The following is a 576,716-nucleotide window of genomic DNA, read 5'->3' as shown; positions in this document are numbered from 1 at the left end:
CTATGCTAGGCCATTAAACAAATCATCCATAGGACTTTCTAAGTCAATGTGTTGGATTACTGCCAATTCAGAAAGTCCTGCTAAAACTAGCTGTTAAAAGTAATTCAGTGGAGGTCCTGAATTTTCTAAAATTATCAGGACCAGAATTTTAAGGTTCCACTCCATTTACTTTGGTACCCTTTTGGACAACAAAGAACACCCCCCACCCCAGCCCACCCCCACACTTTAAATAACTGATTGCAAAAAAACTCAAAGGAAATGTTTCCTACACATAAGGCACCTTCCTTCTCATGACAGAAGTTATCATTTTTACTTGCAAACAAAACTGTCTGCAACTCCAGACATTAAGACCAGCCAATAAATCACAGTCTAGCTCTTTGGAGAAGTGATATTATCTTATCAAAGTTTCTTAACTTCTATTTATTTTTAGTGAGCTTAACTTTCTGTATATATTCAAATTAAGAATCTGGTTTCTTAAAGTACAGAATACCTTGTTGCTCACACAGGAGTTAGAAGAGCCAGTTGGTTCTGCCTGTACTTATACCGATAGAGATCCCTCCCTCTGTGTCAGCCAGCCAATTAAAAAAAAACATTATCATCATGAAATAGCAAAATACACTGAACTGTAGAAATTTGTGTTTTAGATAGCACCATGACACTTTCAGATGAGCGTCATGAGGTATGAGGGGTTTCAGTATCATGCACTGTAATATGACTTTTCTAGGCTGTGTCAGCCTCGAGTACAGTGAGTACATGTAGTAGTTCCATTCAGGACAGAAACTGGCAAGTTTTACAGCTCCTTAAACCAGTAGCTTTGATCAATAGAGATTTCTCCACTGCTCAAAATACAATCAAAGATGATACATGTTGTAGAAGAGACCATTACAGAGATTATTCTGTTCCTCAGAAAAAATAGTGCTCTCACAGCTCCTAAGAAAAAAAAGTATCGAGGTCAGACTCTTTTGAGAAGAGAACTTCAAAAAGGAAGACTTCTTTTTCTCTGAACAAGTACACATTTCACACTGAACAGTAATTTAGCATAAAATCCAAGCCAGGCAGCTGAGCACCAAATCAGAATTTACAAGTATCTTGTGGCCGGGATCGGAACAGTTGAAAAATATGCAACTGTCTTCCTAAATACATAGCTAATTGAATAAACAATTCTCCTACCACTATTACTTCAATTTCAATTATTGGTGGCCTCACATTTCTAATTTTATTTCTCAATTAGGACTTTACAGAAGGATTATGGAAATTTAAAGACTGAGCCATAATCTCAAACATCCTGCTGACTGACTCAATAGCCACAGATTCTCCAAGCCAGACATTACAGGAAAGTCAAAGTTCTTTTATATGGGTGGTTTACTCAGATGCAGTGAAGTAATGCCAGTCACTTCAAAGAGACAATATTGTGTTCCGATTCATGAACTTTCAAGAAGAAATTCTAAGGGAGAAAGCAGCCAAGGAATTTCTAGAATTTAATTAGAAAACATAACAAACAGTTCTTCCTGGTTAACATTAATCTCTTTGAACTGTTTGACTGGTACTGGAGCAGGCAAGGAGACAGCTAATTTAGATGTGCCTACACAAACCACCGAGACTAAAAAAAGGAAGTCTTGGATTATGTGATGTGGCTTGATCATTGCAAGTGCTTAAAGAGTCTTTTGAGAAGAAAAATGCTTAATATATTGTGTATGTATCACTCAATTCAATAAAATAAATAAATAAATAAATAAAAACCCAAAAAACAAACCAAAACCAGAACTTTTAGATTCTCAAGTGGTATTCAGTGAAAAGAAGGATTAGTGTCTCAGAGCATCAATACTCTTCCTAACATTCCAAAGTTCTGGTGCAATAATGGAGATATGAAGTATGGCTGAAGGCACAAAGAGCCAAACCTGTGATAGAAAAACAAAGCCAAGTTTATTATTTTTTTTATGTATGAGTGGTAGTTCAGACTGAAATCATATTCTCAACAGAAGAGACAGCACTGAAGAGAATTATTCAAATTGGCATTCAGGTAGAGTTCTTCAGCATGAGAATAGTCCTCTCACATATGGCTTATAAGGGGCTGTTACAAATAGATTTTTGCAAAGTCCCACATTTTGTATCACTTCTGCTGAATACTTTAGAAACCCAACTGTATCATTAAAACCTTAATCTAAAGCCTATGATAAGCTATAACAATAAAGGATGTGAACAAGGTAGGAAAAACACATTTAAACAACAAGAGTATCATTTACTTAATAGTGAGCAAATGTAAGTGGGCTTCAACTTAATTCCTACTTGAAAATAATAAAAGTACCTGCACTGTGGGAGTGAGCAATATAGGAGCAGAAACCATTTGTCTGTACGACAGGAATTGTGAGAGATGTAGATCATGATTGAATTCCATTATTGCTGACATTTCACAAAGCCATTAAAAGAGAGAGCTCTCATTCCTAGCACTTACAGTCAACTATCAAGCAAATCTAGTTACAGGTGAAGAGTACAAATTTAGAATGAGATGAGGACCAGAAGGCTGCATGTAAGTGTTTATAACAGCCGACATATACAGGAGTACATATATGTGTGTGTACATATAAGCATATATACAGATATACAAGCAGAAAGACACTTGTCACGAACACCAGACAGTTAGCCATTGTTTCCTCAGTTATTTCATCAAGATCACTAAGGAAGGATTAACATTGAACATGAAGACATTAGCACCCAAGGAGGCCATTTATCTCAAGTAGAGGATAAAACATGAGACGGACCAGATGATGGATCAAGCCCAAAGTGAGAACTGACAGAGAATGTGAGCAGACAAAAGAAAGGAGTTTAACAGCCTTACTACTTAAGCAGAAAAGGGTGGGACACATGAAAATAATAATAATTTTCTGTGAAATGGGTTTGTGGATTATAACAATCGTGAACTGATTTTCACAGAATGACTGAGGTAGAAAGGGACCTCTGGAGGTCACCCGGTCTAACCCCCTCCTCAAACGGGGACACCCAGAGCCATTTGCCCAGGATTATGCCCAGATGGCTTTTGAATATCTCCAAGGAGGGAGGCTCCAGAACTTCCCTGAGCAAACTGTGTCATTGCTCGGTCACCCTCACAGTGAAACAGTGTTTCCTGATGTTCAGAGGGAACCTCCTGTATTTCAATTTGTGACCCTTGCCTCTGGTTCTGTCACTGGGCACCACCAAAAAGAGCCTGGCTCTGTCCTCTATACACCCTCCCTTCAGGTATTTATATACATTGACGAAATCCCACTGAGCCTTCTGCCCCAGGGTGAACAGTGCCAGGTCTCTCAGCCCTCTTCATATGAGAAGTGCTCCAGTCCCTTCATCACCTTCATGGCCCTTCAGCCACGTGGCCACTGCAATCATTAGTGGTTCATTGGGTATTTTATTTTTCCCAGGCCTCTTTTTCAAATACTGGGATTTTTCTTTCGCTTTTGAAGACTGAAACCTTTTGGCCAGTGAGATTGCTATGCTGTTTTGCCGTTATATGATCAAGGAAAACTATCTTAAATTACAGATGTTTCAATGATTTGTTGTCTTGTGATATACAACATCCCTTCCCAAACTGATTTGAAATAGACTATGAAATACAATTATTCCATGGTCTTCTTACTTTAAAGCCTTGTCCAAAAAACAGTGTACATATATGAGCTCAAGTACATTTATTTCCAGTTTCTATGAGGAAGAGCTAGGGGTTACTTTCATATCTAGAAATAAAGCAGAAACAGCTGATAGGACTTGTGTTTCATTTGTAGCATAATCCCACACAACCTCTGTGTAGAATAATGCTGCATGACATCCTAAGATCACTGTGAATGTTTGAATCTGACCAGAACCTTCAGGAAAAGAACTGAGGCTCAGGACACAAAAGCCAGGCTTATTTTCTTCTTCCCACAGTGATAATTTTGTATTGTCATTACCACTTCAAGAGAAATGAAGCTGGCTTGTTGTCCTGAACCTTCAATCAATATTTTCTGGAATCAAAACATTATCTTATTACCCATTTCAATAAAATGGGATTCCGAGAAGAAATGAAAATCTGTTAAAATTATAATATAGTCTTCTGTAGCTCATGAATTCCTATGGTAACGCGGATTGAGCATGTTTGACAGTTTTTCAGTATAATGTATTTCACTTACAACTGCAAAAATTTTAGCTGTAACACCCATTCAAACAAAGCAAATATAATATTAGCCTGCAAAGTGAATCTTCACAGAGTGAGAAAGATTTAAGGAGAATATTAGCCATCCTACACAGATACTTCAAAAGGCTCAAGGAACAGAAGTTACAAAGAAAGCGTATCTATAAGCCATGGCTTTGAAATGAAGAGCTGGATCTAAATTTGCAGTAATGAAATTCAATACAAATAGGAGAAAGCATTGACAACTACCGATTCTCCTCCCTCACAGCAACTCAGAATTAAGAGTGAAGTTATTCTACAGCATCTAGCAACACTTAAGACACAGGGACGGTCAGGCTGCCATAGCTGAACAGGCTGTATTTTTTTCTGGTATTTAATTCCTGCCTTGTTGATTCTGATCCTCCAGTAAATGATGCTCTGAAATCAGGGTTCTAGGAGCTGCAACAAAAGGATGTGGCCACTCATCTGTTCCTCCACAAACTAGTAAAATCCTTAATGGTGCAATCCATAGATTTAAGACACAACATTCAAACATTCCAGCACCAAGTATAGGCTCTGATTTAGATGGGGTTGAATTACGTACTTCAGCTCCTTGCAAAGCTAATAGGGATAATAACTTCAAGACGGGACACACAGCTGCCTGCTTTCTGACTAGTGTCAAGGCAGGCATCCATAAGAATTCCCAAAGTCAGTCATACGCAACATGTTTCTTCTTGAAAACTTAGGGTGCCCATGGGAAACAGTTTCAGAACCTGGCACACATTTAATTAAGATATGTAAAAAGATTTTAGCTACATACAACCTAGGACAAAAGAGAAAGTATATGCTTCACCATCATTACGTAATGAACTCAGGCAGGATACAGATGACCAGGGGTCAGTTTTTTCCTCAGCTCAAGGGCTCTCCCCAACATACCAATTCCTGAGCAGTCTCTGAACTCATCACTACAGCATAACTAATCAGTGCTTAAGGAAGAAGCACTTTTTTTGTCCTTCCTGTTTGGCACCATGCAGTAAAACGTTAACATATAGAAAACAAAAAAACCCCAAACCAAAACCAGCTAAAGGGTGTCACAGCACTATCAAAACTAGGCAGCTATAACAAGGCTTTTACCATCCCATACCAGGTTAACTTCAGTAAGTAGTACCTGCGCCTTTTGCCCCAGCACAGTCACCAATCCTCCCACAAGGTTTCAAAAGTTCCTCTACTGTCTGTGCCCTTTCTTCAACCTCTTCAGGCCAGTCTCGCCTCTACCATGTCCGGAGTCCCTTCATCAGGCTCCTCTTCCAGCCAGCCCCTCCTCACCTGGGCCCCCTCCATGTCTCTCCTACATCCAGGGCACTCGCTCTCCTTCCTCTGCTTCTTCCAAGTCACTCTTCATCTGATGCTCCCCTTCCACACCCCTTAGAGCTATTTAACCACTTAGCAGGAACCAGCCACAGCTGCACGTTATCCACGTCAGCCAACCCCCTGCCCCTGAAGCCAGCCCACAGCTGTATGTTATCAGTGTTAATTAACCTGCCTTCATTCCTCTATAATTCCTCTACAAAAGGGCACTTTTAAGCCCTATAGATTCTTGGCGTTTGATCCCAGAGAAGTTAAGAACAGGTAAAACTGTTTCACCCCACAGGTGAAGTGGCCAAGGGATATTTTATTGCCAGCGTTAAGTTTTACCACACTGTCCCTGCACTGTATATCCTATTGCCAGCCGGGCCAACGTGTTTGCATGAACATCGGGCTCTCTAGGTCCTTCACAGGCATCGGACCTCTCAGAAATGAAAAACTCATTTTTACCATCAATTCCAAAGACAAAGGATACAAATGGATTACTTCATGTTTGAGATGGAGTTCACTTTCTTCATAGTAGACAGCATGATGCTGTGTTTTGGATTTGTGACTAGAACAGTATTCACACTCGTGTTTCAGCTAGTGCTGTACAGTGCTTGCACAGCATCAAGGTCATCTCCGTTTCTCATGCAGCTCCCCAGTGAATAGGCTAGGGGTGGGCAAGAATTGCAGAGGACAGCTGACCCCAAGTGACCAAAGAGATATCCCACACATATGACATGGTAGTCACCAATAAAAACATGGGGAGAGGAGGAGGCAGAGAGGATGTTCATGGTTAAGGCATTTGTCTTCCCAAGTAACCATTACACATGATGAAGTTCTGCTGTCCAGGAAGCAGCTGAACATCTGCCTGCTGATAGGAAGCAATGAATAAATTCCTTATTTCACTTTGCTTGGGTGCACATATCTGTTTCACCTATTAAACTGTCTTTATCTCAAGCCATAGGTTTTTCCAGTCTTGGTCTTCTGATTCTCTCCCCTATCCTGGCACGGCGTGTGTGCGGGGGGGCGGGGAGTAAGTGAGCAACTAGGTTGGTGCTTAGTTGCTGGCCATCATCCAAGCCACTACAGCTAGGCTACAAAGAACGATATTCACTGTAAGTTAAGTGACCAAGGGCACTGGTAAGAGAGACAAGCGTAAACCCCTCCTTTAGTAGCTATCTTAGAGAAGAACGAGTTCAGGCAGCAGAGGCTGAAACTCTGGCTAAGACTGCCACCAGCCTGAAAAATAGAACACACAGCTGAGAGATCTGAGGACAAGGCTATGGTTTAAATACGACTAAAAGGAAGACCAAAACTGTATCTTCCAGGTGAGGACTTCAGTTACACCTATACCTAATCCACAGCCCCATGCACCTCTTTTTTCCAATTACTGTTACTTATGTCTAAACAGTAGATGAGGTTGTAACAACACTCCTTTGTTTAGGCGGTAAACCAACTGAATACAAATACATTGGACTGGCACTGTGCCCAAACCAATAAAACCAAGGGACATGAAGGGAAGAAAAAAGGAAAACCCAAGCCCTCCATGATGGTGTCAGGTCTACTTCAGAGTACCACACCAGGCAGATGAGAGAAGTAACATGTTGGGGTTTTTTTAGACCTTTTAGAAGTGTCTGAAGTGCCCAACATAGTGATGATTTAGTTCCTAGATCTCTGTTGTAGAAACAAGTACAATAAAATGAAGATTCTTCATCAATGTCTTAAACATAGCAGACCACCTCTTCCAAGTAGGAGAAAACAAGAAGAGGAAGATTTTCCTACAGCTGATTCACATAAACTGGAAAAAAAGTCAAAAAAGGTGACCGTAAGAGGCAAATTTGTGTGCAAGTAATTATGGAATGATACTTGTAATGCATCTTTAGTTAGGCAATGAAGTCAGAACACAGATTTTAAGAATGTAGTTGTCAAAACAAAATTTGCTAGCTAGGATAACTAGGAAACAAGAATAAAATGATGATGGGGATGGGAGAGATTTTTGCAGTTCTTAATGACGGTAAAAGCACAGAGGAAAAGAATTCTTGAGCAGATACAGGAAAAGAACTCACAAACTGTTCAGCAGCTTAAAATTTGAAAAAAGCAGCACGTGAAAACGGATTCAAATTACTAAGTGTAGGAGAGCCATATAAGAAAGTCCAGGGCAAAATGAGATAGATGCTGTTCCTTGCTAATGATAACAATCTCCCATACATACAACAGTCAGAAGAGAAAGACCAACCCAAATGAAAAGACAGAAGAGGCAAGAATTATGGCTGGACATGAAAGAAAAGGCAAGATCCAAATGAACCACTGGATACTGTGAAGATGTTTTAGAAAGCATCACTACACACTCACCATATTTTTATCTCCTTCCTCGAGCTTTCAGGATCCCGCACTATACAGATATTTGGTCTGACCCACACTTCAGCTATCCTTGTGTTCTTTATCTGTTCTTACATATTAGAACTAATGCAGTCAGGGTTGTAAATAGGAGAAATTCCAGAAAAGATGGAAAAGGTTGTTATCTGCCTTTCATAGGGGTACAACAAGGAGTCAAAAAATCATAAAATATCTTAAATTTATTTCCCAAGACTGGAACATAAGCAAGCTTATTTGTAAGCAATGCACAAACAGCCAAGATGAATGTTTAACCTATCAAGACTAAGTCATCAAAACAGTTGCATTTCTGCCCCCCCCCCGCCCCCCCCCAACATTTTTCTACACTTTCTTCTATGGATAACATTTTCTTGCTGTCCGTAAATGAATAGCTCTTGTTATCAGCATCCCAGTGTGAAAACAGGAATACAAATACTCTTTAAAAGGGGGGTGAGGAGGGAGCGGGGAGGTGCATCACTTAACTACAGCATATTGTCACAATTTGATTTTCTTTAAACTATTTGCTTAACTTTCAGAAATTCTGTCCCAAATCAACCTGTTTCCATTAGTGTTTTTAAGTCACTAAAATTGATTCACAGCTTTTCAGAGATCTATTTTCTGTCCCAATTTATCTCCATTGCTTGGCAGTTACTAGCTGTGGATATTCAGCCTTGGTCTTCCCTCTTAAAGAGATATCACCTGAAGTCAGAGTAGCAATTTTTTTATCTACTCCTTGACAATATTTGAAAATAAGTGAATTACTTGTTGTACAAACACCTGTAATGGGGAAATAACTTCAGAAGGGCCACTTCTTTCTACAGTAGGAGTTCAGCATCTAGAACACCCATAACCTGGAACACCAACAACTACTTCAAATCAATGTGGAAATACCACCGTGCTATAAAAAGTATGCTCCAGTCTCCTTCTCACTGACTCTTACCTGAGGGAGGTAAGATAGACTACTAGAAAATACTGAACTGCAGGTTAGAAGCATTGTCCACAAACAAGAGACTTTCACAAGACAGATATTAGACATACGTGCTCCAATATGTGCTGGTTAGCATGACTGCAAGACTTTATTTAAGAGCTTAAGCATTTGGAAGCATAATGCAGGATCTTGCAGATCCTTGACCCAGTAAAGACAGATACTTTCCTTCAACAGATGTCTAAAGAACAGGCTAGACAATCTTCCATGAAGGACTTCATAACTTCCCTAAACTACAGGTTCCAGTACTTCACTGTTCTTGTATCGGAACAGTTTTCCCAGAAGTTCATCCATCCTGTCCCAGTAAGTCATTGTGACACCTAGTAATTCCTATTACCCTTCCAAGAATTTACTCCCATTTGCTTACGTGCTTCTGAAATGCAGTACCCAGAGCAGCAAGAAATACTTCAAGCCTTAAGATTGTCAAGCAAAACAATGATTTCTCAGTTCTTGCAATTCAGCTACTTGTTTATGTGTTCCCATCAATGTGTTAGGCAATGACAAAGATAGTAGCCACAAGCTCTACTTGTTTCACTTGTAATGCACAGTCTAAACTAGAAACTGGTAGCCACTTGTTCATTTTGGCTTTCTGCCTGAAAACATCACTCGTTCCTGTTATTTGTCAGAACATTTTAAATCTTTTCTTTAATTCTACAGTGCTTGCACGCCTGCCCACACTTAAATTATCTGCAAGTTTTGTAAATTTACCTTCTGTTCCATCACCAGGTCTATCCATAGTGTTACTTTTGTGTAACAGTGGATCCAGGACAAACAACAATACTCAACTTGGCATATTTTTTTCTTAGTTTATTGATGATCAGTTAACATCTGAGCACAATTCTCCAACCACTTTTGCATTTACCCACAAGTAGGTTTCCTGAGATCACTTATCAGAAAGCCATCAAGACTGACAAAATGCTTTACTAAAGCCAGAACTTTTGCTTTGTCTCCAATGCCCATACCTTTCTCAGGGTAGAAAATTGATTTAAGTAATAATCGATGGAGATTTATCTGCTGGCAAACTTCCAGGTACTTAGCAATTACACAATTTTCTTGGAAACTGACTGGGCTAGAGTTTTCTGACAACTACCTTCAACTCTCCAAGTGAAAGAAACACTAGACTTTCTCTTTTTTTCATTGTTTTGACACATCGTCACTGAATTCCCCAAAATAACTGAAAGGGACTGACATCAGTTCAGCCTCGTTGGGGTGGTGGTGTGGCAGGGACAGGACAGAAGTAGGGGGAGAGTTTGCTCTGAAGATAAAGTTCAACAGGCTTAACCCATCTTAAAGCACCCTCTTAAATCTGTTCCATCTTTATTCAAATCTGCATTTTACCATTTCATCACTGAATTAAATCTTTCAGCCATCAGCCCACAGAAGTCAGCCATGGGACCCTTTCAGTGAAGGCTAGCAAAATAAGAGCATAGTAGATCCTCTGATGGTCTTGTCAATGCATGTTGAGACCCATTCTGAGTCACAGAGGAGTCTTTCCCTGTTTACTTACTGATATTTACAGGATTATATTCTATTGCAATTAACACCCACCCCCCCCACCCCCCTTTCACCTTTGCCTCAAAGATGATCCTGGGCTCCTCCGTGGGGCATGAAACGCAGCCTGGCTTACTCCACAGCTAGCTGTAAGCCCACCTGCTCAAGCCGTGCAAGTGCGCTCACTTGCTAAGGAACTGGCAGGTGACACCAAGCTGGTTCATCTGTCTGATCAGTTCCTTGTGGACCCTCAAGGAGCAACTGTGCACTGCAATGCCTCAGCACCGTCCAAGAACTCTTTTAATGGTGACCTGTCAAAAAAGTTTTGCTTCCCTCCCTGTGGGTAACAGTTGTTCCCTAGTCCATGCAAGTCTGTTGCTCTTTGGATACCTGAACCATACGTAAGGGAGCTGGGCATTGCTAAAGCAGAGATGTACTGAACCTTTGCATGCAAAACAGCACATAATCAACTTGCCGCTTAGATCACATTTAATTCAAGTCATGGTATGGCAAAACACTCCCGGAAGATCTAATAATTATTTAAAAACAACACTACATACTACCAGTTCAGAAGTAAAGATTAAGTAAGATTAGGGTGTGATAAGAGCCAGAGGCAGAAGAAGAGAAGGGACAAGAAAAGCAGCCTTTGGCAACTCAACTTTCCTAGGACATTGGTCTCCCTTAACTAGATAACTCACCACCAGATTGGTTAAGAGAGCATCATACCCACCTTCATATCTGAGTCTGCAGCCCTGACATGGACCTTCCTCGTTTTTGGTAGAGCACATTAGTTTGCACAGCTGTCTTTCTGGAGTCTTCCAAGGATGGACAATCTTTCTTCCAGAGACCTCCAATGTGATCCGATGAGCAACTTGCTGGCTGTCCTGAGAAGGGCTGTTGCTATCCTTCCCTGCCTCATTCCCCCACTCCAGTTACGCAGCCCTCCTCCCTCCTTTTCATCTCCTAGTGTCTGTTTATTTTTGCTATTTCAGTAGCAAACTGCATCAGCTCACAAACAGATTAGGCAAGCGCTAGATGCAGTAGGAATATCCAGAGTGTGCCCCTTTTGGCAGCAAGCTATTAAAGCAGTTCAGCATGACTCACTTTCATCCTTATCCTGTTCCTTCCTTACCCAAGGGACAAGGTGTGATGGTTCTAAATTCAAACGGGCACTGTTTCACTTATGTAGACATATACTCTTTTATTTCACCGGTTAAAAAAAATTAAATAATTTTATATATATATATATATGATTCAAGAGTGAGAGATCCCTCACTGTTTTGGTAATTTTGACTTCTGATAATTCAAGGTATGTTTAAATGCAAGATAGTTTACACTACACTTTACATGCTACACCAAAAATGGTAGAGAGGTGTACACACACTTACAACAATTACATTTAACATTCCTTTCTCTGGGGCAAGACAAGCCATAATAAAAATAATCTTAATAGTCTGAGGCAACAGTTTATACCATAGGAAATTTAAAAAAAAAAATAAATAAAAATCAAGCTTCATTGTCACTGTAGAAAAGCATTTCTCGTAACTAAGAACTAATCATATGAACATAAGATGCAAGCAATATGACTCATTACTAGCTCTTGAGAAAGACGAACAGCAGCCAACAAACAACTAGAAGTGCTTTAAAGACAGTTAAAAAGTGGATATGGCTTGCTGGGGCTGGGCAACTTCGGAGATACTCTACCACACTCCCCACCGGAGTGCATCAGATGCTCGCTTTTCTTCATATTGACGACAGCCACCACAGCCGACTACAGGGCAGGATCCTCTTCAGGACAGCAGAAAAAAAGAACAGCTAGCTGAATCCATTGTAGTATGGAGAATACTATCAAATTACATGCCGGATGAGAGCTAAAGTCCAATATGTAAAGTTTTATAACTGCAAATGCTCACACAGGAGTGTTACAGATTTGGGAGTACTGGCATATTTCAAAAGATGCTGCTGCTGTATGAGCTGTGATAAAAATGCAAGAGAAATAAAGTACATCTGCCAACTAGCAGCATAATCTTTGCTGTTTGAAGAGCTAAGGATTTGCAAGAGAGTCACTGAGAACAGTTTTGGAAAGAGTCCAGACAATACACCCGTGTCAGAGAACAACAATGGGGCACTCGGTACAGCAAGAGCACGTAGTTTCTTTTAGGATCGAGACCTAATTCAACTGAACAAACAGATCACTTAAATGCAACTCCAACACTACTTGAGGTTTTGCGACATTATTTTACAAAAAGAGTGAATTCCTCAAAGCACTTAGAGACCATTTGCCCACAGGACTGGGTGATAAACCTGAAAAAGCATATCAAAAAATAAGTTGAAAAACAAAGGAAAAAAATTCACTGTTCTCCAATGACAATAAGTCCTATGTTCAATTTAAAAATAACAGGTGAAACTACACAAGGCCCTTCAGAAACAGATGGAGTAAGATTAAAAGTAACACTATCAGGAGTTATATGCTAGGGAGTTTAGTTGGTTGGTTGGTTTTTTGGTTCCTTTTTTGGCCTTTTTTTTTTTATTATTTTGAGATGAGCTCTTCAGTTCAAGACATCCTCATCGCATCAAACAAGTCAGAGTTGCTGCTACAAAGATCTGTTCAGGCACTAGCCTAGGAACAGGACACTAACATGGAAACATTTCTATTTAGAGCACATTCCTTAAGACAGAAATCCACATACATGAACAGCAGCCCTTCTCCACATCACTCGCTCAGCCCAACCGTAGATTTGCCAAGTCTGAATGACGTAGTTATCACTGTGTCTTTGGCAGGAGACCTGGGAGCCTTACTGGGAACTGTGAAGACACCTCCAGTAAGCCTGTCAAAATAGGGACTGTTCACACATAGCTAAGAGGACGAGACAGAACTATCCTCACATGATTTCTGTAGTTGCACCGGAAATCTGTGGAAACAGTTGAAAGGCTTTAAAACAGCTCCTTGCTCCACTGTAGGAGGATGCCAGATTGTCAGGATACTGATCTTAAGCTTTTTCTAAAGAGAAAAAGTAGACATGCTTCCGCTCTGAAAGGCGGCAGCATTCCTGTTGGCGGGATGCTGATTTCTACTGTTAACGCTCAGAGCTGGCACCATTTGTCTGCTCAGCAAGTCTTGCACATCAGTTGCTGGTTCCACACGTATCACATGGGTCACGCTGGTTCCACAGCACGACAAATCCTTTGTTCAGCAGCAGGGCATTGTGGCAAGAAGGGATGAATGAGTGCTCTTTTGCTTTATGTTACAGTGCAGCTTTTTTCAAGCCTGCAGGACCAGTCTAGCTCCTCTTGGAATACCTCCAAGAACACAGAAATTCTAATTTGCTGCAACCAGGCACATCCCCCTCTGGTCAGACTACCACAACCATTCTTGGCTTGTGGACACTCTGCCAAGCAACTAGCCATAAAAAGAAAACCAGAAGAAGCAGCTTCTTTGATGTCAACAGATATTTAGAAGTCTGCAATACATCAAGTTTAACAGCAGGGATATAGAGTTCTCCCTCAGAGCATGGTGATGAGGATTCTTTTCCAGGTGTGAAAAAAGTTTACTCCATTCAAATTGAGGATAGTACTATGATCTAGCAGTAGTAGGCAGGTATCACAGCCAGCTGCTTGTCTGCACAGAGTGGGTAGTCCCAGCTGTATTTCAAATAATTCAAGTCAGATGTTAGGCACATCTGCAGAAAAGGACATGTCTGAACATAAAAGTGACCTTACAGATGTCTAGGAAGTCTGGTAGCCCAAATCATGTATTAGTAGTTTTTAAAAATACCTAGGATTATTCTGTTAGATAGAGCTTGCTAAGACTAAGTTCTGCCCACATCTTTTAATCAACCTCTGCTACAAATGCAAAAGAATTCAGGTGCCACGTCTGAAAATTGGGGTTTAGCTCTTGAGATCTAACCCATCAAGAAAATAAGCCTATGATTCTATGAAGAAAATCATAGGATGGTTTGGGTTGGAAGGGACCTTTAAAGGTCATCTAGTCCAGTCTTCCCTGCAGTGAGCAGGGACATCTTTAACTGCATCAGCTGTCCACCGATATAACAGAGAAATCCAACTCCCATCAGCAATGAAAGCCTCTTTATAGATCAAAACTTAGGAACCTACACACCATGTTTAGCTCCTGTGCACATGTAACCACAAGCTCCTTCAATGACAGTTTTGCATGCACCATCCTGCAGCATTAATTCTCCCCGCAGTGAGATTTAGCCTAGAGCAAAGCAGGATCTAACTTCCAGATACCAGCTTATCCAAAATTTATGTAGTGTTGAGATCTACAGTGAAAGCTGTACATTCTGTAGATGTAGCACATGGAAGAGCTTTTTTTTTCTCTCAGTCGTTGTCTTGCCCATGACAAAATGCTTCTTCAAACACACCCTTTCCCTACAGATGTCAGCATCTGCCAGCATATTGTCAAATAGTGTTCGGACAGGCTTTAAATAGCACAGGGCTAAGAATCACATATTAAAAATAGTATCTACCAAAAAAGATGTTCTATCATTAAGCCTCCTAACACAATGCTCAAAGCCAGTTCAGGAAAGATGCCATCCAGCTTCTGACAGCACCCCTCTGCTCCCTGTCAGCACTGAGGACACGACTACTTAAGCCTGAAAACTGTTCTACAACTGCACTAGTCAAGTATTAATTTTTCAGGAATGTATTTTTAAATACGTAACAACTGCTAGCATGTACAGCATTCATTCATTAAAAGGATACTTATATATATATTTCTTAATTCTTTCATGAAATGGAAAACTGGTTTATATTTTTCTTATGTAAAGGAGCACGTTTCAAAAGACCTAGAACTGGAACTCCCAGAAGTCTTCAGGAGCTGTGCACTTCATTTCGAGAAATCCTACCCTAAAAGAACCCTGGTATCAGTGTCTGCATAACTTAAAAGGTACATGTTTCTAGTCAAGGATACAAATAAAAGTATCATTATTTCTTTGAGATCAGTTTCTGGGAAAAACAAATAAAATAGAAGTACCTGCTTCATACTTGGGAAAACGAGGAAGCTGCTAGAGTTCATGTTTTATAATTGTGATTCCCCGCCCCCCCCCCCCCCCCCGACACTCTACAAAATTATGCCAAGAACAACTTCCAGGTTCAAATAAGTTGTTTTACATTCAGGACTATGCACCTCAAAACATCAGAAAACACTTTTCTTTACAATAAATTGAAGTTTTCTTCACTGGCTCATTCCAAAGGAATATTCTGCGCAAGTACAAGTACAACTCGGAGAAGTTAGAGACATGTAAATGTTCTGCTTATGGACACGGCTTAGCAGTAAACTTGGCAGTGTTAGGTTTATGGTTGGACTCAATCTTAAAGGTCTTTTCTAACCTAAAAGATTCTATGATTCCAAGTTTAGGATGTAAGAGTCACCTTGAAATTACACATAGTCAGAATCAAACATTCCAGTCTCAGGACATTACTGTATTAAGAACTTGAGGGAATAAGTCCATAGGCTGCAAGTTTTGTTGTTTTGTTGGTTTCGTTTTGTTTTGTTTTGGTTGGTTGGTTTTGTTTGTTGTTTTTGTGTGTTTTCTTCTGGGGTTTTTTTTGGTTTTCAGGTTGTTTGCCTTTTTTTTGGGGGGGGGGGGGGGGGGGGGGCAGGGAGGGTCAGGGCAGCAGGGCAGGATGCAGAGAAAAGTGTCACAAGCATCTCCATTACTACAATTCCTTCTTGCTGTCCTAGCTCTGAAGTACTCACGGTTGAAGAGAAACACTTCCTACATGCCGGAGAATTTTCAAACTGTATATAGGTCACAGTAACATCATGATTTATGTTTAAGCAGCTTAGCAGAAGCAGAGGTGCTATCAATTCATATTTTACTTCCTCACAGGAAGTTCAATACATTCTGGTGAAAAGCCCCATATACAGACTTGAATTTCAGTAGTAACTACACACATGTTCAGCATCATATTTGCTTTGAATGTTCTTATGGTCTCTAGCTTTATGCAAGATACCTGGATTCTCACGAAAAGGATTTTGACATCATTCTTCAAAATTGCTTAAAAAGTTTAAGTTGTATGTTTTACAAGAAACCTGCATATCTTCTTAGGGCTGGTGGTGTGTGGGGGGAAAGACATGTTTGTAACAAGCAAAACTAAGACTCATCATTAATCAGCTGTTGCAAGGGAGCATCCCACACATCCTTCTGGGTATTGAACACAGGAGGATCAGGAAACTTACCAGATCTGTGTGGCTTAACTCTAAGACCAGACTTCCAGAAACCAAAGTTCTTCTGTCTTTCTCCTAAATATATCACTCTTCCTAGAGGTGAATCTGGAAGAAAGCTATAAATATGGTTGGTAAATGTGCTCAAATTGTTTATTTCAAAGAAATAGTCCTCTTTATAACTATAAGTTTGATTGAAGTGTTATCACTCATGCAATCTCTCTGAATAGGAGGATATTAAAATTAGTCCAACTTCAGATGATTTCTGTAACAACCACATCTCACTAAAGTTGGTCAAGAACACTAGACTTTCTGATTCATTTAATTATCCAGAATTGGCAAGTGTCTTAAATTAGAAGCAGGATTTGTTTTAAAATTTAGAATATTAAGAGAAAATGATATCTTACCACAATCAAAACAAGTCTATTTCTTTTGAGAAGTGTAGTCAAAATACACATTTATAGAAAAAAAAAAAATAGTGCTTCTCAGTTTCAGTTCTTTGCTTTATCTGCAAGAAGCTAACTTTGCAGAAGGCTGCAAGAGAACACACCTACACTGGTGTAAGATGTATTGTCAATATGAACTATAATCTTCAACCTAAGAGTCTGAAAAATATTAGTGTATTTAAAATTATTTTAGATAGACAGGAAATGTCTTCTTTTGCTTAATCTGCAAAGTAGTGCTTTATTTCCTATCCACACCTAGAAGTGTTTCAGTGCTATCATAATGGGTTGACCACCTACTTACGTGGAGGCAAGTAACCTTCCAACACTTAATCATCAAACACTTAAATTGTGACTCTGCTATGCATACCAGTAGCTATCAGTATTTTAGGATAAACCACAGAATAAGTTTCTACAAGGGGGCAATGTTTTCAAAATGCCGTTGTAGGCCGCTGTCCAACTCAGGAACTTGTGTTGAGAAAGTCACATAAAACAGCTGTAAACCCCAGAAATACGATTTCTAAGCAGTAGAAGACAACTCAAAACCTGAAGAGCTATGTCTACACTGATTATTCAGAATCAAAACATAAGCATTGAAAGGGTTCATTAGTTTTTAGCTTAAATTGTCACATTATCTGAGCATGATACAATTCTGTGTGGCATGATTCCAAAATAGGTACATGCTGTTTACAGTGCAAAATCTCAAAATCACTATGAAATCTTTTTCTGAAGTCAAAGCAGAAAATACAAAAAGGTAGCGGATGCTTCTTTGCACTCTACAAGAAAAGGCTTTTCATTTGTTTCTGACAATCAGCAGGAAATCTGCAGCATACCATCAAGCTTTCAGCTAAGAAACAAAACAAGACTATTACAGGCTTTATTATATTTATAATTTGTAACTCCAAATAAACTACCTATTACTATAGAACAAGCAGCAAGATGAAGACCTGTTTGGCACATGTTGCTGCTGAATTCTATTAAACATATTCCTGGTGACCACAGTTTATGCTTGTTGTGTCAGAAAGATTTAAGGCTCACTAGTTTCTAAATGTTCATGAGTCTCCAATGATAATGACTAAAAAAGTACAACAAAAAAATATACAACTTCAGCCAGGTCTGCCAATAGCACTACACCTATTCAGAAGTTTTGAAAGCTCACACTACAGAAACATATTTGGAATATCAGTCATATAATCAAAGCAGTGAAACAAATTCTGATGCCTTTTCAAGTGACTTCAGAAAATCGAGATCTCTGAAAACTCAGTTCAAGATGTCAGATGTTTGCTTACAAGGTAGAATACTGTATTACAACATGACTGGAAAGTTCAATTTTGCTCAAAAACCTGCAGAAAACTCTGGGCTATCATTTCATAGCTAACAGCTAAGTGACTGAACTATTTCAATCATACGACAAGTGCTGCCACAGCAGGGATAACTGTGGAGGAAAAGCAATTCATTGTTTTACTTGCAAGTAAGTATTGTATTGAAGATGGCACAAGAGGCAACTAGGAAATAACGTACTGAAGTTCTGTTTCTTAAAGTTCCTGCAAGTACTGATCAAAGCCAAGTATTTTAAGTCAGGGCTATCTTAAATTTCACTGCTGGTTTTCTTTGCTGGGTGATACTGGATGCACAAATTAGTTGGAGAGTTCACACAGTAAGCTTCAGAAAACATCTCTAGTTCATTTCTAAAGGCACAGTACAGTTACCATCACATGAAGTCGATTAGAGATTAATTCCTGGGTCTATACTCATTCACTAATTCTACATTAGTGCATAGAAAAAAAAAAAACCTTTTAAAACCTTGCCAGTCAAATGGTTCATTGAACTTCTGAGAAACTTTAGTGAGGATGTGGTAGGTAAAGAAAATTTTTGATTATAAGTGTTGACAGTTATTTACTGCTTGTATGACAGAAGGGACAGCAAATGTCTGAAACAACTTTTGAACTCTCATGCAGAAGCCTGCTTCTTTCTAGCTACAGCTAGCAACAGGCTGATTGTAAATCTGGTTAACCCCTGGATTAATTTTTAAAAAAGTGGTACTCACTGAATCCTCCAAAGAGACAAAGCCATAAGTTAAAAGGCAGATTGTTGTATTTCTGCATATGGACTATTAAGACAGGAAACAGGACTGGACTGGGAAGAACTTGGAAATGAAGAAAAGCCTGGAAACAGGAGACCTATAGCAACATATACCTAGGGACTGGCCAGGCATCTTGGCTAGTGACTCCTAAGCCTGTATGCAACATACAAGCATGAAACCAACACCTTCCTGCGAATCTTCCCCAGACAAGCAGCAATCTCTCCAGGGAAAAGTTGATAGAATGGATACATCTCTGCAGAATAGGGCCTCTCAGCTCAATCTTATACCCAAAAAGATTAATCAATAAATCTGTACATGAAAGCTGAAGAAGGAAGTGATAATTATCAGTGGTTAAAACTGAATATGAAATATGAACAAAACCCACAAAGGAGACCCTCGGAGCAATTAACTTCATTTAAATTAACTCATGTAAGTTTTCCACCAGGGCATCCACAAGCAAGTATACCTAAACTTCTTGATATCCTCTGGATGCAGCTTCCAGACAGTCAACATGAGGTTCCACCTTCCATTTTTATTACTTGAACTTTTTATAAGTAGTTCCTTTCCCGCAATGGTCAAGCTTAGCGTTCAGCTAATTCCAGTCAAAGGGAGCTCAGGCTGCCCAGTCAAGCTTCAGCACCTACTACCAGTGTTTGAATACATTTCTGTCCTTTTAAATGTCTTCATAGCAAACAGACTGGTTGCTATTAGTTGAGTAGACTTGACTGCATATTTGCAGCTTATGATTAAGCTACATCAGACATTCTTCCAGGTTGCCACATAAACGTGTATATTATTGGAGCAGTCAGTACAGAAGGCTTGTTAGAAGACTTCAAGGGGTTCTTTTGTTCCTGTAAGAGTCCACGCATCTGTTCCCTGTGTTCATACATTAACTAAGCAACTCACCCAAGACTTCTTGAAAGATTGAGACTAAATTAAAGTTCAGAGGTTCTTGAGAACCTGCTGTTCTGAAATACTGGAGGAAGAGGCAGACTGTTTTTGAAATAACTGAACAGAAGCTTGTCAGTTTTAAGGTTTGAAAACACATAAGCAGGACATTAATAATTCCCCTACATTTCTATAACTATTTAACAGCTTGTCTTAAAAAGATTATCTAAGTTATGTTTTCATGTGCTTACATGAACTATAGTTTCCCTCAGGTAGCATTATAAGTTTAAAAATCTGTACCTGTAAACATTTTCCTCTTTCAGAGTCTGTCAAAGGATATCTGAAGATATTTTTCAGCCTTAGAAACACAGTTCTAACTATATAGCTAAAACATTACAAAGACAACATGAATGACAAAAGCATTTATGAACTGTGTTTATATAAACATTGGCTTATAAACAAGTTGACAACATTGACATTAAATATTGAAAAGTTAAGACAATTTCATTAATGAGAAAAAGTTAGAAATTAATCATATCCTAGTAATAACCAATGGCACCTGACAGTTTCAGAACTGAGCTGTACTAAAACACTGAAACAATCCTGCATGTTGTCACATACACTAATGATTTCCTTTGATAGGGCAAAGGCCACCTCATACTTGAAGATTCCCACGGTAACTCAGTGGAGATAACAGTATGAAAATGACTTATTCTTCACAGACTGGGAAACACACCACATCAGTGGATGTTTTTGGCATACTTTAAATACAGTCTCCTGTTAGCTATAGTTTTATACGGGAATCCCAGAAATGCCAGCAAGACTAATGCAAAAGTTAAGTCACATCCTTCTGAAAGTGTGAACCTCATCTAATTCTTTCTAGCAATGTTTGCACCAGCTGTTTTGCAAGACTTTAGCTGGTTTTGTTTATGAGCTTGAATAGAAGAGTCCTACAAGTTAGGCATGGAAGCATAAGAAAAATGAAGTTCACAGAAAACCATCATGAATGATGAAACAGTTCACAGTATATATCAGAAAGTTACATATACGTTTAATCATAAACAATATTTTCTCTCTATATATATTATTCAAACCCAGTTTCGGTATTTGTTCTGATATAACAGTGATACTCAGTTTACTCCTTTAAGTGAGCACACTTATTTCCTCTATTTTTACAGGTGCAAGGATGCTTATTTGGATACCAACTCCACATAAGTATGACTTTCAACATAACTTTAAATAACATTTTTCCATCTTGAAGGCAACATTTCATTAATGGTAATAAGCAGACAGTTCATCATCACTCGTGTCTGAATCATCTTCATCCACTTCACCTTCAATGACTGATTTCTTGCCTTTGCAGCATGAAACAATCAATCCAATTAAAAAGACCTGCAAATTTAAAATAGTAAAAGTTACTATTGTTCAATTCAGGGCCATACAAGAACAACAAATGTAAATCAAAATGACAGTGTGGTGATGCAAATGACTCAATGACAACTGTAAATTATCCAACTTAATTCAGCAATGTCTATAACCCAAGTACTTACTGCAATGAATGCCCAGTTCCCAAAGTAATAGGCAGCGCTGAAGAACCAAAATTTATGAAGAAAGAGGTATGTCCGAGTAACAATACACTGATCTAAAAGAAAAGCCAACAGTACAAATTAATATGATAATTCCAATTTATAAGATAATTCAACAGATTTGGAGAGTATTCAGCTCTCAAGAACAGTTATACTTCATTAAGTCAAATTAACTCTCCTCTACCAAGAAGCTGTACATTGTTATGGGTGAGTGAAAGTGAAAACAGGTAACACGAAGAGTTACACAGGTAACCTTGTTACTATTGGGTACAAATTCTCCTGCAGAAGTGTCAATTATTGCCTATTCTGACAGAGCCTAGTTATTCATTTCCTGTGTTAGATAAACTGCAGCCACACGAAGGAAATACAAAGCTGATTCTGTATTAAAAAACAGATTGTACTTTGAAAAAAATTTCTCTCTACCAGGATTGCATAAGTTTTGCAAACGTCGAAGTCAGGTACACTGCTCAGTTGTGTAGGTAAAAAAAATCCCACCACATACTGGGCCTTTTGTGACCCAGATAGATTTTATCAGTACTGTCAGCTCTTAGATACAAATTAGCCCTCTGCTTTCTCCCTCTCCAATACTATAAATACAGGCACACCTAAAAAATACTACATATGTATTCCTCTCATTAACAAAGTGGCATATTTGAACTGAATTAAGAATCAAATTGTCAAGGCATTTTTAAGACTGCAGACAGCATCAGAGCTTGTATGGCACACTGAGCCTGTATCATTCAACAGATCATGTCAGAGGGTGGCTAGCAGGACACGCAACCCAGCTGACAAATATCTCCAGTACCAGGAGGGGTGCACTGAGTCCATGCTAAGGTATAACACAATCCCTTGTTTTCCTCATTTATTTCAAACCCCATCTAAATCCTATTTCAGAGCAAAAATTGGTATCTAAACAACGTGAACACCAGAGAAAGTGAGCAACCCAGAATCTGTCTGTTCTTCCCTCAGTTCTGATGCTGCTGGAAATACCCACTAGGTGCAGTTAAAGCACAGACTTCCCACCTCCTAAAGTGGTGAGTGATATGCTGCTGCTCAGATGGCTGCTAAAAGTTAAACTATACAACATAACCTAGCAAGCTGTCAATCTTCAGTTTCTGAAGATAAATATTTTATTTAAACATTCAACTTGCACATTAGATAACAAGCTGCTATAACAATACCACCACATACTATAGCTTACTAGGTCCTGGGGAGAGAAAAGGTGGGAGTTAAGGACAGGTCTTTTCCAGGACAGTGTGCCTCTTGACCTTGCCAACATGATCCCCCAAAAATCAAATCCCTACTGTGTCGAGAATGACTATATCTGAACAGAGAAACAGCTCCATTCCTTCAGCAGTTGTCCAATGACTTATACTTTATAAAACTAACAGAATAATTTAAATCACTAAGTTAAATACTAATCTATGAAGCAGACATTTCTGGAATCCATTACATGGTATCAGCAGACAAAAAGGTTGAATTGGGATTTCAGAACTACTAGACAAAGGATATACACACAAATAGGCACATTCTGCAGATAATTACAATGCAAGACAGCTAAATTATTCTTTGTTTACTCTGAGGGTGGCAGAGCACTGGAACAGGCTGCCCAAAGAGCTTGTGGAGTCTCCTTCACTGGAGACATTCAAAACCTGGATGTGATTCTGTGCAGCCTGTTCCAGGTGAACCTGCTTTAACAAGGGTTCGGACTAGATCTCCAGAGGTCCCTTCCAACCCCAGCCATTCTGTGATTAGAGAAATCATACCTCCACTAGCAGAGAACAAAAGCACAAGGAAAGAATCTGGCTTCCTGGTTTTACACACCAAATCTCAGTTATGGAGAGGAAAATGATTTTTTTTTTCCTACCCCCTGTTAAACACCAGACAATAGTACCTGCCCTACAAAAGAGGTAAAACACTGTAAAGTAGCACACCACTCACAACATCTCATTATTTGCTAGCATGACGTGTCCATAGAAAAGGCGATGTTTCCGACAAAGTACGAAATGCCAGTAAAGTGAAGATGCTTCGTAAGTGCAGATAGTATTGCCAACACAATCTGCAGCTCTCCAGCTAGTTACTTGAATTAAAAAACAGCTATGAGACTTTCAGATGGCTCTCTACAATAATTGGGTTAAGCAGATGATGGTAAATATTTTAGAACAGTTTGACCTTCAAAAAACATTTCTGTGGAATGTGTCACAATTTCAGCTCACTAAATTTTAGTTATTTCTTTTGAACTAAGATAATACTCAATGGGCTGGCATGATATTTTTAATTAACTTATTGCTCTATATGCCATAATTTCGAATAAGTTACAATGAATAACCAAAATTAAGATAACTACTTGTTATCCAGAACGATCACTGTGACTGTTACTAACATATCTTGATCATTTGGAACAAAAGAATACATGGAAAGCTACCAAGCCTCCGATAGATAACTGCCACCACTTTCCGAATACAGCATATTATGTAGTGCTGACCCAGCAAAGCCAAACAGCCAACATTCAAGACAAAGTTTTTTTAAACAAACAATGACAAATGCCAATAACCATGACCACCAGAAGAGTCCACTATATTTCAAGTCCACTGATTAAGTTTTCCATTCTGGTGAATTAGAGAATCCTTAGGCTCAGTGTACTAATATTTTAAGACAAAGGCTTCTTCCAAGAATTGAATTAGCTAGTTTAAGATGAACTAAAGGGACAAACAAATCTTTCTGTTTATCTGTTGATAAACAAATCTTAAAGCCTAAGAAATGTCACACACTGAAACCTCAAATAGTGAGAACTTACAGATAACGAAATCTGTCATTTCTACGTCTCAAAATATAGCATGCTTTCACAAAAGCCTATAGGAGGAAATAGTTTCTTAGGGAAGAGTTACAAATTGTTGTGAATAATGTAATCTGAAAACACTGGCCATTCTTTGGGAGTCAATACTGAGGTGCACACTTGTTCTATCTCTTCATTAATCAACTGGACAAATAAACAATTGCATCCTCGGTAAATCTGTACATCAAACTAGGGAGAAGCAAGGAGCAGAGGCCCAACACACTAAACAGTAAGATTCAGAAGCAGCCTCTTTTACCAGCCCCTTGAAATAGTTTAACAGAGACAAAAGTCCTGCACCTGCAACAAAGTGACACCAAGCAATAGTGCAGGCTGAGGGCGGACCAGATACAATGCAGCTTTGCAGAAAGTGACCTCCTATCCCAGCAGGCAAACAGAACATGTAGTTACCGGTGTTCATCTGCAACTCAAAAATGTAACTGAACACCAGGCTTCCCTAATGGGGGTAGAGGCAACTGGTCCAGGGAAGCGATTGCTTTCTTCTATTCAGACTGGAACTGCATCTGCCACTGCCATTTTGGGCTCCCCAGTAAGAAAGCAGCATTTAACATACTGGAGCAAGTCCAGCAAGGGATCACTGCAACAGCTACGATGCACAACATACAATGACTATGTGTTTGTTTAGCTTGAAGTGTTTGTAGGTATGTCTTACTCCTACCTCTGCTATCTATGGGGGTCTAGAAAACATAGGGCAAGATTCTCCCTAGACCTGCACAAGAAAAGAACAGATGACAGATCTGCAGAAAGAAAAGTTTCACCATTAGCATAGGTAAACATGGAAGCAGGCTACCCAAAGAATTTTCAGAATCTAGATCTGTGGAGACATTCACATCTGGATGGACCTGAGCAACACTGCTGCTCTTGACCCTGCTGGGGGGTTGGACCTGACTACTTCTTGAGGTCCCGTGTGCGCTCAAAATCATCACAGTTCACATTACATGAAGGTAGATAGAGACAACAGACAGATCTATCATTGAACACTATTTTGGATGGAAAACCCAAAACAACAATGAGAACGTGATCCACAAACAGATGAGGTTTACATACCCTACTTCAAGCAGAACCCAGGTTTTGGTTAAAATACACTCAAAACTACGTCCAAAAGGAAAACCTGCAGCTTTACTGTGCTAGAACGTACCGGCATTGCATACTCCAAATCCTTAAAGCACTGACAGTATGGCTTCAGGTGTCCAAGAAAACTTAGTGTGTCACAATGCCCTGCTGTCAATCATTCAAAAGTTGTGTTGCAAAAAGCAGCTGCTGCTTGCAGTCCAACTTGCAAACTGAACTTCAAGAAAGGGTTTAATGTGTTTCTGAACTTGAATTATACATCAAGTTCCAAAAGGTTTGACATTTCACCTGGAAAAGTGTAATTAATGGGAAACCTGCATTTCTTCTTACAGGCATTACCTTCTGGGCCTGCATCTGGCTTCACAGTTTAATCATCTAACTTGGATAGGAACATTTATATGGGATGATGGTTAATGCACAGCTCTGGTACCTCAGATACAGCAGCACTTCAACAGCTGTGACATCTTAAACATTCTTTCTAGGGTTTTGTTGATTTCCAGATACTTCTCATCATGTTACTGAGATATGAGACCCATTTTACTCTATGCTTTATTTGGGTTATGTGACTTAAGACAAGCAGCATCTTATATCACAGAATGAACAAAATTCCTAGTCAGTTATACATTACAATAAAACAAGTCAACTGCCTCCAAATTGTTTTCAAAGATGCTTATATTTTTTTACTACGGCTTTCCTGCAACAAAGCTAAAATGCACTTTTACAAATAGAACAAACATCTAGAGCAAGCGCAGTTGGCTTTGGATGCTGTAACTCATGAACACAGCTGGATACACAACTCCTAAACACTTTCCTAGATGTTATCTGGCACCTACAAGTAGTATTAATATTAATGTTTCTCTCTGCCATGCTGTATCCATATTTCAAAGAATGTGAGAAAAACATACGGTTCCTATGGACTAAGCCGGCATAGGGCAAAGACTTCAGGCTTAAGAACAGCCTTAGAAACATGCCTTTACTTACCAGAAACTAAGCAACATCAGAAGATGGAGCAGCCTTTAGATTATCTTACATGAAAGATCCACGATAGCGAGTGTTTTGCTGGATGGTAGAATGATTCCCAGATAGGTATGCCCCTTTAAGCAAGCCACTAAGATAAACTAAGGGCTCTGACAGAGCCTTATTATTTTTATAATTGGCAAAATTTTCTTTGCAGCATTATATGTAATGCTTTCTCAAAAACCAAAAAAAAGGAATTTTCTTGATTGGACAGCTCATCTTGGACAAGAATAGTGTGTTGTAACTCAGATCACTTATGAAAGACTACAGAAATGCATAATACCCATGGACTGGCTATCGAATACACAGAGTAGGAGTTCTATTATTTGATCGTCTTGCAAGTCAACATTTCACTAGAGAAATCATGCAAAGTGCTATAGTCAATTTATAGTAATCAAACTGACAAAAAAGTTAAACTTCGCCTGTACAAAGAAACTGCACAAGGAAGTTAATGGCCCATAAAAAACACATGATACTTAAACTAGGTAAGAAACTAAGTGACATCTAATGGTGTAAGACCCATACAGCCATATTCCATATTCATCACTACTGTCCAATTAATTTTTCTTTTGAGAAGCAATGACACTTGCATTTCCAGCCTAAATACCCAATGAGTGACCAGAATTCCTTTTGACCAGAAGGGACTGCTACAGTCCTGTAAGCAATCCTGAGACGCATGTACTTTATATAGTGAGGATATATCAAGCTGTAGCCCTATATATAGTACAATTTTTCACATTTAATTTCAAATTTAATAAAAAAAAATCAAACAAAATAGTCAAAATCAGCAGCAAGTAATAAAATTTAGAAAGAAATACTTGGGTAAAGATTGTAACCTCAAGAGAGAACATGGACTTGTTTCTAGGTCTGCCTTTGGTCACAGACCAAACTGTTCAGATGGACAAGACTAAATAAGCTTCATGAGTCTTCAGATATTAGCAGATATATCAGAAGTTTTGAAACTACAAGTTTCCCTCTTACTCTTGTTCCTATCATCTCACAGCTCAACATCTTCATCCACATTGCTCTAAGTGTTAATGTTAAGGTCACTCCAGGACTTCCAATGACTTTGTGTTTAAGACTGTATTTCATGTATCGCTTCCACAGGTTTCTCTGGAAACAGATTCGTGGAGTGCCAGTAACAACTGCCCCCAGCCACAAATGCAAAGTTGTTGGCTAAAGAGGGGAAAAAAGACTATGTTCTTAGCTGCCTGTTACTCAGCAGTTTGTACAAAAGTGATTTCTCACATTCTGTTTGAGCACATCCACATTTTTTCCATATTCTTCTCTGCTGTAATATATACACACACACAAATTAATACTTGCCTCATTCAGCTCTTGAGCCTGTATCATCACTTCATAATCCAGCCCCTCTGCTACTGCTTCTCTAGTTTCATTAGCTAAAAATCAATCTGCTTTACACGTGTTTCCCTTGGCTAACTTTTCCCAGAAGTTGCTTAAACAGTCAAGTTATTGCTCTTTCAGCTTTCATGATCATGAAAGTATTACAGAGCTTCAAGCACTGCTTGTCCCAAGGTTAACTCTGCAACAAATTTACGCCTTTGATCCCATATCAGATCGAAAAGTATGTTGAAAAACATACAACTGGAATTGGTTCACTCACTTGTAGTGAGGATCTGAAAACATTTCCCAGCTGGTTGTATGTAGCTACAATAGCTCCCCATTTAAGAGATGTGAATCACTAAGCTTCCAACATTTCAGGCTGACAGCACTTTAAATTACTACAGTGCACTACAGAAGCATGAGTATCAAATCACTCTGATGTTAAACAATAGTTTGCAGCTCTCTGTAGACTTTTTAAATATAATTTTAACATACAAGCACAAAAAGCTGCCTGTCATTTCATCCCAGTTGTTTGGTTTTGGTTGGTTTGTTTGTGGGGGTTTGGGTTTTTTTCCCCCTCAGCTGGAAGTGGTAGTGAGATAGCACCTAAGAGACCTGTACAGACCAAAAGTCTAGCTGGACAAAGTCTAGTACAAAACCCTACCTTATTCAACAGGAACTTCTCACTAGGTTTGGAATCAAATCCTGCTAAAAAAAAGATTTGGCAGGCTAAGGAGAAGCCAGGAACTAATGAGGAACCTGGAAAAACTATTTAGGACAAGTCATCATCTAGGAGGCAAACTCTTCAGTGACTCAAGTTACAGATAAGTTGCATCTGATAACTCATATTGCATATCTGCAAATCAAACCCAATCTAATATAAACCTAGACAGCCAGAAAAATTATGTAAACAATGTGAATCAGGCTGTTTTGTAACCAATAAGTCTGATTTTGTAGCAAGATACAAGTCTGAATAACCAATAGCTATTTGCAGTTACTTTGCAGTACATTAACTACTGCAGCAGTCATACAACTTCTTGATGATAATCACACACTGTAAGCGTTTACATTCAATGGCTCAAGAATCTGCAACTCCCATCAGGGCTAGCAGGACTTCATAGCATACGGAGGCTTCCAGTAAGATCCTCCAAGATTTTTTGCTGAAAGAAAAGAGTCACTAGTCAGTTTCAGAATGCTAAATAATGAGAACAAAGTCCTACTGAGCTATCTGGGCCACACAACCATCTTTGGGTTTTTTTTTTTTTTTCCCCTCCCAATAGTCAAATTTAAATGAAGTGGCATGTATGAACAGGAAATACCGAACTTAGTTGCAGAAAAACTGTACTAGATCTTACAAACAATGAAGCACAAACAAACTTCAGCCAAACAGTCAGGAGTTCTCACCAATTCCCTCTATAAATGCAAAGAGTCTATCAGTCTCATTTCGCCATTTTAGATTTTGAGTTCATCCTAGCACAGCTATGGCATTACAATGGAAAATTGCACCCAGCTATAAGGTTTCTATTTCAGTCTGGTTTCAAAGAATCTGTGAGGGTGCCAAGATTTGCATGTATTAAAAGACTGGAGGAAAACCATTTAATGAGATTCAAAGAGCTAAACCTGTTAATCTCATTTTTCATACGTTTAAAGGATGATTGATTTTAATGTTTATTAAATACCTTCAAGTGAATAAAATACTACTACTACAAGGCTAAGTGCATAGTGAAAAGCTACAGAATTAACCAATGACTGAAGTCTGAAACCACGTTAATTGCAAACAGAGATAATGTCCTTTTTTTGCTGGGAAGCAATAAGCCATTGGATCAATCTGCAGAGGAGAAAAAAAAAAAAAAGTGTTCTCTGTTCCTGTTGAAACTAGATACCTTTTGAAACATTACGTACAATTTAGGTTAATTACAAACACTGGCCAGATTCATTAGGACACAGGCCATATAATTGATACTTCTTGCCTTGAAATCACTGACTTGAAATTTGAAGTTCTGCAAGAGGTGTTTTCTGAGTCTCCCTTGAGCATCTTACTTTTAAGTAACTCGAGGCACACAATTCTTATTTTGAAGACAGAGGTACTGATAAACTTCAAAGGCAATACCCTAGCCTTCAACATGGATGCAAGATTCCAGAAAGCAAGCAGCCAATGGACAGCATAACCTATCATTTTCATTCTAATCAGAACACTTTGTTAGCAATCTACCGCATTTTCCAGTATCAGCTTAGTACAAGCATAAAGCTTACACCAGTTCAGACTTCTTTAAACTATATTATACTACATGATGTTCAATGTTAACCTCATTTTTGTCACATCCTTTCTACATGCCTCATACTGTCTTTAGCTGACCGCTAAGAAGGATGTCCATCATTTGTGAGAAGGATTCGCTGTTTTCCCCATCCTGAGATCATACTACATGGAAAAGAATTTGGAGAATGGGGAGAAAGAGGATATTTTCAACACAGTAATCTTGACTTCTATATCTTTACATGGATTACCTCATATTCTGTCCATAGACAGAAGCAGTTATAGCCAGCTAACACTTAAAGAAGCATTACAAAGTAGGGCAACTTTCAGTGCTAGAAATCTTTGCTTATTCTCTGGAGAACAACAACAAAAAAAAATAATAAAAAATTATGACTATCATTAAAAAGTCGAACTTAAAAGACACCAATGCCGAATTCTTTTAAATGAGTTGGATATGAATTAGTGATTTTCTCATTAATGATGGTCTGAAAACAATGGCTTCCTTCCCATCCTTTCCCGTCTTCTGCCTCCTTCAGACACGAGTTACAATGCATCTGACTAATCCACAGTCAGTTTTGTCTCTCACAGTTCAGCTGGATGAATGACATTGGATTGAGTAAATCTTATCTAGCTGCAGGACATGTATTAGGCAGTGAAAAAGACCACCTTCATGAATTGATCCTTTCTAAATCCATTGGGCAAGCCATATCTGAAGATGGATGGGAAACATCTGTACGTAGCTTCAACAGCTGTAGTTACAGGTTGCTATCTAAGTTTTCTGCATGGCTGTTCTTGAGCATGTTATTAGTGAATTCATCAGCTGTCACCAAGTAAAGATTATTTGATTACACCAACAGAAGCAGCTCCCAACAAACCACTGAAAATATTTCCAATACACGTATCTAATGTTTCTCAGCAATTAAAAGATTTGGTAGCATTGCTACTTAGAGAGGCCAAATATGATGTCTTCTTTTGGTAAGAAAACTACCTTTAATAAAAGGATCATTTTGTAGATAAAGTATTAGAAAGTTTCTTACGCTCAGTTCATTACTTCTTTTAAGAATGGGTGCATACCCCTCAATCCTTTGTAAGGAGCTTCCACTCTTATTCCAAAATGCTAATATCAGAGCATCTCACTTTACTGTTAGGCTTAAATCCAAACAAACAAACTATGATGTTGATCCAAGAAGAAAATACGCAATTGTTTACTGCTAAACTCCATTTAGCCATTCAGCATTTCATAAACACAGCCTCTCTTCTCTCTGCAGTTACAATCTCTTGGCAGGAGAAGTAGTTCAGAGCTGCTCATATCTGTCTGCAGTGGTGGGGTACAGAAAAAAGAGTAGGAATTTAAGTTTCTGCAACTGCACATCCACAAACAATGTACTGCAGAAAGAGATTTAGAGCACCCTTAGCTACTCACACTCTTGACAGTTGATGAACAGGGCTTTCTGCAGTCAAACATGCACAGTTGTGCTTATTTACATTGACTTTTCATGATTATAGAGGATTTCAAAAGTATTAGGCATAAGTAAAGCTTCAGGGTAAAGTATTACTAAGGTCATTCAGTAAGCTAACAAGAAAATAAAGTCCTCACTAAAATCCTCATTTAGACTTTTTGTGAAGCATTTTATAACTTGGCAAATTCATTTAAAACAACCATTTGGAAAAGGTAATCTATGGTCATAAAATATTTCATACAAGATTACGAATACTGAAGCTTCTGAGCAACTGGCTTGTGCTTTCACTTTGCACACCTCCTGGATTTCTCTGAAGGAAAAACAAAGAATATGCTCTTATTTTTGGCATTCGTATTTGGGGTTCCTTTCCAGCTTGAGTAATGTCTACATCTAATCTTTTTACATGCTAAAATAAAGCCTGAGATCTTGCACTAGTTGACTGCCAGCTGACAAGAGAGTCCTATAAAATGACAAAGATAATTAGCACCATAAGTCCTGCTCAGTTCAAAGCCTTAGAAATGGAAATAACTTTTTTTCTTTCCCACTTTACATGGAGTTGGAGTAACTGCAGGTCTACACGAAAGACCCAGTAGATACTGTCGTGAGCATTTAGTAGGCCTTGGGTAAAGCTCATTTCCCCAACTAAGGAAATGAGACAATCCAAGGGGGATTCATAGCATGTTACGCATTTAAAGCAAATGATAGTTTTAAAACAGCTTTCATGGTTTTATGGTCTAGAAAGAGGCAGAAGATAGTGTTCATCAAATCTCAAAATAAAGGCTGGGAAAACTCTTGTATACAGGCTTGCAGCTGAGTCATTGCTCACTTGCATTAAGTCTCACTAAGCTGTTTATCTAAACCTATAGCAAAGTTTTCAATGCATTAGTGCAGCTACAAAAGTCTTAATCACGTAATTTAACTCCTTTGCTTGCCCTTATGGTCAATTGAACCATGGACCCAGCAGTGCAGCTGACATTAGTCCTTGAAAACAAGGATAAAATGAGGTCTTTGCCCAACTATATCAAATACTGAAAACTGATGCTTGTTTTGCCTATAACAAACATATTTAAGTTTGCTACTCCAAAAAGTTATTTTAAAAGCTTTTAAAAAGTCTATGTTAACAAGAAAAAAAGCCTTTTCTGCAGGATGTTAAAGTGTAACTAAGAAAAGGCACTTTGAGTTATAAGATGCAGCCTGTTCTACTTTTTGGCTTCTGTTCTGTTTCATGTAGTTATGCTATTACAGCTTCTGGCATTCAGTATGAAGCAGATTGACTTGCATAACAGGAGTAGAGACAAGCTTTGCTGCATGAAAGCAGAGAATATAATGCTAAAATCCCACAAATAATATACTTAAGCGTAAATACTTATGACTGTGGTTTTTATAAAATTGTATTTTAACTGTCCTATGTTTTTCCAGGAAGTGTAATTGCCCTTTTCATCAAGCCATACGCTGGTTTGAAACATGTATGGAAAACACTACTCATTAAAGTCTGAACTTTTAACAATATTTAAGTTTTGGAAGGTATTAGTTGCTACAAGATCAGATCAGGTCTCTTCTTACCATCTCAGAAAGAAAAAAAAAAAAAGTATTTAGTTACAGTAGAAATGATATCTACAACATCTGAGTATTCAATAAGACAGAGCAGATTGCTATAAGCTTATCTATTAGCACAGCCACCAAAAGGTCATAACTTTTCTTATGTTTAAGGAAAAACACCTGTTAGAATTAATTCAGTTTAAATAAAACAAAGTGCTGAGGAGACAAATCAATATTTGCATTTAGTTCCAGTCCAGTGGTTTATGGAAGATAAAATCCTAGGACCAGAAGTCAATAAAAGCTACAAGTGCTTGGGCAACCCTTATCTTAACTTTAAATTAGTTGCATCTATTTTTGCTCTGTGTCTATCCTTAAACACAAGAGAAATTATATTTTATATAAAAAAAATCTGGTTCCTACCTTTGAAACAAGTTTATTGTCAACTTTTTCTATCTGATCACAGAGCATAAGAGTAGCATCTACAACAGTTATTTCCATTAGTTTTCATTATTGTTATTAAAAATGTCAGGTATTCCAAGGCAAGCATTACATTTCCACTTTCTAAAACTGACTTGATAAAATAGTGAAGAAAGTGTTTTCCTTAATACAACTTCAAAAGGTAAGCATTACAAAAGAAAGTTTGCCTTCATTCATAAAAAAACCACTTTGATGACCTGACCATATTTGTAGCTAGCGGAACTCCACCTTAGCATTTTGATCACATTAACGTTCACATTTAAGAAACAGCCATCCATCTTTTACGTACACTAGGCTAGCATAGGACAGCATATCAATACCTTCTCCACCTCTTTCCTATCAAGAAAAAGGACATGACTCAAAGATACCCAGTGCAATAACATATTAATAACGGCAAACCAAAGCCATCATTTTCACAAGCCAATTCTTGTGTTCAGCACATCAGAATGTTAGTTTTAAGCATCGGCTAATATTGTTTCCATTGATCAAAACAAATCAGGAAAAAAAAAATCATGCAAAGTATTCAAAGTACTCAAAAAAAATATCATCAAGCATAAAAGTAGTTTCAGAAGTTTATTTCAATCCAACCCCAGTTCCTATGACTAAGCAACAAAGTCTGAAGAAATCAGACTATTTTAGTTTCTCCCAGAAGAGTCAGGACTAATGAGCTTGTCAATGCCAGTGAGTATATTCTTCTCCCAGCAAATACTAGCCAAGCCGAGAAGCTGTTTACAAGCAACAAAGATCTATACAACCTGCTCAAAGTGATCTCATTTTGAGAGATGACAGATTTTGCTTTTTAAATCTGCTGCAGAACAGTAACTATTTTTAATCACAAAAACATGGGAGCTGAAATTCAAAGCATCAACACTTAAAATTGTATTAAGTCTAAAATTATCATCAAAAGTAAAGGTGGATTAATGATTTTTGAACTATGGAGGAGACAGGAGAAAAAAAAACAAACAAAACAATCCCCCTTGGGAAACAAGATGAACCACCACAAATACTACTAGCATCTACTTACTAGATGTTTAAACACCTGGTTTGTGTTTATGAGTTTAAACACGAGGGAACCACCTTGCAAAAGAGACCATAGCTTGATAAGACTGGGAACAATGACCTAATGATCCAGTTAACTCCACTAGCACAGAAATTGTTTAAAAATTAAGTATTAACTTTCCCAATAACAGAAGTAGGAAGAAAACCCAAGGAGCTGCTAAGATCTTCTAGAAGCACAGTCAGAATTTAGCAGTTACAGAACACTGATAATAAAGATAATACAGGACAACTATTTATCTTTTCTATCAACAAACACCGTCAAGCCTGCTTTATAGGTCTATAAATGCATACATAACTCAATTCCTTTATACGGAGAAGCAGAAAGTTTGCCAGTGAGAACAGTTGAGCGCTTTAGCCTGAAAAAAATCTGGACCATTCTGAAGGCCATAAATCTTTTGCCAAGATCAATTTTTTTAAAACAACAGACCAAAGCAATCAATAAAATTGATGGTGACCTTAAACAGCAGTATCAGTAATGCAATGGGTAGTGCAAATCAAACTGCAAAAATTGTCTACATGCAGACAGAAAGGAAAAGGTAACATTATAAAAAACAAATCCAGCATGATTTCAAGTAGCTTTAATGTTTAGTTTTTTGGTGGTTTGTTTTTGTTTTTGTTTTTTTTTTAATGAAACCAGGGTAAAACTCATTTCCAGCTTTAGCCAAGTTTCATAGAAGAATAAAAACTAAACAAAACACTACCATTGTCTCAAAAAAAACCCCCATCAACATTAATGTCTGCATAGATGGAAAGTCAAGGAAAGATCCACAATTATCCATCTGCTTGCTAGTCACTACTCACAGCTGCAAAAAATCCACAGTACATCTTCTGCCCAAATGAATAGTTAAAAAGATATGGTTAATAACACAGATGAGCAAGATTTATACTGGATGTTATAGAGAATGATAAGTTAAGAATAACAGGATTACAGGAGAATAGCCTAAGATGTCTAGTTCCACTGGTACTGTTGCTTATGGAACAGCTCATTTACATCTTGAAAAATTGCAGAATTTTATCTGTCAAGTTGCACTGAGAATTTCAGATCCTAGTTTTCTTGAGTATGTTTGAAATTTAATAGAATACTTCTCTGCATGTATGTATGATAAACCTACATACTGAAGTGTCCCTTCAGCTACTAAACTATTCACTGGCTAGGGTTTACTTTTAAGGTCTTCTGCATAAATGTTAAAGCAAATGGGAGATTTTAAAGTTAACTGGCATGCATTATTACACATTATTTCTACCAAAACCCGTTGTTTCTTCAAATCAATTAAGCTGTAAACAAGCTGTTTTCTGGACATAGTTATACATAAAAGCTTTATATTAAAGCAAATCAAAGCCTTAAAGAGCTTAAGCAAGAACATATCACAAAAAAATATAAGAAATTAATTTATCTTACCTTCAGGTGCATCTGCATCACAGTCTTTAGATACAAATGTCAAATCCCTTGGCTGGCCATTTATTGTCTTATTAATCTGTGTTATAAATATGGAATATTAGTACACTAGTCTACCAGCAATGTTTTTCCATACACAATGATAATCCCTGAAACAAATATCTCCCAATATATAAAAAAAGGCTTTAACAGACATCTTACAATATTCAAAAGGCTTAAGATTGCATATACTGTTCAAAACCAGAGTAAGCTCTAAGTGGTACAACATTACTATTTCTAAATACGCTTTTATTTAGAAAAAAATTAATAGCTTGTGCTCTTTTTGAAGACCTGTAAAAATAAAAACGTCTCTGAAATTAAGCCTTCTAACTGTGCATAAAATGAATTTGGAATTCAACTTTGGTGATAACACCATGGAAGCGTCAGGTTTGCATAATGATAGCTAATACAGATTACTTCTATCCTAAAAGCCAGGTGATAGTAAACAATATACTCAAGATCGCCAGAGTGGAAGAAAAAAAATGATGCTGAACTACTGGAAACCCAGTATATACCTGTTTATGTGTCTCAAATCTTTAAAAATTGACTCTTTCAGAGACTACATGAACTCTTTACATATGACACTTTTGAGTAATCAGCGAATAATTTTATCAGAGTCCAATGCAAATCCTCTGTACTACACTGATTTCTTCATACAGTAATTCACTTCAAAGGCTCTCATACTTGCTACTGTAGCCCTCATGATTTCCTAAACAGGAGACCCTCTAAAGAAATCTGTAAGGGTCAACATCTTTTCTCCTTCAGGCTGTAGAAAATCTCTCTTGAAACCTACCAGAAATCAGCACAAGCCAGCCCATAAAACTAAGTCTCTCTGACAACTTAAGTGAGAAGGTTTATCAATATTAAGCAAATTCAGCTTTCACTCTGAACATTAAAAGAGAAACAACCAAGTGTCTATCCTAACAAGCAGCAGTTGTATAAGCAGTTCACTTCATTCCATGCAAACACAGGCAAGCATGGAGGCCACCACAGTCTTAAAAGAAACTGATCCAAATAAGAGAATGATTAGGCAGAAGAACCAGGAACTAAAGTGGAACCAAAGTAAGAGGACAACGTATAGATAGAAACAACAGGATAAGAACAGAAGATGAAATGTCAATTATTCAGTGTACATTTAACAGTGTCCCATCTCCAGGGGGTATTCCAGCTGGCTGTCACCATCACCACTTACACTGCTCAGTGTGCTTCTCTCAAGAGAACAGCATTAATAGATTGTAGAATTTTACAGGGACATACAAAAAGCACAGAATGATCAGAATTTTGCCACTTCAAAGTTTTGGCATCCTTATCTTTATTCATTTTATTTTTTAACTAGTAGGAATTTTAAATACAACATGCAACAATAGCTAGACCTGTGGATTTCATTTGATAACATCTATGCTTTTTTCCAGGTCTGATATCATTCTTGTTCTCCATGAACACTTTTGTAATTTAAGACTTCTGACATATCTGGATTCAACTCCAAATGCTTTCATAAGCTCAAGGCACTGGGGCGTACCTTAGAGTCATAAACCCAACCTCTTTTTTCCCTAGCAATCCTTTCTTCTCTCCTACACAAGGCAAAACCTTGTCAAGGAGCACTGGAAATATTCCACCTTTTCACAACACAGACATGAAAAAAAAATGGAACATATTCCAAGCCAAAGATGTAAAGTAAAGGATTTTATAGTATAAACCCTTCCTAATAAAATAGAAGAACCACATTTGCCATGTTAAGAATGGTCATCTCATTAACCTGATCAGTTGAACACCATTTTCATTTTCACACAGATAGAAATTTTAACATTCAAATTAAAGATTCTTTAATATATGAATAGTATTACACAAAACAAACTGCACAAGTATTTGTTTTTTTTAAAAAAAGTCTTACACAAAGCTAACTCACACATGAAAAGTTGTGCCTGAATACCAACGCACACAGCAGGAGAAACATCAGAGGCACCCAAGTTGTAGTGATTTCCCAGAAAAGGTATGAGAGCTTTGCCCTTAACGCTGTCATCTCATACCTTTTGTATTAGCAACATGCACTTGAGGTAGAGCCCCTTTTGCCCTACAGGGCACGGAAAAGATGTGTAAGTGACAAGAGAGATGTGTCTACAGGACAATTCCTCAAAATAATTTACTTGGCATTATGCAGTACAGCACTCAAGTCTCAGACACTTTTAGTATGAGCATTGTCAGAGTAATACTCCAGCATTCCAGTTATTGTATCCAGTCCAAAGCTGAAAGCAGGATGCCTCAAGGACAAGCAGGAGACAAAACCAAATACAGTCACACTATGTGCTTCAAAAGCTGACAGATTTCAGGCACTTACGAAAATAGCAAGCTACCATATAAAGGGTTAGCCCTTTACACATTGTACCCTGTTATACATTTGTTCCTGGTTATGTTCAGGATCAAGAACTTAAAGATGGCAAAGTGTGTGAACAGATCTAAGGGATACTTCTGCATTCCTGGATGACAGCAGAGATACTCTGTGTCCTGCAGTTTAGCTCCACTCCTCTGAATCATCTATGTGAATGCTGAGGAAGGAAAGTGACCAATGCTACTCTGGCCCTCAACTGGGGAAAAGTATTAAGTGTCACCTACGGCAAATGTTGGCCTTTTAATTCTGGTCTGAATCACTCAAGTCTTACAGGTCCACTAGGTAGAAACATCAGCAAGCAGTGGTCCATCTTTCAGACAAATGGAAGAAAAAACCCTTTGGCCTCACTGAACATAAATACAAATTACACTCAAGTATGGGCGAAGTTATGTTTTTACTACAAAGCTGAGAGGAAGGCCTGTATGGGGACAGAACTCCTCACCTTTGTGAAAGGCTACAAAGACTCACAGCTGTTTAGCAGATGTTACACAGGTTGTCTTAAGAGATGAAAGCAAGCGTTCCTTGGTGTTTGAAGAGCTATGCAAGTTAACCAAAGCCCTACACAGGACCTCAGTTGGTAACGGCACCGTATCCAAAATAAACTTTAGAAGTTCTACAGACATCATAGCTGAAGAAACTTTCAATTAAATGGGGACGCGTGTTTTGAATACCCCAATGGTCAAAGAGTTAAATAAAGCAAGTAGCCCAGGTCTAGCTAACACTAATTGCCTCACAAAAGCTTCATTTTTCTACACATATGCAGTTATCAGGAAAAGTCAAAGCACTTCACAGTTAAAAAGTCAAGACTAACGGTCTCCAAAGGAAACAGTTAAAGATCCAAACAGGATTCTAACCTGTCTAATGCATCACTATGGGTTTTTGGTACAAATTAGTTTGACAGGTTACGAAATTGGGAAGTACTGTAGAGCAAAGAAAAAGGGAAAGTATTCCTTTTTATACACTGCCTTTCTATGACCCACCAGATTCTAACATACAGGTCACTGATATACAGCCTACTCATCCACTAAACTGACTTTGATTATTGCTTATTTATTCCTTAGTTCTATACAGTGTTGGTTACCAGTGGTGTTACTTTAAATAATGAAATTGACTGTGTTGTGTGAGCAATGAAAATCTAAAGTGTGCAAGCAAACTGGTGCATACAGCTTTCATCATCAGGAAGCTTGTCATGTGCACAAAAATGTATTTCACTTCTCCAGTTCCTGTCTATGCTCCAGGCCACTCCTGAGTTCCATAATAATCAATTCATAACTTTCCAGAACTTCTTCATAGCTAACATCCACAGAAAAATCTGCTGCTCCTCTACATTTTCTGCCACCATCTCTCTCCTCATCTCAAAATACAGAAATTTAACATCAGTTATCAGGGTAGTCAGACAGAGATAACGTGTCTGGTACATTATAAAAGATTATTTGAGAGGATGTTGTCTGAAAACCTTGTATTTACTTGGTATGCTGGAGAAGTCCAGATAGTTTACCAGCATACTCTATGTTTCTTGTTATTCTAACAATGAAACAGTTTCTACCCAAGTTATTTTATGCACTTTAAAACGCTTAAAACACAGCTTTTTAGCTTATGTCCCATTTCAAAGACACAAGATGCCTTTCTTGACCATAACATGGTTTTAATCCTCTAAATGAACAGTTTTAGCTCTACTCAACCATTCCAGCTACTCCTTGCAGTGCTAACCAGGATCGTATTTCAACAGCTGTTTGAATGACAGCACAGCCTCCCTAATGCTGTGATCCATTCTCCTGACCCTTTTCATTACAAACTATATATTTATGTTCAGATGCTATTTGTTATAAACTGCTAACATGCAAGTGTGTGTTGAGTCCCAATGTTTCTGCCCCCTCTCAATATACCCACTTTTTATTTTACTGAAACAACGCCATCCTATTCATGAAGGAAAACAAACTCCTAGCTACAGTCTCTCTTATTTGCTTTTCACTTCAATCTTTCATGTTATCTGCAAGCTTTATCATGAAGGATTCTTTCCCTCAGGTCACTGATAGGCTTAAAGGTTAGCTTGGTAGGATCCTTAATGAAATTGTCCTTCCCACCCTTCCACCCGCTTAAACCCCAAACAGCACACCAAAAGGTCTGGACTTCATTGTGCCTGAATATGAGCAACCAGTTCATCACCTAGTTAGCTCTCTGCATTTGCAAGATCAGAGCTAACAAAGCCCACACCTGTAGAATACCAGACCTTGGTAAACAGCTATCCATAAAAGGTCCCTATGATGTGTAACTTTGGACTTCCCCACAAGTATGCAGGCCTCCACTCAAACTAAGATGAAATAACATAATTATAAGCCTTCAGGTACAGAAAATGAAAAACACAAAAACCCCTGAAGTACACAAAAATGCATTAACAAAAGCAGAGACTAATATTAACAACTTAATTCTATAGATTTCACAGAACAAAAACTGCAAGGAGTTTCATGAAGCTGGACAGTTCAAAGTGCCTGAAACGTGATTCATCAGCACTTACTCAGTTTCATTCTGCTTATCCCCTACTGTACCAACTCATCTTTGTTGTTTCTCACAAATATGCACATAATTACTATGAACTGCAGAATAACATTGCTTTCAGTCCACAGACCACCTTACACACTGAAACTAATCCTCACTGCAGTCACTGAGCAGCCTAGGCATACCAGTACAAAATCTAGTAGAAGCCTACAGCTACCTTATCAAATGAAGCAATACTCAAAGTTTTACACTGTCCAAAGATGACCTAGGAATTATTTTGTGTTGTATGTAGTACAACCAGTTTCTGGCTTGTGTATTACCAAGAGATATACTAGTAGTTAAAAAACCTGGCTGCGAGAGTCTTCAAAACTGAGAATGGCCCTGGCTTTAAAAATCACTGTAAACAGTACATTTTTGATACAGAAGGTAAGATATTTTTTTCTTTAAAAAATAAAGTATTACATCTCACCTGTACCAGGTATTTTTGGCTTCCATACATTACATACTGAGGTGCAAGACTGTAGATCATGTAACTTGTATGAAGAACTATCAATAGAAGTATCATACAGAGAAACAAAAGTGCTTGAGGGCGAGTTTTTCCTCGTCTGATTTTATAAAGCTAAAAAACAGAGAACAAGTATTAACATAATAAATATTTTTTTTCCTGAATTAAAAGAGGATTTTAAATGTCTTCAAGTAATAGCTTTAAGGCTAGTGACAGAAGTTACAGGCTGCTAGAATGATCCTCTGGCAACTTAATTACAGTGAGTCAAAACAGGTTTTGAGGTGTATTTACCTGAATTTCAAGACACAGCTGTTCACACAAGTTAATTGTTGTTTGTATTAGTGACCCTGACATTTATACACCAGCACTTGGTAGCAACAGTTAATTGGCATTGTCTATCTCTGAAAACAAACTGTGCCTTGGTTTGTCAAAGAATACTGTGACCTTTGGTCAAGGTGAGGTGTCATCTATCACTACACCTCCAATCAGATCTAGAAACAGAGAAGGGAGTTATGAGAGAGTACTCTCAGGCTCTGAGAAAACTTGCATACCATATGGTGGCATCTTTTCCACTTCACACTGCAGGGAACAACATAATGCTTCATGGCTACCCTGTTAGATACTACCCTATCCAGTAATCCCCAAAGGCTTAACCAGAGTAACATATCAGGGCAAAGAAGCTGGTAGCTGAGGGGTAAGTGACAGAAGACCAAAACAAACAGCCAATCTCACAACTCATTGCAAGGACTCCAGGCCACTGTTCACAATTTTGGGATGTTACCACATGAAAGGGTGACAGAATTAAAGGGAAAGCAGGCACAGAAGCAGAGAAATAATTAACCACGCATCGTAGGCATGAATGGCATACTGTTGGATACAAAGCTGCTGTTTCAATACAGTAACATGTATTTGCATCATTTTAGATATGCCATATCACTGTGCTGTTTAACTCTTACCAAGCTAGATAAACTTGCTTGCCACCCAAAAAAGCAAGTCAAGCACTACTGACCGCATGCACATTTCAGATTTTGACCATAAAGTTCACTAACACTTCCAATATATCAGATTCCTGTGGCTTTAACTAAGGGAAGTCAGAAGCCAGAATGCCACTGATTAAACACTTGAAAGTCAGCTGACTGTACTGCTCAAACTAAAAAACCCATTTCGGTCTGATAACTTAGCAAAACAGAACAAAATTTCCATGGCTTCTGAAAGGTACAATGGGATTCTAACACTTGTTAGACATATAGGCAATGCTATTTGCAACATGCAGTATTTATGCAGCAGTACATAAATAATGACTATATTTGATATTTTTATTTGTTAAACATCTCACTGAGTATCATAAACTAAACTCTTAAGTCATATTTACCCTTATCCAGAAGAACCATATACCCATATTTCGAATCCCAGCCATTGAAGTGAAGATAAAGTACATGACAATAATTGTAATAAGAATATAATCGAGTGGAAAAACCTTAAAAAAAAAGAACACAAGCAGTTAAAAAGAAAATATTCATATTAGAAAACAAGCTCTTCCCCCACTTACAAGCTAAATAAGTAGCTTGTACTTAAAGCATCTGAGGTAGCACAAGTCCTTCCATTTAAAAGTTTTACATAACTGGCACCAAATACAGCTATTTTAGCCTGCTGCTAATAGAGCTTACACAATTTGTTTGTGAATGCAACTAAGCTTTTTTATTAATTTAATACTTGCCTTAATTTTGAAGTGTTATACATTTTTAGGCCAAGAAATACTTAATTCTGTTCTAAGAGTACATTTAGAAGGAAGTCCATGGTGGCAACAATCATTTTAGGACTGTAGACGTTCTATTTGTGAATATTTCTGAACATACTTGAGTCTAAAACTTGATTTTTATGTTTACATGAATAACAGCTTGGGATAATACTGCTGCTGAACACTACATTTCTCAATAAACTGCAAGCTTAAGGCGTTCAACAATATTTGAAACCACAAGGAAACAATGTATTGTACTAACCCATTATACCAAGAATACTGAAAGAACTCAACTAGGTAAGGGTAAAGCACTAGCTTACATTAAGGCTTTTTCTTAGCCTACCCATCACTGATTACCAAATTTGTATGTGGCCTTGTTGCCTACCAACCCTACTGAAGTTAACAGGATTTGTTTCAAAGACTAATGTATTGCTATAACATGAGTGACTGCAGAGTGTAATATATCTTTCAAGGTGCAATAAATATACTAAAAAGTGATGAAGTGCATTTATTTTACTTCAGGGGGACAAACTATCAAGTACACAAACAACTAGAATGTAGGTAGGACATAGGAGAAAGTTGCTTTTATTCTGTGGATGATAACAAAAAATGATGTCATTCTCCATTGCCACTATGTTCTCATGAGATGAAAGCTGGTTTCAAGCACCACCTTCCTCCAGCAACTGGCTTCCAATCACCCAAGATTTTCATATCAGTATCTAATAACTAAAAGGTTGTTAACGAGGAAGTTTCCTTGCTTTTACAGAACACACACCTAGACAATTTTGTTTTAATGAATTACTTGGAGTAGTGTAGTTTGCCTTTTGACAGCTTACCAGAAAATAGACATGAACATATGTGTATCATCAGGTTTTTTACTTACTGTTTGAAGAACAGGTAACAGCATATTCAATGGATTAGTCAGATTAGTTCCTAAAATTATAAATCCTGAGTCGAAGCCAGCTGAATGCAGAGCTTTGTCCAAACTGCAATAATTAAAAAAATTGGGTAAGTACTATGGTTCTCCCAGAACTTTGTCTTCAGTTTAATTTAAAAAGACAGTTCAGACTGAGAACTAAGCTTAGAGACTGAGAGTTTTTCATATCTACATGGACACATGCTTTGTTTTACCACACTTATTGCACTTGTCCTATAAAAAGGTATATTGATTTCGGCATCTCCTTGGCATTTCAGCTTTTCTCTGGTTTGAGTTATAGTGCTTATTTGCCCAGTCTGTAAAATTAAAATGCCAACATTTGAGACCTCTGGTTAGTGTCAATCTTAATTGAAATCCACCAGATCTGCAGCTGGCTATATTGCTTTCAACACCATGAAACACTTACAGTGTAATGCACATAAAAATGGATAATACATGTCATTCACTGCAAGAATTTAAGCACCTGTCACCTAGCCCAAGAAGTACCTACATGTATTAAGATTCATTCAAGCAATATTCAAGAATACTTCTGTAGTCTGAATTAAGCATATATGTTAAGGAAGCTTAATTTCTCTGCTCTATCAGAACTGTTTTCAGCAGCATACAGACAACCATGCTGAACTATGTCCTTTGATTCTGTTTTAGCACATCTTGCTCAGTTTCAATATATACTATCACGATGAGAAATGCAGCTCTAGTTCAAAACGTAGCATAGAAATGCATGTTAACTCTTGAAGCAAGCCACCCCCGACTTTGATGTTACAGCAGAAACTATGTAGTTTAAATAGTTAAGAAAAATGCTGAAATAGACTTACTTTGACAAGAACAGAGAGACAGTGAAGAGCAGTGCCACAATGATGAAAAATACTCCCCACACAATCTGCAAGTAAAGATTTATTACAATGTAACTGAAAGTGCTTGCAGCCGATACAAGAAGTGAAGACTTGTCTAAGCTTCAATAAAGGACTAATGATTTTGGACCATCTCAGAGCTTAAACACAATTGAAACAGTAACTTTTTGGTAAATACTTGAAAGTGCTAACAACACCTGTTTTACAATATAAATGTTCTATGTCAATCATTTAAGAAATTGATCATCTAAGATAAGAACCACCTCTTTGCCTGGTGGATACGCTAAGCCCAGAATCAAGTTGTAAAGTACATCATGTGCTATAGTGCAAAACAGAAGTCTACCCATAATGACATTTTTGACTTAACACAAATGAGTTGTTATATTAATGAACACAGCATTTAAAATGCATAACCTGTACTTGTTATATTATATGGAAAACTAACTATATGCGTGCATTTGGGTTTACTTTAAGGGAAATTAGAGTTTCCATCGGCCACCATATCTGTGTGCTCATCTTCCAATAGGAGGCAAACTGTGCACAGGTTACAAGGAACATCTCACCTTTCCCAAGTGAGAGCTCCCTTCTGTAGCACTGCTACTCAAACAATAACCAAGCTACTTCGGGGACTAATGTAAAACTCAAGTAATCAAGCCCAAATACCAGGTCTACTTTCTTCTTGCTTCTGCCTGCAAGTCCGCTTAGTTACTCATCAGTACTGAGTATTTCAAAGCAGTTTTCAAGGTTACAGAAACCATCAACTTTACAAAGTATTTTGACTCAAAGGTTTAAGTCACTTAGAAATTTAACTTTGAAGTGATGTGAAGATTTGCGAATGAACTAGGAAATGGTTATAAATACTGATGCAGCAGGAAAAATACTTGAGTTTCAAGAAAACACGATTATTCAAAAACAGTATCTACCCACACGTGATTAAAACAAGATGAAATAACCACATCACAACTGCCAGACTAAGGCCGCCTCTCCTGGAAAAGGTTCAAGAAGAGTTTCCATACCCCTTTAGTTGTACTAGGCGAGTCATTTGCCCCAGAGTCCTCCTTTGGAGTGCATACTCTATTCAAGAATTTGAAACCAAAAAAAACCTGTAACAGCTGTGGTTATTCAGCTAGCAAGTCATAAACATAAATAAGTAAAAATGTGTTTAGGACACTATAAAAAACAGCACCAGTATCTGATTTATAGTCAACAATATCAGGCTTTTTTGTAAGCTTCTGCACACTAATACAGAACTGCCTGACATACAATAAGAACAGAACTTCTTAGCTAAGCCAAGTGGTATATGAAACAACTAAGTTCACTAGAAGTAAATGAAGATTTTGTAGACCAACCACATCAGTAGTTAAGCTGGGTTTCTGCATTCAGGTTTTTTAGGATTTAAGAGCTAGATTGAAATAAACAAGCAGCTTAAAAAGCTTGACTACATTCAGAGACTAAATAGTCCGAGTATGAAAAGTTTGAGTTTACTTTTAACAGCAAGAACTCTGGCAACTTAGCAGTAAGTTTAGAGAACTGGAAATAGTATTCTTATACCTCTACATTCTGTTTTCCCCATTTCATTCTGATTTTTATCTTTAGAAGAAGCCACCTTTTTTCAAAGGTAGCTTCATTTCTTTGAGTTCTTCCATGAATCAAGTAGATTCAGAGAAGTAAGGCTGTTCCTCAAGATGTTAATTACTAGACAGGAAAGTGTTTTTATTATGCCTACCAAATACAGCACTCAAGCCAGAGACTTCTTATTGAGGAGGACAGCTTAGAGAATGAATACCCTCTACTGTTTCTCCTGCCCTACAAGCTAGTTCAAGAAATCATTCTCCACTTTTCGGCAGGTTTTCTCCTTCAAAGTCTTTAAGGGAGTTAGGAGATTGTGCACAAAAGTGCAAACCCATTCAGTTACAGCTCCAACAGGATCACTGTATTTTCCTAGAAACCCTAGTCACAGAATATGCTCAGATAAGCATGCTGAACTTCCCAAAACAATGTTTTCAGATTGCTAGACCTGAGACAACCTAGGCAGACTTATTTCCAAATTCTATATGCAGAAATACAATGTGTGGTCTTCCATATGAATGAGGGAGTTTCATAGTTTAAATTGTTTCATTAACCTTAAAATTTGGCACCTAGCCATCTTGAAAGAGTTAAGAACTTTATTAGTGCTGCTCATTACAGATATTCAGTTAGATGCTATTATCGTTCATTACAGGATAAGCTTCCATCTGCAGACTCAAACATGATATTAAAATATCGCTTATAAAACTACTCAAATTATGTAGGCTCTATTATTAGGTATAGATTTAGAGACTAATAGCAAGGTAAGTATTAACCTGCACATATTTAAGTGTACTAAGACTCCCACTAGGTATTAGCCATACAGGAAATGTATGTTTATCACGACCAGGAGTCTGAAGCTTGTGTTACTTCATTATCTTCTGCCAGCTGTGACCGTTAGACAGGCATCCACATCTCCTCTGGAATATGCCTGTCTTCTGAAGTGATGCATAACATTTAGAAGTAGATACATGGTTGAAGCAGCACTCCTCCTCTCATTTCAACCTCAACTCCAGTCCCATTAAATACAAGATTGAAAAGACTAAAACCAAAGGCGTCCATTCTACCTTAGTTCATCCTGTATTTCCACAGTGCTATTAAGACTACTGAACCACATATGGTTTGCCATTAACATCAACCTACACTTACACAACTTCAAAGCATCAGTTGACTTAGACCTTTCACAGAAGAGATCTTTATGTTCTTACCTAAAGTTTCCTTCTACCCCAACCGATTACAGAGCGATCTACACCTCATTTCCAGCATATTACCCAGCACTCAGCCAATGATTAAGAGAATACTAATGAACTAGTAGTTGAGCTTACAATTTACAGTCTGGCTGAGCCTTATGAAGTAGTATCAACCTAACTTAAAAGCATGCCTCCAGCTGGGTATCATTCGGTATACGGGTAAGGGAAAGAGCAAGTACTTCCTTTCCTTCCCTGCCCTGCATAAAGCCTTTGTAGCATAGGCTAGAAAAACATTGCACAGCTATACACTCACTGTTGCCTTCTACTTGTCACTTATAGCAAAGGACAAATCTGCCATCCACAAGCCTTACTGGGACACTACTGTACTGCTGTTTACTAGCTTTAAACCAACTAGAATATCTTTAAAGATTCTAGACACACTGTGCCGTGAAAGTTTACAAAATAATTTTGCTTTATGTCACAGTGTAAACAAGAAAGAATCCAAGCCCCTGAGAACATGAGCACATGATCAACTTCAGACCAAAGAACAGTGCTTAATCAAAACCTCTTGTTCTCATAGCAGGATTATTTATCAACTAATACTGAAAAGCTTTTAGTGCTAGAACAAGAACACACAAAAAGCCTGGGTTTCAGCCAAACACAGAGGTCATTACACAAAAAAGAAAGCAACCCTTGATCAATATCAACAGTAGTGTAACTTTCAATGCAAGACAACCTTATTTCCTACTCCCTAATCATTTTGAACGCAGGACCTCAATGCAACCATACCTCAGATTATGGTACCTCCTCCAACTACAATCAGTTTGGACTCCTCCCTCAACTACAAAACACAAACCCTATACCCACCTGTACTCAATCATTTCCTACAAAACAGGTTTCAGAGCTGCTACTTTGCACTTACATCACTTTGATCACCTTTCAGTGTCTGCTTGGGTCTTCTAATCTACAGTCTATTGTACAAGCTAGTATGCATACAAGTAAATGCCAAAAAAAAGTGAACCATGCTTTTATGCAAGACTGAAGATATTACAAAGCCAATGAACTGAAATAATGAGTACTAATACAACTTACACTATTGCTTGAAACGAGTTCTTTTAGCATCTTCATAAAAAGCCTCTATATGGGCAAGTAAGGAAGCAGCTAAAGCAGGAGACAGTAAGAACTGGTTTAACTTAAAAGTTTTGTTTCACATTTGAACATATGGGATTAAAAAACATGGCTAAGCAAAAAACAAGACAAAAACACTGATATAGGCATTTCTCAATAGGAAAAGTAGAAGCATGATACTTCTAGGTCATAGTGAAAGTTGAATTGCATTTCAGTTTAATAAGTCACGCCAAACAATTTAGAAATATCCAGTTGACCAGCATATTTTCCCCCACTGCTACTGCACCTAATCAAGTCACAAGCTGCAAAGTCTTTTCTGACATTACTCATATTATGCTTACATAGTTTTCCCTGGTAGCTCCCTCCAACTTCTTAAGCGTTCCCCTGACCCCTGCATCATCCTTGTTTGAGTTAGAGAGCACTTTGCCTCCTGTCCCTGCTCCCAGATCTCAGTCAACTAAGTTAAGTTGTTTCATTTATGGATAAATCCAAAGTATTACTAAAATAATCATGGAGTTTAGGATTTAATTTATTCTGAGCAGGCATGACCACATAATCCACAAACTTAAGTGGTACTTCTTTGAAAAGCCTCAAAATTTACTTCTAAACCCCTCCAAAATACTAGAATGCTCAACCTGCCCAATTGATTCCTACAGTGGTACTCATGTACCAACAGAAGAAGAAACTGAACCTGCTTACGACAGCTATTCCATGAATTTGAACCAACACTGAAGCAACACAAAAACTTAAAGGAGCAGTCACCCTCTCAGGGCTGGTGTCCATTAACAGAGTAAAGAAAACTGCTGGCACACTACTGAACAGTGTGCAAGTACAGACCAAGAAGCAATGCTGGATTCCTCACAGGAAACACTATTTGTATTGGGTTTACATGGAAAGGTTTTGGTAGCAGAGGGGGCTGAAGGGATGTCCTCTCTGATGAGAGACCAGAGGCTGCCCTGTGCTGGACCCAGCCATTTGTAGTTAGCTTCAACTGACCCGCTGCTGGCCAAAGCTGAGCCCAGCAGCCAAGCTTGTGGCCCCTCTGGGAAAACATACTTAAGAAAGGGGAAAATACCAGACAGTAGAGAGGAACAAGAGGAAGCATGAAACAACCCTGCAGACACCAAGCTCAGAAACAGAGGAGGTATTACTCCAGGCAATGGAGCAGACATCCCGCCCAGCCTGGTAAAGAGGGCCATGCTGGAACAGATAATCACACTCAGCCCATGGAGGACCTCCATACCAGAACAACTGGATATTTTCTGAAGGAAGCCACAGCCTATAGAAATAAGCCTAGAGATAAGCCACAGCCTATGGTGAAAATCAAAGAAACTACACAATCTATTTTGAATGAAAGGAAGCATCCAAATAGTTAAAGGGAACAGGTAGGAATACTTGTCCTTTAAATGAAAGGGCTAAGTCTAGATTTCTAATGTATAACAGAGAAGTAACTCCACTAAGAATTTCACACCGAAAGCTTTTGCTCAACTGCAATTTCAGCCTATTTCCATTGGCACTTAGCATTAACAGTAGCAATGACATTAGAGGAAATATAGTCCCACCCTCCTTCTCCCACCTTTTGCTTCTCAAAATGCAGCCTACAGTTTAAAATAATGCTAAAATTTCTTCTTGCATCTAGTTAGCAAAAAGATACCTAATATGGCAATACTGTTCCATAGAAGTACTGGCGCTTTTAAAACCAGGTATCTAAAAAAAAAAAAAAAAAAAAAAAAAAAAAAAAAATCAAAGTCCTAAGATCAAAAAGAGACCGAGATCAAAGCTTTGCCCCAGTAACAGTCTCCTTTGTACTGGTTAAGTATCAAGATGTAAGTTGAATGCAGCTAGCTTACTATTGATCAAGTAATTACCTGGCAAGATGCTCATTCCGAATACTTACACCCTCAAAGTATCTCACTTCTGCCAGCCACACGTGACTTACATTAACTAATCTACCCAACAGTTATGGAATTTTTCCTTTTCTCCTTCCCATTTTCACATACCTGAGAAAAGATAATATATTCAGATTTTCTATGGCAGTGGCACTATAGCAGATCAGCTAGGACTTGCTTCTTTTCAATCTTAACCATAGTTTAGGCAAAGTAAAAGGTTTTCCAAGAGCTCAAACAGAGCTTGCTATAGGGCTGTCATTGTACAGTATAATAATTAAAATAAACAGTTGCTATTCAGAATGGTAGTTGATAAAACTTGACCTATGATTTATATGGGAAGAAGAAAGCAAGAAGTTATTTCAATTTGTCTCAGAAAGTGAGAAAGTTTTACCTTTAGAGGTCTGATAGCTTCAGAGAATTTCGTCCACCAGCTTTTCTCAACAGACTCCAGATGCCTCTCTCTTCTTCGAAGTATCCTTAGCCTCTCTTCTAGTTGTTGTAAAGTACGTCTATCCCTTGATGACAGAGGACGACCATCTCTGCACTGGTTACCAAAAAACAGTGCAAGAGATACTGAATCAAGAAAATAGACTTGACATCTAGTTTAATGAGTTGCAACAACTCTAAAGACTTTGTAGCATGTACATTCACACTGCTCCTATGCATAGCAAGGGGATGAAGCGCAAAGGTGTCAAAAGCTGCAACAAGACAGATTTCTATTAGGTGACAGAAAACACTTTTCACAACGAGGATGTTAAATTTTAACAGGGTGGACAGTTTCCATGGCTAGAAACACTTAAAATGCCCAGATGTGATTGAATAACCTGATCTAACCTGAAAGGGGTCCTTGCTTTGTGTAGAGCAGTGAACCTGATGACTTTGAGGTTCCTTCCAATCAAATTCCATAATTAAGCTGATATATTAAGCTTGTCATCTGTACTTTCTTTCCAGCATTCCACTATAGATACTCAGCTATGCTTCTTGTACTTGCAAGAGCAAGATTACTTGCTCTTCCAAAAATTAACTTTACAGGAATTCAAACAGGAGGCACCACTACCAAGAGTTAGTTAAGTGTAGCAGGTTATTGTTTGATGATTGTGTTTAAGCATGCACTTTCTTTCTGAGATTCTAAATACTACAACAGAATACAATGGTGCCTTCTTAAATTGAGTAGCACATCCTTAGATCTCAGTTACACACTAATTAGCAACAGAACCAAAATTGTTTCTATCATCAATGCTGCTGAATAAGAAATTGATCCTTAGATAAAAAGAGATTCTTACAGTTTAGCGCATGTCCTACTAAGTATTTTTAAATTTTCAAAATCCCTATTCAATTTTCCCTCCTTCCTACCAATAGTGAAACAGTTTATAGCTAATGAAGTTAAAGCAAGTCTATTGTAACCTTTTTGAGAAATGTATCTACAAGACTCGACTACATTCTAGGCACATGTGACACTTAAAAAGTATATTTTGATCTCCAATTGAACAGGAACACGTTTTCCACACCCTGTACAGCCCTCCAGTGACTTGAAAAAACCTTCACAGAACAGTCCAAGCTCCCAAGCTGCAAGTCCAAGCTTTGATTGTTTAAAACTAATGAAATAAGCTACCAGGTGTATTAATGGCAGGAAACCATATTAATCTAATAAAAAGATTCAGTATGTCAGCACCATACCTTCATACTTGTAGTTTTCACTATACATTATCCTCAGTAACACTCACTTTCTTCATGACCATGCAAATGCAACTGAAGACCTAAGATTTCAATTACAGACTGAGGCCAAATCCTGGCCATAATCCATAACCCAAGAAAAAATAGTTTATGCTAATGGTCACATTAAAATACAGATATAATTTAAACTTTCCACTTCTTGATCCCATTTGTTAGCTAGGTCAAACAAGGTGACCAGTTGACTGGAAGCTCTCATAAACCAACATAATCTTTTCTAATACATAATGCTCCACTTTTCAGGGGTTTCTCATTTTTCTCATACTGATCTTAGTAATATAGATGCCTTTATTGTAGTACTACTCTGTGCAAAACCAAACCTTTGCAATTTAAACCAGGGAGACTACTTTTTAGGTTTCATTATGGAACAGGATTCCCAGAACACTGAAGGTACCACACTATGTAGAGGCAGCCAAGTATCAAGGGAAGACTGATGGAACAGTTTCAACACTGCTGAGGTCTGCTATCACACAGCACACAACAGCATAGATGGACTGCCACGATTCAAGTGATGCATCTTCATGTCCCTTCCACCAGCTCAGGGCTCTGAAAACACTGGTCAAACCATTATATGAAATGGGCTGGAAAAGGGTGGGAGATTATTCCTAGTATCTTATCCATAAAGAAGAAGTCTTACTCTCCTTTGGCTTGGGCTCTAAAGTTGTTAAGTGTCCTGCTTACATTAGGCACAGCATTTCAGTGAGCTACCAGACCATTATGCGTTTATAAACGGTGTTGAGATCCTAGTGATGTTTATATTCTGAACAGATATTTCCATATGTATGCTTTTCATAAAGAAATGATTTATAACAGCAAGGTACATGAACTGGAAGCAAGAATATCAGGGGCTGTTACTCATTCATAAAGATGATTAATCGTTTGATTAATTTAACTCATGACAGCTCCATGTGGTAAGTATCCAGTGTTGATAGCTACATTAAGTATGAACAAATTGGATGCCCCATCTGATGGCAGACTAAATGAGGTTAATATTCTAAACTTCTACGAAGTATCTCTTCCATATATCCAAGCAGGACCAGAGAAGTTTGCATTTTGCTTGGCAGCACCATTATTATCAAGACAGAAATAAGTACTGCTGCAGGACTGAAAAAACCCTCATTGCTACTACACAAGTGACCACATTTGTTTTCAAACAAATCACTTCTGACTTGCGATTTTTTCTCTAACAAAAGCTCTCTACAGTATGACCATCAACTAGTAAGGAGGCAAGAAAAAAATTCATTAAGCGAGAACAGTGAGGACCAACCGCACCTTTGATTTAATCCTTAATAAATGCTGCTCCACTTCTTCGATATCTTCAGTGTTCTCCAAACGTTCATAAGCTGCAGTGGTAGTTCCCTTAATCAAATTTAGAGGCAATGCTGACATACCATAAGCCTAAGATAAAAAGGAAACAAGTTGTCAAATTTTATGTCACATGTTTTAATCTGATTAAAATATATTGTCTCTAAGGTATCACTGCTCTTATCCTCCGCGCCCCCACATTCTAAGGCAATCAATTTTTTTCTTTTTTTTTGAGCAAAACAAGTATGCTATGCAGATTCCAGCACGCCACATTGTTCCAACAGTACTTCAGTGTCTCTCAATCACTAAGACAGTAGCATGTTTGAAGACACCATACAAGCATAGCCCACTGAAGAGTCATCAAGCTAGCCCTGGTTGGGGTTTTTTTGTCAAACCATTTTTTTTTCAAAAACCTTAACTTTCCTACTTTAGATCATAATCAAAACATTGTGTAATACAGGAATTTCTAGATACTGAACTTCAATAGTTTTAGAACCAAAGCATACACAATTTCTTTGTAGCCAGTAGTTTTCAACTTATGTTTTTAAAATGAAATTACATAGAAAGTACTTGTTTCACTGAAAAAAATTATTCAGTAGGAAGACAAAGAAGTTAGTTGAACACCTAAACTCAGTCACATTGCGAGACTGCTTAGATAGCCATTCACATTCATAATTTTGTTAGCATTTACTCCTAGTTATAAATCTACACCATTCAAAGTTTTTGCCAGCTTCTGTATCAACATTATGCCTAGATTTATTCCATTGAGTCTGTAAGCTTTCCACCAACATAACCACCAATGGATACCAGAGGCAAGGTAAAGAAAACGCCACTATTTCCTCCAAGCTGTCCTGAGTGTTACAGATCTAGGCCCAGGTCAGAAGTTCCTCCAAGCAGTTTAGAGACTTTAGCTACTGGCTTTTTATTTTTTTCACCGTAGGTGGGAGGTTGTTGGTGACAGGTTATTCTTTGTGCAGAGCTCAGCAGGAAGGTTCTACTTTTCATTCTCTTAATCACAATTAACACATACATTTTTACTAGAATGCTTGATATCTGAATATTTCCTAACTTCAGAAATGAGCAGTTTTCTAGATTTTCCACAGAAATACCACTTGCTCCTTCGAGTACAGCTTTACATTTCATCCTGAGAATATATTTAACACAAATGCTAGTGTATTACAAGTGTCACCATACATGCTATCAGATCACATGAGCTTTCTGTACACCAGACTTTGCTTGACCTCCTTAAGAACCTACTTAAAATGTCTCATGCATTGTACTCAAAGCAAGACACTGTCCATTTTTTTCGTGTATTTTTCACAATGCCACATACTCTGCCACCAATACCCCTATCTAAGTTCCTTTAACAAAGGGGTCTTATGTACTATTACTGTAGCCCAAAGCCACATTAACTATATTAAAATGGTTATTTATTTAAATTTATATCGGACACTAAGCCCACAAACTTCAGTTTCAGTCTGCAAGCAACAGTATTCCATGATTTAAAGAAACATTCCCCCAAGTATTAGGCTATGAAAGCATGAAACAGAAGTTTAGCAGTCTGATAGCCTTGTTCGCTTACTGTGGAATTGGGCTTCTTGTGTTCAGAGTAACAATTACCAGTAAATTGTTGGAATGGCATCAGTTAAGTTCCACAAGCAGACAGCATGTGTGTCAACAGGCTTCAAACTCAAGGAAACGGTGGTACCTGTTAAGTCACTTCAAAGCATTTAAGTAAGGGTAGGAGAACAGTATTTTCTTAACTATTTCTTGAAGTATATATTAGTCAAGACATTCAGCTAGATCTTTGAAAACTTGCACTACATGACTTTTTTGCGTAGCTATAAAGCATTAGATTTGGTTTTACCATCAAATCCCAGATAACAAGGTAGGCTATTAGCTATCTGCTCAGCATTTCAAGGCTTCCCAACTAACATAACCCCATTTGTCACCCAAAAATACAGCTAAAAGAACTTAGCAGCAGCACTGCTTACAGACTGTTCCAAATTAAGTTAAACTTTTTTTTTTTTTTTAGCTCCAAAGGTAACTGGCAATTTCAGTCCCAATGTTAAATAGCTTTTAAAGCAAAAAAAAAAAAAACACTGTAAGAGAGACATCTCTTATCACAGACTAGCGATGGCAATGAAATTCCATGCTTTCACTAAGACATTCTAGAAATTCTGGTTTGAACACATCTATACAACCACAGAAGGGTCTCTACTACAAGATTAACTATTTTAGGTAAGAAAAAAGAATTTACCTTAGGCTGGACTTTACAACTCCGTCCACAGACATGGCTCAGTTCTCCCTTTAGACTATCTCCTTTGAGAGCACTAAGCTATTCTGCTATCTACAGGAGCTAAGAAACAGTCTCCTCCAGTCATCCTCTTCTCTAGGCTGAAGAAAGAATTACTTCAACCTTTTCTTTATGGGTTGTGTTCTCCAATTCTCTATTCACTTTCACAAGCCTCCACTGGAGCCTGTACAGTTTCCCAAACAAACTGGGGGACCAAAACCAGACACAGCATTCCCAGGTGCTGCTTTGGAAGTGCCAAGTACAATGAAATTGTGTCCCTTGATCTACTAGCTATGCTCTTGCTGATGTACACCCAGGACTCTGCCGTTCTCCTGCAGGGCACATTGCTGGCTCACGCTCGGCTTGCTGTCCACTATGACTTCCATGTCCTTTTCAGAGCCATCTCCCAGACAGACTCCAGAACAAACTGTTGCTTGGAATTAGTCCACTCCAAGAGAAGGCCTTAACATCTGCTAAACCTGATGCCATTCTTATTGGCCTAAACTTTCCACCTGTCAATGTCTCTACAGTGGTTCTTCATTCTGTTCTATCAACTTCTCCCAGTTTGATACCATTCTCAAACTATATGACTACATACTCAACTCCATCACCCAGATCATTTATGAAGACCGAGAAGTATTGAGCCCGTATTGACCCCAACGAGCTCATTCAGGTCTGACTACTTGAAGCATAACTCTGGAATTTAGGTGAAAGTACAAACACCATCCAATTTCGTAACTGGAACACATGCTCCAATCTATTCAAGGTCCCTCTGTGGAACCAAAAGCGTTTCTTGCCAGAGCCAAAAACCAATTCAGTATGTAGAAACACATAATGAAACATTGCTAGAACAACAGCTCTACACAATTTTATAAACCTAAGCTTAGAAGCAATTTGATTTCATTATTAAGCAGAGGCTTCCACCTGTTCTTCAAATAGCTACCATCAACTAACAGATACCAAGTATTTACTCAACAGAAATAGTTAAGGCATAAAACTCAGAGTTTAAATCTTCTAAATCTAAATTTCTACAAAGCAAACTGCAACTCTTTAAGTGATGCATTGTTTTGCTGTTTTCACTGATGTGAATTACATATTTGAGCATCAAGCTCGCTCTAATGATGAAGGCAGTTCAAGTTCTTTCCTTGAATACAAAAAAATGATAATAGTCAGATGATTATCCAAGCAAGCTTCCCATCATCAGCGGGGGAAAAAGCCACACTGGTCCTTCAAGACATCAATGTACAGAATGAGGGGCAGAAAGATGAGTCATGTGATGTGTCACAGGTCTGAACAGAAGCTGTATTAGTTCAGTTTCAGAGCTACATGTCCGTTCAGGCTGATGTACAACTTCCAGGCTGTCCCGAACAAAGTTTCAAACCCCTGGGTTAGTGCAAGTGTTAAGTTACTCAATGGGCTATTATTTTGGGCATCTGCAGCTCAGAAAAGCAATGTATCAAAGATAGTACAAGAAAACCAAAGCTGTTCAGTAAAACCAAGAGAAAGCTCACCCCTGAAACCAACTGTTGGTTCAAAGTTTGGAATATGAATAAAAACAGATCAGAAAAGCCTTTAAAGTAATTAAGACAAGTTAATGTATATACATTAGCTTTGAAAAAAACAATTAAATCTTGACATGTTTACCCCACTGAAACAACAGTTTCCAGGGCTTGTTTTTAGACAGTCTTTGCATAGAAGCATTAAGACAGATAAGAGGCACTGCACTGAGGAGTAAAAACAGTTATCCAAGTGTAATAGGCAATTAGGGCATACATCGGGGTTTTCTTCCATATAGGTTCTTCAAAATTAAGTTAACATAGTACTAAACACTAACTGTGCAGGCTAGTATCTGATAATATACACTGCAAGGTTAGGGCTTTAAAGTCTCCAGCTGCTGTCTCTGCTGTTACTGATCAGTTTCATTGAAACTGTTTTACAGTACAAAAAAATTAATCTATATTTATAGTTAGAACAACTTATTTTAGTGAAGATTCCCCTATCTAGAATTCTCACAGGTGATCCATATAAGAAATCACCCCCTAGCAGTTAGCTCAAGTGCTAGAAAGCCAAACCCCAAGAGCTCACTACCTAGTAAATACAAATTAAGAGGTATCATCCCTGAGCAGGTGCATCATTCCAATTTGAGAGTCTGCCCAGAGGCAATACAGATAATCCCTGGGTGGATGAAGTTCATATTTATACTTCATATATTTCTTGAATTAGGTGGCCTTCTAGTCTAAAGGAGAAGAGGAAAACACCTAGAACAACTTAAAGCAACAGAAACCCCAGCTTACCTAGCCTATAAAAAGAACAGTCTAAAACTTCTTAAGACTTCTTCCTTATTTGCTATTCACAGAAGTGGTAGCTTGGCCTGAGACACGAATTTGCAAGGAAATCTGTCATCAGTAAAGCAGAAGCCTGTAACTCACATGAAAGCAACACTTAGTTTAATACTGGTCATGCAGTATCAGTAGGCATTGAAGAACAGTGAGAAGCATACACCCCAGCCATTCTCTCAGCATGCCACTGAACCCAAATATACCCTGTACTACAGACAGAGCACTGAAGTACTTCAAGAGGGACTACACGAGCATTGCTTCCAGTTTACTTCATCTTCATTTCTCTTGTGTCTTTTTCCTTCCCATCCTGTCCGCAGCAGAACCAGCTATTCTCCTGTCATTCCAAAGCTAAGATTTAGAAGAAAGAGTTGCTGTTCTGATCCTTTGGTCTCTTGCAGACTCAGCAGCTTACAACATTTCAGACTGTCTGAATTCCTAGCCCATGGCTAGTAAAGGCAATAGTCTTTCTTATTAATGGCCGAGTATGTTAATAGTCACTCATAAGCAGAGGTTAGAAAACAAGTGACCTTGAGACAAGTTGTAAAATCACATTTCACAGAAGTTGCAGCAAGTATCTATATCAGGGACAAACCCTTCAGTATTAAAATGATCCAGAAAGGTTTTCCACCGAGAACCATAACTGGTAGTTTAACATTTTTAAGTTGTACAAGCTACCAAAGAGTTCCACTGAAAAGAGTGTATTATTACAGTGGGAACAGCTAATTATCAACCACATCAGCCATAAGCACACAGATCAGTCATGAGGAATACAGAAAAAACCCACATTGAACTTAATATAGCAAATGCCTTTACAAAGGAGTTAAAGTTAACTTTCAACACCTACTACAAAAAACCTGAAGCCAGCTGGCATTGTAGTTTAACTAGAAGTTAATTATGTTTCACTTTCTACATCTGCTATGTTGTGCTAATAAGACAGTCTAACTTGTGGCCAAAAAGGATAATCTCTCCTTGTCAGAGATCAAACAGAACATGTAAGTTTTCTGATCAGTTTGGTACACAACCAGCACCATAACTGAAAGTAGTTTAGCAACCTTTTCTGGTTAAAAACATTTAAAAATTAAACCTGTGATTTCAAGAAATTAGCAGAAAGTACTTGCGTAGCTTAGCAGGAAGACTCCCCATTCCATTTATTTTTAGAGGTCCATATATCAAGCATGTGGCTTTTAAGTGTTGTCACTGAGGTGTCTTAAGAAGGTGTATATATACATCTTGTGCAGAAAGCGTAAAAGTTAATACTGACAAACATTTCTTGCGTAGCACTGCCCTCTAGCGACGTCACGTGAAACAAACGAATGAGAGGCCTTGCTGTATCGCTGTATAAAAGCCGTTAGAAATGCCCACAGCTTTAAATATTGACATTCCTATTTTCTTACAGAAGCTTGCTTAAAGATTTCATCGGAAAGTGTGACCATGAAAAGACAAAATTTTCAATTCTACGAATTAGACGGCGATCAAAAATACATCTATTCAAGTTAAAAACAGCTAAACTCCATGATACGTAGTGCTTTAAAGAAATACAATTCAAGTCTTTTTCAATCTCATTGTCCCACATTGACATATAGAAGAGACTTTTTGTATCCATAGCCTAAATAGCTTTTTATTTGATTTAGACTAAGCATGAGGGAAGTCATGTTATGATACCTTCTATCCCTTTAGCAATTTATATAGTTCAGTTGCCTGTACTGAATATTTTTTGTTCATATGTATACATATGAATTGTATACATTTCATATGTATACAATGTACTCTTGTTAGCATTGCTTCTGATTGAGCAAGTAAGCTAGTCCAATTCAGTAATCTCAACACACGCAGAACTTCTGAGCTTGTGTAAGAAGAACTAGGACTCCACCTTTCTTTAAACTGTACCTTTCTCCTCCATGCACCTAGACTGCACAGTTTTCTTGAAAAGTAATCTGACTCTACAAGTAATAATCATCTGCTTTCTCACATTAAAGAAACCTGGTTATCTACACCTACTACCATTCTAAACATAAAAGTTAGAATTAAAGAATCTTATTTCCAGAACACCATTAAGCATGGTAAACTGTGACAGTGGTTCACACATCCTCCCTAAATTGTGAAGAGCAAAGCAGAAAGCCTCCTAAAAGCATCTGAAGATGGTAGACCATCTCATGGACAGTTGTTTTTTTGTGTGTTGTTTGGTTTGTTGTTTTTTTTTTAAAAGCTCATGCCATACAGTTTGGAAAATCATTCAATATACCAAGTAGTAAAATCTTGGTTCTTTTATGGGAAGTTTTAGTATTCAATTGTCATAGCTATAACAACATGTTTGAATATCATTGCTATAAACAAACAAAAAAACCCTATATCTCAAAGCTTGAAAAGACTGACCAAACTGAACTGGTATGTTCTGTATGGCATTTCTTGCATGATCTGTTATGTACAACATGAACAATGCATTGAGTACTTGCTTATCCATTTCTCCAACATGTATCTTGCTACACATTCACCTTGACTTTTCATATTAATGTTCTCTCTCCACCATACAGATTCACAGATTGTCTCACTTATTTGTCAGTGTTTACGTGAACAAAAATTAAAAACAACCAACAAAGCAGAGTCAAGGCTTTTAAGATGCAGAAAACAAGTATGACAGCCTCTACACTACAGTTGTTCCACTACACACAAAACCTGTGTTTGCTGGAGTTATCGTCCGTAAAAAGTTAACTGTCTACGTTTAACAATGAGCTTAACTGTTTTGCCCAGTTGCCATCATCTGCATTGCTCCATCAAGTTTAGAAGAACAACCAAAGAAAAGCTTAATCTCCTTTGAAGCTGCAGCTTTAAAAATCTCAAAAGTACAAAGCTATCATTGATCCAGCAGTTTAATATCTACAGGTGTCCAAGAGTGCAGTAGGAATCAGGCTGTTAAAACAAAGAACACTCAAATTGGTTTGCTGGGTTGGGTATTTACTGCTTCATGGAGAAGTGAACATAATCAAATAACCACATTTCCTTTAAATATTTAAGAACTGACATTGAAGTGATGAAGTGGTAATGGCAATGAATACTACTAACTTCTGGATTTCTTAATAACTGATGTCTATTTTAAAAGTCAGTCATAAAGGAGTGCTTTTAAGGTTAGACAGATAAAGAGGCTTTAGCTGCTTTGCTCTTAAGTCAACTGTAAGAAAAGTAAATCATACTCTGGACAAACTTTAGGCGTGAAAAGTTCATTAAATCTGTCATTAAACAAACTGAGCTTTGTAACATCACCTCTTTCATGATGGAGGAAAAAGCATCACTTTACAGTTTAAGAAATCAGGTAATAATTATTAGATGTTTGGAAAAATTACAGCACCAGTTATAATCATCCTTCAAGGACATGCTAAATGAGATGCACAAGATCACTCAAAAATTAATCTGCCTACCATTGTGAGTAATATGTTATTCTGCCCTGAATTCAAATAGCAATCTGGAGCTGACAGCAACTATTGTATTAATACCTAAGGCAATGCAAAACCATTTCAATGCAAAACACATTAATGGAAAGAATAGATGCAAACTACATCATCTGTGAAACTGTTTCCAACTCTACCCCAGCCAAAACCAGCACTGCAGCCCTGATTTATAATCTTCTTGTTATAACCCACGTTTATAGACATGGAAATCTGTCACTATAAATCATCAAGGTCATGGATTTGCAGAGCCCCCCTGAGGATCCCTTGTTCACATTTCTTACAAAACAATTTTAAATATCAAGTACTGTACTTCAGTTACGCATTACATAAATGCCAACAAAGTAGACTGTTACTAAAGCTTAAAACCAAAAAGCAACTACCAATTCAGGCTTCTGATGAAAACTGAGACATACCAAGAAGTAAGGCTAAACAATGTTACCCATTTAAACATTGTGTGTACTTGTTAAAGTGATACCTTAAGCTCATCAGTAATAAACATCTCTATCGCGAAAATTTGCAGACTTCATCTATACTTTTCGTAAAACCACTATTACTTCCCCTTGAAAAGTTAGAAATCTAGACTATAAATCTTCCCTAGTTGCATCTTTCTCCCCTCCTTCCCAGTCTTCAAAGTGCCAGTTAATGTCAATAGAAGATTACTCTTCAGTGTACTCGGCAAGGAAATGCAACATGTCAAACTACTAAGATGTCTGCTCTAGTTTATGCTTATACACTACCTTCAAAATTTTTAGCCTCATGCTAAATACCTTTTTCACCTTCCCTTGCAATCAAGTATTAGAGAAACTCTTTCCTGTAGAAGGCTAACACTACTGAAAAAAGTTCAGACTCAAGAACCGCACAGCCCACAGTCGGACACTGTTACAGGTCCAGAGAAACCAGTTGCCACAGTCTGCAGGTCGGTCCCAAGTGTCATCACATGGAGAACTAAACAGAACAAGCCAATTTATTTTCTGCTTAAAGTGTAGAGTTCAAAGCCTCTCTCTAAACACTCCTTTCACTTCCCTTCAATTATCTTCCTTGCATCTCATTTCTATTCTCATTTGAATGACATGGTGTTAAGAAATGCCACATAACATTTAATTTGCTTCTTTAGTCAAATATTAGCTGTTGACTCCTGAAATATTTCATAGCAAGCATGAAATTTGAATTCAAAGTTAATTCTTAAAATAACTCTTGTTTTTAACCAAGAGCATCTGCAAAACCATACACCATCTTCTGTATTAAGTCATCACTGAAAGAAGTTCTGAGGAAGCCCTGACCTTCCCTGGGAGAAGCAACTTTTACATTAACCCCTTAATATGGTAATTTCTATGTTATTACTCTCCCCGTGATTTATCTTGTGGGATGAGAAGCTTTCAAGTTCAGTATGTATTGCTAATCTCTCCCCAAATTCATAATTAATACTTCACAGAAAATGAGGAACTCAGTTTTTTCATATCAAATAAGTTTTATTTCTTCAGTTCTAACAATGTTATTTCATGCTACCCCATTCAGAAGCTGGGGAGAAGCTCACAACTCAACAGCAAAATTCTGCATTTTTACTCAAACTACAAGAGCAGCTTGTCTCTACATGTATCACTAGGTCAAACTTAGTGATCCGATTTTGAGGTTTCAAGCCACAGAAAATGAAAACCAGCAGGCTAACATAATGATAGCTGTGTTGAACTGTAGTGTTATCTACCTTTCCATCATACTCAATAACACAAGTCCTCAGTTGTCAGCAACTCTGGTCCAGCACACCACTTTGATTTGTATTGTCCCTGAACGCCACCTCCCCCCCCAAAAAAAAACCACCAAACAAACATGCCAAAGGTTACAATATTGTGTGGTCTGATAAGTAGTCTGTTCTTCGTTGCACGAATAGCTCACAATGTATATCAGAGTAATACATGAAATCAGCCTGGGCCTCGAGAGGCCCAGAACACTGGATTGATGCCAATGATACGCCTTAAAAATAGATTTTAACTACATTAGTCACTGGGGTAAATTTGTTAGTTCTATAATTTAAACTTTAGCCATTTACAATCCAAAGAACACCACCCCCCTGCATCCCTCCTCCTGTGGAAGCAGAATATGCTTTCACAGAGAAATCCTAGGAGCACATACATACAAAAGTAAGCTTTTGCTCTCAGTATCTACTCAAATTCAAGGCTGCCTGCTGTCAGTGCCAAAGCTTCTTTTACCCAACTTCTCACAGTATTGTATATTACCACAATGCGGAAGTGCAGTTTTAGAACAGCCATAATCTAATTCTTCACACTCAAGGCTACACACAAAGCAGTATTGTTAACATATGTTTGACTAATTGTAGAATGGATAAATTGTGCACCAAGCAACTTAAATAGAATCACTCGATTCATCTGTTTCATGGTAGTCTTCCACAAATAACATTTCAAGAGGAACTCAGTCAATTGCAGTCAGTGCAGGCACAGCATTCCTATTTACTTTCGGATTTTATGTTGAAGTAGAAGGCTTTCAACATAAAATCATTATTAATTAGGTATGAAAGTACTTGCTAACATGTCACTTATTACAATACGACCTTCACTAGATGCTCATTTAGAAAGTTTTTTTTTTTCTTTAAAAGGGGTGAATATGAGTGTACAGAAGAACAGATACTCCCATTCTTAACTCCCCTTAAACAATACAATTGCAATGCTGGCAATGGGAACATCCTGAGAATATTCAGATGTCAGGGGAATATAACAAAAAAAAAAATCAGTTATGTCTAGTATGAATCCTCAGCTCTTAACTAGTATAAACCAAAGATCTGAGATCACTTCTCTTCAGAGACAAGGTAACTCAGATACCACACATTGTGTTCCTCATCTATTCTCTCTACCCTTTTTTCCCCATCATCTGCTAAGCATTTGTGGAAGATTTTGAAGTATCTTTGTTCCTGTGTTCACCCTTATATAAAGCTATTCTCTTTTTGTGCTTAAAAAATAATCTACCACCAATTACCTATTATTAGTGGTTTGATGACTAAGCACAAATGCCTCCCACTTTTAGAAACTGGGACAAACATTTTAACAGGTATGCAGAAGGCTGGCTGAAAAATACAGGAGCCTAACTACTTATCAGATGTCTGAAGTCAGAGGCAAGCATTAAAGACTTGCCCATGCACTAATGCTTTTGTCTTATCTAGGTGATTATTTTTTTATTATAGAAGACTAACAGCAAAAAATCCACAACGCAGAGAAGTGGGAAGTTACCAAGAGACAAACAGTTACCCCTTCCAGAATCATGCTTCTCCTCCTCCTAGTCAAAGGGGGTGGAGTAATTCAAACTTGTAGACAGAGGCCATACTCTGGGCCAGTCTCTCCCTAAGGCTTAGAGAAGTGTGACAGACCAGGAACTTTTCACTGCTGAAGTAACTTCTGCATTAAGTCATACCGGGAAAAACCCAGCCAACAGCATAAACTGAAATGCAGGTACATGGCATCCACATGCTATCGAGGTCACACTTGCAATTCAGACCATGAGAACAGCATTGCTCATATGGAAGCCTGACCACCACTGGCAGCAGGCAAAGTGTTACAAAAGCACTGCAGCACAAAAAGAAATAATCTATTCCTCCTCCAACTTTGAGCACAGACCTTAAGTGGTTTTCATTCTCCATGACACATTTGTACTTTAGTCCACACACGTATCAAAGCCAGCTCCCTGTGTCAGCATAAGATTCTACGATTGCCTGCAAACATGACAAAAAAACCCAGTCTCATATCCAAGGTGGACCATGACCACTTTCTGTGTGAACTCATCCCTAGAACTTTTGTGAAATAGCTCCTCCATTTCTCCCACCCTGCCCTAACACCTACCATAAAACAGAAGGGATAGTTTCAGAACAGATCAAATACAGCAGTTAAAAGTAAATATGAATTCCATGCCCAGGAATTTGCACCGACAGTTTGGTTGAAGTTTTCAAAGCAAAAAATTAGACTAAAACCTTATAATTAAGGCATTCAGAGCAGGCTATTTTAGTTCTTATGCTTGATGTTTCACCTTAGTTACCATCCAGTATCTGTACAAGTCCTAAATACAGCAAGACTAAGGCAACAACACTGAGGACAGAGGTGTTGTCTTCATCTGAGAAAGCACACAGACAGACAAACACAGCACACTGCAGTTACTGAACATTAAATGCAAGTCACATATTTCCAGGTTCAGCTAGTTTTGAGGACAGAAGCATATTGTGATACTCGGCTGAATGGTGCTTACAACCAATCCATACTCAAAAATAAATAGGGAAGTAACATTGTAAGTAAGGAATATTAGCAATAAGTTACAGAACTTCCAAACTGTTTACATTTCAGTCAGCAATAAATTTCTGCAAAATAAGACAATCTTGCATTTTAGATGCTTACTAAGAGTTAAAAACCCATACTTGGGTAGCTGCTTGAAGAAAATACTGAGGATGTTCTCCCAGCTGATGAGTTGCTTCTAAATTATAGTCTCAAGAAAGCTAAAAAACACTACATGTGCTCTGCAGTAATGTAACTGCACAAGAGTATAATCTTTCCATCCATGATTATGGGGAACAATTTTAAAAGCTGACATATTATTACAGGCTAAGCAAAGGTCTGGATCTTTTTTGACAAGCATACAATCTAGATGGCAGCTATACAGCCTGGATGATCTAGTGAACCATGTCCATCAGAAAAAGCTTAAAATAATAAATAATTTGGGTCAAGTTAAAGCACTTAGTCAATGGGACTGAGAGCAATTCAGCTCACATGAGATACCTACTAGTTGATCCACCGAATTGCTCTCCTACCTACTGCAGAGCCTGACAGCCACTGAGCTGTCAGTGTTCTGACACATCTAAGAACCTGTACCGAATTGCCTCCCATCATCCCGCTCTAACTTAGACCAGCTGAAGTCACTAGTATAGAGACAGAAAACCATCAGCTATGCTCGTTACTCAATTTAGGTTTAAGAGTCTAAATGTATATTTAGCAGGTACTTTACCCCCTTACCCAGTTATTAATAGAATACCCTTCTCTTATATCCTTAGTCTATGATAATATTATCCATTATCCTTTGCCTGACAGCAAGCTACCACAAAACATTTCCTCGGCTAGCAAGGCTTCAAAATAGCGTATTGCATGAGCTATTGTTATGGTGCCACTTAAGAATTTACTAGCAAAGCTACATGGAAATAACTTTACTATGTTACAGTCAGGCTGCAATGGAAGAGAAAGTTATTTCAGCAAGGACATTGAGTTAAAGATTAAAACCTATCAGGAAAACATCATTTACTGACAAGTTTTAAAGCTTTGTCTGCAGCTATCTTAAGCTTTGATGTTTCACCTTAGTTGGAAAATTTTACCTTGATGACAAGTTAATACATGCATTACACAGATTGATTATTCAGTGACTGAAGAAATAGAACAGATTGGAAAAACCAAGTGAAAACACAAACATCAAATGTTGGCCAAAAGGTAAAAAGTTAAAATGGTTCCTCTCCTTTGAACATAAAAGCAGGAGTCAAGCAGTTGAACTAACATAACCATAATCATGATTTATAATCAGTTACAGAATGAACACTTTCAAATCCTTCTAAGCTACAGAAGGAACTGCAGCAGTTTAGTTGCATGCCTAGGACTAACAAAAATACTTCCAAGGCTTTAAAAAGCAAGCCTCTAAGCAGTTTCAAACCATTTGCTTTTAACTTTTTTGGTACTCTTGATTAAAAGGCACACATCACAGAAGATTTTTCATACTTAAAACTGAATCCTGACATGCATGGATATTTACCCTTACTCAAATTCTAGAAACAGAACTGTGAAGCAATGCTCTGCTAAAGACATTGCTTTTTCATTTCTTGAATGAAGAACAGCTTTTTACAAAAAGGGAAAGTTATGATAGAGAACATTGTGTACTTTACAAATCAAGTTATTCTGCCAGACTTTTCATTGCCAAGCTCTGCAAAGATAAAACTAAACACGTAGAAGAGTTGTATCAAGGGTTACATTCAGTATTATAGCCTGACCAGACTAAGTCTAGGTTGTGCCATCATTCAGTGAATAAAACAAGCAATATTTAGTTTTCCACTGCTGCACAGGGAAAGAGACAAAGGCTTAAAACCAGACGGAGCCAGTGAATGTGTTACAAGCCATAAGGAATAATGTGATCTCCCCTTGAGAAACACATTGAAATTAAGTCTGATCTGTACTCAAGTACTGAAACAGTGGTTCTTAAACTCACAGTAAAAAAAGTTCCTCTCATTCCAAGAAATTAAAAGTAATGTTTCAAACCATGAAAATTCAGAGCCAGAAGATACTGTTGTAGAAGCTATTTAGCATGATCACAGTCTTCTGTACAGGTATAGCCCATGATAAGTGCAAATATCATAAATGTAAAAAGCTGAAACATTTGCATAACAACTTACTGTGTAAGTGATAGCTGCCAGCATTCCAATCACAGTCAAGGAACTAATGGAAAATGAAAGAGCAGTCAAGCCATCTGGGGGAAAAAAAGAAAAAAAAAAAAAAAAGCCTGTTGAAAACTCCTAGAGATATAAGAACATTTCTTCCTGAACTGGTTTCTTGAAGTATTTAAGTTAATTAGAATGAAGAAAAAAAAAAAAAAAAAAGACATGGTTACCAGTCACAACAACTCAGATGAAAATTCACCTAGCATAGGTTTTCATCGGGAGCAGATCCTCCACCAATACTCCAAGAAGCAGGACAGTCATCTCGCCTTTGCTACAAGTTCCCAAATGTTGCATTCAAATGGTTGACTAGACACCATGAACTTGCTCCCATAGCAGTATAATGCCTCTTGACTTATTTCTGGCCTCCACAGGGTATTGTTATAATTCTCTCAATTTACATATGCGTTCTGGACAGTTCATCTTTGTTTTGTTTATCACCTGATTTCTCGTAATAAAGCACTATCCAGAGGAATCAGGGCAAGCATGGATCCTGTAACAACCAAACAAGCCAGACTGCATGCTTCAGCTTCACTCAGATCATATACAACAGAGGTCCTCAAACTACGGCCCATGGGCCAGATACATCCCCCCAGGGTCCTTAATCCGGCCTCCGGTATTTACAGACCCTCCCCCCGGCCAGGGGTTGCGGGGGGGGAAAACCAAGCAGCCACAGATGACTTCTGCCACTTCATCCGCACGCCGGCCCCCTGGTTAAAAAGTTTGAGGACCCCTGATATACACCCAGATGTACAAACTGGAAAAAGGTCAGGGGATTAAGTAGTTACTGTAGCCTTACTATCACTCTAGACATGAAAAGGGATAGTAGAAGAAAAGTGTTAAAAAACTCATCCCCAAAGGCAACAAACTCCCAGAATCCTCCTGCATTATTTTATTTTTTTTTTTTACAACAGTCCTGTCCCTAACCTCACCATGCAGGACATAACATGGCAAACTTTTTTGGTTAAACAGTTGCTTTTTATTTTTTGACAAGCATATTTTTTTTATATTATAAAATTAACTTTAAGCAACCAAGTCCAACTTTACACCCAGCCATAATAGTTCAGCTACTTAGTGTTCTCCCTATGTCCTGTCCTCCCCTCCAGTCAATTCAAGGATTTAGAGCACAAAAAATTTATTTCTACTCACACAGAATTATCAGCCAGTTTCCATTCATTACCTGGTCTCCATCCCTTTTCCTGAACATAGCATCAGGCACTCACAAACTGAGAAATCTTGTTATGGTTATCCTCTATGGGAAGCTGCATCTTTCTTCTGACCAACCCTATAGGCCTCCTTCCAAAAATATCAAAAGCTAGTACAATAGCACAACGAAATCCAACTTTGCAGCTCAAATTTGCTAGGTAATACCAAACAACTTTGCCAAACCTCACAGCAATATGTTCATAAGCATCATACTACAGCCATGTTTAAAACTGGAAAAACCCAACTCAACAAACAAAAAACACACAACCTAGCACCATTTCTCTTTTAGTGCTTGTGAAAATTTTACTTGTGTTCAAGTTTAGGGGAAAAGCCTCACATGTAAGTGACCACTATTTCCAACGTATCACACAATGTACTTCAACACATTTGATTATCCTCCTGCACTTGTCTTTGAAACCAGTATTTAACATCCATTTAATAAATGTTGAACTATGTTCAATGAAACACAAAGAAACTAACTGGCTGAAAAATGGGTAATTGTACACCAGAAGTATATTATCAGGTTCTGCCTCAGCAGATGAGTTTGCAATCCCACTACAAACCGAACAGACATAGAACATACATCTAAAATTAAGATCTTTGTTTTTCTTGGGTTAACTGCAGAAAGACAAATGAAAATGTTAAGTTAATATAGGAACAGGATAACATGTACAAGAAAAGACAACAGGCAGGAGTTTTGTCCTCATTTCTCCAGCATCTGGAACACAAGAGAACTTTAGCAACAACACTGACCAGAGACTTGATGGCTGTGGAATAGCTCTAGAAAAAAAAACAACAAAAAACACCAAACGGGGGGGGGGTGGTGGTGTGTCTTTGCAGACAGCAAGCTGAAGAGAAGAAAGCAGTGTGCCCTGGCAGCATGGTAGTCCAACAGCATCCTGGGCTGCAGCAACAGGAGCGTGCCCATCTATGAAGAGAAGGGACCATATCGGGAATACTGCAACCAGTTTTAAGGTTACCACTACAGGCAAGACAGATAAAACTGAGCAAGTTAAGGGGAGAGCTGAACTGGTCAGAGCTTGGAGCATAGGCCTCGCAGAGAAGCTAAGGGACCCAGTCTTGCTCAACCTGGAACACAGGCAGCTTTGGAGAGGCCTAATACAGCTTGCCTGCTTATCAAGGAGGTGGAGCCCAGGCTCTGCAGTGGTGCATAGTAGTTCAGCATGAGACAATGGATAGTGTGCCTATCCACACTGGATAAGAGCAAAAGTTTTTTTCCACTGAAATATCCATCCTTTGGTTTTTTTCAAGAGCTAGCTGACAAAGCCCTGTACAACCTGGTCTGACCTTACAGCTGCCTTCTTTGTTGCAGGAGACTGGACTAGATGACCTGACGTCTCTTCAGTCTCAACTATCCTATGAAATTAAACTTCACAAGAGAATGCTGGTAGAGTCAGAAATTAAAAACCAGACTTCTACACCCCAACCCAGCATCTTAATCATTAAGTCTTACTAAAAATAAGCATTAGTATACTATGCTTTCATAGCAAGGACATGTAGAGCACTGCATATTTAACTAACAGCCATATCAAGGTAGCCTAGAAAAATCAGCTTACATCTCAGCTCAACCATTGTCACTACGTGTATAAACAGTTTAAGGACCATTTTATTCTGTGCTGTCAGAATACTTATGAAGCAAGAGTAACACAAACAGGCCAACAGCCAAAATTACAAAAGAGCTATGGACTTGTCTTCCCTATTTCCTATGCTTGCAAGCACAGCTTAAAGCACAGCGTGTATTAGCATGAAAGACTGTGAGGATGTGCAGTCAAAAGGCAACAAGAAGAGCTTTGAATATGTGACCAGATGAAGATGAGGCAAAACGTGGGCCTGCTGTTGAGTGGGGCAGGGGCCCTGGTGACATAAGACATGGAAGAGTCTGAGGTACTGAATGCCTTCTTTGCCTTGGTCTTTACTAGCAAAAACAGACTTCAGGAAACCCAGGCCCAGGAAACCAGGGAGAAAGGTTGAAAGTAAGATGTACCCTTGGTAGAAAAAGATCAGGTTAGAGAATACTTAAGGAAGCTTGACTGAGTTCATGGGCCCTGAAGGGATACATCAAGTGCTGATAGAGCTGGCAAGTGTCATTGCAAGGAACTTCTAGTGAGTACAAAATTCCTAGACTAATGCAGAATGCAACTTGACCAAGGCTCGTAGCATTACATTCCAGAATATTCAGACAGAAGTCAATACTCTGATACATAGCAAGAATGAGGCACAAATCAAAATCATTGAATGGTTTGGGTTGGAAGGGGCCTTAAAGACCATCTGGTTCCAACCCTCCTTGCCATAGGCAGGGGTACCTGCACTCTGGGCAACTTGTTCCAGTGCCTCACTACCCTCACAGTAAATAATTTCTTCCTCATATCTAATCTAAATCCGCCCTCTTTCAGTTTAAAGCCATTCTGCCTCATCCTATTATTACACGCCCTTGTAAGCTGTCCCTCTCCAGATTTCTCGGCGACCCCCTTTAGGTACTGGAAGGCTGCTATAAGGTCTCCCTGGAGCTTTCCCCAGGCTGAAAAACCCCAAGCCTCCCAGCCCATCTTCACAGAAGATGTGCTGCAGCCCTCTGATCATCTTTGTGGCCCTCCTCTAGACACACTAACAGATCCATGTTTTATGCTGGGGACTCCAGAGCCAAATACAGTACTCCAGGTGGGGTCTCACAAGAGCAGAGTAGCCTGGCAGAATCGCCTCCCTTGACTTGCTGGCCATGCTTCTTTTGATGTCACCCAGGAGTCAGTTGGCTTTCCGGCCTACAAGTGCACGTTGCCAAGCCATGTTGAACTTCTCTTCCACCAACACCCCAAATATTAGAGCACTTACGCATTTGGGTTAACGTTTGTTAGACAAATTTAGTTAGCACTTTTCTGGAAACATTTGGAAAATGACAGCAAGTGTCTTAGCTCACCTGTAAAAACACATTCTTCACACGTTTGCTATGAAAGCACACCTCGGCTAAACACATGAACTGCATAAGCTAAATGTTAAATACAACTTCAGGGAGTTTGGCCTTCACAATAGTTCTTTACAGCCCTAGCAAAGCAGTAAAACAAATGCAAGCAAAACATTTAAAGAGGACAATAGTAGGAGAACAAAGGGGGGAAAAAATAAGACACACAGGATTTTCCTGTCTAAATAAGCAAAATCATTTCATAGTCATTCTTACAGTGAACAGCAGTACCACATTTATCTAGGTAAGCACTCAAAAGTTGTCATACAACAAAATACAGATTCACCATACCCTAAAAAACAGGGAACTTCATTATTCAAGTAACATTTAAAAGCTATGTTAAACAAAGACTCCATAGAAAAAAGTATTTTCCCCTCTCCACTACTAATATAGGACACAACATTGGAATATTTGCTGTCAAACGGGGGCTGTACTGAAAGCAGACACTGCCAGTGTCTCCTCTCTTTAAAGACAGATGTGTTTTTTGTGGGTTTTTTGTCTGAACAGAAAGAACAATCCTATTGCAAAAATTTTGTGTAGGTGTGCAGTTAAAGTCAAGTTAGAAAACTGTCACCACAGAAGTTAGTCTTCTTGTTCAGTCAATGATGAGTATGCCAAAATAAGTTAGTAGCAAGTTGTGCAAAACTCAGAAATCTCAAACTTACGACTACTTCCAAACTCTTCGAACAAGAGTTTCACTTTCTCCCACTCTGTGGAATTCTTCTTATTGGGAATATCCAAAGGAACAAAGGCACTGTAACAAAGAAAAAAAATAGTTTTGTTTATCCTTACTAGTAGAGTATCAAAAGAATTCTAATTCCAAGAAAACAGAAAGCCATTTATTCCTGAAGAAAAATTGTATGATGTTAGGTTTATAAAATTCTGAAGGCAATGTTTCATTTTAATCACATTCCTGTCAAATGTTATATTTAGATCAGCAGAGTTCATGTGTCTGTGCAGTGTCAGGTCTGCAGTCAATGAACAAGTGATTTTCCATTTATCAATCCTAACAAAAGGTAAGGACCCTACACTCAAGCATCATTAAAAGATGTATTAATCTGATTTACTATCCTAGTTTGACAGGCATGCAGAGGAGCAAAAGCCAAAAAAAAGCTCAAGCATCAACTGAAACATATTCTCTTGTAAATCCACACTTCTGGAAGCTAGAATAAAACAGTTAATGATTCCCACACCAAGCATTAATAAAAGGGGCATGTTTATCTTCCATTATTACAACCAAAACAACACATATGCTGCATTCCATTCCTTGTTCTGTAGTTGGCCAAGAGAACTGAACTGCAGAGAATGTAATTAAATATTTTTGACATTCCAATAAGCAGAGAGTACCAAAGAGTGCTCAGAACAATGTCATGTTGAACAGTCCCCTAGCTGAAGCTTCTTCCTGTCAAGTCTGCCATCTAAAGTCCAATAATAACAGTAACTCTTCAGCATGTCCATAGACAAGCCAGCTAGTTTTGTTACTGATGGAAAACCAGTACCTCCATACCAATCTGAAACTATAGCTTTCAGGCATAAACCAGAATACCTTCAAGTCACAAGGAAGTCAGATTTGGAGGGAAACATTTTAGGTAAAGAATACAAGAAACCAACCCAAAATCCCAAAGATACTTGTGAGCATTTTTTATGGACTTCCGTAAAGAAGAGTGTATCATTAGATCCCTGCTTCAAGTCCCAATAAACCAGTGAATAACAAATATGCATCCTCCAGGAGTATGCCTTAAGCTTCAAGTACAGAACATAAGCATATATTTCAAAAGTTGGTGCTAAACTGTGTGCACTTATCACATGAAGATCAAACACAAACTCTGGAAAGCTTAAGTTTTAAAGATTAAAATTTTAACTTGTAAAAGTGTTTGATTCCTAGCTTCTTGACTAACCAGTAGATTAAGGCTAGCATTTACTTAAGTTAACCATGCTTGCCATTATTGATTTTGTCCTTTAATCTGCTTCTAGTAGAAATTCTTCCTGTAAAATAGTACCCAGGCAAAAATCAAGACACAGGTATTAATACAGAGTTTGGCAAAATTTCTGTTTACAAGAGATAGCAATATAATTAACTGCAGGTTTATTTGCTAAAAGGAGTTAAAATAGGAGACTGGGAAACTAAGCAAGCTCAAGTTCTTTTATTTTAGCATCAATATAAACTTGCTATCTATGGACCACATGCAGGGAAAAAGTGACATGAAAAACCATCCTGATACTTAACTTCCTTGCCTTCACCACCCCCACCAGCAATAGGGTTTAAGAGTTTTTTGGGTTTTTTTCCTGACACTACCTACAACCAGCATGTCAAAGGACACAAATCAGAGCAGAAGCCACAGCACCCATTATACACACTCTTCAATTAACACTCAGCTAAACCTTGACTGAAGGAGATGGACATCAGATTCTGCTCCTGCTCAAGTTCCATGCATCAAGGGCCTCAAAAAGGAATGCAGGAGCTATAAATTCAGGTAAGATTCCTGCATGCTTGGGAATTTTCCCATCCTGAACAGGGTCCCTCAACTAGTAGCCAGAAGGCTAACTAGCCCACTTGGACAGACTTTTTGGACTCTACCTTAACAGGCCACATAAAGAACAAGACAGAATTAGCATGCCTAGCCATCTACAGACCTGCATCCAGACCATGCTCCCAGAGTATCTCCAAAACACAGACCATCATTGCACCGGCACAACACACAGCAGTTTAGGCCTATTCTTCATGCACGCTAAAGAAGAAGAAATTTGGCAAAAGCCTTGGCTATTTTGATTAAATGGTCAACACAGCCTGAAGGCCATAGTAGCCATCAACAGATTAAGAAGCTTCCATGCTAAGTAACTCCATTCACCTGTCATCACTGTGACAATACAGGTCATAGAGTTATTACAGAAAAAAAAGAGTACAAGTGCTAGTGCAGGGTTTTACAGGTGTGGCTGCGAACTTGGTGCAAGCAAACATAGAAGCTCAGCTGTGATTTCTTACACAGAGTTCTGGACACAAATGAAATGAGTAACTGCAGTTATTTTAAGAATAGAAGCAAACTACTATGCTGTTTAAAAAAACATCCTGGGAATATTACGATTAATATTTAGATCAGTAGCTAGGCTCCAGAACAAGGAAGTAAATGCAAGACAAACAGTTTAAATATTAACTTTTGGTAGGGTTAATAACACACAGGTGTAGATAGGCCAAGTCTCATCCTTAAATCAAGGAGTGCCATTAACTATCATCCTTAGGAAAATAATTTCTAGCACACTAGATTTAAACTAATTGCCCTAGAGTACATTTTGCTATAATATAATTTGCATAATTATTTATAGGCTATTTAGACATATAATCATAGCTTTTTAAAAGCTACAGTTCTAGAAAATTGCAATTAAACTGGTTACCTTCAAACAGGCAGGGAAATATTCCTTTTTGAACCAAACATTCATTAGCCTCAAAAGCAAGCATTTTAGTTCAAACCAGACACTGTATAAGTTTGCCTTAACATAGACAGTAGTATCTCTAGTCCCTTGGCTCCAGCACATGACATTTAGAGTAAATAAACCATATTCAAGCAAAGAAGATAGTTTGTAAGGGGAAGGCATTACAAGTAAACATTAGTTCCAAGTAGCCCAGTACAAATTTATCCTATTAATTTGCTTTTAATGGTACTCTGCACAAGGTTACTTGTGTGCAGAGCATTTGAGTGCTACTGCAGACATACAAAGCCTCAGGTGTGGCAAAAATGTGCAGAAGACAACAAGAATACACTACTCCTGCTAAAAATTTACACAACAGAATCCTGCTGATTGAGCTGTGTTATCATCTTTGAAAAAACCTCCAAGGTCATCTGGCACAAAACAGATACCATGTTTCCCAAAATAGTCACATAGATCTCTATTGGGGCAAGGTAAACATCTGGGTAAGAACAACATAGCAAGCTTAACACAACTTTTACAGTTTCTTTGAGGACTGCTGACCAAGAAAGAGATAGGGACTTCTTGTGCAGACCTGTCTTTAAAGGAACCGAGCTATTTATTGACCTGTTCCAATTATACAGATTACTTCCTAAAAATCAATCAGGACAGAGGTTGTCTCAATACAAAACACTAGTCATGTAAGCGCAAGAAGATAGACTATCTGCTAGGCGCTTAACGGGAATTACCCCAACTCCTCTTGCTATTGTAACCTGTGTGCACGAGTGTTCTAGTCCATTAAGACTAGCCTCCTAAAATTAAATCCAGTACATAAAATTCCAGTCTGTTTTAATGTTGGTGTGATCTCGACCACCAATAAGAAAATCTGCTACTGTATAGGCAGCACTGCAAGACTCGTCTTCACTACCACATTCAGTTGGGCCATCCATGTAGAAGCTTCAGCTCCAACACTTCTATCTCTTTCCTATCACACTGGGACTTCTGAGGGTGCTCTTTGCCCTTGCTGTGCAGTCAGTTGGCTAACCAAAATAAGTAACTTCTTCATAACAAACGTACATGAACAACTACACCCACTATTTACTACTACACTAGAACCAAAGTTCACATTTTTCTTCAGCACAGTCACCTTATTTGCTTCCTTATAAACAGAGATGTTAAGTACTGTAGTTTCCCTTAAAGGGGACAGACAAGAATTATATTCTTCCGCAGCAGCATCTTAAGTATCAAGGGTGCTTTTCTATTCAAAGGGTTTTAGGATGATGCTACTATTTAATCATTATCATCTTGAAAACAAGCAACCTCATGTGTGCAACAGCAGAAAAATTATTCCAGTTAGAACCCAGAAATACCTGTAAGTACAATACCTATAAGTAACACAGTCCTGCCTCCCTGCAGCAAATACTCCAGCTGTTTTGATCAGTGAGTTTCAAGACCATACCTGTGGAGAAGCACTGTTCAGTAACTAACTTAGTCCCAGGCCAAGTACTACAACTGTCTGGTTTGCAAGTCCATCTCACTGTCATATGGCACAGTATCAGAGGGGGATTGTGGAAGCCACTGTAATTTATAAGGTGTGAAGACTTTAAAGAACAAGCCTAAGAACACAGAAGACAATGAGGAAGTCAAGAATCAAGTTCCATCTTACTGGAAGCGAGGGTCAAACATGCTTACAGCTACTGCGGATTCAGCTGACAGCTACTGTAGATACTGCAAAATTGTCTCAACTGGATATATTATATAGTGCATATATACGCCACGATGTGAGCCACCAGTCAGAGAATCTCTTTTTGTCAGAAGCTTTAGTAATATTTCTAGATTATAATTAAGCTAACTCAAATTCCTTTAGTCTCTCATAATAGCAAATGCATAAATTTTAATTGAAAGGATATACTACTTAGTTTTGATAGAACACAAGGTACATTTCTAGAAAATTCCAGTAAGGCAGTATACAATTAGAAGCATTAATTTCACTCTGGTTTCTACTTCACACTTCGGTACTTGGATATAGATAATTTTAGCATATATTTTGTAAGTTTTACCAACTTCAATGCTGCAGTCAAAATGCCAAAAAGCTTACGACACAGCATACATTAGGAACATTCAATATTGGTGTGCATGTCATGCTTAACAGTGATCTTAAATTTGTAATACTGCTCAGAGTTTCAGAATAACAGCACTTGCTGCAAACAAGTTACCCACTTCAGTAATGCCTGCCTTTCAAACAAGTACCCGCAAAACATTCACCATACAAGGCACCGTTATGTGGTTAACCCCACACTATACTTGTGTCCTTCACAGAACACTTCCATTTAGTGAAGTACTGAACACTGAACATCAATTCATATTCCTAAAAGCGGTTTTGGGATGTCCAAAAAAAGCATTTGATAGCAGCAAAAAACACGAGCACAATTATTTTATTCCTTGTGTACGCAGATATCAATACAACTGTATCACAGCCATCATATCCTTGGTAGACATTCACACTGCACAATCAAGCAGAAGCACGAGTACCTCCACAATGAAGAAAACTATTTTAGCTTCCAGTTAAACGTTTATTTTTCAGGTACATAATTATTAGAATATTTAAACCCTAATAGGGATTAAGCTAGATATTCATTATACAGATTGAGTGCACCATAATCTATTTTTTTGATCTTGCACAGAACAAAATTCTGTTTGGGGTTCTATTTAGTATACGCCCTGTTAATGTTTAATACAAATACTTACCCAATTAAGAGAAGAACTGCACAAATTGTGATGAACCCCAGAGTATATTTGAGTGCAGTTTTAACCTGCTGTATTAAAGAGAAAGGTAATATATTAACATAAAATAAATCTAAAAGGCGTTTATCCAACAAGTTATGGCAAAGCATACTTAGCATAACAGGTGTTCTACAAAAGAACCTCCACAGAACATATAAGTAGTTTTAGATAGGTCGTAAGTATACATTATTCTTGAAGAGTCTCATAGTTTGAGAGCTATGAACAATTACACTGAATTATGCTTCCATCAAACTATGCACTTGAGCAGCTGTGGCCAGAAGACAGGGTACATTTGTTCAGTGCAAATAAAAAATACTTCTAATCATAGACATAATATAAAGCATTAGTAATAAGATTTTTGAGTTTTTCTCATGTTAAAGTTAGAACTGAATAGAGGGGGAAGTGATCACAAATAAAAGACTCATTGAGAGAAGCATTTAATTTGAGAAGTTAGCACCTTACTGACATGCATTTACTGCATTTCTTGGTATGTCGTGCACATCAAAATTCATCAATGCATTACAAAAATAACCAAGTACTAGCTTCAGGTACATTACTACTGCCTACTAGAAGAAAAAAATGCAAATGCTACAAGGAAGATACACAAATTTAGTGTCTCTCTCAGTATAATCTGTCCACCTTCTACTTCAAAAACCTTTTCATACATGTTTTTAATTCTAAGGAAAATCTAATGTAAGAAGTTTTAACCTTCTGTATATGAAATCAGGCTCGAAGGAATTTGTATGCAGCAAAGAGAATTCATGGCAATACAGATGCTAATTACTTATCTCACTGAAGTTTCATTTCACATGAGACCACACTGCTTAGACTACAGTGTTAAGAGCTGCCTCAATATTTTAAAGGAACTGTAGTAACAGACTTAGAAATGCTATTAACATTGTAGTATTCAAGTTAGACAATGGTTCTTGCTTTCATTTTTGCCTGTATTCCTTTGTGTTTTCACTACTAGTGCATTTGCTACAGTGAACTTACTGAGCATGTGTTGCCATCATCTTCCTTCTCTTCATAATAGAAATAGACAAAGGGAATCCACAGAAAGACACAGAACAGTATGATGGAGTACAAAGCTAGGAGAAAGAATGTAATTAAGTGAAGAGACAAAGTTACATTGGTACTTCATTTACTGCATAGCAACTCAAAGGAAAGAATAAAACATTAGTTTTCTCTCATTCTAGCTCTTACTAATTTAACGCATTGAAGTTAATAAAATTTACTAGCCAGCATATCAACTATTACTGTTTTCTGAACTCAGGACTTGTAGAATCAGCTATTTCAGACTAAGGATTTACAGATACAACTTCAAGTCAGCAGTGGTAAAAAGTCTAAAAGTAATTATCTGCCTGCAGGTGATATACAGGACTAGCACACTGGGGAAGAGGTAGCATACAGTATAGTGAATAAAGCAAGCTATGCCACCTAATAAGTTGTTCATAAAAAAAGGTATACAAAAATATAACAAGTTTGAAGATATTTTGATCACTGGACACCATTTCAGGGGATGTTCTACTACTAATCTAAGTATGTTATACATGGAATGCATGGTTCTGTTATTGATGACATCAATTCACAAAACAGGACAAGCCATAGCAATATAGCATCATTTACCAACCCTTTTTTTTAAGGGGGGGACTAATTGGAGATCTTCACATACATTTAGCTGAGTAGCCACTAAATCAAAACAGTTATACTGCTCTATTACTTTGATGCACAGGTGAACTTAAGAGACTTTAAACCAGCTAGTTTAACTTAAGTGAAGGGTTAAACTAACACATTAGTCTTCACAAATACTAATTGGCAAGTTTGAAGACATTAAGCCATTCAAAAATCAATTGGACTGATTAGCTAGAGCTATGAAGGGAAGAGATCAATTTCATATCAAGAATTTAAAGTTACAGACTTCAGTGCCCTGTTATAAGATGCTACATACTTTTTAGGACTTCATTATTTAGCAAAATCCTTTAATAAATCCAAATGTCTTATACTATGAATGTTTCAGAAGTCTACCAGGAAACTAAAAACTGTCAAGCACCATGTAACAGTATTTGTACCCCATGAGAAAGGTATCCTAGTTAACCAAGCCCTCAAAATGTTCAAACTACCACCCAACCAAGACTCCTTGTGCAAGTACAAAAATCACCCCCTCAAGTGAGTGAGTAAAAATACCCAGGGCCACACAAATCCTGTGGTCTTTGACTATTTTTAATCTTTGCCTCATTTTGCATAACTAGTGCCTTCTCAACTCTAACCAATACAATCACCCCAACTTAAGTTTGTTGCCTCCTATCTTGGCTAGTGCGCTCCTTACGGTATCCATGTGCTTCAAAGAAATCTACCTCAGTATTTTTACTGAAGGTGGTGTACAACCCAAATAAATATCAACACCTAGAACCTAAATTTGAATGAGAAATTTCTAAACAGAATTCATTCTTTGGAAAAATATTTCCAGATATTAAGAGGTATATGCTGTTTAGAGTGCTGAGCTAGTTTGGCAGCGTAACAAACAGAGCAAGTTCTTGGTTAGCTCAAACTTTCTCACATTTGCCAAGAGCATAAAATTCAGGGCTCTAAGATACCTTAAAATTTCAACCCTGAAATATAGGATTCTTAGAGCTTCTAGAACAGTACTCAAACCCCGTCAATATTGTGAATGCTTTCAGAAATCAAGTCTCTCTAATCTAGCGTCTCATTTTTGGGTGAGTTCTAAAACTACACCGTACTGTGCCAGTAAATCAGGCAAGTTACATGCATCATTAATTACAGATCAAAATAATCAGCCCATAGAGGTCACTGCAAGCACAGAAAACATCCTCCCTTCCAAGTTCTACTGTATTAACTTCAGCATACTCTGTTCAAGAAATACTACCAAAAACGTCTTCACATACTGCTATTAATATCACTGTATTCAGCTTTCAAAGGACTGTCAGAAGTGTTTAGCTTTCTGACAAGTCAGTTGCCAAGATAATACGATGTATTTCCAAAAGTCATCTATTCCAAACTTCCAGACTAAGTGGTGCCTCTCAACTCAAATGGGGAATGAGCAAGCTTAAGCCATTACAGTAAAGCTGACATCAGAGGCAATTCTACAAAACAAAACCTTTACAGAAGCTGTAACAGTTCAATATGATAAACATGTGAATACAGAGGGCTTTACATGCCAAGTGGCTGAATTCAAGTATTTTTACATATCAGATCTAACTTCCACAAAAGCAGTCAGAAAAATGACTATACCTGTTTAGGGTTAGGGTTACCTGTTCTCCAAATCCATCATTTCAGTAATACGTTGCTATATGCAGAGTTCATGTAAAACTAGATCAAGGACACACCAAAACAAGGTATTTTCATTCAGTAAGATTTAATTTCTATTGAACTACACATGGCTACCACCAGTTATACTCCAATTTCTTCAAACTCATTTCCTTTTCCACATCCAATGGCTTGTAGGATAACAATGTTTATGATATTGTTTTAAAATTAAAATCAAGTGAATTAAAATCAATTGTTTTAAAATTAAAATCAAGCTTACGTGCAAGTCTAAGCAGCTCTATATATAATATTGCACAAAGCTCTCAAAACCCTAAGTTTCATACCTTTGAAGTTAACATCTATAAGCTTCTCTTAATTGTCAATTTTAAACAAAAAAAATTACTACCCAGATTAGCCTTACCAAAAGGTTAAATAACAGTACTTCCTGTGAAGTCAGTTCACTCAACTGAATCCAAGTTCTTGCCAGGAATTTATCAAATTACGAAAAAATCCATACTGGTTCTCCTGCTGACATGACATATTGTTAAACAATAGGGAAGAGTTTAGCCTAGATTTTTTCAATATGATGGAGGAGAGTGTTGAATATTTTGGAAAATAGGGTAAAACAAGGCATGATGAAGGATCAAACCTTTTAGAAATTCCACTAAGCCTGCTTTTGAAGCTTCAAATTACTAACAAGCTGGCTTGATGTATTACCCACTTCCTTTTGTATACTCTTCCCTCAACTATCAATCCAAAACGCTACAACTGCCTTAAAGCTTACTTGGTAGCAATTGAGTTGTTTTTTAGAAAATTACCTGAATAGCCACAGTCAACTCTGAAGGAAAGTCAAGTACAAGAAAATGCCGCTCAACTTCTTGAAAAGAGCGAGAGGTAGCTTCTAGTCTTTATTTCAAAAAGCCAAGCAACATCTCAAAGATATATTTATTTTCAAATTAGCAAGATACAGTAAAAAAGTTTCAAATACTGCTAAACCAATTAAAACTTATCTAAAAGCTGATTAGCAAGCTACATGAAATAGCTACCTAGCCAGCTGCACACTATCTACAGAAGTATGTTACAAAGATTGATTCCCATGATTTAGTCTCATTCCAGATCATATCAAGTTAATGCCCTTCACATAGAACTATCAGCTTAAGCCCTACAATTTCTTAAAAAGGGACTGTACTGGCTATTAAACTAGTGAAAGAATCTAGTAAGGTTTACTTCTGCAAGCCTTTGCTAATAAAGCATCCTTCCATTTCTGCAATTCTCATATTAAGTTTGGAAAAAACATAACAATCCTGTAAAAATCACTGCAGAATGAAAAAGTGGAGTCAGACCAATAGTTTGTCAAGCAAGTAATGTCCTCTCAATGGTGGCAAAAGGAGGAGACATTTAGAAAAAGCATGCAAACCTTCCTGCAGTTTCAGCCTTTAGGACTCCACAGCCAGCCATCACTGCAGCATCCTGTCCTACTCCCTTTTCCTACTCAAAATGAGCCCATTTCAAGTAGGCAAGTGGCATCAAAGAGCTAGCAGAAGACTGATGCTGTTGCAGCACTGATAAGCAACTACAGGATACTCAGAGCAGTAGTAACTGGATATCGAAGATTCGTCTGAACTTGCTCAGGCAGTTACTTCTGTGGAAAAGCTTTCATTTTCACCAACATCTAAAAAATACGATTACATCAATTTTTTATCACATTTGGCTTGATCTTTAGCTAAACTAAATCCCTCAAGCTGAAACTCAGCACATGAAGTATACCACAGGAATTGCTTCTAGATTCAATCTCCTCTACCCCATAATCCATTCTTGACTCTTAAGGAATAAGCAAAAGCCATACTACAGAGCTAGATTGTGTTTCCAAGTTAAAGATTAAATACATGGGTTTTACATGAGTTCAAGACTTCATAAGTACACCTAACATATTCAGGCATAACTGTTTACTTCTGACAATAAGCACTTGAGAAGCAGATCATAAAGCACCTTAGTATTCCACACAAGTAACAAAAGAAAAAACAGAATCTTATTTACTTGACCACAGCACTCAGAGGCTGAAATGCCTTACTCAGTGAGCATTAGGAGGCAAATCATAACTGATCTACAGAGGGATCCCACTTCCCCTTTTCCAGCATTCACCTGTCATATTAAAACTCTTCTTTGCACCAGCTCCAGTGCCTGCTAGACACTGTGCTAGGTCACCTGAACTCATCACACACTGGCAAAGAGCCACCAATTTAGAAATTTTGCAGCACAGGTGGTCAACAACACCTTGGCCTCCATTAAGAAGAACGTCACAACCAAATGAAGGTAATTATTTCCCTTGACTCAATGCAGTCTCACCAGCACTTCAGAATTGGAGTGCCCTGCCTAGTTCTACGCTTCCCAGTACAAGATGCACACATACTGGGGAGTAAAGCAAACAACAACAATGATTAAAGGCTTGAGCATCTGAGGCAGCTGGGACTGTTCAGCCTGGAGAAAAGGCAGCTTTGGCAGGATCTTATCCATGCAAATAAATACTGTGTGGGACTAAAGACTGTGGTAGACTTCTTAGCAGTGCCCAGGGAAAGGATAAAACAGGAATGAGCACAAACTGAAATATAGGAATTTACATTTAAACAAGAACTTTTATTCTGCCTGCAGTCAGAAACTGGAACAGGCTTCTCTAAAAAACAGTAGAGTCTTCATTCTTTGAAATATTCAGAATCCAACTGGAGACTAGCACAAATGAGCTGCTGTGAATAGGGAGCATTATTGAACTAGATTATCTCCAGAGCTCCCTTTCCAACCTCAGCACTTCCGTAAGTCAAAGTTAATTTCTACCGATTTTGAAATCTGAGTTAGCATACCACAAGCATCCACCAAATGCCAACAATGGCTCAAGCAGGGGAGCATAAAGCACGCTAGCATACTGCTGGAAACAGGGCCCCTTCTAGCACAAATATTGCAGTTCCATTTCAAGAGAGTATCTAGCTTTAATACTTAAGTGATACTTCTCACTATTTAAGCTACTGACTACAAGAATTGAGCCAAGTTAATTCCAGGTGCAGCTAAACCTTTGTTTCTGCCAACTCAACCGTGGATGTCAGCAGATCTGTAGAGCTATAATGGTTCTCCTTGGGGGTTCTCTGAAGACCTTGGGAAATCCCCAAGTAGAGACTAATACCTTAAGCCTGTCAGGTTGTCACCGCCACCTGAAGTGCAGAACAATCAACTTCAGTTGCAGTTTTCAGTCCTACAGACATTTGAAGCCATTAATTATTTAATTCCTTCAAATTTGTGCTTTATTGAAAGGACTGAAGCTCTCAGCCAGCGCTGATTTATAACAGATGTTTTGTATTAAAAGCCTTAAGCCTTAATAGTATACTCTGTATCAACTCTGACACAGAATTCGCATACACAAGATTCAGCACGAGACTCGTTCCAGAATTTTCTATCCATCATGAATGGTCTGTTGGCACTTGGTCCTTAAGTTCACCTGAAATGTGCTTTCTAGAAGTTACAGGCTTTCAACGCATTTCAAAAACAAAGTTTAATATTACTAATTGAGGGTAACTTTATTTAAATGTAGTAGCATAAATCAGCTCTGCTATTTGCTCTGTTGCAAAACCTTGTTACCACAGTAATTTTTTAGGACTAAACAAAGAAGAAAAAAACTTGAAAACAGCTTTGTATTTACTTTTTCCCAAGCAAAATCATTCTAAGATAGACCTTTACATTCATCCATCACATGAAGTCTTAAAAACTGCTTGTGAGAATTTTTTAGTTAGAACATTAAGTTTATAGCTCACACAGTTAAAGTAGTAAAACTTGTTCTTCCTATTATACTACAAAGGAAACTTTAAAAGATTTGGCAAAGTTCCTATCAACAAGACAGGAGACTTAGCTGGTTTTGGAATTTTATTTTTCAGAAATTATGAAAAAGCAAGAGCAGCAGCTTTCATGAGCTCGTAGAAGTTAGTTATCCAGGGGCTTGTTGTTCTGCCCACTAAAGGGCCTGATTATTCCCTGGAAAGCTAACCTTCAGCCTCAAAGGTCTTGCAGCAGCAAACAGCCAGTCAACTAAGTAACAAAGATACTCCCTTACCTGTAAATCCCCTGTGGCATGACAGACTGCCTTGGCTTTCATTATTGCACTTTGGTGGACTTTGGTTTTAACTCGGGGACTGCTCTTTTCTCTGGTTCAGAGGTCCAACTTCAGTTTCAAAATGTTTTTCTGGGTCATATCAGAAGCTTGAAGCACTACCACTGGAAGACTGCTTCACTGTATTGCCAGCATAACAATGGTTCCTGCCCCAGAGTCTACACAATCTTCAGCAAAAATTCCTTGGAAAGGTTGGTTTGTTTTAAAGATGTTTCTCAGACAGCAATTCCTCTCAAGTCAAAACAACTAATTTTCTGCTGTTTTGCACCATATCAATACAAAGACAACTTTTCTATGAGAAAGTTAGGCCTGGTAATACTCTTCAATAAATTACAGCAATGGTCCCTTCATTATGTTTTGGCATTTTTTTTCTAGTAGTATTCAAGAGCAAACTAGGAAATACAAAGAATAGCAAAATGCAGTAGCTAAGAGGAGCCAAAGTATCTTCAAGTAGGAAGACTGCAAGTAAAGTATCCAAGATCAACATAGTTCTTCATCTCCCTTTTAAAGGCTACAGGAGGCTCAAGAATATATTGTATTATCAGAATTCTCTTCCAACACATAAAACTTCTGCTCTTCCAGACAGTATCATATACTGGTGCATCACATAACAGCAATACCAGTAAATTGCTTAAAATGATGCTTTATTATACATTCCTTCACTTCTGCTGAGAAGTCACAAGCTACTTCAGAAAGTCTAAGATGAGTGTTTCTTCCCAAATGTATTATTCTCACATCTAACTAAAAACTTTTTAAAACAATTTTTCATCAAGACTGCAAGAACAGACATCTTTTCCTCAGTGAAAGTTAAGGAATACAAAACAGGAGTGAATTTCAAGTCAGACACTTGTTTGAAACAGGACACTTAAAGCAGTTCATCACAGTGTCAATACTACAACAAACTTTCAATTTATGTTCTGGCAAATTGCTTCTTTTTTAAAAAAAAAACCCACGCTTATTAGGAGAATGTTTCTATAGATGTAACTCCACAATATTAGTCAAGTACAGATATGCAAGTCTTCCACAGTATTTGGCATGTCTTCCCCTAGGACCAGACCATGAGAACATGTAGCTGCATTTGACTTCTGCCTACTAATTCCTAGAAGCCCAAGGTGCTTGTGTCAATGAGTCAGTATCAAACACTTGCAGTAAGCAGACAGAAGTCCATGCAGAAATTATCCAATTTATACCAAGTACTATTTTGAATGAATGCTTACTCAGGATACACCAGACAATAATTACTGCTGACCTAAGAAAATGCTTCTGTAAGAAAAAATAAACAGAAAATTGGAAGTTTAGCACAGACTTTAAAGCACACTCAAAGAAATCCCTGTAGAATTTACCAGACAGTCCTTGCTAGACTATAGTTGGGAGACACTTAACACATGCAGGTCAAGAGATCTTAGCCTACCTCACAGGAAGACTGGTATCTACTGTCATCCTTTCACAAGTCGCAAAAAACTTCACCAAAGGACACTGAACATCAAGCTCACTCCAATAAGTGGGATTTACTTACTAGAGGAAGAGCTACAGAACACAGCTCCAGGCTACTGTCAATTGTTTCAGCTTGATTCTTTGTGGTACAGAGGAGACTGTTGGACAGTTTCCAATTATAACCCTTTCTGAAAAGGTTTTTCCTTCCCAACACAAGCTGACATGCTGTTTTAGAGCATCTGCCAAGCACTGATCATTCTAGCACTGGCAGATACATTCACCACAGTTGTGTTTTATGAGAATTAACACACTAAGCCACTATGGCTTCAAAGTGATCAGTAGACTGGTTTCCTAAATAAAGCTTTTAGGCTGCTGAAGTCCCACTTCAAAATACAGTTCTTTCAAGCTTCATTCTGAAAGTTACCTCATTTATCATTCTACCAGTACAAAGCCACTCTACTTTATATGCCTAGCCAAGAAATCAGCTGGGTATGAGAGCATCGTTCATGGGGACTAACAACTTGGGGCTGGGGGGGGGGGGGGGGGGGGAGGGGGCACTTTTCTATATTTAGTGACAGCTTTTCCAGTACATTGCAAACCAGATAGTAATCCTTAACTACAACATCAGTTAAAGCACTGCCTCCAAAATTCTTGCTACAATTAGAAGTTACTTGGTTTGAAAGACAGTGACCTAAGCACCCATTATTCATACTGTAAGTTGCCAATACAGCTACAGGAGGCAAGTAAGAGCTATATAGTTAATGCTGCATTTTCAGGAGAGATAAGGACATGAATACCTGTACTGTCTTAAGTACCAAGGAAGATTTCAGTTCTGCTCATTCTGTTTATTTAAAATAACTGAAAACAAAAAGCTATGCCAAGACCAAATACTTATATAAGAAGGTATGAAGAGAAAAAAAGGAATAGTATTATGCAAGACTGGAAAAGTTGTTTAACTTATTCCTTCTCAGCTTTCATGTCACTATGCTGTGCAATGGCAGCAGGGGACCGAACCTGATGATGCAGGAGAGGCATTAAGTTGTGTTTTTATACAGGAATGATAGAGACTTCTGAAAGAGAGGTTACCTATTACTGTTCGCTTCAGTCTATCTCTTGTTCTAAAAACATGCATCAAATCCTCAAATTAAGATCACTAAAGAAAAATAATTTTAAAACCATCTATAAGTCTCTACCACCATCTGGAGGATATGCTATGAAATAAAATATTAGTCCTACAAATTTTCAAGTAGACCTGTCAAGATGAGCCAAAAACAAAAGCAGTTTTTCAAGTTTAAGGTCAGATCTGCTCCAAAAATTAGTTCAGGATTTACCAAGAGACATCTTGCTTTAAAGAGAGACTCAGTTAGCCTAAAACATCTTATAGAAACGCATCCATCACACAAATCTATAGAAAGTGGTCCACAGAAGAGTTTGAAGACTATCCCACTTAGGAGTTGTGAAATTCTTGGGTTGTTAAACAAGACCTACCAAGAATAGAAAGCAAATGCAAAGCAATTCCACTATCCTATAGCAAAGAATCTTTCTGGAAGATTAACTAGTATGTAAAGAGTTGAAAATAGAGAATTTCCTTACTACTTTTGGCTTTAGGCTTCACTTAGCAACAGAAACTAGAATGTGCAGTTTTGTGGTATTACTGGCAGGCAGTAAGTATTCTGTAACTTAAAAAAAAAGTCTACTACTTAGAACCAATTATTTCCTGATCTAAAAATATATATATATATATATTCAAAAGAGCCAACCCCACAGTATTCCAAGAGGAAAAAAAACAACAAAAACACACCAAGGCTTCAGAAGTGTGACCAAAAGCAGGCAACTACCTCTGAGTTTGTATCACTGACCAAGGCAGGCATTTCACTCCAACTGAGATAAGCATCACTCCTCTACAGCTACCCCAACACATATTCATCAGTAGTAGAATTTTTCATAAGTTCCATAAGGACAACTAAAACTGATATAGAACTGGAGAGGTTTTGTGAGCAGTTATTTTATTATATTTCAGTTAAATTTTTGCTTCAGTTCTGTTGAGGATTACCACTCAAATCAACTCCTTCATGGTCCTTCACAGCAGCTGTTACTTTGAATACGGTAGTTGCTGAATGTGAACACTTAAGACACAAGTGTTGCAACTAACTTTATACACAGTAGACAGGTTTCACACTGCTGCATATGTTAACTACCATAAAAGTTACAGCAAAACCACGTATCTCCCTAAGTGGCCCTCTGAATACACACAGAGGAAACATGTTAACAGTAAATTATATGACAGAAGCCATTAACATTTTCAAGAATTGGTCTTCCATATACTTGCACTTCTGGGGGGGGGTCTTGAATGTAAAAAAAAAAAAAAAAAGTAGTAAATTCACTGAAGGGCACTAAGAATAATGTTTAACCAAAAGGGCATAACCCAGTACAACCACTAAAAACTTCATGCCTTCACTTAAAGGTCCTATTAATTGAAAAAATATAATCAAAAGTTAGAAGTTAAAAATACTTACTGTAATATCCATAAAGTACAGTGTCTTCAATTTGTCTTGAAACATTAGCATCAGCCCAATCCTAGCAATAAAGGATAGAAGCATTCAACACAAATGAAACAAAGGAACAGTTCATTCAATAGCGTTCTTCTATTACTGAAAAAACTGCTTATATGAAATGCCTACGGAAAAGCATTAAGCACCTAGTTCACCCATTTTAAGTGCTGAACTTAAGTTAGAACTAATTCACCTAACAAAGACAATTAAGGAGTGTGCTGCATTTCAGGGGAAAGACACTGCACTGATCCCTGCTGCTTGTACTCACTTTGGCTGTTAGCCGTGTATTTAAAGCTTTATTATTTTCCCCCCAGATTAAGAATTCTTAGTTACTACACATTACATTTGCAACACACAACTGAAATATAATTTTAGTGAATATCATTTCTAGCAGCTAACAATTTTTCTTCTATACTTAGTATTTAAGTGGCACTCAAAACAACTGTCTTTACTAAACTTTTTTTTCTACATATCAGACAAAGCAGCTACCGAGTCTGAAGCTCAGCCTGAACAGTTCTTCAAAATATTTTGTAAGACAACTGGATATATGGTTATTTGCAGTTCTAGCCCTTTTTTCTGGGCTCTGAGCATTGCAGTTGACACTAAGCTTCAAAGTCAAGTCCTTGCAGGGACATAGCTGTCCTCAGGATGAGTCTTCTACAAAACCTAACATAATGGTAGGCTTGGAAGCAGCGTGGTACTTTAAAAAAAGACTGCACAGACAACTAAGTTGTATGAGTCGCTCAGCACAGTAGTTGGATGCATTGGATTTAATTTTATAATTAACACATTTACATCTGCTTTGCAACTCTTTAGAAAATATGCACGTGCAAAGCATTAGTGGAGGGACCCAATCAAGTCAAGGATCCACTCATTTTGAAGTCAATACCTCTCAATCAAAAAAGCATTAGTTTCACATCAGTAAGGCTGACACTGAGAATTGCTAAAAAAGCAGCCCCAAAATCCCACTTGAGGCCAATATCCACATTACTGAATGTCAGTCACACACAAACTGGAATTTAGAGACACCTTCTAAAAAGATGACACAGAATCAAGGTAAAAATGTTTTCTGGATGAAACTCAATAGATAGGGCAGAGTCAAATTTGATCAACAGAATTTACTTTGTTAGGCTTCCAAATCGGGAAGAAATTCATTCTGTACAGATGGCCCTTTCTAAGGTATCAAACATCTATTTTTCAAGCCTAAATATGAATAGCATATAAAGATCCATATTCTTCTGAAAACCTCTACAGTACTTCACTTCCTGTTAACTTCTCTACTTGGCAGCACTACAAGAGAATCACTTATTAAAGAACACAAATACATGGAGATAGATATTAAAAAAATGCAGTTCTAAAGAATTACTGGCTACAGAGCACTAGTAGGTGTAAATGACTGGGCATATAGGAAGAAGCATAGGACAGTTTCATACAGGGAAGATTTTACAGACCAGAAAGAACATCAAGTAGTTTTGGCAGCTCTCTAGTGTGTTGTGTAATTCCCGCAGTATCTTTATAACAGGGTCTCTTAAGATAATCATTGAATGCTTTGGGTTGAAAGGGACCTTCAAAGATCAGATAGTCCAACCCCCCTACCACAGGCAGGGTCATCTAGATCAGGTTGCTAAAAGCTCTGTCCAGCCTGACCTTGAACACTTCCAGCAATGGGTCATCCACAACTCCTCTGGGTAACCTGTTACATAGTCTCGCGACAAAACCACGCCTTCATGTCCAATGTAAATCTACCTTATTTCAGTTTAAATCTATTGCCCCTTGTCCTGTCACTACAGGCTCTGGTCAAAAGCATTTCTCCATCTTTCTTATAAGCCCTCTTCGTATATTGAAGGATTGCAATAAGGTCTCCCTGGAGCCTTCTCCAGACTGAACAACCCCAACTCTCTCAGTCTCTCTTCATGAGAGGTACTCCAGCCCTCCGGCCATTTTTGTGGCCCTGCTCTAACAACTCTGGCTTGTACTGTGGGCCACAGAGCTGGACACAGTACACAGTGCATGATATACACAGGACTTCGATCACAGAACAGCTATGACTAAAATCTGTGTATACAGACACAACAGTACTTGGACACGAGATTGGCAAATAGCTTTTTATAGTGCTCAGTTGTAGCTTACAAACTTATTTTTATTACTTATCCACCCAATTTAAGCCATCATCTCCTTCTTCAGAAGTATAAGCCTTTACTTTAGTTTGACCAAGACTTGCATTACATGAATGCTCAAGTTAGCTTCAGAAAAAAATAGTATCCTAAATCAGTAACTTTTTTCTACTTGATACTACACATACTAGCAGAGCTTAGACACTAACTGCATCCAGTCTTGAGTTTCTGGCCTAAGCACCGAATATCTTTACATAATACCAAGGGGCAGACTTTTCCTGAAGTCCCTATCCAAAAATCATACTAATCAAGAAGCCACAACTCTTGAGAGATATTAGTAGAGTAACATATCTCAAATCTTTCCACAGAACTGCAGGAGATGCATGTATACATGTTAAGATTCAGATCCTAAAGCTCCAAATGTAACAGCATTGATATGCCTTATTTGAACAGTAAAAGCCTATCTTTCAGAACTGCATTACTCCATCCTGGGGATACACTCAGAGAATAGAAGGGAAATACAACTGCAGCTATGTTGGTAACTGCAACTAGCCAGAAGGCTCAAGTCAAATTCTTGCCCCCAGTCCCTTTCTTCTCCTTGAGAGGAACTATTGGTTTATGGAAACTAAATGTTTTGTAACATGATGGTTGGCAGACAAACTCAGGGATTGAATCCAGAGGTCTAAACCCATCTGTACAGCTTGAACATATTCCAGAATTGTTCAAGTCTTGTGGGATCCAACCTTTGTGTAGTCAAGATCAAGAAAGTAGTTATCCAGGAACAAAATTCTTCACAAGCTAGCTATTGGAGCCACCCAGCATTACTGAATAGGTGAAGAAAGATCCAGTACTGTCAAAGCTCCTTCCAATTTCCATGCGCAGGCTTTTTTCAAACTGGTAAACTAAACACCTTTCAGTTGTTGTAAAATGCATGCAATGGTACAGAGCATATGAAAAAGGGAAGTGAGCATACTCCTTAAGGACTACACACAATAAGACTTTTAAAAGTTTAAGACTTGCTTTATCAGTTCTTTCAGAACTGCCTAAACTCTCATGGAATATGGGCTTGATGACATACCATACACTTCATTTTTCCTTGCATCTCAGAAAATCAGCACCATCTTCCATCATATTACTATATTATAACTTCCAGCAGGCCACTTGACATTAAATTTTTGATGTTCACTGTCCAAAATAAATGATTACCATCCAACTGGAATTTGAGTAGAAAAGTACACATGCATTTTGTCATCTAATCAACAACAACAATAAAAGGATGAAAAATATTTTAGCAGAAGGGACAGAAACAAGACCTTAAGTGTCCGCAGGTACACAATAAGCCCAGTCTTTGAAGACTGTGAGGCTTAAGCCCAACAGCATTTCAACTGAAACATTTCTAGGCATTTGTATGAAAACAAACACAGAACATTGATGTGTTTAAATTGCCTAGTGTTAAAAGTTAAGGAAATGCATTGCTTTAGTTACGCTTAAGGGAAAAGAAAGACTTAACTGAACAGGTGGCACTATTTACTTCCAAGTAAGTGTTTGAAAAGGTCTCTCCCATGAGCAATGGAGACATCCAAAACCCACACCAACCAAGAATATGCAAGAAGAGCAACAGTAAGACCTGAAGTTTAAGTGGCACAGCTGTTTTACAGAAGATTTAGCTAGCAATTGAAACTGAACAGGTTAACTGCCAAAAAGCTGCCTCTCCTCCAACACCAGAAATGCATTAATAACACTCAAAGTTCTACATCTGTATCCTGTTATAAAACATTGTAATTTCTTTTCATTTTGTTGCTCAAATTAAGTTGTGTACAGGACTATAGTAATAGTAGGAAACGTACCTTACAGCATATTAAGATATTGAGATATCTTGCATCTTACATCTTTTAATGTAAAGATGTATGCATCACCATTGTCTATGTGCCTGAATTTATAAACTCTGCACAAGAAGAATCTGTAATGCAAGCCAATTTAATAGTATATCATATCTATTATGTCAGCTGAAGCCCCACATTTACACAAACTAAGGAGGTAAAAATCCTTATTCTAATTGGCAAATTATCCATATGCACACATCAGCAACTCAAAAGCAATAACCAGTTCACCTGAGCTGTTTCAAAAGCTAGTGACAGCAGCACTGTCTTGTCAAAAGCAAGAAGCACTGCTACCTAGTGTCAGAGTTGACACCCTCAGCAGCAGCACTGATATTTCAGGTAGATAGGTATATGAATTTACTGAATGAGAACATCCAGGACTCAGTCGAGAGCTCATCTGGACAGCCTCTAGATCTAGTCTGTTTTCTTCTCCATTCATTATGGCCTAAGATTACAATATATACAGGAAACACCTCAGAAGCACAGTAGGTTAGGAAGGTGAGAATTCATTACTGCCTTCAACAGTGGTTTAAGATGTGAAAATGTGACCACAAATCTTTTTCAGATCTGCAGAATTCATGTACTCTGAACTACTCTACTGTACTCCATTTTGTTCCATGCAGTTTAGCAAGCATACATCCTATTACCTTTAAAATACCTGTAACAATGCACTGTATCAATAGATAAAGAAATCAACAAGTATGTTCACCTACATTAGGCTACTATTCTTAAGTATTCCTTAACACAAGCCATGAAGCATTCAGGAAACTGAAATACATTTACAAGTGTAAGAAGTAAATAGATTAGTAAAATGTTGTTATGTAAATAAGAATATAAAAAGGCAGTTTAAGACACTTATAGTTTACCTGAATGCTAAAACCAAAGCAAAGCTCCCTCAAAAGATTTATTTTATAATTGTGATTAAGCTACGAAGAACACTTGCCTCTCCCAGTAATCACTAAGCAGAGTCTTCCTTCTCCCCATAACTGTATCCAGTTAGCGACTTACGTTAACATACTTCAACAGAACAGTACTATTCAAATGGTACAGAAAACTTCCCCAAACAAAAGCCATACAAGCTAATGTGACATTTCTGACCTTCCCCACTTTTTGGTGAGGGAATAGCCATGAATTTCATTCTTTTGTCCCTGTTAAAGGGGACATTTCTACTGTCACTGCTGGACCCTGCAAGAATTTCATGAGTACCCAGTGAAGAGGGCTCCCACTCTCCACAGGTGTACCTTGGTAGAGCTTCAAGTGCTGTAACAGTCCAGATTTCAGTATTCATTAATATAATCAAATGTAGATGAAGCAGTCATTGTGCTGATTAGCCTCTCCCAACACAGCCAACAAAAGAAAGACACAGTAGTAAAGACTGAAGAGTGGGTCACAGCATGTTTAGATAAAGAAATTTCATGTTCAGGTCTTGGATCTTCCAGCCTGTTACCTCCAAAACATGGCAGAGCCAGGATTTTGACAGCCAGATGGAAGGTAACATCCAGAAACAGGCATACCTCAGCCACATCTGGCTCCCATGAATATTTTGGCCAAGTACTGTTACTTCACAAGTAGCAATCCCTACTCAGGACAGGAAGCATGGTCTCAGTTGATGATGATTTCTCAGCTAACACCATTCTAGAATAAAGAAATCTGACATTTATAAATGGTTCTGTATTCTGAGCAACCACATAATGAGCTTCCCCCAAGAAGAAAACAGTCTTAATAGAATGGTCTGCAAAAAGGATCTCCCATTAAGCAGATGCTACTCCCTGAATCCTTAAGGGCACAACAGGCTTTTAACTTTTCAGACAGACACCCAAGGTTTGTGAGGTATTCAAACCAGGCTGAAAAAAATGCCACTGGCTTTTAGCTTCATATAGTAGCAAGTATCTGTACATTAAAAAAAAAAAAAAAAAAATATCACACCGTCTCCCCTGCCTTCTGCTGCAACAAGAACAGATTTAAAAAGACAGCTTGGTGATGATAACATCATTGTGTCGAGCAGCGTTCCTGTCACAAGACCACATCAGCTATGTTTTATGTTTATCAGACTTGTAGGTCAGACCCAGAGGTCTTGGGCTCCAGCAGCAATCTTAAGTCTTTAAGCAAAGGTGAGGTTTTCTGTTCTAAAGTGCTTGTCATAAATCAAACAAGCTTTCAGAACAAACAGATCAGATCCAGCTGGATGCGTTTGAAGTCCATTGCATAAACTAAAGCACTGTCAATGAAAATAGTCAAAACCTTCAAGATAAGTGGTGCTGGTGAGTATTATCAGGAATTTTCTTACAAGGTACTGAAGTTCTTTTGATTAGTACTAGAACCAAAAGCATGCTTTCCTACTTAACAGCACTATGAATCAAAGTAATCCCAGCCTCTAGAAAAAGTGTTGTCACAATGAATTCTATTTGTACATAATAGCCACTCAGGTCCATGTATCACTGCTCCATTCCTAAGGGACTACACAACTACCACACATACAACTTCTATACCAAAACGGCTCAATTCACTCCCTACAGAAGCCTTAGGACCATATTTGATAAATCTCACAAAATATGGCAAGGCAACAGATGCAAAATGCCACAAGCCACTTCTTTACAGTAAAGAAAACCTTAACTGTATTATTTAAACAGTATATTAAGTTTAACAGTCCTGTGGAAATGGATTAAACCTCAGATTTAACAAAGGCTGACCAAGGTATAGTAAGCAGCCCCTGTCAAGGAAGACACCTGAAAACACATGATGTAAAGAAGGCCTACACAACACTATTTGAAGTGTTTCTGTATCCAGAAAGCAGAATCATTTTGACAGCCTTCAGAGAATGGTGATCTCCCTGGGTACTACACTTCAGACAATTAAACCAATTCTTGTAGCCAGGACACATACCTTCACCTGCCACCAAACACACAATTCACAACGAGAACTTTGACCCATCACACTGTGCCTTCAGTTTAACCTCTGCTATTTTAGCATGCTTCTCCAAGTTTGCTGGAAGTTTGTTCAGAGAAAAGCCTCAAGAACATCTACAAGTTTACTAACAGGGTCAGACACATTATAAAGTAATTGGAAGTCCACATATATTACCTCTTCCTTTTAAGTCGATTATCTTTGACTTTTTTATCTCTGATAACTGGGAATTACAGTTGGGAGGTGAAGAGTACATATAGCAAAAGAAAATTGTTTACCTAGGACCTGGGTAACTGCCACTACTCTTTTGGTATATGTCTGAAATCATCCAGTTGGAAGTTTTTTTGATGAACTAATGATATATCTACAGAGAATATTATCTACATCTGCTACCTGGATCTGCCTCAAAAATTCACTGAGAAGAGTCTAATGAGGATTTGACTCACTCTGACCACCCAAAATAACAAAGGATTCTTGCCCATGTCATGGTCCTTCAGACCCCAGTACCAGTTGTAGGGGCTTGGTTTGAAGGAATGATGCAGAGCAACGGCAGTAGCCTCTTGGAAATATTCTGAACCAAATCCAGTCCTACTTGTGAAGCAGTAGCAGAAAAGCACATGTTGACCAGGACAGTGTCAAGAGCTTTAACAATTCATGAAGTCCTTATGTTAAGATGCTGTCAGCCTCTTAACTTGACATTACTCCTAAACTGAAATTACCAAATCAATAAAGCTCTGTGTTTAGTTACAGGTGTAAGCGTTCTAACTGACTTCAGATGTACTCAACTTTTATGAGGAAAGCCATGTTAATATTTCTATATCCCAACTTCAACACTTGTGTTAGATCAAACATATTAATATCAGAAGATCTCATGTCATTATTGCAAAACTAGAAACTCATTTAGCTGAGCCTTAAAAGAGAAAGAAGAATTCTTCTGCAAGGCAATATAGAACAATTTTATTTCAACAGGTCAACATTAGGAACTAAGCAGAACCAAGCACCCTCAGAACCACAGGGAAAAAGGTACTTTGAAGAAATAAAAGCTTTACCACAAGCATGAGAGCTTACTTTTGGGTATAATTTTTAAACAGAAGCTACCCACGCCATCACACCACAGCATGTGGCCATTAAGAAAGAAATCTAGCTCAAGAAAAACAGTATTTTGAGAAATCTTCCTTCTATTAATCATACTTCCTTGAATAAGACTGTAGTGAGTGCATGACCACATCTGACCTCCTACTCTCCTGAAAGGCTTGTTTCTCAAATCAGAGGATGCATACATTAACAGCAGGTCTCCTTTGCAACACAAAATTCTGCTCAGTGCCCCGCAAAAGTACGTTTTTCAGATGGGCCCAGTTAAAGCATTATTTCTCTATCTACCGAAGCTCAATATATTTCTAAATACTCAGTATTCTCATTGAACTGCTAGTATTGTGAAATATGAAAGGTCTCTTCCATCTTTTCTACCCATTTTAACTCCAAACAAAGTCTGAAGACACAAATTTTTAACAATAACATGGAACAATAGCTTAAATTATTCTGCACTGCCATTAAGCAATAAATATGATAAAAATCACATCACAGTTCAATTCTAAAGGCTTCTTATGACTTGCATTTACACGAGCACCAGCCAAAAGGCATTGTATTGGCTGCAAGCTAGTTCTGAAGATCTAGCATGACCTAGGTTTTCCTTTGGAAGTGGGGCTAGAAGGGGATACAGTTTGAGTCTAGTGTGCAGGCATTTACATCTGCCCACTCTCTCATTTGTCTCAGGATCATATCTTTTACAATAGATCCAGGTAGGCTCCAAACTAAACGATGCTCTCACTAAAATTATTAATATGCTCCAGTTCAACCCATTTTTAATAGCGGTATCCTCCCAAAGACACTAGGTCACTACCTTCAAGAACCAAGAACTTTCCTTGAAAATGAAACAGGCCAATGCTTGAAGTCTTGGGAAGAACTCACAGTAGAGCTGACTACAATGAGCGCTCATCTCACAAAGAACATTTTGCACAGCAACCCCCTACAGTTTAAATTTTTTAAAATATTAGTTCAGTTAAGGCAGTATCAGTTAAGAAGAAATACTATGTATTCCCCTCCCCCAAGGCTTTTTTTTCCAGCATTCCCTCTTTTAAAAAAGTGCTTGTTAACTCAGGCTGTGCATTATAGGCAGATTAACACAGTAAAAAATTATGTCTTAGTGTTTCAGATCCAGAATAAGAGAATACTGGCAAAAGAGACACTCAAAATAATCTTAAACTGCAAATGGGCAACACAGTTTGGTTTTGAACAATGGGACAACAAATTCCATTCTACAATGCCACGTTACGGTGTACTAAAAAGCAACATTTAAGAGATTTCTTTTTATCTTCAGTATGGTATACACACTCCTTTTAGCACAAAAGGGAGTAAGTGCCTGGAAATGAGCAGAATGTCAAAAATAAGTAGAAGTAAAACCTGAAATCCATTTCAAACAATAAACAGAACTGAGTGTTGTGTTCACAGTACTAGTTCCCAGCTTTCCAAAAAGCTCAGGGACTGGAACAGGTATTAGCATGGGTTTTAAACACATTGACAACTTAAGAACATCCTCTCAACGCAAACACTTCTTCTGAGGAGAATAACATTTGTAGGAGTACATACCTTAAACGTACCATTTTTGGTTTTCATATATGAAACCAAAAAGATATCCACTGGTAGTAGTGCTGATGAGATAAGAGCAACTGCCAACGCAAAGATCGCTGTTATGGTAGAAATCACTTCGCTTTCCCGCCGACTCTGGTACTTGCGCACATAAACCCAGCAGAAAATCAGAATGGCCTGAAACACGCAGGGACAAACAGTCATGAGTGGAATAATAAGGATGTGAGAAAGTAGGCACTGAAAACAGACCCTGTATCTGACTGGCACACTCCATGACATCAACACACTTTTCACCCGAGTCCTGTGCATCAGCACTACAGTCACCGCACACAATTCACTCTTTGCGCCTTCGCTAAGAGCCCGAGCAGCTGCGAGCGCAGCGCGGACAGCAGACGAGCCAACGCACAAGCAGGCGGCGCCCATCGCGCCGCCAGGACGGCGGGAGCCCCGCACGGCCGGCTCGGGCTCTGCCCCGCGGGCGCGCTGCCACACCGGGCCGGGCGACGGGGGCGCAGGCCGAGGCAGGAGGCACAGCCGGCCCGGGAGGGCTGGCGGGGAGCAGGGCGGGGATCCCGCAAGCCCCGGGGAGGAGAAGGGGGGGACTGGGGCAGCCGCACGACTCGGCCGAGCCCCAGCCGCGGGACAGCCGGCTCTCACCAGCAGCGCCAGGCCAAAGAGGCACCATCCCGTCAGCAGCTCGGAAGCGGCGGCCGCCGCCATCTTCGCTTCCGGCAGCAAAAGCGTGCCCGCCCCCCCGAGGCGGGGACTTTTAACGGGGCGGGTATCACGTCACCGAGGGGACTGTCTGTAGCGAGCGCCGGGAGCGGCGTCACGCGCTTGTGAGGTGACATTAGCAGCTGGTCCGCTCCGCGCGTCCCGCCACCGGCGCGGCGGGCAGCAGCGAGGGCCCGCACGCAGGGACCGCCCGCCGCAGCGCTCTGTGACGTGGGGGGAGGTGGCGCGAGCCAGCGGCCGCGCGCTGCCGGGGGCCCCTCCCACGCCCGGGCTCCGCCGCCGTCCCGCAACCGAGCGCGGCGTCGCGGAGCGGGAGCGGGGCGCGCAGGGCACAGCAGGGGGATGCCCCGCACCACTGCGGGGGCGGGGCGGGGGCCGCGGCCGGGTGTCCTCACCCCCGCTCCCGCGTGGGGCTCTCCGTGTTTGCCCGGCCCGTGGGGGCTCCCGCTTAGCGGGCAGCGGGAGAGGGGGTTTGGGGGGACGCAGCGAGAGGCGGCGGGCACTCTCCCTGTAGGATTGTTGCTTTTTTTCTGTAAAAGTTCCCGAAATGTTTCCCTACGTCACGTACAGCTTCCCGGAGCTGCCCGCCAGGTGTGCGGGCTCCGTCAGCGGCGCTCAGCCCCGCGGCCACACGCGGGGACGCTTTGGCGGGGCGAGGGGCGCAGGTGACCGTAGCTGTCACGCGCGAGACTGGGAGGCGGAGCCGCGCGGGCTGGGAGCGTCGCCCGCATCGGGCTGCGGGGGGGCTGCGGGGGCGCTGCGGGGGCGGCCTCCCGCCCTGACGCCTCCGCCCTGGGCGTGACGTCACCGAGACGGCGCCGAGGAGCGCTCGTGGCCGGCTCCTACCGTCGAGGGCGGCCCGTGGCGTCGCTCGGGAGCAGCCCCCGCCTCAGGGCGGCTTTCCCGCGGCGTGAGGCGGCCGTGAGTTCAGCGGCGGGTGCTGGGGGAGGCTCGGAGCCCGCCGGGAGGGGCCGTGGGGCGGCTGGTGCCGGCCTGTGGGGGCGGGAGCGGCCTGTGGGGGCGGGAGCGGCCTGTGGCGACAGACGCGACCCCAGGGCACGATCGTGGTCGTGCAAAAAGCTTCGCCTCAGCGACGCTGCCAGCCGGTGCGAAGGTGGCCTTGGGGAGGGAGTCAGTGTGCAGTTAGGTGGCCCTCAGGGGGGCTCCTGGCTTTCAGGCTGTGGATTTGGTGGCGCGGGGAGTGGGAGAGGTGCACCTGGCAGGTGCCGACCTTTGTCTTGGTCTTTAACTTGCTGTGAGCGCTTCGTGCGGGTCAGGTGTGAAGGAGGCAGTGGGAGTGCCCCAGGGGGTAGCCGGGAGCCATGCTGTGGGGCACAGGCTGCTGTGCTGGGCCGCTCTTTGGCGTGCGGGTGGCTCGGCGCTGAACGCGTGCACGAGCTTTCTTGGTTGATCGGCCTCAGTACAGGGGGGCTTGCAGAGCTGCAGGAAGGGACCTGCTGGGGGCAGGGGCACCCACATTCTCATCCTGAAGTAGGTTGCAGTGTTTCCATTTGCCGTGAGAACAAAGGTACTTACGAGCCAACTAAGAGGTTGCTGAGATTGAGGCAGGTTTGTAGTCTTGTGAGGAGAGGCAGGGTTGGGGCAGGGGGAGCTCGGGCCTGGCGCAGCAAGCTTCCCATTGCTGTGAGGCCAGTGTGGGTGACAAGAGCTGGTGGTGGCAACAGTGCCCACGAGCTGGGTGTGAGGCTGGGTGGGTGATGGGACTTCTCATGCTTTCGTATCCTTGAAAGCAGGGATCTGTTGGTGAAGGAGTTGTGAGAGCCTTACCCTAGACTGGTTTTTGCCTTTGCTGAGCCTCAGTTTATTATGAGCACTATATATGAGACAGTAGTATGTGGTGGTTGTTAAAGAAAACATATTTTGAATTAAGAAATTTGACGTGCTGAAGCTGCTAAATGGCAGAACCAGGCCTCGTCTCTTGTATAGCCCTAATCCAAGGCTGGTTTAAAACTTAGTCAAGTTAATCAGTAGGAGAATAGAGAAACTATAGATGGTCAATTTGTATACACAGATGCTCTCAGAAATGCAGGTGCTTTTAGAAAAAAAGATAGTATATGTGAATAGGAATTGCTTGTTCAAAGACTAAGTGTGCTTGAAGGACTGTGTGAGTTAAAGCAGCAGAAAGAAGATCATGATCCAAGGAGGACCTTGGAACCGAGGCAGAGATGGGAACCAAATAGATGAATCAAGTGGGACAGGATCAGGTGATAGATTGGCAGAACTGACAAGACCAAAGGAAACTTCTAAAACCTTTGGACATTGACTAATGGTTTGGTAAGTGTATATAAGATGTGCTGCATCCCTTTGTTCTCTGCCACTCACAGGTGGTGGCCCAACTCTGAGCTGTGATTAAAACAAGCCTAGTGGTATCCACATCTCTGTGAATTTTTCCTTGTAACGGTGTTCCTGAGCTATATCTGGGGCATCTCAGGTGTGTGTTCAGGTGGATTTGTTCTCTTAAGAGAAGGTATCTGATGGTGTGTGTGGTGGAACAGCTTTGCGATGAAGTGACTGATGTCTTTGCTGGGCTTCAACTTACTGTCAAAGTGTTGTGTGCTAGCACTCACAAGCTATTCATAGGGCGGCTGGGGGTGGCAGGAATTCATATGGGCTTGCAAGAAAGTACCTGCGTTTGGGAGTACTGAAGAGCTGGAAGTTTCTACTCAGAGCAGTGGACATATGCTGTACTTCTGTGTTTGTTGCCAGGACGTTGTGGAGGGCGCTGGCATGTAGCAGCATTCATGAACCAAGTGATAACGGAGTTGAGGAGGGCTCTTGAGAGCCTGTAAACCTTGCAGGGGCTGTGTTGGCTCATGGAGTGAATTGTTGCTTGCAGGGACAAATACCTGTAATGTGTTAACTTACTGTGAGGGCAGTGCAGGTGGAAGTGGAGTACAGTGGTTATTCAAAAGCTGCTTGCATGGTTGGTCATGGCTGTTGCAGTGTTGCAAGAAAGGCCCTGCTGGTGGAGAGGTGGTGTTGTTGGGGAGGCTCGTTTCTTGACGAGCAAGCAGATGCTTGTGCTGGGTTTCCATTTGGTGTGAGAGCACAAGCAGTAGGCAGGTGACTGTCATGCTCATGAGCCAAGTGAAGGACAGTTCATGGCAGTCTAGGTGGGCTTGTAGTCTGATGTGAAGAGCAGCAGATACTATATAATTAATCACAGGTCAGTAAGCAGAATGTTTTCTATGTTGTCTTAGATCTATTTTGTAAAAAATATATAGCTATTAATATGTATGTATTATCTCTACCACAGAAAATATTTCCCTGGATGTCATTACTATTAAATATGTATGTTATAATTCAGAATTGCCCTAGAACCCATGAAGAATTAAAACCTTAAAGAACAGCATTAAAAATAAACTATTCTCAAGTGGGAAGGTAAGTAATTTGCCCTTGGAGTATATGAAGATTTTATGTTTTCTACAGCATTACATACCTTTAACAATAAAATATTGAAACACCAAATACCAGAGAAGTAGTTAAGAATTAAGGGTGGTGTAAAAAAAAATAAAAAAATCTATAGCTATATGCTACCACAAATGTTTTTGTATTGACTGAAATGGTTACATAAACCAAATAACAGTAACAGAAAAAGACTATTTTGCGTCTTTTGTCACAATCTTCCTGTATTTTTGCAGTAAATAGTACTTCTAAAGAAATTAGCATCACTTTGTCAGATCCATTCTTATTTAGTAAATATGGTTGCTAACCTAGTCTTACCTGGGTAACAGGTGAGGTTTTCAAGGTTTCAGTGGAAAAAAAATCACATCCCTATATGAAAGATTTACTGTAACTCATAGTTTAAAGGAAGAGCTCTAGTATTGGTCAGAGTGGAAGTAATAGGTTTATATGTACAGTGTAGGCAAAATGTAAGTTCAATGCCATGTTTACCACTAGCTATCTGAATATGTTTTCTTTATTCGCTAGAACTCTAAGTCTATAAATTCAAAGTATTTCTTTCCTTATTCTAATGAAATCGTCAGATCTTTATATGAAGAGTGATCTAGAAACGGAATTCAGGGGGTCAACTTCAGAATATTTTCTTTTTTACTTTTGTATGGGACACTGAAGATACCAGGTACATGCAAAAATGTAAAAATACCACAGTTTAATAGCAAAGTTAGTATTTTTTTAAACTGTTCAAATTGTGACCTTTCTCTTGTGCAAACCTAAGTCCTATAAACTTAAGTCTTAAAAACAGTTTACAGTTGATGCATTGACTTTTGTGATATCTTCTGGAGACAAAAAATTCATCCCTTGTTTAGTATTCCTGGAGGACCCAAGGCTAACATTTTTCATGGCTGTATTGACACAGCTCTGTCTGTAAGAGGGTGCTCACAGATAAATTTGAGGTCAGATTTCTGATTATTCACAATATCTATTGACAGGACCACCCCTGAGGATAAGTTGGTTAGACATTTTTTGGCATGCTAGGGCTATGTTTGTCTTGTGCAGTTACTGTAGACAGCGCCTAGGATGGCTACTGTTTGTAGTGCCCCAAGTCTACCTGCACTTTACTCAATTGTGTTATGTCATGGGGTGAAAATGAACAACTACAGGACAAAACTCCGTAAAGCACATTGATCGTTAAGACAAATTAATGAGGTCAAGAAATAAGAGATGAGGCAGTTGGTCGTCAGTGCAGAAGAAACATCTCTGCTCTGCACAAATAGAGGAGGCCAGAAGAGCAGGTGTATATTTTGCAGAGAGTTATTGTTTGAGAGAAGGTAGGGGGCTGTGGTGTGGTATGGCCAGGCAGTGAAGTGCCTTCATTCATACCAAAGTTACTGATCACCTCTCAGCTGAAAGATAGTGTGGTGCCATGCTGAGTGCTTGGGATCCTCACGATCAGTAGATCTAGTCTCAGCTGCAGCGGTGTATACCAGTGCTATGTTTCCAACAATGGAGTTAAGCTATCACGGCTTATAAGATGAACCTAGTAGCTGTCCCTGTGGTGCCGTTCTCTCCTACACTCCAGTAGTGAACGTGCCTCTTTTCCTGCCTAGGCTCAGAGATTTGTCTTGTCCTCTTTCACGCTTCTTTGCTCCTGCAAGTAAAAGCTTTTCATCAAGGTGCCACAATGTGCTGCAAGATCAGTGAATGTGCTAAAGAGTGGCGTCATGTATGGGGTCACAGGGTGAGAATAGTACAAAAAGTAGGCCTGTACAAAAGGTGAAATGATTTCCAAAAGGTTTTGTTGGACATGCTTGTATCTAGGATTGGTAAGTGCAAGCTAATAATTGAGTCATTAAAAATTGTCATTACGCATACTAAAAAAAAAATATTAGAGGTTTTAACAGGTCTTGAGAAAATGTGTAAATGAAAATAGAATGAGTGAGTCTGAAGAGAATGCTGTTAACATATTCCTCAGAAGACCTGACATGCATTGTGGCAGTTGCAGTCACAGTGTGGAAAAGAAAATGTGGAAGAGTATCTGTGGCCTTCCCTAAACACCATCCTCACTTCCCCAGGCAAGACAGTTGCACAGTGAAGGAAAAAAAAAAAAAGACTGCAAATATTTTGTTATAAAGGAAAGAAATTTAAAAATAAAGATTTTATGTTCTAAACAATATAAACTTATCTAAAAGGAACTATTATAGTAATTGTTATGTAGAATGAGAAATAATTCTAAACTCGGAGAAATGTCTTAGATATTACTTAAAAGTAAATTCCACAAGTTTGTTTATTACTGAAGTATTTGTGTGGTACAGAGAGAAAGAAGAGGAGTGATATTGTAGAAATTAAAATATATGAAATGAGATACAGCCTTCATTTTGACCAGGACAAGGGATTAGTATCATACTTGAACCAGATAGTGTACATACCAACAGGGAGCAGGTGCACCTTCTCGCTTGACTGCGCTGCTCTTGTCACACTTGGTAATCCCACAAGTTTCAAGGGGACTGAAAGCGTGTGGGCTAATGGTAATGCCATAGTTTGAAGTTCTCTGATTAAGTCTACTTTTTCTTCCTTTTTTTTTTTCCTTCTTGAAGGTGCAGTTATTCTTTGTGTTTTGCGGCTTAGAATCCAGTAGAACCTGTAAGCACTGTGACACAGAACTTAATGTAATTAAGCATTGGCAACAATAGCTTTTTTTAAGTCCATAAACTTATGTCAATAAAATGAGCTGTAACTTCTTGTAATTTCTTCTCTTTGATTTAATGTTGTAGCTTATTCACCATTTCTGCAGACCAAACTAGGTTTTAAGTTTGGTTTGTCATACCGTATTATGTCAATACAGGCATCTTTCCTTCCATCACTGTACTTAGGTGCTTACTTAGCCTTATTTAACCAGTAGCACAGCTTTGGTTTTTTTCTTCAACATTATTAAGAGTTAATGTCCATTCTGTGAATAAGAAAGAATTTCCACTTTATCATGCATAGCCAAAAAAAGAAGAAAAAAGGGCAAAATTGGAATGCCAGTCTGCACTATAATTAACAAATATTTTAGGCTTTCACATAGTTAACTTCTACATTATTTATCACTAGGTTAATAGGGAACATCATTATGTCCTTAATGTCTTTGCTCCTTGTACTGTTTCCTTATCCTAAAGTGTTACCTTGTTTCAAGCTCCCCAGTCATTCTGATCTCTTCAGAGTGCTTGCCTTTAGTGCAGTCTATTGTTCCTTTTCACGGAGAGAAACCTCATTTTCCCTCTAAACCTTACTCAATATTAGTTATGTCAGTGGTTCACTATTTACATGAAAAATTAGGACAAGGCATAGTTTATGAACCTCATGAAAAAATCAGCTTGACCTTAACTTAGTCAGCTCAGTTCTTATTTTGGGTAAGTGTAGGGAAAAGGACAGTTTTCAAAAGAAGTAATGATGTCACACTGAGGAAAAACAAATGGTCCCATAAGGTTTGGAAAAAGGTTTTTTCAAGGTTTAGTGGAATTTAAGGAAAGCATATATGAAGCAGGTAAGCACATAGTGGTGTTCCTCCTAGCATACCCATCAGCACTGGCAGGCTGTTCTTCAGGGAACCCAATTCAAAGGTTGAATCATCCTTTTTGGAGGTTAAAAGTAAGCTTTCTGTGCCATCACTTTGTCAAATCACTTTTTGTGCCTATTTATCATGCCGTTCTTGATATTTTTTGTAATAAATCCCACAAAATAATATATAAAAATCAAATTATATAATGGATATATGTAATAATTGATGTACTTAAAATGGATCATTGTCCTAGACGAAACCCAGTCCCTAGAACATGGGAGTTTCTAACATGCAAAGAAAAACCTAACATGCACAGTTTGAGACTAGTAAACTCTTTATGAAAGCACAGAACTGTCACAAGATAGAGAGGAATAGCTAATCTGTGCAATCTAATCTTAGCTAATCTAAAATATGTGTGTCTTTTATTGTTCGAATAGTGTTGAAGTAGGTGGGGCAAAAGCTTTTTGTTGCTTTTAGTTGGGAACAGAGTTCATCTTTTAAAAGGCTACAACATGCTAAATAAAAATAAATAGTTGAGTTAGAAATTTAGAATTAATCTATGGAAGAACTGGGAGTAGTGGTGCTTTTAATACATTAGTAACAATTACATAATAATGTTTATGAAGGTTCTTCTCTGTTCTGTTCTTTGGTTTGTTTACTTCAACAAAAACAGAATTTTAAAAAAGGTGTTTGAGGACAGAATTGATAAATTGACCTTAAAGTTCCTAATAATTTTTACAGCCCTCATTAGATACCTACACTATCTCCTGGTAAAATTTATTTCCAACAATATTTTTTTTTCTTTAAAAAAAAAGTATTAAAAGCTGTTCTGTATGTAAATTACAGCTCTGTGTGAGCTGATAAGAATGAAAACAATGTGAACTTCCACAATAGAGATGTATGAACATTCCCACAAGAAAAATGAGTGTGAACTGCTGTATTCCCCTGAAACTTTCTGCTTGATGTTTTCATTTAGAATAAAAAGAGATTTCCCCAGTATTTTTCTCATGATACCAGACAAATAATGAACTGACTGCTTCATCATACTAGAACATCCAAAGTACTATTTTCTGCATATTTGTCCTAGGTTATACTTCTAGTCCATACATGGGAAAATTGCAACTAAGGCATAAACTTGGAAGGAACATGTTTGGAGAATTTCCCAGGATGGACTTCTGACCCCCTGAATTTAATAGCAGATCTGCCAGTAAGTTTAGCTTTTGACGAAATCTTCAGAGGTAGTCAAAAAGGCAAAGAATGGCAGAAAGGGGATAGACAACCAGATTGTTATTATACTTCACAAACACTGAGCTGTTTTGATGTCCATGTCAAAAAGTGATAGAGAATTTGAGATAGTTTAAAGTACATCAAGAATGAACAAAGTAAGGAATAGCTGCTGTGCACAAAAAAACTAAATAATTTGGAATTGCTGTCCTCGAAAAGATGCTACTCAAGGAGAAATTATAGAATTGTGAAAGTTCTGACTGGCATGAGGAACAGGGAATAGAAAATGATTAGTTGTGCTTGTGTCAAGAAAATTTGGCACAAAGTAGGTTAACAAGCAGCAGACTTAGAAAGGGACTGCTTCATACAATTTAAAAAATAGATATCCTTACCTTAGGGTGATTTGAATGCCAAAAGTATGCATATGTTAAAAATTAATAGAGAAGTTCATGGATGAGAGGTCTGTCAAGCAGTATTAAGCGCTTTGATCGAGAAGCAACCTCCAGCTCAGAAGTTCCCTAAGCAGGGGAGTGCCAGAAATGGACAGGATTTGCAAGGGAAGCTTCTTCAGCTTTCCCTGTTCTCTGAAAGGTTTGCTGTAGGCACTGAAAGGTCAGTAGAGGAAGCTGCACAGTCTCAATCATTCCAGTTACTATCAGGTAGTCCAGCTCACTATGGCCATTCTTAGGATGTCAACAAAGGTTAGGGTTTCTATCATTTGATAAAGTTAGAGGGTAATCTTCAAGATAAAAGTGAATTTCTTCTGGGTCAGAAGACTGATTCAGAGCTGCTTACATTATTTAAACCTAGCATATGGACTGCATAAAGAACCCAGAACATTAAGGGCTGCCTAGCTGCACACCAGAGGTGTTTGTGTACTATAGTTAATCGTTGAGCCTCATCTCTAAACAGCAAAATAGGCCTTAAATTCATACCCAGGACATGGAAGTTTTATTTTGTTTCAAAATAAGAAAAGAAGGTAGGCTTAATGCTTCCAGTTGAAAAGGAGGAGTTGATGAATCTAATGTTCTCAGTTCAAGATAAACTGGAATGAGCAAGGGGTGACCTTCAGGGGAGGGTTGCCACAATGGCTGGCTCTGGAGCATTTTCTTTGTGAGGAGAGGTCAGGGAGCTGGGCTTGTTCAGCCTGGGAAAGAGATGGCTTTGGGGGCCCAAACAGCAGGCAGGGAGGTTGTCTAGACCATGGAGTTTGTAGTGCATGGTAGGAGGAGAGACAGCAGACATAAAATGAAATAGGAGGATCTGACTGGATATATGGAAGAAAAAAAAAGTGTAAGGATAATTAAGCAGTGGAACAGATAAGCCCAGGTTGGTTTTGTAACCTCCAGTCTTGGAGGTTTACAAGACTTGACTGATAAAACTTTGAGCAATGTGGTCTGGATTCATTGTGACCTTGCTTTCAGCAGGGGGTTGGACGAGAAAGGTCCTGAGAGTCACTTCCTACTTGAAGGAGTTAGTGATTAATGCCAGTCACAAGGCAACTGTATTTAGATAGAAGATAACATTTTGGAGAACGCAAAAGAAATCATTGTTCTCAGTGACCGCACCAGGAATTTAGTCATAGGGCAGTGGACAAAGCAATGTCACAGGAGAAATGGCATGAGATCGTGGCTGCTGACTTTAGAGTTTTATCATTTAGGCATTTTTGATCAGTAGTGGCATACAGCAGTTACATCTGTACTTTTGTCTTAGCAGGAGAGCAAATTATTTTACTTCCTGCTCTTTCTATCTGTTCTTAAATATATGATCTTTAACTATGTGGATGATGTTTCACTTGGTCGTCAGTGAATATGGATACAACCAAATACTGATCTCCCTGCCAGTATCTTTAGACAAAAAGTTATTAAACGTGTGGAATCAAGAGACATTGGGTATATGCAAACCATGCAGAGCCAGGCCTGTGTATGTACATAGTGAGGAGCAATCTCATCGCTCAAGTCTTTATTCAGTATTGAGAATTTTGGTGTGTATGTTTGTTTTACAAGACCCAAAGGAATGCTAGGGCTTCAAACTACTACTAAGACTTAATTAATGTTCCCTGTCCCCAGTAATAGAAACAGCATAGGTGCATATGTGGTATAGCAATACTTCTATATTGCTGATGAGGGTTTAGTTTGACCTATTCTTCTCGTTTCATTTATTTTCTGCAAGTGAAGTGCTTCTCTCCTTGGGTTGCAGCTGAATAATCATTAGAGTAGTGGGGAGAAGAGGATAATTATAGAGGAGGAGTGATGTTGAAACTCACCATTTTGTAATAGCTGATTCAAAGAAATAAATTTTAATGAATAATTACAAAACACTGCAATCTTAGGTGTAAAAATCCAGTTTAAGTGGCCGGAGTCGTCTGTCTCGGCGCTTGGTACTTCGGGGCATTTTCTTCTTTCACCCACCGGGGGGCTCCCGCAGCGCGCCCCGCCAGAACCGTTCCCCTCCCCGGCGCGGTGCGGTCACTCGGAGCGCTGCCAGAGGTCTCCGTGGAAGCCAAACCTTCAGGTCCTCACTTTGAGAAATCTCTCATTTCCACAGAAGTTTTATCACAGCAAGAGCTTTGGGATTTGGATTGTAATATATGAGTGATTTCCGTAGTTAAGTATGTTGTGATTTCTGTAGTTAAGTATGTATCGACTCCAGTTTTAAAAAACTGGATTTACTTTAGAGTGGGTTGTTCCAGATCTTAATCTTTGTCTGTCAAGTTCTATCACTATTGATGGCACCGTTGCTTTCCAAAGCGTTCAAGCCTATAATTCAGTACCATCATAAAAAATTCAGTTTCTGTAGATATACACAACTAAAGCATACCTAAATTTTGCTGCTTCTTCACTGTTATATATTCAAGAATGGACCCTTTTCTATTATTGTATGGCTAACTTATTTAAAATATCCTTTCCCATATTTGCAACCATAGTGCTTCCATTCTGGACTGTGATGAACTTTGTAATTCAAAAAGAGATGGAAAATCATATTAAATATGGTCATGTTGATCTCTTTACCTTCATCTTCCAGTCTCTGTTGGTCTCATTCATTGCATGACAGACAAGCTAGTAAGAGTTTGTGCAGTTCTGTCTCTCTTATGTACTGACAGACTTCAGTGTCTATTCTTATTTCTTTATTCCAGTAACTATTATTGTTTTGTCATTGAAGTACTCAGGTCATTTGCCAGAATCTGTCCCCCTTTTTGACACAGCCTATTAAAATAGGGAGTACCCTTCATAAGCCAATCCACAGAGCCTTCATTCATTCATATTCTTAAAATATCCCTTATTACTATATTTTGGTTTGATACCTAAAGTACCATGTGACCAGTTAATTGCCATGAAAATTTTTTCTACATCTTATCTCCCTTTTATAGAAACAGTTAGTACGTATTTGTATTAGTGTAGTTCTCATTTATCTGCTTTTATTATTTAATATATTTCACATTGTGTTGTGATTTGATTAAGAAGTCTTCTGTAGTGAAACTGGGGGCTTACTTCTTACCACACAAGGTCTTCAACACAGTAATACAGTACATGCTAGTGACTTAATGTTTTATCTAATAAGCAAGTGCAAAACAAGTTCCACTGTTTTGGATGATTAAATCTTGAGATCCTTTCTAACATTTACTAAAAAGTGATAGATTTTTTTTGGTGTGAAATACTAGAAACGTACAGATTTTGTGTAAAGTGATGCAAGGCAGGTATTCACTTAAAGAATCGTGTACTTGTATTTAACTTGTGTGTGTATTTGCTTTTATATTAAAAATTTTCCACTCCTGTTTGTTCACTGTGTTATCATTTGCTTTCTTATAGTCACCAAAGGAAAAAAAGACCATGAGAAAATTTGCTTCATTTAAGGTAGCTGTTTGCTGTAATGCACTCAAGCGTCTCTGAAGTTTTAGCCAGAGGAAAGAGGCAATACACAAAAAGAATAGGGTGCACAGGTCATACCTGTTTGTAGAGACGAAGGACATAAAGACATTTCACAAAACGCGTTTTCAGTCACTCAGAGAAGAAAAACTGCGGTGGAAATCTGGTATGAAGAAGAGTTGAAAATATGTGCCCAGATGAGTTGATAGCCAAATTATTGTTTGCTCTGTGTTGGCTACATTAAAAAAATGTAGAGCAAACACGGTCTGCAAAGAATTTGCTTTCTGTGTCAGTATACTTGTTATTGCAGGAGGATATTTTATGGTGTGAAACTGGTCATTGATCAGCATGGAGAAGTCCCCCAATAGCAGCCTTTCAACACATAGGAGAAGGTCATCAAGAAAGATGGAGCTGAGCTGTTTGGAAGTATGTGATGGGAGGATGTCAGTGGGCACAAGTGGAAATGAGAGAAATTCTGACTGGATGTGAGGTGAAACCTCTTCACCATGAGGACAGTCAAGCAATGGAGCACATTGCCTGGAGAGCTTGTAGTGTTCCTCTTTGGAGACTTTCAAGACCTGACTTGTGGCGGCTACACTATTATTTTTGGTAGCATACCATACCAGTACTCTTATACTGGTGAAGTAATTCTGTTGTACATGTTGCTTAAATTACTCCCTCCCTTATCTGGTTTCATCAGTTTATTTTCAGTTTAATTTTTATGCTATATGTTTTGTTCAGCTTCATCATGTTTGGGCATAGTCTCCACTGTGTGGATGCTGTATAATACTTACGGTCATCTAGCAGGTATGTATGTTTTACCTTGTTTTCTACAGCATCAACTTACGCTTGGTAATCTTTCAGAAATTAGTTCAATTATATTTTTATGCACTTCTAAATAGCACGCTCAGTATGTGACATAGTTTTTTAATAACACTTTTCAATGCATAAGCCTTTATAGTTGATTGTTATTACAATTAATTATTTAGTTTTGCTGACTTCTGGAATTCAAACAAATAACACTATACCACTGTGTTGAAAATATGAGCATTTCCTTTAAACACACCTGACATGCATAGGATAGACTTTTAAATAAATCTAAAGCATTCATTTTTGTTGATACTAGCTCCTATCCCCTTCGCACCAGAGGCGCTATAGATACATACTAGTTTTTGAGGGCCTCCGTGTGACTGCTGTTAGAATCAGACTGTTTGTGTACATAAAGCAGGTCTGCAGGTGTGGCCTTGGTACACTTTCTTGTATGAAGAGAGCAGGTATGGATGATACTAATAACTGAGCAAGCATTTTTTGAAATATAAGCAATCACAAGCTAGGCAAGGTATTGCTAAGCAGCTTCAAAACTTGTTGCAGTCTGACTTTTCCTGTTCCAGTTTTCAAATTTTAAAAAATAAAATATGTTCCTACATGTAATTAGAACATTCTCTGAAAATTTAGACATTGGTCAGCTGGCTTGTGGCAAAACTATCACATTACCTCTATATAAACATCAATAAACTAGGCACAGGGCTTTGCTTTCCTTGGCTAGTAAACATTGTGAATAGTTTGCTGTTGACATGAAAATGAATGGGTAGGAAATAATTATATGCCCATTTTTGCAGGGTGATTTAGGTTGGCCAGGGAAAAGGTGATACAGTGAAATCAAATGTAAGGTTACACTCGCAGGAGCAAATGCTGCAGGGCTAAGCTTACTGAGCACCATGCAGAGATTTGGAAAGCTGTAACTCTTTAAGAGAAGTAACAGCTTCATGGACGCTGTGATGGCCTAAAAAGAGATGGGGCTTAACAGGAAGAAATACTAAGTAGCAGCAATGTAGCTATGTTACTACTTTATATGGTATTGATGGTGTAACTATGCCATTATGTTAGCCTCTACCATCCAAGCATTCTGCTTTCTAATTGGTGTCAGTGAGCAGGACTGGTTCCAGAAAAAACCTCAAACAGGCAAAAAACCTACTGAAACCACACTGCTTTGCGGGGAAAAAGATATAAAACGAAACAAAAGCTCCTCAATCCATGTTTTTTTATTCAGGAGAAGAGTGGAGGATAGCCTCTATCTAAGATGGAAATAAGACTTCTGATACCATAAGGATATTTAACAGATTAAGGCATATCACAAAAGCTGAAACGTGAAGCTGGATGAATCAAGAAAAAAAAGTCACAAGTGGGGGGCGGGTGGGGGTGGGAATAATCACATAAGTATCGTTACATATGCAACTGCCTAGGTGTGTGGTAAAATCTTTGTAATTTCATATATTTAAAACTAGATCATATATTTTTTTTATATGGAGGTGTAGCTCGCTATAAATTAGGAATTTGGCAGAAACTACTGAATATTATTTTATGGTCTAGATTATGAAAGAAATCAGGAAAAAAATTTGTCACAGGTATTATCACATCAGGAAGGAAACAAGCTACTAAGACAGGACCCTTTGCCGTCCCTGAGGGCAGAATCTTCTCTGAAGTAGTTTGGTGTGCCTAGATGGAAAATGTCTCCCCTGGACATTGTCCTGGGCAACTGGCTCTAGGTGTCCCTGTTTGAGCAGAGGGGTCAGACCAGATGATGTCCAGGGGTCCCTTCCAACCTCAACCACTGTATAAGAAGCTTTAACAGTGTCAGGCTGGAACAGGGAGAGAAAAACAATCAAGATGCACAAAGCTATAGTTCCCTAACTATACAGGGCTTCTTGCAGCCAAGAGAAGATCTTAGCCCAAGTCTCAGTGATGACAGGAAAAGACATTTTTGAGAGGCCTGGTGAACTCTGAAACATAAGTAGGAGCTGAAAGCTGCAAAATTTTCAGGAAAATGAGCTGGAAAGACTGACCCTGCAAAGGTACAGTGGATGGTGAGTAGACAGTGTTTTCAAACCTTTATTTAAACTGTTTTGCTCAATATAGCTGAGTTACTTCTATTTGAAGAGTTCCTTTAATAAATTTTTTTTATAAATTCTACTTTTAGATATAGAACTTCTCCAATTTGATAAATTCTAGAGTAATGTGCAGTTAGCTGTGCTTCAAGAACTTGGCAGACATGAAGTCAGGTGCAGAGATTATGGCTTTGAAAACACAGTGGCAATAATAAAGCCTCATTCCAAACATGCTGAAAAAAAGGATGAGGGTTTCCTCTTGTTAATTTGCTTTTTCATGTCATTTAGCTGTCTTTCTATTACAGCTGGAAAAAGATGTCATTTAATCCATAGGTAGCTGACTAGATCACCAGTGGTTGGTCTGGACATCCCAGATCAGGAACTCCAGCAACCACTGCAGGAGAGGAAAACAAGGAATCTACACACAATAAGGGCTGGAAAGGGGTGAGAAAGCAAAGGAAGAACATAAACTATACTGGGGGGAAAAAAAAAAAAGCAAATTGTATTACTGCAACATACTGTTGCAGACTCCATTATAACCCAGATGAGAAGCTAGCAAAAATCTCAGCTTCTAGCTACCTTTTCCAGTCTCTGGGTCACAAAGTTTTGTCATCTTTGTTATTGTTCAAGTTATGCTGTTACCACTAAATATAGCACAACCTAGGAAGAGCAAAAACTTTTCTGGCAAGTACTGTCATTCAGGTATATTTATTTCTTAATTGTCTTCCCTGAGGATGAAAGGAACTGTTGGTAATACTTTCTTGTTAGAGTGAAATCCTGGCTTGATTGAAGTCTCATACTCCTAGCTCACAGCCACTAAAGAGAGGTCATAGAAACCAGGTGTGAAATTCTGGCCCAGCTGAAGTTTATAGCAAAGCATACACTGACTTCAATGAAGACAAAATTTCACTCCAAATGAAATAATTTACCAATGCTTCCTAACACTTCTTTCTGCAAAAACAGAAGTGTTATACTTGCACTAACCTTCTAGTTCTCTTTCACTGATTTTTTTCCAGTGGGAGCCTAAAGTGGAATCATGTAGTAGTGGTCCCGCTCAGGCAACAGGGGAAAGGGGGACCCTGTGCTAAGAAAGGAAATCTGAAAGTAGAGAGCAGGGTCATTAATGGAACTGGCGTCAGTTTTGTAGGAGAAAGTTTATATCAGGAGAAATAGTAAGAAAAGGAATGACAAAAATTCATTTCTAGATAAGGATTATTGAAGATGTTTAAAAATGCTTCAGGTTTTAAGTTAACCTTAGTGACTTTTTGTTTGTTTTCCATGTTACTTAATAAGAAATTGATGAAGCTGTTTTCAGGGCTTTTTTTCATTGCATTATTTTAATAGTGAAATGTGTTTCTTTTAATTTTTTCCTGTGCTGTGATGGTCTTGTTCTTAATGTTGATAGGTTTTCAGTAAATCTTTGTTAAAGGCACTTCTCAACTGTCTGAAAGTTAAGAAGACATTATATTGAGACATTATTATGAAGACACAATAAATATTTTAAATTCAAAGAAAACGTATATACTATGAAATATGGGAGGAGGGGGGAAATTATGGCTTGGTTATGTATTCCTTAGGGACCACAAGCATACCCCTTGGCTACATTAGAAAAGTAAGATCAAATTCTTAATTCATTCTGATATATGGTCTTTGTTTAATGTCCGTGCCCACTTGCACATGTGGAATGAACCGTATAATATTTCGCTGTTACCTCAATTTAGTGCTAAAGAGAAAAAACTTACAGGACTCTAAAATTGATAACAGGTAAAAAAGGACTGTCTTGCATGATAAGTGAATCTGATTTCATCAAGGTTAGCTTCTTCAACAAAAAGATGAAAAGGAATCCAGCCCAATCCATTTGACTACTCTTTGTCAAAGGATGCTCTAGTATCTTGATTTTAGCTTCTTCCTTTCATTTTATCTTGCTGCCTCAGCTCCTGAATGTCACACCAATAAATAGTTCAGAGTAGAAAGAAATAACTAAATTAATTTGATGTTTTATTTTTTAGATAATAGTTTTTATTAATAATTTTTTAGCTCACATAGGTGAATAGTGATAGCCTCCCATGGGCTAAATATCAAAGAACCTTTCGTGTCTCCTGTCCCTTTTCCTTGTCTTGTCTCTCCAGTGTAGAGACAAACTGTCACCATCCAGGCAAGGCAAAAGATTGTGGAGTTTGGTGGGACAGTGTGCTTGAACTCGACATAATGGCAGTGGCATAGACTGAGGAGTACTTAAATCTTCTGAATGAATTTATGACATGAAGGAAAATATATGAAGGTGGGGATCTGAGCAGTTATGACTACCCATCTGCACTCCCTGAGACCATCTAGAACATAAGCAAACTTCCTTTTACAAATTCTGAACTTTAATATACTGGTAAAATCAGAGGAGTGGAAGTCATCCACTGAAAATGCTACCTAAAATGTTATCATCTCAGATTATAAGATTATTATATTTTAAAAGGATATGAATGCCTTTCCTGTATATCAGGGTAGGTTTATGTTAATAAAACTGTTAAGGACAGCTGCTCTGTATGTAAGTGGAAGGCGTTTACATAGATGTAACTGAAAATTCTTATTTAGACATGTCTGCTACAGGAAATGCTTGTGGAATTCTCATTTAAGTCCTCTGCACACAGAATTTGACTTGTTTAAATAAAAATGCAGACCCACATTGGTTTAAGCCAGTCCAATTTATCTTGTGTACAATTTGAATAATTGTAAAAATGTGTTGTAGTGTAGTGGTGTAGGTTTTTTTAGCCATAAAAATAATATTTCTAAGTATATAAGACTACCATATCTAAAGGTATCAAAAAGCTCTACTGGTCCTGCTAAACAAGTTTAAACAAACTTGTTGGATGTCCACAGATTCTATAAAAACATTAACCATGTGCAGATTCAGTTCAGAAACTTAGCTGTCAGGTTGATTTTAGGAATACTGTCACTCTCAAAATCAAGGAAGAGAGACACTTGCAGAGAACCGTTAATCCCAAGGGAAATTGCACCCTTAGTTTAGACATCTCAGGTGCCTCACATAACGTGACTTAAATTCAGGTTTCACCACACTTGCTGTTTGGTTACATCTGCAGACAGGAACGTAACTCCATTCCATGACTCCCTTGGCCTAAACTAACTGACACTGCTTAAAGCTGCATTTAAACTCACATTTGAATTGCTTTAGGTTTATTAACTCTGTGGTCTTCACACTGCAGAAACACGCTGGGTCAAGTGAGTACGTGTAGTCCTTTGTCCTTCCGTAATTGCAGAAGTGTGCCTGCACACAGACAGCTTCTTCCTCAGCGCACTGGGAGCATTCCCCCAGCAGTCTGCTATGCTGTACCACAGGCAGCCATGGGATATGCTCAGATGTCCCGCTGATTTATGTAGTAAAGCTCAATACTAGAGAGGACTCTGAAGAAGGCTTGCCAGCTTTGTCATTTGCAACTAGGCTGGTCAAATTTGGCATTCAGACGTAGGTCCTGATTGTAAGAAATACTTCTGTGAGGATGATAAATCCTGTGTGAAGACAAATATATGCCTGATGCAAGCCCTGGTTTTTATTATGTATTCTACTTGCAGGCATTCTACGTTTGAGTAGTCTTTTTTTGTGGTTTTGGTTTTTTTTTTAATTATTTTTTCCTCTTGTCAACAGGCTTAATTTATTCAGTTTCAGTCATTTTTGCTGATTTTATTCTCCAGGATCCAAATCCTCTGTTGAAGTAAATTTTAAAGCTCCCTGAAGATCAGTGAAGTATGTGTAATCTATGTACAGTTCCTTAAAGAAATAACTTCTCTTCTAAGTTCTGGGAAATGGAACCACATTGCAGTAGGAGGGACAAGCTTAATGCTGCTGAGGAATGTCTGAGCAAGTCAGACCTAAAATGGTTTGTAAGGTCTTTGGACTTTTTTTTTTTTTTTTTCAAATAAAATACTGGCCTTATAGTTTTAATACATGAACCAAAGTTAACATCTTCCCAAATAGGTTTGAAGGCATGTCAAGCTATAATTATTCATACTGAAATGATCTGGATGAACAGAATTTTATTACACAAAATCTTACATTTTCAGGGAAAGTGTCTTGCCCCTCAAGCACGAGCAGGCCCCAAGTTTGTATTCTTATCTGACTACAGCCAGATAACATCTTGTCAATGTAGTTACCTTTGGTTAAAATTTGTATTTTTGGCTTAAGGTCATCTTCCTACTGTAAGTTTTATGATTAAGTACATTCTTTACTATGTATCTAAGTCAGATACTACTGCTCTAATAATTATAGATTATATCTGGTGATTTAGACATGAACTCTAAATGCATTTGAATAATTTTACATGTGAAAATATAGCCTCACTAAATAGTTGCAGGATGCCACTTCAAATTGTTAGAACGTAGTTGGTTCCAGCACTAATATTTGGTTCCAGCACAATTAGTCGATGAATAATTGGCAAGTTTAATTTAAGTACTCAATTAAAATGACCAACAGGATATATCTGGATTCCACTTATCCAAAAAGGGAAGAAACCAGAGCATTTCCTAGCTATTCCACGCTTCGTCAAAATGGCACATTCATGCTAAATTGCTTGGCTTTGCTCCAAAATTAAATTCATCCATCGTGTCCAAACCACATTTGACATGCCAAAAATAAACAATTTAGAGATGGATGCAAATGTTACTCTCGATACACTACACAGCTACATTTGTTTTAAGAACCTTCCATTTATTTAAATGCCGGCTTTCCTAGGAGCTAATGTTTGATTTTTTGCATTCCTAGTAAACAGGAAAATTTATTTGAATTGCAGTGCATAAAAATACAAATAGACACACAAACAGAGTCTGATAGATTCTTCCTTTCAACTGTCATTTTCTATCAGTGCACAAATTTCTTTGCTCCAAAAAATACATATATAGACAGGGCGATGTAGGATGTTGACTTCCAATATGCATAGGTCAGTAGGCTGTTTTAGAGGTCATGTAACAGCTAGGTTTGGGTTTGTTGGGTTCTTTTGCATGTACTCAGTCTCACTTCTAGCTGCAGCCTTTAGATGCTATTGAACTCAGAGTTCTCTTACATCTGAGATCATGACTAGATAACTCTAGGCAGACATCAGTACATAAGTCTGTAAAATTACTGACTTAAAATGTAATGTTGGTTAAATCCTGAGAATATTTACTCCCAGATAAAAAGCAAATAAAGTATGTGGATGCAGAGATATAGATTGCATATACACTTAATTTGACTTTCCAGATTATTATGCCTATTTATTCAGCAGTAAATATGAATAAAATACTTGTAATTTTATTATTTCATTTTTATGTTGCTTGACAGTATTGAAATTGAGCATTAAAATAACATAATGGTAGATCGCTCTACATGAACTCAGAATTCTGGATATGTTAATGTAATTGTAGCTACTATGTGGATAAAACTGATGGTTGCATATGTCAGTTAGTCTTACATATGCAAATTTATAGAAGTTACTCTCAAAAATTGGAAACTATTCATTACCAGACCTAAAAGTGGTTTATTTTTCATTGTAGTATTCTGTTTTTTAAATAAAATTTGGGCGATTTAGCTGGAGAGAAAGGACACAACAGTAGGAGACACTGACTAATACTGAGACTTGTAAATTCTTAGACATATTTGTTACAATTTAAAAATGGGACTTTAACTGGCGTTTCTTGGACTATCTATGTTTTGTCTTCCTCAAGTTCAAAAAACCAAGCATAGAATATTCACCCTTTTGATCTAAAATAAAGTTGCCCTTTAACCCTGAAGGTCTTATGCAGCCTAGTCTATTTGTAGGGTCTTAAACTCTGCTGATGCTCTTCTTTTGCTATTCACCTTCCTTTTTCTAGTATTTCCATTATATAAATTAAAATATTTCACTGCTTTGTAGATGTTCTCAGAGTGCATGTAGACTTTTAGCATATTCATACGAAAGTATTGGGCAAACACTGTAATTTTGAGCACAGCTGCCTAAAAACTGGCTTTCATTTTTTCATTGCGTGTAATGACTTTTAAAGACATATGGGTACTTAGACTAAAACAAGCCAGATGATGTGCTTTGACTTGGTTTGTAAAATCGCCTTTCAGCTTTTCTCATCCCTAATCAGCTGTTTGACCATGTACTTTTTTCTTGTACAAATGAAAGCCATCAAAAGGCACATATTTCCTGTGTTACAGGTAGGATGAATTCCATATGAAAGAAAGAAGACAAAGAAAAACAGTGGTAAGCGTTCCGAATTTTTTCTTCGTTGTGTATTTTTGTGGTTCATGAAACAATAGAAAATGTGGCAAGCTGTTTGTAATGTGGCAGTATGGTTGTATACATGCATTTATATATCCATAGGAAAACAAGGCAATGTATGCCTTTTAATAGATTAAGGACATATGTATTTTGATACTTAATGTTACTATTTTTTTCTCTAAGCCTGGACTGGACTGATGTTTTACTGAATTCTAAAGATGCAGTAGTATTTATTTTTTTAGTAACTTTACTGAATTTTTCTACTAACACCTTAAAAAGTAGTGTATGTACAGAAATGTATTTTCCTTGAATGGTAATTAATACTTTAAAAATCATATGATATAGCTGTTGACATGACTGCAACTGGTAAATACAAGCTATATTTCAAGACATTGATTTATTTACTTTGACATGTATATATTTTAGATTAAAATGCCATTATTAACAATACAGAAAATATTAGCACTTAAAAAATAGACCAGGTAGCACTAAACGTTAAGAATGATACCACTCTACAATAAATTTTGGAGTTTGGGATTATCAGTGGCATTGGAATTGGAGATAAAATACGGACCTATGTTTTTGGTTGCTGTAGTATTACATTTGTTACTATTTGGTTATTTTAAGATGCTATAAAATGTCAAATAGTGGAGAAAATGTCTACGCTAAGACAACTAATATCGCAAAAGTATAGTGGTAAGTATTATCTCCGCATCTTTTTGCCAGTTATTTTGACCCCTTTACTGAAAATCTGAGTGCTTCCTAAGTATTCAGAAAAAGATGTAGCAGTTCGTGTTTTTTCCTCTTTTCTTCTCCTATAGAAGAAATGAAGTGTCATCCAGCTTTTTTGCTGCTTAGGAGTGCTTAGCATGTGTGCACATGCATACAAGTAATTCTTTTTTGATGTAATTTTTGCCAAAGTTCCCTCCATTTGAGTGACATTTTTGCCCCATTTACATCTGTGTTAAAATTCCATTAACTTCCCCAAGGCTAGGTTTCCACCTGTTTTGTCTAAGTTCATTATAGTTCAGTCTAATGTATTTAAAAGCATTTACATTTTAATCGCTTCAGTGAAATGCAGTTGTCATGCCCGGCAAATCTTGCAGAGGGCAGAAGGATCATCTGGCAAGGAACAATCCCACATAAGGGTTTATACAATGGAGTAGAAATATTAAGCTTTACATTCAGTGTGAAATGGCATGGTAAGGGTTGTTTCAAATAAATCTCCTTTTAAAAAAATTGTTTTCAAGTAGAATACTGCTGCTTTTAAAGAGTTTTGTCAAAGCTTGCAGCTTCATTCCTGTATATGTGTTGTCATAAGCAACACAAGTTAAAAATGTGGGTCTAACGAGATGGAGACAAATCTGTTGGCAACACACAGACAAGAGTGAATTATGCTACTTGGCTGGTTTGGAGATGTAGTCGTGCCAAAAAAGAAAAGTTGAAAGTGAGTGTCGTCAATAAAGAAAAATTTTCTACAAAAGGTAAATCTGTCTCTTTGCCCCAAAGTTCTCTCACCTTTTCCGCTGTGTCTTGCCTGGAGCTGCAGTTGTTACAGAAGTTGTTCAGGAGAGCAGTTCACCTCTGGTGTGGGAGATGGAACATGCTCTGCACATCTGTGCTAAGTATGATTTCGAACTTAAATTTCTGTTGTTGTCTTGGTGTATTTGCCTTGGCTCTTGCCTGGATCCAGGTCTAATCCTGTCTTCGGTGTGCAAGTAAGTGCTTTAGCTGAACTCTGAGATAGCTGAAAAACTGTTTAACTGCGAAGATAACACAGGATATTGTCTTATTTGCTGTGGTTGCTTCAGCTCATATCACCATTTTTTCCAGTGTTTCCCTGGTACAAAGGAGACAAGATGGTGTATAGACAATGTTTTCTCTGGAGTGTACCAGTAACTGTAAGGTGAACAAGAGCACAGGTGGCTGGGATTCCTAAGATGTTTATGATAATAGATGTTTTGCCAGTTGGTTTTTTGGTTTGTAAACAGTAAGGTTTTCCTTGTTCCTAATTTTCATGTCACTAGACGTTCAAGACTGTATTCATTAATGTAAACAGTGTTGTCTATAAATACGTATGGTGGCAGTCCCTAATGTTGAGGTCCTCAACTAGAAGAAACCTGTGTAATTCCTTTAATTTATGTGAACTGGCATAATCCAGTTTAGTTGAAGATCTGGGCCAGAGTATGGGAAGCATATATGTTAGCCAGGGAAAGTTGTAGTAGTTTCGAATTCTTACTGTTTGCATATGGATGTGGAGTGTTTTGAAGTTGATGTAGTCTAAATAAGGTGTTTTTAATTTTCTATTTGGAGTGTTGAAATCTCAGTAAGTGGAACAACATCCTTGGTTTGGGGAGTTATGTTTCATTATTGTCTCATAGGAAATGAAGACCCAGTTTGGATATGGACTTTTGAGCAATACTGAAACTCCAAGGGACAGAAATACTTGTTCAAAGAATTAATTGACTCTATGTGCAAAGTGTTAGGCAATTAAAATGTTTAGCTAATTCAGAAGTTGTATTCGTTGAAATTACTAAGACTGTATATTCTTGTAACACAGCTGAATCCAGATATTTAGACCATGTAAAATGAAGCAAACCAAATAGATTTTAAGAATTTTGTTGCTTGAAAGAGCAGTAAGAAATGCAGTTCTGTTCAAATCAAAACTGATAATGCCTTTCACTAGGAACAGAGCTTTTATAAAGGGTCTTTCAACTGAGGATCTCACAACTCTGCCTGAAACACTGAATTAGGGCTCAACACTGAAGCTTTTATCAAATGAACTGTCTGAAGGGGAAGGGAGTGCTCTGATAATCTGTCAGCTGTGGGACTGGGCTCTTGCACCTCACCCTATGAGGGAAGGCAGCTTTACTTTCTGTAATTTACGAATAAGCGAGTGAGAAGTGTGACTTGCCTGAAGTTACACCACAAGCCTGTGGTGAAGTTGTGGAATAAAACACCCTAGCAGACGTGTACGTAAGCTGCAATTTCATCTTTCTCTTGTGATTCTAAGTTGGGAAGAACAACAACTGTTTTGAAATTTAAACCAGAAAGATAGTCGTGTCTTTCCATGTGATTTGTTAGTTATCCTGGCTAGTTATCTTGGTTGAAATGAGGAAACGCTTTTTACAATTGGTGAGGGGTGAGGGTGGTTGGTGCAAAAACCTAACTCTACACATTTTCTGACCTGAAGACCAGTTGGTCTAAATTGACGTTAAGCTGATAGGTTTTCATATAATAGTCACCGCTTTCCTCCCCGCCCCCCCCCCCCCCCCCCATCAGGATGCTCCTACTAGAGAAAGATAAAATGTTTTGGATATATATAAATGAGATAATGTTTAATTAAAGCCCTACTTTCTCTGTCTTCTGTGTATCTATTTCTAGTCTTTTTACTTTTCTACGTCCTTCTGTCTGGTTTACATCTTTAAAATGCAATATGGAAAACTGCCACAAGCACACTTGGAGAACCTGAGAAAAGTGCGGTTTCACACATTCAAAAGAGAGCCAGTGGCAATCTCACCATTTCATCACAGACAGATGATACTACAAGAACCTTCAGGTTTGTAAATGGTAAATTTGAAAAGGCAAAACAAATGTCAGTAATCTGCTGTGCTTTGCAGCATTGGTGCCATAATTAGGTGCACTCTCTTCGTTACTTGGGTGGCTGATTTTTAAATTTATGATAAAGTATATAAAATTAATGATGTGTGCTTACACTTAAGTGATAAAAGCTAGTTTCTGCCCATGTGCTAATGTACATAATTGGTTCTTGACAACTAGAAACGAGATATTCTTTCATCCATGCATTCATACTCTGGCAGTTTAATTTATGGAACAGATTATTTTGAGGGGGTGGGGTGGAAGGAGAAAAAACCCCATTTCTTAGATTGTTACTGGACTTGGGATATACAAGTATGATTATGTAAAATCTGTGTCTGGGTGGCTGTTTGTCCTTTCCTGCAGAGTATTCTGTGCTCACTGAGTGGGAGGGTCACACTGTGTGAGACTAATAAGGACAGAGCTGCATCCCCCTCTACCACTCTTTGGAGGCTCACTCTTGCAACTCCTCGGCAATACAGCAGCTCTGCACGGGCATTTTTAGTGCTTCTGGGGGACGTACTAAAATAAAAATTAAAGGTAAGCAACTCATAATTTGTACTCAATTGTCTAAACGCCTCAAATGCACACACACCCCACAATATTACTGGTTTGTTTTGTCGTATTTTTTGGGGGGTGGGTGGGGGGTGGGTTTTGTGCTGTTCGGGGTTTTTTGTTTGTTTATTGAGGGGTGAGGTTTGTGGGGTGGTTTGTTGTTGGGGTGGGTTTTTTTTCCAAAAATTGCCATTTAAGTTTATCACTGATGTTCCCATATTAACTATGTCCTATATAAACGTACACAGTAAGACTTTAATGTACTGTAATCAGTCTACGCTATAGGCATCTGCTGTTGGTTGTGTAAATATTGTATATGTTTGCGAGTGACTATAGGTACATGATAATGAAGACAGCCCTACAAAATCTGCAATAATTTACAAAACTGATTAGACTGTTGCAAATTGCCACAATGTTGGTCATGCTTATGAATTGTATGCATATATTTACACATGAAAATCTACCTAGTAGCGCGTGTCGTTCTAATTAGCACGCGTACCGCGCGGGCTACATCCAGCCGGTGGAACCCCGCGCGGGAGCGGCGGCACGGGTGGGATGCGCGGCACATGCCCTGCGGCGAGGGGACCCGCGCGCTTCGGCAGCTCCTGGGCAAATGCCGGGGGTGTGGAGCGGGGGGCGCCGGTCCCCGGCAGGCTGGCGCCGGCGCTGCGGAACCCGACCCGGAGCCGCCGCGCCGCGGGCCGGCAGCGCCCGCGCCCCGCGGCCCCCTCACCTGTCCGCCCCTGCAGGTGCCGCGGCGCTGCCCCGCGGCCGGCCGGCCCCTCGCGGCGTCCCGGCGGCAGAGGGCCCCCTCGCTCCCGGCGGCCGCCCGGCACCGCTCGCAGGCGCCGCTGGCCCGAGCGGGCTCCCGGCCCCGCTCCGCCCCGGGGCTGCGGAGGAAGCGGCCCTCGCTCCACTCGCCGGGGGCCGCCCGCTGCCGGCGCCGCAGGCAGGTTCCGGAGGGACGGGGGGGGACGGGGGTGCCCGGGCCGGCGCCTCGCTGCTCCGCGCCGCCCTTGCCGCCGGCCCGCCGTTACACCGTGCCTCCGGCAAACGCCGCTCGGTCCGGGAGCAGCCACGCTGCCCGTCCAGCTGCGGGGGCTCGGGGCGGTGCGAGGGCGCAGCCTCCCGCAGCAGCCGGCGGGAGGTGACCCACGCCCGGAGGTGCGGCAGCCGCGAGGGGGTGGCGGTGGCGGTGACTGAATTGGCAAGAGTCCTTCAGAAAATGAGACCTCTGGAGTGGCAGCTCTAGTGAATTACTGATGCCTGCTCGTCAGGCAGGTGCAGGAAATTAAATGATAATGTTATTTGAACGTGTGTTCACTTTGCTGCTGTTGGGGAGGCTGGAAAAGTTAATGATGGTGTAGTTGCTGTCAGTACATGTGACTGACAGAATAGCTGTGATAATGAATCAGGCGCCGTGCAAAAATAATTACAAGAATTGTGGTTTAGGTGTGTGATTTGTTTGTCTTACAGAAAATGTGATTAGAAAAAAATATTTGTCTTTTCTGTGTTTCATTAAATTCAAGCGTATCTGTACATTGCAGTCAGCTTAGAAGAAAAGTGGATACTGTCTTTAGAGGACAGAAGACACGTTGTTGAAGCCAGACTTCAATCTTTTCTGAAAATTAAGCTGTAAACTAATACAGGCTGCTCTAGGCACTCGTGTGTTTCGCAAGGCAGAGAAATAACGTATTTTGGATTCTTTTGCACTTAAAGGATTGCATGTTGTCCTTCTTCAATTTGAAGACAACTTCGGCAGTCACTGGCAGTGTTGTGACACTGGTTCAGCTAATATATTTAAAATTGAAAACCTGGGAGAGAAAGAAACTTAGTCATTACTGGAGAGATGAAAATTTAGTGCTTTTACAACTAATGTCTGTCAGTTAATAGTTCTGAGTTTCATAAAGATGTAAAGGAGTATATTGGTCATTTACTTCTAAATTTACGCAAGTGTCTTTCTGTAGCTCCTTACAACTGATAAATGATACACTGTGTGTGTGACTAGCGACTTCCTCTTTTCCTGCCAGATCAGAAATTCTTGTTTGTCATTTTCTGATGGGGTGAGGGGAAAAGAATAAGAAGAGATTGTTCTGAATATGATTATTTTCTGTTTCAGATTTGTAACTGATTGTTCACATGTGTCCAGGGGGAGATGAAGTACGTTGGATCCTACATAGCTTGGCTTTGTATGGCACTCTGCCGCCTCCTTCCTGTTTCTACTTCTGTGGCTGTCAGTGACCAGACAGGTACTTCCATTTTTCTTGACTATCACAGACCAAAGGCATAAATCTCAGTACTGAACAAATAATGACAGTACATGGAAAATAAGCAGTATGAGCAGGTAAAATTATAAAAGACTGTTAAAAATATCTTTTTTTCCAAAAAGTCTTAAGTTCGAAGCAGTTTCAAAGCAGCCTTTCTTTTTCCTGTTCTTGGAAGGTTCATGTTTGGAAGCCCTTGTAGTTCCTAGGAGTTTTGTTTTGTACTTTTCAATTTGCCATACAAAACAAGATTCTAAATCAGAGCTTGCAAAACTTCAGTGAACAAAATCACCTGGCTTTATTAGAGCAGATCAGTGATCACATTGACCTAAACAACCTAATGCTCACGTTAACCTCATCTAAACTTAATCCCCAGACCAGGGCGTTCATTTCAGAGATGCAGAGTTAGACAAAACCTTGTGCCTAAGACAGAGGAAAGGTATAAAGTGATATTGTTTAACTTAAAAGCTGTTGCCCATCTTCTGCATATTTGTTCATCCTTCTGTTTTCTTCTTTCTCTTACTGTCCACATGTTTTCTAGCTCTCTCACTTAAACTCTCCATTGACACTCCAGAATGTGGTAAATTCTGTCTTAATGGCACATCACATATGCTTGTAGAATAAGGAATTGATCAGTTTTCTAGAATTGTTCAGCCTCAGCACATACCTCAACTTTCTAAAATTTTCCTACAGAATCTTTTTATTAGCAAGGAGAACGTGCTTGTTGCTATTTAAATGGAAGTAAAAAGAGTTCTCTTTTATTTTATTTTTTAGAAAATGAAATTTATTTTTGGTAATGTTGTTTTTCCAGAAACCTGATGAAAGATAATAGAAGCTATACATATACAACCATTTTGAATCTCTGTAACACATTTGAGACTCAGGTCCAAGAAATTTAAAAAGTCAATGACTAGAATATTGACCATTTTACTACTCCTAGGTACAATATTTAACAAATAGTAAGTATAATGTGTGAACTCTAAGGTAAGAATAATGTGTTGCGAAGAGGCTGGTTTTAGTCTAAGACTTTTTTGCCTTACATTTTTAAGGCAGCAAGGCTAAGTGCCCTGCTGATGAATTACTCTTAACCCCCGTGAGAGAGTGAGCCTACGTCATTCTCTTCAGCTGTCTGAATGAAGCAAAATAGGTAGTCTCCTCTGTCTTTGCGAGCTGGTGGATTGAGAAGGGAAGTTTTAAAAGTGCTAGAAGGGTGTGAGTGCAGAAGTTGCCTAATAATAAAAATTAATAAATGGAAACTCGAAAATTTTTAAAACAAAATGCCAGGAAGCATTGTCTCTTTACTTTTTTCTTTCTTGCTCCCCTGCACCACCACCACCCCCCCCCCCGCCCCCCAAATAAATGATGTCTTAGTAAAAGGTGGACCAGTCATAGATGTGACAGATACACTGAACTGCTAACAAATGGTGTATCTGAACTGTATATTCTGTTAGAAGTTTGGGGCTAGACAGCCAGCAGGTAAGTTGCAGTTTTCCTTAACCTGATTGCCACAAATGGATCAAATATGGGTCAAATTGAACCGCTGGGAAGAAGAGGAGAGATTGAGCCTCTCCTGAGAATAACTGATGGTGTGCAATTGAGAGAGGCTTCTGCTGTTTGAGGTGATACAGGCAGATGGTGAGGAATAACAAGTAGATAGCTGCCAGCTTGAGCAGCTCTGCCGACAGCAGGGAATAGGCTCAGAGTGAAGGCTCAGGTTGATAACAGGAAAGAGTCTCTTCTAGAGACCAAAGGGATGGTTACTGTCCAAAAAAGACATACGAGTGACAGACCAGAAAGTGGGAGCTGAGACAGAATGGACCCTGTGACGGTGCAGCAGTAAGGGGTACAGGTGTGTCTGTGAGCCTCTTGTTAATCTACCCTGTTCAGCTGAACTGAGTACTCCGTTTTGCAAAACTGTCTCATTCTAGTTTGATAATTTGTATACAGATTAATCTGTTACAAATTGGAAATGTGGAAATTACTCACTTCAAGAAGAGAGAAATATCTAACCTCTATTTTTTTTTTCCTTCTTTCTTTCTTTCATTAACTGACTTTTTTGGGTCTTTGTTCTCTCCCGTCTTTCCCATGTACCGGTTCTGTTTGGATCAGCATCTGTCCTTCAGGATCTGCCTAAGCAATCCTTTTGGTTTTCTTCCTTCAACAACATATGGTTAGCATTTATTTCTCACTCTGCTAATATGAAAGCTTTTCCAGCAAAGCCCATTTAGATAGAATCTTGGATTATTGCGTTTACATCCTGAAATTTCTCACCTGATCCACTTGAGTCTAAAGGAATGGCCTTCAAACACAGGGAAAAGTATAAATTAAAGTTAATCTGAAGGGGGCGGATGTGGGGGAAGAAGTGTGTTAGGGGAAGGAAATCTCTTGTGCAAGAGAAAGGATTAACTTCTGTGCATATGTAGGGGAGAGCTTTCTGAGCTGGTATTCTGAGTATACTTTGGGGCTTATTCATTGCGTCAATATTGTCATAAATAAATAACAGTATTGGGGAAAAAATGTCAGTGACACAGTATGCCAGATCATCTTAGAGCAGTCCTCCTTAGGCTCTGAACATGTGCCAGCAACAGTTTGATTCACATCAAAGATTTCTTTCAGTTCTCTCTTGTCCAGAAATTTTGATATCCTTAATTGTTCATCAGAAGGAAGCGTTTATTTCTAATGACAGAATATAGCAAATCTGAGGGAGAGGGTTCAGGAGTTCTCCACAATCATGTTTTTGATCTGATGTCAAGAATATTTTCTTCATGTTGTCAACTTACTTTTTTATTATTATTATTATTAATATAATTATTGCTGGGAACATTTGGTTTCGCAGCATGGACATGAGCTCTTTCTGTAGTGACACGTGAAGTTCGAATGTGATCATTCCTGAATGCTTCATTTTAAGAATATTAATACTTTGTCTCATTCCCACATCATTGCTGCTTTTTCAACTTTCTTTTACAATTAGTGTTTTTCAAAGTCACTTGCTAACCCATGAAAAATGTAGTGTAAACACAGTCCTGGGACTGTCAGGCATGGTGAATTTCCATTGCCTTTTGACATGGAATGTGTTTTGAAAGTATTGGCTCGAGATCATAATTTTAGATAAGCATTTTATACCCAAATACAGTGAGTGGTTTCAAATATGCAAATCAGTTTACCTTTTTGGTTTTCATGTTTTAAGTACAGCTAGACACTTCTCAAAGTCAAGATAGTGGCTCCACAGTAACTCACATATACAGTGTATTCATATTCTTAATATTGTGAATATTTAAGGTTGGACCCACAAACTATTGTAGCCATTGCGGTGTTTAAGTGACCTCTCCACCCTTGGATTCCTTAACTTGTAGTTAAATACTAAGTCATCTTAAGCAGTGAATAAGGAGCTTTAGTTATCCATAAGAATGTGGTTCATGAAAACCTGCACACTGTGGAAAGCCACTTCATCTGGTAAGAGAGATCCCAGGCCACAAAGGAGGATTTCCTCAGCTACATACATTCTCCCAGTGTGAAGCCCATTGTTTTTTATGGAATGGTACAGAAAGAAAAAAGCATCAACTCCTACACCCAAGATATTCACCTGTAATATCGTAGAATAGTTTGTGTTGGAAGGGACCTTTAAAGAACATCTAGTCTAACCCTCCTGCAATGAGCAGGGATACCTTCAGCTAAATCAGGTTGCTCAGAGCCCTGTCCACCCTGACCTTGGATATTTCCAGGGATGGAGCACCTACCATCTCTCTGGGCAACCTGTTCCAAGTGTTTCACCACCCATATTGTAAAAAAATTTCTTCCTTATATGTAGTCTAAATTTGTTCTCTTTTAGTTTAAAACCATTACCCCTCATCCTATGGCTATAGGCCCTACTAAAACATTTGTCCCCATCTTTCTTATAAGCCCCCTTTAAGCACTGAAAGGCTGCAATAAGGTGTCTCTGGAGCCTTCTCTTCTCCAGGCTGAACAACCCCAACTCTCTTAGCCTTTCTTCATAGAAGTGTTCCATCCTTCTGATCATTTTGGTGGCCCTCCTCTGGACCCACTTCAACAGGTTCATGTCTGTCTTGTAGTGAGGACTTCAGACCTGGATGCAGCACTCCAGGGGGGGCTCATGAGAGCAGAATAGAGGAGGAAGAATCATGTCTCTCAACCTGCTGGCCTGCTTCTTTTGATTTAGCCCAGGATATGGTTGGCTTTCTGGGCTGCGAGTACACATTGACAGCTCATGCCCAGCTTTTCATCCACCAATACCCCCAAGTTCCTTCTCCTCAGAGCTGCTTTCAATTCCCTTCATCCCTCAGCCTGGTGTTGCCCTGATCCATGTGCAGGACCTTGCATTTGATCTTCTTGAACCTCATGAGGTTCACTTGGGCCCACTTCAAGCTTGTCAAGGCCATTCTGGGTGGCATCCCATCCCTCCATTGTGTAAACTGCACCACTCAGCTTGGTGTCACCTGCAAACTTGCTGAGGGTGCACTTGATCCCGCTGTGTCATTGATGAAGATGTTAACCTGGTCCCGATACAGACCCCTGAGGGACACCACTCATCACTTATCTCCATCTGGATATTGAGTCATTGACCGAAGGACAGTGCCTTTGGATGTGACCATCCAACCAATTCCTTGTCTACCAAACAGTCTACCCATCAAATCCATGTCTCTCCAATTTAGAGAGAAAGATATGTTGTGGGGGATGGTGTCAAAGGCCCAACAGAAGTCCATATAGATGACATCTGTAGCTCTTCCCTTGCCCACTCCATTGTAGAAGTCCGCTAGGCTGGTCAGGCCAGACTTGCCCTTGGTGAAGCCATGCTGGCTGTCTTGAATAATATGAAGTAATCTTTTTTACCACTTACTCTTCGTTATGGGAGAATCCAGTTCTCCGGGGTCTAGGCTGAGCATCCTAATACTTGAACTCCATTGGTATGGATTTCTTAATCCTGCCTGCCAAAGCTGTTATTTCCATAACCATCTAAATAGTTGCCAGACTTGGAGTTGACTTCTTTCCTATATCAGAAAAGTCGTAGATTCAGTCTCATTCATTCCTCTTTCCACACTTGTCTTAAGACAAGTACATTGTAGTGTATTATGATGTGGCTTGCAGAGTAAAAAAGGAAAACAAAACAGTCACATCTTACTTTCTGGTACTGTTATACATGCTACAGGAATGTAGGAAATCTGAATACTTTATTTGAAAGCATGCCAGCTGAGTCTGTTTATCTTCATTGCAAATACATTTGAGGTGGCCTCATTGGATGGTGTTGCTGACACTTGCGGGTATGCCACAAACTCCAAAGAGATTCCCTATGTCTACATATTTATGAAGCCTGATCCAGAAAGAGCGTGAGACAAATCCTAGCTAATACAGGTTTCTGCCTGAAGCTTGAGTCTGACATCAGATGTGGGTATGTGTTAGGTGGGGCTTTGCTGTTTGACCACGTTCTTTTGACCAGTCATGCTTACTTGATGGAAATTTTGGTGCCCTTGCAATGTGCGTGGCAGTGGTGTTAGATGGCAGCTGAAAATTTCACCTGAACATAAAGTCTAATTGGAAAGTAGCATATAGGTACTTGTAAATTGAATCTAGCTGTTACTGGGGGATCTGGAGGAGCCAGGAGTGCTTATTGGAAGCTACAGTTCCCAGTCAGGAAGTGCACACAAGAGATGTCTGTAAGAGAGACTGAAGCATGCACCAAAGTCTCCTCTGTCCTCATTTGCACGGAAAGGAAAACTGGGCATGGGGCCTAGATGGAAGCTGCAGTGTGTTTCAACAGGTGCCCTGATCATTCCAGGAATTCAGAACATGCCATTGCATGTTGCAGCAGATACATCTAAAAGCAATGCCTATATATATATATATATCTTTGTATAATGCTATTAGAAAACAAAAATATTCTTACTAGCATCTTATTGGAGAGAAAGAAGATCAGTGGTCTGCGATACATCTGCTTGATCTGCGTAAATATATATTTCTGAAACTATTAGGTTGATTTTACAGTAATTAGCTCCTATGTAGAACTCACTGATTTCTAAAGATTAAGGTCTGCAATTTGTCCTATGGATAGGTGATCTCATTAATTTATAGGTGTGTTCACTTGAGCTTTGACATCACCATTTTAATATGAGTAATTGACTTCAGTCCAGAAAGACCCAGTTTTATCACATGCAGAGCTATCTTGCGTATAATGTAAGCTTGTTCTTTTTACTGCTTGATTACTTTTATAGTTATGTATTTTAACAGGGCAGGTAGGTACATGGTTTCCATGCCTGGACTAGTGGTAAGGGTTTGTCTTGTTCTTTTTCTTCCCTGAGTGTCTTCTCGTAGAACTTCTAATTCAGCTACCCACAGGATGAATGGGTAAACTGTCTGTTTTAGGCCAAAGAAAATCTAAAGATCTGCCAGCAGTACTAAAAATCTTGGGAAAGGCTAACTTTCTGACTGTACAAACTGTAATTATAGAAAAAAAATTCATCAATCTATACCAATGAAAGTTGTCAGTCTTGGTATGGAGAAGTTTTGCTTTTAATATTTTAAAGTTTTGCCTTAGCTCTCTGGTAAAAAGAATAACATTGGGCTAAAGGAGTGCATCAGCAGCATGAGATAGAATAAGATTCATAGTAACCCTTTCAGTTCTTCTGGGGATATAGGATACAATTAAATAAATAACACTTAAATGGCCTGTCTGTGCTGTGACTATTACACCACAGATAAAAATAGGTCCACGGTCCATTCTGTGGCATGTGAGGAATTGTTGCTATCATCTGGATAACACAGAAATTAAGGCTTGAGTCTTTATTTGGACTTGAAAGACAGTGGCTGTGGGGAATAAGTTAAAACTCTCTAGTCGTTAGTCACTCAACCCTCATGTAAGTTAATGCTGAAAACAAAAGCACAGTCGTGTCTCAGGTTCGCTAGAGATTACTACACTAGTTTGAGGTAAAATCAGATACGAGTAATATCTGGCTTCTCTTATGGTAAGTACTGCAAAGCAATTTAACCAAAAAGGGAATCTCCTTAGTAATCTTATAGATAAAGAGATAAACATATTTTAAAAACCTTGGTCAGAAAACACAGATTTAAGAAAAATGTTTGTCAATGTATGGGTGACATGCTTTTGTATCTTCAGCCCTAGCAGGCTTCCTTTACACAAAGATACTTCTTAAACCTATACTTGTGTAAATCTACCATAACCACATTCATTGTTTTAAAGTGGCTATAGATAAAAGTCTATGGTTTGACAATCTGTATAAGCAATTGAAGGCTGAGGTTTGTAGATTAGAGGGTATCTAAGGTGAGCCTGTTTCTGTCCCCATAGTGTGTGTGTATATGTATCAAATGGTGTATTGAAATTGCTTTGAAATTTCTATGTGAGTATGTAATCCCACTGAATGCTTTTCACGCTACATAAAACTCCATGCAAACCAGAAACAGCAAAATATTTAGTTTCGTTTTCAGAGATTTCAACATCAATATTCCTTACAGTTCTGTCTTTTCTGGGGAAGGGGAATTTACGGTGTTTTTAATGCATATGTTTCATCTCCTTCGTCATGAAGCTTTATATCTGTCTGTATAGGTAAATGCATGTACATACACATATTTATGCACAAGTCTGAAGGAAAGAGAGAACACGTTCTTTTAGACCCTTAGAAATATATTAATTTTTGAGTGATGTTACTTGTAATTGTAGATTGCAATTAGAACTTAATGAATCGAAAAAAACATCTTCTACCTGGTCTGTTCTTTCGTTAACCATGTTGTCAGGAGGTGTCTTTATATCCGAATTATGTAATTTAGTTTCACTGGTTATTTCTGCCTAGCAATTCTTAATCCAGATCAAATACAGTGACACATTTAATAGAATTTAAGACTTCTGAAGAATAATATGTTTTCTACATTGCTACAGAATGAATGACAAATTCCACATGCTTTGAGATTACAAGTATAGCTATTTTGAATGCCAACTTTCAGTCTGAATGCTCTTGGAAATCTTTAAATATAGATGATTTCCACATTAGTGGTAGGTCATTCCTCCTTACTTCTTTCATTGAACTGACAGTTCAGAAAGCCCCTCGACCTTCACTGTTCAGCAGCTTCAGATATGGCCATCGTTTTAGTCGCATCAGCTCAAAAAGCAGGTCTGTGCTTGATAAACGTATGGGACAAATCATGCTTGTCATCTTCCACTTGATAGTTTTATTAGCATTCAGTGGAGCTATTTGCAAAGTTTCCTAAAGAATGAGCCATATTTCTGACCCATGTACAAGTGACGTTCATCTGTATTTGCTTCTTAAAAGTATGTATTCCTCTGTGTATATATTTTTTTTTTAAAAAAAGGACTTTATGCAAGTAAGATACTGCATATTGATAATATAGTGTTTAATCTAAATGTTCAGTTACATTTAACCTTAGAATTTACCATTCCACATTCTAGAACATTCTGCTTGTTTACCTAAATACTCTGGATCAGACTTAATCCCCTGTAAAACTGCTTAATTTTCAACCTTTTTTTTTTCTAAAATACAAGTATTGCTTACATTATTTGTTATATGATTATATCCTTCTTAATTCACATTTTGAAATTACTGTTCACCGAAGTAACAATAGATAATTGTCATGGTAATCAAGCGTTTATGCTTGATTCATTAATGGGGGAAAAGGTATTTTCTGATAATATACCCAGAAATACCAAAAAAACTTGAAATAGATGCTATTGCTTTATAGAGTATTGTAGATGGAAAGAGCTTGGTAAGAATTTGGTGTTTTTCATCTGTTTATATTGTTCATGTGAACTTTAATCAGAGAAAGCTGAATTAAAACGTGATAAAATTTGTATCTGCTTGTATTAGTGTAGTATGAAATCTGAAATATCATTGCTCTTATTTAGATTTTTGTAATTTGGTTTATTTCTGGTTTTTATATTCTGAAAGAAACAAAAATAATTATTCCTGTTAATATTGCTATCACTGTCATAATAGTTTGTTCCAGGTCATTCTTGTTTTATAGAATTTTATGACAGATACTAAACTGTATTCTCTTGAAGGTGCTGTGTGTCCTTTAATGAGTACAGTTGCCCGTCATCTCAAACACATCAACAGAGACAGTCTTGGTGTTTCAGGTAAATGACTATGCTAATATGGATATCTAAAATGACTGGCTAGTAGTGGATGTAATCATGGTCTGACTGATGCTGGCTTTAAAACTGAAAGGACAGTACAGAATGCCACCCCCATGCTCCAAAAGCTGCTGTTGTTTTTAGGAAGGTGGGGTTAAAATCAGAATGTCCTGGTTTTGGAAAGTATTCATTCAGGTTCTGCAGTCACACGCATTTCCACTGTTTTTCCTAAACATCCTTTGTTCTTATTAGTTCAGATGATAAAAGGAAATAATGAAAGCATTTCTCAGGTTGCAAGTCATCTACTTGAGTGAATATTGCACTGATAGTTTCTCGGTTGATAAAATTAATATTGGAAGTTTCTCTGACTTGAAGCATTGGTTTTCAAAATAGCTTGTCAGTCTGTACTCCACAAAGTCACCAAGCATGCTAAAAGTCAATTTTTACCTCTGTTTTTCAAATTCCATTAAACAAAGAAAATCATTGTATTGTATTTTACAGGGTTTGATCTGGCAGAAAGCTTTTCTTTGAGGCAAACATCTTGCGGAGGGGAAAAAAACTGTTTTAAACTGGGAAGCGCACCTCTTGTCAGAGACACAAAGTAAGTAAGGTACTCCTGTCATCCAAAGTCTTTAAAAGAAAGAGCTCAGACTAAATGCTACTGACGAACTGAAACACTGAGCAGTGTATCCAAAGGATACCACAGAAAGGCAAGTATGTCTGTTTTCAGACATTTTCATCTGTAACAGTTTTTAGTTCAGGAAGCATTTTGATTCAGGTGTGTTTTTTTTCTTCTGGAATCTGGAAGCATCTAGGTAGAAAGTTAATTGTGAATATCTTTTTCTTAAACCATGAATCTGCTACTGAAAACTCTACTGTTTATACATAAATACTGATAAAATAAAGGAAACAACTTTTATGATACGACAAGAAGCTTTATACTGATCTTCCCTCAGTGAAATTGGCTGTCCTCCCGTTACTGATGGCAGCATTAAAAAGAGAGTGAGTCACAGTTTCCTCAGACACTATATTTTCATGATTTTTGTTTGTTTGTTTCTGGTGGAATTGGCATCTTGCCTTTGAGCAGCAACAGAATAGTGGGTACTCTGTGTAGAGGTGAAGCTAGGCAGCACCCTAGTGCGACATAGGGTGGGATGAAAGGCAGAGACTGCATGAAAAAATCAAAAAGAATGTGAAAGAGAGTAAGGCGTAATGGGATTGGATGGATTTAAGTTTGCACAGGAACAAGGAAATGGCAAGAAGTGGTTAGGAATGTAGTTTCAAGTTCCCCGTGCTTAGTGGAGAGAGGATCTTCTCAGAGCTTCTTGGTTGAGATGTGCTCAGAGTCATGAGACTGTCATTTCTGTACAGTGTGTTCCTGTGATGACAAGGGAAGCAACTGTATTCCTGTGTCTTCAGGTTGAGTATTCTCTGTTGCAAGAGGACGGGCTCCAGCTTGCCTGGGAAAAAAAAAAATACACCTGCCCTTGGACTTCCCCTTTGCTTGGATCATGGGCAGAGCAAAGAGGGGCTGTGGGTAGCATGAGGCCAGGGGAGAGGGAGAAGAGAGGAGCTGGGTCACAACACAAAGTGATCTCTGGGAGAGGAGAATGATTAAAGAAATAGGACCTAAATAGTCTAGATTACTAGATAGATTATAAATTTCTCTGAGGTATTCAATATTGTAAATACTAAATATTTATGCTTGTGTAGTTCTGCAAAGTTAAAGAAAGTAATCACTGGTTTTAAATACCTTGGACGTTAGCTATTGAAAAAAAAAAATGACCAGATGAAATTACTTGACACAGTGCTCTATTTTTATTAGTTTCTTCCCAGTATTATCAAGATCATTTTATGAAAAGGAACAGGTAAAAATTAGGTACCACCCATACATGTCTTTACTAAAAATATTTTGAAAGTTTGTCAGTAAGAAAACCTTTTCTAAAACTCATTATTAATTTTACAGATTTTTTTTCCAGTGGACGGTAATTTAAGGGAAACGTGAGACTATAAAGGATTAGAAAATCAAGGCAATAACAAAAAATGTGGGGCAATTTTACTTTAGGAATTAGGAATGAAGTAGTGCTTTGAGTGCAGCTAAATGCATATTGCAAGCTGACTTTATTCTGAAACTAAGAAAATCAATGGCAAAAATGGAGTGAGAGGAGCTAGAAATTGGAAAAGGGTGAGTTATTTAAAATTCCTACTACTTTCAGGGAAGATTCATGGTTTGAAAGGATTGATTTCTAAGAATCCAGTGTTTTTGAAAGCTGATGTTGAGGTTGGAAAATGTAAAGCTTTTTTCCTAGCTTTTATTAGTAGGCCTGAATACTAATGTCTGTGTTTTATTTTCTTCTTTTAAAAAGTTTATTAGTGAAGGCAGTGAAAATGAGGAAATAGCATCATGGCTGGTAGCTGTGGCTTAGCAAAGCCTCAGCTCTTAGCGGTTGCAAGGAAAATATTCGAGAAAGACTTAATTATTGGTTTCTAAATTTCCATATGGAGTGAGAGAGAAATCTAACAGTATTTTGGATATTTTTCTGTATTTTATTTTTTCAGCTTTTTGGAGGGAGGATGGCTCCTTGAGACAAAAGCGGCTAGTTTTTCTTCATTTTCCGTGTAACTTGGGTGGGGGATAAAGAATTTTGGTGAAGGGTAAACCTGGAAGGCAGGTGGTTTGGCTTTAAAAGTCTCTTGCTTCTCATGTTCCTCTCCCTCCCTGTTGTTTTTTTCTGTGTATTCTCATTAAATAAAAACTAAGGAGAAAATCTTTCCAGTTTCCTCTAAAAATATGCATATGTAATGAATTAAAACTTTATCTGGATGAAGCAACTGGGATGATTATTAATAAAATGCAAAACAGTGCTAATGTATGAGTACAGTTAGGCTGAAAACTGGTATCACGTTACCAATGTTAAGAAGGTACAAGATAAGCTTTTCTGTCAGATTGCTGTGGAAGTGAATAGCACCTCTTACATACATCTTCCTGAACAAAGTAAGGATTAAAAGTACTTTCAATAACATTTCAGCGTTGCAGTATTTCTGTTAAATCCTAGTTCTTTATAACAATAGTCTTGCTTATGCTTTTTTAACCTTTCTTCACAGGGAAATGCATGTTATAACTAAGAATAGAATTTAAATTTTTATTCAATGTTGAATATCAATAGCTTTCTGTTGTCAGACAAGATTTTTTAAAATTATTTATTGAAAGTATTTTTGATACTCTTCTGAACTTCTGAGTTGTTTTTTAAAAATAAGGGCAGAGGGCAGTCAGGAGCACAAACTCAGGTTTGGCATGATAGGATTACAATGAAGGATACTCAGGGACTCAGATATCTGTTGTCATAACCTTATAATTTTCTTTATCTCAGTTATCAGTGTACAATGTCTTGTAACGTATTATTTTTATTTAAGCCTCATTCTCTTCCATTATGTCAGATTGTGTGGTTCCAGACCCCTTGCATTATTAGATGCACAGAGGTTTTGGGGATCATTCTGCCTCAGAAAATATTTTAGTAGACATGGTGTGCAGTAAGCAGCAGAACAGTGTTTGTTATCCATCCTGCAGGAAACTGAGAGTATCTGATTAAGCTGACTAGCAACTATCAAGTAACTTGGCACATCTCCTCTTGCATTTCATTCATTCAGTTGTAGTGTGGTTAATAGAAAGCTATGCTGTGCCATTTTTCTTGTGTGATGCCATTTTGGTTTTTTTTCAATGGACTTGGCATAGTGTTGCACCTATTTATATGTTGTAAATAATTTACAATGCAGTGTCAGCTTGGGAAATCGATTATGTCTACTTATGTTGCATCTTAGTTATATCTTCCTCTTTTTTTTTTTTTTGTGAAGGAGTTCTGTACATATTTTGTCTTTGATAAGAAAGAGATAGCTTTTCTTATGCTCCATGCAAATGTCTATTAAATATTAATTTAATTATAATGATATTTTCAGGATTAAAGAGTGATTTTTTCAAGTAAAATACTGGGAGTTACTTATTGCAGCTCTTATGTGGACATTAGTAAGTTGTTTCTGAGTAAAGCAGTATAATTGAGCCTTTGAATCCTAAAGGAATTCACAGTAAAATACTGTTATGCAGACAATCTAGGTATATAGTCATCATAATAGTAATTTTATAATGTAATTTTATTTCAATAAATAGATTATAGAGTCATATTTTGTTCTCTATAGTTTAACATGTACTGCCTATGCAGTGTATTCCAGTTCATCTGAGAGCTTTCTGACAAAAGCAGCACAGGGCTCTGTGCTGACAGCAACTCCTCAGATCTGCCAGCAGTAATCCCTGCTTGTGGACATGAGGCCTTTTAGACTAATCTTTATTCTTTAGTTGCCTTAGTGTAAATAGCATTATGATAAAATAATTTCACTGTCCTTCTCTAAAGATGCATCAGATATCAGTTGTTCCTCATTCTCGCTTTTCTGGGTTGCTAGTGGGCCATTTTTTTTCTCCTTTGAAAGCACCAATAAAGGAGATAATAAGTTGATTTTGGCTGAGTTTCAGAATGTTTTGGAAATGGATGTTTATGATTAGCAAATCTTCATGGCGCAGTCATGGCTTTCTTATTTTGTAGTTTGGCTTGACAAACCATACTAATTTACTGAGGAGATGATCGTATCTAGCTGTTAAATGATCTCAGCATTACAGCAGTTGGGAGTACTCACAATTTTTTTAGGAATTCTTCCCCTTTTTGGTGTAAGATACTGTAAAAGAGCTTGGATTTTGACTGTATTTGAACTACTGAGCTCCATCAGCAACGCTGTCACTCACTACTGCCAGAAGAGCTGTGGCTGTGACTTGGGCCGTATTTCAGAGAAAGTGTTTCACCTCCTTGTGATGTCTAGTTATTGGATGCAGAAATACTGTTCCCACTTCAGTCAGTAGGTTCCAGGTTTTAGGATTCTTTCTATTAAGAACAGAAATCAATGACGAAAGAATATTTGTGCGGGTTTTTTTTTTGTTTTGTTTTTAATATTAACCTTTTCAATTGCAAAAAATGTATAGGGAATTGCATTTCCTACAGCACAGCTGGCATCAAGAGAAGCAGTTTCTGTGCTCACCATTTGAAGCCTTTTCATAGATAGCACTTTTCTCCTCAAAGGCACCTATCTCTGGGTGGCTTTGCAACCATTTACTTTGTCATATGTTCTCTGGCTGTATCAGTTAAGACTTCTTTCTTCACCAAAATAATAAATACAGAGTTCCTTGCATGTGACTTCAGCTGTCAGTGAATGTTCACATAGGTGTTATTTTTGATTAGTTTGGCACATGGCATGTATTTTGGGCAGCGGAGTCAGGTTGAACAGTCTTCTTGAGAAATATTGTTAAGACACATATTAAGAAGTGGTGAACCTATTTCTTAAATACAGTATAGAATGGATAGATGTGTCAATCATGAGTTCCTGAAAGATTTCATTGAAAACTTAAAACATCTACTGAAAATGGCTATGAGGTGGCACCACTGTTTGGAGGCAGTAATTAGTTATGCTAACCAACCTTTATCTGTGCCTACACAAAATCCTGCTAGCCTTTGGTCTATTAAAGTATTAGATGTGTTTGTAAGAAACCACCTCTCCCCTCCTATATTGTGTATTTATTTGAGGTCATTTGAGCTGTTGGAGCCAACAATGCTAAGACTGAAATGTCTGGTATTTTGGTTGCAGGGTATTTTCAAGAAAAGGGCCTTGTCTCTGGAATTTGTTTCCTGAGTGTGGGAGCTCAAATCTAGTGCAAATCCTGATGCTTTCTTCAGGTCTTTCAAAGTAGTAGATCAGAAGCTGCAGAGATACAGCCTTTCTTTTTTTTTTTATTCTGGTTGAAAGGTACTAAAACTGTGTACTTTGTGTTTATTTCCAGAAACTTGAAAACTTAGTGCATTTTATAAATTAAAAAGAAAGATAATACAGAGATCACTGTTGAAAGAACAAATTGGAGTTATACCTACCATGTAAATACCAATTAATTCATTTTATAACTAAGGAGAAAACTGGAACCTCTTACCATGAAAAATGCTAGGGCAATGCTTCTTCTGAAGAATGAACATGTGAATGTATTTTTTCTGCATATTTGGGTTTGTTTATACCTGACAATTTACAAGAAATACACCAAGGTCTTTTTAAAAAAAATAAAATTCAGACAACGGATTTTAATTGTTGCATTGGGTTTGATTTATCCTCTAGCTTAACATACATTTTACTACGTGGAAAGAATTGGGAAAGCAAGAGTAATGACAGAGAGGTGGCCGAGGGAAGAGTATATATAAAAATGTATGGTACTTACATTGAAAGCAGACTGGGAGGGAACAGAGAGCAGAAAAACTGTTTTAATTATGCCACTGACTGTAGCAAATCTGAATTGTTTGCCCTGTAGTGTATTCCCAGACAGTAGAGCACTTAGTGTGGCAGCATGGTGCTAGCTGAATTGGTTAAAATGTTGGATCATTTCCTTCTTTCCCCAGCAATGTTGTTCTTTCTGTAAAGCACTTGCAGATAAAGGGAAGGAGCTTTTGGGAAGATGTGTACTTTAAGAGCACTGGCCCACAGTGAGAGTGAGCTGGAGACCAGCAGTGTGTGTGTAGATCCCCTGTGTACTTCATGGTTCAGGATGACACTTAAGGCAGGCAATAAGCAAATCACAGAAGCACTGGATGATCAAATAGTAAAGGCAGTTCACTCTCCTTACTTAAAAAGCTTTCCTTAATTTGAAAAACATGTATTTCTTTTCAGATTAGTGTTATTTTTTTCCTGCTGTCTTTGTTTTAAAGGAGAAATCTGTCCAGCCAAAATTGTTATTTGGAAGAAAATAAAATTAGGAGTTCACAGCACTCCCCTCCAGCTCTCAGCCTCATCTCACTTTCTCCACATCATCATCAGCCTGTCTGGTCAGCAAGGCTGGTGGCTGATCCCTGTGGCTGTGTTGATCTCCAGTAATCACAGTGGGGAAAGGGGGAAGAACATTCTTCTGGGGCAGGAGACAGCCTGCTGTTAGCTAAAACAAACACTGAAATTGCATCTTCAGTTTATGGTTTAACCTGCCTTGTGGAAAACAACTCTATTGTTCTGATTAAACCAACAGCATCTGCAACATCTAAGCAATTTTCACTTTTGCTGCTGTATACTCCTATATATAACTCCTTTTTATTTTCATCCAATATGGATACCAAAAGTCTTTTTCAGTTTTCTTATTGTATAAGATAACAAAACTTAAAACATAAACTGTTGTAGAGACTTTAATTGCTAGACAAAGTTATTGTGTTATTAGACTTCCAGATTCAGCACAAGTGATTTCCCTGGGTGCTTCCATATGGCCCTTGTTCAAAAATTTGGACAGATTCTGCCATAGGTGGTTCAGTTTACCAGTGTGTTAGATGAAGAGAGCCTTAAGTGATGCCAGACTGTGGGGAACTTTCACGAGAGTTTATATGTGTCTTACTCCCTGCCAAGCATGCTGACTTTTAAAATTTTGTAATGCTGTCTTGTTTTTTCCTGGCCATCTTTTTTGGATAAAAAGACCCCCAAAAGTTGAGTACAAGATAGTACTATAAATCAATAAGTAGGATGCAGATCTAAGTCTGTAACAGGCCTACGTTTGAAAAGAACACTACTCAGAATAGTCTTAGAACAAAAATACAGTTGCAAAATTAATACAGTTGAAGTTTCTTGGAAATCCTGAGTAAATATGGATATATACAGCAGTGCCATATACAGTCACACAGAATTCAGTGAAATGTTCTGAGTAGCATGCATACAGCCGAGGACAGACTGTAACCCCCATTTGTTGTAGCATAAAATTAGAGATTGAAAGATCATTTATCAGTTTTGCTGATTGGGCTGGGAGAATTCAAGTGTCTTTGTAAAATGCATATAAGTTCTCCAGCTGAGGCAGTCATACCGTGTGCTTCAGAAGTCATTTATCAGCAGACCGAAAAAAAACCCAACCCCAAACCTGTAATAAGTCAAATTTTTATTTTTTTCCCCTGACTTTTGTGAAATATAGTTTGCATTAGCTATGTTGTCAGGCATTCATTCTCTTCACTAAAGTTATAACTACAAAAAGGTGTTTGTGCTGATACATCTGTGTCTACGCTGGGGCTTTGTTGTTTAAAGCTGTCACAGAGATATCATTCCCTTCACCCACCTTGCCTCTGAGTTTTTAGTTTTTCTATCTAAAAATAGTTCATGGGCTGTCTCCAAGTGAAACTGCTTGGCACTTTTTTCATTACATTGATTTTAATTTATTTTCAGTTGGTTGTGAAAGATTTTTGGCCTCTAGAATTTCTCTGTGGTTAGCTCTTTGCAGTTTTTATCATCATATCATGAAACATGTTTTATTTATGGAGATAAATTGCCAAATTGTTTTAAAAATACTACTTTAATTTTGCATGAACAGTATAGTCCATGCTCTGGATTTTTCACTTGGAAGTCTGGGTATCAACTTGATTTCAGTCGTAAGTGTACAGAGTTTACTGATTGCAGCCTTGTCTCAAGTGAATATTTGTCATGTCACAAACTCATTTCAAAACTTGGAATTATTTAGTAAACTTCAACCTGAAGAACAGTCTGTAATCTATAGAAACTAAGGCCTGATGTACAGATATTGGTGTATTAACAGAACCATGTGCAAGAGATCATGTTATTTTTGGATTTAGCCAACGTGACTAGTTGCAGAATCTCAGAATTCTATCAACAAAAAATAAATCCTAAAAATACTCTGGGATCGATCATGGCAGTACAAGCCTTGAATAACTTGTTGATAGTTCCTAATATGGCATTAGGCTTTTAATTATCATATGAAAATGCATGTGTCTTCTATATTAGGGATTAGGCTGCTGCTTATTATTGACATGCTCATATTAGCAATGTTAATGCTGATGTCGTTCATAAACTTTATCTCTTTTACTGTGTTTCCTCTGTGAACTCTGCTGAGAGTTCAGTAATAAGTAAGTATGTTGATAATCTATGAGCAGGGTTGATTATTCACATACTGTTGAATGCATATCCCATAAAATAGCAATGGCTATTGCTTTGGACTACTGAGAATTAACAGCACAGCATCATCAAGGTGCTGTGACTCCACACACCTTGTTCTTTATCTTACTGGATCTGTCTTTAAGTGAGCAGTTCAGAATGTTAGATGACTGCCAGTTTAAATTTATTTGTGAAACTATTGTGTTCACCAGGAGGACGTCCAGGACTAGGGGGGGAAGAAGTGTACTTCCAGGTCTAGTTCTTGCACTCAGGACCCTCCATGTTGGATGCGCTTACTTTAAAGTACAGCACATGCAATTGCAGCGTTAAATTTTTGCTGTTGCTGAAGATTGGCATCTGGCAGCTGACTTGTACAGGATTAGTAGATAATGCTCACTCATTTTATAGCTAAAGGTGTTGTTTGGAAGCAAGGTATTTTGCGAGGGGAGTCTCCTAGTGCAGTATGTTGGGGTTTTTTAAACATCCCCTGTGAAATTAAGTCACTGAGAGCTAAAAGTGTAATGTAGGATGTTTCATTCCTATAGGAGCTGTGAACAACATGCAATAAAGACACAAACTCATCAGAATGATTATATGGACAGAGACATTGAAAGAAAATGTGCCACAACAGGACCAAATATAGAAGCTAAGTTGTAGTGGTAGTTTGGTAATGAGACTGTATATGATGACTTGAATGTCTGAAAATGTTAGGTGCAAGAAATGCCATTAGATGTCTGTGTTTACTCAAAAAGGAGCATAGATTTTGAAATGATTTCTTATTTTTTTTATAGGTTACTTTCCACAGGACTTTCTTTAAATTTTGGAAGTGATAAATGATTGTATTACTGCTAGTATGTGGAGACAAATATGCTGTGCTACCAGGAAATTACATGAGCTTAAGACTGGTTTGTTGTGAAAGTGTTCGGAGCACTAAAAAAACACCTTGTGATTCAAGATAGCTGATATGACTTTCCTTTCCATGAAATCATGACTCATTACTGGTTAGAGTTCTTAAAAATTGAAGAGTTATAACCTTGCTTCTTTGCTCTCCTTAAGGACCAGTTAGCACTACTAATATGAATCCATATTATGCCTAGGATTACATTTTTTTACAGCATCTTAACTTCTGTTATCACAATTAAATGTCATCTCTTTAAGCAGCTTATGTCTGATTGATTTTGTTTTCATACACAAGTAAATGTGTACTCCTATCCAACTGGCTCTAGGTGGCCCTGCCTGAGCAGGGGGAGTTGGACCAGATGACCTTCAGGGGTCCCTTCCAACTTCAATCATTCTATGATTCTATTATAGACTATACTGTAAACAGGTTTCCTTCCTTAAGAATATAGATTCCCATAATATTGGGTACTTAATTCCATTGTCAACCAAGTGATTTATAGGATAAGAGTGAATTCATCAAAATGCTGGGTTTTTTATAGGACAGGGAGGGAATAAAGTATTTCCTTTTTAAAACTTCAACAATATTTCTTACATCTCATTGCATGCATAAATGTTACAAGTTTATATAGTGCAAAATGTGATATTACTGGTTTTTTTCTTTACTGTTGTAACTCTTCCACAGTTCATCTACTAGCCTGAGGTTTGTAGTAGGTAATATGATGTTACAGTTTTCATCAGCAGTAAAGATTTCAGTCTCAGCCTTACTGTTGAAAAACAAGGTCATTGTTCATTCCAGTTCTGTTACTTTTGCTTAGAAGTTGCATAGGTGGTTCAAACTCAAATTAAGTTATAGATGACGCATTGTTTCAAATGCAAATTTTTTGTACTGTGTAACCTTTGCTGTTTTGAGAAAAGTTAGTAAATTCCAAGCATATCAAGCTTGTTTGGATATAAGGCATCTGGCCTGTTTCCCCAGCCTGAGAGGGACTCCCAGTAATATACAGTCTTTTTTCAAGTTGGATTTGGTGGGTTCTTTTGATGTGAAGCTTAGGAAAAATCAAAATAAAATGTTCATTGACTTATCCAAAGCTACCAGTGCTTGAAGCCTGCTTTCAACACCTCTGTCTTCGGCTTAATACAAGACCCCATCTCTCCTTACAAGCTTTTTTTGGTTTCTCTCCTAGGCCTTTAAAGGGGTTGCCTGGCTATTTCCCAGCTGGGTCTGATAGTAACAGGGTTAGCAAGTCACAGGTCCTTAGCCCATCCTGTTAAACATAGTTATGACTCAGCAAATAGCAATGCAATGTTGATATTTTTGAGCTTGATATATTTTAACCTCACTTAATCTGTAATTTACCAAAAATCTCATTATTACAGAAAGTGAGAGAGATGCAGGCTAATCTGTGTATTTTTTTTTTAACTTGACTTTAATTAGACAACTAATTTCTAAGTCCTGAGACTTCAGAAAAGTGATAATTTCCAGTTTCTGCAAATGCTATTAAGCCTTTCTATGTGATGCAAATGAAACTTCTGATCTCTTATTTTCCATATTGATTCATTTAAAATTTATTAATTTTAACAGTTTTTACAAACTGTAAAAGAGCACATTATTTATCTAATTATCCTTGAAATTGTAAGCAGAACACCAGGCTTAAATATTCATAGACTAGTCATACTGTGTGGAGGGGGTGTTAAAGCAAAAGCATGTTCTCGCTCTGTAGCTTTACTCTTGCAGCTGACAGAGCTACTTATTTCAGGTCAGACCCTGGTATCTGGTATCATTAACCTTCTTTCCTACTTCGGTCTCTTCTGCTGGTAACTTAATCTTCACCACTTATACCTTCTTTTTTAAGGGACATCAGCTGTAACCAACATGGTAGATATATCCATTTATAACGGTGTTGTAGGCTGTAGTACCTTCAGTGTTGCCTGTGCCTTTTTTCTCAGGCCTTTTTAGCATGGCCTGTTTGTGACTTTAGCCTGGAATTAATTTATTTATAGGCAGGCCTGCCTGCTGAAGTGGAGGCGGCTTGTTATCCGGGCAATGATTTGAGGTTGGGAAAAAAGCATCCCTTAGCTTGGTTCAGCTGCACTCCATGCAGCAGTCCTAGCTCTCCTTTTCCACCACCAGCCATGCTGCTAAGTGTACTGTGAGCGCTCAGCATTTTTATAAGAGGGATGCTGGCCTGTGAGATGGTTTGCCTTTTACCACCAGCCAGGGTTGTCTAGGACCTGGCAGAACAAACCAGGGAAGGAAGGGGGGAGCCTGTTCCAAGTGTAATCAACAGTTCACTTTGCTAGCACTTGTTCCATTGATTCATTGTGAAAAGCTACCAAAAGGTTGAGGTGGAGGTGAGGGGAGACTAAACAGGAAGAAATTGAGGGTTCTAAGGAAACAACACATTTAGGTTGGGTAGCACGATGTCATGCAGAAATACCCAAGGTGGCTCTCACAAGACCAGCGTGAGAAGTAGGAGGGTGTGAGTCTCTCAGCATGCAGCTCTGCTGGAGCTGACTAACCTTCCTGTGCACAAGCTAAAAAGACCGCTCTGTTTTGGCAATCAGCTAACATCTCTAGATACTTTTACAAGTGTCTGTACAGTGCTGGTAAATTGGCTTTGAAAATGTCCAAGGAGAGATGGATGCCTAGATTTCTTCCTCCTCTACGGAAGGCTATATGGATTTATAGGCCAAGAAAAAAGAAATTTCATTCCTGATTTCCTCCCTTCTTTCCAAAGTACGAAGTGCATTGGTCTGTCTTCAGACTGAACGATCGTGGCCTCCAATAGACAAATCCTCTTTGTAGTCTGCTTTTTCTTTGCTTTTCCAGACAATAGCAACCGCTGATATCTACAAATAATTAACACTGTGCCATAGATCTTGCTTCAGGGTAGGAAGCAAGTAAAAATGCATGCAGAGCAATTTTCACTACCAGTTGACTTTTGGAGGTTACCGCAATCATGTTTTTCTCTGACATCTTCAGAGAGTTTCTTGATCGAGCCAAATAACTCAGTTTCCCTGTAGATAATCATATCTACTATAAGAATTTAATACCTTATTGACTTCAGAGACTGCCAAATAACAGACTACTCTAATAAGTAGACCTGTCATCTTTGTTCTATTTCTGGGAGCAAATGAGAAGAACCACATGACTTAGAGCTGCTCATAAAATGTCAAAAATAAAGACATGCGTGGATGTTACATACTTTTAAAGGAACTTTACATACTTTTAAGTTCACATTATCTTCTCTTGGTGGTTGTCACACTTTGGGGGTGGGGTGGGATTTTAGGACACTTGGCACAACAAAACGGCCTTGAGAGATTATGTAAAAATGCCAAAAAGCTTTATGCAATTCTTGAATGACTTGAAGAAAATGTAAATCTCTGCCATTCTTTTAAACATGTTAGCTTTACATCTTGAACAAAGACTGTATCTTAAGAAACAATCACAAACCCACCAAAGAAACAGATCATCACCCTTCTCTGAATTCTGCCATTAATCTTCAAAGTTTTGTTCAGTTTTTGTGCATTGCTTCTGAGAAATGTGTCAGACCCTGAGTAAGTTTCCTTATAGAGGCAACCAATTTACTTGTGTGGTTCCCAGTAAGAAAAAGTACTGAAGATTTCTGGGATGTTCGTGCTGGACAGTAAAACCGTGTTAGCTTGGTGCATGGAGGTTTCATTCCTTACAGTGAAACACAAGAGTAGAAACCTGTTAGAAAAATGGGGATAGGAAAATGCACATGTGTGTGAAGTTCTACATTCAGATACAGAAAGGAAAGGAGAATGAGGTATATGTCTAGGAAGAGCATGATTCCTGCCTAATGCTGAAAGTTCAAGAGATTATCTTCTTTTGAGTTATTTTTATTTTTTTCAGTGTAGCTATGATAGGCAAATGGATGCTGGTACCGGAAGGAGCTCTTCCTAATGGACACTTTTTAATTTTGGTACATGAGCAGATTTAGCGTCCATGGAATGTGGAAAAGTGCTCAGTCAAAGAGCATGTAAGGGAAACGTCACCGTATTAACAGACACTAAAACTAGTAGGCTGAATGCAACTTCTTATTGTAATGTGTGAGGAGGAGCAGATGGAACTGAACGCATCAGTTACTGATGCATCAGTATCTGCTACAGAGGTGTTACCTTACTGCCACAGCTACTGAAAATATATATAAGAATCAAATTGAAAAAACAAACTGGGGCAACAGAGGCTGGTTTTGGTCATTTTCTGCCAGCAATATTAGAAGGTCCACGTGTTTCTCAGCCAGTAAGTGATGCCAACACATGGAAAACCCATCTGGTTTGAGCAGGATGAGGCAGAGGGACGCAAAGTGTTGTGCAATTACATGATTGGGAGAAAGCAGACACAAAATAATGTTTTTCCCTCTTGTGAAAGAACATGTTTTTCTCATCTGTGTTCCCCATCTCTTGGACACCAAGATCAATATGTTTGTTTATTTTCTGGTCATGTCCTAAGGAAAAAAAAACAGTTTGAATGCAAGACCTGAGTGAATCATGCAGGTTGAATTCAGTCTTTCTGAATCACAGGTTAGTTGCAGTAGTTGTTGAGCTCAAAAGTGTCTGGAGGAGCATCGCAATGCCTGTTTACTGCCAAAGCCACCCAAATCTTTCTGGTACCCTATAAATTTCCTTACTTGTTTTGTATGTGAAAAGGCAGCTTACTGTGGTATATCCATTGTCTGGATCCACTTGTGTTTTCTTGAGTCTATACTGGTGCAGGTATGGGAGGATCCTTTGAAGTATGCAATTACTTTAAGTAAAAGTTTTAGCTTGCTGAAGCAGTCAGGCTCTGGCTTTCTCCTCTTCCCTGACTCATCTTCCTTCACAATGTTTGCTGGTGGTATGGCTATTGCTCTTTGCCACCCTGTGTGCCTCTGCGTGGAAAGATGCTGACTACTGATTAGAGCAGCTTAATTTGCTGTGTAACATTAAGGGTAAGGTGTGGTATTTTGGAATGGGGAACCATGATGTTTAAATATAGTATTTTATCATGTGATACTCTTGCTAGTTTCTGAACCCATCTTGACATCTTTTCACATTTTAAAATATATTCATTATTGAAAAGGGGAGAGAGAGAGAGAGAGAGAGAGAAGGGAATTTTAATTTCCAGTTAGAAGGAAAGTTCACAGATTGCTCTGAGACCTATTTGGTTCATGAAACAAATATTCAAGTTGGGCAAGGCAAGTGTATAACTGCATCAGAAGTGCTGAAAGTTGCCTTCCACAAGACTTCAAAAGCCTAAATGTTGACCTGAATTTTTTATCAAAATTTTATCAAGCTGCAGAATTGTGCTCTAGAAAATTAGAAGAAAAACTGTTGTATTTCCACTGTCCTTTATTATTTGTTACTACTTTTAAGTCTGTTGGTCTTATTGCTGCTGATGTATTTTTTTCCCAAAAAACTTAAAATACTCAGAAATTGGCCAAACGTGGAAAGCAGGTGTAGGTTTCTTATCTTGACCTCTTTAAAAATCAATGGAAGACTGACCTTTGGCTTAATTAGGGCTAGGAGTTTACCAATAATTCCTGTAAATAAGGATACAGAATACTGCTAGAAATTCTAAGGGTAAAGTTCTCTGTGCAGGCTTAACAGTTTTGGTATTTCTATTTCTCTTTCAAACCAGTCCTTTTTTTTTTAAATGGTCTATAATATTTTGATAGCAATAACACTGACTTTTCAAAAGTCTAATCTATACCTTTTCAGTAAATGAAAGCAGAGGAGTGCCAAAGTATATGAAATATTAGGTAAATCCCTTTTCTCAATGTTAAAATAATTTGCAGCTTTGCTTTCAGCAGAACCTTTTTCTCAGTGGGTTGAGCTCTCCCTAAGTAATTAATAACTCTTAAGCTGTCTGAATAGTTTCCCTAGAGTTGCATCATATAGTGTGTCATGAAAACAACTTGAGGCCTAATGTAACATGAAACCGTGTAGTGCATCTTAATGTGATTTGAGGAAGATGGATGGGAAGGAAATTATTTCTTATTCTGAGTAACAAACAGCTGTTCTTTTATTTGAAAAGAATTTAAAATACATTTTCTAGGCAGAGATGAGTAAATTGTTCTAGTTAGTTATTTCCCTTTCTCCCATTGTACCAGTCGTTAGGCAAAAACTGAGAATCAGAAATACAGTCATTTGATATAGAAATATTGAGAATAATGTGGAGGTTTTTTGTATTTAGTCACCTGAGCTTTTTTTTTAATTCATAGTGGATCTCAGTTTAAATCTCTTAGCAAACATGAAAAGGTTAAGATTTCAGTGTCTCCATCAACACAGTACTAAATAAGTCATTACCACCCACCATAGGAAAGTTGTCTAAACTAACTCCTTGAGCTCTGGTCACCAAATTATTGTAACATTGTCATATTACAAGTGACATTACCAGGTAATGGTATATGTCAGCTGGAAAAGATATGTCTTGCCATAAGCTCTAAACATGTCTCACTTCACTCTCAGGAAATGTAAGTGGGCTCATCTTTCTCTTCTTGGAAGGTATTCAGCAAGCTGGAGGCTCCGCTGGTGCTTGTAAATACGGAAGTTTATCATATACTGTAGTGTAGTCTCATTCGATATGGAACAATTAAGAGTTCATAAGATTTAAAAATAGATGCTGCTTTTCCATTAGTGCTTTTTTAAAAAATACAAACAAAAGATAAATAAAGGATTGCCTTACTAAATTTGATATGGGTAACTCAATGCTGCTTTACAAAGATAGAACCAAAACTGTTTATAGCACAATGAATACACAGTTAATTCATTCATAATTACTTCTTTTAGCATGGTAGCACTAGGAAAACCAGCTATCTGCATTTCAGAAGTTTTCAGAACTTTTCAGGAAACAAGTGAATAAGCAAATATATTGCCAAAAATCAGTCTGTACTTGATCATTACAAACAAGTGGAAGGTATGCACAAATACAGTTGTAAAGTTCATGCAAAATTCCTGAAACTGCTCAACTTGTAACCTCATAAAGTACAGTCTATGCTGTGCTTGGGCCAGAACACCTATTTTTAGGGAAAATTATGGCTATATTTAATCCAGAAAAAAAAAGAGAATGCAACAAAAGCCTTTGCAGCTCCAAGTGTACATGTGCTTTGATAGTGACACGTAGTCATTGCAGGAACATCAGCGTGTATTTATTAACATTCTGGATGCATCTGCCTGATGCTTCAGCCTGTGGAACATTAAGAGATACCTGAATGACTGAACTTGTAACAACGTATACATACACAATCTAGAACCTTGTATCATTAGGGATTTTCCTGCTTGTTATCCTTGGTCTCCTCAATCTGCCAGCTGGGGCCTCTCTCACAGTACACCTCAATCCAGCAGGCTAGGGTGGTGTAAATTCAAGCCTGTATGTTCAGTTCATGTGCTTCAATTCCTGCTATTGTTTTCAGCACTTTCTACCAAGGGTGTGCTTTGCTTTGAGAACACAGTGCTCCATTCATCGGCTTTTGTTTTTTATTATATACTACTGACAGCATGAACAGAAGGAGAAAATCAAACTGTCTAGATACCACCTAAAGTGTAATTTAGTCAGGCTTTGGGTCCTGAATCTCAGAGAATTATTCAAATTGCCCGCTCTCAAGCACCACCTAAACCCTGGTGGCACCTAAAATTAATTATTTTGGACAACAGACTTCTCCCAGCAATTGGGCATAAATTCTAAGGAAGCTGCTTAAGCAGCCAAGCATGTAACTCCCACCCAAGTTTCATTATGACTCAAAGATGTATGTAGAGATGCCTGAACACTGCCTATGTCCCTGGAGGCCTAAGCTGTTGAATGTGCAGAAATCATAAATCATAAGCTTGGACAGCATTGAATTCAACAGAAACCACAGCAGTCGTGAGCACTGTCAGTGTAGAAGAGAGAGCAAGGACCTTTTCAATAACATTGAAGGGAGGTTATATGGTTTGAATTGCCCCAGTCTAAGGAGACTCAACAGGAATGGGAGAACTTGACTGCTGTCCCACTGTTAAGGATATTTCCTGGGAGAAGAAAATCTCAGATTCACATTTTTACTTTCAAGTCTTATTACGTATTTTGGTTCCAGCAATTTTGTCCAAAAAACCCATAAGCAACCCCTGGTTCAGAGACCAGATGCCAAGGATACCCTCATTTGCTTTTCTGTTTTAACTTGTAAGTTCTTTTTTGTCTTTATAGATAAATTTGCACACTTATTCATTGCTACCCATATTTCTGTAATGCTAGGGCTTTCTTAAGACCTGTCGCCTCTCTTATTGCTTTTGGATAATACAACATGATGTACTACCCTCTATATTTATTCTCTGTATTTGTGCTTTACATCTGTAGACTTTGAGCTGAGCTTGGTACAGGTTTCCTTCATCCTTATTCTCTCTCCTTTTCCTATTGTTCTTTCCCTGTGCCACATGGAAAGGGTAAATACTCTGTGAGGAAGTACTTGTTGAGCTGTGGATATGTTGAAAACTTGCTCTTGTATTTTTCATTAACATTTAATGCTGCTGCTTTATGGTTTTCACCCTGCACATGACTTCTCATTAGTTTTTAAATGTTGGTAGATACGATCAGGTAAAACAGTATATTAAATGTTCAAATAACTGGATTTCAAATTCAGTATTCTGCAAAATTTTTTTTTGGCTTTTTTCACTCTCCAGTATGGGGTTTTATGTTCATTTTTCTGTTCTGGCTCCCCATGGCCCCTCATAAATGTCACTATATATTTATTATTTAAAACACATACATATTGTGCATTTCTGAGGAGTTTTTAACTGAGCTTTACAGAGTAGAAGATACCATGGTTAATATTTAAATTTTGCTGTAGTATCTTACTTATCATCTGTACCTAAGTCATTTCAATGCTAGATGCATGCTCTTTATTCTACTGTTTCACTTGAATCCATCCAGGGAGCAAGAACATAGGAGAAATTGTGTGTACTAGTAGAGAGTATGCTAGTTTTTTTAAGTATTTTATCACTTCATTTTTTCCCTTTAGCATTCACCATCTAGCTGGAAGGCCTTGAGCATTAAGTGTATACTTTAAAGCACCTGTTAATGACTTTTTGGTCTCCAAGGAATGATGATACAGTTACACAATGAGAACTCTTTTCAGAATAAAGATATTGCTTGTTATGTCTTTGGTATACAATAGCCGTATACCAAATTTGTGCTGGTGCTGTTTGTTGGCCAGACACTGGAACACATTTCCCAGAGGGCTGTGGAATAACCTCTGTTCTTGGAGACTTTTAAAACTCGGTTGGAGGACTTATGTAACCTGATATAATTTTAGGTTGGTCCTGCTTTGGGCAGGGGTTTAGATCCATTGGCCTCTAGAGGTACCTTCCTACCTAACTTATTTTGTGAATTGAACTGAATTTATCCTTGGTACAGTTCTCCTTAAATTTTACTCTTTAGTTAACTTCACTGAAATCAGTATAATACCGTTAGGAATTAATTTGACCTTGTCTGCTTTTCTCATTTCTCCCAATACAGTTTCCTCTGTCAGTTCAAAGGTAAGAGAAGCTAGAGTGAATTCCTGCCCGTTTTCATAATGCTGGCCCATACCTTAACTATTTTCCTGTTTCCTAAATGGTTTGATAAAGTGTTAAGGAAGGTAATTTTATATCATGTACCCTCAGACAAAACCATTTTTTGGGGGGAGAAAATTCGGAAAGAAACACTTTAATTTTAGAAGTCATATTGTCATTCATTTAGTTGGCTCTTAAAAGTGTATAGGGGAGGCTTACAGAAAAAAGGAATGATGGTAAAAAAAAAAAAAAAGAAAAAAAAAAAAAGAGTAAAACAACACCAAAAAATTGCTCTGTATGTACTAGAATGCCTACCATGTCCAAACTGTACTTCCATTTGTTTTGCAGAATTATCATACCAGTCATGGTTTCCCCTCCTTTCATTTGATGAAGATTTCTGATCATTTCCCTTCTACAGCTGGCCCATTAATGTAAACTCCCCTGTGGCTCCCAATATAGAACTTAGCTAGGAAAATTAATAGATTTTTGGAGAGCTAATCAGATGTTCCCGCAGCCAGATATCCTGTCATTTGCAGCTGTAAACCTGAGATGCCATCTCCTTAGCTTGCCCAGGGTGCTGTAAACCATAGGGCTGATCCCATGTCCAGATAGTTTACTGTTCTGCAGAGATGCACTTCTGTGTTACAGATGCCCAATTAAGGTATTTTCTTTATAAATAACGAACATATTATTTATGCTATAATTAAAATATAGAGTAGTATGAAACTTGTATCTAAGTCCCGCAAAGCCTATTCACTCTTGCCTTGCCTTTTGACATTGAAACATCTATAGCTGAACAACAGAGCATATGGGTCTGCTAACAATGTGGGAGAGCAGCCAATTTGGTGCTGGGATAAAACAGGAATCAGCTGTGGGAAATAAGCCACAGAAGTGTAATTCCCACATAAGGGACCTAAATAGGTGTTAGTCCATAAAGAAATTCTTTGGCAGGATTTAGTGCAGGCTTCTCTACACAAAAAGCATTTTTCCTGAGATCTTAAGTTAACTGAAGTGCACTGATTTCCAGCAGGGTTGTGGTGTTATTTTCTCGTCAGCTGGAGCTTTCCTCTTTTTTTTTTTTTTTCTTTTTCCTTTTTTTTTCTCTTTTCTTTCCCTTTGTTTTGTTTTTAGTTTTTTTTTAATAAAGCCTTTATAGCACATTATTGTGTAATTATAATCCCATTTGTAGTTTTTTAGAACTAAACCATTTACTTCACATGATTGTAGGAAGAAAAACAGAGTAAATATTTCTGCTGCATGGGGCCCTTGAGTTTCCTCTGCTCTGGTCCAGGGAATGCCTTTTGCAATGTGGCTAGCTGGGCAATCCTGACAGTCTTCAGTAAACAGCAATGTTAACACTTTAGCTATGTCATGTGTCGTGTGGTGTTTGCATCCATAGTTTTCATTTGTCTCATCTCTGTCTTTGAAAAGAAATAATTTGAAATGCAGACACTTGAAAAGAAAAAAGTTGATTACACTATCCTAATTTGTTTAATACACGATTAGTGTATGTTTAGTGATTACTGAAGTCTGTAGAGTTGAGTTACAGACTAATTTCATTTTTTTCTTCAATACAAACTTATCAAATAGTTTGTAGAAGTGGTGTCTACTGCATTCTGTGACACAGGTAGCAAGTGAGACTTCTTTTTAGAGGTGTTGACATATCTCAGGTAAGAAAAGAATAACAAAATCAGACAACAGCAAGTCACTCATTCAGAAATACATTCCTTATTTTTGTTCAAGCCTGATGTCTGAGTCATTGCCTGGGGAGGCCGCTGGACCAATCCCCTGCTCAAAGCAGGACCAACTTGAAAGTTAGATCATGAGCCCTCTCCAGCTGTGTTCTGAGTCTCTTAAGGATGGGGATTATTCCACAGATCCTCTGGGAAACTTGTTCCAGTGTCCCAAGCAAGACATTGGGAAAAGCAGTATTTTAAAATATGTTTGTATGTGGCATTCACTTTACAACAGTTCTTTTAAGACCTCTATTAATAGGAATCACAGCTTTTAAAAAAGCTAGAACAAAAAATTTCTTAGTGAAATCTTTAGTTGTTTATTCATGTAAATAGACTGAATTGTACTTTTGAGAACAGGCACTTCTGATTGCTGAAGTCTGTGAATTTCTACAAGTGTGAGTGAGCATTTGGCTCCTTGTTTTCACCAGATATTATTTGTGTTCATTCCTTTTAAGCAGTGTTTGTGTGTATAACAAGAAATAATTGTTTTTTCTCTCTCCTGTTCTAGGCAAGTATTTCCAAATGGGCTTCCTGAGGAATATTCTCTAGTTGCTACGTTCCGTGTACGACGAAATACCAAGAAAGAGCGTTGGTATATATGGCAAGTTTTAAATCAGTATGATACACCTGAGGTTAGAGTTGTCTTTGAATTATTTTTTTCAAGTTTCTTTTTTCCCCCTTATATAATGTGGCAAATGTAACTTAGTGGGCATTTCACCACTAGATTTAGCTACAGTTTATAGGGAATAGACAGACTGCTCTGAAATATTTGATGATTTTATTATATGAACAACAGAATTTTAACAAAATGTATTGAATTAAGACTGCAAAATAGGATAAGAAGGCATGTTATGATTTATAGCTGATATGTATTTACAAAGTTACATGGAAGAATGCTTCATAACATAATTCTGTAGTATAACTATTACATATGCATTTCATTCTCATACTTGTAACTTTTAAATGACAATTTCTTTTATTTTGTTTTGCTTTCAGATCTCTGTCCTTCTGGATGGTACAAAAAAGGTTGTGGAGTATATGACCAAATCTGCTCAGGGAAATATACTGCACTATACTTTTAAGAGTCGAGAAATTTATCCATTGTTTGATCGGCAGTGGCATAAGCTTGGTATTAGCGTGCAGTCGGGGATCATTTCCCTCTATTTGGATTGTAATTTAATTGAGAGAAAGCAGACTGTTGAAAAATTCACCATTGACTTGCAGGGAAGGACTCTGATTGCTTCTCGCGCTGGGGATGATAAGCCTGTAGATGTGAGTAGTATGAAAGGAAAACCAGATAACTTGAAATCGTGTTTTAGCCGTGCTTTTACTAACACAATCGTAAAGAATTATGTAGATAAAAGGTTCAAAACTGGTTATTAATTTCAAGTGTATGTTCTTAATTTGAAGTCCCTAAGCCTTTTTCTTCAAACAATATTCAGTGCCGTAACATCTGCTAAGGCAAACCTTCTGTTACCAAAGTAACTACAAAAACTTGGTCCTGGTTTCAGGAGTCTTTTTCTGCATTCGCTTTGGAGTAAGAGCCATGTGGTTACTGTAGACATATTATTACTACGTTTAGAAATAACTTTCAGTGGCAGTATTTTTCTTTAAATTTTTATGAGGTTAATTGATGATTTTGTATCAGTCATCTGCTACACTTTGTCTCCCTTTGATAAAGGGGAGACAAAAAAAAAAAGGATTACCCCTGTATCAAGATTGTATCATATTCCAGGGTAATTCAGCTATGCAGAAATAGGGGCACATTGTTCGTAGTTGTTACTCCTTCCTCCAAATGGGAGGGACGAGGAATTGGCTGGAAGTTTCGTGCAGCCTTTGGTGCAAAAATTATCCAAGGCAACTCCATAATATTCTGGGCTGTGTTCTCTCCCAGAGATGCTCTTCTCTGTTGTCTTGTGCAGACAGCTCACAGCAAGTAGTTTGAAAGTTCCAGGAAATGTCAGTTTGTTTTAAGTATGCTGACATCCAGTTAGCAGGTTGAAAGCCTCTGACTTGGAGTTTATGGTGGCCATCTGAAAGATTCAGCTATATTATGTACACTGTACAGTTCCAGAAGGAACAGCACATTGTAACTCTAATCTAGCACTGTGGGAGGAATCAGTCCTCTGAGATGCTGAACACTTTGGCCTGGACTCAGAGCTCTTGTTTCATGGGGCCAAGCTCATGCTTCATTCTATTTTCTGAGTTCAACTTTATTGAAATGTATGTACCATCTCCTCATTTCCACATAGCATGCAGGAGAAGGAGCAGATACTTTTTATCTTGTGTTGGTTGTGTGGTACAGGCTTGATAATTCTGGATTGAGATTGTCAATTGGGATTTCTACATTTACAGGAAAATATTATGGGCATAAAGCTGACGAAGGCAGCAGAGCAGATCCTGTACCAGCAGTCACTCTTCTCAACACCAAATGCAAGGAGGAGAATAAGAGGGTACAACAGAGATGCAGAAAGAGGCATACAAGGGCAAGATTAGCTAGTTTAAATCAGATGCTATTCATCTTGCTAACCTGCCAAAAATCTCTGAAACAGAAGCTTTATGTACAAGATTTGTGATTTTTTGCTCTTTAAGTGATTTATTGGCAAGGTCCTGGTAAAGGTCTGTCCAAAGTGATGAAAGCTGTATGTGTGAGAGAGCTTATCAAACCTTTATTCTAGTTCACTGCAGGAGAAAATTATGTTCCTGAAAAGGTTTGCAGAGGATGTCTAGAGGGCTAAAATGCCTGTGTAGCATAGCAAGAGCCATACAGAGGGATACAACATACAAGAAGATAAATTAAATCTAAAATGTGATGGTAAAAGTAATTAAAAAGTAATTTTAAAAAAGTCAATATAAGTAGTAGGCTTCATAATTTGTTCCTGAAGTGAGGAGCTGTGTAATTATTTTGGATTTGTTCCTTTTTCCAGCATTTCAGAAATATGCAGTGTTTCACAGAGAAAGTTTGTGCCAAGAGAAGAAAATGCATGCTGTAACATATGATTTTTTTACATCTTATATTAGTCTCTTCTGTATTTCTCGATAGATTGAACTTCATCGCATAACAGTTTATTGTAATCCAAAACTTGCAAGGGAAGATACATGTTGTGAAATATCTGCAGACCTGGTAAGTTATTTGTTTAAATGCAAGTGTTAATACAAAAGAAATTGCTTCATTGTTTCTTACTAAAGACTCCTAAAGACATTTCCATAGAAGTGTTAGATTAATTACCTCCTAAAAAATGAATCCTGTGTCTGGAGTCATGGTACATTGTTTCTTGCTGCCTAACTCAGTGGCACAGTGGAACTTCAGTAAAAGGCACAGGTGGTGCTAGTGCTTTTTAACTTCGTTTCTTAACATTGATTAATGCCTAATTAGTAACTAAGGAAGTCTTAGAGAGCAGGATACAAATCACTGCAGTGACCTGAGGATGGCTTCAAATAACGGAGGCCATTTCAATAACAGTTCCATCTAGTGAAGCCATCAGGTGACGAACAAAGTCCATGAAGGAGTCTGCAGGGCTGTGGAAGGGGAAACAAATAGGAAGGTGTTGAGGGTGTTTCCCTTATTTCGGCACGCTAATGTGGAAGAATGGGTGTTTCATGTTTGACAGATACTTTCTTCTTTATAATACATGCTAAGATGTATATATTGTTTAACATAAGAAGAAACTGATTTAGTTTAGAGGGTTCACTTTTCTGTTTTGTTTTGATAGAATCAGTGTCAACGGGAGGACACTAGGAACTATAAGAACACTTTAAGTTGCAGATGTGATTTTTTTTCTCTATCATGCCCATTTAGAGAAAAAAAAAAAACGCAGAAAAAATGTGTTAAAATATTGATCTGCTACTTATGAATAAATAGTCTGCAAGAGCAGGCACCTCTGAGATAATGGGCAGTACCATCATCACCCAGCCTGCAGTCAGCAAAAAAACCCAGAGTGTGCAGAAGGACTAATTGATTCCATCTACAAAGATGGGAGAAAAGGGTACCTGGAATGGAGCTATAAAGCTGCCCAAGAACAGAGAGGCAGAAGAATGTGGGAACTGACAACTGATCGGTGCTCAGGAGCATGGAAGAGGCTGGATCTGATTTATCAAGGGAAATTTCAATTTTAAATAATAACTTATTGTTCGAATATATTTCAAAATATGTTCCTGATAGTAGTGCAGGCTTGCTCTTGAGTGTATAAACTTCTGTAGGTTCCACTTTGTGCGTGGAAATACAATTTATTTAGCCATTATGACACAGTAGCAAAAAGGTAAAAACAAAACAGAGCCTAATTATATAAGAACACAAAAAGATCAAGGAAAGGCTTTACTAATAGCATCTTAAACATTCATTCAACTATATAGCTAAAATCACCTTCAGTTTCATTCGTCTTAAGTTGAAGATGTAAAAAAAGGTGGTTTACTTCTTAATGACTTTCATATTGAAATGAGCATTACATTTTCTGATTTATTTTTTCATTACTGCCTTACCAATTGTGAGGGCTACATTTTCAGTAATCTAAAGGAAGAAATTTATCCTTGGGTACAAATTTCTGCACTAAGCTGTAAATCCTATGGGAATTTCTCTGACAGAGGGCTCACAAGAGACTTCATTACATCTTAGTGAGAGCTTCTAAAATTTATCAGGTTCTGTTGACTTGTCCTGTAGTATATCTTCAGGCTGGCTCAGCTCTCATGAGTTACAGGAAGGTGAATATTGGCTTCAGGGCTTTTTGTTTGTTTCCAAACTCTGCATGCCCACAGTATTTAATTACAAAATAATAATAATAATTTTCCCTCACACTCTGACATTTGATATTTCAGGATGAGTGGTGGAGGATGGGATGAAACTGAGAAGTACCCTCTATTTTTTTTTCCATGAGGATTTTCTGCTTCACTACTTCTAATTTTGAGAGACTTTATTCCTTTGTCTGGGCTCTTTTGGAAGAAAGAAGTGGGACATTTAGATCAGTTTTAACTGGCATTGATTTTAGTGCAGAAGAATCACAATGTCTAGACTTATTTTGCTACAGCTTTTTCCTCTGTTTGGCAATTGTTGCAGCTTCTTTGTAATATGGTGTATACAGGAGCACTAAAACAGAAAGTAACTTTAAAATAGTGTTTGAATGGTATTTATCTGTTAACCAAAGTTAAAAGACCAAAAACCAGAAAATCTTTTTATTTTAGTGCCCGCATGAGGAGAAGTTACTTACTGCAACTTCATCACCAGTGACTGTTCATGCCAGCAAAATATACACACTTCCAGGAATGCCGCAAGAATCTAAAGAGAGGTGCCACTGCTTTCCAAATAAAGTATGAGGCTTTCCTATTGCTTTTTTATTACATCACACTGTTTAATCCTGCTAGGTATTAAAAAAAAAAAAAGAAAAAAAAGAAAAAGGTTGAATTCTCTTTTTTTGTCATTATGAAAAGCATCTTACTCCTTTCCATTTAAGGTACTTACATTGTATTTCCCAGTTAAGAAAGTACATTTTAGATTTAGTTATAGTTGCAAAGGTCTGTAAGGTTTAGCTTTTTAAATACACAGCCAAAAAAAAAGTCTGTAGTAAAAATGACAGTTATATCTAGGCATTATATTTAATGTAAATGTTTTTACTTGAGAATAAATTATTTTCTAAATAATGTTTTTTTTTAAAAATCCTTCTCCTGGGTGTTGTACTGTATTTATTCTGAATAATTTTCTCTGTTAGGCTTTTGTGATAAAGAAAACCAAACCAAATACATATTTTGGGTCTCCTTCTCTGTTGATTTCTGATTTCTTTTAAAATCAGGGAGAAGCAGGATTGCCCGGAGTAGCTGGTTTGCCAGGCCAGAAAGGAAATAAAGGTGAAAAGGTAAAATACCTGTTGAATTCTCTCTTTCAAATCTTTCTTTGGCTTATCTTTCTTTATATAGAAACTTTATGAATTTTGTTATTCCTTAAAGAATCTCCCTGTGCACAGGTTAAATCCTTTATCAGTCAGTCCCTGGTTCTGTGCATGTGCAGCGTACAGCTGCCTGACTTTGGGGTCCCCTCATCAGCTGCACAGAACACAGTTTACCTGTCTGGGAATCACATGCCTACCTAACCCCATCAGCATATCCTATTGCCTGTTTCCGTATCCAGAAAAAGAAGTGTATGTTGTCTGTGACAAGGATTTTCCCATATGATGTTTGTCCTGCTGATGAACAGAATCCTGTCCGGTGGATTCATCCTTGCAGTAGTCATCAGTAGGAGGATATGAATTCTCTTATATGACCTCAATACTGTATATTCTTTGACATCACTCTTAAGAGAAACTTTCCTAGTTGTGAAAAGAGGTACCTGACATTGGTGAGATCCTAGGACAGACCAGTTGGTGCTTGTTTCCTTGGGCCTATTCTGTATTTTTGTTCTGTAACACTTACCATGACATTCCTGTGTTATTTAGCTTGGGGGTTTCCTAATAATAAAGGTCAGTGTATGAGATGTTTTCCTTTCATACTCCAATCCCTAGATTTGTTGGAGGATGCTGGATCAGGACATGTCTGGGAACATGTTTTTATTGTGCTGAGAGGGCAATTATGAATAAATGAAATGAATAAACTCTTGCGGATCACCCAGAAAGTCAGTGGATAGGAATTATGTGTGAGAGGAAAATACCTGGGATGTCATAACACAGTTTAGGATGGAGGTGTCCTAATGCAGCATCCTCCCTCACAGCACACTGTTGAATACATGATCTGAAATAGTTTGTGAAGACAGTCAGTGCTGTTCCTGGGACTGCAATACCTGGCTGAATCAGGTGTGATTCTGAGAGGGTTTATCCACACAGTTGGTTGAAATTAAGTAAATTCCTTGATAGTGTCATCTGCCTCCAACTCCTCTCCTCCAATATGTATTTCACTTTTGGTACTAGCTGTATAGGTGGAAAAAAAGGTTCAGGCATGCTTGTTTCTGTAGCCCAGGTGACCCTTGAGGGATCGTAAGAAGTTTTCAAATTAAGTAATGAATTTTTGCTGATCTGAGGTCTGCGTATACAGAACAATTGTCACTGTTAGGGTTAGCCTATGTTGCCAACATAAAGAGTTTCCTAACATTTATTTGGGAAACTGCTCTTCTGCTCCTGATATGATCCATTGAGACTGTTACTGCTACTAAGATGAGAAAGGAGACTTCAGAAGTATTTTATTTTTTTTTACCATTCCATCTCACAGCCAATTAGCGATATTTACCATATTAAGCATAGTACCTCTACATAAAGCATGTAGTCACTTCTAGTTCTGTTCTCCTGTTTGTTTTAGAAAGAAGCCCTCATCGCATTCATTCAAAAACTGTCCAGCAGTCAATGACCCTTTTCAATTTCTGTGCATCACTGATTGCAAATTGCATAGAATCACAGAATCATTTAGGTTGGAAAAGATCTTTAAGATCTTCAAGTCCAACCATTAACGCAGGGCTGCCAAGTCTACCATTAAATGATGAAAATAGCATGAGGACATGTCTGACATGGTTGGTAATTTGCAAGTAAAAAAATTTTGGTTTATATATAAAACTCAAAATTATTAAGCTTGAGATTAATAAAAACTAAATGATTCAAGATTTATAAAAATAGATATTTTTTTTTGTAGTGGCCTACTGTTTCCAAGTCCAAATTTGGTCTGTTTATCACCAGCCACTCTGATACTTCACTAAATGTTTAGAGCTTGAGCAGGATTATGTACATCCAGCAGTTTAGCCTAATGATAGCCAATTGATATTTGTCAATGTCAATTCACAGAATTCCGTGAATCATCAGGTTGAAGTCCGGGGTGTTACAGCAAACAGCTAGAAAGCTGCCTAATTTGAACCTTCCTTATAATTGACCAGTACTTGCTACTTCCTGTCTTTGGGGTGGGTTTTTTGTGTTTGGGAAGGGGGAGCAAATGAATACTGCCTTGAATAGTGCCTACCATGATGGAGTTAAATGCCACATTCTCTGAGGGTTTAGTACCATTTTTTTCTTCACCTCTGCATTTATGCAAGTTTTCAGTAGTACTTGCTCTCAATGATGGCCTTGTTAGATTAATAATTAGGGGTGGAGAGGCAGCAAGACCCCAGACCATTCCAGACATGCAGGATACATGATTTATCGCCAGATTATGTAAGGAGAGTAACAGACTGTGATTGAATCTTTTGTAATGTTCTACATGAAATAAGCAGCAGCTTCTTGATGACTTTGCTGGCTAGTCACAAAGAAATTGGACTCTGTAAGTTATCTAACGGTTTTCAGCCTACGTTTCACATTTTGCTTGTGCTCTGCTCCTCATTTTGTTATTTTCTTTTGCTTCTAAATCATATTATTATTAGCATACAACTAACTATATTTAAATGTTCTTGCCATGACAGTATCCAAGCAGAAACAATTTAATGTTAATTTTTTAGTTTCCTTCCTGGGAAATTTCTGTATCCATTGATATAATTTTTTGTACAGCATAGCATTCATTATCATTTTATTGTACATTGTCTCATTGCAATTTTCCATCCACTGTAATTAATTGTATGACTGAATTTACGTGTCTTTTTGTTGCCATGGGATTGGCAAGAAAGTCTACGTATACAGATTTCTGTTAGGCAATATTCAAGCTCCCCAAATTGCCCTTCTCAGCCTTAACTTAGTTTTTCTCTAAGATCAGACTCTCTTTTGCCTGTTCAGGAATATCTAAAATATCAGCAGTACAGAGTGTGATACCTGATAAGCCATTTTAAAGCATTTAAAATTTAATTATTACCTTGTTTCCATTTCATTTCTGTACTCTTGGCAGTCCTGTACTCTTGGCTCGTGTTCATACCTCTGACCAGGTCTGAGCCAAAGTCCAGTGTATTGTGTGCCCAAATGACTGAACTGCCATATTTTTGCTGGAACAAGTATTCATACAAATATTGATGCATCTCTGGCAAGCTGTCCGTCTGAACATACAGAAGCATCGCTGATCATGTCCCATTTGTGTGAATTACATTCCTGTTTGTATGCCTGGCCTTCCATTATGGCTTCATGAGAACATTATGAGGAGAGTTCTTCACTCAACAATAGAAGTATTATCTCTGGTGCTTTGGGGGTGAAGTGGCAGCTCAGTTTCAAGGCTTGCCTCCCGTCTTGAATGACCAGACTGTTCAGTTATTACCATACACTCCTTACTGTGTAGTGAGGACTGCCTCAAGGGCAGTAATCCCTGTCCCTTTTATTCCTTGTGCAAGCTTGGATCCATGGATTTTTGTTTTGCAGGATTTTATTTGCTGGGAGATAATCTTCTGCAGCAATCTGCAGCAAGGGACATCCTCCTGTTCTTTAACATCTGAATAATTAGGACTCAAAGTCACCAGGACCAACTTTGTTTGCTGCTTACTGATTTCTGTCCTTGAAATCCACTTTGTGATCTGCCTGATAGTTTTTTCCCATTGAATGAAAACGAAGAGGCAGCCAGCAGTGAAGTGCAAAATTTAGGTTATCCCTGAATAATATACTGTGTTACTCTCATGGTAGCATGATTCTTAGCACAGTGTATTTCTTAAGTTTCAAGTGGTCACAAGTCAGGTGGAAGTATCCTGTGATTTAACACATTTTGGTATCTGTTCTGTAGAGCTGGGTTTCCTCTTCTGTTGATCTGAGTTAGAAGTTTACTGTTGGTATCTGTTTTGGAAGCAATTTCTACTATTTCAGCATGGTATATAGCTACTCAGACTCTTTACAAGTATATTCATTGTTAGTAAATGTCTTTTGATCCCAATGTGTAGGTCCTGTTTTGTCTTCAATATGTAGAAAATCTTCAGAAAGACAGAATATTAATCACAGTAATGGGAATGGTTATGTTTATATACTGAATATCAAAGAGGTCAAAAAAAGTAACTATGTTATCCTTTTTATTATTTTTATTTCTTTTAGGGAAACTTATTGCCCACAGAACATTTTAAATTGAGATCCAAAGAGTATTAAGTATTTTGATATAATATTAAACCATTCCAAGCTGTGTTAATAGGTCATTGGTTAATGCTGTAAGTACAGCAGGGAGCAAAAAGCCAGAGGCAGAGTGCTTTCAAACATTAAAGTGCCTGTTGATGCACACCGTGGAGAAATTTATTGCTATTCAAGTAAGCTTCATTAATTTAAATTTTACTTAAGGAGAAAGACATTTAAAAAGCTATTTTAGGATTGGTAGAGATAGGTTTATGCAATATATTGTTGCACTAGGAAAATATTTATAATAGAATGATAAGAAAAAAAGAACTCATGGAGAACAAATGAGGTGCCTCACTGCTCTTTCTGCCTATTTTCCTTGCTAGTCTTCCTTTCCTCCTCCTCTGTCATTCCTCTTTGTCATGGTTTAACACTGGCTGGCAACTAAGCCCCACACAGGTACTCGCAGACTCCCCCGTGGTGGGATGGGGGAGAGAATCAAGAGTGGATGTGAGAAAACTCATAGGTCGAGATAAAGACAGTTTACTAGGCAAAGCAAATGCTGCACACACAAGCTAACCAAGATGAGGAATTCATGCACCACTTCCCACGGGCAGGCAGGTGTTCAGCCATCTCCAGGAAAGCAGGGCTCCGGCACGTGTAACGGTTACTTGGGATGAAAAACACCGTAACTGTGAATGTCCCTCCCTTGCTTCTTCCCCCAGCTTTGTATGCTGAGCACAATGTCATATGGTATGGAACACCCCTTTGGCCAGTTTGGGTCAGCTGTCCTGGCTGTGTCCCCTCCCAGTTTCCCGTGCCCCTCCAGCCCTCTCGCTGGCAGGGCCTGAGAAACTGAAAGGTCCTTGACTTGGTATAAACACTACTCAACAACAAATAAAAACATCAGTATGTTATCAACATTATTCTCATACTAAATCCAAACCACAGCACTGCACTAGCTACTAAGAATTTAACTCTGTCCAGCCAAAACCAGGACACTTATAACCAAGGTCCACCTGTTATGCAGCCTTGGGAAGCATTCATTTCTGGTCTTTGTTGCAGAGGTTCTTGATAAGACCAAGAAGCTGGAATGCATGAAAAAGAAACATTTTGGGCAAAAGACAGGTGACTGTCAGTGATGACAGTCAGGAATTGCCAGTGTACTTGGTTTGGTAGACTTAAAATGTTGCAAGGGACAGAAGGGAGTGCTCCATGCCTATGAAGCCAAGAATTTATTGGTATACCTATGTAATGTTTCAACTATCTAATAGTCCAAGTTATCAAATTAATAAAGGAAAAAATCATTACTAATACAGTTTGTTTTCTTTAAAAAGAAAGTCTAAAATATATACCTCTTTTCTATGTTACCGTATTCACCATTCCAGTATTCATCTCAGACTTGAGGATGCCAGTTTAAGTCCTCCTCAAGAAGGAGTGGAGAGGGTGGCAGCAAGTCCTCAGCACTCTGAGGTGCGCATAGGGTTGGGGGGTGTCACCTTTCCCCAGTGGGGCCACCCCAGAGCTGCAGCTGGAGCAGGGGAGGCAACTGTCACAGGCCCTGGTGCTGCAGGGGTTAAACCAGCAACACCCAGCTCAGGCCACTGCAAGGCTGAGCCCTGACTGGCGCTGCTGGGTCAGCGCACAGCCAGGAGCTCCTGCTGGGGGTGACAGGGATGGTGTTTCCAGGGCTGTATATACTCTCTGCTTGTCCACCAGTGCCAGGGAAACCCTGGGGTGAAACTGCCTTTGGGATGAGTTTTCTCTCTCACTCTTGGCAAATTCTCCAAATCTGAGTTTATTGTGTTCATCAATAAAAGTTCCTATTGAGGTTTTAATCTCATTCCTGTACTTTTAGCATCTACTATGTAAGAAAGTAAAAAGGATTCTTTTTCACTCTTGTGAAGGACTTAATGATCTGCAGAAGCAAAGGAAAATGCCATTAAACAAAAAGGAAAAAAAATGCATTTGCTCTGTTTGTTTTTTTTTATTCTGTCATGGTGACTGTGAACACTTCTAGTTTGTACAACCTAAAGTATCTGATCTTTAAAGTCATTGAATGAAAGCATGAAAAACTAGAACCTTTCAGACTGTGGTTGTTAAAATCGCAATTACAAGCTAGAAGCATAACTTTGATCTAATTTGCAGTGGAAAATAATTGTCTTCAAGGTGGGGAGCCTGTCTGCAGTTAGTGAAACAGAAGTGTAAACATACCTTGGTTAATTGGCTAGTAAGTTGTATTTGCTAAAGGCTTCCTGGCGTGTAGCAGGCTGTGTAATTTTAGTTTATACAGTATATAAAAAAAACCCTGCTGAATGTAACAAAGCGGTTCTGGTCTATTAAAATACTGGCAAGTGGCATAAGGGAACAGAGTGTGCATAGATAAGAGAGTCACTCTGTGGGTAATTAGATAAGGTAACCAGGGGCCAGTCCTGTTGCTTTCTCTCTCATAATGCCAGTAGGATCATGCTGTTTGCACACACAGGATTTTGGTCTACTTTTGCGATAGCTAACTAAGGGCCATTCCAATATTTGAATAGAAAGAACATAGGAGACGGCTCACACGCTCCAGAATGTTGTTTCTTTAGAGCAGTCGTTTAAACTTATGCCTGGAGTAGTTCTCTGCATCTGAGAGTCGCTCATTTTGATTCATTTGCTTAGCTCACATGCTACAAACAAAGAAGTTTTAAGTCAGATTGCGCACATGCAGTTATTTTGTGATGGTTTCTGTGTATAGTTGTTAAGAAATTAAAATGAGGGGCAAGGAAAGTAGATAAGTTTTATCATAGGCAAGAAGCAGCAACAGTAGTATTAGGTTATGACAGCATACTTCAGAATTGTGGTGACAGTTGTTCAGTTGTTGGAACACATCATTCTGCTTTTAGGAAAAGGTAGCAAGGAAACCTGACCTGTAGCTTAGTTTTGGGTTGGAGTTTGTTTGGTGTTTTGAGTTTTCCCCTTTTTTTTTTTCTCTCCTTTCCTTCTTTTTTTTTTCTTTTTTGCTGCTTTTTTTCTTTTTTCTTTTTTTTTTTTTTTTTTTCTTCTTGCTAAAGACAGGAATATTGAATTCTCAGAACTTAACTGATACTGCCATCCAGGGCCCTGGTTCTGATCCATGGGTAAAGCACAAGGAGACTTAAGCTCCTTGGAGTACAGTGTGCTGAGTCAGCAGCTGCTGCTTGCCAGCATATAGGGAATGCTGTGGAAAAGCATATATTGTAAATCCTTCCTTTACCAGGGACTAAATGTTTTATAATGGTAGTTCTGGGATATAGTGAGTACTGTTACTATTTCTGGCCAATCTTACTGCTCCTTTCTCAACTTTAAAAAGATGAATAACTTCATTTCAGAACAGAGGTATTACATTTATGCTGAAAAGATAAAGGTACGATGGTATTCTGTCTATGAAGCTCTTTCAGATTTTTGGTTTTGGTGGAGTTTTGTGGTTTGTTTTGTTGGGGTTTTTTGGTTTGTTTTTTTTAATTGTTATTTTTAAAAAAAAGTTTTACAGCAGTGTTTGTATTTTGAGTTCTGGCATACCTGGCTGATGTTATTGTACCATAACTGCATTAATTAAAATCATTTTAAGCCTGATGGAGAGACTGAGGTTGTAATTTAAGAAATGGTTATGCACTTTACATGGGGATGGTCTCACATGAAATGCAGGAATGCCCTTCCAGACAAGAACCTGGTGTCCTTGCTCTTGGGAAAGACACCAAGCTGGGGGGATGTGGTTTGCTTGTACAGTTTCTGATATTCCTCGTGTGAACTTTGGAACAATTTAAGATCGCATGACCACCAGTGTGCTGGCAGGCATCAGCGGTCCAGACAAGCAGGGATACAGGCTGGGAGCACTCAGGCTGTGGAGGGCACAGAACATATACACCAGGGGTCCTCAAACTACGGCCCGCAGGCCAGATACATCCACCTAGGGTCCTCAATCCGGCCCCCGGTATTTACAGACACCCCACCCCACCCCCCCACCCCCCCAGCTGGGGGTTGGGGGGAAACCAAGCACCCGCAGATGGCCTCCTGCCACTTCATCTGCGCGCCGCCCCCCTGGTTAAAAGTTTGAGGACCCCTGATATACATTCTGTGGCCTAGACAAAGACTTTCTGCTGTGCTGCAGTTAAGCATCTCCTGTTCTACATGTAACAGAAAAAAAAAAAGTCACTGCAGCACTCTGTGCATATCCTATTTGTGAAGGTCATGAGAAACCAATATTTGTTAATGCAGAGTGGTTTTATTGACTAAACTGATGAACTTTGCCCAATACTGAGAAGTTTCTGCATATGCTGAACATCAGAATTATGAACTTCCAGGATCCTGCTATTTAAAAAGTTACATGCTTCATGAGTCTAGAAGTCTTGGGCGCTAATTCCTCAGCAGGGGCTTTTGGGTTTGCAGTTTTAGATTTGGGCTCTGAACCTAAATTTACAATTATTTGTCTAAATGCGGCTCTTCTGCTTCTTCGTTACCCTTTCTATTGAAGAACAATTTGATAGTTGATTCTTTTCAAACCAGTGACATTGTTTTCATAAGAATTGGATTACTCAAAAAAAAAAGGCTGTGGTATTTTCTGTTTGCTAGAGAATGTTCCCTTCTTAGTACAAATAGACAAACATAATAGTTGCGGTTTGTTTTTAAATTAAGACTATAGTATGGTTTCAGTGTTTTTGCTATATTCATCTAGTGTCCACCTGATTTTTATTTTAAACTTTGTACCCCTTATAATTGACATTATTAAGCAAAATTTTTGTGTCTGATGTTTTCATCAATAGTTTTAAGACTCATGGTCCAGTGAGCTCTCAGCTGCTGGGATCTTCCATACATCTCCTGATCAGTTGGTTGCTTGTCTCTCAAAACTAAAATTTTCTTACAGATTGCTTGTGGTTTGGGGCTTGGTTTCTTTGATGGGGTATAAGGGAGGGAGAGAAGAACTGAATTTAAATAAGATCTTTTAAAAATATTGTGAGTACATGAATTTTAGACAAAACAAACCTTTTTACATGTTGAGCTTTCTCAGTGTAGAACACACTAAGCCCAGTGAGAATGGACCTGCTTGGTTTCACTCTGCTGTCACAGTGAATTCCTTTAAAATCAGCAGACCTGTTTTTTATGGAAATGTGCATGTGCAACTGTTTGTCAGGTGAGGGTTTTCATTGACATTATAGGTGTTTTAAAATGTATGTATTTCATCTGATTTTAGTGTTACATGTAAGGCACCCTTCTCCACAGTGGTTACATTCCTAAGCATGACAAAAACAGGGCAGAATATACTTTTCTGTTGAATCAGATACGATCTAAGTAGTTGTTCTTAACCTCAGAAGTCTTTAGTATTTCTAACCGAATAATTTGTTTTGTAGGGTGAAATGGGTGCTAAAGGACAGGATGGTGTTGCTGGTCTTCCTGGCGAAAAGGTATGTTCACGTATATTGATACATCACTTGGCACACAGGAAGTGTTCGTTATGTCAGTGGCTTGTCTGTAATTATGTACAGAAATGGGAGGATAGAGCACTTCTGTTAGAAAATGAACTTCTTACCTGCACTGCTGTGTTTTTGTAGGACACTGAAAAAGCCGCTCAGACCTTGTATTCTCTGCAGATGTGCTTGTCTGTTTGTGGGGTTTTTTCCCTGGAATGGGGGTGCTATGCAGAACCAAAGGAAGCCACCCATTAGACTGTGCAATTTGTAGTCTGCAAGCCTAGAAAAGAGCTCTTACACTCTCAACAGGCCACTTGGTAGAGCTTTGAGATAAACACCACTGACCTCTAAGCAAAGACTGGGGAATAGCCATGTCTAAGAAAGCATGTCAGCCTACCTGTGTATTAAGAGGATAAGTTTCTCTTCATTTCAGAATGTTGCTGTGCAAATTAAGGCAGTTGTACACGTTTATTGAGTTCAGAGCTAGTTACCTGTATCAAAGGAAGGCTGCTAGTCTAATATCCATCATCTTCAGTATAGAAGATAGTCCTCATAACACTGAGGAAAGTGTCTTGCTGGAGTTTCTAATCATCTGGCCTCTTGTGATTTATGTTTTTTTCCCCCCTGTTCTGATTGACATAATAGTGGATTTTCTACATGGAAGCCAGTTAGTATACAAACGAGTGAAACTCTCCAGATACATGTGTTAGTGCACTTCACTGATGATTTTTTTTCTTTTCATTTCAGTGTTATCTTTAGTGTCACGATATCAGCCGTCACCCTCCAATTCTGTCAGTTTAGGTTCTTTTTCATGGTGTGCTTCAAGTTTCTGTTCTTCCAGTGCCATAAACAAGTATGCTTTTTAAAGGCAGCTGTTGCTGTGAGAGACTCAGAATTTCAGTATCGCACTTTATTGGTTGACATGCTGCTTTCATATGCATGCAGCATTTTAGTAATGGCAGAGGGTTTGATTTATTTTTTAATTATCTCAATTTCTAAGTACTGAAAGAAGAGTTTCACTTCAACTGTCAGTTTTAGGATCTGTAATTAACAGGATATAAATTATGGACCTCTTTTATTTTTATTTTTATTTTTACTATTTTATTTTTACTTACTATTTCATTGTGTTTTGTTAAAAATGGGAGGTAGATATATAATATCAAAGAGATGAGTTAGAATAATATTTGCTGATGATGCTAAGTTATATGTGGTAGGTAAATGAAGAGCAGGCTGCAAAGATGTTCAAAGGACTTTGCAGTGTTGAGGGACTGAATCATAAAGTGGTATATAAAACTCAGAGAAAGTAACAGTAAGGTGATGCAGGTGAAGAGGAAAAATAAAGCAAACTGTATTTCTTGTCGGACTCTGAACTATTACTGTTAAGGAAGGTGATCTAGGAATTACAGAGCAATGAAAACTAACTCCGTTAAAGTCCTAGTCAAATAAATGGGATTTAGGAATGTTTAGGAAGAGAACAGGGAATGAAACAAAAGCATCTTAATTTCACTATTGTTAATGAAACCATATTGTGCTGCATCTTGAATGATGTATACAGTTCTGGTTCCCACGTCTCAAAGTGGATCTAGCATTACTGGAAATAGTTCAGAGGAGGTGTCAAGAGTGATCAAGAGCACTGGGCATCTTTCTATTAAGATGTGGCAATGTGGACTTCAAGCTGAAAAAGGCACAACTGAGATGAAATGTACTAATCTGTGCTGTATACAATCATGAATGGAACAGAAAAGATTAATAAGGATTGATTTATTGATTTATTTTACTCTCCTTTTCAGCGTGAGAACTAGGATATCAAACCTATCTGACATCAAGTTCAAAAAGAATAGAATGACCTCATTCTTTCTATTATGTGACTGCAGTTTGAACACTGCCACAGGATTTAAACGGTCTGAAAATTTATTAGAAAGTTGATGAAATAAAAAACCATGGAGTGTGTCAGACACTGCTGCTTGTCTGAAAGTTCTTGAGCTCCAAGATTCTGAAGTCTGGGGAACCCACTGGAGAAGTCTTTATGGTTGCCCTGTTGTTACACTTTTCTGTAGGCATCTGTTGTTGCTGTAATTGTCATATATTGGACCAGAGAAACCTTTGGTTTGATCCAGCTAGACAGCTTTGACCGTGCTCCCAGATGTGAATTAATGGAAAGAGTTATTGTATAACATTGTAGATTGAATGAGATTGATCTAGAATGAAGCTGTATTTTCCCTTGGCTGTTGCTGTAGCTCCTTCTCTGATGTTATCTTCCTTTAAATTTGTCAGGCTGCATTGCTTTTCCAGTACAAGTTATTATTATAGTTTCCATGGTTAATACTGTTTGGGTTTTTTTTGCTTAGCGCCTTGCAGATTCACTGTCAGGCCAAATCCCAAAGCTCCTGTTAGTTTATGTAAGGCTCAACAGTCAGATCAAATTTAATATCCAGACACTTTACTTTTCTGAATGCTATAACTCTTAATTCAGACTACATAAAAGCCATACTGTTGTTGCAAATTAAAAATGAACTACCGTGGAATCTGAAACTGGCAAAACCAAGAGCTGTTTTAAAACAAACAAAAAAAAAAAAAAAAAAAAAAGGCAAACAAAATATTTTGTACATGCATAGCTAGATGAAGAAACTGAGATCCAGACACCCAGCTTCTGCTAGCCAGAGTTGTCATGGCTATGCAGAGCAGTACAGGGTATTACTAGCTCCTTTCTGGAGGTAGAATCGCTCTGTCTTCCTCCTGTTGTGAATGGTGTTAACGTGCTCTTGTCTCTCAACTGATGGATCAAGAGCTATGTAAATTTGCATGCATCTCTTATTTTTGTGCTCATTTCTCTAGGATGTTCTGGATGCTGTAGACGCAAAGACAAGTGAACATAGCAAAGGAATAAAAATACTGTCAGCACTGTTATATACAAAGGCATCTCCTCTGTTTGAGGAAGTTGAGGTGCAGACTGTGCAATGCTGGGAGAGCATTCTCAGGAACTACTGCTGTTTATCCTTTTAAACCCTTGAATATGCATTATCTTTTGTTGAAGATGTTATGTTTGACTGCTGTGGCTATTTTTATGTTTTTCTGCACTGTATTTTTCAGAGCTTTGTGCATGTGTGATCCCTGAGTCACTAGTTAGAAACAGGAAGAAAAGAAACGAAAGAATTAATTTTTTATGTAAATGCAGTTTGAGACTTCAGAGAGCAGAGGGGCTCTTTCTGATACACCCAAAAACTATCCACGGCAGTACTCCATTGTTCATACTTCCTTCCCTGGGGAAAGGTTCAGAGAATAAATTCATGAGAGGTCTTACTCATTTTGCTGTGCGTAAGAAACAGTATCAGTTCATTTGATCTGTTTTAGAAGTTTACCTTAAAATAAGATAAACTTGACTATTAGAAGGCCTGTTTCTGTAGAACTGATAAATTCAAATGTACCTGACATTGTTGTGAAAAATTAAAATTAGAATAATCCTATCCAATATACTGTCTGTCTTGAGAGAATCTTACCAGGAGAGTCTCCCAGGAAAATGCTCCATGGTCATGTAATTAATTTTCAAGAGCTGTGTAAAAGGTGAGAAGTCTGTAAGGCGTCATGTATGACCTTGACTTTCAGGGATCTGAAGTGGGAAAATAGATTGTGTACCTCACATATCTGCAGGCTGTCTTCAAATGTGACACTTGGCCCTCTGTCAGTTCTAAGACATTATCAGTGAAAACATAATTTCCCATTTGCTAAATGCTGCAGTGGTTTTGCAACAGCTGTACCGGCTAATAGGTGCAGATCTAAGTGCTATAGACTTGTAGGAGGTTCTTGCTGTTTGAGAGGTGGGATCTGCTGTCAGCTAATACAGAGAACAAATTTTAAGTCTTGATGACTCTAGGCCTGAATATCCAAAAGAAAACAAATGAGTGTTCAGGCCTGTTACATGTAAAAAATGAGGTTTCCACTGACTGGCAACACACCACAACATGCCTGTCATCTCATCTGCCTTCAGGGCAAAAGCCGTTGGTGTGACAGTGCTGATGACCAATCTAGAGAGTCAAGAATCAAATGCAGTCACTGTAGAGCTCTACTTCAGGCTCCCAAAGTCACAACACATTAGATCATGGAGTCACATATATGACTCTATTTGATATCTAACTACCTAGTTCCTTCATCGCTGTTCTTTTTCAGGGAACCGTCTTAGGAGATATTTTTTAAATAGTAGATCCTAATTAGGGCAACAGAACAAATTCTTGAGAGTATCAGAGGAGAGTGTTCTGTGGTGTTATTTTATAGTTCTAAAAAAAAGAAAAGGAAGGTAATAGTCCTCCTTTGGAAGGAAACTCTCTTCATTTATAGACTACCAAAAGATAGGGAATACATTGCCATCATCCCCTTCCTGCAATCAGGACTGATTTGTAGTTCAGCCTTCTAGGGATACTTCTTCAAGGTATCTGTCAAACCATGATAGAAGAAGAACTGGAATGCTGTGGTAAATCAGAACCACTGTGTGTGTGAGACCTTATACTGTGGCCTTCTGGAGGTATTCAGCAAAGTCTGTGAGGACAGAAGAAACACGTGTCAAGGGAAGCGCTGTGTTAGGCTGCTTTCTGGCAATCAGCAAGTGACATTGTCTCTGGGTACACTTCTGAAACCATTTAGTATAACTGGATAGCAGCCAGTGCTGGCTGTACCGCCTGAGAAATTAAATCTGTCCCTGAGGGGGAGGTTTGAGGTGACCGGAGTGCTCTAAGCTGTAGGATAACCTGCTGGAGATCAGGCGCCACAAGTTAAGCAACCCTTATCTAGCAGTTAGCCTAACCTCACTTTGATGAGAACTGATAGCTCTGCCGTTAAGAATGGTACTCACACACCATTGCTGTGTGTAGGGTCACAATGCTACTGTAATCTGAGCAAGGTTGATATACACTGCTGGAAAGTATTCCTATTTTAAAAGTTCATTTTCCTAGTGTTCCTGTTGTACTGAAAAGGTGCGAGGATTCTTCTGTTGGTGAGGCCTGCAGGCTTCCCATTTACTGAAGTCATAGTGTCGTACTGCTTCCATAGAGGATGCGTATGTGCAGGTCCTTTTCATAGCACCTACTGGGGGATTGGTACGCATAAGGTTGGTCAACTTCACTGCCATACACTTTGTGTAGGGAGAGAATGGTTAGTCTTTCTGCTATTCCAGCCCAGGAAACAGTTGGACTTTGCATGAAGTGTATAATGTGTTGGATCCTCCTTTTGCAGTATGCTTCTAGGCTTTCAAATAGTTTGACAACTTAAGGGGGTCTACACTTTGAACCGTGACTGGAAGATCAAGTATTTGAGCCTTAAAAATGTGTTCTTAGACTTTTTTTGGGGGTGGGGGAGCCAGCTGATCTTTGTGCTCTCATTTACAGGGAGTTCATTCTGTCCCTTTCCTTCCTGAGCTTTTTGTACACTTGAACAAGCTGGATTTGATTTGTCTCTGTATAGTTGAGATTTTTTTGAGATGCTCAGCCAAATAACTGAAGTTAAATAACTTCATAAATAACTTCAGAATAAACTGAAGTCCTTTATTTCTCTCTGCTTCTGGGTCTATAATACCATGACAATGAAGCACCAAATTAAAAGTTTATTTACGTCCTGGGTGCTAGGTGATGTAGTCCTGTTTGGGATTTTGGGTTGGTGGGGGGTTTTTTGCTGTTCTGTGATGCCTGGGCAGTCAAGATGAACCTCTCAACCCTTTTAGCTTATCACGTTTTAAGGGGTGGACGATCTCTGTGTCTCTTTGAAAAGTTTAGTAGAATAGCTCCTGGTTCTGAGAGATAGGTTGCCACCATGACATGTACATTGATATGAAATACTAAGCCTCTTGGGGAGTTGTGGCTTATGTGTGTTATGGGTCTTGCTAGCCAAAAAGCTCTTAAGATTCTAAGAATGTGCTGATGGCAGCAAGGCTTAGACTTAAGGTGAGCAATTGGCTCTGTTCCTGACCGTTTCATGTTTGTGTGGGGGTTTTTTCTATTATGAAAATACTTTTCTTTCTTGGTCACTGCATTCTGAAAAATAAAACTGATGTAGCCAGAAATGTAATTCAGAAGACTTACAAAATCAAACTTTTATTGTCTGTTCCCCTTTATCCAAATTATCCAAATTTACTTCACAGTAATTGCTTTCTTATGGTTCGTGGTACACAATTCATAGTGATGTGGAGATGTATATCTATGTTTCATAAACTACATTTTGTAAAATACTTGTGAGACCATTTGCTTTTAACGTTTGACTTTCAAATGACTTAGCTTTACTGTTGTAGGCTTTTGCACTAATTTTTTTGCAATCTAGATTATGAACAGCCATCCTAAAATATTAAATATGTTGAGAAAGCTTTTCAAAATAGCTGGTTTTGCACAGTAAGCCTGAAGAAGCAGTGAAATATTCAGTGTGCTGTGCATTTGCTACTGCGTTGTATGGGTGCTTCCACAGTGTATTAATAAAATAAACAGTTTAGACTGAAAGGAGAAAGCAATGCTTATGTGAATAAAAACAATGTTTATCACTGCACAACCTAGATTTATATTTGAAGTTGAACAAGAGAAAAAATGAAGGTACATTTCCAGAGCTCTACCAATGAGTGCTAGTTGTACTTCAAAAGTCATTGGTATGTGTGCACCATCAAAAGAACGTGTTAACACTTCCTGAACAGCTTCCTTTGCCTTGCCTGGTGGGAAGAACTCCCCTTTCCCTTAGCGGTACCTGAGAAAATTAGTTTGAAAAATGCTGTACTATAAGGTTTTCTTTCTTTAAGAAGAAAATTAATTCAGAAGCTCAATATAAAACATGGTTTAGAAAGGTCCAGCACTTCATTTTCCAATATGATTTAAATATATATTTTATTTAATTTAAATTTTTGGAAAAATTATAAATGACATGCTAATACAGCAAGGAACTTCACATTACTTTCAGAGATGCTTTTGATACCCATCTCCATACTGAGTTACTCCAGGGTTAGCTACATGATAAAATCCACAACCAGAAACTTGTTCAATGTACATCCAAATCAAATCACGTCATCATGAATATCCTTGTGACCATTGACCTGCTTTCCACATTGCTCCAGCTAGACTCTGGAAACTCTGTCCAGAATTTTCTGAGGCATATTTGGTTTTGCAGAAGAGCCATTGATATATGACCTATTATGCCAGTTCAGCGCATGCTCCTGGAGCATCAATCACTCATGCAATTATACAAATCTTAGGAGACATTGATGTTGAGTTTGTAGTATTTCAGTATTTTCCTTGCAACTGCCTTGAAAGATCTCTGGACACAGTGTCTTCCGCATTTCACATGCTATACAGATACTTAACAGGGGTTGGGTTATTTCCAAGGTAGCTCATCGACATCTCTGAGAAAACTTCCAAAAATGTGTGTGGAGTACTGGACAGGTACTGCTTAAAGCCATCTTACTCAGTTTGTCTGTCTTTTGCTCAGTGCCACCCAAATTCTGAGCTCCTGTAATTGCTGATCAATTATATTTCAATATTTTTAGATCAAGAATGGACATTAATCATGCAAGTTATGTAGCTTTTGAAAAAATCCTTGTACTACTTTATTCTGGAGTCTCCAATAGAGTTAAAAAGGGTATAATCACTAATATAGGAAAAAATTAGCCACAAAAAGAGAGTGTTTTCCAACTGGAAACTTTATTACCGCTAAGTTTAAAGACTTGAATTTCAGAATTGCTGGCCATTGGAAATCAGGCAGTTGGACACCATCTATTATGGCAACAAATTTGATATGAGTTTTGTATTCTCTTTGTGTTTTCAGTGATATCTTTGTGTATAATCAACACACATATGATTTTAAGAGATGGATGAATATGGAAACAGTCACTTTCAATAGCTTTCTGATGTATAAATATGCTTTCTAAAAATCTTACTGGGCAAATACACTTTAGACTATTATGTTTTTCAAAACTTGTTTCATTGCTTCAGCATGTATAGCTCTTGCTTGCTTGCTCTCGCTTTCTACTTAGCATTACAAGGAAGTGTTTTGAATAGCCTTTGATCATAAATTTGATTCCAGAGAGCTGTCTGCTCTGCTGACTTATTTTTCCCTTATTAGGTGATTTTTGCAGTTCACAACTCCAGGAACTGTTGAGCTCCCTGGTTTTTCAATTCCTAAAGCTAAATGACAGCAGTTCAGTTCGGTTCTCAATAGAAGGCTCCATGGAATCAAATTGTCTTGCAGGCAGTGACACTGCCTTGGTGTTACTTCCAGTTCTGGTGGGAACGGTGCTAGTGACCACTGCAGGTTGTGTACTGTTGGTGAGCAGAGACTTCGCTTTTAATTAAAGAATTGTTTCTTTTTGAGGGGTAAAAAAAGAACCAATTATACTTCAGTCTGCCAGCTAGCCTATCTGAGGAAGGTGGAGGCATTGTCTTCTGTCCTCTTGTGGTTTCCCTCAAAGTCAAATTGGTAAGTCTCAGTAGAGCAGAAGTGCAAACGCATTTTGGGAGCCAGACGCTAATGCCTGTATTGCTTGGCATCAAAGCCATGGGCTCCTTGAGGCAAGTGACATTGGTGAGAGAAGCTTGAGGGCGGAAGGGTATATACCCTCTGGTGTTTGCAATGAAACTGTAACAACCAGCATAACATGGCCGGTCACGGGGCAGCGGCCGCTATTGTGATGTGAGGTGTGGCCAAAGAAACCAGAGGTCACCCTCCATTTTCTAGGGGTCTGGGCTGCCGGCAGCAAAGCTGAGGGTGGCACGCTGCCATGCAGGACAGGCTTTTGTTAGCATGTTATGTAACGTGGAAGTAAAAAATAATGGGGTGATTAAATAATGCAGTCATTAAATGCAGCTCTTTGTTCCGTAATCAGAGATTCGTGAATACTCTAGCTGTGAGTCTGCAGGGCTCTGGGATTCTTATGTGTTTGAAAAGCCTCAGCCAGGACCTCACAGACTTTGAAAGGGCAGGGGGAGACTTGAGAATTCTTCAGTTCTTCGTAAATTATATTTACACAGTTCTTTCTGTGAGGCTTCTGTGGCATTAGTTTTTTAATTTATTTTATTTTTTCTCTTTCAGTTGTGAGGGCTAGAGACTGCAGGTTTTGCAACTCATATTCTGAGCTTTTCACATCTCATCAGAAAGTAGAGCTTTAAGAAAACCGCCCATTATCGCAAGATTTCGCATTGTAAAAACTGGCAGCAGTGTGTTGCAGGAGATGGAGTAATTGGGGAGGAAGGAACTTTCCCACTGTACTGCAGCATTGTACAGCTTGTCTGACACAGTCTGCTTAGTTTTGTTTATCGTCTTTTGAGGATTTAGATACTGGACTTCACCAAATACTAGATTTTCCATCTTAGGAGTCATTGATCTATATTGGGATAATTATGGGTAACTTATGTTACTGTACTGCATTTGATTTATGTATAATGTAGTGCATGAGATTTTTAACAACAACAAAAAAAACCTTCATGCAGTAGAAAATTTATACACAGTACAAGCAGAGGTTATAGATAATGCTGTTGCCTACTGTGACTTGTGACCTATTAACTATTAACTCTTTGCCCTTTTTTTTGGTGGGTAAGTTGTTAGTTATATAATTTTTAAAATAAATTCCGCTCAGGTGTGCATTTTTAATGTCAACGAATATACTACTTCCTCCCTCCCAAATTAAAAATGATAATATAATTTATCATATTGCTAATTATAACGTTATAATTATTATATTATACAATAATTTCTAAGACTAATAATACATATATATTATTATGTAATATATAATACACAATAATATTCCAAATTCCATGTAAATTGCTTTTTAAAATTCATAGATAACAAGTTCTTGGAAATAAAAACTGCTTTTTATTCATATAGTAGAATCATTCATAGGTATTACAAAACAGAATATTGTGGGGGTTTTTTGATTCCTGATGCTAGCCAGTATTTATCAACACCTAACATTCATACTGTGTGTTTCAAATCTGAATCGATTAAATCAATGTGACACGCTGAGGCTGGGCCAAGTCTTGTCTAATCAGCAGTCAGCACTGTTGCTCTGGCATGAGGCTCCCAAAAATAGAAACACAAGAAGTCAAACAAGTAAGTGGAAGGGCACTAAAAGAAAAAGTGCTGCTAATTCCTCTGTTGACTTTCTGTCTAATGGATTCTTGTTCCCAGGCCACACTAAGTAAAGCAACTGGCGCGGGGTGTGTTTCTGCAGATGGCTCGGCAGTGACACGCAGCCCAGCTGGTTGACAGGTGTTTGACTTGTATTTAACAAGTACCTCACATAAGCCAGAATTATTTTTATTTTTTTTACAGATACTGAGAAGCTAGTCGGCTGATGCTTTTTCTTCAGAATTAACGCCTCTTTCACTATGTTCCCTTTTTGTTGTGAATGTCAGTTCCTCTGATTTTCCCTTACAAATGAAGTTAATATAATTTTAGTTTGGAATAAGAAAAACACTAAATATGAGGAATTAATCCCTAGTTAACTTTATTTAACAGTTGAAGCCTGTTACCTTTACACGTGACAGATACACAGCATATTATTTATAGCTGTTCACAATAATATCTCAGGAAATGTTTATTTAGCTGTCTACTTCTTAGAATGAAAATGTCCTTAAAGAGTATGCATGGGAGGAGAATGCTGGACTCTGGGGTATAGCTGTTATACTCTGTGTTCATGCGTGTTCCTAGAACGTGAGACGGTCTTGGGACTTCCTTGTAGAGTGTAGCACAAGCCTGGAGTAAAAGAAAATCCCTGCCCACAGGAGCATACAGCATTGACAGAGATGCACCCAAGGCTACAAGGAAAGAGCGAAGGTGGGAAACTACTAAACAGATGAGAATAAATAGTGTACAATGCTATTCCTTATTGATTTTATTGCAGGCTACATACAGCACACTGGCTAATTGGAGAGAGATTGTCTCAGGGGTGGCCTGTTTATTTAGTTACACTTTGGGGAGGTTATTTTAATAACTCTGAGTGGAAGAATTTACAATCTTTGTGGCATTTGTTAGTCAGTGCCATGCTAGAAACTCTGCTGGCAAAACCAGCAGTGGAAATAGTAGAGTATCAGGATGCTCTTACAAATCATCTTTGATTGATGTGAATTCTTAGAGACTTAGCTTAGGATGTGTAGTGTAATAGTGACTATGGCTAGTTTTTCTCTCCTCCCCCTGGCCCCCATCTCTTCATACTTTAATCTGAACATTTTTCTTTTCTGGTATCAAATCCATGAAGTGGAAAAAGGTGAGACTTCAGGAACTGTTAACAAAGATGCGTGGCTCTTTGCAGTGATGGAGTTGTAATGTCAATATTGTGAAATACCCAGAAAAAATACCACCCTGTAGATTACAGTGTACTGGCAGTACTTCTGCTCAACCTCGGAAGAATGAGAAAGGAATGCAGCAGGAGAAATGCCTGTCAGAGTAGTGTTGATTCTCTGCATAAACATTGGATTTTAGTGAGAAGATGATTAAAAACTCATGCAGAGGGCCTGTGTCCTTGGATAGTGGAGTCGCTTTGCTCTGTCAGGTATCTCAGATGTGCCGTATGGAGTAGCCTAATAAGCCTCAAACAGGTTAAGAAAAGGGCCTGAAAGGAAAAATTACAACCCTACTTGGCTGAGCTGTTGCTGTTCCCCACAGAGCTGCTCAGAATTGATAGTAATGGGGTACATCTGGAGGCTTACCTTTAGGGAGCAGTTCCTAGGGCTCCTGTGCTGACAACAGATCTGCTGATCCCAGATTCACAGGTGGGGAACTGTCTGTTGGAATCCGAGATGTGTGGTCAGTATATCCTCTTCATCCAAATGCTAGCCTGTCTCCAAAATACATCAAATGTTAAAAGGCATTGTTTTTGAAGTGAGGAGATAGATTTCTTGGTAAAGTCTTAAACTTCTGAGTATAACGGAGACACGGAAACTGTATCTTGAACTGCTTTGTTTATCAGTAGTTTGTAGGAGGTTTGCAGCTACACAAGCACACCAACAATATGGTATTTCAGAAGTTAGTTCCTAGATTAGAAATTCCAGTCTATATGTGGTCTGTTTATTTTTGATTAACCTTAAATCCATAGTTTTGCTACCACTTTTTTTTGCATTTCATATCTCTGTGGTTAGACATTAGTTGTAATAGTGTTTAATGGTCTGTGGAACAGATCTTTAATAGTGTAAACTGACATTTCTACCAGCTGAGAATCTGCCTCCTGAATCTTCAGTTTATGGAAATGGGTGATGATCATGATAGTTCCTGCAGTAAAGAATAGCCTCTGACATCTAAGAGGTTGATCCGTGCTGTTTACCTTCCTAATATAAAATTGGGGACCTAATTATTATGGTGAATATAATAGTTGTAATATGTTTTGTTATTTTGAAAAGACCTCAGCAATTCATTAATATTGGATAATGCTTTTTAACTTACCTTTAACATTATTGCATTTCAGATATTGTTTCAGGCCAATTAGGTGGATTTCCAGTTCTGTTGAAGCTTTAATAGGGTTTAGATTTTCTTTAACACAGTGTTACGGCTGGGTTAACAATAAATCAATAGGTGGTGTGTAAGTCAGGCAATTTTTCTTTTATCAGGTCTACTGTAATGGGAAAAACATTGTCACAAAAATCTATCAGTTGTCCAGAAGTACAGGATCACCTCAAAAAATTATTCTACTGTGTTGCTTCAGATGATAGAAATATCCAACTAGCTAGACTTAATTTTCTCAGCTGTTCATCCGTAAGATGTTACGAATCTTTGAGAACTTTTTGCAGCCAGAAGCCTATCCTCAGTACTCTACCGGAAGTGTTCTTACGGTTTTTGTTTGCATTTTCTTTATGTTCCGTGTATGGTGCTGTAGGTCAACTGAACTGGATTGTTTTTAAGTCCACATTCAATTAATGTCTGCGGTTCGTTTTTAAATAACACTCTAAAAAAAATATAATTGATGTTATCCTCTTCTATGTGGTAAAGTATAGTGTGCTTCTTACCTAAGGAATCAACTGGGTGGTGGGCTACTAAAAAAAGCTGTTAGCTGAGTCATTTAACTCAGTCTGAAAAGTAGAGGAAGGCTGTAGGACACAGTGAGACAAAATGAGGAGAACCTACCAACCACATTGTCTAGAACTTTGCCCTTGCTTGTAAAGCCCCATCATTACAGCCCCTGAGGGCTCCACAGAGGCTAATGAGTTTCTTCTCACAACTGAAGACCTAAACCTAAACTACCCAAGGTTCTGCTTATGTGCTTATAATGCAGTCTGCCTTTGTTTTTCTCCTTTTTGCTGTTTAGTTCCTTGCAGTCCAGTTCTGTTCTGTTTGAAATCAGTAGCATTTAAGAGCGGTGACTGGAACCATGCCTTTGGCTTGGGGCAGAGTGGCTGGAAAGCTGCCTGGCAGAAAAGGCCCTGGGGGTGCTGGTTGATGGATGGCTGAACGTGAGCCAGCAGTGTGCCCAGGAGGGCCGACAGCATCCTGGCTTGTATCAGAAACAGCATGGCCAGCAGGACCAGGGAAGTGGTTGTCCTCCTGTACTCGGCACTGGTGAGGCTGCACCTCGAATCCTGGGCTCAGGTTTGGGCCACTCACTGCAAGAGGGACATTGAGGTGCTGGAGCATGTCCAGAGACGGGCAACGGAGCTGGGGAAGGGTCTAGAGAGTAAGTCCCATGAGGAGCGGCTGAGGAAATGTTTTTTTTTTAGTCTGGAGAAAAGGAGGCTCAGGGGGGACCTTATTGCTTGCTTCAAGCTACCTAAAAGGAGACTGTGGCAGGGTGGGTGTCGATCTCTACTCTTATCCTATCGCTTGTTACCTGGGAGGAAACAGCCACAAGTTGCACCAAGGGAGGTTTAGATTGGATATTAGGAAAAATTTCTTCACTGAAAGAGTTGTCAAGCACTGGAAGAAGCTGCCCAAGGAAGTAGTTGGGTCACCATCCCTGGAGGTATTTAAAAAACATGTAGACACGGTACTTGGTGACATGGTTTAGTGAGGGACTTGGCAGTGCTAGGTTAACAGTTGGACTTGATGATCTCAAAGGTCTTTTCAACCTAAACAATTCCATGATTCTGTGATTCTGGATGAAGAAGGTCAAAAAGCAGCAGTTGTCACTTCTTCAGGGACATGCAATAGCACTGATTATTGCTTGTATTTGCCAAAGGCAGAAATAACACCTCCTGGCAGCAGAGGCTCTGCTTCTGCTGATACTTTTATTGATGGTATAAAAGCTGCTCCTTGACATCTATCATAAAGGCTTCAGTCATTTAATTATAAGTTTTTGAAAGAAAAACAAAACAAAACTGCAATATATCAGCCTGTAGTTATGCATGAAAATAAATGGGGGTGACCTTTCACCTCAGGCTTTTCAGAACAACCTCTCTGACTTCTGATGTGTGAAAATAATTTGTGGGATCAAAATATAGAAATGGACTTTGACTTATGCTCTTTATTTGTGCAGTATGTGTGTTTATATTTGAATATAGAAATTGTGCGAGTTATGTGTTTTTTGAACGTGCTAACAGCAAAAAAGAAAACAATGCCAACTGAAGAGTGCAGTCTGGAGTAGGGAGCCGTGTTCTCTGAACTCTGAGCTGCCTCTGGCTGCTGATTCATTAGTTTGTATGCAGTGCACTAAAATGTAAATTTTCAAGTGTTGTTTAATTTGGAGTGTATTACATCTAGTTGCCTGAATGGATAAGCAAATCATTCTTGTCCCAAAGATGAATCTGAGGAAGGCTTGGGAATGAGGAAAAATTGATGCCTCTTTAACTCAGATTATGTTATGAGTTGCAAAGGAAAAGCAGAGCTATTCTCATTTGCCTTTCTCTCGAGCAGCTACATAAAAAAGCCACAGGAGCCCTGATCACCAGGACAAGAGTCCTCTGAGCAGCCCTCACCCCTTTGGCCAAACCTAGGCATATCTGCTCTGCTGGGGCTGCTGTGGGAGCAGGACAGAGCAAAGGAAAGAAACTATTTACCTGTCACAAGCCCTTCTTCATCAGGTTATTTTAAGGGAAGATCTTGTGCTTGCTGGCATGGGTTGCTATCACAGATAGCACTGAGCAAGGGCTGAGTACTAGTAGTTCAGCAGTAATGAAGTGGGAACAAGGATCAGCAGATGCAGTGAAACCAAAATGTCATAATGTTTAGCAGAAACTTCCTGACATGACTAATCCAGGAAATTCATGGGGCAACTCTTAGTTAAGTATCAGCTGAATATATTTTTATGTAATTAATACTTTATCAGGTGATCCTAACCATTAACAGGAGCCTATTTACTGAAACAAGGAAATATTTCAGCAAGCTAAGGAAGATGTCATATAATGGAGTATAATTGGTGTGGGATTTTTATTTGTTAAAGGCAAATCTCTGCCCCCGCTGGTGGCTCTGGTCTGGCTTGGTACGTGCTCCACGGGGGAGGATGCTGCTCGAGCCCTCTGACAGTATGTTGTTGAACATTCCACTCCATTTCTGCAATGCTAAAAATAGTTGTCCTCATTTTAAAACACCCAGCTATTAGATTATTCCAAGGGTCTGGCATACTCAGGGTAATGGAAGGCACATATCATAAATTATCAAAACAGTAAGTAGTGTTTGACTGCGCTGATTTTACTTCTATTAAGATGAGTTTCCTTGCTAGTAACCCTGGAGTACCAAGCCTATTCTGTAAATCAAGCTCCTGACAGTGCCCTAGTAAATTTAAAAAATAAAAGGAAAAATGTTTGGTTTTCATATTGAGGATGGAGTAGCATCTGACCGCTTCTTGGTGTTTTGTTTTTTGTTTTTGTTTTTGTTTTTTTTTTTAATTTTGCAGAATCATATCTGCAAAATGCTTAAAGTATTTTACAGTAATTGTTTCTCTTTCCCAGCCTTGAAGAGAATCTCGTGAAGTTCCAGCATATTTGCTGTTATAAATCATGTTAATGCTTAAAATGTTCCAAATAGCAAAACACATTCCAAGTGATTGATACAAGTTCCTCTCAATGCTTTTTTATTTTTCATTTATTTTGTGTGTGTGATTAGATAATGTGATGCCTAATTAATTTTTGCCACCATATTTTTTGGTTGTACAAGCAACCAATGCATTTGCAAGTTTACATACTTGTATGTTAAGATAGCCTCTCCTTTTATATTTTTTTAATCTTTTTTATGTGAAAGTGTCTTCTTTAGGGGGGAAATAGCTAAATGTGGAAGTCAAGGTATAAAAATCAATGTAAATGCATTCTAATAAAGTTGCTAAGTACACAGATACAAAGCATCTTACTCTCTGTCTTAAACCTTTAGGTATAAACTGAATCTCTAATTGTATAGGGTTTTGCAGTATAGTTGCAAACCGCAAAATCAATAAATGATAAATACATTAAGAACCATGATTATAAATACACTGCACGTTTCTGAACTAGTTAAAGCAACCACAACATTAATCATTTCGGATTTAATAAGACTCAGTATTGATGCAGGATGTTACTTTTGCATTGTTGTGTTGAAGGGATAATAATTTGTAGAACACTGATTAAACAGTGCAAGGCAAAACATCTGTGGCTTGTCTCCACAGAAAAAACAGTGAATGTGTTTGGGTTTTTTCTAGTTTACAGTGATCCAATATAGCAGGGAAGATGAAATATTATCTGGTAACTATTAGACTATGAAGGATTTTTCTGAATTCATGCTGTAAATCTGGAGAAAATGAAGGACTAAGGATGACTTGTAATGATTAATTAGAATTTTTCTCCAACATGCTAGCATCTATTTTTACAGAGGGGAGTTGGAAGGAAGATGTTGGAAACCGTGCCATGAGTAGAGTTAGAAAAATGCCATTTTAACAAGCTATTTTAAGCTGTATTTTAATTCTTGTATATCACGAGTGCTTTGTATTTATTTGCTTAATTACTTGTATCATTTTGATGAGTAATTGTTCTTTTATTGGTTCTTTCTGTTCAGAGACATTGGAGTTTTTGCTTTGTCTCTATTTTTTTTTCTTTCTTTTTGCGTCTGTGAGGCATTTGTCTTCTGCTTGGCTTGGAATCAAACAAGTGAACTTTCAAAACTTTATTTTGTTGCTGCATTCTGGCTTGGCTAGAAAACTGAATTGGATGGTGTGCGCGTTACTAGGGTAAGCTTCTGTCAAGTAATTAAGACCCATGAATGGAATGGAGAAAGCATCTGATTTTAGATTCCTTTAATAAGTCTTCTAAGCTCTCACTTGAGGTCTTATGAGCATGGATGAATTCTTCTAACAGAACTTAACTCTGTAACTTTAGATTTATTGAGACCAAAGTTAATGTACTTCACAGGGGCATATTTAATGAATATGTAAATGGAGGGTGGTTCTTAGCATTGAGTGGCAGAGCCTGGTTCTCACTAGATCTGTAATTGTTTAACATGCTGATTAAGAAGGAATGGAAAAGGAAACTGCTGCAATATTTTATATTTTGATTCTAAATGAGATACAACTAGTTTTTTTAACTACATCTTTTCCTTGGAAAGCCCCACATTAAATGCAAAGTTAAATTGTCTGTAGCTTTCAACTCAGAGCCATTGTGTGGGTTGTTTTTTCTTTTTTTCTTTTGCTCAACTAGTCCTTATTCAGATATTGAAGATTAAGTTCACCATGTTACTCAGCTTGGATAGTTTGCCTTTTAAAAACACTTTTTATTGACAAGGTGCGCTTATGCTCAATTACCTAAACATAACTTTTAAGCATCCAGCTTCCTGAATGAAATTTACAAACCCAAATCAGATTTTCAATTTTCATGGACAGTGCAAGAAGAAAGTAATTTTGGAGACAGGAGGTGACTAACAGTTAACTGTACAGATGACTTAGTTTGCTCTTTTGAAATGTGGGGTAGATGAGGCAGTAATTTAATAACATATACTGAACATTCACTTAGAAGGTAGGAGAAACAGACTTTTGTCTACCTGGTTGCACAGGATCAAGATTTGCATTTCTTCCTGCTGGGTTGGTTGGGCACCCCTCTAAAATGGGGAAAGATCTGAAACTCCCGTTTGAGCAGAGCCTAGAAACCAGCAGTCAGCTTCATATGTTCAACTCCCTGTGGGACCTAATGGTTTAAGTGTAGATCCCTGTGGGCTCAAGCACCTAATGGGTGTTAGAAAGAAAGCGGAAACTGTGGCACCCATGCTGGGATTTTAGGTGCTTGAGTAGTAAGCAAGTATCTTCTGTAGTATTCTTTTTCTGAATCAGGGCCTGAAATAAAGCAAGAAAGAATTTCATGTGGTCCAAATTCTAATCTTTTTTGTTGTCTAGTTGTCTGAAGCAATCTACAACTATATCTGCTACCTAATTAGATAACCTGTAATTAATTGCCTAATATTTTGAATGTGAAATCTATTTTAAACACATAGAAGTCAACAGACATAAATGATCCTAGAAATCAATTCAGCTGTTCTGTAAAAAAGAAATCAAAAGCAATACATGTCCAGATGTCTTTTTCTCTTAATTTAGCTCAGTCATGAGTTAGGTGCGTAAAATGATGGATATGTACATTTTGTTTCAGGGGGAAGCTGGCTTAGTAGGTGCTCCTGGCATACCTGGTCTTACTGGTTCCAAGGTAAAAAAAAAAAACAAAACAATGACAACCAAACAAAACATTTCTTATTTTATATATTTTCACTTTTAACATCCTTTTTGCCAGCTGTCCAGTATCTAAAATTGTATTTGAATTGCATATCCAGTTTCTGAGTTGTATAATGTGACTGAGGAACTTTACTATCGGATTCTCTTTCAAAAGAGAAAGGCTCTGTGACGTGGTGGCACAGACCTGCCTATCAGTATTATTTTGCATTAAGAACAGTTGCCCAAGTCTCAGAACTGTGCAGGTCTTTCCAGCCACAAGACAGCAGATTAAAAAATCTGAAATTTGAGTCTCATGATCTCAGCAAAATGAGATGAGAGACAGCACTGCTTCTTCAAATCTTCAATTTCAGCTTTTGCTCCTCTTCAGAGGTGGAATATTGTAGTAATGCCACAACTTGCAAAAAGAGACATTTGTGTTATAAACCTTGCTGGTAATATTTGTTGAAGTTGTCTGACTCTTTTCATGGTCAGATTTTGTGTTCTGTTGATTGCAGCTGTGTTTAACCATGAGTATTTGGAATGAAATATTAATGTCACATGCATCTGTCAAGCTAATTCCTCTTAGAAAATTGTTGGGGAAATAGTTCTGCTGCTTCCACAAATTAAGGGACTACACAAAAAACCCACATTATTTTGTTCATATTAAAATTTCAAGAAAGTGTTCTTGATGCAAGCCTTGATGCAAAGGCTGATTTGTGTATCTTTAGGGCAGGTACTTCCTGTAATATAGCACAGAGGGAAGGAAGGAACTTATTTTCTGTAGATGAGGTAGCCAGCATTGAGTTCAGCAACATGCTTACCACGGTCTATCAATTTATACGTTCAAAGCCAGCATCTCATTGGGTTGTATTGCAAGCATATTTAAAACACTGAAAATCAGATCAGCAGTCCTGCAATGAGTAACAAGACAAGTAATCAGTAATTGTCCAAGAAAAAGCTTGTATGAAACATTTTGCTTAACTTGATATGAGAATTCTGCCACAGAAATGAGAATATAAGCCAGTCATAAATGTGTTGTTTTGCAACTTTCACATTTTTATTTCTGCTACATTCAAATTCTTTGAAGTAACTTACCAGTGCCTCATACCATTATATTTTTAATGCTGTCAAGTGGAAATTACCTAAACTTCTTTCTCTATGCTTTCTGTTGACTGTATTTCTTATTTTCTCTAATTGGAAATACTTTTTTTTTAATCAAATATGTGCAAAACATCTGGACACTTGGACTGTATTTCTGAAAAAGAAGGAATTAGTTAATCCCCCCCGTGGATTGGTACAAGCAGAGGACTGACTGGTTGAGTTGAAAAGGACCTGGACGTAGATGTGAGGCTGACTTATGAGCTAACAGTGCTCTCCTGTTGGGAATAAAGTGAACCACATACTGGACTATGTTAGTAAAACTGCAGCTGGCAGATAAGGAAAAGATATTTCCCCCCCTTTGGTGGTGGTGCATCTGGTATGCTGTGTCATGTTTCGAGGGGTCTTCCACCCTCACTTCTTCAAGAGATGTGGAGAAACCAGAGAGGATCCAGCAGGGAGCCAGGGTATGTTCAGGGGCCTAGAAAACAAGACCTTTGAGGAGAGTTTCAAGGAGCTAGGCTTTTCCTGAGTCCAGCAAAGAGGAGGCCAAGGAGCGACTGAGACTGTCCTGCAGGCCTAAGGAGCACAGCCTGGTTGATCTTCAAGGACAGCTTCCTAAAATCCCAAGAACAGTCCATGCTGATGTGCAGGGAGTTGATAAAGTGTGGCAGAAGGCCAGCATGGATGAACAAGGAGCTCCTGACTGAGCTCAAGCACAAAAAGAAAGCAAACAGTGGAAGAAGGGGTAAGGTACCCAGTAGGAATACAGAAACATTGCCAGAGCATGTGGCAATGGAATTAGGAAACCAGAAACTCATCTGGAATTGAAACTAATGAGGGACTTGAAGGGCAGCATGAAGGGCTTCTGTTAAGTGCATCCATAGGAAAAACAAGGGTGAAGAAAATGTTGACCTAGTGCTTAATGGGGTGGGGGACACGGAAAAGGCCGAGAGTATACAATGCTTGTTTTGCCGTGGTTTTCACTAATCAAGTTTGCCCTCAGACCTCCCAGGTTACTTAAGCCTCCTAGCAGAGTGTGTGATAGCGAAAGGTTGCCCACTGAAGGGGAAGAGAGTGTTAAGGAGCACTTAAGCTATCTGGCCATTTGAAGGTACCAGTGTGCATCCAGGGGTACTGAGGGAGCTTCTAGGAATTAGGCAGAAGTGAGTAAGCGTTAGCTGTGTTTTATGTCCAACAGTTGGAGAAGAATGGGAGCCGTAGAGTCATAGAACAACCCAGACTGGAGGAGACCTCAAAAGAACAACTGGTCCAACCTTTTGTGAGAAAGGGAAAAGAGATAAGCAGAACAGAAGTTGCATACATTCAGAAATTATGTGTAGGTGAGGACATGTGAGAGGTTATTTCACTAGACCACATTTTGCGTGCTTGTCTTGGGCCTGCCTGTAAAACTGACGCCTAAGCTGCTGATAGCCAAAATAAACAAACAAAAAGCAGCCAGTGCAGATGGTTAATGAAAAGTCCAGAACTATCTGGTAATCTATACATCTGCAAATCTCCAAAGCTTTGAATTTAATTACCAGATATGTAGTACATGATGCTGTATCAGTTGAAGGACTTGACAAAACACTGCTAGAAATTCAAGTTGTAGCCTGCTGTTCTAGTTAACCTCATATAAAACGTAGACTTCTATATAAGGAAGTTACACTTTCTGAAGGGTGAAAGACTATTTAGACATTGCTCATTCTAATTTTTTTTAAGTAATTTGGAAAATGCCATATGCTTTATTTTGGAAATTTTCCAGTCTTTTCATCTTTGACCTGTAAAAATCATGTATGTTGTACTGAGGCAGTGAGACTGAATCCTACAGACTGGCAAAGATGCAAACTATCTCCTGCTAGATAATTTGGGGGAGAAAAAGACTGTTTGGGGGCTTTTATGAGAGTTTTTGTTACAAGTATACAATTTTGGCTGTATGTCTGCTGAATGTCTCACAAAACATACAAGTATACATTAATAAAGTTCTAAACCAAGTGTCATTCTTGTTATAATATAGACAGGGTGCAAACTTTTTGACAAAGACATTAATATAGTAAGATTGTACAGTAAGATTTTTGTTTCTGAGGGAAAGTTATTTTGAAAAGCATTATAACAGGTTTTTTTATTGAAATATCATCAAATAAAGAATTCAGACTGCTGAAACAAGCTGATCTTGAATGTTTGAAAATTCACCTCTTCTGTTGGTTTTTTTTGTTTGTTTGTTTTTTAAATACTTGGGTAATTGGATGTGGCTTTCAAAGTGAAAGGAATGAGTTTTCTTTACATAAATTGTATCTGCATATTTTTCTCAATTGTCTTGGATTTTGGAGGCCTTCACAGCCAACTGGTCATATTTAGAATTTAAAATGAAGGCATTAATAAGAATTAAAACCTGTTCTGCAGAAGAATAGCTGGACTGTAATGAGCAAGTTTAACACAAATGAGTAATTCAGAATATTTAAAGTGGAGAGAATCCCTTAGGCTGAATGGACAAATGATTGAGTACTGTTAATTGACAAAAATATAGAAAGCAGTGTCATTTTTTTGTAGAGGTTCACACCTTTTCGAATGAAAGAATCAGTATCAAAATTATTTCTTCTGTTATAATCCCATAATAAAAATTCAGTGCAATAAAACTATTTTAAAGAATGCTATAATTTGAGGAATGTTATTTTTGAGATTTTTATTTTATTTTATTGTGTTCCAGGGTGAACGTGGCTTTGTGGGTAGCAGAGGTAAAGAAGGTGAAAAGGTAAATTACTCTGTTTGTGTTATTAATTTTTTTGGTTTAACTATGTGATTCATGGTGAACCAAGTAGAGCTTTGTTCTGAAGGTCTTCCTTAAGTCTTTCATGAATACAATTCATAAGTTTTTGCTATGTAAATGAGTCTTGAAAAGCTTAAGAACTAGGTTTTTATGTGTGTTAATCAGTGTCATCAGTGCTTCTTTTAGAACCTTTTTTTCTTAAAGATATAATAATGAAATCTAACAGAACCATAACCATTGGAGTCCAGTAGTGTTTACTGCTCTTATTTTTATGGTAACTAGTAAATGTTTATTTATTTAGCATGAAATGTATGATGAAATGGTGTGTGGGTATTTCTAGTACTTAATTATTGCTTTTATGCATTAAAAGTGCACTTTTATAGAAACTTACACTGTTGATTATACATATTGATACTAAATGTTTTACACACTTTTTTCCTAAGAACATAAATTTACTGCAATAACAAAATTTAACAGTTGCTACAGCATAACTGACCGCTAATCTAAAAAGCTTAGTTTTCATTTATATACTTCTGTGTACCTATGCAGTAGTTAACGTGAGTTTTGTCTCCTGCACACACCTGACTCAGAGTAAATTGACTTCACTGCAAATGCCAAAGCTTGAATGCAGGTGCATTTACCTCTTCCTCAGACTAGAAGTTCAGTCCCTTTGCCTGATGGACTGGCATGTTGCCCTAAAAACACTCTTAGTCTCTCGACAGCCTTAAAAAGTTTTGGAGTATAAATTCTAGGAGAAGCCTTTCCTTGTTCTTAACCAGTGAGCATCAGAAATGGAACTTGAAGGAGTTTGTCCTAATTGCAGATGCTTTGCAGTCTCCAGATACAGTTCCAAATTTGTGCTTTAAAATGGGAATTTAACTGGCCCTGTGTAAGGCTGTCTTGGCTCACAGAACACCAGCCTGGGCATTCGCTCTAGGTGATGCAACCTAACCTTGTGTGGCTTCAGACCAGTCGGTATTCACATGTCATCCAATGCAAGTCTGTTTTGAGGGACAAGTGGAAGGAAGAGCCTGTTCTTAGCTTGCCTGATAGGAATTAAAATAACAATGGTGATAGTTTATGTTTGAAACTTCAGCTCCTAACCATGTTACTGGCTGGTTACTGCTTTTTCACTAGTTTTAGCTGATATGGATTAGGCAACCTAGATTAAGAGTCTTTCCTTGTATCATGGATAGTTACTCTGTGCTTCAGCTCACTGTGTGAAAAAGGTGCACAAACATTTCTGCTGAACTTGTATAACGTAAATATGAAGAATGACAGATACTGCTATTCTGGCAATATTCAGACTGAATAAAATGGAGAGTAGGTGGCAGCTTCTGAATCTTAAAAAAAGTGCAATGTATTTGTGAGTTAGGCTGCTTTGGACATGGATATATGCACCTACCCACCATACTTCTTTCGAAGTGTCAGCCAGCTTTCCCCTGTTCATAATTTAAAGAAAGCATGCTATGGATTAATAAAAATTTAAGCACATTTAAATTGCAGAGAGTTTTTTAGGAGGAAGTATTCCAGTACTCAGGAAGGAGGAAGTATAAGAAGTAGAAAACCAGCATCCATAGCAACTAAGATTTATAATGTGAAGATTGAGCCTCTTTAAAAAAGCACTTGTTAAGCTTGAGTGTTTCTAACTCCATGACAGATCTTATTTCCTTGGTGGCATCATTATTCATCAGTTATGAAGGGCTTGTGAATTTTTTCTTCTTTTTTCTTTTTTTTTTTTTTTTCTTCATAATTGCTCTGCAGCTGTGCTGTGCTTTCCTAGAGTTTTATGAATAGATTGTGTTTGGACACAGGCACATGATTCCAGCTGTTGCTGCCACTCTTTTTGCTTGATTTCCCTTATTTTAAGGCAGAAATAAAATGACCCAACCATTGGTAGTAGCATTTTTCTTAAGTTGAGTCAGCATACTGAGACTTTTTTTTTTTTTTTTTTTGTCTTGTAACTTCAGGAGTTAGTTACAGGATCCCATTTAAAAGTATTTCCAGTGTAACTATTAATAATGTATTCAACTGTCCTTCAAATAAAGGGAAATATATGAGTGGAAGGATCTGTATTTACCAATGATCACTCAAAATTAATTTGGGACAGTCTCATCAAAAGCTACGCATCATGATTTGTAAGGAAAGACTGTTTCAAGATTATGGGAAGTAGGTCATAGCCTGGGCTTTACCAGTTACTCAGTTTAGCCTTAATTCAAATAATTATTGAAGAGCAACAATGCTGTTTCCAGCTACTGAAATCCAGTATTAAAAACATATCAACAGCTTTACATTTTAACATCGTGTCACAAAATAAAATAGTTGTAGTAATGTGTGTGTAACAAACACAATTAAAAAGCGTGGAAATTAAAATCTGATTTTTCCTAATACCAAAATATTCTGCATAATCTTGCAAACACTGTCTTGTTCCTTAATATGCACACTCTGTTTTGCATATCGCTTAGAGTGGAACACAGCTGCCTAAACATGAGGTAGTTGCCATTCCAAACCCTGTGCAGAAGTACATTCACATGAAAAATCCTGTATTTTTGTTATGGTGACTATATCATTCCATAGGACTGAATACTTGAAACCAACTCAGCCTTACACCTCTCGGTTCACCAAATCAGACTAGTTGACTTTGTCTTTTATTGTACTATATTCTACTTTGGCAGAACAAGCTCTGGAGACGTGAGGGAGTCGTAGGCACTGGAGGCAAAAATGAGTGATCATATGTAAATTAAAGATACAGGAGGCATTTGTAATTTAAACTATTGAAGCAGATTGTTTTAAGCTGTTTAAAGGTTTCTTTGCCACACTGGTTTTCCTTGAGGAATCCAGAAGTCTTGTTCTGTCTTCCTCCTTTTTTTGGTCTTGGTTGAACTTGGTTCGCTCTTACAGAAGCCAGTAGTAGTAAGAGAAGTTACAGACCGTGTATGCATGTGTTATGCTGCAAGTTTTCCTTCCACGGGAAATACACTTTCATTAATTCTCCTTTGTATTCTATTTTCTTTATGTTTCTTAAATAATGATATTGTCTTATACGATTGTCTTATAGCTGCAAGAAAAACATTGATCTACCCTTCTACAGTATGACTGAAAAAGCATATGCTGAGAGTAGTTTTACTTGGTTTGCTGCCAGGAAGGCAGACTATATCATCTGGATCCATCCTCATTCTAATACAGTTCAGAATTGTAATTTTACAGTATCGGATAGAAAGTGTGAGTATTACACTTTATGTTAATAGGAGGTCAGGAGGGACTGATAATAACTGGAAGAAAGGTTTAAAATCTGGAATGTTCTTGGCAAATCAGAGATGTAGACTCAAAAAAATAGAATCCAATGCAGAAGGAACAAGTGCAGGGAACTACCTGTAGGGGAAAAAAATATCTGAGCTGAAAAAAACCCAAATTTAAAATCTGAGGATTATTTGGATCAGAAGCTAAACACAGCTAAATGAAGTCAGGCAGCTGCAAGTGAAAGACTCTTACTAAGACATTTTAAAGTCAAATATTGTCTGCACCACTAACTAAATAGTCCTGTGCTATTTGGTATTGGTAAGGCTTCAACTTAAAGGCTTTTGTAAGAAGAGCACTGAGAATGATTGCACTCACAAACACATAACCTTTGAGGAAGGATTGCATGAATGAAGATTACTTAGTGTAGAGTCAGCTGAAACAAAATATGTAAACAATCTTTAAATACATAACACTGCTGCAAAGAGGAAGGGAATGTTGTATTTGCTGTGTCTGTTGTGCGTGCGAAGCAATGTCCTGAAAGTGCAGCAAGGAAGATGTGTGTAGCCATTAGGAAAGGGGTTTTAATTTTAATAGTATTGTTTATTATGGAAGTAATTTCCTCTTGTAGTGGTCTGCACTTTTTATCCTAGTTACAGAAAAGGAAATAAACTAAAGAAAGGCTTGCCTCATGAAAATACTGGAGATCAGATTATCTTAAATGTTTTTACCATTTTCTGTTAATAGTATCAAAGTTATGCAAGGTATCACTTGGACTGATTTCTAATTGGATAAGCACAAAGAACAGCAAGACAGTTTCTTTTTCAACATACATCTGTGTTTGTTTTTAATGCCCAGTTAATACTTTTCTGTGATAGGACAGCAAAGCTCTGGAAGAGGTTGCCTGCAGCGGTTCTGCAGCCTTTTTTCTTTAAGTTTTCAAGAGCAGCCACAAGCAACCTGGCCTGACTCCATAGCTGAGCCCTGCTTTGAGCAGGAGGTTGGATTAGAGAACTCCTAAGGTCAAGTCCAGCCTCAATTATCCTATAATTTTATGGACAGGGAACATGAATGTGATATTTTTTCCGATCTGGCATGTGTGATCACATTATAAGTAAATGTAAAAAAAGAGAACAATAAAAAGTGATAATAGTTTGAGGGGGTTGAGTTTTTGTTTTGGTTTGGGGTTTTTTCCAAATATTGGCAGGGGTGAGATGTGAACATTTAATGCTTACTTTTAATTGGCAGTATGGACTAACATTGTTCACCAGAATATGTTATAGGCAGATTTTTTTAATCTGTATTTTAATGTGTATATACATTTGTACTCTTGTTTTGGAGCATCACATCTGGCGGTGACCCATGCCCTTGCTTAAATATCTCATCACCTGTCAGCTGATGCTGTCTTCCTCACAGGAGCTGTCACGGAATGCTTGTTTGGTAGCATTGTGTGTGGTTGCTCGGATGATGGATGCATATGCAATCTCTGGTATGATTTTAGCTTAGGTTTGCTGAAATCCTATGGAACAGTTCATTTTCCAATACAAATAGTTACAAAATAGACTGTTCAACATAAATGAAACCTGATGGTGTCCTCAAAATTTGTCAAGTATCAAAAAAGGGAGAATCTTAAAATTTGTTAGTATGAAAACTGGCAGGAAGCTGTTGAGTTGTCTGATCACAGCTCCATTCACCTCAGCTGTATCAATTCCCATAGCTGAAGTTTATCCCTGCATCTATCTTCTAAATGCAGTTTTATTCACAAGGGCAATCTTTTTTTTTTCATTGTTGCAGCCTTCTGTGTATTTGTTTTCTTCTTTCTTTTCAACACATTTACATGTTAATTATAGCTGAGCAAACATGACTGGATTGTCACTGATAGATAAAAGTGATTTCACAGAGCTGGGAAACCTAAATTCCTTGCCTTGCTTAGCTGCTTCAAAATACTAGTATATGATCCCTGTCTCTGTTTGAACTCGGAGAGACAAGTAAAGTATGCTGTTATATAGACTAGATTCCGTACTAGTCAATATCTCGGAAGACTCAGAATTTGTAATAGTGTTGGAGGATGGCTGTGCTCTGGAGAGGAACTCTTCAACTGCAATTCTCCTTGACTTGTTGCTTTCTTTTATAAAGCTTATTCCCCTCCCATCTCACATTTGGCATAGAGGATTTTAAAACTGGATGTCATTGGAGCTGAGCTATTGAGCAGTATATGTTGTTGGAGCTGTGATATGCACTTGTAAACACTTGTTCTTTGGGAAGTCGTTCTTTTACTGTAATTCTCTGATGGATATTTCTCAGTAAAAGGATATAAATAAAGTTATATTTATTGGACTAAGAAAAACTGAGAGTAAAACCGTAATGATAGTCATTCCTTATTTCCAGAGTTTCTTCCTTTTATCTTTACTTTTTGTATGTTTTGATTGTGTTTTTGACTGTGTTTACATGTGAGAAGAGAGGAGGACTCTGGGGCTTGTACAGCCTAAGTGTAGAAAAAATTGTCATCTGCTTCATTTTCTTCTAAATGCAGGATGTTCTTTGTATATATTTACTATTTTGTGAAGTACAGTTTGAATTATCCCAGGAACTAGGGCTTCCTCTGTTTCCTTTAGAAGAAAATTCTTAATAGATCTTAGTGTCAAGAAAGTTTCCTGGAGGTTCAACATTTTCTACTTCATCCTATCACACCTAATAAAATACTCCTCTGTCTTCCATCCATTCTGAACTCACAAGGCTATAAAATTCCAGTTTGTCCCCAGGTGTAGTCTTTTATTTCACAATCTTCAGTGTGCTCTTCTTAAATTAAGCATAAATAAATGAAGAAGGAATCAGCTTTATTTCTAAGGTGCTAGTTGAAGTTAGTCATTATTTAGCCTTTCTAATATTTTGAATTCTGTACCATAAATCTCAGTGATGAAACCGGTCCACACATAAGACACCTCAAGTACTGGGGAAGCTTCCAATCTACTTGAAAAATAGAAGCTATTACTCGTGGATAGAAGAGAGTTATGAACCTCAAAGGTCTGTAATTAAATATACTAAAAAATTATAATTAAGAGAAGCAGTAACCCTCCTGTGTATTAGTACAGTGCTTCTATTTGTCAGCTGTAGATTCTGCTAGAAATGCTTCAATCTAAAAAAAGGATTAGAAGATTAAAATCAGTAAGCTGCAAATATTGATGTAACTGTGGCCACTGCATATACGGACCTGTTAGTCTGAATGTTTTTTGGAGTAATGGAAGAACACACTTTTTACATTATAGACTAAGGGTCCAGTTCCCTAGTTTGTTTGGATGGTGGTGAGTCACTGCCACTGTGCTGGAAATGTGGCTCCTTACCTTTGCTAATCATCAATACAGATACTTTATTGAGGTGGGGCAAGATTTTCTGAAGTTCTTTAAAACTTACTTCATGCAGTGAAGACTGGGTGCTTTACCAGCTGGGTGTAAATGTGAGCTGAGTTTTTTTTCGTACTTGTACCCTAATGATACATAGGGAAGTATTAGAGTTTTGTTTCCCATCTTGTAACCATTTAGCTACCTATCTGCACCTTTTAAGCTTTGGAGCTGGGGGGAATGTTTTTCTTTGCTTTGCTTGTATGATTGCTGTGCTCTGATATTGTGAGTAGCACTTCAGATTTTTTTTCATGAAGTCATATGAGGTTAATTATTTACAAGACAGACATCTCAATAAACAGGCAAGCATTTTTGACAGATTTTTTTTTTTTTTTATTACCAAGCAGATCATATATGAACACAGAGGCACCTGCACACAGGTATTCTAGGGGAAAAGGAAAAGCACATTGTTAACTCTACAGGAAGTCTCTACCTGTAATAAAAGTAGTCACATCGGCATTTATCCTAATAAGCTAAACATTACCAGGGCTTATCCTGTAGTTCTGTAGTATTTGGCTTGATCTGGCCATCCTCATACTGCTTAACTCTCTTGCCCTTTGAAACAGGCTTAATCAAAACTGCCTGTTGGGAATAGTCCCTAGCCTATGCTAACTTTTGAACTGTTCCTGGGAATTATATGGGGAAGTGCTAACTAGACTTATTGAAATGTCTGCAAGAGACCTTCACAGCTGGGGTCTATCATTTTAATGATATGGATGACCAAGTTCCAGGTCCCAAGCTGTATCACTGTTTAATTTACTTACACATACCCATTTGGTGAGATTAAAAGTTCATCAGGCTCAGCATCCTGCTTCTAATGATAGCCAGAAGTGGTGCCCAGGGAAAAGCATAAGGACAAAGTAAGTAAGTGCTTCTCCCCATGTACTTTCCCTGCCTCCAATTATTTGAGACTGTGATCTCACCAGATGTGTTTTCAGTGAATTTAGTAGCCTTCGGTGGACTTCCATCCCATTAGTGAATGCAGTTTTCCCTTGAATTCATGTAAACTTTGAGCATCTGCAATATCCTGTGGTGAGGAATTATGACATTTATCTTCGTGTTTGAAGAACCACTTCCTTTTCTGTATTTGGAACCTGCTTCCTCTTAATTTAATTTGGTGTCCCCTACTTACTCTGTTGGAAGATTTCTGTTCTCCTTTTTGGTATCAGTTAAGAATCAGTAAGCATCTATCATACATTCCTGAACTGTTTCTTCCAAATTGAATACCAGCTTACATAGCGTCTTATACTATGAACACCGTTCTCTATTTGGTCAGCCTTACTAGCTGTCTGTAGATGTTTTTCAGGTCAGTTACATTGTTTGAAGATAGTAGAGACAGGAACTTCAGTGTATATAGTATCACAGTGAAATTCTGTTTCATACTCTGTGCCTTCTTAGTATCTCCTCACATGGAACTTCCTTCTTTACTCTATCTTTAGCTTTGAGTGTGGCCTCAAGATCTCACTCTTGATCCTTTTGAACTGACCATTACCAGGCATTGCATTTAGGAAACTGTGATTGTCTTCACAGACATTATGGCTACATATGGGACATAAGGGTTTTGTTGTCTTCATCATTTTAAATATACCTACGCCTAATTTCATTTATCCTTCTTTTGCCATCTCATCGCATCTCATCATGCCTGTATTGAGTTTGTCACAGTTCATCCTCAATTGTTTTATCCTGTATAATTTGGTATCATCACCAGATTTAGTCATGTACCTCAAAATGTTTTTCTTTATGAAGTTTGAGTGTAAACAATTCATGTCTTGCTGAGAACAAGATTAATGGAGGAGAGAATGACTTTGCCAGTACCTAAATGCTGGTGTAAACTCTCAAAAACTCCTTCTGCCTTGGATTAGAAATATAATATTTGACAGGTGCATTTTTCTGGCATTAGAAAGGTATCTTTTTCAGCCTCACTTCTCTCCACTACGACTTGGTATAATCTTAAACTCTGAAAATGGCTATGTGCACATGAGTACAATTTATTTCAGTCCACAAAGCTCTCCAAATTCCAATCGTTCCCGCAACGTAGGAAGCCTCTGGCATGCTAGGCCTGGATGTGGAGCTCTGGGCAAGAAAGCACACGCGGTGTTCTGCAGAAACAGCCAAGCCTGTTCTGAATGAGCTATCTGGGGTATCAGAAGCATCGCAGCTTCGTTAGTGGGCACTGTTGAGATGAAAGGTTTATGAGTGTGAGCGGAGTGCCAGGTCATTTGGATGTACTGCTTCCAGGAACGATTACTTCTGTGCCACCTTGGAGATTTCTGTGAAGGCATATCCAGAGATGGATGACTGGGTACCATTATAGCTATGGATGCCTGGAAGAAATGTACTAGTTTGGAAACAGCTAAGGCTGTAAACCTTTTGAAAAGTAATTTGGATAAATGCTAATTAATTTAAAAATAATGTAACAATTTTTATAAGGAGTGCTGCACATTTAGTATCTGAGAAAATATTCTGGAGGAGCAGAGAAATACCCACTGGCAGTGGCAGAGAGCACAGCATTATCCTTTTTCTACACAGACACGTTGAAGTCCCAGTTTCCATTTAACAGTTCTGGGGGTTGTATAGTACCAGTGGGGTGAACGCTGGGGCTTGGGTCAAGAGACTTGTGTACAGGAGAGAGTAGAGGTGGACATGGGCCTTAAGTGGGCTAATTAGGGAAAACAAGAGGAATAGGTGGCATATGTATGTGTATTTCTGAGAGAGATGGAAGAGACTGAGAGTAATTCGGAAGCCAGAATAGGGTACATCAGTACTAATGTGCAAATAAACCCAAGATTTCTAGTGTGTCCTGGCTCTTCTGTTTGACTATACTGCCTTCCAGAAGGTATGTGGTCTGGATGTTGTCTGACAGTAGTAAATCTTACTCCTTTTTGGAGGCAAAAGTAGAATACAGAATTTACAGAATTTCTGGTTTCCATGCTTTTCATCAGCTTGGCTAAGTGCATTGTTCATTTTCTGGGATGAGTGGAAGGTGTCCCACACTCAGTCTGTGGTTTTGGTTCAACAGAACAGAGGGGTCATTCTCTGCTGCAGCTACCTAGTCTTTTAGATCAAGTGATAAATCTTGTTGCTGTGAATTAAAATATTCTCTCTTCTGACTCCACAGTTTATCTTTGGTGAAAGGCCTTATAATTCATTATGCAGATGATTGTTGCTGTTTACCATTTATTAATCTGAACAGAATGAATTTTAAAAAGGTGATTGCTGAGTCAAAAGTTAAGAAATGCCAGAAACAAATTAACTTGCAAACTAGATGTGACCTCAAATGGATTAGAGAGGCCTGGAAATAGCCCATTATATGACTGTTCCCACAAGACAGTCTCAGAGAAACAGATCTGACTGAAGTTCAACATCCAGTTATTTTTGTTCAAACTTATTTTTGTATCACTGTTTCTGAGTTTGTTTGTATTTTGGCTGCTTGCTATTTTTGTTACTTGTTCTTGATTATCTTCACTTTTTTCTGACTCATAACTTACCTTTCCTGTTGTATAGATGCTCACCCATACATGTATTTGTCTATTCTCTTTCCTATTTTACTTTTGCAAAAGCTGTTTACGTTCGCTACCTTTGCATAGTGTATTTGAGGAAAAATTTGTCTTTAACTGGGAATGCTGTGAGAAGCATTGTAAATACAGCGTCCTGTAAATACACAAGTACTTGAGTTCCTTACAGATCTCATGGGTTCTGGATAACCTCAGGTAGTATCATTGATCTGGTCTTACAGTTAACCGGGACTAAAAATTAAAATCGTTTCATATGACTGCAATTCTTTTTTTTTTTCCTGACAGTGAAGGGTGGGATATTTTTTTGTCAATCCCAGATCTGGTGATAGGTTTAACTTTGAGTGTATTTCCTTGATTTCCAGTTGAAAGTGCATATTTACGCCAATATGCTTGTATGTTTACATACATATTTATGTGTGTACTAGAATAAGTCATTCCCTTCTAGGAAATATAATACAATCACAAAAATATTTCGTAACATACAAAGTAATAGATTTCTAAATTAAATCACTTAATTCTTTTGGTTTACTGCAGCGCAGTTATTAAAGGAAAGCTTTCTTTACCAGGAACTTTAAGCCGGAAAGGAGGCTCTGGAGGAAGGCAGCGTTACAGCAATAGAGAGTAAGCACAACTGAATCCTTGCTGGCAGGTGCAGTATATTACTTTAATACTGCGAACGAAATAGAGCTCCTGACATGTGAGTCTCCTTTCTTTCAAACAGGAGGCAGTTCTTGGGAGTTGCTTAGCAAAGATATGCTGTAAGACTGAGCTGGTGGGGCTCCACAGCACGGAGGCTATCAGTACACTGCAGCTGCTGCTATCAGTGAGATTGTGTTGTGCACTGTTAGAGGATTATTCTTTATGAAAATGAGAGTGCTGACAGGTATCTGATGAGAATAGGCAATAGGATAATCTAATAAAACAGTATTAATGCTGCAATATTAGAAAGCATCATTTAGCATAAATTGCATGTATGCTTATGCAGCCTTGTATTTTTTTATAGCTTAGCCTCATACTGTGAGACCTTTTAAAAAATTCTTTTATGTGATGTTTCTAAAGTAGGCATGAACGTGAAGAAGTAAATTTTTAGACTGAATCATAGAATCACAGAACGGTGTGGGTTGGGAGGGACCTTAAAGATCACCCAGTTCCACTCCCCCTGCCATGGGCAGGGACACCTTCCACCAGATCAGGTTGCTGAAAGCCCCATCCAGCCTGGCCTTGGACACTCCCAGGGATGGGGCATCCACAGCTGCTCTGGGCAACCCGTGCCAGTGCCTCACGACCCTCACAGTGAAGAATTTCTTCCTTATATCAAAACTGAATCTACCCACTTTTTTAAAAACATGTTTAAGTCAACAAGCTCTCTAAATGGACTCTCACAATTTTGCATAAGAGTTGTTTGAAATTATGAAAAAGGATCAGAATTCTTGAACAGAGTAAAGAAGAAACAACAAAACAGCTACTCACATCGGTCACTATAGAACAGGAGATGACAGAACTTTGTTCATTAATATACCAAAAATAAAACTGTGAGCTGGGGGAAGTTTTGTAGTACCTGCAAAAACAGATGTGGATGTTACTACTGAAAAGTCAGCAACGTACATGTGTAAGTATATTTAAGTCTCCAATGCATCTTTTTATTTTTTTTTTTTTCTTCCCCCTCCACTTAGCAGTAGTTGATGTTTAAGGTCATACTCTCAATGATAAAAACAGTCTTCCTCCCCATCTCCTTTCCAACTGCTTCTTCCTATCTCCAGTGTCCCTGTGCACTGCTATTGCAACTGTGTGATGCCTAGTAAAGTAGTAAATCAGAAAACTGTTTTGACAAAAAAAAAACCAAAAAACAACTGTTTACTGGGTTATATCCCAACAGATTCTGTTTCTCCAGACTACTTTCTGGCTTTCTTCAGCAGCCGAGGTATTCCAGAAGAGTAGGCATATCTTAATGGCCAGAAAGTGCTACAGTCTTACGTAATGACTTTATGGGCTGGAGAAGAACAGCATGATTCCTTTTGGATGAAGATAAACTGAAAGATGTGCTCCAGCAACAAGCCTAAGGTGCTGTAGTTGCGAATGGCTCTTGAGTTCATGAAAACAGACTAAAGCTACTCCAGGGTACATTTGGAATAGCTTCAACAAAGTACATGTAGTGTGAACATCTAGTACTCTCCATCATTCTGTTGTGCCACGTTGCTAGTGTAGGCATACCTAGAAAGCACTTACTTTGAAGAAGACCTGACAGAGCAGGCACACAAATCAAGGGTATTAAGGCTGTTACCAAAGATCTGCGCAACAGTTAAAGAATGTGTCTAATGCAGCTAACCCAGTCAGCAGTACAGTACACTCACTGGCTGTCTTTCTGTAATCTTAGACTTGACTTTAAGAAAACAAAGCAGCTAGCTTAGCTAACTTTACAAGGAGAAGTTCAGAGTTTCTGTGACAGTAAGTGGAGACTGAACTGTCTACGGGGAGCATATCATTGATCTTCCTTTGTATGGTGAGGCCAATTCATAGTGCACAGATAAAGAAAGAAGTTTTGCCCGTAGCATTTTATGAGTTTTATGTTCCTATTGAAAGCCAGTGTTAACTTAAACTTGCTTCTGTTGTTCATAGCCAGCCAGTAGATACAGCTGAAATTTCCCAGGGTGCCCTTTCTAAAGATGCTTCTTTCCTTTAAGTAGCCTGCAGAACCCTCACCTATTTATTCTAGACCCATTGATTTTTTACACTGCACAGTGGTCCAGCTAGAACAGAAATATGACAATTGTTTTCATGTATGGTAACCTGTGGGCTGGTTGTATGGACAGTTGCCAGAGAAGTGGGAGCTGCAAACTGGTTAATTAAAAAATAAATCATATGAAAGATGACGCTTCACATGTTGTCTAGATTTTGCACTCATCACACCAGAGGAGAATTAGGCTGAAGGACAAGGTTATTGCATGGGGGTAAGTGGTGAGACTTTGTGTAAGCCTTGCAGTGCCACGTTTTACACTGAGTTTAGTACTCGGGTTTCCCAGTATTTTAGTATGTGTGCATGAGAACCAGAAAAGGAAAAGATAAATGAACAGAGTTTTAGCGACAGCATTCCTTAATGCGTGGGTGGAGAGCAGGGTGAGGGAGCATTTGAGACAATAGTGTGTATGATCAAGTCCAGGTGAAAGCAGTAGCTCTGTAGATAGCTGAGAAAGGTTATTTCTGTGGTCTGGATGTGGTTTGTATCTGAGAGGCTCATTTCAAGATTATTCTAGTTCTTGGTGGCTAATAGAATCAGTGTTTTTTTCAGTGACAAAAGAAGCAGCTTTCTCAAGGAAAAAAATATTGAAAGACACTTAAAACTAATTCAAATAGTTAGATATGAACAAGAAGGTACTGGAAAGTTAAGATGTTCTCTTGGACAGGAGGCAAGTCTGGAGAAGCGTAAAGGATGAGTCATAGAAATGATTGGTTTTATATTTGCAGATGAGATTAGCCAGTTACACTGTAGAAGGAGAGGAATACTGGACCATAAACATACCCTGTATAGCCTCTTCGTGGAAAGCTGCTTGTATGAGTTGTCTGACTGAATTCATGAATCTTTATAGTTTGGAAAGCCTTTTGCTTTTGGATTATGAGGAAAGGTATAGCACAATAAATTATGTGAAATACACAAATTTCTAAACTGAAGTAATATTCCATGTATATAATGTATTATAGAACTTGGCCAGATGGAGTGAGTAAAGAATATAATATTCATTACTGCTCGTGGTGGGGTTTTTAGAATCTTTAAAATGAATCCTATGATTTCTTTCTGTAGATGCAAATTCTTGAAATAAACATTGTATTGATTTTTTGGGAAGCTTTGCATTACATTAGAAAGCCTATTTTATATCCATTAAAACTTGTGCACATCAGTACCAAGTAGCATTTGCAAATGAAATTCACCACAAAAATAATCTTAGTAACTTGTCCTTATTTTTTCCTTACATTTTACCTGACCGCTTGTACTTTCTCTGAAGAGAGTATTTATATATTTGATTCCGTGTTAAGAATACATATTCTCTAGGAGACTGAAACTCTGCATTCAGATAGGTCATGCTTTAGGTTGTTTGGGGTTTTTTTCTTGTTTTTATGAATAAAACCTTAGTCTTAGGTTAAGAATGTTTCTTTAAAGCTAAGTCTGGGAATAATTACCAAAATAATTACCAAATTACTAAAAAGAGTTCAGGTTTGGATGTTGATTTTGTTTTTCTCCTTGACACTGAAAGTTTTGAAAGGGGGTGGGAGAAAAAAGAAAATGAAATGGTGATGGCAGGTTGAGTCATGGCAGGATAGCATACAGAGCAAAGTTTGCAATCGGCAGCATATAAATTTCATGTGGCAAAAAGCAAAGCCAGTGTGGAGCATCTTAAGCCCAAGTACATTCCTTTGGGGCATTTATCATTGAATAGCAAAGCTAAATGTTAGATTGCGGCTAGTCTTGTATAAATCGTAGCAAGCAGGAGTTATCCAAAATCTCGGTATTTTTTTCTTCTTGTGCTGGCTAACATCTTTCACCCAAAAGGATGAAGTTGTATCTTTGTTTCTTTTACCCTGACAGGTTGTCTTGGATGAAAATGTATGTTATGTACTATTTTACATAGATATTTTTTTTTCTGTTTATCACAGTATTATTTAATGCCTTTTAGTATTTCATTAATGATCTTAACTGCTAGCTCTGGTCGGCATCAGGGAATGTTAGGCGGTCCTTTAGATTTCCAAAAGATAGGGTTACATTGAAGATAAGGACCAAGGTGAGATTCAGAGATCTGTAAGGAACACATTAAGAGGTCAAAGGATTGTTCAGTTGTGTTTTCAATAAGGCACCACTGGTAGCCTTGCTGTGGGATTTTCTAGTTGTGAAATAATAAAATTTGAGTTTTCTGAAGGCTTAGTTCTCGAGAATATCATAGTTCTGTAGGCTATGTAAGAAAATATTTCAATAAGGCAATAGCTGAGGACACTTTATTGCCTGCTAGGGTGCCATGGCATTGGTAGACTGTTTTAGAAATCAATGTTTGTGGATGTTGCAATGTGAGAGTTTTGCTTTCATGAAGAATGTAAAATTACACTTAAACTACATGACTTGATTGAATGTGCATACGATCCTTCAATCTAAAGAGGTTGCTAACTCTTCAGAATACGTTTCATGGTCTGATCCTTTTTAATCTGTGTTATTTGGTTTATTTTTTATTTTTTGGTTCTTCATCTCTGAACTAATGCTATTCAGTCACTGTGCTTGGTGATGATGGCATGGTGACAGTGCAAACAGCTCAGTCGTATTGTCATTCTCTGTTCTGTGGCATTTGAATTAATGTTTGTCTATCTTTCAATGCCTTCATGGAAAAAAGAATTTCTTTATTAAATGAGAGAGTTTTGACTCATTAAAACATGTGTCTCCTGCAAACACTGTGTCCTGGTTTTGGCTGGGATAAAGTTAATTTTCTTCTTAGTCACTGGTGCAGTGTGTGTTTTGGATTTGGTGTGATAACCGTGTTGATAACACACTGATGTTTTTAGTTGTTGCTGGGTAATGTTTATACTAAGTCAAGGACTTTTCAGTTTTTCAGACCCTGCCAGTGAGAGGGCTGGAGGGGCACAAGAAATTGGGAGGGGACACAGCCGGGACAGCTGACCTGAACTAGCCAAAGGGATATTCCATACCATGGGATGGCGTGGCGTCTATATAAACTGGGGAGGGTCAGCCAGGGCCTGTCGATTGCTGCTCAGGGACTGGCTGGGCATCTGTCAGTGCCTGGCAAGCCATTGTATCATCCATCACTTGGGTTTTCCCTTCCCTTTGGATTTTTCTCCTCTCCCCTTTTCATTGTTATTACTATTATCATTTTATTATATTTCAATTATTAAATTGTTCTTATCTCAACCCTTGAGTTTTACTTTTCTTTTTTTTTTTTCCTGATTCTCCTCCCCATGCTGCTGGGGGAGGAGGGGAGTGAGCAAGATGATGTGTGGTACTTAGTTGCCAGCTGAGGTTAAACAACAACGTACTATAATCATTACTCAGCAAGCACATCGTCTTAAGAAAAGCTGAAACTATTTTAACATGTGACTTTGTCACTTTTTCCAAGAGAGAGCAGTCTAGAAGAAATGTTATCCTGGAAGAGTGTGCAGGGTTATATCTGCCGCATCCTTATAAGACACCCATATGATGAATTATCATCAAGTCTGTCTAAAGCATTCTCAAGAAAAATCTACAGTTAAAGCAATTTCACTCTATTCTTAGACTGTTACAGTACTACTCTGCCTTTTTAACCCCTATTCTTTTCCCCCTAAACCTAAATAATTTTGGCTACAAATTAAACCCATTAGTTGTATTATTACTATGGAAAACTTTTTGTCCTGTTTATAGTGTTCTTTCCCACATTTGAGATTCATCAGTGTGTTCTATGTTCATTCTTTCCTCCTAACATTTTTTTCAAACTTTCTATCATTCTGGTTTGGAGAAGAGCAGATACCTAAAAGTTGACAAAGTTCCATGAAAAATATGATGCCCTGAAATACACACTTTTTTTCACTGTCCTCATTAGTGCAAGTAAACCAGAAAAATTGTGGTTTTTTTCATTTGCCTTTGGCAAATGTAGAATGGATTTGACATTTAAAAAATGGCTTTGTGTTAGACTCCTGCTCACTGTGTGATCCATGACAATCCCTAGATCCTTTTTTACAGTCCTGCTACCAGGATTATTTTTTATTTGTTATTTTTGCCTTTGTTTTCTCCGTTTAGAAAGCACTACACTGTAACATCTACTGGACTTGATTTTATTTTTTTTTTAATCTTTGTTCTGATTGATCAAAGTAACTTTGCATTTGGAGGTTTTTCTAAAAAGAATAAAAATGGATGGCTGCCTCATTCCTGCTGACAGGAAGAGGCAATTCATCAGTGCAGTTTTGGAGCCACAGGCTGCTCAGATCATTCTGTGCCTAAGATTTTGGACTCAGTTGAGGTGGTAGTTTGCCTTTATATAGGCTCACTGGCTTAGAAATGCTTAGAGCTTGCTTAGAAATGTGCATGACACTAAGCAGTTAGCCAGTATGAATGTCTTCAGCATTGCTCTGACTGAAGCAGGAAAGAAGGATCTTTCTTCTGACATGTTATCTGGCTTGGTTACTCATGACATCTGTTGTTCGGGGCTCTTTCACAAGACAGTGGTGGTACAGTTTGGAATCAGTAGGGGTTTTGGTCAGTTTCCTGACAAGTTCACCTACTGAACTCTGAATTCCTGATGCCTGTGAGGCTTTGTGATCACCTGCTTTCTTGCTATGTCCTAAATAGAATGGTTTGGAAGACCCAGGCTTCACAGTGACATCCTTCCAGGTCATCGCTGTTGATTTTAGTTCACTAGAAATAGAAGTGTATTTCTGCAATGTTTTACGCTGTCTTTCTGACTCTGCTTAGGTAGTAGTCTTGTGTAATAAAAGGTTAAGCCTGTTTGGAAATAAGCTTTTTGTGTCACTCTTCCATTCCTTCCAGCCTGAACTGGGACAAAATCATTAGTCTGCCTTGACTTCCCCTCCTTTTAAATGTTATAGTGTCTTGGTAGTCCTGAGGTGCTTCACCCTGAGTATTGCCACTTTCCTGAAGTATATTATCCCACATTCTGCAGAAGGGTTACAAGTCAGTCAGCAAGAATGTTATTGGGATGGAGTCCTACATAACCCCAGCTCTCTAGACACCTATCAGCAAAAACAGGAAGAGCCACAGGTTTGGGTTTTTTTGAACTAAAGATGCTGATTTTTCAAATTCAGAACTTATTTAGGAAAAATCAATAAGCATTACTATGAGCTAGCTTCTGTTTAGAACACACTATGGAGAAATGGTTAAAAAAAAAAGAAAATTCACATAGAGCATTCTGCTCAGACAGAACTGTAGGAAAACAGAACAGTATAAAAAAAAACAACACATAACTATCTTAATGATATGTGGGGCAAAATCACAGAGCTTTAGAGCTTAAAAATTAAGAGGTACCTGCACTGAGTTAGTGATACTGTATAGCTTACGTACTCTGGAGTGTATTTCAGCTGTTGTTAACAATGGTACTTTAAAATGCTTGGAACAAGGGATATCAGGAATTCCTGATTAGTATCATTAACAGGGCAGCACTGCAAGAAATCCTTTACCTTTTTAGGTATGAATGTATTTTATTTCCAAATACATTACTTTGCCTTTATAGTAAGGAGGAAGTAGTATGCAAGGAAAATGAGGCAGTCTTAAAGTGGGCAACTGAGTTGAAGGCTGGTACTTGCAGGGGCTGTGCATGAATCCCTGGCTGTAATTAAAGAATATTATCACTAAATTCAGTGATTTTGCTATTACACACAGCAGACTGAATCCCTCTCGGCGGTTATACTGGAGCAATCCCATCAGCTTGTTCCATTGGGTTAACTGAAAGTAGAATGAACCCAAAGAAATAAAAATAATTTAATATTATATTGGATTAGTTTTAGTTAAGTAATAAACAAGGCATGGCACTGCCAGAGTTTTGTCATCCTCTTTTTGCAATAAATGGTTTTTAATTGTCTCATCTGAATATAGTATAAGCAGACAGAAACATGAGATCTAAAATGGCATTAACACATTTTTATCTCCTTTTTGTTAATCTATGAGGTAAGCCACGATGTTGATTATTAATAGCCTCCTCCACACTGCAGAGTGGCTTCAGCGATTCTGCAAATTGGCTAGATTTGAAGCTGTTAATTATGCAGTATAGTGTGCTCCATAAAGGCAGAAACGAGCGTGACTTGGCTCAGTTCTCATGAGAATAAATTGTAAAAATTGGACCTCTGGTTTGAATTCTGGCTTCACAGAGGACACAGACATTCCATACAACAGGCTTGGCGAGGACAAATCATTTACTCCATTAAAAATCAGAATATGTTCATAGTAAAATCGCATACCTGGCAGAAAGCCCGTGGCTCTTGGGACTGCAGAGGTCTGAGGCTCATTAACGGGGGGTGCTTTTTATCATTTTGTCTAAGAAACTGACAAACATCTTAGACCCAAATATCTCGTCAATCATATGCAAGGGAGTTTTTCTTTCTTTCCCACATTCACCGGCAACACTTGTGTATGTCTAGAACTGCCCGCCAGCATTTTAAAGTTACTGTCTGCCTGCTGTAGGAGAAAAAGGCATAGTCTCCAACACATGCTGCTCATCTAGGCAAATGATAAGTGAGGGTGAGGGGAGGGTCATCTTTTGGCTTGGGCTCTCGCTTTAGGTTTTTATGTAAACATAGATGTTGCATAACAAATTATGACAAGATGCTTTTACCTTAGGTTTCCACTTATACATCAAGGAATTTACAGGATAGTACTGCTACTACTTCTGAAGCAAATCTGTACATATTTGTATCATTTTCTCTTGAAGTATGGGAGCCGGTAAACAAGTCATAGAACAAAAAACAGCTCCATACATTGGAATCTTTTTGAAATATATTTGGATAAGGATGTGTCTAATATATGACTATACCTTTGTAGCTGTTGCAAGGTTGTAGCAGTGTAACTGATACTAGTTGAAAGATTCTGAAAGCAGTATTAAATGTCCAGTGTGTCACAGTGATGAAAAGTAAAATGCATTTTTTGCAGTTTCTTCTAAAAGTTTAAGTGAGCTATTTTTTTAAAACACTTTAAACAGTGGAAGAATATTTCTTTCTCAACCAATGCTTTAATCCCTCGAACAAAAAAGATTTTATAGTTTAAACATATGAAAATAACCAGCTCTAAATTCCTGTAACTGTTTGGTGTCATTTAAACCTTTGCAATAAATACATAGATTTATGTGGTTTAAAGGTTTTGGGTTGTTGTTTGTTTGTTTGGGGTTTTTTTGACAAGCGGGAAAGGCAACACTTGAGGAAAAACCTTAACAGTATCATTCAGGCTACTGCTTAACATTAGGTTTGTTATCAACAAGACGTATTAAAATGGAAACAATGAACTAGCAAAACCATCTTGTGCATGGGATTATTAAATTCACAGTTTGCTGTTGCTAATTTGTTAGTAGGCTTCAGTTGTTTAAGCTCATACAACCTCATTTTGCGAAACCGGTTATTAGATTAGATGCCCTCTGTCAATGCCACTGGAGGAATAGCTCTGAATCAGGGCTGTGGTACAAATGGAGTTAGCTGAATGATCTCAGTTCAATACCATTTACCTAACAGAATTATGAAGATGATGCTGACATAATGAATAGGTTCTGCTCAGACAAATGTTGTCCCCTGGAGATAACGGAAATTCACTGCAGGGCTGTTTGCTTTCTTTGCTTGATACAAAGGTCTTGGACTCTAGTAAAGTCAGTCCTTGTTCTTTTCCCAGAATTATGTTACTTTTATGATTTCACAAAGTTCAGTCTAGAGACAGAGATGCATTTATAGAGCTGTTCAGACTTGTTGGTTCTGGAATACGTTCTCTCTTAAATTATGCTTCTTAAGCAGGTGTGTTTTGTTCACTTTGAAATATGTGTTAACTAGAATAGCATGGTAGTTAGAGATAATACAGAACTGAATCCTTTCACGTATCCTACAAAAAATACTGTGTTTGTTTTTTGTAGTTAGTGTTTCATGAACCAGCCTGTATAGACTATTTTCTTCCCAACATTTTTTTTCTTTTGATTCATAATGTTGTTCATACTTGTGAGAAAATTTTCAGAACAAAAATTGTTTCCATTTTTCATATGCAATCAGTGAACCATATACCAGTATGAGTCAAAGACAAATGATAATATTGAGGACGGTTTTGTTATCAGATATTTAAACCAAGAATTGTTTATTAAAGAAGTCTCAGAATGTAAGAAATTAATTTAATGTCAAAGACTTTCAAAATGAAAATATTCCCCAGTGTAAATTTCTGTTTCACCACCATGTTCTCGGAGCACTGTGAGAACCAAGAATATTTTCCTGTGGTGAGTCTTTATGGATGTTCAGTGACACTGTGAAGTACAGAGAACTGTAGCTCGCAGAGTGCTAGGCATTTTTCAGAGGCATTTATTTGGAAAGAGTTTCTGTTGGAATGTAATAAATAGTTTTGCTTGTGCAGCCAGCAATGTATATGTAGCACTTCATGTAGAACAGACCCTAATCTTACAATATTTTTCCTGTTAAAAAATGTCATGGGTTAGTATTTGTCTTGTATATATAATCACATAAATATTAATTCTTGTAGGGTGAAAAAGGAGATAAAGGAGAACCAGGACCAGAAGGCATTCATGGAAGAGAGGTAAACTGAATGATAGTGAAACAGTCAAGCTACAAACTTTTGGGAAAGTTGCTTAGAAAAGCTTTGCTGAATAGTTTTGCTGAATCCTGTATCTGGATTCCAGTCCAAATGCCAGTCATTCCCCACAGAATTTGGACAGTCAGGTTCAGATCCCTCTGTGAGATGCTCTCTGCCCTCAACTGTGATGCTTTACAGCTGGAGACCCAACGGTATCCTGCATTAAAAACTAAACCCAGGTTGACCTCCAGCTAGGTCAAGGAGGAGACAGGAGGTGAAGATGGGGATAAAGAAAACCTCTGGCTCAATTTTATTTATTTATTTGTTTTTAAATCTTCCTTTTCACATCATGCTGGTTGGCCATTTTAGTATTGCATTGAAAGAACCTCTGATTTTCTTCCTTCTCATCTTGGTTTAATATATAAAAAATAAATTTAAATTTGAAAATAAATTAGGCAAAAGTGAGGTTTATTACTTTGCATGTCTATAGTGTTAGCTCAGGTTCAAGCTTGAACGTGAACCCAATGATCAGGTTGATCCAGTAGTTTTTAAGGCACAGATTCATACATTCCTCAAATACAGACCAGGTCAATTAACTACGTAGGCAGTGAAATCTGGCTGAGAAAAAAAGTGAAATTTTAACTCAAATTCTCTGTTACATGAACCACATGGCACAGCGGGTGACCCATGGCTCTCACCCAGGAGTAGCTAGCAGCCTGTGTATTTTACTTTTCAGAAATCAAGGGTCCAGGCCTAGCTTTACCCTGCCTCCAGAAATGCCCTCTTTTCCAGCAGATTGTTATAACTATGTAATTACGACACTTCTTTGTCCTTTGGATTACTATGCACACTGTAACCATAAAAATATTTTTGGTATTTTAGGTTACTATAATTTAATGCTAGGTAAATGAGCTATTTTTGACTAATAGTGAAGGTCCTCCATATGAAAATATATACTATGTACTGAGCTGGATCTATGTTTAGGTATTCAAAGAGGTATTTTCTTGTAGCCTGCTTGTCTGTGAAGGTGATCCATGTACTTCAGTCATGCATAGCATACATTCTGACAGCATGGAAAAAACACATCTCTGTTTCTTTCCATAGCTCTGGGGACATTTCTCTGTTGGTCTTACATGATCTCCTTTACTACATAGGATCTTGTTCCATAAACCTTTTAGGAAGAGTAAGGTATTACTTAGGAAGAGTAAGGTATTACGAAGTATCTAGAACATATTTGACATAGTGGCACTGTGAAAGTGTAAAATCTCAAACCTACTTTGAAATATTTACTGAACTGTTGTAATGTGTCAAGAAATGGTAGATTATCATCATGGGAACTGCCATGAAGACATTTTGGAAGTAAAATTGTACAAGGCAACATAACATTATGTTGTTTGAATCCACACATAATTCCTTTTTAACAATATTTACATAAAATGCTTTGGATTCAGTTAACACTGTACATGTACACTGTACATGCCAGTCATTATGCTTAAATTTAAAGGACTGTGTATCACTGACTCTTGGTCACTATCAGTGTCTCTCAGACTCATTCCACGTACAGAAATGTAACATCTGATATTTCTGAAACAATCAGGTTAATATGCTTACATGGGTGTAATCTGCAGTGCTGCATAAAGAAAGTCTGAAAACACTTAAAGCCAGCAGGATGGGCTGCTGGCAGCTGTTGTCTCTGCCTGGGGGAGTGAGGGCTTCCATACCCACAAGTGAAGAACTTGAAAAGGGTGACTGAACATTTTACCTTGCACAAATGGTAGAAGCATATTTTAATTTATTTTAGTCAAAATAAGGAAACAAAGTATCACAGAACAGTTTTGCTTGCTGTTACTACTTGTGTTTTCATAGCTGTACAAAAAGTTCTTGCTAGAATGAAGTTGCATGACAGTGGGAAGCCAGACCTGATTTGAAGGCTAGGCTTTCTCTAACAGTGAAGGGATACCTAAAAAGTTTAGTTCCTTCATTCCTCGCTGGTTGTGCTAAATGGGTCAGTTAATCTCATTGAGAACCGGGTTTGGATGCAGGAAGTGTGAATATATTTAAGTGCTCTGCACATCTCCCAGTTTGTCACTCCAGGAATCTGAGCCAAGATCTACAATGCCGTGTCCCAGTCTGGGACATTATTCAAAATCCATCTGACAGCATGAATACTTACTATAAATACCAGTAATGTGGTGGCCATTGTTTTTAGCTTCTTAAGGAGTAGTTATAAATAACTTAATATATTACTAATTTGTTCTTCCATGGTATGTGTTCACATCACATATGTAAACAGGTATTTGCTTGTATAATATGAACAGCCAGTTTAGTTAAGTAATATCTGTGTTTTATCCCTTGAGAATTTTTTAGCCACTTGACATTAATAATGCTATCGTTTGTGTCACTGTAGCAAGTGTAGCTTCGTAGACACGCTGTCTGAAAGAAATCCTGATAAATATAGTTTCTTCTCCATCATGCTTATATCCCAAAAGGATTAAGGAAAAATTTGCAGTACTAACATCCATGACACTATCTGTGGAGCAAGATCTATAGTACATTCATATGCTTGTCAGTTGAAATGGAAAGAAAATCTTTAACATTGAAAATTTTAGACTCTTCTTGCAGTCATGTCATTTTCCTGATCAGTGGTGCAGGTAGGAAATGAATACCGTGGGACACTACCAATTAATGTTTTGCTGACACAAATGAAATCTTACAGCAAAAGTAAGTGAAAACAGAAAATTATGATTCATATCTATCAACATGTGTCATGCGTGACTAGAGGCAGAACAGTGTCTTTCTTGCAAATTGTAAAAAAATTTTAAAAATTCTAAAAAACTGTTAAAAAATCTGAAATTCTAATAAATATAATCTCTACAGCATTAAACCAAGTGATTCAATAATTATCTTTTTCTGCTGCTGGGAAAAATGATACCCTAAGTGACTTAAAAACTTCCATACGTCTATTGTTGTTTACATACCTGATGTCAAAGAGTGGATCTCTGCAGTTCAGTTAGCAATGAAAAAAAAATCCCAGGTTTTCAATGGGAAGATGGAAAACATATCAGACCTTTTTATTTTTATGGTTGTGGGAAAAGGTGAACAGAAGTATGAACATTTTTAAAGATGTCTTGATACGATAGTAACAGTTGTTTGCCTTCACACCCTCATGGCCTGTGTCTCTAATCTTCAACTCTCTTAGTGTCAGCAATGTAAGGAAATATTTGGATAGGAAGGGAAGAAATCCTACAGCTTGAAAGGATGAAGTTGGTAATGGTATTTAATGATATCTAGAGTTTGAGGATTCTGTTAGGAATAAAAGTATAAGGAGAGAGTAGGCATTGCTCCAGGATCCAGAAAATTCTAGTAATGTAGCAATTTGAAGTTTTTGAATGACATTAATGAGAAAAGAGCAATGACAATGTTTAAAACTGCATGAGAGTACTGAAAAATAGTGTATTGTTTGGAGCTTTGAAAATACTTTGCTAAATTAGAAGAGTTATCCCAACATATACAGCTTGGTGTTGTACAGCTGACTCTGAAGCTGTTGTTTTAATTTAGGTTTTAAGGCTCCTCTGTGGAGAAAGTATAGTTCTGTTCTCCTACTTGTTAGAGTATTTCCAAGTTTTATTGCTTGGTAGAGACTGTTGATTTGATCTATAATAATCTGGTTGCATGTTGTTGGTTATTGCTAGATTGTTTACTGTATTTCCATTATATTTGATATGTTTTTCTAGCAGATTTTAACCTGTTGTGAGATCTAACCAGGTTAATGCAGGTGAGGGAATTGTACATAATGAACGATGTTTTTCCAAACAGATATCTTTTGGAGTGAAAAACCTGTTCTCCTCAAAAGATTTTGCCACTCTTACAGCCTCAGAGATACCAGCCTCCATGCAAACCTCACCAGAAGTGTTAGAAGACTGGGTCCACAGCCTTTTCTCAGCTGCCATCAGTTAATTAGCCACAGCTGGGAAATATCTGAGAAGTCCACTAACCTTTCACCCTGAGACAAAATGTTTACCATAACAACAGACATGAGTTGGATAAGAGAACTCTGGAAAAAAAAGCACCAAAATAACTGAATTTGTTAGCTTTGCATGAAATTATCAATAAGAAAACTCTTTCTAGAGTTCAGGAACATTAGCAAAATTGTTATGTTAAGTGTTTCCTCCAAGTAAAACATGCTCTTTATGCCCTAATGTTTTACTTGATGAATTGTGACTTAACATACTCTTAGCAGGTTCACTAAGGCCTGAGAAAACCGTATCGTACACTGAAAATTTTCTCAGAGAGTGAACGAGCATTGTATGAGATTGTTACTGGTTTAAAAGGAAAATTCAAATAGGAAAACCATTGCCTTTTATGCCAGTACTGTTGGGACACCCATTAATAAAATCCCATCCTTTGAAGAATCTGTGAAAACATGGTCATTTTTAGAGCGTTAAAGCACAGTTGCTGGGTTTTCATTGTTTTCTTCTCCTAATCCCATTGGTTTTGTAGGCTGAATAAAACTCTAGTAAGCTAATATCATGGAAAGTCTGGTTACATATTTGTCAAAAATACTGTCAACCAATATGGTAACTTGTCCTTTAAATTTCTTCCACCAGAAGAAATACCATTGTCATCCCATTCCAAACAAAAAGCCTGCCTCTAGTTTAATCTGTCCCGTTGGCCCCGATTTTGCTGACTTTACACCCTTATTGATATTTGTTATACTTGTTCCAGTAATTTCTCTGTTGGTTAGCAACTGTGTTACAGTTACCTGTCTTATTCTATATATAGATACAGATGTAGATATCTCTAACTTTTCTCATTTCAGCCATTTCTGATGTTGTTGTCTGTTAGCCTTGAGTTGGCCTTATACATGCATATCCAAATGCTTTCCATTTTGGTGTCCATAGAGGAACCATCATGTAAGTTTATTCTGATCTGTAGAAAGACCAAGCTGTAGTCCTTACTGAGGAGAAAAAGTACCAGCTGAAGAGTGTTCATGAACTCACAAATGCGTATTATTGTATTGTTCCCAAAAAGTTAGAATTAGATCAGGGTAGAATTCAATAATTCATTTAGTCTCATAACAGAGAGCTGCTGAAATTTTTACTCAGTTCTTGAATTTCTGGCATATCTGATAACAGACTCCTTGGATCAATAGAAATTAGTTCATTGTTTTCAAAATTGACCTCGTTCTCCTAAAATATTGCAGGAAAGAAGCTTTTCTAATTTAACGCTTAATCTAAAATAATCCAAATTATATCTGTTTAGATAACCACATCTATTTTACTGAAGCATCCTGTCCTGGACTCTGCCAGAGACAGGAGGCTGTATTGTACTGCAATAGAAGGGGCTACAGATCTGACTTAGCACAGGAATTCTTACTTATGCCATTTCAGAGACAGCAACAGATACACCTCTCAGCATCTTTACAAGCGTGGCTGTAGGGAAGAACAGATGTGGTACAGTACCAGATGTGTTTTTGCAAGCATTCAGTATGTCTAGGACTTACTAAGATCATAATATTTTTTATAGATATATAATGTGTAGAAGAACAAGTAATACTTGTGATGGGATAACCTTTTAAGCAGATCTTATTTTTACTGATACTGCTTTTCTTTCTTGGGGTTTTAAACTGCAAAGGAAAGCTAATTCAAGTATTTTAAAATAAATAGATAAAAAAACCTTCCTTGGTACTCAGAAATCCTGCTTTAAACACTGTAAGGCTTGTTATCAAATATGTCATTTCCCCTTGTCCTTTTTATGTGAGGTCAACTTCTGTGGTTATAATCTCTGCAGCAGCTGTCAAACTGCATGCCTCACTGAGGTGCACTGCAAGAACACTACTAAAAGTTTTAAACAAACCAATTAGGGAAAAATGAGGTTCATAGTTTGACAGTGCATGACTTAGGTTCAGTATCTTTCATCTGCAATTGTCTTTTCAGTAGAGACACACAGATATATTGCTGTCTGTGAGCTGCAGATTTATGGGTTTTTTTACCCTTATCTTTCTCTTCTCTGAATATACAGCCTCGCAGCTAATTCTTAACTTCAAAGCTATTGCTCCACTGCTGATTTGCTAATATTTTTTTTTCATTTTTATTTTGATCCAAATCCATACAGTTTGCATACCTGAAATTTCCCTAAAATGGCATTTTAGAATATGGAGTCGTTGTGTTTCAGACTGTGTAAAGGAGGAGGTGGAAAGTAAAATGTAGTAAGTGGAGACAATATTAAAACTGTCATAAATATGCAGATTGTAAAGAGAAAGGAATTTTTGGCCTGGTTTTTGAATCCATCTGCCTATTACATTTTTAAAATCCAAACAGCAAAACTACTTCTGATTTAACTATTGCATATTTGGCAAGCTTAATAAAGGAAAAATCAAAGCTAAATCAGGGGTATTTACAACAACCACAAATTTAATCCAAAGTGGGTACTTAAATGCTCATATAGTTCTAAATGATGTTCCTTCCAGATGGTGAATTAATATAATTTTAGCAGGAAGTGAAGTTGCACAAATATGTAGTATTTAGAACACTCACTGATTTCATGTTTCTGTACCCACCAAGGCACAGATGTTACTTATCATTTTCATGCCAGTTGTCTCTATCTTTACAATTACTGCAAACTGAGGAAGAGAGTTTGCAAGGGCAAAAAGGGGGCTGGGAAGAACTTAAGTTAGTAAACCCTAATTCAGATGTAGATGAATCTTTTCTGTCCTTGACCTAATTAACTTCCACAATAGTAATGATGGTAGCCTAGTTGTGGAGCATCTCATTATAATTTGGTCCTGTATTGCCTACATTATAACCATTTGGTTTCTGAGTAAAAATTTGAACCTGTAGAGCTGTCTCTGACTTGGAGTGTATGTGCTTTCCTGTCACATGCCCTAAAGCAGTGGTCAGAGGGAAGGCACAAGAACGTGTCTTTGGGCTTGAACAAAAAGGAGTTCCTGGTAGGTTGGTCCAACATCAGAATTGAGTTCATTCCTTACTGCAGAATGACTTCAGTTTGCTGGGCATATTTCAGAACCTCTTGATTTTCCATTTATTTTGTAGCAAGGAGAAGACAACAAAGATTGGGCTGGGTGCTAAAGATTATGCTTTTTGGGGCTGCTTCTGGTGAGATATGTTAGTGGAAGAGCTGTATTGTAGATATTGTAGAGGGAAAAATCAGACTAGATGTAAAGAGGAAATTTTTTACAATGAAGACGGTGAAACACTGGAACGGGTTGCCCAGAATGGTTCTGGATGCCCCATCCCTGGAAATGTTCAGGGTCAGGTTGGATGGGGCTCTGCACAGCCTGATCTAGTTGAAGATGTCCCTGCTTGTTGCACAAGGATTGGACTAGATGACCTTTAAAGATCCCTTCCAACCCAAACCATTGTATGATTCTGCAGTTGTGAAATGCTGCGTATGTAATGTGTAAGACTAGGCAGTGTTGTCAGCTTCTCCAGCTATAGGCAGAACTAAGGAGGGAGTTATTGAGGACCCAGTTATTTCTTTAATTGCCTTTTCAAACACTGGTGAGGATTGGAGTGTTGGAGAATGTGCAGCAGCTCTGAGCTGTACCCTGCTGTAGCTCACCAGCTCCGCATTGTTACATGAAACATAGAATCTGCAGCTCTCTGTCCACCTCTGCCGCTTTCCAGATTTTAGCAGAAGTTAACTGAATGCACTAGTACTTTCTCTAGTATTCTATCTTTGTTAGCCATGCAAGACACAGACCTACTGGGACTGCAAAGGAACTTTGTATTTTTATGTGCTACTTGCCCTAACAGGGCACAATCAACTAGATAGTTCAGCTTTATATGTTTAATTACATGTTAAAGACACATGCAGTATTTGATAGATGTTTCTCTGTTCACAAAATAATGAAAATAAAGAACTATGAGGTAGTAGTACTAGTAATGGGGTAGTATTTTAAGGCGTAGTTCATTAATATATGCTAACCACAATACTACAGGATTTTGTCCAGCTCTTTCCACAGTTGACAACAAATAATGCATTTTTCTTTTTTGCCCAGGGACTAAAAGGTGACCCTGGTAGTCCTGGTGTGCCTGGTGCTAAAGGAGAAAAGGTACTTCTTTATCTATAAAGTTGTATGTGTGAGTGTGCATAATATCTCTTCAATATTGAACATACTGCCTTAACTATATGTGGCAAACACCCACTGCTGCCATTTGTGTGTTCAACGCCAGCTTGAGCGTTGAAGAATATGAATACAGACTTACTGTAAATACAAAAGATAATTAATCTTTCTTACAACAAATTTTGAAAGGAATTCAGAACAGGAGCCTAAATTCAGTGTTCTGAATTGCTCTGGTGATCTGATTTGCTCCTATGGGACTGAACCTGAAGGTCTCATAAGGCAGTTCATATCTCAGTGACCTAATTCTGTGAACGTTGACACAGGCAGATGTCTTTACGTATGTGAACTTGTCACATTGACTTCAGTGGCTGCATTGTGCATATAAGCTGCATCTTGTAATTTAAAATATGCAGATGTGTTTTGAAGGATTGGGTTTTTTTAAGCTGTGATTCATTTATGCAGAAGCCTGTCATTTTTTATTTCCATTTAACCTGTAGTGAACTGTCTACATCTATGCCATTACTGAAAAAGAGTATTTTTCTGCTCGTATGTTTTTGTAATCAGAGCATATGTGATGCTTATACTGGATTTACTTCTGCCGTGGTATATATCCTCTAAAAGGCATAGGGGTTTAATACATAGAACTAAAGAGATTGCTGGTTTACTTACTCTCCTGTTTTAATTAGGGAGATGCAGGACCTCCGGGACCAACTGCCTTGAGTGTAAGTACATGTGAAACAAAAACAGATGAAAGAAAATCACTGAGAAATGTTGCAGGTTTTAGCTTATTTGCAATATAAATACTTTTATTGTTAATTTTAAAAGCAGGTCCCTCACTGTGCAATGCCTCTGCATTTCCTGTAGGAATTGTGAAGCAGGGAAAATGGAATTTTATAAATATAGAGAAAATAAGCATATTTAAGACATCTCATTTCCCACAAAATGCTAGCAAAAATATTCTTTTTTAATTTGTTCTATGTATAGATATCATAAGCTGGTTAAAGTCAAAGAATTCCCTTGTTATTTTTAGTGAAAAACATTTTTAAGTAAAAGCTTTGAAATCTAAATAATGCTTTTTTAAGATATTGTAAATATTCTATTGCCAGGTTATTTTATTAAGTACTTAGTTATGAGTGCAATGCCCTGTGTACAACAGATTATTATATATATAGCATGCGTAAGTTCAAATTTGACACAGAGGACCCTATTTTCAGAAAGCTGAGGATGTGGGGACATATCCAGATAGATGTGAGGGTGCCACAGCTCCTTGTCCTCAGGTCCAACTGGTAGCAGGGCTGAGCATGCATTCCCAGTAGGTACACAAACACACACACAGACATGTCTGGCCACACAGGTCAACAGAGGTGGACACACTCAGCACTCCCACAAACAGCACCGACAACTTCATCCTGTTACTTTCTCTGACTGATCATGACAATGGTCTGGGAATGATAAATACGTACATATATACAATGTATATATTCACCTACTTGCTAGCCAGTCCAGCTTGATATTCACTGCTGATGTCATACACACTCGCACTGCCTGTGCTTACTCCATTTTTGGGTACCACAAAGACATTAGACCATTTTCTTTTATGAAACACGTCATCTGCTTCTGGTTTCTTTTATTACACGATAATGCTGCTACCGATAATAAAAATAATTTAATTAATTTCAGTATTTGCTTAATTATAGTCCATTAAAAAGTCAGTGATTGGATATGTCAAATATTTGAGAATAACATATGCTTCAGTATGAAGCATTCTTTTTCCAAAAAAGGAGGTTGCAATATTCTTTTCACACCAAATAGCAAACTGTTTAGAGTTTGTCCTTTCAAACACTTGCAGAGTTATGTGTCATGGTATTCACATCTATACAGTCTTTGTATCTTACTTAATGCCCTGATATGCATAAAAGACACAGTCTGGAAAGGAAAAAGAAATGCAACATTATAATGATGAAAAAAATAATGTACTAGATTCTAGTGAAGAACAATATTTTGATAATACAGGTTTTTTAAAGTTTCTACAGTTCTTAGAGGGAAAAAAGCAAATAGGTATCTTCCTTTCCTTCTTTATAGAAAAGGTCTGTGTATCAGACTCAGGAAGTTGCAAATTTGGTCACTAATTCATTTATTCCCTTTCATGTAATTTAGCTGAAGAAAATAAAATGTGAGGTCAGACATGACGATTAGTTGTCTTTTAAGTGTCAAGGAGACTTCTTCAGTATGGATCTAACTGTTACTTTGTGAGGATCTGGTATGTGCCTGTGCACCAGAAAGGAGAATTGACCTGCATATTAGTTGTATTGTGGCTAGATAGTGCTATAGAGATGGTGGAAGAGGTTTTTAGTTTCCTTGCAATGATCTGTGCCCCAAGCATGTATGAAGCCTGAAGAGAAATGTCCCCAAAACTCTCCAGGGCAAGCGCTGCTTCATAAAAGTAATAAATTCTGTCTGAAACCAAGTGATTTTGCTTACAAACTGAAATGAGAAGGCGTCCCATTAAGGAAAGTCCAGTTGGGTAAAAACAGTTGAGAATGGTGGAAGAGAGCATGGCAAAAATTAAAGCAAAGATAAAAACTCCCAAATCCCCAGGCTGTAGTTCCACAGCATAAATAGCTCTTCTCCCAGACTCAGTATTATGAACTACTTCTACACTATTCATATTAGCCATGTAATCCTAAAAACACTGTAAGAACTATCATTCATAGTGTAAATGATTATACGTTGTCTTTTCACCCTCTTCATTCCCAAGACCATAGCAGCAAGCATCTTCATTAGATCTGACAAACACTGAAGGTTGTAACCAGAGACCCATACTGTAAAAATAAATTCTACTTTACAGTTTCAAGATTAAGTTGCCATGTTTTATGGTACTTATGCATATTTTATGTTTTATGGTATCTTGATTTCCTGAAGATAAGTTAGTACTGTGTCCCAAGATCAGTGGCTGTTTGCTACGGTTCATGTCTCGCTAGAGGTAAACAGGGCCAATTCTGTCCTTCAGCTTTTGAATATACAGTCAAAATGTGTGTTGGAAGAGTTAACAGTGAAAGATTTTTAATAAACAGCCTTGATTCTAGGATCGTTACTGCAGTAGATGGATTGGAGTAGATCTTGCTTCAAATAGATTCTTACAGGCCTTGACGGGATCATGGAAATAGAAATAGGATACTTCTGGAGATATGACACAGGAAAAAGAATTGAGAATGCCTATTTTTGGGTGCTATAGGACCATAGAATGGTCCTTTTGAGCATTTCTTGTGTAAATGATGAAAAAATTATTACATCCATTCTGATAGCACCACCTGGATATGTTAGGCCTGTTTTGGATCCATGCATTGTCTTTGGTCACAGTTGTGGACACTCAGCTTTCCTGAGAGTTATACTCAGAGGCTAGTAGTGTGATATCAAAAATCAGAAGCTGCTTTCAAATTGGCTGAAGTTACTCCTTCTGTATCTTAAGTGGTTCAGTTTCGTAAAAAGGACTGTCAGAGAATTACATTTCTTTGATTATAAAATGCTGTGCAAATGTTTCAGTTGATTCAGGCACAGCAAGCTGTTTCTGCATTGGTACATCCACTGATGGTTATCTTTACACTTTCTAAAAGGAAACATTTAAATTTTAGTAAAGCACACATGAGCCGTCAGAAGGATGTTACTAACTGGCGTACTGAAACATTTTTTTTGCATAACTGCTAACTGAGAGAAGAGACAAGAGTGAGTGTGAATTGGTTTAGCAATCTGAAGACAGGTTACAACACTGTGGGAATATATGGCCCAGCAGGAAGGCTCTCTCTCCGCACCACTGTCAATAGTTATGTGTTTCTGTTGGCAAGAGCTAAAAGAAGATGAATTACATGAATGGTGGTGGCTCGGGGAAAATTCAGTCTTCAGAGTTGTTTTATTTGTGTGACTTCTGTGTGTCTGTGACTGTTATGATATATAATCATGAAAGGAAGATACATATCTCACTGTGAATAAGTAGTAGGTCAGATAGTATCAAGGTTCATTTGTCACTGAATGAAAACTTCCTATGTCAGGATCATTCATGCTGTTATCGCCAAAACGTGACATCAGTGTTTCAGTTATGAACCCTATTAAAAGTTTTAAAATGTTCCATTTGTTTGGGACTTACGCATAACATGATAAATTTATCTTCTACTTACAGTCATTTTTAGTTTTTTCTAATGTGAAAAGGATTTCTTTCTTTTTATCAAAATGCAAAATGAATTATTATGCTGAGGACAGGGGGGAAGAGGAGTAAAAATAATGAAACACTGTTAGAGCCAAGTCCAAAATACATTTGGGCAGGGAGGGAGGAATTATTGAAAGGGACTTGGTTTTGCTCAAACTGGACAGCTGAGCATGGGTCATCGACCTTCTGCTCTCGTGCAATTGCATATCAAGACAGGTGGGAAATGATGGCATTACAGAGCTCTGCTGCCCTATGCAGCTCTTCCATTCCTGTGTATTTCCATAGAAATCATACATTAGTGGAATAAGTTGGAGAAGGTCTACCATATATGCTGGTATCAGCATAAGCTAGAGTATCGGCAGCATCATGTGGGGCCAGAGCATTTTCCCCACACAAAGACCTGCACCATGGTCCTGTCCTCAGCATGGGGAGTGTGAAGGTGGCAAAAACTGAGACTGCTTCACTGCAGTCATTCCCAAGCAGCTGGTTGGTGGTACTTCAGTCCGTGGAAAGTTGTCCATAGTTAATCTACAGAAGAATCTAACAGTTGTAGAAGCTCTTGGGTTTTCATTTGTCTGTGCTTTCGGTACCTGTGAAAGTCAAAAAGGCATCAGTGACCCTGTGTCTAAATGTTTGGTCATCCCTGATGTGTAGGAAATCCTGTGCTGCTCAAAAGCACAGCAAGCATGCTCTGCCCTCCATGAAAAAATCACGGAAGAGAATGAAGTTATTGGTACTTGGAAAAAAAAGCTGTATTTTTAAAAGTGTTCAACTGACAGATGTAGCCATTATAGTCTCTGTAAGGAATGAGGGATACTTGGAGGCAGTATGTATGGCAGAATTCATAAATGCCCAAGAGCTGTAACAAGCTGTCAGGTGGATGTACATATGCCAAACCACAAAACCGGGGAAATAATACTGCTGCTTTTTAAGATGCAAGAATGATTTTATGAATTTGTAATGGAAATTTCATAGCTCAGAAAAAGTGTGTTGCTCTGGGAAAAAAAGCAGAGCTTTGAACATTTCTGCTTGATGTCAGTTAGCAGAAAATCTCAACTGAAATCCTAGAGTGCATGCACACTTAAAACTTCTCACTTGCAGCAGTAGCAGAGAACTCAGAAGGAAAATTCTGTGTGCCTTACTATACATTTCTGCAGTGAAAAGAGATGGGATTAGAATTGCAGCCTGTGGGTTTCTATAAATTTCTTTAAGGCAGGTATGGAAGTCTTATTAATACAATTTCATTGTTCTTGGATGATGAACTAGAGGTGGAGGAAAAGAAACAGCATTGTAGTGCAAAATATGCTAGGCTATAAAAAATACATGAAAAAATTATAAGCTTTATGTAAAATCCTAATGAAATTAGTAATTTCACTAGTTCTAAGTGTATTTGTTTGATTCATGCATTATTTGTACAAATACATTTAGTGGCTTGGATTGTTAACTTTGACATATATCTGCATAATTAAGCACTTTTAGGAAGGAGATGAAGTTTTTCTGTGTTTCCATGGAGTCAGTTAACAGTGCACAATTCAAGATATATGTATTTGTTTTGTCTCCTCAGTTATGGTGGTAGTTTTATGGGAGTAGTCCAAAGTCATGATTGATTCTTATCCTTTTTTTTTGCTGTCTTTAATTTCTCTGGTATGTTCTTTCTGAATTGCTCTGTAAATACTATATGTCTCTTTTCTTTAGTATTTTTCCAGTGTCTTATAATACATGCTGGGAGTTTATTTTGAACTTTTCTCCCTAATTATGCCAACTTTATGGAGAGCAGTTTAGTCTTTAAAGGTTTCAGTTCCCTGATAAATTGTACTGTAGCTGAGGACCCTTCAGAGAATAAACCAAAGGGATTATACCGCTCTGTTCTGTGGTTTTGTCAAGAAGTGGAATTTAGTGGCAGAAGCTGGGGACTGTTTTCTGCAGGGGCACAGCTGGCTCTGCAACTTGCCCGCTCTGGTATCCCCAGCTTAAGCCTGTGCATGCCGTGTCAGAAGAGTGACAGGTGAGGGAAGGTAGTGCAGCCATCTCTTGTAAAATATATGGTAACTATTCCTCTTGACACTCGATATGCTGCTTTTAGTTCCTGAGGAAAACAAGCATCCATCCGTACGTTCCTGTGAACCTATCCCTTTCAGGAGTTATAAAATAGTCATCCAGATGGCACCAAGTGTTTACGCAGCAGCCGAGGCTTAAGTCAGTCACAGACAGAAGTCCCCAAGACTTGCTTACTAAACAGATAGTTGAAATGTTGGCTCCCAGGTCTGGTTAAATCGAGCCGAATGAAGCTGGTGCACAAGTGCGGCGCGGAGGCGGCTGTGGGAGGAAGCTGCAGGTTCAGGCCTGGGCAGGCTCTGCCGTCACTTTTGGCTTTCCTCTCCCTAAACAAACATCAGCAACAGATTACGCAGCTTGTCCCTCAGACCTTCAGCAGTTATGTGTGTAAAGTTAAAATTCACTTTTGGCAGCATTGCCTAGGAATTTCATAAATTCATTTGATGCATTACTTGAGTCATAGTGTAATTATTTGGCATTTATACGGAGCTCCAAAGAGGAGGCATTTGGTATCCCAGCATCCTTGCTGTTGTAGTGGGCAACAGTATTTTGGATGATTCTTCCTGAAAGATTGTGTGCCAGTTTTTGCTTTTCTTGACTTCTGCACACAGTTCCTTTCTTGTCTCACAGTGGAAAAAATAAGTCATCTGAATAACTTGTATTACTTAAGAAGGGGCACGCACACACACACATCCCTCGTTAGTAAGCATCTCAGCTAATATTATCCTCTCTTTCTTTTCAGGTAATGACATAAAAATAAAGGAGAGCAAGTCTAGTTAACTAAAGAAAGTATAGACAGAAAATTGTATTTTTATTCTAAAGATCTTTATATATATCCCTCTAAGAAAAATCTATTTGAGATTTTTTAATGGAAGTGTAATAATTTCGTGAAAATACTGAACTGTTCAGTTGTTCTGCATGAGATACGGTGATCTTTAACTCTCACAGTATAACTTGCAAATATTCTCTTCTTTAAAAAATGCTTTTAAAGTATGGAAGCAGATCCTATTAAGATTACCCTTTTAGTGAAATAGATGTTTGAGCAGTTTCAGTCTGTTTATCTTCTTTATGCAGTAATACCGATACTGAAGGTACAAGTGAAGATTGATGCCTTAGCCTCACAGAACACCTATTTTTCAAAAATTCAGTGTCTGCTAAGTTGGCACAAATGTGATTTATATGTCCTTCGTTAGAAGAATGATTTGAGAATAGTCCCATACGCAGTAGACACCAATGTAAAGAATCATTTCAAAGTACTCCCCAGGATTTTAAATAATACTTTTTTTTTGCTTAGAAAATAAAGCCATGTCTATTAAAAGTACTAGTTTCATAAAGTGTGAACTTCTGTGAAATTACTCTTCCAGTTTCCCTTTGAAACTATTATCTCTGAAGCAAAGCAGATTTCAAGTTACCAGAGAGCGCTACAGAAATGACCAAACCCAAAGCATAATGAGATCAGCAAGGAACCTATTTTCTGTTCACGTCAGTAATAGATTACCATGAAAATGTAGCTGATCATGTTTTCTGGCAGACTGAAATACTTCTGCTAACTGCTGTCTCCTTTCCCACAGAAGTAAATGGGTTGGCAGCACTTTTGAAAGCCAAATTGTGGCCTATTCAACTTTCCACTCCTAAGCAAAACAGTATGATTACCACAGCAGCAATAAAAGGCCAAACAGGGGGTACAAATCTTTCAGCTTGCCATCTCAACTTACTTCAGTAAGGATGAGAATGAGACCAGGTTGTATTTGGAAATGCTGATGATAGAGGTATTTGAGATAAGTGGTAGTCTAATTCCCCTCACTGAATGGTAGTACAAGAAATTAGTCATCCATCTGTGATTTTCCTCTGCCATTTTTCCCATTCTAGCAGAATTTTATAAGTGAGGTGTGTCTGCATGCTCTGTGGATTTTCGTGTGGGTGGTGTTGGACAGTCTTGTGGACAAGAAAAAGAAACAATCATAGCCATATTTTAAGATCTCTCTCTTCCTCACTCTCCTGTTTGAGCTTTGAGGTGGGTCAGCAGGACAATGGCAGCAAGTAAACTATCTTGAAGATATCTGGGAAGCCAACACTGTAAGCCACCTTGACTGTGGGTAAACTTTATATTTCAGCTCCTTTGCTTGCTGAGGGTAATAGCCCATTCTTACACAAGAGGAGGGCACGCGTTTCCCCTCCATATGATACAGACCAAAGAGGAAAATATCCTCAAAATAGCATAGAAGAATCACAGTGACAATCGTGACCTGCACAGTAGAACTTGTCTGGTAACACTTCCAGATAGGTAGATGAATTTAAGATCTAATTGAACTGCATCTTGATGCATCCTGTCTGGGATGCTGGGACGTTCTTGAATGAGTACAGCCACAGCAGTACCATCCATCCCACAACGATCCATGATCACACATTATGTTATGTCAGGAACTTGGAAATCCGTGGTTGCTTTTTACCTGACTATTGATTTGTGTGATTCTGTGCTGGTCTGCTTGTGGGTTTTACAGAAGGATCATTGTTTATGTAGTACATCAGCATGACAGATGTTTTTTGTCCTGGTGAGAACTGTACATTGAAGAAATATGTCAAACCCCTCCAGTGGGAATTGCCCACCAATTCTCTTTTAAAATGGTTTGTGTTGATTTTGTTTCAGTACAGCTATACCTTTCTGTTTGTAAACATACTGTTTTCAAATTACTTAGCTGAATCATGTCTGTTATAGCTGTGTCTTTTTAAAGTAGCAAGTTTTATCATTATAAAAGCTCACATATTCAAGTGGTTTAAAACACTACCAAGGTGTTTCTGCATGCCTAATTTAGGCTTTGCCTCTGTTTTCAATTGACTCATCTCACTAAACTACATATACTTTCTTTCTGCCTAGTAGCATTTATTCCACATAAATTGAGGTCATGTGTTTGCTGGAATTCATAGTGAGGAAAAAAATAGGTAAGTAGTTTGGGTATAGAACACAGAAACCAGTCTGTAATGAAATAATTTTTGTGCCTTAATTAGATCTGCCTTGCTATTGTTAGCATTTGTATTGTATTCTAATTTGTGTTGAGAAGGAAAGGCTGCCAGCTCAGAACCTATTTCAGCAACATTACCTATGAGTATGTAAGGCAGCTGTCTAGCTTTCTGCTTAAAAAACTATCACCTATGTTTTGAAGCCACTTTCAGAATACAAAAAAATGTTGTCTAATATTTTACTCTTTTGCCATCGTCCATAAGCTTCCAGAGGAAGTAATACAAATTACAATTTCAAGTAACTTCATTCTCTCACTTCAGCTGGGATTTTCCTTTTTGTTTGTTCTGGTTTATTTTAATTCACTAAGGGGTCACAATAAAACCTTTGCTTTTGTTCAGTGTGCATTCCTAGGCAGTTACTCTAAGCTATTAAATTTATGAACCAGGTCGCCACCATGTCTCTGCGGATGCTTGTTGTGATGTATCAGGCATTTAAAAATGTTTTTGTACCTCCAGGTTCACATGACAGGATTTTAACCCTTTTGTAATAAGTGGTTTCTGATAGCTACATGCCAGCTAACACACTTTAAATTGATAGTTTATGAAATTTAAAACAGCTTAACTGGCTCAACTGTTAGATTACTTTTCTGTTACTTCCAAACACATTTTTCTTCTACCATTTCAATTTTAATAACTCTTAATAGATTTTATCTCCTGATACTTGAAAAAAATATTGTTAAGTATTAAAATATTAATTCCTACATATATTTTCAATGTCATGCAAGATTTTAAAAGCTAACTTATTCTTCTGTAGCTTTTTTTCTTAAACCTGTCATTTTTCCTATATTCCCTCAACTAAAGATTATTCTAAGTTTTGGCAACATTTTGTTTGAAAATCTGACAGCATGTGCTTCATAGCATGCTTGCTTTTTCTTTATTTAGCTTTACAACCAGCATCTTTTCCCTTACCAACGCCTATGGTTTACCTCTTATAAAGGAATTCACAAGTTTCCACTCTCAATTTTCAAGAACTTGTGCAAGCTTCTTGTGCCTGTCTGTGCATCGTGTTTCACCTGTTTTCATAGCCATCTTCGCTCACTGTAATAGATTTTCTAAGTTTCAGATGTACCCGAGCCCATTTCCAGCTTACTGACTCTTTTTTCCCCAGACTACATGGTAATGTTTGAGAGATTTGCACTTGATGTTTCTCAAGCTGCTTCAGGCATGTAAATCCAAGGGGCTTGCCTGGTGTGTGACAGGTACAAGCCCTAAAGACTTCATATGTTATTTCAGTTGGCTTCTACATAAAGTGGGTAGAAGGCTACCACCTTCCAACCTCAAAGGTGGCCTGGCACATCAGGAAAATCCTGTGCATATCAGGCTACCTGTAAGGATGCATTATATTTTCCTGCCGGTCTGATGCTACAGGAATGGGCTGTTCTTATATCTCACTTTGCCTTGCGCTATTCCTACGCCTCCTGTTGTTCACTGCCATACCATCCTCTTGCCAGTGCGAGACTATCAGGGTGACAGACAGTGAATCATTTTGATAGCTTTGGATGTTGTTTGCCTGGGGAGATGCCACAGGTAAAATGGATTTCTTTCTGACATAAATGTTTTCAACACAATCAATGGCATATCCCGCGAGGCCACATGCATATACTCGGTCTATATTCTGTCCCTTTCTGTCTGCGGTGGTGGGCTCCCTTGGTGGGCTTTGTCTACCCACTGTGCTCTCTGTGACTTGAGGCAGTCAAGAATCTGATCTTTGATTTCCAAATGGAGATCTCTAGAAGTTAAATAGGCATAAGACCTACGCAGATACTTTGTCTTCCTACAAATACGTACTTCTGTGCTAAACTGTTACATTCATTGCCAAGATTTATAGAAGTTCAACAGGGGGTGTTTTATTTGTTCCTTTAGGCAGATTTCACTGTAGGGTTTTCCGTTTAATTCCTCGCACAGGTTTCTTCTTCAGTTGTTTTTCCAGGATCTCATCCAGTGAATGCTGAACAGGGATAGCATTGCTAAGTCAGTACCGTTACCAGGTTCTGACAGTTTTACAGCCATATTAGTTAACATGGTTCATGTTGTCTTACCACTTTTTAAAGCAAAGATCCCACTGAAGTTAGTGTGAACTTTTACCTCAGTTTCAATGTCAGGATGTGGCTCCTTGTACAGGGTAGTCCTCCCTGCCTAGTTTCCAATTGTAAGCTGCTCTCCTCCCTTTCCTCGAAGATAAACCTCCTTATCTGGTTCCTTTTTCTTGACAATGATATTGTAGAGAGAAGAAAAAGAATAAAAGTCAGTCTTGGACAGAAATGTTGGTTATTAATTATCATTATTGTGCAGTTACATTCTTGTGTAATTTTTGTCCCCTTGGAGCCTTTTTGTACAGATATGAGAGGCTAAGTATTTCCTCCTCCATAAAACAGACATTACAGGTTTTCATCTCACTCCCCTGCATAAAGTTGTCCCTATAAATGAAATATTAACAAAACATAACTCCACCTCTTCCTGAATTCTCAGAATCTTTCCACAAATGTAGAATACTGCTAACACTTGGACAGTCAGAATTCTCTGCAAGTTCCAAACTATCCTGAGGAAAAATAGAGAAATTTTATGGAGGTCATATTCACATACTGCTTTATGGGTTTGTGCATGTATAAGCTACTTAACTGCACTGTAATTAACTTACCATGATTTATTTGTTGGACACAACATTGTCATGCATAGTCTAGTTCCATAAACTTTTGCAGAAAGATGGAAATGGTGCGCATCAGTTGTGTAAATGATCCTGAACCTTACCTTGTTTACATTATAAACTGAAGTGAAATACTATCTGAGGTAGTGTTCTAGCTTAAGTGTTTGAAAGTAGAGAAATGATAGGAATAGAAAAACTCTTGAACTGACTACTTTTATTTAAATTTTGAGTCATACTTAATTCTAAACAACTTAAAACATCACTGGTAGATACATGATCTAGCAGCTTTGGCATGCCCACTAGTTTCTCAAGTGTATCTTGGGAATTAGAGATTATAAATGAACTTTTAAAATTCATTTCTGGAAATCTGGACGCTTTAAAAACATGATTCTCGAAGGGCTTTAGTTTACCCTTACTGGGGCAATAAATACGTGTAATTGAGTTTAAATAAAGAGTTCAGAGTTTGATCAAAGATGTAACTCAAGTTGAAGCAATATGTGAGTCTGAGTAATTTAAATGGTTAAGAATTTAACATATTAATATTTCAAACTTTTACATAAACTGAAGATAAGTTATTTAATTTTGTGATAGCCTGTTAGAATATGCAGTATTGCGTTCGATACTTTTTTTAAAATTATAAAAAGTACTATAGTTCAGTACTATTTGCTGATTACATTGAAACAGATTTCATATTTCTTGTTGCTATAATGGAAATTGGATAGCTTCCTCGAAGTAATTTTTTTTAGAAATTGTGTTCCAAGGTGACATAAAGTTAAGGGGCAAGGGACACTGTTCCAAGTACAGAGGTGTTATTTGAAGGCTTTATGTTTATATTGTACATTAATCAGATATAAAATTAAAGCCCCAAAGTGTTGGAAACAGTCTGTGATTCTGTCTGTGACTGCAAAGGCAGATTCTTGCGCTGAGTTCAGAAGGCAGGCTCACAAGTCAAGGCTACGTTCAAAACACCCAAAGCTCCTGTGCCTGGTCAGGGGAGAGGGCGACACAGAAGTGGCTCTGAAGGGTTTTAAAAAGCTGAGCCAGGGACACAGAGGAAGCTGCATGGGGCTGGTTCTTTCAATACAGCAAGCATACGGCCTTCTGCTATATTTAGTCCCATTTCCCTCCCCTCCCTTCCCTTCCCCTCCCCCTTCAGGGACTATATTTGAATTTGAGTTGTAGAGTAAGGTGTCATTCATTTAATGTAGCATTTCTTCCTTTTCTTATGGCATCCGAACTTAACAAGATGAATCACTTTTCATGTAACAATGTAGTTAAACATAGCTATGCTTAAGTAGCACTCACTTACCTCTTCTTTTCCAAATGCTTTGGCCTTTATAAGGAGGAATGTAATTAGTAATTATTGTTTGCATTTTTTCTCACACCTGAATATAACATTATCCTGAAAGAAGTTATTATGAATAACCTATTTTTATTATTAGAAATAAATGCTTTGTCTTGACATCTGACTCTTTGGCTTAGTCTTACTTCTATAGAATAATGTAAGATAAATAACACTGAATGCTACATTTGTTTAATGTTTGTATTTTCAGGGTTTGCCAGGACTGGAGGGTCCCCAAGGTCCACCTGGCAAAGAAGGTCAAAGGGTGAGTAAACTTGCTGAACAGCTGGTGAGCGTGCTAACTGACCTTGATGTGTGACTTCTTTCTAAGCACTAATAAAAAATGGAAAGGTAGCAGCTGAGTATGAAGCATGCTGACAACAAACCGAGCTCTGACATTTGAGGTTTCTCTTCAGTTGAAGGCGATTTAACAATTTCAACCATCTAAATTGTTTTAATGACTGGCAGCACAGATGTAGATATTGTCATTTGTGCAACATGTTTCTGCTGTAATTTTAAGTGAAAGAATATTAAAATTGCACAGAAGTTTTCATTTTATTGCAGGGACAGACCTGACTATGCCTAAGATATATAAAAATATGAACTTAAGGTCATTATCTAAAAGATTAGGAGAAACCAGTACTAGTGACCCAAGTTTTGTTGCAGATGCAGTTATGCAAGTGTCAAAGCCTAACATGTATATACAAAGAAGAGAGATATGGCAAGGGGTGTGAGGGAGACATTATGCCCAAGACATGAAATAAATCTTCGGTTATTCAGAATTTTAATATAATGAAGTAACTGACTGACTGGTTTCTCTGTGTTATGTTTTTGTTCTCCCTGACTTACTGAATTTGATAGTTCAATAGGACAGATAATGAATATTTATGATTGCAGTATCACAAGAAATAATTCAGTTTTGACAGCGTATAGTCTAGTCTGTTCCTAAAAGTTTGGGAAGATATTCAGACTCAAACATTTCAGTATTTTATGAATTAAATTGTGTCCAGCTTGTGTTTTCAGAGTTGGGTGTCTCAGTAATTCTTGGTTTGTTTAGGCAACTTGATATTTAGTATCTCAGTTAAATTATCTGTAGTGGAAGAATTTGGTATTACTCATCATTAATCTTAGTCAACTACAGTGAATTATTAAAAGCCAGATTAGCAACTCCAGTAATAGAAATAATAATAACAGAAGACCAGTTCTTGAACTAAGAAACTAATGGTGTATAGGCCCCAAAGCTATGTTTTTTATTGTTTTTTAATATATAAAAATAGTACTAAATTTCACTGAAGTTGAACATGAAAATTTGAAACCTCAGGTTATTTAAGTTTCACAGTAAGGATTGAGAATTCATTCAGGAAAAGTCAATGTAGTAAGGGAGAATCAAAAGTTATGTGGTGAATATGCTATTAAAGCATATTTAGTAGTATATTAAAATGCTATCATGCTATTAAAGATTTTGTAATTACTATTACTGTTATGTAATTAAATATCCAGGATACAGAAAAGCTATGGATATTCAGTTTTAGCATATTTAGAGTTTTTCTGTGGAGTACTGAATCTGAAGAAACAGACAGTTTCTTAGTTCTTCCTTAGGAACATTTATAAAAGTGGCTGTGTTTTAGAGACATTGCTCTTTGAACTAATTTTTTGAGGCAAAAATTCAGAGTTAGCACACTGTATTATATATAATGGTGGATAAATGAATTTGGAAATACTTTTCTTTGCTATTTTGCAGTGGGAATTAGGGGGTTGACATTCATCATAGACATTTCCTATTGGCACATGAATTTGAACTGCTGTCTCACTCCAATATCTAGAAAAACAGGAGCACTGATTGTCTTATAATCTTGGCCATGCACGCAGTTGCCTTGAGCCAAACAATGGGAACAGCAGACTGTAAAGCTTCAGCATCTGTCTTGATCTTTCTAATGGTGAGATGCTCACAATACTGCTGCTGCTAGCTACCCCCACCCAAGCATTAATAACATAGTTTGCAATCTTAATTCAACTCCCATGTGCACTTGCATTTCCAACACATTTAATTACATAATAACATACTGTTTGTAACAAGATCTCAGCTGTTTAATGACAAACAGGACGCTGCACATGTAATGGCTATTAAACATTATTCCTTTTTATTTAATTGTAGATCTCATGTTCCTCTGTTCTACTTTCAGCAGATCCTCCAAATCTTTCACATTATATGAAGTTATTGGTTTTGTCATGGACTATCTTCTGAAGATTGAGGCATAATATTGAGTGTGTAACTGATTAATTTTCATCATGTTGTTCAGATCTGAAAGTGATACTGTGCCCATTTTGCAGACTGGAAGTAAAACATACTAGGAGAAAAACTTACTCCAAAACATTTGAAAATATCTATTCAATTTTTATACAACACTTTGAAAACATCATTATGTTTTTAAAACTTCCCATTTGCATTGTACTTTTTAAATTCAAAGCTTAATTTCCACTTACATCAGGAGCATTTTTAACTGTTCAACTCCTTTGACAATTAGGCTTAGATTAATAATGAGTTGAGAGTAGAAACATAAAGGGTGTATGTTTGAGACTCCTCAATACACATTAAAGCAAGATATAAAGAACCATATAAACATAAAGCTATAAAGAGGAAGATTAACAATGTTAATGGTGATATTGTCAAAAACTGAAAGAAACATGTAGAAGGCTCATGTTCGATCTAGTGACTTAGGAAATGAGCAGTACTGAGATGGGAAGGGAAGAAAAAAAGCCATGCTAGTGGATTTCTTCCCTCTTTGAATTGAGCCTGCATTTTCATTTCTAGACTGTTCTAGGTGGGATTTTGTTACGTCATAGAATCATTTAGGTTGGCAAAGACCTTTGAGATCATCAAGTCCAACCGTTAACGCAGGACTGCCAAGTCCACCACTAAGCCATGTTACCAAGCACTGCGTCTACACATCTTTTAAACAACTCCAATGATCATTCTACCACATCCCTGGAGCAGTCTGTTCCGATGCTTGACCACCCTTTCAGTGAAGACATTTTTCCTAATATCCAATCTAAACCTCCCCTGGCACAAGTTGAGGCCATTTCCTCTTGTCCTGTGGCTTGTTATCTGGGAGAAGCGACTGACACCCACCTGCGTTACAGCCTCATTTCAGGTAGAGAGCAGTAAGATCCCCCTTGAGCCTACTCCTCTCCAGGCTAAACAACCCCACCTCCCACAACTGCTCCTCATAACACTTGTGCTCCAGACCCTTCACCAGCTTCGTTGCCCTTCTCTGGACACGCTCCAGCACCTCAGTATCCCTCTTGAAAGCCCAAAACTGAACACAGGATTTGAGGTGAGTGCCAAGTACAGGGGAACAATTAGTTCCCTAGTCCTGCTGGCCACACTGTTTTGGATACCAGCCAGGCTGCTGTTTGCCGCCTTGGCCACCTGGGCACACTGCTGGCTCACGCTCAGCCAGCCATCAGCCAGCACCCCCAGGTCCTTTACCACCAGGCGGCTTTCCAGCCACTCTGCCCCAAGCCTGTAGCGCTGTGTGGGGTTGCTGTGACCCCAGTGCAGGACCCGGCCCTGAGCCTCACTGAACCTCATACAGCTGGCCTTGGCTCATTGACCCAGCCTGTCCAGATGCCTCTGCAGAGCCTTCCTGCCCTCAAGCAGATCGACAGTTCCCCCCAACTTGGTGGTGTCTGCAAACTACTGAGGGTGCACTTGATCCCCTCATCCAGCTCATTGATAAAGATACTGAACAGAGCTGGCCCCACACTGAGCCCTGGGGAACACCACTTGTGACCAGCCGCCATCTGGATGTAACTCCACCACTACTCTGGGCTTGGCCAGCCAGCCAGCTTCTTACCCAGCAAAGAGCACACCCATCCAAGCCATAAGCAGCCAGTTTCTCCAGGAGGATGCTGTGGGAGATGGTGTCAAAGGCTTTACTAAGGTCCAGGTAGACAACATCCACAGCGTCTCCCCACTAGGTGGGTCACCTTGTCATAGAAGATCAGGTTTGTCAAGCAGGACCTGCTTTTCATAAACTCATGCTGTCTGGGCCTGATTCCCTGGTTCTGCTGCATGTGCTGCGTGATGGCACTCAGGATGATCTGCTCCATAATCTTCCCTGGCACCAAGGTCAGGCTGACAGGCCTGTAGTTTCCTGGATACTCCTCCTTGCCCTTGTTGTAGATGAGCATCACATTGGCTAACCTCCAGGCTTCTGGGAGCTCTCCAGTTTGCCATGAATGCAGATAAATGATGGAGAGTAGCTTGGTGAATTCCTCTGTCAGCTCAATCCTTGGATATCCTTGGTTGCCATCCAGCCCCATAGACTTCTGTGTATCTAAGTAGAGCAGCAGGTGACCAACCATTTCCTCCTGGACTGTGGAGACTTCATTCTGTTCCTCCTCGTCCTTGTCTTTCAGCTCAGGGGGCTGATTACCCAGAGAGTAACTTGCTGTCAAAGACTGAGGCAAAGAAAGCACTAGGTGCATCAGCCTTCTCCTCATCCCTTGTGGCAATGTTCCCCCCCACATCCAATAAAGGGTACACATTATCCTTGGCCCTCCTTTTCGTTTCTAATGTATCTGTAAAAACATTTTTTGATCTTTTAAGGCAGTGGCCAGCCTCAGTTGTAGGTGGGCTTTTGCCTCTCTAATCTTCTCCTTGCATAACCGTGCAACATCCTTGAGTCCTCCTGAGTTGCCTGCCCCTTCTTCCAAAGGTAGTAAGCTCTCCTTTTTTCCCTGAGTTCCAGCCAAAGCTCTCTGTTCAGCCAGGCTGGTTGTCTTCTCTGCTGGTTTGTCTTCTGGCATGTGGGGGTGGCCTGTCCTGCACCTTTATGATTTCCTTCTTGAGAAGTATCCAGCCTTTCTGGACCCCTTGGCCCTTCAGATCTGTGTCCCAAGGGACTCTGTCAGACACGGTCGTAAACAGGCCAAATTTGGCCCTCTGGAAGTCCAAGGTAGAAGTTCTGCTGACTTCCCTCCTTCTCTGAAAACTCTTATCATCTCATAATCACTGTGCCCAAGATTTCCTCCAGCCACCAGTCCTTCCCTGTTTGTAAAGAGCAGGTCCAGTGGGGCATCTCCCCTGGTTGGCTCACTCACCAGCTGTGTCAAGAAGTTATCCTCCACACAATCCAGGAACCTCCCAGTCTGTTCCCTATCTGCTGTGTTGTATTTCCAATAGACATCTGGTAGGTTGAAGTCCCCATGAGAACAAGGGCTAGCGATCTTGAGACTTCTCCCTGTTGCTTGTAGAATGTTTTGTCTGTCTCTTCATCCTGGTTGGATGGTCTGTAACAGACCAGGGTATCCACCCTCACTGACATGGCCCTCCCCCTGGTCTTTACCTGTAAATATTCAACCTTGTTGTTACCATCATTCAACTTTAGACAGTCAAAACACTCCCCGACATATGGAGCGACCTCACCTCTCCTACTACCTCTCCTTCCTTGCCTATCCCCTCTTGAAGGGTTTGTAGTCATCCATTGCAACACTCCACTCATGCGAGTTATCCCACCATGTTTCCATGATGTCATAGTCTTCCTGCTGCATGACGGCTTCCAGCTCCTCCTGTGTGTTGTCCATGCATTGAGCATCGGCATAGATGCACTTCAGCTGTGCTATAGTTCTTGCCTCCAACCCTGGCAAGCCACCCCCAGCTTCATCTCTACAAGCTTGGTTTTATTCCCTTCCCCCTTCGAATCTAGTTTAAAGCTCTCTTGATGAGCCCTGCTCGCTCCTGACCTAAAATCCTTTTCCCCTTTCGAGACAGGTGAACCTCATCTGTTGCCAGCAGACTTGGTGCTGTGTAAACTGACCCCTGATCAAAAAGCCCAAAATGCAGCCACTGACATGGGGCCCGGAGCCAGGTATTGATCTGTGTGATCTTCCAATTACATGCCCCGTCATTCCCTGCAGCTGGCTGGCAGGGCAGAAGAAAACAACTCATTGCGCTCCTGATCCCTCAGCCAGTCACCCCAAGGCCCAGAGGTCTCTCTTCATTGCCCTCAGGCATTGTGTCATTTGGACTTCATCATTGCCCACTTGGAAGACCAGTAAGGGACAGTAATCAGAGGGCAGTACCAGACAAGGGAGTTTTCTCATGACATCCCTCACCCAGGCCCCAGGGAGGCAGCAGACCAGGCCATCCATTCCTCTGAGTGGAGTTGCCGATGACAACCACCTTTCTGGTCTTTCTAGCAGAGCTGGTCATGATGTGTGGGGTTGACCGACTCTCCCTGGCTCCTCCAACCTGGACGGGCTTTCCTCTGCATCCTTGACTTTTCTACTTCCTCTTTCAGCTCCACCACCAGGCTGAGCAGATCATCCACCTGGTCACACTTCACACATTTGTTATCTCTGCTGCTTTCTGGTAGCAATGACAAGCTCAGGCACTCCCTGCAGCCTGTGACCTGCAAAGCTGCACGTTTTCATGGGAGCTCCATCTGGTGCTGGCTTTTGGCTGAGTGAAAGCCATGGCTAGGTTTCTTCTGGAGGGGGGCGATGACCATTACTGGACCTCCTTCTCTCTGAGCTCTTAGGGGGACAGCACCTTTCCTGCACGAGCTGCTGCGCAAGCTACTGCACCATGCCCTGTGTGCCTGCTTGGTTTGCCACACGCCCTGGGGGCTACTTTTGTAGGTGTGAGGGGTTTAGCTGCCTTCACTCCTGGCCCTGCCTACACTGAGTCAGAGCTCATCACCCCACCTACACTGATCAGAGGTCATCCAAGATTAAGTTTAATATTAGAACTACTAAGAAATACCAAAGGTGGGACCCTGTCCCAGAGTGAGCACTCATCTCCCTGTGTTCATTATAGAGGTAACTAGGACAAATGTTTCCCTGTTAAGAGGAGTAAGTCTGGGTAGTAGTATTTCTTTCACCTCACAGGAATAAATCTGCATCAAAAATTACATAGCAAAAATACATATAGTAATTATTATGGAAGTAGAATAAGTATTATTGCGTGCCATTGTGTAATTATAATAAACATAAAGATTAACTGAATTGTAGATTTTTAGTTCAACGTTATACAAACCTTAAAATACTTATTGACATATGTGTGAAATTGGCTTACAAGCACAAATTTACAACATCGCTGAATTAGATGATGACTGCGGGTTATTTATTTCAAGAGTAAAGGGGGATGAATACTTGATTTCAAATAAAGTGATAATAGCTTTTATCCAATGGATACACTGTAGATAAAGTTATATGGTATCATTTGAGTTAACAAATAATTATTAAAATACTAAATATGTTACATTATGTGGCTTAGTGATATGATGTATTACTGCTGTACGATCATACTGGGATATGATCTTGCTGCCACGTCAAAAAGAGCAGTTTAGGTTCTTACACATTGAAGTGATGGTACGCAAATAAGTCAGCAATGGAAATTGATGACAGAAGTGTCTGAAATGTCTCCTGTCAGAGTTAATCTCCCTGGATGCTTTCCAGAGAGCCCAAAGGACAGAAGAGTGTGCAGAAAACAGTGTACGCTAATGTGATATGTTTACAGAAATATACTGTAGGGAGATCATTCATAATGATAGAGATGAAGCCCTGAAAGCTCTTTGATAAGATCAGTGCAGCATTAAAGGATCCTGTATCAGGATGCATGATCTATTTTTGGTTTTGCTTAAGAGAAAATTTTGAACTCACTTAAAATTTTAAGTAGTGCAGTCATGGAGAACAACTAGTGCAGTGATAAATAAAAATTGGATTCTTATGCATATTACTACTTTCATACTGCTGTAGTAGCAAAATGTATAAATATTTATTTTCTGAATAAACCAACACATTAATAGTCTAGCATTTAGCAAGTATGTTAGTGATATTTATAAGAGTAAACTCGTTAGTTCCCATTCTTTGAAGATTTTGACTCCTTTTCCTCTCATCTCCTTTGTTATGTCTTCTCATTTTGCACATAGCTAGCTTATGCAGAAGTAAGCAATCTTCATGAGGCACAAATAATGATCTTCAGACTTAGATAGCTTGTTTCCTTTGCAGAGCCATAAAAAAGCAGCAACAGAGTTGTGAGCTAAAGTGAAGCAATCGGCTTTCTGTTTACTGCTGTTCTTCTGTATCTGTTCCAAAGGAACAAAAAAAGGTATACATGGTGCATTCTTATTTACGGTGTTACTTAGAAGAGGAAAACAATGGTTCTGGCAGAAGAAATAGTAGCTACATGATAATCTGGCTATATCCAGAGACCACACAGTGAACTTGTTTCTGATTCTTAACCAACCTGAGACGTATACGGCACTCATGTAAAGGTCATCTTTGTTGTGACAGTGTCTTGAGTGCGCTTAGTTAAATTTTGTGTGAACACGTACTGCCCTTTTTTTTTCTCCTTTTGCTAGTACCCTCTTCCACTCATGTGTTAGCCAGCATTGTGTGTTCCTGTGGGTGCAAGGAGTCCTCAAACCTTGACTGTTCTTATAAAAAGCCAGTGTTTCTCCTTGCTGTACCACTAGTGACTTTGTATAATTTTTTTAGTTTTATTGTCTTCGGTGGAGTGCTTTGTGTTAGATATAAGACCATGCTAAGAAGGATTCTTTGGGTTTAGTTCTGGTCACTGGGAGAAGTGGGCCAGTAGAAACAGCTACTTGTTCCCTTTCCCTCACTCCTGTATGAGAAATGTTAGACCATTCTGCGGGCACTACATTCATACGTAACTTTTCAGTGTCCCTCTTGTTGGCTTCAGGCATTCAGAACAGCATGTTACTGCTGCGGCAACTTGATACTATTACACCAGTGCTCAGAATGACATCAGGAGCTTCTGAAGGTAATTACAAGTTACTCAGGAAAGTCCCTGGTCCAATATTACTGACCAGCAAAAGTTAGAAAGATTGGGTGCTAACCTAGCAGTGTGGAATTTAAACCACAATGGACAACTACGCCATCTTCCTGGCTGCCTGTGTTATGCAGGACTTTATTATTTTTCTCAATATTCCTGCCCTTTATTTAAGTATTTTCTTTCACAGAAGTACAGTTTCCACCTGAAAGACATCTGCAAATAGACTTCACAAGTCTCCTTGATTTCTTCAGTGTTTCTAGCCAATTTCACATTTCAAAATGTGCTTTTTATTTTTCACTTGGGCATGTAGCTTAAGCCTCCAACAACTGTTTTTTTTAATGTCTGCTTTACATTAAAGAGATATTTAAAGGGTTTTTTTCTTTGTAATCAAATCACCATTCTGTTTCTTTTTGAGAAAATTCAAGTAATTCATGCTGCACGTGTGAAGATTTTTTTAAAGTCTTTAATTTTGTCACGTTGCTATACTTTCTTAAAAATTTCTACCACTTGCAATTACAGACTTCATGGACTTTTCCAGACTCTGCCTTTACTATGCTCAATGCAGTGAAGTGAAACATGTATTTCCAAAATATAATTCTAAAGGTTTTGGAAATTAATTTCACTTGGATATCTTTGTAGAAGGGATTTTCCCTGAACTTGATGCATTTTTTATAAATACTATTTTTTCTGAAAATTATTTATTTTTTTAATATAATAGTTCAGTGAATTCCAAAAATGCTCTTAATGAGAAGCATCAAAGCAACTGTGTTATACAGCTATATTGTGACATCTAGAAATGGTCATTTTTCATTTTCAGTTGGCCTATAGAAGAGCCAGGCCCAGCACACAGCTCACATACACAGCAGTTTCTGCAGCGGTTTCTGCTTCTTTGATATTATCTTGGTATCTTCTTGAGCTTCTGGGTACTTTTTCTGGGATTTGGGCACTTCTGGGAAACCTCTGAGAAAACAGGGTGCCTGCTGCTGCCGGGTAGGGCTAGGGTAAGGGTAGCTCTAGTGGCTTCTACCGAACTCCATCAGCTGTCCTTGATCAGTGGGTGCCTGCAGCCTCTGTTCTAGCTGGCCCCTGATTAGGGAGGGTCGAGCACACTTTTAGCCTGTGCCAGGAAGAGGACTGGATAGCAGCCAGATGATGCGGCAGTTTGTGTAGTGATAACAGAAGCAGCCAACAGATATGCAGCAGTTTGCAGAGCAGTTCATGCAGAAGGGAACAAAGAAGAGGCCAGCAAACTTCTTCTGTCCAGCATACACTTCCTTAAAGATGATGGTCACAAAGCACAAGACCCAGGCACTACTGAAGTAACCGTTTGCTGTCAGCCTTGCACCCACACGGCTTTGGGTGGAGGACACAGCTCTGTAAGTTCGTGGGGCCTGACAGGTTGAATCCGCAAGTGCAGAGGGAGCTGGCTGATATCATTGCAGGGCCACTTTTGATTATCTTTGGGTGGTCGTGGTGACTGACAGAGGTTCCTGAAGACTGGAAAAGAACAAATACCACTTCAAGAAGGAAGATCTGGGGAACTACAGGCCAGCCTCACCTCAGTCCCTGGGAATATGATAGAGGAAGTCCTCCTCAAATCATTTCCAGGGCACATAACTGACAAGAAGATGGTTGGGATAGTCTGTGTGGGCTCATGAAGGGGAAATTATAGTTGACCAACTACATTGCCTTCTAGAATGAGCCAACTGGTTCGGTGGATGAAAGGTGAGTAGTGGGTATTGTTGACTTCCACTTTAGCAAAGTTAACTTGACTTCATCTCATAAACTTCATGGACAAGCTGATGAAGTACAGGTTAGATAAATAGATGGTGAGGTGGATTGAGGACCAGCTGAACAACTGGGCCCAGAGGGTTGTGATCAGTGGCACAAAGTCTAGATGGCAGATGAGTCAGTAGTGGTATACCCCAGGGCCCAGTACTGGAGCCAGTACTGTTCAGCACCTTCGTGAACAACCCAGACAATGGAGCAGAATGTAGAAGAGAACTAGGGCAAGAGGAATCACATGAAGTTTAACAAGGGGGAAATGCACAATCCTGCATCTAGGGATCAATAACCCCAGGTATCAGTATACACTGGAAGCAAATTATCTGTGAAGAAGCTTTGTGGAGAAGTACCTGCTGGACAACAAGCAGACCATGAGCCAGCAATGCACCCTTGTGGTACAAAAGGGCCAACAATATCCTGGGCTGCATTTGGAAGAGCGTTGCCAGCAGGTCAGGGGAGGTATCCTTCCCCTTTGCTCAGCACTGGTGAAGACTACATGGACTTACTGAAGTGGATCTAGCACAAGGATGCAAAGCAGATTAAAGGGACTGGAGCTTCTTTCATAAAAGGAGAGGCTGAGAGAGCCGAGACTCTTCAGCCTGGAGAAGAGAACGCTAAGGGAGATCTTTTCAGTGTGTATAAATACTTGATGTGAGGGGATGAAGAAGAGGCAGCCAGATTCTCCTCTGTAGTAGCCAGTGATGGGACAAGAGGCAGCAGACACACATTTAAAACCAGGAAATTCCATCTGAACACAAGAAAACACTTTTTTATTGTGAGGGCGGTCAAATACTTATACAGGTTGCCCAGAAAGGTTGTGGAGTCTCCATCTGTGGAGATGTTCAGAAATCAAGTAGACACAGTGCTGGACAATAGACCCTGCTTGAGGAGGGAGGTGGCACTAGATGATCTCATGAGGTCCCTCCAGTCCAGGTGATTCTGTGATTTTTTAACGAGCTCTAGCTTATTCTCAGCATAGCTGCCAACAACCTCATTGTCATGTGTTAATAAGATTATTTTAAATGTTTCATATGTATTTAAACAGACTCATTCTCTGCCGTGGTCTTTTCCCTGGTTCCAGTGAAATTGACAGTTCAAATATTTAAAATTTTTCTATGGTACCACAGCCATATTCCTGACTCTGTATTCCTTGGGAAGTTGCAGGTGTCTTGATGTAAATATTTTCGGAACAGCTTCCTTATTTCCAATTGTTGTGTTTATAATACCAAATACTTCACTTAAGAAGAAGTTATTTTAGCATTATATTAGTAATAAATTAAACACCTCATAAAACTGAGAGTGCTTTGGATTGTCACTTCTAGAAGTTTCAGCATTGATCTCACTAAAATTATGTATTGGGAGTGGGACCTTGAGAAATTTGCCTTATCTTAGTAACTTTACTCTCTAAGTTTACAAGTTTTTCTAATCGAGCATGAATAAAATTATTATGACACAGTAGAAAATCTTCCAAAGTAATTAAATGGGCAGGGAGCTGTAGATTTTCTTAACATAATTATTTAGTGACATAAAATTTAATTTAAATTCAGATTGCCTTTATCTGGTTTATAGGACTTAAATATTACTTTGACATAATTTATCTTCTAGTTCAGTGAGTAAATGTTGTACTTAACCAATTGTAAAACAAGCTTTCCAGAGCAACAATAATTACTGCATAGTTGGTCAGGATCCTGGCACAGTGTAAACAGTATTTTTCACAGCTACAGGTCTGGCATTTTAGAATCTCTTTTAATCTTCTCAGTCTTTCCTGACTTTGATGTAAGTTGTTTTTAAGTATGCAGAGCTCCAGTCTGATTCTGTCTTTAAGTTGGAGTGCCGCACATTTGTTCACTCAGGTATTTAACAATCTAAAAATGCTTAATGTAAAAGAGGGAGATAACTTTGGGTTTTTCTACCAGAATGTCTCTACCTTAAAAGTGGAGATAATAACCAGTAAGGTAGAATACAGCTTAAAAAAAAAAAATTACATAATTTTATTTTTTTCCCCCATTTTGGCATTTAATAAATGGGATGAAAAAGGTTGTAATGTAGAATGTTAAAGACAGATTTGTCAATTAGAAAAAAGTACTATCATTTTTTCTTTGTTATTTTCCATTGGAGAAGTTATCCAAAAATGTAACTTTTATTGGAATAACAGAATTATTTCACTTTTAAGATCTCATTTAGAATTTTCAGGCTCCCTGCCAAATACTCTATTATCAGTATTTCTTTTAATGTCTCTTAGCAAAAGGCATAGCAACATAAGAAAATAAGAAAATATTTCTCATAATTAAAAATGAGTATGTCTATTATAAAAACATCTAAATGTAGTTGGAAATATTTCTACAAGTTATTTTGGATTTGCAACATGCTTCTGTGAATACACTTGAAAAGTTATCATGGGTTTTGTGTAGGGATTTGTTGGCAAAATAGGTTGTGGCATTTCACTTCTTGGCACTGCTACGCCTGTTTAAGGATTTCTTTTGATGTTTGTTAAATGCATTTGAATAATATTACATAGTCTGGCTAGGCGCTGCCTTTTAGCATTTTATGAAATGAAGAAACTAGAGTTTATTGAAAATCATTCCTAAAATTGGAAAGCCAAGGTTGAGTGCAGGAATGCTTCTGCATTAGCGAGTTGCTCCTTAGTGACTTTTCTTCCAGAACAGGGGATTAGGGTCTGTGTGCTCTATTCTTCTGAGCCGTGTTTCTGTGAAAGGCTTTAATGGGATATGAGGGACAGACTTTCACTTGTTTTCTGCAAACAGCTTAATTTCTTGCCTTCTGGCCTTATTTGCTGTGAATTTATTCAGTTTTAACATTTAATACAGAGGTTAAGTTGTAATACAGTGGTTACCATAATACATCCCCAAGGCTGAGGCTAAGGTTAATAGGATTGAAGAAGGAATTGTACATTCAAATCCTAACACTGTATTACTGAAATTAAGAAAGGTTTCATTGACTGTGACAAAGATTTCCAATTTATGAAAGAAAATGTCCAAACTATGAGATTTCTAAGGATTAAAAAAACCCACCTAAAACCAGTGCAATTATGACACTGCCAAAGTTAATGGCAAAACTCTTATTTAACAGCAGTGTTAACTGTCAAAGCCCCCTTTAAAAATTCTCAAATTTTTGGCTAAACCTGTAATGGAAAATGACTCTGTATTTAGGCTGTGCATTTGTTATAGTTTTGTGATTTTCACTTTGTGATCTGTCAAAAAGTTGATTGAGATCCTGGCGAACGTTATCCTGTCCCACAACCAATTGGTGGATGTACTGTTGAGTAACTGGGTTGGATGGGTGATTGCTCTGATTTTTGTGAATAATTTTAATCTTCTGTTTCCAATTAGCTCTTGATCTGACTTTCTTATTGATACCACCATGTGACATCTCCCTTCATTCCCCTAAAATAGCAGTGTGGCAAGCTTTTTTTCTGGTAAAATAGGGAGCAGAAGACTGTCACCAGCTTTGGGCTGGGCTGGGTTTCCTCTGGGTTAGAGTTGGCTGGAGCTCTGTAAACTCCATGTGAACTGCCAGGAGCACTGGTTTGTGACTATAGATAGGGAAAACTGGGAAGTTTATGTGGACTAGGCGTATCATCTTAGAGGACTGAAACAAAGGAAAGCCTCTTTTCTGTACTCTGAATTAGCATAGGCACTGGGATGGGTCTGGCTGCTTGGTGGCAACTTTGGGGATCTGGAGAAACAGTCTTTTAACTGCCCAGAGCTCTGCTCACATGGCTGCATTTGGGTACCCAGGGGGCTGGCAGGTTGTCCATGGGCTGGACGCTCTGAGTTGGGAGTGTTAACTTCCCACCTGCCTCCCACTTTGGTTATATCTGTCCGTTTGTCAGTCTGATTTTGAGGATTATTCAAGAGCATCTTAGTTTAGCTTGGCAAACAAGTTATATAAACCTCATTAACCTTGCATAATAACTGTAGTAGTTAAGACACTAAAGCCCAGCTTCCTGCTTTCTCTAGAACCAGTTCTTGTTTTGAAATGTGATGATGTGTTTCAGGAGCTGCTAATTAGCACTTTCCCTTGAAAATTCACACGGGCTTATTTTAAGAACTTTTCCCTTTGTACCCAAGCGTGGGTTCTTTAAATTATTTATTCCATAAATCATGTCAGCGTTCCTATATAACTCTGCTTGATTTTTATCCTAAAATAATCCACAGCTTATTTTTAGACACTAGGATTAGCAATTTTACTCTTCTGTAGTTAGAGATATGCGAATAGATGGATGCAATGTGATACAGTACAGGGTTACAATACAGACTTTGAATTTTTGAGCTGTGCATTGGACCTGCAGCAGTGCCCGGGGGCAGCAGTCAGAATCAGAATAGAAACTTATGGAAGGATGCACAGAGCCTCTCTTCTGAAGAGCTTTCCATCTAATGTAAGGCAAAGCTCAAGTCATTTTGATGAACGAAACAGGCAAAGGAAGAGAGGAAATAAAGACACAGTTGACCACATACTTCAGCTGGGGTTTGCTGAGGCATATATAATTTCTCGTTTCTTTTATTTTGAATATTTTATCTTTTTTCCCCCTAACCCAGCAGTTCTTATTTGAATGATTTGTGTGTGTATCATAGGTGAAGTTTACCCTATGGAAAAGAGGAAAGTAGTTGACTGTCCAAATTAGTTGAGGACAGGTATTTCATGAGTCAAAGGGACAGGATACAATATCAGTAACATTTACACAACTTCCTATCACATTGATTGCCAGCAAAAATGTATGCAGCACAAAGGAAATAACCAGCAACTGTTTTGGTTTTCTTTTCTTTAGATATTATTCTAAGTAGCATTAGACAACTTGTTGACACCACTTAGCTTTTTTAAGTTAGTGTAGGTGGTATACATTTTTATGTAGTTAAAGAATGTGATGCTTAGAAGATTTATCTATATTTTGAGTGGTTCTATAACCTTAGTATTTGCTCAGTGAACTCAACTAAATAAAGGTGATAGGCCTCCTGTGCTGGCTGCCTGCCCCATGCACAGCAGTACGGCAGCAAGTACAGCTCTCATGGGGCTGTGGAGAACTGCTGCTGAGCAGGAGCTGAGAGCTGTGACTCTCTGCTTAAGCCCATTCTCTGAACCAGAGAGGGCACCAAGATGTTTTTCCACAACTTCACAACTTAGTTTTTGCCAGAAGGAAGAGTCAGAATCAAACTGTAAATATTTAGTCGCAGTCTAATTCACAGTCTGCTCAGGGTGAGGCCATAATGGACTTACCAAAAACATTCTTTTAATTTTTTTAATTATCCTAAACAAAAACATAAACTACTTTACTTACACTCTTATACTATAGTATGTATTTTAACTTGGTGCTGGGAAGTCATAGAGAAGCAGTGCTGGCAAGTAGGTGGAGCTGTCTGTACCCCTAATATTTAAATCTCTTAAATTAAAGGTAGTGGTTTTTTACATATTTTTGTGTTAAAATATCAGACAGTTTAGAAGGATGCTTGTATGGGGAAAAAAGTGTTCATCTAGAAAAAGCTGATGCTTCATATTGATCTGTGTGATTGTTCTAAAGGTTTTTGTACACATGGCACATAGTATAATGACTAATGATATAAAAGGTAGGGCAAGTGTTTCTTCTGTGTTTCACCAGGTAGGTGTTCTGTAATTAAATGACAGTGAAAAATCACTACCCCAATTTTTATTTTTTTATAACTGATTTTTCAGAAAGTTTGTCAAGTTATGACTTTGCAATGTGTCATAAATCACATTTTAGCTCATCTATGTAAATAGAGATTGCCCTCCCAACATATTCCATGTTTCCTTGTGTAATTAACACCTCGTTCACAGTTGTATCTGCCAGTCAAAGCCCTGCCGCCTTCCCCCTGACACTTCCTTGATACTTTGTTTAGACTGCTGAGATTTTAAGTGTCATCCTCAGGATACTTTAAGTCCAAACAGGAAAAGGAAGGTGCTTTAAGAAGTCAACAGTGCAGGTCATTATAACTCAGAGGGACTATTTTAAAAGTATGAAGCAATTTGTCTTTGTTTATTACTTACATTATTACCTCCAGTCTGGTTTTCATACCTTCTAAGGAAAGTTTACTGTTTTTCAAAAAAATCAGGAAATAGTTTCCATCTGTATTACTGAACTAGAGATCAGTCCAAAAGTCTAGATCTAACTAACAGCAGCCCCCTTGTGCATTTGTGCCTTTCCTGGTACTGTGCCTCTGTCGGGCCAGGGAAGCTACTCAGTTGCCCAGCGAACTTCATCGATGAATGGATCAATGTCAAAAACAACTTTACTTTTTTGTGGCCCATCCTTAGCCTGGATGAGTTCCCAGCCCTGGCTTGTCACAGGGCTGCATGGACAGCGTTACCAACGCAGCAGAGGACATGCTGGGGGTGGGTGGTAAGGGGCACTACACCCCTGAGCTCAATATAGGCACCTAATACCATATTCTGGTTCTGAGAATTTACCCTGGGCTGCCCCAGTTACAGCCCTGCATGTGCAAGTACTGGCAGGATTAAACAGCTCAGCACATAATGTATGTCTTGGCTAGTTAAGACCCAGGAATTTGGCACTCCAAATATGCTGAGGTGGTGGTTTGTTTGGGTTTTTTTTCACACTCCCCTTAAAACACACTGACTGACTGACAGGACATTCATAAAATCGTGGTGGCAGTGTACATGTTATGTGGCACAGCCCAGTGAATGAAACACCCCCACAACCCTTGTTTGGTTCTTTCTTCAACTTGAAGGGCTCCAAATCCTCCTGCTTCTAAGTCCCTGGCATCTAGGTCCCTGGTGAGCTGCAGGGTATAAGGAACAGGGATTTTCCACCTTGCCATCATCATCTTGTTTCCCCTCAGCGTTGATCAGCATCATGAAAGGCAGACCATGAGTGGTTTCCTGCAGATCAGGGCTCTCACCTGTAAAGAACAAAGCTGAAATTTCACTTTATGTTCCTTAGATTACTTCTGCAGTTTGTATGAGATCATCATTTAATAAAACACAGAAGCAGGCTTAGAAGTAGGGACCAAAGCTTACAGAAATACCCCTATGTGTTAATGGTGAGCTGTCAGCAAATTTTCATTTTTTAACTTCTTAAGCCAAGTTTTCACCAATAAATGCCCTTCATGCTTTTTGTTAATTTGTATTTGCCATATGCAAGGGGAAAATTTAGTCTTAATGGATATAATACATTTTTTTTTTTTACCATCACACGTAGATACTAGTAATTCTCAGCTGTTGTTTCTAAGAAATGTGCATCAGATTTCAACTTGGCAATAAAGATGTAAATTACCGTAAATTACTTCCATTTTTATGTAGATCTTCCTAAAAAAAAAAAAAAAAGCATATGTGGTAACAGCAGTGGTTCAATCAAGTTCTATGTTAAAAAATAGTAATAGTTACATGTGCATGGTGTTTTTTTTAGAATTCAAGTGGAAAGTCTCCCATTAACCTAAACAGACTTTTATGGACCTTAAATTCTAATGGAAATTATTTTATATGTGCTTTATATACAAAGATGGTAGTAATTGCACGAGGAAGGTGAATTGTTTTTGCAAATAAATCTCTGACTTTTCTGCTTGTTATCATATCCTGGAGAAGAAGGGCATTGGTATTTGTTGATTGGGTTATATTGCACATACCTACTTACTGTGCAGGTCAGGGTGGCTACTGCAGCACAGTTTAACATCCCAAGCTATGGTATATTCAGGTAAAATATAATTTCTTTACATCTCATCAAGATGCTCTGTTTATAGCCCTATCAATGTGCACTCACCTAGCTTTAAAATCTGACAGTAAAAGTTACAGTGATGCAAATATAGTTTGTCACAATTATTTAAAACAATCCTAAAAGCACTCAAATTAGGTAATGTTGCAGTGACTGATACAGAGTATTCGTTTTGGGTAGATTTGTAATTTTTTTGCTAATAAGCAAGGCTATAAATCTTTCCTTAAAACAAATTCTGATTCCAAACCAATCACTAGCTGTAGCATTTATAAATGTATATTCTTTTTTGTTTCCAGGGAAGACGAGGCAAACCAGGCCTCCCAGGAAAACCAGGGCCACCAGGACCTCCTGTGAGTAACTAACAAGGGGAATGGGAAATTTTCATTCTATCCTGAAGCGCTGTTAGCATTTTCATAGCAGATTACCTGATCATAATTATAGTTGAAAACAACTGGTCTGTGTGTACTCTGCTATACCAAATAGCTGCTATTGCTAGCCTTTTGATACAGCAAAGATAAAAGGACTGGGTCAACAAGTATGAGGGACTACACCGGATGGAAAGAGCAAGATGCAAACTTCAGCAGAGGAAGCAGAAATTGTCTGGCATTTCAAAGAAGGACTGGCCATGTGTGCTAAATGTGAATACTGTGCATTCATTCACTTTGCAAAATGCGTGATGCTCTGTAGAAGATGGGATAATTTCTGTCTCAGAGGGATAATTTGAAAGATGAAGGAGTGTGTGAAGCATGTGCCAACTGTCTGAATGGTGGGGAGGATTACACCCAGCACTGGAATGAGCACTCAGCTGTAGTTCAATGAGTTTACTGAAGAATTAAAAAGATTAAGAAATACATTATTCTCTGAAAGGATTTGTAATATGATGAACTAAATGGTTTAGCTCAGATCTAAGAGTTTTGGGATTTTAATTTTTTTATTCTTTTTTAAGAAAGACATGATTTCAAATTTGAAGTCAGGCATGGAGGTGTATTAGTCTATCCTTTGATAGAGGGAGACTTGGTCGTATCTGTAAAATTCCCTATATGCTTTATTGTAAAAATGTTGTGCACAAATATGAAACGGCTCTTTGTTTGTGGATTAAGTAAACTTCTGCTGATTTACATTCTTAATATCAAACAAGGATTTTTCTGCTTACCTGAAATAGATGAAGACTAGTAGTTTATGCATCAGAACATTTGATTCATATCAAATTAATCAACCTCACTGCAAGGGAAAACTCATTCATAGAGAAGAGAATAATGCACTGCTGCATGAAATACAATGACTGAAATGAAATAAATGTCATTTACACTCATCTAAAAATAAAAATGCATACATTTTATAATCTTTCTCCCCCTTTTCCTTGCAAAATGTGTTCAGAAAGAGGAGCTGATGATGGAGTTCATTTATCCACATAAAACTAAATAGTTTTAAATCCCTTCCTCTACTTATAGTCATATTGAAGCCTTGCTTATTTGAGTCTTTTGTACAGTTTGGGCTTCCTAATGCTGAAATGGTGCTGCAGATTGTGGGAGTCCAAACAGAGGAAAGGAGTGATGCAGAATCTTTCTTAATATAAATGCCAAAAATAACCTTAAAAAAAAAAAAGCAAACCATAGCAGAGGTCAGTGTTAGACCTAATGTAAGCTTTTTGTGAGCCAGTGAAAAGCTATTTCTCCATTACAGATTTCTGCCATCCTAGATCTGCAAGTGGGTCAGGCCCGTGAAGATGTGTGATCCTTGACAGATGTACAGAAATCTTGAGTGGAACCTAAATTACACTTAGATTACTGAGACCTATTTCAGATTTTCTTACATCAAATGGAAGTTTTAGTTTGTCAGCATGGCAGCATCTGTACAAAAAGCCTTGTATAAGTACTTGAGCCTAGCACTGCATATCAGAAAAGTGTTCCTCAAGCAGTCATGGCCTAAATATTGGTTAAAAGTGTATGTTTCTGGTATTAACTATCATGATGCAGTTCTTACTTCGTATATAGCTACACCAGCATCTTGTGTTCCTCTTCCAAGACTGAGAATGTAACGCATAGAAATAGCATAGTCTAAAAGGAGTAAGGCCTGCTAATGTGCATTGGTAGTATCCCCATGCTTAAAGTGCTACAGCTTGTGCATACCAAAAAGACCTTAACATGATCCATCGTTCCTCCTCTCTTTTTCAAGCCTCAAAGCATATTAAATTTTGCTATATGGTGCTTCTAGTTACCCCTTCTAGTAGTAAGTGGTGGCAGCTTCCTCATGCAAATGGATGTATTGTCAGCCTTTACTTTGGCCTTTCCAAAGTGCAACAGAACTATCACACCCACAGGGGGGTTGCTATCGTAAGTTTGGCATATGCAGGGTAAAAAATCCTTAACAGATTGACTGAAAATGTAAAAAGCCTCCCCAGCAAAAGTTTGGAGTTTGGTTGATATTCTGGAAGAATGTGAAATTTGGATTTGAGAAAAAGGAAGTTCAATCATTAGTTGTTAGGGTAGCTACAGTACACACGGCATTTTTGAAATTAATAAACTTACCTAATTTATTCATCAGTTTATGCCATGATGTTAAGTATCTAATTTAGATACTAGAACAGCCAAGTGTTCAGTGTTCTCCTGTGAGAAGGAAAGTTCTGCCTCCCAGAGGAAGAAGTCCTGAACAGGATACAATACTCAGGGGATTTGGTATAAAGGACATCCTCAAAAAAGTGTGTGCAGAGAGGGATTATGAGGCCACATTGTGAACAATTAAAGGGGCTTTAAATTGGACATGAGTAAGTGGTGAGTTTTGATTGATTAAAATAATATTTTTTTACTTACTTGTTGCACGGCAGCATGTAAGATTTTTCTAAGCGTTTCTCAATACCTCTTTTTTTTTTTTTTTTCCTCAACCTAACCTGATTTCTGAGGATTTTTTTTCCCAGTAAAAGTGAGTTTCTAGTCCCTTAACCTCATCTGCACATCTTTGGTTAAAAACCTGTAGAAGTGTCAGAAATTGAGATTGATTGGCAACTGGTGATGAAACTACTCAGTTAAAGTGGGATTTTCCATGTTACTTCTTCCAGGTATCCTTTCTTTTGTATCATTTTTCCCTTATCTTTTTTATGTCTTCTTTTTTTTCCCTTTGGAGCAAAACCTGTGCCCACAAAAGGCAAGGAGCCAATGAGGATTTTTATTGATGGGTTATAAAAAATATTTCTGCATGCCTACCTAGATTTTCCTCCTTTAAATATTTTTTTAAAGTTTTTAAAATGTTACAGACTTCTAAAGGGTTCTGCTATTCCCTTCTGGTTCAGAATTCATGGTTTACATCCTGGCTGTCTGATGTTGTTTTTGAGTACTGCTCTGTTATTTCAATACTGGGGAGCTGAGATGTGTGCTCACACTTGTCTCACTCCAGTGGGTAACAATTTGTGCTGAAAACAAGGAACACAAACGGGTTAAGTAGAACACCAGCTCCCTCTAGTGCTTTTCCATCCCTTCCCCCATTTTTGAAGAGCCTAGAGAGCTTTTTAAAGCTTCTGTTAAATACACTATTCATTTCACTCTCAGAAGCATTCTGAAAATTACGATTGTGAAATCAAAATCGCTGTACCCTTAAAATGTATTTTATACCGTTTTCTTGCTTGCATTTTCTTCCAAAGTCTTTTGAAAGAGATGCTGTCTCTTCTGTGTTAGCCTGCTCAGCATGGCTCTTCACTGAAATTGAAATGCTGATTTTATGAAACAAAAAGAAATACTGAGAGTAGGATGCTGTGATGTTGTAAGTACAGTACAACATTTTGTTCTGACTGCAGAACTGAACTGATAGCTTTCTTCTGCCATAAAGCCTAACAAAAAAAAGTAGAAGAAAAAAAAAAAGACTTAGCAATGCAGCAGGGATTACCAGCAGACCATAGTTTATTTTACATACATATAGTGAATTGGCTTTCTAGTTCCTGCACAGGGTTTTTTTGGTACTTAAAAGCGAATGTATGGAGAGTGTCTGAACTCAGTATTTACATGCTGCTGGCCTAAGGATGTACAGGCCCAGTGCTTCAGTCTTCACTTAGGCAAAATGCTTTTCTGGTCTTGGGTTGTAATTTATTACCTGCCTGGTTTTATGTTGAGTTCTGTTAAGAGGAAATCATTTATTTTTCTATGTGTCCTGCTTAGAAAATAGCTGCATGGTGTCTGGCACTGTTTTACATATTATGGTCAGTTGTGGGAGGTTTTGGAGTTGGCAGAGTGGAGTGTTTTTTGTGTTTTGTTTTACATGAATCAGCAGCCATGTATTTCTATTTGCATAGGTAGGCTAGAGGACAGAAAAGATGTCTTACTGGTTTCTCCATTAAGGATTAACTTTATCTTTTCTGTCCCAGTTTTCTTCATCTGTACTGGAACTGTTATGACTGAAGGAGTTCCATTTTTCAATAGTTCCTGTTTTAGTGGGACATCATATATACTTTTTTTTATTATTATTATTATTTTTTTTTAAATAAAAAGAGTGCTGAGCTTGAGTTGTGCTACAGACTTCCATCAGTATAACAGCGTTTTTTGGGGTGAGTCCAAGTATGACTTCTGCTCATTGTTGCTGTTTGCAAGAAGGGAATTGTTATCAACAATGTTTTTTTAAAGGTACAAAACATGAAGGCTACCTGATTTGGCCAAGTACCATCTTGTCCAAGAAGCTGTCTGTGGCAGAAATGGGAAAGAAGATTTGGGTCCGCTAAATCACAGGCTAGTAAGCAGCCATCATGGTTATTCATCCTCTTAAACCTGCTGTTTTCTACCAGCACATCCAAAGTTATTTTTTGCAATCAGAATAGATTTATTTCACAATTGCTCTAGCCCTTGAAGCTTATCATTCAGTTCACCATTTACCTTTGCAAGGGGCTGAACTTCATATCTTTTATCTTCACAACTACTTTTGCTTAGAAGATTAGCTTTGTGTTACTCCTTACAGTCTTAAAGTAGGGTTTAACTTTTTTCTGTGTTGCATGTGAGGCAGTGGAGAAGTTCACAGACTACTTGGATTTCTTTATTTAATTCCATACTCTTTTGGTCTTGTTTTTCAGTATGTATGTCAGTGCCACCAAACGAGTTATCTTAAGTAGGCAGCAGTTTGCCTTGGAAATCTCATTTCCTCTGCCTCAGAAATACTGTCATTCCCCTACCAATACTTTGGAAGTGAATTAATGTTATCAGTTACTTACAATAAACAGAAAATTAAAGTAATGATAAGTTAAAATTGTCAGTAGCATTTCTGGTATTCCTGGACTTTCAGCTGCTTTTTAGAAGAGTATTGGAAATTATTACATGGTAGGACAGGAATGGCTGGCAAGTTGGTCATATTGCTTGTTTCTATGCATTTAAATTTTTTAAATTCATATAAAAATGTAAATTATTTAATGTATTCTGTTGTGGCAGACATCATGCCTTCATCATCTTTCCATTTGCTCTTTGGAATAGTTATACAATATTGCACATCTGCAGTGATGAGTTTCATGATTTTTTACTTTATAGTAATCAGAAAAACAGTATTTTATTTTAATGGGCAGGCACAGATCTGAAATAGATGGATGAAGTGATTACACTGAGTTACATGCAGTGCAATGTTCTCCAAAATGGCCTGTTCTTGAGATGCAACCAGTGTAATTTACTTGTTACACATTTTTTGCTGCATGGACTGTGAGATTGGGTAGATTTCTTTGGCAGTCTCACCTTTACAGAGATGCAGACTAACTATAAAAGTTAAGAGAGAAAAATATATTATAAAACCCAGTAACTTCACAGTTTGGAGCTATTTCTCTTTAAGCACCTGTGTTTCTGTTCCTGCCTTGTCTATAGAAATAACATCTGAAACCTGTTTGTGATTTTGGAAAACCATCAGGACACATTTTCAGTTCTTTTCTTATTCATACAACTGTACTCTGTGTGCTTCACTTCTCTCAATTACACAATTTGATATTAAAAAAGAAAAAGGAAACCTCACTCAGGTGAGCTTCAAAGTGGCAGATGTGCAAACTTGTCATTCAAAACCTAGAAACTGCCTGTACAACAGTTCTTGAACTCCTGAAGTTATACTGCTTCTCCTCTTGCAAACCAGTCTTATCGGTTCTTTTTTTGTCTGTAGTGACTTCAGGGTGGACTGTGCAGCTATACTAGTGGAGAGAAACAGTGTGGAAGGAAAGAAAGTGACTAGAGTTTAGGAAAATACCCTTGAACAAAAATATTATCTGTTGTTGTACACTTGGGGTTTATTCATTATTTAAAAAAAAAAGAATGATGGAAAAGTTAAATTATTAAATTTATTTCAATATTTGAAAATGGAAAGACCAAAACCAGAGAGGTGGTTTAGCTCTTGTAACAAAAAGGCTGTGGCATAGTCAAGAATTCAACCCAAATGCCTTAAGTTCCCCTTGACTGCCTTAGTCACGAGACAGTTCTGGGGTTTTTGTGAGGTTTTATGTCTGGGTTTTTTTCAAAACTGTGACAAAGGCTTTCCATTTTGTCAAAAATTATTTATTTGATGTATGAATATCTGAGGGGTTGGGGTTGGTGGCAGGTACAGCACAGGTGTGGTTGCAGCAGTTTCATTTGTAGAAACAGTAAAGGAAACGTGGTGGCAAATGAGAAGGGAGAATAAATTCTTTTTAATACTTTTTTTTTTTTTTTTGACTGCTTGCAGGATTACAGAATCCTCCTAGGATTCTGGATTCAAGGATTTGACACTGCAAGATTACAGCATTGAAGTTAAGATGTCTAGTAAGTAGGCAGTGTCATCACAGTTAAGTCCCAATTCTGGATTGCCATCTTTAATGTGGATATTGAAGTAAAAATTCCGCCATTAACTTCAGAAATCAGAGTTGAGTGAGCACCTCAGTCAAAACATTGTGACAATATATATTATTTTTCAATGTAAATTTGAAGTGACAATTCACTTCAAAAATAAAATGAATGGGAAAAATTATGGCCTTGTATCTCTTCCAGTGTTAGGGAACAAAGAGGGAGTAAGGCACCTGTGATTTTTCATGTGGCTTCCAATCTTCCTGATGTCCCCTAGTATTTAAGTACTGCTGTCTTTCTGTTAGAATGTAATCACAGTAAAATACATAGGATCATATTTCATCACTTAGTGGTGATGTCTCAGAACACACCTGGCTTGTTCTGGGATGCTGCAGTAATGTTCTGCCAGGTCTTACTTATTTGTCCTTCAGTTTTAATAACTTTTGCCTATCTGACTTTAATTTGGCTTTCCCATCTTTCTAGGTTTTTATGCCTTCACAATCCATGGGAACTTTGTGATTGCCTCTCTTTTGTTAGTTAATTTCCATCAGATGGAAAATTTTTTCCCCAAGGAAGTAGCCTAGTTATCAAACCAACAAAATCAAAATCACGCTTCTGTTTCTCATCTTTTTCAAGTTCAGTACCTCAAGGGAAGTACCTTTACTGCTAAGGAGAGCCATCAGAGTTTCACAGAATCATCTTTTACGTGTGGGCAAACTGTGGTTCTGCCATTCTGTGCACTCCTACAGAGCAGACGCATCTTGCCAGAGAAGGGTTTGCTGTCAGAATGCAAAACATGGCCTACCTCATTTAAATGCTGTGTCAGAACACGTCAAAATATGACTACATAGCAGCCAAAAGATACCAGGGGATATTAGCCGTCTTCTATACACATGTGAAATTATCAGCTGTGAGGGATGGTGGTTGTGACAAAATCGCATCATCTTTTTCCCTGAATTGCCTGATGATTTATACAGCAAAAATTCTGAAGTAGTAAACAGTTGATGTATTCCTTCAAAAAATATAACAACTGGTTGCTTAGCTTATATTGACCCAGAATATGTAGCATTTCAGTATTGTCCTTGGATCCTGAGCTGAAATCAGTGGATAGAAGGTTTTTCAGTTTTTCTAGCAATACTTTGGAGTCTTGCTGCTGTACTGCTGCGAATTTGACAGCAGTTCTGGTACAAAAGTCTTAATCAATTGAAAACAACAGTATTTTCATCTTGACTAATTGGTAACTTGGGTGAGAAGTGATTTTGATCTGTGACTTCCTGTATTAGTTTTACAGGTCCTTTAGCATGAAAATGGTAGAAATTTTCAATATATTCTTATTCTGAAAGAGTATAAAGCTGTTTTCTTGTTACAGTGCAGAATATTTGTGTCGTAAGTGTGATGTATGTATAATAACAGTGCACATAAAACAATTAATAAAGACCTGATACAAAATTAAAATGTGCAATAAAAATGCTGACTAATCTCTGACAGAACATCTCTGACTGATAAACAACCTCCATTTTTTTTGAGGAACAACACTTTTCAAAACTGAATAGAATTCAATTTCCGAAAGCAATCTTCAGGGTGCATGTATGCCAGCTACATTTTCCCCACTAACACAGAAGCTGCAGAGGATAAATTGTCTGTAAATATAAAAAGCCCCAGAGGAGGAGAATTGCCTTTGTGCTCTGTCTTTGTTAAATGCAGGTCATTCAGACCAAGTGACTTAATTGAGTATATAGTAATATTGCATGATACGAAAATTTCAGCTTAAAGAGGGATACTCTGGTAACTTGTAATATTTAACTTAGTTTTAGTTCATAAGATCTTGAACAATTTTTTTGTGTTCTACCCTGATTTACAGCACTTAAAAATCTCATTGAGGGCCTGGTTTAGGGCAGATTATGTCTAAAAATGTTTTCTTTTTCCCAAGCACATGGTTTTTAATCTATCCATCCGAAGCCTGCATTTGTGTAGGGAGTTCCTTCTCTGTTGTTGAAATTCTTGATGAAAGGTGTGTACTTAAGTATAAACTTGCAATGCTGATAAAACTAGGAAGTTGGTCTTTTGGAGAACTCTGGCATTCCTCATTTTCTGTACTCAAAGTTAAAAATCTAGCTGTTTACTCACACTAGGAGCTGCTTCTACATCAAAAATTGTGCTTTGTGTTATTGGGAAGAGTTTTAAAATGCTGCAGAGAAAAGATGCTGCTCATACCAGAAGGGATTTGTAGCCAAATTGATATGGATGTCACCCCTGCCTTCTCTGACAGACTGATTCACTCCAAAAGGTTGCCAGCTTTCAAAATTCTGGGATTTAGAAACTGACTCTCCTTCTCCTCTGTGCCTGATAAATGTATAATGAACTTACAGAAAATAATTTACTGTATAATCAAATAAAATCTAAACCCTTTTACATGACCACTGCTCTTTGAATATAGGTATGTAAACATAATATTAGTTAACTTAAAATGACCTTCTGATGCATGTTTTCCATATAGGGTCCTTCTGGACTAAAAGGAATTCTGGATTCATTGAACAAGCACTATAATGAGGTATGGAGATTTGATGTAGGTCGTGTGTGTTTATGCTTTAAAAGTATCTAAAGTAGAAATGACCACAGCTTTGATCCCTGTGAACCACATTCCAAGCTAATTCAAAAGGTAGATCCTTCCCTGTCCCCTTTCTGCATCCTGCGCAGGCTCAGTCCACACTCCAGTCACATACCTACTGTGTCACCTATCCCGCTGCTGTGTGCCTCACCTCCCATCCATCCTCTATTCACATATATTTTGCCTGGTATAACTCATAAAAAGAGGTGGGTGGACCACCTAGCTGTTAGCGTAAAGCACCAGGTCCCCATTTGTAAACCTAATTGCTCTAAACCATACTTGCCATTTCTTCTTTCTTGAGCTATTCTGTTATGATCCCAAGAGTAGAATAGAAAGACGAGAAGGCAGAATTGTAAAAGATCTGCTGGCAATCCATGAGAATTGCCCTGATGTTTGTAGTATAAACTAATAAAAATCTTGTCTTAATTTTAGAACCTCTTGCAGCTACAAGCGCTATATAGAAAAGAGTTAAAATTGCATAGGACAGCGTTCCATGTGACGGAGCTTTAAAATTCTTACCACAGATTTTTCAAATCATTTAAGCGGTGGCAGCGTCTGTCATTGTAAGGGATTGTAATTCAAAGATCACACAAGTTTTCCTAATTGATAGCAAAGTGAGTATGTAACTTACCTGATTAGAAAATCTTATTTCATTCAAAGACTGATGAAGCACCATTACAGAAATATTTGCTTAATATAAAGTTTACTGTGTGTTTCACACTTCACGTGATGCAAGTCAAACCTGGAAGACATCCATTTCATTCAATATTAAAATGCATAACTATAAAGAGCAGGTGAATTTAGGATATTTTTCTTATATCATGTATCCAGATGGGTACTAAAATAATTTTTTGAACAGTGATTCTGAAGCAAAACTCATGTCAAATGTATCCTTCCAGTTTGCTTTTATCACTGAAGTGATTTCTCTGATTTTTAATCCATTCCAAATCAATATATCACCTTGGAACATGCATCAGGAATTAAGGCAATTTTTTATATGCTGTCCTGGATGAAGACATTTTCATACCTGGAGACTTAGTTTCTAGGTTTGGTTTGCCTTTTCATATGTATGTATTGAAGTTTTCTATACTTGGATTTTATACCTTTCATTTTCTTACCAGTTTCTTTTTCCTGCCAAAGACAGCTTGCGTTGATACCAGCCCTGTTTCCTCTATCACTACCATATTTATTGTAACTCATTCCCCACCTCCAGACTATTAATCTCTTTTACCCTGATGGTCCCTTTAAAGTTAATTCTGCAGAAGGAAATGCAAACAGTCGTGATCTTCAGGAACTGAGAAGCACCTGTCTCCAAAAATCATGTTTTTTATCATTGTGAGGCTCTAAGAATTCCTAAGGTTTCTTATGTTTCCTAATTAACAGTATTTTGGGAAAAACGTAGACCAGCTGCTCCGTGTCTATAAATTAATCATATTTTAAATCCTATACAGCTTATCAATTGTCTTCTTCCTTCACCTGTCTGGTTTGAAGGTTTTAACGACTCTGTAATGATCAATTAACTGTTCAACAAGGAAATGCTCTGGTTTCAGATGAGTGAGGAGATGACTTTCTGATTCAAATACGCAAGCTTTCAGTAACTATGTGTTCAGATCTTCCTAGAGTCAACTTAAGTCTCCAACTGCTACAGGAAACATGAGTTTCCATACATTTTATGACAGGAATTGATATTCCCATCAAGGACAAGACAAAGACATCAGAAGTCATCAAAGACAAGAACAGCTTGTGTGCTTTGCCATTGATTATTTATGTAGGCAGATGTATGCACCAGTAACTTTCTCCCCCCCCCCCCCACCCACCCCCCATTACATAGGCTGATGAGTGCTGATTTTGTTCACTGCACCTTGGAGGTATCAAGCAATCTTTCACGTTCCAGTGTATAATTTGTAATGTACCTCAATCATTTGCATTTTTAAGATGATATTTCAGTGATATTCTGAGGTTTTTGAGATTCCTTAAACCACAGGAAACAGTATTGGCATCTCCCACCATTTTATGCTTGTTCTCAAGGTCTTCTTTCATTTGGATTTTTTTAAAGTTTTTAAATTGTGACCACATTTTTGTTGCTATAGAGACTTCAATATCTTTTTCTTCTGAGGATATTAGCATGGCTTCTTTGCATTGCTGTTTCTAGGAATCATGAGAAACTGCTACCAAGAAATGTGGGGCATCAGTGAGAAAGATCTTAAGACCCATCATAACTAATGATGTGTTTTCCTCTATATTTTCTCTTTCTTAACAGATTATTTGTGATTCTTCTGATTTCTGTGTGGTATCAATAAGTAGTTGTACTTGCACAATGTATTTAAATAATTTGTTGCAACCAAGCTTTTTCTGGCTCAGTATCAATCACCTTATCATGTAAGGAGGCTGGAGTGCAAGTCTTTAAAAGCATAATTTACTTGATCCGTGCATACAATGGAAGAGAGCACTATAAATACAATTGCTGACTGCAGCAGCGAATTGTGCTTGATGGCAAACCAAGATCAGCAGTCTGTCTTTAATGAAGGTGAGGGGAACCTGCTGAGGATAAATAGTAGTATTGATCCTTAATAGGGCAGGAGACAGTGCTGGAGCATTTCTTCCCTCGTTGTTCTTCCTTTGTGCCTGTTTTTGGAAGGCGTGTGACTATTTTTATACTGCTCCTTGTTACGTCTTTTGCACTTTGAGCATAAATGAGATGCTTTGCATGTATTCAATACATGCATTTTTTTCTCTTTGTTATGCCGAGAAACTGGCTCTGCCCTGCTTTGTATGTTACGTTCCTTCAGCGACTGGTAAATGATGTCTCATGATTTGTGTTTATACACTCTCAGGTCACTGTTACCATCCTTCCCCTGGGCTTTCAGGGCCTCTGCTTGTCATCTTTTTTACTTACCAGTTTTCCATACATAGATATATCTAAGTTCACCTCAATCAAACCTGCTTCTAAATGTATGTGGAAAGGGCATATAGATCGGTTTAATCTAAAATGTTCTCCAACATGTAAAAATAAAAATGAAGCCACAACACAAAGCAATTGAAACTACATCACAGTCTGCTCAGGAAATGTTTCAAAATCATAATTCATAATAATTAAAGATTATTCTTGAATAATTCATTATTACTTTTCTAAGGTCTTTTTCTTCGGCATATTTTACTTACACTTTTTGTAAAGAGCAAATGACCGATAAATATGCAAAGAGCATAAAAGTAATTATTTGGTCTAATACACTTTTTTTTCCCCTCCATGTATGTGAAAGAAATGCATGACACAATAAATCGTTACTTACAGTATAGTTAAAATAGCAGGCACCTAGATTCAGTCAAGCAGTAGTCAACTCCTTCAGCAATACTCGGGCTCCCTTCTCTGAGTATCTACCTCTTGCTCTGGAGCCAATTTTAATAATTTTAATAATTAGGGTAGTAACAGTGTTACAAACCCTAAACACTGAAGAAGATCCTTGAGGACCTTAACATTTCTAAAATAATTATGAGTTTTATTCAGGTTATAATCAGTTATCAACTTTTTAAAAGATTAATGGCATGTAAATGGCACTTTTATTTGTCACAATGTTTTCCCGTTTTAGAGATATGGAAACTGGAACGTGGCAAGGGGAGCTGGCTTGCTCAGGTTTCTCATTCTACCCAGTGGCAGGTGTTCTAGGATTTGGACCCCTTAGGTCCAGACTCAAGCTCATTTTTCAGGGTCATTGGTTTTGTTGCTTTTTCCTTTGTTAAAAGAAAACATGTTCCCCTTAGGTAGTCTGAGCCTGGCTTTGTGAAAAGGAAACAGTTTGCTTCGTGTTTCATTGTGTCTTTAACTTGTACAGAAGAGTAAATAGATGCAGTGCAATAATACCTGAGAAAGTGTACAACCTGAACCCTTGGTCCCTAAATCTGTTTTCTTTGAGGAGCAGTATGAGGAGCCTGTTGATGACGTTCATGTCCTCTCCTTCTCACTACTGTACTAGACTTAAATTAGTTCTAATTTATTTTTCACGCTGCTCGAAAGTAAAAAGTATTTTTGTCACAGAAGTGTTTTTTATTTTTCTTTTCTGACATACTTGAGAATTGTACTGTAATAATGAGCATAAAAATGTGTTCTTTGCATTGAGTTAAGGAAAAAACCCACAAATTTGCATAGCAATATTCAGCATAGACATTTCCTTTTTATGCTTTTGTTAATCTTCTCCTAGTCTGACTGGACTATGAATGCATGATAAAGGAGGTATTGCTTCAGTACATTACTTAGATGTGCTGCATAGCCATTTAGTATCCCTTTCTAGTAGTAAATTAGAACTTCTGAGTTTACATACTGGTAAAATACATTAAATTGTTATGATAAATAAATCGTTACTGTAAATAAATAGTGACGTTCTGTTCTCTGATCTTTGTGGTGATATTTCTTCCTAGAGTGATACAAGACTACTGGAATTACTTGGGACCCCTGGACCTAAAGGCCAGAAGGGAGACACTGTAAGCACTTTGGATTAATTTGGAGAAATTTCAAAATGCCAATCTAACCTGACTCTGCCACCCTTAACACAATACCTTTTATTTGATTTATCACAACGGTCTTTGAAGGAATACAGATTTAGGTATGACTGACTCTGATCTGTGTAGTCCAATATCCAGCTCATCATACTATCCTGCAGGTGCAGCACGTGAGCCTTTCTCCTGTAATACATGATAACCAGAAAGGGAAAATGCCAAAAGAGTTATGTGTGGTTTCTTTAATGCTCTCTGAAGAGAAGTCAAATGAATTGGCCTGCTGGTTAGGGGGAAAATACTCTAAAAAATGTGGAAATTCAGAAAATATTTTTAATAGTGAATCATGACTATTTAGATCTATTTCTCTGTAACAATAGGACTTGCTATATGAAATATACCTATAGTCAGCCTCTAAAAATGGCATGGAGGTCAAATTCTGAATCCACACCATACGACGGTATATTGTTTATAAGCATCTGTCCTGTTTAAACACCGGAATGAATTTTTAACAACTGGATGTCTTTCAGACTTTGAAGAAGAGAGTCAAGTGCTCTGGATGTGTGATGAGATTGACAATATTTCTTATTGATAAGCCTGCAGATCTCCTGTAGAAAGCAATAATTTAAATTAATTTGCATTTGTTGTAATATAAAAGGTTTTAAACATAATTTATTTTGTCAAAAGGGTCAAAAAGGAGAACTGGGAATAACTGGCTCAAAAGGAGAAAAGGTAAATTATTTTCTTACTTCTGTGCTTATGTGTGATACTAGAAGGTGGCTGAATATACTGATTATGAATCAAATCCTGGAAAATACACTCAGAATCAAGAAAAATACATTTGGGAATAGGAAAAACTGTAGTCTCTGAATGTCCTTAACTTACTCAAGCCCCTCCTTGAGAGAGTATGCACGTAAATTTCCCTTAGAAAAGGAAAGTTGTTAAAGTCCTTAACTTTAAACACATTCAGACTTTTACTGAATATCAGTTTAAAAGCTTGTGACCAGTGATTGCCTCACAAATTAAACACCATTCGTACTTTTTCAAGTTACAAATGTGATCTTCAATGTCTATATGAAAAAACAGGAGTCTTTAAATTTTTAAAATTTATACATACACTTCCTAAGTTAGTATCTTTTAGATTAAGCTTCAGATTTCCAGAGAGACTCAGTGGGAGGTGTTACTGGGGAATAGGTGTGTATTGTATTTTTCTAGGAACGTGTGATGTACCCAGTTCTTCATCCACTGAATAACAGGCATTTTGCTATTCAGCTGTTAGGCTTCCAGTTGGTTTCTTTGTATAAACAGTTTTCATGCAGGCAGAAACTTTTCTTACCCTGTAGATATGAAGAGATTCATGATTTTGTGTGTTATAAAGCACATGTGTTTGAGAGTTTGCCAGATTTGTACACAGCATCACTCTTTTTAGTTCATGATCCTGAACCTCCCCTGTGCTTCTGCTTGAAAGGACTGTGCATGTCATGGTCTTGTCATTAAACCAAAATTATCCCTCAAGTAAGGATGATTTTCTACATCCCTTTTGTAGTCCATATACTTACATTTTATGTAGGTTTAATTTTTTTTTTTCAAGCACTTTTCACCAAAACCAGATGTATGTACCATTTACTATTTGAAGTAAATCTGTGTTAACCTCTTCCCTATGTTTCCATAGGGAGAGCCTTCTGAAAAAGGGGAAAAAGGAGATCCAGTAAGTACAGCTGTGTTTTGAACTCATGATGTGATTTGATATGATCTCCATACTGTACTCATCCTGTAATTCTTTTCTTTGTACACTTCCATTAGATTCAGCGATTATGTGTGATAGCATATATGTTGTTATAGTCTTACACCTGCATCAGGTTCATACAGGTTATAAATAAAGAACAGAGATGCCCTGTTCCTCAGCATTTCTGTAGTTGATACAGTCCATGAACTGAGTTCAAAGTACATGGGGGTTTTGTTCCCTGAAGGTTCTTTCAATTGTTTCACAAAATTATATGTGGGTTATACTATATTATTTTAATTATTTTACCAGTTTCCAGTGCAGCTTTTAACATCAGGCAGTTTTCTTATAGACATTTCATGTGTGCATAGTTTTGGGGGTTTTGAGGGGATATTTTCAGAACACTTGTTCTGTAAGAGTCTGTTTACATCTGTTGCTTATTTTTAATTAACTATTGTCCTCTCTTATGACATTTGACAAATGCTATTTATGCTGTTTAATACAAAACTGAAGGTTGCTCAGCTACTTGTGATTAACATATTAAAATAGCCAAAATAAGACATACTGTAATAATGTGTGGTTTTGGACATCAATATGTCACCAGTTGACATTTAGTGCTGAAGAACAGGCTTTAGACTGGAGAAGCCCGTAAGCAAATGTGGAGTTTCAAACATTTTTTCCTTAAAACACTAGGAAAACCTGCAAACAGAACAAGTTTGAAAGGCGAATGACATTCAGAATTTGTACAAGGCATCAGAAATTCTTTAATGCTTTCTCAATATTTTTCAAGTTTGCAAACTGTATTATAATATTTCAAGGTAGAAAATTAAACTCTTAGTTGGTCATAGTTCAAGTTTAACTTCTTATGGTTGTACTTGCTATTTTCAGGGAGAAGCTGGAATGGAGGGATCAAAAGGAGATAAGGTATTTTTTGACTTGTACACACTGTGTACATAGCTGATACTGGGAGACATAACAGTAAGTTTGGATTTTTTATTTTCTCAAACAATATCATTAGGGTGAAACAGGAGACCCTGGACCACCTGGTCTTATTGGAAATCCAGGATCAAAGGTAGGTTAGTTATTTTTGTGGTACTTAACAACCATTACATTCCGTGCTGTTATATAAGAGGACTGTGAATGCCAGCAACTCTTTAGCAACTCTTTAGTTAGTACTAAAGGGCAGAGAATGCAAATTGTTTACATTGAAAGTTTGTGCATTGATCATGGCTGTTCTGCTGTTCATAAAATTCTTGCTGGTCTCAGCATCACTCCACAAGGTATATTTATGCAGATCTCAAATGTTATTTGACTACTCAAGAATATGAGCACCCGCTTTGTAATTTCAAATCCACCAGTCGTTGGGTGTATTCTCTTTATCCATCAGTGAGGCAAGGAGGAACCACTGCCAGTACATTAGCAGTTCCTATGTTTAATCTTTTGAGACTGCAGGTAATGTCAAAGTAGTCATTGCTTTGCTTTGAAGAAAATAAATGAAGCACAAATGTTCTTGAGAATCTCTCATGATGCCTTGAATTGTATCAAATAAAGGTTAAATTGGAAACTGTGAAAATGTAACCTCTACCCAACACTATTCGTGTTGGATACAATAGTACTCAGGTTCCTTAGATCATCAAAAGAAGTCCCAGGGGAAATAGACACAGCTATAGGGTCCACAAAACTGCAATCTTAAAACTGAACCTCCACTCTAACTCCTTACCCCGCTCTTTGGAGGCTAATGTCTTTCCTTGGTAGGAGGAGCTACTGAAATAATTGCTGTTACTGCAGTGGAAATCTAGATCACCTTCACACTGTATGCCTTCCTGAAGAGGCTCACAGAGATCCAAACCATCATTAGGGTTTGCACTAGGTCGTCCTTTTATCTGTACATCTCAATCCCCTTTTCTTTCAGTGCTCTGGAGTCCTTTTGATGAGATCTATTCAAAAAAGAGAAGGAACACCTATCACATAGTTGAAAAATCACTTCTAGCTCTGACCCTTGGGAGAGAAAATCTTGATTTACTCCTTTTGTTTTGTCTTTCCCTTTAGGTAGTGCCTTTGTATTTACTTGTATTTGCTTTGTATGCAGACTTTGAATTTTGTACATATCAGTCCCAAAGATTTATTGGACTAAACATTAGATTCAGGGAGAATGAGCAAACTTTGTACTTCTTGCTCCATGTAGAAGATAATTCTTAATGCCACATGTTTTAATCTTTCAACAGTTTGCACCCAATTACAACAGGTATATTGACTGTGCATGTATTGTTTCACAGGGACTGCAAGGACCTCCGGGACCTGTTGGACCCAGGGGACTGCCAGGAGAAGTTGTATGTATTGTGCAGTTTCACCAAGCTGTAGAAGCGTGGTGTGCGAACAATTAGCCAGTGAAGCAGTACCACAGAAGTTACCATAGTGCTCTTTTTGTGGCTGCTACTATAGCAATTGGGTTGAAGCACAATAGTATGGGATGTCTCGGGTTAGAGTTTTGCCATTTGCTTGTGTTCTTTTTGTCTTTGCGTTGCCATCTGAAGAAGTAAAAATGATACTAATTTGTCTGATGCACAGATAATTAGCTCTACAAAAATTATTCTTATCTCACAGGACTAGGTGAAAATTAAAAAAATCTAGCAAAGTTTTAGTAATGTTACATCGTGAGCTGGAAAGGACAGTGTGTGTGAAGCAAAATGAGAAGAAACAGGGAAATTAAGAGTACCCCAAGGATTTAAACACATGGCTTTCCTTATTTCCATCTATGGTTTTGTATTATTCTGAATTGTTTCCCTGCCTGTAAAAAGGTAAAGATTAATAAGGTGAACAGAATAATAATAAAAAAAATGTATTATTTTAAAATTAGGTCAGATTCATGAGTAAAACTCATATTCAGAGTAAGACATAATTCTGTTAAAACTAGAGACAATATTAAAATCTTTAGGCAGAGTAGAAGTATTGGTTGGAAAGAATTTAATAGAAAACTCCTTTTTTAATTACTGTCCAATAGATTAAATTACCAAAGTACTTCTACAGAAAGTAGAATGAGAGATTATTCTTATGATTGTTGATTGATATGCCAATTTAATTGTGCAGAGGCTTACTGACAGTCATAAAGTACCTAAAGCCATTATATAGTTGCCATAGGTGAAAAATAGCTTGATTTGTGAACACTGACAAGTGGCAGATAATACGTGTTTGTCCATGTAAGAATGTCAAAACCTGAACTGGTGAACTCTCAAGCAGAAGCCTACTACTTGTTAGATGCAACAGTAAGGGCTGCTTTTAAATTTTGATAGCACCTGGACTAATTAAAAGTGGCACATCCCAAGCTCTCCCATTAATAAAGAGACATGAGACAGACTCACCAGTGTGGAGGCTGATCGATCACCTGCTGTGCTTCTGCACGTAGACTGTTTAGATGGTAAGAGCCGAGGGGTGAGGGTACCCAAAAGAAGTGTATTAACCGTCACTGTTGAACCTTCACTGCTGGCATGAAAATGTTCTCATCCTTCATACATCAGTGTTCACAGAACTGTGTTTTACACTGCGAAGAAAGATACAAACAATATCTGTTTCTTTGTCGTTTTCTTAGAAAGTTTGTTTTCCATTCCATTTGAAGTATTGTACTTAGATTTTATGTGGAAATTACAGGTATTAATAAAATGCTTGATAGAGTTGTTGGTTGAATAGCATTGAAGAGTTATGGAAAAAGTTTTCTGAATTTGTTACAGTGTAGTAAAAGAACACAATTTAACTTTCCCTATAATTTAAATAGTTTCTGTTTGGATTTTAATCTGTTTCATTTCTCTGCATTTATGTCAAATCCTTCATGAAAAAGGCAAGCGAAAGTACTGAAGTGAAATCAAAATGTGAAAGAGAAGATTTAGACAAAAGAAAGGATGGAATATATTTATTTTGCTTGAAATATTTGACTGTCCATTAAATTTCTAAAACATTTTAAAGAAATTCAGTGGATTAAGTAATGTGCAGGAGTAGGAATTCATTGAACCTTTTAAGATACAAATTTGAGTAATTAAGTAGTGTAGGAAAACATGCAGCCCTTCATAGGCAAAAAAGATGAGACACTTACTTAAAACCCAACTTTGTGCCTGCTACCAACTTCCTTGAAAAAATGATTGATTTTCAAGACTTGGAATTATTTTGAAATTGAAGAAATAAACCTGTCAGTCTCTGCCTGTTTAGGGTCCAGAGGTTCTTCCCTGTTAGGGTCCAGAAAATAATTGTCATTATTACATTTCAACTTAAAGAAAAATGATTCATGTATTTGATCAAAGAAGCATTCATTAACTCATAATCTTCAGCGTTTCAGGTCAATACTAATACACAGTAAATAATCCAGTGAAAACTCATTTTCATCTGTAACTTTAGATGATCTTTCAGGGAATAGGTATAAAAATGTACAGTTAACTTTTTATTGATTACAGGGATTACCAGGAGAGCACGGGGTACCAGGAAACCCGGGAGTTAAAGGAGAGAAGGTATGTTTTAAGTGGCTTTAATTACGTTTGATATGTTAGAGCATATGAGACTGTCGTCTCTGAAGTAACCTTCCATCTTTTTGTAGTGCATCTGAGTGGCTGCTTTATGAATTGATTTTAAAATGTACAAGCAGCAACCTGCTTTGTGCTCCTTGGAGATGCTGCAGGCCAATTTGGGAATCCAGTTGATCTTTAGATTCCTAATTTAAATAGTATTTTAAGGAGGCTGGATTGGGGTCTTACATTGAAGATGTGCAGTGTAGAAATATCAGTTCAGGTCCTGACCACAGAACAGCCTCTTCAGTGTAGTGTCTTAACCAGACTAAGGTGTAAAATCCCACGTCAGTCAGACATACTCATCTTGGCACTGGGGCAGCTATACTGTCTTCAGATGTGAGCCAAGGCTGGGATCTCTTTATGGCTTTGTGTTTTGCATTAGTTTAAATTCAGCTACATCAGCAAGAGTTAAAAATGGTATGTGTGTATATGTTGAATATAGAGAAGGGGAGAAAAGAGGACATACAGGCATATTGTGAGCTATGTAATGTGTTATGGTATTAATACATTGTGGGGTACAAGGGAAACTAGTAAAATCCATTAATAATTTGAAGAAGCAGGCTGACGAAAAGATAGGAGAAGAAAATTGCTATGGAACAATGACAAAAATGTACTCATCTTACAAAATAGGAAGTGGTGGATTCAGAAGAATCACAGAGAATGATGCAGGAGCATGAAAAAGGCAAGAGAACAGCATAATAAAAGGCACAAATCCACCTGTGTAAGCAGGAGGAGTTGTAGAGATGCAGAGCAAGAGACGCTGAATGCACTGAAGTAAGAAATAGAAGTGTAAACAGGAATACAGTGAAGACCAGGGTTTTAGCACTAGGGATAGATAGCTGGAGGGAGTGAGTTTGAAGCTGCTACTATGATTTAGTTAGCAGGGCTTAATGACAGCCTGCATATTAGGGGCCTGGGTACAAAGAAGTGTAGATCAGATGCACTGCAAGCATGGAAAACTGAGAGAACGCTAGTGGTTATTAGTGGTTATGTCCACATGCCCTCCTCTTCTGCAACTTTTTTAAAGGAAAATACTTGGGGGGGAGTATCTTCTCTATTTCTTCTCAAAGTACTGGCACATTCTAGAATAACCTTGATAATAATTAGATTTTTTTTCATAAGCAAAAATTCTGGCATTTCAATTAGTGATTCAGATTTATTTTATAGGGGGACCCTGGTGGGATTATGGGACCACCTGGACATCCAGGTCCAAAGGGTGATGTGGGGCCTCCTGGACCAAGTCTGCCTGGAACACCAGTAAGTCCATAATCTGAAAAGGCTTTTATTACTTCATTTCTTGTAGGGACAACTGTTAAAGAATTGTCATTGTGCAATGAAAGAAATGAGAACAAGTTGGGCGTTTTTTTATGTTATTTCAAAATTGAAATATATGTTATACTGGTGTCATAAGTGCACTAAAATATAGTCTAGAAATAGTGCAAGGCTCACACATGCTCCTAATGACAGTGGTATTAACAGGGAAGGCATATGTAAATCTATTGTAGTTTATTTATAAACGCTGACTAATTTTAGCAATAAAATTCAGCTAGTCTCTTTGATTTCAAAACATAATTTGGGTTTTTTCCTGGTTTTTTGTTTGGTTGTTTTTGGTTGGTTTTTTTGTTTTTTTTTTAGGGTCCCACTGGTATTCCTGGAAACCCAGGTCCACGGGGACCAAAGGTATAAAAAATATATTACTTTTGTTTCTTAAAAAGAAAAAAGGGATAATGTGCTAGTTTACATTTTCAGACCTGTTGTAACCGAAAGCCTTGTACCCTTCTCAGGGAGAAAGAGGGCTACCTGGTGTACAAGGCGCACCTGGGGAGATGGGGCCCCCTGGAATAGGCATTCAGGGATCACCAGTAAGTATACCAGTGCCCAGAATCTGGACTTTTAACTGCGCATCGCTGAGACACTGCAACAAGTAAACAAAGCATAGTAAAAAGCCACGCCATGAACTCTCTCCTGACTGGATTCCCAACTCAGCACCTTTCCCTTTCTCCAGACCCAGAAAGATCTAGTGCTAAGCGGGCAGTGGGAAGCCTTGGGGAACTGAAGGAATCAATAGCTACATTACAGATGAGCTTCCTCCTAGCAATGGTGTTGAGGCATCTTCTGTGGCTGTTTCTAAGCAGCAACTATTTGCAGCTGTTGGCAAATTCCAGCCCGAGTAGTGATACAAGAGAAGAGGTATACTCGACATTACATAGAGATGGCATTTTGAGATCCGTGCTGGCACTGTCAAAGGCAGAGACACATGGAAGAGATGTGGAAGGCTTTGCATCAGCTCCTAGCTTTTGCATTTCTGATGACTGCTGATTACAAGCTTAGATCTACTGCTTATAGATGAGAACCTTACAGCGCCAGGTACTATGCCAGCAAACAGGAAAGTCCTGATTTTGCACAGCTTGCTTCACCCATTTCTGTGCAGTTTAAATTCAAACGTGAAGCAAGCTGATGCAGTTTATCTAGAGCATTCATACTAAGTAACTTGTGTAGCAATAACTGTCAGTTATTCAGCTTGTTTCCCAGGGTTCGTTCTTTCTATTGCCTTTAAATAAAGCCATCTGCAGTGACTTCAGAGTGTTCAGTAAAAAAACCAATGATATTGATGGTGTAGATGATAGGTGGTACACGTTGTTACGTGAGTTCTACTCTGGTGAGTAGGGCAATCTCTCTGCAGTCCAAACCAATATAGTCAGCTGATACATTTCAGTTTGTTGACAGGACTCAGGTACAGAAAGAAAATGTTTGAGAAAGGTGACTAGAGATTCATACTGAGGTCTTAATCTGAAATAATAATCCTTGCAAATAATTAATTCAGTTAAAATGTTTTCAAACCTGAATTTCAAAAATTAGCCATTTATATATAAATAATCTATTTTGGTTTTATTCAGCTGCATATCAGCTTTTCTTAGGAATATTTTAGCTAAATAGCAAGTTTCACCACAGCTCATTATTCTTTGGTATTATTTGCTCTTGAAAATGGGCCTCTGCAAAATCTTGAATTCTCTAATTTTGCCAAAATGAGATTTGTATTTAAAGCCAAACCTTAGAGCAAGTCTTTCTTGCAATGCGAACTGCACCAATATACCACGTGCAGTATTATCTTTATGAAGTTCATCACCCTTATCCCAAAAAGTGTAACTACTGATTATTTGGAGTTTTCTTGCAGGGTCCCATGGGTCCAACAGGATCAGCAGGTGTGCAGGTAGGATATAAGTTTTCTCTTTAATATAGAAAACATTAATTTAGTTTAAGATGTTTGCAGTAAATGAAAAATACTCTGATATCCTAAATGACCTTGCCTGCTCTTAGGGCCCTAGGGGACCCCCAGGATTACCAGGAACACCAGGTACCCCTGGTATTAATGTAAGTGACAGTTGTCTATATACACAGCAAAAAGTAATGTGTCTCTTGCCAGTGATTTCAGGCCATGACGTTTTACATTTGTCTCTAGGGCACTCCAGGAAGAGATGGAAAGCCAGGACTGCCAGGTCCTCCAGGTGATCCTGTATGTATACATAGAAAGCTTGTGCATTTGCTTTGGTGCAAATATTTTAAATTTAAAGGAGGTGAGATAACCTAGCAAGACTAGAAGTCCAATTGATTAATTTTGTTTTTCACTATTACGTCCCAACCTCAGAACTTTAAGAAGGCAAATTTCTCTTTAGAAACAAATGCTTACAGAGGCTTTTATTGACAGCAATTCAGTTTTCTGAATTTCCTGAGTGGTTGTTTGATAGAAATAAAATATAATAATAGAAATAAAATAAATAAAAATCTGTAGATTGTTGGAAGAAGCAAACCGAAACCAAAGATTAAAAAAATTGTTAAACTCACCTGTGATCCTATTGGGTTTTATAGGATTTGATATTTCCCAAGAGATTTTGGTCAATGGCATGGTTTTCAAAAGAACAGGGAAACACAGTGATATCAGTAATCATTTGAGACATCAAAACAAAGGAAAATAAAAATTACAAAACCTAACATTTGAACTGTATTATGTTCTTTAGCAAAATCTCTGCTACTTACCAAGGCATGAATTTGACTTTTTCACTGACTATCTCAGCAATCTCAGTCCATTCATCCCTTAAATTAGCAATTCTTCACATACCTGACCATTGCACATACTCCTCAGATTCAGAGACCTGCATCACTTCTTACGAGTGAGGTCTATCTCCAAGTGTCCAGCAATGCAAATCTTAGGCAGAGTTTCCCAAACTTACCTGCAGACTGCTGATAGCCTGAGACAAGAAATGCTTCAGAGCTGCCACAGGAATGCATTAGGCAGTAAAATATATCATGCTTTCGGTTGAACACTTGATGGTAGAGGTGCAGGCAGTCCACCAGCAAGCCTGAGGATTGACAACAAGGAGCCTATCAAGGGATAAACTAGCCCCAAAATCACACAAAGATTTCATCTTGGAGAAGATCGTCAGCTTTCTCCGAAGAGCCTGGGAACTAGCTGGCACGTATGCACTGTTGATTAGCAGTGACTAGGATAGTGATTCTGATCGGTTGGTTCTTTGGTTTTCCTGCATTAGTGAACTGGTCCAGTACTTAAGAGACACTTAAGAGTATCAGTAGTTCTGCAAAGGCCTTAAATCAGTACATAAGAGCAGATCTGTCACTGGTATTGAGTATGAAGGTAGCATTCAAGTCAGAGAGTCACAAAGACTGAGATATGAAATGAGCTTCAGTTAGGAATGGATATAAAAACAACAAGAAAAAAGCACTGTGAATAAAATTATTTTAAAGACCAGTAAAGTCTATTATTTAATAATCATGGAGATCAAATTACAGATTGTGCAGGGAAAGCTGAATAATTCAGTGGCTTTTCACTGTCTACTGAAAGAAATTGCTTTTCAGAGAATACATAAAATGAAATCTAAATAAGTTAATTGAAAAAAATAATTAGAGGTTTTAGATACAGCATGAATATCTGGTGTAATTTGCTCAAAGTGAACCAAAGCAGTCTGTAAGAGAGATGCAGCATTGAGGGGGAGATGCTAACAGAAAACGCAGTAAAAGGTGGATGCAAGAGGAACTAGAGTATAATAGGTCAGTTGAATAAAATTTTGATTGCAAGAAAGATATTAAATAAAAAAAAAAAATTCTAAGTACCAGTGATATGAATGCTAAAGTGGAAACACACGATCAAGTAATTTTGTTAAGAACCAGTAGCAGAATAGATTGGATTTCTGCCTTTGGAAGGTTAACTGTCTTGGGAAAGACAAGGAAACAATCATGTTATACACCTGGCTTCAATAAAATTTTGAGACTGTCCTCATGAGGTTTTTGTAAACAAGCAAGAAATGATCTCGAAGTAATTGCCATATAGTTAATGCTTATCAAAAAAACATGGATATGAGAGTCTATCGGTAGATTACTGTCAAACTTGGAAGGAGAGGTCTCTCCCATGCCCTGTTCTTGTCAGTGATGCAATTTTCTTAGGATAAGTAGATATAAACTCTGCAATTAGACTGGGAAAGACTGCTAGCTTTTTAAAGATATAATAAAAACTTGAAAATCAGAGATAGTCTGAAGTCAACAAGTTTAAACTCAAGATAGATGAGCATAAAGTGCTTAACAAGTAGAATAAGTCTAGAAGGCACAGTGCACTGTAAACTAAATGTGAGTAAAAAATCTGATGCCAGTGTTAAACACAGGTCTACATGGTAAAACTTACTAAAAGGAGAGTTATTTCCCTTTGCTCTCTTGAAATACTCTTCTTTCTGAAGAGAACATTTTAAAAGGAAGATGTATCAAGCAGGAGTGAGTCCAGAGAATTAAGGCCATTTTAACATTTTCAAAAGACCAGCATGTGTCATACGCTTACCCAGACAGCATACACAGCAATGACTCTACAGTATGTGTGCAGTTAGGCTGAATTTGCTATACCTACAGAGCAGACAAACTGTATGGCACAAATGCAGTAGGCTTGCCCTCATACCTGGTGTGCCCTTGCAGCTGTATGCTAGGACCCTTTCACACTGAAGGTTTGGGGACCTGTACCATAAAATGATATTGCAACTAGAATAAGAACATTAGAAAAGAGGAAAAACTGGGGAAATTACACTTGTGTAGTCCAGCAGAAAGGCCAACAGGTGACATGGTAATAGTCTGCCTATCTGTAAAATGTTTTCACAAGGAGGATGAAAAGTCGGGCTCTGTAGGGATGTGGTGGTTGGTTTTAAGCCTTGTTACTGGTTTTTAAGAGCAGGTGATGTTGTCTATGTGCAGATTACTTTTGTGCAGAGGATAGACTTCCTACCTTGCATGGTTATGTCCTTAAGTTATGTTAGGTGGCTATGTCTCAACCAAGAAAACTCCTCAGCATGCTTTCGAAGGTGGTGATGCTATCCTGTAAATGGTTTACTCCTGATCACATGTATAGTTAAGGACATTCAGCAGCGCTTCTCTTGAGCTAGTATTTGATACCCATTGCTACCACTGACAGTTCCTCTAATACGCTACAAAAGTGTTTACATTTTATTTTACTTCTTCAAGATGGAAATTATTGAAACAGACTGAACAAAAACAATAACAAATTTTGAGTGTGTCTGATTTTATATTACGCCCAGGGCTATTTTTGCTTTAGCAATTGCAAGAAGCAGCATTGATAATTGAAGAGTCCATTTGTGAGCTAAGCTGATGATAACCAGCGCAATTGGTTTTTACAGGGAGTCTTTAAATATGAACTTAATGGCAGCACTTGGAAATCTGAGTTATACTGCAGTACAGTGTAAACCTATTGATTGAGCTTTAAATGGGTTTCCTTTAGTATTGGTAGCAATTTAGTGATGGCACCACAGAGTTTTGCACTAATTCTTAATGTTTAAAGACAGGACAAAACACTGCATACGTTGCTCATGTTGCTGTAGCTGGAGTATTCCCAGTATCTGAACTAGTTTATTGAAGTTACCTTTGGAATCTCCACAATATATGCAACAGTTCACAGTAGAGTCAAAGCCTAGGAGAAAGCAGAAGGAAAAGAAATGAAGATAATCAGGTGAGAATAGTCTGTGAGACATTCCAGTAGTGGTAAGTTTTTGCTGGTATGCTACAAAACCAACAATATATTATTATTGTGTTAAAATCAAATTTACTATTTTCTGGAGTTATGCTGTTGTCATGGCATAAGGACCTTAATTGAAATTGTAACAGAGAATTGCATTGTTAGGTTGGTTAGACAATGATATTTAACTATATTTGAAACCCTAAATTTTATTTTGAGTTTCCATTTGCAGCTGCTTTTTTTTAATTTCAGATTGCACTGCCACTTGTGGGAGACATGGGTGCTATACTAAAGGTAAACCTATTTAGAGGTTAAATATCTTTGTTCACTATAAGCATGCTTTTTAAACCAAAACATGTACTTGAAAGTTTCTATAGGTTCAATTCAGACCTACTCGGCTAGCCTAAAATAATTTTGAGATTTTACTTTTTTTTCATTTAAAAAAAATACTCAAAAGATGTATTTTATAGGAATATTGCAAGGTGACATTTGAACAGTATATGAGGTAGGAGCCAGCAAGTGCCTGTTTAGCCCATCCAGTCCACAGTATGAATTGCTACAATATTCTCCATTCTCTGCTTTACTTTATAGTGTCAATATTTGTAATATACCAAATGGGGGAAATAGTCTGGAATGTCTAAGGTATTATTTTGAACAATAATGAAATTTGAAGTGATCTGCAGTATTCTAAAATGAAAAGTGTGCTCAGGAGGATTTCAATATGGGGAACACACATAATTTCTGAGGAGAGAGATTATCCTATTTTACTGCCCTTTATTAATATATGTATTTAGGATTCCCAGATTTGATTTCTTTTAGGTCTTTCTTTAAGCTTTTCCTTGATTCTGTCTGTTTATAATTTTATTGCCTTTCTCCTCTGTGTGCTCTTCTATCTCTTTATGATTTCTCTCATACTGCTTCTTTATGCTTCATTCTTAATTTCTCTGTGTTTTGTGGATAGCACTTCTATAAGATTGTAATTTAGCTGGAGCTGGAAAATGCTTCTCTCAACAAAGCAGAAATCATTTACTTTCATTGTAGATTTGAAGCTGGTGAGAGTAACAAGTAACCTTCATCTCAACCTAATCCGTAAAAGGAAGGTGGTTTGCAGAAACCTAGACGCAGGTGTGTCTGGGGCTATCCAGAATGAAGTCATTTGAGTCCTCTCAAAATGAAGCTAAAAATTTTTTAGCATGGTTTGAGTGTGAGAGATGGGGAGGGAAACAAGGAAGGATATCTGAAGTAGTATGTTGTGTAGAAGAGACAAAGGACTGAAGAGAAGGCTTTGGGGTAAAGTGAAGAGATGGTCACAAAGGCAGGAAGGAAGCAGACTGTGTGATCAGATCATCTGCCTATGTCACAAAAATGGTTGTCGCTTTGCTTTCTGTCTGTTCTTTAGGGTGATCCTGGTACGAGAGGTCCTCCAGGCATCCCTGGTAGAGAAGGGCCAAAGGTAAGTTTTGAAGAGTACTTTGCATTGCTTTGTTGCTTGTTAAAAGTAGGCGGCCAGACTCTTACCTCTGACAGTCTTGATTTTTTTTTTTCTGATCTTTATCCCTGTAGCATCTGAGCAGCCTGAAGTTTCAAATTGTTTTTATGGTTCAGCCCTCTTCCTGTTCGTTTGCGTTTCCTCTAAGAAAAGTGAGCAAAATAGCCTACGTTGAGTCCCAAGCCAGGATAGCTCTTCTGTGTCTTGCATCCATTAAAGCTAGCTCAGATTTGACTGTCCAGTAATGCATTGACATCTATAGGTTTATTTTAGATGAGTTAATCACGCAAGAATCTTGCAATGAAGAAGGAAACATCCTGTATCTCCCTCAAGTGTGCAACAGCTGGACTGCCCTGTGCCTTTGCACCATGTTCCCATGGGAGTAACGCAGCCATCTGTTTCAATGAGACATGAAGTTTCACTGACATCAATCAAAATTCTGCTCGACTGTAATCAGATCAAATGCCACATGGTCTGGCATATAGATATCTGCTATAGTTGACCCTAATTCCATAGAAGTGTACTTTCTCCGTTTCTGCTTGCATTTAAGCTCTTTGTTATAAAGATGTCTCCATCAAGCCTTTTAGCTGGTTTGCCTACTAGGTAAAACCCACTTATTTCTTTTCACCTCGATGGGAAGCATATCTTAAAGCTTTTTGCTGTAAGGGTTTCATGCTAGCATATATTAAATGTGGGTCTTAAAATGCCCTACAGAGCATGAAATTCATTGTTCTCTAACGGAAAGTATTTGTTTGAATGCTACATTTCCACAGGGGAGCAAAGGTGAACGTGGATTTCCTGGGCTGACTGGAGAGAAGGGCGATGAGGTAAAATTATGTCATTTCCATAGTGGTTGCATTCTTATCTGAACCTGAGTAAAGATCTAGACCAAGAATGAAATGCACAGAATGTTAGTCTGTTCTTTAAAACCGCTGAGATAGTTATGTATTGCTATAAATAGCCCTCAATTCTGAATTTTTACAAAAATATTAAGTGCTATTATTCAATGAAATAACATTTATTTAGGTTTTGGTTGAGGATTTTTGCTCATTTGTGTATTTTAAAGCCTTACATACATTTAAATGCTAGTTTTTAAGAATATAGGATAAAGCAATGAATAGATAAATGCCAAATATTTTCAGAAAACACTTCATGTTTTATAGCGTATTTGCTTTCATTGTGTTAGTCCCTCTTTAGAATTCACTTTCAAAAACATTCCATTAGACAAATACTCTGATGGGAATGATAATAGCAGCAATTACTATTAAGTGGAAACTGGAAAATGTTTGAAGAGACTGATTTTAAAGTATTTACAGTATTTTGCATCATATACTGCATTCTTAGAGTTATTTTTATGTCATTATGGAAAATAAAAAAAAGCCATGTGACTTGTGGTGCTGAATCCAAAATAGCTGCTATAGCTCTCATTTTAAATTGAAATATTTGCATTTAACAGTTCAAGAGCAATCTCTGTCCAAAAATAATCATCAAAACAGAAGCTATTAAGCAAATGAATCTGAGTAAATAAATTAATTTCCTAGTGACCTTAGCCAACTGAAGGGGTTAAAATAAATAGTCTATTACAAAATATTCTGTAAACACTTCAAAATTCTAAAATACTTAACTGGCACTGTTAAATACGTACTACTCTCATGTAATTTGAAAGTGCTGGCTATAAGGGAAAATGCTTGGAAAATATGAAAAAAATTTAAAGCTTATTGATTGAGGGGTTTGTAATTCTTTGAGTGTTTTACATTTCTTTGGCACTAAGGCCGTAACATAGTAAGAATTTTCAAACAGTAGTCGAAAGAGAACATTTTCAAAAAAAATCTGTGTTCATCAGGATCCTTGGCTTCTAAAAGTCAAGAGTTATATGAGGAAAAAGAAAGATGCAGCAGAAGCATTGGATATGTATTCCTACTACTGCTTTGCCCCAGAATTTAGCAGATTGTCAGATTAAATTATCATGCTTATTTTTCCTCCTGTTTTCACACAATCTATAGAGCTCATTATGGTTTTGCTTCTTAAAAGCAAGTGCTTCCTAAAGTTTAATTTAGAACATATACCTTAAAATGATGGGGCAGCCATAAGCGAAGCCCGAGCAGAATTTTACTTAAAAAATAAATGGGAAAGTAACACATCCTTAGCGTGCCCTGTAGGGTACCTCTACAATTCAACCCTAACAATCTGAGGCATTAGTAAAACAGTTTCAACTATTCAGATACTATATAACTGCTGAAAATCAAGTGAGATACTAGAGACAATTACAAAGGTAGTAAGGGAAAGGCAAGATTATAACTGGCAGTTAGTTGATTTATTTTTTAAAGGACTCCAGAGTACATTCATTCTAATATTTTTTTTATTATTATTGATGTAGTAGGGTGTTGTGCTGTGTTAGTAAGTTAGCTATTCACATGCTGCTTTGCTGTTTGATAACTGGTTAGCTGCTTAGCTCTGACATCTTTAGTGTTTAGCAGCAGCTTTTGATTATGACATTATGAGGGCGCAAGTGAATTTATTTTCAGAAACACACATGAAAGAATTTACAAAGTTTAAAAACAACTCTTTTACAAATGTATGAATTTTGAAAGAATGCATTTATTTTTATTTTTATGATTTGGTTAGCATGAGAATGGGAAGAGAGATTGAGAAGCCCACCTGAAGCTCTTTGATATAGGCTCATTAACTTTCATGTGCTTTTGAACAGCCCTTTAATCTTTGTTGAAGCTTTGTTTGAAGCTCTTTGTTGGAGGGTTTTTCTAACATCAGTAATAAGAGTTACAGAAAATATTCCTTTGGCTTCGTATTCATTTTCTGGGTGACTGTACAGTCAAAGTAATTAAAAATGAGCAGAGAACACATTAGCAGTTGGATTGCCACTCTGAAAAGCTGCAGAGGTGGATCAATGTCTTCTGTATAGGTGCAAGAAAGGGAAAATCAATGTGTGTCTCCATCTCCGCATCTTTCCTGGTTTATTTCTGTCTGAAGTTTTTCCCTCAGTCTCTCCCTCAGAGGCCCTATTTCAGGGCTCCACACTGCTGTGGTTTTCTAGACTACCTCCTTAGCCATGTCTTCTTAAACACTGCATTTAACGTGAGAAATACACTTTTTCTGAGGTGATTCCTCCTGTCAGAGGGTAGGCACCCTGTATGTTGGGAGAGGGGTCTGCCGGAGTCAAGAAATTACTCAATATGAGTTATGCATCTTGCTCATCTTTATTGGCTTCTAACACTTCTTATATAGCCTCAATACACAAGCATGTTCCCAAAGCAAACATATAATTGGTTATTAGCCCCTAAGCACGCGCTGCTCACACACCACTAATTATCATGATTGGAACAAGCATTCTGTCCTTGCAGCTATTTGCATTAGCTATGCTTTAGCCTTGCGGTTTGTTACTCCCTTTATCCACATTCCGTTCCCCATCTCCCTTGGCCTTGCACATGTCTTCCCTAACAGCTGCAGCTTGTTACAGCCACGGCCTGTTATTACAATAAAGTTACTTGGTCTCAGGATTCAAGAATAGATCAAGGCCGCTGTCTTGTTAACTTCAGCACAACAACTTCAGCAGAATTCTAATTCCAGTACACTTCTAATTTCAGGCCTGGATTGTGCACTCCAGGCCTGGTTTGTGCAGACCCTCAGGGGTTCCGTGGCCACGCTTCTGCAGCCATTCTTCTACACCTGTACAGATAGAAGTAATCACTGCTTGGAGGGACCTGTTTCCCTTCATGGATTATGGGGGGAACCAAGAGTAATTAGCTCTCATTAGTACATGACTTCTGCATGTCTGAAATTGCAGCTAGGCCTGGTGTGGCAGAGAAAAGACTTTAGTGGCTTGCAGACTTGTCTCAAATTCTATCTGTATCCACTGTAGTAAGTTGCACACACCTGTGTGTTTTGTAAGTGGATACCAGCATCCATCGATTTCCAGGCAATCAAGCAGAGTAAGAGCAGGAAAGTAGGTCATTAAATACCATGAAAAATGTCATGTTCTGTTATCAAAAAGGCAAAATCTATATATCAGGCAGAGAGCATTACTGCATATAGATAGCATCAGGTAACATTAAGAAGTCTGAGTAGATGTCTTCTCACCAGCAAAAAAAACTTTTAATGACAGAAAATTAATCTCTAAGGAGAAGCCAGAAGCAGAAGTTGTCTTGCTTTTACCTGCACAACTAAAACCAAAAAGATATATAGGACATAAGGCAACAATCTGAAAGGCTGAAGTACAAGTATTATTTATCAGTCAAGCAAGAAGTTGCCTCTAACTTTGTTCAATGATCTCTCTCCTGCATGGTGTTTTTTTTCATTCCTAAAACTAATGCCAACCTTGTAGATGAAAATACACTCTAATATAGTTATATTATATAGTTATAACACTGCTGGACATGCTGAATATAAGTAGTTTTTGAGGTATAAGTGGGAAAGGAAATAAGACATATGCTCTCTTAATTTCCAGGGCCTTCAAGGTGCTCCTGGACTGCCAGGCATGCCAGGACCCAGTGGACCATCTGTAAGTGTGTGGTGTCATCTGTGACCTAATGTATCTCTGCAGAGGTTGCTATAACTATCAAGCAAAACTTCATATTCTTAGCTTCTTTTGGCTTTTTGAAGAGTAATAAAATCTTACCCATACTGGCTCTAATAAAAGAAACTATGCTGTGAGCTGATGTTGCTGAAAATACTGTCATTGTCTGAGCTCAAAGTTTATGCAACTTAAACGGATTTGGAGTTTTGTCATTACTAGCGAGTCTGTGAGGTTACATGACTTACAACGTGAAAAATTGCAGTTGTTTATGTATTCTTACCCAAGTTACAATAATAATGTTAGTAATAAAAATCTAAAAATAATTCCAGCTAGGCATTCTATAAACATTGAATGCTGAAACCAAGTAATCACTTGGTTTCACAATAAAAAAGTATGAGAATAAGCTGATGGTATTACAAGTCACTGAAAAATATAATTTAAAATGTAGGTATTTCTGGGAAAACTCTTTGAAACTTTTTTAAGTTTTATTTTCTACGTACTGGCTGGCATCACGTTAGTTAGTATGATCATTATTCATTCCTAGGTTGCTGGCAGTACTAATGCTTCCCTTCTTTCAAAAGTTGTAACACATTTAGCAAGTTTAATGTGGAATATGTAAAATGGTATTTTAGCAGTAAAACATGATTCTTAGCAATATAGAGAGGTGCCAGTTAAGGTCAGTGCATTTAGTCTGCCAAGGTGAAAATGCAACCACAAACATGAGTTTTACCCTTCAAAGGGCTTATCAGAAGGACACAGCTGCTGCATCAAACAGAAGAGAAATATTTAAACCTGGAGGAGCAGCATGATTAGGTTTCAATCACCTTCAGAAAGTACAAGTTTTAAAAACTAAACCGCAATGCAAAAATACTGTATTTCATTGTTTCTTAACTAATATAAACCAATACTGTGTTGTGCAGGGAGTCACAGGACGACCTGGACATCCTGGTCCGGCAGGGTCAAAAGGCGAAAAGGTATTCTTTCTTTTTAGTCTTGGTAAAAATCTGTGAAGGTTCTGCAATCCCCTTATGCTCCTATGTTTCAGGTTTTTTTAACAGAGATGGCAAACAAGAACCTGATGTACATTTCCAAATTCATTTTTATTTGTGTCTTCATGCAATTACTTTCCCCAAACAGATGCCATACGTCTGGGCTTGTATTTTGAAGCGTAGTACTTGTCGAGTATGTAAGTTAGAGAATGAACTCTAAATATCACATATTATATAAGATTTATAAAAGTGAAAATACATTTGTGAGATAGTATATTTATGAGACTAGTTACTACTTGCTGTGCTTCTCATTCTTTTACCAGTATTGTCAAAAGTAATTGCATACTTCAAAAGGGCTTCACAAGTAGTGAAAGTTATTGAATAGAAGTTATTCTGCAAAAATATGTATTTCCTTTATACTTAATTCACACTGTTATAGCAGTGTTTTTTATCAATGTTTTATGTGGTTTTTTTATCAAGCAGTCAGTATTATCCATTATAAGTAAGAGGTCACATTAATTTCTTGGGAACCTCAGATCAGTGAAATACACCAGGCACAAACTTAGTCTGCTGCGATTTTTTTGCTGGGACAAGTTCTCCATTTTGTATATGAATACACTTTTCTGAAATTTTTTTCAGCTTTAGCCTGGAGTTTTCCAGGCATAGCACTGCCACATCCATGTATGTGATCCTACTAATACTCTACAAAACCTTGATTCTAGTATGAGTAAGAAAGGATACTATTTTGTAAACTCTGAAATCATGTCAGTATAAAGACTAATTGAGACCTGTCTCCTTGCAGACCATAGTAACAAAAATTTACCACACTTACTTCCTTTCTACACAACTGAATGCAAAACACAAGTCTTTGTTAGTTCCTTGTTTACAGTTCACATACTGGTGGGAATGAGAAGCCACTGCTCTGGAACTAGTGTCTCATCGGTAAAAAAGGGCAAAATTCAGATGTCTGAAGGGTGATGAAGTAAACTGAAATATAGCCAGAGTGATTTCCTCCTCCTTCCTTCATATGGAGAACACATTTTAGAAATGACCATGTAATATCCTTTCTAAAGTATAGTATTTCTGTTCCCTGTGAAGTGCACCAAATCATTCTTTGGAGGCTGACAGTTTCTATCAATTAGTGGAACCATTTGGAAATTACCCTAGCATAAACAATTACATTTTTCTGGTGAGCTAATTATTGCCTTTGAACACTTAGCTTGACTTCTGTAGCCTTAATAGTTTTAAATATGCAGCCAAAGTGTCTCACTGACGTATGTTTAATAAGATCCAACGAAGTCACTGAAAAATTCTGGCAGACTTGTTCCAAATAATACAGTGCTTTTAACTGAATCATAGTGATGAGATTTTGGAATCTCCTGTTTATTGTCACTGTGGTCATCATAGCTTGGGTATGGAATAGCTCTGGACATTAGTTACAGTAAATTAGTTCAATGAATTTCTTGCTGTACTAGGGTAGTGAAGGTTCGCCTGGGAAACCTGGACCACCTGGGCCTCCGGTGAGACATTTTTTTTTATATTTTGAATTTTATATTAGAACAATAGGCCTGTGTGTAAAATGTAATGTAATATAAAGAACTGACAGCTAATCTAATATATATTAATAGTGCAAGAAGACATCAATGTCTTTTTGCAAAAGGATTCTCTATTCTTTTTTTTTCTTGTGATTCATCACTGATTAAGTTCAGGTTGCTAAAGCCATCCTAGAAACTTCGTCAAATGAGTTAACCTTGGTGTCCAGTGTTGTTACGGTAATTTAGACAGCTTGGGTCTGTGGACCTCACTGGACTCCAAATTAGCTGGATACCTAACACAAATTAAATCCAGAGTATTATAATAATAATACCAAAATGTAACATACACCGAGATTTACAGGTGTCTGATTTTGTAAATCAAAAAATGTCCCAAGCTGTATTGGTATGTATCTTTTGTTCTTACTGAAATGTCTGTAATCTTTGAAAAACGGATCAAGAACAAAAATGATACCACAGCTTTCCTAAGCTATGGGGCTACAACAGGGTAAGAGTTCTGCCTTTATAATTCATAGTTGTGATGCTTACATGATTTTTATGTTTAAAGGGTATGCCTTACAATGAAAGAAATGGAATGAGCAGCCTATATAAACTCCAGGTATTTCTCTTCAATGCTTTTTTTTTTTTTTTTTTGATCAACACCTGATTTTGGCCCAACTCAACTTTTAAACTTGCTGTTACAGGGAGGCGCAAGTGTTGCTAGTTATCCAGGTCCACCAGGACCTCCAGTAAGTATTAACAGAAATGTAATTTCTAATAGTTAATTAACATAGTAACAGAGGATTGGTTAGTTGCATGCAGTTTTGGTAAGTGGCATGGAGTTTGATTTTATATGTGAAAGATAGAAAACATAAGGACGTAATTAGTATGTAGTAAATTATGAAGTATGTGATTTTATGTGTCCGTCAAGCATTTTAGCCCATTTTGGAGAGTAGTTTAAGTATTTTACCCTAGAAAATAAAGGCTGCAAAAATGGTACATCATTTTGTATTTGACACTTTGGTGAAAGTATCCTAATATCCTAAAATGTGTAATATATATTTATAGTTAGTGATGGTGTAGTTTTGTAACAGATCAAATTTGGTGCAGGAAATTAGAAGTTATTGAATTCTGATCTCAATTCTGTTACTGATTAACTGTATGCAGCTGCAGTGAAGAAAAAAATGTGTAAAACTAAGAATTACATTGTGTCAGTAGTACAGGGCTGGTGTCTTCCATGCTGCAGAGTTCAGATGCGCCACCTTGCAGCTGGACACTCTTGCTTTGGTTCTGTGGAGCCAAAGATGCTGTGCACTTATTTAGGACCTCCGTCTTGTTAGTATCACAGGCAGGTTCTACTGTTTTAAGATGATTGTCATTTTGGTAACCACATAAAAATGTTGTAGCCATCAGTAAGTACTTAGGGACGTGGTTTAGTGGTGGACTTGGCAGTCTTGGGTTAACAATTGGACTTGATGATCTTAAAGGTCTTTTCCAAACTAAATGATTCTATAAAGTCTATGAAGCATTACATTATGTTCCATTTGTAGTCACGGGCTTGCACCAGATCACAAGAGCAATTCTTGGTATTCTGGAACAGCAAAACAAAAACCAAATGTTACTGAAATTTTACACTATATTACTCAACTGAGAGGGGTGGATCTAATACTGATTCTAAATGCACTGCATAAGCAAACTATACTCATAATGCAGTAATAAATAAAAAAAAAAAGTCATCTTATTGTGTAACTGTTCTTTTGTAAATGTTTTTCCACTTCATTTCTTTACAGGGTCCAAAAGGAGATCCCGGCAGAGTGGTATGTATGTATGTATTTTTTTGGTCATGTTAGACAACACCCCAAGTAGTTCAACACATGATCCTAGTCACAAGGGTGGAAGGGTCCATTAACGTTCTTTAGCAGGTAGCTTACTTCCTGCAGAATCAGTACCTCTGAAAAAGCCCTTTTCATTGCCAGGCTTGCAAATTTTGCAACTTCTGGTAGATAGTTCTAAGTGGTAATATAACAAATGACTGAACATATTATTAACTGCTTGTGGATTCATCGCTGCCAAAAAAAAAAAATATATATATGCCGATATATTGCTGCTAGATATATCTAAGGATAAAGGATGTGAAATAAAGGTAGAAGATACCTTAGAGTTATTAGATTTTCTCAACATTTAGTTTGAAGATTATAAGGGAGAATGGACAATGTGCTACATCGTGATGGCTCCTAATAACTAGAAGTTGGTGTTTTGTTTGAAAATGGCATGACTATTACAGTGTGATCACGTTGCTTCTGGTGAGCAAAATGATGATGGTCATGGGAGCCACTATATCTTGCAGCTCTACAGTCTGACATTCAAAAGCGTATCTATTTTAACTTTTTGATATTTTTTTCCTTTAAGTAGTGTGTTATGTCCTTTTCACATGATCTTTCTTTAAAAATTATGCAAATGGACAATTTGTGCAAGACTGGAGCAGTTGCGTAGAGCTAGCCACGAGCAGAATGTAGATCCAAATCCTGACTGGGTGTGCATTTTTTCCAAAGTCTTTGGCATGTGTATGCAACTTGCCTTTATAATAGAGAAACTGTATTTGTCACTAGCTTGTGATTTGTCACTACAGATCCTAGCCTTGAAGGTGACAAAGTTGAAACTTGCAGGTGTTGTGTCTTGATGACTGGACGTCAATGAAAATACCCAGAAAGTATGATAGCATCAAATGTAATTTTAAATGGATATTGTTTTAAAAATTGGAAGGTGCTTCCACAGCAGTTAAAATTTCAGTACATTTGTGTACTTCTTTTTCAAGTCTATGGAACATCACATAACTGCATAGTGGTAGCTACAGCACCACAACACTGCAAAGCAGTGAAACAGGTACTGCTCCTTCATGGTCAGTGTGGTAGATCTGTGTCTAGCAGACCTGTTTCAAACTTCAGGCAGTATGACTGAATCAGGATGAGCACCATGTGTCAGCTAATGGAAACTGCTGAGAAAAATATGCTGATAAAAGCAGTAGAAGCTGAGATAGGAATAAAAATTGTGCCCAGTCAGGCTGTGTTCCCTGTGATCTGCTGATAAATTGTCTACTTGATAAAGATCAGGAAACTGAAGAATGTTGGAGAGATCATTTTTGAAACAAAATCACATCCCTTCCAGTAAAGAACAGAACAGCTATGTCTGTTACTCATGAAACAAATTGCTACTTCACAGAAATACTTAAGGAGTTCCTTAACACATTCAAGAGCTCATTCAACCACCAAGGAGCTGACACTTGACCTCTCCAGCTGCTGTTCTGTCTTTGTGTTGTTAGTCTTGGACAAAATAAATAAGGAAATGGTTCAGTCAACATCTTGGATGCCTGGTACTAAAGTATCGGGTCAAAACACAACACATAGACTGTTTAAATGTCCCTAGAGACTGGTCTTGTCTGAACACATCAGGTCACAGTATTTGGAAAATTATGGTAATGAGTGTCTTCTGCTGTTGAAGGATTCATGTCTTCTGACTTGGGTCCCTATCATGGAGTTTTTCTCTTCAGTGTCAGTGTGAAACTACTGAGAAATGTCTCTGCTCATGAAAGGAGCATGCCAGTACCTTTTGGTTGCATCTTTTTTTCCCACCAGTGCAGGCACAGAACAGTATCTATGCAAAAACAGCAGCAGTATTAAGTGCAGCTAGGTCAGACTAACGCAGCCAAGATCAAGGTGGTATGGGAAAGTAATATTTTCAGGAGATGGCTAGGAATTAATCTATCATGCATGACCTGGTGCATAATCTCCACTCAGCCAACCCATGCAGGGCCTAGGGTCATGTCTGATTCCTTGCCAAGTGTTAATGGAAAGACAGCTATATCAGAACCCGAACTTTGATCTATAAACCAATGGGAAAACTGTGTTCCTCAAGGACAATAAGGAATCCAAAACAGAACCCCTCAGCACTGACAGACAAACATGGAGTTATGAGGTAGTTTCCTGAAATAGTTGATTAATCTGTTTTCAGAAGAAGTCACAAAAGCTCTTTTTTGTTTCACCTTAATGCCTAGAAGCTGAATACATCTTTCTCTATCAGCGTGCACTTCCTGCTTAGGAAGTACCATCTCCCAAACAGAGCTTAGGTGTGGAAAGTGAGATCTGTAAGAGACTTCATGAAATGCAGATGGGAATTTGCTGTGGCTTTTTATTTAACTGGGAATTACTGAAATGCTGAAATTGTTGACTGTAGTTTAAATCTCTGTGGTAAATTACCTATTTTATTTTAAAAAAGCAAAAGGATTAAAAGCGCCTCCAAACTCTACACGTTAAAATTATTTCAGTGGAGCATGTTTCTGGTTTTATTTCCAAACATGAAGACCTACACAGGGACCTAGTTGGTGTGCCCCTTGCTGCAGAGTAAGCTTTGTTTAGGGAACAGAGCACAGAATTGCTTGGAGGTTGGTTCTCTGGTTGACAGCTTATGCTTATACCCTTGGGCTCCGTGGCCTGCAGGTACTTTAGAGTTGACCTTGGCTTGCAAGAACACTGGAGGGCAGTCTCCCGGATTACATGCTTCATCAGAATTCAGATTGTCGTTGCAAATATTTGGACAGTGCTTCTAGGAAAAGCTTAATTCGCAGATTAAACTAAAAGTAAACTAAAACGAGGCATAACAAAATCTGTTCTCCTAATAACTGGTTAGCTGTTTTACTAATCTCGTGTTAAAGAATCTGTGGTTCCTTGCTGTTTGACATTTCTCATGTAGAGTATGGAAATTCTAACGTATGCAATTCTCTTTAATTTTTTAAAAAAATAAAAAATCAGGGAGACCCAGGAGCAATGGGATTACCAGGACTGGAAGGACTCCCAGGTGAAAAGGTAGGACTCTTAAAAAGAAATCATGGCTTCTTAGTGGCAGCTATCTGCAGCTAAACGTTTCCTGAAATCTTGTTTGAATTTTTTTGTGTAAGTTAATGTTTCTGTGTGGAAAATATTTGCATATTTATATGTATTTCCTTTTTTTGCTTTACGCAGATCTAAAGCATATACTCACCCAACATAAACTTCATTTTCCTCAAATTGAAAATTGTGTGTAGGAGGTCTTGTAATATTTTGTTTTCTTAATCTGGCAGAACACAACCATATACTAAATTATATATTTATTACTTGATAGTAATATAGTTAACATGTTCCTAAGTATGGTCGCTAGTTCTTTATTGAACATTTTCTTATGCTTAACAGTCTGTCATGTTCTAAGACTTACAGCATAGTTAAAGATCTGAAGAAAATTTTATACCTGAATCATTCTAGACTTAGTGCATGCAAGACATCCATACAAAAGAAAAAAGACTATTTCAGATGAGTGTAAAAATATAGACGAGTAGAAATAGAGGGAGAGACTATTCCCTACAGTTCCTGTTGTATTGCATCCTGCTACAAAGTGAGCAAAAATCTCTCTTCTCTGGCTGTTACTCATTATTCTAAAAAAGGCCCCTTGTTTCTGGTTTGCTTTTCTTGCGCTCCATACTACATGTGTGATGCCAGTGTAGCACATCCCGAACCGTATCATATTCTCCAGCTCCTTCCTGTAGTTCGTCTGCATTCCAGTGCTAGGAAATGATCTTTTCCTTCAGCCGGTGGCATATTTCAGCCTTTCATTTACTAGTTGTGGAGGCTGATACGAATTTAGAGAAATGCTTGTCACGAAATGCTAAAAATTTCAAGATTTTGGTATTAATTGCTAAGTGTTGCAAAGTACAAAAAACTTGGTGGAGAAATGAAAATATCTGTAAATTATGTTTTCTATCAGTGAAAACAGATTGATTTTGTTTATAGCTTCTAAATTTAAGAAGAAAAAGTAAATACTTCTTGAAAATGGAATATTTATCAGCATTTTGAATTACATGTTATTCAATGACCTCATACAAAAATAGTTTACTGAAACTTGTGTTTCATCAAAAAGCAATGTAAATTAAAAGTTTCACTTCCGATACCACTGTGCATTGCTCCTACTTGTGCAGAATGGGGAGTCACAGGATCTAAGTTGGATGTCTGTACTAGATGTTTAAATTACATGAGATGATTCTATCTCTGGAAGACTACAGTTTACAAGCAATTAAAGACTAGTCTGATTTCTAAATTAAAAACACAGGTCTAACTGAAACAAAGTGAGGACGAGAATTAAATAAAGGGAATAAACATTGGATCAGGTAGTATAAACAAGCTAAGTGAGTGTTTGGCCCTTTCACAAAGTAAAAATATACCCTTTCCATAACTAACTTTGGTCAAAATTCCACATTTCTGGTGCAAATAAATGAGCAGAGTCCCAGAGTCTGCTGCCAGTCCCCACAGTGTAGTGCATGCTAGTTTTTTAATTTAAAACTATTAGGTACCTCTGTGTAACAGAATGCCATCTTCCACAGACAATGTTGGCTGTAATTTCACGATAATTTCATGAACTGGCTTAAGAAACTTTGTGCCCTTGGGGTGCAATGTCCCTTCCCTCACCTGTGAGGATACACTGGTTTGTGCAGCCACGCTGCAAATCACATTGCTGAAAGGACCAGAATAGTCCTTAAAAGAAAAAAAGTTGCAAGGGGAACGTTAGGAATTTTGAGCTTCACTGTCAGAGCTGACATGTAGGGGGAACACCATGATACAAGTTCTGGGTCCAGAATAACCACAGGGACAGAGTGCAGTGCCCTGCCGCAGACATTCAGTGCTCAAGTGTTCCTGAGGTGCACGTTGTGTTCCTCACGGAGGGGTGAACTTGCATTAAGTGACTTCTCTTAGCCTCCAGAGCAAGAGAGGTTGAACTGTGGCCTTTAAGTAAGCTTCTCCATCCAGACACAAGGTCAGACATTTCACTTGTCATCTGTGTAACAAAGTGTTTCTAATTCCCAGCATTATCATTGCATTATGTTGGTGGAGCTTTTGCAAAGCAGCCCCAGGTAACGTAAACTCCACTCACAAACTATTCCGCTGCTAGTATAGCTTTAACTGTGCCAGGACTTTTCTGGCATGGTTATAGAAAGTAGGTGCCTGATTTTTTTCTTACATTTCTAACCAGCGCTACGCTAGCAGAGTGTACTGTTACAGACCAATACGTGTCAGCAGCGAGTTACGGCAAATCTCATTGTGTAGGGTCTTCCCATTGGCGAGCTCTGTCTGTCTGCTTTGGGTTATAGTCCTCTCAAGAGAAAAAGGTGAATTTGTGCCCATAACTCATCAGCTCCAGCAGAAAAACCATTGTCTTAGCTTAAAGCATAGATGAAGCTGGCTGTATGCTAAAAGGAGAAACTTTGCCCTGGAAGGACCACGGCACAAGCAGATTGAGGATGCTGTCTTGCAGCAAATGGATGACTGCATAGCAGGGAGGCGAAAACTTCTTTGAAAGTTATATCTGAAATACGGGGACATTGATGTGATAGCGAATTACCCTATGTGAATTGTAGACATTGTCATGACCACAAATGATTATTTGGAATGCTACAGATAAGTCAGGCGCTTTGCATCCCTTTTCAAGGAAAGCTTCAAACAGAGTATAAGGGATAGCATGGAAATTATGACATTATAGAAGAGAAACTAAACAAAGGATTTAAGTTACTTGCTCAAGTCCGTAAAATGAGTCAGTAGCAGAGCTAAATATTAGCATTCAGCAAAGGCTGGATCTTGTCCTCATTTTCATTTCATTGAATAATCCTTCTTCAGGCTTTAATGGGAATCCACACACAAATTTCTGTTTTGAGTGTTACCATTTAAGTATAGATTTATCTTTTCTTCAGGGTGACCGTGGACCAGCTGGCACACCAGGAGTAGCAGGGGCACCGGTATGTATATTCATTAAAGAAAACTCAGTTTATTAGAAGCTGAAAAAACAGGTCAAATGAGGTGCTGAGCTGTAATCTCGATAACTGTTTATGGAACACCAGTTCTTGGCTAATGTTTTATAGGTAGATATGGAAAATTATGTGTTTTTCCTAAAGAGATTAGAGTTTTAATACCACTGAGGGTTCATATTATTATTAGAATAATAATATGGAGGGAATAATGTAATAATATGGAGGGAATGGTGTCAATACATGATAAAGCTGGAATTTGAAGCTGCTTATACTGAGGTAAGAAAGTATATGAGATTCTTCTCATTGCCTCAGTTTAATATAAAGACATTTTCTGTGTTTCTGGGCATACATGAATTTCTGAGCATCTTTCTATCACAAATTAAAATTACGAACGTTAGTTATATGCAGATCCTCATGGGTTGCAATCAAGTTGATAAAATATTTACTTTAGGGGAATGCTTTGTCAGCTATTTACATGTGATATTCACAGAAGTTCCTGAAAGTCATAAAAAAACTTGGTTGTAGGTGAAAGTAAGTGTAACTAATATAATTACAATTATTCATTTGTGTTCCTAAAGGAAATGAAGACAACTTTTCTTTAGATTGTATTCACAGTTTAATAAAAAAATCTATCCATATTTCAGGAGGCAATATGGAGTTATTTATATGCAAATACATTTATTATTAAATTTGGGCAGCTACCAATACATTCAGGAGCTGCTTTTAAATTATAAATGTGTTTCATGAAATAAAGAAAAGCTTTTGTCTATGCACTCCCATTTCCATTAGCCACTGATTTAGTCTATTTACTGTATGTTCCAAGAGAGAACATCAGCTTAAATAGCTTAATTTAGCTATGTTCTCCTAAAACAAAGTAAAATTGCACACTTAAGGGGAAAAGAGAAGTATTTCTCGGAGTCGTACAGCCTCTGTAAGAGTTTCAAAGTTTGTTACTCTGAAATATATTTCATGCTGTGAATCAATAATGCAGTTACCAGTTAGGGTGTTCACAATTGTTTGTTTTGTGTAGTACCCACTGGATATGTTCCAAGGCTTATTCTTGTTGCTCTCTGTTCCAGCTGGATATGAAATAATTTAATGAGTTCCCTTCCTCATTTATGCAGTTACATTCTGTTGATTACATTTAATTCTAAAAAAAACCACTCAAATTATTTGCTTTAACATTTTACACTAAGAAGTTTTAATTAACAAATTATTAGATGCATGAGAGAGAATATGTTTAGTAGTCTAGGAAGATTTTTTGAAACATATCCACATATCTTACTGGAAGAGAATTTGTCCACCTTGCCTGGCATTATTCCCTAGATAGAATAGTGGCCCCTTTTTCCCATTTGGTAATATAAATCTCATTTTAGCGTTGGCTTTCTGCTGAGTGAGATTATCAGGGAAACCTGGGCTGAAATTCTGCAAGAATTACCACCAATGCCTATTTCCTCAACTCAGATCCTCAGTCCTGTTGTTCCTGAAGTTGTCACTGGCATTGATGTGTTACATCCCTCACTTGTACAAGGCAGCTGAGGATCTGGTCTAAGGATATTTCTGGGAAATGCAGATTCAGGGTAATAGATTCTTGGTTGGGGCTGAACCAGATAGGTTGTTGAAAGCAAGGCATAATTTATTAGAGGCATTTAAAATCACCATCTAAATGATGAGATGAGAAAGGATTATGAATTCTGGCAGGCCGAACATAAAATGACAATAAAAGTGCCCAAGAAAATCGTGAAGAAAGTTTGCAAAAGGCGTTAAATCAGTAATAAACTCACTTTAAAAAAAAATCAGGACTAGGACATACCTGAAGGAAAAAATCTTGATTTTGCATATACAGTAATAAACTTTGATCTGACTATGACTACTCAAGAATGAAATCATGGTGTTGTAAATGTCATTATCTCAGTATAGAGAAAGGGTAAAGAAGACCAGGGGATTGAGTTATGTTGTACGCAACAGCCAGATTAACATGCCACAAATATTTAAAAAGATCTAGTAAAATATTTCTTCTTCTCTTAAAGTATGTAATGAGCAGTAATATGAATATTTCACTTAAATATTTATCCTCTTTTATTTGTGACCTAAGAAAAATTATTTTTTGCTTCCTAGTAATTTGAATGTCATGTTCTCTTTTTCCAGGGAAAGCCAGGATCTCCCGGGTCCCCAGGGATGCCGGGGGAACCCGTAAGTACAGATTTGAGTTCTGGATTCTTATGATAATACACAAAAATTTCAAACACCAAATGCAAGATTTTACATGCAGATTTATATGCATGTTTTCTTCTCTCTTAGGGTGAAAGAGGACCGATAGGAGATATAGGCTTCCCTGGGCCAGAAGGGCCACAAGGAAAACCAGTAAGCAATTTTATACTCAATATTTACATTAATTACAAAAGGATGTGTCTTAGTTTATCAGAAGTTACAAAAGAAATGAGATTACATCCTGTTTTCTGTTAGGCTAGGTAACATCTGAAGAACACTTAATGCTACAGTGCTCAATATTAACCATCCAGTCAAGAATTCCTGGTATTGTGATGTTTTAATAGTTAGTGTTACTGAGATGTTGCCCTTAAAGGTCTTAGGAGGGTCCTTTGGATCCTGTTGACATAAAGGGTCCCATCTTATTTTTTCAGCAGTGGAATATTAACCCAGACACTCAACACAGTCTATAAAGGATGGGTTGAACAAAATACCTTCTTGGTTTCATTTAGATAGAGAAGCGTGTGCTTCGTGACTCTGAATAAACTTTGTAACTCTTCTATATACACATGATGCAACCCTGCAACTGAAGCATTTACTATTCACTTAGGATATGTCTAACCTGAACTCTTTATTTAATAGAAGTGTGACAGCTGTGTAGTCAGCACTGTCTGAGCTGCTTTAAAACAACCTAGTTTATATTCTAGAAGTGTTCAGCTAGGATAGCACAGAACTCAGTATCTCCCCCAGAGCTTGGCGTTTTGGGGACAGGCATGAGAAGCAGACCATTTCAGTTTGTCCACTTTATGCTTCTGTCTTGAAAGAAGAGAATTTCTGTAACTTCAGCAGCAAATTGGCCCAAGGCGCCTAATCTGTGCAAAACTCCACTTTGCAATGTGAGAAGGAAGGAAATATTCCTATGCCTTTGCTCATGCAAGTCCTTCCTCCTCACTCAGTGAAATAGCAGTGACTTTGCTCCATTTACAGATCCGTGTATATCCTAGTAAATTAAACAGTGCCAGAGTATTTATCTTGCAATTATCTGGCATTGTACAATTGTTAACATATTCTCTGACATTATTTTGGCCCACACCAGCTAGCATTCTCAGATGATTACCGCATTCCATGCTGGGGGATAAATGTGGGCCTGGGACGGCTTCCAGCAGGTGGTATGAGTGAGACCACCTTCTTTTGGGAAGGAAATATGTTTAGCCCAGGAGGCTGAAACTGTGCAGTGCCACAAGTCCTAAGGACCAAAGAATGGATCTGGCCACTTACTATTAAGGCATAGTTGCTGTAACAGCAGAAGGATAATGGGGCATCAGGGTTAATATCTGGAATAAGAGAAATCTTTCCTGTGGCTGTATAATGACTAAGCTGGGACTGGAAGAGTGCATGTACAGGTCCACGTTCCACATTTGCAGAATTTCCATACAACTTGTCATTTAAAGTGTGCTCATTAAAGTTAATGTGCATCTTGATGCCAAAGATATTTTTTTTCTCTGCTCTCAGCTCAGATTTAATGTGCTTGCAGCTCAGTATCACCATGAGCTCTGTTATTTCATGTGTCTCAAAAGTATTTGTATTTCTGTATTGTAACCACACAAACTGCTGCCTCTGCAGCTTCAGAATATGTAATAATGCCAGCACTGCACATTGAGCTTTACCCTATATATTTTTAAAACATAAATATAGGCATATTTGTTAAAAAAATGTTTTGTGTTTTGTTTTTTGTTACAGGGAATCAATGGAAAAGATGGATTGCCAGGTCCTCCGGTAGGAAAACATGATTTTGCATACTAGTGTATTTTATTCTTCACAGATACCGTAACTGTTAATTCGAGACAGTTGCTTTCAGTTCTGCTAATGGATAACTACACAAAAAAGCCTTTAAGTGACATGTTTATCTTTTTTCAAAAACAATTTTTCAGGGTGCTGTGGGGAGACCAGGAGACCGAGGACCCAAAGGAGAACGTGTAAGTCCCTTGTTTTAATAACTTTTTTTCTTTTTACTAAGCATCTAAGCACCTCACCAGTGCAAAACCAAGAGATTAATTATCTGTAGATTTCAAGCAGGCTTGTAAACAACTAAGAGGTTTAGTCCTAGACACTGCTTCAAGGAATTAGAATTTAATTGGCTTCTGCATCTAGAAGAAAAACACGTTATAGACTTTCTGACACAGTTGGTCTGGACAGTGTAAACTGATCAGTAGGTTGAAAATTGGATAGTAGGTAATCCTGTTGTCGTACTGTCAGACTTTGCAAGAGCTATAAAGCTTGCTCCATCGTCATACCTGGGATCTTTGTACGTCGCAAACACAAATCGTGTTTTATATAAAACAAGCTTGTTACACTTAAGCAGCAGGAATGCCAATGCAGTACCTTACTGCTTCCCAAAATATTTAGACAGTTCTGTTTGTGGTACCAAGATTGTGGTGGATAGGAATCATTACAGGAGGTGAGAGATGATCTTTATTTTACTACAGCAAAGGAAATCCTAGCACATACTCTGCTCCTGTTATAACGTTGCTAAAGCCCTGATGTCCTAATCCAATTGATACCACGTTTATTTGATGAATCATAAAAGCACCTCCCTGTGTAATCTGGAAAATTAAATGCTGCTTTATGACACTGAAGAGACATGAGGTTTTAACCATTATTACAGTAATTGTCCCTTAGAAGAATTAAGTTTGCAGTGTTTTTTCCTGCCTTTTAAGGACATAGATAAAATACAAGACCCTTCTTATTTTACCTCATACTTGTTTGGGTTTTTTACCACATTATTTACATACTGTGTACTGCCTTACACTGCTCAGCCTCACCTTCTCAGTGTCAACCTATCTGAATAGATACCTATCTTACTATCCCTGCTATCACAACCTATCCCCTGCAAATAGTACAGTGCGCATACAACCAGAAGAGGAGCCTGGACCTGTAAGGCCTTGACCTTGAAACATACTGACAGGAAGAAGGATGTTGAAAAAGTGTGTGAGAAACAGAGACACAGCTTTAGCTTGCTTCATTGGAGTGAAACTTGGGAAGCTTCAGGGTAAAAGAAGAGGGTGCATTTATTCCAGTCTCATCGGTGACAAGAGTACATACATACACACATGTATGAGTAGCTGTAGATGTAAATACGGCTTGCGCTGAGAGAAGTCACAGGTGCCTGAATCTGCTCTCACTTCTGGGATCGCTTGCAAATGTGTCACAGTCTAGCTCGAGTGAAATAAATAAATGCATAAATATAAATAAAAGAACTATATAGTATCAAAGAATCATAGAATCATTTAGGTATCAAAAAGACTTTTGAGATCATCAAGTTGAACCATTAACCCAGAACTTCAAGTCCACCATTAAACCATGTCATCAGGCACCACATCTACGTGTTTTTTAAATACCTACAGGCACAGTGATTCCACTATGTCTTGGGCAGCCTGTTCCAATGCTTGACCACCCTTTCTGTGAAGAAATTTTTCCTAATATCCAATCTAAGCCTCCCCTGGTGCAACTTGAGGCCGTTTCCTCTTGTCCTGTCACCTGTTACTTGGGGAAAGAGACTGACACCCACCTGCCTACAGCCCCCTTTCAGGTAGATGTAGAGAGCATTAAGTTCCCCCCTGAGCCTCCTTTTCTCCAGACTAAACCACCCCAGCTCCCACAGCCGCTCCTCATAACACTTGTGCTCCAGACCCTTCCCCAGCTCCGTTGCCCGTCTCTGGACACGCTCCAGCACCTCAATGTCCCTCTTGTGGTGAGGGGCCCAAAACTGAACACAGGATTTGAGGTGCAGCCTCACCAGTGCCAAGTGCAGGGGGACAATCGCTTCTCTAATCTGCTGACCAGAAAATACATGTTAAAAAAAAATAAATTTCCAGAAGTATTTTTGTCTCAAGTGACCATCAAAATCTCGCACAGCCTTTTATAACAGGAAAGTTAGTTATAAATATGCCCAGTGCAGTGTCTGAATGGTTTTCAGAAAGCTGTCAGTTGTTTCTTACAATTCTGCAGGAAAAGAGAAGGTTTATTGAAAACAAGGGGATATGTGCCTAAGAAATAACAGCAAAATACACAGTAGAAGTCTGTATCTTGGATAAGAGATCAGTGAGGAAGTTGAAGTTGACTTTTTTTTTTCTTTTTTCCTCTGGATCAAGTACTACAGACCTGCATCTGTGAGAGATTGCAGTGATTACAGAAAATAACACTGTCAAGGTTTCCTTGCAGCCATTATTATTACTGCCGTACTGTGTACTCCTTCAGTTTGAGACCAGATGTTGCAATATCAGAAAAGAGAAACAGCAAAATAGGAAGAGCAGAATAAAACTCTTTAGGTTTTCATGTCTAATATAAGTATATCCTTGTAGAATCTGCTTTAAGAAGGAAGAAATCCCCTGGGCTGAAATAAGCTTATACAATCTTTCACTAAACATTGCTGTTATTATCAGTTCATAAACTGCGTGATAACCCAGTTGAAAATAGGTGGTTTATACCAGTCAGAATTACGCCTTTCAAGTCATTTCAACAAGTGCTGGTGGCTGGCTCATTTATTGCTGTTATCTGCACACCTTGATCACAGACTGGGAGCGCGCTGGACTAGAGCATGTAGAAACCCAGGCAAAATAATAATTCCTTCTGCACAGAATTTAGTGCAAGATTAAACGCAAGAGATGGGAGAACATTAGAAAGGAGGAGGACTTTATAAATCAGCACCGTAGGCAGAGATCACAAAATGCAGATGTCCAACCTTGTGTTTTGTACAATTTGTAATGAAGGAGAGTTAGAAGAGGAATCTGGGAGAAGATACGACCTAGTTTTATGAATTTTTACAAGGAGATTCTTCCAAACACAAAGAAAACACTGGAGGCAGTTAAAAAAACCACTTGTTTGAAAAGTGGCTGTAGTATTTGATCAGCCTCCTATACATTGGCAGCCTGTAAGATGGGAATTGTTTAGAAAAGCAATTCCAGGATCAGCTTCACACTGTCATAGCACCACATGGTCTTAGAGAAACCTTCATTTTTCTTTATTTCTAATAGAAGAGCTATCTATACCTGCTCTGCAGGATTATAAAAATGAGAAATTATATATGAATATTTACACCTTCAGTAATTTTTTAATGAAGGCTTCTTGTAAGTATAGTAATCTTCAGACAGCTTTTTTCATATATGTGGGTGCATGCATGTCTGTGTGGTCTCATTTGAAAGCACTATCGGACAAAACGGTGTGTTCAGTAGCTCCCTATGCTGGACTTCAATCTCCAGAAAGTCTCGTCTGTACCCATTTCAAGTTTTGCAATAACATGGTAGAACAGGAGTTGTTCTTCAATTTTTTAATGTTTCAGATTGCTATGAGTGAAGTAAGAGATGGAGGTTGGATGCAAAAATTTTGTTAATGCCAGGAAAGAGCCTCTCTCCTGCAGACTGCAAAAGTTCTGCTTCGCAGTCAGACTCCTTCCTCTGCCCTGAATTTCTCATGGTGTTGCCATACATGTCCTGATACAATAGCTGTATGCAGGACAGAACACTTTTCCCTATAAATCCTAAAGTTTATAGAAACCTGAAAAAGTATGCCTCTTCCATCAGAACATCAGTCTTTCCAGTTCCCCCAATGCACATACTCTCCCTTTCCTGCTCTCGTTGACTGTTGAAAATTTGAGAGTCTTCAACAAGGGTTACAAGTGTCTTTTGGATATCACTTCGTTTCTTGTCCTTTTTTACTACTGAATAGCTGAATTAGCTATGTGTTTGCTGGAAATTATTCATATGCTGCGTATTTAGAGTTTTGCCCGAAGTATTATTGCTGAGAAATTAAAACTGGAAATAGGTGTCTGCAGTATTGGCAGGATAGGTCTTTTAAGAGAAACACGATGAATGTAATCACACTGAGCTTGTTTCCATGTCACACTGACTGCCCTGACTATGTGGTCATGTTAGCAGTTGCACAGATTGTGTTGGGTTTACATGGCACAAGGTTTTGGCAATGGGGGCTGCAGGGGTGGCCTCTGTGAAGACGTACCAGGAGCTACCCCCATGTCGGAGGGAGCCAATTCCAGCCAGCTCCAAGGTGTACCTGCTGCTGGCCAGAGCTAAGCCTACGAGTGACATTGTACTGCCTGTGTGATAGAAAGGGTAAAAAATGCTGTGTAGCTGGGAGAGGGGAGTGAGAAAACTCGAGGAAAACAGCTCTGCAGACACAAAAGTCAGTGAAGGAGGGGAGAAGGTGCTTCAGGCACCAGAGCAGAGATTCTCCTGCAGCCTGTGGAGAAGACTGTGGTGAGGCAGGCTGTCCCCTACAGCCCGTGGAGGACCATGGTGGAGCAGGTATCTGCCTGCAGCTTGTGGAGGACCCCATGCTGGAGCAGGTGGATGTGCCCTGAAGGAAGCTGCAGCCCATGGAGAGCCCACACTGGAGCAGGCTCCTGGCAGGACCTCCAGCCCATGGAGAGAAGCCCACACGGGAGCAGGTTTTTAGGCAGGATCTGTGTCCCATGGGAGACCCACACTGGAGCAGTCCATTCCTAAACTGCAGCCCATGGGAAGTTTTTAGTTTCAGCTAATGCAATAAAACATCACAAGTTACAGCGGTCTTCGTAGTGAAGCTTAGTTATCGTCAGTAATAAACTCTACCTCACTGAAAATCATACAGATTGGAGGACAGATAGATGATAAAAATGTGATACGACGTCCTGCTTGCATCCTTACCTGTCTTTCTTTCTTTTTCAATATTTATATGTCATGTAAATATGACTTAGGAATATAACTACGCTTCTATTGCTTTATCAGTTAATGACGTTTCAGATCTGAATAGAGTTTACCAGCACTTGGTGTAAATTAAGAATGCAATTAATTCCATTGGTTCACCCTTCATAAATTTGATTCTGGATTCGTCTAGTAATGATGCAGTCATCTCTTGGTGGTGGTTGCTGCTTATGGTGGAGCCTAGCATGAGCTTTAGTGGTGCAGCAAGGGCAGTCAGTGACCCTTAAGAACTGCCAGCTGTTCGTTAACAATCCGAGTGTGTGACTTGTGGCACTCTGCTCCACAGCTGTAGTTCAGTGAACTAATAGCTGTTACATTAAGTCACTCTAAAAGATTTAATTCCTCACAAATAAAACATGTAATTTCAATGTCATCTCAGCCACAATTGAAGCTGTTGCTGGCCATTGACCTTTAATTTATTTTGTTTGCAAGGAATTCACTCATTATAAATGGATTTGTCTATTTTTTGTTTCTTTGATTAACTGAAATTTTGTGTAAATGCAGAAATAAAATATTAGGCTTCTAGGGAAAGTTACAGAAAAAAAAGCCTGATGGCTTGTGCCTGGTGGAATTTGAGCACCTAAATTCTACCTATGCCTTAATTTGACATTTCTAGGTCCTTGTATAAAGGCTATAAGCTTTCTGCACCCAAGTTCTGTCCTTGAAAAATGGGTTACAAAGCCAAGCTATTTTTTTCTTTTTTGTCATTCATTTCAATATTAAAAGTGTAAGAAGACAAAACATTACTTGCTGTGTTTTCAGAGACAAGGGTTAGCCTGTAAAATCAGCTTCCCAGCATGACTCATAAAATCTGTTTCTGAACAGGGAAGAATTTTCACTTTAGCGTCCTTGGGTGACTTTTCCTTGTTTGTTAAGAGTGTGTGTAACAGTTTTCTTTCTGCTTTTATTTTACATAGGGAGATCAGGGTATTCCAGGGGACAAAGGTCCACAAGGCGAACGAGGGAAACCTGGTCCATCAGGAGAAAAGGGGGATATGGGTCCTACTGGGCCACCAGGAGACAGAGGCTATCCAGGATCACCGGGTCATCAAGGTCCCCCAGGTTCACCAGGCCCCCCAGGATTTCCAGTAAGTAAATACAAGTTTCCCTTGGTTGCTTGTGAACTCAGATGACAGGGAGGTGACATGTGCCAAGTGGTGGAAATTCAACAGAGCAATACCACAGTATCAGAAAAACTACGCTATCTCAGAGATAATTGAAGTGTTTAGTTAAGAGGTGGAAAAAAATATACCCAGGTGGTCAAGCAGTTGGTTTTGGTGGGGTTTTTTAAACATGTACTATGGATAAACTTTAATTACTTATTTCTTTAGCTCCTGACAAATCAATGTGGCTACTCAGTACCATTAAATTTCAAGTTGTTTCGTAAGCTTAAGAGCTGAAGTGTAAGTCTTGGCAACGGAGAAAGCAAAGGAGGCAGATCACGTGATTCTCAGTAAAAGTGAAATCAGTGTTTAAAAAGACAATGAAATGCTGCCTGTCAGTTGTGGGTATCTTGGTCTGTCTCCATGTGCACACCAGCGCCCATCCATGTAATGGGTTCTTTTTACCTTCATTCAGATGGGGTAAAGCTCTAAAAATCTTTTCCAGTTACTGGTCCTGTGATGCAGTTCTCGTTAGTCAGCTGTGCTTCGAAGCAGTTAGAAGGGATGAGAAGTTGGCAGATGCTATGCGGAGGGCAAGTAAAGGCTAATGGTATCACTGGGCATCCTTACAGCCTTAAGCAAATTGATTTCTATAGCATGCTGATCCTCTTGACGGTTGGGCGTACCTCTTCCACTTCATGGTGTTTGTGGCCTTTATAATATTGTAACGTATTTGCAATAACGTGGTCTTTTCAGTTAAGGAAATAACACGAATATATTAAAATATTTAATTTTTGGTGAAAGCTTTACATTTTTCATGCTAATTTCAGCAATATTTTTGTTTTTGTAGCATCATAACGTGCCCTCTGTATTTTGTTCTGATACATATGTCGCCTTTCTTTTTCCTCATCAGGCTGATACAGTTCCACTTGAAGAAATAAAAAAATATATCAGACAAGAAGTTCTTAAGGTTTTTGAAGGTAAGAAAATGAGGTATTACAAATAAATGTAAATCTTAAATTCTGTGCTAAATGTTTTACACTCCTACAGCCTTTATATGTATTTCTTTACATGTCGTCTAACATATTGGACTTAGCAGCTGCCTTGTTGCTGTAGCTGTGTTTAACTGTTATTTAACAGTTATAGTTAATTGTTGTTATACTTATGTTCAAACAATTACAAATTATAGCATCAGTTAATGGGTATTTCCTTATGTAAAATATTAGCATTAAAAGGTAGTTTGCACCAAACCGTAATAGCAAACATATGTATGTAACATTGTAAATACATGTGTCAAATTATTGCAGATACATATGTATCTACAATGTATCATTAAAACATTAAAAAATTATTAAGTAGAGACAACAGAAATATCTAACTAATTTGGCCGTTTAGTGGATGACTATCTAAATGAGAGAAAGACTTGACAACTCTGTCATGCAGGTCTAAACTGCTGTGCATTTTAAGCAAACATCCCTGCTGAGCGCCAGAGCTCCCTTTCAGACCACCATCTTCTGGCAGTTTTAGGCAAGTGCCAGATTCAGCCGAGGCCTTTGTATTATGTGAGCTTTCTTAGGTGTGTCCTTACTCTGAAAAGGAAATATTTTTCTTCCCCAACGTTTTCTTAGTCAGGGTTGAAAAGCTGTGACTCAGGTAGGTGTCTGAAACAAGCTTCTGCTCCAACGCCTCTTAACAGTAGCTTCTCTTCCTTTGCAAAGTGCATTTTTTATGTCTGCAATATGCTTAGCTCTTTTGTCATTAATATTTGTGGATACAAAACCTCTTGTCTTTTAGGGATAAAAGAAATCACAAAAAGCTTGGGATTTTTTTAAACTGGTCAGGCACATTTTCATTTTATATGGCTATCATTCTGTGTATTTTCACCCTTCCCCAGACTGCTACCCCTCGGGAATTCAATCTGCTATGTATTTCAAGAGCAGTTTGTTGGCTGAAGTTACCTCCTTTTCCCATTCAAATGGAATGGTAACAAGTATTTAGTCTGTTCATAAGAAGAAAGTATTAAAGGTGTCCTGCCTACACGGTATATTAGGCTTTGTCTTTATAGCTATTCCATTTTCTACATGTCACTAGTGTTCCCACAGATCTTCTATTTTTGGCTTTGTTTCGCTGTGCCTATTTTCTATCACCTTGCTTATTTTTTGTTTGAAGCCCACTCCTCTTTACTCTGAATCTTTTCTTAAATCTTAAAACTCCGCCACAGTAAATACCTGCTAAAATGTGGAATGCTTCGTTAAGTTTTTTAATCCAGTATAAATGAGACTGACTCAAGGTTAGCACCTATTTTGTCTACCTCTAAGGAACACTGAAATGTTAACAAGTGTACTTTATTCCACCAGCATGAACGATTCATGCTGAAATCTCTGCAATTAGTAATTTTTACTGCCCGCTTACAGGTTTTCTCACAACTGTTTTCAGGGTTTCAGTATTCCAAGAACTGTTCACGGTATTTAAGCTCTACTTTGCAACTTAATATGAGTTACAAACTCATATAATGACTTATAACTCATTAAAATGAGTTAATATGAGTTGCAAACATATAAGGTAGCACTTCATAGGAGTGTTAAGTACTAATTATTCTATGTTCATGTATTTTAAGTACTTCCATGAACAGGAGTCAGAAGTCATTTCAAGTATTTTTAAAAGAGAATAGTAACAGAAACTTCAGTACAAACTCGTTCAGATTATTTCAAAAGGTAAATACTGAGTTGGAACTGAGCACCTCAGTACTTGTAGGAATATTTAATACCTTGACGTTTAGAAGAATTAAACACCTTACTTCCAGAAACCTACTTCAGCTAGGGCTTTGGGATTTGTTTATTTTCCTGTATTTTGATAGCAGATTTCTTACCCGCTTTTTCTTCTGTCCTTTGTAAATGTTGTTAATGAAGAAAGGATGGCTCAGTTTGCATCCCAGCTGAAGCTGCCTGCTGCAATGCTTGCCTCCCAAGCTCATGGAAAACCAGGGCCCCCAGGAAAAGACGGGTTACCAGGGCCACCAGGAAAGGATGGTTTGCCAGGGCCCCCAGGAGAACGTGGAATTCAAGGTAGGAATTCCAAAAAATGTTCCCATGAATTGTATCTTGATATCTTCACACACTTGCTAATGATCATTAAATAAGCCAGGATTTCCTATCTAGCTTCCTAATGATTAACTTTTAAAACTGTACTTATGTTTTTTCCAGACTAGATCTAAATATTAACCCATAGTAAATGTGTGGATTTTACCAATTAAAAACTCCTAATGAGTGCATTTTCTTCTAATAAATGATAAAGTTAATTACTGACAGATACCTAAAGCTGACAGATATCTAGACTACTGTAGCAGTTATTAATTTTTTTTCTCCAAAATACGTTAATGAGGAAGAAAAACTGTGCCAGCACTCTAATGTAACTATTTAGGTCCTGTTCCATGTTGAGAGACCCATCTCATTTTAGAAACAAAATTCTATCTCCAAGTCTGAGTGCTCTCAGCTCTGATCCTGAGACAACAGAGGGGAGGAAAATCTGAAGGCAAATATTCTTTAAGAAGCAGTGAAAACTGAAATATGATCACGTGAATTCCTCTTACTATGAAGCAATCTGTTTTCACAAATCAGTTTGTGTAATCGGCTTTTCACTGGACCCCAAACAGTAATTTGTGCATTGCAATATGTTTGGACAGTATAGGACTCTCGTTTTACTCAACTGCCTTTCACTGCAAAATTAGCGTCAAGGGATCCAGGCTCCTTGTAGCTGTGCTCTACTGTACAGTCAGCCTCCCAGAGAGTAAAAGGAAGAGAACAGAATAAAAGGGAAAAAGAATTTATCAATGAATAACATTTTGTGGGTGGGTAATACATAATTTGCAGTTTATCTGTAGGTAGTTCTTTATTATCTTTTGTTAGTTTGGTCTGCTCTGGAGTCAGAGCAAGTCAGACTGGAATGAAGAACATGAGAGCAAAGCTGAAGATGTGTGGATCCTAAAGCTATGAGAAGAATAAAGACTTACTAATATTGATAAGCGCAAACCCCTGACAGAAGCTTGAAAAATGTGATGAGCTCAGGATGAGAAGAACAAGAATAAAGGATCAAGGAAAACAATAAAAGGCTTAGAATCTTACGACACTGACTTCATCATTACCTAAATATTCAGATCACTGTAAACAGTCAACTTCAACGTCAGTGCCAGATTGTTCAATGATGATGTATTGTGGTGGCTAGTTTCAGATGCTTCTGGCAAGCGGAACGTTGTACTAGGCTTCATTTCCAGCTAGTGAGCATCAATAGTAAAGATGATAGCTATGCTTGAAAAAAAATAAAGCTGCTTTTTCATGCCTTATGCTTAAGTAAAAGTAGTGCCCCATGTACGCAGGATTTCCGTTTATTTTACTGATATGCTCAATACTCTTTTTTGATTAGTAAAAGGTAAGCTAAGTGAGAGGCGTTTACTTCTCTGATACATCAAAAGGTATATGAAATTATACTCCTAAAGAAAGAAAATCAAAAATTTGTCTTGCCTCCTTTGCACAGTCTGAGTAAGAGGTAGTCCCGTGAGAGAAGCACACTTACAAATACTCTTTGTGCCTTTCCCAGTTGTGCCTGTGCGTGTTGTTTTGTGCCAACAGCAAAAAGAAATTCAAATCTCTGAGCAAATCGGAAAGTATCCTTCCATATGCCAGCTTATTTTCTGCCTTAAAGGATGTAGCACAGAAGACTTCTTGCAGAGGCGCGTTACATGCGCATGTGGCTGAGCCCATCCAAGTAGCATGCTGTGTGCACGTATGCCCAAGTCATAATATGCATTTGATGTTGAATGGCAGATGTTCCTTATTGTATTTCTCACTTGGCTGTAGCCCACATTGCCAGCTCCAGGGTTTTGCTGTATGCAGTAATACACATCTGGACTGGCAGAGTAAAATAATCGCTTGTCCCATACAGCCAGTGAAAAGTAGTAGACATGTTTGGAGAGTGATGAATGGGACCTCTGTGAACACCTCCAGAGCCTGTCTGAGATGCTGCACACTGAGCAGGGAGCCTGCTAGAGCCAGCCAGCAGGAAGGGCAGGTGTCACTGTGTCTGAGGAGGTGCTTAACTTGCAGCTTCACAGGGGTCCCTCCGTATGCCTGGAGTGTGGTACCAGTTGTCCTGGGAACTGATCTCGTATGACCTGGCTGGATTCCACAAAAGCCTCCTTCTGCACAGCAAAAATAGTTAGGGATTAGTTCCAGAAGCAGAAAACAAAGATACTAACTTTTGGAAATGTAGGCATGGTCTTCAGAAAGTGTATTTAAGGAATTGCTAGGCTCTTGGGCATAGACTCATCCGTTTGTAATGAGTTGTTACCTGCTGGCCTTCAGCAAGGTTGTTCATAGTGCACCTCAGGTACTTCCCAATGGTTCAAGTACAAATAATTTTGATTTTATATTATGGTCTCAAGAAAAATATGTCGTGCAAACAAAAAAACAACAAAGAATTGCAACTTGAAGTATGAAATACAAAATATGCAATCGGTATTTAAATAGACCTTATAAAATAGTGATTGGAAGATTTTTATATGTGTGGGCTTTTTTTCATTAAAAAAAATGAACCGATGGCATATGCATCAGCAAACTGATACTGTGAGGCAGTGTTACCCGTGAAATGTACAGCGTCTGCTTAAGGGGGAGCAGAGAAACTTGTTTACTCTGTATGTGTTTTAAAGGATGCTAACGTCTCATAGAGAAACAGGAGGTTTATTTCAAGACTTTATAGACAAGCTATAGCAATGTCATCCATTTGTAAACAGCGAGTCAGCTTGTCATACTTTAGAGGATCTAGATCAATTAATTAACTCCACTGACTTAACTGGGTTTTTAAAACTATAATAGTGAATTTCGGTCCATTAGACCAAATGCACCTTAGAATAATCCTGCAATCCAGAGATCCTTTATGTTAATATGACTTTTTTTTTTTTCTCAATAGAGAAAAGAAGATTTCATCATAGTTAAACTTCACTGTTTCTATCAAATTAAGGAAACAAGTTTTTTATAGGTCCTCATAACTCGTGGTAGCTCAGGAAAGAAAAATACCATGTGATGAATAGTGAAAGTTCCTTATCTTATTTCTAATCTCTGTTGTAAAATGTGTGTCTCATATTATAATTATTAATTCATATGGTGGGAGCATGTAAAAACCTTGGCTGGCATCAGGAACCCATTATAGGGGATGTTGTCCAGACACACCCACTCTTCTGAAATAGCTACGCCGGTTTCAAGCGTTACCTCCCATAAAACGTTCTTTGCTGTGGAGGATGAGGTTAACCTGTTTTATTTTGATGTGAAACACAGCTACTTACTACCTCTCAGCTGAGAGGGCTGTAGCACACAGAAGGAATTCAGAATATGCACTGGAGGCCAGATGAGAGGTTTTGCTTTGAGCACCTTCCTGTTCTTTTGCAGTTGTTTGTTTTTAATAACACAGAGTATTTGCACAGTAAAGCGCAGTGGATACTTTGGTCTCATTGTTCCCTGTCATGGTAATGTGTTTGCCTCATGTTTGTACTAAAGAACCTCAGATTTCTCTAGATAGTTGACATGCTAGTTTCGGGTACTGCATTATCCATGTGGATGGAAGAGGGTCTCCATGGAATAGGTGGAATACCTCTTGGAGCAGTTCAAATGAGAGAACTTTTTACCTCCAAGTTGTATCATTTCCAAGCAGAGCTGAGGATGTTGCGGTAGCGATGCTCCTGACCGTGGTGTTTGTGGAGGGCACCAAACCAAGAGCTGTATTGGAGCTGTCACCACTCATCTATGAATAGAAGAAAGCTGATCTGATTGAACACACACTTGTGCATACTGCTACCAAGTGCTCACTGTACTACCCATGTTGGGTACATGTTTACATACCACAACTTCTGGGTTGCAGAAATCACAACAAAACTTCTGGAATCTGAGTGAAAGGCTTTGCTAAAGCAGTTGCCTTTCGAATTAAACATCCAGGAATTTCTTACTGGAATTGTAAGCCTACCAGTAAAAAAAGACAGGATCTTATATGTGCCTTTACGTTAAAAACAAGAAATCAAAATCCAATTTCTGTATATGGTAATATTTTCCTTTAACTGTGTATAAGTTTGTCACTTTAAGCTCAGAGAGAAGGTGATATTATTCTCTAGAAGTGTAATCATGGCCCTTCTGCTGAGCAAAATATACCTCATTAAAAATCAGATGTTTTCCTGCCAGAATTACACATTACATGGTTTGGATTGTTTACATATAGGCCTGTTTACTAATATGCTTACACCCTGTTAAATAAAGTCTCATTTTTAGAAAAGATATCTGGGGATTTTTGTTTTAAACTTCAGTGTCAACAGAACTTACCTGCCACCGTGTACAAACATATGTATTCAAATACAGCCAATAATGGTTTACACTAGCCTGGATCCTATATTTGCATTGGCAGGCTGCTCTTCATCCTGTTGTGGGATTATTTTTTTTTTCCTTATTGTCTTGAATTCCAGCGATGTTTACAGAACCTTTCAGTCTGTCTCGGTCCTTTTTCATTTATGATATCTTAGATACCTACAGGAATGGTTAACATGGAGATTATAAATGTGATGTATCGTAAATGTGATTTCTCTCTTTTCCCCATAGCAAAAGAAATGCAAAGCAAATTATTAGTGGCAGCACTGCTTCGTAAAATTACAATTAACTGGGTTTGTAGTGAGAAATGTACTGTAACAATCTATTGTAAATTAAGAAACATAGAGAATATATATAATAAACAGGAAATGTAATAGATTCTGTGGTTGTATGATTGAGCTTCTCAAACAGTAGCAACTTCTATGTGTTACACAAGATTTTCAGAGCAAAACAACTTGATGTAGTTATACGTACTACTATGGTCATTAAAGAGCAAAAACAAGAATCACAATTGAATGCAAGCACCTGCATATTCCCTTTTCTGAGTCTTTATAGCTTGTGTGCATATATACCTTGTACAATTCTGCTTAACACAACTCAGTGACCAGAATGCATGATTAATATTAAGTTTGTTTCTCTGTGAGCTTTTAAACAGTTGATTTCCTTTTGTTATGCATGTCACTCTGCATGCATTTTCTAATGGTTTTGCCTCACTGTAATTTCCTTGTCAGGATGCTGAGAGAAGAGTGAGGTAATTGACGCTCTGTTTTGAAACCTAGAATGATTGCAACAGATAATAGACTTTCTGCAGAAGTGTGTAATGAGCTTGTGTTTAATGGAAAGCTTGGACACTCTGTGTACCGTTCCCACTGCATTGTGTCTGTCATAACAACCCTGAATCGGTACCCACAGCACTTAGAATAGTTTCCTTCTGGATGGTCCTGTGAAGTACTAGTGTTGCCATAGACCGCAGTACACTGACAGGGCAACCTTTGCCATCCGTCTGCCAGTGCCCATTAATCTGCATGAGACATCAAGTGGGTTGATACCACTATACTGACCGGTCAGCTGTGACTCTTCTTTTTTAATTCAAATTAAGTTACAGCTCGTCACAGGAGGTAGTTTGTTGGATGGCATACGCAACACTGGCAATATACTGGTCCCTGAAGCAGAGCAAATTTAATTCCAAATGTGACCAGAAGTTGTCAAATTAATCTTCAAGATACATCACCTTACATGCCAACATCTGAGGTGTTGGGGAGGTGAGAGGGTTTCCTTATAATCCCTTTTAAAGTAAGGGATTGTGACGAGTGTCATACTTGTTCGTTTGAAAATGTCTTCAGCCCCTGTCTTACATAAATGACATGGTCTAAGCAGAGAAGGTACATTTGTAGATGGATTCTTAACTTGAAATGTTAAGCAAAATATTATATGGGTAGGCACGAGTCCTCTGCCCTAAAGCTCTAAAGCAGCCAGAGTGTTTCCAACTAATGAAAGTTTTTACAAACAGTTTAAGGAAAAAGACGTAGGGGTTGGACATGAGATGCAGCACCTGAGAAGATGGAAGCTATTTAGATAAATACAAAGCTATGGCCTGTCAAGAAAACAGACTCAAACATTCAAAGTATAATTAGTAATCCCACCTCATTAACAATATAGAGCCACTTGGGTCGAAGTTAGGTGGTGCATGCTAGAACCCAAAATCTGCGTAGTCTCTAAAGATGCCTCATTCCACGTGGTGCTGGAGGGGGAGTGGGTCTTCTCTCACGTACCGGGGAATATCTGGGCATACAACTACTGGTTTATAGTCTCAAAAGTGCAGACATAAAAACATACGTAGAGCGGAGAGGGCAAAGCCTTGCGCAGTTTGTGGGCTGTTAGAGGAGGGCTGGTCAGAAGCCAGATGGCCTTTCAGTTGGTGCGGTACATCACTTCGTTGAACAGGTAACGCGGGTGCAGAACACACATTTGGTTCTTTACTAGAGGAACTTCAGGAAGGTAACCTAAAATCTCAGGTAAAGGTCCAACTAGTGTATGAACACAGTGAGAGTCCTCTGGCAGAGGATGCAATGGTTACTGCTAGGAATGCTCGTATTTTCCAGAATAAACTTATAAACTTAAGAGCTGTCTCAGTAAAAAATACCAGTCTCGGAAAAAGAATTGAGCATGTGTTTTCCTAATTACATTTGTCTTGATAATTTGCGGTCCACAAGATGCACCGAAGATCACTGTTTATAATAAGAGGGCACTCTTATTTTTATGTCTTTGTTCTGTGTAGGTTATAGAGGACAGAAAGGGGAGAGAGGCGAGCCTGGAATTGGACTGCCTGGTAACCCTGGACCACCCGGCCCTGCAGGTACAATTCTTCGGATTTATTTCTGCTGTTGTCGTTTATGAACTAACAGGTCTTTCTCCTGGTTTGCACGCCGGTTTTACACCCGTGCCTTTCCTCCTGGGCGTGGTTGTAGCGTGAGGTCAGACCCACCTGCCTTCTCACAGATGAGCTGGTGCGCAGCTGACTGTCAGCGATGAAACGCGGGGCACTGCACACGCTCTGGCGAGGGCTCTGCTAATTCTGACTTTGTTTTACCAGCTGCTGGCCTGCCGGGCCCCCCAGGAACACCAGGCTCCCCCGGACCGCAGGGGCCACCCGGACCCAACGGGAGGTGCAACCCAGCAGATTGCTATTACCACGTCTCACAGACTCGGTCACACGCCAGCAGGAAATAAAACCCCTCTGCCCCAGACACTTGGGTTCACAGTCACTTTTCACTCCTCTCAACAAGTTAATTTAACCTTTGAAATACTTGGTGCATTTTTCTTTCCGTCGACACTGCATGGTATATAGATAATTTATAAGGCACGGAACTGAGCCTTTCTCTATGTTATTTGCAGTGTCGTAATTATGAAATGATGACATATATTTTCCAGAGTGCATTCCATGTGTTAAGTTTCTCATATTTATTTTGCTTAGAGGAGAAAATAGGCCCAAATAATTTTCATAAGCTTCTTTCTTCAAACAAAATATTTTATTATAACTTAAGACAGTTTCTATGCCTCGGTATGTAAGCTGGCTTTATTTTTCTTGCTGGTGGTGAAGTTTAAATGGAAAAAATGAAATGTGTTTCTGAAGTTTTTAAGCATACCTGTTCATGACGAATGCAGGATGTGAGCTGGAGCGCCGGGAACTCTGTTTAGACTAAACGTTCACGTCCCTGGAGGAGGCTCCAGCACACCACCTGAGCCGGGTCTGTGTCACGCATCACGAACGCTACCCACCATTTCAGTCACTTCCTACATGTCAAAGAAGGAAACGAAGAAGCATTTATGATCTCTCTAATCTCATCCAACATTTAGCTTCAGACTGACTGGAAAAATCACCAGCAGCCCTGAGAAGCATCTCTGCTGACTGGACGTTGTCCCTACTAAGGGTTTGTATGTTTGTTTAGTCATGGTTACATATACTCCAGATATTAAACTGCTAGGAGGTGGTGTTGATGTTCCCAGCTGAGAACTGGCTCTAACTGTTACGTGGCTGGCTCTAACCATTACATGGACTTAGTAAATGTGGTATCATTGCCTGTAATCAAGCTACTCTGCCATTACGTCTGCTTAGAGCAAAGATGACCCCTTGTTTAAAGCAGAGGGTTGTGGGCACACAGTGAGACAGTCAAAGAAGGAACTTCACAAGCCTCTAATCTTACTGATGGCACAGTTTTCCTCTTCCTTCTGCAATAATCATGTGCCAAAATAAGCTTGAGAAGAACATGGAAACAGTAGAAAGCTAAACTCACAGGTCCTAATAACTGGTTGCAAAAAAATGACTTGAGTTCAAGAGAAATTCAGAAAAAAATGCAGTCTTCCTTGGAAAGGTGCACTACAGAGAGCACGACTGCATGCGTGCAGTTTGCAGATATTCGGTAAATCTCACAGAACCAGACACTGTCAGTGAAGAACAAACAAACTGTAAATCCTATAGAGCTCAAAGGGTTGAGCAAAAGACAAGATGGAGAAAATCGATCACGCACAGGCTGATTCTGAAAAGGAGGGAGGAGGGCTGGCCAAAGTTTCACTCCTGGTTATTGGGAAGCAGTTGATTCTAGATTAGTTCTACAGAGTTTGCTACAGCGCAATAGGAAGTGAAGGTGCTATCGAAAGAACATGGACAGCTGTAACCCACAACCTCAGAATAGAACCGCTATTACAAAAGCGCTGCCGAGGGCTCTTGCCCTGTCGTTTGGAAGCCAGTCATCCTCTCGTCAGGCAGGGAAGTGGTTTTGGTGACCTCGTGCCTGAGCAGTACGGAGCCGCCAGGGGAGCGTACCCAGACTGGAACGCTGGGGTTCCAGAGAAGCTGTTGAGGGACATGAATCTGCTGAATTCTGGGCTTTGCTTAAAAAAATGACTGGGGGGAGTCTTAAAAAAAAAAGAAGAAACACATTGGCATTTGTTCTGAATAGAGTTGCTAGCACTCGCGCCTGGACCTGAGGAGCAAGATGGGTGCAAGGGGTGACAGAGCTAGCCCAGGCAGCGGGGAGGGCAGGCAAGCCTCCAGGCACGCGTGTGGAAAGGGAAAGCACACCCACCTCACATGGTGATCAGGTGTTCGGAGGGATGGCGGCGCTTGCCACAAGAAAGATGTTTAAATGTTAAAAAAAGATGTTAAACACAGGGGTCTGAGGTTGAGAGTAAACAGGGGCAGGAGAAGGCAGCAGGAAGAAGGACAGCAGAAAACGTGTTGTACCGTGCAGCCATCTCCTGAAGGGAGTGTGCAAGCTGTAGCGCGCACTGCGGCTGGGGCCCCTTGGCGGGGTCAGGGTGCTTTGTCCATCCCTCGTGAGGATGGGGACGGAGAGCTCAAAGCCCACAGGTGAACCGCAGTCCTCATGCCTCATTTTCTGCTCACCCTTCGCTGTCCCTCGGGAGGCAATGACTGCCCCTTCCCTAGGCCAGCACATTCTGCGAGTGGTGGGCACCCATCCCGCTGGGGCAAACGTGCCTTTGGAGCAAGTGGTCCTGCCCGTGCTTAGCTCAAAGCGCGCCGCGCTCGCTCCAGATCTCCTGTGCCCTTGCAGCGCGTTGCGGTGTGCTCTGTGACGGTGACCACCTTCGGATCTGGCCCTCAGGTGTGCGGTGCCGCGGCTGGGCCAACGCTGCGAACGGGTGAGGCGGCTCAAAAGCGACTTGTCTGTCCTGGAGCACCTGCGGCTGCCCGGGCCACGGTCTGCCAGCCCGGCAAGGCAAGGCAGGGGCGCTGCACCAACGTATACATCGGTGTCTATACACCGGCAGGGGAACAGGCCCCCTACTCTTTTCCATTCAGTCAACTGAACTGCTGGTCAGGTATCTTGCATGAACATTTTTTCATCGATTTCTTTTTACTTCTCTAGTAATTCCAATATATGTAAAAATCTATAATTTTTTTTTATTATTTTTTTTTTTTTTTTTTTACTTCATAAGTTAATTTTAAACTTCGTTTTCTGTGATAATATCAAAAAGGGTGCTGTCTTGTAAGGAGTATCCACGTGACAGAAGTTTCGACGCGGCCCCGTCCTGGAAGGCTGTGCACGGACTGTTGCACCGCGTCAGTGGTATGTGTATATTTTGGGGCTTTTAGCTAGCTGGAACCGAGCGTCTGTTACTTGCCAGATGCAGTTGCTGTATGTTAATTTACTTGAACTTGTTAGAAAGCAGAACACTTTTTATATTTGAAGAAGTTTTATTTTTTCAGCTATGTTTCCTACAGATGCCTTTTTCTTTTTATAGGCTCAAATCTAAAGGTCTTTTAAAAATGTGTTTGAACACTTTCAATTGATTTGCAGGTAACTTTGGTAATTATCTTGTTGCATTATTTTTTATTTTGCTAAAAGCCCGCTTTAATTTTCTCACATGAGAAAACAGGTATTTTTTTCATATGGGCTATCTCGATACCTTTTTAAAGATGCCGTGTTCTTCACTGGGATAGAACAGCATTAATCTCAGCTTACATTTACCATTTACTTCACGCTGGTTTTCTCCTACTCTATATTTTTACAATTGAAAGCAAAATGTAGCTGGAAACATGCTTCTGCATGGTTTTCCTATTTGCCTCCTGAAATTTCTTTATGGTTTCAGACTGATGTTGTCTTAGTTGTTGGGAAGAGGAGGGCACAGGGGTGCTAGTCTGTTTTGCAATTTGCTTTATCAGTTTTGTATCTGTTTTGAACAGTCTGTGGTGCAGTAAGCATTGCAAGGAATTAAACAAGGAGGTTTATTTTTTCCAGTTGCATAAGGTCTTTTTCTGATTTGGGAATGTTTACATACAACAGGGCTTCGAACTGAAATATCTTCGACAAAGTGTTTTAAACCTTTCTTAAAAGCTCTCTAAACTTTGTTCTAGTTCAGGATCAGACTATTGTATTTAATGGCGAGATTGCTTTATCAGCTATTAAGGATGTGTTGGGATTTTCTTCAAATAGTTACGTACAGAACTACTCAGTTTGTCTAAAGTAATAAACTTGTAAGAGGGAAACGTTTCTGATGCTGCAGCGTACCTCCTTTTGTCCACACGGTGGGGTTCAAAACACATTTCAGTACAAAGGTTAAAGCCCAGGCTTAAATTTGTAAGAAATGACCCGGTGCTGCGTAGACTCACGGCAGTGTCTCTGATTTTGTTGTTGAGCCAGATGGTTTTGGTTTGGTTTTGTTTTTACTGAAATCCATTTAGTTTCGCATGGTAGTATTTGCAGAAATACTGCTTTTCTTGGGTAATTATTTTCAGGTGATATTGATTAGATTTTGTTTGTGATTTTTATATACACGTTACAGAAGAACATGCAGTAGTGGGACATCCCGCTTTTAGGCATCGTTTATGTCCATTGTAGTGATGTTTGTCTCTCGGGGAGCAGGGAGTCTGCTATGGTTAATAAAAATCACAACAGCATACTCTGTATGACCGAGTAGCAGTGCAGCCTAGTAACGTTTTAAGAACCAATAGTTCTGTCGTAAACTGGATTTGGTTTCAGTGCCAGAAGAGCGCTATGATATGAAAACGGGATTGACTGTATCATCCATCCTTCGTGCTTTATGATTGTGGCTTATGACAAATGTTAGATATGCACAGCTTTATTAAATAAGCATATTTTTTAAATTAATGGATAATCACACAAAATATTTTGGCGCTGCTTGTTTTTCACAAGGGTAAAACACTATTTTTCTTGTCAGCGTACACTCAATTTTTTTTCTTCTTTTTCTGTAATGTTTACATGAAAGTCTTGTAAAAACCCCATGGACTAAACTAGTGTTTTATAAACTTGTTTTCTCCAAATATACTAAGTAAAGCCAGCCCCTAAGCTTACATTTTGCCGATGCAGTAGAACCACTGCTCTAATGTGACATGTTAGAACATGAGAAGTATCTCAGGAATCAAAAAATTTTTGATTTGCGTTTTTTTATATCGTGTTTTGTTAGATTTTGGATGTGCCAAGACACACAATTTTTCTGTGAAATCTGTAATGCCCACTACAACTAGACTGTACTGGATGGGTGCTTAAATCCATCTCCATGCACTTAAGTGGGTGTAGGCCACAGAGAACAATTTTAACCGTGACCTTGCCTTGGTGGGTGTTTAAGTGGAAAACTCAAGCTTCATGAAACCTTAAAGAAATGTTAATTGCTAACAAATGTTACAGATTCTAGACCAAAATAAGTTTATAGCTAAAAAGCATGTAGTCTACATGTCTTTTAGCAGTTTTATCTCCGAGTCTGCTGTTCTATAAACACAAATGCTTTTAATTATTTACTGCAGTTTCAATGTAAATATATTCTGCCTCCAGTCAGTATATTTGAAGGATTTTCAATGACATACCTTATTTTATTGTTTTCTTTCGTTTCTGAATGATACGCAGCTGTCACTGAATGAATTACAGTACGGCTTCTTCAATATATTTTTGGTTTGCAACATTTAAGGTTCGGTTCAATGGAAATGTATTAAGTGGATAGAAAATTGCTTTTTGTGTTTATGAAATAGGATTCCAGATGGAAATGTTTCACATTCTTTCTGTTTGTGGCGCTGTCAGAGATGACAACCTTTCCTTCCATGTCAAATCATGTGAGGGAGGATGCAATTGCAAATGAGAGAGAGGAGAGGCACAAAGCCATGGCAGCGAGCCCTGGGGAGTGTTTGGCACCGGGCTGCCATCCTGGGGCGGCTGAATTCGGGGGAAGGCGTTGACCACACCAGCGTCAGGGTTGTGCTTCCTGCAGGCTGGTGAAACTTAGGGCTCTACAGTCTGGAGGGGAGAAAAGAAGTCAAAAACCTTGTCCTTAATCTATCGATCTATCTATCTATATATATATATAATATTTATGGAAGTTATTGTATTCTCTGAATCAGACGCAGGTAACTTTCCCACCTGAATATGAGGTAATCACTTTTATTCAAGAAACTAATTTACTGAACTATTTCACTTCGGGTAACTAGGTACTTTCATTGTTCTCTTGCTGCCTAACTCTCCCAGGAGAAAAAAAAAAAGAGAACTCTCATGTCAATGGCATTTTAAAGGTTGTTAGGTGATCACTTGATCATCTTTCTTCAAATTTTATAGTGGCTTCAGCAAGCTTGCTTCATGTATTGTCTAAAGCTGCCACAGTTTTTACTAGTCCCTTTGAATGCATGTGCCACAGGCAAAACAGAACAGTAAAACAATGGTTTGAGGGAAGAGGAATAAAACTGAAGCTGTAACAAATCAGATGGGAGGAACATGGCCTGCAAAACTGAGACCTTTCTGCTTTACCTCTGGCCCATGAGCAGAAGAGATGCAGTGACTGTATTTTAAGTATAAAGGAAGCAGAGGCTACGCGGCCAAATAGTAATACAGTGATGAGCAAGTCAAGCAAACACACTTCACCCAATGATCTGAGCAATTCAAAAACATTTGCAAAAATGCGGCGTGTACATGAAGCATTTGTACATGAAGCGCAACTGTCGTGCTCTGCTAGGAGGAACCAACACTGCTGTCTCAGAAACTGAGGTTTCTTGTTCACTCGGTCTTTCAGGTAACCTTGAAAGTACCATGTCTTGACACTTTCCCCTTTTGAAGGAAGAAGAAATTAGGTGTAGATTGGTGTTTGGCTCTGGGTAAAATCTAGCGTAACCCTCCCTAGCCTGGCTTTCTTGCCTCATTTAGGACTTCCAAATTGTGCTGTAGAGCTCCTTTGGCTACAAAGACACTTTGGCCTTTGTGAAACATTCACAAGAGGGGTTTTTGGCAGCAGTTCATACTAGATTGCTTGAACCCAGTGATGGCTGTGATGAAAAGCTTATATATAAACTCTCTCTATAGATGTAATGCATAGATGTAGAACATATGTATTTTTCTTACTGCAGTATTCAGCAGCAGTGTTACTAATACTTATTACTAGCCTAGTAGGGAAAGCACTGCAGTCACCATTTTAAAAAATCAGATCGGATTGTGTCGCTCAGTGTACTGAGGGCGCTGGGGGAGGTGCTCACCAAGCCGCTCTCCATCATTTGTCAGCAGTCCTGGCTACCTGGGGAGGTCCCAGTTGACTGGAAGTTGGCAAATGCGCCGCCCGTCTACAAGAAGGACCAGAAGGAAGATCCAGGGAACTACAGGTCTGTCAGCCTGGCCTTGGTGCCAGGGCAGGTTATGGAGCAGATCACCTGGAGTGTCGTCACATGGCACATCCAAGACAGCCAGGTGACCAGCCCCAGCCAGCAGGGGTTTGTGAGAGGCAGGTCCTGCCTGACTCACCTGATCTCCTTCTATGACAAGGTGACCCACCTAGAGGATGGGAAAGGCTGTTGGTGTTGTCTACCTGGACCTTAGCAAAGCCTTTGACACCATCACCCACAGCATTTACCTGGAGAAACTGGTGCTCAAGGCTTGGATGGGTGTGCTCTTTGCTGGGTAAGAAGCTGGCTGGCTGGCCAAGCCCAGAGTAGTGGTGGAGTTACATCCAGATGGCGGCTGGTCACAAGTGGTGTTCCCCAGGGCTCAGCGTGGGGCCAGCTCTGTTCAGTATCTTTATCAATGAGCTGGTGAAGTCTGGAGCACAAATGTTATGAGGAGCGGCTGAGGGAACTGGGGTCGTTTAGCCTGGAGGAGATTCAAAGGGGTCTTCACTGCTCTCCACAGCTACCTGACAGGAGGCTGTAGGCAGGTGGGTGTCAGTCTCTTCTCCCAGGTAGCAAGCAATCGGGCAAGAGGAAATGGCCTCAAGTTGCGTCGGGGGATTTTTAGGTTGGATATTAGGAAAAATCTCTTGACTGAAAGGGCTGTCAAGCACTGGAAGAGGCTGCCCAGGGAAGCCATCTGTGATAGCTTCCCATGCCCAGTTGAGTCACCTTCCCTGGAGGTATTTAAAAGACGTGTAGGTGTGGTGCTTAGGGACATGGTTCAGTGGTGGAGTTGGCAGTGTTAGGTTAGCAGTTGGACTCGGTGATCTTAAGTCTTTTCCAACCTAAACGATTCTATGAACTGGTTGTCGTTTTGAGGACAGTTATTAAAACATTTTTCTCTTGGTCCTGCCTATGCCTAAGTAACTGAGGAGCTAAAACATGTATTTATCATGGTGCAATTAAAACTCCAGAACTAGGAGTGGTGACAGAGATCCTGATGGGTAAAAGTGATTTTTATTCAAAAATCTTTTCAATAAATAGTCTTTTATTAAAAAAAAAATCTTATAGCATTTTATGATGTTGAACCAGAAAGAGATGAGAACAAGATTTACTTGGGACTTCACTGGGATTCCAGGAGCATCTGGTCAGAATGGGCGGCACGCTGCCCATGGGTTGTGAAGCCTCTCAGTCTCTTTGCTTTGTGCCTTCTAAATATATTTATTTAAACTAGCACTATTTTTTTCTGTATCACCATAGTTGATACACCTTCCTTTTAAATTCATAATCCTGTCTTTATTTTCCAAATCTTCACTTGAATGTGTTGTTGCTAAAAACGTCATTCTTGATATTTTTTGGTGTATGGTCTGCACTTCTTCAGATAAAATTTTTTCCACTCTTGCACAAGATTTGGAATTGGTAAATACTTAGATTAACCAGTATGTCCCATAATGACTTACAATGAGCCTGAGGATTTCTTCTTTGGTTCTGTATTTTAAGTTAAAAGTCTCAAGTCAGCTTGATGGCAGAAGATCTGTCACAATTTAAACTATCCACTTATATAGATTCTGCATTGAATTGACCCTCAGTGTTGAATTTGTTTGATTGTAATAATTCTTATTTGGTTTTTACATATGAATGTTTTCTCTCCTACATGAGTTCCTTTCCATTGTGAAACTTTATGCATTTTTCAGACTGTATTTTTTAAAGCACTTCACATTTGTATTTGAACGTCGGGGGGGGTTTGCTTCTTTTGATTCATTACGTTTATGCATTACCTATGGAAAATAATATTTTCATTCTGTTATCAGGGTTTTTTTCTTTTTAACACTTTTACACACTTTATAGTCAAAATAAAAGTTTGCTGGTGAAACTACACTTTGTCATTACCACTAACTTTTTGTTTGCTGTCAGTAAACTAACTGACCTAATTCTAAAACTTTAGAGATCAGCTTTATATATATATATATATATATATATATATTATGTGAACAAGCTAATCACCTTGTATGCAGTTGTCTGGATTTGTTTGAGTGAAATCCTTTGCACTCATCTATTCTGATGGCTTCTTGTAATATTAACGTAGGGGATGTCGGTTACAAGAGTTCAGCCAAACTGGAGGTGCAGAAAAACCATTCTGTCTCGAGCTGTGCCCAGCATCTCTGGGCAGGATGGCACATTTCTTTATGCCTGTTTTATTCCTCCATCTTTTCCCTGATATCTCACCCAGTGCTGCTTCTGTGGAACCAATCAAGAGAGCGGTAGGCACCTGTAAGATAAAACTTAATTTGTAAAGATTCCACCTTTTGTATTTTATCATTTAAAATACTGGACTGTGCAAGGGGTATAAAAAGATTACCAAGATTAATCCATTTAACTCATTCTCAAAAGTTTCTAATAAATGTGCAAATATACTTTCTTTTAGCAGGCAGCTTTATCAGACATTTTTCTCCCAAGTGATCTCTATTTAGGCATTTTCTGTCAACACAGGAGGTGCTAGAGAAGTAGCTCTTTGGGTGCAGGTAGAGCATCAGGTTTAGTTTCAGGAAGGCTTATCTATTACTTCTTTCGATAATTCCTTTTAAAGCATGTATTATACCAGTACCTTTCCCTTTAGTGTTGTCTTGTACATTACATGTAAAATGCATAGCTCAACTAATCCTGTTATTTCTTTTATATTCTCACATGGCATGCAAGTCAACTATTTTGAACATAAGCAGACAACTGAGGGCTAGGGGAAAACTCGATGCTTAAAGCAGGCGTGCCAAAGTTTGTGTTTGAAAACTTGGATGACTAATAGCAAAATGAAAGGAAACATCACAGGATGGTTTCATTGTTGTCTTAGAGAGAGAATACACTTCAGAGAAGGTAAAGTCAAAACCACAAATAGTTTAATTTATACAGAGAGAAACAAAATATCCACATTGCACATTTTCCTCTAAAAATTGACTTTATCTATAAAAGACAACTTGGGATGTCTAATGGCTGTCTTCTAGCTGTTCTGTTTTACTGGTATTGAATGTAACCATACATACAAAAGCATATAGGGAGTTAAAACATTTATTGGGTTTTGTATAACCACAGACATTACTTCAAGATCTGTAATCTCTACTATAAAACTTCTGTATTTCTGGGACTTAAAATTCCCTTGACAGTGGCTACTAGCCTTTTATTTTAATTTCACATAGAAGGAGGCAAGCTGGAATAGGCTTTGTACGAAACTATGAATGCAACACAAATTGGAGTGGAAGGTGAAGAGGTTATTCCACATGGCTTATTCATTAGAACCCGGGGATCATACCTGTACAGAGATTTACAGCATAAAAGGCATCAGGGGTGGCAGGTTTTCATAAGAACAGCCTCCCAACTGTGGTTCTGCAACTGAAGAGCTGAAGGAGGCATAGCATATCCTGTACAGGACGTACATACAATGAAAAGACTGTGTATGAAGTGTGATTTGCTCAGGAGTGCCCTGGAATTTACTTTACAAGCGTAAAAGAATAGCTACAACTGACGTAAATAAACTCTTCCTTTTTTATTTGATGGCTGAAGACACGTTATTTCACTGTACATCATACGTAGGAATTAAGCAGGGGAGGAGGAGAAATCACAGAGACTCTTTATTAAAAAAAAGTAAACATAAAAATAGACAAGTGCCTTCCCCCGCCCCCCGCCCCCTTCCTCAAAAAGGAGAAAGAGCCAGAAGGCATCACCTGTGTATTTCTGTAAGCACCATTGTTCCAGCTTGTGTTGCTAAGTACATCTTTAGAAAGCATGTACAACACTGTGTTAAAAACGCTTTACCAAAACCTTGGTTGAAAGGTGTCTCCTTGTTTGTATTTCTTTTTCCTCAGCTGTCTGTGCAGGAAGTAAATTGATGCTGACACTTCGTGGCACTTGTGGTGCCCATTCACGGCCCTTTCATGTTCTTCCCAGCTCTCTGTCCAGCCTGCACTCTGCAAGATGAGGGCTCGCAGTACCCAGGAGGGCCAGGAGGCCCAGGAGGGCCAGGAACCCCAGGCTGACCAGCCATCCCAGGGGGACCTCGTTCACCATCGCGGCCTTCCCTGCCGTAACTGGCTTTGCCTGGTTCACCTGAAAAAGTGGATGCAGATCTAAAAATTGGCAGCGTGTGACTTGTTTAGTATACACGTAGCTTTACTGAACATCCTGTTCTTAAAAGCTGTGTGAAGGTGGCTTTTTACTGCTCTCAGTGGCTTCCCCAGAAACGTGCCTATTTAGAGGGGCAGTTTTTCTCTCCTAGACAACCAGGCTGTGTTTACACATCTACAGCAATGAAATTTCAATCCCAGTCCTGTCCAGCTGTACTGGTGCAGATCTGCTGCTATAAAAAGCTATGCAGTATAACTGGTTGCAGTACTGCAGACAACCCTGTTGGTGATGCATATGAAGGTGTAGATGCTACTTACTACTTCAGAGTTATGTTAGCGCTCTGGAAAGAGACGTATCAATAATTTATTTTTATTCTCCATTCAGATGTGTTGAGGAAATAGATGTATAAAATGGAACTCCTGAGCACTAAAGGTTCTTTTTACTTCTAAATCTTCAACAAAGTGATGAAATATAGTGACTTTAGTAAGCCCCTTGCATTGATAAATTTCCAAAGACGACAGCTCTTGAGTTTCACAGACATCCTAGGTATCAGTATATACTACACTGATTTTTTTTTCTTTTTTACAAAGAGAACAAATTTTGGTGGTTTAATAGTTTCTGTATATATATATTTATACACACACACACAGAAACATGCATGTATGAGATAGCGATGGAAAGAACATGTTTATTTTCATTCACTGGCCACTAGAGGCCAGTTTTGCTGCATTTATCAGAATCTGTCCTGGACCCCTATGACATAACACTACAATTAACTACCATGAAAATAAAGAAGAATTGTATTTTGAACGTCCTAAATTATGAAGGCATTTTGAAGCCTTTTTTTTGTTTATTTTTAAATATATATAAACTCCCAAGGGTACTGATGGAGCTGGGGGAAGTGCTTACCAAGCCACTCCATCGTTTATCAGCAGCCCTGGCTAACCGGGGAGGTCCCCATTGCCTGGAAGTTGGCAAATATTTCACCCATCTACAAGGAGGGCTGGAACAAGAACGAAGATCCCGGGAACTACAGGCCTGTCAGCCTGACCTTGGTGCCAGGAAAGGTTATGGAACAGGTCATGCTGAGCGTCACCACACAGCACATGCAGCAGAACTGGCGGTTCAGGTGCAGTAAGCATGGGTTTATGAAAGGCAAGTCCTGCTTGACTCACCTGATCTGCTTCTGTGACAAGGTAACCCGCCTAATAGATAAGTTAAGGCTGTGGATGTTGTCTACCTGGGCCTTAGTAAAGCCTTTTTACTTTTTATTGTCTCCCACAGCATTCTCCTGGAGAAACTGGCTGCTCATGGCTTGGATGGGTGTGCTCTTTGCTGGGTAAGAAGCTGGCTGGCTGAGCCCACAGAATGGTGGTGAATGGGGTTACATCCAGATGGCCCGGTGACAAGTGGCGTTCCACAGGGCTCAGTGTGGGGCCCAGCTCTGTCCAGTATCTTTATCAATGATGTGGATGAGGAGATCAAGTGCACCCCCAGTAAGTCTGCAGACACCACCAAGTTGCAGGGGAGAATGATCCCTGCAGGGGGGGCTGGGTCAATGGGCCAAGGCCAGCTGTATGAGGTTCAGTGAGGCTCAGGGCCGGCTCCTGCACTGGGGTCACAGCAACCCCACGCAACGCTACGGGCTTGGGGCAGAGTGGCTGGAAAGCTGCCTGGCAGAAAAGGACCTGGGGGTGCTGGTTGATGGCTGGCTGAGCATGAGCCAGCAGTGTGCCCAGGTGGCCAAGGCCAACAGCATCCTGGCTCGTATCTGAAACGGTGAGGCCAGCAGGACTAGGGAAGCAATCATCCCCCTATACTCAGCACTGGAGAAGCTGCACCTCAAATCCTATATTCAGTTTTGGGCTGCTCGCTACAGGAGGGACACTGAGGTGCTGGAGCGTGTCTTATGAGACAAGTCTTATGAGGAGCAGTTTGTGGGAAGTGTGGTTGTGTAGCCTGGGGAAAAGGAGACTCGGGGGGCGGGGGGGAGGTCTCTTCTCCCACATAACTAGCAACAGGATAAGAGGAAACAGCCACAACTTGTGCCAGGGGAGGTTTAGATTGGATATTAGGAAAAATTTCTTCACAGAAAGGGTGGTCAAGCATTGGAACAGGCTGCCCAGGGAGCTGGTGGAATCATCATCCCTGAAGGTATTTAAAAAAATACATAGACATGGTGCTTGGTGACATGGTGCTTGGTGACATGGTTTAGTGGTGGACTTGGCAGTCCTGGGTTAACAGTTGGACTTGATGATCTCAAAGGTCTTTGCCAACCTAAATGATTCTAGAATTCTATGATTTATATGTATAAATATATATATTTATATAAAAAGAAGTCATTTATTTATATATGTGTTTGTGTGATTACCTCTTTTCTTTTTTAATTCTTTCTATAATTTTTTCCTAATCTTTCCACACTGAGATAAATAGGGTGGTAGCTCTGTAGTAAAAGAGCTTTTAATCATGATTTATGACTGTGTCATTATATATGAAGTAAGAATTATGAAGTACTGTTATTTGAAATTTTATTGCTTGATGAACACCTTTTATCTTTTCAAGGCTACCTGAGGTATCGGTTCTGAATAAATTTTTACTACATTTCTTCTTTATCCTCACCCTCTCATATTTACCTGGAAGACCTCTTGGTCCAGGGTAACCCTTCAGTCCTCTGCCTGGAAATCCTCTTTCTCCTCTTTCTCCTGGTTCACCTATAGCAAATTCACAAAACATTAGTTACAGGCTGCTTGGAGTATGTTTCAGTAAGCTCCCTCTCAGAGTTGAATGGTTAATAAGCAGAGAATTCGGGTGGCTGTATATATTCTTAGCATCTTTGAATGATGTCCTGACACATGTCCTTGTAAGATGTTTGGGATTTGTTTGGTTTTTTCCCTACATTTGAGTTATATTCAGAAATAAACATGCTGGAGGGTAAAAAAACCAAAACAAACAAAAAACCCCACCTGGAGCTGGACAGTAAGTGCCACATGAAATATGTCATAGCCTATATAACAGAAATAAACCAAACTCACAGAACTATACAGGCTTTTTTGGAATACAGACAGGTTACTGACCAAGGGCTTTTGCAAGACCATGTGAACTCAGCTAAGAAGTAAAACTTCTCAAGTGCTGGTCCTTGAGACAACTAGTGCAGAGAACAAAAGAGAAGCTGGCTTGCACAGATCACAGTATTCTGTTGACACCCATATTCATAAAAGTAAAAGGAAGAACTTTGTTCTTATATATTGGTATTATGGACACTTTTCTTCGGTGGGCATCCAGCTTTAATTCAAATTCGTATGTTGCTCCAACCAAGAAATATCTTACTAAGAGGAAGCTTTTTTTGTTGTTTTGGTTGTAAAGTTCAGATTCTGTTCACTGTACATATTCCATAAGAGTACGTATATTTACCACTTGTGAATGCCATACGTAAACTCTTGATCGTTTGGTTTTTTTTTTTCCTGAAAGTCAAAAGTCAGAAGTATATGCCTAATAATATTTGAGTTAACTTTACTTTATACTTCCATACTTTCTTGTACTGCAGTGAGGAAGTTTAGAATAGACTGGTAGAATTTGTGGCTTGCCTGGAAATGGCACAGCAGGAAACAAGGAAGCTATGTAAAGGAGCACAAGAGTCAGTACAAAAGTCCAAATTTCAATAAAAGATAGATGCACACAGGGTACTAGAGGAGGAGTCTTATCTCTATGCTTCAGACTGCCTAGTTGACATGGAGATTCAGCCTGTCTTTTAAATACAGCTACTGGAGGCACTGATGTCAGGTTACCCATATATACTTCCAATATTGCCATCTACTGAACATTTTGGAATAGTGCTTACTGCTGGTTACTCCAAACTTCAACCGATTTCTGTTTCTGCCCTCCTTCACTATCCCAGATTGTTCATTAAAGTCGCTGTAATCTTCCTTGAGCCACCCCTTTTTGACTCTGCTGTTGTTGATGCTGTTAAATCACTGTACCTTTGTAACTTCTGCTTTCTCTCATGGTAACACGTTGTGTTTCTCTCTCTTTACCGTGACCTTCTAAACCATTCTCAACATCCTCCTCCTTTTCCCCTCTTATCATTTGTCCTAGGTACCCTTTTCCTCTTGCTCTGATATCAGACAGCTCCCAAATGGATGGAGAAAGTAAGTTCATCTCTGTGACCTCTGTGGAACTCTGGTAACTACCAGGTAACTCAGAGTGAAGCACTGAGATTGTTTTCAGGTTGCCTGCCATGTACCATCATGATCGCTCTTGCACGTGAAAGCATTTACCACTTCTCTTGTATCTGTAATTGTATTTCAAGGTTTACTGTAAGATAACTTGGAACTTGATGACAATTATGATAGGAAACAAAGCATCTTGTTTGTTGGGGTTTTCTTATGCTCTGTATATTTTTTTATTAATTTTTTTTAATATTAACACAGTGCAGTCTGCTGTGTGCTGAATCAAATTCAGAGTATCTGATCACCTTTGTATCTCCATTTTTTGTTGCTTCTGTGAATACAGATGACATTACATTAAGTGAAAACAGTAACAGAGCTCTAGCAACAATGCTGTTAAGGTTTGCTTTGTATTCTATTTCTTCTCTCAATGGTTTCCCCAATTTTACTTTCAAATAAAGCTTGAGACAAAAGTAAACACTCTAATCCAGCGACAGACCAGCTTTGTGCAGAAATACAATTTTAAAATAAAGCCTTCCTTCAAGAAAACAAATCGAAATCACTGCTGAATAGAAACTAATACATACATAGTGGTCATAAGACTTTGCAGAAAATTCTACTGTATAATCCTTTGGAGGAGTATAAAGCCTCTCAGGAACAAAAGAGATTATTTTAGATCAAAGATTTTTTGTAAAGTATAAGGTAAGTCCATTTTATTATGGATTTGTCCTTCCAAAGAATCAACAGATTGTGGTACATGGTCTAGTGATGTTAATGGGCTCTAGTGATGTTAACGGGCTCAAGTATTATAGTCAAGTAAGAGGCAAATTCTTTTCAGTCACTTGTGGATAGACTTTAGAAAAGTAGGCTAGAGATTAGTGAATGAATCTGTTTACATTGCCTTTTGGGACTGCTTGTCTTGCAGAAGTGAGGTCCACAACCAGATGGAGTGGAGGAAAGAGAATCACTGCTGGAACTTTTCATCATATGAAAAACAGAAACCTTGAAAGTCCATGAGAGGAAGAATTAATACTAGGAATCTGACTCAGCTGCTTGCTTCTAGTTGAAGGTAGATGCCTGTCCTTTCTCATATTGTGTAAGTGGTTTGATGACAAAAAAGATTTATAAACAAGTCTTGCTGAGGCCAGGCCAACGTGCCCTTTAATCACTGGGACAACCAAGGCAACAGTTAAAGGAAACAGCATAGGTTCCTAATTCCAGATCTTTTTGGATTTCACTATGTACAATGTATATCCACAACCTGTAATCCAAAGGAGGGGGAAAGTGGGCAGGGGTCACACACCACAAAAAACTGGGGCAGTCAACAACTGAAAAGTAGTTACAGAATTTCTTACCTTTAGGACCTTTACGACCAATCTCACCGGGGGGGCCTTTAAGGCCAGGCAAGCCACGGGGCCCAAGCTGTCCTGGGAAGCCATTTTCACCAGCAGGGCCTGGAGCACCTGGTGGCCCCGGTCGGCCAGGAAGACCTGGAGCACCAAATTCTGGCCTCCTAAGACTGGCTGCCAGCTGAGCCAGTTGTTCTGCAATGAACAGGGCAGAATTAAGCAGTAAGTGGACCTGAATGGAGAGATTCCTGTGTTCAGTGAAGAAGAACGTGTATTCTCTGCTAGAAATTGACAGCTTACAGTTCAGTGCCTTCTTTATGTGCAGTACTCTTTAGTCTGGTACATATATAAGACCACCTTAGTACTACCAGTGGCTAACTGCATAGGCACACTGTGAAGCTGGTCACTCTGAAGCCTGTATCTTAAAAATTTCATGTTTGCAGGCTGAAATGACTCAAATGTATAAGGCTTGTTTAGAAATTTTATATTATATATTATAATTTTCTATATAACTTAAATTTCAACCATCTAGTAAGAAAGCTTACTCATGCAATTGCCGCCTCTTAAAAGAGAAAATATCTCTTTTCATTACTACTTGTTAATCCCGTCAAGACCTGTCTTTGCAAGAAGAAACAGCAAAAAGCACGAGGGCAGTCATCTATGTTGGCCTGGTAAGTGCAAGCCTTCTTTTTGAGGAAAGAAACCCTCAAATTCGTGGTTGTGATCTCAAGTTTGATAAATAATTGAACACTTTATGTTGATCTCTTAAGCAGGAGCTTTGCTCTTTATTAGGCATAGGATCAGCTTGCCTTCCTTGGAATTATCAAAGCTAGCTATTCCCTTTTTCTTCTCCCCCTTTCAGGCCACTGCTGTAATAGCACGAGAGCAGTCCTCTCTATTTTTCTTTTCTAGACCTTAAATGCATCTTCTAAGCGTGTCTTAGAAATAACTTTCTCTGGATACAGCCACATACAGCTCCATATGACATTTGTTATGAAGTCTGCATGACTTGGCAAGACATAGTTATTTCGTGTCCACAACCAAGAAATATTAGAGGAGATGGGGGAAAGGGGAGGTGGAGCAGGATCCAAAATAAAATAGTAGCTATAGTGGGCAGGTATATAAGGAAGACTGGGGATAGCGCTCTGCAGGTCAAGCCTACTGAGGAGCTTCAGTTAGAATTGTCTTTAAGCTGACAAGATCCCAGGGACCCACTGGGACTGATTTTTTTTTAACATGACAGCGTTGACAATTTCAGGGCCTCTCAAGAAGGATGCAATGAAGACAGTCTACTTTTCCTATACCCTTCTCTTCATTGCTAATTCTGATGGTTATGCATAAATTCAAACACCATATCTGATTTCACCATAATCCTCCTCACTGCTGTCTTTCAAAAGGCCACTTTAAGAGGCCTTTAGGACTTTTTATCCTATTTATAGAAAGGTTTTTTAAAAAAAATAACCTGTTGGGCAGTATCAAGAAGAGTGATGACTACAGAGAATTTTTAGATTAAATCATGAGCAGCAATTTCATTCTGGTAAACTCTAAACATTACAAAGGCACCATATCCCAAAGGACATCTTTAATAGCAAGTACTGAAAAGTCTTGTGCTTACAGGGTAGCATAAATTTTTAAACTCAGTAAATCCCATGCACCCAACTGTCTTAGAAAAGCTCCACATCTCTGTGTGTGTTAAGAAGAACTAAGCAACTATAATTAGGGTTTAGAACATCTGCCTATTGCTTTCATTTTGTGATATGTTATCTCCAGGAAGCCTCTCTCTGCACCCTTCCTTTTTTTTTTTTTTTTTTTTTACCCATTTTGCACATAGTTTGTTGTAATCTCATAGTGTATGAATACAAATGGCAAAACAAGCTTTCAGTGAAGCCCTGTGCTTTTATATATGTAAACATAACAAGTGGTTTGTACATAAAATATATGTATTTCATAAAAGCACTTTGGTCTATGGCCTGGTTACTACAGTAATAGTGTGGAATCAACAGGTCAATGAGGCTGCAAAGTAAATATGAATAAGGGACTTCTTTCTCATATTCTCTCATATTGCGTCCACATTCACATGTGGAAAGACTTTCTGCCAGGTCCACTGCTGAGGTCACGCTATTTGTTCTTGATAAGACTTGGGGAATCTTTGTTGCTTCCACAGCAGCAGATAATTTTGATTTAAATGCACAAAAAACATCAAATACTTTTTAGCATATTTACCTTGCATAACTCTCATGCAAACCTGCTTAATGTGCTGATCAGTTGGTTCTTTTCCCTAGAATTAAAAAAACAATAGTTAAAAAAACAGTTAATAACACAGTGCATTTTAATAACACATTTATAAGTGTGCCTGATGCAAAAAATGCTGCCCAGTTGTGTCATGGTTTGACCCCAGTCGGTAACTAAGCACCACTCAGCCGCTCACTCACTCACCCCCCGGTGGGATGAGGGAGAGAATTAGAAGGGTAAAAGTGAGAAAACTAACGGGTTGAGATAAAAACAGTTTAATAAATTGAAACTAAGAAGAAGAAGAAGAAGAAATTGTAAGGAAAAGAGGGGGGAAAATAACAAAAAAAGTAAACCCCAAGGCAGATAAGTGATGAAAATTAAAGCAATTGCTCAGCACCAACCGACCAATGCCCAGTCAGGCCCCTAAGCAGTGGCCCCCTGCCAACCTCCCCCCTGGTTTTATTGCTGAGCACGATGTCATATGGTAGGGAATATTCCTTTGGTCACTTGGAGTCAGCTGTCCCAGCTGTGTCCCCTCCCAACTTTTTGTGCACTTCCAACCTACTCACTGTCAGTGAGAAAAGCAGAAAGGGCCTTGATGCTGCGTAAGCACTGTTTAGCAGTAAGCAAAACAGCAGTGTGTTATCACACGGTTTCCAGGACAAATCCAAAACTTAGCCCCATACAAGCTACTATGAAGAAAATGAACTCTATCCCAGCCAAAACCAGTGCAGCAGTCAATAAAAGGTGTTCCAGTCCCTGCAAGCTGAAGTCAACTAGCAAGGCAAATACCATGTGTGATACACCAATATGTCAAACATGGTTTCATGTGCACCGCAGGAGTGGGGTGGGTGTAAGAAAAGGGAACTGAACTGAAAGCTGAGGGCCCAAGGACCTAATTGCACACAGCCCTGAGAAATCATTTCTCTGGTGTACAAATGTGTCTGTTGTGAGGTGCAGTGTATTTCAAACTCTACTGTGGCACGTGGGTATTGCATGTGTACGCATCTCCTGATGCAAAAAAAAAAAAAAAAAAAAAAAAAAAAGGAGTGGCGTGACAGCTAAGCATTCAAAAGATACCAATTACAGGAAAACAGTACTTACAGCTGGACCTTGGCTGCCAGGCAGACCTGGGGCACCCTGTTCACCCTGCAAGCCTCGTGGTCCAGGTGAGCCTCGTGGCCCTTCCATGCCCGGCAGTCCCCGACTTCCCTCAGGCCCACGGGAACCAGGGTCTCCAGGATTACCAACCTGATAATGAAAGAGAGGCATTTCAATGGACTGATGTACTAGAGTTAGACTCATTCTGGCATATCAGAATGGTGACAGGAGCTATTCATAAATGCAAAGTGATGAATGCTGGGATGTAGAGTTGAAAAGCTTATTTTTAAATAAGTGACTGGAGTCAGCCATTGTGTGAGTTATAAACTTAAAAAGAGGTCTGTATTCCTCACTTAAAGGGGAGAAGTGGAAAAATAAGGTATTCTGTCAAAAGAGGCAAACTGGTGTCCATAGTGACACGTGCAAAACATTGGTTTTTTGTCGACGAACAGATCTCCTATACTTGGTTTCTACATCTGCCCTCATGCATGTCACATGCAACTTTTCTAGACGTTTAAGTGCTGCTTAAGTTACAAAAATTCCAGCTTCCTGCTTGCTGCAAATGCCATTCATGCTCTTTCATAGAAAGTACCACAGTATGAGCCTGTATCATCTAGCCCCAGGCTGCTTGGGAACAGACAGTTTTGCTTTGTTTAATCTGTCAGAGTCAGAGCTCACTGCACGGAAGTTCTAGTTCCTTTGCCTGAGTGTGCCAGCATAAGGGAGGCAACGTCCTCACACAAGCTGATGTTGACAAACTGCCTGAACAGATCCAATGCCAGCTTATTTTACCTAGGAAAGTGGTAGAAGGAGCTATTTTACTGTTATAAGCATCCTGAGCCCTAGGGAGTTAAAGGATTGGCATGGCTACATCAGTATGTCCCCTTAAATACATTTAGTAAATAAAGCTATAGCTTCTGCTCCAGTAAATTTTCTAAAAGTGATTAAATACCATGCAGAGTGAGACCTACGTCAATAGACACCTCCGAGTTACTTTCAATACGATTTATTTTACTGCTATTAATCGGCAGTAGTACTAACAAAGAAAAAGAACACCCCAAAACCAAAGAAACCCCAAAAAACACAACTAAACCCAAAAGAAGCGGGAAAGAAAATCCTACGTACTTATGGCTTCCCCAGTCTATGGGGGGGGGGGCAGGTGAGAAGGGAAGAACACCTGCCAAAAGAGATGCTCAAGAAATTACTCAACTGTGACATCAGTTAAAGCCAAAGATGGAGCCGTTTCAGTTCCATCTATGCTGCATCTCAGACAGCTTATTGCTGTCCCTGTCAGGAGAAAACCCAAAGAACATGCTTCAATAGATGAATTAAGAAGACAGCGAAACTCCCTTCATGGACTATACAGCCAGGAAGCCATCATTGCTTTCTTGCCCAGCCTGGTGAGATACCAGGTTCCCTGATGGATTACTCATCCCTGCATATGTACTCACTCACATGACAAGCACTCTAGGGTCCCACCAAGAGAAGATTTTAAAAATCAAGGGGGATAAAAACTATGGACTTCTCCTCTATTTCTTCCTCATGTCCTTCTTGTACGATCTTGATTGGCAGTAAACACTCTCTAGCTTGCATTTGCTTGGCCCCATGTCACACAGGGCACTGAGAACACAAGCATAATTTTTTCATTACGGTCAGCCTTGGTTCCCTGTAGGCAGAACTGTTGATATATTAGTATTGCAGCCCAAACTGTCAGCTGCTGTAACAATCCCACTCTTTAGTGGGAAATGAAAGAATGTGTTCAACTTTCAAATTCATTTTCTTATGTCACATACAAGCTTCTGCTCGCCTTCCACATCAAAGCTATCACTTTGTTATTTCTAAAAAATAAAGAAAACAACAAAAAAGGAATCTGGGCCATAAATACTTCTGCTTCCACAGATGTCACAGTCCTGCTTTTTCCATGTAAAGATTAAAGGCTGCATGCAGCCACTGTACTAAGCCCCCTTTCTATACAACATACTGTACAAAGAGTGTGTTCATGTCCTCCAAAAAAAAGTATATAAAAAAAAAATCAGTTGGCAAGAAAACTGCTGCTTAATGATGCTTCTCTTATGTAGCTTAGAATTCAGGACATTAATTCATTTCCAAAACTAATCCATTTTAATATTAAATGTATTCAAAATTTAAACAGAAGAAATGTTGTTGGAACTCATTCAATTTAACTGTGACAAAGAGATCAGCTCATTATTTGTATTTTCTTTCTTAAATCGGAAAGCCATCTATCTGATCTACTAGATGTCTGTATTTCTGCAACAGTACCGTTCATTATACTTACAGCTCCCTTTGCTCCTGGTAGTCCCATATCACCCTAAGCAAAAAAAAGACAAACTGTATTAGAAGAGAGTATCTGTTGTCACAGATTTTACAAATGCAGTAAACTACATTTTTTTCCACTATAAATAATAAAGTTTGCATATTTAGTTGATTTATGCAAAATTGCACCTTGATTTACAATTCATTTGGGAACAAAACTTAAATTTCAGATTCTTTTTTTAAAATTTCTTTCTCAAAAATATTTCTGTAAGGTACAAATAAGAAAGCATATTTATAATTTGTTTTGTATTGGTTATCTTAGAATTAGGCTCTAACCTCTCAAATCACAGTTACAGCAAAGGACAATCTTAGCAGATTGCTTGGAAACCTCTAAAGGAAGTATTATTTAATCAGGATTTCCTAGTTTGACAGAATTTATTGGTATTTATTTTACAGTGTTGTGTTAGCCCTGACAGAACTGCAGCAGAAACCAGGCAAGTGCCTAACCAATGTGCTGTGCAGAAGCCAAACCTCTAGAAGTTCCTGTTCCCAGCAACCTGGCTCCTGGCTTGAACAACTCCAAGACCCCTCTGTCAGTTGACTGAGAATACCAGTCCCACTATTCAGAAGTTTTTACTTTTCTCCTCTGAATTGGAAAAAATAAAGTTTCAAAGTCTTGTAACCACCTATGAAATAGATTAACTCCTCTTTGGCGTTTTCATATTACTCTTGGAGAGATTTCTGAAAATTGTATTTTCCCAGTTCCTAAATGTCATTGGTGAAATAATTGGTTTCTAAAGGTCAGAAAGGCCACTTCGTCTGTTAATGAATATGCCGTAAGTGAAATAGCAATAACAACTGTTATCAGTTTAAAAACAGACTAACTGGCAGCACACTTAAACCCGTATATTGCTTCCTGGGAATGTGTATATTGATGGTAAAGCTGAATTACTGGACCTCTAGCTCACTAGGGCTGTTAATTAACTTTAAAAGCCTTTCAGAATTGCAGAGTGTAGGGAAAAAAAGTGCTCATTTCCAGCACACAACCTTTTATTTTTTTAGGGAGTACTTTATTTCCTTTTGAAAGATCAAGTCTGGCTTTGCTGGATGGGGTTCCATAGGGGCCACTGGACTAGTAGTGCACTTCTCTTTCTGTAGGAAAACAAATCCTCTTTACCCAAGGGCACATGACCCAGGAATTACCCATGTGAGTTCACATCACACTCCTGCAGAATATACATATATATATTCCCCCAGCAATATCACAGTGCCACAGCCTCTTCCCAGGCCATTCTCCCTCTCCCTAACAGCCAGTTGCTACAACTTACTTCCAAATACAAAGGCAATACAAAATATTTCCATCATATCTGATTTCTAAGGATATTTATTGTCAGTGTTCCTGTTTCACCTGAATTAAACTGCCCTCTCAGCCTCACTGCCTCAAACACCAAGAATTTATATGTGTGTATGCATATATATATTTAAACGCTTAGTGTATGCCTACATATGTATCTATATACACATACACACGCACACCCTTCAAGGCAGCCCATACTGTATTAAACACCTAAGAGAACAGGAGTATTTCAGAGTGCTTTCAAAACAGCAGGAATGACATGAACTAATGACATGAGCTAATAGAACTTCTGTGCTTTGCAATACCTAGTTAGTATAAAACTGAAATGTGACTTTCAATGATCAAAACGTATGCTTGAAGCACTCCAACAATACTTTAAAGTTTTAATTTATGACAACAAAATATTAGATCAGGTAAAGAGAAAATAATGTCTTACTAAGTCACCCTTTTCTCCTCCATCTCCTTCTGCTCCAGGTGCACCCTACATCAAAAAAAGACATACTGTCAGCCTTCAGATTTGGTCAACGTAATGTACTGCAGCATTTGGTAGTGTGACTTGAAAGTACCATGATCTCTAACAAAACTTACTTGTTCACCCTTAGGTCCCGGTTCACCCACCGAACCCTATAAGGTTAAAGAATAATAAAAAAATAATAAATAAATATTAAAAAATCAGGATTTGAATCTGCAGGTTCCAAAGCATACTAAGTTATTTTCAATCCTCCCTACCATCTAGCAGTAATGCAAGAGACCTTTAAAGCTGAAAATTTTTAAGAATGACAATGAAAGCACTTAAATCTCACTATATAATTAAGGTGACTGACTGAAGGCAAGTAATAGCATGGAACGTAAAATCCACTGCAATACACAGATTCTGACTATCAAACAGTCTATCTCCCCTTTACACGGCAGATGCTCTTGCAGCTGTCACAAGACTGCTCTGCAAATTGGTTAGGAGTTATCAGTAAAAAATCCAGTATCACTTTTTCTAGCTCTATTAAGTATTCTGTATGGCTGTAGGCCATACCAGACTTGTGAACGTGGGATAAGCTCAGAGACATCCACAGATTCAGTCACAATTTTGTCTTGCTTGCTCTTTTAATTCTCAACATTTTTTGTTTAGAATTTCGACCACTACAGTCAAACCTGAATGGCTTATGTCTTAAACTTGATTTTTTTTTTTAAACAAAACAATATTACCATGTTTAATCTTAGAATCCTGTAACTAAACGTACCTGTGTAGACAGGCAGGAACCAGAGGAATAAATTAATGACCTGATTCATTTCAAACATACATAATTTGTTTCTACAGTAAAAAGTATTTAATTTGTAGAACAGCATATTATTTAAGAAAATCTTGGTATTTTTGCTCTGTTAGAAAACAAATTGCACCATCCTTAAATGTTCTTTGTAGTCTGTGCATATTCAATCATATACATTCCAAAAGAACTAAAACCGTACATTTAAAAAAATTTCTAAAACAGAAATACAGCATTTTCTCTTCCATTTCAGAGATCCATTTAATTCACATAAGATAGAGGCACAAAAACTGGTGTAATATCTACAATTTAATGAATTCAGTTTTGTTGTCATGTTCATTAGAATCATTATTCATCATAGAATCATTCAATGAATGATCAATTATTCATCATTCATCATAGAATCATTATTCTATCCTCTGCAATAAGCAATAGAGCAAACCTTGCCATCAAACTTTGTTCAGCCTCACTTTAACAACATCGTTTTTCAATAAAACCACTTCTGCTGATACCTTTGGTGGTGGTTCTTTAAGCTCTCTAAATCTCCCCTGCAACAACTTGGCATAGTCAGCAGGATGGCAAGTATTATCAGTGATTACTTACAGAGGCATGGAGTAAGTCCAAGTCCCAAACTCTCACAGGAATGGACTTGCAAACATAGGCATGACTGGGGTGGCATTGAAGGACAATTAAAATTAGTGAGAGGAAATGCTAAAGATGGTAAAAGAAAGGGAATTATTTGTGAGATGTTAGGCACCTGCCAGTATAGGAAACATAATAACAGAGAGAAATAAGATCTAAGAGATTAAATAGAAGGCAGGAAGGCAGTTGAGATATTACTGTCCTTACAAATTGAGCAGCTACAGAAAGTTACAGGAAGAAAAGGAGAAAAGCAGAATTTGGAAGAAAAGGTTGATATGGTGCTCATGAAGGCTCTGCATCCTCCCATGCAAATGAGGAAACTAACAGTGTCCCCAGAGGACTAGGATGGTGGTATGTGGCATGATCCTGATAATTACAATGAGGGAAACTATGCCCCTCCCCATTCCCCTCAGAACCCCCTGAACGTGAGGCTAGACCCATCACTAAAACAGAACACTCTGAAAGACCTCGGGGTGGTGCTCCACGATATACTACACGAACCACTCCCTGGGATCCATTGCAATTAGCAAACTTAGAAGAGAAAACCGGCAGAAAGCCAGGTGAAACAAACTGAATATTCATGGCATGTCTGCTTGAGCAGTGGCAACCAAATAATGTTCAGTGGAGACAAAGCAAATGGTTATTGAGGTCCAGGAGTCTTCTTAAACCTAGGACCCGACCAAGCAAAGGAATCCCATTCTATCACCTATAGGATAGCTCATTGGGCAGGGGGAGTAATTGTCTTGGAATGAGATGAACCTTCTATAATTCCCATTTGTTCCCTAAGCAAGCTTTCCACTGCTGTCACAAAAGCTGCTCGCATGCAAACTATGCACAGACAGGGAGAGAAGCTGGTGATACCTCAGTATCTGCCACATTAGATTATGCAATATTAAAGCCACTAAATGAAGGAGGCACTTGTATTTTGATTCCAGTTGGTCCTTGACAACAACTGGTGAAATTCCCGTTAGATATGGGAGCACAAATTTCAATACTAACACAATAGGATGCCAAGAAGCTGGGCTGGCAAAGAATTAAAGTCACCACAGTGAACAGAGCATTGCAAAATTTAATTTATGGCTCCAGTCCGATCCCTATGTGGTTTAAAAGCACAGTCAAAATATTCTGGGTTTCAGTGTTTTGACCAGACAAAACTGGCACTTGCCAGATGGCAGTGTGTGGTCCTTTGGTTCAAGTACTGACCCCAAACCTGGCAGAAATAGGGAGGGTACAGTATGTGTATTCCACACAGCTCCTGCACTCCCCAATTCAAAAATATACCAGCATCCAATTTCTGCTGTGGCATGAAATGGAATTTCTGACATAATAGCAGACTTGGAAAAAAGGCATGTTATTTCCAGAACCCACTCCACATACAGTTCACCTGTCTGGCCACTCCGAAAGCCCGATGGGAGACGGCACCTGACAACAGATCATGCCAGCACGGCTTCACTAACGGCTGCAGCGCCCAGTATTGCAAGTTTAACAGCCATGCTACAAGCAACCACACGCCCATGGGTAGCGGTACAAGACATGAAAGGTATGTTCTTTATGGTCCCTTTACAGGAGAAGGACAAGGAGAAATTTGATTTCACTTGGGAAGGTATACAATATACCTTTAACAGACTCCCACAGGAGTATAAATATTCACTTATGATTGCTCATGCTGCATTTGCTGAACTTCTACAGTCAGTCTCACCTCCTTCAGGATGTAAAACTGTACCAATATATAGATGATACTCTGATCAGAGACACCTCCCCTCAAAGAGTGGGGGAGCAGCAGCAGCAAGGTAGCAAGCACTATATAAAGCAAAAGTTGAGATTTTACCTGAAAAATGTCAAGGACCAAGTAGAGAAGTAAAATGTGTAGGTACCTGGTAGATTGCAGATAGTACAGCAATTCCACTGGACACCCTAAGTAAAACGGAAAAATTGCAGATACCCCAATCTAGGAAAGAAGTGCAACAGCTTATGGATACTTTAGGGTACTGGAGGAAACACGTACCTGGATTTCCTATCATTGCTCACCCACAGCACTCACTCTTACAAAAAGGAAAACCATGGAAATGGAAGCCAGAACACGAAGAGGCAGCTTAATACAGGAATTAAAGACATATTAGTCACTGGGGCCAGTACACCCCCATGACCCTATTATAGCAGAATGGGGTTTTGCAGAACATGACACTTACTGCAATCTACTCTAAACTGGCTGAACAGGCCAAAAAGGCTTTTAATGTTTAGCTCAATCACATTTAAAGAGACAGAACAAAGAGATTCTGAGTGGGACAAAGAGACTTTTGTCCTTAGTCTGAGCAGTTCAACAAGTAGAGAGAATACACCAGGGACAACATTTCCAGACTAGAGGGCCGTTTAGTTTGCTACAAACACTTCTGAAAGGATCTGCTCCCCCAGAAGGAATTGCACAGAAACCCACCACCAGGAAATGGTATGCTACCTGATAGGAATAGCAGACAAAATACAATTGACTTAAGGACATACAAAATTACCCCCATTACAAATGCCTGTAAACACCAGCCTATAAGCACTAAACCAGCCATTCAAACCTTCTCTAATTCTAAATGCATCTCCCCTCACTGAGACAACATTGACTGAAGGCATTTGGTTTACCAGTACAGAAAATAAATGGTAGACAGTGGTCTAAGGCCACTGCATTAGAGATTACCACCAGCAAACAAGTTAATAGAAGAAAGTGAAGGTAGTGCACAAGTAAGAAAATTAAGGGCAGTTGTTTTAGCAGCACAAAATGGATCAAAAGTCATTTATGTCGACTCCTATGCCTTGTGGGCAGGCACTACACAATGACTTTGTCAATGGGAAGCATTAAATCGGGAAGTAAATAGATCTCCAGTTTGGAGAACTGAAGATTGGCAATTATTAGACACAGCTAGACAAGCTCCATTTAAACTAGGATGGGTAAAAGCCCATATTAAAAAATGACCAGGCAGCTACAAAATGGAATCAACAAGCAGATGAATTAGGGGAATGAAAACAGGAGACATGCCAGAAACCGAATGGTACCAGCCGGGAGAATGGTTGCATCAGAAATTAGGCCATTCAGGCTGAGAAGCACTTTGTTTTGCTGCTTAAAGCCGAGGTTGGCCTCTAGACAGGAAAACACATCAAATCATCAGTACAGAATGCCCCCAGTGTAAACTGAAATTGCAAATGGATCACCCTGTTAAAGCACCAACCCTACATCTCAATAAAGGAGTAAATAAATAAATAAACTGTCAACGAGGCAAACTGATTACACTGGACCCTTTAAACCCTCCTCAGGATATCAGTACATCCTCATGGGAATAGAAGTTGGCTTGGACTTAATTATGGCAACTAAGTGTTGGAAAGCTAATGGTCAGAACACCATCAGGGGATTATCCTCTTGGTTTTCAAGTCTACCACCCCCTGATGTCATCCAAAGTGACAACGGCTCACATTTTTCCAGCGAAGTAGTGCAGCAATGGACAAAGCAGGAAGACATTACATGGCTATTCCATACCTTCCACTATATCCTATCAAACAGGATAGTAGAAAGAGCAACTGGTCTATTAAAAAGGAGTCTTAAACCACACAAGCCCCACTGGGATACTTGATTGCCTGAAGTGATTCACCAATGGAATAACCAATACAGACTAACAGGGAGCCCATGCATTTTTTCTGTCAGCACCTTATGGAGCACTTCCATTGGATGTAATCCCATTGTGCTTCAGCTGGGGCAACCCATTATGGTAGACTTTCCACAAATTGGCACTGTCCCAGTGATGCTAACAAAACCCTGTGGACCTCTGGTCTGGGAAGCAGAAGACAGCAGTGGAGCTAAGCGTCCTATCCACTAACAAGAAGAGGTCCAGAAAAATCTTGCTGAGACTTGTATTGTGTTTTCTTTTCAGGAACAATACCATGAATGATACCAGCACCCCTCCCCTGGAGATCAGGTTAACTATCGGAGGATTGCTTGCCCTTCTCACAGGATTAATGTAGAGAAATGGATGAAATTCCATACCTACACCAACAAGCCCGGTGCACAGGATGGAAACCTCCAATTCTTTTGTTTATGTTAATCAATACTGTAACTACAGTATTCTTTACCATAGATGTTTAAAGTTGATGGGAATACAGGAATATCGGGAAAACCAAGACAAAACCTAACAATGACAATCACGGGTAATAACACCATGGTAAAAGCAAATGAAAGTCACCTTATTTTTGCTACACCAGGTGACAAAATCTCTATTGAATGTAACAAATTATTCAAAGGGAAGCACCCACATGGTCAGCAAAAGGACAAATCAAACTTCATCAAATGGTAAAGCAAACTGTTTCCCCCACCCCAACTGTATAGTTTCCTCTTTAATGACACCACTATTGAAGCAGTATGCCCGTGGACAAATACAGGGAAAGATAACAGAAATGGACTATCCTTAAAGGTCATGCTAACACCTACTCCCAGCCCTCACAGTACACCAACAGCTACCCCTACTACCTATTAAGCCACTCGCTATTTTATTACTCTCGTAACTGACCAAACTACATATTCACTGATTTCTGAAATTGGACCCTCTGCTATTAAATATACAGGCCAGCAACATGGGCTATTTAATCCATAATGGTCCCTCAAATGAGTGGAACTATCAAGGCAGGTTAATATCTCGGTGGTTAAACCTAACTGACCAGCGGTCCTAAGTTGCATGGGCAAACCTCTGTCTCCCCAAAACAAAAAGATGTGACTGGCATCCAGGGAAAAGAATTAGGAGTATTAAACAGCATAGACGCTGAAGTTTCAGCAAACAAATTAAGCTCAGCAACAAGTGAGTTGCATAAACTTGAACATCCATTTTATCTTCTTTGCTGGCACCGGGAACTAGTCAATGGCTCTTACCTGATATATTGCCTAAAGGGAAAAGAGTTAATGATAAGGACCACCAACTAATTGTATGCACTTAGCATTGTCCAGAATCATGTCTTTCTAGCTCTCAGCTGCATCCAAGCTCACTTAGGGGTGCAATGATGTTACCTCGCCCACTGAGACTCAAAAGGTGATTTGGGAAAATGCAACTCAATTCAAAAAGCATTTCTAGTCTTGGTGGTATCTAGTCAATCTCATTTACAACCCCACTGATAGTAAAGCCACAGCTTTTGTTTTAACAATACACAATGCTTCGGTATATGTCATATACCTAATCATTGCACTGGGATGAAATCACGATGGAACTGTCCTCTACCTGTTAGAACATAAAGTATGTGCCCAACAAAATGGGAAAAAGTGTCAAACTATGGATGTGATGTGTTGTATGGGAACAACAAGGATTCATTTGTGAAAGTAATACCATTAAGGCTCAAGACATTTGCCTTGACACTGAACAAAATGTCATTCATATTCAGCCCCTGTCACATCCCACTAATTGTTACAATCTAGCTACACATTATCCAAATTTATTACCTAACCCCAGTGGAGTAAATCTCATATTGGTAAGAAAACTGTTGCAACATGATTACTTGTGACAATTGCTAAAACTAATTCAAAACAACTGCCAAAGAATCCAAATTACTATCTATCATGATGCAGAGAAGATATACTACATCCTAGAAAGAGTGAAGAAAGACAGAGAACATTACTGGTGGGAAACTTTTCTTGGACGTTCACCAACAGCAACTGGAGCTTTGAATTTGATGTTATATATAGGTGTAGTTTTGTTAGTTCTGACTTTATTGTGTTTATTGCTTATAAGCACTCTATACAGCAAAGTTTGGCAAATAATGAAACAAATTGTGTTAATCCAATATGTAAAATATATGCAATCAACTGATTCTGTATGTGCAGTGTTAGATAATTTGCATTAATAGTAACACATAAACTAAGCAACTCATCACATAATTGTACCCTTACCACTGATCTGCAATATGCCACGTATTTATGACATAGAGACAAGAGGTAACTGCACTACCACCCTATGAGCTGATAGACTGGATTGACTGTAGTCACAGGGTGGAGTGTGACAGATGCATTTGACTCCTTGACCAAACTAGTTGCAGTGTGGTTCAGGCTGCAAAGGAGGTAAAGACCTAGGCCATAAACAGGCTAAGAACTTCTCCAGTTCCAACCTGTTCTCTGAAAATCCACACAGAAATAGGGTGACACGGTGACCATTGATGCATATGGGCTTGGGAACAGGAATACTGACCACGGGGTTAGCACATGACTAGCAGGTGATTCTTCTGAGACTCATTTGTCAGGGAACAAGGAAAGCTGTGGGTCCAAGGAGTCACATGCCTACCTTTTCCATCACATGTAATTTGACTGCTAGCCAGCCACTTTTTTCCATAAATATGACAGCCTGAGTGAGCCTTTTTTTCAGCTCTCCCTGCCAGGCAGTTGGCTGCATGGCAGTGACCTCCCCTTGAGATGGGACACATCTGAAGGTTCTGCCTCAAGGCTGAGAGACCCCTTGCTGACTGCAGATCTTCAGTAAGTGACCGATATCACGCATAAGCTTGCATTATAGTGCACTAAAACTTTGTATTGGTAACTTTGATTTTGTGTCAGTAAGTATGAATCATTATTATATCCTCTGCAATAAGCAACAGACTGAACTGTGCCATCAAACTGTTAAGTCGCACTTTTACAACATCTTACTTCAGTAAAACCACTTCTGCCAATATCTTTGGTGGTGGTTCTCTAAGCAGTCAAAATTGCCCACAAGTGTCTAGGTGCCAGCAGAGAGCACCTAATATCTAGCAGCTGTGGGATCAAGAATGGCTACTCAAATACGTTTTTTTGTAAATTCCACTTGGCTTCTGGTTGCTATTTGCATCAACACTTATCATGCATATATGGGCTTCACAACAGAACTTTATAGGATCCCTGCACACAAAACAATGAAGTTTTGAAATCAGGAAGGGAAGAAAGATTAATTCAGTCTGGAACTTATTGACAGCAGTAGTTGATCCAAAGACTAGGGTTAACAGGCTACAGAGATACCTGTTTCTAAACCCTGACAAGAATGCTTGGCTCTGCATAAGAAAGACGTAGTTGCAAGTTGAATATGGAAGAGAAAGGATAAAGCAGCTCCAGGCTTGTGACTTGGAATACATACTGCAAATCAGTGCTACTGGCAAAGCTGCAGCCATGTTAAGCCAGCCTCTATGCAACTAAAGAGAAAAAAAAAATGAATCAAGGGTACAGGCAGACATTTCAAACAGAAAAGCTAAAAAGCAATCACAGGATGAGGTAATTGCTAGCATAGCTCTTTGGACTTCAATATATTTGCACAGAGCATTAAACTGACCGTAGTATTTAAAAAAAACCTCCAGGCATAAGATACTGTCATCTGCCAGTTACATAAGCAGAGAACTCCTGGCTGTAACCTGAAACTCACTGGGTCTATTTACAGCATCTACATTCTGCTCTTACCCTAGAGGTCTAGACCCTTTATGCAGTAAATGAGGAAAATCAGGCACCTTCAGAGGGAGACTGTCAGCACTGCAACAAGTACTAGTTATTTTCCTTCCAGATTTGCTTCCTCAGGTACCTTCAGTCTCCTTCTGGAGAATTCTAAAGTATGAATCATTACCAATCTAACAAAAAGAGACCACTTTATGTCAGTACTTATATTTGACTGGAAACATACGATCCTGACCTATGCATTAAAAAAAACAAAACCCAAACATGTGAAAAAATACCTCAACGAAGACTTAGACACTTGTTTTTTGATACCTGAGCAGCTTTTAAAAATTGCCAAAAACAACTGCAAGCCCTGTCTAGCTAGCCTAAAATGTATACTAGGAGCACACCAGGGGTTGTTCAACTCCTCTGTTCAACTAAAGGCATCTACAGCAGCAGCATCCATGTCTGACTAACAGTCCTATACTTCCTTGATTGTCAATGGAAAGTAAGAGGCACTTCACAAGTGCAATTCATTTAATACTGAAGCAGACAGCTTAAGTAAGAAGGATGAAGCACAGTGCAGAACTGACTATTTCTATAACAAAGATATCTGACGTTTGGCAAGTGAATTCCATCCTCTGTAGCCTCTTCTAAGCAAGAGAAAATAATGTATAAAATCAAAAATGTTCCTTTGTCTTCACTGACATTTATTCAGCAAAGCAAGATATTTTCTGCAGGTATGCAAGATCCCCAGTGCACAGTTCTTCCCTCCTAACAAAATACTAGAAGAGGTATTTATATCCTGCAATTGTGTGTACATGCATAGGTGTCTCAATAACTGTATTAGCCTATGCATTTCCATAGCAGGTCCTAAGATGTATGCAAAAGGCATTATATCTACTGTAGACTAGGGCTGAAGTTCCAAAGCTTCCAGGCTGAAGTTCCAAAGTGACCAGAGACCCTGATTCACAGTTTTAGATCTAGTCACGTCAATGATTTGCAATATGATTTAGGCCTTTAAATGATTCAGACTCCAAAAAAAAGTTATTTACACCATTGATCTTCTTTCAGTCCCTTAAATAACAGAGTCAAGATTTTTCCTGTATTTTACATATATATGTATATCTTGTATATAAATATTTTATGACCTACAAGTAGTTAATGGGCACCTAGAGCACCGCTTTCAAGCAGCTAACAGATCTACACACAAAACAAGAAACCAGACATTAATTCATGTAAAAACTGAAAACAGTGCTCAAATTTTTGTATTTACTTCTGACAACTGACATATTTACTTCTGACATCAAACTGCAGTCTGCATGTATAAGTGCATTTCTTACCCGGTCACCCTTACTACCAGGTAGGCCTGGAGGACCTGGCAGTCCAGGAAGTCCAATATCACCCTGGGGACCCTGTGAAAATAAGTCAAGGATGTAAAGTTACCCAATTTGCTTTAGAATTAATGGCTAAGGGTCATACCCTGACAAGCAGATGGCACAGAATCTTATTCCCAGAACAGTCCTAACTTGCTGAAAGAGGATTATCTCATGAAAAGAGAGCTGATCCAAGATACAGCCCTTTAAACAGTGTCTTATTATGATTGACAAACACAACAGAAATGGCCTACAGGGCTTTACACCCTCCAGTCCCTCAACAGTCTGGTTCTCTTAAAAATACTTCTTGAGATCTTGCTCTCTACGATTTGTACATTCCACTGTAACAGCAGGCTCTTTCAGCCAAAACCTCCCCAGCTATGCTTCCGACTGTTACTGTGTAAATACTGCTGGAGCACTGGTAAAAGGTGGCGTTCATAATCTGCTCCATTCATTAGTTTCACATAGCTGTTAGCAGAAAGCCAGTCTTTCACTGCTCCTGTTCCCCAAGTACACACAGCCCACACAGGAGTCTGGAGCCCAGCTTTGCACATCACAGGATTTATGGGTTTTGAAACAGAAAAAAAGGTCTCACACACTTCCACGTACTTTAAACCAACATTTTCTAACATTAGCACAGTCACAGAGGACTAAAAAAGAAACTCAGCAATCACTCGGTTCACCATTATTTTCAGTTCCCTGCATGGACAAATGAGTAAGTGTAGTTCCAGATGATACCATAGCTCCTTGAAAGTAAACGCAAGCATTGAATATGGAAATAAACTGCTTACCCATTTCCCTGGTAAACCTGGAGGACCTGCAGGACCTGGCTCCCCTCTGCTACCCTTATAGGAAACACAAAGACATCATTACTTCCTGAAATACTTCCTTTGAATAGAGAAAAAGGGTTATTTTCTTAATGTTTAGTGAATTACACTCTAGCAGCTGGTTTAATCAAGACTTCTGTTTATTAGTGCAAAAATATCACATGCATTAAAACCAATAAAACTTCCTGAGAAGTGTAAACATTTTTAGTTAACAATGGCATAAAATATTTAGTTGGCATTAAATGATTCAATTAATTCATTCTGATGAGTGATTATACAATCAAGCCCCCTTCATGGGACTGCACGTGAGTCACCTGTCACAAACACATTTACTTCACTAAGGCAATTCTGACAGGCTTGCTTAGCGGTAGTCTTGTACTTAGTTTCATCAACTCCAACATGACCACATACTTAAAAGCCCATGATCCCACATGAACAATGGACAAATGTGAAAAGCGTGTGCAGAAGTCATACTTAATAAACTCACTTAGGTTAAAAAAAAAAAAGAGAACTCTAGACTGTTATAGGGAAGGGTGACCTTTAAAAATCCCCATTCATAATGGTGATATTTATAAATACGCTTTTCACTGGATTTTTACTTTGTATCTTCACTTCAAATAAGTTTATCCATTCAGACCACCATATTCACATTAGTGGTATAACTCCCTCTCTTAATGCAGCCATTTGAATATATACTTGGGGTAAACCTGACATCAAGTCAAATTTTCAAAGATTTTAAACAATTTGCAAACTGAGGTATCTTTCTCAAAAGGGTTTTGTCTCTTATGACTAAACCTTTCAGAACAGCTCAAGAAGTTTCATACATTTACTCTCACCTGTACAGAGAGATACCTGCACAGTTAAATCACGGTCCTACCACCAGTCTTACTGGAAACACTTTTCTGACTTCCACTGTGTGAATACCTAAGAGGTACTTGCTATAAAAGACTGGTATAGCATTTAACATTGTAATATGTCAAGAATTTGAGTTATTAGGTATATAAGTAGATAACCTGTTATATATAACTTAGAAAATTTTGGATAAAAGCAGATCTAAGCATTCTAATGCTGTATACAACGCATAGTTTTAAATATAGATATTTTCTTCATAATAATAAAAATATTGTGAAATATTGTGACATTCTGAACAATAAAAGGAGATGGCAGACATGGCCTTTTATACCAGGTCATAAATGAATGACAACTTCTCACACAAGCTTAGGAAAACTAACTCTACAATTCAAGAAATAATTAGGTATCCTGGAGAGATCAGAGAACAAAACATAAATAGAGTTTTCCATTCATTTCCTTCAAAATATCCTATGGTGTTAAAATCACTATCCATTAAAAGCACTTTGTATAATTTCTAGAATTTAATGTTAAATAGAAAAAAGCTCCCCAAACCACCTTCATCTTACAACTCAGAAGATACATTAAACTTTTTGAAAAATTGTTAATCACGTAATTCTCTACTAGATGTCTGACCTGGAATGCTACTATATTTCTTTTGCAGGAAAGAGGAGGATTAAAATTATGATGAGTATTAGAAACTTATCTTCTTATATATGTCATAACATTCATGTCTGATCGCTGCACAGCTGTAAAACAATGTCACCTTCCATAGAGTGAAAATCACATCATAAACCTCTTAAGCTTACTGTGGCCAATTATAAAGGACAGAGGCCTTTCATACTGGCTGCATCTAGTGTTAACTGAAGTCTAGGACAGCTTTAGTATACTAACTCCATAACAAGTCCATTTTTGACCCAGGTTACTGCCTACACTGCTTAGGAGAAGCCAACACTGGGATATCTGCTGACATCCAGAGGTCTGGCATGGCCAAAAGTCAAAGGAAGCTGTTGTCAGAGGTGGAGGGGTAAAGAGCGAGGCAGCAGAAAGGAATCTGGCATGCAGTTTGGAAAGACAGGCATGACTAGTACAAGAACTGGAGAGACTTGGAGATACTGATCAGGTTTGGCTGAGATGTATATTCTGTGAATGAGAGAGAAGAAAGGTTTAGCCTGTACAAACCATGCTGTAGAATTGTGCAAGGTCAGAAAGTTTAGTCATATCCACCTAGAGGCTTAGGTTTACTGGATAAAAAGCATACCTGGCAGGATGGAAATCCATTTTGTTCTTTTGACTCTGCTATAGACTGTGCAATGTTAACCCCTTTAGCTGCATCTTAAACTATGACTCACCATTTGTAGAACACCTTTTGGAGTGATATATACAAAACATATCCACTAATACCTAAATATATAAACCGAGGCAAGGACATTTCATCCTAGCACACCATCAATACCAACTATGGAAAATGACCCACTATTTCAGTTGGAGTCGTGTAAAAAGAACATGATAGAAAAGCTAGGGTTTAGTGATAATTTTTAGGGTAACCAAAGATAGATTTCAAGCTAAGTAAGACAAAAAATATCTTAAAAGACTCAGAAAATTATTTATATGAAAGTAATTTAAGATGCTGAAAACACTACTCATCAAGAGGCTGCCTAACGTTTTAGTACTAAATCCACAGTACTTTCCAGGCTCCCTTTCTATAATGAGTAGAGACACAAAGGCACCTCCAGAAAGCAACTCAGCCCAACCAACCAGGACCCCCCAGAAGTCTCTTAGAGGGGACTACAGCATCAAATCTTAGGCAGCTAGATACATAACCTCTGTTGCTAATGTTAGGAAAACATGTATTACATCCTAAATTCTTAACAACATATATATGCTGGCCTGCATATACAGTCAGGTTTGCTCAATTTGCTAGACAAGTACTGAACTTAAAGGTAAATGGTTATTTAAATGTTCCATGTTCTCTTTTCACTGCAAAACCACAGGGTGGGATACATGTTCTCCAAATGTTACCTATGTAAAGGTTAAATAGCTGAAGAAAAAAAAGGGATGAAAAAAAGCAGGGGCAGGGGTCAGTATTTTCTGCAGGCACAATATGAAAAATTAAATCTTACTAAAATCTCAGGAAATGTGAAAGAAAACAGTTAAGCAGCTTAGGGAGCATGGCTAAATTCCACTGATTAGGAATGACACTACAGTGTTCGAGAATTGCTTCCTTTGGGCCACCTGCCATGATGACTGGCTTAGAAAGGTTTAAATCACAAATGAGTTTGCTAATTAATTGGATTGGCTAGCATAACATGAAGCAAACATAAAGTTAACCAACAAAAAAATTGGAGTGGAATGGAGAATATGTTTGAATTAGAAACAAAAGACAATTTCCATTTTGGTCCAGTTGTTCTTCTGTTTTACTGAACAGATGAATAGTAAACTAAATAAACAAAAGTAAAACTCCCCCTGCCCCTGGCTCAGGTGCTAATTTAAGTTTTCTAAGGAAAAGGAATACTAGACTAGATGGTAATTTTGAAAGTAATTTTCTCCTAGGGATATTTGTCATCAGTGTGGTTAAGTCTCCCAACACATGAGTTTGTCTATTTTTATTTACAGCAAGTTATCTTATCTCATTTTCAACCATTTAATATCTCCCCTGTGAAACTGTAGATGTTTACAGACTCACAAAAGGCCCAAATTTGAATCCGCTGCTTCATAACAATACTGTTCCAACTACATTCCAACAGTTATTAAATAGTGACAATAACATTGAAGTAACATGGCTTACACCAAAGGATACTACAGGCTATTTGGTAAACAGTACAGAAGTATTAATTTGTCCCACAAAGTCACTGATGATTGCTTAATAGTACTCCATTGTGTAACTCCTCAAAAAACTACACACTAGTTGAAGTGAAAATTCTCTTTCAAAACCATGTCTTTCACAAGTAGCTAAAGCTGAAAAGTCAGTCAATTCTTTAATATAACACAATTGTAGGCCTGTTTTTTTTTTCCCTAGCACAGATGTCAGCCTGCTGTCTATATTAGCAGTCAGCCTTGTCATTCCCTCACAGACCTTCACTGGAGGTCCTTTCCTCTACAGTTCTGGCACTCTGGAGCTACCAGCCACACTGTCTTTCCACAGTAGTGATGTGAAGAACAGGGGTAAGTGAAATGAGAAAGTGAAAAGGACCTTTATGTGGGCTGCTGCCATACAGCAATATATTAAGGGACTGAAGTTCTCCATATCCTGCAAAATATCAAGGTTTTTTCCAGCTCCAAGGAAGAAGGCCAGCCCCTATTGACTTCTACCTGAGTCTTCTATAACAAGAGTGAAATGGAACAAAAGCTAAAGGAGAAAAAAAAAGAACTGAGGTGGGTGCTGAAGAAGATAATTTGAAACAGGAAGGAAAAGGACAAGAAAAATACCTGAATAGTAACCATAAAACTCTCAGGCTTTGAAAGTCCTTATAAAACTTGTTAGAAACTATCAAATGTTACAGTTGCAAGAAAATTCCAAATTCTGGAAAAAAATACAAAAATATTCAGAAGAAAAATTATCTTTAGAACAATTATAAAAGCCTTTCTCAACTTGTTTTCAAAATTTCTAGTTTAGAAATAGAGAAATTTGGCAATCATGGCATGTAGAATTATTTAACTAGCAGGTTACTTTTCTTTCCTGGAAATCTAAGGGCAGAGTCCTAAAATCTGAGACTCAACCATATCTACTACATGTAAGTGCTACAGAAGAAAGAGAAAACACTCTTTATTCTACCCTGAAAATAAATACAAATTCAACCTGGACAAAAGCTCACTGAGGTTCAATAATCCAACCGTGTGTTGTTCCTAAACAAAAAGTCCTGATCATTCCAATTTTTTGTGTGGAAGTAATGTTTTTTCCAGTGTTCCCAAGAAGAAAACAGAAAACCATTCCAGTCATACACTGCCTGTAGTCTTGACCAGAAGGAAGCTAAACATAGTTATTATTCAAGGCTCTTTACGGCTTCAAAATAAATAGAGATAAGTAGATTACTGTTTAATGTTCTACATGCAAACTTACTTTATTATCAATAATTTACTTCCTTTCTTCATTTTGTATCAACCAAATTTTTTTTTCTTTCTATGCTTTTGTTCTAATGTTCACATGTTTTCCAGAATGAATGCACTTTGTAAAGACAGAGAAAATAAAGGCAAGATATCCAGATGTCTTGCTGGTCTTTAGAGTGATAAACAGAAAAATCATTGTATTTAATCTTCATTAAGTATTTTTGACCAACTACAGGGTTACTAATAATTAACCTTGCATGTCAACTCGTGTTCTATGGACTGCTGATTTCGTAAATTCATGTTCACATTGAAAGGATTAAAAGCATAGTTTAGCAGATTACAGTGCATTATCAGAGTGGGCAATTACTTTAGTCTGATTCAATTATAATTCTTTTTCCTGTTACAAGTGTACAAAATATCAGCTCAATAAAAAAAAAGCTGAAAACGTTTTCTAGTGCACCCAACACTTTAAACACAACAAAAATAAAGGTTTACAAGTTGAGTATATGGGAGGCTGAAGATACCTGTATTCCATCCTAGTAAGTGTATGCTCATATAACGCCCTTTTTGTATCATTCATAGGCAGCTGTGAACATAGCATTCATACAAAGATTCAGCCTAAAATAAACTTGTTCTTATGAACGAATGCATCTCACACACGATAAAGCAAACGACAGAAGAAAACAAAATCTATTACTTGGCTGACTACTGCTGTATGTTTAAGTGTTAATTCAGAGAAGATATTTCTGACCCATGAAATACCCTTACAAATATATCCTTACCAGTAACTTTCCAAGCCCTGTATGAGGATAAACCTACAAGTGCATGAGTAAGACTGTTACATCATCGTATGGTAGCATAAGCTCAGAAAATTCCCGGAAAGTATCCCTAGTGTATCAGTGGCAAGAGAGAAGCTTGCAAAAGCAATTGGTTACAGAGCCTTGAGCCTTCTCAATGTCATCAGACTGAATTTTGGTATATGAATATTTTCTTCAAACCACTGACCTTCTCAGCCCTCATAGAAGGATTAACAGCAAAGGGAAATTAGATCAGCCTTATGTAACTTCAGTCCATGCCAGGTCTGCTCTAGGGAACCAGAAATCTGTACCCAGCAGAATCCCTAGCAGCCAGTTGTCCTTTGTCTTCAAGACTGAGCCTTAGCAAGTGCCATCAGATCACTTTCCTTAGCACATTTATTTCCTGCAGTGAGCTACCGGCCCAGCAACGTCTCCAGTGTTCCGCATCTTTCTAGCGTCAAGGAAAATCTCCAGTGAAAGAAACTACATCATCGGTGTTTCCAAGTAGAGATAAATGCTATACTTCACATCACTATAGCTACATTCGTAACGCCAAGCAGAACGGGCCAAGGCACAGGCCTGAGCAGCATCCCACCATCATCCATGATAAATGGTTAACATGCTTTTGCTTCAGGCAAACTGGACTTTCCCAGATAATGCCCAAGAACAGTTTAGGAACACCGGCAAGAGACTGTTCCCCATTTGCAACTTGATTGCACCCAGCCTGCTCTTAGACATGAGAGGGTGTTAAGGGAGTTTAGCACTATGAAGACAAATGCCACCATGCTAGTTGACCAAGGGGGCTCCAGATAGTCTCTAGTCATTTTCTGTACTAGGTAGGACAGACAACTACCTTTCCTTCATACCTTGCCTCACTGTTAACACTACGTGCATTATAAATAGGTCTTAGCCAAAAAAAAAAATCACGTTCTGAATACTTAGTCCAAATATGTTGTAATGCTTGTAATATACAGCACATGCTTCTTCAAGAGGCTGAAACAGTTAAAGAGCAAGTGATTTACTGAGAACTAGTAAATTCAAGCCTTTCAACACCAGTGGTGGGAGCTCACTGTTGCAGTGGAAGAACAGGAGTTTGGTTCCAGCTTTTTGTCACAAACCACCCTCATTCCCTCTGGGTTTTGACTCAGCATATTTAAAAACAAAGACCAGACAAACATAAACAAAGGTTTAAAATTTAATTTATTACCAAAGCCAGAAACACTCATAGGACATGTGCTTCTGGATTTGTCTATGCAATGGTGCACATCCACCTGGCACAAAAGGGCGTTAAAGAACACCTAGTATTTACCTTAAAATTTAGCATTTGTGCTGAACGGTTAATTCATGGTTAGCTACAGCAACCGTAACTTGAAACACTGCAATATTACATACACTAAGTTATAAATTTATTCAGTACTTACTGGTGGTCCACGAGGTCCTGTTGGACCCACTTCTCCCTCTGGGCCCCGTTCACCCTGTTTCGGGGATAGGAAGAACACAATAAATCTGAAAAGTGATTTTTTGCACAATGCAAAATTTTTCATTTTTCTAGATCTTTTGCGTAAGATTAACGACCTTACCTGTTTACCAGAATTTCCCATCAAACCTGGCACCCCAGGAGGACCTCTATTTCCCTGTTGGACAAAAAATGAAAAATATTAGCTATGCCAATGGTTTACTGTTTCATTTTAAAATAAAAAGTAAGGAAATTGTAAGGTCTAAAAAAATCCCAACAACTCAGCCTCTATTCATTTTTTAACTTCCACCTTTATCTTGGTTTTCATTTAACTTTCATCTAAGTCTTTCTAATTTTTCAAAAGTCAAATTTCAGTTCTTTTGGTTTTTTACGTACTGACAAATCCAGGCAGACTTGATTTCTGCTCTCAAATCACAGAAGGTAATACCATTCCATGTAATTTCAGAAGAAATTCATGTCTCAATCTAGTTTTCTTTAAAACTAAACTCAAACATTTGCATCTGAAACACTCCATAGCCTCAATCATACAACTTTCTAACTTAATTGGAATTGATGCTGCAATTCAGAGGTATGTAAATAGAGATTACAATCTCTTTGATTCAATCAGCTTAGGGCAGCTTTAAATATTATTCTTATTACAAGATCCCTCATTTCAAACTGTAGTGAGGTACTCATGTCTCATGCCTTCTCTAGCAATGACTTCCACAAGTTTAAAAGGAAATGGCCTTTTTTAGGTATTATCTAATGCCTGGAATCATGAAAACATGTGGCAAAAGAATCATGAAAAAGCACAGGACTAGAGTTGATAAAAGAATATATTTAACTCTTTCAACCAAAGGCTTGTATCTTACCACAACAGAAAGTTAATATAATTTCACTGCATATTTTCAAACCTGATAAACACAGATACAGTATTGTCAGAAAGTCAATTCTCAAGATGATTTACCTTTGGGCCAGGAATGCCTTTCACACCTGGAGAGCCTGGTAAACCCTGAAAGAAATAACATTTACAGTGTTTATTTCTCGTTAAGGGGATTGGAAATGGTGTTCAAAAACATCTTTCTCATGTTAAAGTATTTCTAGTCCTTTTTACTTGATATTGAAGCACTTCTGTCCAACAGTGGACCAAGCTTGAATTCCTTCTATTTACAAAGTAACAGATAAGCTATGAAGTAGGCTTCATAAACTGGCAAAAGGAACAGGAATAGTGAGGAGTTGTGGCTTTTTCTGGCTTAATCTAGAAACAGATTCTCAGTCCCAGTATTCTGAGACTGGAGGTAGAGAGTTTAACAGATACTATTTGTACACATTTCATGCCTCTCCTTACTTCTGTGCAACAGCTCATAGCAAGTTATAATTTTACCAAATTTTATTCCAAACTTAAAGGCTCACTTCATATTACAAATTTACTTCCAAGTTCTATTTTAATACATCTCCTTCAATATATCCTTACAGCAATTACTCCTATAGCATAGTTTCAAAGAACTTTCTATTTAGCTTTTGACAATGGACACAGTTTTCAAACTTATTCACCTAATTTATGAGGATTACCTTCTAAAAGAGTCTATAAAGCACTACTGATTCCCTACTTCACCACAGGTCATGCACTAGAAAACTTGTCCATCCCTGTTCCCACCCCCTGCACCCCACCCCACCCCCCAGAAAGAACCATGAACGTGATGCACTTCAGATGTTCTGAGCCTGCAGAATAACAAAAGGAGATGATTTTTCACCTAAGGTATGTTAAACTGGCAGGTCACCCCTTCCTCCTCACCCTGGGAATCAGTCTGGCCCTAGTCAGTAACAATAAAACCAGCACTAATTGTGGGGTCACACCATAATATCCACAGGGTTTCAAACACGAGAAAACCTAAAAGAATTGCATAGTGGCCACAAACAGTTTGTAAGACCAAGCTCCTCGCTACGGTACCGTGAGGAGATTTAGCCTTTTGTGCAGAAGTTTTGGATACACATAATAGAATTTCCCCTTGCATTACACAAACTCTTTCTGAGCCTTTTGCTTAGGTTTTCACTTCAATTACTCCAACACCAGCAGCAAACTAACCTACATAGGGCCTTTCTGTGGTTTGGACTGAGCCTAACTTTCAAAGGTAAAACACCAGATACTTACTGGCAGTCCCTGAAGCCCTGCATCACCTGGAGCTCCAGGTTTTCCTGGTTCACCCTGAAAAATAATTTAAGTTGTAATTTATGCAAATCAAACAAAAGGGAAAATTTTATTTCTGGAACACAGCTGGAGCACTTTTGGATCTGTAGGATGGGGAAGTTCATTCAATTACCCTAATAATGTGCATAAAGCCACACAGCAGCACAATAAAAAGCCAAAAATGAGTGAACAAATCTAGGGCACTATCAAACTCAGATATATGCCAACTGTGCCTTACTTTTGCTCCAGGCATTCCAGGGATCCCTTCCCGGCCATCGACTCCTGGTAAGCCCTTGAAAGGGGGGGGGGGAAATATTTAATGTATGGTTGGAGAGATTTTGCCAAAGCACTATGATATACAAATTAGCATGACATGAAGAAATGAAATATACATACAGGCTCTCCTTTTGGCCCAGGGAGACCATTTATTCCTCTTGTACCTTGAGGACCCTAAGAATAATTATAATTTTTAAAATTGAAAATAAACACATTGAAATGTCAGATGCAAAGAATGCCAACACATACTCATTCAGATATGCATTACTTTGAGAGTACCAATTATGTTGTATGTTCAGATGCTATAAGTAACCAACATTTGCAAGTCAACATGAGACAAAATTCGCCTGTGCTTACCCTTTCTCCCTTCGGACCTGCCTCTCCTAGTAAACCTCTCTGTCCTTGATCTCCCTATAGGAAAGGAAAAAAAAAAAAAAAAAAAGACTATTTTAATAATAAAACCAGAATAAACTTACTTGTACTTATTAGCTAAAACCTCTAGTAAATCAACAGCAGTACAGTTCACACATGGTTAGAGCAGACAACTCAAAATCATACTATATTTAAAATTGCAAGGTTTTTTAAACGTAACTGTCAGCTACATTTTAAAAAACACAGCTCAAGCTATCCCCTAGGAATCCACAAGTGTCTAAGTAAAAAGGACGCTGCCCTCGCTTCATCAACCCGTACAGATACTGGCTATTCCAAGCACAAATTCCAGCTGGGGGCAGGAAGCAGGGAAGAATTAAAAATAAAAATAAGAATCCACAAACAAAATTACACCAAACGAACAAAAAGGCACAAAAATTTCCCTCTACAGGTTTTGTAAAAATAAATGTTTTCCAGTTCAAAACCTGAAAAATTCCAAGCTACCCTAATGCACAGTAGCACTCAGAATAAAGAGGTAAAAATAACATACTAAGAGGGTACAATGTGTTCATCTACCCCATAATTCCTTGGGGACAGTAAGAGATTCTGGACTTGACATCATGTCATATCATTTATTCACCTGTAGGGAATCAATAGAATTGGGTTAATCAGAGGCTTTTCTGATTCACAGCCACAAAGTTTCAGAACTTAGCGTCTAGCGGGGTAGACTGTGGAAAGTGTTTGGCTAACATGCACTCAACTTACAGGTGCACCAGGAAGACCTTGGGGTCCAGGCTCACCATCAAGCCCACGAGCTCCCTACAAAAAAAGTAGATAACACAAGACATTAAAATGAAGTGCTGAAACACTACCAATGTGATTTAAATTGCTCTAATGAAAAAAAAGGGGAGGGGGGGATTTTGGCAAACTTTATTTATTTATTTATCGTGGTTTTATGTGGAGTTATGAAAGCAAATATTTTTAACTATGTGAAAATGTCATTAAAAAAAACACATTCAGTTCATTCTCTAAAAAAATACCAGACAGCGAGGAGGTAGACTCTTTCACACTACCTCAGAAAACGTGTGTCTTCCTTAATAATATTATATATATAACCTTCACCACATAACAGAATAGCATTAAAATGTGACGAGAAATGAAGTGCAGTGCAGCTCTTTTTATCACATGTGTTTCAAGGAAAGAATGCAATTGCTAACCTGTAAGTAATTTTAAATGGAGAGAACAAAACGTGTTTTGAAAAAGATTTGCAGAGAATAAGAAACTTCTTTGTCAAGCCGATGTAGTAAATATTTCAAACAGACAAACAGCACAAAAGTCCAGGCAAATAACCATGAAGAATTAGAACATACAAAGGCCAGAAAAGCAAAGTAAGATAGTAACAGGCTAGCAAATGTGTCCAAGAGGTTAACAAGAAACACTCACAAGAAGACTCATAAACAGGGTAAATTTAATGTTCTTTCTGAGCATAGATGATCAAAGAATAAGGTTTCCGTGGTTTCACTTCTGGAGAAGGAGACAATGGCATGATCGCTACATTTTAATCCTTCCAGAAATTTTTAACATAGAGAATTAGCTAGATCATAAGAATAGAAATACGTCAATTTTGATACAACAGTTAGAAATACTTTGATGAAAACAGTCAGAAATACTTTGATGAACAGCAGGAACATTACCCCAGCAAGGTCACAGACCATATAAACATGAATCCCACTGACAGCAATTTAAGACACAAAAGGTGCAAGAGACAAAAAGAATGTAAAAAACCCTAACTCTCAATAAGAAATCCTGACAAAAACTGGGACAGTGGAAGCAAAAGGCTTCAGGAAGATGCAATTCACAGGAGGGGTTACTTAATAAATTTTAGCTTTAAATAAAATATGCTGTAGTTTATAACTGTTACACCTTGCTATCTTGCTAACTACATACTTGCACACATGCCGAACTACTATAAATTCAAGGATCAGAGGGGAAAGGTGTGAAAAGTACATGCACTTCATTAAGGAGAAGGACCAGCCTGCCTTTCTTCCTAACCAGAAGTACAGAAGCTATGGAAATACAGCTGGCAGGAAAAAGAAAATGCAGAGGGGGGGAAAGAGAAATTTAAATAAGCTTTAAAAACATTCAGTGGTGTATTTCATTTTTTTTTATCCAGGCCATCTTATGGAAAGAAAGGTTAATACTCACTTTGGTACCTTTAGGTCCCATTATACCAGTTATACCTCGGACACCTAGGATGCCCTGAAAATGAAAAGTATATTCAAATTACCCTTAAATCTTTTCATCAGAACTGCCCTGGTTTTCAGGCAGAAGACTCAGAGTTCTGCATGCTTTCTTTATGTTTATTTTACTATTTTCTTCATATAGAAGGAGAAATCCAGCTACTTCTATATTAGAATATTTAATCTACATTTTCAGATTTCCATAATTTAAGACTTTTTAAAAGAATAACAAAAATACCAAGTTGAATTATACAACCACAAATGTGCCTTAAGAACTGAAAAAAAAACCCCACTGATTTCTCCTCTTGGTTACCACAGAGCTGAAGCATCCCCCTTGTGCAGCCTGTGTGACAGGAATACATGAAGGCCAGATTTGCAAAAGTGCTAAATTGTCTTAAGTGGGGTATAGGACAGATGCAGGAGAAAGGTACCATGAAAGTTTATAGAACTGTAGAGGTAGACAAAACTGGGCAAGGTTTTTCAGAATACAAGCAGTAAATCTGTATGCTTGCCACACAGTGAGAGGCTGGACTGAGCAGACCTCCTAGTGCAGCAGGATGTATCATAGCTCTCATCACTTCTCTTCAAAATACAGTTTTGTGGGAAATTGGGCTTCAATTTTTTTTTCCCTTTTCCCGAGAGACCGAAACTACATGACATGCCTGACATGCCTCTTCTCTGCAGAAAGACCAAACCCTCAGCCATAACGTGTTTGTCCTGCAACAAGAACTACAACTGTTAATGAAACAGCCACAGGGACTTCAACACAGGATAGGCAAACCTACTCTCTGACCAGACTCTAGATGTGGTAGCCCTTTTATTTACTCCTAACGAAGTTAGATGGAATCTTGCACAGAACACTTAAAAGATTTGTCAGCCCAAAACATGAGAAAAATCATGATAATGCAACAGTGACTACAGCAGCCCAACAAGGGAGAGAGCCATAGTCTAATCCTTGTTCCAAAATCAGAGACAGAAGTAGGCGCGTGGTACCCCCTTCTTTCTATCAACAGCAACACTTCTCCCAGAGGTGGCTGTCCTTGTCAAGTCTTCTTGTCAATGCATTACGTAAAAGTGTTGCATTGCAGGTGCTGCTGAGGAGACCAGATTCCTAATCCCTTCTATGGACCTGAGCCTTACATTTGTTCATGTAAGAAACATACAAGAAAATACAACAGTCTACAGCCTCTCCATCTGTGCTCTAAAGCATTTTCTGTGCTCTTTTCCATAGGTTGTCTATCTGACATTGCTTTCTGCATATTAGGAATCCTACATTTTAATAAGAAACAATTATTGTAAAGCTTGTTTGTAAGGTCATCAACTGGTGAAACAGTGACGTGAAACGAGTAATGCATTAAAAAAAAAAAAAAACCCACAAAACAAAAAGGTAAGTCAGGTTCTTCATTCTACTGTGTTATTTCATAAGAATTAAAGAACTTTGCCATAAACTGAGTTAAACCAATTTGTTCCCACAGGCCCTTCAGATAGCAAAAGCTGCATCTTACACAATTACTTTCTCTGCACCAGGGCACCAAGGATACTTTTATCAGTATCAGACATAAGGATTACACCCTTTCCTTTACTTAGTCTCTGTTCTTTCTTTATCTTTCTCTAGTCCTAATCCAGGGGTTTATGTTGTCTTATGTTCATAGAGAATTCTGTAATTTAGGACTGGGATGTCATGTATCTCAACATAAACCCCTGTATAATATCACATCTGGACACCAACAGCATTAAAGAAACAGGTTCACACCTAGGAAAAAAGCACAAGATCCCATCAAAAAATAAACTATAGAAATTACATGTGTCATGCCTATTTCTCTTACTTAGAATGACGCCTTTATTCTGTTCCCTATTGCCTGTTCAGCTGTGGTAACCGTAAGAGCTCCTCACAAGGAAACAAGCTGAGGAGGTATGTACCAGGACAAAGAAATCAAGAGGAACAGGACAAGAAAATTATTTTAAAATCATAGATGTGATTGAAGGATGCTTCTTTGGCATGCAAAAAGGTGAAAAACTTAAGAAAAAATAAAAATTAAAAAAATATGTTCTTCAGTGGCTGCTACTTCATCTGCAAGTCTTAGCTAAGCCTGAATTTCACAGATAACCATATTTTAAACAAACACTAGCTTTGCAAGGATGAAGTTGGAGTCATCAAAATTATGGAAAGGAAGGCCAAAAAAAAAAAAAGACAGACAAAACCCACCCAATTATTTGCACAATCTAAGCACAACACAAAGTTTAGGACATGAAACACGTTTTAAATTAAGCCTTTCCATATAACTATTTAGAGCTTTGTTCCAAGTGATAATGTAGCTTTTTGGAGGGACTTAAATCATTCTACTTTGACTCAGAGGTGATACAGCAGAGTAAAGAGAAAGGTGTGCGGAGGTTTTATAATATCTGTTTTCTTAAGTAACAAGAAAAAAAAGATATGACCTAATAAAGCAAATGGGTAGCACTATTTAAAAGGAAATGCTTTACTGGAAGGCCTTGAGCTCCCACTTCACCACTGGGTCCTTGGTCCCCTTCTTCACCCTGGGAAAGCAAAAGGAATACATCTGTAGCTAATCCATATCACGCATATTGCTCTGTCATTGTAGGAGGTACATTTACTACTTACTGGGTTTTGTCACTATATCCTGCCTGAAGGAAATCCAAATGAAGTCACACTACTTCCACAGAACAGACAGATACTCGTTTAGGTTCACATTCCGTTCAACTATCAGTCAAAAGGGTAATTTCAAAGCAACCCCAGTACAAAGAAGAATAATGATGATAACCAGTCATTCCTTTTTTCCTTTATGTTAATCTCTTTAGGCTTTCTTGCTCTTTTAGACTGGAAGTGTAATGAAGGTATACTCATATATGTGAATGGACTGGATATACTAGTAGCTCTGCATCACAATATTACACTGGTGGTCAGAATTTTTTGAAAATTAAAGTGATAAAACTCCTTAACTGATCAAACGCCTATTTGATTAGATGATAACCTCTCTCATACAATGACAGTGCACACTAACGGGCCAGTACTTGCTGCCCGTTTAATTTGCAAAAAGGGATGAGACAACGGTTCAACATCCAGGAAAAAATAGGCAAGTTGTTTCTAATAAATTATTTTCAAAATGCTTAGGAATAGAGAGCACGGGGGTTTTTTAGAAAACTTCTCTGATGTTTTTCCTTTAGCATTGAAATATGAACAAAGGCTGTGCAAATCTTCTCAACTTTTCTTACATATATTTCAATATTAACCAAGGTTAATTCAAATGAAACACCTTAAAAGAGTTTACATTTCAGTCTTCAAGCTGAATCAGACTTGGCCTCTTTACTATAGTTATAAATCTTTCTTTGCCTATGAACTTATACTGTGCCCTTTCCCTCACAAATACATTTTTCTTCCTTCTCATTCTTCCTGTTACTACTCATCTGTGCTACAGAACAATTTACTTGGTAAATCCATAGAAATCTGTATTTAAATGTTTGGAAGTTTTCCAATTAATACATTTTACTTCCAAAAAATAAAGTTTGCCACAAGTTCCATAATAATTACATTGAATGAGCAACATAAAAAGCAAGAAGAGTATGACTCCTGCATCATAGTAAATACAGAGCACAGATGACTGAAGAATAGGCATATGCCTTTGGTTACAATTAATCAATTTTTTGGTAATTATAATTAATTATTTGGTATTATTAATTGTTTGGTAAAACAATAGTTCTAACAAAACGTAATACTGTTTTTGAAGAAGAGGTTAAACTACTATTAGCTTGCTAAAAACAACAGCAGGTTTTCCTTTTATTTTTTTTTCTTTTTACCTTATAACCTTGTTTTCCTGGTTCACCAGACTCTCCTTTTGAACCTTTCTGTCCCTAAAATAAATGTAAAACACAAAATAAATAAATAAATATAAATTATTCAAAATTATAAAACTGAGTTTTGCAAAACAGACACAGACTCCTCAGAACTATCTTGCTGTTCCCTCTGCAATCCCCATTCAGCACTGCTTCCTCAGCTATCTAGTTAACACCATATATTAAGTACCATGTTCAAAAAAAACCTGCTCCCAGATCTAACAAGACTGTATTTCTAGGCATTTAGTATTCCTTCTTACGTTACCCTATAACGCTTTCCTCAAGCCAATGGTATTCCTAGAAACCAGCAAAGAACACATTAAAAAAAAAATCTTACCTGAAATGAGACTCAGAAAGTGTTAATTTGCATCTAATATGTTATAGGTCTCCCACGAAGAGAGAAAGAAGGAAAAAAGGCTAAGAATTTGGGGAAATATTTAGTTTCTGGAGTCAGACTACAAACAGTCCAGAAATTAAATGTAGCAATTCTTCACATACTCTAATCCTTTCAGGACCACACATAAATTTTATTCTGAAAATTACAGCAGCAGTAAAAGATTTCAACAACAGGAGGTTATTTTAGCAGTCAAGAGTTGAAATAACCCTAAGCATCGATGCTGATGCAATGTTTTCTTCAAATTAACAATGAACTGCCCTTTTGTCAAGTCTGCAATTACCTTCCCCAGTGCCCTGAGACAGTATCTTTGTAAGGGATGCCTGAACAAACAGATTCTCTTACCTTCATTCCCATTAAGCCAGCATGTCCTGGGCGGCCAGGTGGACATGCATTGGGACACTGGAAAAGCATCAACATCATTACTGTCACATATGGTGAATAAGGTTGTCTAAGACTACTTTAAAGAAATCACGGACAGCTATCTTACCAACAGGTCACCGTCTTGCAGGCCAATTGTTCCCTAAATTAAATGAAATTAATCCAAGTCAGTAAAAAAGAAATAACCAGACTGACTCATTAGTCATTAGATGAAACAGAAAATACTACTATCTAAAGCTGGAATCAGATGTATAATCTCCAACGTAAAAAGAACCTAAAGTATAGGATTTTATTCTAGGTTTGCATATAACTGCAGAATCCTGTCCTTTAACTTAGATCAGCTTTTCTGAAAAACAAAATATTTCGTTTGGATTTTAAGCTACCTAAAACATATTTCCTGTTAAATATAGAGCAAATATATCCAAATCCCGTGGATTTCCAACAGAACCCAAGACAATTTCATTAATAAGGATAATCTTTACTTTTCCAACTTACTACCATTCAGCAAAAGATGATCTATACAAAGAAAATAAACTTCCCACAACACAAGTGTTGGTAGATGAATGAGATATCTGGCAGTTAATGGAATTGCAATAAACTAGAGATCAGTGTACAACAAGATGGACTCAGTGGGGGCAAGGCCATTCCTCATATTAAATGAAATACTTGATGGAAGCTAACGGGATGCTTATGAAGCACAACAGGGAGAAATATGATTTCACAGCAGCAGCTGGCTTCTCTAAAGCCCAGTGGGAGGGAAAACATTGTTTCAGAGAGAAATACAGGGGAGTTTAAGGAATTATACAGAAGGATTATACAGATTATATTTATTATATACATTATATTATATACAGGACTATACAGAAGGATTTTTAAAAATCTGAGAGTATGTTTGGCTGAACAACGTCTTCAACTGGAGTGTGATTGTAGCACTTCAGAAATCTAAAGAGGACAAAACTTTCATGGAATAGAAGCAGCATAGGCCATTATTAAGAATTTGGTTTTACTTGTCTCCTAAATACTCTTCTCCACTTGACCATTCATGTGTTTCACAATGGCTTTGCCAATTCTCTGGCAATTTTCATGAAAACAAGAAACATGGCATAAATAAAGCATATGGATTTAGGATCTGTCCAGCAGAGGAACAGCACAGATTTTAAAAGACATTATGACGACACATATTTTGCAGCAGTTTGCCTTTGACAACACTGAGCCTCCGATATGTCTGCCAAACACTCCTTTTTATCTCTCTGGGCAGGTAAATAGTCACAAAACAAAGGCATAACACACATCCTTCTCCCAAGAGGCTCAAAGAAGATAACCATTCCCCTAGAGAGTCAAAGCACTGATGTAAAGCTTTCTTCTATCCCTTGCAAGTAGTAGGACTGATTGCAAGGGAGACATTAGATCTTAACTCACCTGGGAGTATATATTTCTGGCTCATGAGCCAAATATCATTTTTTTCTGCTCCTAACAGAGAAAAGTGTACCTCTGCTAAAGTACTACTGGTGAGGCCCAACAAAGTCTACAATTACAGTAATACTATGATTCACAGGGAAGTTTAAAACCTATAAAAAGTTACAGTTTAAGACCATTAGCAGAAATGGGAAGACATCATGGCACAAGTTACAGTTTGCATTTCAAACTATATTTTAAAACCATAAAGACTAGAAACTTGTTCACTGAACAGAAGATCGTATGTTGATATGACTAAATGAGTTTTATCTCAGGCTTTGAACACAAGCCTCTAGGTATTATGAATTAATACAGTCTGCTGAAATCCTAGTCAGTATTCACCTGTAGGACTTGAGAAGTTTTGTTCAATCAACAATACATAGTTTAGACATTAGCACATATTAAAGGAAATCACTTACCCGAGGACCTGGTGGTCCTGGTGGCCCTGGTGGCCCCCTTTTTCCTGGATCTCCCTAAAAAAGGGTAAAATAATTTTGTTGATTTAAAGCAATAATGACAACCATCAATTACATACTCATACCACACAACAACAGTGAGAAGTTAAGTAGCTACAGAAGGAAAGGCTAGGTATCCAATTAAAACCCATAACGCGGCTCCTACAGTAGAATGGGAAAACTGATCTTTTAGTAGAATAGAAGTCATGTTGTGGAATAAGACCTACAAAAGAACAACACATTTTCAGCTGCTTTAGACAGCTGAAACATCTGACCACAGGATCACCTATGCACACTTCTTTCTATCTTATAACTGCTAATTAAGTTCTGAATTTTAAAAAATTCTAGTAACTAGCATAAGTGCCCAAAGCACAGAAAGGAAAAAATCCCCTTTTTCAGAGCCCAAGATGAATTTACCAAGACAGAATCTTCAGCTGTTTGTGAAGTTATGACCACCAGTGCTTTCAGAAGTAAAGACAAGATAGAACCTCTGCAAATAATTTTTTCCTGAATGCTGAATAAATCTGATAATCTGACAGGGAGCACGTTTTTACTTAACACTGTCATTTCAAAATCATTTTTGATATCGTATTAAATTATAAATGAAATTAACAAGATTAATACAGAAAAAATATTCATTAATTTTCACAATACATGAGCTATAGAGCCATAAGTTTAGAAACACTAAAAAGGAGTATTTCTTTTCCACAAAGTGTATAATTACATTGTGGGACTCCTTATCACAGTGTGTTGTGGAGCTGTCTGGTATAAATGGATTCAAAAAGGGACCGACTACATTGATGGCGGATAGGCCCATATATAGCTTTTGAAAGACAGCACAAATGTAATTTCTGATTCAGGCAGTCTCTGACCTGCCAACTGCCAGAATGTGAGACAGTATGACCAAAAAAATTGTCATTTTACAAATATTCTGCACGCTTCCCTAGGTATCCATTATAGCCCTTACTACAGACAAGAAATGAGCTAGATGGATCATCTTCTGAAACAGATTGGCAGCTTTCAATGTTCTTTTTTATATTCATTTATATGACTAAACAAAACATATAGGGAGAGGTATGCATCAAAAAGTATGCTTCATTAAACAAAATTTTAAATGTTAGTTCAGATTTCAAGTAAAAAATTAACAATTGGTTTCAATTTGCATTTCAGTGGTAAAGTATGGAGTCAAAATATGACAGTGTGCTGAAACCGAATGCACAGTTTAGCAGTAAGGTCAGTAGATGGAGTCACACAAAATGAGACTAAGAAGAAATATTGAATTGCCATGTTCACTGATACACAAATGCAAAACAGAAATAGTATGTGGTCATGTACCGTAAGTATATGTAAGAAGACAGGAGAAAAACTAAAGGTCTGCATATAATGTTAAGTTTTACATTTCCTGTATTTCTGGCAGGTTTTCTTTTTTATTTTAGCTTTCCTTGAATAAGAGGCAAAGGAGAGTATGGAACGCTACATGAAACATTTAATTCTGATCTAATGGGTGGGCCTTACTTTGTGCCGTTCATTGTTCTTTATTTCTGATGAGCTTCAAACAGGATGTTAACTCTATCAGTGACCACTGTAGCAGAATACAATGTTTTCCAGTGCTGTTATAACCAAAAATGTTTAGATGGCATAATAATTATTCATTTATTTTCTATAATTACCTTGTAGCTATTGAATAAGCCTACATTTTTAGCATAGTAGTACTTACAGGTGGACCAGAACGACCTACTTCTCCAGGAAGTCCTGCTGCCCCAGCTGGACCCTATAACAACCAAGTTAAATAGTATTTTTAAACCATACAATACCTCTATAACAAGCATCCAAGAACAATCTATGCCTTCAGACACCAGTATTCTTGCTTCACATATCACAAACCTAAGCAACCTCATTAGTAGCTGAAGAAATCATACATAACAGACATAGAACATAAGGATTAAAAATCTCTTTTTTCACTTAATTACTTTTTATTACAGTATAATAGCTTTATTGAATATTTAAACAGATTTATTAAACTGTATATTTATGAATCATAAGAATGATACTTACAGGTGGTCCAAGGAGCCCCTTGCCCTGTGAAACATGGAAAAGATTAGAAATATGGGGAGAGTTACACACCTAGTCAAGCTGTTTGCCAAGAACAGAGTATTTGGGATAAAGAGGTACAAAAATCCTCATGTTTGATTCTGCAAAATAATTTTGAAAACTTGGGTTTAACTAATGTTAAATATCTATTTTATTATTAAGTAATCAATATTAGGAGAAAGATTAAATTACTGATTAAGTTGCCTTGCAGTATCATTTATTTCCACATTTTTTCCAACCCATATACTTCCACAAAGGAATGAAAACATTAGCCTTTGGGTTTAGCTAATGATTAATAGCATGATCAACACACCTATTCTATAATAATTTCCTTCTAAAAATGCATTTAAGTGGATAATAAAAGATACTACTTCTTTTTTTTGCCATTGCTTCCCTGAGGTCTAAATCCTTTAAGCTAGCGCATTTTGGTAATCACAAAGAACACCAAACTGCTCCTGTTTACGTTTTTCATCAGTATTGCTCTAAATCATTCTAATGAGAAGTGTCTAAGATACAAATCTGTTTATGCCTACTCAGACAATACACTCCCTCTAAGAAAACTGATCTTCAAGAGATCAGATTTAATAAAGCACCTAGGCTGAGTGGAGTTTCAAAGCCACAGAATATCATACCAGGATTGTATCTACAAGGTTGTCTTTAGAAAACTTGGTTTAACACAGGGAAAATTTCAAGCATTTATCAGAGTCATTCCATTTTGACCATTTAATACTCAGCAGAAAGTAAACTTTTTCACCTTGGATAACCTACATAATTCCTTTGCTACTACTTAAGGTCCCTTGCTGCAATTCATTATATTATACATGTCTATATTTCATTATACAGATCAAACTTTCACTGTATCACATATCTGATATTCTAGTATCACCTGCCTCTGAAAGAAGGAAACTGACTTGCTAACAAGCCCCCAACAGTGGCAGGGCAAGTCACTGATACCGAAAGCAGCAGCTACTGTGTCCAGCCCCTACACAGGGCCAGGAGAAGCCAGCCTCCCTCCTCTGCCCACTTCATTGCACCTCCTTACCCCCCTAATTAGGACTCCAAGAAGCAGGGGCTCTCCCCCAGCAACCCATGCCTCCTCCTCATCCAGCTACTCCACCCTTCTGACCATGAACTCCCTGCAAGCAAAGTTGCGGACTTGACAGCTCCAGAGAAATCAGCCAGGAAGGACCTACACAGAGCAGTTAATGATCCCAACCAGCTGCCCATGTTCCTGCCTCTGTCTGTGTCCTAAAGGGGAAGCCTTTCCAGGCAGCCTGGGACTACAGCCTTACATCCCCAGATGATGTCTGCTGCCAGCTTTGGAGGTGCTTAACCTGACCCACAGAGCACAAGGAATGCATGGACATGGGCAGTAATACACATTCTGTAATCACCTGGTTCAGAGACACTTATCCTATGGATTTGTTAAGTACCTCCCATTATCAGCACAGACCTGCTGCCATCCACCAGAATCACATGCCAGTATTTGTATGTGTACCCCATGGCAGAAGCTGTGCTTTAGTAGACTTTAAAATATTTTTAATTTCTCTGTCACTAAATCCACACAACTCTACTCATATGTCAGCTCTGTAAAACACTAGCAATGTATCAACTATTAGAAAACTTAGAGGAAACTTAACAGGGAGAATGGATTGAAGGGTGCAATACATGCACTGAATGTAGTAGTCCCAGGTCCATTTACCAGGGCCAGATCAGAGACATCAGCATATCTGGTGGTAAATTACTTAATCAGAAGTATTCTACTAATTTTGTAAATCTGCCATTTTAGAGACTATCCACAAAACAGATAAGAAAAGGTGAACAAATTAAAACTGAATAATAGAAGGAAAAAACAGAGGAAAGGGGGGGTAAAAGAACATAAATTAAGATTTCTGGGATACATTCTGGGCAAGAAAGGGAGACAGAAGCAGAAAAGCAAATGCTGCATGTAAAACGTTAGATACGTAATATCCTTTCTTTCAGTTACCCTGAAGTCCCAACCTGGCCAATAAATTCCAGTGGATGAGCTTGAAAAACAGTGATAATAATTTAAAGCTAATTAACATTGTAGCCAAAGCTTCTGACTTTCTATTTACACTGAGCATTTTAACAACTTAAGCAAGGGGTTTTTTTGTGAGAAATTAAGTCTTTGGGTAACCATCCAGAGACTACTCCACATGCAAAAGGTCACTGACTGAATTCAATGCAGTGCATAATTACACCTAAACACTCAATTAATCATGTAACTAGTATGCAGACTCATAAGTGTGCTCACTATGTTTCTAGAAACTAGGTCTCATGGATCAAGCCAAAGACCTGCAAAGGTTAAACAGCCCCATTACTTCACACTTGTTGTAACAACTTCTCAAAAAGTCTTTGAATCTGAGACTTGGAGCCATCATGCTCCAGCATTACCACATCTACCTTTTTTTTTTTTTTACTTTTTTTTTTTTTTAAATTAGGTTTCATTACTCTAAGTTTAATCTCACTAAAGGTGAGATGCCCGATGTTGGCCATTTTGAGAAACTTTAATGAACTGACTTCAGCAGCTTAATGGCATTCATCAAAAGGAAAGCCTGTGTAAATGGAATTTCCCCAAGAGAATTATTCTGAGCATTAATCTTTCCATATGAATTCAGCATGTACGGGTTAACAACCACAGAGCTAACAAATCAAACACTAGGCTTCTTCCTAAAAATGCAAGGTCTGAGGATTAACCTTAACCTTAATAATTACAAGGGTAATGACAGGAGGTGACTAAGTAAATCTACCTTTTCTGTACCTTTAAATAACTAAGAATTCTCATTTCCTCATTATAAATATTCCTGCAGATTCGCCTTTAAATACAAGGTCCAGTTGCTTATTAAGCAGAGGCAGAACAACTCCAAAGGCAATCCCTACTGAGGTTCACTGAAGCGTTACCAGCCTAAGCCTGAGTTAGAGGGCAAACAAAAACCACTGAAGTTTGAACAATGGTCCAAAATCTCATCAGATTTATTGCTTTTACAGTCTCAAAATATGGTCACGAAAGACCTGAATTAGGTAAGTGCTTCTCCAAATGGAATCAGCATTCCACCTTGACAAGTTGGTGTCATAGTAACTTCTCCACTTCTAAGCTGAGATCAACCCTCTTTATGTATATTTTATATACCCACTTTTTCTGAAGGCTTTTAAAACATTCATTCTCACATTAGTCTGTTAATGGTGAGGTGAAATCACGTATATTTTTCCCAGTCAGTTTTTATTTCACTTGACAGGCTGAAACACTACAGTATTTAACCTAGTATTTCAGTAATTCAGTTTTAATTCCCCATTTTTTCCTCTCCTATAGTAGTTCTTTTCATGTATATTTTTTCCATATCATCTAAGTAACATATCTGTCAGAGTTAAGCTAGCTCTTCATTCTAGCTAGCTAGCTACACATTTCAAATGCATTGCAAATTACTCAGAAATTATTTCCTTATCTACTTGAGAGCAAAAAAATGAAAACAAACTCAAACCTCTAACAGAAAAATGCAGAGCTTTCAGTCTACCTAGAAGTTACCTCAGTTCTGCTACTTTCTGTGACTAAATTTACCTCACATATTGAGTCTACAGATTGACAAGCCATTATAAAAGTATCACCTATTTTCCAGATTTTCAGGTAAGAAACAGCATCCATGAAAATTAAATGCAAGTGTTCACATAGAATGATTCATCTTAAGTTTGAACATGTCTATAATGTAATGTCTTCAAGAACAACATTATAAATTCCTCTCTGGCCAAATATCAAAATGATTGTTTAATATAAATTTAATGGAAGTTAATGAGATGGTCAAAAATATGAAGATACAGTTGAAGATGCAGAATTTCATAGCAAAGAGTGCTATTTCAGAATACAATGCCTCTTCTATCTAATTCCAATAATTTCTCCAAAATGAATCTAATTTTTAATTAAACTTTAATTATGTGCAGCCCTATTAAAATTTCATGTGTCATCTTGTTCGATAACTCATTTTCCTTGAGGTTTTTCCTGGTTTCCTATATAATCTTAAGTTTCTACAGACTGACCATCGTTCACTTCTTCAAACATGTAGAATTCCTAAAATTCACAACTATTTTCAGTTCCCAAAGTCAGATGTCAAATCCATCTGCACGCCAACTGCAACAATAGTCTGTACCCTTTCTCATATTTTGTGTTGTTTCCATATTGAACAGCACAGGAACTCCCATACAGCATTTACACTTCAGTGATCTCATTTACACACGTGGCAAGGAGCTGAAACAGGAATAACTGGAGATTAAAATATGCAAATAAAACATGGGCTATCCTGTGTCTACAGCATTTTCACAAAGAGATGGAAAACAACAGCACGCATCCAAAACTTGTGACCACATCACACATGCTCCTTTGTTTTCTACAGCATACAAACCTAATGTCCTTTCAGTAACATCTACCCACCGATATAAAGACAAAAAGATTCCTTAATATACTACTGTAATATTTTGAGTTCTCTGAAATCTCAGAAATAACATCTGGCTTTTCTTCATTACATTTAATGGTAAGAATCCTTCATATTGATACTTAAGGTCTAAAAAGCCTCTTCATATACTAAATATATTACTTACTGGAAGTCCACGAGCACCTGGCAGTCCTGGCTCACCCTTTAAAAGATAAAAATTCAGGTTTTCAAGAGGCATTAGCAGAGTTTTGTGAACAACATACAGTAAGATGCTCTAACCTTTTGGAGGGTATCCTTTAGTGGACATACTCTGCAAGTATTACTCAATTCATTAACGCTATGCTGGTTTCTGTGATACTTGATACAAAGGAATGACTTTCTCAATATTAAAAAGATACAGCCTCAGGCCTTTCCCCCCACCATCAAAAAAAATAATATCAACAGATACTAGTTACTCTGACTTCTGATGTATATTTCATTTGTCTGATTGCTGATGAAGTCAGGATTCACTGTTCCAGTTCCCACTGCATGTTATTACTATGACAAAATTGCAGTACAACAAGATGAAAAAAGCCTCACCTTTACTGAAAATGCTCAGCCTTAATGCCCTCAGTCTAATGCCGCCATTCCTTACTGCTGGCTGGGGGAATAGAACTTGCTTTGTACTGTGTGAAAAGGGCCCAATGTGTCTGTATTCTATAAATGTTTTAATATTGTAAGAAAGGCTACAACATCTCATTAGTTGCATAAAGAAAAACAAAAATCCTGCTAAAAAATAAAATCCCATAATTTTATGCATAACTGTCTTCTTACCTTCTGTCCCTTTGGCCCTGTGGCTCCACGTGAGCCATCAGGTCCTGTGAATCCCTTTGGAAGTAAGGTGTACAACGTTAATACAAAGGTTACATTTTTTTTAATCACAACAGAAAACATTCTAAAACATAGAATAATGAAGCTATTAAATGAGATAAGGAACTCCAGGAGACTTACAATTCAAATACATGTTTACATGTATAGATAGAACTGCCCAAGTTCAAAGTGCTAGCTTCTGGTGACAAACATCAGTGCCGGCGACAGGTGTCCTTCAAAAATTATGCAGTTAAGTCACAATTAAACTAAACACATGATTTCACATGATCTTATTTCTCTCAATGGAAAACTGAAGAATTTAGTTCATGGCTCAGGTTAAAAACAACTGTCAGTATTTTCCATTTCAAATAAACCATTCACTGACAAAAAAAAAAAAAAAAAAAGAAAAAAAAAAAAATCAACAAAGCTGCCAGGCTGGATTTAAGGTTAGTCTTTGAACCACACTTATCTATCTGGATAAAATTCAAGAGCATGACATAACAACTACAAAGTCTTCTGGAGTTCTTTTATTTCCGATTTTTTAAGCAGCTTCTATTGCTTAGAAATTTCCAGATATCCATAAGAAAAGCCTTGGTTTTACATTTGTCAAATACTTTTCTTTTTGGTAAACTGTCAGCAATAAAATGTTCACCCAAAGGGATGTTTTCTCTGATAATTTGCTTTCAAATGCTTACATGATCACTACAAGCAATTACTGTACAGTATCTTTACTCAATCTATTAAATCTGATTCTGAAATAGTTTGTGAAAGAAAAATAAGATTTAAAAAGTCAGAACTGCTTCATCAATTAAACATGAAAGAAGGCATTATAAATCTAAAGCCCCAATTAAAAGTTGAATGCACAGTGGGTACAACAAGGTCCTGTGTTTTGTCTTCAAATGAAAATAAAAAAGGTTCACCATTTCAGAACACAGTACTCTAGTATTACAGTTTCACTGATCCACTAATATGAGCAATATACAAGTGCAAACAAATATCAACAGCTGTGTGGAATCTAAAACACACTGTTTCACCTGATTGTGTTACCACGACTTCTGGCAAGGAAAACAAAACCATGCCTTAAGTGAAAATTATGAGAGGCAATGATTTTTAAAGAGCTGCTTATGGGGTTTTGACATGTACAAATAGGTTGTGGTCCTGTATTGTTTTCAGGGAAAGATGAAGTGGTATAAGATACCACTCATGGCAAACCCATTTGAAATTTGAACAGTTTAACTGAACATTTCAGATCCACGTCCAATAAAACTCTTTTTAAAAACAAATTAAGAATTAACCTTTAACACTATTGCAATCTTTATAAATATCACGCTTTTTCATTTATATAATCTGCAATATTCTCTGATATACTTGATTGCTGTATATAAACTTTATCTTTGATGTTTTAAATTATAAAAGTATTCTACCACTTACATAAATTAAACATAAGCTTGCCTGCTTCCTGGCATAAGCTCTAAATACTAATGTAATAATCTTGCTTAACAGCAAGGAAAGCTTTCAAACACTGCTCTCAAGAGAAATACAAAGTTTCCCAAAAATGTATGGTGCTTTTATTGCCACTAATTTATTCAAAAGATACAACCTAACAAGCCATCAACACTAGATGATGTTGAAACTTTATTCTTCTGTATTATTTTCCACAGAGAAAGGAAGGTATATCAGCAGGTAGAGGCTCTGGGTGAAGTCTGGCAGGTTGGTTGTGGGTTCTTTTAATAACACTTTTACCGAAACATCAGGCCTACAGGGCTAATCTGTGGGGTCTGTTTTTTCCTTCCTATTGTCTCCGAGTTTTAGGGAACGAGACCTGAAACGACTATAACCAACCCACACACACCGCACCTCCAGGCACTGACCGCCAACCGCCCGCAAGGGGCCGGCCCGCCCCCGGACCCGCGCGGGTGGCCGACCGGGAGCAGCGACAGGCGCCCCCTGCCGGCGGCCCCGCGCCGGCGCAGTGGGCCTCCCCGGCGGTGGGTAGGCCCGGCCTCTCGGGAGCCCCCGGTGTCCTCGGGGCTGCGGACCCTCCTGCCCAGGCACGGATCCCCCTCCTCTTCCCCTTGCTGCCCTTCTCTTTGTCCCGCTAGGCGCGGGGCGTTCGCCTGAGGCTGCTTCCAGAGGGCGCAGCGTGGCCTCCTGCCCCTCCAACACACACTACTGGCACTCACTGGCAGTTGTAAGGAAGCCAGAGACCTCAAAAGGAGGTCATGCTTCCACAGAAATAGACCAAAGCCAAGTATTTTTCTTAAAAAAAAAAAAAAAAAAGGAAATTCCAGAAAATCAAGTATACTCACATCAGCTCCTGGCTCTCCAGGCAGGCCAGGGGATCCTGGTTTGCCTGCATCCCCATCTGGACCCTTCAGGATTTAAATGGGACAGTTGAGCATGTTTCAGAGAGGGAAGCAGAAACAAAACTCAGAATCTCTTCTCTCACAGGAGCAAATGCAAAGTAGCTGAAATTACTTACTGGAGGACCGGGGGGGCCGTTCGGACCTCTCTCACCCTAACAAGATATGAAAAGGAAGTTATCAGTCAGAGCTACAGCGATCTTTCATGATCCTTCATGAAAAACATTGATTTACAGATTATCAAGAATAATCTCAAACTGATTCTTATTGTAGGAAATCAATACTAAATTCACGTGATCTCTATTATAAACTAACAGAAACTTCTGACAGGAATTTGTGCAAAATACATAGTAGCTCCTATCAGAAACAATGCCATAAATCCTTATCGTGATTTAGTATGAGTGATGCTATGTAATCCCTTTTGAGATTAGAATTATAAAATCCTTACACCCCGTTTAAAGCAAATAATCAAGCATATGATGCTGATTACACTAAAAAAAAAAATAATCCTGTATTTTCCATATCAGAGATAATCTGAAAGGCCACCTTCCCCCCAAACCCCAGCCCACTACTGAATATGAGACCCATCAATTCCTATGTGTATCTGCAGCCAAATTCAAACTCCTTGGGGTCAAATTGCAGGTACATCTCGAGGCATTTCCTATTTCCTAGGCAGGGCATGGGAAACACTTACATCAATGCCATCAATACCGGGAACTCCTGGCGGCCCGGGCGGACCTGGGGGGCCTGGTGGACCAGGGAGACCTCTCTGACAAGGAGTAAAAAAAAGGATCAATTAGAGCCTGGCAAACCTGCAACAGCCAGTCTGGGTGGATCAGCACAATGAGAGGTGACTTTCTGTGGGTTAGTCAGAGGGTCACAGCCGTGATGAGGAGCTGCATCCTCACTCCATGCATGTCAGGATGCACGGGCCCGATATCCCATGTTAGCTGCCACTGCAGTGACCAACAATGCTCCCTTTGTGGGCGGGAGACAGGTGAGGTGTTTAACCGCCCTCCCCAGGCCCAGCCACCCTCCTGCACCCCGCAACACTGCCAGGGACAGGGCAAGGTGGAGGGGGCTCGACTGCCTGACCCAGCAGGGTCTGAACACCATATGGCAATAACAGGGTGGCAGAAATAAAAAGAGTGATCCTTGCAAATCAAACAATGAAATTCACTAAGCTCCTCTAATTACTCATGCAGCCAACACAAAGGAGACAGTCTTCCTAGGAGTTCGTGCTGGCAAAGAAAATTTAAAACCACCCTTTCCCTACTTCTCTGACTGGCTCAGCATTTTCCCCTGGTTCCTCAAGATTACATTAGCATCTACAGAGGCGCTTTCTCAAAGCACCAGGCTCCCAAGGGGGAGGCGGGAGGCGCCACCAGCCTGTGGAAATCTAGAGAAAGGCTTTTTTACAGGTCTCCGTACCTATAATGGGGGGCTCTGTTCTCCTCAGAGCGAGCTCTGGCTGCAGCCCCACAACGGTGCTCTGTGAGCCAAAGGCTGGCCCGTGCCCTGCTGAGGCCCTGAGCTGGCCCCTTGCTCCACACAGTGCCGCTGCTCCGGACACTGTTCCTCCCCGTACCAGTCTTCACAGAAATATTCCATCCGGTGGTGGTTGTAGATGGAGCTCAAGCCCCACCATGTCACCCGGCGCCTGCCTGATGCCCACCAGGTAGCACCATGTAGGCAGACACACACGGCACCCACCACCCTGTGGTCAACTCGCCTTTGCCAGCACCACGTCAGGGTCGGCTACAGCTGCTGTAGGGAAGAAAAGGATCGAACACCCCGGGCGGGTCGGTGCCAGGGCATGTGGGCGGCCTTCAGCCTCTCTTCAGCGCCCACCCTCGCCCTGAGCTCGGAGCAGGTTCGCTCTCTCACACTTACCTCGATTACCGTCTGGCTTATCTGCGAGGGAGAAAAACAGAGTCAAAGTCAGAATAAAACTTACTTGAGCCAGGCAGAAGCAAAGAACCTGCAGGAAAAGCCCCAGAGGCAGGAGGCCCTGCGGAGCCCGAGCCATGGCGAGGGATGGAGCGGCCTGCGGCTGCCGGGGCGGACGGGCGGGCGAGGTGAGCCCCAGCAGCCCCTCACGGCGGCGGCAAACGCCGTGGGGAGGGTCTCGGGGATTGGAGGAAGGCTGAAGGCTGGGAAGGGGAGGACTGAGCGCCAGCACCGCCTTAACCCTTTGCCCTGCCGCTGTTCCCCTGGGCACCGGCCCGCGCCCTCCCCCGCCCCTGCCGCGGGTCTCCCGCCGTCGGGCTCCCCGGTAAGGCGAGGGCTGCGGGGAGGCGGCTGCCAAAATCCCCCTCGTCTGCAGGGCACAGCTCCCAGAGGTCTCCCACCCAAGCAGCGGGTGAGGAGCGGGGAGGAAAGTAGGTCACGGAAGGGTTAAAACAAGGCTGCGGCTGCTGCTGCTCTGGGGGGTTGGATTTCTAAAGGCACCAAATTCCGGGCAGGTACGGTAAAACCCGGCACCGCGGGGCGGGAAGCGGGGGGAGAAATGGGGCTCCGGCAGGCGGGGGCGGCAGGGCCGGGCCGGGCCAGCAGGGCAGGGCCGGGCCGGGCAGGGCAGCAGGGCCGGGCCAGCAGGGCCGGGCCGGGCAGGGCAGCCGGGCAGGGCCGGGCAGCAGGGCCGGGCAGGGCAGCCGAGCAGGGCAGGGCCGGGCAGGGCAGCAGGGCAGGGCCGGGCCGGGCAGGCCAGCAGGGCAGGGCAGCAGGGCAGGGCAGGGCCGGGCCAGCAGGGCAGGGCCGGGCAGGGCCGGGCAGCAGGGCAGGGCCGGGCAGCAGGGCAGCAGGGCAGGGCCGGGCAGCAGGGCAGGGCCGGGCCGGCAGGGCAGCAGGGCCGGGCAGAGCAGGGCAGGGCACTCACCCGGGCTGGCAGTTCACCACAGCCTTCACGCTGGGGTCGCAGTGGGTCGCAGTGAATCACCATCCACTGGATTTCGAACTGGCAAATGCGGTGAAGATCACGTTAATTTGGGTCAGGGGGTCACCCTGGCTGAGGGTGTAATAGGAGGAACACTGGGCAGCTAAGGGCATGTTTTAAAAGGTAGGTATTTAATGGGAATAGCTACGGGTGTGTCAGAGAGCTCGGTCCAGAGCAGCGCCTCACACTGCACCCACAGAATCACAGAATGGTCAGGGTTGGAAGGTGGAGATCTAGTCCAACCCTGCTGCTAAAGCAGGTTCACCTAGAGCAGGCTGCACAGAGTCACACCCAGGTGAGGTTTGAAGGCCTCCCTAGGAGACCCCACCGCCTCTCTGGGCAGCCTGTTCCAGTGCTCTGCCAACCCTCAAAGTAAAGAGGTTTTCCCCTCATATTTAGAAGGAACTTCCCCTGTTACAGTTTGTGCCCATTGCCCCTTGTCCTGTCACTGGGCACCATGTTCTACATTCCCCCACCTCTAACTGTGAAGGTCTTTTTAAAAGGAGGCATAAACTTGCCAAGGGATTTAAAAGAAGGCAATATTCCTCATGTGTCATTTCTTACATGTTCTCTCTAAGCACAGGCATTTTTCCTGATGCTATGTGACGGTTTTATTCAACACACAAAAGGACTTTCTGTCAGTGGATAGTTGTGCCTGTGAAGAATGGCAGGTCTGAGTACAGAAACATGGTCGAAGCATGCGAAGTTCAAGAAGCAGGAACATATGCACACTGGAAACAGTCTGCAACTGGGTACTATACATCTGTGAAATTTCACATCTTCTTTTAACATTTGTAATTACCACTAGAAAATAACAGAGGATTAAGGCAAACTTCCCCGCTGTTGCAACTGAAACTCTCTTGATGAGCTATATAGGTTAAAAAACATACCCTCTGCTGAGAGTTACCGAATAGCTCAAACATGTAGCTTCAGAGGTGTATCTGTAGATATATAATGCATCACATGGAATTCTAACTACCACAAGCACGTTAAGTTGTGCATATTTATTGTATCTAAGTTTTGAAGTCTTGGGTTGTTTTCTCTTCCCATCCCACATAGTATCAGCTTGACTTATGGACCACTAATGAGTAGTTTATCCAGAGATTTCTCAGTTTGATGATAAAATTTAGAGGCTCCTATTACTTTCTTTTCATTATGGATGGCTGAGGCTCTTTGGGGAAGGAAAGTTTTGGAATTTTTTTCTCGTTACAGCATTGAGCCTTGGTATGGAAAAGATTCTAATTTTTTTTTTTCTGAGAAGCTGAAAATAGAAGAGAATGTCTGGGGGCTTTCACTTCTTATTTCTTTGCTTCTTTGAGCCTTTCTTCTTGTTCTATTGAGCTAAAGTAGTTCCCCACCGTCCCTCCCACAACATAACGTATTGGTGCTTCCTGGCAGCCTTCTGTGCTTCCTCTAGGATACCTCATTCATTGCTCTCTTCAGTCCCAGCCCATAACTGATGTGGAAGGCAGATTGTCATTCTGAGATGCTTTTCTGTCCCATCACCATCCTTACATTGACTTAGTTCATGCTTACTGACAGAGCTAATTAATGCTTTGAGTCTAAAGTCCTTTAGGATCTCTGCAAGCCACCCACAAATCCCACAAGTTGCTTCTCTTTTTTTTGCTTTCACCTTTACCACTTCAGTGCTGCCACTCCTTAAATCCTTGCTATCATATCTCTAATTCTTTTTACTTAGCAGTCATCAGTCTCCAGAGTGCTGAGACTAAAGCACAAAAGAGGCAGTACCCTTGTTTCTTTTACCTGTTATCTGACACCACTATCTGTGAGTCATTTCTCTACCTTCTTTATCAAATTCTCGTTTTAAAACCTTTCCCAGTTCTTAGTAATAGACAACTAAATGTAATATACATGTAAAAGAATTGAATGTATACTGTAATTTAATACTACAAGGCAGCCATACAATAATAAAAACATGTGGGTATCTGGAGTCTGAAGATGAGGATTCATAAAAATGCATAAAAATAGGATCAAATGATACCTATATGATAAATTATTTCATACTGTACAACTAGATTATGAGTTCTGAGTCTCAGCGCTATCCATCTCTGAAGCTCACTTGCACAGGGAAAGAGGTACATAACTGGACCATAGTATTACTAAGGATGAAGTACAGGTACAAAGTTCTAAGAAATGAACCTCAGATAAATCAGGGGTAATCATGAAGCAAAGTTATCAAGATGTAATCTTTTAAGACTCATAGGTCAATATTTCTGTCATCTATTTTTCAAGATTCCTACAGGATTTTCGTGTCATCTTAATTTCTTAGTCTGCACAGATATAATTGGATTAGATGTACCTGTCTGTTCACTGTTTTGTCCTCTTAAGTTCTATGGAAATGCCTGCAAATGCCCACAGCTTTGCACATCAGAGTATCAGCTATGCAATTCAGCTGTCTTACTAGTGCTTTAGATGAGAGAGGTGAAGGTTAAGATGTAAATGAGTCCTAAATATCTATAGTATTTTCAGTATAGCATCAGTCACAGGGAAACATTTAGCAGTACTGTAGGCTTTAAGGAATACCATGACCCTCAGAGCACATTTGTAGGTCCCTTCTGGGAGAAATGGCTCCCTGTACCCCTCTGGGCTATTGCTGCCTTGAGGATGATTCAAGGTAAGACATCCCTTCAGGAGAAGTACAACTCAGCTAAGCAATTTTCGGGTGAAGGTTTTCTACAAATTTTTGTCAATGATACCTACATTTGTCCTAAGGCAAATCTGCTATTGACTTAAGTCATCAAGATTAAGCTACACATATTTAAACATATCTCATTCTAGAGCTATTTTAAACATGTTTTATCCATTTTCCTACATCTATGTAATAGGGGTTTAGAGCTTCACTTGCCTTGCATCTTTTTTCAAAGCCTTAGAGCAGTACAGCAAATTCTGGTGTTATTTGACTTTCCATAGCAAAGGTTCAGCCTTCTGAACGTGAGATTTTACAGGGTGAGGAAAAAAAACTGAGACATGACTTTTTACAGTACACAGACACAATCTGTTCTATGGTGTAGAATAATCCCTGTTCAGCAAATATTCATAAGCAGCTTCCTTTTAGATATTACAAGTGATGTAGCTGCCCTGAACTAGTTAGCATCATTAAATGTCAATTAAATAATGATCAAGGATAACTTCTAGTTAAGTGTTTAGTGTCTATTATGAGAAAATCAGGGTAATGCCTCTGAAATCGCAGAAAGTAAGGCAATTTATATCATCTCAGATCAGTTAATCTTTCAGCAGTAAGAAATGGATGCCTTTACCTTTCTATAATAAACACATAATTGAGGAAGTTCCTTTTCAGTTTTGAAATGATGCTCTATCTTGTATTGCTTAGAGATTATAGTGGATTATTTGAATTACTTTTAGATAAAAAGAGCTATCTTCTTTTTTATCTAAAAAAAAAAAAAAACCAGCTGTAAACCTGTATAAAAATTTGTCCTCCATAAAACATCCCAGAAATCCTGGAATACATCTTTTTAAAGACTCAAAGGCAAGCTGTAGTTTCTAATAGAACTCTATTGCTTTCCTAGGCAATCACAGTAACAACAAGCAATGAAGAATCTCTTTTAAAATGACATGTATTACAGCGCATTTATAAGAAGTTGACCTATTCTGGAAGATAAATAGAGCACTCAGACAATATTGCAAAAAAGAATAGGAAACACATAATTTATGCCCTTTAGAAATTATACCACTGGAAGTAATATACTTTAGCAACGCCTGGAAATAAATTAGAAATTGTGCCTGGGACATATTAAATAACCAAGACTGCTAAGATGTTTAAACCGAGTATAGTCAAGCAGGTTAAAGGATAAGCCTACAATATCCCCGAACTAGATTTATTTACTCTATTTAAAGAGAAACTAAATGTGTGGGCTAAACCAGAAAGTTGTTCAATATAAATAGTAATTTTAAATTATTAGTCCATCAGATTGTGTGATTTCTTTATCATAATTTCAGAGAATATTGTCTTCCTAAACCTACAGTGTTGTAGTATCAGGTTGGACCACTACCATTGTCATTTCAGGCTTCATAGCACAGGCCATGCAATTCGTTCCAGTGCGTTCTATGTCAAACCCACAGTTCTGTCTTAATTAAAGTGTATTTTTAGACATCCAAACTCGGTTTAAAAATGTGATGCGATGCTTATTTTCTTCCCTCATAATTTGTTCCATACTTCCTTATTCTTTTTGTCAAGAAACATGCATCATATTCCTGTTTTAAGACCTACCTTATGCAAAGATATTTTTTTCATAAAATACATTGAATAAGACTGAACCTTCCCAGAAGCATGCTAAAGGTGTAAACAAATATTTTGCATGATAAGTAGTGAATTGTAAAAATTACTTAATTCCATTTTGCCCTTTCATCCCTGAAGAAGGGTGTCCTATATTTAAAGTAAATTCACACTAGTGCCTAATGACGTATGTACTTAAACATAGATGAGACAGAACTTAATGCTAAATACTCTTCCCCTACCAGATGCCTGAAGAGCCTAGGGTAAGCAGTTTTCCTCTTTTGTATACCTTGCTGAAAAGAGCAAGTCGCTGCAAAACACAGGCTGCAGAGGAAGGAGGTTTCCTCTGCTGCTTTTCCCGTCTTCCTAATCCTAGCCAAAGGTCAGCCAGAGCACCAAAAGAGAAGGGGGAGAAGTCTGAGTTCTTGCCAAGGTGATCTTAGTACCACATCTCTCTCCTCATTTGTAGGCTGCCATTTCTAATCATTACTTCAACAGACAAAAGAAACCCTCCTTGTTTTTAAAGGAATGGTTCTGTGCCTAACTTGGGGGTGTATACTAACTGTGGCACTGTATACCAGGTGTTGTAATACTACTGCATTAATGCCTATAGCTCTCTGTGCATTTAATCTAAGTGTCTTTCCAAAAAGGAATACAGTACTAGGGTAGAATTTTTTTCATCATAGTAACATGCAGAGACTACGTAAAGTGTTCATCATCCCATTCGTGCACCAGTATCACTTAGACCAGTTAGCAAAGCTAAGGTATATATGCAGCTAATCATTACATTATCAGCTCCAGCTGACCACTTTTGAATTACATTTTCAAAGACTAACTTGTGTTTTCAACAGAATTAGTATAAATTTTCAGCTATAGGAATTTCCTAATCCACATCTATAGCAACATTAGATAGCCACTTTCAGACACCTGGGGCAGCTTTCTGTAAAACTGATTTCTGTCCAGTGCAATATAGTAACCAATACCTACAGAGGAGATGAAGCATGAGATTTTTCTTGTGTTGTAATGTTTCCCCTTTTCAAGTTTATACAATGCTGGTTATCCTTTGGCCATATTTTTTTGCAAACTGTGAAATATAGTTAAAAGATTATATCTCACTTCACACTGTTTATTTCAAAGTTGATGCAAAACTTCAGTGTAGGGATGTAGTATCTGATTCTCTTTTGCCATTCAACTTGTTCTGAAATAAGTACCTGATATACATATGAGTAACTTACCATTTGTATTATATATTCCTAACACACTTGAAGAGGATCCTTGGAAAAGGAACAGGATGATATTTGGAACTTATCAATGTTTTCTGCAATTTTTTCAACTGTGTTTTTGAAACTATTTCCTTTTAACCTACAAAGTGAATTGAGAAATAACCTTCCCAAAGTCTTAAATGAGATTTAGTGCCACATGGGACAAAATTATCACATTATTCAGCATAAAGTATAGTATAACTCATTAGCTGAGAAAACACTAGCTGAGCAAACGCTTTCATGGATGTCAAAAAGGCCAAATGCAGATGTGACAGCTACCAACTTGTTTCTGTCAGAAATTACAGATATGTCACTTTGTATGTATTTTATATTTATCGCTTGCCTCAGAAACTAAATCAGATAAATAATAAGACCCCTGAGGGATTTTTTATTGTTTTCTTTGTTGAAGGGCACAAAAGCATTCAATATTTACCATATGTCACCCTCGATGTTATATTTTCCAGCAAAAAAACTCTCCTTGCAATGTAGTAGCATGAGAAGGATATTTTCAACATTAAATCTAAACAGGATGCAGAGTAAGTATTTCACTGCCTGTTCTTGCTATACAGAATAAAGAAGCGCTCCATAGTGAGTTTAGGTGTCTACTACAATGCTCCAGGGAAAGTTCAATATCTAACAAAGGGATTCACAGCAGCCATGATATGGTGGTAGGATATCCTGAGTGAGCCAAGAGAAGGCACTGTGGAAAAGGATGGGCTTTATGTCTCAGCCCTGCTGGGCCCTTCGCTTGGATTGGATCTAGTCTCCGATGCTACACTTATCCCTCATAGGATTCATAAACAAGAACCTTTTTTAAGAGTTCAGCCTCTACTCCACGTCAAGTCTTTTTCAAAAAACTCAAACTAATTAAAGAGAAAAAGCAACTGTTACCATGATCATACCAAGTAGCACAATGATTAGAACAGTCTCCTGAGGTATAAGGTACTCATGATAATCTCTGATTTAGCACAGAGTTTTAAATATGGGTCTCATTTCCTGTGTGAACGTCAGAGTAGATCAAAAAAGACCTCCATCAATCTCTTTTACAGGAGATACTCCCTTTACATTAATGATCTAAAATATTTATTCTGCCAGTGACACATTTAATTGTCTCTAGGTGGTGGTCAGTGCATGCATATGAAAGAGGGGTCTCAGTTCTTGCTCGATTAATGTTTTGCTCTCTTTGGTGTGAGGTACAGCCCACAAATCCATGTCCTGAGAATTCCTTCTAGATCAAGCTCCCCATATGAGACAAGCAGAGGAACACCCAACTGATACTACATCCAGGCAGAGCAGAATCCAGTGACAGAATTGTGGATTTCTGAGAAATTTCACTATTGAAACTTAGACATAACCTGAGTCATCTCTTACTTTACACAATATGTGCAAAATTTAAAAAGCAAAGCTATTACTTACCTGCCAAGGAGTTGTTATTTTCTGCCATTTCTGCTTTCAGAAAACATTTGAAGATGCATTTCACAAAAAAGCATTAAGTGTAAAGATCCTATAAAACACTTTTTGCAGTAGGAAAATATTTTGGAACTTACCGGAACAGAAATTTGAGGATTATTTTTAAGTTTTCCAAGCACAGCAACGCCATCAATGCTGATTTTCCCTTTTGGTTTTATGTTTAAGGTTTCTATTTTAATACAGTCAATAAAAAGCGTGACACTGTTTGCTTCCACACTTATCATAAGCTTGTGCCACTGGGAGTCAAACAAGAAAGGCAAATGCAAAAATGACGCAGTTTGGAGATGTCCATCCACTCCTTTATAAGAAAACTCAACACTTTTCATTTGACCATTAAGATTCACTGCCACTTGTTCTTTTCCTGAAGAATCCTGAATTTGCCAAATAGTCCAGTATTTCTGAAGTGTGGCCCCAGTCATCCGAAAAGTAGTTAGAAAGGAATATTCGTCGGGAAGTCCATTGGAATATATGGCACTGTGTAGGATCAAAATACGGTATGTTTGTTGTGTTCTGCAAAGCTCTACATATCACCACAGAGAAATGAGAAACAGTGACTCAGCGGAACCATATTTCAACCATACTTTTATCAGTGCTCTTCTGCATGCAAGTGCCCCAAATGGGATGTCCTTTTGAGTCATTGGTGTTGCTAACAGCAAAAGGAACTGGTTCAGAAACGTGGGTTCTTCTAACATTGTACAATACTTACAACAACCTTTTCTATGTGGATGGGGCAGTGTAGGGAATTGTAAAGGAATGAAGGCAGGTTAATTAACACTGATAACATACAGCTGTGGGCTGGCTTCAGGGGCAGGGGGTTGGCTGACTTAGATAATGTGCAGCTGTGGCTGGTTCCTGCTAAGTGGTTAAATAGCTCTAAGGGGTGTGGAAGGGGAGCATCAGATGAAGAGCAATCTGGAGGAAATAGGGGGAGGGGAGAGAGTGTGCCCTGGATGTAGGAGAGACATGGAGGGGGCCCAGATGAGGAGAGGCTGGCTGGAAGAGGAGCCTGGAGAAGGAAGACTCTGGACACAGTAGAGGCAAGAAGCAGGGTGGACTGGCCTGAAGAGGTTGAAGAAAGGGCACAGACAGTAGATGAACTTTTGAAACCTTGTGGGGGATTTGTGGCTGTGCCGGGGCAAGGTGTGGGAACTACTTATTGATGTTAACCTGGTATGTGAGGGTAAAGGCCTTGTTATAGCTGCCTAGTTTTTGATAGTGCTGTGACAGGGCAGCAACAAACTCCTACTTCAGATTTAGGAAGTATATCCTACAACTATGCTGTTTCCTACTATTAGACTTACAAAATCGGTCAACATAGCGTAACACTATAACTAGGCAGGTAGATACTGCAGATCATTTGGTTTTGAAGACATAAGAATATCTTTTGCAAATGCACTTTCTTGTTCAGCCTGACAATAATAAGTTTGTTAATGTATTAGCTATCACTTCAGCAGAAAGTATTCCACAAATCATTCACTGAAAAATATACACGTAGTAGGAACCCACACTAAAAATGTATTATGTCCTGTGACGTTCAACTACAAGGCCACAAATAGCAGGGAGCAGATTTGCCACATATAAAAAATGTTTCATTGTTCTGTAACTCCCACAACAGGTGAGACTTGAAAGCACAAACAAGTACTGCTGGCTGTGTCACTGTGCAAAAGAGTAATGTCATTTTTTTTATCTTAAATGTGTCAGTTAATCCAGTAGAACATTTAAGATGTATGCCTTTCCATATTCTATGGATCATAAAATTGTAGGTCATAATCATCAATAAATTATTTGCCATCTATCCACCTTTAAGAATAAGTTGTGTTTGAATGAATTTTTTAGGTACAGAGACATGCAGAGCTATTTGTCACCGGCATTCATTAGAATAACGTCTCAGGCAAGTAGGCATTTTGAACAAAGATTATTTTTGAGTTGCATATCAATCCTATCTCAGTAGCAATTTAGCCAGCATTAGTGAACCTCAGGCTTTAGGCTGGGGGGGGGCGGGGACACACTACCAAAAAAAAAAATTAATTCTTATTCTCTGTGCTTGATGACTACTGATTTATTAAGAGAGTACTTCCAGATAAAGACTCTGTGGTTTGTAGTTCGGTGTTAGTGTCTAAAGCTGTAGTGCAATCATATTCCAGCAGGCGACGGCACAGCCTCAGCAAGATTTCCGTATGGACTAAGGCAAACCTGGCAGCCGCAGCAGCAGCTTCACCTTAGTAATAAGGCTGCCCAAAATGCTGGTATTTCTCTTTTTTTTTTTTTTTTTTTTTTTTTTTTTTTCCCTCCCCAAGAGCCTTTAAATACATCCAAAAGCTGGTGGGAATGATGAAGGGAAATGTTCATTTGGAAGATTATCTCATTGCACAAGGTGTGGAGATATACAAAGCTGGAAGAGGAGTTCCTTGCCAATATCTTTAAACTGTCTATGATTTGCTAGGACTTGTGTCTCTTTGACTGTGGATGCAGTAGTCTGTCTCAGCTGGCTTTGGCTGATAGGATTTCCTCTAGTTTATCGTGTTGTCTCGTTTTGTTTCGGTTTGTATCTTGCATTCTCAAATGCAAATGTTGCTGTGTGGATACTGTAGCTTTCCTCCTGTTCTGAGCACTTTTGGGTGTTTACTACTATCCCTATGCTTCCTTGTGTTAGGCTTCTAGCTTACACAACATGTTTATATATCCTTTCCTGCTCCAGGAAGATACACCCTCTCACCACCACCGACACACGTTCACTCTTTCTTAGCTCCTGATCCAGTTCAGCATGTCTTTTATGGCCTTCTGTGTCCTTCTTCCACTATAATCTCTTAAACAAGCATTTACATATCTACTGCTAAAAACTTAACTTCTCTGAGCCATTTATCACTTCACTTGCTGAATCCCACTGTTTGAAGAACAAACACGCAGCACAAGAACTGATTTTACTATGACCATACTGAAGGTGTTATTGTTAGGTAATTTTTTAACTAACCTCCTTGTGACATTCCAGTTTCTCTATCAAGTTCAGTGATTCCAGGGGATCTGATATGCTGAGCTCTATAGCTAAAGGAAGCAGTACTAACCCCAGATCCCCTGAGGAGAGGTTTCCATTCCTTCTCTGGACTGGTAAGTTTTGCTGTCATGACAATACTGGTTAAACTATCACATATGTTCTCACCCCACCTCAGCTGACATAACTATACTGGCAAAAAGCCCCCAGAACAAACCACAAACCAACCAACCGAACAAAAAAACCTAGTAAGTAAACATAGTTACACTTTTTGATAAGAAGATTGTTTGTAAAAGATTGGCAAGAGGATTCTTTGCACCATATTTGGCTATAGCATTAGTCTTTTACAAGCCATCATATGGGTCCTCCTTTTTCAAAAATTAAAAGAGAAAATAAAGTGATATACAAAGTGATATACAAAGAAGAGAAATTGGGTAGAGGCTTCTGCCATTGGTAAGAGACAAGTAAATTATAGGAAATGTATACAGAACAGCAAAGATAAAAAGTCAGTGAACAAAAATGGATAAGTATCCACATTTTAAAAAAACTTTTAATAAGCAATGAGAAGAACTGCTGCCTTTAGACTAAAGACTCGGTATCAGTAATGTGACTGAACATAACGAAGCACAGGATGACCCATCACTAAAAAGGTACTCTGCAGGGGACTGTTACTGTGTAAGATTTGTACCTATAATTCTGTAAGTAAAGCATAGACTGATTCTCATCTCAGTTACTCCAACAGCAATGAAAAGCAGTTCCACTGGCTTTAGTGGTTTCAGTGTATTTCAATACACAGTTTTCCCCAAAGCCTGTAATCCTTACATAGGCAAAACCCTACTGAAGTCAGTAGATTAAAATGCTAAATATTTGGAAACCATGGCAAATTTATCATGGTATTTAAATAAACAATGGTTGAGAAGCTATTCCTCCATCTCACTGCAAAGTGAATACTGGATTCTGTCATCTTCTTGAATAGCTGATAACTATGTAAGCATTTAAATTATTTCCATAGATTATTTTTAACATACATGTTTCCAATTCCACTGATTTATGGAAGGAAATCAAACAATTTTAAATTTAGCATCAGGCAAATGAGCAAAGGAAGAATTAATATGAAAAAATATTTCAAGGACAAAGGCCAAATTCAGTCCTGACCCATTTCCTAGCCGCTTAAATTTGCCAGGGACATAAGCCATCAGAGCATTTATTTTATTTGGGTTTGTATCTCAACTTTGTAAGATAGCAGCCTGGTCCTGCTTTCCTTGTGTTCTCTGGCTATTATTAACTGCTTTAATTGTGTAATGAGTGCAAGGTCTGGTCAATATTTTATCAGATATTTGAATCCTTGCTTAATTTTTCTAAATACTGGGTGGGGGGGTGGGGAGAGTTTGAAATATTTGTAATGCATCTAAGGGAACTTCTGAAACACTACTGTTTTCTTTTATCTTTTTCATAAAAACTTAAGACTCTTATTAATCCTGTAGCATGAGTGCATACTGGGAAGATTTCTTTGAATTTTCAAGGCTGAGTGCTACTGATGCATCAGCATAACCAAGATAACTCATCTGAATAGGTGGTGGAAGCCCTGAGTAGTCCCACTGACTTCAGGATTCAAAGCAGCAGAGTATGTTAAAAGGTTGACTATGTACCAATTTGAATACTACAAAGCAACTGCTTATTTTATTAAACCTGTTTCTTTAAGAATTCATTTCTTAGGTGAGCTCCCTTGCCCACTGAGATAACTTACTCCTTGCTAAATTAAGATTTTAGAAATGTTAGTACAACCCACTGGAGGTGGGTGTAGAAATTCCTCTGGCCAACCTCGTGATAATGCAGTATCATATACCCAGCGGTGGGGGTTCCTTTGCTCAAGCTGAAGACACTTGTGTCTGCACCTCCTGAAGCCTCCTAGAATCATAGATGACCTGGCAGGCACTATCTGGCAGCCATCAAATAAGCTATAACAATAAAACCTAGCTAAGCATTTTTAAAAGCAATTGTCCAAAGTCATCAGCCAGATGTAATTTGTTAGGATTCATTACCCTCAGCTGATCTTTGTTTTTCAGAAACATCCAGTTCTTCTTAGCTGCATTTTTGTCTTTTTCATTACAGTGTCATCATTGATATCTATGTAAGATATCTTACTTGTAGTGCAGAAGGAAAAACACCTGAAGAACTTTGGTGGCTGGATGTAGAAAAGCCAGACCTTCAGGTATATTCATTTGAAGAGCATTACTTCACAGAAAAGCATTATTCCCAAAGGAAAAGCCAGGAAATCAGCCTATGAAATTCTCTGGATGCTCCAAGCCTACTGATAAAGCTTTATAAACTTCCTATTTTAATTTAATAATTTCTTATCTTAATGTTTGTCATGTCACCTGTTAAGGTGGTCTGCAGTACACTGCTACTCCAAATACAAACACTGTTCAAAAGGCAGCTTCAACCTTTACCTTGCTCTCCTTTCTGCTGAGATGAGGATGCAGCCAAAGAGGTATCACTTCTGGTTTCATAGGCTACCTTCATGCTACAACATGCAGTATGCCCAGGACTGTTCTCTGATACTGAGTTCAGCCGGCATGAAAAATTTTAAATCTGCTTACTTCTGAAATATGATGACTATATGCAAGCTGCACATTGGCGATGGACCATGACCTATGCTAGCTGTCAAGCTGTGCCCAGGAGCTGTTCAAAGAGTGCTAATTAGCCTGGACCTAAACCATGCTAAAGTCTTGTATAATATTTTAACAGTATAGATGATCAAGTGTGAATGCCTTGGAATGTTCCCTAGTGTTAACTTATCCATGTAGACACAAGGGCCTTGTGATGTGATAGGTGCATTTGCAAAGTCAAAGGATGAAGATTTCATCCAGTGCATAAAGATAGCTAGCCTTTTTCCCCCCACATAAAAACATTTAATGAACACGTTCCTTTGAACTAATATATTATTTAAAGCTTGCAATTAAAAATCAATGCAATTATTATCCAAATTACTAGTATTAATTTTGTACTTACTAACTGGTGGACACCTACAGAAGGTACATAGATTAAACTGAAAAATGACAGGTTCGCTATGTTAGAGAAAATGGGTATGAGTCATAGCAGTTTCATGGTCCCTTATTACACAAGGAACATTATATTGATTCTTCAGCAGATGTTATGCTGGAAGAAGCAATGGCCAATGGGAATTTATTTGGATGATGGGAGAAGCTCAAGTCAAGACTTGTGTGCAATCATCTCTGCTCATGTTGGGATATACTTCTGGACATGCCAAGTACACCAAGCAGCAAAAAGACCAAGCTACAATTCAGTAGCATTTTAAGGAAGCAGTGTAAGCTTTGCAAGGCATAAGCTATTGCTACAGCAAAGACTGAATGTATATGCTGAGCCATGCCCATCTAACTGAGCTCTCGTTGCCATGCCATAGCCACTGTAACATGGGCTTGTCTGCCTTGGTATAATAAGCACACGCTACTCTAAAAATTTGTTTTACTATTGCTGGTAAGTACTGACTGGACAGTGACAGTTGGGCAAGCCCTCTGTGCTGACACTAATTGGCTTGCTGCCGTTTCTACGTATGCGCCCACCTCCCCATCCCTTCCTCAAAATCCTTGAAAGTCTTGTGTCAGGGTACGGGCTTTCTTAGAGAGACCCCTCCCTATTTTATAAGGCAAGAGAAGACACTGCCCATGGCTGTCCGGTTACCTGGGGCTAACGTGGCTGCTCATTAACGAAGGTGTGAGAGGAGCTTTCTGCAGCAGGGCAGGCATGGAGCCTGCCGTGTTGATGGAGGGTCCCTCCCCAGTGCTCCAACAGCACTTGTGCCTTCGTGCCCACGCACCCAGCTGGGGAAAACGCTGCTGTGTATTTTTCCCAAGCCCATGCTAGTCCTGGCTGCCCCCTCTCCCGGGCCAGCAGGACTGGGGGCGCCGGGGCAGGTACCGCCGGGTTACACGCTCCGCCTGCGCCCCGCCGTGCCCGCCCTGCGCAGCCCGCGGCGGGGCGGGGTTTCAGCACCGCGGGCGCGGACAGCTCCGGGTGCCCCCGGGAACCGCGCGCTGTCCGTACGTACTGCGCGTGCGAGTGACGGGGCGCGGGGGGAAACGCAGCAGCGGCCCAGGGCTGCTGCAGTGCCCGGGTCTGAGAAAGGCAGAGCTACGCCCACGCCATTAAACACGCTCAGCTTTCCTTGAGGTGCTCTGCTTAACTTGCTAACTCCTGTAACATTCTCAGGCGTTCCGTCACCCCAAATTCATACCAGTAAAACCCACCTACCATGCCACATTATAAATATTATGTGGAGAGGTGTGGGGTTGTTTTTTAAATTATTGGAAATGGCTTAAAGCGTGCCTCTCCTGAGCTGTGAGCCCCAGCTGCTTGCTGCCAGCTTCACTCCCAAGACAGTTTGCTGGGAGGGGCACGCTGTGAAATGACTGGAGCAGAGCAGCCAGGTCAGGCTCAGTAACAGAGCAGCAGCACACCGATGGACTAGAGCACAGTCAGCACCGATTATTCCTAGCTGAAACAGTAGTCTCATTAAAGGTCTTGCCAGTTAATTGTGAAGTAAAGGCATTCTTAATTACATAAGGTGCTGGATGAGAATCAATTTGCCTAAGTTTGGCAAAGACATCTCTGCCTTGCTGTACCGTCTCTTTTCCTTCACTGGCAGCAAGTCTGGCCCATAAAGCACAAACACAATGACATTCCTAAATCCTGGCTCCTATTGTAACTTGTCTGTGACATGCTAAGAGTAGTTTTCATCTTTTATAGACCAAGTGACCATAAATCAGCCAGGAATATGCATGTACCTGTTATCCAAAAAGCAAAAAAAACCAACCCCAAAACAAACAAACAAAAAAAACCCTTACCATACAACCAATCCACTTTTATCCTACCTTGTTAATCCAAAAGATCCCTTTGTGTCAATGTTTTGAGAAAACTTTCCTCTCTCCTGTTATCTTTTCTTTGCTTCCCTATCTCTTTTCCAGTCATCATCAACTTTTGGCTTCACTTCTTAGGGATAATTCCCTTTCTATCAGCAAATCTTGAGGCACCCTGAGCAATATCATTGGTAGAAGAAAGTGGAAGTCCCTGAAACTGCTGTTATAGAATCAGTCTGGTCTTACCGGTGGCAATGGAAAAAAAGTTGAACTCCTCTTTCACCTTCCAAAAGCTTTGCAAATGAGATGATCTAGCTGGGGAGAGGATCTAGTCCTCAGACAACAATATTGCAAAACATGTAGTTTTTAAACCCAAACAACAAGAAGCATTACCTGGTTGGGATCCTGAAGTCTCCATTGGGTCCCAATTTATAAGCCACTTGTAAAGAAGTGGAGCCCACTACTCTCTGTATAATTCCTTGGGAAGCAGCTTTTTCTATTTGGAACTGAGAAATCAGGTCAAAGCCTACAAGAAAAAAAAATAAGCGTCCAGTATTTAACTTTCATTTTAATTTAATTAAAAACTTGTGCAGTCACATGAATATAACCTGATAAAGTTTCTGAACAGCAGCTTTTCCTTGAAAAAGTCAGGACACTACTTGCCTGGTAAGTCGTCTTGACCAATCCTGATTGTTGGGCAGAGATCTGTTCTCTGACTGGCACCCAGAATGGCTGGTAGTCCTACAAAAAAGGATGAATTTATAAACCATGCCCCTGCACATTGCCTCAGATCACCTTAAAATAATAAGTGAAGCAACTGTATGAATATTATAAATTAAAGTTAATAATAATAATAATTAGATGTATATAATAATAAATTTAAACTGTACTCAGTGAAATCAGAGCTTTAAGAAAACGCTAATAAGCGTCTGTTTCTAAAGAACTCCAAATTTAAAATTATAACCTGAGTAATTAGTTGATTATTTTTTTTTCCCCAAGCCTCCAAATGAGAGTGCTATAATAATTCTTCTCTTGCAGAGCTACGGAGAAGCAGTGGTAGCATAAGAAGGCCTGCTGTGTAAGGAGTTTTTTGGTTTGGAACTTTTGGTGGTTTAAGCAAACTTTGGGAAGAATGCCTGTTACCTAAATCAACAGTCTCTCTAGTCCCAAGGAAACTTAAACAAACCTCATGCCAACTAAAGGGACTGTTGAGAAACTGTTGGCATCTTTTCCATCCTTTCTGGTGTTCCAGGTGTTCCCATCTTCCTCTGTGCCACATTTCATCAGAGAATGATTATTCATGAAATATAGGGTGGCAGCAAGAGGAACATATAGGTCTTTTTTGTTGACCCAAACAAGAATGTAGAAGAAATTAATTTCAGGAAACCAAATTTTAAAATCCAATTTTTCAGAATATTATCTGTCAAAAAGCTTTGCAATCAGCATGAAAATCTACCAGATTCCCTTAATTTAAGGAAAGAGGAAGGAAAAATAAAAATTTATTTGAAGAGTTTAAGTGTCATGTGCAAGTCCAGTATCAGGTCAGTCTGGAAAATATTAGTAGAGTCTGGGTGGGGAAGAATGAAGAGTGCAAGTTAGAGGGAGATACATTTCTAACCTACAGAGAGCCTCTTGTGTGCTGCAAAGGCTCAGCCATAAATGTGGGTTTCCTTCTGACAACATAGACTTAAAGGGAACATTCAGGTTGACATGTTACACCTTAGAAATGGCCTCATTCTATATTATTTGATGGCTGACATCCAGCCATTCACATTTTATGCCCAGCAAATAAAGTAGAACCAGTTTGTTGCCACACATAGCAAATAACATCTTAACCAGAAGCAATGAAAGACAGGAGGAGGTTTGTGACCTGTCTACCACCTATAGCCAGATTTTAATCCTTACTTTAACAATACATCTAACAGACATCTAACAGACTTTAACACACAGCTCTTGCTTTTTCCCCTCATTCTTACATGCATGCATACATACATACACATAGACAGTTCTGTCTTTCTGTGATGGCTAGCTAGAGAGTATTTTAATTTTGAATAAGCTCAGAATAATTCTTTTGACAGTCAAAGTTGCAGAAAGATGAAATGCAGATAAATCTGTCTCCTTACTTGATTGTTGCTGGATCGTGGCTGAGATGAAAGACCACAGAAAACTACACATGCAAAAGAAAGCTGTAATTTTCCTGTAAACAGAAAGAAAACTTCAGTATGAATCTATAGTTTTTGACAGATTCTGTTATTGACTTTCTCCTCAGAGCTATGCATATTAAATGTATAAAAACCCCAGTTAAGGATTTACTAACAGATCTGACAAGATAATTTCTTTACGTGAGAACTTTTTATCTTTGCCTTATAATAAAACATGTCAATACAGCTCTTCCTATTACCATTTCCTTCACATAATGATGTCATAAAACCAAGCAACAAAGGCAGCAGCTGGCAAGGACAGCTTTAACTGCTTCTAATCTCTTATTTACAGATGTCTCTAAATCCCAAATGTTCTCTTACCAGTTGCTTTTCATCTTTGCTGCTGGCTCTCCTCACTCCGCTCATGTGAATACGTGGTGCATACAAGTCACACCGCCTGCTTCCCTCTCATTAGCCCTGTAGAAGAGAGAGGCAACGGGTGCAGCCACCTCCTCCTGCCCCGCGCAGGACCCAGCCAGGAGGAGGGTGCAGGCTGCTGCCTCTGTTTTAATCTTGCAAAGGGAAGGAGGTGGAGGCTGGACAGACATGTGTCCTGGCAGGCTCCGAGGGCGGATCTCTGGAGCCAGTTGAGTATAAAGAATCCAAGAGAGCAAAGAAAAGGCTACTGCTTGTGCCAGCATCAGGGCAGGGAGATTAAGAAAATGCGAGTTCCATGATGCCAGTTACTGAATAGCAGGGTCTGCTGTTCAGCCAGGCAGGTGACAGAGTACTACGTACCAGGAAGTCTGAGGAAGTTGGTGGCCCTGGCGTGGTGTTAAGACTAAAAGCTCTGAGTACAAGGGAGCCCTGGTTCTGTAAGGCAGGCATTTCCATTTCTCACTGATTTGCTCATCAGGTGGACTCGGGTGAAGCCTGTCTGGTTGTGTCCCAGCTGGTTTTTCTGAAAAAAGCCAGTTATGTAAGAAGGTTTTCATTGCTTAAACTCAAACCTTTTCAAGGAATACACATCAGTTTCACTAAGCAGACTTTTGTTTTTCTGTTGCTTATTGATAAAGCACTCTCTTTCCATAGACTATTATACATTTGGACACACAAAGAGACTTAATCATATTTGCTCACATGGACATAAAAAGACAGAGACACACTAAAATCTGTATGCATGAAAAGACCAAGGGAAAGAGGTGAACAGCTGGAAGGTCCCAATAGTTACCACAGTCAAAATTCATGTACGTATGGAAAAGTATGCCAGGTTGTGCTAATACATCACATTTGTAAGGTTTCATCTCCTCTAGATTCTTAGTATTCTAAGGTAGCTTAAATTTCCAGATTTTTTTCCTTTTTAAGTGTGGAATATAGGAAATGCAGTGATCTCTGCTGTCTGCTGAGAGTCTGAAGCGATAACTGAGCAATGAACTACCCCATTTGTCCCAGTTTGCTGTAACTCTCATTCCCAGTATTGGTAATTCCAGTGTTAATGTTGTTCACCATTTTATGTCTGTTGTTAGAACGGCAGGGGCTGGATCATAGACACGAACAGTTTGCTGTGAATAATGTCTCATTTTAATGCCTAAGCAAGCACATCTTGGGTGACACCACATTTTCCCCTTTCAAGAAAGGTACACTCAGGGAGTCTTGCCATCCAGCATCACGATGGTGAACATATATCGGTGCCAGAATTGGCACATGAAACCACTGTCAACAAAGAAAATTAAAAATCATAAAATATTAATATGATTGATCAATATTACTACAATTTCACAATAAGTTTGCCCAAGTCACCACACACCCGAGTCACTCATCCCCCATGCAGATATTACCATTATGTCATGCAGTAATATCTGTAGGGCACAGAATGAATCTGTAAGGAGCAGGAAGGAGAGCGGGACATAGAAGTCACCTGAAGTTATTAAGAAGGGGAAGGGCTTGGGAGTGTGGCATGGGAAGGAAAAAAGTGAGAGCACCCAGGGCTTGGGAGTACCAGAAGGTTTGTGAAGGAGTGGAAAAGAGGCAGATGTCAAACCATCTTTTTTGTCATATATGGGTTGTGGCATTAAGTTTGCCTTTGAGACTGCTTATTATTGTCAAGTTATTTGTGGCAGCATGAAGGAAGATAAAGCCATCCCAGCAGTTAGATATGGAACTAAGTGGTGCCATCTTGAGTAAATTAGCAAGTCTTTTTTGGCACATGGCATGACGATGCCTGCCATTGCTTGTGTCTGGGGTTATTGACACACACCCTGTCCTCTCTGAAGAAGGGCAGCCTTGTTCAGAGAAATTTGGAGAACACGTACTCTGCTTCTGAACAATCTAGAATCTCTTTTCGTTTGCTTTTCATTGCAGCAATTCTCATGGGTGGAATTCTTCTATGCCTAGAGTATTTTCCCAATCCAGGGTCCTCAAAAGCCATGCTTAATGAAATAAAACATTGGAGACACTTTGTAACTAAAGCTTGGAAAACCCACTTAGTATTCTATTTTTGGGAAAAGGAAAAATTCTTTAGAAAACACTAATAGGCTCTGGTTGTACTGCATGAATTTTGATGTCTTCATCTTGAAACAAAACTCACAATCTATGACGGAATTCCTGTTTAGCTGTTCTACTAATAATTACCACATTAACTTAAAAAGCCAGAAAAATATTAGCAGACAAACTAGCGGTAGCTGATTTACTAGCCCCATGATCTAGTCAATGTTATTCCCATTTCATGCAAATGTAAACCGAGTTAGGTGGAGCACGTATCTTACTACCTTGCTAAGGGTCACAGAGGTACTCCCCATCCACCTAGTGCTCACATTTAGATGATGTGACTATTTTGATGTGTCTTTATGTCACTTACTATTTTTCTCTTTCTATGAATTGGGCTAATGCAAATTTTTCTGGAAAATCCCAGTGCACAGTGATTGCTGTTTAGTCACTTGCCCAGGGATCCATCATCTAAGCACTGACTGCTCAGCTGTTGAAAGTAGATTAATTAAACAACATAGAACATGATTCTCCAAAAGAACTCTGTTCTTTAGCTAAGGTATGGTGACTTCGTTCACATACCATGTCTTGAAACAAAGCTATGTGAGAATGTCATCACCTCACTAGCGTTTTAAAGTGTGCTTAACCATCTGACTTCACATTCCTCTCCTCAGCTATCTGATTCCATATTCCTGTTCGTCTGTGTGGCTTGGGTTGGAGAACGTGTATTCATACAGCGGCCTGGTGAGACTGTGGCTTGATTGGAGGGAAATAGCAAATAAACCAGGTAGCCCCGGTTTCTCTTGTGAATATAAAGCTTGCTGTCTGTCATGAAAAAGGTTGCAGTGAGATGGCTGTAGTTATACTTTCAGAAGGTGCAATCCAGCACAAACCACAGAAACCAACATTTGGCTCAGAAGGATCTGTTAAATGTGGCAGAGAAGAAGGTTCCTCAGTTCAGGCTTGGGCTGACAGCAATTTAGGATGGCTAAATTAAGCCCTCTCCTGATATTTATTGTTTGACTGGGCTCAGAGAAGCTCAGTGTCACCGGCTGTACTTTCAAGCAGGATTTTTAGGAGAGACTAGGCAAGTTTGTTCTTTCTCTGAAAAGTATTTGCGACATATTTGCTGGCACTGAGGGCTCAAGAGCAGTCTTTGGGACTGGAGTAACAAAAATCCAGTTTGCTCTGCTGAAGTGAGGCCTCTGCTCACGTGAGTGGTGTCCCAGAGGTTGGTGCCCCCAGCCCTGCGCCTCCCTCCCACCCATGGCCAGAGGGGAATGGAGCAGCAGGGAAGACAGGAGGGAGGTCACTACTTATCTCCTATCTCCTGGAAAGTTATTTCTGTCTCACGTGGTTTTCTCTAAATACTGCTTTCAATCTTTGCATTTAACTTCAGCTTCTTATGGCCACATTCTCTGGTCAGTTTACAACCAAAGAAATCTACTTTATACATTTCACCCTCCTCTATTCTTACCGGTAGTACAACGGTCACTGCTCTCTTTGTAGTTTAGCAGACCTAGGACAAGTGCTTACCACTCACTTCTGTGTGTTTGGGGTTACACTGTGTTTGGCTCTGATAGCTCAAGTTAAACTGTGTGTGGCTGTGAGTGATGGCATTTCTTTATTAATCACTCAAAGAATTAAGGCAGCTTGGACCTGTGACTGATCTCATTGGCATCAGGGGTAAAAACTGTACTGATTTAAGTGCCTTTTCATTAAACCAGCAACAAATAATTAAACCAGTATCCACAAGTGTAAGGTAATTGAATTTACAGCTAAAATATAATCCTTGTCAGGCTCCAACATATCATGGGAATATAACAAATAATTTATTATCCAATAAATTCTTACCTTCATCATAAAAATGTACTGTTCTGTCCAAAATTTTATGAATTTTGGCATGGGAAGATAAACAGCTTTTCTTTCCAAGCTGTCATATGCCATTTTCTATACAGACCAAATGGCTTCTTTCTAGGAGACATCACTCAAAGAAAGCTGGTAATACATGGGGCCAGATTCTCATCTCCTTAGCACAACCCTCTTTCCAGGTGAACTTCACTGTGATGGCATTGCAGCCAGTTTATGAACAAAAGGCTGTCCCAATGTAGTCTCCAAAATCCAAGAAATCCCTCTGGAGTGTTCTTCAGCACAAACAGAGATGGTCTATACATGGGGCCAGACAAACTTGCACCACAGCTCCACATCCCCTTGCCATAATTCTTTCTGTGGGTGAGGTTTGCAGTTCCCACTGCCTCTGGATGAAAGTCTAGATTGTGGTGTCTTTCATATTTTCATTTCTTTCTACGTCAGAAGATTTGTACTTTGTCTCCAGGGGTGCCAGACAGTGCTTATCCCTGAATGTTACAGTCAGTGATTCCAATTACCTTAAATACAAGAGAAATAATTTTTCAGCAGAATGGCAAAGAAAATCAAAAGAAAACTTCAGCAGACTTCAAGCAGAACTAGGCTAATATTGCAATGAACACAGTTATGTTTCAGCAGAAATTAGGACTCTGATCTCACTTAACTTAGATCTGTGTCCACCTACTAATTGCACTGATTTTAAAGATTCTCAACAACTGAAATAAGTTCAGAAACAGGCTCTGTCTGTTTGTGGTAGTTATTTGTTGAGCATAAAATGTAATGAAGAATTTCTCATTTATAATAACAAATAATATTCCTAAGACCTGAGTCCAAAATTCACAATCACATCTAACTATATATGAAACAATCCCCAAAATTTGGAAGTATTTTCAGTCAAAGTTTAAAAAGTCATGATGATATTCTTTTATATTATTCTTTTTCTATCACGGCATATTGCTTAGATATTATCCAAATCCACTAGCACATCATTTAGATGATGAAAAACATGCTCTTTCACGTTTCAATAGAAGTGGGAAAATGTAATATAACTCTACATACATTCAGATTTTTTTGGAGCCAAAATTAGGTTACCTGAACACAAATTTCAGTTCTTAAAAACAGAACTTTGTAATTGCTGACCTGGTGGAATTTAGTTCCATTGTTATTTATCTCTAAATACTGCAGCAAGCATAATTTATTTTACTGTCATGAAATACCCCTTGAGAGAAATCACATCCTTGCAGACAGCAGTAACAAAACATCCATTGATTTAAATGGGATCAGGATTCCCCTTTCTTACACAAGTATATGTGCACCACAACACTGTTCACAAGTAAAAATACTCATGAGAATAAAATTAGTCTATGGTTACTTTACACAGTGACAGTTTTAAAGGCTGGGCTTTCTCCAGGGCTCCCTGCCTCACTGCCTGCCCTCCAGCCTCCGTCTGGCCCCAACCCAAGGGCAGGGCGGGTTTCCCTTAGTCCAGAGGGCAGAGGGTGAGAGATCCTGACAGGGCAGGGAAGGAAAGAAATATGCATATCTGTTTACTTGTTTCCACAAAAGAGCAAATTCTATGGCACAAATTCTGGTTTCTGTGGCAGCTGGGAAAAAAGCCAGATTTCACACTGCTGAAGACACGAGGTTTCTGTAACAGCTTTTTTTTTTTTTTTTTTTTTCTAAAATGGTGATCTCCAAAGGCCCCAGCTCTCCCCAGAGTCATTTCAGGCTTTCTGCAGACTTAGGGCCTTACTGTATAGACTCACGCCTACTCAAGGACTGCCTGAACAGCTCTGGGATGGGGAGAGTTAGGTGGTCGGTTTGTTTTATAATGAAAACTGGGTTTCAGTGAAGTGTGGCATTAGGGCAGATTCCAGGACCACAGAAAGCTGGCACACACAGACCTCTATACAGAATTTATGACATTTAGAATATGTATTTTCATCTGTAAGACATGTTCTGTATTAAAAGAACCATGCCAGAATTTAAAACTTGTTATTTTCTCTCTTATGAGAAATACAAAGGACATAAATACATGAGAATAGAGCAATAATTAAATACTGTGAAGTATAATTCTAGCAGTTTGTAAGTATTGAATTCTTTATAACCAGGCCTACATTTCCATTGCACCGATTTTACACTTCCATTTACACCTGGTTATTGACCTCAGCAGAGCTACTGGGTTGCAAAAAACGTGCTGGCCAGAAGTTCATTCGGACAGAACTAAGGCAACAACATTTTGTTAATATTATTCTTTCCCTTTTCTCTCAGTGAACCCACTCTTACACCACAACCGGCAGCTTGTGAGCAGTGTGCTGCCAAAATGACAACCAAGGAATAGAAAACAAAGGGTAGGTTTAATGATCATTTTCAAAGCAGAAGGTGGCTTATTAGTGAAGTCCCACACGGATTTGTACAAAGGCCTGTGCCATTCAAAACGTTCATGAATGTGATCTGGAAGGAGTGTGAATAACGGGGAGGTAACATCTGCAGATACGAGGAAGTTACCTGCGCAATAAAAATGAAAGCTGAGGGTGTGAATTGTGGGAAGATCTCAAAATACCTAGTAAGCATTTGATAAAATAGCAGTTGAAATTCTGTATAAATAAAGAGGAAATAATTGGCAATGAAAAAACAATGAACAATAAATTTATCGTAACTTCTACCATTCTAGAAAGGTACCTGTCAGCTATAATAGGAAGAGATATGAGAACATACCTCAGTGCTCAGCAGTGATCAAAAGGCAAACTACATGTTAGGAGCAATTAGGAAAACGATAGTGAACAAAGCAGAAACCATCTAACTGCTGCTGTGTAAACCATGGTCAGCAGGGATGATCAAAGTTTTGGACTGGTTTCAGTATGAAAATCATTAAATAAATGATGATTCTGCACTCCTGGAAAAAATGAGATCTAATGAAGTCTAAGCAGCATGGAAAAAGTGAATAAAGAACCATTGCTGCTCTTCTGCAAAACAAGAACTAGGTTATCAACTGAAGCTGGAAGCCAGAAGATTCAAAATAAGCAACAGACAGCACTTCCCCATACATCTTGTAGGTGAGCAGTGAGATTCTTCTCCACTACTTTTAGCATTCACCATTGTGAACGCTGAAAGTTGTATGGGATCAAAAAGAGAGGTGGCAGATTAATGGAGGAAAACCGCTGAAAGTTGTATGGGATCAAAAAGAGAGGTGGCAGATTAATGGAGGAAAAATCCACCAGGGACCACCTCCAATTCACAAAGTCCCCAGGCCACAATCACGGCAGGCTGGGAAAATACATAGAAGAAATGTTCCTACGTACTTGTTCTATTCCTACACACTTCTCTAGGCATCCACTATTAATACCTTGACCAGAGAAAGTATGCCGTACCAGATGGACCTTTGGTCTGACCTGATACAGCTGTCTTTATTCTAATATTCCAAAGACTTACCATACTGAAAATTCAAAAAGGAAAGACTGCCCTTGTAATACCAGGAGACATTTCAGAGGACAGAGACCTAGCAGCACTCCTAAAAACAAAGCCAGCTGTGATCTGAGAAGGAAGGGAGTTTCTGTCTGATGTTTCCAAATTTTTTTCAAAATACAAGCTACTGGGATGGAAGTTTTGTTCTTGTGTACGGAGAGGATTTTCAAAGATCACCTCTCAGAGACTGTATGTTACAAAAGAATCCAAAAAGCATAGAAGCAAAGGAAAATGTAGACCAGGGGGGACCTGTGAAGGTCCCCTGGTCCAACCTTTTCTCAAGGCAGATTCATTTCAGAGTCAGAGCAGGTTGCTTAGGTGCTTACCAGGCTGTGACCTGAGTATGTCCAAGGACACAGACTCCAGAGCTGCTCAGGGCCACTGCCCCAGGGCGTAGCTGCTGTCAGCTGTCATGGTGGCAACTTTTCCTGTTTGTTCAAGCAGAATTTCCAATGCTACAACTTATGAAGACTACAGTACCTGTGTTTGTTAGCGCTCAGAGCTTCTGGGCCTCATTCCTCAGTCTCTTGCCCTTGAGAATGAATGTGAGAAGGACTTTCACTACCAGGAACAAGTGATTTGATAGTTACTTTCTATCTAGTTCGTATAGCTATGAGTAGCTATTTGTGCTGCAAGAATATGAAGAATGCAGTGCTTAGATATTTTAAGAGCAACATAGGGCAAGACTGCACAAATTCAGAAAAGAAAAATACCTTACAGTGATATCTGGGGGATATTTCTTCTCAAAAACTACAAAAAGAACTTTTCTTAAGAAACAAAACCACCAAAAAAGGGGATGAGCAGGAAAGTTGTTATTATTCTGATTTATTTTTTAACGTTGGCTTTACAAAAGATTGATAAATGTTTTACTGCAGCTCGCTTAGGAAGGAATGTAGCATATATGCCTATAAATAAATCCATGTTGATTATCTAGTGGCATAAGCTTCTCTGTCTCCCATGTTACTGATGCAATGCTCTGAAGTGTATCTCATCAGATATTAGATATTTCCTGTTGTCATGTGTAAATTAGTCACTCACTCCTGCAAATGTCACAGAACTTGTTTTGCTGCTTTCTCATCTATTTTTATACATCCTATAGTTGGATTGCCCGACAAATCCTTTGTTACTACCATTGTTTTAATTATTTTTATTTTTATTGTTTCTACCAGTGGGCTTCTTGAATAACAAACCTGGAAAGTCTTATTATCCAAAGAAGCTATATTTTCTGGATCTCTTTTAGTTAAATTTTTGTATTAGGGTTGAAGAACATATATTTAGCAATAAAACTTAATGTAATATACCTCAAGATTTCTCACCTTTGCTTACAGCTGAGATGCTACCTGTATTCGTATGCTTTCCTAAAACTTACAGCATGTGGCCAACTATCATTTTTTTGAGGGAAGATCTTTCTGGAAAAGGTGACATCAATTAAAAAAAAAAATCTCCTGCAAAAGTATTAAGAAGTTGATCACAGATATTTGGCTGATATTGTGGCTGACAAATCAAAAGTCAAGTGACTCACCAGGAAAATCAAATAGGAATGTCTCCTATGTGTGGGATCTCATCTCCATCCATGGGAGCTACGCACAAAAGAGGAATACAAATAACTAAACTGCAGTGCTCTGAGATGTCAAACACATTTCTTCTCAAAATTTGTTCTCTCGCCTGGGTTATGCAGTTGTGTTGCATGCTGCGGCTGCTCTGGAAAGCAGCCAGTTGCTGCAAAGATTTACAGCGTCCTTTAAATAGTTACGAGGGAAAGTTGCATGTTCAAGGGGAAGGCAGTGCCGCACAGGATTAGCAGTGGGAGAAGAGTCAAGCTTTACTCAGAGCCACACAAAAGTTGTTACTATCTCATGTCTGCCAGTCCATGTGAAATGAGTTAATGAGGATAGGCCAACCCTTGGCAGGCAAGTATCCCACTGTAAAATCACTCTCCCTTCTGGAAACCTGATAAGAAAACCAAGGACTGATTGGGCACTGAAAATAAATACCTTGTCTCCTCTAACCAAGGTCTTTCCAGGCTAAGGATGAAACCAGGCAGCCGGGAAGGTTGAAATAAGCAGCTGCTTCCCTGGAACTAGCAATTTTGAGGATAATCAGAGGACTTTACAGAAGCACTAACCCAGTATCTTTCAAGCCCTTGTAAACCTGTCTAAAACCATCGGTACCTATGAGCAGCACTCTGATCAGTACTATACTCAGTATATGAGACAGATAGTTGTGTCTAAAAGTCTTAAGTCTATTATGAAAGACTTAATACTTTTCTTTTTTCTTAAGAAAGTCTTAAGACTATTTAGAATTTTTTTAAGAATGTAAAGGACCATTTGAGATGTGAGTTCTCTTAAGCCAAATTTTCAAACAATAAAGGTACTGGACTGAAAGGCAAAAACATCCTGCTTGTGTTGGGATGTACGGAATTTATCAAAAGTGTGACTGAGATTCATATATTACTTCGTCCTGGCAGAGAATTTTTGATTTTTGGAGGTACTCCAGTGCACCCTCCTGCCCAGAGCAGGGCTAACCTCAGGCTGCAAAAGACCTGTCGAGTTTTGATTATCTCCAAGGACAGACAACTTTTTCCACAATTCAATTACTGTCTCCCATGGATACCTTTAAAATATGCTTATTTGCAGCATCCAAGCTGAACTAGTTAGCAGCCCTGGAGCACAGAAATGGCAGCAAGACTGCTTGGCACAATCAGCATATAAATATGAGAGATCCTTTTCTACATGCACCGTCACTCAGGCTGTCCCCTGTACCTCTAGGATATTTCTCAGAGTATTGCAGATGCTTTGATGTAATTGGGAAGAATATTCCAAGGCACTGAACACAATTTTCAAGGTAATGTAGCTCAAATTTGACACACAGCATTCTCTGGTTTTGTGAAATTTCAATACTTTTTTTCAGGAACATTCCTATTGTCAAGCTATCTGTGTCTTTAAGCCTCCTCGGTAATCCTGTCTAATGCTGCCTATGGGAAACTTTTTTGTAGGATGAATCCATGAGTCCACATTGGAGGAATCTCTCCTGGCATAATCATGACGGACTGTGAGATTTCTTGTAAGATTTTTATCCTGGAAAAGTCCTAGTATATATATACAATTATATCAGATAAATGGGCTTTCATCGGCATAGTATATTTCACTTGCTAACCTGGCGTAAGCCAGTCCTGAAAAAGCAGTTTCATTTGAAGGAAACAATCTAAATTGAGAAATCTTTTTCCAACGTGAAGAGAGCACAAATAAATTGTCTCTGGCAACATGATTAGTGAACTGACTTTTCCATCCAACAGGTGGAGTTTTACAATCACCAATGTTCAGGTTCTCACACTATGCTGTTCATTCATTATAAATTAAACTAGTCCTAACCACATATTAGTACTGTTTAATATTGATAATGCCAGATGGATAGATGCATAGATGAATTAATTATTGGCCTTTTTCATCTTTATGTACTATGCAGGTTGTTAAGACACCCAAAGTCAGCAGTGCTCTTTCTATCTTTAGTTATACTACTGAGATATTCAAGAAATGGGATTTTTTAATTTTTGCTTTCAAGCGCTCTAACATGACCTGCAAGGCATATATCTTTTTTAAGAAGGACTTTGCTGCAAAAATATCAGAACACTTTGTTCTATCAAATATTAATAAACTTTACATTCTTGTGTTACACTGCCTGTTACTCATCTGATGTAAATGACCTTTCAGTTTTCTCTCCACTCTGCACCTTTAGTAGAATTAGTAATACACATGTCAACGACTGTCCACCTTTTGATTACATAAGGACATTTTGGTAACTTCCCCTTTGTGATCCCATTTTTTCGATAAGCTGAAGTCTCATTTGCAGAATTACTTAACATGGAATTCTGCAGACTTTTCATTTACTTTGCAACACAATAATCCTCTTACTGCAGCTGTAAATACACCCAAAACCAAATGCAACAGCCAGGAGTCTGATCATGGACAAACTGGTGTGGATGGATGAAGAGCTGTGGACTGATAGCTGTTCCCCAGCCTTAACAGAAACTAGATCCATTCCTTTGAGGTTTAGTTCCAAATTCTCAAGTTTCAGTCATGCTCCTTTATTGTATGCTCTCCTTCAGACCTGATGAATCTTGCATTGCTCTCTGCACATAGTGTAGCCGGGAGCACACCGGGAACAGCTGGACTTCAATTAGTCCCAACAGATGGAAGAAGAAATTGAAGCTTGATCTCACATATGCTGGACGTGCGTGCAAGCTGGTTTGTTATTATACACAAAATAGGTGTGGCAGTACCATTATCTGTAATCATCTTGACTGTTATCAATTTGAAAAGGTTGTGCCCTGATTATTCTTTCCAAGATGATGTGCAAAGACCTGATGTCCACCATGGACTCCATGTTCTGGACCCAGAGGAAGGGAGGAAACTTCCTGAAGCCTTGAGTCAGGTACTTGGGCTCTAGGTAAGGATTTCAAGCATGTTCCTGTAACTATTAATTTCCTGATGGTTCCCCTTTTTGAGGGAGTAGGCTGTAAGATACACCTACCTCTCCTTGTATTCTGTGTAGAAAGTATAGGTGATTAATTCTATGACTTGGATTCTATTCCAGGAGGACAGCCCAAAAATTAAAATTTGGGTATGCATGCATTTAAATCTCTTGTTTAGTCAAGTCCATCTTTCTTCTTAAAAAACTTGTTGGGCATTTCAGGCATTATATAATCTTGGCACTTCCTCTGGGACTTGCTTGCAGAGTTATGCTCTGCTACATTTTGTACAAATACATTAAACTGGTGTGGAAAAAAGAAAACACACTGAGATGGCCTTGATGGAATACATCATTCAGGTGAGAGAGAGCTTCTAGGCTTTCCCAATGCTGTCTGTTGAATTAATCCTAAAACTTTATTCAACCAGCTATTACAAAGTGGTAAAAAAGCTAAAGAAAATAATTCATTGACTGGCATCATCCATTACTGACCATGTCCTTCCCTTTTGCATGTGAGTTTGAGAAATTGCAGCTTTAGCAGGCTTTCTTCTTTGTGTGTGTTCTCTTAAACCAGGTATATTGAACTGGATAGAAGTCCAAGGTAGAAACGTTTGTAAATTATCATGTGTTCCAAAGCAGTAATAATTTAGGAGTCTCTCTGACATTCAGAAGAAAATATTACTTGGCTACAAATTTGTATCTCATAGCAAAGAGGTCAAAAAATTACTGTAAACACTGCAGGCATGAGAAAATTAATAAGCACATATCATGCTGTATGCACATTCAAATTCTATAGTCTGACATGGTTACAAGCAGTAAAAAGGAGCTAGAATTAAGTTTCCTTCACTAAATTATAACTGCATTTATTAATGTTTATATAATCTCTCAACTCCAAGTGTCAGGGTTATTTGGATGCTGGGTTCATTATTACTTACTCGGTGGAATAACGTGTTGATAACTGAAGGATGTCCAGCATTCTGAAATGGTGATCCATAATACTTTTCTTGCTGGGTAAATATGGATTTAACTGAACTAGTGAAATCAAATCACCCATAGGGCCATGGCTGTGAGAACTAGGCTGGCTGTAAACCAAGAATTACCTCCAAATGTACTTCAGGGTCATCGTATTTTTATGTTGGATCTCAGTGAAACCAAGACAGAAGACAGAGGAAACACACATACAATAATCCAAAAGCAGGGGATGCTCCAAAGGCATCGATCAGCCCTTTTCTTGCCCTAGGCTTGCTTATGGGGACAGGAGGTTGCTGCCTGTGTCTCTTAGTGTACAAGGCACTTAAGCGACCTGTGCCAGCTTTGTGCTCAGGCTGACCACAAAACCCACCTGATTTGCTGGTTGCCACAGGAAGACGCCACCTGCTGTTGTAGGAGAGACCTAGACCATCCTTTCAGCCCCACAGTAGGTGTCACAAGTGCAGGCAGGGTATATGGGGCAACCTAGCAAACCAGTGGTGCCTTGGCACAGTTACACTGTGGGTAAATATGCACTCAGGAGTAGTGTGGATAGAAGTTTTTTCCAGTATTTCCTGAAAGTCACTTTTCTGCCATTGAGAAAGATGGTGGATGTCTGGACAAAGTGGACAGCTGGCACAGAGGACTGGACATGAGTTTGTGTTCACAGCGCGTAGTGTGGGTATATCACACGACTGCCCCGAGCACTGGTGTACCTCCATCTTTCACCCGTGTAGCCGTACAAAAACATTGGACATTCTTCCTTACGTCATTGTTAGCCACCTTAAAAAAGATGTTCCAAAGAACACAGCATTACATGGTTCAGCTGAGATTTCCATTTCTCTGGACACACTTCAGGAAATGAAGCGAAACTGCTATGTGTTAAATGCCAGGCTGTGACCTTGGGCTGCGGTGCCCAGCTCACAGCACTGAATGCCAGACACAGATGGGAAGACTATGGTCTCCAGAGAGAGCAGTGCCCTTCCTCTAGGGAATCTGCCCATCTCTGTACCACCAGCAGGGAGGAAAGTTGTGTCTTCTCTTATGCTTATAAGCACTCAGGGCTAGAACAAATTTTACGCTTATCATTTAAGCTAAGTGCTTTGTAGAAACCATATAAAGTGAAACTCCTTTTCCCAAAAGCTAAGTTGAAAAAAGAAGAAAAAGGTTGATGGTGCTGAGTGTTTAGCGAGTTGCAGCTTAAGAGCCCTGGTTTGGAGCAGACAGCCACTTGGTGCTGTTTAGGGAGCATAGCCTTCAAAGCAGTCCGTCTGGAGTAGCAAGGGCTGGCACTCCCTGGAGGTCCCTCGGGGTAACAGTAGGGTCTGGCACTGCTGTGGCATCACTGGGGCAGGGACCGATAGCCTCAGGGGTCTAACATGGGGTCCTGGGCTGGGGGGGAGGGGAGAGGAAGGGCGGCAGAGTGTTAGGCCAGGCAAGGACAGTATGGCCCCCGCTAGAGCCCCCAGGTTTTCAGATTATATATCCAGAGTCACCAGATCTCCCTGAAAACCTTGGTGTCAAAACTTAAATGACAATTGTAAGACTCAAAGCAAACTACCCACAGGGAACAGCTTAAATAGGATGGACTTCAGCTGTGGCTGCACCGACTCATTTTAACATGTGATACATTATCAGAGTCTGCAGTCTTCTTGATGTTTAAAGCCTGAAGAACAAGGAGGAGATGTAAGTCAACATGCAGTTCAATAAGCAGCCATGGGAAGTAACCCCAAAAGGGACTGGTGTTCTTGAAGCAAAACATGCAGCTTTAGTAACAGATGGTGACAAGAGGAGTAAATTCTGGTATCAAAAAATTCAGGAGATTGAAACAGTTGATTGCAAGAATGGTCAGATCAGGAGATGGTAGATTTAAAAGAAACACTTTTTTTCTAGAGAAAAATGCTAGATTTTTGCCAGACCAAAAATATGAGAGAAGTAAGAGAGACAGAAATTAAGGTGATCCCTAGGATGAGATTCATGCTACAGCGTGGAGCCCTGGAGAAAGGGTACTTACTCAGTGCGGAACACCTTGAGTTTAAGAAGTTTGTGTGCTACTTAGACTGTAATGGAGAATTCCCCTCCATATATTTTAGGGTCACTGTCTTAGAAGAGAGAGCATCTTGGGCAGTACAGTGATGTCCATGAGTTGCCTACAAAACAATGGGGACAAAAATGAAGCTCTGAGGGATGCCAAGACTGAAAGAGTATCTGAACCGTAGAAGGAGACCCAGGTGAACAGCCTGAAAACCATGGGAAGACAGATCATCAAGGAGCGGAAAACTATCCAGGGTATAGAAGTCAACAAGTATGAGAGGGAGACAGCATAAAGCACTTGAAACCCAGCCAGGAAACATGTATTCAGACTCTGCACTGTATCTACTGCAGTTGTTCTGTGAATAAAAACCACTTTCTGGCAAAACCAATCCAATTTACAACGTTTATATGGATTTATAAATGTCAAAGAATACAGCTAGACATCTCACCAGTGCTTTCTTTTTTCCTAAGTTAGTCCCCATGATATCCACAGAAATTAATGGAAGTATTCCCAGTTTTCAAAGATGTAGACAAAGCTGGGATCTGGCCCAGGAACTTATATTTCAATATAGCTGATTGACACCAGATATGAAAGCCCCCTGAATAAGTAATGGACTTTTTCAGTGTGCCTGCTTGGTCTGTGTGTCCCCTACCTGCTGCTTGCACAGCAGACGCTGTAAGAACTGCTAGAGGAAGGACAGAGACAGTAGACAGTTAGGCTGAACATAAGCAGCACTGCTAACAGGGCTTGGGAAGCACCTATTCAGCGAGCCTGTTAACTGCCAGAGGCACTCCACTGTGAGACAAGCTTGTGTCTGCCCAAATTTTTTCTTGCTGAACACAGAGATATTTTAGAATCTGTTACGGTGTTCCCATGGAAACTTTGCCTATGTCACGTTTTCCTTGCTACAGGTCACATCTTATTTCATCTTCAGTCATCGTTATTATTATTAATGTAGACAGTGGTTGCTTTATGACTGCCTTGCAGGTCTACAACTTGCGTGGTCCTAAGTCCACCCTTTAAGATAACTAATTGTCCTAATTGTTAGGAATTAGTCTGTCATTTGCTTCCTGTATATAATATGGCAAGGAAAAGATCCTTATGGGCTTTGGTTACCAAAGCAAGCAGGTTGTATCAACTAAAATGTTCTAAAATAGCATCTGATGTGGTTTGCATAGGGTATTTTCATTCCTGTCTGTAATGTTCCGAAACCCTAACACAGCTAGTGAAGGGTCATTAACTGTAACTCCAATAGCCTGACCTATTACAGGGCAGTATCCACAAGACAATTCATTGTTTAGAGTTGTGTTTGGGGAAAAAAAATGACCAGTTGTGCTTTTCTTCATTTTGACTAGTAACACTCTAGCTGTAGACATATCCTGTAGTGCGCCCATTATGATAATCCTTTTTCCATAAATTTCCAGAAATGTTTACCTGTTTGACCTAGGTCACTGCAGCCTAAGAAAAAGAAATCTTGTATCTTGGCTGAGTAAATAAGTAAATATATATACATATAAATATATCTATATACATATGTATGCTTTTAAATAGCTGCAGTTCTGCAATTGTTTGGCTAGAAAACTGGGTTTTAGCAAAACAGCCCTCAAAGAGGAAAAGTATATGAATGTGTTGATGAAAATCAGTTTAGATCTGGCCAAGTTACACCTTGCTGAAAATAAGACTTTGTGCAAAAGCAACCTTTTTTCAGAATGAGCACTTAAAATTGAAAAAATCCTGCATGTGAATGCACAGCTAATACAATCACATATTTTTTCCAATAACAGCTGTTTCTTAAACAACTCACTGCAACACACAGCTTTTTGCTGCAGCTCTTTCCAGGTCTTTCTAATAAATAGCATTCTGTGTTTCCATATGCCATATGCGCAATGTGTAATAGGGTAGAGGAAAACACTATACCTTTAAATTTAAGATATAGAAACAGTGTGTCAGCGCATAGCTGTGTGATCCTAAAGAGCTAATGAATCAGCTGGAGATTTGGCTGGAACTGATGCCGTTTCCTCCGTTTTATCCTGGCTCCTTTGTAACTTTAAGAGGATGGAAAACTCTACCTAACCCTGTTGGCACGGCACTATTGTCAAGTGTCTGCCAGGTTACAATTCCTTATCATCCATAAAAGAGTATGAGAAACCTACAGGCAGGGAGTAAGAAGTTAGGCAGAGACTCGAGTGATGCTGCTTTCCCTTTGGTGTGCTGGAAAGGGGGGAACTGAATAGTGAATTTTCTAGTTGTTCTTTCACTATATTGCAATGAAAGAAGTCCTGACATACCTCCCTTTTACATGTGCTTTTAAAATATTTTTAATCTCTTCTTATTTGCATTTTTTCCTCCTGCATCTTAACACGGCTTTGGTTTTCTGTGCCTAGCTGCTTATGAGCGAGATACAGCTTTTGCTACAATTTGTTCTTTTCATGATGTGATACTGCTCTCTTTTGTTGGGTTAATAGGAAACGGCAGGCAAGCCTATGACTGCAGGCAACTTTTTCATATCCAGCCACAGAAGCGGGCATCCATATTGACAATGCCCCCTTAATTCTAGGTGGCTTTATTGTCAGTTGTATAATTCTAGTGTTCCCTGAATGCATTTTTGAAGCAATACAGAAGTCATCGCAGTGGAAGAAAAAAGCATTTCTGAAAGAACTCTACTATGTGGGAATTCACGCTTCACTGGAATTATCAGAATAATAAGATCAGGATGAGAAACATCTCTCCTCCCAGCATTTCATGTCTCTCCTCCTCTGCAATAATGTCAGCATCTTCAATCAGCTAGCTGATTTAGTGAAAGAGCATTTTCATTAACAGAAAGGAAGGATGACATGACCCATACTCTTTTTGAAACTGTAATAAAATAAAACATAATTTTTAAAAAATGTAGTTCAGATTAAAAGCAGGCAATCACGCATAACTGATTCCGTAGGTTTTAATCTCCTAAAGCAGTGGCCTGGCAAAACACAACACCTTTGCTTAGATCGAAGTCTCTTTCTGACTGCAGTAGAAGTAAAATTATGCCTTTAAAATTATTTTTATATCTCCTGAATTGTTTTAGAGAAACATCCAAACATACTATTTCTAATTTCCTTAGGATATAGTGTCCACAAAACATGAAGCTGTGTCCTGTGTTAGGATGCACAACCCATCATGCAAGATAAGACAAAGGCATATAATTACAAATTATTCTATTCAATAAATATAGGTTCACCATTGTGCTACTTTTAAATACTCATCTTTATTGGGATATAAGACAAGCTCAGACACAGATCAGACAAGTTAGCTACAGCATTATGCCAGCTGCCACAGATCCCACAGTATTATAAGAGGGATTCATTAAAATCATGCCTTCTGCTGTACTGCTGTATTGGTACTCTAAATGGAGACTGGGGGTGCACAAACCTATGCCCTCCCCAAGGGCAAGCTTACAGTTTTGCAGCTATGGAGTCAGTCAACCTACATCAGGCCGTGAGTGAGAACAGTGCCCAAGCAAGAAAAAAATATTCAGAGATAAACCGAGATGATTCTAAGAATGATTTATCTTAATGAAAACAAAAAGGCCTGAGCCATTTAACTTCCATTAACCATAATTAATCAGAATGAATTTTCCCTCATTCTCTAATGTGTTTAAAAGTCAAGTTTTCTTTTGGAATGTATTTTAAATGCCACTCCATTTATCTTAGATGCCCAAAGCCTGCCAGCTTTCTGTATTCCCTCCAGATCCATTGTGGCTGTATCCATTGATTCGATTCATACCATACATTGGGTTTGGATTGTAACATCCCCCACTAAATTTCACAAAAACAATTTGCACAAACTTGCATAGCCCCAGGCCCTTATCATCTGTGCATGACCATCTAAGCTAATTTTAACCTGCAGAGTTTCTTGAATACTCTGCAAACCTCTAGTTGTCATGGAAACCCCTGCACCTCAGCATGCGCGTAGAAACCTTCTGCAAGGGACACCACAGAGGGAAATAGTGCCTGTTTTCAGGATAAAGGTTAGTTAGGGTTTATGAATATTACACATCTCTAAATCATCAGTGTTTATGCATTTCAGAAAATGGCATGGTTTCACCCACAACAGAATGTGTGAAATGGTACTGGGTAAATGTCCCACAAAAGAGAAGGTAAAGTATGCTTTGCTAGTGTCAGACTGGACCGTACAAAATTTTTATTTAAAAATTACCAACCCTTGTATAAAAAGTCATCTTGTACATCCTTATCATGTTAAGGGTAAGAATTAAAAAGAATAATGAGGTTTTTACTTGTTTTTATAAAAAGTGTCTTCTCCCAGGCAAACAGGCAGCTGGAATTTTGAAATGTCTCAATAATAAATGCTTCAATAATCTTTATAACACTAATATGAACAAAAATCATCAGCTGAAATAAACAATGCACATAGAACCACATTAAAGCATTAGTCAGTGGCCATAAATGCATGCGAATTTTGGTGGGTTTTTTAGCAAGGGCAGACTAGCGACAAGCAAGAGAGACATACCACAGGGAAGTGGAAGAGAAGGAATATGAGCCAACTGAAATGCTCTTCCAGATGTAGATTATCATCATTAGTACTCACTTTTAGTGCATGTTTATCTTTTCTGTACTGATTGTATCAAATAGTTATGTCTGGGATGGGGAAAACATAGAAGATATATTCTAAAAGAATATAAGCAGAAAAAATTAGTTAACCAATTTAAAGGTCACTAAAGATATCCTATATGCTTCCACTCCACTGGTTGTAGCTAATGCCATTTAAATTGTTTTGCCTTTTACCACCCCTGTGGACTTTGCCATTATTGTAGCAGGTTAGATCTAGACCAGAATTGAGGCACACCTGACTTCTGCTTCTGCTACTGACACTTTCTGACTGGTTTGGACGGTTCATTTAACCCCTCTTTCCTTGGTTTCCACATTAGTATAATGGGAGGTCACGTTATCTATTTCCAGTGGGTACTTTTGGTTTAAATTAATTATATAGCATTGCAAACAGATAAAACAATGTCTATACTAATCATTATTGTTATACATATAAATATTATGGGTAGATTGATAAATGAAGAAAAAGAATGATATCAAATGAAGAAACCACATATAATTTATAGTTTGTATGGTTCTGATCCCAGCTTATGTTACTTTGTAAGCTAATGTATGAGTTTTAATCAGAATTTTTATATTTTTTACTATAAAATAAGGAAAGGGGTATCTGTGGTGCAGATCTCACTAAGGTCCATTAAGAAATAGCACGAGATAATCCTCTATCAATTTCAGTAGATTACTTCTTCCTGATAAAATACTTCTTTATTGATTTCTTGCCTATTAAACTCCCCATGGTCTTTCCAGAAGGGATGCTTACCAGCTTTTAACTAATAGCATTACAACATCACTTCCACCTTCTCTATCAACCATAAAATGTAAAAAAACAAATCATCTGCAAGGGAACATTGTTATGGAATATGAATCTGCTCTGTTCACCTTCATCTTAATGGACAAAGGTAATGAAAAATGGAAACCTAATCCAAAGTTTTTAACAATTTTCATATACGTCCCACCTGATTTGAAAATGGCTTTCAGAACAGGCTCGCTGTTCTGAAAGCATTTGGTATCTTTCATACAGGATGTGTTCATACAGCTGTTTTTCAGTCCATCAGCTGATGATGACATCAAATACAATGAAAACAGATCACACCATCAATAGCATCATCAGCCTCTTTCTTGTAACTAAAACTATTGTAATTCCACTCTGTACCCCAAACAGAGATGTCAGGAGAGCATTTTGAGTTGTTGAGCATAATACATGTTCATTTAAAAGTCAGACTAAATTAAAAGTCCTTCTTCAATTCAGGTGCCCTCTTTCCCATAATGCTACAAATTCAATCATCCAGCTGAAAAGACACAATGTGTACTAAATGTATAAACTTTATAAAGTTATTTTTTTAAAAAAAAGGATGACTAATATGTACAGGCCTGAATCCTGACTTGGTAAGGGTTACATTTGCTTTCTTTGCTATTAACCACCCAACGGAAGGGGGTGACTCAGTAAGTCCTTTGACAATGCAAGAGTTTAGAAAAGCAATGCTGTCTAGCGTGATTGCAAAAGATTCCATCTAAGACCCTGAAAGGATTTTACAAGCGATAAAAAACCTCAGTAGTATAATAATGTGTCAGGGAGGTGTATTTTATTTCCATTTTCAGGTGAAAAAACGGGGAAATTACTGTACCAAACATCAGGCAATGCATCAATGATAAAACAAATACAGAAGCCCAGAGTCCTGCCAACTTGAGTTAAGAGAACAGTAATTTGTGAATTCATAGCATAGCCATGTAGGTTGTGAAGAAACTGACTCGTTGAATAACACTATGAAGATGCAAATTACTACTTTTTTGAAACAAGGTGTTAGGACTCCTGGCTTCTGTGCTGAAGATGCTAACTTCCTGAACAGTTTGAAAGATCATTAAAGCCAGAAAAATACACTGAAGAACATGTCAGGAGATACCTTACTACCTTGTGGACATAAAACTATTTTTAAGGGGTGGGCACATTGTTCTTTTTCTTTTCTCATGTGCGTGTGCCTCAGACAGGATCCGGAATCATGTGGCAAAATTAAGGTGACAGATGAGGGAGGAACATGTTCTTTTCCTATAAGTGTTTGTTTGATCCAGTAGGATGAGGTTGAAAGTGGAAGTGCATACAGTATTCCCCCTATGAAGGCTATTTTATTCACTTTCCCCGTCTTTTTCTTAATGGTTTCTGTGTTTTGTCTGTTGGTCTTGGGATTTTTTGGGTGAAATGACATTGGTAGAGGTGGGGATGGAGAGAAGGAAGATGTCAATGGAAATCCTGTTATCATGCTGTATCGACTGTAGATGCTGTATTGGACACTTTATTGCTGAACTAAGGCCAAAGTGAATAATCCATTTGGATGGTATGATCTTTATCTTTTGACAAGCAGCTACACTGCTGCCAGTACCAATTTGAATGTTAGCATATGGTTTTGTGCCTAATGTCTTTAGCTATATACTCAACTATTTAAATTCACATCTTTTTTTCGCTGTATGCATAGACTGTTTTGGACCCTCAAACATCTGAGCAATTCTCTGGTTCAGAAAAGTCATGTACCAGATATTTAATAACTGCAACTGGAGGACACATGTCGTGGAGCATCTAAACAACCTCAGCATTTCAGCCTGCAGCACTTGTGAAGCTCATCCCAAGCAAAGGTGGGGAAGTCGGAGTGACTGTGCCAGGGCAAGCCAGGTATGAAGGAGGGTCACGCTGCACAGTCAGACAGTGCCAGCGGAGGGGAGCAGCCTCTCACTCACCAAACGCAGCAGCTTCCACAGTTCACTTCTGCACTAGAAGAGAAAACTCCCTCTCCCACTTTTGCCACAGGAGCTCTTGCACATGCTTTGCACCCCAGGGATGAGGAGCCATCTCACCAGACTTTACATCCAGTCTAGACTGGAGATGTTTTTCTCTACCTTCCTCTCTGCTGATTGATCACTGTAACATCCTCATCTTCTCCCATTCCTTCTTTGTCCCTTCCTTCATGATTCTGTCTTTTAATCCTCCCTCTCCATTCAAAAACAAAACTGTTTCTTATTTTCACATTATTAAATCCTCTACTCCCAGCTCAGGCCTCTATATGTTAAAATTTTCATTCCACAATGAGTACAAAAAAAATCCCCAAGCACCAGCATGACATTTTTTATTCATAGCCAGATCCCTCCATCTGTATCTTGTATAAGGTTTTCTCATCTTTTGTCCATCATGCCTACTTGAGGCTTAAGGACCCCGAGGCAGGTGTTGCTCATAGGTGTCCCAAGCCTAACTGGGAGGATCAGCACCACTCTACAACTGCTATTAGAAGTACATTTGTAACAGTGATACTTGAAGATTGTAATTGAGTACATTTGTTACTGATTTGCAAACATAATACTGAAAAACCAAGGCAAGAGCGGCAAAGCTTAAAAGCTTATAATTAGTTACTGAATGATATAGTGAAACATTACAATACACAAGAAAATTCATTAAAATCTTGGACAAATTTTACAACAAAAAAATAAAGCATAGATTTCAGTATTGGGCTGCTCAGTTACAATACATACTGATCTTTCTCATTAAAAAGTTTGGTAATCTTGTAATAAAATCTATATCAAGCAAAAGTCAGCCCAGCAAAAGCCTGTCTCTGAGAAGCAAAACCATTTCTGTCAGGTATAGTAAGGCTGATGAAGCTTAATTGTGCCTTCCCACAGTGAATAAACTCCACGAACTGAGATGTGGTGAGCTTGGAAGACAGCTGATTAAATGGATAAAGCAAATATTTTGTTTGTTGTGATGTGTACACTGCTTGAAAAAGACCAGGGCAGCTCCTTTTAAGCAACTCATCATTCCTGTAGCCTGTAAACCTGTTAAGTAGGGAAGAGAAACTGTGGGATGCTAAGCGTGGTTTACTTCTACTGCAGAAATTATTTTAGACCTTCACTGGTGTTTCTTATATAGCAGAAGCAAGTAAATGACATACAGATCAGTCAATTATGTGGGTTTAGATTAGCTTTAATCACAAGCATTTGTTTACACTTCATTTGTATTATACTTCAAACCACATTCTCAGTAGCTCTGATGTGTCACACAGCCTCACTTGATCATAGATGCTTAAAGACAAGCACCTCTTAATCCAGATTTTAACTTCATGTATTTTTTTCTACCTCTTCTCACTGCACAGCCACACTCCCTTGTCCTCATGATTCTCCCCTTCTTTCTATCACGGATTTTGTCCTTCCTCCAGCCTCAGTATGGGACCTGACCTGACAGTGCTGTGGGAGCAACTGGGTTGAGGCAGGAGCGGGCAGTCCCACCCAGCTGGCACTCCCCGCTCTGGGGCATGAGGTATGTCACATGGGCTTCTATTGGAAAAAAGGCAGAGTCCATGGGCTAGAGAAATTCCACTGCGTGTGAGCAAATATAAAGAGCAGCCTCCCATGTGACAGACACCAGGAATAGCGGTTGATATTTTTCATTTCCATTGTTTACATTTTCATTTATTCTGACTGTTCACTATAAAGCTTTCCAGCTACATTCTTCACATTTTCTTCAACTCCACCTCAGTTCAGCTCTCCTCAGCATGTATTCCTTCTTTCTTGCCTTTCTTTCCCCTGGACTATTGCTCCATCTTTTTTTCCTCCATACTTATCTTTCTGTATGCTAATTCTCTTTAAAAAAATTCAGCCCCAGGAACTAAAGCATCCTTCCGTTTACTTCATGGAGAAGGAAGTGAAAATCATGCAGACAGGAAGACATTTTCACACAGCCTCTCTGCTTGTAGGATTTATCCTTTCCTCAAATCCTTTCTCTCTCTTGACTATTCTGTTTGTAACAAGTTCAGAAAATGTGAGTTTCATTGTGGCCTCTTTTTTCCAAGGTGGTTTGCATGATGATGGTATTTTGTGACAAAAGGCCATCCAGGCTGGTCTTCCAGATGCAGCTTTTCAACAATGCAGTCCTTAGAATACAAGGACTGTATCGGGTATAACTAAGTGCAACCTCCTATCATAGAGACCACTCCAGCTAAGAGATGATGAAGGCATGAAGAAAACACAGCTTATTGCCCACCAGAGTGGGATATAAACTTTTAGCTATCTGATAATCATAGAACGTATTACTCATGAATACATGGTATATAATAAGGTGATAGTTTATTACCTGGTTTTGCTTTTTGTAGTATCTGATCAAGTCGTTTAAAGGATGCAAGTAGATGCTTTCGAAAAGGACCAAGAAAACGTGGATGTTGACATTGAACACCTGTACGTTTTGTATTAATTTCTGCATGTAGTTTCCAATGGCTTTCATTAGAAGTGTTCCTCCACGTCATTTTGTTGGTTTCCTTCTTATTTCAGCTTCTGTGAAGCCCAGGGAGAAAGTTTTATTCATCGGTACCAATAAATGAAATAAAACAATAAGAATGGGCAAGATCTTTCCTTATGTGAACAGATGATCATCAGAGACTTTAGTGAAAGGAGATCCAATACAAGAACTCTGAATCTGTCCAATTGCTCCACAGCTGAGCAGTTTTGCAATGCAGACAATTTCTCTTCTGTTACCTGCACACTCATGTGCAATACAACCTGTTGGAGTTTCAAATTGCTCAATGGGTACAGATTTGCATAAAAACAAAGAAAAAAAGCACAGTGACCATGGGATGCAGAATATACAGCATAGCTAGAAATGGGTATTTTAAGGGAAATCACAGTGCAAAAACCAACTCCTGCATGGTGCAGATGGCAGAGCCCAAGTCAGAATTCAGGTTGCTTTTGCGGCATCTCTCACACAAACCTCGGCAGTATTGTTTTCTACTCCAGCTTCTCACATTATCACTGACACTTTTGAAGACATGCTTGCATAGCCCAGCTGATAAATGTCTTCAGTATTATGGAAAAAATCAATTATTTGTTTACAAGATAAGGCATGTTTTGTAAGTCTGCATTCAGTATATTATGAAATACTGTAGTCCATTTTGTCATACTCTGGTTTTGTGGTTAGAAAGTAAGTTTTGTTAGTTAAAGAAGGAGTGTTACAAAACAGCCCTATTAAGCAATCATGTATTCAGATGACTGTACAGAGAGAGACCAGTTCCTGTTCAGATTAAGTATATATGGTGAAAGAATACCGTTAGCTTAAGTTCTCATGTTTTTCTTACTCTAGTAATGTCATAACTTCAGCCCATGGAAAAAATGGGTCACTATTTCTACCATGTCAGGAAAGCATGGCAAAGAAGTGGTTCATACAGTGCTCACAGGTTGCTTTATGAGATAATTTCATGCTCAGATCTGGTACAGAGCCAGAAATACCATCCTATACTAACTGCTTGGCTGATACAGCACACAGACCTAATCTTCTAACATGCTGAAGTTCCATATACACCCACGATGAGCACAGTTAGCTCCCATCCCTTCCATTGCACATGCAGTCTTTGGTGTGAAAGTCATTTTAGGAATAAGGGAGGTAAGTGGTGCACAAGGTGCTAGTTCCCATGTTGTCCAGATCAAGGACCTCAGCTGGGAATGCTGTTACTCCCTTCCAGATCTTATAGCTCAGTTTCCTCACAAAAAATGAGGTTTTCCATGACAAAATAAGGATTGGGTGAGATGAGGGAAGGTGTGTTGAAAAATGAGATCTCATTCTGACATGGAGGTGACCCATGAGCAATCAGGGGATGCAGCGGGAGTTATGAGCCTGGAAATGTTCCCAGGTCCCCCGGGATAGACAAAATCCTGACCTGTTAGATTTCAGTTCATCCCAGGGCTGGGGCCAGACTGGACTGATTCTGTTCTCAGCTGGTGCTGCAACAGTCCTTCGGATGAAATCCTGGTTTTACCAAAACCAGTTGAACTCCTCCAGTCCTCTGCAGGACTAGAGTTTTAGCCTTTATTTTACATATTTTTTTCCTCTTAAATATATGTATAAAAGAAAGAAATCAGAAATGTTGCTGTTCTGTGTCCATTGATTCAGTGAACACATTTCATAGATTTGCTTCCCTCAAACCAAGAATTAATGGTGAATATTCCTTTTTATTTAAACTGCATATTGTGATTGTCAAAGAAGAATCACAATGCAATTTTTTTCATGATAAATTGCTATTAAATTTTAAAATATGTATTTGACAATCAGAACTTTTTATTTAGAGTTATTTACAGTTAATAATTTCTAAATGGTAATATTTATGTCTCAGTTGGGAAGGAGAACAATCACAGTAACAAATAGAGAATAAGATATGAATACTACACTTGCTATGACAACTGTACTAGCAATCTTTTGCAATGAGTAGATGTATAACTGTGTTTGGAGAAGGACCTCACCATCTGTACATCATATATATTCAATAATTATAAATGTCTAGTACCAGACTCGAAATAACAATTTGAGGTTTCAACCCCCTTTTTTTCCTACCTCTCTCAGTATCCTTGAATATATTAGTTTTCACATATCTCAACTGTAAAAATGCTTGTTATTTCTCGTTCTTCATGTTTGAATTAAAGATACCATCATCTGTCTTAGTAAAATCTAAGCTCAGTGTGTAACCTAAAGGAATAACCATAATTTTGAAAGACAAAGAATAAACTTATCATGTGAGGAATTTGCAAATGAATATCCCTTGTTCATATTGTTGATTAGAGACGATGTATGAATCACCAGATGTAGAATTCAAGAGAATACATTGTTTGTCTAAGATCACATGACATAAATGCACTAGAATTTAAAATAATATTATTTTCCAACCAGTACTCCTCTGTTTAACTGGAACAAGAATATATAGTAACCCCACTTAAAAAAAAATTGATGGTGCTGAAGGCAACAGTTTATATCTGATAGTTTAACTTTTTGCTGGGTGAATAAAACTGTAGTAGTGTAAACCCCTGTGTATAAATCTTATTCCTGGAGATTGCCCTTTTAATCAGCCAGATAAAGTCACATTTAGTATCAGTGCAGAAATTCTAAAACCTCTGATTTTTAACTTTATTTTTTAAACTATATACACAAGTCTATCAGCAAAAAATATATTATGGACCTTTGAATGTAATTTCTTTCTGTGTTTAAATAAATATTGAATTAATTCAAAATTCTTAAATAATATATTATTTAAAATACATTAAGAAGTATGTCACATTTCAGTAGTCCTGATTCTAATTTCTGATTTCCTCCCACTCATTTTAAATCTCATAAAATACTGAGACTTTTTAAAAGTCAAACCCTTCATGTACATAATAAGGAAACAGGATATCAGTATTGTAGATTCCATATACTGTATTCTTCTGAAGGCAATATGTATTTGCAGTGCTTGTTTTGCTATGCACACATGTATATAGCACTCTAATGCCAGGGAATGTCAACATGAAAATAGCTGCAAGTATGTAATAAACTCAGAATGTAGAATATGTCTGTGTATTACTAAAAAAATTAACAAAAAAATGATACATGCATCAGTTGTAAGATATTAAACAATACCTTTAGATATTAAAGATAATAGACATAAGCCTGGGGTGTAACACCAATGTTTGAGGGACAGCATGCTAGCAAGGTGCTTTGGTCTGCCATCTCAGTGGAGGCAGGGGATGGAGATCCATGTGGCAGCAAAGACGCAGGTGTTACTGGTCTGTTAGAAACCATGGAAGTGCCTGAGAATGGTCACGTAGGAATTAGGGCTTCTCCCCACAGAAAGGTGGTGGGACCAATAGCCCAGCTGAAGCAAATCTACACCACTGCACGCAGCATGGGCAACAAACAGGAGGAGCTGGAAGCCATTGTGCAGCAGGAAAACTGTGATATAGTTGCCATCACAGAAACATGGTGGCATGACTCAGACAACTGGAGTGCTTCAATGGGTGGCTATAAGCTCTTCAGAAGGGATAGGCAAGGAAGAAGGGGCGGTGGGGTAGCCCTATGTGTTAGGGAGTGTTATGATCATCTAGAGCTTGGCGATGGTGATGATAGCGTTGACTGTTTATGGGTAAGAATCAGGGGAATGCCAACAAGGCAGATATCGTTGTGGGAGTCTGTTATAAACCATCCAACTAGGATGAAGAAGCAGATGAAATATTCTGTAAGCAGCTGGGAGTCTGTCTCACAATTTATAGCCTCTCACAAGTCTCACAGTCACTAGCCCTTGTTCTTGTGACTTCAACTTACCAGATGTCTGCTGGAAATACAGTACAGCAGAGAGAAGACAGTTTAGGAGGTTCCTAGACTGTGTAGGAGACAACTTCCTGATACAGCTGGTGAGTCAGCCAACTAGGGAAGGCGACCTGCTGGATCTGTTGTTTTCCAACAGAGAAGGACTTGTGGGTGATGTGATGGCTGAAAGCCGTCTTGGGCATAGCAGTCATGAAATGATAATTTTCAGTTCTTGGAGAAGTAAAGAGGTGGGGGGAGGGCAGAGGAATTGCTACCTTGGACACCTGGACAGCAGACTTTGGCCTGTTAGGAGCTTGGCTGACAGAGCCCCGTGGGAGGCAGTCCTGAAGAGCAGAGGTGTTCATGAAGGTTGGACATTTGTCAAGGAGGAAATCTTAAAGGCACAGGAGCAGCCTGTTCCTACATGCTGAAAGACAAGCTGGTGGAGAAGAAGACCTGCCTGACCGAACAGAGAGCTTTGGCTGGAACTCAGGGAAAAAAAGGAGAGTTTGCCATCTTTCAAAGAAGGGGCAGCAACTTAGGAGGACTACTAGGATGTTGTGAAGTTATGCAGGGACAAAATTAAGGGCCAAAACCCAACCAGAGTTTAATCTGGCTACTCCCTTAAAGAACAATAAAAAATGTTTCTGTAAATACATCAGCAACAAAAAGAGGTCTAAGGACACTCTCCATCCCTTACTGGATGCAGGGGGAAACATAGTGACAAAGTATGAGTAAAAAGCCTGAGGTACTTAATACTTTCTTTCCCATAGTAAGACCAGTTGTTCTGTAGGTACTCAGCCCCTTGAGCTAGAAGACAGGGACAAGGAGTAGTATGAAGTGCCCATATCAAGTTAGTGACCTGCTCCTCCACTTAGACATGCTCAGCTCTATGGGGCTGGATGGGATCCACCCAAGGGCAATGAGGAAGCTGGCAAAAGAGCTCACCCAGCCATCTCCATCATTTATCAACAGTCCTGGCTAAGCGGGGAGGTCCCAGTTGACTGGAAGTTAGCAAATCACAGAATCACGGAATGGTCAGGGTTGGAAGGGACCTCTGGACATCCAGCTAGGCCAACCCCATGCTAAAGCAGCTTCACCCAGATCAGATTGCACAGAGATGCATTCAGGCAGGTTTTGAATGTCTCCAGAGGAGACTCCACAACCTCGCTGGGCAGCCTGTTCCAGTGCTCTGCCAGCCTCAAAGAACTTTTTCCTCATATTCAGCTGGAACTTCCTCCATTGCAGTTTGTGCCCGTTGCCCCTTGTCCTGTCACTGGGCACCACTGAAAGGAGCCTGACTCCATCCTCTTGACACTCACCCTTAAGGTATTTGTAGACATTGATCAGATCCCCTCTCAGTCCTCTCTTCTGCAGGCTAAACTGGCCCAGCTCTCTCAGCCTTTCCTCACAAGGGAGATGCCCCAGTCCCCTAATTATCTTCACAGCCCTCTGCTGGGCCCTCTCCAGCAGTTCCTTGTCTCTCTTGAACTGCAAGCTCAGAGCTGGACACAGCACTCCAGATGTGTCCTCATGAAGGCAGAGCAGAGGGAGACAATAACCTCCCTCCACCTGCTGGCCACACTTCTCCTAATGCACCCCAGGATACCATTGGCCTTCTTGGCCACCAGGGCACACTGCTGGCTCATGGTCACCTTGCTGTCCACCAGAACTCCCAGGTCCCCCTCCTCAGAGCTGCTTTCCAGCAGGTCAGCCCCTAACCTGTACTGGTGTGTGGGGTTATTCCTCCCCAGGTGCAGAACCTTACTGTTGCCTTTGTTGAACTTCACTAGGTTCCTGTCTGCCCAGTCTTCTAGCCTGTCCAGGTCTTGCTGAACGGCAGCGCAGCCTTCTGGTGTATCAGCCACTCCTCCCAGTTTTGTGTCATCACACGCGAGTGCTGAGGGTAAACTCAGTCCCTTCATCCAGATCATTGATGAATGTGATGCTCATTTACAAGAAGGGCCAGAGCGAGGATATGTGGAACCACAGACCTGTCAGCCAGCATGGATTTATGAAAGGCAAGTCCTGCCTGACTCACCTGATCTCCCTTTATGACAAGGTGACCTGCCTAGTGGATGAGGGAAAGGCTGTGGACCTTAGTAAAGCCTTTGACACCGTCTCCCACAGCATTCTCCTGGAGAAACTGGCTGCTCATGGCTTGGACGGGTGTACTCTGCTGGGTAAAAAGTTGGCTGGCTGGCTGAGCCCAAAGAGTGGTGGTGAATGGAGTTACATCCAGATGGCAGCCACTCACAAGTGATGCTGCCCAGGGCTCAGCAATGAGGCCAGTCCTGTTTAATATTTTTATCAATGATTTGGTCAAGGGGGTTGAGTGCACCCTCAGTGAGTTTGCAGATGACACCAAGTTGGGTGGGACTGTTGATCTGCTTGAGGGCAGGAAGGCTCTGCAGGGGGATCTGAACAGGCTGGGTCAACGGACCAAGGCCAAATTGTATGAGGTTCAACACGGAGAAGTGCTGGATCCTGCACTTGGGTCAAAACAACCCCACACAATGCTACAGGCTTGGGGAAGAGTGTCTGGAAAGCTGCATGGCAGAAAAGGACCTGGGGATGTTGGCTGATGGCACACTGAACATGAGCCAGCAGTGTGTCCAGGTGGCCAAGAAGGCCAATAGCACCCTGGCTTCTATCTGAAATAGTGTGGCCAGCAGGACTAGGGAAGTGATCATCCTCCTGTACTCGGCACTGGTGAGGCTGTACCTTGAATCCTGTGATCAGGTTTGGACCCCTCACTAAAAGGGGGACATTGAGGTGCTGGAGCGTGTCCAGAGAAGGGCAGCGGGGCTGGTGAAGGGTCTGGAGCACAAGTCTTATGAGGAGCGGCTGTGGGAGCTGGGGTTGTTTGGCCTGGAGAAAAGGAGGCTCAGGGGGGACCTTATCGCTCCCTTCAACTACCTGAAAAGAGGTTGGAGGCAGGTGGGTGTCCATCTCTTCTCCCAAGTAAAAAGTGACAGAACAAGAGGAAACATCCTCAAGTTGCACCAGGGGAGGAACAATTTCTTCACAGAAAGGGTGGCCAAGCACTTGAACAGGCTGCCCAGGGAAGTGATTGAGTCACCATCCCTGGAGGTATTTAAAAGATGTGTAGATGTGGTGCTTAGGGACACGGTTTAGTGGTGAACTTGGCAGTGCTGGGCTAACGGTTGGACTCGATGATCTTATGGCTCTTTTCCAACCTAAACTGTTCTATGATTCTATGGTTCTGCGTTGGTGGCTGCACTTATTCTGCAGGCTATCAGAAGATCACATTTAATGCCTTTGCTAGCTCAAGCAGAGCTTGATATCAGTTCAATCCTGTTTGCCTTTCAGGCACTTCTAGAGATGCTTATGGTGTCTGCACATATATAATGCTTTCTGTCTGAAAATGAAACCATTATCACAGTGAGTTTTCAGAACTGCTGAAGTCTTAGGCATCTGTGCAGCCTGCCGTATGTTGAGGAAAAGTCATACTATACTTGTCCTGCGTTTTTGTTTTTATAAGAGTTGTGAACAGGTCAACGGTGTTTTTGTGATCACTGAGTTCACAAAATGTACATACCTGTAATACTCAAAAGACTATGGAAGATAGGCTAAGGACCATATGCTATTTCCTCATTGTTTATATGGTATAGAATGGTATTTAGGATTTTTGTTAGTAGCACTGCAGTTAACTTATAAAGTCTTTGAATCAATGTGACAAAATAGCACAGACATACCTTGTGTTGTAAATCCCCCCACTGTGCCTCATATTCTGTTGGTTTATCGGAGGCATAAAGGAGCTGAACTTTTAAATTCATGATGTAAAAAGAAAGTCTTCAGAGTATGTCAGATATCCTGACTTTTATAGTTCTCTGAAAACCACCCTTCAAACCTTAGGTTGTTACTGCTATGTTGTATTCTTTCTGTATTACTAAAACCATAGTTCTGCTATAAAACCTAATTTTTTGCATTAAGTACAGTTATTTTTTTAAGGCATGATGCACATAAATGAGAGGGTTTTAGATCCAAGTCTCCTTTTTACACAGTGTAATATTCAAACATACAGGGTCTGTGCTAAAGATTGCCCACCAGTCTAGCCTTGCCAGATCCTCTTTCAAATTTGCAATTCAGTTACACTGCAAAGCTTCCTATAGCATACTGACATTTTATGTACACAACTCATGGCACTGATATTTTTCTCCTTTCCTTTAAGGTAGGCTATCACATGATGCTGTTGATATACCATGGTAGGCATCCATCAGAACTGTCTTCCTCTTATCTTTGGAAAAACGTTTCTCCCCATTTTTAGAATTGAGATGTGGTTGACACTCCAGATCCCATACAATATCTTTCAGAAATGTTAAGGAAATTATGTGATTCATCAGGGAAAAGTCATGCCAAACACATGCCAAACATGAGTTACTAATTTTTGACAAACTTATCCTTTTATCTGTCAGCTCATTGCACATCCTGAGAATTCACTATAAAGAAGGAGCCACTATTGACTGGGGACTTGAACTTTAGAGTCTGTGCAAAGCATGATGGCTGGTTTATTGGAAGGAACTTGGAGTGATTTTCCATTATTACCAATCTCACTGTCTGTGAGGCTGGCATTTATAATCTTGATGTTGGAATTTATATCAGACTGTTAAGGGTTTTGAAAGTTCTGTTGTCATGTTTGCTCATATTCCATTATATGCTCTAGATAAATGATTCCCACATGCCTAATCCATTCTTCTTGCTCAAAGAAAGGGCAGGTTTACCTGCTTGAGCCAAAAAAGATACACAGCACAAAGATTTTGGAAAACAAGTGATTAGAGAGCTGATGATCCTGTTAGTGTTGTAATGAATTTAGCATCACTGTTTTTACCTAAGCGAAGAGGCTGAGATTGTTTTCTGTAAACCGAGATGAAAAAATTCACAGCCTACACTTATGTTCCAAAAATAGATAACTTTTCCAAGTTTTTAAGCATATAATTGCTAAGTTCATCCATAATAACCTCAGATTGGTTAATTTGAGTAGAAACATTGAGACAGTGGTTTTGGAGCTAATTTATTGATATTGCTGCCCCAGTTGTTACAGAATTTATAGCTGACATGTTCAGCATGTCTTTTGCAGTGGTAAAATACCATTTTCCTTGGCAATGTATTGAAATCAATCTACTACACAGAGAAGCCTGTCTTCTCATGTAAATAATTATTGATGTACTTTTTTTTTTTTTTTACTGAACCTGATGACAAAACCTGCACACTGTCAGTAACACAGAGTTATCTTTCTGCATAAAATGACTGACTGCATTTTAATCAGGCAGAAATGAAAAGGGTTCAGAGGTAAGTGTCAAAAATAGACTCGAAGAAATACTTCCATATGACTAAAAACTGAAAAGTTTAAGTTTTAAAGAAAATTAATAAGAAAAGACATGAAGAAGTAGACTGTTAATGATAGGATGTTTTCCAACTGCAAGCTGTGTGGATTTTCTCACCTTCTTCCCTCTTAAGTATCTTTATGGGAACCCAGAAATTGGAAAAACAAAATTTCAGTCACTTGTCTAACTGTGTGGTGTCAGTCCAAAATTTACCTAAGTCCTCCTTAGCTTAAATGCTTACACATGCTGCACCTTTTACCCCACAAAATCTGGAAGCACTTTGTTACCCCCTTCATAAACATTTCCCATGTTTTAAGCATTTCATCATTGAAGTTTGTCAGGGAGAAAGAATGAGTCCCCTTGGAAGTGTTGGACAGAGCCCACAGGCCACAATAAAACCTGCCTGACAAGTGCTGACCCAAGCCTTTATAAATGCTGCCCACACCTCCATCTCCTTCAACTGGACTAAAAAGATGATGCCATCAAGAAAACAGGAGCAGAGGAAGGGAGAAGTGGGTCCCAGCTTGCCCAGTTTGGAAAGAGCCCAGGGACCTGATGTATGGGCACAGACACTGCTCCCTCTGCCAGGAAAAAATTTCCACTGCCTCTCCCCAAGTGCTGCGGAGTACTATCACATGGCTAGTAGATACCAGGGATGGTGTATTGACCCTTCTTCTTGTGAGAGTTTCATAGTGTATATGGCAAGGGATGACTGAAGATGTATGCAGCTGAGCTAAAGCTTTCTGCATCACACATGTCAAATATATTGCTCTTCTTAAGAGATACTACAGACATAACCGCTGTCTGTTTTTTATTGCTATTGTGATATTTCCATGCAGTTAGTTTTTATTTTCTGAAAACTATTGCACAAGTCTTCTTTCACTTGGATTATACAAATGGCATGTAAGGACATATTCCATATGAAAAGCTGAGGCAATAACATGCCAGAACACGGTTTCAATGTACTGTGAGAGCCAGAACGTGAGCTTTGTTTTACCAAGAGAAATGACCTTTGTGGCCTGAACTGTTCCTTTTAGAACTACCTCAATATGGATGTTCATATTCAGTCATTCCATTGGTGCAGAGAAAGTACAGGAATCTCTTTATATCAGCGTTTTACTCATCTCTTTAAAACATTGTGTGCTGTGCAACAGACTGTTTAAGAAAATGTAACATGGAAAAGCAGGTGTGCAAAGATATGTCTGTGAAGGAGGTGAGCATAACTCCTCATCCCTATAACATCAGCATTCAGAGGTTCTCCATGTGTCCGTACCTCCTCTGCCTCTATCAGGGTGCCGTGCCACACTGCACCATGCATATATGCATATGTATGAATAGTTGTGCCTGCGTGGATGTGCAGGAAGCAACAAATATGAGGACAGTTGTGTTGATAGTAATGGCAGGCTTGTGTGGGTGAAGGTAGATGTACTGTGTCTTATAAACCTAGGGCAACAGGAAACAATGGCTCATTAAAACTGTATGTATGAAACAGACAACTCATCTATTAAGTCATGATTGATTCATGTGCCAAAGTCCTCATATCCAAACTCAGAGTAATTACAGTTGAGTCACGCAGAAAAGAAGACAAACTCAGAGCTGGCGTAGGTGTTTCCAAGACATGATACGGCAGCAATCACCCAGGGTGGGGAGAAGGGAGGTGACATTTCAAAACCTTGGGCAGGGCCCAGGCCCACATGATGAGATCAAAGTATCAGTGTTTATTGTGAAAGAAAACTTTTTTGTTCTGTCAGGATATGAAGGCGGCCTTAACAATGTAACAGGCTACCTGCTGCTTAGGGTATAGCCTCAAATACTAGCTTCATTAGGAGTAAACTGTCCTGCTCTCTCTCTCTCTCTTTGAAACCTGTCCCAGCTCAAGGAGGAATGTGTACTGTATGGGCAAGGAGGAGCCTAAACAAGAAGGTCAGACAGTGTAGCTATATGCAAAGCTTGGCCTTCCTTTGGCTCTGAAAGGGCCCTGTCCATCCTGGGTTGTAATCATCTTAATGAAAAAACTATCTTTTCACATGTTCTTGCTCCTTTTTTCATGATGACTTTGTGAAACTACAAAAGGATGATTTATGCATGAAGTACAAGTGGGCTATGAGTCACAGTCAAGCTGTACAAGTTCATTCAATGAAATGTTCCACGCTAGACCAGCTATTATTTGAAATCACTGCCTTGGTTGAAGATTCCTCCACTGCTTTGCACAGCAAACAAATAAAGTGCATAGTTAACTAAGCTACCTACTGGGAACACAGCCATGCATCTTCAGGAGAGTTGTCCTGACACAGCAAGGGATCAAATAAAGTGCACTCTGGGGAGCTGGCAGCCCTCAGGAGAGTTCAAAATGTCAGTGTTCTGTCAGCAATGCCTAATGAATCAAGTATTTCCAGGCATCTAGTCCCTGCACAGCGGAGGTGCAATGCTGATGTAGCTGCAAGGGAGAGAAGCCTCACTCTCAAGCTGCAGAATGCCATGCTTCTTCCTTGGCCTGTTGCCGCTCTTGTAATGTCCCTGTGTGCCAGGATGGAGTTTATCACTGCAAACTAGGTTTTTGTGGGTCTTCAGCCTCTGTTATTTTCTCCAGTAGAAGTGGTCCTCTCCTGTTGGCTATTTAAACCAACACTGATAGACAGCCAAGTTTCTCCCACATGTGTTTATTGTGGCAGCTCCCCACTTTCTTATTTAAAATGTACAGAAATTTACAGAAATACATACACCTTGACACAATCAATAAAAAATCTTAATACTCACCAAATATACAATGTATGTGAAATGCAACAGGTTTAGCAATATTTTGCCTTATTAGTATCTAAGTGATTAAATGTATCTTTAGGTAATAATTTTTCATTATTACTTTGAAATAAAAATTGATTATCTCAGTCACTATCTAAAATAAAAGTGGTATTGTTATTTCCAGAGTAATTCTAACTCTGTGATCTTTGCTTAGGAAGTATTGATTTGAGATTTTGAGAATCTGGAAATGAAAAAAATTACAAAATAAAGCAATGCATTGAGAAAAGTTTATTATTAGCGCTTCTTTAGTTAACACAAAAATAAATACAAATTCAAAAAATAACATTGCTAACTTAGTATCTACGCTGTGTATCATTCTGTGCATGTTGCCTCTTTGGATGTATGTGAATACAGGTATAATGACCATTGATGAAAAAAACTGAAGAGATGTCTTTTTGCACTTGGACTAGAACTAAGTTCACATGCTGGGATGAATGTGAGGTAAAATGGGCTGTTTTGTAAGAACAAAAATTATCTAAAAAAGAGTATAGTATAGAGTAACAAAAGCAATAGACCAAAATGGAATAGCTGTTGCTGTTGGAGGCTGTTATGTCAAGCTGGAGACAGGTTAGGTCATGTTGGTCTGCTCATTGGACATTAGGAACTGCTGTGACTGGAATTAAGCAAAATGTTTACTGTTACTAATAATGACTATTTTATTATTAATGAAAGGAAACAATAATTCAGAAGGAACAGCAGCATGAGGAACCTGTATAGATTGTTCCTTCTTCTCTGTACCCTCTGTAGACATGGTACCTTTGAGAGTGCGTCTGTTCTTGGAGGGGTGTAACAAATCTTGGTCTCACAGGGAGACAGGGGAATAAAAGCTGTAAAGCTGAGGGGGAAACAGAAATCCAATATTGGTTCCTCCAGAGGGCACTTGTAATCTCTTTGTTCCCCTAATAAAAAGAAAAGTCTCATCTGAACATATCACAAATACCTGAAACAAAGTGTAGGAGGACTGATAACTTCTTCTGTGGAAAGGCAGATCCTGTTTGCTATATTACAGATAATCTGTGCAGTTTGTTACCTGTATACTATTTATTAACTGTATAAGTTATCTATGATATTGGTGAGAGAAATCACGAGGATCAACTTTTCAGTAACCCCCCTTCATTAAAATTGCATTCAAAGGAGCAAGTTTTTATATTTTCAAAGCTGGAAATCTGCTTCAAATAAATCCAAATAGCATTTCTCATGCAAATCTTTCAACTCACAAAATTAATGGATTCTGACTTTTAAGCAGCTATTCAAGAATGCATTATCTTGTTTTCATGACCTTTTTTCTCTTAAAAGAGTGGGTGTCATGTGAGTCACTTTTTTTTTTGAGTTCCATAAACCAAAGGCTTGTGTATGACAGCTGGCCAAATTAACTCCCTAATTAATATAAATATTCTAATACAAATAGCTACTTTTCTTAGTAACCAGTATAGCACCTTGCTATACTGTACATAATACGCATTCAGACAATAAGGGTACCACAAAATCACTACCTGGTGTGTGTTAAGATATACAGCATTTGCATCTGTAATCTAAAAAGAGAGATGCTGTCTCTTTTTAATAAAACATTTAAATAAACAATGTTTTCAGAAAGAGAAAACAAATCATAAGAATGACCTTGGTAGAAAATTTTGAATGGTCAAAGCTTGTTCTGAGATGAAAGCATTCAAAACATTCCCAGCAGAGAATGTTTCCAGCAAGAAAAACTTCAGCATCTTTTGAGTATATTTAAATGGAAAATCGGTGCTGTGAAAGTGTCATGGCCCTGAGGGCACTAATGGGCCTGACTATCCCTGCCCACCTCCCTGGGGCTGCCCCCACCTGGCCCAGGACCCCGTGTCAGCCCCCCAGGGCCATCAGTCCTCCCCCAGGGATGCTGTGGCAGGGCTGGTCTCCAGCTCCCCAGCACCCTGCCCTGCCCGGACATGGGCTCCACCAAGCCAGGCCCGCACACGGGCCTACATCCCAGCCTGGGCTGGCCTCAGCCTGTCCCTGTCCCCAGGGATGTGCCCAGTGCCCGGGGCTGGGCCTGCCCCAGTGCTCCCAGCTGCCCCGCTCCTGGCCGGAGCCCCTGCTGCTCCAGACCCCATGGAGCTGCCCTGACAGGGTGGCTGCATCACAGGGCTGCTTTCAGTTCTGCAGAAAGACACCTACATCCCTCAGCCAAATTTCTTTGCGGTGTTTCTTTTAATCCGCAGATTTCTGTTTAAAACATAAATATACTATAAAGCCTGCCTTGAGATGAAGAGCATATGCATGCCGCAGCTTGACAGGCAGAGGCTTCCCCTTCTTCCCCTCAATCAGAGGAACACCGGTTGTCAGATTTTATGGACTTCTTCTCGACCAAGTAGCAGATACCTTCAAAAATTTGCATTTCTAATACATTTTTGACTTCCAACTGAAGACTTTCAGTAAGTGTACCATATGAGTCACAATGTCCAGGGCTTACTAAGAGTTTCTAACAGAGATTAGAGAGAACTATACGGAAAGCTGAAGCAAGTAAAAACTGTAAAACACAACAACACATGGTACCCCAGAGGCAGCCTCAGAACTGAGTGGCAGGATCCAGTGTGCCGTTGGCCTTCACCACGTGGGTTAACTTCTGACGCTTGCCTGTGAGGTCCCCATCCGCAAATCTGCTTTCTACCAAGTCAGTGCCCAGGCTGCATGGCTGCATGATATTTTCCCATACCAGGTGTAAGCCACTGCATTTGTCTTTGGTGAACTTCATGAGGTTTCTGTTCATGAAGATTTCTCCAGACTGTCAATGTCCCTCTCAAAGACAACCCTGTCCTCCAGCCTGCTGACTCTTCCTCCCACCTTGGTGTTATCTGCAAACTTGCTGAGGGTGTGTTCCACCATATCAATGAACCCATGTCATCAATAAACATGTTAAACAGCTTTGATTCCCATATCAGTCCCTGAGGAACATCGTTCATGACTAGGCACCACTTGTACTACAAACTCCTTGAGCCCAGTTTTCCACTCATCTTACAGTCTACCTATCTGGAATAAACCTCCTCAATTTGGCTATTAAGATGCTGTGTGTGCCAAAAATCTTGCTAAAGCCAAGGTCAATGACATCTGCTAGTCTCCTGTTGTCTACAGGGCCAGCCATTTCATCACAGAAGACAGTCACGCTGATCAGGCATGATTTGTGGTTGGTAAATCCATGCTGGCCATTCCAAATCCCTTTCTTGGCCTTCCTGCACTTGGAAATGGCTTCCAAGATAATTTGCTCCGTAACTTTTCCAGGAATGGACTTGGGGCCAACTGTCCTGTCTTATAGATAGATCTTCTGAAGATGCCTTTTTCTGGTCACTAGGGACCTCCCCTGACCATCATGACCTTTCAAAGGTGGTAGAGCCTGGTTTTCCAAGACAGTTGGCCAGCTCCTTCAGCATGGCGTCTGGACCTGTGGATTTCTTTATGTCCGGTGTGCTTAAGTAGTCCATAACTTGATCCTCCTCTACTACAGGTGGTACTTCTCTCCCTCAAACTCAGTCAGCACAGAGACCTGGAAATACCTACTCAGTAAAGACTAAGGCAAAGAATGTACTTCTCTGTGTTTTCCATTTTCTTTTTCAACCACCTCATTCAGCAGCTGGCCTCATTTTTGCTGATCTTCATTTTGCTGACAAGGTACCTATAGAAGACCTTTCTACCTTTTTTTACATTTCTCACCAGCTATAAATCCAGCTGAGCTTTGGCTTTTCCCTGCATGCCTGGGCAATACCTCTGCACACCTTCAGGGCAACCTGGCCCCACTTCCACCTGCTGTGCACTTCTTCTTTGTCTTTTGGCTCAATGACTGCCCTCCTTTTAACCAAGCTGGCTCCCAGTCATGCCTGCTAGATTGCCTGCTTAAACATATTCAGGATTTTCAGACAAAAACTACAAACTTGTTATATATGCCAAACATCTTCGTTATAAAATGTGTAGGTATTATTAATAGCTATTTTGAATAGCTTTGACGTGCGTGACTCAAGAATATATCTCCTTTGACATCTAGATCCATCAATAAAAAATAATTTTAAAAATTAAAAATATCTATCTAAAATTTGTCATCTTCCTAGGTTCCTTATACTTATTTCTTGCAACCGAGTCTGTAAGATTCTTTCCTGCTTCCCTTCTGTACAGATATATGGATAAAGTAACATGATATCAGCCTGTATATTTATTGTGTGAGTAAAAGAACATGGTAAATCATCCAATAATTAACACTCCTGTACAGTGGTCATCTTAATTATTTTATTGACTATTAGAAATGCAGCTTGCTTAATTGTTGATTAACTTTATTAGTCACCTATTTAATTTATTCTAGTATGTCTTCTATTCTGATGCATCTTGTATTCTAATACACCTAATGACCTAATGCCTCTTAATATATTTAATATATTCTAATACACCTCAGTACAGATACAAGAGTTGTGCTCATAAAACCTATGGAATCACAGATTGGTAGAATCATGCACATGGAAAAATCCTTAGAATCTAAAACATATAAATCATGAGATAACATAATTATCTTTTGGCTTGTTATTGTCTGCATTTATGGCACAAAAGTTATTTACCCCATGAACTGTAAAACTCTTTAACCATGCATTCTGCCTCTCCTCACATCTCACAGACTGAGCAGGAGGAGGACGTGTCACTGTCCAAGATATCCAGGTAGTACTTAGGTAAGAACAGCAACTGGGAGGGTTAATTGTTCATACATGATGTGTGGTGACTCAGTGCCTCTGGTTGGAAGTGCTCCACCTTTAAGATGAGAGAACGACAGGGAAATCTCTTCCATCTGAGTGTCCATGGCACGTACCTTCATAATTATGGTCAGGCTTGCATTTTGCTTTTGGTTCTGCTGTGTCACATTGGCCTCTAACCCCAACAGTCCCTAAAGAGTAAAGGAAGATATTTAGCCTGACCACGCTGTTCCCACGCCTGACAGCAATTTATTGTGTCATATATGATTTCTTTAAAAGGTACTTATGATATATGAGTTGCAATATGTTACAAACCCCAGATACTTTCACAAGGTAAGCTCGTAGCCGCAAGTCAACCCAATGTGTGAGCTAAAAGACATGGATAAAAGTCAGTCTTCTGAATCCCCTCCTCTTACATCAAGGGAGAGACATTTCCAATCAGCCTAAAGATGCCTTGTTTGGATTCCCATTGTAAGTCCTGAGGCATTAACGTAAACTGGTAAATGAGTATTAGTAGATCCAGCCTTTCACCCCTGGGTGTGCCTTGGTAAAGATAAAAGTGTAAAATGCAGAGATAAAATGGATTATCATCAGGTATATGAATGGCTGACTTTTTGAAATCAAAAGTAAAAAAAATAACCAAGAAGATGTATGTGTTTGTGAGATGCAGTGGGCATCTGAGACCCACCAGTAAGAACAAGATTTTTTCACACGCAGTCGAAAGAAATTTATGAAGAAATTATATCTAGAGTGTCAGTTATGGGTTTGTAATGTATTTATGATTATAGCTGAAACATTCTGAAATGTATTAATATATTTTCCAGATCATACAACAGAAAATCATATATATTAGGATAAACACTGATAAGGAATCATACAAAATGATTGAAGCCACCAAACGTGTAGGCTATGTTCACCTGTATCTTTGTCCACTTGCTCACAGTGATGCATCCCAGATCTCATCACCCAGCACACAGCTGGGGTACCTTAGCCTGAGCTGTGCATTCTCCTGGAGGAGTCAAGGACCTGAAAGTGAAATGTTGCACTTATTTCCCAGAAATCATGATCCTAGAAAGTGCCAAAATGTATGTATTGCTTTCAGGAGCAGAGGGTAGATCTGTATTCATGTTACGAAATCTCAGAGAAAATATGCATATATATGTATATATACTCCAGCAGGAAGCTGGATTTCTTGATGTGTGAGGTAGAAGTAAGGTAGATTTCTAGTCAGTCCCCTCCTTGCAGGATTAATACTCTATTTGTTCTTTCAAGTATTGAAGTAGGATAAATTGTTGACAGCAGAGAAAATTACTACACTCTTGAGCCTTTTATCAGTAACTACACAGGGTTTGATCTGCAGAGCTTATGCTGGTGTAGTTCATTGCAGGTTGACAATGGAACACTGGCACCTTGTCTGTGTCACCTGGTAAGGAGCTGGTGCAGGTGGGGAGCAGCTGTCAGGATGGCACACAGAGCCCAAATGCCTGGAGCCTTAACCTGCACCAGCACATGCTGGGCATTTGCTCCTGCTGCTACTCTGCAGTGGGACAATCCTTGAATTCCTAAAATTGGCGTCTGATTTCCATTCTGGACTCAGTGGTGCTCCTCATTGCTCAGAGAGCCTAATACTTCCAGGGAAGGCTGATCCTGCTGTGTCTGTGCAGGACCAAGAACACACGTGAACAGTAAAGCTGCTGATCCCAGAAAGTGCCAGAATGATAACATGTGCACAATTAGCTCATCTGGTTGAAAGAGTGACGATGGTGTGAAGCATCTTGGCTGGGATGGTGCTCTTGCCCTGTGACAGTAGGGCCAGGGGCCAAGTTTACCCTGCAGACTGACTTGCACAGTGGTGGAATGCCCCCAGGGACATAATCTTGGTACTCATCTGGAAATAAATTTATAAAGAATTCCATAAAATTATAATCTTCAAGACAATAGTCAATTATTAACCAAAAGAAGAAAATAAGAATAATCCCTGGCTACTGGGTTTTAGGGTGCTGCATAAAGCTTTTAAATTCTGCTGCAGTTTTAGTGTGTGCCATTTGCTAACATTGTCTGAGGTATAAAGGAGGTAGGAACCAGAGTCTAAACCCAATGCTAGGTGCAAATAGCAGTAGTTTCTAGAATCCAGGCTGTTTAAGCAAGTTACGGACTCAAAATGTGCTCAAAGTCTACTGAAAGGGGTTTTTTGTTAGGATGCCTTAAATTCCCAGTAGAGCCAGTTTATGTTATCTGGCTGTATGCATTATTCGTCAGGGTCCATTTTCCTTACTCTGATTCTTTTTTGCAGGAGAGTTCCACTGATTTGGAGCTTCCAAACCACTTTATCATCTCCCACAGTTCTGATACTAACTTAGTTTTAAGGGTAAGCCTTGTGCAAATAAAAGTATTTCATTGTAGAAATAGATAAGATAGAAAGTTGCTGATATGGTTCAATAATATTTTAGAACAATCATTGCTTTTGGTCTGTCCTAGTGGACAAATACCTTTTTAAAGTGTTCATACGCTTATACTCACCTCAGATGCTCCTTGTGCTTACCTCATGATTGTAGTGGTTGTTTCCATCTACGTCACAATTTCAGAGATTACTGGGGTTTGACTTAACCATTCAGATGTGGTCAATAATGATAAACAGCATGTGGTAACCTCAGAAAAATATCTAAATTGTCCTTGGTGCCTGAGAGGAATACCTTAGAGAGCTCTGGAAATTCTATGTATTTCTTCCACAGGGCCATGAAAGTCTTCGTGACAAATGCAGATATTCTTTTGATAGGTGTTACATGCGCTCTTTTAAAAGAAACTGAACACATAATCTTTGGTAATCAGAATGCATCTTTTAAGCTGATAAATATAAGAAAAGGCATTAGTGATCTTGAAAATTGCACCTGAAACATTTGTACATACAGTTGTTATAAATACTATGCAAGATTTCTGACAGTAAGATGAGAGAAAGCAGTTTCTTTTTTGTTTCTTTTTTTTTTTTTTTCATTTACTTCATGCAGTTGACAGTATTTAGCTGACTGCTTTTCCCCAGTGAGGCCAGATCAAGCAGATACTTGCTTAATTTTACAAACATGAGTAACTCTAGTTGCTTCAGCACCACCAAGCATTACAAAACCAGGGTTCTCACCAGGCTGTGGACAGTAACGTGGATCACCTTTGCAGCAGGTCACGAATGACAGTATAAAATCAGAGAGCTGCTTAAGCACACAGCTTGTATTTTTCACGCCAGTTTAAATGACCATCAGCCACAGCTGCTGAGGGCTTTCCTCCCAGCCCACGCACGCTCCGCTGCACTGGTAAACCACTCATTGGACGTACTCACTTTGTATCAAGAACCAGCATAAAACTATTTGCTTTGTATTTTTAGTAAGAGTCATTCTCTGATCATTGATTTCCTGGGACAAGCTGCCCGCGGAGGCAGGAGGAGCCAGCACTGTGGATGATGTGAGGTGAGGGGTATTTGTGACTTTGGGAGAGCAGGAATGTAACAGCCCTACCTGAGGCCAGTTTAAGTTGATGTAGTACCACCCATAATACGTGAAAATATTACCTGAAATTACTTCAAACTATTATTAAACTTGATTAGCTTTCATACTGACCGTTCCTCTGAAATACCAGCTGGCTTCTTCCTTTTTCCCCATCTGCAGGAATGATTCTGAGATGTTGATACAATGAAACCAAACTGCTGAGGGGAACACTAATGGGCTCATGAATGGAAAAAAACCCCCTTCCTCCCTTAAAATCTCCAGGCTGTTCTAGTGGTACTGCAGAAGTGGTCGGGATTTTGGTTTGTTGTTTTTACAAGGCAGACTACAATATTAAAATAAGTAGATCCATCAGGGGACATGTGTCATAATGTATCTCTGGGGTTTAAACCATGCAAGCAAATAAAGCAGTTTCTGGACCTAACAGTGTTCTTGCAATTTTGTACTTTGATTTGTAAGAACCAGCTGTTGTGGCTCCAAGGCACTGCTAGAAATTATGAAGCTATTTAGCAAAACTTGAAATGACTACATGAAGCACAAAGCAGTAAAGGATCAGGGGTTTGGGTCTGAAACCCAAAGTTTTAGATGCCTTAAATCAAAATTCAGTTAACAGTACCCTCTGAACCCCCACTTTGCTTCAGTGTGATTTCTGCCCAAAAGTCCATTTATTCTACTAGAACCCATGGGTGCCTAAATTTCTGTCCTAAAGACCTTCATACAACGTGCTGTGCTCCTCCACACCTGAAACTCAGTAAGAGTCACAAAGCAGGCTGTCCTCTACCTGTCTTAATGCATGACCCATCTGAAAGTCATTCTCAAAGCAGTGGCAGTGGTTTTTTCTAAGTCTTAATACTTGCGCTGCCTAGCCTAGATGGCCTCTTTCTTAGCTTTCAACCCTCTTCTTTCAATCCTGTTTTTAGGATCTACAGAAGCACCTACAGGTTGAAAGTGGGGCTAATGCAGCATCTCGAGACCTAAAGTCAAGGAGTAGGTAGTCCCCACCAATGTTTTCATTTGTCCAAAAGCCTTTGAGCATGTCTCTTTTCACTAGAACTGTTCCTGAGGCACCTATATTTGTTATTATTTTGCGGACTAAATGGCTTCTCATCACCTAAAACTGGATCTACCTGCTTTTAGTCTTTCCACCGAAGTCCCAGTCCAGTAGGCAGGTGCAGATGTTTGCTAGAATCACTTCCCTGTAGTACACCAGACATTATTAGAAGTTGCATTATTAAAAGTTCTTCTCTGGCTCTGGCCTCTGAACTTTCAGACGCCAATAGTTTTCGTGTCCAGACTAGGCTTGCTTGTGGTTTGGTTTTGTTTTTTTTAAACATTACCAAAGTGTGGGTTTTCCATGTTCTTAATCTTGGGTTTTCTTGTATCGTTTGACTTCCAGAGAACAACTGGCAACTAGAAGACAGTGCTTCCAGCATAAATATTTCTCGTTAAATTATGTCCTTTCTTCACTGTTTCATTTCCCTTTGACACCCTTCAGGTACGTTATTTCCCCCCTTCTTGATTTTCCTTTAAATGCATCTTCCTTAAAACATAGCAACACTGCTAAAACTCCCTTGCTTTTCTTCACAATGCATTGTACCTACCATTTTAGGTATTCTCATAAAACAGATATAGTTATTTATGCGGAACAGTAGAGACCAACAGAAACATGGATATCAGAACTGGGAACAGAAATACCATTCCTTTAAATGCTCTCAACATGAGGTACAACACACTGAAGGGGGGAGTTTATCTGTTGTCTAACCATGCGGTGGGCTTTCCTGAAGGCTTTAATAAACCTTTACTTGCCCTGAAATTCAAGCTACTTCAGTTCAGCTTTCAAAACTGGATATGGGGGTTCATACATTTATGTGACTTTGCAGTACTCGGGTTAGGTCTCACCTACAGGCAGATTAGCAATTCTAATGCTACAAGGACAAAAAACATGTATGCAGGCAGAGAAGTTTAAAATTAGATGGGTTGTTTGTTACTTGTCACATGCTGTTGTAGATTGCATTAGCCTCATCTATGTTATACTATAAAAAGATTAATCAAAGCAAAATGAAAATCATGAAACTTTAATACACTGGAAAGGAAAAAGAAAAGTAACTGTTTAGCATTAACAGTCCAAGCCTTACCCTCAAGCACAATTTTTTTTTTATCTTTTTATTGGCATTTTTCCCACTTTATAAAGTTATAGCATGTCTTTAGGGAAAGCAACTAGTTTACAAACAGTATTTAATTATATGCCAAAAAGGAAAAAAATAAGTGAATACAGTAGAGCAAAATGCTTCCATGGAAAGGATAAATGGGTAAAATGAATGCATATGATTATCCACGAAAACCTATGTTTGAATCACATATTCTATTAATAAAAGAAATGTGTACAATAAGATCAAACCATCATGACATATGATTACATTAAACAGATACAGTACATCTTACACAGCAGCTGTAGTTTATAACAGGAGAAATAAGTGGCCTTTTTAGTAAAGACTTTTCAGATGATGACTCCATCTTTCTCTGTTGCCCTTTATATAGCTGATGAGTGAAATGGCAGTGAAAGAATCCTGAATAAATCCATGATTAAATACCAGATGCAGGTTTGCTTAGAGCATTGGGAGGGATCGGGGCAGAACCTCAACTTGGCAGAATTCTGGCTGCTTGATAAAGTTGATTTAGTTAGAAAATGATTCTTAAACATTAGGGAAGATTGTTCACATTCTCATCCTCTATTTTAAAAAAGCAAAAAAGTGGTTTGTGATGATAGTATCGTCTAATTTTCTGTCTTTCCTGAATTAAAACAATTTGCATTATATTGTAATTCTTGCAATATATGGATTTTATTAGCATTGAATTAATACACACACAAAAAGGAAGTATTTATGTGATTATTGGATGATATTTCAGATATCAGGTGTTAAAATAGCTTTGGTAGCTATAAGATTTTTTTTCATATCAATTTTCAATTAAGCAGAAAAAATGTTGGGCCAAATGTTTTAATGAACAAATCATTTGCCAAAAAATTGAGTTTTGGCCAAAAGAAAAGAGCATTTTCTAATGTAAAAATGAATAGTGAATTTCAGAAATACAGTAACACTTTGCATAAACATTTCTAAATTATATCTTGTTACTCTTCATTTCTGAAAACATTCTTTCTTTAAGAATCTATCACAATCTACCAACAAAAAAAATTAATAGTGGGAAATGGTCCACAACTAAAAGTATTATTCATATTCAATTAAAAGAATAATTTTGAAGTGAATTTTTAAAAATTTAAAAATATTTTTTAATCAAAAACGGGTAAGTATTTCTGTTTCACTTGACCTAAAACAAAAATTTCCAGTTTTTCTGGTTAGTTGAACAAAAAAATACTCAGGAATTTCAATTTCATACTTTACACTCACCTCTTACAAAAGAAGGGAAAGAAGAAATTTTACGTGTCTTACTTTGGTGATTCATTGGTAAGCTTTTAAGAAAAAAGACGGTATACTATAGCCAAAAAACAAACACAGTTTGCCAACATAGGGACTAAGGATGTAAGAATAATGTAAAATAACTAACATAATTTTTCTTAGAGTCCTTGGGAAGATACTCATTCACTAGCAAAACAGAAGGTGCAGTGCAGCTGGTATGTGACAAACATAATGGAAATAACTGGAGAAGTTTGTGGTGACATTTTTCAGTGGTTTGCCAGAATAAAGTTAATAATGTCGCTGAATTGTATGTTTATTCATATTAAAATAAATTAATACAAAAAATGCAAAAAGAAAACCATATTATTCCAAGGATGAGGAAACACATTCTCTAATAACTACATTTTATGTTTATGGTGATATGTATAGGAGTGAAAGAAAGACAGAAATTTACTTGCCCACTGAATACAGACATTTTCATTAATTGAACATTTACACTTCCGACACCTGGCAAAAGCATTAGAAAACTGTATTTTTCTTTCCACGAGGATGAATCATTTATTTGAAAAAGTATTTTTCATTACATTTATAAATGGACTACAAGTAAACTTTATTTATGCATTTACTTCTGGCTTTTTCTAGTAGGTGTCCAAAGTCCACATTTAATCAGAATGTAGAGTCAGAAGAAGGGCTTGCTGCACTCAGTTTGGTGAAAGTTCAAAATTCATCACTGAAGTTCCGTTTCCAGTAAGTGAACAGATGAATAAACTAGTTTCATGTAAAACCAAAACAAAATTAATAAAGCAGACTAGGCATCCTGAGAAACTCATTTGTCCCATTATAGGCTGCACCCAACCCAGATTTGTCTTGTTATGAAGAAAAAGAGGTTTATTGAGTTTGCATCATCTGACAGAAGAGGTCTGCTTTCTTCTACAATATTCAGAGAGGGCATGGAAATGGCAGAGGATATTACAGATTGTTTCCACTCCCTGCTTTATATGATATGAAGCTCAATCCTTACTCACATGGACTCTTCCAAGGCTCAGGAGGAAGGTAGGATCTAAAGGTGAGTAATGATATCTAACACAGACTTCAAACTGAACTCCTTACATGCTGACTGGTTACCATCCAAAACTACCACTTACAAGGGTAAAGAAAACACTGTGAAAATGCACTTTTACCCATAAACACACGTAGTCATTTTCAAACTGAAAATGGGAAACTGCTACAGGGATTGGATTTATAAAATGAGGAAAACTTTCTGTCCTTTACCAGACTACAGTAAACTCTTTCTAAAATATCCTGTCTTGAATAGTAAACAGTTTCAGAGGCTTCAAAAATGTCTAAAAGAGAAATGGGAAATCTCTGCAACGTAGAAAGGGAAAAAAATGATTAAAAAATACTTAAATATTTATTGATCAACAAACCAATAACAAAATCTTTCAGCTGCATATATCAAGTTCCCTATTTCCAATTCCATTATATAATCAAGTCAACAAATCTTAAAATACATGCATGGTCAAGATTAGCAGATGGCCATCTTTCTCCACTCCACACTGCCTTAAAAAGCTGGTCTCTGAATAGCAGTTGGCAGGAAAAATATCCAGATGGCAGAAGTAACTTTAATATACATCCATTACTGATATTAAATTAAATGGGATAGATAATTATACAGCATAATCACTGATTATTTGCAAACAACAGGCATGAAATGTATATATTTCATATGCTCATTCTGAGATCAGCTAGGCATTGAATAAAAAGATTAAATCACAAAATCAGATATGCTGTTGACAAAAATGAAACCAAGGAAAAAATCCATAAGTAGGTACTCAATAAAATAAGCATCTTTTGCACTATGCCCTGAAGGTCAGTAGTCTGTGACTCTGGTGGCATGTCAAAAAGAGTGATTTGTTTCATCTGAAAAAAAATGTGAGCAGGTCACACAGCACTCAAGCTTACGAACTAGTCAGAAGAGTATCTAAACAAACCTGAATTGCTCTTTCCAGGGCAAATGCTATCATTATTGAAATATAGCCAGTCTGCTTTAAATGTAGATCCCTTTTTCCCTCAGACAAACAGCAGATAACCTGTATTGCGACCTTACAGGCATAACAAAGAACGTGACAGTCAAGCACGAATTTGAGAACTGAAGTAGCTTCGGGCTACCTTTGCATCCTTCTCAGCTTCCACTGTGAAGTATGGCAGTCATTCTGAACACCATTCAAAATGGTCATGGATGCCATGAAGTTACAAGTTGTATTTTGGGCTGTCACATCATCTATAGCACTATGTCTGCACTGCAGAGCAAACAGACTTCCATGCTCTACTTCAAACTGCTGGCCTCCACACCAGCATTACCCTATGCCAACATCACACATTCCTTTAGGGTCCTCAGCATCCTCCTCCAGGCTGCTACTAGCAGTCTCAGAGCTTGTATGACCCTCTGACCCTTCAATGTGATGGTGGTCTTTCCCAAGATCTACAAACAGATCAAACACAGCATCATCTAGGTGATGCCACAGCTAAAATAATTTGCTTTTCTGATAAGAGGCTCATAAACATGGAGGGATGATAGAACCCAGGGGTCACATATGCAAAAGATATTAGAAGGGAAAAAGATGGCCAGTAAAACTACAAGGGGGGGGAAGAAAGAGATGGCCTAGTAAAGAACAGCCATAACCATTTCTGTGCATTATTGTTAGCAAATTTCCTATACTTTTGGTTAACAGTATCAAGAACAGAAGCAATAACAGATTCTGTATGATGCATGTCAATCTTTTTATTTAGCATCAGTCCTACATATTATTGCAACCCCAATTTCATGCCATATTCTCTACACCCTTACTGAAATACATGTTAATAGAGAACAAGGGAAAACATGGAGGGGAAAACCAAAGTCTTTCACTAACCTTTTACTAGACAAACATTCAAAACAATATGCTAAACAGTGCCATGTTTTCCTTTTCTGTAAGGATGTTCGGCTTCCCCTTTAACAAGCAAACATTAACTATATTCATTAAAAAGGGACCTAACGTGTCTTCACTGCTTTATTTATTCTTTCAAATTATTTACCTGTGGCATAGTAATTACTGGAGTATCTAGGCACAGCATAAGTAATGGCAGCTTTACCTTAGTGTGATGAACAGCAGATTGATCAGTGATAGGTACCTCAGCCCAAGTCCATTTCAAATATTTACTCACAGCTTCCTGATCAGCAGCCTCAATTACTGCTCAGATTTATAATGAAAGTTTCGTTGATAAACTTCACTTGAGAAACATCAGGAAGATTGAATGTACCCAGACTAATCAGGAGGGTACGATTAAAGCATCTCCACAAGGCTGGCAGTACTCTAGTTTTGAAGGAAGATACCAGCTCAGAATTACAAAGCCAGCTGGATTATTGAACAATTTTATTCTGAAATGCCAGATTGCAGAGTTTTATATGTGATTTCAGTGGATTTCAGCTGGCCAACAGGACCTCTGGCTTATAGCAGTACTACATAAGAGTAATTAATTGTACATAAATGACATATTTTTCTGGTGTACTACTGTAGTGTGCCAATTTCTTCAACTGCCAGATGACAGGAAAATAAAATCAGGGGTATGAGAGGAAGAACAGAAATGGATATTCAAATCCCTTGGACTGTATTATCTTTCCGACATTTTAAGACAACACATTTCTGTGAAATCTGAATTTCATGAGTGTTACAGCAGCTCTGCAATTTAATTTAATCTTTCTGATTGGTGAGGACAAAGCAAGTTACCAGCTGTACTTATAAACAGTGATTTGTTTTCTGTGACTTCTCAGCATAAAGGAGAGATACAATTTGTGCCTATGAACATGAAACAAAAATATGTATGCTTGTCTTGAGAATAAAATATATTTGAGGGTATTCAACATCTCGACTTATTTAAACTGCTCTACATACTATCTCTATGACACTTCTATATGATTTTGCATCTGAAATTTATAATACATACACATTTCCATGAGAAGTTTTATTAATAAGATAGGACAGGACAATCTTTGGGGTAGAAAACCAGTTTCATACTAAGCATTGATGATTTTCTGCAGTAACAGATAGCAGTGATCAAGTGTAATTAAAAAAAAAAATCATTAAATCATTATGAGTTAATCTTAGCCATCCAGAATTTTGACATAAGAACTCTATCAGGGAAGTGCATTGATTTAATTGTACTTTTTATATTTTTAGTCAAAATGTCAGAGGTATGCTCTGAATTGTATATTATCTGAGGGCTTGATTACTTGCTTGTTAATAATTGTATCACTCATCTGGAAATAAATTCTTCTGACATTTAGCTTTACTCTGTTTGCTTTTTAAAGTGAGACACAATTTAGCTAAGGCAAAGGAAAGAATATGAATTAGGAAGCATATGGTATTAATTATTTACTGGATAACACTACATTTACATTGAACCGTCTCAGACCAGATCAGCTGGGGCTTTTAAACATTTACTGGCGATGGCTGTGGATGATGACCTTGGATTCACCTGCACTGGTGTATGAGATTGCTGTGCTCTGCTCTTTGCTCTGCCTGTCCTCTGCACTTGCTCCCACCCCTGCAGATCTGCGTAAAGAAGTCCTCACATTTCATTCAGAAGTTCCAGTTCAGCAATGACTGACTGAATAGTTTAAAGCTAACAGTTTAAGCCACCGCATTGTTTGAACTAATAAAAAGATGCAGTGCTAAAAATATATTACTTAAGATAATACATGTCACTGCAAATGAATTGGATTGAGAAGTCCTCACGAGCTACGGCTGCTGAGCATAGCAACTTCTTGCACAGAGAGATTTTTTGGAAAGAATACATACCCACAGCTAAGCTGTGGGTTCGGTGTACATAGGTCATACTTGGGCTAAATCATGTCTTTCAGTGGTGATGTTCCCATCTAGACATAAAAGGCTTTGATCATACAAACCCTGACAACATTGTGCAAGAGCCAGGTCTGAGCTGGCTCCCAACATGAAGAGCAGAGCCAAATCCTAACATGCTCTGGGTTCCTCTGCACCAGATGCCTCACCCTGCTGAATCCAAACTAGTTTCTGCTGCTTTGACCTGTCTAGACCTGTTCAGCAAACGAAGACTGAATCCAGGAGAAACTGGGCTGAAGGCTTGCTGATGACACAGGTAACATTTCATCACTGGATTTGGTTGCAACACATACTTTATGGTACTATCTTCATCATGATAATAGAATTCCACTTGGTACTACAGAGTAGACTGTCAGTAGTTATCATTGGTCGTGGATAAACAATTTTCCGAAATAATTCCCTACCAGGTTTCAGACTGTATTCTACTTTCTTCACTGTTTATTGGTTAATATTAGCAAATAGTTTCTATTTCCTGGGCAGCTAGGTGGAGAAAAGTGATTGTAATATACCATTTTTCCTGTCACTGTCAGTTGTCCTTGCATGGATGGACATGATACGTGGGAAACATTGCGCTTGTGTCCTTGAAAGTACTACTTCTAATGTTTTACGTAGTAAATTATAAACATTAATAAATTGTCTCAGCTAAGTGAATTGAGTGTCTTCTGACCCTTTTAGTCATGCCTCACTTCCCACAAGAGCTCACATGATTAAGTATCTTCAGGTTTCACCATGATGCATAACGTCCAAGTCCAAGGCGGAGAAGGCCTCATGCCGGATTGCCAGTGCAGAGCTCTTCACCACACCACTCTGCCATGTGCCTCATGGTCTGAAAGGTGCAGAACTAGTGAGTTGTTTGCCAGTAATGTTTAGACATATCATAGCAAATTATTGCAATTTAAGTGTTTCCTGTTGTTATCCTGAACACTATGGACTTGCAGAGTGTCAAAAAGACAACGGATGTGCTGATTCTGCTGCTCAAAATGCTGATCCCACATTCATCCCTCTCAGTGAGAGGGTGGTGTTGCACTACCACAGCCTATCTGAACAGTCAATAATTTAAATGCAGTTAGAGCCCAGATAAGATAAGAAAATGTTTCCAGTTGCTGCTTTACAAACCACAAAGCCAAATCGGTTGTTCAAAGGGGGAAAAAAACCCTAACAAAACATTTAGAATTGAAAGGAAAAACTACAGAAGGTATGGCCAGTTCCCAGAATTATTGCATCTGTCTGAGCTCAAGAGCCAAACTTTTTACTTGGACATGGCCTCAGAGGCACTATATGTCACCCAGCAATTTCTGCAGTGCTTCCCCCTACCAACTTTCACCTTCCCCAAGACCATGTGGGTCAGAAAATCAGGCCCAAAGTTTTATTTAGAGAAATATAAGAGGACATATATTAGATCAGACCAACAATACATGTTGTTGAATATATTGCTCTGGTTTTTCACCTGTACTCAATGCTTCACAGCTGTCTGTAAAGAGGTCAGACTGTGCTTATTCAACTTAGCAATATTATAGCAAGGATAAAATTTGTTCCTAATACTGTGAAGCGTGGGGATTTTAAAATATATTCTGGTTGCTGAAAACCTATGCACTTATTGTGTTAATAAAATAAAGTTTTCCTATTAATGGAGACCAGCCTCCATAGCAGAAGTAATTCAAAATACACTGTGATCATGATTCATAAGAAAACAAACACAATAATCAAAATTACCCCTAAAAAGGGAGGAAATGTAGTGGATATAGTAATTTCTGTATGTTTTATACAACTGTTTAACATACCCTTCCACAAGAAACAAAACAAAGCATTCAGAAAATCTTTATCACCTATTAAAGACAAACTATAAAGCTGGAAAATGCTACCCAATGAAACGTGACTGCTGGATCTTAAGTGTGCTAAGAAAAATGTAATTTATAATGGAAAAGCTTATTATTCCCAGTAGTTTGGGTTTATCACTAGGAGCTGCCAAACCGAGTAGTCCCACAGAGGCAAGGCTGCCTCAGCACTGCATCCCTGGGGGCTGCCAGTAGCGGGGCTGAGCATGGGCACCCAACAGGCTCACGACGGGGCATTAATGGCCTGACTACCCCTGCCCAGCCCCCCTTGGGGTGCCCCCCACCTGCCCATGGCCTGGGACCTCATAGCAGCCCAGGGATGTGCCCAGTGCCGGGGGCTGGGACCGCCCCGGTGCCGCCAGCTGCCCCGCTCCTGGCCGGGGCGGTGGGACGGGCCCTGGCTGCCAGCCCAGGGGAGCCCCCGCTGCTGCTGAGGGAGAGCCCTCATGGGGAGGCCATGGTGGGAGTTCCATTTCCATGACCAGGCTGCGGGGACCCCACGCTCCACGGTTCCGCTGTGCCCCACTTTGTGAAGGTGAATCTTTAACCCAACACTCGCAGCCAATGGACCCCACCAGGCAGGAGTGGCCCTGGTGAGCTGCGGCGAGACGTTACCTGCCACAGACACCTTGCGAGCCTCGGTTTTGTTCAGGCTGTTCTGCAGCCCCACGAATATGATCACAAAGCTATTATGGCCAAAAAAAAATCTTGTTAATTCCATTTATTCATGGGTCATTCATATTTTCACAGCCCTATTTTTGGGAATATTTGGATTATGTCACTTTACCTACAGCATGGTCTTCTTTCCTCTTTCCACGAAGCATTAAACCTTGAGCTTTCTACAGTTCAAAGGCCAGATTTTTTCAAAAGGCCACTGAAATCCTTGCTGCATGCTGTAGGCATGCATGCATATTTACACATGACGACATGGCATCAGAGGTGAAGAATTAAGTAACTGGTACTCGTGGCATGAATTTCAGTGACTTGCCCTAGCTGAGTGAAATGCCAAGGTGCTGTAGCTGGCACTGCTGCTGTTGCTCCCTCTCACAGGGTTTTCGTCGTACCTTTTCTGATCTTTTTGTCCCATTTTACCTGTTGTTTTTGCTTAGGAAGTCATGACAATCTCACCTACTTGCAGTATGTCCTGTTTGTGGCTTTTACATTATGGATGTAAGCTGGAAGCAGAGATTCCTAAAGGTTCAAAACCTGGGGGAAAAGGTTAATGTGGCACACAATAGTTTATTTTGTTAAAAACTCAACATTTTTAAAAGCTCAGTATTGGTAATTTAAGGAACATGTATTTGAGGAGGCAAATAAGGGTTTTCTGCTTCTCTTCCTACCTATTTCCATATATAACATCCAATAAAAACGCAAATTTTTCATAGGTGTAGGAGAAACCATAGCCCTCAGTCCATTTACAAGCAGCAGGTATGAAAAGATGAATTGAGCAGGAAACAGAGGCAGAAGAAAAGAAATACCTTACAGAATGAAATCTGTGCTCCCTGAATGATTGCTGGCCATATATATTTGGGTCTCTCTTCTCCTTTCTTTTGTAAACCTTGTGCTCTTGTGCACCTCACTCCAAAGTGAAGAGGACCTTACACAGTAGGACTAAAGGGAGCATCAGCTCTGAAAAGTAACTGAAAACCTTCTTCCATTCCCTCCCTCCCTTTCTTCTTAAGAAGACATTCTCATGCTGTATCTGAGTGAGGTTCTGACAACTGGCCTCCACCTCAGAGTTTAACTGAAAATGCATGCTAAGAGTCATTTAATACTAATTGCAGATTATTTAAGGCATGGTGGCCTGATCCACTGCAGAAGGATCACATCATTAATGGAAGTGCAGTGATCAATATCAGCACTCTGAATCTGCATTTGGCTGTAACAAGCAATTCAGCTAAGAGAGTGCATGTTCTCTAACCTGTGCATTACCTTGTTCGTTACCTTGCTCCAGGTTAACGCTTGTGGAGTGCTCTCAGCCAATGTGTTGTGAGCATTAAAACATGAAATGGTCTAAGAGTTGGAAACATTTCCTGGAACAATTCAAGCTGATGTGGTAAGGAAGGCACGCTGAAGGTCTGTATTCTCCTCCCTTTCATTCCTTTCTTGTGGAAATACCACAGTGAAAATGGGATATGAGCAGCAGTGGAGTCCTGAAATTTCTGCAATGCTGAAACTTTTGGGGGGTTTAACCATAGTGTCAACCGTTGCTCAGACATGTGTTGCTTTCACTCTGTGGAGCCTAGCAAGACAGAAAGAAATGAATTGGCCATGAATTAAGTGTCGGCAAATCAGTCGTTGGCCCAGCAGTCACAGAAGTTTTTCAAGGCAGCTTGTGCTGTGCTGTCCGCAAGCATAGTCAAAACCTGAAATATTCTCCAAACAGTTGTCTTTAATTGGGTTTAAATGGATGGGTTATGGACTGAATGCATATGTATGACCAGACAGGAAGCAAGCAAGCACATGAATAGAAAAAAATTATTCACAAACTTGGGGTCTACTGTTCTGTGTGAATGGATTAACAAGATACTGGATGCTTTCATTATCCAGAGATCTGTTATTATGTACATGCCAATATTTTGTTCTCTTTTAGCAGCATCATAAATGATGTGTCCATGCCAATCATGGTTTTAAGCAACCCAAAGAACCATCTGCTGCCTTGATTGCAGATGCCTTGTGCTGACATGTGCCAGCAGGACAAGTGGCAGCACAACGGTGCTGGGAGCACTGTGGTGGAATCTGATCCTGGCCGACTGACAACAAAAGGGGCTGTTTGCTTTCTTGTTTGGATACTGGGCATGTTTTCCACTTCACAATACTTTTGGGAACAAAGAAACAGCTTTGCAGCCACCAAATACTCAGGCTGTCAAAGGTGCGTTGCCTGTCTCAGCAAAGATGATAAGGAACACCTGTATGTATTTTAAATTGTCAGGCTCATTAGTAACATGTTGAAACTTGGTCAATGAGATTATAGTTCACTGGTGCACGTGGCTTGTATTTAAATTCAGCATTTTTGCCAGTGTTTACTCTGAGTGAAATAGCTGTCCAGCAGTGGTGAAAAATTCTGAGAACATTGCCTATAACTTTGTCGCATCCTGGGTTTCCAACATTTTGACGTTTTTTGAAGCATGTCACTAACATCAAAGGAACCGATCCTGTTGCATGTGAACCTAAAAGAGGAAAATACAGTTTGGAAAGGTATAATGTAATTCTCTACTTGCAGTACACAGCCATAACTGAGAAATAATGACTTTTATCTAAAAAAGGATCTGTTGTGCTAGCTGAGATAGGAAATTTCTGTGTATTGTGAAATTTTGTAATAGAATTGTTTTCCCCAGGAAAGCAACTGGAAAGTTAATTATTAATTATCTGTAAATTATCTTTCAAAAATATAAATTAGTGTAATGATAGGGTCAAGATCTCAGCAGGAAGAGCTGGTATAAATCCTTTCCAGTATGCTGCACCTTCATAAATACTGTGCTGTTCAGATATGAGTGTGGAAGTAACATCTTACTTCAGAAAGGAAGCCATTCACCTGTGCAGGCAAAACCTTCCCATGTCTTGTCGCGTAACTAGATATTGCGTTGCAGTGATAGACACATTCTGTATCAAAGAAACTCAGAAATGTATTGGAATTTTTGATGATCCAAGAGCTATTTTATTAATCTCCAGGAACAGGATGAGCAAAAGCAGCACTTAGGGGATAATGTCTTACTACCCCAAGTATGGAAATATCTCCAAGGACCGTTACTGTAAGTTTTACTTTGCTGGTGTATGCTCCATGAAGCATTATTTTTGCATTAACACTTTCCATTAAAAGATACTATTGCACTCAACCACTGTCTGTTGCCAGTTTGCAGGAAGGTTTTTCCCATAACCACTGTAAGCAGAATAATAGCGTCAACAAGGAAAAAAAGCTGAGCAGAGCTGGCCTGAAGCATAAGGAAAACATCCTCTGACCATTGCTGCAGCAGCAAGGGACTGTAGGACAAAACCCTCCCACAAATTTCACATTCTTTGTAGAAAACAAATATAGGTGAGCTTATCATACTTCATGGTGATGATCATTTTCCCTTTCTCTTCTCCCTCAGGCTCACTCATGTTCTTCCTTGTCCAAATTGAGGAAGAGATGATTTAAACGAACAGTGATCTCATCAGCCATTATGGAAGGCTGCATGGAAGGAGATGTTGGTACATATCTTTGCAGACATCCCAGTTTTGAACATGTACCCTTCATTAAATGAGGCTCATTGCTCACAGCACTGTAGAAACTTTGACCTGGTTCAAGTTGCTGAGGCTGTATTGGGTTTCTAAAGGCATACTGGCAGCAGACACGCTCATGTTAACTCAGTACACACCCCAGCAAATTAGCCCCATCAATGCTAGCTCACAGATCTCTGCACCAGGCATCAGTAAGTTGTATAGCTGTATCTGTAGATTATAATTACTGATAGTCTATATTTTAGAAGATCCTCTTTACCTAATTCTTGCATTCTTGTCTAGTTGCCTCGATGTCATTACAAACCCCTAAGTGTGTAGACCTAATGCCGCACAATTCAATGTTGCACTTTGAAGAATTCAACCCATGTTCATTTTCTCTCTATGGTCCAAAGTTGTATCCTGGGGTCATTTTCCAGATAAGTAGTTGCATAGTATTATTACTGGGTCCCTATACCAGTGCACAGGGTGGATGTACCACAGCTTGTGAAAAAACACCATTTTGATCCGATTTTAACATCAGGTAATTTGATTTAGCAGTGGCAGTAAAAGCTTTTTTGATGTCTGGCTTGTGTATACAATGGTAGGTAGCTTTGTAAGCATTCGGAAAAAGATCTGTTAATGCAGACTATGCTATGCAGAAGACTCACTGCATGGTGTCTGCAAAGAAATAAACACATCTAGAAATATTGGGATGTGACGGGCTGTGTGGATAATCTGCATCTTACATCCAAGTACTGTCATTTGCAGAAACCCTTCTGGTTCATTTATCTCCTACATATTCTCTGAGACGTTAATGGCAGCCTGCTTTGGACCTGTCCCAGCAGTAAAGCAAGACACTTTCTGCTGTCTCTGTTGTCCTGGACAGGGAGGAGGATGGGGAGAGCCGAAGTACTGCCCGCTTCAGCTCCACCTGCTATGATCAAAAATCAAAGAGATGCTCAGGTCCAATGTCTGGGCAACCACATACTCTTACCGTCTTGTCTAGAAAATAGGAAAAGCAATAATCTTGCCTGGAACTCTTGCTTACCTGCAAAAATACATTATTTTGTCCATAGTACCACTTCAATCATCCAAAAGATCTGGCAATTTAAAAATCTGAACTAATGGATGAGTTTCATTTGCTTTGTAGTTTTCTCAGCTTTTGGGGCTCATGTCTTCCAGCCTCCTTTTATAAGTCTAAGAGCAGAGATGTTTGGTTTTACTGGAAATTGACACTACCTAAGATTGTGTGTAGTCATATTCCTGGGAAACGTGGCATTTAAAATCACAGATAATGTGAGACACAATAAAATAACAAGAAAAAAATATTTTGTAGCAGACATGGTGAAGGATAAGGAATGTTCCTCCATTTTATTAATTAGTTGCAAAATTAATTTTGTGTCAGAACTGTCTGAAGCAATACAGTAGCATGGATTTGAACGACAGCCTGCAAAACACTTTCTCTTCCATATTTGTAAGCAGCAGTACTTGTATGACTTTTGATCATGAGTAGAATTTGTGATGTTCTCACTCATCCTTCTTTATAAAATGAGTTTTATAGCTTTCCACTTCAGAAAATACCTGAACCAGCTCATACGTGAGGTAGCTGAAGAGAAAAACGAGTAAATGTTCTTCTGTTGGAGACACAAGGTGGCCCGCCCTAACACAGAATCATCTTTTTTTCCCAAAACTTACACTCACTTTTCTCCAGGGCAACCAAAACCTAAACCACTTTCAGAGTCACCATGAAGATGATAACACTTCAACAGTTAGTTAAATTTGTAAGTAGACCACCTGTGGTAATAACAACAGTATTTGCTCTCACATGCAACTTCCTTTCATCTTGTAATGACATTTAATTCTATGCAAAGGACAGACACCTCCAGAATATTTTTTCTCATATAGTAACCCTGAAAAAGACAATATTTTATTGCAAAAGCTCTCTATTTCCACTGAGTCTGTTGAAATGCTTACCTGCTACTAGAAAAAAATGCTTGCCTTTTGACTTCATTGTTTCAGGATGGCATTTCACCTGTGAATTTCTATTTTCGTACCTTTCAAATTGTTGTGATGACTAGGATATTAAAACTTCAGCATTTCAGAAGTTCTTAGTTAAGCAATTGTTTCTCTTTTAATCCAAAATATAGGTACAGCCATGGTAGATTTAAATAAGTGACGTGACAGTCCTGAAATTGTGTGACATGATTTAAATTCTGCAAGGATGCATTTTTTTTTTAACAGTTGAGGTTATAAACTTGACAGCAGTTTTGCAAAAAATCAATGAAAGGCCATCAGGATGTCTTAGTGAATTCCATATTCTAACTAAATATAAAATATGAAAAATTAGATTTTAAAAAGTCATAGCTTTTTGTACATAAACACATTTTTAAATCAACAATATCATATATTTGAGATTATCTACGAACTATCTTTCTACTCCCATACTGTAGAATCTTTATTGTTGACTGAAAGAAGTTAAGACACCAAAGAAGTTAAGACACCAAAAGGTACACAAAGCTCTTAACACATTTCCACTAACAGAGCTGCATTTTCAGGAAATGAAGTAATTAACTGAGGTCTATGCTTGACATCACCTTCAAATCTCATTAAAGTTTTTTTTGTTTGTTTGTTTTTGGTGATTCTTTTTTATTTGTTTGTCTGTTTTGTTTTTTGTGACTGTAATTACAACAGTGGGGATCTCTTGTACAAGTCCTACAACAAACCAGTACAGGACTCATGTTCTTTAAGTCCTGGCCTCAGGGCATACATGACTCTTTACGTCCTTGACAAACACAAAGCAAAGGACTAAGCAAAACATGGTTGAGTCCCAAAGGTTTTTCTTCTCTTTCCTTCATGCTTGTTACACCCCACCTCTCTCTTTTTCTTCTCAAGATTATTATGAAAGCTGAGAGCTCATTTCAACCATCAATCACATGCTATAGAATAAATCCATATGGTTTTATTGTATTGCTGGGCTCCCCAGCTCTCAGAAGTATATATACTCTTGTTTAAAAAAGAATAACAGTAAATCTTATACTACGTAATCAGACAGAAGTTTGGGAAAGATACTGTACAGTGATAAATAGCAACATAGGAAGTTGGGGGAAAGCATCCAGCTGAATATTTTAACCATTATTTTTTTTTTAGGTTGGATCTTAATTAACAATTTTTGTTTCTATTTCAGGGCAAAATCAAACAGTACAACTATTAACCTTAGAAATTATATCCAAATGAAGAAAAACAACCAGCACAAAGAAAGAATAGCTCCAGAGAAACTAGGTATATGACTGGCAAAAATAAACTAACACCAAGCTCAGAAAAACACAAGAAAATACTACAAGAGAGAAAATAATCCAAAATATTGTGGAGTTGATAATGAATAGAAAATTGTTTTGTGAAGATCTCATTCGATATTGCCAACATGCAAATTTCAAAGTTGTGGGGCAGTCAACTTATATGCACAGTCCAACCCATCAGTACATATAAGTGATCTCTCTCCATCTGGCACCAGCAAGGTTATACCTTGAATACTGTGTTTTCCTCCATACGAATGCTGCAGAAAATTAGAAAGAATTCAGACACCATCAGTTACCAAGTGAAGTTATCTTATGGAAAGAGCTGGTAGTCCTAAACTTGTGCAGCTCAACATGATAAACCAGTCATTTCTGGAGGGAACATCAGTATCTATAGCACTCAACACAGACTGTAATAAGAGAACCGTTAATGCCAAGTGCAACCTAAGACAAAGCAAAATGTGATTTGAATATGATGAATTACTATGTATCAAGGTGGGAACTGCTAGGCTGTGGAATATCTTTCCAACAGCCAGATCTGTAGGCTCCAAGACAGAAACCATTTGACATGCGACCTGACCACAGCCCAGAGCACTTCCTGCACAGCTGGGTGTTAGCACGACCCAGCCCCAGGTGTCACGAAGACGGAGGGGGAAATTTCAGTATGGGTGCAGCTTGGGCCAGAGACACAAAAGCCACATCCCTTTCATGACAGTGCCAGGGAATAACCTGGAATAAACTACTTTCCGCAGCTCTGTGGAAGGGTGTACCCATACCCTGTAAACAGGGCACTTGCAGTCTCATCACTGTCTAAAAGAACTTGCTCTGAAAGTTGCCCTCTGGAAAGTGTAATTAGTTCCTGTTGCTGCTTTCCCAGAAAGGATGAGAAATCAAATAGTTAGATGTCAATATGATTATTAAGTATTACTGCATTGAGCTATTTAGGTTTGATACATCATAACTTGCTAAATAGCGATGACAGTTAACACAAATTTATTTTCTATAGCCTTTTTTGGCCCTAGAGTTTTCAAAGCAAATCTTCAAGTAGATTACTTTCATAAGTCCTACCCAAAAGACTCACAATCATTTCTTTACATCTCCTTTCCTCATTGGCTTTCATTTGATGAACATTAATATAACATATGCCATGTCCTTGACTTTTGCAGTTATTTCTTACTACACTTGCAAAGAAAAGCAAAATCAAATGCCATTGTCTCTGTAGAACTGTGATCCCCAGTGTTTCTAACTGACTACAGGTATTTTGTTCCAACATCCTATGGATTATGTTTCTTCCATATCCTTGTTTCTCCTCTTTTTGATGGATAATTAACATGCTGTATTTAAAAACTTATTTTTCTGTAAGCTTCACATTGCTGTCTTCTAGTGGTTTCTCTCCTTCCCTTTTCCTTTTTGAATGTACTTCCACCTTTGGCTCATTTCCTCTCCCGCTCCAACTTCAACTTCTTACTATCTGCTTGCATTAATTCTGTTCCCATCTTTACTTGCACATTTCCAACACCTAACCTGTGTCCATTCATTTAATCCTATATCTAGCCACTCCTGACACCTCCTAAATATCCCTTATTTAAAGTCAGCGCACCTAAACCGAAATTCCTGTTGCCACCTCTGAAACTACTAATTATAGCAGTGGTCTGGAGGGTTCCCTATATCACTAATAGCGTGCTGTGTGTCAAAAAAGCAAGTTCCTTATTTTTGCATCAATGTAACAGCATGCAAACTGAACATAGCTACAGCACTGAGTTCCCCATTCTGAGCAGCCTTTAGAGAGCCTCCTGACAAGTGGAGAATGAACCTTTACATTCTGTAGCCATATTTTTATCTAATTATTTTATTCTCTATATGTGATTAGTGATTCTTCACCCCTTTTGCTTTGTAATCCCCAAATGACCAAAAAACTCCCATTATTTGTCATATGAGGAAACAGTCACAATTGTTAGAAAGTAGCTTTTTATCAATCTTCTGTGAATCCTATAAATACATATTGCATCCATTTGTTATGTAATAAAGTTTAAAAGATAATTTTAGATTGTACTGATCAAATTCTTCAAAATAAAAAATAGCATTGCAGTTGTAAAGCTTTCTGTTTTAGTAGCATACTATTTTATGATTTTGTAATTATATATTCTAATGAGAACTTTGCAATTCCTTGCAGTACACAAAAGTATCTTTTCATTCACTGTTTTCAACACACAGTTATCAAAATGTTCTCAAAATGTAATTAGTTTCTATGTTTTCTTATGATTAAAGCCAATGCAGAGGATGCTTCACACAAATCTGTTATCTGAAAATGAACATGCTTAGTGCTCTGTATCCTATATCTGGATATTCATTTGGGGCACACAGCCAAATCTGGCAGTTGTCTAGAATTTTATTTTCATTGAGCAATCAGTTGAATGTTCATTCAGCATTTTTTCATATTTTGACAGCAAAGAAGCACAATCAACAGCTGCTTCTCTGACAGGAATCGTTCCTCCGCTCATACTCAATTTTAAATCCTAGGCACCGTAACATATGAAACCATCCCCGTGGCATAATGTTGACTCAGAATCTGGCAATCTTTATCATCCTACTCTATGTCCAATTTTTTCTTCTTTGGTAATTTTTCTGAGATCCAACCTTTCTCTTTGTCCACCTATATAGATTTCTCAGAAAAACTTTTCTCTTGCTTTTTTCACTCCAGATTCTTTTTCCGTGGCCTCCTGATACGCCAACCACTTGTGCACACTGTTACCAAGCCTCCTTGCCAAAATATCCATTGTGTTGTCTCCTCCCAGGAATCAAGATTAAGCTTCACCAATTTTCCAAGGCTTATGCAGCTCCACTCTGCCTCATTGGCCCTTTACTACATTACCCTTCTCCCACAGTGTGCTTGCTATGCTACACACTAGATCAGGGTGGAGAAATTCCTAGGTTATCACTGGTCAGAGCTGCTCTGAAACTGAAGCAGTACAGTTGCTTTTGTGTGGTATCACATCTGGGTTCCCAGTCCTGCTTCTTGGTTCAGCTGTTGGTGGCTACACAGCTTTTGTTTCCTATCCCGCACGAGCTTGGTGCTAGCTGTGGATACAGACCAACATTAGTGCTGTATTGAGCCATGCAGACATACCCGTAAATCAGTGAACTATTCTTTTAACAAAATCCTGGGCTAGTCAAAATGGTCAGCACTATGAGCTCACGATTTAATATAATTTCCCATGGGAAACAGCTTTGGCAGAACTCAGTCTGCAGAAGTGGGCTTCTAGGGTCTCCTGCATCATACCTAAGCAATGAATTGCTTCTAGGCCTCGCTATGCTAGTTATTAGCGAGGTTAGTCCTTAACTTCTTGATAGGCATCTCTAATCTGTAATGCTTACCAGTGCATCCAGTCTTCAACAGGGTACTCGTTTTGTTACAGTTTGTATGTACAGCACGTAAACTTTAAAAATCTCCTGGCAATAAGGGCAGCTTTGCACAGACACTGAGTGAGCTGCTGTTTTCGAAGTTTATCTACATTCAGCAGGGCTCTCAGACCATCCTTCTTTACATGAACAATCAAGGGGGGCAACAGAAAGCCAGGCGAGGAGGTCAGTGGTCCCTATCCCATAAGCAATATTCACTGTCACAAGCAAAAGAAGGGCATGGCCATCACGTGGGCTGATTGATGATAGATCTTCTCAAGTGAATTTTGGTAAGGGAGAAAATTAGATTTCTCTAATGGGAGCTTGGCTATTTATGGGAACAAGCTGCCAGTTTTCTCCTCCTATCAGGGGAAAAGACTGTTGCCAAGAATTGCTTCCTCCATGTAATGCGAAAGAAGACTGCAAGATACGTTTTCCTAATAGCAGAACTCCAGGCAAGGTTTGGGAGAGATAAAGTAACAAAAATAATGAGCCAGAGAAGTATTTATCTGTGCAAATATATAAAACCCATCCAAACTGTCAGCCTGGCCTTTGAACTATTCAGGAACCAGAACACATTCAACAAAATCTGGCTCTTGAGAGCCACAGGCACTATCTGGTGCTGAGCACCTTTTAGTACAAAACTGCTGTATTTCTGAGACAAGTTTGACGCGTGTTGTTTAGGCCTGGTGGGTCCTTTTCTTAGCCACTGCTGACATCCTGCTCCAGTATTTTTTTGGTACGTCAGAACTGACTCTCTGGGACCACAAAGCAGTCACTCAAGCCTATCCTGAAATAACCAAGGGTAAAAAAGCAAAACAGCAGCCATGTGTTCTCAGGTTCAAGGATCAATACTGATGCTTTCAAAATTGCCTTTTTAAAAAGCCTTGAGACAACTTGCATGGTCCTGATAAATCAAATGCAAGTTTCATTTAAATCATTAATCTCTCATGAATGGAGATTGCTTCCACAAAATTTAAAAATTCCCAGATAGCCATGAGTTCAGCCTGCAGTAAGTTTCTGCTGGCAGTGATCAGTACAATCTCGATCAGGTTTTACAGAAACAGGTGCTGAGAACTCACATGGATGTCTCACAAAACCGGTCTTTGTACGCCTCGGTGATCACCTTCTCATCCTACTGTCATTTATCCTAACTCAGCATCACTTGGGCTTCCTGCTTTCACACTCTTTAATCTTCTTGTCTGCATTTTTGGGTGCTAAATCAATCGGTGACAAAATCACTGAAAGAATCCTATCCAAAAACTAACAGATCGACTTTAACATTGCTGGCCACCTGACTGGCCTGAAGGACTCCCTAAACTAAAAGCAAATGTGCTGCTTTGTAACTCCTCTTTCTGCAAAACAGCTACAGGCTTCGTTTTGGCTTTCAGATGGGAAGCCCACACTGGCAGTCTGAAAAACTGTCTTTATGCAAGTCTTCTTTAGATCCAAGATATTTTTTTTTTTTCAGATGAAGGCAAGCAGATAGAAGGGGAAGAAGAATAAGATTGTTTTTCAGACTGGCAATCATTTTGTTTTCAGCAGTTCCCTGAACTAAGTAATTTTCAAGCTGCATATTGCACTTGTTAATGAGACTGTAGTACCCAGCATCTCTCTTCCTCAAGGACTATCAGTTCTACTAGTGCCTCTTACAGCCGATTTACTTGTATTTTTCTATCACGTCTTGCTAAAACGTCTTGCTCCAGAAATGAGAATGCCCCCGCCCCCCCCCTCAAGGGGCCTAGAAGCAGCGCATTACCTGCCGTCCCGCACCCGGGCTGGTGCCCCACGGCTCGGCCCGCGTTCCTGCCAGCCCCGGGTCACCTCTCCCCTGCGGGCCGCTCCCTCCACCGCCGGCGGAGCTGCGTCCCGGCCGGGGCGGAGGGTGCCGGGGGCAGCGCTGGTTGCCACGGGGCGCGCAGGGCCGCCGGCGGGACGGAGGCCTCCTGCCCCCTCCGCTGTGCGCCATGAGGGGAGCGCCGGGGGCACGGGGCCGCAGGTGGACACCCAGGGGCAAGCCGGAACGGGTCACGTCCCTTCCGCCCGCGGCCCGGCCTGGCCGCCGCCCCCGGGGTCTCCCGGCCTTCACCCGCGGCCGCCACAGCCCGGCCCCGCAGAGCCGCGGGAGGAGCCCGAGCCGCGGCCCGGCCCGGCGCGGCAGCAGGGGGAGCACGAGCCCGCGCCGGGCGCAGCAGCGGGGCCAGCCGGTCTCCGGCTGCCAGCGGCCGCCGCGGGAGCCGCGCGGGCGACTCCTCAGAGCCAGCGGCGGCGCGGCGAGCCCGGCGCAGGAGCCGAGGATGCGGCGGCCGTGGGCTGCGCTGCCGCCGGCCTCTGCCTAGCCGCGGGCGCGGCCCCCCCGGCGGCAGCTGCGAGGCTGCGGCAGCTGCCAGGCGCCGGGGAGCAGGAAGCGGCGCTCGGCCGGCGCGGTCGGCTCCCAGCGCCCCCCTCTCTTCCCCCTCCCCGCCCAGTGCAGAGCGGGTGCCGGCGGCACGGGCCGCCGCGGGAGCAGCAGGCGCCGGCGTCGGATGCCTGCGTTACGCCATCCCGGTGCTGCCGCGGCCTGGACTCCGCGGGGAGCGCGGGCGAGGAGGCGGCGGGCGATCGGCGGGCAGCGGCGGCCGCTCCTTTGTGTCCCAGGTCGGTGCGGAGGAGCGGCGAGGGGGCGCGGGGCGGCGGGGGAAAGCGTCGGGCCGAACCCGGCCGCCCTTTCGCCGGGTGTCCCGGGCGCCTCCCGCAGGGCTGGGGCTGGGACCGGGGCCGGGGCTAGGGCCGTGGCCGCCGGGCGCTAGACGCGCCCCTCCGTGCCTGGCCTACGCCCGCCGCGGGCATGGCGGGCGGGGACTTGTTTGTGTCGGGCAGACCTCCCTCCGCGCCCCAGCAGCCCCGGCTCGAAAACTCCGGGTAGTGGCCTGGGGGGCGGCGAGGCGGGGGCCCGGGGGGTTGCGGCCGCCCGGGGGGCTCGGCCGCCTCCGCCGCGGGGCAGAGGACGCCGCCCTCCCTTGCTGCCGCTTCCCCCCGGCTGGGGGGCAGCTTGTGTGAACGCCGCGAGTGGCTTGTGGCTGGGGAAGTTTCTGCCCCGGCAGCGTTTCGCTGCCGTTGTTGATTGTTTATCGCTGTGAGGCGGCGCCGAAAATAGGTCAGAAATAATGCCCATCTCGTCCCCGGCGTGGAGTGCCCGAGTACCGGCGGCGGCGCCAGGGCAGTCAGGCGTTGCTGCCTTCCTCCTTGCCTTCCTGAGAAATACCGGATTCTCCCAGGGTCTGAAATGGTGTTTGCGGTTTTTTTTATTTGTCGGTTTAATATCGTTTGTTCATGTGGCGTGGAAAGTTGCTGGCCGAGCGTCAGGAATAGCTTCCAACTATTTCCTGGTGCGCGGAGGGCGGCCCTGGGGCTCCCCGCCTGCCCGGCGGGGCCGGCCGGCGCTGCGCTCCCCCCGCAGCAGGGCACAGCCTGCCGCCGCCACGCCGGTGTGCCCTGCGGGGGCACGGCACGGCACGGCACTGCGGCTACGCGGTGCGTGCTGTCAGCAGGTGCTCCTCACTCCGGTTACCATCCGTAAGGTATCTCTAGGGGTGAGTTAACCTTAGGACGCTAAGGGCGGCAGAATTTGCGTGGTCAGTAAGCACTCTTGTGGAAGTAATCTTTCTGTCTTGTGTTATTTTAAGAAACAAAATTTCAGCAGAACTTATTTGAAAACTTTATGTAATGATTATGTATTGCAGACATACTATTTTGAAGAGAAATTGCACGGTGTAAAGGAGTTCTTTAAAAATACAATTGTGAGGATTTACAGTCATGTTGATATTATAACTAAAGGGGTAATTCGTGCTGGAGTGTTTAACCCACTTCCCCTTTCTGGTGTGCAGTGGGTTTTTCTGATTGCAAGGTAAACAAACTTCTGTCTGGAGTCTTAGTTTTATCAAGTAAGTGGGCATAAATATCTGTTTTGTCTTACTGGGTTTTGCTTTGTTTTTTAAGCAGTTCAGTCAACTAGCTTAGTGTTGTCTTGTACGTCAGCAAAGCCTGAGCTAAAATCCGTATGCACCGCTTTTTAGTTTGCTAGACTGATAACAAGCTGGGAATGCCACTGGTTTGATCTTTATTACTGTGGAAGGGAATGTATTACATTTTCATCTATAAGACATCTCTTACTTAGCATTTTGATTGTGAAGAAAAAACTGCTTGGCCCTTGCTGAAGGATGACTGCCACAGTCCGAACCTGGTTCAGTAAAGCTGTGTTTTGCTGGAACGCTATGGGTTTTTCAGGATGAAAGAACTCTGGGTTTGTGGAGGAGCAAATTAAGTACTTTGACGCAGGTTTTATTAGTCCATTCAACAATTAATAGAACTGAAAATACGGTTTTGTAGGAAGTGAACAATAATCCAGGCTCTGGCTGTATCTTTGCATACTTTAAAAGTATTTACTTTAAATGAATGAAACACAGAATTGTCATCTTACTGTGTTTCTTCCATATGACTGTGCCAGTAGTCACAGGCTGAATACCTGTATTTGGTATGTCAGAGCACAGCTATAAATCTTAGTCTACGTTTTCCTTGGACCAACTTGTTTTCTTTTTCCTGCCTCTCATTTTTTCCCTCTGTAAGTAGCATAAGTCAATTCTTCGGCTTTCCTTCAGTAATCAATAAAAATCACAGGATAGGACTTTGAGCTCATTCTTTGGAATGGTTTAAATCCTTATGTGAAATACAATCCTGCAAAACTGCTGAGAGTTGGCTGCTATGTGAAAATACTCATTTTGTTCAAAAGTTAGCACTTCGTTAACAAAATTGACCCTCACTTTTAATTACAGTTGGTACAACTGGCCTGAGTGAGGTTTGGCATAGATAGTAATCAGTAACAGTAAAGCACACACAGCAACCGAAATCTGTCTTCAAAACTGTGATTTTCAAAATGTGCCAGACAACCTAACACATTTGTTGATTCAATTTAATTCCATTGCTATAGAATTTAGTTCTGTTTTGAGTTCAGCAAAACCTCAAAAATAGTACCTTGGGTTCTCTTCAGGTTTCAGAACAACTATGCCCTGGTGTCTCTTCTGAAGCTCCAATGATGGATGTGAGACTGTTACCTGGCACTCTAGTTTTCTGGTTTTAATACTTCCCTTGGAAGTACCTGGGTTCCAAAGTTCAGCTGTAGGATTGTCTCTTACATTTTTATCTCACATGGAAGAATTAGTGAATACAGTTCGCAAGCAGGGAGAGACATGAAAGTTGAGATCCATTGCTCTTTGGCATTCCTTGTTGACTTTGCTAGTCAGTCCTCCACTGAGGAAGACTGAGAAGTTCTGGTGCACTTTGTTGTAGTCTTAAGATGTTGTGAACACCCTGTGGCAGGATGTTTCTGCCAGTATCTCACTCTCACCAGGTTACAGTCGGGTGTTTTGGTGCAAGGTTCTCTTTGAGGCTGCTGAAAGTAATTAGAATGGAGTACGTATGCCACAGCCATATGGCTGGCTGTGGAGGTGGATAGGAAGGAAAATTCTGGCAGAGGGCTGAGGCAGATTACTGTGAGTGGCAAGGTTTTGAATTATTGGAGGTAGAGATACAGGAGTCCTGTCTGAGCTCTGACTCTTGTACTGTTATTTCTTTGAAGAGAACCTAGCGGTCTGCACAAACCTAGGAGGCAGGTACCAAAATGTTTATTAATTAAACACTGGGAGTACTGGTGCCTGTTGTCTCTCTCTTGGCCTGGGTGCTGTCCTGAACAAATGTGAAAGTTAAACTGGCACCAAAGATGGACCTCAGTGTGAGAATTACAATAGTTATGAATTCCTGTTAGGTTTGACCTTGGTTTAGTGTTTGAAGTTGTTATTGATACAGACCGGTGCGTCTCATCCTTGCTTGGTAAGTGACGCATCTTAATGCTTTGCATCTTGTGTCCTGAAATCTTTGTTCTTTTTCATCTCCCAGTTCCTACAGACTACAGGGTAGGCTTGGCAGAATATACCTCTCATTGACCAAGGAGGAAGAGTTGCATTTTTGTTGTGTGGGGTTTCCTCCTTCCCCTTTTCCTCTGTATGGAAAAATACAGTCTTACTAGTCCTCTAATTGTTTTCATGACAGGATAGACAAGTAGCATCTGCGGGTTGACCAGCAATTGTTTGTGATGGATATTTGTTTTGCCAGCCTACTGTTTTATGTCTGGTACCTCTGTCAGGCCATTGGGTCAGAGAGCTTGTAAACAAGTATTCCTGTGAAGTGCCAGCACAGTCGATTTCTCTTTTGGTAAAACTATAAGCATAACTTAGAATTTCCTGAATTATGAATTATTTAATCTTCCATTCATTTTCCCTTATAGTAAAAAAGCATAGAAAATGTGATTAATTTTGTTAGAAGTAAGTTTGTTCATATAGCAACCTTCAAATGCTTTATATGTGGGAGCCTTCAAGACGCAATCTTGCTGTTTTAAATCAGCAGTGAGAGTGGCATTGGCTGGTTAAATCTGCTCAAAAGCCACTTTTTCCTGTTCCCTTGTAAACTTGCTACAGTCAGACTATAGAATGTTTCCGAATAAATGCTGCTGCTATGTTTTTCTGCCACAGCTAGGCCATCCTTATATACTGTCGACATTCATGCACCGTGTGTTTTCTGTGTGTGGCAAGACACATGCTTTTCTGTTTGTTAAGCATCTGCTGATTTTGGCCTGCTCTAGCATTTTACTAAGCACCTTTTGATTGTGTTCATTCATGGGATACATCTTATGAAGTACTGTGTACAGAAAAGTACATCATTGTAGATCTATGAACATAGCGGTTAAATATTTATGCATTCATTTGTAGCAAAAGCAGTTGGTATGTCGGTAATGTGGTGTTGCTGATATTTGTAGAAGTCTGTCATACAAATTGTCTTCCTCAAAGAACAATACATAGAACACTTGCGGTAACAAGAGTATACAACAAAGAGCATACAAGAAAAAAAATCTGAAAGGGAGGAAATAAGTTTGCTATCATTTGGGGTCAGAGAGAAGTCAGGTGAGCAAATTGCATTTACTTCAAGCAGGAAATCGGTGACAGCACTATTCTTGGAAAGAACAGGCAGAGAAATAAGGAACAGAATGAAGCCTTGCAAAGTTCAGTTTACAAGCAGAATAAAAATTGGAAACGCTAAAGCAGATTGAAATGACATCAGTTCTATTTTTCATTAGAAGTTTTCAGTGTTATCTTTTTTAATGGATTTTCTTTGGAGATTTTGGAATGGGGAACGTTTTCAGTTCTAAGAATCTTGAACTTTATATTTTGGAAGCAATTTTGTTGGAAACAAGATATAAAGTCTCCCTTACCAAAATTCTTCCTAAAAATAAACTAAAAATTTCCTTATTTCTGAACTGTGGCTTGTACCAGAAAGACTGAAAACTTACGCTTTTTTTTTTTTTTTAATTTTCAAGTGAAAAGTTATAAATTCGTTACCTCTAGTACTATGTAATTATACCTATATACACATATATATGTACATATATATGTATGCATATAGTTTGCTGAATCTCATTTATAAAATAAATCAGAAACCTGTATACACCACACCCCCAAATTCTTAGAATTAAGAAGATATCTACATCATTCATCAGTTGTGCAGGAAGCCTTATGGTTGATTTCTGACATTTTAAAATAATGAACTGGCTTGTTTTTCAGATCTAGCTCTGCATACTATAATCACACTGTATTCACATGTTGTAACCTCGTGAATCTATCCCTCTTACTGATCATGACAGATCATTAATTACCTGTTGTGTACAGCATGTCAAGCTAGATAAGCTTATCACACTTTCTAGCTATAAAATATTGAATTCTCTTTATGCTTTAGATGATTTTCTGAAGTTAATAAGAAAGGGTTCCCTTTAAATTTTTGTATCAGAATGGCTTGCAATATATCTTTTATCTTCTTTCTATTTAAAATTATAAGAGAAGTGTAATAGTGTTTGGTCTTCTGCAGGTTTAAGAAGTTTCTTTGAATGAAACTACATTCTTCCCAGGCTGTCATTTCAGTTGTCGATTGATGATTTTTTTGCATAATGATTGTATATTTCTGTATTAAAAAAAATCCATCTAAATAGTGTAATTATACTGCTGTCTTTTAGTAGTAGAAGTAGTTGCAGAGCTAATACTTTTAAACTATAGTATATATTGCTTGCCTGCCTATTTATATATGGCCCATCTAGCTCACTATAAATGCATATATATATATATATTGTTTAAAGATTTTTATGAATTTTCTAGGGAAACTCTGAGATTATATGAGCTATCAGACAGTTCTAGGTCCTATCTTTTCATGCACCTCTGACCTTAAAACCCTTACCTCAGTGAAATAATTCAGATCAAAATGTGCCAAGATGTTGAGGGTATTTGAAGTGCCAAAACAATGAGGCATAGATAGTAGAAAGCGTACATCTTACTGCTTTTACGTGTAAAATGACATAGAGAAAACAGCTGTGGTCAATACTAGACCTAAAGGTGGAAGTCAAGGCTTAAGATCTCCAAGTTTGCAGCCATTGTGTCAGGCTGGACTTCTTTTTCTAATGAAAGCCCTTGCTGCTGGGGCAGAAGCTTGGAACTGTTGGGTTCTACCTGCTGTTAATTTTGCTTTGCATATTCTTAAGACATGACCTCTTCTGTGGAAAGTACATTGCATGGCTCTGAAATTAATTGGAGTGCTAGCTAATGGTACAAACATTTGGTCTAATTTGGGTTGGTGACTAGAAGCTCTAACAGATGTGTACTTGCCTTTTGACTTATGAAAGGTGCCAAAGCTGACAGAGTTTAGATGGAAAGATGAATTTTCATGGCTGGTCAGTACGGTCAGGTGTTGGTTTGTCCTTCTTGAGCAGGACAGGAGTGAACAAGGACCTGTTTGAAAACAAACCAGCTATGCTATCGGCAGGGTAGGGAAAGCTTCTGATGACCTTGGTTTCTGGTTGTTGGGCCTTTCTCCCCTGGATGTGTTATGTGTATTGGTTCTTCTGATTGTAGCAAATTTGAAAGCAGCATGTAAGGAATTTAATTATTATAAAATGTTAGTGCAAGAATTTCTGACTAAATGTGACAAGTAAATGGTAGGAGAAAATCGGTTTACTGCTTTGTTTTGATATTTTGACTTCAAGTCTCCTTGTTGAAGCTACAAAGGTGTTCATTAGACTTGTTTTATTTTGGATGCGTTATTTAGGAAACAGCTATGCCATTTTAGGTTTGTGTCGGGTTTTTTTGTGGCTTGTCATGCATCAACATTATTCTGTCAGTTAAATGCCACACGAGGAGGGGAAGGTAAGAGGGGCGTAAAGCCTTCAAGCTGCAAAACAAAAACAAAACTTTGAATTTGTGAATTTGATAAGGCTGCTCTATTTGTCTGTTACATACAGACTGTTTAAGTAACTTTTGTTTTGGTGCTGTAGTCAGGGAGTAAGCAAGGCCAGTGCTGGGAGGGTTGCAGGCTGTGGAGCTCAGGTGGGCATGGGGGTAGAGCAGGCTGTGGTGACCAGGGTGGCCCTGTCTTCCTCCATGACAGGGGTTGGCAAAGCCCTTCTTCAGGAAAATTTGTTCCTGTCTCTGACGCCAGATCTGTCTGTTGGTAACTCTGCCAGCAGAGTGTGTTTCTGGGCCAGTTGGGACAAAGAGCTGCTCGAACTGCTTGGCTTTCCAGCCTGCCATGCTTCGTCCTTCAGGAAAGAAGTATCCTGGGTCTGGGTTGCCAGGTGAGAGGTTGCCTCCCCGGGGAACTAGCCCTGTGAGGAGGGAGCGGGAAGTAGGACGTGCCCTGCCCAGCAGAGAGGTTAGCCTGGGCTGGCAGTTGGGCTCTGGGGCTGTGCCCTTCCCTGGGCAGGGAAGAGTACTGTTTCCCTCCTCTTTCAGCTTTTGAACTGAATATAAGGAAGGAATGGAGGGTAAGTTACTTCAGGAATGGCCGTGAGAAGGGGCACTTTCTCTCACCCAGCCACTTAAACCTCCTGGCTTTGCTGAGCCGAGGCTGTGGCTTAATGAGATGGTGCGCTGAGGGGAAGCTGGCCGGTGGAACCCAGCGCTGTGCCATGCTGCCGCGCACCTTCCCTTCCCCGCCACTGCAGAGGCACTGCTATTTGTGGAGCTGGGCTGTGAAACAGGATAAGGAAGTGATCTGATCAAGCCCCGCAAAAAATAGATGATTCTAAAATGGTAACTAATTAATTTTAAAATGCTGTCCCATCAGTACTGCGTTGGCAGCGTTGCAGGGGCGATGTCCTGAGGCTGTGAAGATGGGAATGAGCACCTGGGGCAGAAACTTCTGAAGCTGTTGCTGATGTGGAAGACTTTGTGTAGTTTCATGGGCAAAGTTGGCTTAAATTCTTGCCATGACCTTGCTCGCTTCTTCAGGGTTAGATGTTAATGTTGGTGTACTCTTTCAGATGTATCAGTGCAGCTGTTTGTGGAGCCATGCTGTATCTGAAGAAGTGAAATGTTGTGGTTTAAATAAAAAAAAAAAAAAAAAAAAAAAAAGCAAACCACCCCACATAATTACAAAGTAACCTCCAAAGTAGCTGTAAATGTTTGTTTTGGTGGTCGTGGGTTTTTTGGGCCCCACAAATGCCAGCACAATTGGAGAGAGGGCTGTTTGTGGGGTGGGTGGCAGCAAGGCTGCAAGGGTAGCAGAGGGAAGAAATCCTTTAAAGACTTTGCTGCTGATAATATATAATGGTGCTATTTTCTCGTGGTGCTTACTGACATCCGTTCTTCCTATAGCATACATATATTATGAACTGTGCTCACTTTGTTCAGGCTGTGATCACAGTTGTCCGCCACTGCTCATCAGTGTCTTTACTTGACACTTGTTTCTTTGGAAACTTCTCTTGCTGAACATTTGTTGATCAAAAAGCATACACAGTACTCTATGTAGTGTGTTTAGTACCTTCTTTTCTAAAGCAGATAAAGGAAAGCAGGGAGTGACTTAATTTATCTTGGTTTTGTGTGTGCATGTGTGGAGTTGTTTGCCTTTTTTGGGTTTTTTTGCTAGTAGCTGTTGGGGCTGATCTCGTTTGCTCTAGACTTCAATGGTAGAAAAGAGAGAGGGACATCAAGGTTAGAGCATTAAAATCTGGTGCTTAACTGGTTTTGTTAATAGCTAAGTAAACTTACAAGGTTAGATATGTTTCAACTTAGTGCTCTTAGATTTAGAGGCAAGCAGGAAATAAGTTACTGGAGGTGCTGCCTGAGGTTGCAAAGAAAAGTATGGCTCTTCCTCACCTCTTTAGTATGAAGGTAAGCAAGCAGCGAGAGCTTAAAGTCTTACACCAAACTGACATATAGATATTTGTTTGCTACCTTATGTTTTTGAAAAGCTTTAATGTACATTCTGACATACTTTTCCTGTGACCCTATTAGGTTGTTGATTGTAATGTCTGCTTAATTGTCCTTCAACTTCAGGCCTGTATTGTACATCCATAACTAAATTGCACTTTGTACTATAATAATATGGTTTTGACTGTTAAATTAATGCTTTTTTGTGTAACAGAAGAGTTGCAGGGAGGGTCTCAGAAGACCTATGGTCAGAAAAATCATTAAAAGGAAGAACAAAATAAGAATCTATAGCATTTCTTTGGTGGGTATTGAATTAAAGGCAGTGGACAGCAATTATGAGAAGATGAAAATAATTTAAGAACTCTGGAAATATAACCTGAATTTATGTGCTATAATGATTGCCTTGATTTCTTTTGTTAAAATGGTAGGAAACTGGAAGCGAAATCATGAGAAAAAAAGTGAAATTGTTAATTAAGCTTTTAAAGATGTAGTACTGTAAAGCCATCCCCAAATCAACTGACTTTATATTAGGTTATTAACATTAGGTGTTCATACAGTACTCCTGTGTGTTTTTAGAGTAACTTTATATATGTATAAAACTCATAGTGTAGTCACTGTTTTTCCATGTTGGCCCACCCAGCCAATCGCCACAGATGATACTAGTGTAGGAACTACCAAGGAAGTGGCTTTGTGACCACTGATGATGGATCAGATTTACTGTCAGACTATCTCCTAATGTAACTTTGATCAGGCAGGCAAACTATCACCTTTCCTAAGTTAATAAGAGTACACGGTGTATCATCTGCACTGACTTAATGTCTGCTGTGGGAGGAAGGACAGTAACTATTTGGCATAAAGCCTTCCAATATAAAACCAACCTGTCAAACTGTATTTAGTGTTTTGTCAAACCATGACCTCAGAGCAGATATTGGGACAATGAGTCAACTCTGTAAATTGTGCTCTGTTTTATTTACAGAAGACAATAATATGGAATTATTATAAATTAAAAATAATTTACTGAGCATGTACGGTTAGATTTATTTTTATTTCTTCTGAAATCAAAGCTTTATTTTTTTGATACTAAGTTTGCTTGGGGTGGGAGAGAAGTTGCACCAGCTTCCTTTTGGACACTCTTCTGATTCATAAAATATGACAGAGTAGTGATGTTAACAGTCACTGCAGACATTTTAATGCCAAATTCATCCATCCATGTGAGAGTTATTTTTCATTTAATGGCATTGCTTGGGACATGGAGTTCAAAGAGACACACTTTCTTCCTTTGCATAAGTAGGAAAATGAAGTATGTTCTTATGCCAAAACAGACCCTTAATATTTTATGAAGTACCATTCAGTTGGGCAGAATCAAATTATTTTACTAAGCTTCGCTCTCTTACTTTATTAATTCTAACCTAGTGCATCCTTTGTAAGTTCTTGAGATTGAGATGACTGTATTAAGCTATGCAGTTTGTTCTTTAAGCCAAAATACTATAGCTAGCAATTATTTTTTTTTTCTTTACTCTAAGATCATTATATGCTTTTTATGTAAAGTTCCTGAATCACGGAATGGTCAGGGTTGGAAGGGACCTCTGGACATCCAGCTAGGCCAACCCCATGCTAAAGCAGCTTCACCCAGATCAGGTTGCACAGAGATGCATTCAGGCAGGTTTTGAATGTCTCCAGAGAAGGAGACTCCACAGCCTCGCTGGGCAGCCTGTTCCAGTGCTCTGCCAGCCTCAAAGAACTTTTTCCTCATATTCAGCTGGAACTTCCTCCATTGCAGTTTGTGCCCGTTGCCCCTTGTCCTGTCACTGGGCACCACTGAAAGGAGCCTGACTCCATCCTCTTGACACTCACCCTTAAGGTATTTGTAGACATTGATCAGATCCCCTCTCAGTCCTCTCTTCTGCAGGCTAAACTGGCCCAGCTCTCTCAGCCTTTCCTCACAAGGGAGATGCCCCAGTCCCCTAATTATCTTCACAGCCCTCTGCTGGGCCCTCTCCAGCAGTTCCTTGTCTCTCTTGAACTGCAAGCCCAGAGCTGGACACAGCACTCCAGATGTGTCCTCATGAAGGCAGAGCAGAGGGAAACAATAACCTCCCTCCACCTGCTGGCCACACTTCTCCTAATGCACCCCAGGATACCATTGGCCTTCTTGGCCACCAGGGCACACTGCTGGCTCATGGTCACCTTGCTGTCCACCAGGACTCCCAGGTCCCCCTCCTCAGAGCTGCTTTCCAGCAGGTCAGCCCCTAACCTGTACTGGTGTGTGGGGTTATTCCTCCCCAGGCGCAGAACCTTACTGTTGCCTTTGTTGAACTTCACTAGGTTCCTGTCTGCCCAGTCTTCTAGCCTGTCCAGGTCTTGCTGAATGGCAGCGCAGCCTTCTGGTGTATCAGCCACCCCTCCCGGTTCTGTATCACCAGCAAACGTGCTGAGGGCACACTCTGTCCCTTCATCCAGGTCACTGATGAGTAAGTTGAACAGGACTGGACCCAGTACTGACCCCTGGGGAGCACCGCTGGCTACAGGCCTCCAGCTGGACTCTGTGCTGCTGGTCACAACCCTCTGAGCTCTGCCATTCAGCCAGTTCTCAATCCACCTCACTGCCCACTCATCTAGTCCACACTTTCTGAGTTTACCTATGAGGGTGTTTTGGGAGACAGTGTCAGAAGCCTTGATGAGGTCAAGGTAGAAAACATCCACTGCTCTCCACTCATCTACTCAGCCAGTCATTCTATCATGGAAGGCTATTCCGTTAGTGAGGAATGATTTCCCCTTGGTGAATCCATGTTGACTAGTCCTGATGACCTTCTTTTCTTCCACATGCTTAGATACGACCTCCAGGATGATCCGTTTCATCACTTTTCCTGGGGTGGAGGTGAGGCTGACTAGGCTGTAGTTTCCTGTGTCCTCCTTCTTGCCCTTTTTGAAGACTGGAATGACATTGGCTTTCCTCTGGTCCTCAGGCACCTCTCCTGTCCTCTGTGACCTTTCAAAGATGATGGACAGTAGCTTAGCAATAATACCTGCCAGCTGCCTCAGCACTCGGGGGTGCATCCTGTTGGGGTCCTTGGATTTGTGGGTGTTAGGTTTGCTTAAGTGATCTCTAACGGGATCTTCCTTGATCAAGAGAAAGTCTTCCTTTCTCCAGACTTTCTCTTTTGGCTCCAGAGTCTGGGGAACATGAGGGTTGGTATTGGCAGTAAAGACTGAAGCAAAGAAGGCAGTCAGTAACTCTGCCTTCATCACCAGGGTACTCACCTCATTCAGCAGCAGGCCCACATTTTCCCTAGTCATCCTTTTCCTGCTGATGTACTTGGAGAAGCCCTTCTTGTTGTCCTTGACCTTCCTCGCCAGATTAAATGCCAGATGGGCTTTAGCCTTCTTCATCACCTCCCTGCATGTTCTGACAACATCTCTGTATTTCTCACAAGTGCCCTATCCCTTTTTTCATATCCCATAATCTTCCTTCTTCTGTTTGAGTTTTGCCAGAAGCTCCCTTGCTCATCCATGCAGGCCTCCTGACCTCTTTGCTTGATTTCTTACTCAGGGGGATGCACCTATCTTGATCTTGGAGGAAGTGATGCTTGAATATAAGCCAGCTCTCTTGGACCCTCCTACCTTCCTTCTAGAGCCCTAACCCATGGGATTCCTCCAAGTAGGTCCTTGAAGAGGCCAAAGTTAGCTCTCCTGAAGTCCAGGGCTGCAGTCCTACTTGTTGCCTTGCTTCTTCCATGCAGGATCCTGAACTCCACCATCTCATGGTCACTTCAGCCAAGGCTGCCCTCAACCTTCACATTCCCATCCAGCCCTTCTTTGTTTGTGAAGACAAAGCCTGAGAGCCCATCTCACCTCATTGGTTCCTCCACCACCTGTGTCAAAAAGTTATCGTCAGTGCTCTCTGCAGGAGCCTCCTGGACTGTGTGTGCCAAGCTGTGTTGTCTTTCCAGCAGATATCAGGGTGGCTGAAGTCCCCCATGAGAACCAGGGGCTGTGATCGTGAGGCTACTTCCAAGGCCTCATTGACTTCCTCTTCCTGATCAGGTGGCCTGTAGCAAACACGCACGATGGTGTCCCCCATGTTGGCCTGGCCCTTAATCTTTACCCATAAGCTCTTGACTCGTTCTGCATCCACCCCTAGGGAGAGCTCGATACATTCTAGTTGCTCCCTCACATAAAGAGCAACTCCACCATCTCTTCTTGCTGGCCCATCTTTCCTTAAACGTATGTAGCCATCCACAACAGCATTCCGGTCAGGCGAGCTATCCCACCAGGTCTCTGTAACTGCAATGAGATCCTGGCCCTCCGGCCGCACACAGATCTCTAATTCTTCCTGTTTATTCCCCGTGCCGTGTGTGTTGGTGTACAGGCAATTCAGAGAGGTAATCGAATGTGCAGGTTTCCCAGGAGGGGTACGAGAGGACCCACCATAGCCACGTGCACCCTTGAGGTGGCTGGCCTTTAGGTTCTCATCTTGGGAGGCAGCTAAGGAACATATGGCGCTGCTCTGGTTGGGCTGACTTACTCCCCACTTGGATGTGACGGTGTGAGCATTGCCACTTTGGACCCCTCCCCTGAGTCCTTCAGTTTAAAGCCCGCCTCACCAAGCTGGCCAGCCTGCTGCCGAAAATTCCCTTGACTCTTCTAGACAGGTGGATCCCATCCCTCTGTAACAGGCTATAGTCAAAGAATGTCCCGTTGTCGTAGAAGCCAAAACCCTCACAACAGCATGAGCCACAAAGCCGGAAGTTGATGTGCATTATATGTCTGTTTCAGCCTGCACCCTTGCTGGTAAAATAGAAGAAAAAATCACTTGGCCACCAAAGTTTTTCACTTGCACCCCGAGGGCTTTATATTCATCCTTGGTGTCTGCCCAAGTGTCATTCGTATCCATGTGAAAGAGCAACAGTGGATAGCAGTCCGTGCTCTTGACAAACTGTGGCACCCTCTTGGCAACATCTTGGATCTTGGCTCCCAGAAGGCGGCATACCTCATGTGACTCCCTTTTAATTAAGACTTTTATTAAGTATTTAGAGCAAGGGTCCTCAAACTTTTTAAACAGGGGGTCAGGCACACGGATGAAGTGGCAGCAGGCCATCTGCGGCTGCTTGGTTTCCCCCCCAACCCCCGGCAGGGGGGGGTCTGTAAATACCGGGGGCCAGATTGAGGACCCTGGAGGGACGTATCCGGCCCGCAGGGCCGTACTTTGAGGACCCCTGATTTAGAGTAAGCACTTCATTTTTCTTTTTCTCCTGCACTGCTCTTCTGTTAGGATTTTTAGGAAAAGATAGATAGATTGTATTAATTGAAGTTTGTAAGCAAAATAAGTAATTAATTGATTTACAGATGTATTTCTAGATACATTACTTCTGCTTTAGTTGGAGGCATTTCTCTTTATTTTCATCCCTGTTGTTAAGGTAGCTGGATGGTGAATGGACAGCCTAACTGCTGATTTACCCTGTCCGCTCTCCTTGGTTCTTAGCGTGAGAGTGTAGCAGTATTTGGTTCATTTTTCTTGCTCAGCCAGCATGCAGGATCAAAGTGGGACAAAGGCTGGCTAAATGTGGTAGCACATATCCTGAACTGACACTGCTTTTCATCAAAATGCTGCGTTTTGCTGGTTCTGACTGAAAGGCAGTCATGTTGGTGCCAGTTATTTCATACCCTTTTAGACATGACTTTTAAAACGTGGGGTTTTTTTCTTAGGGAAAGTCTTCGCAGAAGGCAAATAAAACATTCATTGGTTTGCTCATGTTCTGTTTCCTCTTTCTTCACAAATTACTGTTGGAACCATTGTTCAGTTCAGCCTAATGTGGAAGAGGAGATCTCAAAGATGAAGTTTTTGTTCTGTGTAAATTGGTGGCTGAAGAGAGAGGACACTGAAGTCACCATACTGGGAGGAAAAATACAGAAGTCTGCTAGCATGGGGTCTGTTTTGCAGCAGCTGGCCAGTTGCTGTGGATATGGCTTTGTTGTATTTGCAGGGTGTGCAATCTTCTGCCTAGTTAAGGAGCCATAAAAAGTAGGGGCTGTCATGGTGGAGGGAGAAGGACACATTGGTAGGAAAGCAAGCTTTTAACAGTGCTGCTCACAGAACTTTTCATGTTAAACTTTTTAATGAGGAAGCTTAGAAATAACATGTCATTTGTCAGACAGACAGAAGGGAATAAGCCTAATAAATGTTCAAGATGAATTACTGTATCAAATACATGATCTATTAATAGGGGAGAAGAAAAGAAATAAATGCAACATATTAATGACTTCCACGCTCAGTGGGAATAATCAAGTTGTCAGCTAAGAGTAGCGAGTGTGTTGTTTTTATCAGTGTGCTGCATAAAGGACCAGATATTGGTGCTAAATTTAAAGTAAAAAGTAGGAAAATTTGAATTTTAATGCTTGATTAAGCTGGTTGTTTATCTAGCCCATTAAAATGTCATAGATACCGTGCATTAGTTTTGTTAGAATTGGTGAATCAAACCTTGTAATGGCAGGCTGGGAAGTAATCTAGGCTTGGAGAACCAGGCGAGAAGAAAATAGTAATAGTTGAGTTTTGCCCTAAGCCCATGAAATTAGGCCATTGTTTAACTGTATTTAAGTACCTGTGGCTATTTACATTCATATAATTATTTAGAACTGTGAAACTGTAAAAATAATTTAATTAATAAATCCTGATATAAAGCAGTTTGTTCTTTTGTCTTTTTGACTGGCAATGATGTTATCTTTATAAAATTGAGATGATTAATTGAATAAGGTTATACTAGATATCTCCACTTAAGGGATTTTATTGTTTGTTTCCTTGTTTTACAACATGATGATTATGCAATCTAAAATTCAATTAGCATATCTTTTCTACCCCCTCACCTTTTCAATTACAGAGGACCAGAGTTTATTTGTAGTGCTGGAAAGCTCTGGTCTTCAACCAGGACAGTGTGATACCGGGTGCTGCACAGCTGCGAAAGGATTTCAAAGGACAAGAGGGTTATACTTGATGCAGTAGTCCAGGGTCTCTCTGCAGGGGATGCAGAGAGAGAGGTGAAATGATCAAAATAACAGGCTGGTTCTTTGCAGCACCATGCTGAACTAATCATGCAGTGAATTATGCTTTTTCAGCCTCGCAGTAATTAAAACAAAAGAGGATATTAGCTTGGATGAGTTTTGGCTTACAGATAGATGGGACATATTTCTAATCACATGTGGAAAAACTTGGCAGGTTTTGTGCAGTGTCTTGCCAAAGTCTGTGAGAACCCAGAGAAAACGAAATGGAAACTACTGTCTAGGTTTACAGTCAGATTTTTGCTATTGTGCATACTCAGAAAGTAGGTGTTAGGAATAGCCTTGCAGGTCAGGTCAAGAACTCTGTTTTTGCTACATTGAGTTTCAGCTGAAGGCTGTGTCCAAGAAGCAGCTAAAATTGGAATTGAAGACAGTTCTCAGGTGGGGGGACAAACCTGTGAGTCATCAGCACAGAGATAGATGGTAGTTGAATTTGTCTTGGCAGGTGCGGGATCTCTGAGGAGAAGAGGACAGGGAAAAAAAAGGTCAGGGATGGAGGTTATCAAAGCTCCTACAGCAACTCAGAAGAAATAAATTAACTGAAGACTGTATTGAATGAGCAGCTAGAAGAAAACTGGAAGAAAATAAACATTTTGTTGATTTTCAGTTGTAGGATTCTGTATTTTTGCTTTTGTCTTCCACTGAATATAAAATACTAAATCGAGGTTAGAACAAGTTCAGCTACTCAGAATTTTGCGTGTTTTCTCTCTCTGTCTTTTAAAAAAGATTTTAATCCTTTTAAAAGAGAACTGGTATGAACACAGGCTGTATTGCATTGTTAAATAAATGGAATAGATGTCAGTGGCATTTCAATGCAGTGTTATGTTACCAGGATTTTACCAGGGCATTATTGATAATTTGTAGTATCAAAGATGTAGAGTCACACATGACATAAACAAGTGATTTGTGCTTTAAAATATTAGGGATAATGTACTTTTATTATGCTGCGCTTTCTCTGTTTTCTTCTCTCTGAAGCTAAGGCAAACCCAGTTTATTTTCATGGCTTGCCTGTGCAATCTGTGATAGATTTTGTGTTTGTATTTCTCTGAAACATAGGTACAGAAAGAATGCAGAGTTCCTCTAAGAAGGGATAACTAAGCATTCTCTTTTCTTGGTGTCCAAAATCTAAAGGTCATCGAATAAAAGGGAGACTTTTCTTATTTTTTAGGGTATTTTTAAAATAACTCTAATGGTTTAAGAATACAGGAGAGGTGGACTAATTCTTAACAAACGGTTTTAAGGTAGTGGTTTACCAGGAGCTTCGAGGAGAATTTCAGAGTATTAGGTAGCATTGACCTACTGGTAACATTTGCTCTAGGGAAGTGGGTTTCTGGTCTTAGGGCTCTCCCCCTTGTCCCCTAAATTTTGTCTGCTGAGGGGAAGGGACACAAGATTTTCCGGGAAAATTTAATCTAGCCTATTTTTGTAAATCGTCTCCTCCCTGGTAGCTGTGTAGGACTGTGTGGAGGCATGAGCTGTATTTGATGACTCAGGCCGAATGTCCTCCTACCTGCTCATCACTACATTGCTGCTGGTGAGCTGGGAGTCTCTCTGGAGATTTGGGATGCTGGGCGGTGGCTGGGGGCGTACTGGAGTCCTCTGGGAGCTGGATTTTAGAATTCCTTGGTGAAGACAGGGTTAATTTGCCTGAACATGGCAATGCCAGCTTTGCCAGAGCTTGGGCTTCACGAAAGTGGTGGGTTTTTTTCTTTATTTTGGAAACATAGGTATAAGACTGCTACACTTAGAGAAAGCCAAAAACTGCAGTGCAGGAACCACAGGGAGATTGGAGAATGCTGGTATATGGTACATGTATGATTGTTGGAGAGGACATGATAAGAGGCTTTTATTAGGACTCAGGAAAAGAGAATGAAGAACATGAATACTGAAAAGATCTAGAGATACTGCTCTTAGTAAAACATTGTTTGTTTGTTTGTTTTTTAGTTCAAGCAGTATGTTTTTAACAACAGTAGAGAAGAACTGGAAGACTGGTTAATTAACATACTAAAATGGAGTATTTATCAGAGGAGGTAAGACTTTCTTCCAACGTACTGTTGTTTTGTTTCTAGCATTATCTTGCAGTTCCCAGTGCAAGTAGCTACACAAGCATTTCTCTGAGGACAAAGCTGGTTTAGGAGGTTTCACCTAAGGTACACCTCCATCTGTCTTTTCGTTACACTCTGAGATGCTCTGATGCAGCTGCTGTAAAGTATCACTAAAATGATCCAATATAGAAGAAAGCAGAATCAAGTAACATTCATTCTGATGGTCTTTTAAAATCTGATATCTTGTGTGTATTGTAACCTCAGAAAAGATTAGTTTGGGTGATTAAAGAAGTGGTGAGCTAGTATGTGGGGACAGCATGGGCTGGCCAGGATATGTAGAGATTTTCCAACTGAAGAAAATAAACTCCCAGAAGTATGAATGTATGTTCAGTTTTGTCCCTCAGTATAAGATCAAGTGGCTTGTATGTTAAGTTTTGTCCCTCAGTATCAGGTCAAGTGGCTTTAAATGACATTTTAACTATTGGGGATGTTCAGTCTCAGTGCTTAAATATTTTTGAATATTGAAATGCTGTTTTGATTGTAAGTGTTAAGTAGCTACTAAAAGTTATGAAACCCTGCGTTTGTTCTAACCTGTGTATTAGGTTATTCTTCTCATTTGTTACTGGTTCTTCTGACATGTTTAAATGCTGCATTAACTTCTGTTGCTCAGATGCAAAGAGCTCCTACTGAAGGATTCTTCTTACAGGCAGACAGAACAAACATGCAGTTCAATAGTTTGGTTTCTGAATGCTAATTATATCTTCAAAATACAACCATAAACTCATGAGTTGTAGACATTAAATGTCATTGAACTTAGTGAGGTTTAGCTGTAAATTTGAGTAGAATGTATGCAAATAAATACTTCTACATGAGTTTGATTTTTTTGTTAGCTTTTGTATGATTAGTGTACAAAAATGAAAGACATTGTCCAAGTTTGAGTTTCTCTTACTTATTTAGTCACTGCATTACACTTTCTATTATATGGTACAAATAAAAAGAACGCTGTTTTCCTTTGCAGTGGTATGAAAGACTTTGACAGAAAAGCAGTGATTTGGTTTATGTCAGCCCAGGGCAGTGAATGCTCCCCTTCACCCAGGTTAAGGTGCATGTGGAACAAGTTGATGCTTGACAAAGAAAAAGCCATCCTCCAGAGGTCAGCTGATAGACTGCAATCCTGGGTACTTGTGGTGGCATGCAGTGTTGCTTTGTGGATGCACTGTTTTTTGAACTGTGGCTCAACACTTACTGGTTTTGCAGTTGCTACTGGAGCAAGGCTTGGGGGCCACTTTTCCAAGTGCTGTTGGTAGTTGAGCAAGGGCTGTGTTACTGGATTAAAACACATGGTGCTGTGTTGTGCAGGCCTGTGTTCACTGGACCCTGTGTTCGGTCTGCAGGGATTGCTTGCCCAGGCAATTTTTAGTGGGCTGACTGGGGATGCTAAGTCAGCTTGACAGAGAAGAGAGGGAGTGGCCCCAGTGAGAGCCTGTTAGACACAGTGTAAGTACCACAAGTTCACTAGACACCCCTTTTGGCAGTAATGCAAGATAAGGCTCTTGAAGTTGTTTGGGGTTTTTTTGTTGAATGAACTTGTTCATAAAATGGACCTTCAAACTTGTCAAATTGCACTAGTACTGGATCGTTCTGAGTTTTCCTACTGGTGACCTGAGGGACCCTGAAGCATTTGGGAGTGACTCCTTGGCCCAGCAACTCTTGCAGGAATAGTTTTCTGTTCTCTTAGTGGAGGCAAACTGTTCAGGGACATAGACAGTGGTACTCATTGTGCTGGGAGTCAGAGGTGTGTGATGTCTTCCTCCCTTGAAAATGTAGTTTCATAAAAATGCAAGCAGGTTGAAACTGCTCCATGGCATCCTTTAAGTCCTTTTGCCTTTTCCTGGGTGTTTGATAGTGGGCTCCTTCCAGAGGAATTGAACAGTTTCATCACAGGTTTTATGCACAGCCCACAAGGTTTGTTGCCCAGCGGCTAGGGGTCACAGCAGGTCTAGGATCTCTCAGTCTGCTCAGTGGCAGGTTAAGTTCCATTTGCAGAAGATGCATTTGCATTTTGGTAGGTGATACACATATGATAATGCAGAATGGCAACCCCAGAGAATTAGAGTGCAGAACTTATTGATTCTAGCTTTAAAGATGACTGAAGACTTACCTACACAATCCTATAGACGAAGCAGTGGAAGAGGGAATTGTTGCAAAGCCCTGTAAGTTATCAGTGACAGTCCTAACACTGCATGCTGTAGCACAACTTGTAGCATCTTTCAATTAAACTGTTGAAAACCCTTGATTGAGATTTGAATGATGACAGGATTTTTAGACAAGCTAGATTAATAGCATCGTCTAGATGCTGTAGTTTTGATCTTGCAGTAAGGGCCCTTAATCAGAGTTCTTCACACTGTCATAACTCAGCTTCAGAAGCAAAATTCCTCTTTCCCTGTCCCCTGTTACTTCAGCAACATACTGTTCCTGTGTTTTTGTAAAGTGCATGCAGAGTCCTTGTATTGGCTGTTAAACCAAGGTCAGAATTAACTTCTTGTTTATAGTTAAAAATCTAGACCTGTGCTATGGTGCTTGAAGCCTTCCAGCTCCTCTAAAGTGAGTACAGAAAGGTAAATCTTATCTTGAGTTACATGCTAAGATAATTTAGTTGGTAAGCTATATGTAGCTCCTAAAGGTAACTTTGCTTTCAGGTGACTGAAACGTGCTGTGGCAATGTCTTTTTTGGCCAGCTACTCAGTTTCAGTCTCAGTAGTATTGCCTGCTGCTTCACGAACACCCAAATTTTGTTTAGAAACAAAAAAAATCCCGCCATAATCCATTCAGGCTCCAGCCAGGCTAGCTTTTTTATGTTTATTGCTTCTGCATTAGACCCAGAAGGTGGACTAATGTGCATGAAAGATAGTCTGCTTTAGGTTTTGATTTGCTTATTCTTCAAACCAGACAGTGCTTGCAGGAACTGGGTAGTTTTGAAGACAAGTGTTTGCAGAAAGTGTAGTCTGTTTTTGTTGAAGGAAAAACAGCAGAACTCCGTAATGTCTTCAGCAGGCAGCTGTATATTTGCAGGAAGGTGCCAGTCTGTGGCTGCAAAGACGGCAGAATTAACACTTTACTACTAACAAAGATTGACTAAAAATGGGTATGTTGCCCTTCTTAACTCCTGCCTTCCCTCTAGAATCTCCTCATCTAAAGCCCTACGTGACCTGTCAGGCACTTTCTCTGCACTGTTTGGCCACACTGTAATTCAGCTGTGCCTGTCCTCATGTCAGAGTTGAGGCACTGCTGCCTGCATAGTCATTCTGCTTCAACAAGGGCTGGAAGCAGACCGTGCTCTTGTTCTCCTTGTCAGCAGTATTTCTCCCTCTCCAGCCAAGTACCAGAGCAGAGCTGCAGTGTGTAGGTATCAGTAAGTGCAGGATTGTATTATGCTGATGGTGTGTTGTGATACTTCTCTGATAACATTTGATTACTTTGCAACAAAGATAGAAGTTACTGTGGGCTAGATTTGGTACATCCTATATTCTTGTTTACCCTAGGGCCTGTATATTTAAGGAAGTTGCAAAAAATATGTGTAGTTTTGTCCTTTTTAAGGACCAGATAGGCATTATCCCCAGCTTGTGTCCTAAAAAGTTTGTTTTCTGTTTGTTTTCAGTAATTAAGGTGCTGACAAGTTTTGACTTCTTCATCCTCATAAACATGAGTGAAGTTCAGGCTATGGTAGAATTCTCCGTGGAGCTCCACAAATTCTTCAATGTGGATTTGTTTCAAAGAGGGTAGGTAGTGTGTTCTTTCAGACTTTACTGTGGTTGATGGCTGATGTTGGAAAGACCTTAATGGGTACTGTTGTGTAGTGTTGCTTCATGTATTATTGACTATTTTTATAGTGATTTGAAAAATTTTTATTCCTTATTGGAAAGACATATACTTTCTAGGAATTAAAATTAAATACTCAAATAATCTGGCCTAAAACTGAAGTTGTCATAAAATACTTTTTTTGTCTAATTGGAGAAGAGGGAAGCTCTGTAGATTTGGAGGGTAGATTATATTCTTATCCAGGTCTTTACCCTTTCATATCTTAATTTATGTAATCCCATTTGTTTAAAATACAATAGGTGTTTCTCTTGAATCCTTTAAAAATGTTGATTCCCCAATTAACTCATTAGTTTTATCGGTTTGGCAGTGGAGGACTTCACCAGCTTCTCTCCTCCTCAGTGTGCTGTGACTCCCCACTGCCTCTTTAGACTCTCCTGACCTCCTCTTACTCCACCAGGTCTCTGTAAAAGGCTTGTGCACGTTCCTTTCACTTGGTATTACCTGATTGTCCTCAGATTACTTTGTAAAGTCCTCCTTTCCTATGGCTGCATAGGAAATAATCCTTTGTAGCTTATTTTTTAGTTAAACAGTATTGGTCATCTGGCATTGTGGTGCAATGCCCTTCTGATAGTCTTCTACAGACTACAGTAAAAATGTCAGTATTGTAGTTCTTATGATGTTTGTTTTAGATAAATCTGGTTGAGGCTGTGCCAGCGCTTACAGATGGGGAACATATATATCAGTGTTGATTTATGATAGCTCCTTTTTCCAAAATATTGTAGAATAACTTAGAAACATATTAGTAATAAGAAAATACATTTTTTATTTTAACCTTGTCATAATTCAGGGCAAGTGGGGGAGTCATTTGTTTTGGTAGGGTTGGTTTTTTTTGTTTGTTTTCTGATTTTTCTGACAAGCTGAGTTGATGAAGGCGAAGTAATCAGAAAATTTCATTGCTTTGGGATGCACATAGTTCCTCCACCTTGAAGTAACCCTCTGGGGTGGGTATTTTGGGGAAGAGTGATATTAAAAAAAGGTAGGATTGGGAGGGAGCTCAGGAGAAAGAGGCTGTTATAAAAAATGTATCTTGGCTAGCTAGCCTCTATCTTTGCCATGTTATGTTAGTTTTCATCTATATTTTGTTCAAGCTAGCTTTTCTCTAAATTTGACCTGAAGGTGGTACTGACAGAAGCAATGATCCATTATGCTTGCTACCATTTTCAGTGAAAGTATATGTAAAAAACTATGTCCCCTTTCTAGGGAAAATTGTAATTTCACTCTTCATTGGAAGAGAAGGACTAAGGAAGGCTGAAGAGGTCTCGGAAAACACTGAGAATATTCTAACTGCTTCAGCAAAAAAGCAGAGTCTGCTGAACTGTAGACTTTTTTAATCTCTGAAATTGGTGGGGAAGGAGAGGGTAGAATATGACAGTTGTTAACTCTAGTAGAGAAGAGCCTGAAAAGAAGAAAGTGTTTTGGTTGTCTTAACTTTACATTTCAAATGATTCCTTAGAAGGGTAGTTGAGAAGCAAAGCACAGCAGTATAATTACCAGTGCTCTACTTGGCATCTTTCTCTTTAGCTTACTCTTTAAAAAGCGGTAAATTCACAGGGCAAGTTCAGAGAGGTGGAATGCTGACATAATGAGAAAAGCGACAGGAGTAGATAGATACTACCTCTCTGGTTTCAAGCTGAACCTGTAACTCTGGGCATGTTTCCTTAGAAAGCAATGTTGGGAAGGAGAGGGAGCTTCCAGAATAATGCAAAAGACTGAGCAGTGTGGCTATTGCAATGATTTCTGTGAATCTGGGTAAGTTCTAGTATTTTTCTAGGGCACTGTTTTTGTATTTATTGGAGACAGGATGTAATATTTATGCTGGCAGAAAAGCTCTTGTATGATGGATTGAATCAGCAGAAAAGGAAATCTTTAGTTTCATTGTTAGCCTCCTAGTTTTGAGCTACCACCATGTTCAGTGTGGTTTCTCTCACCAAAAGTCAGATATAGAATTGATAGTACTCTGGGTTTGTTTGGGATTGTGTGCATTCAAGCCTACCCGGCTTAGCCTGACTGTCTCATACTGGTAGAAGTATAGTGACCTTCTGAATTGTGTAAAATAAAATGTTGGCTGTTGCAAGTAATCACATCAAGTTGATCAAGCTCCTTCTTAAAACTTAGCAGATTTTTATTCAAACTGTTTGCTTGGAGAGTTCATAGTCTCACTCTTTTGATTATTGGAGATGTCATAATCTCCAGCCTAAATTTCATTCTGATCAGTTTTTCATTGTTTTTTTAAACAGCTTTTTTCTGTTCTTTGAATGACACTATCAGTTCGAGTGTTGACCCTGATGTATTTTTAGATGTCAGTCTTTTGTCTCCTTTATTAAATATGAACTGAATCAGTTGAATCTGTGGCATTTCCCCACCCTCCCTTTCTGTCCAGTCCACATATCCCACTATCCAATCAAAACCATTATTATCTCTTCCTGGTTTTATAGCTATTTGAAGAAATCTGCCAGCTGTTGCATCCGACTGTAGCATGTTTTCTTGGATCCATATCTGTAGTGACACTATTGCCAGAAGCACTTATGACTTTGTTTATGCTAACAATTAATTTGCTACGTTAGGAATTAATTACTAAAAGCAGTGTTAATGTCCCTACATCTCTGTGCATCTAGGGTTACTTCAGTCTAGATTTAATCTCATCCTCTGGACCAATTGTTTTGCATTGTGGATGTATTTTGAAGTTGTTCATACCAGTAATTGGTTCAGGCCTTTTTGTTCTCGGGGTGAGGAGGTTGAAGTGCATTTTGTGACAAGTAGATCAGAGCCTGTGTTTAGTTTTTTTCCAGGAGATATCTAGGTGATATACACGGAAGGCTCTCAGTGAAATGAAGCAGCACACAGCAAACCAGGATTGTTTGGGAAGGTGCCTCAAAACCACTCTGCAGATGTAAACCAATCCGCAGTGCAGACAGCCAAAATTTCTCATAGTATTTCACTCAAGATCAAATCAACTCACTGTTATAACTATGTTACTCTCCTAACTGACCCTTTAAAGCAGACTGTTTTCTTTATGTTTAGGTAATTTGTTTTTCTAAGTGGAGGAGAAATACACAGAGCAGACACTTCATTCTAATACACGAGACTTGCTTTTATGTGTAGCTCCCTGCTTCTCATCTAGTTCAAGAAAGGTTGTTCTATGTCTGTGGTGATTCTGGTGGTTAGCTTCCTCTGACAGTTGCACTGTAGCTGTAAGTCACAGAAGTATGTAGTAAAGTTAAATAATAGAGTAATATCCTTATCTAATACAGCTATTTCATTATATTTTGTTACAACACTGTGCCACTTGCTTCAAATAAGGCTTCACAATTTTCCTTTCTGAACTAGTGGAATGTGATGATGGGGAAGTTTTGCTCAGACAGTGATTGATATGTGAGTATTGTGTGACAGAATGAATAAAACCAGTGTAATTGTTTGGTACCTGTGAGAATGATGGTGTGAGATAGTGATACTTCAGGCTATTTTGTCGTCTTTGTTCGTAAAAGCTGCAGTTACGATTTTGGCTCTGTAGTGCTGACCTTTTATAAATGTGAAAGGAAATAAAACAAAGCTTGGGTGCGATGTGGACTTCAGAAGTGGAGAATGAGTTGAGTGGAAAACTGATTGGATGATTGCGCTCAAAGAGTTGTCAGTGGTGCAAAGTCCAACTTGTAGCTGATGACTAATGGCATCCCTCATGGATTGATACTGAGTCAGTAGTTTACTGTTTTGATTGACAACCTAGACAGAGTGCCTCCTCAAGTTTTTGAGTGATAACAGATTGTAGGGAATGGTTAGATAACCTGGAGAATGGAGCTGGGGCTTTGTAGGGATCCAACCAAACTGGAGAAATGGGCTGGTAGGAATGTCATCAAATTAAGGGCAAATGCAAAGTCCTCCAGACGGGGTTGAATAACCCCGTATGTCAGTGCAGGCTGGGGACCAGCTGGCTAGAAAGAAAGCACCTTTGCAAAAAAAGCTACTGGGGGTCCTGGCGGACAACGGGTTGAACATGAGCCAGCAGGGTGTTGTGGCAGAAGAGGGCCAATTGCATATCATTCTGTAACAGTGAGAGGAGAGTGTAGCAGCAGGCATAGTTCGGAAAAGTAAGGTCTCCATCCTTTCTGTGTTATGCTGCCTGATTTCCTGCCAGCAGTTTAGCAGTGCTGTCAGGCTGTATTTCCCATTTACTTTGTTTTCAAACCAGGCTACTTGTCTTTCCATACTGACTTGCCTCTTTGAAAAATCTGTAAAATAGTTGTTCAATACATACATATCTTTTGCAAAAATACTGTCTCATACACTTGAGAACTATTAAGAGGTATAGGGTTTCTCTGTGATGAGAGTTACTGCCCAGAGTGTGGGATTTCTGAACATGTATGATCAGTTTATTTACTTTCAGTGCTGGAGATAGGGAAAAGTTGGTTGGGTTTTTTTCTGTTTGGCCAGTATCTTTGGACAAAAGCTGTTTCCTGAAATCATTTTTTGCCACACTGATAAATACTGTGTCTGTGTCACTGTGCTTCCCTATTTATATTTACATTCATATGTTTATTTCTGTAAGTCCTTTAACATAAGGACTCTCCTGTGTTTGCACAACAGACAGCTAGCTCTTAGGTTTATTACTGAAAGGCCTATTCTGCCTACTTATAATAATTGTTAATAAGAATAATCTTTCAAAACTTTATCAGCAAGCCATGTTCCAGGGAACTGAAATGAAAAGCAGTTTTGGCCATAGAACAGATGACAGTGTTCTCTTAAAACATTTTTGTGTGCGCTTAGAGCATTGCATGCTTGTTTTCTCTAGTGGTGATGTTATCAGTTCTAGATGGACAGAATGTATGATGTCCTGGTAATTTGATTTTGACTTATCTTTTCCTGGTGTTTAAAAATTTGTGCAGATAGGAGGTTGGGGGACACCCGTGGCAATTTTAGCACTGTTTGTAACAGAAGTTTGGGATTTTCACTTGTTACACTTTCTGCTCTATCTTCTGCCGCTGCCTTCTGATGATTATGAATGTTATTTACAATGCTGTTCTTCAAAGATGTTGTTACTGTAAGAGCAAGTTGTCTCTTACTTGGTTTTCTGCTGTGGACTGTGAATGCTTACCCTCCATGTTTACATATGTGTTTTATCTGTGTCAGCATCCTGAACTGAGGTGTAAATGTTTTGAGCATTTCTGAATTCAAACAACTGGTTATTGAAAGTGCCACAGTGCTTTTTTAAAAGTTAACACTGCAGTTTAACTTGCAGTTTTCCCCACCGACTCACGAATTCTAATGCCTAACTTGCAATAGTTAGATGAGGTTTTCATTTCTCTGGAGCTGTGTACTGCTTTTTCATTTGTGAAATGATAAATCGAATGAGCTAAAGAAACTTAGCTGATGGTTTGTAGTTTAGCATAGTGCACGCATTGCTGCAAGACCTGCTTTGAAAACAGCTTTAGTCTATGTTTTCCCTATATCCGTGCATTCTTATAATGCCAATGTTAAATTCTTACTTTATCACTAATAATTTATTTTTTTCAGTAATATGCATGCATATACAACTGGCCAAAGCTGGATTTAGGTGGTTTTCAATAGCAATGTCTCTATGCATGTGCTTTGTCTTTTTTTTATTATTATTTTTTGTAACAGTTTTCTTTGTGAAGTAGAGTATCTGCTGTTTCATTGCAGGTGTCAGAAACAGAACTCGGTAATGGTTATTTCAGCTAAGTGTAAATTTGTTGTTAACCCAAGTAGCCTATGAATGGTGCAAGTGAAATAAAGTATTAACAGTAGGTCTTCATTACAGCTGCAGGTTTACATTTGTGCCCGGTGTGTCTAGTTATCTGTTACTTCACTTTGTTCTGGGATAAAACAGTCTTGCAAAAGCACATCAAGAGTTTACATTAGTAATGTGAGTCTACCACAATTTTTGAAGTGTTTTGTTTTATAAATACTGTTTAACAGATGGAAGAAGAATATTAAATACCTTTCACAGAAGAGACTAGTGGATTCTAACATAAAGCACATTTTTTTGAGGTGTATCATACCTGAAATCAGGTTATTAGTAAGTTTTCAGTAGCACGAAGTTGCTTGTGAACCTAAGTCCTATTCAAAGTCAAAGGAATTTAAGCTTCAGAGACTACTGGAAATGACAGTCTCATGGTGTTCTTGTGTGTCAGGGATTTATGTTTTTTCCATGTGCAGATACTTGCTGATGTGTCTGAGCAGTACTGACCTTTTATGCTTCCATGTGTGTGATTATGTAGTGTAGTGTGAAAGAAAATACACAGAATCAGAATATAAATTTTAATGAATCTTACTACAATTACACAGTAATTTCATGAGAAATAATGCAATATATGAGAAGCGGTTGGGTTTTTTTTCTGATCCAGTAAGTTGTCTACATTGGGTTTATAATGTATTAACAGAAAACTAAAATTTGAAGAGTACTCTTTCAGTACAGCCACTTTTCTTTCTCTTGGCTGCGTCAGGAATGAAAAGGTTTTGTCCTTACAGAAGTAGCCTCTCTTAACATTTTGTAATGTTAGCATATGATCAAATAACACACCCTAATGGGCAAGGAACATTCAGACTCACCTGTTTGGTTTTCTATTTAATTCATACAGCTCAGCCATACTTTTACTTTCAAACTGCATTTCTGTATGACACAGCTTTCTGGAATTGTGAATTGCCTTCTGACATGTTGCTTATCTTCTGAAGTGTTGTACTGTGATCTTTACTTAATGTAGTACAGTCTACAAAGGGAGAAGAAAGCTGTCAAATTTGTCTAACAGTTGCAAGATGAACTCTGATCTTCAGCTTATGGTTTTACAATAATACAAATAGCAGTAATATGGATTCAAGTTTTGGAGGGTTGGACTGTAAACTCAAGGGACTAGACTGTCTAGGACAAATAATGCAAATACATTTGGTTTTATTCTTTTTTAAAAGTGGATCGGTTTCTAATTCTAGTTCAACAGTGGATGCACACACACAGGTCCTGCTTGCTCTGAGGCAAGAATGGGTAAGACTGGGAATGAACAGTGTGGAAGTTGTATTTTAAGTTGGTATTGCTTCAGAAGTTAAAAGTTAATATCACCAAATATCCTGTTATACTTTCTGATGCAGGATGTCTGAGAGGCCAATGACATGGTCTAGTCCCAAAGAGCAATAAGAATTTGAAGTACCATGTGATGGTACCTTAACGTCTTGTTTTTTAAAATGAAAAGCTTTGTATTTATTGAGAACAGGATTTGGAAAAGTAAGTGGAAAATTGAGCACTGCTTCCTTTGAGTTAGCTTAGAAATTAAGGCTTTTGAAGTATACTCTGCCTTAGCTGTGTGAGAGGAACTGAAGACAAGAGGATGTTGTACTGCCTGTCTTCAGATAACAGAGTTCAGTGCCTGTACAAGGAGACTTCTAGCCATGCAGGGAAGCTTTTCTAGGGGTCACCTAGAGCTATTGTCAGTTGGGCTTCTGCTCTGAAGCCTAGAGAATCCCTCTACCCTGTGTTAATTCCTAAAAGACTAGCGTCCAGCTTAAGAAGTTAAATCAGATCCTGAAGCTACCTGGTTTAGGTATGGATTCTGATGTGTAAAGATGACAGTACAGGTGCTTATTTCTTCAATCATTATTCATAGAGGTCTAGCTAACAGTTGGTAATGGTAGTTGTCCCGGAGGTGTGTTGGAGTTTTTCCTGCATTTCCACCCCCATCCCCACCCCCACCCGCCCATACTGATGCAAATAAAATACCTTAAATTTTGTCAAGTGTTTATGGGTACTCATTGCATGTTCTGGACTTCTCAGATATTGGGTAGCAATTTCAAATCACCTGATGTTAAACATCATCACTTTTGCATTTGAAATTGTTATTTTGCAACTGAAAATATTTTGTCAACTCAGAATTAAAGCTGTCTAATGGCATCCCATACCCTCCAGGCATTGAATTTGGCAACAGAACAAAAAATAAACAGCTCAGATGTGTACTTACACCATCTTAATGTCTTGCTGGAGCCTGACAGCACTGTGATAGCTGCAGCTATTTTGTGTGACAGCAAGGTTATATGTAATTGTGATATGGCTTATATAATTTGTCCTCCTATGAGGACTCTGTCTCAGGAGTCTACGTAATTCCTTCTTTCTTTATGCAGCCAAAGAAAGATGTGTCTTGTGTACGTAAGGCCAAGTACCATTTCACATTGCAGAGTAAAGATCGTATCTTGCCGTGAGGACTGTCAGCAGAAACATAAGTGAGTTTAGTGAGGGAGTAAATGACAGCGTAAGATAGTCTTGAATATAAAAGTATTTTCTCTGGAGAGAGAACTTTTTTTTTTTATTATTTGTAGAACAAGACAGCTAGCTTCTGTGTGTTGTATGAAGGAAGAATGGGAGTAGGTGTTAGCTGAAGACATCAGAATAATGGTTTTTTGAGTATGTACCTTTTTCTAAATCTACGCGTTTTGCTAAGTTCAGTTTTCTGGAATGGCATGTGACAGCAGTAGCAGTTTTAACTTTGCATGAAATACATGTTTAGTCATTAATATCGCTAATTTTGAGACTCTTTCAGGGGTTAACACTCTTTTTTGTGCAGAAGCATGTAGCTTCTGCACGGGCTTACAGTTCAGACTGTGTCTGTGTGGTGGTAACCAGGGGAAAACCAGGGAAAAATATGTCATGTGTTCTGCCCTATTTATGTGTGCTTGGTTAATATACATAATAGTTACAGCAGAAAGGTGATTATGTTGGTTCTTTAGGTTAGTTTGCCATCTGTAGCTATCTGAAGGAAGGGAGGGAGAAAGATGCTCATTCTGTGTTCCAAAGTCTTGACTGCCATGTGATACAACAGAAGTTCCTGGTATGGTGTCCCTTTGTGTGTCTTCCGCTGCACATACATGTAGTCATACCTTTATGTGTACCTGTGTCTGTAATCACAAACAGCAGTTCACTGGATCGTCACATTCTTCAGAGAGCATATAGCTTTATCTGTATACGGAACCAGTCTCAGTCCACCAACTCAGATGTGCTGCCTCCACTTCAATCAGGTGCTCTCCCAAAAATATCTTCCTTTCTCACTCCTTAAACTTCCTGTCAATTACTGTATTCCCTGTCAAGTAACTTCTCAGATTTTTGGAATTTTTTTTAACCTTATTTCATCCCACTCCACTTGTTCTCCCTTTCCTAGATTCTAACTCGTGTTGGCAGTGGGCAAGGAAGCTCAAGGCATCTCCAAAGACTTAGAGGCCCTCCAGACTGGACCATCACGTTCATGCTTATCCATAAATGACTTCATTTATTTCTTTGCAAAATTTTAAAATTGCTTTTAAAAATATGTCATGTTTCTCCAGAGAGATGATGAATACCATTTACTAAATGATCAAGACCTCTGATACCACTCATTTGTATTTGCATGTGTTATTAATGCAAGAAGTAACTTCCAGGCTATTGGAGGTGATCAGACTGGGGAGGGGAAAAAAAGGTGTATTTTCCACCTGTGCCACTTTCTTTGAAATACATGGTTGTGTAACTGCCTGAGCACTGATTTTGGTGGAGGGAGAGGGTGAGAAGGATACCCAGCATAGCCCACTGTTAATACCATGAACCCAAATCAGTTGTGAAACAGCATTCTGGTCTAGGGATTTGTAGTTGGTTTGAGCCAGTACAACCACATGTATCTGCCAAAAGGTGTGACTATGCGTGGTCTTCTCCTGTTTGCTCTTGCAGTTATGCAGTTCTGTGGTCAATAAGACAGGCTTGCTTTTGGCAGCAGTGTCGTTGGAGAGTGGATTAAGCTGGCAGGAACGCTGGGGTAAGAGCATAGGGGTAACAGATAGGAAGATCTGTTGGATGACAGCTGCCTGAAGAGGGTGGTCCTGCTTCTGGTGCTTCCTATGTGCTGCTGTAATGCTCTTCTACCTTAGGGCTGGTCAGCTCAAAATGATCAGCCAGCAGAAAAATAAAAAACCAGAGAATATGATTCCAGTTTTGCTGGTTTATCTCCCTAGCCCACATAAGGATCGGATATTCTGTCAGTGCTGGTGCACAAGGAGTATAAAATACACAGGAGGGATGGGATCCCTGCTTCTGTCACCAACTAGCTTTTGGTTTGGTTTAACTATAATGCTGAACTGCATCCTGAGAGAAATGTTTGTAGAAGTTCCAACCTCTGTGTTAGGAAGACATCGCTTGAACAGGAGAAGCCATTATGTCAGTATGATCTGCTGAGTGAGAGCAGACCAGAGATTAGTATGTTTTGAAACAAAACCTCTGTTTGAACTTCTGCATTCATCTCAGTTGGCATCCCTGCCCATAGGATACAGAGTTATGTCAGACATCAGGTACGTCAACTCTAATTTCCCTAAAGCTCTCATGTAGAGATACAGAACTTGCCTGGCGATGCCTTTTTGCAGTTTCCACCTTCCTTGCTGCTGGCTGTTTCATGCCACTGTAGTGCACTGCCTTGTCAGCTGCGCTGGCTGAGCTGCTGTAGAGGCCTGCTGTAAGCTGAGCTGCTGAATTGCTCCAGTTTGCAGAACTGCTCTGCCAGTAGTGCATTGGTATCATTGAGGAAGGTGGCGGTGTATTGCGGCAGGAGGGACAAGAGTGAGCGCCTGGGAGGACAAGGAAGAGGAAAAGAGGAAAACAGAACTCCTTAAACTTGATTTCTTGCAAAAATTCCTTATGTTGTAGAAGTATAGCCTCATTTTCAAGACATTATTCTTGGTATTTCCTTGTTATGAGGAGTGGCAGGCAGGATTTCCTAGATGCCCACTTGCATGAGTGACAAAGAGAAGGACTTCAACAACTGCAGAAGGACAAAGGGACCCACTCTGATACTTGCTGGGGAAAGGGCCCTAATCACCCCTAGAATGCCAAGTCCCTTTCTGTAGGTCAGCTCTGAAAGGAGGAAGGAGATGATAGAAAGGCAAGTCTGCAGATCCAGAGCAGCAGAGACCTTCAGCTTCCAACTCTCCAAGGAGAGCTTGGATTCTACTTCAGTGAGTTTTGCAGATCCCAGCTTACAGGGAGCAGTGGTAGGAGGTCAACCTCATATGGGGAACACAAGGATTTAGATACTCATGTCCATGGAAGGATTGAGGCTCCTCAGTATACGTTTATAGTAAGTCATACCGTCACCTTGACCATCTCAGCGCTTCAATCTTATTACTATGGCTAGTGCTTCTATGGACTTTTCCCCTTTTCCTCGTCATACTATTCTACCCTTTGCAGTTTTCATCTCGTAGTATTTTTGCATGCCTTTCCTTCAGCAATTTGTTTCCTACCTTTCCTGAATACATTCCTACAAACAAGTTATTTCAGATTATCTTGGATATTGTTGGAAGTTTTTTGCAGTGCTTTTTACAGCTTTCTCAAAACAAAAGCCTTTGACAAAACGCAGACTTTTTAGAAAAAGGATTTTTTTTGTTTGTTTGCTTGTTCAATTCTTACGACTTGTTGAACAGGTTCCGTGGGTGCTGTATGTCTTCAGGATAACCAGCTTGTGGAACCTGGCGGGAGAAAAATGTGTTTGGTTACTCGAGTCTATTTGTGGTGCCCATGTAATTTGTTTAAACTGTCATCAGAAGGTTAACTCTTGTGAGTTTGAAATTTTTAACTTTGTTCTTCTAAGGGTGTATTTACTGCCATGTACTAGATGGGGTGGATGTTTGGACACCAAAGATACTTTTGCTGTAGGAGGTGGCTCTACCGTGGGAAAAATAAGAAGTCTCTTCAAGAACAGCAACTTCTTCCTTTTCATGAAGGGTTAAGAAGTGGAGTGTTTGGGAGTCTCTCTCTTTCAAATCTTGAATGCTCACCTTACTATTTGACATTCATGAGCTTTTAGCATCATCTTAATAAGAATGTGAATTTTGGAATTTAGAGAAACAGGTCTTGACTTCTGTTCCTAACTTTTCATAGCTTGCTTGTAACATTGTTCTGTAATATTCCCTTGAGATTATTCCTTAAGAATTATGTTAATAATGAATGCATAAGCACAATACACAGTGAGTAGATCTTCTTCTCTCAATCTTTTTAGAGTTGAAACTCTTGAAGTTGGGTGAAAAAATAATTACAGGAAGTGACAGTACAATTTCACGTTTTTTCTGAGCATGGAGTCCCACCAGCAGCTCAACCTGACCTAAGCCCATGTTATGTCACTGAAGGGAATGGTCCCACTGTCTCCCCTGGCTGTGCAACCCTACCTTCTCTAATAGCCTCTAGGGGATTCTTTTTTTTTTTTTTTTCCGCTTTCCAGGTGGATGAGCATGTTGATCTGATTTACCATACAGTTGCTGGAATATGAAAACTTGTTTGAGGAGAGGCAAAAACATGTAAAAGGGGTTTTGGACTGCAAATTGCTCCTGCTGGTGGCAGCTCTGTCTTAAGCTGACTTAAATGAATCATGGAACTGTGCCTTACTTGAAGGAAAAAAGATAGATGCTTCTGATTTTTAAAGACTTTTTTTGGTGTCCTAATAACATCTCACAGCACTATGTTATATTTGAAACTATAATGATTCAATTTAATAAATTGAACTGGAGGAGCTAATGTGACTTCCTTGAATGACATAGTTTTCTACAGGGGGAAAGATGAAGATTTTGGTAAGGGGTAGAGTGATGACCTTTATTTGATGTATCTTACATAAGACACAGCAGTTCACATGGGCTTTTTTTTCATGATTTTTTGCAGTAATTTTCTTTATGGTACCTGAATTTCCATCCCTGGTTTAATGGATGATTTATTTGCTATTAAAACAGAGATTGCCTTTCCCTAAAATAAGCTGCAGAGTGAATTGTAAGGCTTGTATACTTGATTACTAACAGATGAGAGGAACAGAATTGCACAGCTGCAAAACTTAAAAAATTTGAAGGACCAGTGAATGCCAGAAAATGAGTTGTCAGACTTGTCTTCTGATCTCCCATCTGTTGTGTTTGCTAAACCTTGATTTCAAAATTAACGTGTTATGATGTGTCTGAGTAAAACCTGCTGCCTGTGAACAAGGGGTGGAACTTTGAAAATTTGTGACTCTGGTTACCAGGAAAACCCAGTGTCCCATACCTTTGCCCCAGAAAACCAAAGTGTTCAAGCTGCTCAGTGGTTAAACACTTGTGATATGTCATTTGCAAGGCTAGTATGCTGAATCAAAAAGTCAAAACAAAGAATACTTTCAAGCTAAATAGAGTTAAGTAGTTGTCATATAAGAGAATATGGGAAGTCATTAACCCTGAAGATGAGATTCATGGAGCTATTATAATTTAAAGAAGTAAGGTAATTTAGTATGATTTCTTTCTTGTTCCTTTCAGCAATATTAGGAAATAAAAGAGGAACTAAAATTATGAACATAAACTAATAGGAGTTAATACATCTTTGGCTAAATAAGACCTAACCTAGTATTGTATGTTTATATGGCTCTTTAAAAAAGCACTACTTATTTGAGAGTGTTCCCTTTTCAAGTTTTTAAATAAATATTCATAGCCACTGCAGGAGTTCTGCCTGAATGTGCCTGTGGTAAGAACGTGGAGAAAAGGCTTTTGTAATAATAAGGCAAAATCCCTAGCTGCATTTACTTTGCCCTCTCTCCTGTTTTATGTACTTAATCCTGTTTCATAACAAGGTGCTGTGGCTTATTTAAGGTATTAGGCTCCCAAATAATTCTCATCAAATTTTTGGTCTAAGAACTGTTTTGTTTATATATATATCTTTAATTGTCAAAAGTAGTGTGTGCCATAGACATGTGAGGTAAAAGTAATTCACTTTTCAGGAAACTTGCTTTCACATAGATGGGAACCTTTTATCTATTTCCTGTAAGTCTGCCCTTTTTGTTTTATTTGTCTTAATAAAGATGTGTTAGCTAGCCGGGAAATACTGGTATTTCTCATAGAAGGGTTTGATAAAAGATTTTAAACGAAGTCTTTTGGGCAGGATAATTTTCCTGCTGCTCAAGTATCTGAATTAGCATTTGTTAAATGAGATAAACCTTACAATTAGCTGAATGTAATCTCTTGTTGGTCCATATTAGAAGTATATACTACAAAGTGACTGCAGGATAAGAATCTGTGTGTTCCACACCTGTATTAAATAACCTACTGTCTAAATAAGCCCTTTAACTAGTTTGTTGGCCATTTGGTAGTCTGTGGGCCCCGGCTGGGTTTGGTAGGATCATATGTTTTTAGATGACTGTAGGTTTCTCCTGATGCGGAAATTTTCTCTTTTTACATTTGTCACTTTGATAATCATAGTTTCCTTACCTGTGTCTTTATTCTGTGTCTATTTTATATTCTCTTACTTCTGTTCCCTTACACCTTATTTTACTCCCCTCCTGATTTTCCTCTTGGCCCCTTATTTGTGTGCCTTTTTGCAGAATACTTAAAAGCTTACAAAAAAAAATATCTGCTGAATTTGTGGTAATGTTTAAAATAGAGTATTTGTGTTCCACAGTCATTTGAAATGCTTTAAACATCAGAAGCAATCTTAGATAGCCTTGAAAAGTGCATGTATGCTGATATTTGTTGGTACAGGCTTATGACTGGTTGTGTGAAACACTAAGTATCTTTACTGCTTTTAAGATGGATTTTTATAAATCCATGAAAGAATTAGTAATGTAGGGTCTCTGCAGTAGCAAGGGGCTTAGCTTGTAGGAGAGAGGGATGCTGAACAGAAATAAAAGAATGTTCTCTCTCGTTGGATTCTTTCAATATTTTGCTGACCCAACCTCTCGAAGCAGCAGGAGTTTCTGGTAGTACAGGTTTGCTTCTGTGGGAGGAGGTGTGATCTGTAGAAGAACAGTAGAAGACACAGCTCTTTCAGGGTCAGTCTGACACAGCTGTTACCAATGGCATCACTGCCTCCAGGGCTACCTGTTCCTTAGGAGACTCACTCCTCTGTCCATTTTTCTCACAGTTCCTCATTTCAGTGCCACATTCTGTATTTACAAAGCAGCATTGCATCCCCAGCTCTGTTTCCCCATGCACCAAATGAAGCATGCTTGTCTGAGCCATTGCTCGCCTTGGAAAAAGAAGTCTTAGTGGTGGTCTCTAGCAGAGGGTGTGTTTTCAACAGGGCCTTGCATTCAGTAGATCCCAAGAGCTCTTCTGAGGTTTTGTGTATGCAACATTGCAGCTGTTCCTTCCTTTGGTGAACTGATAAATTTACAAGCTGCCATGCAGGTGAACCAATGTGGATATGAATTTTGTAGTCCATGATGTTCAATGCTTGCTCTTGTTGATGTGACTGAGCGCATTTAAGTGTGCAGTGAGTGCAGTAAGGTTCAGGGAAAATGAAAAGGCGCGCTTCTGCCTTTCCTCTGCCTGGCAAGAGGAACTGCAAAAAACTTTAACCTCAACAATGAATTGTATTATGAAGCTTTTTCAGGACGTTCGTTTCCCTTTGGAATGCACTTTAGCTGGAAAAGTAGGTGATTTTTCAAGTAAATGCTCATGCAGCTATCTCTGTAAAAGTACATGTGCTTTTCTAATGCATGAGCTTTTTATGTTTGTTTAATAATGGTTGTTCTTCATGATGGCATTTGCACACGTTGCTGCCTGTGGTCCCATGTGAGAGCATTAAAAAGTCAAAGAGCTATTACTGCCTACATTTCCTTTTTTGTTGATAGCAAGATACGTTGCGGTTATTGATAAACTTACTTCTTGCTCAGATTATAAATTACGTTTTTTCAACAAATGTGGTGAAAAAAACTTACTTACGCCCATTTAAATGGTGATCCCACTGAAAAAAACCTGTCAATTTTCCTGTGTTGGGAAAACATTTTCTGGCCCATGTCGGGTTTTGAATTGTCAAGATTTTAATGCAGCTTGATGGAAAAGATTTAATCCTTTATATTGATGGACAGTAGAAGTCTCCTCTGCCTACAGGAGAGTAGTAATTCTGACTGCCTTTTTCAGACCTTTTGCTGCAATGTCTGTAGTAAGGACAGTAAGCTGTAGATATCCTTGAACCTTTTAATAGCGTGATTATGGATTTGCATATGATTATGTTGAGGACCACATGAGATAAATGGACATCAGCAAGTGCACACATTTATTTATGGAAGAAAGACCGCATAGACAAGGGATGGCAGAAATCTCCTGGATAGTTAAAAGCTCTCCACTGGTGACTTTTGGTTTGCTTGTGTATGTTTGTTGCAGTAAATGTCTCAAATATTTAGGCTGTCTCACACATTGTGAAGCCTATGCAAAGGTACCTCTTGGGGGATGGATGTGGAACTGTTCCAGGACAAAGCTTTTAAGCAGTGCAACCAGAGCCAGAGATAGGGTGTTCATCCTTGGCCTCACATCTGTGGGCAAAATAAGTAAAGGTAAATGCTGGAAGCATTTAGAGGAGAGGTTGGCACATTTTCAGAGGTAGCGTTGTAGATTTTTTTTTTTTCCCCTCAGGTTTATGACATTGGAAGTTTAATAGGAACTGGAAGATGCTGCCTTTCAGAGAAACAAGCAAATCGGCAGTTGAGAAGTGTCTTGCCTGTGTACACACAGGTACTGAGTTTAGACTCAGGAAAGACAGGAGCTGGAATATGTTCTATTCACAGATGTGTCTCCAACTTGTTTTGTGTACTAGCTCCCAGCCACACGCACTTCTTGCTGTGTTGCCTTCTGGTCATCGTGTTGTAAATCGCTGAGCCCTGTTTTATAGGTTTCCTTTATCCTCTGGGATCATAGGCTTGTTCAGGAAGGGATAGTAACGTGTCATACATAGTCCACCCTTACGCTGAAAGCAGGGTCAGCACTTGATCCAAACCATGTTGCTTGGAGCTCTTTCCCTTTGGATCTTGAAAGCTTCGATGGGTGGAGATTCCACAGCTTATCTGGGCAGCCTGTCCTGTTGCTTAAGTTATCTTTAAGACTGTTTCAGGTCTCAGTTTACTTAGTCTCCCTTTGGAGGCTGTCCTTCAAATCACTCATTCAGCAACATGAATGTCAAGCAGTTGCAACCTGCTCATTGTCTTGACAAAATGATGCTAAAGATTCTCTCAAATTCTGCTCTTTGTGTGGTGTCAGACCTTCATTCAGTGTCAGTCTGCTGTTCATCCCAAATCTGTTCCCTGTGCTGCCCGTACTGCAGTGACTCACATTAAGACTCTACTTCATTAGCTGCCTTTGTAGTCTAGGCTTTTAAATGTTAAACCATAGCTGTATCATCAAAGATGATCCAAATGCACCTTGCTGAATTATCAGGTGGTGATTCTAAACATCATGGCGTAATCTATCAGGGCAATTTAGCAACTACTGCATATCAGGTGCTTGCCCTTGGTCAGTTTTTTACTGTGGTTTTGTTTTTTTAAAAAAAATCATACTGTGAATTACAGTTCTTGCTGGTACTTCTGTTGTTTTATTCTCTGTTTAGCAAAATACTCTGCTATCCTGCTTCAGCTCATAGAGCAAAAGGTAACAAAAGGTCCTTACACTGATGGATGCTTTGTTTTCATGGGTGATTAATGTGTGTTCTTACAGTATACCACCTTTCTGAATACCATTCATTGATTCTTCAAAACAAGGAGAGTAGTTTTAAAGTGTCTTTGTCAAAATATATCTGACTTCTTTGTTATCTGAAAATGGCAATCCTTAATAATCTGAAAATGGTGTTTTCCTCATTTAACACAGTCAAAAGAGAAATAAAGGAGCAGGTTTTAACTCAGTTTTTTTTCAAATTATTGTTCTAAAATCTTCACTAAAAAATCACTACTTGTCTAAGCTGTAAGAACCCCAGTAATTTTCTGGAATCTTACTGGTAATAGAAAAGCTTGATCTGTTTTCTCTTTTTAATATTTCTGCTCTGGAAAACAGTTTTACATAAATGTTGAAAATAACATAGAGCTCCTGTATCTATAATCAGTAAGGCATTTTTCCAGGTTGACATCAGAGTCAGGACTTGAAAAGGAGCCATACTGGTGCAGGGTCAGTTTGAGTATTCCTCTGTCACGCTCCTGCGACTTACAGGTACATGTCAGAGAAAATGCACCGTACAAAGGCTGGTCACGTGAATCTTACTGTCTTTGCTTTAGCACAGGCCATGCCACTTAAATGTTTGTACCATGTTCTCCATTCCTGTGGCATTCTAGTATACACACACTGATGGAAACAAATTGTTGCACCTTCTGAAAAGTTGTAATACTAAATCTGCAACTGCGCGTGTTTAGGTCTGCACATGCCACGTCTTGGAAGATGCTGGACTGGGGTTTAAAAGCATTGGTAGACCCAAGCTACTTCATCTATTTGGGCACATTTCCCGTACCATCAGCAGCATGTTCTGTAGCATTGTTATTATCTGGGATTTTCCAGTACTCGGGATACCTTCATTTTCTCATTACATAAGATAATGGAAAGTTGATTGTATTCAGATCTTATTTACGGAGTCTTTTAAAGATACTTGGAATAATTGAATGTGGTAGGCAAGTAACAAGTCCTTGATGCTGAATTCTCATGTGGAAACTCAAGCAGATACAATAGAATAGATCAGGTTTATGGGTCAGTTGTTGTGCAGGTGGGAACTAAACAGTGTTTATGGTATAGCTGGGAAATAGCTGAAAGTGACTTGGTTTTGTGGGTTTTTGTGTAATAGAAAAGGAAGCATTGTGACACAAATTGATTAATGAGTTGAACCAGAGAGAGAAGGAAGATGAGGAAGGCAGGGCTTGAGGAGAAGAGTGACAAGGCTTTGTGCTTTTTTGGCTGTTTTTTTGTTTTGTTTTGTGGGGGTTTTTTTGACATTTATTTTAAAATTTGCTGTCATATGAGGAATGTGTATCTTAACTTTAGAAAGCATTTCACTATTTTATATATAACAAATGTAATTCCTTTGTGAATAAAGGACCCTGTTTCAGTATCATAGCTCTTCTTTTGCAGATAGATCCTTAATACATACGGCACTTAAAGATAAGTGACTGAATAATTTGGGTAGATATTGTGTAGGAGGTTGTTTTCATATTTAAATATCTTGATGCAGTTAAACAATTGTTTCAAAGGTACAGGCACAAGGTCTTGAATTGATGTTTACATATTTGCCCTGAGCTGAACTCCTGCGGAATTTTATTATTCAGATTAACAGGTGAATGCTTTATGTTATAAACTGCTTAAAGTAGAAATCTGGTGAAAATCAAAGCCACCTGTCTCAAACAAGCAAACAATACACTTTTATCTCCCCATTAACTCAAATTAAAATGTATCAGGCATGTAAAGGGTTTACTGGATATAGGGTAGAATAGTCTGCATTTGCTTAATTGCTAGCAAGTAATAACAGGAGAAGGAAGTATGTCCTAACAGCTTTTTGGTTTCATAAATTACATTCTAAACACAACCAATTCTATTGATTGCTTTCTTTGAGGTCTATGTTGTAAGCAGTCAGTAGCATCTTTAGGGCAAACAAGTCTTATTGCATTAAGTAATAGGAGTATCACATTGCACCTTTTTTCTGCTTGATGCTCATTTTTTGTGTTGCCTATGCCTTTCATTTTACCTTGTTACAGTCCTAATTTGTTAGTGTGTCCACATTTGGTAAAGTTGTTAAGCCTTAGTTAAATTTATGCTCTGTAGAGCTGTCACATGATTCTAAACATGAACTGAGAATGGTGCAGATTTGGGGTACTGTAAAGTCTAATAAAGCAACCCAGTCTGGTAGGTTAGAGTGAGATGAAGTAAAATATCGGCATGTCTGTGAACTACTGAGATGTAATATTTAATATAAACCATACCAACAATTTTTCATTCTTTTCTTAATACCTGAAGTAACAGCATGCTCAGCCGTGACAGGCTAGTCATATGGATCATGGGAAGATGCAGCTTGTAGCGATAGGGTGTCACGCTCTTGATAAAAATTTACTGTGGATTCAGAAATGACTCTGTGAAGCTGAGGCTGGTAGAAAGTATATCTATCCTTGCTGAGGATATTATACATTATAATGTATTCTGTGTCCTCAGCATAGGTGAAATGAGTAACTTAATGGAATGAAGTCACATCTGACCCAGAGAAAAGGAATATAGCAGTGTACTAGATTGCATCCTGCTGGGTTAATGTTGAGAGGGCTTTCTTAACCTCCTCAGTTCCTTATACTCTTGGAGAAGATGACAGTGCAAACTTATTTTTTTTAATCCAATACAAAATGAATTAAATTAGCGCTTATGAATAAGTTAAGAAATGTGTACGGTATCGTGTTTGACCTGTGGGTTTCTAAAAACAAAATACATAATTATTAGTTTGCAATGGGTTAAGTTTTACTGGATTTTTAAAACATTTTGCTGTCATCTCCTACCTCTAGCAGTATTGCTGGTTCATTAAGTGTCTTCTGTTGTAAAGCATTCTTTGATGCATAGTTTTGACCAGACTCAAGCTGACTTTAATTTTGTAGGATTACATGGAGATATTTTTTTTTATTGGTTGATTGTTAGGCTAGTACACGCTTGCATCAGTTGCTAGTGAAGTCCTGGATGGTCAGCTTCAGTTGAAGAGTTAGAAGCCAATATCAGAACAACACAATAGATTAGAGTAGTTCGGATTTTAATAGTGAGAATGATGAAAAAGAACCACAAGAGTTTTGAGTGTGTGTACACTGTGAGTGGAATACAAAGGGTAGATTGCATACTCATAAGAACATTTAGGACAATGCTTCTGCCTAAAAAGGTGGGTTTGTCTTCTTACTCTCTACTTGTGAACATTCTTGCTCTCTCCCTTTTGTTGGTGTTAGTGTTTGTGGAGCTGTGTGGTAGGTCATGTCATGTCATCTCACTGAAGAGCTGAAGCTAACCCCTTCAGACAAAAATAAATTATCTGCAATGGGATGAGATGGATAGAATGTGTCATCCAAGTGTATTTATGGGTGCTTGTATTATGTAAAGATTTCTATAAAATTGGTATGGTGACAGTTAGGGATTTCATAGATGACAATCAAGGTTGGAAACAGTATGGGGCTGAAAAAGATGAGAAATGTTTTAAAGATGGGGGCAGACACCCTAAAGACATCTGTGGGTTTGGGATTTTTAAATTATAGGCTTCAAGCCTCCGGTTCCTGCCTTTGATAGCATAAAGGCAATAGTACTATGCCTTAATACAGCAAGCGCTGTCATATTTTGCCTAGTGTGACCCTTTATTTGCACTCTTTAGTATCTGATGGCCACAAGCAATGTAGAGAGTGTCTGGTAAGTGGTGTGATTTCTAGGGATCCTGGAGGGGGCAGGGAGCATGTTGCAGTTTCACAGATAGCTCCTTCGGTGGCAGAAGAGGCTATAGTAGTCCTGTAGATACGCTACATGGTAGATCCTTCTGAGATGGTTGTAGTGTAGCTGACAATCCTAATTGTTCATTCATATCAGTGTAGTTTACCATGTATCTCCATAAATATTTGCCTCAGCCCTGTGAGGTGTGGAAAGACTAGTTCTGTGTTGAGTCTTCCTTCTTTTGTTCATGTGTTGGCTGTCACTCTGGTAAATGATTAAGAAAAACAAAAAAACACAATAGGATGAAGAGTCAAAATAAGACAGTTTCAAGCTTCTTAGACTTTAGTGCCCTGTTCCTCCTTGTTACTCTCCGTTTCTGCCTTTCATTGTATGCATCTGTATATGGTGAATGAGATGTGCTATACCAGGTGTTGCAAGTCACTATCTTTTGCTTTAGCTTTTACCAGATCCGTGCATCTATGAAAATTCCTCCAAGAATTCCACACAAATTAGAAGCTAGCTTGTTACATGCAACTGGTAAGTGCAAAAACTTTTAGTAAATGAAGTCATTATCTTGCTTGCTAACTAAGGGAGCATAATTTTTGTCTTATATTGTTACAACTAATATAAAAGTGGTTTTTTATTTTGTTATTAACACAACAAAAATACTTACTGTTTCATGATGACCTGCTGCAAAGCTAGCTTGTTCTTAGCAATGAGACTTAAAAGTTGATTACAGAATTCGTGTTACTGTTTTTCTTCTGTTAACTTCCTTTGCTGATATCAAAACATGGTGATTCCTTTATATAGTGTTCTCTGTTTTTTCCACTGATCTGCTCAGTTTTCTCCATGTTTCAGGCTAAGATAACCAGGGGCAGATCACATTTAAGTAGATACCTTGAAGTAGTGGAGAACTTCAGATACAGACTCTTAGACAGATTACTAAGCCCATTTTTTTCTGAAAAGAAGGTTTTGAAAGAATCCAGCCTTGCTGTTTTCAAACTTGCTGTCTTGCTGTCCAGTGGCAAAGCTGAAAATTGACTTAACCTCCTGAACGGAATTACCCACTTCCTCATCTTTTTTCTTTTATTAACCTGGCACTCACTTTTGGTTTCTTTGTCCAGGCAAACTGAACCTGGAGAAATGTGTTAGTGCTCTCCTAATTCTGTGAAGCCTGCACCTCAGCATGCTGTAAAAACATGAAAAACAGTAAATGAATTAAGTTTTCTAATATCAGGTGGAATTCTTGGAATTGCAAGGAAGAAACACGTACTACAGTCTGAGAAAATGTGATATGAGATTACTGAAACCTGAAACCTGCATTTTTGAGGCTATTTTAAAAGTAACTCTGAGTAGAGCAACAATGTAGATACTGAATTTTAGTCAAGCTTCCTGAATATTTCTTGAATTTGTGTGAAATAAATCTTGTGAGCCAAGATTACTCCACTTCAAAGGCAAAGTTCAGTGTGGCTGAGAGAATTTAGCTCTGCTAAATGATCCTTTAGTAAAACATACTTTTTAATAGTGTCACTTAGTGATATGTTTAATATTGGTGGAAAAAAAAATATCTATTTCATAGTATATTTTAGTCTCAGTTATTTTTTCAGAAAGCTGCAATGTTAGTAAATTGTGGCGTATGTGTTAGCTCTTTTGTTACTAGGCATAAAGGATGTGAACATTGAGACTGCAATTTGATGTGAGTTTAGATGATTAGCAGTGCTGTTGGGAAAAAAAAATCAGCCCATGATTCCCCCTGGCTGCTCCTTCTTACTTTTATATTGCTCTGTGCTTTATTGACACGAGCATCTGATTTGACAAGCAGCTATTTTACAAAAAAACAACCCCTCCAAACCCAGGAACTGTTGCTTGTTGACCATAGAGGAAGCTGGACAGGAGCCTACAGCTCTCACTTGAGAGTGATGTCCTGTGTTGGTCAGGTACTTCTTCCTATACTTTTCTATTTATCTCTTGTTCTACCTTCCTCATACTTAGCTGTTCTATTCCCTTTGACAGTGTGTAATGGTTTTCCCACTCCAGTCCAAATAATTTTGCCTACTTCTGGCACTCCCTAGCCTCTGCACGAGTCACCTGCAGTTTCCTTTACCTTAGCTGTGTGTTTTCTCTCTCCCACAGGCTATTTGATCTCTCTCTTCCTTCTGTTTCCCCAAGTCGAATATACAGTGTCAGTTTCTCCCTTCTCCCTGTTCCTTTGCATCGCCTTGCCCAGCCCTTCCAATCTTTTTATGAGATCCCACGATAATGTAAATCCAGTTTTCTTCCATTTCTGTTTCCCGTGTCCTTTAGTAGTTCACTAGAATTACTTGGGACCCAGAACAAGTGTCATTATAGATGCGACAGGGCAAGCCACTTGCTTTAGCTTCACCTTGTGAAGATCTCCTGGCAGTCTTGTAATTTGAAGGGAGATGTAGTCACGCTCTAGAAAGTTAATATGTAATTCTAGCCTGTATGAGGTTGTTTCAGGTTTGAGGCTGTTCTGAATGCCTTCTGTTAGAAACTTGTGGCTGTTTTTCAGAAGGAAAAAAAAAAAAAAGAAAAAAAGCCAAAAAAAAAAAAGCACAGGTTCGGAATGAAATGTCCATTTTTACGATATAAGAATAAATTTAATTCCTCACTATTTTTTCCCCTCTGTTGCGGAGATGGCTTTTTGTGTGGATAGAAGTCTAGAAATAGTCTTGGCCAGTCAGTGCATACTTGACTTAAAAAATATAGTAGTTCTGCCTTGTTGACTTCACATTTGTGAGACCTTGCTCCCCATGTAGATGTGGCTTAGCCTGTTCTGGCATTAACTTTTCCCCTTCAACTCCTGTCTCACTTCTGAGGTTGCTGTTTCACGTTACACTGAAGTCAGCAGAACTGAGCGAGGGCTGTAACTCAGAGTTGGATGCTGCATAGGAAGTGGGACCTTGGCCACGTGTCTCCGTTGCTTCTTTTGTATCGACAGGAGTACAGGAGTGGGAGATACATTTTGCTGATGCTATGTGGTTCTATCAGATTACATGTCGTGTGAAACCATACCCCACTCTGCCCTTCACCTGTAAGAGATGACACGGATACAAGCTGAAAGTGGCATTTTATATAGGGAAATTAGACCTTAATGATTCAGACTTTGTAAGTATTTTGTCCAGGACACCTAAATTGATAGTATGTATGAAAGCATTTCAGCAAAATCCTGTATTTTTTGTTTCTAGTTTCTGAAAGGAAGTTGAACTAATACAGAGTGGGAATGTTTGCCAGATACAGTGTTTTTTCCATCAGAGGCCTGTAGACCTCAAATCTGTAAGGTGCAAACTCTGAAGATCTTTTTTTTTTTTCTTTTGTGCATTCCTTTGAAGTAATTTATTAAGAAGAATCAAAGGTTTTTAAAAAAATGTTTTGCACCCCCATTTGCACAATTTCTAAGACACTGTGTTCTAGAAGAGGTTAATGTTGTTGACCCTGCTTGTAGAGGAGTTGTAATAAAGTATCAGTATTACTACTACTACTTCTGTTCATCCAGATTCCATCTTTTATGTGTTGTTTCACAGGATAGTGCCTGTCATATTTCCTGTGTGATAACTCCTTGCTAATATGCTAAACACTTCCTCAGTATTCCTCAAATATTGCTATAACAAATAACTGTTTTAAACTGTTCCCTTTCTCATTTCTTCTACCAGTGTTTTAACCTTTCTTTGGCAAAGAGTTCCCCAACTATTTATTGCACTTTTCTGAACTCTTTTTGATGAGCAGCCTCTGGACTGAATGCGGAAGTGTTGCATTGAATGAGAAATGTAAGGTTCAGGTAGTACCCTTGGAACTGGTCTTGCCAGAGTAGGATGCAAAGATCTGGAAGGAAAGAGTGAACCACCTCTGCTCTTGATTAATTCAGTGGAGTGGTATATACCATTTAACCTCTTTGCGGCATCTGTAGGTACTTAAATTTTCAGTGTGGTTATACCTTGCAAACATGAATGCTAGATGAAACAAGACAGATTTAGGGTTTGTTTTTTTCAAAATGCCTAGACTGTCTTATTCCAATTTGGAACAAAGCAAAAATTCTTCAGGCCAGATTGAAGTTAAAAGCAAATTATATTAAAAATACTGATACAGTATTTCTTTAAAACACAATGCACTCCTTCAAACTCCAGCAGCTTCTGGCTGAAATGGAAACTGCTGATACTGTTGATGTTACAGTTGTAACACTGGTCAGGAAACTAACAGGAGTGATAGTTTCACTTCTTCACTGCTTTGGTTTTCCAGATTCTAGGCCAATTATATTAATACTTGTTTCTCTTTTCAGGTGCAGATCTTGCCTTTCCTGCTTCAATCCATGACAATGTAGTCTGCAGTAAAACATTTCAGATTCTTTACAAAAATGAGGAAGTTTCTGTGAACGATGTGATGATTTTCAAAATAAAAATGCTGTTAGATGAGAGAAAGGTAATCTGCCATTCAACTCTACTATATTTGGATAGTTAAATCTTCGTTATGTACAGTTTGGTCTAGTATAAATAAGAAAAGATTTCATGCTTCTACAATTTCTTTCTAGATTGAGGAGTCTCTTAATGAAATGAATTTTCTGCTAACGCTAGATTTACACTTCACGGATACAGACTACTCGTAAGTTTAAATACAGAAGATTTAATTAAAGCAACAATATTTGTTAACTTTAACTGATTAGATCTTTATTATATATAGATGTAGTGTGTTCATATTAGACATATAAATATAAGAGGGTAAAAAACAAATCCAATGCTGAAGTCTGTTAAGATTTCATAACTGGTTTGTCTTATTCTGGTATTTTTTTTTTTATACTTTTTTTTTCTGGGGGAGATGTCATTGCATTCCGAAATACAGACCTGTGCTAAATTGCTATCCATGTCGGTTATTAATAACTTGCACTTTGAATATGATTGTTCTAATTAAATGTTGTTTTGGTTTAATTTCTTTTTAGACCAGATGACCTGAGCACACTACAGCCCATTAGTAGCCGAACCTTGAAGTTGCACTTTAACTTACACCGGGGCCTTCATCATTACGTCAATGTTATGTTTGATTACTTCCACCTTTCTGTCATATCAGTTATAGTTCATGCTTCTTTGGTTGCTCTGCATCAGCCATTGATAAGGTAATCTCTTGTTAATAAAATGCAAATAAGTTATTGAGTGTCCAGATGGAAATGTTATACAAATAGAATACATAGGAAGGAGTTAAATCTATGGCAAGTATAGTTTTCTTTATGGTGATTTTGGATTTCAGGGCCCAGAGGGATGAGAAACTTCTTGTTTTCAAAGGTACCTGGAACAAATATTTAGGTTGTTTTTGTTAGAAATAAGAGTATGTGGTGTAGAAGAGAGATAATACGCAAGACCAGAAAAGAGGAGTGTATTTATATGTATAAATATTTGTACATTTTCTTACTCACCAAGATAATCTGCTTGCTCTAGTTAGTGACTGAAATAGGTGCCATTAATACAAATAGGGTGTCTTGGGTTAGCTGTCTTCACAGTTTTCCATTACTACTGTAGTGGCAATGATGTCTGCAAATGATGCATTTGCCTTTTTCTAAAGTAAATGGAATATGAGAACTTCATTTTATATTTAAAAAAGCTTTTGCCTAATTTCTACTGAAGCCTTTTTATTTCATTGACTTGTGTCACCGTTTGCAATCCCTGTTTACCTCGCTTCTCTGTCTCAAAAGTAAGTGTGAAAAAGGGCCATACATTCAGTCACACATATGAAGCATGTTCTTTGCACAGCTTTTTCTTTAGCATACCTATCTTTGCCTTCATTCATAGTCTTCAAATATTCCATGTTACTTCCCCCAAGTTTCTTCATATTCAAATTCAGGCTGTGCCATAAACATCCAAAGCTTTTTAAAATATTGCCATTACTTGTCCCTGTCTACACATCATGGAAAGCTATGTCTCTGTGCATTTTGTTCTCTGCAGTAGGAATGTACTGGTTTGGAGAATTCAGCTGGCTTTTTTTCTTTCTTTATCGTCTTTTCCCCTCCAAGTTGGATTATTTTGGTGATGTGTTTTATGCATGGTTATATAGTAACTGAACTGCCACATCTGAAGGGATGGCACAGCATTATTTGGGAGAGGAACAAGTACTGAGGAGGTGGGAATTATCTTAAGCTAGTATTGTTGTTGACGACTTCATCTGATACAATAATGCACTTAAAGTAGCAGCATGTATGTAGTATAAGTTGTCATGCTGTACCACAGGTGAAATTCAGGCGTTTTACCTGTATTCATCCCACAGTTGTAGTGTTGAACTTCATTGTCAGAAAATGAAAAACAGGTTTTGTTACTAATTTTCAGTCAGAAATGTATTTGTTCCTTCTGACTTCTTAAGAGGTTGTAGAAAATGTGAGGGTTGTTATACATTTTCTCCTCTGTTTCTGGCTTTTCAAATGATGATACCATAATGCTATTTAATTTTAAACCTCAAGTTGATATAGCTTGTGTAAGCAGATACTGAAACAAAATAACTTATATGCTGCTTCCGTTACCTTTAAAGTAGAATGTTACTCGTGTTCTCAAAATTAGTTTAAGGATCCAAGTTGCCCTTTAAATCAGTTTGGGGTGGGGAGAGGAAGAAACCTTCACATTTAAGAGTGTTTTGTTTCTGCTGGGCTACACCGTATTGTGACACTTAGCAAATACTTTATAGGTGCCGTATCCATAACCCACTGGGTTTTCTGGAGCACCTCTTTCTGAAAAAGCTGAACATTGCAGACCTCACTCACCTTTCCTAGGTGACAGTTTGCTCCTCTGTTTGGGTCATGCTCATGTTATTGGCACCCCTTCCACTCCTAAAGGGTCATTTTTTGAGTATTTTCAGTTTCAGAGTAGCATCCAGGCTCACCTTCTCTTGGGAACAGTCAGTATTAATACTTCCCTTGAAAGAGAGGAGACAATTCCAGTTGGTTACAGCCCTGGCTGGCATTCTTTACAATCTACTCTTTATTAACCTGTCGTTGCTTATTTCTGCCTATTATCTAGAAGTCCACACTTTCTACGTTCATTCCTCTCACTCATTTTTCCTAGTTGTTTGTTCTCATAAGGCTACTGTTGCAGGATGCTCTGTCCTCCCAGGGGTTCAGGATGGGCTCTCCTCCTCAGTAGGCTGAGGTCAGGCATCCTTTAGGAGAACAGCAATGGTAATTTGTGTGACAGCTTTCCAACTGCTTGCTACTGTTTCACTTTTAAGAGGTAAAGTCCTCACAGCAAAGTTGGCAGAAAATGAATTCTTCTTACCTGTTAACAGTTCAAAATTTATCTCTATAGTGTAAACTTTTCAGGGACATTGTTTAAATTAGTTGAAGTTTGCTTTGCAAACAATGAGGAAGAGCTTGCACAGTCTCCTGGCACAGAGTCTGCTGATCTTCATGGTAAGAGATGGCAACGGAACAGTTGAGGGTAATAATCTCCTAAACTTCTCCAACTAGCTGGGGACATGCTTTGAAGAGAACTGCTTTAGAAGCCCTCCTCCCCTAGCACAGCACCAGAAACTAAACTGAGGTATCTGGGCTGTCCTGAGGGGTTTTAAAAGGGCAGCTCACCATGCTAGGAATTTCCAGAATCTTACTGAGAGTCCTTGTTTCTACTACTTTTCAAGAAAAATCAAGAATTTGTTTTAACTGTGATAGCTTGGTGACACATAGGATGTTCAAATTATCAGTTTGTTTGTGCTTTTTGCAGTTTTCCACGCCCAGTGAAGAATACATGGTTGAACAGGAATGCACCAGCACAAAACAGGGACTCTGTGATTCCCTCTCTTGAAAGTGTGGTCTTTGGCAATAACTACACAAAACAGTTATCAGCAGATGTAAGGATATATCAGTTTAAGACTTTATTTGTATTTTGTTGGGTGGTGTGAATTTTCTATTTTCTGCAGAAATACTACTTGATAAGAGTTACTTTGGTGTGCCATATGATATGGGAAATGAGAAAAATTGTTCTAAAAGGCTACGTTATATACTTCAGGAACAGGCAGATGGAAAGCTTATAATAATAAAGTGTTTAACCTTTTAAAATATATTGCAATCCATTGAAAATCACAAAAGTAACAGATGAAGTTTGTGAAAAGAGGCAGTATGCTTATCTGCTTTTTTAGTTATTCTGTTAACACTTCATTTATTGTACAGAATTAATATGTGCCTCATCTTTTTTTCTTTCTAGGGTTGCAGTTTTGTTGTTTCAGAGTCTTTCCTTAGCCATGCCTATAATTTCCACTCTACACTTTGTGCCAGTTTGCTGCTTGCTTTCAAAGGGTTACATAGCTATTTCATTGTGATAACAAAGGAGCTCCCCTCTTCTCACCGAATTGAACTGGGTATGTTGAGTTTAATAACATGCATCACTTCCCTGTGGATGCTTATTAAGAACAGCCCCCTTCTAGAATAAACTGGCATTGATTTCATATATTGTGTATATCTAAAATCTTTTTGTTCAAACTGAGCTGGACTTCAATCCAGAAAAAAAAAAAAAAGAAACAAGCACTGTCATGTTACTAATAAAATTAGGAGATAGCCTGAATTTATGAAAATATATTTTTTCTTTTTTGTCTCTATTTGCCCTGTTATTTCAAATCACTGTGTTTAGTTGTAAGAAAGTTAGAGAGACTCTTAATCCAAATAGCATGCTGCACTTCTTTATTATAAGGAAACGTATATTTGTATAAAAAATGGATCTCTGTAAGCTTGGATTTGAGGAGAATATTACAATAGAAACTTACCTGAAAAAAAGACCTACAAGAAGAAATTGCTGCTGGCTCAGTTTGTAGTGCAACTTTTTAAACAGATTTAGTTACCTAAGAATTAGGAAAAGATCTGAATAGACAAGAACTGTCTCTATAAAGCTGAGTAGTTAAAATATGCTCTCAGAGGAACTATTTCTTTACTAAAGTTAAAATTAAACTCTCATAGAAAGACATGTAAGTTCTATGGCCATAAAGACTTCTAGTAACTACATTTGATAAAAGTAACTGCAAAAATATTACATGACATTTAATGTATGGAAATATATGTTACATTTCTGTGGAATGCAAGTGTATTACAGAGCCTAGACTAAACTTGTGAACTAGGAGAGTGATGAAGGTAAAAAAGACAAGACATCAGCATTATAAAGGATGATTTAGACTTTTTTCCGTATCAAGAATATATACCTTTCTAGTCATGCGAAGTTCTATTTAAATCCAAAAACTAGATCTTTTGGAATTTACATTGATTGTAGACAGCATTTATTGATTTCCGTATTGTTTAATTTTCCCAATGTCAAAACTAAGCATTATGAAACAATAAGGTTGGAAATTGAGAAAAGAAAACTATTTTTAATATGTGATGTGGTCAGTCAGTGATTCAAAGAAAGAATATTTCACTTCTGTACTACAAAACACAAAGCAATTTTTTGGGAAAAAAAATATTTGAGGGAGGGGAGCGCATTACAAATCTGTGCATAGAAAAATAGCAGAAACTGAGTCCTTTTCTTTATAGAAGGAGAAATGCTGCTACAGTTATGGTGCAAAGACTATTTCTGTGCCAGTTATCTTAATCTTGATCTGGAGGGGAACACCCTGTTAAACGAATCACTCAACTTTCAGTCTTCCATTTAAGGACAAAATGTGCTTTTTTCCAAATAGAATCTGTTGGCGCTGTTGCTGTTGTAAGGATAGGCTTAGACTAAATCTTGAGACTTAAATGTTTTAAACAGGACCTTCAATTCCCCTGAAACATTCCTACAAAATAGGTATCTAATAGAAAAAAAGCCAGCCACTGAGATGCATAGTTGTGTTGTATCTTTCAAACCTCATTGAAGTCACCAAAAACATTCTCATAAGCTTCAGTGGAACTTGAGTCAGACCTTTTATAATTTCTGTGGGTAATTTAGCTTTCCTTTAGGAATGCAAGCTTGAACAGAACAGCTCAAAATAAATATATGAAGAGAACATGACTACTTATACTTAACAATCATTGTACATATTCTCCTGACAGTGTGTTTCCTGTGGGTTTTGGGGTTCTTTTTTAGTTTTTAAGTCTCTGCTGAAATTACTTTGTTTTCTTGTTTGTAAATCTTCTTTTCATTTATTTCAGTTATTTTGTGTATACATTGATTGGGACAATTGATATAATAAAAAGGACTAATAATGTAAATATGAATTATGCTACTACTACTCACCTTTTGCTCGTGAAAAATAACTAATGCCTATCATTAATGCTAATTTTTTCTAAAATCTATCAACAGTAAAAAGAAAAAAAACCACAGCTGTGTTTCTGTGATGTCTATAAAGAAATTGAAGCTCTCTGGACTTCACAAATTACACAGTTTTAATTTGCATTTATTTTTAATTTTTAGAATAAATGAACTTTTTTATAGTGGAGATTTTATGCATGAAGTTTAAAAGGGAATTGCAGAATAGAATCTCAAGTCCTGCTTAAATTCCAGAATCTTCACTTTTTTGTTTTAAATTATTATCTTTTTAATTTTTTTCTGCTGTTTGCTGTACTATTGCTCTGTCATATAATTTTAACATAAGACTGATCTTGCAGAAGCATGTGCAGACAACTGTTGGGACTCAATAACTGTAACTAAGCTTTTTAAGTATTACTGGTTTCAGGAAATAAAAAAATGCTAGCTTAATGTATATCACGAGTGATACCTAATCTAGAAGCTACACTAAAATTATATCCTTTCGTGTACTGATCTAACTGCACTAATTGCTAGGCTAGCAATAAGCTTTTTTACTAACTTAAAGGCAAATAATAAATCACAGATGAAAAAAGGAGTGTAGTAACTAGTCGTGTGTGTGCAATCCCTATAACTAGCCAAGGCCAGCATGCAGGTCCTTTATGAACGCCTTCTCAGAAGAAAATATCCACGAACCCAGAGAGACGCCTACCTAGGTATGTTTTCAAAGCAGGTGATATAACCCCTCAGATTTGTATTAATTCTATAAAATATTATATTCTTATTAATAATACAAAATATTACTTTCTTCTGTAAACAGGAACACTATATCACTATTTGGCCATAGTGAATGTTTGTTGAACTCACCTGAAGTCTGCAGAATTGAGCTACGTATTTCTAGGCTGAATATAGATAGTAAAATGAAAAATTATTACTGTTTTTTGGTTTAGTGTTGTTCTACTTTACTAAACAAAAATGACAGAAGAGTTTTGTCAGTTATCGCCATTTAAATGAAACAGCAAAAAATTACAAGTTCATTTAGTTCATCACAGACTCAATTTTTTAGATAATTAAAGACTAATAATTAAAGATACATCTTCCTGAGAAATCTTACTGGTTCTTCCAAACACTACACAAGACATTCTCAAGGCGTAAGGTGAATTTGTCAGTATCTAAATGGCCAGCTCTCCTCTTGGAGAGTGTTGGTGTTGGCCTGATGCTGGACAAAAGACAACAGTGTGGTTTAAGCACAAGGAAGTTTGTGATGGGAAAAGAATAAAATGGCAGTTCAGTCTCCTAGTAGGTCACCAGCTTAATCATCTGTAACTGCATTTTGGTTTTGTTTTAAAAAGACAACAAAACTATTTTTTAGCAGAGCCAGCAAAATTCATCAGGTCTTTTGCTGGGTGAACATGACTACTGTAGAATGTTAGCATTTAATTTCCTTTTGTCTTGTATTGTCTCTATTCTGTCCTCTTTTTTTTTTTTTTTTTTTTTTTTTTTTAAATACAACATTTTAGTGGGTTTTTCCATAATGATTTTAGACTTCAGTTTTAAATGTTCAAAGCTTATTCTCAATTGCAGTGTGACAAACATGATAAGTAATCAGTATTGTGTCTCATAAGTAAATAATTTATTTACTAATGAGAAAATCTGTGTGGCCACAGACACATCCAAAGTAGTATCATATCTTAAACTGTTTCCATATATTTTCAGAATAATTTTCATCAAGTACTGTTCAGCTAATACAGGTGTATTGTAATTTCCTTCAGAAACATTTTGAAACTTTTTTCTGAGAACTTCTTGCATTTCTGCAATTTGCATATTTTTTCAGAACTTTGAGTTGTGTGAGTTAATTTGGCATTAAGTTTAAGCCTAACAGATGCAATTAGTTGAAAATCAATACATACTTAAATCTAGGTGGTATCATTTGAAGACAGGCTGAGCAAACACACTGTTGCTGTTCTGTAACTATGGTCATTATCTGAATCATAAATTTATTAGTGTGGATTTCAAGGCATGGTTTTTTTGGTATATGTGTTCAAGAAACATTGTAGGGGTTTTTTTCCTTAATACTGTGTTTCAAAAATTAATTTCAATATAAATACTTGTTACAGACAAATTTAGGGTTTATAAATTGTTCTCTTGTTACTGGTACCTCAGATGTAGGAGGAGAACAAAACATAGTACTAAATTTTTATTTAATTGATCAGATTCCCTTAAGTAGACTAGGAATTATTAACAACATCTCACATGAAGGAATAAATGTTTTCTTTATAAGTCATTCGAGGTTCAGATCCGGATTAAGCCGCCATACCATGGAATATTGATTTGTTCTTAACATTGAGCTGTTGAGAGAAGGATCAATTAAAGAACAGTTTTATTTGCCTAAAATATAATTCCTCAGACAATTAAAGAATTGTATTTATGTTAATGTAGCTTGCAAATTAGGTAAATAATATACCTGTAGAAAAATGGTATTGGAATAAGGTATCTCTGGAAGATCTGAAGTAGAAGAGGAATTGTATTACCTTGGTTGTGAACAATGGCATTGCTGCTGAATAGCTGAGCAGCTCTCAGTGTATCATCTGCAAACTGTATCATCTAAATTACAGTATTTTCAAGTATAATTTTGAATGGAAAATTGGTATCCTTGACAAGGTATAAGTGATCATGATACTCAGTTGAAAACCTTTTTTTATTAATTATGTTCTGTCCTCAATCTCAGAAATTACTAAGAAATTATTTTAATGGGAGTTTATAATTTATTTAATTTATTTGATTTAAACTTGACTGTGGCACTTAATATGGCTTCAAGTTTTATGTCTTTGGTTCTTTTTTATCTTTTAAAATTGTTTAATTGTTTTGTGAGATAATTGGTTTTACTCTGCTACTTAGAAAGTACATCCTTCATGGATATGTCCTCTCATCTTTCCAGAAAACATAGATGTTGAAGTTCGTCTTACTGAATTGTGTGAAGAAGTAAAGGTACTTCCCCCTCCCCATGTATTAAATAAGTGGAATAACTATAGAAGCAAAGAATGCTGATTTCATACAGTAGTTGGGAATAAACTGTTTGTTTCAGTGACAACATCCAGGATGTTTTTTGCCAACACTTATTTCAACTTTTCTTCATTCAAAGAGACATTGTCTGACTAATTCCAAAATTGAACTATTCATCTGGTGGCTTGGTGTGTCAGTAGTAGCCATGGTAGCTTTTGTATATCATGCAACTTAAGATTGTAGAAAGGTGGGTTACCTGTATTAAAATCACATTTGGAATTTTCTGCATTTATAATTTGCATTCTTTGTTTTTGATATCAAATTTGGTATCAAATAACAACGTTAGAAGATCAGGCAGTAGCGGTAGGTTGGACAAAAGCAGATTCTCCAAGCGATCCCCTCATCTGGAAGGACTTGCCCTGATCCTGGCTGCTTCTTTTTTCCCTACGTTCTCAAGGAAACACTGTCTACTTCAGATTGCTTAGTGTCTCCTCAACTTTCTCCTTAGTTAGAACCAGCCCCAGCTAATTTCCTTGTCATGGAGAAGTTTGAAGGACAGGTTTTAAAACTTTTGAAAGATGGTCCATGCTTTCCTGCTGAGTGGACCATGTGCCCAGCTTTTGAAGAACAGTAGGCTTACCTTTCATTAGTGGTTTAGTAGTATGATTGCAAGGAAATGTAATACTGGTTTTAAAAGGGTATCATTTGTATAACTGGAGACAAAGCCAGCACAGTTAGCTCTCTATAGGCAACTAATAATCTTGCTGAAGTATGTATTTTTTCCATTTTCTCCTTTCTGTTTTGTGCAGTTCTTGTCAAAAGTTGCTTTTATTTCCACTTTTGCCTGCTAAGTTGGTGTTTCAATATTTGCAATCCTTTTTTCTATTTGCTCTTTCGCTAGAGTTGGGTCTTTACTATTTTTACTTTTTAAACCCTTTGCCTTGGTGCCTTATGTGCCTGCAATGAGTTTCTGAAAAACTATGTTTTTTTCTAAAATGGCAGGGAACGTAAGTCTAGCAGGCAACAGTTGATAGGTGTGGGACTATGCCACAGGATTACAGTACATTGTTAAGAAAGAAAAACTTGTTTCACACTGAATTTGTCTTGGTGTGATCTGGTTCTAGGAAGCCTATACTGTAACACTGCTTCCTGATTATGCTTAAATTGTATATAGATATATAGCACCATATAAATGTTATTGTGAGTTGTGACTATTATGAAATGGAGATGCCTTTATTAAATTTTTACAATTGTATCAAAGTTGGACTAACATAGGAAGTGTTGATTTTCTGTTCTCTGATTCCTGTTCCTTTCATGCGCGCTGTATTTTTGCATATTAGAAAATACAACAGTTGCAACTCTGTTACTGTTGCCATAAATGGAATTGTTGCTTTAACTTAAGGTCAAAAGTCCTAATTCTAAACGGCAACTGGATACTATTTAATGCAACACAAAATAATCTGTTAGTGTCATAACATAGATTTATTAAATTCTGATACTTAGACAAAACAGTTCTCATTTGGAAGGTACTTTTTAAATTAAAATAGTCACTAAGATAAAGTACACTTTTTTTGATTGTTCTCTGTACATTATAGTCTCATCTGCTAATCACGTAAATATTTTTTCCTGACTTCAGAAAATGGAAAATCCTGATGAACTGGCAGAACTTATAAATATGAATCTTGCTCAGCTTTGCTCACTTCTAATGGCTCTCTGGGGGCAATTTCTGGAGGTCATTACCTTACAAGAGGATGTCATAGCATTGCTAGCACAAGAGCATCACACATTAAGAGTAAGTATTGGCTCTGGCATGTTTGTACTCTTACTGGGACACATTATTATGGAAATGTGTATCAAAATGAGATTCCAGATTCTAATTTTTCTAGTTTTATTGGGGAAAGTTAGTTGGAATCATGAAGGGAGCTGCTATATTGCATTTGTTAGCTTGTGTATCATGTTGTTAGAGCTTATTCTTGGAATATAATACATAAAATACATTATTTATGTTTAAGAACCAACTAGTTAATTCATCTTTTGAATAAGAAATGCAGTTCAGAAGGGAAATTGCCGTCTGGAATAAGATGCATTTCTGCAGAATGGTGTATTTTTCTGCAGGAGTCATGCCTAGTGCCCACCCTGCATTTTACTTCCTTACTGCATTTAGGTTACCTGCTTACATCATAAAAGAAAATGTACTTTTTCTCTGAATTCAGAATTTATAACATTCATAAGCTCTGAAAAGTCTCTTAAATGGGAATTCAAAAATGACAGGATGTATCGGAAATGATCTGGCGTGTAAGTATGTATGTATATGTATTAAAATATATGTAGCGAGTACCTACACACACAGTTGATCTGTGTGTGTGTATATGCATTTGCTGTGGGCTTCCTACACGCAGAACCACAGCAGTGCTGGTTCCCATAGTGAAATATTTTCAAGTGTGGACTGAAGGGTTACCCTTACCTTCTAATAACTACATTTTCCCCTCCTGTCTTTTGTGGCCAAGGATTTGAAGAAACCTAACATCTTAAAATTTTCAGAGAGTAAGATTTATTAAAAGAAAACCAAATAAACAATGACACCCACCGCCTCTACTCATCAAGCACACAGCTTGATCCTCAGCTGGCCTGGCATCTTTACTGTCTGACATCACAGTCTGTGTATTTATTTCACACACATTATAGAATAGGTTGTTTTTAAGAGATTTATCTGGAGGCACTTCTTGTACACCCATTTATGGAGAGCTTGTTAGAAGGTCTGGTTAATGAGAATACGTAAGTGCTTTGTAGTCCAAACCAAAGTCTTTTAAGGCTTTAGTTCTCAGAGGTTTGATTTGTCTTACCAGCATTTCTGTCACTTGCATCAAAACCCTTTCTGTTTTGGTTCTAGAAAACCTATGAAGGATACTTGGACTGTGCTTTTCTGTACAGACTTGATAAATCACAGTGTTTAATGTGTGTAGTGGAAATTACCTAGTCTGGAGAATAAATGGAATCTTTCAGAAAGAGCACAAGGCTTATTTTTTAGACTTGCTAGCCATAGAAAAGTGTGATCATTTTACTGGCTATCTATGAATCTTTCTTATCTTTCTGTGCTTTTTGTATAAATTCTGGAATCCTTCAAGTTAACTGGTGGAAGGTGTGAACTGAGAATACTGTTTCTTCTGCGCTTAATTCAATTAAATTTAACCTGCATTTGCATTCAACTGCTGGTATGTTAGTGTTTGTACAAGTATATATTTAATAAAACCAAAAGAAGTATTAATATTTTTATTTTTACTGCTCCATTATCTTAAAAGAAAGAAAAGATACTGCTAATTATTATGTATTTAGCTTCTTAAATATGGTTCTTTTTAAAATCTGCAATATAAGTCATTCTCTCTAACTCTCAAATGCCTTAATTATTGAATTTTACTGCAGTTATTTTGGACAGTATAAATCGAAGTAGTTAATTATAATATGTGAATTCAGATATTGCACATATTAATAGTATTTCTGTGATGGTTTGCAGTTTGCACAAAAATCAAATAGGAGTTCGCTTCCTCCCTCCTTAAAAAAAAAAAGTATCATTTGATTTCACGCTTGCATTTTTTCCCTTTTGAGTTGCTTTTACGCCCACTTCTTTTGTTATCTGTCACTACGCATAAATAAACTTTCCTAAATTGAGCTCCAAGGTGACCCTTCCTATAACTGAAAAAGCTGAACCTACTTTATTTTTGAAAGAAGAGGCTAATTGCTCTTTCTTATTGAGTCCTGCGGTTACTGGATACTCCATTATCTACCCAAACATCAAAGACTGAAAAGGAGATGCAGAACATGGGTAGTCTTAAAATTGCCTTTTTATTTAGGGCCTGATAGCAAAGAGCAAGCAGGCTGACTCTTTAAGAATTGAATAATATGACATAAATAAGGAAATTTTACCTTAGCCAACTTGCAGAGAACCAGCAATGCGATGTTCCTTAATTTTACTAACACTAATTTGGAAATGTGACACTTGTTTTCTGTACTTCAAGATGTGAAGAGCTTGTGCAAATATTTTGCAAATATATGTAATTAAAATATATGTAAGAAACACAGCTCAACTAGGCTTCCCACATGGCAGTGGAGCAGGAGCCAGCAATCCATAAGTTCAGTAAACCTTTAAATTAGAAAAAGATGGTAAATTTTAACCTTGACTTTTCTAAGAGCATGCTTGGTTGTTGACTTTGGAACCTGTTCTGCAGTGCTTAGTATAATAATTTGTAATTTTTAATAATAATCTCTTGAAAATTTATATTCTGAGGGTTCATATAAGCTTCTTCTGGGAAACCAATAATGGTCATGCTTCACTAGAGACGTTACCTGCACGTATCAGAATGATGCAGGCTTTCTGGTTACTGAATTTAATTGAGATTTGAGAGATGACCTACAAATTCTCCTCTTGAGAGAATATCTGTGCTTTCTGGAATAAGATTTTTGTACTATACAAAATTCTGCTCTTCAAAATAATCCTTTTAATTTTGGAAATTGATACTCTGATGTGTTCGCGACTGGATGCAAAATCTCTTTTATTTACCTTTTAATCTCACAATATTTCCAGACTGTACCCTCCACAGGAAATTTTGTCCTGGGAAAGTTTAATATTAAACCGGGGATAAGTGAAGTCTTTTAGAGAGTCTTTAATCTGACTAGTTTAGATACTTGTGTTAAAATGCCCCTAGAATTGCCTGTCGTCTGTATTTGGCGACATGACTTTCACCGTTTTTGCATAGATGCTTATAAAACATATTTCTGCTGAAGTTCTGTTAGAAAATAAGGCTATTATACAATAAGTAAGTATTCAGAATTGTTATTTTAATAATTTATTTTACTTAAGTATTTAAATATCTAACTATTTTCAGATACTTTGACTATTAAGCACTATATAAAAAAAACCCAGGAACACTTCAGGTATACCGGAACATCCATCAACTACATTGTCATGCTCTTAAGGTTTACAACTGTGTTTTATTGAAAAAAACTGCCTAGACTATGGGGTTTTCTATTACAAAAAATTTGCACACAGCTAGTTCACCTCTTTGTTCTATAGTGACATCTTCTGGTAGGTCTGAACATGCTCTTCCAAAATGATTTCTTTCAGTTTGATTAGTCCTAAAGTATGAGAACTGTGAAAACTATCTCAGACTGCTACTTATAAATGTGCAGGAACTCAATATATTCCATGGCAGTTTTTCTATCTGATTTTTCCCTTCTCTTCTGTTTGCATTGGGAGGAGCATAAAAACCCATAATTTTGGGAAGTCTGTAGGGACTAGGAGTAGCAGATAGGATTTCCTCCTGCAAAGTCACTGTGGAGCTGGCACAAGTCTGTAGCACTTATGTCACTAGCACCAACTGATAGTCATTCTGGTTCTGCAGAGCCTCTTTAACACCATCCTAGAAAATGCCTCAGTCCTTCAATAAGTTAAAACACTGATTAAATATAATAAACTACTGTTAGTTTGCGTTTTTTTCCTATCCTTAATATTGATTTATGTGGGCTTTCAGAGCTTGCTTTCAGCTAGTTTATACCATGCTATTATGCTAAGAGCTTTCTTGAGCTGGTAATCAAATTTTCTTCAAAAGCACTGGAATTACTTAAACAATTACAAATGGAATGTACTGCAAACAAAATAAAAGCCTTCCTTTTCTGTTTGAGAGAGCGACAGAAGACAGAATCCTAAAGATCTGGTCTTCAGTTACTTTATGTGGTAAGGTGATTGCCTGCACCTAAGTTCAAAACTACCTTGCTTTCCTCCTGGGAAACAGCTTTATGCTCTTTTCTTGACTTCAACCACAGACATCTACAGATTGGGCAATATTCCTGTTACTATTTCATTTCCTATTACCTGATTGATTAGGAGCTTTCATTCATTTTAATTGCTTAGTTTAGAATGACAACCAGTCTACTCTTCCTGATCAGTTGTTTTAAAATCTAGTTTTTAACCTCTAAACTTGTCTGCAAGTCAGTTGTATAAGTCTTCTCCCTTTTCGGGGGGAAAGGTTGGGGATTAACTCTGACAAAATCATGTAGTTGGAAGGTAGATGTCTGTTTAGAAAAGCCAACTGGGAGAACTCAGAGGGGTACTTAGGAACACCGAGTCTAATCCCACATGCGTATGCGTAAACTCCTAACGTAATTTCTGAAGGAAAGCAGGTACATTTTTGTGTGTGTGTCTGGTCATTGCTGAGAGCAGAAGTTGCATTTACAAGAAAGTATCGAATTTAATGTTTTCCTTTTACTTCAAAACATTTTCCATGACTTTTCACAGATGATGATATGACTGAAATTAATTTCATATACAGTAAATTGAATTATGGAAGGTTGGGACAGGACTTTCAGCTTCTAGTGCAGGTTAGAGATTGGGGGTTTAATGTTGGGGTTTTTTCCTTAAGCACCTTGGAGCGATTCTTTTCCAGTTTTTCTTTTGTTAAAAGAACAAAGAGGGAAAAGTAGGAGCTACAGAACATAAAACTTCATCTAAATGGTACTCTCTAAATGTGTACTGGGCAGTTTATCAGAAGGGAGAACTAACTAACCTGCAAGTTCTTATCTCTGAACAAAGTTAACGTGGCCCTGGGAACCTGATGGTCAGCAATTATTGCACAGGATTTCCCTAGTGCCATGTCTGTGCCTGGGGTGGATGTGGATGCAGGCCACAGCTCTGAGTGAAGTGCAAGAGCTGAGGTAACTGAACTAGGTCTGATGCCTGCTCCACCAAATACACTGCAAACTTGCACGGTCTGTTTGGGAAGTTAGGTAACTTAAAGAGGAAGACCCAGAGAATATTGAAGAAATGAAGGAGTAGGGGGCCAGGAAGTGGTTGGTAAATAAATGATTGATTAATTAGACTACCTACATAGGTGGTTCTCTAAGTGGCATATAAATCTTGTTTTGATACAAACAAGTTGATATTTGTGCTCGAGTTAATGTACAAATAGTTGCCAACAACCACTGAACAGCGCATACATTTTTTATGTATGTCTTGTTACAACAAGCAAGACATTGAATTGCTTTTTTTTTGATGCAGATAATTGGGCAGTTGGAAAAATAAAAGTTCTAAAAATGCATCTAGATTGGATTAATAGTTTTACGTAATACTGGAAATGTGAGAAATCTCATCTTGCAAAACCTTAACTTTGGGGTTTCTAGATACTGTATTTTCGATACATTGATTATGTTTTTATTTGTATTAAATTGCTGTATAATTAACACTATTTCCACATCACATATTTGACGATAAAAAAAATATGCTTCCCTATGTTTTTATAAAATACCCTTTTAATATTGTATGCTTTTCAGGAATACAATTATCTTGAATTCAGTGCTTGTAATTAGCATACATTTTGTTATTGTCCTTGTCATTTGCCGTGTCTTTACAAAAAAAAAAAAAAATTTTGCACAGTAATTTTCTGTGGGCTATACAGTATTCATGGAAAGCTTGAAACACATACTTCTCTGTATTTTGAGACTGCAGACTATCTAATAGGTTTCTGATTCTGAAGGTAAACCTCGAGCACATTTAGAAGTGTCCAGTAATTTCCTTTCTTATTGAAACTTCTTGTAATATTTTTTTGTGTTATTTTTTCAGGTGAGCCTGATTTGAATGGTTGATTTCTTGGTAATCAAGTTTTCAGCATGCAGTTGAACCTATTACCCTTAGTCATCCAGTGCACAAATTAAAATTCTCAATTCAGTCAGTAGTCTTGTCTTTGGCATCCTCTTCCCTCCCACTCCAACTGAACATTTGAAAAAAAAGTAACTGTCTATATAATACATACAAGTTAATACATTGCTGTGTAGGAATGCTGGTGGATTTTCAAAAATAGTATGTAATATAAAATAAACTCTTGGCTAATTTGGATCTTGCAGGTGCGCAGATTTGCAGAAGCATTCTTTTGTCTTGAGCATCCTAGGCAAGCTGCCCTTGCCTATCAAGAACTTCAGTGAGTAGCTTTTTGAAGTGCACAGTATGTAGCATGTAGTACTATTATTCTGTAGTTTGTTGTGTAGAAGTAGTCTTGCAAAAATACTTCCATAACAAGTTCAAGAGAAACCTATGTTCTAAATATAGATTTGAAGTTTTTTAATGAAAGTTATATAAGAAGTTATTAAATAATTAGTAAATAACTATTAAAGCTATTAACTAATTAGTAGAAAAGTTTCTATTAAAGTGAATTAAACTACTGTTAATGTAAAAATAAATAGTTCTGTTGTATTCACGTAGGACTGCTTCCTTTTTTTCAGTGCTCAAAGTCATCTACAGATGTGTGCAGCTATCAAAAATACTTCTTTCTGCAGTTCTCTTCCACCCCTCCCTATTGAATGCAGTGAACTAGATGGAGATATGAACTCCTTGCCTATAATCTTTGAAGATCGATATTTAGATTCAATTACTGAAGGTAAACACACCTCACAGTGCAGTTTTCTTTTTGAAGAAATGAGAAAAAATTATGTAAACCCTGAGTATTTTTCTCTACATTTCTTGCTGGCTTTAAAGGAGTATATTTATTTGCTAGGAAACATTTCTTTAGTTTGACTTTTGAGGATGTGCAAAGTTTTGTAATTACTGGTGTTTCATAGTTTCAGTTACCTGCATAATCTTGTTATAAACAATCCTTTTTCTTTCTTCCCCCCCTCCCTCTTGCTTTTTTGGGTAAAAGATCTGGATGTACCCTGGTTGGTAGTTCAAAGTCTTCCAAGGTCAGAGTCCAATAAACTCGATAAATTTGAAGCTGAAGAAGGTTTTGTAGCTGGTTTTACTAGCCCAGAACTGAAAATAAGACCTGCAGGTGCCTCCAACCTTTGGCATTCAGAAAGTGAAAAGATGCTGACAAAAACTTTGAAAGGGAAAAATGAAGATGCAAATAAATCCAAAGTTAAGGTTACTAAGCTCATGAAAACAATGAAACCTGAAAATACAAAAAAAGTTGTGAAACAGAACTCCAAGGACTCAGTGATCTTAGTAGGCTACAAATGTTTGAAAAGTGCAGCACTGGAAGATACCTCTAGAAGCTCTGAAGGCAGGCCTTCATACAATGCTAATGAGGGGCTGGACCCTACATTAGATGGATTTCCTTGTGATACAAAGACCTGCACCAGGCAAGTAAGTCAAAGAGAACTTCCATTTTTGCCATCTGGAACTGAGGAAAAGACTGCCAAGATTGAAGGTATCCAACCAGGTCCGGGTAGCCCTGTGCATTGTGAAAATTTGGCTATTTTTGGTAGACTTACTATCTCCCAGACAGGTTCTGGAGCTATACAAGCAGATAGTGCTCTAAAACCCAGAGGTACACTTGAAGGTTGTCATGGAAGTCAACCACCTTCCTCAGGAGTCAGGACAATTGAGGTCAAACCAAGTAGTAGGAATCCCTATGAAGGGGAGAAAGTAACTGTTCACATCGGGTCATGGGCTGAGTTTCCGCAAGATGGAGCGCCAAGAGAGGATTTGCAGACACCCAATATTCAGTCTTCAGAATCTGGAAATAAATTGAGTTCAGGAGAACATGAACCAGTGCTTGAAAAGGAGGATGTCCACGAAAGAAACTTCCGACAAACCAGTGACATCTTGACAAAAATGAGAAGCAATCAGCCTACTCTTTCTACAAAAGAAAGTCAACTTTCTGCAAGTGGAGACATGACTAAATTACCAGATGTTAGCGTGACATATGCCTCTTCTAGGTTTTCAGATTCGGGTGTAGAAAGTGAACCAAGTTCTTTTGCAACTCACCCCAACCCCGATCAGGTTTTTGAAAATGTTCAAGGGCAAAGTGCATACAATGGTGAGAGAGTATTTCCTCAGCTTTTACTAAAACCAGACTGTGCTATAAAAAACACAATAGAAAGCCATTGTACTGAGAGTACCAGTGCTGTAAGTGAAATACAGTCATCGCTGACATCCATAAATTCTCTGCCTTCAGATGATGATGAGCTGTCACCTGATGAGAATTCAAAGATATCTGTTGTACCTGAATGCCAGCTAAGTGACAGTAAAACAGTGCTGGATCTTGGAGCAATTGACTTGCCAAAATGTGATGACAGTAAAAAATCAAACACCAATTTGCAGCAACCGTGTGTTATATTTTCAGGGTACTCAGATAGCAAAACTCTGTCTATACATTCCTCACTCTCAGGAACAAAAGATCTTTTACACTTAGTTGTTTCAGGTGAGGATACGTCTACTGATGTGAAAAATTACAGCCCACAGGCAGACCTTGGCACAACCTGTGAGGACTCTCAGGACCTTGAAAGGCATCTTAACATTGCAGAAGAAACAGTTAAATTGCATTTGGAAATTACTTGTATGGGTGAGCCATGTGTTGTTTCAGGTTCTTCATCTGTAGATGCAGTGTATGAAGTTGAAAAAACAAATGAAGGAAAACATAACGAGCCTTTAGAACTAAAGGAGACAACTGAAGAACTGTCAGTAGCGAAAAGTGAAACTGGTACAGATAATCCTTCTCCAACCAGTAGTACTGACATGGTAAAGCAAGGGCTTGTTGAAAACTATTTTGGCTCTCGAAGCAGCACAGATATTTCAGATATTTGGCCTATGGACAACAGCAATCCTGTTAGCCCTCAAAAGGAAACATATGAAAAACAAATTATTTGCTCTTCCCAACAAGACGAGGAAGAGGAGGATGATCAGGAAATGATTGAAAACGGGTATTATGAAGAAACAGACTATAGTATATTAGATGGAGCTTCCAGTGCTGACCAGGATCATGGCTCAGCAGAAGAAAGAGCCCTGAAATCTGAAAGGATTGATAGTGGGCATCTGCGAGACGGGATGACTGTGCCTCCTGTCTGTACGCCTGGTTGTCTGTCGTTTCCTTCTTCTCTGAGAGACTCTCCTTGCAATGTTATCTGTTCTTCAAGGAATAAATCTGATGCAATTACACAACAGCCAGGCAGCACATCCTACAGCTCAGCTTCATCTGTTTCCTGGTATGAAAGCTCCCCAAAACCTCAAATGTTAGCGTAAGTGGTTGTTTTAAAACAAAACTTTTTACTTTTAGAAATGATGTTGATATATAAAAGGGGAAAAGAAGTGTGGTTATGCTCTAGGGTGCCCCCAGGACTGTGGCTTGTGGATTCTGCATGCTCAAGTAGCATCGCATTTTAGATGTTCGTATAGAAAGTGTGTTAGTACTGAATTCCTTTGATCAGTTATCTTGTAATTTCTTGTGGTTCAACAAACTTCAAGCAAAACACGATGTTTTTATTTTGTTGCTTTAGTATGTTCCTTTTTAAAAATAGGATAATTTGGCTGAAAAGTGATGTTGTAATGGTTACTGAGCATAAAAATGGTGCTTTATGAAATGGAAGCTGTTAAAATAGCAAGCATAGGAAAATATGCTTTGAGTTTAAAAACAAAAACATTCTGTAACTGGTTGTCCATCAAATTAGTTAAGTGAAGCAAATGTGCGATGCAAGCCAAGTTGAGGGCCTTATTTTTAAATCTTAACTTCAAATACCCAAAATGTAACACCTTGGAGACCATAGTGCTTTAAATTACATTGCAATTTGGATACCAGGAAAGCCAAATTTAGAGCAACATCAGGGATCCCAGATGGTACCTCCTCTTGCTGTAAACATAGGAGTTTCCCTGATAACCCCCTGCTGCTAACTGAGCATGGGAAGCAGCAGCCTAATGTGTTGCATTGGAAGTAAAACTTGCTATCAGAAAGAAGAAATCTTGGAAGAGAGGTAGAAACAAGGAGAACGCTAAGCAGGCAGAGGAGACAAAGGACCAGATAGTTTGTGGTAAGCAGCTGAAAACAGAAAGAAGGATTGAATTGTGGTGGAGGAAAGCAGGTTAGAAGTGGACAGAAAAGTAGCTTCTGAAATACTGGAGGGTATACTGGCATGCAATGGGAGGAATGAAAAGCAGAGGGTATTTAGGGTGTTTTGTAACAATAAAAGAGGCAACTAGGCATAAAATCAAGGTTTGGCCTTGGGGAAAGTAGAGTCTCCCAGTGTGTGAGATAACTGGGGACTGGATAATTCCAGAGGATGTGATCTGCTCCGCAGAGAACCAGCCTTGGTATGTTCATTGCAGAAAACATGCCTTGAGTACAAACGAAGTAACTTCTGCTGCAGAGCAGTCAGACCAACTGCTTGCAGTAGTTTCTGTTTAGGCTGACTTCACTGAGGCTTGATCCTGCCAGTTAGTGAGGAATGGGCTAAAGATAAAGCTGGGAAACAGAACAAAAAGTGGAATGGGAGGAAAACAGTGAGCAGGTGGAAGAGGACAGGATACAGCATGACACTGTGAGGGATTATATAGAATATGTGATAGAGGGGAAGAAGCATAAGGAAGCATAAAGCTTGAAGTGATACAGGGAAACTGATACGTAATTAATTAGGTAAGAAGGTCATGCAAAAATCTGAGGGAAGGGGAAGAAAGGGAGGAATACAGGGAATTCCTAGCATGTGGGGAGTTCAGCTGTTAGAAACCGTGTCTTGTATGCCTTCATATAACATGTAAAAGATCAGAGGTCTGGATCTGGCTGCTTCTGAAGCAATTATCAGTTATTCAGCCTATCAGAGGGATTTTCTGGTGAACAATTACAGCACTGGCTCCAGCGCTCTGCTGACCTAGGAAATAGATTTAAATTTGGCAAGAGTTATCAAAAGTCAGTGGAAGTCTTTACATTGACTTCTAGTTGGTTATAATTCCTGTAATTTTGTTATTGCATTTAAACAAAGCTGTTGCTTGCTCAAGAGCAGAACCAGAATCTTCAGTGGTTTCAGAAACACTTCAGAGTTTGCAGAGATGTTCAAAGGAGAAGACAGTAGAGCCTGGGATATGGATTTTGTTACAGAGGAAAAGGGGCTGTAGGAAGCTACAATAAAAATATTTTGAGGAACTGGCTTCTTTTGTGAAGTTGGTAATTTGATAAATATATTTTCTTTCATGTCAATTACATAGAAGATAAAGTAAAAAGACAGTAGAAAACTGTATCCTAGGAGACCCTATATTTGTCTGGCAACAGTAAATGTTGTTTTGTCATAAATACGATTTTGTTCCAGTTTCCTACAGGCTAAAGAAGAATTGAAGCAACTTAAACTTCCTGGATTTATGTATAGCGATGTTTTCAAACTGGCTTCTTCGATACCTTATTTCAGTATGGAAGAGGATGACTGTTCAGAAGAAGGAATACATCTTATAGTCTGTGTCCATGGCCTAGATGGTACGCTGGGAAATGTGATACTGAAATGAGATAGCAGTCCAGAGTACTGGTCAGGTTTAGCTTTTGTCATTTGAACTCTTAACTGAACACTTTGAAATAGATTCACTGGAGGGAAATGGGAATATGACATAGTACTGCTGCATCTGACAGCACATTCCATAGAATCGTTTAAATTAGGAATTCCATGTAACATTTGTCTTTAGTAAAACTTTCATGCACATAAACCCGTTTCATGGCATAGTTCACACTAGATACATCTTCCAGTTTTTCACATCATACAGGTATGTGTCTGTGTTGTGGTAATAGAGTGGAGTTACTAACAAAACACTTTTGTTCAGAATTTTCAATGTTACATTGTCAAGGAAAGTAAAATATATGTATATTGTTAGGAAAAAACAGTACATAAAATACAGTCAAGTGTTTACAAAGTTTTAAAAGTTTAGATTGCTGAATCACAGAATGGTTGAGGTTGGAAGGGGTCTCTGCAGATTGCCTAGTTCAACTCCCCTGCTCAAAGCAGGGTCAATTACAGCAGGTGCCCAGGACCCAGACCAGCTGGGGTTTGCAATATTTCCAAGGATGAAGACTCTACAGTAGTAGAAATGAGAAAATCTCTTGCTAATTGAAAGGATTAGAAAGTTTAAATAGCTTGAATGTATTTACCTGCTTTTAGTTCAAAGCATTTGCACATACTAAAGAATAATATCCCCTCTAGTTAAGGTATTCATAGCTTTGTGCCATCAATGTTTTTGTCTTTTTTTGAGATGCTTCTTAAATTAACAATGTAAGGAAACACAAGAGGGCAGTAGGATAGAATATTGGACTGGACCAACACTGCACAGCTGCCTTGTTGATTTTTCAAATTCCTAATTTTTTTTTTCTTTCTTTCTTCCTCTGGGCAGAAAGTAGCCTTTCCACATCTAAAACAGAACTCCTTCTTACTAGTGCAGATGTTCAAGTGCTGTTGCATGGCTGGAATTGACACAAATGTTAACTTGGCCAAAAAAACTGTTGTTAAAAAAGCATGTCTTTGAAGCCTTAGAAGAATCCCTATAGTTAGAATTTTCTTATGAAATGGCGATTCATAGAAGTTCTTTCTTATTAATAACAGATTTAAATAAAAATCTTACACTCTAATTAAGGCAGAAAGGGTACTCTTTCTTCAAAAGCTTATGTGATCACTGATGTAGAAAAATATTCAGAATGCTAGTTAAACTAGCATTTGTTGTCTTGGGTACCAGTCTAAATGTGTCTTTATCTGCTAACAGTCCACTCTGCCTTTTTATTCTATGAAAATGTTGACAATTTGCCCGTATTCCTTACTCCTTCACTGAATGCTTTAAGCTAGCTCTGAGTTCTTTAATTGACTTTTATCAAAATAATTAGGTTTTCAAGAACGTAATGTTCACAGTGCTATGCATCTGTTGGATGCTAAGACAAAATCAAATATGACTTCCTAAATCCTTGCATTTTTAAAACAGTGTCTGCATTGAATGTCATTTTTTATAGACCATTTTGTCACTGCATTTGGCATTGCAGTTTATCTTCCTGAGTCTTACTGAATTTTAATTAGGGCTAAGAATATCGTTAGCTGTATTTAAGTATAAAATTGTGCCAGAGGTTCTCTTGAGTATTCCAAGTGCTTTTATTGCAAGTTAACTTTGCGGTATCTAACACTTGATTGTTTTTCTTTTTAAGGTAACAGCGCGGATCTGAGATTAGTGAAGACTTACATTGAGCTAGGGCTGCCTGGAGGGAGAATAGATTTTCTTATGTCCGAAAGGAATCAGGTATTTGCCAACAAAAAAAGAATTTATGGAAAGCAATAAGCAGTGTACATCTTCAGACATGTTTATTTAATGGCAGTATCGTGTTGCAGTTTACCATATTTTGTATATTTTTACTGTGTTATTGTGGAGTCCGTAATTTGATCTGTGGCTTGCGTTAAAGTAATTACAAAACCTAGTATGATAGTGAAGGTAAATACATAAGGACTAACATTTGTCGCTGCCATTTCCTTGTATGTACTAATATCTCCTAAGTTCTCAGCATAATCAGTTAGGATTGTAGATAAAGTACCCTCAATATTAATGGTAAAAATGGTGATAGTGAAAACTGGTATGGCAAGAAGGGAGAAGTGTTATTTCAGAGGATCTGAGAAATACGAAATACCTGTCTCTTGTTCCTTTGTCAGTGTACTGTGAGATTCACATCATGACACTGAACTAATATCAAATTAGTTCGTGTTGCACATTTGTGAATTTTATTATTTTCACATGAAGTAAACTTGGCAAAGCTCAGAAGACAATTTTTTACATTTTTTTGTGTGTTACAAACTGTATTAGACATACTTCCAGGATGAATTAGAACAAAGAGTCTTCAGTGGCTCAAACAAAAGGTTCATTTAGCAAAGCAGTGGTTTTCTGGTGATAGCTGCTGGGATGCTTTGCGGAACAGGCTGGACAGGCACCAAGCCATGCTTTCTCTTCTCTAGCCTTGTAGGTTTTGGCAGTCAGCAGTTCTGAAACTTTCTGATTTGGGAATTCCATTGAGACCACTGAGTCTAATAGCTACTGGCGGACTTTGCTCCTTAATGTTGGCTGATTTTTTTTGAATGTTTTTACTTCCAGTTTCCATAGCACACAGCTGAGATTAATTCTACGGTTCATATGCATTACTAATTCAGTTGTAAAGACGGAAATTTAAACAAATCTTCCAGCTTGTTTTGGGAAAAAAATGGTCAATAATCATTACCTATTTCCCATTTCAGTTAATTATTTTATAAAAAAGTATAATTTCTCCTATCAGGAGGCAATTGAAGAGACTGACTTAGTCCATTCAGTATTTCTCAGGATCACATGTGAAACAGTTTCTGGTCATTCATGTTATCCTTCCCTGCCTGCTTTCAAACTTCTTGTCATTTAAAATAGGATGATCAGAATTAGGGCATTTAAGATGCTTGTGCACTATGGACTTACGAAATGCTGTATTGATATTTTCTGTTCTTTCCTTGCTTTCCTAACATAGCTGATTATATAGAACACAGATGTGTAGATTGTTTGCATATATATTTAGGGCTAGTTTTCCCTATGTAACATTGTTTTGCCTTTCTTGCCGTTTTATCACCCAGGCATGCAGTACTGTAAGTCTCTTCTGAAATTCTGGTCGGTTCTAGATTTGAGTATCCTAGATATTTGGTTTTATCTACAAACTCCAACATCTCATCTCCTCCTTCCTTTTCCCAGATCATTTATGAGTATGTTGAGCACTACAGAGTTTAGCACAGAACCTTTGGAACTTGTGTTGAGAAGTTTTAGGCAGCCTTTGCTTACCTTTTTTTTTTGATTTCTTACTGCCAGTCATTGTAGAGAATCAGCTATGAACTGGGAATAAGGCTTTAAGGATTTGTTTTGTTTTGAATAAACAGTACTAATGTAGACTCTTTCTGCTGTTGCAGTAATTGTCTTATTTCTATTTCATGGGTAGTGTGATTTAGTTCTAAATATGCAGTTTGACCTTCTGTTTCACTACAGATAAGATTATGTGTAGGGGAAGGCTTAGAAAGAAGTAAGGCTGGCTGTCTAATGTTAAGATTTGGTTTGGTGTATTAGAAGAAAGTAGTCTTAGAGTAAAATGTGTATCACATTATTCCATGTTACAAGGAAAAAAACTTGGAAAAAATTAAAATTACTAGCTGTAGTGTTTGTTTTCAAAGTTAATATGCTTTTATTTGTGTGCTGTTGATCAAAACACGGGGGAATAAGAATTCAGACTGAATGCAGAATGTATATTGCTGCATTAGAAAATACAGTTATTATTTTTTATTTCTTTTATTTTACAGAATGATACCTTTGCTGATTTTGATTCCATGACAGATCGCCTTTTAGATGAAATTATACAGTATATACAAATTTATAATCTAACCCTTTCAAAAATCAGGTAATATCTGTTCTATACTATTTATAGAAATAAACTTAAAACTAGAGCCCTGTGTTGTTCTGAACTGTGATGCTCAGGAGCCGGCCAAAAGAGAGACGGGAAAGTGGGAAAGAGAAATTCAGGGAGGGGGAGGAACAGGGGAAAGGAGGACAAAGGAGAGAGAGGGAATTCCCAGCTGAAAGAAGACTGAACAGTGCTGTAAGCTGACCTAGTCCTGTTGGTGGCTTTAGGGCAGAGTTCAGTATTGCATTTAAGGAGCTGCTGTCCTGTCCTTCCTCAGATCCTGCATGGTAGGGTTCTGCAGAAAATCAGATGATACTTTGAGAAAGTAGAAGGAAACTGTAATAGTGCTATGTCAAGGAAAAAAAAATAGTTTTCTTCTGATTTTGTAGTCTCTTCACCAAGCATGACGTAGCAGACTGTCTACCTTGCCATTCCTACAGGGAAATTCGCTTATCTGGGATGTTGAAGGACGGCTGTGTGAAAAGAAATACTCCATCATTTTGATGTTTTCTGATTGTTTCATCTGCTAAAAAGCATCTTTTACATCTTAATAGAAGGCTTACTCCAGTCTCTGCATTCCTCTTTCCTTTTCCAGTTACTTCCAGGGAATACCTGTTCCATTTATTTTCTCAAAGGAGGGTACACCATTTTGGGCAGACTACCTTACGAACCCAACCGTGTTGCTGGAGTTAGCTCATTGATAGATGAAAGGAGCAAATTCAAGCCTGACTTCTTTTGTTTAGGCATACTCAAATTGTACATCTGGAGAGGTTTTTGACTTGCTGCTCACATGCATTTGGTTTCTGTATACCCATGCGCTTGGTAGGCCTTATTCGGCTAGGCAAAACATCTAACATGTTTAAACATAATTTCACTTTTTAAACAAATGTTTCTGTTTTCAGATAGGCAAGATCTGACATGGTTAATTTCATCTAAATCAATGACTTAAAAAGCACTGTGTGATCGTATTTGTATTATGCAGACTGCATGTTAGCACCCTCCCTACGGGAGAGGAGAGTTCTGTAACCCACCAGCACACGCTGGTATCTTCCCTCCCATGCTGTGGTCTGAAGGCTGTAATGAACAAACCCACCCAGTTACCTTCTTGTTCGTACCTGAGAATTGAGTTCTTGTTTGCTTTTGGTTTGCTTCTCTCATGAAACTCTCAATTTGTAAATATTTTTTCAGTTTTATTTATTACTTGTCACTTGAAAGAAAACAGAAATTACCAATTTTTATTTTAGTTTCCTTTTCGAAGTGTGTACTTGTCTTTGGCCCTGCAAAGCAGAAGTGTCTCATCTCTCAACTTTAGTTTTTCTTATGAGAAAGTTAAACCTATGAGCAAATTCTGCAGCTGTTTCCTGGTAGTTATGTGAGGGAAATTTCAGAAAGAAATGTGCTTAGATGCAAGTCCTTGAAGGAATGAACCAGAAAGCCCGGGAAAGTACTGTTGAGAAATCCTCTGTTGAAGTAGCCGATGCATTCCTACCTCTTTTTGGCTATCCCACTGTAAAGAAAGTGGACTTTGTGCTAGTTAGCCATGCTGTCCTGAACGATGCTATTTCTCCTCATAAAATCTCCCTGTCTGCTAAAGGAAGTGTTCTCTGTACAGATGCTGCTCAATAGCTGAGTCAAATTAGAAATCGGTCTCCCGACCTATAATGATTCTGTATGGCAAAAAACCTGACATCACTGTGTGTTTGAAATACCTGTTCAGTCTCTCTTTTACACTGAAAGTCTTGTTACAGGCAAAAGAGAACACACTTCTTATGCAGAGCTAAGAATCTATTATTAGTCCAGTTAGTCTTTTAATAGTCTCATTAAAAATGCAGCAAAAAGTTACTATTGGTCTAGTTATAGTACTACCAAAATTCATAGTCCAAATTAATGCAGAAAAGTCGCCTTACTCAATCTTAAAGGTCTTTTCCAACCAAAATGATTCTATGACTCTGTGATTATTAATATGACTAAAGTTGCTATACAGAAACTTTCTAAGTATCTTTTCTCAGGTGGTAGGCTCCTCTTCCAGCAGCTGTCTGGATCCTAAGTTCGGTAGTTTCTGTCTTCCCAAAGCAGTGGGATGTTAACATCCTGGGGCTTCAGTGTAAGGAGAACGATGCTCACAGTGGCGGTTTTGCCTCCTTGGCCTTGGATCTGCCTGGATTTATTTTCATATTTCCGTATTTTCAGTCTGCCCACATGTTCTTTCTTTAGTTTCCCATATACTCTCCCCACCCCCCACCCCCCTTCTCTGTTATCCCCAATACTGGCTTTCTTTCCTGAGTTGTAAGATTTTGCTTCTGTAGTGACCGTTAATAGACCATTGGGGACCTCTGGCATATGATACCTGTCTGGACTCTTCCATACGACACTGTATTCTAGTGACACGCAGTTCAAACCACACTGAATAACTACTGGTTATTAATAGAAACTATAGTGAAAGTAAAGTGGCTTTAGACAGCCTGAGTTGTTACTTCACTGCCAGATGATTGTTGTCACGCTAAAACAAACTAAAATCAGCTCAGGCCAAGACAAGTCAAGGGAAGTTCTGAGTTACTGTGCTGTCAAATGTCGTGTCTTCAGATAATGACAAAATCCTATTTACCGTGCTACATTCTTGTCCTGATGTAAGAAGAGGAGGCACTCCGTGTACCGTCAGAACCCAGGGCCATACTATAGCGTCAGCCTCAGTGAACCAACAATTTTGGTAATGCCAAAGCTAAACCAGTTATTGCACCAGTACACTATTCGACATGTGCATTGATCTCTGAACAGAATCTTCGTGCTCACTACAGGTGTGCAGCAGGCATGAACTGGAAGCTCAATTCAAACCAACAGCAGTTTGTCTTATAAAACAACTGAATCATGAATAGTTCAGGTTGAGGGGACCTCTAAGGGGTCATCTGGACCAGTCCCACCTTCAAAGTTAATGTGACTTTGAAGCAAGTGAAATTGCTCGCTCATACCCATTCAAGTTTTGAGTAAATGTGAGGATGGAAGCACTTCCAGGACATCGCATAGTTAGCAAGTAAACCACATGCTCTTACAGTGTCATTTCAGAAACTGTTTTCCTCATTCAGGTCTTACATAAATTTCTGATGACCTGTATTGGATGTTAACCTCAGTTGGATTATTCAGCTTGTCATCCTCTTTCCTAAGTAACATTGGCTCACAGGAAGAGAAAACAATTTTTTAATGCTATGCATATATTAAATTAAAACAGTTGTTCATTGTTTCAGCACCTTTTTGATTATGGCTTTTGATAGACTTTTTTCTTCCATGAATTTTTATAGTTGGACAGGACTTGTCATTTGTTAGCACAGAATAATGAGGTTTTACCTCTTCTAATTTTCTAATTTAATGATCTGAATTGGTAGACTTGTGCCATAAATGCATATAAATACTCCAGTATAATTCTGTTACTTCAGTGTGTTGAGTTAGTGATAGTTTGTATTCAGAAGACAGTAATATTGCCACCTACTGTTCAGAAATACATGGGCTTTGCAGAGCATCCCACGGTTGCAGGTATTTGAAACGACAAATAGAATTGGCTACATTTTTGTCTACACTTTGAAATCCCTTTTTGAAGGGTTTTCCTTTTCATCCCTTTTCTTTTTTGATTTGAGCAAATCCTTAAACCTTTCTCTCTTAGAAAATAAAGGCTTATTATGTGTTCACCTAAATATCTAAATTTTAACCCAATATATTACTGTAACCTTTCTTATTTTTCTAAGTCTTTCCAAATTAAGAACAAGTGTTTAATCTTTGAGGTACATTCACATAGCCAGTTGGGAGCAGCTTTTTTTTTCCTAAATGGATCTTTGATTTTTCTGGAGTTTTGGTTTAGGTTTGCCCATATTCTTCGGTATGATAGGATCGATTGATGGATCACTGGATTTTTTTTCCAGTGACAAAATTGTCTTTTGCTATGGTACAATAGAAATAGTTTCTCATCCCTTTATGGCATTTAGTAAATAGTGGATGAACTGTCAAGAAAACATCTCTGCTAATGTTCACATCATCTTTAGAAAATAAGCTCTTCTATTCAAGAGCAGTTATGTCATGGAGGTCATTTTCAGGATAAACTCAAATTCTGTGGACATTTTCTTGTTCCTAAAGAAACTTAAGGTTTTGTTTTTCTTGTGTGGACTTTATGATGGATTCTGAGAAAATAGTTTTAAATTTTAGTATTCAAGAGAGTCAGCAGTTCAGTATTTTGCAAACGTGCTGCTGTTGTGCTGACAGCACACAGGATACATACCTTTCATTTCTAAATTAGTTAGGCAAGTATAGCAAGCTGTAGCAAAGAATTTCTGATACTGTAGCAATTCTGAAAATCTGATAGTAAAAGCGAACGGGAAGAATATACCTATATGCTTAAACTGTATATTTAGTAAGGAACAACTTGCCTATTGTGTCATAGAAATGTATAATTATGTCAGAGTTTAGGAGTTCAGGAGTGGCCCTGCCATTCTATAACTTAATGTTTGAATTTTTTCATTTACCTTTAAATTGGAATTTTCAGAGTCAATAATTCTTGCTTGGGAAGCAATTAAACAGTCAAGTAATTTTTTTGTGCTGCATTTTACACCGATATTACTGGTAGCTTGGTTTTAGCTATTTTTGTTGATGAATGTAGTGATACGGAGCAAACGGGAAGGATGATCTTACAGGTATATTGTGGCGCAGACACAATCCAGCCATGGCAGTTCTATTGTATATTTTTGGACGGTTGTCTGTTCTCTCCATGTCTTGAAATTACATTTGAAAACAGGAAGGCATTTTTTCCTTTGAATTTTGTGAGTCGTTTCTGCTGTATCTTCTTTAAGTCACTGCCTAGGATGATGTGTGGTCCTTACCTCAGCAGGGATTTAAGTATAACTGCATAATAACTAGACTTGCTTGATTGTTTAGTGTCTCTTCTAAAGAAATGCTTTGTGCAGACTTGTGGATACAACAGTAGGAACCTCAGATTAAGTAATTATTCTTAGATACATGAAGCTAAAGAGTCCCATCCCTCTTTCCCGTTAACTTGCTTAACCAGGGAAACGACTACATGTAATATTCTCCTGGCAGACAGATATTCTTCAGTTGTTTCACTCAAACTGAAATCACTTCTTTTGGTCCAACAGATTTTATATGTTGCTTCTATTTTAAAATAATCAGATTCAGTTAAGTAATGGTTTTCCCCCTTACAGGAGTACCTTTGGAATCCTTCTCCACTAGGTTGTTTCAGTAACTTTCATGCATTTATCACACTGAATGCCATCACATGCCAAAGTAGTGATTTATTCCGTCATAAAATATTCACTCATAAAATATTTTCTGAATATTTGGTGCTAAAGGAAGTACACCCAGAAATAATCTTGGGTTTGGGTGGGAGATGCTGCTGGAAGGATGGTTGGGTTTTACTAGCTTTTCAAGAACAATGTATAAACTAATTCTGGAGGAGCTCAGAACATGTGCGTAACGAGTTTGTGCAGCTTGAGAGATATGGATGAGCTATGTTTTCTGTGTGACATAAAATACAGGCTTCTGAATGCAAACTTTTCATTCATTTTTTTCTTATGCTCTTTCAACATTTTATGACACGTTTTATTTTTCTCTGTTTAAAAGAAAAAAGATTGCCATCAAGTTCTATGTTATACTGTTTTTTTCTTTTTAAACAGCTTTATTGGACACTCACTGGGTAATTTAATAATCCGTTCAGTGCTCACAAGACCTCGATTTAAGTATTACCTCAACAAACTTCATACCTTCCTGTCTTTGTCTGGACCACATCTTGGTACCCTCTACAACAGCAGTGCTCTTGTTAATACAGGTAAAGTATTATTTTTAGGAGTATAAATTTAGGGGAGATTCTAACTTTGAAATGCCCTTAGTGCACATTTCTGCATTACTTTGATTATAAAAAAGTGCACATTTCACTGTCGTAAGAAAAGAGTTCTGAAAATAAAGTATCAATAGAAGGATGTGCAAGATTGACATAAGCATTTTCCATTACGTTTGATTCAGGTTTTCTGTTACACCATAAATAAACTCCAGTTTTAATATGTTGAGCTCAATTTATTATAAACCAAATTTTAATACACTTAATCTGCAAAACAAGTAGGTAAGATGCATTAAAATAATTCTGAACTACTAGTAGTGTCTTTTCTCTCTCAGAAACGTCTTGCAACCTGCAGCGTATTTCTGCAGATGTGTTTGTACCTTATGAACGTCTGTTTTTCCAAAGATAAAATGTAGCTCTAGGAGAACTTGTAGAAACTGCTGACTTTTGAAGTAAAGGTTGGAAAATACTTTCAGATAGCATCGAATTTTTAAATGAAAACTTGTTTCGGAGATTACCACCTATCTTGGAGGCCCCAAACCCAAACTGAATAACACTTATTTTCACTAAATAGAAATATGCTTATGCTCCAAAAATCACGGATTACTTTGTTTAGTGCCAGTTCATTTATTGATTGTTATACGTTTCGTACAAAAATGAGGAGGAAAACAATTAATTCACATGTGCTGAGCTTAAGTGGACAGGAATTGGTGGCTATCTGGAGCTATTGTTGGAGTTCATAAAAGCAGAGGGAACGTGAGAGCTCTTTGAATTTGGTTGAGATGGTGCTGTTTATAGCCCTGAATACACCACCGTTGAGGTTACGTCAAGATTAAGACATCTACAATAGAACTCACTATGGGCATCTACTGGGCGTTTAACCTAGAATATCTGTAGACAGTTTCTTTCAGGTATTTTCATCTGTAGCTGAATCTCACCCAAATCACCCCAAATGCTAGCATTACTTTGCTTTTAGAAATTGTTTTCCAGGATATGGGAAGCAGGGCTGTTTTCTTGTTTATGTAATCACCAGCAAATGACTTTCAGTTAACTTAAGTTTAACTTATCAATATCAATATCAACTTAACAATATCAAAGTATAATCCGGAATATATTCACTGAAAAAAAAAAAAGAATTTCTGGAATATTTAATGTCTTTTATAGTTCAAGACTATACAAAACATCCTTTTCATGTAATAGTCTTCCTCTACATTTCAGACACTTGTAAGATTTTTGGAAAATTCCAAGATAGTAATAAGTAATGGGTATTGAAGTCTAAATCGCTATACTGTACATATGCATTAATATCTGCCAATAAATTGCATTTTAAAAGGTAACTGTTTCTCTGAGAGTTGAATCAACATATAAAGAGATTCTTGAGGCTATAAGGGCTTGATGCCTACTACCAAAAGAATGCTTGGCAAGGGAGGTAAGGTTTTCTGAAACGTCAGCTGCTTGGCTCATTGACTAATTAGGAGGGTACAGCATCACAGAAAATGTTATGCTATGGTATTCTTCCAAGAAAATTCTGCTTCCTTTTTTCAAGCTATATGTAATGAATTTGGTGGTTCTACAAAGTTATTTTTAGAAATCTGAGAAGTAATGCTTATTTATTGCTACATATTTGGACATTAAAATGTTCTGTTACTCTGAAAATCATTGAAATAGAGTTTGTATATTGCCTTACAGCTAACGTAGTCATATATCTTTGCTTCTTGCAAGTATAGTTACTTTTTGTAGGCAGGCTTGTACATTAGCGGAAATAACGGCCCTCATGCTTTTTTATATAGAGAGAGAGGAGAGAATAATGAACAAAAATTTAAAATGTTTCTGGGCTTGAAAATGCTGACATGAAAAATAAGATTAATATGTAAGAGGCTAAATAGATAGATTTTACATATGTTTAATTAGGGTTTGTATTTTATTGTGGCTCTATACTCATGTTGTACCTAACAATGCAGGACTGTGGTTTATGCAGAAGTGGAAGAAATCTGGTTCTTTATTGCAATTGACATGTCGAGACCATTCAGATCCACGACAAACATTCTTATACAAACTTAGTAAAAAAGCAGGTAAGCTTTGTTAATACTTCTCTTTTAAAGGCCGCTGTATATAAATGTGAATAGGAAAGGTAAAAAAAAATATGTTTCCAACAAGCTCCTGTTTCAGTTTATTTAAGAGTTACTTTGGCTTCAGTCCCATATTCTTCAACTAAACTTCAACTGTTTGTAAACCATTTCTGTTGCGGAGGTGGACCATTGCTTTGAGACTTTCCTTCCTGAGTGGAATTTCTGAGTGCAGCCACTACACTGATAGATCTGTATATCTATATCAGCTTCCTCTTGAACCACTGAAGCTAGTGATTTCAGTGTGATAAGTCAATTACATTAATTTAGAATTACCTGTTTATGTATCTGTCTTATCTAGTTTGTAAATTTAAAATTCTGCTTTAAATTTTGCTGACTTGTCTTTTGTTACCTCAGTAAGATTATCAGGGAAAACAAAAACTCACTTTGATAAAGGAAGGAGAAGTTGTATTTAGCATAACAGCTAAAAAACAGATTAGATTACTCATATCAATCATACAGTTTTCTCTGGTTTCAATATTCTTATTTCAGCTGTTGGCTGAGAGCCGGTTTTGCTAGTGAATAATGTGCCAGGTGGGGGTGGTTACCATTACGCATTGTAAAGTTACTGAGAATGGATCTGACAGGTATTTCTGCATGGGTGTCAGCCAAGCAATTGTGGAGCCAGAGATGCTCAGAGTGTTTTGTGAAAAATGCAGGCACGTTTCTCCATCGAAATATTTGTAGTTGTCACAGCTGAAATTCTGTTGAGAGCAAAGCAGTACCAAGATACGGGCAGGAAAAGACTGACCTCTAGCTCTTGAGATGTTCAAATATAAAACTTAGAAGACTTGGAAGAAGCAGAAAAGAATAATGAGCGAGGAGAAAAATCATGGATAAGATATGAGTGTTGATCAAAAACTGATTTTTAGAAGAATGTGGGATTCCCCCCCCTTCAAAATCTACTATCACAAAGTGATTTTGTTGCTGATAAGGTAATATTTAAGGCTGAACTGCTATTTAGAGGAGAGCAACTGAAGTCCTCTCAGTCTAGCTTTGCAGTCATTTGAAAATAAATGTTTGATCCTAAACAGAAGTTATGAGCTTCTGAGAAGTTACACAGTGGATGCTGAGCCTGTGAGACCTATGTTATAGACATAATCATTTGGCTTTAAAGAATGTGGTGTTCCTGGGTTTTATGTGTGTATATCTCAGCACATCTAGAGACACTGCTATTTGAGTGTCTGGAATATCTGTTCCGGAAATAACAACATACTTTCTTGACAGACCTCTATATGACAGGCTTTCTGAAAGACCTGAATAGCATTGTCTGAAGACTCACAATGTGTTTCAGACTTTGCTCTCCATAAACTGTAGAGGGAGCCTAAAAGTTTTAGTGCTCAGTTTCCCCTTTCTAACTCCTTACTGAAGAGATAGAAAGAGCTGCAAGCTGGGCCACAGCCTCATACACCATCTTGTTTCCAGGTCTTTCAGTGAGCTTGGTGTGAGAGAGAAGGAAAGTTTGGGGGAGAAGGAGAGAGAAAGAGATGAAAGTTTGATAATTTTGTTTAAGGAGAAAAGGAAGCAAGCTTTACACTTCCCTAAAAGAGAAGAAAGAAAGTTTTCCTTTAAGGGGTGAGCTAATATATGTATGTACACTGGAGGTGTTGGTGTCTTTAGCTCTTGATATCTGTTTCTGTCCTGCCATACCTTGCTCATTCGATGGGCGTACAGTATTGGCTGTGCTTGACTCTCAAACACCAGATGAGAGGAGTTTGGGATTCCCCCGACTATATGGTTTCTCTTTTCAGATTTTAGATTCAGAGAATTTGCATAGTGTTCTCTACAGGGATTCCAAACATAGGTGATCCCAGAAATCGCTTTTCTCTAGGCTACATGCAAGAGACTGACAACACTGTTGAGGAGTATAGCCCTGAATTTTCAACTTCTGTTGATTTTTGTAATTTTATAGGAAAATAAGAGTCTAACATGAAGAAACATCTGTTGCTAATCAATGTGGTGCCTTCTTCAGATGTTGGCTTTGCAGCTGGGAAAATCCCCAAGGCAGCAAAATGTGCTGCTATTTCAACTCCTCTGTGATCTAGTTGGTTTCCAGATCATCCCTAAAACTGACTGTGGATCCAGCAGGTTATGTTTTGAGGGTCTGGGTCTTGGCCGCAGTGTTATATGGTGGTTTGTGACACTAGTTCTCAAATCTGCCAGAGAACATACCTGTTAAACATACCCTGTTAAACACATCATCTTGTTACTTAACCCCAAAATGGATGAAGTTCCTGATTTCTCTTGGTCATTGTGGGTGAAAGTACAGTTGACTATGTCCTCTTCCACCCTTCCAAAGAAGCTCCACTAAGCACTGATGCGTAGTGCTATTCAGAAATGAGACTTTTGCTCGTATCTGTTCTCTGTTCTGAATCCTGGAATAGGGATTCAGAATAAAATATCAGAATAAAAATATCATGAACATCAGAAGTGTTGCAGTCATGAACACATTTCTAATAACTCCTTTTTGGTGCTGCTCTTATCATAGCAACACATCTAGAAGGATCTTTGACAAACATTTTTACCAGTCTTGCTTTTTCTTCCAAGTTTGGGACCAGGCTGGGCTTCATGGCTGGATGGTCACCTCAGGCTCTTGAATCTCATAGTCAGAAGCAGCACCAGCTACCTTCTCTGCCACTCTCAAAATTTTTGGACTTTTTATCTTCCCAGAAATCTCTCTCAAAAGAAGCTGTTTGGAGAGGGGGTTTAATGCTTTAATGCTGGGGGCTTATAAAATACTCTGTCAGGAGAAGCAAACTTTATATGTAACTGCAAAAAGAAGAATTCTGAGTCTGATGAGCATATGCAGAGTCTCACCTAACAATAGTTTAAGACTTTAAAAGAACCTTTGCAACTGAAAAATGATAAAAATATCATGAATAAATCCCTCCCATCTATATCATGGAGCTCTTCCTTTGTACAGTGTAACTGGGTCTGTCATTACTTGCTGAAGGAATGGTGACCCAGAACTTGCTCTTCTCAGTTTAAGTTCTCTACCTCAGTTTTTCTGCACTGTAAAAATCTGATAAGATTTTTTTTAAAGCAGCCAGTAAAAAACATAGGTTTTCCTAACAGTTACAGTTGTTACAGTGCTGCTATTTGTATATTATAGTTCATCCTTTGATAGGAGTGAATGGTAATTATTCAGTTCTAAAACAAAAGCTGAAACTGTTACATATATGTGGTCTGTACTCAAGCCGTAGATGCTTATTATCATTAGTTGTGATCTGATTATTTTTTGTTTCTTTTAAAAATAGCTGGTACCAACTTGAGTTTGTTATTTGCCAGAAAACTTGGTGTAAATTGGCTAATGTGTTATGTTGTACCTGGGAAGTGTAACTATATGCAGGAATAGTGATTCATCTGAGTGACAAAAGTTGCATTACAACAAGTTGCTGTTGCTGTCATTAATGTTGTCAGTGTCCTCTAAATTAAAAGGGAATGCGTTCACCGCAACATAGGTATCTATGATTTAGAATGGGTTCATTGGATCGTTCTTTCAGAGGTACACCCAGGTAAGAGTGTTGTTTGCAGAATTTCCTCAGATCTAGTATTGGAGCCACAGTAGCTCTCATTTAGCAAGTGAACACTGAGAGCACTGAAGTTTCATTTTCAATTAATTTGTCAAGGCAGAATAGCATGTAACTTATTTTAACAATTCTCTATCTGTTTCTGGTGTATAAATAGGAATTGACTCTTAAAATTGTAAATGCCTTTTGAAATGGTTGGTTCATTAAATTATAGCAAATGACAAGTAATGATGGTTAACTAAGTGTCTGCTTTTCTAACTCTTTCTATAGCATTGTATTGGTTCATCTGTTAACTAGTTCTGCTTTTATGCACTTAATAGAGTGTTACAGTTGTAGAATGTTTTTTTAAAAGTACAGTACAACTCTTTCGTTGCCCAGCTATTGAGCTTGTTAAAGCAGAATGAGTGACTTTAAAAAGTCAGCTTGTCAAAGCAAACTTAAGCACACATATATTACCTTCAGGTTTCAGAATTATGAAAACATAAGAATTTTTCAGGCCATTTATGCTATGAGAATAAATCTTTATTTCAGAGAATACTAGCAGGTAGTGGGAAGAAACTGAAACGTAAATATTTGGCAATTCTAATTGGATTGTTGTTTTTATTAAAAAAATATAGATGTTTTCATTCTGGACTTGATGATTCAAAATTCTAGGAAGTTAGAAGTATTTTCTCTTTTGAAATTATCATTGCTAATAACTGCTAAGGAGCAAAATCTGACCTTACTTGCTTATAAGGAAAAAAAGGCAATAGGATTATTTATTCAGAATGAAAAAAAAAGAGTTAAAGTGTATGCTGTTTCTTGAATTGTAAGTTACTTTAAGCACTGGTCACTGTATGTTAGCAGTTGAGGTATTTGTGCCATCTTTTATCCAGTGAAAAAAATCAGTTTCATGATGTTGCTTCTTCATAATGATAATGGTTAGAATTATGTTCTTTGACAATAATCTCCTTGAAATCTGCTTGTCATGTCTTCAGCAGCTACAACCTGTCTGGTAATTTCTGGAGATCTTGGAAATTATTATTAATTTCGTACTGTGATGAGAAATTACACCAGGTTGCCAGCTATGAGAACATGTGTTCAATACAAACACAGTTGTAGTTGCACAGATGAAAAAATACATGAGAATTTCTGCATTATATGTAAATAGTGTTTTGTGTTGTTGTATTATGGATTCAATGAAAAGTAAGGGTTTCATTTTTTTTTATTTACTTAAGATTTTTAGACACAAAAATAAAAATTAGGTAGTTTTCGATTTTTCTGATTGCTTGGCTTTAAGATGTTAGCATGGTCTATGCACTTAGCAGAAATTACTACTTTTTGTAACTGAACAGTTGACATTTGCCATAAAACTTATTAGGCAGACCAGTCCTTAAAGGGATAACTGGGAATGAGTTAAGTATTATTTGAAACCAGTGAGTTGTGCAGCATGTTTCAGTGACAAGTTCTGGAATTTACACAGCTTCTGATCTCTGTTTTCACTTAGTCTATTGGTATACTTAAGTATTTTCTACAAGCAATAACTGCACCTTCATGTTTACTTTCTAACATCAAATGTAAAAATCAGCTAGCTTATGAAATGCCAACTGATTTTTTGTCTGAATCACTAAAATAATAATGATCAGAAGTTTTTTCTTTTAAGGAAGGATATGCATTTGATCAATATATTCAAACACATAATTGATTCCATTTGGAGCACATTGTAATTTTTGTCTGCAGTAGTAGAAAGGCAGTAGCTCCAGTGAAAAAGAAGATGCTTTCAGGTGTAGCTTGAGCACTGTCCCAAGCACTTCTCCCAGCTTCTCTAATTCAGTTTGTTTTGTGCAGGGTAAACAAGCAAAGCTCTTCTATTTTTTCCTTCTTCAGTTAGAATATTTTGCTTCTTACCTTATTTACATTTTATACTTGGCTAGTTACATTCTTCATAAAAATTAAAATATTCCGGGGAGTCCAGGAAAATAAAGTGTAAATTCTTGATTTGTAGCTATTGCCACCCAACAAATTGCACTTTCTTGTTTGTGGTACTTAAGATAGTAATTTTTATGAGTTCAGAGACCCTGCCTTATACGTTAAGGAGTTAGCATTGAGAAAACGGTTTCATTTATGTGTAAGCTTTTTTTGATGATCTCATTGTCTAAGAAAAGTGTCCATGACATGTAACATTTGGCTTTAGTTTGGTTTCAAACAAGACTTTCGTGTGTGAATGCTTGTTTAGAATGCCAGTACACTGGTCAGTACAAGTATTAAAAACAAGGAATCCAGTTCCATTAGTTGGGCTTTGCCTGCAGAAACTTTAACTTGTCAGTCACCTGAAACAGCATTAACTGAAGACTGTGGAAGTAGATCCCAATTTGATAGAAATTGTGGTTGAAGATTTGCATTAAAGGACTTGGCAAGTAGACTGACTCGAAACTTAGGACATTCTCCTATAAAGAACAATTAATGTGTTTCAAAATAATGACTTGCTGAGACAGGTGTCCATAAAGCAAACCTCAAAACGCCGTTTTCTGTCCCAGCTATGAATTGCTTGCTCACTGGCAGGAGCTCTTCCTGCAACAAACTTTGGACCCGCAAGTTTTTCTACCTCAGCTTTAGTTCCGCACTTTTTTAAAGTTCCATTTCTCGGCTGTAGAATATGCCCACATTAGCACTCAGGAACGCATTGAGAAGCGCATCTTTTCATGACCCCTGTTTACTTCAGAACACAATGAATGAGCTTTAGCAGCCCACGCATGTTGCATCCACAGGTCTAGACTAGAGCTAGTCCAAAGTAAACTCTCCTGAAAATGGGCATTATGATGGATGAGGGATTCCTAATACCAGCAGGTTTGCTTTAGTTCTGTTCCTCTTACGCCACGGAGTTCACAAATGTGAATGCACAGCCATAGTCTCTTCCAGGATGTTTTTGTGCTTACGTAGGTAGGCTTAGATTCATGTCTTAGTACTTCCATAGATCTTGATCAGTGGAATTCTGATGTGCTTATTTATTGCCTTATTTCCCCCCCCTTTAAAAATGTTTTGTTCTAATTTTTCTAATCTCAGAAGTGAGGAAAAAAACTTCTCTTTTGGTTTTCATTTACATCCATGTTAACAGCAGATCAGCAGTGAAATAAGCATGGCTGACATTTTTTCTTCTTTGAGATACCTATTATGTACAGGATGTCAGCTTAGCTTACTTGATGCCGTTTGGCTTTGTGGAGTGAAAAAGCATTTCAGCTCTTGGCTTGAGGGGAGTGCCTGTTTACAACTCATGATGAGGATGAGACTAGAACTGAAATAGCACCCCTGTTGGTAGCGTGGCATGGAGACTAACCTAATCGGTTCTGCTACGAGGAAGGACTTCCCAGCTCTCAGTAGCTCTATTCCATCAATATTGGAAGAATCTCTTCGGTTTTATAGCATCTGGAGGGAAGTTCTTTAAAGTAAAATCTTCAAGGCAGAGTTTTAGGGGACGTGAAACTCGTGAGTTGACATAAATCTAGCTCCCTAATCAGTCTTCTTGTGGGACTGAAGCTGTAAGCCTGAGCTTCCTTGCATCTGTATTGTGGCATCTTGAGACGTCAGTTGGCTCAGGATCTCAACGCTTGAATTTTTGGGGCACGATTCTAGTTGTGATGTGTTAACTTCACAAAGCAGCGTGGAAGACCAACTGCAGGAGATGACAGCCTTCCAGGGCGCAATTTTTGAAGTCCCTATTTCCAGACTGCATTTATGGCAAAGCTTCCAGATCCCTATTTTCAAAGAAGTATATAAATGGACAGAATTGTAGAAGACGTTGGGAGTATCATACCTGGAAAAAACTGAGACGTTTCCTTCAAGTCAATGCAACCGGGTATGACCCTGAGCGACCTGATCTAACATCGGAGTTGGCCTTGCTTTGCGCAAGTGGGTAGGTAGGATCAAATGATCGCCAAAGGCAACCACTTAATTTGGTACAGTTTAGCACTGTGCACTTCCATATTGGAGGTCATTTTATGCCTCTGTCCTGAGTAGTCCCAGAGCCTGTCTGGAAACCAGAAAGCATGCTGTTGAACACCAAGCAGTTCCTTCTCATTGACAAATGGTTTGAGTTATTTTATGCTGTAGAAATCCAAGGGGTTGCTAGGCTCTGTATATTTATATACACCATTATGGTGCCTCTCTTTCTCATCCATACAGTCATATGTGGTCTATATATATATCACATGAACCGTGTCAGAATAAACAACTTCCAGACTTCAGACATGGGCTTTTTCCTTCAAAATAGGCACAAAGAGCCATCCAAAGAAAAATCATCCAATAATAGTTAAACAATAAAACTCATGCTTATGAAATACCCTGTATGCCTTCTTTGTTTCCACTGAAGAGTTCCCTCAAACACTTTCATAATGAAAGATTCCTGATATTTATTATGCCTAAAATGAAGAGAAGCCCAAGGTGTTATTTTTATGAACCAGAATATAAAGCATAAAAATGAGTCACTGTGACCAGAAGGGGATGCCTAGTATATTAGACTGTAATGTCCTAATCCTGTGGTTTTGGTTTTGGTTTTTTTGTTGGGGGGGGGGGGGGGGGGGGGGGGTAGGGATTGTATTATATCATGTGAGGATGAAGAGAGTTTAGATGTTGATTGATGTAGACTGATGTTCCTCTAAAGATTCCCCAGGATGCCTCTTCCTTCTTTAGGTTGATTAAAAGATCTAGGCGATCCACATAGAATCATAAAATAGTTTGCATTGAAAGGGATCTTTAAAGGTCATCTGGGCTTCTTTGCACATTTTACATGAATGCTAATGGATATTTCTCTAGGGAAAGCACATATCAAAAAAACTTAATACAAGATAGACAGACTCCCGAGGAATTCACAGAACTATTTATTACAGACTAGCCTGCAGATAATTCCTATTCTTGATTTATTCCAAATGCATTCTTTCCAACTCAGTACAAAGTTTTGGAACTGGCATCTACATCTTTGTGTAAGATGCTGCAGTCATTTTTCATCAGATACCAAATGAAAGAACACTGATTTAGTTGATCCTTTGAGACAGTGTGTGTTTTGCAGTGGGCACAGGCAAAAAATCCAAACAAACCCAAACAGATTCCTTATTTGAAGAGTACTGGAACCAGGATCTGATTTGGATGCATTTTCTGTATGTTTTCATAGATTTACAGAATTACTTTTTTTTAGTCTTCTGTGAAATCTGGGAAGATACATTTACTTCTTCAAATGCTGAAGTTGTTCAGCATTGTTTCTGTAACTTGACTTGGTTTGGAGATGTAGTCTTCATCATATGGTGTGTACAAAATACTCAGAATTAGGAAACCTGAAAAAAGGAGATTTTCACTTCAGGCTCTACTGATGGCTTTAAGAACAGATATGTATTAATACTTAGTATATTGTCCTGGCAGTACAGCTTCTGAAAAGCAGATACTGTCTTTTTCCTACACAATCAGACCTCTTTTTTTAATAAAAGTTTGATTTGTGGAGGTTGACACAGAAAATGCTTGCTGCAGATTCCAAGAAGCAACTTGAAGAATGACTTTAGTTGCAGTACTTCTATAATTCTCAGACTGGACTAGAAACATTTTGTAAGTTAAAAGCTGACAGTTACGGGATCTGACCGTTATTCTCTGGAAATTAAAAGTCAGGCTAATAGCACCAGTGCAAAACTCATTAGCACTGGTGCAGATAGAGTTGGATCAAATCTGCCAATGATAAGATGTAAGCACTTTCCAGTCGAGCTTACCTTTACATATGCCTAAACTGTTTAAGTGTTTTCTGGTTTTGCCTAACAGTTGCCTTTGTATTTAACTGTAGATGGCTATGATATTCATAAGGGGCTGTTCTAAGGCAAAGGCAACCTGTTTTCCTAAAATGCTCCATTGTATTTGGCTTAAAGCAGAAGGACAGCAGCAGAAATCTGCTAAAGCTTTTCACAGAAAACACAGCAAATGTCTTAAGGACTGTAACTCCGTCATCGTCATTACTGGGGGTTCCTACCTTTGCATCGTTGTACTATGAAGTGCTTGTCCAAGAAGTCGGAAGTCTGGGTTTAAATATAAAGGTTTAATTACATGTGGGGAGTCGTACTGGGTGGGCCTCACACCTGTGCTCAGGCTGGCCAAACCTTACAGTGAGGCAGTGCAGAGAGGCACCTACACTAGGTGGCCCGTATCCACTACTTGTTGATGCTAGGAGTTAACCCTGAAGCTGCTATGCTGTTGACTGAAACATCAGTGAAGATGAGGCACCACCTGTCTTTAAGGTTTCTTTAAGCAGCATGGAGGCTTTACTCCCTTCTGTCCACCCAACCAGAAGCTGAGTACTTCATTCCTAAGAAGCGAGATGAAGGTTTGAACCATAACCTGTTTAAATGGAAAACATCACAACTGGGCCATGCCCATATGTATTAAAATACATACAGAGGAAAGGCCAGTACCCAACATCTCATTATTCCATAGCTTTACCTATTGTAATTGATTTTACTGCCTTTTTGTGCAAGATCTGACAATAAATTGGTACCAAATTTCAGTTGTAAGCCGTTTCGTTATTCTGTGGTAATTGTCGAAGGATTCGTTCTAATAGATAACTTTTTCTCTTTTTCCTGTAGGTCTTCATTACTTCAAAAACATTGTGTTAGTAGGATCTCTGCAGGATCGTTATGTTCCTTATCACTCCGCTCGCATTGAGATGTGTAAAACAGCTTTAAAGGATAAACAATCAGGTAAAAAATATCCTGCAAAATAAACAGGCCACTCAGCTTAAATCTTATAGGTCTCAGATTCATCCCATTTAATTCTGGGTGCTTAGCTGAGGCACCTCTGTTATGTGTTTTGACACTCTGGGTTTACTTTATAGTAACGGTGAGAGAAAATCCATGTGGGAGTTAATTGCTTTCTGGATCTGTCCTGTTCTGTTACATGCAGAAGGAGATGAGACTGAATAAATTTCTAGCCGATAGGCTTTTCTGAAAGTTACGTGGATGAACACAGCCCCTGATGTGTTACTTCATGAATAAGGAGGACAAATTGCTTTGATTTTTTGAGGACATCAAGTTGTAGCATTATAGTGTGTGGGCTGTATTTAGTTGAGGCATAGTACTAGCACTGAAAGAAGAAGTGGTTTTCCCATTTTCAGTGATGGCTGGTTGTTGTGTTTACAGTTAAGCACAATTGCATTCTAGCATTATATATTGACAAATAACCTGTATGTAATGTAATAAATTAATACTGATGAGCATGTTTTCACTATAAATATACAAATAATAAAATGCATAGCTTAAAACTATTTCCCAAAACTTCTGGGGAAATTAAATTTCCTCTATATTCTGTCCTTAAGGGAACAACAGCGTAACACATACCGTTACCTCTCATGTTCTGGAATGTATTCGTTTTGTGTTAAGTCCAAGGAACTGTTATTTGTTTCTGGTGATTCGGACAGTACAACTTTTCTTTTCCTCTACAGGACCAATTTATGCTGAAATGATCCAGAACCTGCTTCTGCCAGTTCTTCAAAATAAGGATTGTAATTTGGTTCGTTATAATGTAATTAATGCATTACCCAATACAGCAGATTCTCTTATAGGGAGAGCTGCACATATTGCAGTTCTTGATTCAGAAATATTTTTAGAAAAATTCTTTCTTGTTGCTGCCCTAAAATACTTTCAGTAGAGAAAAACATTGTAAGAGACTTGGTTATTACCTCATTAACAGAAGAATTAAATAGTGTGTGGTATTAAAGTATAGCTGCAGCTGTATTTTAAGAGATATTTATACTTTTTATATGGAAGATAATTTATATCATCCACACTAGGGCTTTTTAACATCAACTTTACTTTCTAGGTAATGTGGCTGTGCAATATTTTTTTTTTATTTTGTTCTTTTTACTTTTCTATTACTTTTTTCTTAATTTTGGGTACCTAATTATTTGGAGATTAAAGCACAGTGCATACTTCTGGTTGTTTTATTATTGGCTCTTAGACTACAGAAGTGAATGTTACTTTGCTATATTTTACAAGAGGCTTTAGATGCCAAAATAAATAGGATTTTCAAATTCTGATAAGGTCTTACACATCCAGTTGTTGTATTTTAGCACTGTAGGAAATTTAACTGGAAACACAATGAGCTGCTAAAATACTGGATTTTTGAAAATGAGTGTATCTGTGGGTCTCGCAAAGACCATTACCGAATTATCTGTTCAGATATCACTACAGCTTAACAGTTTTCTACAAATTCATTATCATCATTGTTAAATGTGTTATGCCTGTGGGAATATATTTTCTACTGATCTCAAAAACATGTTAGTTTACATATTCAATTTTATTACTGGAACTTTAGTTTTCAGAAGCAAATGGCAACTAAGGATTTTTGAATGTTTAATAATAGCTGCCTTCAAATAATTGGGGTTTTGCAAACTATATTAAAATTGCTCCTTACTCTCTCAGTTCTTCAGATGAACATGGACAGTTTTACATGAACTTCCTTGTATGTACGTAAAATAAGTAGATGTTATAAATTTCTGCAATACTTTTATGAATTTAAGCAATTTTTAAATATTGTTAAAATGTTTTATTGACTACAAAGTATTGTAAATATAAATCAATACATCTTCAAATGGGACAATATTGTAAACTTGTTTAGTGATCCAGATGTTTTTGATATACAGGAATGTTAAAGGTCTATTGACTTTCTACTGGTGCTGAATAGCATTAAGTTTGGTTTCTCCTTTCTTCCCTTTTCTGTTTCAAACAATAATTCACTAAAGGTGAGGGGAAGAGTTACATGTGCATTCACTAATTGTACACTAATTGTAATGAACATTTTTTGAAAAATATAAATTTGTTGTATAATGCATGTTTATTTTTAGCATTGTGTTATTGCATCTGGTGTTAATAAAATGAACAAATTACTCTAATGGAAACAATTAAAGAAACAGAGATGTTCTGCTAATTACCAAAATTCTGGGGAGGCTTTTTTGTATATAATTGATAATTTTGTATTATTTGAAATTAATATAGCAATAATAGTTTATAATGAAGTGATTTTGCATTTGATATGGTTTGTTGTATAATACAGTCTGTAATTGTTTTTTCTCTGTAGCCTACAAGATGCTCAAATGAGCATCTATAGTTTGGCAATGTACACACTTAAAAGTATTTTATTGGAGTTGTGTTAGGCAAGTCCTTATGACACAAAAATATCCTAAATACATTCCCACTGTAACAATGTCTACTTCTATTAATCATTTTGTATCATGATGGTGCTACTAAGTTCTGAATATTTAAATTATGTTCTGACATCTCATCCGTCTCATTTAACAGTATTATAGTAGTTGGCTAGTGGCTAAATTTTGAATATCAATTTAGGGAGCTATATCTACAGATTTTTCCTTGATTCATGATGAGGAAGTTAAACAGCTCAGTACGTGAGTATTTAGATGTTTCTGACACTGTTGAAAAATGTCTGTCTTCCTGCATCTCTCTGGAAATCTGAAAGTGTAAAGCATGCTTTTGTGATTAGCAAAGCAGAAATAGCCTGGCAAAAATATCCAGGTGTGTTTTTTTTGTTGATTTGGTTTTGTTTGGTTTTGTTGTTGTTTTTTTTTTTTTCTTAAACCGTAGATCTCATCATTTAAGGAGGCTTGAATTTGGTTTGTTCTTTGAGGTGCAGGAAATCATGTCATATTTGCATGTAAGTTTATCAAGGAACAAGGAGAATTAAGATAACGGTAAATTCATTTTCCCTCCCCTTATTTGTATTGCCCAGTGCAGTCCCTTTGTGGTCTGGTAGCCCTCGCAGTACTGTAGCTTTTGTGGGGCTGTTTGACATCTCAAAGTCCCGAAAGAATGTGCTGTAAGACAGTAGTGCGTAGCATGATGACCCCAACATGTCCTTGAACATAAAGTTCATGTTTGCACTTAACAGACTGCATGGTATGCTTGCAGTTGCTTTCTGCACAACACATGCAATCTTGGATGTTTTGGACAACTGTGTACATGTTGCATAGCAAACTCTCCCTACTCCTGAGTATTTCTACCTTCTTTTCACAAGACAGAAATAGGGACTCTTGTGTACATAATGGTGTCATCTGATGCAGTTTCACCCCTCTTTGAAACAGGGCTTCATCTTCTTGTAGTTGGTAGTGACCTCTCCTTTATGCAGGTATTCTACAGCAGCTTGAAAGAGAATTACGCTGCTTACAGAATGAGATGAAAATTAAGGTCTAAACATTTCTTTAGAAAGCTGCTAGCCTTTTGTTTCCTGAAGGCAGTAGGCTTGCTACTGTTACCTCACAAAGCTCTCCGCAATGTTAGTAGGAGGTCACCACATAAAATGAGATAGTGTCTGAAATTTTGTTTGAATCTTCCATTAAAATTAAACTTTCTGATCCCTGTAGATCTAGAGATTGCTATTAACTTGGAAAAAGAGCTCATGTCCTACTGTGGAAATCGCCAGGATTGCAGCAGAACCAAGAGATTTTACGTTGATGGAAAACTTACTCTGTAACCACAAAACACCCTGCGTTCCACGCCCATCGTGCAGCCCTGGCTGGGTGTGCTGGTCAGATAACCAAGGTTCTTGACGTGGTCAGAGAGAGGAGGAGGCATCTAGGCACAATGGGCAGGCTTGCGGGCTGGGGCAGTGCTGGCTGCAGTACATCCCATGGCCAGCTTATGTTCGACTCCTGTGAATTGACCTGCTGGATTGTGCTAGCTCCAAGGCAAGGCTTTTATTCCCCACTTCTTAGAACAGCAAAGCAAAATACGGTGTTGTTTGAGTCCTCACAAGGCAAGCTGCAGTGTAGGAGGTAGGAGATAAGTGATCATAAACAGCGGGGGGGGAACAAACAAACAAACCCCATTGCGTTTAACCATAAAGTGCAGAATTCATGCATTGTGTGCCACATTGGTATTTACCAGTGTTCAGATTTATTACCTCCTCAGCCACAAGATCTAGAAATACATAATTCAGGAGTTAAAAGTGAATTTTGCATTTTTACAGCAATACAATGAATGAAGGCTAGAAAAAAGGTTTTGAAGACCTCCGCTTATTTTTAGATGGAAGAACAGTGCCTAATTAATCTTACATTACCATTTGAGATGGCAACATAAGCATGATTTTTCATGGATTGCGTTAAGCTGTTTAGGAACAGAGCTTACTGTTGCTATCTGCAGACAGTTTGGTATTAGTATCTTTAAGGTAAGGCTTTCATGATAGTTTCTGCTGTATTGAGTACATGCATGGAAAGTTCTCGAATTGCACATAGACTGTTGGGGTTTTTTCTTGCTGCTTTTGGGCAGAAGAGCATTTTTTCTGCATGAGCCACCGACACTCCTCTTTATTGTCTCTTAGAGGCCCAGCATCTTGCTGTTAGAACAAAGAAAAGGGTTTCCCATTATTTTCAGTCTCTAATGTCCAATTAACCATGTTATAAAAAGCCAATTGAGAAAATGTCACACATAAGACAGTCAGTTAAATTTAATCACTTCCAGTGCGTAGGCATTGCCAGGTGTAGTGCAATGAACTCAACAGAGCGTTGCTGCTGTTAATTTACGGAGGAGATTTACTTTCTTAAACTCTTCAGCTGTGAACACAAAATGCTATTTTAGACTCCAGGCTCCACGAACGGCGGGTGAAAGCTAATCTTCTGCAGGTTAGGGACGGTGGGCAGTGTGTTTTGAATTCTGTTTGGTGGAAGGACGAGGTTAGCTGGAGAGGTGACAAAAAGCAAACCTTGCCCTACTCGGAACATTAACTGGAGCTCCACGCCATGGCACGAGTGTTACTCACCCCGGGGTTAGGTGTATACGGAGAGCAGAGGGTGTGAAAAGCACCTTCACTGGGTAAACTGGGAAAGTGAAGAGCCGCAGCCTGAGGGCATTCAGTTTCGCACACGGTTTGGTCACTCAGTTTCTTCTTGTTTTCTGCCTGGGAGGGCTGGCAATGCCTGTTTGAGTGCAGAAAAATCACCAGCTGGGTTATAGGATGGAGGGAGATAAAGTTTATTATTAAATTAATAATTATGATACTTAAATAATTTTCTGGTAACTTTGAAAGGATACTGCCTTTAGTTTTGAAGGACAAACATTTAGCCTGTACATCATTATGGCATCAGCCTAAATTCTTTCATGTCCTAAGTAGCCTTTATGTATTATTTCAACAATTCAAGCATTTTCATTGTTTAAAGAAAAAAAAAAAAACAACAAAAAAAACCAAACAAACAAAAAAAAAAAAACCCAAACAACAACAAAAAAAACCAAACCCCCAAAAAAACCCCAGGCGGGGTCTGCATTACACGTTTGGGGGTAAAATGGGACCTTTCAGAGGTAAACTTCAGTGCATGCAGGGGATGCAGACCCCGCTGCTCCAGGCTGGGGTGCGGGGGGGTTACAGCTTACTGCCCGAACTCCTCCGCGGGGGCGGCGGTGCCGTCAGCGGAACCTTGGCTGCCACGGTGGCCCGCCGCGCCGAGGAGCCCGCGCTTGGCGCCGCTGCGCTGCCCGGGGCCGCGTTTCCCGCCCCGCCCCGGCTCGGAGCCGTCGGCGCTTGCGCATGCGCGGGCCGTGGGTGCGGGCTCGGCGCGGCCATGGCTCTGCGGCTGCTGCGCTGCGCGCCGAGGGCAGCGAGTAAGGCGCGGGCGCCGGGGGGGGCGGGCCTGGCGTCGCCGCTGAGGGTCTCCCCCGCCTCTCCTCCCCCGCCTCTCCTCCCTCCCCCGCGGGGGCTTCGAGCGAGGCGGAGAGGGGCGGTTACCGGCCGCGGCTGGGGGTGCTGAAGGGCGCCTAAGATGGCGGCGGGCGATGGGGCCTGTGCGCCGCCCGCCGTGTGACCTCCCGCTTCTTCAGCCCGCGGTGTCCGTTAGGGGCGGTGAGGTGCCACGGCTTTTGCCCCCTCCCCCACCTTTGTCCTGACAGGCTCCATGCCTTTGTTTGTTTGGGGTTTTTTAGCCCTAGATTTTAATACCCCCTCCAGTATTGCGGACCGGGTCTCGCCGTCTGTTCCGGAAGTTTTCTTCCTGTTGTCGCCGCGAACTTTTAAACGGTAGTAAAATACTAAGCCGTGGTTTAATATTTGCAGAATAGCTGGAGGGAACTTGCTGTGGCCTTGGAAACGTATTGGTCAGTGCTCAGTGTATGAGGAAACGCAGGTGATCAGCTCACGGGGAGGCCTAGGCCGGAGCACAGCCCCGGCACTGTAACCTGGGCAGCTCAGCTCGGGCTGCCGGGCAGGGCCGCGTCTCCATCAAAAGTTGAGATTGCTGTGGGGCTATTGATACAGTATTCCTGAAACAAACCAGTACAGTGTATGTTAATAGAAGAGATGGAAAAAATGCAGTGAGGTGTTTGTGGGCCCTCCCGAGCTCTATTTAGCTGTTAGGTTAATGGCAAGATTTGGCTGAGGCGCCTGCCCGCGATGGGCATCCAGCTGCCGCTGCATGAATGGCTTTGTTACCTTAAATCACTCTCTGTGGGCCACTTCAAAAGCCTGGGGTATTGTGGAAGTTGGCAGTGCAACAACTTTAAAGACTTGAGATTTTCAGTTTCTTTTCAAATTCAGCTGTATAATTAATAAATCGGATGGCTTCATGACTGCCCGTAAAAGAGGAGGGAGTCAAAGACCAGCTTGTAGAATGGTTTACTGATAAAGTTGATTGTTCATCTCCTCTTGTTCAGAGGTGCCTAATGAACTTATGTCACCTCTGCAACAAGAAGAGGTCTATAATATTAAGTATTGCAAATAGGAAAATGGATTTTGCTTCTGCTGACTGAAATAATCATTTTCATATCAGTACCTTAATCTGACTTTTATTTGAACTTAGGCTAGAGTATCAGCTTTAATTTAATTTTCTAGCTAGTTTCTCTTTCAGCTTGCTGGAGAATGACAAGATATTTGGCAGGAGTAGAAAGATTCAATGTTTGCCGGAGGATCAAATTCTTCGCTGTTGATAGTCTGTTATGTTATGCTTAAAAGGGGAAAAAAATACTCCTTTAGGGCAGTGGCAACAGTGGCAGGCAAAGTACAGTTGGTGTGACTGTAGGGTTTAATTTTAAGGCTGTGGTATTTTAAGATGAATGAATATGCTGATTCTGGGAATACAGGTGGATTGTTCATTAGTGTATATATAGGTGAATCAAATCCAAGCCGCTTGAGGTTTCCTGATAAGATCTCTACAGCAAGGTAGAATAATAGTTCTTTCAAGTACTTTGCACCCAGGCTGGTACAGGGAGGATTTCTGTTTGAATCTTCTTAAGAAAAGTCAGAGCTGCTTTAGGCGTGTCCATAGCTAAAGTGTTTTGAGACAGTAGTTTATACTCACTGTGGACATGCAGCTTTTTAACCAAGTGCAGAAATATCAGTCATTTTGCGAGCTATTTGTAAGTAAATTTTTACTCGTTTGAGACTCTTCTGCTATTTATGAGTTACAATATTTGTGCATCTCTGTCTTTATACTACTTGAAAGAACTTTAAGTATGGATATTAACAGGCTTTCTCCTACATTTATGTTTTAAAAAAGTTAGTAGGACTTTAAAGGAAAAAAGTTTAGGCTTTTAATTAAAGCATTTGCATGCAGTTATATAATTGAACTTAAATGCGCTCAAAGGTTGTCCTGCTTTTGACTACCAGCTGAATTATTTTACCATCATAAGGGAAGCCCAGTGATTCTCTACCAACATTCTGGAAAACCTGTTACTAAGGGAACAACGTTCTGGTTTTAAAACTTTTCTTTGGGAAAGCAGAAGCTTTTTCTGACTCAAAAGCTGCTGGAAATGAGCCAAGACCTGGAAATCAGCAGGCTTCTTGGGGGAGGTTAGGATTTCTGCAAGAAAACAGAATGTACTGGTCTATGCTAACATAATTACTATTTAGAGTCTAAAATGCAAGAAGATAGCAGTGAAGATATAAGTTCAAGCAGTTTAAAATACACTGTTTATGTGAACTGAGTTATACAACTAACACAGTTTTGCCTGCATATGTTTCTAGGGCCAAAAATAATTATCTGTGCTGATTTCTTAGGTGTTCGTGAGTTGAATGTTAAACTAATATTTGGAGTTTGTTTTCCTGTCCTGGTTTCTGAAATGAGGACTTTTCAGAGGTGCTGTGAACAGTTACAGAGTTACTCAGTATTAAACTATCAACATTTATGCTACACATGTCCGTTTGTTTGGTAGAGTCATCACTGCTTTGCAGCTCTCAGAGGAGCACCAGCTCTAAGACAGGAGGAAGATCTGAACCTGCTAAGCAGTCACTTAAGAAACCGAAGTTACCACTAGGTCGATTTGATGAACCGGAGGAGTCCAATATAGAGAGGGAACCCCTGGAAAGTAAGTCATGTTTTACAAAATTGAAAGCCATGTTTTAAAGGCAAGACCCTGAGATGCAGTGTTGACATCGGTTTAAGAAGAGGGATAGGTGTTCAGCAGTCTTCAGAATCACTTTGTAAGCTTAACGGTTCTGGGGTTAAAAAAAAAAAAAAGAAAAAAAAAAAAGAGGCAGGGCAGCGGGCACAAGTCGCAGCAAATGGTGTATGGGGGAACAAGTCTTCAGAACAGGAGTGGTCAAACATTGCAACAAGTCACCCAGAGAAGCTGTGATCCCTCTCCTCTCAGAGATACTCAGTTTGCCTGGATGTCCTGACTGATACCAGCATTGCTTTGAGCAGGGTTGGGGCCGAATGTCTGCCAAAGGTGCCTTCCACCATAAACCATTGCATGGTTCTGAGAAATGTAGCTGGTGGTGATTTATTGTAGTACAGTTGTAAATGGTGGTAGTAAACTCATGAGGGCATCAGCTACTTATTATTATCCAAAAAGCCTGTTCTATTTCTTGGTCCACAGAAGATTTCTGATTTATGTCGCATTTTATGGTCAGGCTTACTCCTAGTCTTGCGGGCAGTGTTTTGAAAAGCAACAACAGATACTCCCTTTCCTGAGCTGCTCAGTGGGGTCCAGGGAGACCTAATGAACTGCTATTTATTTGTGTTGCGTTCCAGTGACCTCAGTGGCGCTGCATTTAGAGAATTTGTCAAGATTGAAGCACAGATACCTTGTTGCTGAAGTCACTAGAAATGTATTTTTTTTTATCAGACAGGAGAAGGACGATCTCTTTCTTCCTTCTTTTTAATTAGCCATCTTCCCTTAACCAAAAGGGCTAGTCATGCTTTATCTTATTCAACATAGTGTAATGTTCTGCTGTTGTTTACCGATAGCGATAACCCATGTTTATCTATTTTGAAGTCTCTAGGACAAGCTTTTTTTAATATATCAACAGATTACTATGAATATCCAGATGACAAAATGACTGAAAAATTGTAGTATCGTCTCTGAAATGGTTACAAGCAATTTCAAATTGACTCACTTGAGAACTGACTTAGAGTTTGAGTTCCTGTGTAAGCAGCTATTTAATTCTTGTCCTCTTATTCCAAGAAAATAAATGCCATCACTGTATCATTTAAAACAAATGCATAATCATTGTCTTTTGCTTTTTCCTTGGGTGTTCTAGGTTTAGAGCAAGACTCAAGGTTTCTATAATACAAGTTGTATTTGGTTGTACCTGTATATTTATTACATGTCACATCAGTGATCATTTAGAATAAGTTAGATAAGTTAGAATGCTGAGTGCCCATTGTGTTCATAGTAAAAAATGTAAGGCTGTTTGAATTCCCACTGCTTTGTAGAGAAATATTTTTTTAGAGAATTTAGAGAAAATTTTGGAGAAATCTTTTGAGCTTATGCATCCACTGTTGGCACATCAGTAGTGCTTGGGTATTGGGATGATGACATCTACAAAATCATACTAGCTCCATTTGTGCTCCTTGTACTGCCAGAGGTGCTCAAATACTGACATTTCCTATCGTGGTCTGCATGAATTTTTAAATGGGCATTCCAGCATGTCATTCTGTATAGCCTGCAGCTCCATCAGTCTCCCTCCATCACTGTCCTTTTTCTCTGCCCTCCAGGATTTCTGTTGTCTGTTCTAATTTTCAACCATACTCATTACTTGTATTGCCCACCAGGCCTGAGTTAGGGATACAACTGAGGGAGCCCTGAGTTAGGTGTAGATGCTCTGGAGAATCAGCGTGGCAAGGCGATGTGTTGGGTACAGCGAGCTTCAGGGAGCGCTGCAGTCTAGTGCAGGATGAGAGAACGCTCAGCCTAGGATGGTGCTGTGCCAGAAAGTCCTTCATGCCTCAGCGATGCCTAGTGGAATGGCCGTGGTGCAGCATGCATTGCTACTCTTGAGAGATGGCCCTGAGTAAGGGCGCATGAGGAGCATAAGGATGTTGACTGTGATGTGCAGAAAGCGCCATGGCGTTCAAGTTGGTGGCATAGGCTAGTAGAGTGCTGGGAATAGAAGCAGCGCCGCTAATGTGTAAGCTTAGCATGTCACTCACCAGAGACATCGCAAAGGCCCATTAGTACCCCACTTACGAAGGGTCTCCCTCTCCTGAAAGGGCATCACAGTGACTTAATGAGCTTAGGTTAAGTTTTAGAAGGGAAAAAGTCTACTTGTAGCTATTCAGGATTTTATAATACCTGCTGTGACTGTGGTGTCTGGTCTGGCGTTGATGAATATCAACATGCTACTTCTTCTAAACATACCAGCATCTGTGAAAAACATGGTGTTTTAAATACAAGAATAATAGAATCTTGACTAAAATTCAAGCTAAAATTAAAACCTCAGTGCTTAAAATTAGAGACCTAAACAAAAAACCAGAAAGTGACCTGGTGTTTTAGATGTAGTGAATGTTATGTACAGCATACCTGAATGACACAAGTTCTCACTGTGAATTAATGAGAAACGGTGGTGCTTTAGTGCCTTTGGACACCGAGTTGCTTTTTTATTTGCTTAACTGAATATGATCATATATATTGCTGACTGTAGTCAATAAACTCTGAAATTACTGTTGTGTGACGCTGGGAAATGCTTAACTCGAGGTTGCCTTTAAAAACGAAAGAGAATTGATTTTGTATTTGAGAATGAAACTGAGGCAAACATCATGATGGTGACATCTTTATATTTATAGGCATTTTAATGAACTTTCCCTGTCATTTCAGAATTCCCTGATGGAATCAATCCTGTTACAAAAGAGAGGGGTGGACCTAAAGGCCCTGAACCTACACGTTTTGGAGACTGGGAGAGAAAAGGACGTTGTATAGATTTTTAATATATACTAGTGTGTATTGCTAGTAAAATATTTCTAGTTGTTGAAAAATATAATGTACAGAAAAATACCGCCTGAAGTTGTTGGGAAGCTTCTTGTTTCTGTCATGCCTGTGATAACTTTTCTGAGAGATACTATTATGTAAATAAACATGATGCTGCAAATTTTGGAGCTGTTATTTGCTCGGTGTACACCTGATCTTTAATACTGTTTACACTGTGCCAGTATAAATGTAAGTACAGGGATGTGAAATTGCTAGTCAGGATCTACACAACTGAGATGTGTAAGGGCTTGGATATTTTTACATATTTATAAACATTTGTGTAGTGTCTTAAAAGGGCTGAAAGAGCTTTGCAGTTCATGAATCTAGATGCCATTCAGCAAAAGTACAGCAGCCACGTCCGAGGAGATCAGTACTTAGCTGATTGTAGCTTTTAGCACAGTGTTTCATTGGTAAAAGCCCCCTTAATCAAGAATTGTCCTCTCTGTCCCCATTATACTAGGCTTGGGTTTCTTTCCTGTTGGTAAAGAGGGGATGGAAACTCAGTTTTAGCTCATCTGGGGCTGTAAATGGCATGATGGAAGTGGAGATGTGATTCTGAGAGAGCCAGCTCACAATTGCAGGTAGTGCAGGGGTGCTCTACGTGCAGTTTTAGAATACCGTTCTTCATAACCTATTTTATTGCATGCTACTTGCATGATCTTTTCCTTGATAGATTGAGATGCCTGCCAGAAAACTGGCTAAATGCTGCTTGGGGAAAAATAACATTACTTTCTGGCACCTTAGGTCAAAGGGGACTAATTACATTAGATGATCTAATAGCTGCAGTTCTTAAAACTTAAGTTACCTGGCACTGAACTAAATATCTTTCAGTTACATCAAGCTCAGTTCTTCATTCAAAAATTTGGCTAGTACTGTAGCAGAGCGCAAATTACCACTT

At 38.8% G+C, this 576,716-nt stretch overlaps 5 protein-coding genes and 1 long non-coding RNA gene across 17 annotated transcripts; 4 read left to right on the top strand and 2 right to left on the bottom strand.

The window, feature by feature from the left end:
• Window positions 1–20,352: 20,352 nt before the first annotated feature.
• Window positions 20,353–100,506, bottom strand: LMBRD1 (LMBR1 domain containing 1). Its single transcript, XM_055714271.1, has 16 exons — window positions 100,256–100,506; window positions 99,599–99,775; window positions 90,019–90,079; window positions 79,648–79,742; window positions 78,619–78,686; window positions 73,134–73,222; window positions 68,244–68,317; window positions 53,718–53,843; window positions 51,106–51,258; window positions 44,906–44,970; window positions 44,037–44,139; window positions 42,788–42,892; window positions 41,380–41,529; window positions 35,993–36,068; window positions 21,483–21,574; window positions 20,353–21,324 (listed from the first exon to the last, which is right to left on the bottom strand). The coding sequence occupies exons 1-16, from the start codon at window positions 100,316–100,318 to the stop codon at window positions 21,205–21,207; spliced, it is 1,617 nt and encodes a 538-aa protein (XP_055570246.1). The 5' UTR covers window positions 100,319–100,506; the 3' UTR covers window positions 20,353–21,204.
• A 24,994-nt stretch (window positions 100,507–125,500) lies between these two features.
• COL19A1 (collagen type XIX alpha 1 chain) lies at window positions 125,501–328,612 on the top strand. Of its 4 annotated transcripts, XM_055713941.1 has the most exons (51): window positions 125,501–125,651; window positions 127,786–127,915; window positions 136,971–137,045; window positions 137,544–137,643; window positions 158,700–158,823; window positions 159,188–159,463; window positions 161,235–161,315; window positions 163,367–163,492; window positions 163,972–164,034; window positions 173,460–173,513; window positions 191,996–192,049; window positions 195,860–195,904; window positions 217,264–217,317; window positions 225,335–225,388; window positions 226,087–226,122; window positions 238,872–238,925; window positions 257,250–257,303; window positions 266,209–266,262; window positions 270,733–270,795; window positions 271,495–271,539; window positions 272,480–272,515; window positions 273,419–273,454; window positions 273,549–273,602; window positions 274,807–274,860; window positions 276,970–277,023; window positions 278,248–278,337; window positions 278,716–278,760; window positions 278,865–278,942; window positions 280,256–280,291; window positions 280,399–280,452; window positions 280,541–280,594; window positions 284,354–284,395; window positions 285,501–285,554; window positions 286,364–286,417; window positions 290,053–290,106; window positions 291,042–291,095; window positions 292,586–292,630; window positions 293,211–293,261; window positions 293,347–293,391; window positions 294,433–294,459; window positions 297,448–297,501; window positions 300,408–300,452; window positions 302,613–302,657; window positions 302,766–302,828; window positions 304,413–304,448; window positions 304,604–304,648; window positions 310,345–310,515; window positions 311,444–311,510; window positions 313,440–313,595; window positions 320,209–320,286; window positions 320,524–328,612. In XM_055713941.1, the coding sequence occupies exons 2-51, from the start codon at window positions 127,822–127,824 to the stop codon at window positions 320,658–320,660; spliced, it is 3,420 nt and encodes a 1,139-aa protein (XP_055569916.1). In that variant the 5' UTR covers window positions 125,501–125,651; window positions 127,786–127,821; the 3' UTR covers window positions 320,661–328,612. The 4 variants fall into 4 exon arrangements, with proteins under 4 accessions (XP_055569916.1, XP_055569917.1, XP_055569919.1 ...); XM_055713942.1 differs by lacking the exon at window positions 191,996–192,049; XM_055713944.1 differs by lacking the exons at window positions 320,209–320,286; window positions 320,524–328,612 and adding an exon at window positions 314,436–318,308.
• A 920-nt stretch (window positions 328,613–329,532) lies between these two features.
• Window positions 329,533–404,587, bottom strand: COL9A1 (collagen type IX alpha 1 chain). Of its 2 annotated transcripts, XM_005431948.3 has the most exons (38): window positions 404,456–404,587; window positions 404,057–404,130; window positions 402,597–402,674; window positions 402,327–402,459; window positions 394,145–394,541; window positions 387,024–387,101; window positions 386,039–386,059; window positions 384,840–384,914; window positions 384,265–384,300; window positions 384,092–384,154; window positions 381,747–381,800; window positions 381,100–381,135; window positions 376,456–376,479; window positions 376,118–376,171; window positions 374,365–374,418; window positions 372,600–372,632; window positions 372,455–372,511; window positions 371,680–371,733; window positions 370,348–370,401; window positions 367,829–367,882; window positions 366,389–366,442; window positions 365,612–365,665; window positions 365,375–365,428; window positions 365,217–365,270; window positions 364,943–364,996; window positions 363,758–363,802; window positions 362,915–362,968; window positions 362,756–362,809; window positions 355,606–355,659; window positions 354,782–354,853; window positions 344,727–344,762; window positions 344,575–344,619; window positions 342,804–342,836; window positions 340,511–340,657; window positions 339,398–339,452; window positions 337,181–337,369; window positions 334,296–334,373; window positions 329,565–331,644 (listed from the first exon to the last, which is right to left on the bottom strand). In XM_005431948.3, the coding sequence occupies exons 1-38, from the start codon at window positions 404,467–404,469 to the stop codon at window positions 331,460–331,462; spliced, it is 2,760 nt and encodes a 919-aa protein (XP_005432005.1). In that variant the 5' UTR covers window positions 404,470–404,587; the 3' UTR covers window positions 329,565–331,459. The 2 variants fall into 2 exon arrangements, with proteins under 2 accessions (XP_055569921.1, XP_005432005.1); XM_055713946.1 differs by lacking the exons at window positions 386,039–386,059; window positions 387,024–387,101; window positions 394,145–394,541; ... (2 more) ...; window positions 404,057–404,130; window positions 404,456–404,587 and adding an exon at window positions 386,103–386,293 and having other exon boundaries at window positions 329,533–331,644.
• LOC129736333 (uncharacterized) lies at window positions 331,653–337,319 on the top strand. The gene is made up of 4 exons (XR_008732792.1): window positions 331,653–333,158; window positions 335,755–335,852; window positions 336,751–336,894; window positions 337,187–337,319. It is a non-coding gene; the product is annotated as an uncharacterized LOC129736333 (long non-coding RNA).
• Window positions 404,588–467,271: 62,684 nt separating the features above from the next.
• Window positions 467,272–567,243, top strand: FAM135A (family with sequence similarity 135 member A). Of its 7 annotated transcripts, none has more exons than XM_055713421.1 (22): window positions 472,911–473,050; window positions 490,690–490,775; window positions 494,449–494,569; window positions 516,256–516,335; window positions 520,096–520,235; window positions 520,345–520,415; window positions 520,750–520,923; window positions 523,508–523,634; window positions 523,988–524,141; window positions 526,630–526,707; window positions 528,930–528,979; window positions 530,631–530,786; window positions 536,885–536,958; window positions 537,260–537,414; window positions 537,676–539,992; window positions 542,048–542,208; window positions 543,907–543,998; window positions 546,050–546,147; window positions 551,820–551,971; window positions 553,942–554,052; window positions 564,227–564,340; window positions 565,081–567,243. In XM_055713421.1, exons 3-22 carry the CDS (start codon window positions 494,493–494,495, stop codon window positions 565,284–565,286), a joined length of 4,587 nt encoding a protein of 1,528 aa, XP_055569396.1. In that variant the 5' UTR covers window positions 472,911–473,050; window positions 490,690–490,775; window positions 494,449–494,492; the 3' UTR covers window positions 565,287–567,243. The 7 variants fall into 7 exon arrangements, with proteins under 7 accessions (XP_055569391.1, XP_055569392.1, XP_055569393.1 ...); XM_055713422.1 differs by lacking the exon at window positions 472,911–473,050 and adding an exon at window positions 473,955–473,973; XM_055713419.1 differs by lacking the exon at window positions 490,690–490,775 and having other exon boundaries at window positions 472,798–473,050.
• Window positions 567,244–569,888: 2,645 nt separating this feature from the next.
• SDHAF4 (succinate dehydrogenase complex assembly factor 4) lies at window positions 569,889–575,939 on the top strand. Of its 2 annotated transcripts, none has more exons than XM_055712976.1 (3): window positions 569,889–570,241; window positions 570,560–570,653; window positions 572,783–572,922. In XM_055712976.1, exons 1-3 carry the CDS (start codon window positions 569,926–569,928, stop codon window positions 572,823–572,825), a joined length of 453 nt encoding a protein of 150 aa, XP_055568951.1. In that variant the 5' UTR covers window positions 569,889–569,925; the 3' UTR covers window positions 572,826–572,922. The 2 variants fall into 2 exon arrangements, with proteins under 2 accessions (XP_055568951.1, XP_055568950.1); XM_055712975.1 differs by lacking the exon at window positions 570,560–570,653 and adding an exon at window positions 575,669–575,939 and having other exon boundaries at window positions 569,911–570,241; window positions 572,783–572,935.
• The last annotated feature ends 777 nt before the right edge of the window (window positions 575,940–576,716 follow it).

This window comes from Falco cherrug, chromosome 6 (genome assembly GCF_023634085.1).
Source record: "Falco cherrug isolate bFalChe1 chromosome 6, bFalChe1.pri, whole genome shotgun sequence".
In the NCBI taxonomy this organism is placed as follows: domain Eukaryota; kingdom Metazoa; phylum Chordata; class Aves; order Falconiformes; family Falconidae; genus Falco; species Falco cherrug.
This window is presented reverse-complemented; position numbering and strand designations above follow the sequence as displayed.

What these genes read in the sequence shown, in the direction of transcription:
- COL19A1 (XM_055713941.1), top strand. Translation starts at nt 127,822, where the DNA reads ATGAAGTACGTTGGATCCTACATAGCTTGGCTTTGTATGGCACTCTGC. An exon ending in GGCTGTCAGTGACCAGACAG is followed by an intron (nt 127,916 to 136,970) that starts GTACTTCCATTT and finishes ATTCTCTTGAAG; the next exon opens with GTGCTGTGTGTCCTTTAATG. An exon ending in CAGGATCAGCAGGTGTGCAG is followed by an intron (nt 280,292 to 280,398) that starts GTAGGATATAAG and finishes GCCTGCTCTTAG; the next exon opens with GGCCCTAGGGGACCCCCAGG.
- LMBRD1 (XM_055714271.1), bottom strand. Translation starts at nt 100,318, where the DNA reads ATGGCGGCGGCCGCCGCTTCCGAGCTGCTGACGGGATGGTGCCTCTTT. An exon ending in GCAGTTCTTCTCTTAATTGG is followed by an intron (nt 73,223 to 78,618) that starts GTAAGTATTTGT and finishes TCTTTGTTACAG; the next exon opens with TGCCTTTGTTCCTTTGGATA. An exon ending in TATGGTTCTTCTGGATAAGG is followed by an intron (nt 41,530 to 42,787) that starts GTAAATATGACT and finishes TCTGTTTTTTAG; the next exon opens with CTTTATAAAATCAGACGAGG.
- SDHAF4 (XM_055712975.1), top strand. Translation starts at nt 569,926, where the DNA reads ATGGGACCTTTCAGAGGTAAACTTCAGTGCATGCAGGGGATGCAGACC. An exon ending in CTGCGCGCCGAGGGCAGCGA is followed by an intron (nt 570,242 to 572,782) that starts GTAAGGCGCGGG and finishes TTTGTTTGGTAG; the next exon opens with AGTCATCACTGCTTTGCAGC. An exon ending in AGAGAGGGAACCCCTGGAAA is followed by an intron (nt 572,936 to 575,668) that starts GTAAGTCATGTT and finishes CTGTCATTTCAG; the next exon opens with AATTCCCTGATGGAATCAAT.
- FAM135A (XM_055713416.1), top strand. Translation starts at nt 472,122, where the DNA reads ATGAGAATGCCCCCGCCCCCCCCCTCAAGGGGCCTAGAAGCAGCGCAT. An exon ending in TAGCTTGTTACATGCAACTG is followed by an intron (nt 516,336 to 520,095) that starts GTAAGTGCAAAA and finishes TTCTCTTTTCAG; the next exon opens with GTGCAGATCTTGCCTTTCCT. An exon ending in CAGTGCTCTTGTTAATACAG is followed by an intron (nt 551,972 to 553,941) that starts GTAAAGTATTAT and finishes CTAACAATGCAG; the next exon opens with GACTGTGGTTTATGCAGAAG.
- COL9A1 (XM_005431948.3), bottom strand. An exon ending in AGGGGCTCCTTGGACCACCT is followed by an intron (nt 376,172 to 376,455) that starts GTAAGTATCATT and finishes TGGTTGTTATAG; the next exon opens with GGTCCAGCTGGGGCAGCAGG. An exon ending in TGGGAAATTCTGGTAAACAG is followed by an intron (nt 362,810 to 362,914) that starts GTAAGGTCGTTA and finishes TCCCCGAAACAG; the next exon opens with GGTGAACGGGGCCCAGAGGG.